Source organism: Phycodurus eques, chromosome 1 (genome assembly GCF_024500275.1).
Source record: "Phycodurus eques isolate BA_2022a chromosome 1, UOR_Pequ_1.1, whole genome shotgun sequence".
Classification (NCBI taxonomy): domain Eukaryota; kingdom Metazoa; phylum Chordata; class Actinopteri; order Syngnathiformes; family Syngnathidae; genus Phycodurus; species Phycodurus eques.
In genome coordinates this window covers 41,339,348-41,851,601 of record NC_084525.1, presented here as the reverse complement: position 1 = coordinate 41,851,601, position 512,254 = coordinate 41,339,348, and the positions used below count along the sequence as shown (strand labels likewise).

At 43.6% G+C, this 512,254-nt stretch overlaps 16 protein-coding genes and 1 long non-coding RNA gene across 38 annotated transcripts; 5 read left to right on the top strand and 12 right to left on the bottom strand.

The window, feature by feature from the left end:
• Positions 1–32,005: 32,005 nt before the first annotated feature.
• On the bottom strand, positions 32,006–32,944 carry LOC133395541 (transcription factor Sox-1a-like). The gene has a single exon (XM_061664579.1). It carries the CDS (start codon positions 32,942–32,944, stop codon positions 32,006–32,008), a length of 939 nt encoding a protein of 312 aa, XP_061520563.1.
• Positions 32,945–150,256: 117,312 nt separating this feature from the next.
• LOC133410861 (radixin) lies at positions 150,257–180,205 on the top strand. Of its 3 annotated transcripts, XM_061692449.1 has the most exons (15): positions 150,257–150,453; positions 151,713–151,803; positions 173,098–173,181; positions 173,257–173,352; positions 175,120–175,242; positions 175,360–175,511; positions 175,598–175,681; positions 175,801–175,947; positions 176,088–176,184; positions 176,275–176,438; positions 176,624–176,754; positions 177,979–178,139; positions 178,208–178,300; positions 178,381–178,617; positions 178,699–180,205. In XM_061692449.1, exons 2-15 carry the CDS (start codon positions 151,792–151,794, stop codon positions 178,861–178,863), a joined length of 1,746 nt encoding a protein of 581 aa, XP_061548433.1. In that variant the 5' UTR covers positions 150,257–150,453; positions 151,713–151,791; the 3' UTR covers positions 178,864–180,205. The 3 variants fall into 3 exon arrangements, with proteins under 3 accessions (XP_061548433.1, XP_061548451.1, XP_061548442.1); XM_061692467.1 differs by lacking the exons at positions 150,257–150,453; positions 151,713–151,803; positions 173,257–173,352; positions 175,120–175,242; positions 175,360–175,511 and having other exon boundaries at positions 173,123–173,181; XM_061692458.1 differs by lacking the exons at positions 150,257–150,453; positions 151,713–151,803; positions 173,098–173,181; ... (1 more) ...; positions 175,120–175,242; positions 175,360–175,511 and having other exon boundaries at positions 175,612–175,701.
• Positions 180,206–194,361: 14,156 nt separating this feature from the next.
• On the bottom strand, positions 194,362–213,713 carry LOC133410849 (probable ribonuclease ZC3H12C). Of its 2 annotated transcripts, XM_061692426.1 has the most exons (7): positions 213,602–213,713; positions 213,228–213,319; positions 200,817–201,661; positions 200,591–200,730; positions 200,287–200,521; positions 196,742–196,848; positions 194,362–196,665 (listed from the first exon to the last, which is right to left on the bottom strand). In XM_061692426.1, exons 3-7 carry the CDS (start codon positions 201,599–201,601, stop codon positions 195,158–195,160), a joined length of 2,775 nt encoding a protein of 924 aa, XP_061548410.1. In that variant the 5' UTR covers positions 201,602–201,661; positions 213,228–213,319; positions 213,602–213,713; the 3' UTR covers positions 194,362–195,157. The 2 variants fall into 2 exon arrangements, with proteins under 2 accessions (XP_061548410.1, XP_061548420.1); XM_061692436.1 differs by lacking the exon at positions 213,228–213,319.
• Positions 213,714–219,210: 5,497 nt separating this feature from the next.
• Positions 219,211–269,477, bottom strand: LOC133410816 (mitogen-activated protein kinase kinase kinase kinase 4-like). 8 transcript variants are annotated; one of them, XM_061692363.1, is made up of 32 exons: positions 269,220–269,477; positions 268,841–268,906; positions 258,955–259,011; positions 252,436–252,561; positions 252,143–252,253; positions 251,606–251,696; positions 251,393–251,523; positions 251,271–251,325; positions 251,121–251,199; positions 243,805–243,980; positions 243,655–243,727; positions 243,324–243,534; positions 240,402–240,563; positions 237,076–237,162; positions 236,410–236,856; positions 235,783–235,935; positions 230,193–230,441; positions 229,873–229,964; positions 229,658–229,785; positions 229,466–229,560; positions 228,383–228,561; positions 228,144–228,276; positions 227,612–227,881; positions 222,745–222,862; positions 222,486–222,656; positions 222,277–222,420; positions 222,062–222,196; positions 221,882–221,982; positions 221,650–221,799; positions 221,418–221,577; positions 220,596–220,735; positions 219,211–220,533 (listed from the first exon to the last, which is right to left on the bottom strand). In XM_061692363.1, exons 1-32 carry the CDS (start codon positions 269,274–269,276, stop codon positions 220,450–220,452), a joined length of 4,431 nt encoding a protein of 1,476 aa, XP_061548347.1. In that variant the 5' UTR covers positions 269,277–269,477; the 3' UTR covers positions 219,211–220,449. The 8 variants fall into 8 exon arrangements, 6 of the variants coding, with proteins under 6 accessions (XP_061548347.1, XP_061548356.1, XP_061548391.1 ...); XM_061692372.1 differs by lacking the exon at positions 227,612–227,881 and having other exon boundaries at positions 228,144–228,273; XM_061692407.1 differs by lacking the exon at positions 230,193–230,441 and having other exon boundaries at positions 228,144–228,273.
• Positions 269,478–292,027: 22,550 nt separating this feature from the next.
• On the top strand, positions 292,028–299,529 carry LOC133410813 (uncharacterized). The gene is made up of 4 exons (XR_009769582.1): positions 292,028–292,190; positions 292,596–292,746; positions 297,037–297,235; positions 298,407–299,529. It is a non-coding gene; the product is annotated as an uncharacterized LOC133410813 (long non-coding RNA).
• On the bottom strand, positions 294,982–317,147 carry chst10 (carbohydrate sulfotransferase 10). 2 transcript variants are annotated; one of them, XM_061692334.1, is made up of 5 exons: positions 316,599–317,147; positions 316,424–316,533; positions 316,113–316,345; positions 315,930–316,035; positions 294,982–297,443 (listed from the first exon to the last, which is right to left on the bottom strand). In XM_061692334.1, the coding sequence occupies exons 1-5, from the start codon at positions 316,698–316,700 to the stop codon at positions 296,891–296,893; spliced, it is 1,104 nt and encodes a 367-aa protein (XP_061548318.1). In that variant the 5' UTR covers positions 316,701–317,147; the 3' UTR covers positions 294,982–296,890. The 2 variants fall into 2 exon arrangements, with proteins under 2 accessions (XP_061548318.1, XP_061548325.1); XM_061692341.1 differs by having other exon boundaries at positions 294,983–297,443; positions 316,113–316,350.
• A 5,999-nt stretch (positions 317,148–323,146) lies between these two features.
• Positions 323,147–324,482, bottom strand: rpl31 (ribosomal protein L31). The gene is made up of 5 exons (XM_061692322.1): positions 324,418–324,482; positions 323,939–324,042; positions 323,691–323,816; positions 323,308–323,420; positions 323,147–323,223 (listed from the first exon to the last, which is right to left on the bottom strand). Exons 2-5 carry the CDS (start codon positions 324,040–324,042, stop codon positions 323,192–323,194), a joined length of 375 nt encoding a protein of 124 aa, XP_061548306.1. The 5' UTR covers positions 324,418–324,482; the 3' UTR covers positions 323,147–323,191.
• Positions 324,483–326,074: 1,592 nt separating this feature from the next.
• zc3h13 (zinc finger CCCH-type containing 13) lies at positions 326,075–350,766 on the bottom strand. Of its 3 annotated transcripts, none has more exons than XM_061692293.1 (20): positions 350,628–350,766; positions 349,189–349,359; positions 348,982–349,085; positions 346,225–346,339; positions 345,879–345,990; positions 345,600–345,766; positions 341,702–341,844; positions 341,206–341,406; positions 340,972–341,124; positions 340,552–340,892; positions 338,619–339,068; positions 338,334–338,543; positions 331,138–331,612; positions 330,839–331,035; positions 329,522–330,727; positions 328,843–329,442; positions 328,557–328,700; positions 328,264–328,464; positions 327,121–327,284; positions 326,075–326,995 (listed from the first exon to the last, which is right to left on the bottom strand). In XM_061692293.1, exons 2-20 carry the CDS (start codon positions 349,348–349,350, stop codon positions 326,792–326,794), a joined length of 5,349 nt encoding a protein of 1,782 aa, XP_061548277.1. In that variant the 5' UTR covers positions 349,351–349,359; positions 350,628–350,766; the 3' UTR covers positions 326,075–326,791. The 3 variants fall into 3 exon arrangements, with proteins under 3 accessions (XP_061548277.1, XP_061548294.1, XP_061548287.1); XM_061692310.1 differs by having other exon boundaries at positions 330,923–331,035; XM_061692303.1 differs by having other exon boundaries at positions 345,879–345,987.
• Positions 350,767–351,574: 808 nt separating this feature from the next.
• cpb2 (carboxypeptidase B2 (plasma)) lies at positions 351,575–358,275 on the bottom strand. The gene is made up of 11 exons (XM_061699299.1): positions 358,205–358,275; positions 358,030–358,105; positions 357,834–357,958; positions 355,211–355,319; positions 355,034–355,135; positions 354,630–354,731; positions 354,445–354,555; positions 354,273–354,363; positions 352,078–352,280; positions 351,862–351,946; positions 351,575–351,786 (listed from the first exon to the last, which is right to left on the bottom strand). The coding sequence occupies exons 1-11, from the start codon at positions 358,273–358,275 to the stop codon at positions 351,575–351,577; spliced, it is 1,287 nt and encodes a 428-aa protein (XP_061555283.1).
• A 1,708-nt stretch (positions 358,276–359,983) lies between these two features.
• alg11 (ALG11 alpha-1,2-mannosyltransferase) lies at positions 359,984–364,120 on the top strand. 2 transcript variants are annotated; one of them, XM_061692271.1, is made up of 5 exons: positions 359,984–360,041; positions 361,181–361,402; positions 361,474–361,845; positions 361,911–362,476; positions 363,234–364,120. In XM_061692271.1, exons 1-5 carry the CDS (start codon positions 360,007–360,009, stop codon positions 363,515–363,517), a joined length of 1,479 nt encoding a protein of 492 aa, XP_061548255.1. In that variant the 5' UTR covers positions 359,984–360,006; the 3' UTR covers positions 363,518–364,120. The 2 variants fall into 2 exon arrangements, with proteins under 2 accessions (XP_061548255.1, XP_061548264.1); XM_061692280.1 differs by having other exon boundaries at positions 360,005–360,041; positions 361,261–361,402; positions 361,506–361,845.
• Positions 364,121–365,605: 1,485 nt separating this feature from the next.
• On the bottom strand, positions 365,606–411,135 carry raph1b (Ras association (RalGDS/AF-6) and pleckstrin homology domains 1b). 7 transcript variants are annotated; one of them, XM_061692216.1, is made up of 20 exons: positions 410,807–411,135; positions 401,900–401,964; positions 393,511–393,593; positions 389,588–389,742; positions 380,297–380,416; positions 379,942–380,047; positions 379,681–379,860; positions 378,278–378,708; positions 377,598–377,684; positions 374,895–374,969; positions 372,839–372,916; positions 371,753–371,912; positions 371,497–371,618; positions 371,135–371,200; positions 370,917–371,060; positions 370,577–370,687; positions 370,397–370,495; positions 370,177–370,297; positions 369,957–370,093; positions 365,606–369,700 (listed from the first exon to the last, which is right to left on the bottom strand). In XM_061692216.1, exons 4-20 carry the CDS (start codon positions 389,588–389,590, stop codon positions 367,124–367,126), a joined length of 4,617 nt encoding a protein of 1,538 aa, XP_061548200.1. In that variant the 5' UTR covers positions 389,591–389,742; positions 393,511–393,593; positions 401,900–401,964; positions 410,807–411,135; the 3' UTR covers positions 365,606–367,123. The 7 variants fall into 7 exon arrangements, with proteins under 7 accessions (XP_061548200.1, XP_061548193.1, XP_061548208.1 ...); XM_061692209.1 differs by lacking the exon at positions 401,900–401,964; XM_061692224.1 differs by lacking the exons at positions 389,588–389,742; positions 401,900–401,964 and having other exon boundaries at positions 410,807–411,134.
• Positions 411,136–411,618: 483 nt separating this feature from the next.
• si:dkey-1h24.6 (T-cell-specific surface glycoprotein CD28) lies at positions 411,619–415,725 on the top strand. Its single transcript, XM_061692197.1, has 4 exons — positions 411,619–411,780; positions 411,908–412,234; positions 413,543–413,664; positions 413,969–415,725. The coding sequence occupies exons 1-4, from the start codon at positions 411,699–411,701 to the stop codon at positions 414,080–414,082; spliced, it is 645 nt and encodes a 214-aa protein (XP_061548181.1). The 5' UTR covers positions 411,619–411,698; the 3' UTR covers positions 414,083–415,725.
• On the bottom strand, positions 414,773–428,514 carry fastkd2 (FAST kinase domains 2). The gene is made up of 11 exons (XM_061692185.1): positions 427,606–428,514; positions 427,426–427,529; positions 427,210–427,318; positions 425,519–425,642; positions 425,271–425,410; positions 421,599–421,771; positions 421,318–421,481; positions 420,984–421,220; positions 420,746–420,806; positions 415,163–415,277; positions 414,773–415,041 (listed from the first exon to the last, which is right to left on the bottom strand). Exons 1-11 carry the CDS (start codon positions 428,236–428,238, stop codon positions 414,940–414,942), a joined length of 1,962 nt encoding a protein of 653 aa, XP_061548169.1. The 5' UTR covers positions 428,239–428,514; the 3' UTR covers positions 414,773–414,939.
• A 443-nt stretch (positions 428,515–428,957) lies between these two features.
• On the top strand, positions 428,958–433,554 carry mdh1b (malate dehydrogenase 1B, NAD (soluble)). Its single transcript, XM_061692171.1, has 9 exons — positions 428,958–429,088; positions 429,258–429,370; positions 429,443–429,577; positions 429,668–429,810; positions 429,899–430,067; positions 430,151–430,490; positions 430,564–430,705; positions 433,096–433,271; positions 433,349–433,554. Exons 1-9 carry the CDS (start codon positions 429,067–429,069, stop codon positions 433,552–433,554), a joined length of 1,446 nt encoding a protein of 481 aa, XP_061548155.1. The 5' UTR covers positions 428,958–429,066.
• Positions 433,555–434,301: 747 nt separating this feature from the next.
• On the bottom strand, positions 434,302–444,749 carry retreg2 (reticulophagy regulator family member 2). Its single transcript, XM_061692157.1, has 9 exons — positions 444,264–444,749; positions 443,739–443,842; positions 441,223–441,253; positions 440,892–441,021; positions 440,577–440,661; positions 440,307–440,444; positions 438,065–438,153; positions 436,692–436,827; positions 434,302–436,450 (listed from the first exon to the last, which is right to left on the bottom strand). The coding sequence occupies exons 1-9, from the start codon at positions 444,515–444,517 to the stop codon at positions 435,678–435,680; spliced, it is 1,740 nt and encodes a 579-aa protein (XP_061548141.1). The 5' UTR covers positions 444,518–444,749; the 3' UTR covers positions 434,302–435,677.
• A 2,888-nt stretch (positions 444,750–447,637) lies between these two features.
• Positions 447,638–471,701, bottom strand: cnppd1 (cyclin Pas1/PHO80 domain containing 1). 2 transcript variants are annotated; one of them, XM_061692135.1, is made up of 8 exons: positions 471,444–471,701; positions 470,914–471,016; positions 461,434–461,515; positions 461,212–461,332; positions 455,162–455,290; positions 455,029–455,090; positions 454,779–454,959; positions 447,638–449,238 (listed from the first exon to the last, which is right to left on the bottom strand). In XM_061692135.1, the coding sequence occupies exons 1-8, from the start codon at positions 471,504–471,506 to the stop codon at positions 448,645–448,647; spliced, it is 1,335 nt and encodes a 444-aa protein (XP_061548119.1). In that variant the 5' UTR covers positions 471,507–471,701; the 3' UTR covers positions 447,638–448,644. The 2 variants fall into 2 exon arrangements, with proteins under 2 accessions (XP_061548119.1, XP_061548128.1); XM_061692144.1 differs by having other exon boundaries at positions 447,640–449,238; positions 454,842–454,959; positions 471,444–471,700.
• Positions 471,702–476,252: 4,551 nt separating this feature from the next.
• abcb6a (ATP-binding cassette, sub-family B (MDR/TAP), member 6a) lies at positions 476,253–489,960 on the bottom strand. The gene is made up of 19 exons (XM_061692111.1): positions 489,689–489,960; positions 488,979–489,498; positions 487,784–487,924; positions 487,520–487,709; positions 487,338–487,430; positions 485,286–485,478; positions 480,156–480,277; positions 479,893–480,068; positions 478,499–478,624; positions 478,338–478,414; positions 478,192–478,255; positions 478,039–478,124; positions 477,905–477,962; positions 477,727–477,831; positions 477,454–477,628; positions 477,256–477,368; positions 477,069–477,163; positions 476,938–477,006; positions 476,253–476,863 (listed from the first exon to the last, which is right to left on the bottom strand). The coding sequence occupies exons 2-19, from the start codon at positions 489,492–489,494 to the stop codon at positions 476,704–476,706; spliced, it is 2,559 nt and encodes an 852-aa protein (XP_061548095.1). The 5' UTR covers positions 489,495–489,498; positions 489,689–489,960; the 3' UTR covers positions 476,253–476,703.
• Between the last annotated feature and the right edge of the window lie 22,294 nt (positions 489,961–512,254).

Here is a 512,254-nt window from a genome sequence, read left to right as displayed (position 1 = left end):
GTTTTGTAAAATAATTTTGACCAAAATAAGCCATTTTAAAACTATTTCCACCATTCATGTGACCTAGAATTTGGACAACTAATTTTTTTGGGTATCTTTTTAAGAGGGGAGGGGAAAATAAACAACTGAAATAAACTTGGACTTAATGTTTAAGCAATCCTGGAATCCCACTTCTGACACCAACTGTTATGGCAAATCTTTTTCTGACAGAATAAGTGAGGACAAAATCTTGTCTTTGTGTGTTTTTATTCCAAAAAAGTCAGTTGTAAGTGAGTCATGCAATAACGTTAGAGTGAGGAATATGAATCATGGTCATCATCAGAGTTGCCTATGTCATCCAAGCAGTCGGATTGAGGGAAGAGGTCAGGAAAATGTTCGTCAGAGACTGAATAGTGAAATCGGGCATTGTGAACAAACGCTGTGTCAATCATGCGAGAGACTAGAGATTTTATCAAAGGGACCAAAGAACAGGACATGAAAAAAAGAACAAGCAATGCGATACAAACCATAAGTGCAAAGCGATACAGCCAAGCTTGCCATCCAAGTCCAGTGAACCGATTCGAATCGAGCACCTCCTCGCGGGGAATGACATCGCGAAGTGTAGTGAGATTTTTAATGCCACTGGCTATGATGCCTGTATCGCCAGCATTGTCAGGAATGTATGTGCAACAGGTTTGGTTCAAGAGAGTACAAACACCGCCCTGAGAATCTAATAGTAGATCAAGTGTCATGCGGTTTTGTAGGGCTATTTCACAAATTGCCTTAATTGCCACACGTGAAGCCTCAGAATGGTCAGGGTAGTGTTAACAAAACTAGAAAAACGATAACTTAGAGTTCAATATCGTAACATCAATTTGCCCACCCCAATTGGAGGATATAGAGAGTATATCTTAGTACCTGCACTGGCCCAATGGTTAAGACCATCGCCTGCCACCGTGGGGGACTGAGGTTCAAGACCCCGACTGGACCATCTGCCAACATCCCCCGGACTCACGGCTGTGGTGTCCTTGACCAAGACACTGATAACCCCAAAATGCTCCCCGGGCCCTTCAGCTGCCCCCTGCTCCAGTTTGTTCCACTAACATGTGTGTATGTGTTCACTGTGATGGGTTAAATACAGAGAACAAATTTCGTTCGCATGTTCATGACAATAAAAGGTGATTCTTCTTCTTCTTCTTCCAAACCTTGTGATCGGTGGGGACGTCTGTACCCCAAACTGGATCGTGTTCCTTAAATTGGGCTTGTCTGCGACGACGAAAACGAGATGTGGCAGAGATAATGTATGAGTGGTCTGTCAAAGCAATAGGGGCACACCGACCTGGCCAATCGGGAATGAGTCTAGTGTAGACACTGTGTCCACAAAGCCAGTACACGCCATATAGGGAAGTGTTAAATATATTTTAGAATCATCCGATGGAAGGGCGCCTTGACCAAGGACGTGGTCAGGGACGTGGCAGGTGTTGGTCCCATGTTTTCACCTTGAATCCCTACCCTTAGTGTGTTGTGTCTTGTAGCTTAGTACGTTATGTCTTGTAAACTTAGAAACCTCCCTATTTCAAATAAATACAGGAGCGATGGGAGAGATTGTTGAGAGCGTGTTGAGAGGCTGTAATTGAACAATCTCCCATACGCCCACCTCATGAGAAAAAGAAGCCAGCGTCTTCATTCCTTTTGTGTCTATTTTTTATAATGTTGGGTAAAATAAATCCAACAGGAAGACAGGTAGTACCAAGAAGAGTTTGGGAATTGTTCAGAGAGGAATTAGAGACAAAGGTCGTCCATGGTACAGATATAGATTGGCAATAAGATTTTGGTAACTTCCCAACATACACACGCTGGTCAAATAGAGTTTTGTTCATAGCAAAACAGTGGAATTTCACTCTGGGACGAATGTGAACTGTGCCAAACAAAGGTACCCTACCCAAATCATTAGTGGGTTTAAAACCATTACAATTTTGGGTCACATTGATGGAAGGGAGAGGAGAACCTGTTTCAGCAAAGACAGTTTGGAAAGGCCCCAGCCAGCGCTGATGTTTCCACGTTTTCGGCCGTCTTTTAATCAGCACGAAGTCACCGGGTTTGATGTCATGCAAGGGTCTGTCGGCCGTCCTTGGTAGTGCTGAATGAACTTGTTTCCTGACATCAGAGAGCAGGTTAGTCAAAGACGTATGCAATACCTGATCTTGTTTTCCTCGCAAAGATGTGTGCCCATTGCTAAGCCTGGAGGAATGGGATGTGGGAGGAAACCGGAGTGCCCGAAGAAAACCTATGCAAGCATGGGGAGAAGATGCAAACTCCACACAGATTTGAACCCCGGACCTCAGAACTGTAAGGCAGATGTGCTAACCAGTCGTCCACCGTGCCGCCCAATTGGTAGACACTTCCATCCATCCATTTTCTTTACCGCTTCTTCTCACTAAGGTCGCGGGCTGCTGGAGCCTATCCCAGCTATCTCCGGGCGGGAGATGGGGTACACACTGAACCGGTCGCCAGCCAATTGCAGGGCACATAGAAACAAACAACCATTCGCACTCACATTCACACCTACGGACAATTTAGAGTCTTCAATCAACCTACCATGCATGTTTTTGGGATGTGGGAGGAAACCAGAGTGCCCAGACAAAAAACACACAGGCACAGGGAGAAGATGCAAACTCCACACAGGCGGGGCCGGGATTTGAACCCCGGTCCTCAGAACTGTGAGGCAGATGTGCAGTTGGTGGGTGCCGCCCAATTGGTAGACACTTGATAAAATAAAATTTTGTGTCTTCACATTTACTTAATTTAGCTTTTCAAATCCCGTTTTCTTTTTCTACTGCACCGAAAGACTGGGGATGGTAACTGCAATGTGTTTTGAGATCAAATTGTAGTCTCCCTGAAAGCTGTGTCATCACTTCGTTTACAAAGTGTGTCTCGTCAGGAATTTCCCATTTGGGAATAATTTCAGTCAATAATGCTTTTGCCACTGTAGATGACGATGCATGCTTTGCTGGAAATACTTCAATCCATTTTGAAAACATGTCTATCATAACTAGACAGTATTTATTGCCTTCACAGGGTGTTAATTCTACAAAGTCCATCATTACATGTTGGAATGGTTGTGTAGGTGGTTGGTGCGCTGCCTGTTGTGTGAGTGGACGTGGTCTACCAGAATTGAAACGAGCACGTGAGGCAGGATTTACAAAGATTGGCTGCAAAACCGGAAAAACCTTTCGTAAACCATTGATTTTACAGTGCAGAAACCACCCCCCCTTTCGAAACATGGTCTAACCTATGTGTAATTTTAGCATAACAAAAGAATAGACGCCGAGGGAGACAAGGCTTACCATCAGGGCCCAGGGCCCCGTTATGAAGAGTCGTCCTGCACTGCCGCCACAAAGTGCGCTCAGCGGGAGTAGACAGTGAGTGAAGATCAGCGAGAGTAAGGGAGGGGGGTGAGTGAGCAGTGGAGATGGAAGAAGGTGGAATGATGGGGGAGGCAGGCGCGATGCAGCCTTGGCGGCGGCATCTGCACGTGCATTTCCTTGAGAGACAGGGTCAGACATGTTGGTGTGTGCTGTACATTTGCAGACCGCGATGGCAGATGGTAGAAGAATGGCATCAATGAGAGCTGCAACATTGTCATGGTGAAGAACAGGGTTGCCGTCAGATTTCAAAAATTTGCGGTGGCGCCAGAGTGCGCCAAAGTCATCGACCACGCCAAAGGCATAGCGGGAGTCTGTGTAGATTGTAACATTTCCTTCCGCTAAACGACAAGCCTCGGAGAGTGCTACCAACTCGGCCGCTTGCGACAAATAATAATAAGAGAGTGGTGAGGAAGACACGACTCCAAAGTCGTCAACCACAGCAAAGCCACTGTGACAGGAACAAGTATCAGGATCCCGTGAAGAAGAGCTATCTGCATAAAAGACCAAATCTGGGTTTTGCAAGGACGTATCAGAGAGGTGAACACGAGGTGTACATAAATATTGTAACTCGGAAATGCAAGAATGTGGTTACCCCTCATCAGGGAGTGGCATGAGAGTAGCGGGGTTGAGAGATTTGCAACGTTGTACCGTTACGTGAGGAAGTCCCAACAACACCGTGTTGTATCGGAGCCAGCGTGAAGCAGACAAATGTGAAGAGCATTGCTCCAGATAGAACTTACACAGCGGGGAACATACAAAGTGGGTGAGGTGTACCCCACATAGTCACGTGTAGCAAGTACAGCCTGTTCACAGACTGCCGCCGCGCAGGCAAATCTCAGCGCAAGGCATGCAGGAAGACCCCACGCCACCAGATCAAGTTGATGAAAGAAATACCTCACTGGGCGGAGCCATGAGGCTGAAGTAACACAGATGTCATGTTGCCATGGCGTTCGTCTACAAACTGAACAAAGGACTTGGATGAATCAGGAAGCCCAAGAGTTGGGGAGGACTGCAAGGCGCACTTCAGGTGTTCAAAGGCATTGGTAGCCTCAGGCGTCCGTTTAACGTGAGATGAAGAAGTGAGTGACCTGTCCAGGGTGAGAGAGCGCACAGCAGAGTCATAATCAGAATAATTTGGGATGAAATGTCTACAATAACAGCACATTCCCAAAAAAGACAATACCTGTTTCTTGGTGAGTGGTTTGGGTGTGTCAATAATAGCCTGCACTTGGGTTGGAGAAAGCCTTTTTCCTTGAGGTGTGAGAATGTGTCCCAGAAACTAAACCTTTTGTGACACAAACTGCAATTTTGACAATGATGCCTTGTGACCTTCCGATGCAAGGCGTTTTAATAAAGCGATCGTATCAGTCTCACATTGTTCTTTGGTGGGTCATCGACAATCAACAAGTCATCGACATACTGTAGTAAAGCAGTGCCCGGTGTAAGTGTCAAAGGTTCAAGACTGCGGGCCAGTGCCTCACAAAAGCCCCTGGCATAAACGTGTCCATGTGTACTTTTTCCTGTCAAAAGTAAAGGCAAACCAATATTGTGAATCTTTGTGAACCAGTACAGAAAAAAACGCATTTGAGAGGTCAACTACCGAGAACCACTTTGTGTCAGGTGGAATTTGGCCCAAAATGGTGTACGGCTTTGGCACAGAAGGAGCTGAAGCGTTTATCGCACGATTAACAGCTTGCGAATCTTGAACAAAACGCCACTCGGTTGTCTGACCTTGAGGTCCAATTTTTTTCACCGGAAATATTGGAATTTGAACTGGTGAATTGACACATTGTACAATTATTCCAGATTTGAGCAATGCCTCAAATACTGGCCAAATAGTAGAGGGCCCTGTAGAGGGCGATAGGATGACTTAGGTTCGATCTAAACAGGTCGACAGTTCTTAATTAGCCCTACATCATGTTTGCTGGTAGCCCACAGCAGAGGTGGGACCTGCTCCAGCAGAGGGGAGATGTCCATCGGAGTTTGTATGTTAAATGACTGAGATCTAAACAAGTTTCGATTTCAACGTAAGATAGACGGAGCGCAAGGCACGTGTGTGCGCACGGAATAGCTGTGTGCATGAACAGATTTTGAAAACAACATTGTTGGATCCGATGTTGGTGCCCAATCAGTCGCGCATTGACATCGATAGACAAAAGGGCCGACATCCTGCTATTGCGCCCTAGGTTGTTTTGCTAGAGAAATGTGTGGTGCTGAACGGACAGACAGCTGCGCTGAGGTTAGTGAGATAGACGCTGCGCAAAAGTCATGATTTTAAAAAAAGGTCACTGATATTTAGCAAGTCATTCAAGTCCTTATAAAAAGTCTCCTCAAAATGTCGGTTTGGTCCGTCATGTACATGTGTCGTGCAATGCAATTTGCGGTTGTCCATTACATCAAAACCAGGAGAAATGAACTGAGTCGCAAATTTTGTCAAATAGGTGCTGATTGGACTGCTGATTCCCCAATGATTAATGTATAGCGGTTTGTGGGGACTGAATTTAACAAATGATTCATCTACCGGACACGTGATTTCAATACCGTCGGGAGTGGATGTCAATACCGCTGGGAGTGGATGTCAATACCGATCCTAATTTTATCATGAGATCCCTTCCCAACAGATTGATTGGACATGTGAGGATACCACAAACGAATGCTTGAACGGCACTGGCCCAAAGCCACGCAATGCGCATGAAGCAGGGGGTGTAAATTTATCGTTTGTGAAACCTCCATTTGCACACATTGAGTAACAAGATCGTTTGGTTGGAGTCCATAATCATGGAATTTGAAGCCCCAGAATCAACAAGGAACATAATGGGTGTATTATTTCAGAATCAGAATCATCTTTATTTGCCAAGTATGTCCAAAAAACACACAAGGAATTTGTCTCCGGTAATTGGAGCCACTGTAGTACCACAAGAGACAGTCAATTGACAGAGAACACTTTTGAGACTTAAAGATATTGAAAAAAACCCGTCACTGAGCAATAAAGGGTTGCTAGTTATCTGGTAATGCCGGTACATTTTTTTTAGTTTTTTTTTTTTGACAATTGTGCAAAAAGATGCAGAGTCCTCGAGCACTTAGAGCAGTTCGAATGACTAATATTGCAATAGTCCGGTGCAATGACCATTGTGCAAAGGGCGCAGAGATACTACTAGAGCTATTAGAGCGGCTCCAACTACCGGAGACAAATTCCTTGTGTGTTTTCTGGACATACTTGGCAAATAAAGATGATTCTGATTCTGATTCTGAGACTTCAAGCGAGTAGTACGAAAATCTGGGACAATGTTGATTGTGTAAATGTTGCAGTCAGTGTGCAAATGGGTATTTACTAAACATTCAAATGTGGCAAATTCATGTAGGTGCAGTTTGTAGAAGTGTGTGAATATCTGGTGGTTGGGTTGTTTTTTTCTTTTTTTCTAGCGCTACAATCTTATTCTGAATATCAGCAAGCAGTGTATCAGTGCCAAGCGCGTCTTCATTGCACAAAGGAGGCAGTGTTGGGTGCAGGGTGTGGTGTGTCCGTGTATCACCGGTCAACTGCGCTGCTCCGTCTCCGGGGCCCGTCAGGAATCGGTCAGAGGCGACGCCGTGTGAACCGGGTCCCCCACGACCTCCTTGACTGCAAGTGACCCAGTCTTGATGGCGTTTCGGGCACTCTCTTTGCCAATGTCCTTTCTCTCCACACTAGTGGCAAGTGTCATCTTTTCATTTAGTCGGGAAGTAGCTTTGTAAATGTCGTTTCTCTCCACAGCAGTGGCAGACATAATCTGCACAGGAGCCACTCGCTCGGTTATTAAGCTAGGGGTTATAACTGTCTCTTTTACCAAATCCGCCTCCCCTGCCTTGTCTGACGCCACGTCCTTTGTTTTTAAATTGGCCTTGAACAAGTGCAGTCATAGCTAGGTGTGCATTCAGCGATGCCTTTGCAAATTCTTCCTCTTCCTTCTACCTTTTGGTTGCATTCTTTTATCTCAGCATGCTTGGCATGTCACATAATTTCTCCCAGGCGGTTGTTTGGTCAGCCGCCAATCAGTGTAGAAGCCATGAGTTTGATCAATGGGGAACGTAGACCATTCATAAATGCTGCCTTCACAATGGACTCAAAGGGGCTCTCCTCACCCTCAAAACTGGCTGGTTTAGCAAGTCCAGAATGGCTCTCACAAACATCCATGAGACGGTGCAAGTACTCGGCTGCTGTCTCATCCGCTCCTTGCACGCATGCGCGAATCCGTGACAGGTCAGTGCGGAGGGCGAAGTGCATCTCCAGGGCATTCCCTATAGGTGTCATTCGCACTTCCCATGGTCAGTTTGGGTTCCAGGAGGCAGTCCTCGCTTGCAACTGCTCGTACTCTCCCTGTTCCACCACTGCAGCAATTTTGTCAAAAAATTTCTGCTCCCAGGTGGAGGAGAAGAAGTTTGCGTACCTCACTGCTGATGGGCCTCCACTGTCGGGCAAACTGGAGGAAAGCATGACAGAGTTTGTGGGCACCTTTATTGGGATGTGGCCACTCTTTTATGGCTTCCTTCATTTCTGGGTCCATATGAAGGTATGCCAAAACAGGTTGACCGTCAGGGCCGGGAAACTCAATCATTGGCATTCGAACTTCGGATCCATCTTGGCCTTCTGTCTGGTAACTGCCGGCGATGGAGGGCCCGGGACCCATCTTTCCTGTTCCATGGCAGGAGGCGGCATGTTGCCAGCAGGAGCGGCCTGTGCAGGCAGAGAGTAGGGGGGAGCAGAAGCAGCGGCATGTTGTGTGGGGAGGGAGCGGATCGGTCGGAGGTGGCGGTGCTGCGTAGGGAGGAGGCAGCCACAGACAGTCGTCGACTGGCTGGACTTGCTGTTTCACTTGTACCGGTGGGGGAAATGGGGGAACCCAATCACTGGCGTCGTCCCGACGTCTTCCACCGGGCAACCTCAGATACAGGGACACAGGAGGAGATACACAGTTATCAGTTTCTTTGCACTCTTTTTCTTTTCTCATATTATTCTTGTCTGTATTCTTTTGACTATTCTCCTGCTTATTAGCCTCTGTCAACCATATTCCCAGGCATTTTTCTCAAAATCTTCTAAATCTTGAACTTTAATTTTTTTGTTCTTCGTCAAACTACTTTTTTCCTCCTCCAACCTTTCCTTCAGATGCTGTAACTGCCGAACGCTTAAACTTCCCGTCACTGGGAAACCATATTCAGTTACCCACTTCTCCACACACACAAAAGATTTTTCCCCATATTTTTCCCTCATATGGGTCATAATAGGTGACGTGTACACCGGTAATTCTTTTTTGCTCTTCCCACCTCCCATTTTCCAATACTCGTTCAAAACGCTTCTCTTTTTTCCCCCCACAATATTCAAACGTCTTCCAAATTGTTGGTGACCTAAACCCTAACCACTGGACTCCAACCGGGAGAGCTTTAACCTAGACTTTAACTAAACTCTCTTTAACCTAGACTTTAACTAGACTTTAACCAATGGAATGTGGGGAGAGCAACAATACCAATACCACTTAATACAAAGACAAGATCATTCCAACCAAAATACACTACTATAAAATCAAAAATGATTAAATTATTTATCGTAGTTCTCTGTTCTGGGCCGTTTGGAATCCCGAGGTGATGGCCGATCCAGGAGGGCCGACGGGCAGTCCCCGTCCTAATACTTGGGTAAGGGCACGACTAATGTGCTTGTCCCGGATGATCAGTCACTGGTCCGGAGAGCCTCTGGATCGGCGATCGATCCTGGAATCCCACTTCTGACACCAACTGTTTTGAAAAGTCTTTTTTCTGACAGAATAAGTGAGGAAGCAATCTTGTCTTTTTGGGTTTTTATTACAAAAAAGAAAGAAAACTATTTGCAAAGAGAGGAAAAGGTACAAGTCCCCCCTTATTGAAGTTTAGACAGAAAACACCTTCGTTATATTAAAGTGAGAGAGACAGAGAAGGAAAGCAAAACAATTATCTTTGTCCAGCTGCAGTCGACTTATCTTTATCGAAAAACAGCTAGTCGTCACAACATGGCTGGGAACAATTAGTTAAAACAATTAGAACACAGGGCTAGTAGTCACAATGTAACAATAAAGCATGTGAAGGTTGTATACAACTAATTACAAGTAATATTTGGTATATATAAAACATAAATTTTGCAACTCACTTGCTGCCTTCTTGGCCAGGTCACCATTACAAAAAGAGATGCGCTGTGTCATGGTTGTCTCATGCAGTCCCCTTTTTTGGAGCTTGGGTGGCGCTTTGTGCCTCGCTTCCCTCTCTCTCTCTCTCTCTCTCTCTCTCTCTCTCTCTCTATCTATCTATCTATCTCTCTCTCCCCCCACCCCCCCAGCAATCAGCACCACCTGTCCTCTATGAGCACTCATCGCTGCCTGCATGTAAACCTGCCGGATCCAGGAAACCATCGCCAGAGAATTTACACGTTATTGTGGTACACATGCCGACTCTCGCACTCTTGTACGTAAGTTATTCGACTTCCCGAAATTATGCTTACCTCCTTGTGTTCTCCTTCCTTCTGCCTCGCTGTCTGCTCCAACCACGCCACAAAGATATCCCGCTTCTTGCACGCTCCTCATCCCGACTACCCACCATCTCACCTTGGATATCCCGACCTTGAGCCAACCCCAAATAAACTATTCTAAATCTACTCTCTCTTCTTCAGTCTGCTTTTGGGTCCAGTCAAAGCTGATACGATTAGTATTGTGAAAGTGCTGTTATAACTGGTCTTTTACCTGGTTAAATAAAGTTTAAATAAAATAAATACAAATAAATATGGGTGCACAAAATGCACTCCCTCTTATAAATGGCATGTGGCTGTGTTCAGAAGTAACAGATCACATTCAAATTCATGTTCAATGGAAGTCAACACACACCTGCCATCATTCCAATTTTTAAGTGGAAAAAAAACAACAACAACGCATGCATTATTTGCTTAATCCACTAAAATGACGGAATGAAGAAGCTGTTTGGTGACAGGATTTATTGCTAAACTGTGTGTGTGATACATACAACCCCAATTCCAATGAAGTTGGGACGTTGTGTTGAACATAAATAAAAGCAGAATACAATGGGTTGTGAATCATGTTCAACCTATATTTAATTGAATACACTGCAAAGACAAGCTATTTCATGTTAAAAATGATCAACTTTATTGTTTTTAGCAAATAATCATTAACTTAGAATATTATGGCTGCGTACGTCCCAAAAAGCTGGGACAGGGGGCAAAAAAGTAATGCCACGTTGTTTATTGTTATATTGTTGTTATATTGTTATATATATATTGTTATATTGCCTTTTCTTAACAATTACGACATAATAGTGGTGGTATTAAGGGGTCCGAAATTCACTGCCCGCCATTGCATTGTTCCGTAAGTCAGAGCAAGTCGTCCAGGTCCTGAAGTAGCAAATTAGCTCAAGACCATCCCAATGCTACCGCTGTGACAGTTGGCATCATATTATTTTTGTCAAATGTCATGTTGTTTTTAACCCAATATATAACGGGCCCCGCACTTTAAAAAGATAAAAAGTAAAAAGGACTCTTAGTTCCACCGAATATTTCTCCAAATATGCAAGAAAAACAGAAATCAGGTCGGGGGCGAATACTTTTTCGTGGCCTGTACATAGTATATTGTTTCCCTTAGTTTTGGAGTTCGATACAATCGCTGAAGATTCATTCATGCTAGTTTTGCAGCCGTAGCCTTCCACCCCCACTCTACCCTCACAACCCCCAACAACAGCTGTGCACCTCCAGTAAGGATCATTTGGGAAGCTCTTGAGTCGTGTGTTTTGGCCTCAAGATATATGTATAGTCTGTGGTTGTTTTAATACATTTATGTGCAACTTTGGAGGCTGTCGCCAGAACATAATCAGATGTTAACCTTCTCAGGCTAGAGTTCGCGTCGATCACATAAAGTTATGTGCTGTGGTAATAATAATGCATTTAGTTTCTTTGCTGCAACCACATTCTCACCAAGCTGCCAATAAGTCAAGTCAAAGGCAAAAAGGTCAAGATTCAAACATTTGTGTTGTACAATAACCAGGTTGATCAATACTGTATTTTCTTTGTCAGAATTCCTTTTTAGAAGCTAAAAAAGACTCAATGAATGTGAGCGGAATTTCTTGACTCTTTCTGAATACATATACGAGGCAAGGACACAAGCGGAACAAATGACTTTTTTTGCCACCTTGGCAAGCAATTCAGCTTGCAATCAATTTTCATCACATGAATCCAACACCTGCACACTCTTGCACATCCTACTGCGGCCCATGTATGAAGCACCATGATATGTGCATATCTGTTTTAAGTGGTCAACACTCAAATTAGGACTACATAAAGAATCATTTCGATATCAAACATATCGAATAGCAGATGCTGAATTTTGCCAAGAAACTTCATTGTGTATTTGCATGTGTATACACAGAACTGTGCAAACATCTTGGCCACCACTACCTTTGTTCATTTAAGGACCTTTTTTACATCAGCCATTTTTGCATTGTTAAGCCGTAAATACAGTCGTAGGACAGATGCAAAAACAGATTCCCACGAAACGTTGTACAAGTGTGTCATATGAACCAATGAGGAACCCAAGTGTCCAATCTCAATTTAATGCCTTTAACCAATTATTTTGGGATTAAATAAATTCTTATTTAGATTTCAAGTGATATCTACGGTGGCCTGGAAGTGCAAAACAATATTACAAATTGTGAAACACTTTAACATTTCAGAAAAACAAATAAGCAAAACACGAAACACTTTAACATTTCAGAAAACACAAAAACAAAACACAAAACACTTTAACATTTCAGGAAATACTAAAACAAAAGCAGAAACACGTTTACAAAAAGATGAAACAAATTACAATTATGGACAGCCGGAAAGGGAGGGGCCCATTTCACAGACATTTTGGGAAATCCCACGGCTTTTCTCGGCAAGACCCGCTCCGCATCAACATGATTGGCTCCTGCATCGCGGCAAGCGTAGGTTACGCAGATGGAACGAGATGTCCATCCCAAATAGCGATTGTATATATTGACGCCCTGAACAGCGAGCCTGTAGAGGCGTTTGACGCTGTGTATACAATATCTTGTACTTGATCACATTTCTTATACCATAAAAAGATAGATTAAGAGTTAAGGAAGAAGCAGGTTGCTAAAGAGAGAGAATGCTGGGGAGAATTAAAGGGAACGTGTGAATATTAGCAAGGAAGCTGCCGGCTCCATTCATTATTGAACGTACCGAGCGAGGGATCTACCTTGCATACATTCTGGTCACAAGCTTTGCCTTTACATCGACAGGCAAATTATACATTATGAGTATAGTTTAGCATTGATGTTAACAACATTTGATGCTTTACGTACTATTTATATGGCAGTGAGCCAAGGCAACGCAGCGGCACGACTCGCAATGCAGGAGCCAATCATGTTGAAGCGGGGCGGGTCTTGCCGAGAAAGGCCGTGGGATTTCCAAGAATGTCTTTGAAATGGGCCCCTCCCTTCCCGAGTGTCCGTAATTGTAATTTGGTTAATCTTTTGTAAAAGTCTTTATGCTTTTGTTTTAGTATTTCCTGAAATGTTAAAGTGTTTTGTGTTTTGTTTTTGTGTTTTCTGAAATGTTAAAGTGTTTTTAGTTTTGTTTTTGTGGTTCCTGAAATGTTAAAGTGTTTTGTGTTTTGTTCATTTGTTTTCTGAAATGTTAAAGTGTTTCATTTTGTTTTTGTTTCTTGAAATGTTAAAGTGTTTTGTTCATTTGTTTTCTGAAATGTTAGTGTTTCATTTTTTGTTTTCGTGTTTTCTGAAATGTTAAAGTGTTTTGTGTTTTGTTTTTGTGGTTCCTGAAATTCTGAAATTAATTTGTTTTCTGAAATGATAAAGTGTTTCACAATTTTGCACTTCCAGGCCACCGTAGATATCCAATATGATTGTATTTACATTCATGGACCACACGAAATAACCCACATGCGCAGATGCTGAAATTGTACATAATTCAACAAGTGTCAACCTCAGGTAGTGACACCGAGGAACTAAACAGTAATATAAATGACAGAAACACAAAACCTTACATAATGTTGCCGAAGGCCAGTGCTTTCCAACCTTTGTGGAGCCAAGGCACATATTTTACAATTGAAAAATCTCACGGCACACCAACAAACAAAAATGTCACAAAAAGTGGATACATTAATTACTAAACATACTTCCTGCCATCAAATAGAAGAGTACTCCGGTTTCCTCCCACATCCCAAAACATGCATGGTAGGTTGATTGAAGACTCTAAATTGCCCATAGGTGTGAATGTGAGCGCGAATGGTTGTTTGCTTCTATGTGCCCTGTGATTGCCTGGCGACCCGTTCAGGGTGTACCAGGCTTTCTATTTGTGTTCGATCATTATGAACAGGAGTTTATTGCAGCTGAGGTTGTTTTTTCTATAGAGATCTTTAAACAAAATTGAGTTGAGAGTTGAGTGTCTCATAGATTAAGCCGTACGTACACACAGGCCTGTGCATGCATAAACGTATTATGAAACCGCTTAATACTGTAGCTCATTAAATCAGATAAGGATCCTTTGCGCGTTTCGCCGATACTTGGATAACTTTACCGTTTATAAAGGTAATACGTCATTCACTGTAAATTTATGTAAATCCACCAGACAGCGAGTATAATTTGACGAGTTTGTTGCTGGGATTGTGTATATGTATATGTCCTTTGGTATTTTTACAGATTGTGAAAACAGACACCTGCTTTGGCGGTGTATTTTTTTCTAAATGAAATCTTCAGTATTTTTACGGGTAATGTAATGTTGAAAGATGAAATTAAAATGATAGTTAAGTATTTTGGGATCCTATTTTGTGCTGTAGTTACAGTTTAAATTATTAATATAGTTGTATAGTTTTTAACATTGGGAGGAGTGTCAGTTACTCATGTATTTAGCTTTTCGTGGCAAGGATCTGACCCGAACCCCCGCAAATAGTTTAAAGTAATGGTTCCACTGTATTTCCATGATGTCAAGTTGACATTGACGGGCTATACAGTATCTGATCTGTGTGATTGCGTTTCACTCGCATTGGTGGCTATGCAACAAAATATCGCATTTTTATACATATTTGGTCTGATTTTATTCCAAAGATATCTGCTTCTGTGGATTTTGTTCTCGAGAGCAAAACATTTGAATTATGTCACTTGAAAGTTGAAGTGTAAATCAACCCTAATGTTGTTGAAAATTACATCGGATAATGGTGCAGATACAGAACTATACGTTTACTGTTTGAGTCAGCCTTCAACCCCCAGCATCAAAATGGCACCTGCCCTCTGTTTGTCATCTCTAGCCTGTTTTCACACAACAGACAAACAAATAGGCTCAACAAATAGTTGTTTTAGTTCTGTTAACAGTTCAACCTTGGTGGATGTCTGTGCTCTATTGTGTGATATTCACAGTTAGAAAGAACTACAGTTAACCGGCGTTAGCAACACAGCCCGAAAGTTTAAGCATTTCCCCAAAAACACTCAAGAGGAATGCGATGCAAAACCTGTGTGACAGAGCTTGCCTTTCATGGCAGCATGACAGAGATACACGAGCATCCAAAACGATGCTACGTTGTGCCTGATTCCATTTCTGACAGAGCGACAGTCATCTCAGTAAGCTATTTGGCTACTTAGCTGCTAATATTAACGTCAATGGCAGTGAGTTACTTAAAAGCTGTAAACGTTAACATTAGCTTAAGGCTAACGATAACGATTTCATCAGTCTTAGCACACATGTTATCTTTTTGATGGAATGTTATATACACAGATGTGAATACAAGTTACAGTAGATATGCTGGAGCAGACCGTGTTGCCATCAAAGGCAACGCATGTACATTGAAAATAAATTAGAACTTGCTCATTTCTCAGCTGACTTTCATGAGCTTGACTTTTTTTTATCTATGAAAGCGTATTCCCACTTCCCTTGTGATTGTGTATGATTGCACAGTTTTTGGTTCAATTTTAAAGTGCACTAAACATTTACAGCGAAAAATATTCAAGGCCAGAGTATCACCTTCATTTTAATTTGCACTATCACATATAAACATGTCAGGAAGTCTGTCTGGTACAAGCTGCAAGGTTTATTAAAAGTTGAATGTACTATTATATTAATTATCTTTTGCATACATGAAACAATTCAAGCTGGAAGCTAATGATGGTTGTATAACAGCAGCTGCTTTCTGGTGTGATAAGCTTCACTTTACATACCCGATTAGTCGACTGATCAAAAAAAAAGAATCGGTGACTGGTCGACTATTGGCGGCACGGTGGACGACTGGTTAGATCGTCAGCCTCACAGTTCTGAGGACCCGGGTTCAATCCCCGGCCCCGCCTGTGTGGAGTTTGCATGTTCTCCCCGTGCCTGCGTGGGTTTTCTCCGGGCACTCCGGTTTCCTCCCACATCTCAAAAACATGCATAAATTGGAGACTCTAAATTGCCCGTAGGCGTGACTGTGAGTGCGAATGGTTGTCTGTTTGCATGTGCCCTGCGATTGGCTGGCAACCAGTTCAGGTTGTACCCCGCCTCCTGCCCGATGACAGCTGGGATAGGCTCCAGCGCGCCCGTGACCCTAGTGAGGATAAGCGGCTCAGAAAATGGATGGATGGATGGTCGACTATTAAAAATAATTGCTTGTGGCAGTCCTACAGTCAATAGACTACAATTGATAGTAATTGAAGCACGTCCCAGCTAGGTCTATGTAGAAGATGACAGCTGAGCGCTTGCAAGACGGTGTGTTTGTGTTCGTACGCAACCTGTGTTGTGAGTATCTGAAATATTTTCTGTCTTTATCCCTTTATCATTTCAATAAATAACTGCCATTCATAATAACTACAACAATTCAGTTGCATCGAGTATCTTACTTTTCATAACAATGTTTTTCACTGATACAACTGTCCATCTTCCCCTTCTTCATGCTCCTCTAATCTTCACAGAGGTCCATCCAAGTTCCTCCTCTCTCGGTGACAATACACAGCCAGCCACTGAGTGCCTCCAATTATTTCCTCTTTCTGCGTCCCTTCCCTCTCTTCTTATCCTCTTTTTTTGTCTCTACCATCAGCCACTTGGCCTAAAAAGAAATAAAATAAATTAACAAAATAAAATAAAAATAGGTTCAAGCGGACCTAAATAATCAAGAGCAGGATAAGGATGATTTGTCAGTGGTCACAGTTCTTCCTAATCAGGAATTAAACAGTGGTTGAAGGTCACCAGTTGTCGTCTTCAAACTTTCAGGGACCTATTTTCAGGTTTGCATGTGTGCATGCATATGTATCAAATCACACCCAGGTGACATATATGTGTGCTTCTCAGCAGGGGAAATTCTGGATTCTGAGGAGAGAAAAAAAATGAAAGTCATCCTATAGGGTGTACGCAAAGACACACACACACACACAACACACACACGCACGCTCGTGCACGCTGGCTGACCAGGCCAAAGACAATGGCAACTTGGAGGCCCACAGTAATGACTTCCATAATGTCTTCCTGTGGTGAAGGAGAGAAAGAGCTGGCGCGGTGGAAAGCGAGCGAGCACTTTCCTGGCCTCCTTTTGTCACTCACCCTGCAAGAGCTTTTAGTCTTCGCCTCTAACTTATTGGCCGAATGGCCACGTGGGGTGGACAGTCGAGCGGAGTGCATGAGAAGGGGGCGATTGGTACTGTTAAATGTAGGCTTGCAGCGGTGTCTGAGAGGTCAAAGCTTCAGTCGATTATACCCAACCCCAGTGATGAGAAAGTACATTTTCAAAGTTTAGCTCAGCGTTCCAAAAATGAACTCGTTGCGTTCATAGTTCAAGATTTTGAACCTACGTTCACCATTCCAAAAATGAACGAATTCATAGTTTTTATTTTTTTCTCAGTATGTTGCTGACAGGCTATTCCCCTTAAAATACTGGCATGTCATTTACTCATTGTTGCCACCCATTCAGTGCACACTACTAGCCAGCTGCAGCTTTCACCCTACACTCAAAAACATTCTCTCTCATCAGAGAGAGAACCCATTGAATCCACTTTGCTGTCTCATGTGAACAAGAAGGCCCTCATTTTATTTTGCACGAGAGTCATGTTATAGTATACTGCATCTAGATGTATGTCAGTCTGATTGACAGCTGACAAAAATAAACGGGGATGTTTCAAATGTGTGCGCTTGAGTCATCTGCATTTGCACAAACTGGGACGCCACGGCTGCCATCGCGCAGCTCTGAAGGCTTTCCAAGCTTAGTGGTAAGGTGGCATCTTGGACACTTTATCGCGACTGCCTCCATGCTTGATTATGCAGCTTATTCTCTCCATCTCGCCATCGGTGCGCACGCTGATGCAACCATCTGCAAGCTTGTTCTGGCTCTCGCCCACCTCCTCTTCCTCATCTCCCTCGCCCCCGTCCTCACCTATGCCCCTCATTCCGTCGTTTGTCCTCATTCTCATCTCCTCATCTTCTCTTTTTCCTGCTGTCCTACCGGTGGCCTTTGTGCCCTCTGCTGTTTTTTTATTTGAATGCTTTCATTCCTATTTCCTGTTTGTCAAGCAATTGCTCTTTGTACATTTTTATCAGTCATGGAATGTGCGATGAGCCTCCAGCTAATCCCATGCCTAAAGCACCTTAGCAACGCTCACTAAGAGAATTTGGAGGAAGCCATACGCGCGCACACACACACACACACACACACACACACACACACACACACGAAAGAGACATGCACAAAACGCACCAAGCAGCCCCCTATTGGCAGCAAGTGGTTTCTGGGATGCACTAATGCATCTTCAAATGTGCTTTTTAAAGCGTTTAGAATGTCTCTGTGGTTGGATGATAACACCCCAGCAGTTAAAGGACAGATGCTCCCATTGTGTCTGGGCACCGCGATCCTCTTCCTACCGTGCTGTCTTCTTCGTCTTCTTCTCTACTTAAAAAGTTTGGGTTGCAACAACTAACTTCCGACTGAGGTTTTATGGTCACATGTCAAACATAAAATATAATTACGGTAGGAGGGTCAATAAAGGTAAATTATACCAGAAAGGTCCATGCCCAAAGTGCATGCGCTTTAATTTTGAGGCTATAATGAGAACCTGTAAATTCTGTCCAAATTACCAAATTCTTCTTCTTTGCTCTGTGTCCACATCTACAGACCAGAAAATTGGATCATTGCATCTGCGGAGCAGACAGGGACATAATTTGTGATTACTCACACACTACTGAAATGCTCTCAAACACACAACTGAAAAATTATTTGCTCAAATTCACGACTAACACGCTTTCACAAATACTACTGAAATGCTCTCACACCGCTGCTTCGGTAACGTTACTTGCAGACATTAGCGTGGTGAACTAGTGTCGATCAAGAGCCGTCGTAACGAAGCAGCCATTTTAGTTGAACTCGGAAGTCCTGGTTTTACAGATATGCTGTTATAACAGAAATCCTTTCACACATCATACTGGAAGGCTCTCATGATAAACTGAAATCATCACGCCAATATACTGAAGTAGTGCGTGTGAGACCAAACTCTGACTCTCTTAAAGGGACTGAATAGTATAGGTCCCCTAGACTCCCAAAGCACCCCCACAGAGGGACATGATTGAATGCCTTCTCCATGTCCACAAAAACGCATGACCATTGATTGTGTAAACTCCCATGCACCCTCGAGGACCCTGCTGAGGATGTAGAGCTGGTTCACTGTTCCATGGCCATTTCGAAAACCACACGGCTCCTCCTGAATCTGAGTTTCGACTTCCCGACAGACTGTCATCTCCAGACCCTCAATAGACCATAACAGGGAGGCTGAGTAATGTGATCCCCCTGTAGTTGGAACACACCCTCCTACTTAAGAACAGGCTAACAATTATACAAGGGCTCAGATTCACCATCTAAATCCCGATTCACTATTTGTATTGACAGAAACAATTAACAGAATCGAATCGTTACTCCCTTTACTATTCTGAAATAATAGTCCGACATATGCAAAATCCAATTTGCGGAGTCTCCCTCCGGAAGTGTTTTTCTTTTTAGTTTAAAATAGCTTACTTCAGCCAGGATCCCTCGCAGTACCTTGGCCAATAGTAGAAGCCTGGTTTGATTTTGTGCCTGCCGGTGCTGTAAATCCTTGTGCCTCTGGCTGCTTCCTTTCTAGCTAGCCGGCTAGCTACCTAGCCAGTGCGCGCCAGATGAGTATCTGCCACGCTGTGTTGGCTCAACTTTCTCCAATTCATTCTGTCACATTCACTGTACACCTCAGTGATGGCTCCTTTTCAACTTTGGTTGTGGCGCTCCCATGAATATCTGTGCAACTCCTCGTGGCTAGGCTAACATTTACTATAACAGGCTACTGTTAAGGGCTTGCTTGGTTTTGTGTTGTGGTAAGGTTAACTAACGTTCGCTCGAAGCATGCAATCAACTCAAGCAGACATTTATGCATTGTCTGGCAGGCTGCTATTATAATTAATAAATGTTCACATTTCTTGATCAGAATTCTTACCTCAAAATTGTTTGAGGTAATCCTTTCTCGTTAGTTCTGATTGCTTTTCGTCGATTGGATGCATCATGCCGATAACTTCTACATTGGGGCAACAAAAGTAGTGCAACGCACTAAAGGAATCCTGTACTTCTGTTTTTATTTTGAACACCAGACCTTACTGGCTACAAGATGTGTTACGCCGATGTTGCCCGAAGGTCGCCAAGCAGACCTGGTCGTCTAATTGTCTGTATGTATGAATGTGAGTGTGAATGACTGTTTGTCTATATGTGCCCTGCGAATGGCTGGCGACCAGTTGAGGGTATACCTCGCCCAGAGTCAGCTGAGATAGACGCCAGCACAACCACTACCCTAGTGAAGATAAGCGGTTAGAAGAATGGATGGATGGATGTATCCTAACATCAGCTCACTGACAGAGACACATAAACACACAAACAGGCACACAGACGTGAAGGCCTACATACCGTAAGTGGATCAGTGGGGTGGGTGTGTGTGGGAATCTTTAGCCAGGCTATCGCTAACAAGCATGCCTGTCTCTCGCTCCTTTATACAGCAAATCCCTCCACTCCATGCCAGAGATTAGCATATTGTCTTCCCCGAACACGTTATTACTCACTCAGTCACTCACAGGCACGCATGCACACACACACACACACACACACACACAGACACACAACTGAGATTTTACTGTTAGACGTTTTTGCATTCATATAATTTTTGCAATGGAATAATGGTAATATTTGTTGTTCAATCTTTTATTTTATTGTTTTCCCAATCTTGTATCTAATTGCTCTGTTTTACCACTTAGGCTAAACAGTTCATAATTGTTTTAAGTGTTTTCATTAGAAATACACACACTGCAATGACAGAGAGCATGTGACTAAAGAATCCCTGCCTCTGCGAGCCATTTTATAATGAGCAAATGGACAGTGCACATAATTACTCACGCTCTCTCTCTCTCTCTTTCCGTCTCTCTCTCTCTCTCTTTTTTTCTCTCTCACACACACACAGATACACAGACACACACACACACACACATACACACACAGGTACGGGTGTCTGCATGTCAAACACCAAGTAATTCTTGTACACTCACCAGTGATTGGCAGTAATTGAACTGTGTTTATCACGGCCACAATGATGGGAGTTCACAAAGACATCACCTGCAGTCTGTAAATGACACAGTTCCCGGCCACAGTGGTGGTTCACTGGCCTTCAGGCTGGCAGGAGACCTTTTAACTCCTGTGATTAGCCTGAGCCTCAGTTACTGTGATAATTATGTGAGTGTTTCATGTTTCTCTTTACTCTGGTGCTCTTCCCCCCCCCCCCCCCTCCCCTCCTTTTTCTCTCAAAGTTGTCTTAACCCATCAGGGAAATGGAGGTAATTGCTCCTGCACTTAGAAGTGGCTTTGAGCTCGCCAGCCATTGTGCAATGTTACATTTTCTTGTACAGTGCTTGTTGGCAGCTTTACTATAGCGAATTTACACATATAGTATTGTAGTTTCTTTAACCCTTTATTGAGGACCACATTTGGTAGCTTTGTGCTCTAAATGGACCCTGCAGGGCTCATGATGTTGCAGTATAACATCTTGGCAATCAACAGTAGAAAAATGAAGTTGATAATGAAACGTGCTGAACAATGAAATGCAATGATATTCAGCTGATTGAATTCATCACTATAATCTACTAAAACTGTACTACTACTACTATAAACTTTGAAAAAGGTAGTCTTGAAATTAATCCAATACTTTTCGCTGGAGGAAATGTCAGCATCTACTATTAGGTAGTACAAAATATACAGCAACTTAAAAAAAAATTTTTTTACAACAAATGCAGCCCTAAGGGGGGCACAAGCCAGTGCAAACTGTAGGCCGGTCCCAAGCCCGGATAAATGCAGAGGGTTGTGTCAGGAAGGGCATCCGGCTTAAAACTTTGCCAAACAAATTTCATCCAAAGAATTCCATACCGAATCGGTCATGGCCCGGGTTAACAACGTCCGCCACCGGCACCTTCAACCTGCAGGGCGCCGGTGGAAATTCAGCTACTGTGGGTCAAAGTCGAAGAAGAAGAAGATGTGGAAAGCGGGTTCTTTGTCAGAAAGAGAAGAGGAAATCACAGAACCTAGAACTGAATGTGGAGACTTTGAATGTTGGGACTATGACAGGAAAATCTCGGTAGTTGGTTGACGATATGATTAGGACAAAGGTTGATATATTGTGTGTCCAGGAGATCAGGTGGAAAGGCAGTAAGGCTAAAAGTTTAGGGGCAGGGTTGAAATTATTTTACCATGGTGTAGCTGGGAAGAGAAATGGAGTCGGGATTATTTTAAAAGAAGAGTTGGCTAAGAAAGTCTTGGAGGTGAAAAGAGTATCAGATCGAGTGATGAGGCTGAAACTTGAAATTGAGGGTGTTATGTATAATGTGATTAGTGGCTATGCCCCACAGGTAGGATGTGACCTAAAGGTGAAAGAGAAATTCTGGAAGGAGCTAGACGAACTAGTTCTGAGCATCCCAGACACAGAGAGAGTCGTGATTGGTGCAGATTGTAATGGGCATGTTGGTGAAGGAAATAGGAGTGATGAAGAAGTGATGGGTAACTACACCATCCAGGAAAGGAACTTGGGGGGAAAGATGGTGGTAGACTTTGCAAAAAGGATGCAAATGGCTGTAGTGAACACTTTTTTCCAGAAGAGGCAGGAACATAGGGTGACCTATAAGAGCGGAGGTAGAAGCACACAGGTGGATTACATCTTGTGCAAACGATGTAATCTGAAGGAGGTTACCAACTGTAAGGTAGTGGTAGGGGAGAGTGTGGCTAGAGAGCATAGGATGGTGGTGTGTAAGATGACTCTGGTGGTGGGGAGGAAGATTAGGAAGACAAAGGCAGAGAAGAGAACCATGTGGTGGAAGCTGAGACTGGACGAGTGTTGTGCAGCTTTTCGGGAACAGGTAAGACAGGCTCTCGGTGGACAGGAGGAGCTTCCAGAAGACGGGACCACTGCAGCCAATGTGATCAGAGAGGCACGCAGGAGAGTACTTGGTGTATCTTCTGGCAGGAAAGGAGAGAACGAGACTTGGTGGTGGAACCTCACAGTACGGGACATCATACAAAGAAAAAGGCTAGTTAAGAAGAAGTGGGACACCGAGAGGACCGAGGAGAGGCGAAAGGAATACATTGAGATGCGACACAGGGCAAAGGTAGAGGTGGCAAAGGCCAAACAAGAGGCATATGATGACATGTATGCCAGGTTGGACACTAAAGAAGGAGAAAAAGATCTATACAGGCTGGCCAGACAGAGGGATAGAGATGGGAAGGATGTGCAGCAGGTTAGGGTGATTAAGGAATAGAGATGGAAATATGTTGACTGGTGCCAGTAGTGTGCTTGATAGATGGAAAGAATACATTGAGGAGTTGAAGAATGAGGAAAATTAGAGAAAAGGGAGAGTAGAAGAGGCAAGTGTGGCAAGTGTTGCCAGGAAGTGGCAATGATTAATAAGGGGGGAGTTAGAAAGGCATTAAACAGGATGAAAAATGGAAAGGCAGTTGGTCGTGATGAGATTCCTGTGGAGGTATGGACGCATCCCAGAGAGGTGGCTGTGGAGTTTTTGACCAGCTTGTTTAACAGAATTCTAGTGCGTGAGAAAGATGCCTGACGAAAGGAGGAAATGTGTGCTGGTGCCCATTTTTAAGAACAAGGGTGATGTGCAGAGCTGTGTGAACTATAGAGGAATAAAGTTGATGAGCCACATGATGAAGTTATGGGAAAGAGTAGTGGAGGATAGACTCAGGACAGAAGTGAGTATTTGCAAGCAACAGTATGTTTTCATGCCTAGAAAGAGTACCACAGATGCATTATTTGTCTTGAGGATGTTGATGGAAAAGTACAGAGAAGGTCAAAAGGAGCTACATTGTGTCTTTGTAGATCTAGCCCCGACTGTGTGGAGTTTGCATGTTCTCCCCGTGCCTGCGTGGGTTTTCTCCGGGCACTCCGGTTTCCTTCCACATCCCAAAAACATGCATGAATTGGAGACTCTAAATTGCCCGTAGGTGTGAATGTGAGTGCGACTGGTTGTTTGTTTGGTTGTTTCTATTTGTTCATAAAATGCATATTTTGTATAGAACACAGTGAAATGATCATGTTAACACAGCAGAAAAAGGTTCTTTAATTTACCATTTGAATCTGTTATTTTGTTTGTAAACTTGAACATTGTTATACTGTAAAATACACAGGGTTTACTGTAAAGATGTTTACATGTTTACTGTATTTTTTTACAGAAATATTTCTTCCCGCATTTTTTTAGGGGAAAAATACTTTCTGTAGTTTTTACAGAATAAAATGCGCCAACCCAGCTGCCAATGCAGAGTAGAACTTGAATTTCTCCTTCAGGGATTATAAACAGAATTAAAGTAGTTTGGTGTTTCAGAACCTTGAACAGCGCTCAACGAGCACTGCTGATGAAGTACAATCCATCCATCCATTTACTGTAGCACTTTTCATATTCAGGGTCATGTGGAGCTGGAGCCCATCCCATCTTATTTTGGGTGGCAAAAAGAAGCTTGCACAGTTGACTGGTCACCACCAGTCTATCAAAGGACACATATAGACAGATATCGATTCACACACACAAAACACCGTCACGACACTATCAGTGACTGCTGAAGTAGATACTGTCGATATATATGGCTGGATAGGTATAGTAGATAGATGAGACAAAAAGAAATCATTTAAAGCCTTTTCCCATTATTAATGCGACCTATAATTTGTACAAATCAAATGAAAACCACGAAATCTTTTCAAGAGGGCAAGTAAAAATAAACAACTGCGATAACGTGGTTGTGTAAGTATGCAGCCTCTTATTTACTGGGGATGTGGCTGTGTTGAGAATGAACCAATCACTGGAATGTGCCCACGTACTGTATGTTGCCAAGAGTTTCAGTCATTCATTTGTCATTTTGTCCTTTATTTCCACACTCAATGTTTTTATAATTATTTTGTAATTCATCAGGGCCAACAGTCCTTGTTACTCCCGAGCGGGGCCCCCCAGTGCCCATGTACGCAGATGGCGCCTGATGATTATAAGCCCCCTAGGGAGATCCAGGTGGTGCTCACTAATTGATTGTCATGAAAGGCCGTAATTGAATTGAACGACATGGTGGAACAACACTGACTGCACTCCATTTGATGTTTAGGGGCTTACTTAAACCCCGTCAAGGTGGGAGCAAACCTGGCAGCTCGTAAGCGAACAATCTGGCTATTCGGATTTGAGCGAGTTTGAGATGGAATACTGGGAAGATGTACCCTGATTTATACTCTATGCCATCACATCAATGACATTCTCACATTGAAATTGTTATAAAGTAGTGGAGACAATTTATAAAGGCAGCAGAGATGAAGGTAATTGTGGTTGTACTGTCTGGCAGTGAGAAGAGAAAGTGAGGCATCAGTGTAATGGAGGGAGTCAGGCAGCGAGCAGCACCAATAGTTATCCTTTTAGAAGCGGGTGGGGGGGCTCTCGGATTAGGAGGCTGGAAAATGGTTAAAACGTGTCAACGTGTAATTGCATGATAAGGCCCCCTCGTGAAGAACTTGTCTGCCCCGTTGCTATTTTCAATGGCGGCCCCACTAATCTCTCCGCGCCACATTCGGTATTGTGCAATCGGCCCCCCGTAATCTCCCGTGACAGGATCGCGTCCACCGACGGCGGTGAAGGCTTTTATAGGAGGAGAAGGGGGTGAATATGTGTTGGCGTGATAAACTGACGCCGATTATCATGTTTAGGACACCAGGAACATGCAGGAATGGGGGAGAGGGTGGTGCAATGGGGCGTGCCAGAGGAGCAGGGTCCTGTGTGAACCCCACATGTCATCAACAGACAACGTCATTGACGGCATTTACAGTATGACATCACTGAGAACTTTCTCGCCTTTTCGGGTTAAGGGTTAGGGTTAGTGTGATGCTGACGTTCATCACTCAATTTTGGTTTTGAGGGAAATATATATGGGTCATATGTATATAATGGGCACGGTGGACGACTGGTTAGAGCGTCAGCCTCACAGTTCTGAGGACCCGGGTTCAATCCCCGGCCCCGCCTGTGTGGAGTTTGCATGTTCTCCCCGTGCCTGCGTGGGGTTTCTCCGGGCACGCCGGTTTCCTCCCGCATCCCAAAAAACATGCATTAATTGGAGACTCTAAATTGCCCGTAGGTGTGACTGTATGACTGTGAATGGTTGTTTGTTTGTATGTGCCCTGCGATTGGCTGGCAACCAGTTCAGGGTGTACCCCGCCTCCTGCCCGATGACAGCTGGGATAGGCTCCAGCACGCCCTCGACCCTAGTGAGGAGAAGCGGCTCAGAAAATGGATGGATGGATGGAAAATCTACAGAGCCCCAGACATGACATGGCAATTATTTTATTTTTTTAGTGTGGCTACAATATAGACATAACATGCACACAAAATGCTCATTTGTAACCACTTAATAAGTGTATTGTATTCAGAAAATATAAATTTGTGGGTTTCATATCATTCCCATGAACAACTTCTCGGTAAGAATCTTCGCAAAATTCAGCAAAGCCTGGTGTCTTGTGTCAAGGGTCACGTCTCATTCTGTTTTCAGCAATGCCAAGTTTTTCAGTTTGTCTTTGTAGTTTATCCCCTGCCTAACAGGAAATGTAATCTTACTACTGTACTACTTTAGTCCTGACCTCGACTTCTACCGTATCTTTTCTAGAGAAGGAGCTCTTGATTTGCTTACCCAACTGTCCAGTATGGAGCTACAGCTATTTCGTGGACACAAATTCTTATTTTGAGCCCATCTTTAACCTAGTTCGAGGTCACAAATTAGTATCTCGTGACCACAAATGCACATTTTCTGCACGTTACATAAAAATTATGGCCATATTAAATTTTGTTTTCTTCACTCATGTCATGTCAGGGGCTCCGTAATCTCCTGTGCTGTGAAAGAAGCCAACAGAAGGGAGAGTAGCAACACACGAGCCACACACGTCATTGTAGCTATACACAAAAGTCCAACTCATGGTTTTGTATGTGCAATTTTCTCCCATGCTGTTTCAGCATGGGAGAAAATTGCATCATTTTCAATTGTTCCGACAATTTCCCAAATTCATCCATGTTCATTCATATCTCAGCGACAACACTATTTATTTTGCTGTCTGCTATTGTGCGAATATAAAATGGCTGCCTCATCCTGGCACTTCAGCTCACAGATCCCTCTGGTGATTTGCGACCACAAAATGAGGCTCTCTCTAGTGGCCTCGATGTGCCGGCTCAGCAACTCCGTACACCAGTTGACTAACATGCATGTGACATGGTGTTCATTCACTAATAACTTCGATAGACACACTATAGGCTTTAATTACTTGTGCTGGGATCACTAACAACAACACAGGTTATACTAACATATCATCTCACAGGTTCTTACAGGTGTTTAGACACTAAAAAAAGAATCCCATCACACCACTCGACATTAGCACTGCCTTGCTCATTTTCCCACATCCTGTCCTGCCCTTTTCTCTCCTCTCTTATCTTGGTTAGTTGTCGCATGTCCTCATCGACCGAGTGTGTACTTTTGTCATGTTACTTGTGTTCAAATATCTAGACTGTCGCACTATTCTTCTGCTGTTCTTTTCACCCCGAGTCCACTTGTCCACTCTGTCTATCCCATATCCCCGGAGAAAACCCACACAGGCACGCAGGTACAGGGAGAACATGCAAACTCCACACAGGCGGGGACGGGGATTGAACCCCGCACCTCAGAACTGTGAGGCTGACGCTCTAACCAGTCGACCACCGTGCCGCCGCCGTCGATTTTAATAGATTTATTTTCTGGAGTTGGTTTTGTTTACAATGAAATGAAACACACCATTGAGAAACTCTGGATGTTAGAAGGTGGTCCACCTCAATGTTTCTCTTGCCTCTATTACTTTGTGATTATAGAGTTTGTTTTATACAGTTTAAAGTGTGGCACAAAAAAAAATAAGCATGCATATTCTGTAGAATTCTCACCAATACATGCATAAGTGATCATAACACAGCTGATCTCTTCTGAATTTACTAACCCATTCTCCTAAAAGGAAAATGCAATAATGAAAATTGCACAACCTCCATTTAATTATAATATGAGAAATGACTGCACAGCACATGTGGCCAGATATTTAACTGCACAATGGCAACACTGAACACACACAAAAGAAAAAGTAAAATATGTTTTTTGTTAGAGAGCTCATTGCACACAAAATGTAAAGAAAAGGAAAATAATTGAAACCATTTTTGAACCAGATTTTTGAATGTGAATACTGTCTCATTTCCTTAGTCCTCTATGAAAGCATACAAATAATTTTCAAGAAAACCAAGACCTGAATGGAAATCAGCTGATGGAAAAGTGATGTTCTGAATCAAACACGCGCACAGTTATTCCCATACTCAAGTGTGCCGAGGCCCAATTTGAAATCCTCTGAGGCCCACTAAAACCTTGAATCAAAACTCTGGTCAACACGTGAGAAAAGGATCAATAATCCCCAAATACTGTGTACAGAAGATTTTTCATAGCAATGTTGTGTTGGTGCAGGCATATGGGTTCAGTTCCCACTCACATTCACACCTATGGGCAATTTAGAGTCCTGAATCAGCCTACCACGCATGATTTTGGGATGTGGGAGTAAACCGGAGTAACCGGAGAAAACCCACCCAGGCACGGGGAGAACATGCAAACTCCACACATACGGAGCCGGGATTTGAACCCCGGTCATCAGAACTATGTGGCAGTTGTGCTAATCTGTCATCCACCGTGCCGCATGATGATCAAATGTGGACTACATAGATCATTTTGATCAAGACTCGTAAAAATTTAATTTGAATTTATCAATTTTTTTTATGGCACCTTATATGGGAAAAGGCCTTTCAAACTCCTGTTCCAAGTATGTGCCACCCTTTTAACTTTGAGGACCTGGCCCTCCATAGAGCATAAATGCACAGTAGTTTCAAGTGTAAGGGAAAAAAATAAAGGCCGGTGGAATACATACAAACTAGGCATTAGTCAAAATGTTTAGGCAGAAAGATGAAAGGTGAGAACCTGACTTACTTGCGAGAGCTGACATCTGAAGTCCATGTCCCTTAAACTGACCGCCATAAAATTCGATGATGATTGTGTGCACCAAAGACAACACCGAGCACGGAGGCAAACATGTGCAAAGTAGCTGCTCCTTGAGATGTTACAACTGATCTCCAAATATACTGAGAAATGGCAACATCCTTGAAAGGCCTGGTCGGCGAGTGCCTTAAATTTCATCTTTAATAACATTGCCTTTTACCCTGTTCTTGGAAGAAGAAAAAAAAAATAATCTGCAATTTTCCAAGTCTTCCTGTAGGCACCAAAGTGTTACATTTTGTAAATTGGTGCAGCACTTTGCACTACTGCTTTTTATTCCTTACATCGTTGTTGTAATAATTAGTTCTCTGGTGACAAAAGGATTTATTATGTTATTATGTTGAAACTCTGGCAATTTTATGCCACGCGGATGGCAAATTGCAGTTGAGTTGTCTTCTTCAAACAGGTGGTAAAACTTGCCCACAAATGAGGACATTTCGGTGACGACAGTACGGCTCGGGTTTCTTCAAGGGATATTTGGGCACAACAATATGGGGGGAGAGGCCCCCTTCAAACAAACAAACAAACAAACAAACAAAAACAAAAAACAAATATCCAGCAGTAATTAACACCATAAACACAAAATATTGATGCATAACTAATTCTCAAATCAGAAGCCACTAAAAACTTGTTTTGTTCAACTATTATTTTGAAAGGGGGATTGGTAACAAAAATGCTTGCAATATCTTGATGTTATTTAAAAAAAAAAAAAAAAAAAGTGAAGACAATTTGCAATTTTGCTATTTTAGGAAGAAACACGAAGTCGATGCACATGATTTGCTTTCGAGGGCCACGTAAAATAATGTGGCGTGCCGGGGCTTGAGTTCTTCACCTGTGACTTAGGGTTTCCTCAAGTGCAGTCCAAATAATCAATAATCATAGCTTCTGGTATTAAGTTTGAATATCAAAAGTAATAATCAATCAATTGATTGATTATTACAGTACAATCTGTAATAATCAATCAATTGTACTACAGTACAATCTCTTTAAAGTTCCCCTTGAATAATGAGAAAAGAATAATTCAAATTTATAAAATGCAGTAGAAATGTATTCAGTTATTAACTATGCGAACAAGCACGACCGATAACAGATAAATGAATAAACAATCTAATTAACATTTATAGATTTGGATTTTTGATTATTTTTTTTTAATTTGTCCATATTAATTGAATGGAGTAAAAACAAATAGTACAAGGCAAATCCGAAAATAGTCATAGCTGATTTTTTTTTTTTTTTTTTTTTTTTTTCTGGGAGGGAATGAAGGAGAGTCCTCCCAACAACGTCCTCTACCCACCACCCCCTCCACCCGATTCCCGAAGACCCCCACCCCGCCTCCAACCCCACCCCGCTCACACTAAAACGAATCCCCTGTTCTCATCCAGAGAAAAAAAAAAAAAAGGGGGGGGGGTAACAAAAACAAAAACTTTTCACTCACCTTTGCCTCATTCTGCTCTGCTCATTCACCCCGCAACACACAGGCCTCCTCGTCCTACGGGACTGCAAGACTGACAACGCGTTGACCAAAATAATGGGACACGGTGTTCCAGCAGCGTTCCACAGATGCTATTTGCTGTTGAATTTGCATTAGTTCTGAACTTGATAGTAGAGAAGACTCCAGCTAATTTTAACATTACGAAATGTGAACCGAATTCAAGGCGAATGAGGCCGAAAGCCATTCAAACTGCAATTATCCCCATTAATGCATTTGAACAGTTTCGGTAGAGGGAAACAGAGAGAGAAAGCAAGTGTGTGTTACAGCAAAGCTTTATGGAAATGCCGTGGGAACTTGCACGTGTCTTTTATTCTGCATGTTTCATGGATTTTTAACAAGTTTGTATAATTACAGTGTGATTTGAAACATTTTGTCTGGGGTCCGGTTGGGTAATAATCAAATTAAGAAAACATATCTGACGGCAAACCTGTGACATTTTAAGTACCTGCAAATATGATTTAAGTTACAATAATGATGACACGAAATCTGCAAATGTAAACAAAACAGAAAAATCTTAGGTTTAAAAAACGCTGTTCAAATAATGTGGTATCAAATAAAACAATCGTTTGTATCCCAATTGAAAAATAATTTGTCAATTTATTTCCACCTATAAGTAAAAAAAAACAAAAAAAAAAACGGATCGAAAAATCTCTTGAGAAATCTTATTTTAAAGCATATTTAGCAAATCTTCTAAAGGACATCAGGGGAACACATTTGCACTTTAGTTAATAGCAAGCACTATTTCTGTATTGGTGGCGTGCTCACTTTCAGTTTCGTTAAGGTGACACTTCAGAATAACATTTCATGGCAAAAATAAATATCCCTATAGCGTGAACATACTTTGGAAATTAATTCTGCTGGTGGGGGGGGAGGGGCGACTTTCTCCTCTTTCTGACAATACAATTGCATAAAGCGTTTTCAGTACAGGCATATTTATTCACCATTAACAACACTTACAACAACAAAATCAAAATACACCGACCGACTCACGTGTTTACAAGGATTAAAACTTTGAAATCAATGTTATATTGCTGCCTGTAAACTTTTTCCAAACACATTTGCACGGCTTCCTGTTTTCCTAAACAGCCAGAGCCTTGAATTCCACCCAAACATAAAATGAAAAAGAAAATCCTTATAATGCACCAGACCTGGAGGATTCTAATTTAAATCGCGTGAGAAATTGGCAAGCTCCGTTAGCGAGAGCTCAAATAAATCAGCGTGTGGGTTCCGTCGAGCACGGCCAGACAAAAGAAGAACATTTTTTGTTTTTGTTTTTTTGGGGGTTGGGGGGGGGGGGGGGGGGAGGGGGTGGGTAAGTTCGCTCAACGTGATTGCATTTTTATGGCTCAAAGCGCCTCAATTTACACGCGAGAGGCAGCAGCAGCAGCAGCAGCAGCAGCAGCCCACCTCTGCTCGGAGTATTTGGTTGCTTGTAAAACATTAAATACACGGATTTAAATGTGCGTCAGGGGAACCGTCCCGTTGACGTGGGCGCTGCTCCCTTGGTAGTGCTGCGTGTGGAGCACGTGCAGGCGCCCCTGCACGGACGAGTCCCCCGCCGCCTCCCCGGTGGGCAAGTACATGCTGATCATGTCCCGCAGGTCCCCCGCGGGGCACGGCTGTCGCGCCGCGGACACCGGGGGGCTCGCGCTGGGCTCCGACTTCACCAGGGGCCCCAGAGTGCCCCCGAGCGCGCCCGACACCGGGGACACGCCGGCGCTGTGGTGCTGGTGCGTGTAGCCGGTGATGCCCCCGTAGCCCGGCGGAGAGGCGCTCATGTAGCTCTGGCAGTTCGAGACGGGGCTGTAAGATAGGGCGCTCATGTCGTACCTGTGCACGGGCTGCGGCTGCTGGTGCGGGTGCTGCGTGTAAGCCTGCAGCTGTGCCTCTTGCATCATGGCGTGAGCGGCCGCGGCCGCGGAGTAGGCGCCGTTCGGCCACCCGTTGACCTGCGCCGTGTAAACGCCGGCGCCGGAGCCCAGGTGGCCCCCGCCGGGGCTCTCCGCCGCGTTGCCGAGGAGCCCGCCGGCCAGCGAGTACTTGTCCTTCTTCAGCAACGTCTTGGTCTTCCTCCGCGGCCGGTACTTGTAGTCCGGGTGCTCCTTCATGTGCATGGCCCGCAGCCGCTTGGCCTCGTCGATGAAGGGCCGCTTCTCGGCCTCGGTCATCACCTTCCACTCGGCCCCCAGCCGCTTGCTGATCTCCGAGTTGTGCATCTTGGGGTTCTCCTGGGCCATCTTCCGCCGCTGGCCGCGAGACCACACCATGAAAGCGTTCATGGGTCTCTTGATTCTCTCCTGGGGAACTTTGCCGCCGTGGCCCCCGGGGTTGGACGGGTTGGTCTGTTGCACCGCGGGGGAGTGCAAGTCCGTCTCCATCATCGTTCTGTACATTCACTCCTCTTGGCGGAATCTCTCAGACCTGCGCAAACATTCAGGCCGCCTCGACCCCCTGAGGATGCTGGAGAGTGCCGAAAGAGGGAAAACTTGCCCAGCGCTTTTTTTCTTTTCTTTTCTTTTCTTTTCTTTTTTTGCTGGCATCCGCCCGCCTGCCTGGGAGCGCAGCGTACGTGCGTGCGGCACTTTGCTCCGAGCTGTGCTGGCAAAAAGTTAGCGAGCGTGCCCGGGCCGCGCGCGCTGACAGCCGCTAAATGAGCGCGGGCGGCCAATGGAGAGGCTGCAGCGGGGACCTCATTTGCATGCGCGGGATCGAGCTTTGCTTGACGTCACAGGGGCTGTGCGCGGGCGCGTGCATGAGCAACATTGATCCTATTGAGTTTACAACTTGTTTGCCATGAATAGCAAGATCATTCTGAACACGTTTCTTCAGAACTTCATTTTCTATGGGTGTAAATTACAAATTGAAATATGCATTATTATATCATTCATGTCATATATATTGATACGCAAGAGCAGAGTACCAGTTAGCCTCCGCAAAAACAACATGAATGACTTTTCATAAATATTCAGCTGGCTGGGAACGACAGAAAATTATAGAATAAAGTTCCCCAAATTGGATGCAAGAAATCGTCATTTAGAATTCGACGACTTCTGTTTTCAACCAATCAAATGAATGTTTGAAATATCTCCGCGCTTTTGACAACCGACAGGCTCTCCTCTGCCATTCAGAGCCACAGGTTTCTTTCTGTTGTCTGTTGCTAGGAGACCGATGACTGACGGCGCCGCGGAGCACGCGCCATTCAAAGCACCCTTTTGTTTCCTTCCAGTGCTCTGTGGTGAACATGAGAGAAAGATATATATTTAACACACACACCGACGGCCATAGAATAACTGCGTCATGAATGTTAAAAATAACATTATAATAACCCTGTGAGTGAGTCAATATGACCCGCCCTACGTTTTTATCATCCCAAAAATATGCAAATGTCTTATTATTATGATTATTATCATTATTTTTTGACGAACTGGAGGAAGTGAGGCTTATATATTCTATATGTACATTTTCAAAGAAGTCAATTTGACCCACAACACATCAAGGTTAACATAAAAAGATGTGCAACACGTGGCAGGCCTCGTGGAGGCCCTGCCACACGACACACACGACACTCTTTTGTGCAGAAGCCACACTACTCTTCACACAATGAATGTATATTTTTGTTTGTATTTCTCTTTCTGTCATGTGGGTGTTCTCTTATATGTCAGCTGGCGCCTGCCGATGCTCGCTCACACCTGCTGGTTGCTCAGTGGCTTGATCGAAGCTGCTCACTGCTTATCAGCTTGTCGCATTGTTTTTGTTTTGTTTTGTTTGTTTTTTTGGCATTGTGACAAATAATTAGATGACTAGTTATTTCATAAATGAGCTCTGAGAGTCTGGCCTCCTAGGCCTGGTTCAGATTTCTTCTTAACAATGACCATATGTATTTCTAGCCAGCTTAACCTATCTGCATGCTCTCTAAGCAGTCATGAAGCGTTCGATAACAAGGCAAATGTAAAAGGAAATGTCAAGTTTGTACACACAGTAAGTCAATCGATTTTATTTACATTTCTGTCAACATAGGTTTACTTTTAGGAAAATACAGTAAAGGGAGAGCATGTGTGGAAGACTGTCGATCTGATTGTGTGACAGGGGTACACTTGGGATTTGTTATCTTCTCGAGTGCTGAGAATCGTCATCTCTCTTCTTCTCCCTATCTGAGCCCGCTGTGTTTGATATACTTCAGCTTGCCGAAGGCCACAAGAATACAGGACATTACAAGGTGGTGTGTGCGATGCGAATTTGTGCCATGTGTTGTTGCACGAAAATAGTTTGTCTTGTGTTTTGCTTAGTCGTCGACAATCCAACATTTCCAAAAATGTTTAGATGGCCGGGATGCAAGGGTGGCAGCTGGGAAATTGTGCACCTTTCTGTAATGACAGAAAAAAAAAAAAAAAACAACAACAACAACATATGCCAAACGTGAACTGAAACCTAATGAAATTTAAGTCAGTTGATTGTGTATCAGTGTCTCAAAAGGTATTAATAGCTTTGGCGGTTTATGAAACTGATGCACAACATGGGTCACATTTTTGTCTACTTTTCACTGGAAGTATCCAGAACTTTCCATCCGTCCGTTTTCTTTGCCGCTGATCATAGCCGTTTGTCAGCCAATTTTTGGAGATGCTCAAGCACCCCTTAAATGAAAGAGTTAAAAAAATGTTGGTAACTGTATGTTCTTTTTAAACAACATGGAAAAGTGCAAAACCATACACTACTTGGTTAAAACGTGATATTTAAACAACAACCCCCCCTATTGCCTCAAAAGTGGTTTGCTCCACCCAATCCCTCCTACCTCTACCCAAATGGGATCTGAGCGCACTATCTGCACAGAGAAATACGCTGATTTCCAGTGATACGGTGGAAGTACCTGGCGTAAACCAGGATATGTGACACATTTCTTAACTTCAATCACTCAATACCAACACACTATTATCATTACCAGTCGTCATTTTTGCTGCATTGAATCGTAGGTTACCGTTCAGGTTGTTAAGTAATAGCTAGCGAACAGTTTTCTTTCGAGTCAAGAAAAATCTCTTTTCAAATAAAAGTTTCAAAAAACATGAGTCCAAGATCTATTTCTGGGTATTCACTATACGGGTATCAAAATGAACTATTTCCCCCAGAATTTAGGGTTAAATAGGGGTTTGTTTTATGATTCCAATCCATTCCGCTTTTGCTGTGGCTTAACATATAAGTAACCTTTATCCGATTTGACGGCTTAGTCAAAAACCTTCCCAAAAAGTGATGTTTTTCTTTCAGAAATGTAAGAATGAAATTGTGTTCAAATGTACAAAACAGTGACATTTATCTTGCCTGGCCGAGAGCTCAGCAACTCTAAAATCGCCCTCATAAGGGACGCGGGTGTGCCGGAGCCTGTACCAGGTGACCTGGGACGAGAGGCGGGGTTACACCATGGAGTGGTCGCCGGCAGGAACCAGAACTGCAACAGGAGGACGCATCCAAATGAAAGCTGCATTAGACTGTGCTAGAAATGGCCTGTGTCACAGAAGTTGGGACGGTCGGCTCTCTGAGTCGGCCTTGAAGGGGTTTAACTGATCGATCAGATGTTGATAATAATCCCCCAAACACACATTTCAAAGGCATATTTGCTGTGCGTTAGACGACGCAGCTAGTTGGGCTTTGACTCTGTCATAGAAAGCTGTCATCTCCTTGGGAGCTCAGCTGCACTGACAGAGCACACACACACACACACACACACAGGTTTGAGCTCTGAGCTGTACGTCCTTCATACACTAAATTTGACATGGGTGATGCAGTACAAAATAATAGACACTTCACACATCCTGAGTGATTATCATGAATGGGGGGGGGGGGGGGGAAGGAAGGTAGTGACAGAAGGGGGAGATAAGGGAGATAACATATAAAAGCATACTAGAAAGAAAGACCCAGTATTTGTGTTTTATGGTTTCAGATAAGTCGCAGCAGCATACTGTATGGCGCCCTCGCATCACGTCACATAATGTCACACAAGAATAGTGTGGTGGAATTTGAGTTTCATAACAGTTTCTCCCCCCCCCCATTTGCTTACATGCAATTTTGATTACTGGGCTCATTTTGTCAAAACACTACACTCAATTCACAGGACCACGCACAAGTAGCGGAACTGTACACTAATTTATACAAAAACACATTTTGTGACCATATGAAACACGGTCCATATGAGTTAATTTTGTTTACACCATTTACACACTGCTGTTGCTAACCTCAAACACTTTAAAGAAGTTCTACTTCTCAGTGATTAGAGTACTGTCCGTGAAGTGCACAGAGAAAGTACAAATATACAATAAATTCACCACACACTAGACAAGACCAATGCTGTAGACTGATAAAATATAATTTGTTTCTCTTTATATACCCACATCATTAAACATGTCATTTGCATTTTTAATCATGTCATATGTCATTCAACAGGCATTTGTATTTTCACTGCATTCAAATCCTTGCTGTATTATTATTATTATGATTTTTTTTAACCGCATGACCACTAAAATCAAAAGTATTACAAAATTCTAAAAACCTTACACTCAAGGAGCAACACACCGGCTCAGATTTTCACCACTATAAGCACAATTTCCAAAGGACTGACTGTCAAATTACCACACCTATGAGCCAGTTGGTTAAACTCCTTCACTCCTGATTGCTTAATTGTAGACACACAAATCAGGTTTAAGCACTACAAAAATGCAGCAAGTTCACATCTTCAACCAAAATGGAAGAAGAGATAATGTCAATTTCTGTACTGTATTTTCATTTTTTTAAGAATGATTTTTCTTCTTACTGAATTATAACCTGTGCTGGATACATTATTTTATGTTGTATGTATAATATGTGCTAAGCTTGCAGTGTAACACACAGGGGCGTAGCACTCGATTAGGGGCCACCATACAGCACATTCATGGAAGGTCCCCTCCCAAAATTATGTGCCAACAGGGTTTGTGTTGACGGGGTGGAATTTTCCTTCCCCCCAAAATTTTGTGAACAGGGGAGGGGATGATTTTTTTTTTTCATTTTAAAAATTAGAGGGAGGCAAGATTGGGGAGAGAGAGGGAGGCGTCCCCAAATGCTCAGGACCCTAGGACATGTTTTTTTTTGTGATTCTTCATGTTGGCTGATGTGGCAATATATATGTGTGTATATAGATATATGAGGAGAAAAATATATATATATTCATCAGTCTGCAGCGTTGGTCTTGGAGAATGTATGCATTGTATATTTGCATTTTCTCTCTGCACTTGACTTGTAATACTTACTAATCACTAAGAAGTAGGTTTGCCAAAAGTGTTTTAGGTTTTCACGAGCAGTGTGTAAATGGTTAAAAAAAAAATGAAGTCATATGAAATGTGTGTTTCATATGGTAACAAATTATCATTTTTATAAATTACTGTATAGTTTTTACTAGTGTGTTTCATTTTGCAAAGGATCTGAGGTGTTCTGCTACTTGCGTGTGTGGTAGTGTGAATTGTGTGCAGTGTTAAGAAAAAAATGTGCCCTGTTTTCAAAAATGTGTTTAAGCAATTGAAACAAAACTGTAAACAATAGAAAATAAACTGTAAGCGATTGCCCAAAAACTTTTATCTTTTTAAAACTTGTCTTATTTAATCTTATTTTCTTATTCTATTTACATTTCACAAGTGTTGAGACTTACTGGGCTAATCCGGGACCTTGGGTATCAAATTTTATGCCCTATCATGTGTAAATGTGTGTTGGTATGACAATTAAAGTCCTTTAATTGCTCCTAGAGTCAGCATGGAGAATCACAACAAAACACCCCAGTTTTCATGCTAAAATAGTGTGCATAACACTGTAAACTCATATAACAAACAAACATAAAATACTATATCCAATATATAGTATTTTACTATATATATTTTTTTTATTACAATTACAGTAAAAACAAACACAAACATTTTGAAAAGGAAAAAGAATATACAGTACAGAACATACTGGAGATTGGGAGTATTTAATCAAGCAGGTACAAAATGCTTTTAATCTAAACCTGAATTCTGACTTCCCCTGAACTCAAAACCTGGGATCATTCCAGTCCAGAACAGCTGATCTGAATTACTTCAGCTAAGTGCTCTCACCTTGAGCTAAGATAGGGCAAGGCCACAGTAAATGACATCATCAATGGAGTCCCAGTATATCAATTCCGCATGGAAACCGATAGAAACATATCAATTTACTTACTCCCCCTTGGAATTGGAGGTGCTAAGGCGAGCGATTAGTGATATGAAAACATATTCCATTTAAAAAAAAAAAAAAAGAAGAAGAAAAAAAAGTAACACTACAGCAGAAGTGATGGAAAGAGAAGAAGTTGATGCATGAGTGAATGTGGAACTTTCAAGGCATTAATTGTATTCATAATAATTAAACTATTATTTATTACATACATGAATAAAAACTAAATAACAAATGAATAAACATGAACAAACTTTAACCAATTCAATTATTTATTCCATTTTGAATGTTATATTTTTATAATTTCTATTTCTTATTTATGAAACAATTACTGAAATTTTACAATTTTAAATGTATATGTAAAATTATTTTAGTAATGTTTATAAAATACTAAAAATAAAATACTACTACAACTAATAATAATAATACTTAATTTATTTTATTGACAATAAATGAATTAAGTCATGATTTCATTAGATAAATTAATAAAATGTAAATAATGATGAATACAAATGTATAATATTTTATTTTACGAATAAAATATTTTTTTCTAATTTTAAAATGTAATTGTTTACAATTAAGCTAAATTAACATAACCAATTGTTTAATAAAAATAAACAAATAATTGTTAAATGTATATGTATTTAATTGTACTATTATTCAATCAATCAACCAATTCTAAGGGAAATAACTACAAAATAGATCAAATGAAAAATGACATTTAATTCCATGTTTTGGAAAATTGACTTCATGCAGAAACTATTTGGAACTCTTGATAAATGATTGTCGGGTCATGACTTGATAAAACGTAAAATATGTTCAAATAAATTATTTCTACATCAATCACTTGTAATCCCTTGGAACTATTTTTCTTACACCGTAACGGCCAGTTCACAGTGTCGGTGACTTTTCTCACACATTGTTGCACAAAATCTGCACCGACGTCAGTGCAAATCCATATGAGAAGCAATTTTTTTTTTTTTTTTTTATGAGAAATTAGTTTGGGAATTACCAGATAACTAGTAACCCTTTATTGCTCAGTGACTGTTTTTCTCAATGTCTTTATGTCTCAAAAGTGTTCTCTGTCAATTGACTGTCTGTGGTGGTACTAGAGCGTCTCTAATTACCGTAGACAAATTCCTTGTGTGTTTTTTGGACATACTTGGCAAATAAAGATGATTCTGATTCTGATTCCGATTCTGACAAATCACGTTTAAGCACTATAAAAATGCAGCGAGTGAGTTCACCTGTCTTCAACCAAAATGTACTCAGAAGAAGAAGAGCGAGGGTGAGAGTGGGAATCCACAAAGGAGGAGACGGAGGAAGAGGAAGACCTTATTTGTACATGTTGTGAATCAGAGACTGACGTTAAGGGAGGCTGGAGTTCAGCCAAATCTTAGCAGATCTACTGTACTGCGGCATCTGTCACTAGGACATTTTGACAGTAAAACATACAATCTGCCCACAGTTACAGTAATCTGCTGCTAATATTAATCTTATTTTATGTACTTCATTTTCAGATGTTTTTTTTTCTTTATACTGTAATTGTAACGCGGCACCGTGGATGACTGGTTAGCACATCTGCCTCACAGTTCTGAGGACCCGGGTTCAAGTCCGGCCTCGCCTGTGTGGAGTTTGCATGTTCTTCCCTGTGCCTGCGTGGGTTTTCGCTGGGTAGTCCAGTTTCCTCCCACATCCCAAAAACATGCATGTTAGGTTAATTGAAGACTCGATATTGCACGAAGGTGTGAATGTGAGTGTGAATGGTTGTTTGTTTATTATGTGCCCTGTGATTGGCTGGCAACCAGTTCAGGGTGAACCCCGCCTCTCGCGCAAAGATAGCCGGGATAGGCTCCAGCACGCATGCGACTCTAGTGAGGATAAGGGGTATGGAAGATGAATGAATGAATGAATATTCAAATGAATCAGTGTGTCAACCATCATACCTTGTACTCTAATTGATGTCTAACAAATCATCAGCTTTCACCTTGCACTAATGGCTTTTTGTGTGTCTCCCAGAGGGCATTGTCAAAAATACTTGCCGCTTTCTCGTCCGTGTATGTGAAAGAATTGCTAAATTCGGTCTGAATCGACACTGTAATGCTTGGACCTTTCGGTGGAGGTCGAGTGTGTGAATGATCGTTTGTTTATTATGTGCCCTGCGATTGGCTGGCGTCCAGTTCGGGGTGTACCCCTCCTCTCGCTCGAAGATAGCTGGGATAGGCTCCAGCACGCCCGTGACCCTTGTGAGGATAAAGCGGCACAGACAATGGATGGATGGATGATGATGAGGGAACAGACGAAGAGCTGCAACTGTTGGAAGACCCTCAATGTATTCGGTCCGATTCTCAAATGGACAGCAGTTAAACATGAAGCCACTAACAAGATTATTGTTATCAAAAGAAGAGAAGAGGCAGAATGAAGACATAACCTTGATGGAATGAGGTAAGTAGAGGGGGCCTGCATGGGGGGTGGGAGCGGTCTTTGTTGGGGTGATGGGTGGGTTGTATAGTAACCCCAGCAAAAACAGATTAGTCGACCAAGCAAGGATTATCAACAATGATAGTCCCCTTGAGGGACCAAAGAAAGTCAGACCCAGTGCGTGTGTATTTGCACACACACACACACACACACACAGTAGGGCTGCACGATACATTGTTCGATCATCGTCATCGCAATGTGCACATCCGCAATAGTCACATCGCAAATGTCCTGGCCATGTAAATCGCAAAAGAACTCGGGTACCCAACATGCATCATCCACCAATCAATCGTACTATGAATAGTTTAAGATCGCATAACGTTCTTGCTTCAAGTTGTTTATTTGTCACTCCCAGCTGTAGTTTACTATAAAACTGCCATGTAAAACAACCAATGCCTGCTAACTTGAGTGCTAGCATACGAGGATAAAAAAAGATAATAAGATTAGCACCAATATTACGGTAAATTATAGCCCTTCATACAACACACAGAGCAGCTCAGAGGTGTGGTGTCGTCTGCTGGTCCTTCGGAGGATGTTTTGGACTATCCATGAGCGACTGTCCACGTACTTTTAATCCAGTTCAGAAGTAGGCAACATACTGTAACTCACTAGGTAGTGCTAAGCCCTTACATTTGTCTGGTGTTCTGTCAATTCATGTAAAGTACCACCAGACAACTGGGAAGATGAACCAAACAATATTTTCTTAACAAAGGGTGCACGAGTAAATGGAGGGAAAAGGGATACAAAGTAGCAACCAAAATACAGACGGCCAATGGTGCGTTGCGAGGGTGCTAACAAAAGGTGCACAGCAACGTGGATAACAAAAGTGAACAAATTTAAACCAAAACCAACAATGGCAGAAGGTCTGTTGTGAGAGTCAAAAAAAGGAACATCAACAAAGCAAAACACTAAGAATCAAGCTGGTGGGCGGAAAACTAATGGGGAGGAGTATTACAATAAAACAAGGAAGTGAACGAAGATATAAATGACTAAACTACTTACAACCTGAAGTGTAACAACACCGAGGAGCACAAAACTGACTGATGGGGACTACAGTGTTGGCAGCAAGCGAACAAAATAATCCAAAAGGATTTGATTAACATTGTCTGCCGGTGCACTATATAAATACATTTGCTTTGCTTTGCTTAGTATTAGTACCATTAGCATAAATGCCATGTGTCCATATTTCATGTATTTGGCAACTTATGCTAAAAACTCATTCCTGTTACTTTCAGCCCTGTTACTCAAATGAAGAGTTTCAGTACATCAATCCATCCATCCATTTTCTGTACCGCTTTATCCTCACTAGGGTCGTAGGCGTGCCGGAACCTATCCCAGCTTTCTTCGGGCGAGAGGCGAGGTACACCCTGAACTGGTCGCCAGCCAATCACAGGGCACATATAAACAAACAATCATACACGCACACATTCACACCTAAGGGCAATTTAAAGTCTTCAATCAACCTACCACGCATGTTTTTGGGATGTGGGAGGAAACCGGAGTGCCCGGAGAAAACGCAGGCACAGGGAGAACATGCAAACTCCACACAGGCGGGGCCGGGATTTGAACCCCGGTCCTCAGAACTGTGAGGCAGATGTGCTAACCAGTCACTCACTGTGCCGCCAAGTTTCAGTACAATTAAAAAAAAAAAAAAAAAGCGGGCAAATACAGATTTTCAATAGTTCAATGTGTATTATCAGATTTAGACGTGGGGGGGGGAAAAGAGAAATGTAAGCTTATTTTGAGAAAGTAACAGGCAAATGTCACCAATTTGACAGAATGCATTACTGCTAACCCTTCTGGAACCGTCACTTTATCGTGGTGGAGGGGATTATGTGTCCCAATGATCCTACAAGCTTAGTTGTCTGGGGCTTTATCCCCTGGCAGGGTTACCCATGGCCAACAGGACCTAGGTGAAGGTCCAGACAAAGCATGGCTCAAAGACCCCCATGTGAAGAAAAAAAATATTCAACCATGTTTTCCCTTACCCGGAGGCGGGTCTCTGCCCATTCCCCCCCTGGAGGTGGGGCTCAATGGCAAGCGCCTGGTGGCGGGGCCTGCATCCATGGAGCCCGACTGGGCGCAGCCCAAAAAGGCAACGTGTGTTCCCCTTCCCATGGGCTCCCCACCTGTGGGAGGGGCCAAAGGGGTCAGGTGCTGCATGAGCTGGTGATGACTAAAGGCAGGGACCTTGGTGAAGTAGAAGAAGAAGTTGGCTTTAGGGACGTTGAACGTCATCTCTCTGGTAGGGAAAGAGCCTGAGGTGGTGTGCGAGGTCGAGAAATTCCGACTGAACATACCTAGACTGACCTCAACACACGGCTTGGGCTCCGGTACCAGTCTTCTCGAGAAGATGGAGTCCTCATTGCCATTCCCACAGTCCGCTCTGGGCCATTCTACCATTCAGAAGACCCACCACCCTGTGCCGCCCCAGTGGACCTCTCACAAATTCCCAAAGAGTATCATGACCTCTTCAGCAAGGACTTGGCAATCTCCAAATTTCATCAAATTGGACCTCCGAAACACCTACCATCTCACCTGTATCCGAGAGGGGGACGAATGGAAGACCGCCATCAATACCTCTCTCGAACATTTTGAGTACCTGGTCATGCTGGCCAGTTCGGCTTAACAAACACCCCTGCAGTTTTCCAATCATTTATCCATGAGGTCCTCCATGACATGCTCAACCAGTTCGTTTTCGTATACCTTGATGACATCCTCATCTCCTCCCGCTCCCCCGAACAACACCGCATGCATGTGTGCAAGGTCCTCCAGCGCCTTCTCAAGAACTGTCTGTTTGTCAAACCAGAAAAATTAGAATTCCACCTCTCCTTAGTACATTTCCTTGGCTCCATCATTGCAAAAGGACAATTACAACCGGACCCAGCCAAGATCCAAGCCATCACCAACTGGCCCATCCCTACAACCCGGAAAGAACTGCAACGCTTCCTTGGATTTGCAAACGATTTATCTGCAACTACAGCAAGGTCGCAATCCCCCTCACAAGCCTCACATCCACTGGCTCCTCCTTTCAGTGGACCCCGGCAGCCTCCCCAGCATTCAGTAAGCTCAAATACCTGTTCACCAATGCTCCCATTCTGCGCCACCCTGACCCCTCCCTCCAGTTCGTGGTGGAGGTTGAGGCCTCGGACTGCAGAGCTGAAGCTGTCCTCTCGCAGCGGAACCCCAGGACTCAGAAACTACACCCCTGTGCTTTTTTTTCTTGTCGCCTATCCTCTGCGGAGAGGAATTGTGACGTCGGCAACCAAGAGCTGCTGGCCATAATATGGGCCCTTGAGGAATGGAGGCACTGGTTGGAGGGAACTGAACAGCCATTTCTCATTTGGACTGACCACAAAAACCTCGCTTACCTCTGTACCGCTAAATGTCTCAACCCCTGACAAGCTCGCTGGGCACTATTCCTGAGCAGGTTCAATTTCAGTCTCTCCTTCCGTCCCCGTCCCCATAACACCAAGAGAGATGCCCTATCCCATATTCACTCATCACCCTCCAGCTCAGCAGAACCCTAACCCATTCTCCCTTGCTCCTGTTTCATTGGCGCTGCCACGTGGAAGATCGAGCAGGTGGTCAAGGAGGCTCAAAAGAACCAACCTGATCCCAAGACCGGGCCTCCAAATCACCTGTTTGTACAGTATTCTGCATGTTCTGAAGTCCTACAGTGGGCCCACAACTCTAAACTCACTTGTCACTCTGGCATTACCCATACTACCCAGTTCATCCAGCAGAATTTCTGGTGGCCCAGCCTTATCAAAGATACCAATGAATTAATCTATGCCTGCTCCGTCTGCGCCCGAGGGAAGTCTTCACACCTGCCCCCAGCTGGCCTGTTGCACCCCTTGCCAATTCCAAGACGCCCTTGGTCTCACATCACCGTGGACTTCATTACCGGCCTGCCCCCCTCAGAAGGTAACTCTCTCCCCTCCCCTCTCTTTCAGCACCTTCCTCAAGCCGCGCACTTGTCAGCAATCAGCCATCATCACCGTCTACATGTAGGCCTGCCTGTTCCCGGAAATCCTCGACAAAGTATTATTCCAGCGGTACCACGGCCCACCTACCTCATGTAAGCCACACTGTTCCTTGTTTCCCTTTTTGACTCCTGTGTCTCTCCTTGTTCCCAGTATTCCCCCGTGTTCCTGATCCACGTCATTCCTGCCGCCAAGCCAGCCGCCTGTCCATGCCACTGCCTGCCAAAGCACCCAGGCCCACCTCCATTACCTTCCTAAATAAACTGTCCATCACAATCTATCTGCCTCCGCCTCCTCTTGGGTCCAGCTCCTCTCCATACGTGACAGAAATACTGATATGTTAAAAAACAAGTTATTTATGATTTATTTTCTTTTTATAAGAAAGTGACATGGTTGGCATAGCAGATTTAACATAACAGGTGTTGTTTGAGGTTAAGGTTAAAGTGCCCCAATTCTGCAGAATTGCCACGTCTTCATTATTAATGGACCCATTTCTACCAGTATAGCGTGCAGTTAGCCATCAAAGTATGCCCACAACTCGAACAAAAACACATCTTCATTAAAGTACAATGTATTTTGTGTTATTTGGGGTGCAATGTCTCTACTGTCTGCCTCTGCCCCTTTGCATTGTAAAGCAGCGGCGAACCGCACAAGATCTGCCACCCCGCCACCCTATGTCAGCCTGACAGCGGTTACAGTAGACAGCAAAGGTCCAGCACAACGGTGAAGGAATTTTAGCCACTCGCATTGTGGGCGAGGAAGAGGAGGGGCGAAAAAAATCCTCCGGCTGTCCATAGCATTAACCACCCCACCCCAACCATCCCGGCGACGCGTCGTGGCTGACAAGTCCCTCCATCGATTAACGACCCGCTAAATTTAAACGGAAACAAAGAGGGGCCGTGATGGCATGATGGAAGGAAGTATTTGATGGACAGCTAAAAGTTCGGGGGATTTTTCTGAGCACCCAGCAATACGCCCACAGCATCTGGAAGCTCAAAGAACGTCTAATTCTTGACCATTTTGACGCATGGTTTGACATACTTTGCAATTTTTTATCCATTCATTCATTTTCCGGCTTGTTAACATTACTGTTTTCTGTGCTGTGTCAAATTTACAAGACAATTTTTGGGCCTGTTTCGGGGCACTTTAATAGTTATTTATGAGTTTATTATAGTTTTCTCACTTTTCTGTAATTTATTCTTTACTTTTGCATTACTTACCTTACATATTTGCCTTCTGATGAGGTATGCGGTGTCCAATACGACAAACATTACCATTACTTATTTCACATACTTTGCGATTATACTGTGTCAGTTTATTTTATATTTTTATGTGAACTGCTGTATCTTTGTATCAAAATGCCTGTAAAATAAAACTCACTTCTCTTGGTCTTTCATAGCATCAGTAATCATTTCAAGTCTGGAAGATATTGTGAGGGACGTTGTTTGTTACATCCATCACATCAAGTGGCAAAAAGCAGTAGTTAAGCTTCTCCTGTCAAGTGTCACACGATGAGTGGATTACAAGGTTTGCACACACAAATAAATGAGAAAATACACTAATGCTTGTGTTCTTGCTGACATTTACCTCTGAGTTTGGATGTTACACCCCCACCCAGCTAATAGCATGGGGTCCTCCTCTCACTCCCTTCCCTCCCTCCTTCCCTTCCTCCCACATGCTAAATTGGGCATTTTGCGACTACCGCTGCTGCTGCTGCTGAAGAGGAGGAAGAATGAGGACTTCCTGCAGAGGGCCTTTTGAGTGCAGGTCTGAGGAGCACCCACCCCCAGCCCCCCCACTCCCCTGAGTTGCTCCAGAGCTCTCTCGCTCATCCTAAATGGGGTCAAGCTCCTTGCCAAGCTCTCTGGCTTTCAAAGCCCCCAAAGAGTGACGCACCTCCAACTGCCCTTTTCTCCATCTCATCAGCAACCTTTTTTGCTCCCTCCCTCACTCAGCCTCACATCTGCTCTGCTGAATATTTGACAATAGGCGCGATTGCTGGCTTGATCAACACAGGATAGAAACAAGACTGAAAATCAAATCCATGTGCAAATAATATTTAGACAAATTAGCGATGAAGCAATAAATCAATTGTAGGAAACATGACACATTACCATTAACTCAAATTAATGGAATAACTAATCTTAAAAAAATCACAGGGCTACTCTGAAACATTCAATAATCCTTAGTAGCATTTTTTTGCAGCCAGTGTTCAAATGTCCTTTTGGTCCTTGTGTGTGAGTGTTCTTTGCAGAAGTAGTGGCAGCGCAGACGGGCAAAATTTAAATACAGCTGATCATTACAGAGTAGGTTTCAGCCACATCTCTCACACACACGCACAGACACACACGCACACACACACACACACGCACACACACACACACACACACACACACACACACACACACACGTGATCTAGCAACATACCTTCCCTCTTCTTAGCAGGCCTCCATCATGAAGTTATCGCCACCTGGATCAGAAAACAGCTAAGAGCTAATTCCACACAGTTGCCATCTGTTGCTTCATATTTGTTGTTGAAGTTGTGTACAGCTGCAATTTGAGAAGCCACGGAGTGTTATTTGAATCAACATCCTTCAATGCTTCCCTCTCCTCTCACTCCCGAGACATCCTCCTGAGCCCAAATGCTGCTGCCGAATGTCAGCAAAACTCTCAGCCCTCCTCCGACCCCATACTCGCTTTTATTTAATTTGTCTGTATAATGGCTGTGAATGAAACCGGCGCTTTTGGGAGGGGCAGGCCGCTCAGCCAAAGAGAAACAATAATTTTTGATTGGCTTCCCCCTTTTTGAAAATGACTTTCAAAGTGTGATTTCCCATTGTTGGGGCAGAATAATGCTGAACAATGCAGCTGGGGGCAGAGGGTTTAGTCTTATACATGCAAGCTGATATTGAAGTGGGCTTTGGCCAGTGCTGGCTGCTGTGCACTGGATAAGCCTGCAGGGCCATGACCGGGCCCGGGGTTAGTGTCATAATGGGGGGCCTTTAGCTACCATTGTGGTGGCTGTGTCAACAGAGAGGCCGCTGGGAGTTGCCTGGCATGACGGGGTGGAGAAAAGGCCTTTTATGCCTTTCCTATTCAGACAAAATGAGGAATGGAAGTGCAGCTTTTTCACAGCAATTTGTGGCAACCCCTCTCCATCGTCTCCACGTGCTGGGGAGCTTGTGTGTCTTTTAGCTGTTTGTGCAGAATAATATTGTAATATCTGTAGTCTATAATTATGACTGTATACCTATAAGAGAGCGAGCAGGGATGAAGAGGTGACGTCAGCGGAAATAGAGGGGAGTCGGAAAAAGACGGGGCTTTTTGGCGTGAGTTGTAGCCAACAGCAGCTCGATGTTGCAATGTTCTTGTGTTGCCGCAAGTGGACTAAAGCGAATGAAGTACACTGGTGACTCCTTTCCTCATTGACCACTATCGATGGCATTACGATATTTAATATACTATGAATTTTAATTCTTCATTTGACAATTCTGTGCATATAATTATGTGGCAACATTTTCGGGAAGGTCCAAATCTGTTCCAGTATGACCACACAGCAAGGTCCATAAAGGTACTGCAAAAACGCAACGCTTTCCCTGTGAATTTATCTCATTTCTAGTGAAAACATCTGACTGTACTCATTTTAAGACAGTTTTGACTTGTTTTCGAAATTTTCAGCAAGAAGAATAGATAAAATTGACGTTACAAGATCACGTTTTAAGAATCTTATCGACTCAATTCATGAATCGACAGATTATATTCCATTTATTTTCAAGAAAATGTTTTTGTTTTAATTGAAAAAAATATCTTAAAACAAGTCTTTTTAGCTTGCTGAAAATTTTGAAAAAGTCAGAAATGTCTTAAAATAAGTACAGTAAGATGTGTTAATGAGAAATAAGACAAATTCACATGGTAAGATTTGCTTTTTTTCAGTGATGCTTGGTTTTAATGTGTTGTACAACCTTTGAGAAGAATTAGAACAGAGATGTGAGCCATCATCTGTGGCTGCTGTAGGAAGTCACGAAAATGGGAAGAGCTGTCACCTAATCAGATGGACGCAGTGCGATGGATGGAAGTATATAGATGCAACAGGAATTTAGTTTCCAATTGTGTAGTCTGAGAATGTTAATGTAAATCCAAGTCAAACAGGGTCAGATAAGGGTGTTTACATGCATTTTAAAAGTCTACTTTCAGTGAATATAATGTAAAAGTTTGGTTTTCTTTTGTGCAAATGTACCAACTGTCAATCTGTTCATTCATTCTCCAATTCCAGCTGGGAGAGCACATGTTTGCTATGAATTCTGTTCCCTCTGGCGAACACATTCACACAAATGTACTATGATGAGGCAACCTTGAGAAAGCAGGAGAAGCTGAACAAATAGTGGCATCGACATACGCCTACACATGGCTGTAAATACACACGCTCAGGGCACCAACACCTAAACAAACAGGCCCGGCAACGGTGGCGGCACTAGGCAAGTGTCTCTCATTACCGGCCTGCACAATAAGTGAACACACACACACCCGCAAATTGCACACGCAGTCTAGACTCAAAACAGTCCTGTAGATGAATTTTGTTATATCGGTTCAAACTAATGTGTGTACATTTTAACATTATTTTTGTATGCCCTGCATTTGCCTTGTAGCCAATCCAGATTGTACCTCACCTCTCGCTGAAAGTCTGAAAGACTCACCCCTAGCCCTGACAAGGACAAGTGGGAAAGAAAGTAACTGGATGGATAATCTTTGAAACCACGTTCGTGGATAGCATTAGAGTAGCCAAACTGGCTGGAAGGTGGACGCCTCTGGATGGTGTTTTTTTTTTTTTTTTTTTTTTTCTTTACGAGCGGCGCCGTGTCAGCGTTTTTGCTGCTGATGGTGGTAGACGCAGCACCAGAGAGAGAAGCGCCAGTCAGCATGGAAAGCAACAGAAGGCAGGAAAAGTTGACGAGTGTCTGCAAAAACACACTGGAAATGTTTCTGAGTGTGTGTAACATGTTATTGTCACGATGCACTTTAGGAACAGCCTCGATCAAGAACATAAAATGTACTAGCTAAACAATGTAAAATGGACAACATATATATATATAGTAGGGTTGCAACAATACACAAAATTCACGGCTCAGTTCAATAATTGTCACGGTTAAAAAAAAATTCCAACAAAAAGAGACATTTTCTTGCCTTTTTAAAAATGTTTTAATTGAATTTTCCAATGTAAAAATAATAATAATAAAAAATATATCTTCTGTGGTGCATTCTTAGCAAAAGAGTATATTTTACAAATAAATAGCTCCTTTCGAAAATAAAAGTTATATCATAACTAGCGCAGCAGCCGTGACAGTATCACAATCAGAATCAGAATAATCTTGCCAATTTGCCAATTATGTCAAAAACACACAAGGAATTTATCTCCGGTAGTTGGAGCTGCTCTAGTACGACAACAGACAGTCATTTGACAAAAAAATACTTTTGAAACATAAAAACATAAAAAACAGTATGGAGAGTCACTGAGCAATTAAAGGTTACTGTTAGTGTGGTAATGCTGATACTTTTTTTTTTTTTTTTGACAATTGTACAAATGATGTTTGAGTCTTCTAGCAATTTAGTGCAGTTTGAAATGTCTAATAGCGCGATAATCTGGTACAGTGACAATTGTAAAAATGGTGCAGTGACTTCCAGAAATGTAAGCAGTTTAAAGTGATGAGGAAAGTTAGGCAGGAATTTGGACTCTGAAAAGTACTTTGCCAAGTGTTTAATGAATCTATATAACGTATCAGTGCTGAATACACTATATTGCCAAAAGTATTCACTGATCTGCCTTGACTCACATATGAATTTAAGTGACATCCTATTCCTAATCCATAGGGTTCAATATTAAGTTGGTCCACCTTTTGTAGCTATAACAGCTTCAATTCCTCTGGGAAGGCTGTCCACAAGGTTCACGAGTGTGTTTATGGGAATTGTTGACCATTCTTCCAGAAGCGTATTTGTGAGGTCACACACTGATGTTGGACAAAAAGGCCTGGCTCTCAGTCTCCGCTCTTACTCATCGCAAAGGTATTCTATCGGGTTGAAGTCAGGACTCAGTGGAGGTCAGTCAAGTTTATCCACACCAGACTATGTATTTGTGGACCTTGCTTTGTGCATTGGTGCACAGCCATGTTAGAAATGGAAGAACTGTTCCCACAAGGTTGGGAGCATGGAATTGTCCAAAATCTCTTGGTATACTCAAGTATTCAGAGTTTCTTTCACTGGAACTAAGGGGCCAAGCCCAGTCCCTAAAAAAAAAACCCACACCATAATCCCCCCTCCACCAAACATTATACTTGGCACAATGCAGTCAGACAAGTACTGTGCTCCTGGCACCTGCCAAACTCAGACTCATCCATCAGATTGTCAGATGGAGAAGCGTGATTCATCACTCCAGTCCAGTGGTGGAGAGCTTTAGACCACTGCATCCGATGCTTTGCATTGCACTTGGTGATATGTGGCCTGGATGTAGCTGCTCGGCCACGGAAACCCATTCCATGACGCTCTCTGCGCATTGGTCTTGGGCTAATCTAAAGGCCACATGAAGTTTGGAGGTCTATAGCGATTGACTCGGCAGAAAGGTGGCGAACTCTTCGCACTTAGAACCTCAGCATCCGCTGACCCCCCTCCGTCGCTTTACGTGGTCTACTACTTCATAGTCAAGTGGCTGTTGTTCCCAAACGCCCAAACAGCTGACAGTTGACTGTGGAATATTTAGGAGCGAGGAAATTTCCTGACTGGACTTGTTGCACAGGTGGCATCCTATCACAGTTCCACGCTGGTTCCACTGAGCTCCTGAGAGCGACCCATTCGTTTACAAATGACGGTAAAAACAATCTGCATCCCTAGGTGCTTGATTTTATACAGCTGTGGCCATGGAAGTGATTGGAACACCTGATTCCGATTCTTTGGATGGGTGAGCATATACTTTTGGAAATATAGTGTAAATGGACTTTTCCACCATATTCATTCATTTGTACCTGTTCATTTAGTCACACAAACTTCCAATCCTCCACAGCTTCTGTCGGACCTTTGGTTAAATCATTAGTGGTATGACTATCGAGGAGAGATGTCTGACGAACGTTGCTTTTCATCTACCATTTTGCAGTCATATAGTCCCATAAGTAAAGTAACTGCGTAACTCTTGACCTCCAGCCGTCTGAGGTCAGAGCAACAACAAGGTTCACAAAGTTCTTATAACGGGGCTGTAGAATTCATGCAGCATGTAATGAATTCCAGCATTGTCCACAAGTTGGAAAAGGTTGTATGTCGACAGCAATAAAACTAGCCATAGCCCATTCAAATTATTTTGCTCTCTTTTACTTATGCTCTGCAAATACGTTGGGCATGGTTTGTAGGATGCATGCTCCTTGTTTTTGTCTGGCACTTATTTTCTCATTGGGGTGATGTCGGTGAAAATGTGATGTCATGTTTGTCTTTTTTCCACCGGTGTAGATAAGCATTGTGTGACACTTGTGACATACCGTTGTACTTTTGTCTACGACGCACTTGCCATCTGGGTCATACTTAAGTCTAAAACCAAAGTAGTTCCAGATGCCAAATTTGAAGGACGATATTGGATTTTTTGATATCAGGAGGGTCTATGGAAAAAGTTATGTTGATACAGCACGTTAGCTTCTGTCTCAGCAGCCTGGGTACGTTCGGAAATATCCTCTGGTGTTGCTCTGCTACACCGAGGACCATGCACTCTGAGAATAGAGTTAGGGAGTCAGGATGAATTGCAGAACACGCCCTTCTTTGGTTTGGAATGAATGCAAGAACAGTAGCATAGGAGTGGTTCAGCACAGCTCCTTATTGTCAGAGGTGGATTAAATATATAAATATATATATATATTTGATTATATTATATGATTATATTATATGATTGATTATATGATTGATTATATGATTGATTATATATATAAATATATATATATATATATATATATATATATATATATATATATATATATATATATATAAATATATATATATATATATATATATCAATAAATATATATATATATATATATATATATATATATATATATATACTGAGGACCCGGGTTCAATCCCCGGCCCCGCCTGTGTGGAGTTTGCATGTTCTCCCCGTGCCTGTGTGGGTTTTCTCCGGGCACTCCGGTTTCCTCCCACATCCCAAAATCATGCATTAATTGGAGACTCTAAATTGCCCGTAGGTGTGACTGTGAGTGCGCATGGTTGTTTGTTTGTAATATGCCCTGCAATTGGCTGGCAACCAGTTCAGGGTTTACCCTGCCTCCTGGCCGATGACAGCTGGGATAGGCTCCAGCACGCCCGCGACCCTTGTGAGGAGAAGCGGCTCAGAAAATGGATGGATGGATAGAGAGAGAGAGAGAGAGAGAGAGAGACAGAGAGAGAGAGAGAGAGAGAGAGAGAGAGAGAGAGAGAGACAGAGAGAGAGAGAGAGAGAGAGAGAGAGAGAGAGAGAGAGAGCGAGAGAGAGAGAGAGAGAGAGAGAGATAATAGATGTAACAAGATGTCAATCCCCAGCACCATAGTGTTTCTGCTTAGCTAGTGCATAGTGCTTGTCTGTGTCTTTGCCTTTTTCGCCCTCCTTTTTTCACATTATGGACACAAAGAAGAAAGCTGGGTCTTCTAGCGATGCTGGTCCAGCCAAAAGAAAAGCAATTACCATGGAAATGAAGCTTAACATCATAAAAAGATCGGAGAAAGGAGAGACGTCAAATGTAAAACAACATTTGACGCTTTACGTATTATTTATATGGCTTGAGCCGAGGCAACGCGGCGGCACAGCTCGCAAACCCGGAAATGTATTTTCTCCGTAGGCGAAAGCTTCTGTGCATTTTGATTGAATGTAAACTGGGACGTGAATACACCGTGCAAAAGAGATTATAATTTTTAATCGTGTCAAATCCAGTGGCCGACCGGTCGGCTGCTCAATGAAACAGTTGCCAAACCACGCACACTGTGCCATAGTTCAGTCGGGTTCGGCGGCGGTGCTGTGTACGTCAGCCTTAACCAGCATAATCCTAACCTTAACTCATCCGAAACTGCCTTAACCCCAACCGTAGTCCTTAACCTAACCATAATAATTTTTGTGTTTTTTTAAATTATATTTGGGATGGATATCTTGTAACATCTGCGTAGCCCACCCTTCCCGCGATGCAGGAGCCAAATTATGTTGAAGCGGGGCGGGTCTTGCCAAGAAAAGGCGTGGGATTTCTGTCTGTGAAATGGAACGTTCCCGTTCCGGTTTTTCTCAATTGTAATTTGTTTGGTCTTTTGTAAAAGTGTTTCTGCTTTTGTTAATGTGTTTTCTGCAATGTAAAAGTGTTTCACAATTTGTTATATTGTTTTTCACTTTCAGGCGACCATAATGAATATATGTATGTATATATATGCCCTGCGATTGGCTGGCGACCAGTTCTGGGTGTACCCCGCCTCTCGCCCGAAGATAACTGGGATAGGCTCCAGCACGCCCGCGACCCGTGTGAGGAAAAGCAGTACAGAAAATGGGTGGATGGATGGATGCTAATATATATATATATATATATATATATGTATATATATATATATAAAATACAATCTACTTTTAGAAAATTACCTTAAAGGATCTGCTCATCTTCTTTTGCTCCAAACTCCTCACACTGATCATTAAAGACTGTTGTTATCTGGAGTGGACATGTACACACTTCACCTGCACACATCTATACACACACTCAGCTAATGACAAGCCCCCTCCCTGGCTGACCTTATGACCCTCATCAGAGCCACAAAGAGACAGATAGCAGTGGCAGGACAATAAAATGGAGAGGTTACTGCGGGTGATGAGATAAAAGCGTGATCAGGAGTACGGCATGGAGACAGTGCAGAAGAGGGAGGTGGGAAGAATGCTGTCACACCTTCAAATTCAACTTCATTCAAGAAGCAAGCACAGGAAGCTGAAGTAAAGAGTCGCAACATGGGATGAATGGGATGCCAGCCAATCGCAGGGCACATACAAACAAACAACCATTCACAATCACATTCACACCTACGGGGACTTTAGAGGCTTCAATTACCCTACCATGCATGCTTTTGGGATGTGGGAGGAAACCGCAGTACCCAGAGAAAACCCACGCAGGCACAGGGAGAAGATGCAAACTCCACACAGGCGGGGTCAGGGATTGAACTGAGAGGCGGACGCTCTAACCAGTCGTCCACCGTTCCACCATATGAGGCGCACTTAAAAGACTTAAATTTCCCCCAAAATGGACGGTGCGCCTTATAATGTGTGCACCTCGTTCCAGAATCTATAAATGTTGTGTGATGAGCGCTCCGCTTGACTGACTGGCAGCATTTCCTGCCGACACGCTGCTTATACAGAGGAAAAGCGGATGTGGCTCAGGACAGCATGCGGCCGTTAAATAGGGACGGGTGCGCGTGAAGGAGGACGTTATAGGCACGCCCCCAGTAGGTGTATAGCGCCGGTATGTGCATTGTGCAAAACAACATCGGTTTGGCCAAGGACCCCCGAAAATGGCACCTACGAAGAGACACGCTTACGAGGGACAGTTTAAACTGCAAGCTATCTGTTACGCGGAGGAACGTGGGAATCGAGCAGCTGCAACAGCATTCGAGATCAACAAATCCATGGTTCGCAAGTGGAGGAAGCAGGAAAGCGAGCTTCACCAAGTCAAGAAGACGAAGCTGAGTTTCCGTGGAAACAAGGCGAGGTGGCTCGAGTTGGAAGACCAACTCGAGCAATGGATTAAAGAGCAAAGAACAGCCGGGAGACGCATCTCTACAGTCACCATTCGACTGATTGCAATAACTCGGAGCTTGCCATCATTCTGGGAGGCTTGACGAAGGAACTGCAACCGCTGGACATCGGTGTAAACAGGGCGTTCAAAGTGAAGTTGCGAGTGGCATGGGAGCGATGGATGACAGCTGGCGAACACAGCTTTACTAAGACTAGGAGACAGCGCCGGGCGAGTTAAGCCACAATTTGTGAATGGATTGTGGATGCTTGGGCTAACGTGTCTACTTGCACTGTTGTTCGAGCTTTCGTAAAAGCCGGCATCATTTCTGAGGAGCCGCACGACAACGAGACTGACTCGAACCTGGCGTGTTTGATGGAGAACTTGCCCAGCTGTTCATTTCGGATACAGAAGATGAGGACTTTAATGGATTTTAATGAGGATTGATCAAAAACATTACGTGAGTACATTGTTAAATACTTCAATAAAGTACAACCGAACTCAGTTTTGCTCCCGCTGCCTTTTTAAAAACATTGTTTTAGCGTGCATGCATGTTACCGTATGTTTTAAACTAGCTTATGTTTTACGATGCCAGCGCCCAATAATATGGTGCGCCTTATGTGTGTGTTAAATACAGAAATAGACCCTGTAACTGAGACTGCGCCTTTTAATGCGGTGCGCCCCATGGTCGTGAAAATACGGTACTTATTCCATTGTTCTGGACTTACAAACGATGTCTGCATTAAGAAATTCCCCTCAAAATAGACTCAGGAGTAATTTTAGGCTCGTTTTCTGATTAAGTATTTAAATTTCAGCCAGATTTGAACCTGATCTTTGAAATTAGTGATGCACCGAAATTTATTTTCGGTTTTCAGACTGAAAGACGTTTTTCAACAAAATAAAACTAATGAAATAACGTCTCACGCATTACATGTTGATCACTGCCAGCCGGCGGGTGTACACAGTAAAGAATCATTTATCCTTAAATGCGGTGCGCCTTGTGGTTGTGAAAATACGGTAGAAGAAAAGGGGGTGTATTTAATCTGTAAATCAGCATCTATGGTGAGTACTTCTTCTTTTCCTTTCGGCTTGTCCCTTTAGGGGTTGCCACAGCGCGTCATCCTTTTCCATGTAAGCCTATCTCCTGCATCCTCCTCTCGAACACCAACTGCCATCATGTCTTCCCTCACGACATCCATCAACCTTCTCTTTGGTCTTCCTCGAGCTCTCTTGGCTGGCAGCTCCATCTTCATCATCCTTCTACCAATATAATGACTCTCTCTCCTCTGGACGTGTCCAAATCATTCAAGTCTGCTCTCTCTAACTTTGTCTCCAAAACATCGAACCTTGGCTGTCCCTCTGATTTCTAATTTTATCCAACCTGGTCACTCCAAGAGCGAACCTCAACATCTTCATTTCCGCCACCTCCACCTCTGCTTCCTGTTGTCTCTTCAGTGCCACTGTCTCTCATCCATACATCATGGCTGGCCTCACTACTGTTTTATAAACTTTGCCCTTCATCCTAGCAGAGACTCTTCTGTCACATAACACACCTGACACCTTCCGCCACCCATTCCAACCTGCTTGGACCCGTTGCTTCACCTCCTGACCACACTCACCATTGCTCTGGACGGTTGACCCCAAGTATTTGAAGTCCTCCGCCCTTGCTATCTCTTCTCCCTGTAGCCTCAGTCTTCGCCCACCACCACTCTCATTCATGCACATATGTTCTGTCTTACTTCGGCTAATCTTCATTCCTCTTCTTTCCAGTGCATGCCTCCATCTTTCTAACTGTTCCTCCACCTGCTCCCTGCTTTCACTGCAGATCACAATGTCATCTGCAAACATCATGGTTGACGGGGACTCCAGTCTAACCTCATCTGTCAGCCTATCAATCACCACTGCAAACAGGAAGGGGCTCAAGGCTGATCCCTGATGCAGTCCCACCGCCACCTTTAAGTCCTCTGTCACACCTACAGCACACCTCACCACTGTTCTGCTGCCCTCATACATGTCCTGCACTATTCTAACATACTTCTATGTCACTCCAGACTTCCGCATGCAGTACCACAGTCCCTCTCTGTGAACTCTGTCATAGGCTTTCTCTAGATCTACAAGTACAAAGACACAATGTAGCTCCTTCTGACATTCTCTGTACTTTTCCATCAACACCCTCAGGGCAAATAATGCATCTGTGGTACTCTTTCTAGACATGAAACACTACTCTTGCTCGCAAATACTCACTTCTGTCCTGAGTCTAGCCTCCACTACTCTTTCCCATAGCTTCATTGTGTGGCTCATCAACTTTATTCCTCTATAGTTCCCACAGCTCTGCACATCACTTTTGTTCTTAAAAATGGGCACCAGCACACTTTTCCTCCATTCCTCAGGCATCTTCTCACGCACTAGAATTCTATTGAAGAAGCTGGTCAAAAACCTCACAGCCACCTCTCCTAGATGCTTCCATACCTCCACAGGAATGTCATCAGGACAAACTGCCTTTCAATTTTTCATCCTCTTTAGTGCCTTCTAACGTCCCCCTTACTCATCATTGCTACTTCCTGGTCCACCACTCCTCAAAGTATTCTTTCCATCTATCAAGCACTCTGCTGGCACCAGTCAACACATTTCCATCTTTATCCTTAATCACCCTAATCAGCTGCACATCCTTCCCATCTCTATCCCTCTGCCTGGCCAACCTGTATAAATCTTTTTTTCCTTCTTCAGTGTCCAACCTGGCATACATGTCATCATATGCCTCTTGCTTGGCCTTTGCCACCTCTACCTTCGCCCTATGTCACATCTATTCCTTTCTCCTCTCCTCAGTCTTCTCACTGTCCCACTTCTTCTTAACCTCTTTCCTTGTATGATTTCCTGGACTTTGAGATTCTACTACCAAGTCTCCTTCTCCATTTTCCTACCAGAAGATACACCAAGTACTCTCCTGCCTGTTTCTCTGATCACCTTGGCTGTAGTGGTCCAGTCTTCTGGAAGCTCCTCCTGTCCACCAAGAGCCTGTCTCACCTCTACCCAAAAAGCCGCACAACACTCTTCCTTTCTCAGCTTCCACCACATGGCTCTCTGCTCTGCCTTTGTCTTCTCAATCTTCTTCCCTACCACCAGAGTCATTTTACACACCACGATCCTATGCTGTCTTGCCACACTCTCCCCTACCACTACTTTACAGTCAGTAGCCTGCTTCAGATTACATCGTCTGCACAAAATGTAATCCACCTGCAAGCTTCTACCTCCGCACTTGTAGGTCACCCTATGTTCCGTCCTCTTCTGGAAGAAAGTGTTCACTACAGCCATTTCCATCCTTTTTGCAAATGGTCAGAGGAGCTTCCCCAGATATCTCTTCGAGGATGTCAAAACATGGAGCTGGGGTCACATCACAGAAATGTCTTTTTCACAATATGTGATTACTCTAAACTCAGTCTGTCAACTCTCTCCTGTAAAGCAAGATATTATGGTGATTTGATTTTGTGTTTGTGAAATTGGCTTTCCATTACAAATATTGTATCTATTCTTTCTGATTCTTTCTTTATTTCTGAGTATTTTAAAAAATCCTTCATACCCAGTCCATCAGAAAAATTAATGATGCAATACGGTATCTTTTTTTCTGTTTCCATTCTTTTACAGATACATTTACATGCAAGGGTGTTAAATAAAACATTTTCACAAGCCACATTGTAGTTACGATTTTCCTCAGATGGGTATTATGACTGGAAATAAATGTTTAATTGGCACATCATACTACCTATACATACACAATAAATTGATGGATAACACATTTTGAAAGCAGAAGTCAAAGATAATAGTTTGTTCAGCTTATTTTTCAAGTTACTATGAAAATGGGTTTGGTTTGTTTTTGCGACAACTTGACATTTTTTACATATGACAATTGGGAAGTTTTGGTACAATTTTTTAGCAGGAATCATGGTAGTTGACACAATTTACATTCGTCTGTGCTTTACACTTTTTCTAAAAATGTGTTTGTGTGTAAATGCATGAGTACAAATCATGTGACTATTATCCAGTGCATAGCGTACCTCCTCGTCTGCTAGCCAGAGATGTACTCGGCCAGGGGTTGTAGTCGGCCGGGGTCACCAATAGCTGTGCTCTCCTATTGGAAACTCTGAACAACAAAGGATATAAATTGCCTCTATACCACAATGTGGAGAATTTATATTTACAGCTTTTTATCAAAGCTCGTTGTTGCTAAATAAGCAGCTAATCAATCAAATGTAACATACATGCTGATAACGCTTAAATGAGAATGCCATGACTTTTTACTTACCGGTGAAAGACACAAAAATTCCAAACTTGCTATAAGGTGGCCACGGGAAAGCCAGCTGAAGACGTTCGCGTGCACGCCGATGAAGGGCGTGGCTACGGCCAGAGACTCGGAGGGAGGGGGAGTGAGGCTGCATTCAAATCTTGCTAGCATTTTGAATATGACGTACTTTACCCCTCAGCATTTTTTGTTTCATGTTCATTTGTGTATCATTGTTATTTGAGCTGTCACGTGATTTGTCACAGTGACAAATCACGTGACTGGACGAGCAAAACTTGCGATGCAGTTGGTAAAAGATAGTGTGTGTACAGGATTATAAATTTGTTTGGCTGTGTGCTTTAATGACAAATGAGTAGCAACACAGAAGTAAGTATAAGTGCCCTGTTAACAATAGCCAGTACCTGTGTGTTATTAATGTTTCATTTGTAAGTAGTGAAAGATGCCCTGCGATTGGCTGGTAATCAGTTCAGGGTGTACCCCGCCTCTTGCCCGAAGATAGCTGGGATAGGCTCCAGCACGCCCGCGACCCTTGTGAGGATAAGCGGCTCAGAAAATGGATGGATGGATAGTGAAAGATGCCGCGAAACAATTGCTAAGTTAGTGGTCAAATAAATAATGATAAATACTCAATTAAAATCTCTCTCTCTGTAATGCCATGCATTGTTATATTGTATTTGTTGTACATTTTGTAAAACTGCGAAGTGATAATAGTGGTATTAAGGGCTGGATTGGGTCACTTAAATCTCCACTGAAGGCCCAGGTTCCAAATGCACTGTCCGACATTGATAAATAGTGTAGATATTAAACATAACATGAGTCTCACCCCCACTTATTTCCAGTCTAAAGTGTCCGTTGCAGTCAGATATTGTCATTCTCCGTAGCCACACCAAACAAGACTGTGATGGATGAACACATAACTAATTAAATACTGCAGTCTTGAACTACAGTACCTCAACAGCTCCTGCTTCCTTAGCAGCCACAGGAAGTAAATCCTCTGCTGGGCCTTTTTGAGGATAACGTCTTATGTAAACCTCCCACTTCAGGTCCTGAGAGACTGTAATTCCCAGGTACTTGAAGTTCTTGACAACTGACACAGGGCAGTTGTGCAGTGTGAGGGGTACCTTTGGCGAAGGATGTTTCCGGAGGTCCACAGTCACTTGCACTTTGTTGAGTGTGTTCAACTTCAGGTAATGCTGGATGCACCAGGACTGCAGAAACTCCAATTCCAGTCATTGATGAGGCCTATCCTCATTTGGAAGAGTCCTGATTCCGATCTGATGATATCCGATTCAATGTGGTTTTTCTATTTACGCTGCCATGATGCAAATCTGCATTGTCACGTGACAGCAAAAATGGTAATTGTGTCACTTGAACCAGACTGTAAATCCAGCCTTCCACTGTATTGTTTATTAATAGAGCTCTGACAGCCGGGCTTCAATGTTTAATGTTTTTGCTCACCAGCCACCGAGTTCAGTGGTTTCCCAACGTTACCAGCCACTCCACATTTTTACAAGCCACAATTTTGTTGTTGGATAATTATGTTAAATATGAGTTCAATTTTAGTAAAGACCTAGTCATATTTACCAGCTATTGATCAGTTCCATTTGTAGCCACTGTGTATTTGCAAACAGCTCAAAAGTAAATGCTGAAGTAAAAAGTGAAAAAAAAGAGTTTACAATTTTTTTTTCTTTTTAATAATCCAACAATGCTTCAGGTTATTTGACTTAATACAAGGGGACTCAACTAGATTTTTGGTAACAATGTAGCTGCTTTCAAAATATGTGCACTCACATGCACACTTACGGGCAATTTAGAGTTGTCAATTAACCTACCATGCAATGTTTTTGGGATGTGGGAGGAAACCAGAGTGCCCGGAGAGAACCCACGCAGGCACAGGGAGAACATGCAAACTCCACACAGGCAGGCCCGGGGATTGAACCCCGGTCCTCAGAACTGTGAGGCAGACGCTCTAACCAGTCGTCCACCGTGCCGCCTACAAATAAATACATGACTTTTACATTTTTATAATGAAAGTATTAACTTGTGAATATATGCCCCGCTAAATCGTGCATGGCAGTATGAGGTAAAGTGAGATGTTGTATTGTAGACGACTGGTTAGAGCGTCAGCCTCACAGTTCTGAGGACAGGGGTTCAATTCCCGGCCCCACCTGTGTGGAGTTTGCATGTTCTCCCCGTGCCTGCGTGGGTTTTCTCCGGGCACTCCGATTTCCTCCCACATCCCAAAAGCATGCATTAATTGGAGACTCTAAATTGCCCGTAGGTGTGACTGTGACTGTGAGTGCGAATGGTTGTTTGTTTGTATGTGCCCTGCGTTTGGCTGGCAACCAGTTCAGGGTGTACCCCACCTCCTGCCCGATGATAGCTGGGATAGGCTCCAGCACGCCTGCAACCCAAGTGAGGAGAAGCGGCTCAGAAAATGGATGGATGGAATTATACAATGAATAATCTCTGCCTGCGGAGCCTATTAAGCTTTACAAGTGTGTACACAAAGAAAGTTAACTAAAGACCATTAATTGTATCTGAATTTGCCTTAGTTTGTGATTGTGTGTGTGTGTTTGTTTGCTTATGTGTGTGTGCGCGTGCGTTTTTCAGTGTGTGAATGAGACAGGAACAGAGAGGCAGTACAAAAAAGTAAATATAATTTAACCCGGCAAAGTGGCTGGTGGGAGTGGCTGTGCTACCTGCCACTGTGGAAATTGGCCCATCAATGGCAGATTGGCAGGTGTTAATGTGAAGCCCTGTCTGACAGTGTCAGTCAAAACTGAATGTTGTCTTTGTACAAGCCTATCTTATGATACAGCCCTTGTTTTAAGGTCTATTAGATGTACAGGTGAGTGTCATTTTCTAACAACACAGGGATTTTGTGTTGCTTTTATATTAGTTTCCCAGTGGAAACAGAGGTTTCTTAGACTCAAGGCCCTTGTGCCAGCGACAAGCTGTGAGACTCAGAAATATGATAGTTCACATAACGCACTTGTGAGGTGGATAAATAAACATACTTGTGAAGGAGGAGAATCAAAGTGATCTCTTTGAATTTGGCAAGACACAGATGCTCACAATGATGTCATCCGTCTTTTCTTTCTGTCTGTCAAGGCGCACAAATCTCCTGTCATACCGCTCTCATTTGCACAATAACTGACACACACACACACACACACACACAAAAGCATAATTCAAAACCTCACTAGCTGCATCTTACTGTACTGTCTATACCCTCAGCCTCTCATCTCACTAAAGGTCCCGAGGAATAATGGCATATAGCACATTAGCAATGGCCTGCAAACATCCATCCCTCCATCCATTTTCCATACCGCTTATCCTCACTAGGGTCACGGGCGTGCTGGAGCCTATCCCAGCTATCTTCAGGCGAGAGGCGGGGTACACCCAGAACTGGTTCCCAGCTAATCGCAGCGCACATAGAAACAAACAGCCAGTGTAGACAGCACAACCCTGTCTACACTGAGGAACAGATCGCTCCAACAGGTCTGATTGGGTAAGATGAATTGCAATTTGCATTGACGCGCTGTGGTTCACCTGCTGGTATAATGAAACAGAGCACTACATTTTGCAAATCAAAACCAAGACAGCCTCTTGTTTCTTAAGTTTCAAGTGGAGTTCTTGTAGGCTGAAATGCTGACATTTCAGGTAGGTACAAATGACAGTGCATGACATAATGTCGGTGTTCTTCTTTGTAGTCCATGCATCCATTAATTTTTTACACCACTCACTCAGGTTGCAGGTGAGCTGAAGCCCATGTGTAAGATAAATATAGAGTTCTGCCATGTTTCACGTAAATAAGTCACTTTGAAGACTTGGCTTCTCTGAAGGGCCACATTTCGGACACAATGTATGGTAATGTGACTGCCTGGCTCCGTTTGATTGGTCAAACGGAGTCAAACGTCTCCAGTAATTACATTGGTTTGATGAAAAAGAGGTATGTGACACAAGTCTCCTGACCAACCAAAATAGAGAACGCACAATAATAAAAACATGTTGATAAAATTACAAATAGTGAGTGGAATGTAGCTCAATGTAGTGGAATAAAAGTAGTTTCTTCTTATTAAACATGAAAGAGTAAAATGTAAAGTAAATGTAAGTAATGGTGTAAATGAAGCTCATACTACCCACCTCAGCTTTTTATTCATTTATTTATTTATTTATTTACCTGTCCTGTTCAGCTGCAAGCCTTGCAGAATGGTGGGTCTCTATGCCTTTTGTGCTGGAACAGTTTTGTTGTGCAACAGGGGAGTTCGAAATAGTCCCTCTGCTAATTTTTCAATGTTTTAATTATTCAGATTTTTATTGAAAATTCAGCCGGACAGAAAAGCGTTTTAGAGGACAGCTTGAGGGATAGAACAGACAAGGGGAATAAGGGTGCGAACCACAGCAGAACAATAGTTTGACAGTCTAGATATTTGAGCACAAGTAACATTACAACTGTCAAATCGTGTTCTATTTGTGGATGGGGGACACACCCAGTGAGGACATGCAATAACTAACCAAGAGAACAAGATGAGAGAGGACAGAAAAGGACAGGACAGGATATAATGTGGGAAATGAGCAAGGCAGTGCTACTGATGAGGGGTGTGGTGGGATGCCTTTATAGTGTCTAAACACCTGTAAGAACCTGTGAATTGATATGTTAGTAGAACGTGTGTTGTTATTAATAGTCTCCACACAAGCTACTTAACTACAGCGTGTCTATTGAACTTATTAGTAAATGAACACCATATCACATGTATGTTAGTCAACATGTGTTTCCGGAGTTGCTGAGCCATCAAATTGATGAAGGGTGAGTCCGGCACCCTCTGCCCACAATGGGAGACCAAGCCAGCAAGCCTGTCCAGCAGGGGACCCAACCAGGGGGATGCCACCCACCCGCTAGGACCCAGGGAGGTCTCCAGCCCAACGAGAAGCCCCCCGACCAGTCCCAAAGGGAGGGGCACGGGCACCTGACCACCGCTCCCCACACCTAATCACCCCCCACCACCTACCCAGCGTGCCCCACCGCCCCCACCGCCCCCACCGCACCCACCACCCCTGGTGAGTATTGGGGCCCCAGTCACCAACAGGGCCCAACGCAGGAGCCAGCCGCTACCCAAAAACGGTCATAGCGTGACAAGAGCAAGCCCATGTTAAACGCCCATCATGAGCAAGGACGGGCGAGGGTGCCAAGAGAGGGGAGAGGAAGGCGGGGCCCCAAGGTGGGGGAGGGGGGAGGGCGTACCCGCATACTGACAACCGAATTTGGGGGGAGGGGGGGGGGGGGGGGGGGGTTTGCCGGCTGAAAACCAGCACATATGTGCCAGCACCTGGCCCGTGCATCATGCCTCGTGCCAATCCCCCAGGGGACCCTGAATGAGATGTGAATGTGCCCAATGTGCAAAGTATGGACAGTGTGACTACTAAAAATGTGCAGAGTGTGTGAAGTAAGAGGCTAGACTGCTGCGGGTCCAGCCCCCCGGACTCAAAAACATGCACACTTGGGGCTGACGTCACTTCTGTTGGCAACTTATTTCATTTGTGTGCAGCATAATAGCTAAATTCTGCTTCACCATGTTTGCTTTGGACTCTATGCTCCACATTTTTACCTGAGTCTGTCGATCTCAGAGCCCTACTGGGTTTCTATTCCATTAGCATTTCTTTCATGTATTCAGGACCTAAACCATTTTGGTTTATAGACCAGTAGCAGAACTTTAAAATATATTCTAAACCTGACTGGGGGCCAGTATAAAGACTTTAGAATTCGAATAATATGCTCTGACCTCTATGTTCTGATCAGAACCCGAGCTGCAGCATTCTGAATGAGCTGCAGCTGTTTAATGCTCTTTTTAGGGAGTCCAGTCAGAAGACCATTACAATAGTCAAGTCTACTTGAGATAAAAGCATGGATGAGCTTCTCCTGGTCTGCTTGACACATACAAGCATTCACTCTGGATATGTTCTTCAGATTGTAGAAGGCAGTTTTAGTTATTGATTTGATATGATTGTTGAAAGTCAGGTCCAAATCTATCAGAACTCCAAGGTTTCGGACTTGGTCTTTGGTTTTTAAAGAGAGTGACTCCAGGTATTTACTAACAGCAATCCTCTTTTCTTTATTGCCAAAAAAATCTCTCAGTTTTGTTGTGGTTTAATTGAAAAAGAATTGGGATATTTATGTTTTAGACAGTGACACAACACCTCAATTGAACTGTAGTCATCTCAAGACACTGCTAGATATAACTCTGTGTCATCTGCATAGCTATGATAGTCAAAATTAAAGTTCTGAAGAATTTGACCCAAGGGTAGCATATACAGGCTGAACAGGAGGGGTCCAAGAACTGACCCTTGAGGGACCCCATTGGTCATTGCCATTGGATGAGATTGAACACTTCCAATGGTTACAAAATAACTCCTTTCCTCCAGGTAGGACCTGAACCATTTAAGGACTGTCCATAGCTTGCTAACATGCCTTCTATGTTTTAGAAAAGGGTTAATGGCAGCTACTTTACGAGCTTTAGCAGACTCGCCTGACTGAAGTGAGCAATTGATTATTTGCTGCAAATCAGCTAGCACAGACTTCGCAATAGCTTTGAAAAAGTCAGATGGTGTTTAGTCAATACAGCTCGTTGATGTTTTCAGCTGCTGAATCATTTTCTCTATCCTCCAGGGGAATTTGAGCGAAGCAAACGTTCCATTCAACTCTCAACTTCTTAAACAGCTAACCTACAATTCCATTGCAACATGCTGCAATTTTTTTTTTGTCTGAGTTTGTTGTCACATTTCTGTCGGGCCAATTATATACTACTCGTGCACTCACTGTAGTAACCACGCTGCACTATTTTCATATCTGTTGTTGACCAATACTGGCCACTCATGCCAGAGTAACATCTGCTCCATTTGCACACTGATTTAGGAGTATCTGCAACATTTGCACAATCAACATTGTCCCAGATTATCAGACTATTGGTCACTTTACACTGCATAAACTCCTTGAAGTCTCGGAGCACTTTGCACAATGGTCATTGCACCGGACTATTGCGAGATTAGTCATTCGAACTGCTCTAAGTGCTAGAGGACTCTGCATCTTTTTGCACAATTGTCAAAAAATAATAATAAGAAGAATTTGTACCGGCATTACTAGATAACTAGCAACCCTTTATTGCTCACTCACTGTTTTTCTCAATGTCTTTATATCTCAAAAGTGTTCTCTGTCAATTGACTGTCTGTTGTCGTACTCGAGCGGCTCCAACTACCGGAGACAAATTCCTTCCTTTTTTTGGACATACTTGGCAAATAAAGATGATTCTGATTCTGACAAGGTATTAGAATTTTTCCTGGGTGGCTTCAGATGTTGTATCATTTTATTATTTTGCTGATTTGTGCTAATATTTAACCTGATGGATTGTATTTTTTCACTAAAATAACAAGCAAATTCATTGCATTTATCTACTGTTAGGAGTTCTGGAGCTGTCTGAGATGGGGGGGGGGGGTTGTGAGCTTGTGAACCACAGCGAAGTGCGAGTATTGTTGAAGTTCTTACTGATGATTTCAGAAAATGTTCCCGTCTCGCCCTGACTAACTCTTGGTTAAAATAACAAAGACGTTGTCTGTTGAGTTCATAGTCAATTTGGAGTTTAATTTTTCTCCACTTACGTTCTGCTTTCCTACACTTTGATTTAGAGGGCTTTACCATCATTGTGCTCCTCCACGGTGTTCTATGTCGCCTCAAGATTGTCTTAGTTTTAATAGGAGCGACAGCATTCATGACATTTGAGATTTTACAGGTGAAATTATCCAAAAGTTCAGCATGCTGAGACAGCATTCTGTCTCAGCATTCACAGTTTGTGGCACAGCAATGGTCTACATAAACTTAGTGGCGGTACTCTCATTTATGTACCTTTTCTTAACAGACATAGAGGTTGCCTGAACTTTTGGAAGAATCTGTAATTCAAAGAATACACAAAAATGGTCAGAAATAGCCATATCCTTAATGTCAATTGATAGAATTTCAACATCCTTAGAGATGACCAGGTCTAAGATATGACCTTGAGTGTGGGTTGGACTCTTAATATGTTGAGAGAGGTCAAATGTGTCTAGTAAAGTAGAGAGTTCTTTTGATTTTTTTCCCCATTTTATTGTCAACATGAATGTGAAAGTCTCCCGTTATGACAAAATAGTTGTAGTCAGTACAAATAACTGACAGTAGTTCTGAAAAACCCTCCATAAATGTTCTATTGTATCTCGGAGGCAGATAAATTATTAAAACAATAACCTTTGGGTCACCTTTAACTAAAAAACAGAGGTAGTCTAAAGAGCTAAAATCACACAGTATAATTTCTTTACACTGAAATAATGACTTAAAAATAATAGCAATACCACTGCCTTTTTCCCCTATTCGACACTTGTTCATAAAATTAAAATTTGCTGGTGTCACCTCATTTAAAATGGTACTACAGCTACTTTCTGTTACCCACGTTTAATTTAGTAACAAAAAGTCCAGATCATAGGTTGTAATGATGTCATTAATCAACATTGATTTATTACCCAGTGACTTTTATTGAAAAGAGCTAGTCTTGCAGAGATAACTGGAGACAATGGTTTGATAGATTCACATTTTATCCTCACTAAATTTGAAGTTCTACTTTTTTTGTGCCATATTTCTTTTACCAACTTTCTGTCCTTTGTAATTACAGGGATAAAAAATGCTTCATAGGAGTCTGACTTATTCTGGAAAAGTCCCCGCAGATATCAGTCAGATTTGCAGATAAGGTTCTTCATGGGTGGAGGAGGGGCCCTTCGCATCTTAGTGGATGGTGGTTTCAAGCGAGGGGGGGGGGGGGGGGGGGGGGGTGAAGATCAAAGCGTGGTGTGCATTGGATTCCAATATTGACATCCTTCTTCACCCTGTCCGTCACACCGAGCAGAGACTTTATGCAAGTAAAGAATTAGTTTTGCGTTGGGCTTTGCTCCAATGGGGCAGGGAGGGGTGTGGGAGATTCAATGTGCTGGCTCATCTCATTTGTCATTCACTCCTAAGATTGTTTGGATGACCCTGATGAATCAGTCTGTACCTCGTGTCACCTTATCTCCTGTTCCTCAGATTGTTTGGGGCCAACTGCATCTTTTTGTCCTTCAGCCATGTCACCAAGGCCAGTGTTTTATTTTTGGGCCGGTGAATGACGTACACAGTAAAAAATGTTGCCAGCCAATAATTTAACCCCTCGTCTATTTAGGCAGAAACCGTCTGCCTTGTGAAAATGTCTGCGCTCCCAAAAAAAAATTAGAAATTGTCAAAGAAACTCACGGATAGTGCCATACACACTTCTTTGAGCCACTTATTTAATTGACTGAGCCTAGAGAAGCATTCATCTCCAACTCGTACAATTGGGAGAGGTCCACTAATAAAAACCTCAGCATCCAAACATTGCACTTTTGTTAGGCGATCAATTAAATCTCGCTTCAGTACCTCTGATTGCTGCTTGAGAACATCCAGGACTCCTCTGTGTATAATGACATTTTTACAGTTGGGTGCTGATTCGTGATCTCCAGGATTTTTTTTAGAGATATCAGACACCATGTCATTGGTAAAACACAGTACTTTGGTGTTCTTCTCATTGCAAAAACGTTTCACATCCTTGACAGCTCCATCACCAACTATTAATGTTTGGGATGCCATTTTTTTTTTTTGTATGATTTAGTTTCATACCTCTCGGAGGTTGTGGGGGATGAGCATTCTTGGCCAGGGTCTTAAATCTATTTGTAAGTCTGACGTCAATGTTTTGCATTGACCCACGTCCTTTTTTCTTGCCCTTCGCTGTAGCGACCGTCCACGGCCGCTCACTCGGCATTGAAGCAGCCCGCAACGCAGTCCAGCCGGATTCCTCGGTAATCTGCTAGTGTTGTGTCCTCCCTTTTAGATGTTGTCCCATATCTTTGGGCTTTGCTCCTAGTAAATTCCAGGGATAACTGCTGGATGGTCCGTTGCCGTTTCCACAGTCCACATCCGTCCTTTTTGTTGAGCTAAGTGGCTGTCTGTTAGCACAATTCTGCTCACCATTTTGAGACAACGGTAGAGTGGTTTAATTCCCCGACTGTCCATTTACATCCACACACACTTCAAGAAGGTGGATTTTTGTTTCCAGGATTGACATCCTCTGGATCAGTCCGTGATAGTCCTTAGTGGAAAAGGGAGGCATCTTTATTGATGGTCTTCTTGCTAATAGCAGTCTTATGCTAATTAGCAGGCCACGCTCACGTAATGGTAAGATGGTATCAGAAAATATTGGAATATAGCTACAACTGACTATCAACAAAAAAAAAAGTACAGTCCCACAGGTTTAAAAATATCCAGGAGGCGCTGCTTCTAATTATTTTTAGAAGAAAAACAACCTTATCAGCAATAAAAAAAGATGTAAACAGAAGTGAAGCAAGCAGAGCGAGCAAAAAAGTGTCTGTACAGTACGAGAGTGAGAGAGAAACATGTATGTATGTGTATGTATGTATGACACTCTTTCCCAGGCAAACAGAATCAAGCTTCTAGGTTCAACATTTTAATGAAAGGTGACCAAAGTTATCCATTTGCTTATTACGTTCGATAGAGCTACTTTCTTGTATTTTATACTCTTTGACAAGATTTTGCCACTGGTTAATGTTGATAACTTCTTTATCTTTCCAGTTTAACAATATTGTTTTTTTTAGCGATTGCTCGAATTACAAGCATTGGTTGAGCATGTTTATTCAGAAGATCTCTACCTTTGAAATCACCCAGCAGACAAAGATTAGGAATCCTACAGTTCAAAACTGAGGAAAGTTTCTATGTAACAAGTGACCAGAAGCGTGGTTCAGGTGTACAATATCAAAGAGCATGAAAATAAGTGTCTTGAAGCGTTTTCAGTACAATGAGTGCATATGTTTGATTTTGAATAGCCCATTTTATGCATACTATATTGCATAACGTGTGATCTATGGGGTACTTTGAATTGGATTCGCTGTAAATTACTCTTTTTTTGTCATTGAGAATGTATTTCTACAGATTAGTGCCCATTAATCATTGTCAGTAAACACTGAGAGGTATTTTTCCCATTTATCGACTGGTAAGTGTATTCAATTAGTACTGAAAGGAGGTTTTTGTTTTGTGGGAGAAGTTCTACTATTTTCTGAACAAAAACGGGTAGTTCTAGAGTATTCACGTGTTGAGAATCTTTTTAGGATTGTTGTTCTTACGTTATAGTATTGAAGGAAGTTACCCACCTCTGCTGATAGTGTTTGTAGGCAGGGAGGGTGAGGTCAGTTCCCACTTAATGACGGTCTGAATGTGTGAAAGGTTCTGCCGGTGGTTGACTGACAACTAGTATGGCCTGCCTTTCACCTGAAGTCAGCTAGATAGGCACCACCTCCCTGCAACCCTGAAGAGAAAAAGCAAACGGATGAACCAGTGTGTTTTGTTGTATGGTGAGATTATGTTTACACACCACCAACAACATAGTAAAACAGGATGCTTTTTTTCCACATACAGTATGTGGCTTTAAATGCTCCTCCCTGAGCCATCACCTCATCTTGGTGGAGGAGTTTGTGTGTCCCAGTGATTGTGGGAGCTGAGTTTTCTGGGGCTTTATGCTCTGACAGTGTCACTCAGGGCAAACACGTCCGATGTGAGGGTCCAGACAAAAAAAAAAGCTCAGAAACCCACCCTTTTTGGAAGTGCTGGGGTGCTAAAGAGTACTGCTGCTGGGGACTACCTAGTGGGGTACTTCAAAGCTCATGTGGGTAATGACAGTGAGACCTTGAAGGGCATGAATGGGAGGAACTACAAACCTGGCCAGAACCCAAATGATGTTCTGCTATTGCGCTCATCACATCATGGTTTCCATATGCGCTTTTGACACCAGGACAACCTAGACCACAGTTAGATGATCAACTTTATGGTTGTGTCATCAGCCGACTGGAGCGGTGACCGTAAGGTGGTTGGTGCATGTTGTGGCGGGAATCCCCAAACCCACTGTGGACACTGGCAGTGAGGGATGCCGTCAAGCTGAAGGAGTAATATTGGGCATTTTTGGCCTGTGAGACCACAGAGGCAGCTGATGGTTACTGGCAGGCCAAACAAAATGCAGGTTTGGTGGTCTCTGAGGCAAAAACTCGTGGGAGGAGCTCATTGAAGCCATGGAGATAACATTTTGGTTTAGCGTCCACTGTCTCAAGAGGGGGCAAGTGAAAGGCATGGTCGATCCATGTTCGCACCCTCAATTATAGTCACAAGCTGTGGGTTGTGACCAAAACAACAAAATCATAGATACAAGCATTCAAATTGAGTTTCCTCCGCAGTGTGTCTGGGCTCTCTCTGAGAGACTGAGAAATTCGGTCATCCTGGCAGGGCTACTTCTCCACATAGAAAGGAGCCAGGTGAGGTGTTCCAGGAACATGCCACCGGGAGGATGCCCTGGAGACGACCCAGGACACAATTGTGAGACTATGTCTTGTGGCTGGTCTGGAAATGGCTCGGGATTCCCACTAGAAGAGCTGGATGAAGTGACTGGGGAGAGGTAAATCTGGAATTCCCTGCTTGAGCTGCTGCCCCCGCTACCTGCCTCAGGATAAGCGGAAGAAAATTGATGGATGGATGTGTGTGTTTAAATGTTACTTCATTTGTTCTCATTTGCAGTACTTTAAAGTAAATGTACACTTTGCCGGAGAATCATTATGTGCATGTGGCCAGTATTGTTTGGATGTGACATGGTCTCACACATGCCAACATTTCAGTGTCCACAGACTTCCAGTTTAGGCATAACAATGTCTCCAAACAATTCAAATTTGAGAAACGTTTTTTTGTTTTTTTTTTGTTTTCAGGATGTAAAAAAGCCTGTAATGTAAATTAGTTTCTCATGGCATACCACCAAACTAAAATGTCACAAAAAATGAAAACATACTTTTTTGTCAATTTACAACCCCAATTCCAAAGAAGTTGGGACGTTGTCCATCCATCCAACCATTTTCTTTACCGCTTATCCTCACTAGGGTTGCAGGCTGCTGGAGCCTATCCCAGCTATAATACAGTTTGGCACTACATCCGTAACTGCAACTTGAAACTCTACTTGGCAAAGCAAAAGCAGTCTATCAACAACACCCAGAAACGCCGCCGGCTTCTCTGGGCCCGAGCTCATCTAAGATGGACTGATGAAAAGTGGAAAAGTGTTCTGTGGTCCGACGAGTCCACATTTCAAATTGCTTTTGGAAATTATGGACGTCGTGTCGCAAGGAAAAGAACCATCCGGACTGTTATGGACGCAAAGTGCAAAAGCCAGCATCTGTGATGGTATGGGGCTGTGTTAGTGCCAATGGCTTGGGTAACTTACACATCTGTGAAGGCACCATTAATGCTGAAAGGTACATACAGGTTTTGGAGAAACATATGCTGCCATCCAAGCAACGTCTTTTTCATTTCATATGTATATATATATATATATATATATATATATACACACACACACACACACACATTGGGTACAGAAAGTATTACAACCCCCTTAAATTTTCCGCTCTTGGATGTCAATCCTGGAAACAAAAATCGACCGTCTTGGTTTCTCCGGGCACTCCGGTTTCCTCCCACATCCCAAAAACATGTATTAATTGGAGACTCTAAATTGCCCGTAGGTGTGAATGTGACTGCGGATGGTTGTTTGTTTCTATGTGCCCTGCGATTGGCTGGCAACCGGTTCAGGGTGTACCCCGCCTCCTGCCAGATGACAGCTGGGATAGGCTCCAGCACGCCCGCGACCCTAGTGAGGAGAAGCGGCTCAGAAAATGGATGGATATATATATATATATATATACACATACACGCACACACACACTCAGAGTTTATACTAATATGGACCAACCTGGCTGTAACAATGTGAATGTACTGTAGGCCTATGTCTAATATAAGACTGCAGAAAATGGATGTATATATATATATATATATATATATATATATATATATATATATCAATTTTTCATACCGCATCTCCTCACTAGGGTCGCGGGCATGCTGGAGCCTATCCCAGCTATCATTGGGCAGGAGGCGGGGTACACCCTGAACTGGTTGCCAGCCAATCGCAGTATATATATACACATATATGTATAATAACATGAATATTATTTATCTATATTGCTGTTGGTTAATTTGCACCTTAATTCTGTTCCCTGCACAAAATTGTGCCCTTTGCCATTTCTTGAAGCTAAATTTCTAACAGAAAAGCAACAATGCTAATCACTGTGTTTGTCTGCGTTGACAGATAGGCCAATCAGCTTCCAGACGGCGATTACAATCATGCTCACGAGCGATCAATGCGCTGGCCATTTGTTTGCGATTGGAGAATCAGTGCATATGAAGACATTGGTTCACAGGGGTCTTAAAGGCCCTCACTGTCAATCAACCGAATAGCACGCATTTCTTCCCTCATGACATCAGTGGGATGTCAGTGCCAGGTTGACACTCATGCTCAAATGCACATACACGCACACACACACACAATCATGCACACTCAAACAGGACGACAAAGGGGCCAAGAGGAGTCGAAGTTTATCAGCCACAATCGGAAATTAAAAGGATGGTCCAGTGCTAATATGCAGATATATGAATTGATGAGAGCTGTCGCACACACATGCACGCATGCATACACGCGCGCACGTACATGCACACGCACGCACGCACGCACACACACACTCAGAGTTTATACTAATATGGACCAACCTGGCTGTAACAATGTGAATGGACTGTAGGCCTATGTCTAATATAAGACTGCAGAGTGTAATGATGTGTTCAGTGTGGAAAACATTCACAGCAACTCCCATTTGATGTATGTATTGATGTGACGTTTCCAAAAGCTGTTTCTTTACCGTTGCTTCTGTGTGAATCCCAACACAAACAAGGAATAGCTCTTGCTCCTCCATGCGCACCACTTCTCTTGAAAACAAGACGCTGGCATGCAACCTGTTAGCCAATAGCAAAAAAGAAAAGCATCTGAGCCATGGAATGAAGTAAATGTTGGAATTCCTAAAACAAGAGTTGAGGGTTAGGAAGAATGTGTAACATATTGTTGCAGGTTTATTCCAGGTCCCGTTTATTCAGAAAGCTCACCTTTTAAAATCAGATATCCAATGCTCTTTTTGATGAATGTGTGCTATTGTAGGTATTACATGAAATTGTTGTGTTAGCTGGAGGGGGATTATACGTCCTCCGAGCTGTTTGGCTACCTGAGCTGAGGAGCCATTTGGCCTTTGTCTGTCAATCAGGAAGTAAGTGTAAATACACACACTTAGCTGTGTATGCACATACACACTAGCAAGTACATGTCAGAACCACCTACTGTTACACTGTACTAATAATGGCGAATTTAGCGATGTCCTGTTCACTTGCGCTTTAATTTTGCAATCATTTGGTTTAATTTAATTTTTAAAGAACATTCCTGCATACACATCAGAATCAAATCTTCTTGTTCATTGCAGGTCCCCTGTAGTATGGAGTTAATGTTGTTTTGTTTGCTCGTGCTGTGTGACGTTGACATAGTCATAGACATGACCCTTTACTTTAAAAAAGCGTTTGCATTTGTGTTTTAATCAAGGGTCTTTCTTCTGTCAAAATACACAAAGGATAAAGAATTAAAACACATTTAACATCCACTTGTAACACTCTGCTTAAAATCACTGGGTTTTGATGGTGCAGTTCTGCCTAATGCAAATGTCCTGATCAGAGCTAGGGCATGCGACGAGTTGAGTGGCAACTTCGTGTTCAATTTAATGAAGTTTCCGATCCCTCTAGTGACCATTCTTCAAAATAAAATACAAAAATAATAAGATGATTGGAGACTTCTAAAGACACTGAGTCTCCCTCCAGGCAGAGGTGTGGCCTCAAGTCAGACTCGAGTCGTGAATTTGATGACTTCAGACTCAACTTGCAACTTGACTTGGACTTGAACTTGACTGACGTCCCTTGGAATTGAACCCTTTGACTTGCAATTTTTCCAAAGCACAAACAAAGACTCGGCAATGCTCACTCTCTCTCTTGCCGTCCCTGCACACTATTTTATGAAGAATATCCATCCATCCATTTTCTGAACCGCTTCTCTTCACAAGGGTCGCGGGCGTGCTGGACCCTATCCCAGCTGTCATCGGGCAGGAGGCGGGGTACACCCTGAACTGGTTGCCAGCCAATCGCAGGGCACATACAAACAAACAACCAGTTGCATTCACATTCACACCTACGGGCAATTTAGAGTCTCCAATTAATGCATGTTTTTGGGATGTGGGAGGAAATCGGAGTGCCCGGAGAAAACCCACGCAGGCACGGGGAGAACATGCAAACTCCACACTTGCGGGGCCAGGGATTGAACCTGTGTCCTCAGAACTGTGAGGCAGACGATCTAACCAGTCATTCACCGTGCCGCCATGTAGAATATATAAATTTTAAATAATATAATCATGATGTTGCTGATCTCAATGTGTATCACTCAGGTGGAACTTTCACACATAATACATATCATATTTTGTGAGGCTGTTATTTTAATAGATAACGCCCTGATGCGCTCGATTCTGGAGAGGAATTAACCACGAGATCACTCTTTCACACACTACGTAAAGTAATGGTTTCATTTTAAACACATACACACATACACACTAATTTTCATGTGCTCATTTTTGTTTGCATTAGCAGCTGGCTTTGTAAGCAATCACGCAAAAAGTGTCACAGCGGGCGAGCCGTGCAATGTCTGGGGTTTCTCTTCATTACAGTTCTCAAGAATCAGTCTTGTATTTCTTTTTTAATTCACTTTATTTACCAATCAGCACACAGCTAGCATCTATACAACATGAAGCTACGTTATTCTTCATGTTCTTTTCTTCTTTGCCTCTTTTTTATGTAATATTTTACGGAGGGCCCTCCGACTGAAATACCACAAATGGATAAAATTGGGCCTTTTTGAGAAGATGACAAACTTGTGTTCCTCTTCTTTTGTTTAATGCCTTATGTTTTTGATACTCACAAGAAATGCCAAGCTTAAACTGAAATCTGTTTATCCATCCATCCATTTTCCGTACAGTTTACAGCTTAAGCCGGGGAACACCCTGAATTGGTCACCACCCAACCGGAGGGCAAATATAAACAAACAACCGTTCACACTCAAATTCACTTGATATTGTCGGGCGAGAGTCGGGGTACACCCTAAACGCCAGCCAATCGAAGGGCACATATAAATAAACAACCATTCGCACTCAGATTCACACCTATGGGCAATTTCAAGTCTTCTATTAACCGACCATGCATGTTTTGGGGATGTGGGTGGAAATCGGAGTATCTGGAGAAAACCCACACAGGCACAGGGAGAACATGCAAACTCCATTCAAGCGAGGCCGGATTTGAACCCGGGTCCTCAGAACTGTGAGGTAATCGGTCAGCCACTGTGCCGCCGAAATCTATATGTATTTATATTTATTTTGAAATTGCCTCCGGAAATGTTTGTAGACAAGAAAATGCAGTTTGCTGTTATATGCACAAAGTAAATTAAAAAAAAATACTGTTGATTACCCCTCCTTGAGCCGTCACCTTGTCGTGGTGGAGGGGTTTGTGTGTCCCAGTGATCCTCGGAGCTAAGTTGTCCCCCCGATCAGAACCCGAGCGGTGTTGTGTTATTGGACTTCTGTGCTCGTCACGGATTGTCCATAACGAACACCATGTTAAAGCATAAGGATGTCCACACGTGCACTTGGCACCAGGACACCCTAGGTCGCAGTTCAATGATCGACTTTGTGGTCGTGTCATCGGACTTGCGGCCGCATGTCTTGGACACTCGGGTGAAGAGAGGAGCGGAGCTATCAAATGATCACCACCTGGTGGTGAGTTGGCTCCGATGGTGGGGGAAGATGCCGGTCCGACGTGGTAGGCCCAAACGTATTGTGAGGGTCTGCTGGGAACGTCTGGCAGAATCCCCTGTCCGAAGGAGTTTCAACTCCCACCTCCGACAGAACTTTGCTCATGTTCTGGGGGAGGCGGGGGACATCGAGTCCGACTGGACCATGTTCCACGCCTCTATTGCTGAGGCGGCCGACTGGAGCTGTGGCCGTAAGGTGGTCGGTGCCTGTCTTGGCAGAAATCCCCGAACCCGTTGGTGGACACCAACGGTGAGGGATGCCGTCAAGCTGAATAAGTTGTCCTATTGGGGCTTTTTGGCCTGTGGGACACCTGAGGCAACTCATGGGTACCGGCTGGCCAAGCGGAATGCAGCTCTGGTGGTCGCTGAAGCAAAAACTCGGGTATGGGAGGAGTTCGGTGAGGCCATGGAGAAAGACTTCCGGACGGCTTTGAGGAAATTCTGGTCCACCATCCGACGTCTCAGGAGAGGAAAGCAGTGCACCACAAACACTGTGTATAGTGGGGATGGGGCGCTGCTGACCTCAACTCGGGACGTTGTGAGTCGGTGGGGAGAATACTACGAAGACCTCCTCAATTCCACCGACACGCCTTCCCATGAGGAAGCAGAGTGTGGGTTCTCTGAGACGGGCTCTCCTATCTCTGGGTCTGAGGTCACCGAGGTAGTTAAGAAGCTCCTCGGTGGCAGGACCCCGGGGGTGGATGAGAGTTCCTAAATGAGAGTTCCTCCGGTTCCGCCCGGAGTTCCTAAAGGCTCTGGATGTTGTGGGGCCTCTGCAACATCGCGTGGACATCGGGGACAGTGCCTCTGGATTGGCAGACTGGGGTGGTGGTCTCCCTTTTTAAGAAAGGGGGAACATTTTAACTACAGGGGGATCACACTCCTCAGCCTCCCTGGTACGACCGGAGTCAGAGTTTGGTCCGCATATCCGGCAGAAAGTCGGACTCGTTCCCGGTGAGGGTTGGACTCCACCAAGGCTGCCCTTTGTCGCCGATTTTGTTCATAACTTTTATGGACAGAATTTCTAGGTGCAGCCAAGGCGTAGAGGGGGTCCGGATTGGTGGCCTCAGTATTGCATCTCTGCTTTTTGCAGATGATGTGGTTCTGTTGGCTTAATCAAGCCATGAGCTCCAACTCTCACTGGAGCAGTTCGCAGCCGAGTGTGAAGCGGCTGGGATGAGAATCAGCACCACCAAATCAGAGATCATGGTCTTCAGTCGGAAAAGGGCGGCATGCCCTCTCCAGGTCGGGGACGATATCCTGCCCCAAGTGGAGGAGTTCAAGTATCTTGGGGTCTTGTTCACGAGTGAGGGAAGAATGGAACGGGAGATCGACAGGTGGATCGGTGCAGCGTCTGCAGTGATGCGGACTTTGCATCGGTCCGTTGTGGTAAAGAAGGAGCTAAGCCGAAAGGCGAAGCACTCAATTTACCGGTCGATCTTCGTTCCTACCCTCACCTATGGTCACGAGCTGTGGGTCGTGACCGAAAGAACGCGATCCCGGATACAAGCGGCCGAAATGAGTTTCCTCCGCACGGTGTCCGGGCTCTCCCTTAGAGATAGGGTGAGAAGCTCGGTCATCCGGGAGGATCTCAGAGTAGAGCTGCTGCTCCTCCGCATTGAGAGGAGCCAGATGAGGTGGCTGGGGCATCTGATTCGGATGCCTCCCGGACACCTCTCTGGTGAGGTGTTCCAGGCACGTCCCACCGGGAGGAGACCCCGGGGACGACCCAGGACACGCTGGAGAGACTGCGTCCTTCGGCTGGCCTGGGAACGCCTCGGGATCCCCCTGGAGGAGCTGGGTGGGGTGGCTGGGGAGTGGTAAGTCTGGGCGTCCCTGCTGGAGCTGCTGCCCCCACAACCCGACCCGGATAAGCGGTAGAAAATGGATGGATGGATACTGTTGATTATCTAAAAGAGGAAACAAATTGGTGGTTCATTATTAGCAAAGCAAAGCAAAGCATATTTATTTATATAGCGAATTTTATACACAAGGTAACTCTATGTGCTTTACATAATTAAAAGCATTTAAAAACAAAGAAAAGAACTGCTTATAAACATTTAAAACAAAGAGAAAAATAAAAAGTACGATTAAAACAGCGTTCAGTGCAAGAAATAGCATTTAAGTGAAATGTCTCATGTATTCATAATTGCTCTTTAACCAAGCAAAAATATATTTTATCGGAATACTTGATATTCGATAGAATTCTGAGTAGGATACTCAATTACTAATTGCATAAGTATTGGATGCAAATAGAGCTTTGAAAGATGTCGTCACTTCGCATCGCATCATGGGCGTAATCGCCATTTCTTTGGCAATGGGTCTCTTGTTTACAAATGAAGAGGTGCTCAGTCGTGGTGTTGCCTCACTGTTTGCGTCATATTTTGTCATTCGAATTGAAGTGATGTGAGGTGAAGTTATGGTGAGAGGATGTTGTGTTACATGGCGCAGCACCTCGTCACACGATAGCAAAGGGGGGAAAAATTGACAACGGACTACGTTTTTACAGCGTTCCTGCTTGGCAGTGGCAAGAGAGAGGGAAGCCTAGTTTCACATTACGTCGGATGGCTTTGATGTCAGCTGTTATATGAAAAAGAATAATAATCTGACCTACAACAAAATCATGACATCGATGAGAATGTGCTCCTGGCATTTTCCTTATGAAAATAAATAATACCTGCATCCTGTTGTTGTTTTTTTTACATGAAACAAAGCATGTGGGATGTGTCGTTATCTGATAGCTGCCTTTATTGACATCTCTAGATCAGAGTTAATCATTCTCACTGCATTATCTGAGAACACAGTGGTGAGAAAGTGTTTGCCCCTTCCTGATTTTTTATTGTTTTGCATGTTTTTTTTTTTATATATATATATTTTTTTTTTTCTGTACCGCTTCTGCTCACTAGGGTTGCGGGTGTGCTGGAGCCTATCCCAGCTATCTTCGGGCGAGAGGCGGGGTTACCAGTTAATCGCAGGGCACCGGAGTACCCGGAGAAAACCCACGCAGTTACAGGGAGAACATGCAAACTCCACACAGGCGGGATTTGAACCTCAGTCCTCAGAACTGAGGCAGATTTTGCATGTTTGTCACACTTAAATGTTTCCCTTCGTCAAATACATTTAAATATTAGTCAAAGACAACACACGTAAACAAAAAATGCAGTTTTTAAATGAAGGTTTTTATTTTTAAGGGAGAAAAAAATCCAAACCTACATGGACATGGCCCTGTGTGAAAAAGTGATTGCCCCTTTCACCTAATAACTGGTTTGGGCACCCTTTGCACCCAATGAGTCTCTTACAGCTCTATAGAGGAATTTTGGCCCACTCATCTTTGCAGAATTGTGGTAATTCCCACACAGTGGAGGGTTCTCAAGCATGAACCGCCTTTTTAAGGTCATGCCACAGCATCTCAATAGTATTCAGGTCAGGACTTTGACTAGGCCACTCCAAAATCTTCATTTTGTTTTTCTTCACCCATTCAGAGGTGGACTTGCTAGTGTGTTTTGGATCATTGCCCTTCTGCAGAACCCAAATTCATTTAAGCTTGAAGTCACGAACAGATGGCCAGACATTCTCCTTCAGGATTTTTTGGTAGACAGCAGAATTCACCACTCTTCTATGTTTTCGCCATTTGTGGATAGTGGCTCTCACTGTGGTTCGCTGGAGTCCCAGAGCTTTAGAAATGGATATATAACCTTTTCCACACTGATAGGGCTCAAATACTTTCTTTCTCATTTTTACCTGAATTTCTTTGGATCTCGGCATGACGGCTAGCATTTGAGGATCTTTTGGTCTACTTCACCTATCTAAGTGATTTCTTGATTGAGAACAGGTGTGGCAGTATCAGGCCTGGGTGTAGGTAGAGAAATTTAACTCAGGCATGATAAACCTCAGTTATGTTTTAACAGGCGGGGCAATTACTTTTTCAAAACAGGGCCATGTACGTTTGGATTTTTCTCCCCCGCCCTTAACAATAATAATAAAAACGCCGGCACGGTGACCAACTGGTTAGCACTTCTGTCTCACAGTTCTGGGGACTGGGAATTTTAACGTTGTTCACTTGCTTTCTTCAAATTATGAAGTGTACACCTTTAATCCATCGCATACAATTAGTGCACTCTTAATACGAAGTGGATTAAATCGGCTCCTGGTCCAGACTTTGAAAAGGGCTGCTCTAGATGATCTATCAAAAACTTTTCCAAACACAGTGATTTCAACCAGTGTGACAAGAGGATGTTAGGCATGCTGTAAGTCGCCTTTGTGTATTTTGATGGAAAAATGTCAGAAATCTTATATTAAAACACCTAGAAACAGTTGTAAATGGGGAATCAATTGCTAATATGTCCCCTTTAACAGTCTATGTCGATGCAGCACTAAGAGCAACATTTTTTCATAGGCTATTATTTACTAATGAAATTCTGATTACAAATGCATTCATGTTAGGAGTGCAGTGATGCTTTAGCGTGGGCCGAGCCGGGCACACAGTCAGAACTGAGCTCACGAGCAGTGGTGATTTCCACTTTACTTTTGTGTGCGTTAATGAAAAAAGCTGGAGCCTAATGGGATTTGGTGATAAGAAATTACCAGCGCCAGGTCCTTGTCTTTTGTCTCTCGCTGGGGGAGTTCAATGGCTCAGCCAGCAAGAGGGAACTCAGGGCCCCAGTTGCCGTAGAGACGAGAGAACACAGAGGTTTGGCCTCGCCATGGAGAACAGGGGCTTGTCAAATTTCTATTCACACACGAACCCAACACATACACAAGTGTGTCTGCATTCATGTACATTTTGCAGACATGGCGAGTCGCAATTTTTCTTGATATGTATGGTAAAAGAGATTGACTAATATGCAGGGCCACAGTGGGACTCATTGTCAGCCCTGGGGTTTCATGGCTCAAACCAGCTCATTTAAGTTCACAACGGTTTAATGAAGATGGAGACTTTTACCCTTAAAAATAGCTTACCATTCCGCCCAACATCGATAATCATATTGTATTTGATCAAAAATCAAAATTACAACTGAATGTGCTTACAAGATTACGATCAGTGTTTATTTGAACATTATGAAAACATAAATAGTGAAAATGTACAATGATTAACATATTCATTAGACCATCCGTCATATCTGTCACAGAGTCCATCCAGCATCATGAAGTACTTTAATGCGGACGCTTTCATTTTCAGTCAGCTCTCCACATTTTACCATTTTGAACAGGAATTAGGGATTTCAAACTGAATTCCCCCAAATTCTTACTCGGCTTCTCTGAAAAGTCAGAAATGAATCACGCATAACATTCAACCATTAAAACTTTTTTTCTGTTAAGGGATGCGAGTAAATAACTTTAATTTGACATATTAATGAAGATATATTCATGTGCGGACGGCACGGTGGACCATCGCAGCCAATCGCAGGGCACGTATAGACGAACAACCATTGCCACTTACATTCATAACTATGGACAATTTAGAGTCTTCAGTTAACCTACCACGCATGTTTTTGGGAATGTGGAAGGAAACTGGAGTACCCGGAGAAAACCCACGCAGACACGGGGAGAGCATGCAAAATCCAGACATGCGAGGCCGGACTTGAACACAGGTTCTCGGAACTGTGAGTCAAGTGTACTAACCAGTTGTCTACCGTGCCGTCCTGTTTTGAAAATACAGTGGGTACGGAAAGTATTCAGACCCACTTAAATTGTTCAGTCTTTTTTTTGTATTGCAACCCTTTGCTAAAATCATTTAAGTTCATTTTTTCCACATTAATGTACACACAGCACCCCCTATTGACAGAAAAAAACAGAATTCTTGAAATGTTTGCAGATTTATTAGAAAAGAAAAACGGAACTATCACACAGCCATAAGTATTCAGACCCTTTGTGCAGTATTTAGTAGAAGCACAACTTTTGAGCTAATACAGCCATGAGTCTTTTGGGGAATGATGCAACACTTTTTTCACACCTGAATTTGTGGATCATCTGCCATTCCTGCAGATCCTCTCCAGTTCTGTCAGGTTCGACGGTGAACGTTGGTGGGCAACCATTTTCAGGTCTTTCCAGCGATGCTCATTTGGGTTGAAGTCACGGCTGTGGCTGGGCCATTCAAGAACAGTTACGGAGTTGTTCTGAAGCCACTCCCTTGGTATTTTAGCTGTGTGCATTGTCTTTTTTGAAGGAGAACCTTCGGCCCAGTCTGAGGTTCTGAGCACTCCGGAGAAGGCTTTCATCCAGGATGTCCCTGTATTTGGCCGCATTCATCCTTCCTTCGATTGCAACCAGTGGTCCTGTCCCTGCTGCTGAAAAACACCCCCACAGCATGATGCTGCCAACACCATGCTTCACTGTTGGGACTGTATTGGACAGGTGATGAGCAGTAACTGGTTTTCTCCACACTTGCCGCTTAGAATTCAGGCCAGCAATTTCTATCTTGGTCTCATCAGACCAGAGAATCTTATTCATCACCATCTTGGAGTCCTTCAGGTGTTTTTTACACAAGAAAAAGAGTGTTTTGTCTTGTGTAACGAGTGGGTTTTTTTTGTTTTTTGTTTTGTCTTGCACTGAGGAGAGGCTTCCCTCGGGCCACTCTGCCATAAAGCCCCGACTGATTGAGGGCTGCGGTGATGGTTGACTTTCTAGAACTTTCCCCCATCTCCCGACTGCATCTCTGGAGCTCAGCCACAATGATCTTTGGGTTCTTCTTTACCTCTCTCACCAAGGCTTTTCTCCCCCAATTGTTCAGTTTGGTCGGACGGCCAGCTCTAGGAAGGGATTTGATCGTCCCAAACGTCTTCCATTTCAGTATTATGGAGGCCACTGTGATCTTAGAAACCTTAAGTGCAGCAGAAATATTTTTGTAACCTCGGCCAGATCTGTGCCTTGCCACAATTCTGTTTCTGAGCTCTTCAGGCAGTTCCTTTGACCTCACGATTCTCATTTGCTCTGACATGCCCTGTGAGCTGTAAGGTCTTATATAGACAGGTGTGTGGCTTTCCTCATCAAGTCCAATCAGTATACTCAAACACAGCTGGACTCCAATGAAGGTGTAGAACCATCTCATGGATGATCAGAAGAAATGGACAGCACCCGAGTTAAATATATGAGTGTCACAGCAAAAGGTCTGAATACTTATGGCTGTGTGATATTTCAGCTTTCCCTTTTTAACAAATCTGCAAAAATCTCAACAATTATCTTTTTTCTGTCAATATGGGGTGCTGTGTGTACATTAATGAGGAAAAAAATGAACTTAAATGATTGTAACAAATGGCTGCAATATAACAAAGGGTGAAAAATTTAAGGGGGTCTGAAAACTTTCTGTACCCACTGTAGGCCAAAAAAAACGATTTAGTAAATGAGAGAAGATGACACAGTTGTGCTCATATGTTTGATTACCAGGGCAAAATTTGTAAGATGTGCACAATGCTCTAATATCATTATATCAGTGGCATTCAAAAAAAGTGTCAACAACATTATCATTTATTGTGAAAATATTGGGGAACATATATTGTTCTAGAAAAATTGCTATAGCGGCAGACCTAAACACAGCAATGAATAACAAAAATATTGTACAAACAGTATAAAAGAGAGTAACAACTACAATAAAAATCTGCAATATAGCAGGATCGCAAAGCAAGAACCATGATATAGCGGAGGCTTACTGTATCTGTATTCCGTGATGATAAATTGCAGCGACTCATTGTTCCAGGGCTGGGACTCATTGTTTCCATGACATGTGAATCTTGGGACTCACAGTCTTCAGTGTAAAATGATCCTGTGCATTTTTATTTTCCTATATTCAAGCACAGTGTTAACGTTTGAACTGTGCATAATGTTGCAGTGTCTTATAATAATAAATACAGGTATACTTTTTGGAATAAAACCTCTGCCTCATTTTTGATGAGCACTTAGGCCCACAATGTTACTGTATTTTAATGTTGATCATTATGGTGGTACCCAAGAGAGGTTTTTTTTTAGGTGGCACTTGCTATAAAAAAGTTTGAGAACCACTGCCTTAGTCGAATCATTAATTTTGATGATATTTATGTAACTATTATTACAGACATACTTTGTGATAGTACGTCTATAGTGTGCAGTTATAAATCTTTACATTTTCCACCTGAAATTTTCTAATATTGTATAATACATATAATAACAGTGTCACCATTACTGCATTATTTCCGATACAGACATCAATAAATGTAGATTATGAGATTCCTAAATCAGAATCAGAATCAGAATCAAAATCTTCTTTATTTGCCAGGTATGTCCAAAACACACAAGGAATTTGTCTCCGGTAGTTGGAGCCGCTCTAGTACAACAGACAGTCAATTTACAGAACACTTTGGAGACATAAAGACATTGACAAAAAACAATTGTGCGAAAAGATGCAGAGTCCTCTAGCACTGAGAGCAGTTCGAATGACTAATATTGCAATAGTCCGGTGCAAATGTAAACCAGGTCTGAGTTCACATGGGGAAAATATACCTGTGGTCTTGAGTATCCAGTATGTTTGTATGTGTGTCTTGAGTATCCAGTATGTGTGTTGTTGTGTTGTCATACTCAACAACAATGTGTGTTGTTGAGTATGTTTTAAAACATCGTCCTCCTTAGGGACGTTGACGACAACCCTCTAGTGAAAGCGTTTGATTATCCTTCTTTTTCACACTTTGCAGAAAACTATACTGTTTTCCTCACCGTGTCAAAGTCAGGGGAATTTGCCAAACCATTCAGATTTGAGTTGGCGATTTTTGTCCCAATTAAATGATTATTTCGCCGTGTAATCCTCACCCCAAAATTCTTAGTTGTTGGCCGTTTTGGATAAACCCACGCAATGTTCGCATGTTCTTCCATTCTGGGTTGATAGTTAAATTGCTAATCCCCGCTACCATGGCGCCATCGACATATATAAACAATGCGTCATTGGATTGACAAGCGATGTTGTGATTATAGCGTAGATTGTAGCGTAGAGAATTGCAGGATTATTGGTTATGCGTAAAGACATTTCTGCCGATCACTAGTCCCTCAGCGCAGCTGGGAGCGAGCGGGCACGCGCGAGCAAACCGCGGTTGGGAGCAGCCAGGTGCACGCAACGGGGTTTCCTCCCTGAACTGCACGCTGATTCCCGGGGAGTGTACAAGCAGCCCAGCAGCCCATAACGTTGTGCTCCAGATTAGCCACTCTAGGTCTGCTAATAGATATATTGAAAACATAGCTTTTTTTGGTGAACATTTTTCTCCCCTATTTTTACTGCATGTCAGTGTCATGGCCAGGTGTCCCATACATCCATTTTCTATACCACTTATCCTCGTTAGGGTTACAGGTAAACTGGAGCCTATCCTATCTTATTTTGGCAAGAGGCTGTGTACACTGTGGGCTAGTTGCCAGACAATCGCAGGGCGCATGTAAACACACAAGCATTCACACTCACATTGACACCGATGGACAATTCAGAGTCTTCAATTAACCTAACATGCATACCTTTGGACTGTGGGAAGAAGCCAGAGTACCCTGGAGACAACCCACACACCGGTAGGCCACACACACAGCAACAACAATGGGAGGGAGCAAACGAGTGGGCGAGCAAGGAGCCAGTAGGATGACAGAGAGAGAGAAAGAAGCCAGCAGTGTGTCAGCTCCATGGCGGATTGCGAAACAGGCAAATTACAGTGCGTCAGTAAAAAGAGAGCAGCCTTGTCATCCGGCCCTGCCGTGAAAGATTTCCTGAATTACAGTAGAATGCGTAGCAGGCATCCCCGCAGCACACCTGCCACTCCGGCAAGCAGACTGTGATGGCGCTTTCTGTGAAAAGGTCACAGCACTTCACTTGAAGCTAATATTGTTAAAAAGCATGGGATGGGAGCACGGGGACGTTTGTGTGGAACTGTGAATCCTGATCATCATCTAGGTGAGTATGCACGTTGCTCCATTGCCATGGTGAAGCAGCCACGAGTTGTCCTGCCACAACTCTCGCCTGATGTTATGTACCAAACGAAGCAAACACATCAGGATGTCTTTGTAGATATGCTGATTGATTGATAGTCAACTTCTTATTGTTTAGTTGTTGTTTTTTTTATTTCGCATTATCAAATTGTGTGCGGCAGGCTAAAAGCAGCTTTTGTTCTGTGATCGACGGAGGAGGTGCTGGCATTTTTGTCCATACTGGCAGAAGATGAAATACAGCGAGATGGAAGGCGCGACAAGAAACGAGCGCATCAACTTCTTGATCCCGCCCCAATCCCTCCCACTTTTGACTGCTGCCTGTTGTAATGGGAAAGCAAAGGAAGCCAGGCCAAGCGAGCCCAAGGCAGAATGGTGCCAAGGCCGTTCTGGAACTTGTAATGGAAAAGCAGCAATAGTCCCTCCAGAGTGTCCTGGGTCGTCCTCGGGCCCTCCTCCCAGGAGGCATCCTGGGGGCACCCTAACCAGATGCCCGAGCCACCTCATCTGGGTCCTCTCGATGCGGAGGAGCAGCGGCTCAACTACGACCCCCTCCTGGATGACTGAGCTTCTCACCCCATCCCTAAGGGAGACCCTGGACACAATGCGGAAGAAACTAATTTCGGCCGCTTGCACCTTGTTCTTTCGATCACGACCCACATCACAGGTGAGGTTAGGAACGTAGATCGACCGACAAATCAAGAGCTTTGCCTTTCGGCTCAGCTTCTTCTTTATCACAACAGAGCGATTCAGAGTCCGCATCACTGCAGACGCTGCACCGATCTGCCTGTTGATCTCCCGCTCCATTCTTCCCTCACTCGTGAAAGAGACCCCAAGATATCCCATGGAGAGGGCACTCCACCCTTTTGCGACTGAGGACCATGGACTCAGATTTGGAGGCGCTGATTTTCATCCAAGCCACTTCACACTCAGCTGTGAAGCAGCAAGAGTTGAAGATTGCAGATATACTTTTTTATTTAATATGTTTTTACTGTGAAGGATATATGTAGAGGTAGATCGATAAAGTTGATTATTTGTTATAAGACATAAAGAGCTGGACAGATATGTTTATCTGTGAGCTGTCGTGTTTCTTCTACTGCATTATGTCATCTTCATTTTCTTTCTGTCGGGCGAGAAGCAGGGTACACCCTGAACTGGTCGCCATCCAATCCTAGTCTACTGCATTACACAAAAAAAATAAAAGATGTTACAGCATCCAAGTAAGAATGTTGGTAATTTTCCCTTGTCGGTAAGACACGCAAATGCACACAAACGCGCATGCACGCACGTATACACATGCACACACACACACACACACACCATTGACATTTAAATGGCTGATTTGAAGATAAAAGACTTGCTGACATCAAATGGAGCCTTGTTCTGCATAATAGCAAGCAACTAAGCAGATATGAAGCTTATATAAAAAGGCTTGTGTTAGTCTATGCAAACACAATAAGGGCACACCAACAAATATTGCCACATTGCGATGTAAACAGTTTATTAATGTCCACATATTACACAGGCACTGGACAATTTAGGCTGGAAGAAAGTACTGCATGTTACAATGCTGCTCTGCACAGATTTCCCATAAAATACTTTAAATGCATGAGACAAAACTCCATAAATGGCCCTTTTATGAAAATGTATGGGCATTTTATGGAGAATTGCATGCATAAACTACAAACCCCAATTCCATTGAAGTTGGGACGTTGTGTGAAATGTTAATAAAAACAGAATACAATTATTTGCACATCGTTTTGAATCTACATACATGGATAAAACTGTTGTTACCACTCTGATAATAAATGAAAACCCCACAGTGGTCACAGAAATAACTTGAATCTGACAAAAGAAATAATGACTAAAACTGTAATGAAATTAACCAATGAAAATCAAAAATTGCTTCTGAATTCAGTTCAACAGATTTATTTTAAAAACAAATTCATGAAGCAGGCCTCGACAAAAATGATGGAACCCTAGGAAAGATTGAAAATAATTTGACCATAGGTACATGTTCAAACAAGGTGTGTTCTCTAATTAGCATTACAGGTGTCTTCAAACTTGTAAACAGTCAATCGGTGTCAAATTAAAAGGGTGACGTAATCACTGTGCTGTTTGGTGACATGGTGTGTACCACACTAAACGTGGACCAGAGGAAGCAAATGAGACAGTTGCCTCAGGAGATAACCCAAAAAGATTATAGACAAGCACATTAAAGTTGATGTGCTCGTTTCTTGTCGCGCCTTCCATCTCGTTGTATTTCATCTTCTGCCAGTATGGACATCTCCAAGTACCCAGATGTTCCTGTCACTACAGTTGCACATATTATTCAGAAATTTAAGATCCACAGGACTGGATAATACGAATGGCAACAAAAGAGCCCAGAACAACCTCCAAAGTAATTAAAGGTGAACACCAAGGTCAAGGTACATCGGTGTCAGATCGCACAATCCGTCATTGTCTTTGCCAAAGTGGACTTCATGCGAGACGACCGAGGAGGACACCACTGTTGAAAAGAAATCATGAAAAAAACGAGACGGGAATTTGCCAAACTGCATGTTGTCAAGGCACAAAGCTTCTGGGAGAATGTCTTATGGACTGATAAGACAAAACTGGAATTTTTTGGAAAGGCACATCAGCTCTATTTTCACAGACGCAAAAATTAAGCATAACAAGAAAAGAACACTGTCACTACTGTGAAACATGGAGGAGGCTCTGTTATGTTCTGGCGCTGCTTCGCTCCATCTGGCACAGGGTGTCTTGCAAGGTACAAAGAAATCTCAAGAAAATCAAGGTATTCTAGAGAGAAATGTACTGCCCAGTGTCAGAGAGCTTGGTCACAGTCGCAGGTTATGGGTCTTGCAAAAGGATAATGACCTAAAACACAGCTAAAATCACCCAAAAATGGCTAAGCGCAAAACATTGGACTATTCTGAAGTGACCTTCCATGAGCTCTGATCTAAACCTATTAATCATCTTGTTGCTGAGCTGAAAGCGCCATTCAAACCAGAGTTTGCTCCAGTTTGCTCTAGAGTGGGCTGAGAGGTGCAGATGTCTCACTGAAAGATACACAAATTGTTTGATTGTAATGATTGCCTCAAAAGGTTGGGCAACAAAATATTAAGTTAAGGGTACCATCAATTTTGTCGAGGCCTGTTTTGTCATTTTATTTTTTTTATTAATAATTCTGCTGAACAACAATTGAAAAGCAAGGCCTGATTTTCATTGGTGAATTTTCATTAATTGTTTATTTATTTATACTTTTGTCATATTTTTCTTTCTTTAACAGAGGGGTACCAACAATTGTATCCATGTTTGTCTATTCAATTGAATACACTACAAACACAAGTTAGTTAATGGTCAAAGTAATGAATGTTTTTTTTCCAAATATTCTTTCATTTTGAATTTGATGCCTTCAACAGGTTCCCAAAACGCTTGAGTGTAAGAACACCACACGGAGAGGGAATAACAATTCTAACTCCAGGTCAAACATATATCTCCGCAATTATAACCGATTAGTCCCAAAAATGAAATAATAAAATAGCTCCACTTCATAGCACTGCAAAAATAAATCTTACATAATTCCCTCTCTGCAAATTTAATGTCTACATTTCCAATAAAAACATATCACAAAGGCTGTTCAAAAAAATAATAAGCGGAAGAAAAGAAACTATGTAGGAGTCCCATGATTATTTTGTTTATTGTTACTTGGCTGTTTCTAAACCTGCGTTGTCTTTATTAAGAGCCTTCCTGCCTTCTGACTTCACTTGAATTTTTGGACTCAAGCAAATAAATCACTCTTTGTAGGCAGTCATTGTTAATGTTAGTTAGAATAGCAGCTATTTCTAATGTTATAACTTGGATGGACGGGGATATAAATGCACGGTAATATATATATATATATATATATATATGTATATATCCATCTTCTGAGCCGCTTCTCCTCACTAGGATCGCGGGCGTGCTGGAGCCTATCCCAGCTGTCATCGGGCAGGAGGCGGGTACACCCTGAACTCGTTCCCAGCCAATCGCAGGGCACATACAAACAAACAACCATTCGCACTCACAGTCACACCTACGGGCAATTTAGAGTCTCCAATTTATGCACGTTTTTTGGGATGTGGGAGGAAACCGGATATATATATATATATATATATATATATATATATATTGGTATATATATATATATATATATATATATATATATATATAGGTATATATGTCTTTTTCACGAAAACCTTTGGGGAAACGCACAGAAACTACAAAAGCCTATCTAGGAGGACTCAGCGAACAAAAAAAAAGCGAACACAAAAAAAAAAGAGAGGTTTTCGGTATTCCAGCTTTGAACTCTTTACCCCACCTGTACCGTCAACCGTTCTGCAGTACTGTGAGTTTTCCCACAGCACCGCAATAATTAGCGTACCGTGAGATTAATGCCTTGATAGAACTGAACCGTGACATATAGCAAACAATTGAGTGCACTTGACTGAACAGCGCAAGCTCAAGTTTGCCACAGGCAAGCAAGCTTTTTAACAGGCAAGTTAACTTCGAGGCCTGTGCTAGGCCAACAAGTTTCTGCGCTGTCAACTTTGATCCCATTCATGTTCCTCATCTTTGCCGTCCCTTTCACCTCCTGACATTTTTCTTCTCTCTCTTGTAGTGTCTGCATGTAATAGGCAGGTAATCTGGCCCCAGTCCTCCACCTCCAACCCCATTACCTGGTAGTGCATTAGTCCCTAACTGCACCATTGCAAAGTTAGCAGTCCAACCCCACCACTTATAGACGATCATTACGGTATGTGGTGTCCTAATACAGTTGGGAATTTCAACAAGACTTGAAGCCGTAGAAAGTAGTGTGTGTGTTTGTTTGTGTGTGTGTGTGCATGCATACGTGCATGTGAGAGATCAAGGCAAGATATCCTCTTAAAAGCTGAACTCAGGATATATGATGCTATTAAGATTTTTGGAGCACCAATTACTCGTCGCACTAGCTTAAGTGGAGCTTCAGCTATTATGAAGATGGCCTCGCATATTATGCTCCTTGCACAAGTTCCTCATCTGGAGACCTCAAAGTGCAACTGTCATTTGACAGAATTGGTGATCCTTGCTGCATCTGGCTGCCACGCACCTTTTTCTCGAGGCAACATAATCCCGTAAAACTGCATTGCCTGCCCTAAATGTGAAGTTGTGCTACACATCAGGGAAGTCAAAAATAAAATGGCACCATTGAACATTGGTGCCAACGAAAAATATGTTGAATCTTGAAGAAGTAGTGTGTAGTGACAATCCTGAATTGGTGAAGATTCCTTGTTAATGACTTCTCCTAGGGGTTCTCTGTCATAGATGGCCGGCATAGGCCCAACACACATACATACGCGTATACGTGAACACTATTGGGCGCACTGAATGGTCTCCCATGGCAGCATCACTAAGACCTTGTCAGGCCAGACAAAAGGCTTTATCTCCAGCTCCCCTTTCAGTCTGGGTGATTGGCCGCGAGAAATGTCCACGGCGACACTGCACAAATGTCAGCCACCTTGCTATCTCTGTTCAACCTATGTGTGTGTGCATGTGTGTGTTCACAATGGGAGATCTACAATTATCTGTCTGACAAAGCTGCAGAGGCTGAGGAAATCTTCCAGTCAGCGTGTCAGAGGCATGATGTTCAGGCAAAAAGACAGCATTACTTGTATTATCATTAAAATATTACTTATAAAGAAGACTCCCACCCCCCACCGCCCAAGAAAAATGTTAGATTAATTGAAGACTCGAAATTGTCCATAGTGTGAATCATTACTTGTTTGTATGTGCCAGCTGTTGGTGACGAGTCCAATGTGTGCCTAGCCTTTGGCCCAAAGTCATCTGAAATAGGCTCCAGCTGACGTGTGACCCTATTGAGGAAAAGTGCTAGAGAAAATAGATGAATGGATTAATACATACAGTCACTATTGTCTGGTTGTGGTTCAAATATCTGACTTCAATAGAGCTGGTGCAGGCTCAATCCCAAGTCAATGCCATTTCCCCTATGAATCACTCAACAACTACACATCACTGTACACTACATGGGGGGGAAAGCATTGGGACAATTCATCATCTCAAAGATATTTGATGGGGTTGGAGTTATGTTCTTCCACACCCAACTCTTCACCTTCATGGAATACCATGCTAGAACAGATTAGAGATAAATTGTCCAACAAAGTCTTCAGTAAGACAAAGAAATGGAGGGGAGACCTAAGGCGTCTAGTACCACCACTGACTGCAAACACAATTTATGCTAAGTTAGCTCTGACAGCTGTTTTTAACTCATTTTTGGGTCCGGAATCCAAAACTGATCTCAGTTTTTCGTTATCACGTCAAGTTTTTTTAACTATAGATCCCTGTTTTCTTTAAAAAATGTGAAAAATACTGTACTTAACAGATATGTGCTTGTTTTATAAAAATGTTTAAATATTGACATACAATGAAATATGAAAGAAACAGGCATGGCTGCAATGTTTATTTAATGCTATTATGTTTTACAAAGGCATCTGGCACAAATACACTCGCCTGACTTTGGTGCGGGCAGCCTGGGTTCAGTTCCCACTCGGTGACAGTGTGAATGTGAGTGCAAATGGTTGTCTGTGTCTATATGTGCCCTGCTACTGACTGGCGACCAGTCCAGGGTGTAGTCCGTCTTTCCCCCGAAGTCAGCTGGGATAGGCTCCAGCGCCCCATGCTTCTAACCAGAATAAGTGGTGTTGAAAATGGATGGATGACACAAATCCTCTTAATTCCTACTATGCTAGCTTTCTGTTTGCAGATATTGATCGTACCGACCTATTGGGAGCTGCACACACCTCTCACCGCACTGTTTCAATTGTGACTGCACAAACAAGTTGCCACGTAGCTGTAGATGAATCCACTCTTAATCAGCTGGCAAGTCTTACTACAGCTAATCAGTGAAATTTTGCTTATCTGGAGGGTAAACTGTGGAGAAAAAAACTTGACGTGCTAGAAGAAAACTGACTGCAACTTGGGAATCAGCAGGCCAATTTTAGTTTTAATCAGCATAAAACTCTAAGTCAACAGCATTTTTTTTCTAATTATTCCAAAGTGTTAATTAAGAGGTGTATTTCATTTTTCTCGAAACCTTTTCCTTCCTTACAAGAACCTGTGCTTCCCTCATCTTCATGTTAATTGAAGGATCATTGTAGCCACTGGATGTGGTTGGAGACACTAATCAAGAGCTTGTTAAAGCTCGTGAAGGGACAATTGCTCATAATTTAGCAAATCCACTGGATAGTTTATTTAATTAACCAACAATTAATGACCGTACATTGGGGAAAGTTCTCCCCACACAATACTGTAGTTTTAAACTGCTACCATTACTTTGGAGTGTGTTAGGAAATAGATACTCGTGTATGTGATTGGAAAACTTTGTGGAAGCAGGGGGTGGATGTCAGTGATGCGAAGGGACCCAAAAAGACGCAAGTGTGTGACTTGAGTGTCCCTGCAGTAGGTGGGAAATCTATTACTAATGGTTTTAGACGCCTCTCAGTACAAACAATTGGCGGCCAAGATGAATGAGGGGTGGCAGGATAAAAAAAAAAAAAGAGGCTGCAGAGAATCAATGAGTTCTGTAAAGCCTAAGTTCAGCTCACACATACACATACACCTGCCATTGCCTCCGGCCCTCCCCTGTAGAGGGCCACCCGCAGACCATGTGCCATGACAAAAGCTCCCCCCTTGGTTCGGTTCACTCTCCCCCCACTCTAGTGTGCTTCTTGAAAGTAGGGACTTCATCAGTGCCCCCTCCCCCCCAACCCCCCCGTGGGGCTCATCTATCCACACACGAAGGCACACTGCAGGCTCTTTTCTTTTTCTTCTAATGCTAATTAGTGCTAAGACTGCCTGCCCAATTATTACCAGCCATGTACTAATTAGGACTTGTTTAAAGTGCTTGTCAATTAGTCTTTAACATGGTTGTCTGCCTGAGCGTGTTGCATCAGTTCGCAGTTCATAGATTCTTGCTTCTGGAGCTTTCCATCATACCGTATGAGTAACAGGTTCAAAGATGTCTATGTCCTATGTGAGTGTAACAAAGGAGTAAATAGCTCCTTCAGCATTGCGCATGACAGTGAGCTAAACTTGGCCTTGAGACAAGCGGGTGATTGGGTCCACCCCATAATCGTTCATGTCCATAGCAGGCATAGACATTCACATCAGTGTATGTGGGTAAGAGGAATGTTAAAAAAAGAGGATTTACCAGTGCTAATCTCTCTACAAACCCGAGCGATCTACAGTCAACACAATACACACTTGCTATGTACCTGGATACATTTAGCTTTCTGTCTCCAGTTTGCTGTGCTTGACACTGTGTGAAAGTGACAGAATTGGAGGATTAAGGAATGTGCTCGGCGAGAAGGATTCAAAAAGGGGGTATCAACCACGAAAAACAACGAGAGGAGGAGTCTTCTTGGAACGTTAAAAGGATTAGTCCCCTCATCCCTCCTGGTGCACAATCAGTATGTTTACATGCACACAAAAATGCAATTAATTGATCGAAATGTTTAAAATGCATGTGAACCTAAATCTTAACCGACTGTGTTCGACTATTTCTTTCTTTCTTTCTTTCTTTATTTATTTATTTTACCTGTCGAGATGCATGGCCATGTAGAATGGTGGATCTGCATGCCTTTTGTGCTGGGACAGTTTTGCTGTGCAACAGGGGAGTTGTACACCCTCAACTGTTTGCCAGCAGATTGCATTATTAAGCAATTATATTAACAAACATGTAAGTCTCCAACTGTTTCTTTTGTTACCTTAATGAAAAATCTAAACTTTATTATTACTATTCTTATATTATTATTATTATTATTATTATTATTGTACAATAAGTACTGTAGTCTATCTGTTTAAATCTAACTTTATTGATATAAACAGTATAATTTTATACTTGTTTATAAAATGACAGAAATTCCATGAGGATCTTTGTTGAAAAAGTGGGCAAAAAGCATTCTATTGAAAGCTCTACGAGCAGTATGTCTGTGAGTCTGTGTGTGTGCGTGTGTGTGTGTGCGTGTGTGTGTGTGCGTGCGTGCGTGTGTGTTTCGTCTTTCCTGGCTCTCTGATGTTCATGCACGCCACACACACCCACACACACATGCATACTGTACAGTGAACACCCACTATTCGGTGGGGTTAGGTACCAAGCCCCGACACAAATTGCAAAAATCTGCAAACCCCACAATTTTTTTTTTCTAATGGCCTATATTAAAGGAGCACTTAATGATGAGAACATTGGAACCGTATTTTCACGACCATAAGGCGCACTTAAAAGTCTTACATTTTCCATTTTCTGTACCACTTATCCTCACTTGGTTTGCGGGCGGACTAGAGCCTATCCCAGCTATATTCAGGCGAGAGGCGGGGTACGCCCTGAACTGGTTGCCAGCCAATCGCAGGGCACATACAAACAAACAACCATTCGCACTCACATTCACACCTACGGGCAATTTAGAGTTGTCAATTAACCTACCATGCATGTTTTTGGGATGTGGGAAGAAACCGGAGTGCCTGGAGAAAACCCACGCAGGCACGGGGAGAACATGCAAACTCCAGACAGGCGGGGCCGGGGATTGAACCCCGGTCCTCAGAACTGTGAGGCAGACGCTCTAACCAGTCTGCCGCCCGAAAGAAGTATAAATGTTAAATAACACATACATTCAACACTGTGGGCTCCTGCAGGTTGTGAGTTTATGGGGCGCCTCGGTGGGGCCGGTGGACCGCCCTGGGTCCACCGGGCTGCTCCCGGGTGGGTAGGGTGGAGCCCTCAGTTGACGCAACAATTACAGGAGACTTCTGATGGTTATTGTACATGCGAGATAGTGTCAATTCACTTGCATGTGTCCACAGACACACTCCCCTGGGACTTCTTTGCTTGGTGTGGGGCTACTCAGTCACTGCTATGAATAACTTATAACTATCCGAACTTCCTGGGTATCCCCCCACTTGCGCTGCGTTTCTATAGATGTTTAAAACTTACATAGCCACTCCCACCACAATTCAGTTGTACAGCGGGGTCCACTACCTCTGTCCTGCATGCTTCCCCTCCTGTTCTTGTCCTGTCCAGTCCTGTCCTATATTGTCCTGTCCTTCCCTCAGAGGGTGTAGCACTACTGCTTCATACAATACTTGAATGTAATGTGTCATTGTGCTTTGCATATTGTCATGGGTGTGTGTTCTGGTTGTTGTCTTCCCCCTGTCTCGTACACACCTGCTCCTAAAAGCATCTTCCCCACCTGTGCCTCGTTTACCCGAATTACCCCATGCATTTAACCTCGTGTCTCATTCGTTCTGGTCGCCAGTTCGTTGTACCTTGTTGTCAAGTTCCAGCATTCTTTGTTTCCACGTTACCGACTCATAGTAAGACTAGACCCTGTTCTGATTATTGACCTTGCCTCTTTGCCTCACGTTTTTTGGAAACTGTTGCCTTTTCGGATTGCTTGCCTGTGTACCGACCTCTGCTCGTTTATTAAACCTCTCTTTTGTGAAACTGTCAATTTCTATTGGAGTTGTGCATTTTTGGGTTTCCTGTCCTTTGTTCCGTTCATGACAGCATATAATGATTTATTTTGCTTTTCTTTCTTACTGCTAGTGTCCTGTCGTTTTCTTCTCTTCCTGTATTATTTAGTTATCGTCGCGCTGTTGTTTCCTTTCTTTTTTTTCACTCCTCTTTTAAACCTCATTCTGTCCGACTGTAATTTTCAATAAATATCCATCAGAATACAAAGAACCAGAGTGGCAGCATAAAAAAATCCACTGCAGCACAATAAAACTGTTCCAGCGTAAAAGTTATACAGATTCTCCATTCTGCTTGACCTAAAAGGCGAACAGGACAGGTTTAAAAAAATAAATGAGAAATCACTCTCATTATCAAAAACACAAAACACCTAAATAAGTGGTTGGCTGGTACAGTACACAAAGGTCTGGCTGGAACCGCGTGATAGCAGCGATTAGCCAACTTTGAAAAGCAAGACAGCAAATTAGTATGTTTATAAAGGAAAATACTGCCTTATACAATGCTAGACAGCCATAACAGGGACCCAGAAACCAGAAACAAATTAGTACGTCACTGCTCCCACGTCACTTGAGATCCAACATTTTCAGGGGCACTCCGAGGGTACTTATGTCCGCTCAGAGGGCACTTTTTGCCACACACATTGGGGCACTTAGGATAAAATAGGGGCACTTTGGATAAAAAGTGTGTGTGGGGGGGTAGGGGGGGGCACGTGCCCCCCAGACCCTCCCAGTTCCGCCGCCTCTGGCCACAATACAGTATATTGTTCAATGAATACCTCTCTAATATTGACAGTCCATACTGAGCGTTATAATCTTGTGCAAGTGGTGATACTGTTGTAGGTATGTGTATATCCGCAGCTGAATGGCTCTCAAAAGTGGTCAGTCAACAATCCAAATTCATAATCTTGCATTTTGAGTGGCGGCGGAACTGCTATTTTCCGTGTTTCACTACGTTTGCGTTTTTTACCTTACCAATACACACCATTGATGATGACATACAACAGGTGTCCTAGGTTTAATTACAACTTGGTAATTTCTCGAAAGAGCAATTTTATACATTGTAAGACCTGGACAACATTTCCCGTATTTACAGTCGACAAACCCCCCATCAAAACATTTTATGTGAATAACGGATGTTTTCAAATTCATGCACGGAATCTATTGGATACTTTTCTGTTTCTACCAAATTTGCAGTAAATTGGCCGTCTTACAGACACACTTCTTGCTTTTACAGCTGGCCAGGTCTGTTGTGATGTTACTGTGACCCGCCATGATGGCTCATATTTTCTGTCACTTCCAACGCTAATTTCGTAAATTCTATCAACTATACACTATATACACATGTATGTGTACACACACACACACACACACACAAGCTTTCCATTGATACCAGTCTTTTGTAAATAAGATAAAGATTCAGAAAGTTATTGAAGTTTGAAACTCGGATTCAACCAAAAAGGTCACACCTAAAATCTCAACCCCCATTGACTTTGCATTAAGAGGAGGACCATAAATTGGTGCATTTTCAACGGCTTTAAAGAGTCATAACTTTGTTAATATTTGTTACGGGAAAATTATACTTACATCAGTGGAATCATCTTTAAAAGATCTGTCCAATAGTGCTGGTCTTGTTTAAATCAAACTTTTATTATTTATTAATTACAATTTTATGCGCCTATTAACTGTTGTGGCTGGTGGGTATATGCACACAGACATGGGGAACTTAGTTAATAAATACACTCAAGCGCAACAACACATTTTACAAACATCAGCACACATCAAACATCACAAATTACCCACACACACAAAAGTGGGCCTCTCAAAAAGGGCCGAAAAGAAGACGTTTTGCCTTACTGTGATCCATTTTTGGAGAAGCGTCCATCACTTGTCCTTCACGTTTGTGCTAAATAGCAACAAGAACTCATGTTAAAAAAGAGGACATGACATCTTGCACCCCATTTAAGATTTGTGATGTAGCTGCCACATATCCTTAAGCAGCCCCTAAGCATTATTACATAAAATAGAAGTGGATCTTTAAATCGATGTTTATTATTACACCATCTTTCCTTCCTTCGTTATTTCCTCCCTTTCTCCACTTTCTATCCTTTCACAGCATCTACTTCCTCTGACTGCATGCCTCCCATTGCCTTTTTTTCCTGCAGAACCTCTAAAAGGCTGACATGCAAATGGGCCTTATTAAATCCTATTACGCCGTCTGTCACCAGCAAAGCCAAGAGGGAGCGGGAGGAGGGAGGAGGTGGGGATTGTAGTTATGATTGACCGTGAAGAACGCAGCGCTATGAAGTGAAAAAAAAAGTGATGAGATGTGTCAAAAGTGCTGGAATAGGATTCCTTCTTTCAACTGCAAGGCCCCATCCACATCAACATGCATTTGTAGGCTGTCAAGCACATGCCAAAGAAACAGGTGGCACTACAGTATAACCCTGAAACATACTGCTATTTGAGCGCATTTTGAAAAAGGCTCAATAAACAAAATGATGACTCAAGCAACAAAATGTTGGGACTCGACAGACAATACACATGCCGGAAACAGCCACTAAATATGAAAAAAATAAGTAAAATTAATGGTTTATCGGTCTGCACCAGGGTTCGGGATCGTGTTGTTATGTCACATCGAACGTCATGGTGGTCTTTTGCTTGCTTGTTCTTAACTACTCGGACATGCCCACTTTACTCTTTACACTCTCTTTACTCTGTATTTCTGTTAACGTTAACAACCGGATTTAAGTATGGCGAAATGTTGTGAGCTGTAAACCGGAGTGTAGCACCTCCTAACATTATCACAACAACAAAAAAACATCCTAGTGTGGTTGTTAAACACAGCTTTACTACAGTGTACTGTATGTGAATCAGAATCAGAATCAGAATCATCTTTATTTGCCAAGTATGTCCAAAAAACACACAAGGAATTTGTCTCTGGTAGTTGGAGCTGCTCGAGTAGGACAACAGACAGTCAATTGACAGAGAACACTTTTGAGACATGAAGACATTGACAAAAAAACAGTCACTGAGCAATAAAGGGTTGCTAGTTATCTGGTAATGCCGGTACATTTTTTTTTGACAATTTTGCAAAAAGATGCAGAGTCCGCTAGCACTTAGAGCAGTTCGAAAGACTAATATTGCAATAGTCCGGTGCAATGACCATGGTGCAGAGGGCGGCGAGACTTCAAGGGAGTAGTGCAATAATATGCACTGAAACATCATGGTATTATTTGAAGAGCATACAGTACCACACAACCCAAAGAACATAACACACAGGGCAAATCACAGCATTAGCACCCACCCCTCGGCAAGCCCTGTTGCAGACGGATAAACCATACAGTATTTTATTTCTTTTTCAGTCGCAACTTGTGAAAGGTCTTTTTCAAAATTGAAATTAGCAAAAACATATCACAGACCTTCAATGTCACATGACCGACTGACCAACCTGAGTTTGATAAGCATCCATCCATCCATCCATTTTCTGTACCTCTTATCCTCACTTGGTTTGCGGGCGCACAAGTCTATCCCAGCTATCTTTAGGCGAGAGGCGGGGTACGCCCTGAACTGGTCGCCAGCCAATCGCAGGGAACATAGAAGCAAACATCCATTCACACGCACATTCACATCTATGGGCAATTTAGAGTCTTCAATTAACCTACCACGTGTGTTTTTGTGAAGTGGGAGGAAACCAGAGTACCCAGAGAAAACCCACGCAGGCACGGGGAGAACATGCAAACGCCACACAGGCGAGGCCGGGATTTGAACCTCCTCAGAACTGTGAGGCAGATGTGCTAACAAGTTAGTTGTCCACTGTGAAAAATAATTTCTTGCAGTTGTAGTTGAAGTGTTTTGTGACAGGAGATTAATCATCCATCCATCCATTTTCTGAGCCGCTTCTCCTCACTAGGGTCGCGGGCGTGCTGGAGCCTATCCCAGCTGTCATCGGGCAGGAGGCGGGGTACACCCTGAACTGGTTGCCAGCCAATCGCAGGGCACATACAAACAAACAACCATTCGCAATCACATTCACACCTAGGGGCAATTTTAGAGTCTCCAATTCATGCATTTGTTTGGATTGTGGGAGGAAACCGGAGTGCCCGGAGAAAACCCACGCAGGCACGGGGAGAACATGCAAACTCCACACAGGCGGGGCCGGGGATTGAACCCCGGTCCTCAGAACTGTGAGGCTGAAGCTCTAACCAGTCGGCCACCGTGCCGCCAGATTAATCATATTTATTCAAATTACTAATAATAATATTTCACCGAACAAACAATTTTCAATGACAGTAGATTTTGGTCAATCAATTGACATACACAGTGTGTAAACATAATCAAACAAGCAAGCACTTTTATCCCCGTATTAGTCTTCAGACCAACAATGCTACTCAAGTTGAAGTCTGGGATGCCAAAACTTAAGGGGTAAATCCCCATTTTGTCTACACTTCAACTTGCAGTTTGGATGCAGACTGCGGATTGGTGAACATCTCTTGCTCAGACTGTACCTGGGTCTAGGAGGGAGTTTCCGAGTCTTCAATATTCTCCAATTATACCTGAAGAAATCGTAAGAATTTTTGCTTATTGCTTTTTTTATAAAAAGAGTCACTGGAGTTGACAACCACTGTCATGCTTTCAATCACTCGGCCCATAAAGGGATCGTATGCACACTACACAACACTAAAACTGTATTAATCCTTCGGAAAACTGTAACTGTAAAACTAACAGTTGGAAATGTTATCACAGTTTAGCGATAAACCATAAACAATTTAATCCGTAGTCAGAATCCCTGAATATCACACTTGAATTACATGTTGGAAGTTACCAAAACAGAAAATGGTCACACGTGAGGGGATAACAGTTCATATCGCGATGCCATATGTGACATGATTTTGAATACAGTACACTTTTTTTTTTCATCCTGAAGAAGTCTACCTTTCTGAATCATATCAAGGTTAAATTATTGGTGACAGAAACACCGCAAAATACAATTGTAATTAAATTTCTATTACAACCCAATTCCAATGAAGTTGGGACATTGTGTTAAACATAAATAAAAACACAATACAAGGTTTTTCAAATCATGTTCAACCTATATTTAATTGAATACACTACAAAGACAAGATATTTCATGTTCAAACTGATAAACGTGATTGTTTTTAGCAAAATATCATTAACTTCGAATTTTATGGCTGCAACACGTTCCAAAAAAGCTGGGACAGGGTCATGTTTACCACTGTGTTACATCACCTTTTCTTTTAACAACATTCAAAAAACGTTTGGGAACTGAGGACACTAATTGTTGAAGCTTTGTCGGTGGAATTCTTTCCCATTCTTGCTTGATGTACAGCTTCAGCTGTTCAAAATAACTGGAATAAAAAAATGCAATATCAAATTCTTTTAATCAACCATGTCAGCACACTGTTAATTCTTAAGATAAGATAGGATTGGTAAATGTCAATATTGGAGCTAGGGGGCCAAAGCGGCGAGGTACAGGTTATTTGCCTCTTCTCTATCACTTCTCCTCCTCTTGGCTTTGATTTCCTTTTTCAGTGATGACACTGAGAGGACGACCGATGCCTTTCTCCTGCCTGTCAATTATCCTTGCCTGTCTCTCTGTCCACCTTAATTGGCGTTCAGGAGACGCACGCGACCATCCCAGTGGGCTTGGCCGGGACAATGGAGGCCCATATTGCTGACCGGCCCGCGACTCAACCCAAATTGGATTGGAAATCTTCCATCTTCTCTTTAGCATAACAAAGGTTGTTAGACAAAGCTGCCGTTTTAATGGAGAAAATCAATCTCGCCGAGGAAGCGGAGGCATTGTCTCCCATCAGCTGTGCAGGTGCGTATCTCCCACAGCGGCCTTAATCAGAGGTGGCAGGGGAGACATCAGTATATCGGACAGGTACATCTCTATTCCTGCGGAGAAGGCTGGCAGTTTTTTTTGGTGGGGGGGGGGGGGGTTGGCAGGAGAGTGGAGAAAATCCTGACACAGAAGCCGCTAGGTGAGATCAGCCATCAGGTCAAAGCTGGACCCTCAAATTTGGACGGACCGAACTGACCTGGTTAGGAGTATAAAGCAGCTCTAGTTACACCTTGTTTAACTTGAGAACCGAGGTGGGTAGAGTAGCCAGATATTGTGCTCCAGTAAGGGTACTGTTACTTTAGAATAATAAAAAGTACTCCTCCAAGAAATTATTACAGTAAGAGTCAGAAAGTACTCAGTGAAAAACTTCTCAAGTACTGAGTAACTGTTTTGTAAATTAAATCAGGTGATGTACATCAAATCAAATCAAAATAACTAAAACAAATAGGAATGTGCAAATTCAATTACTGCTGAACAAAAAAATAAAAAATACAATCTGCATAAAATAACAGACGATGGATAAATTCTTTATAAAACAACAAATTAAGGCAAATACAGCTCCAAGAAATTGGTCTCAAACTATTTTGTTCCCACTTGTTAAACAGCACAATAGCCTCACCAGGCAGAGATGACGAAAACAGGAAGGCTGCAGTGGAGATAAAAAGTCTACATACCCCCAGTTCAAATGCCACATTTTTGTGATGTAAAAGAATTTAGACCAAGAAAAATCATATTTAAAACTTTTTTCCACCATTAATGTGACTTAGAAGTCAACTGAGATAGGCGCCAGCACACCCGCGACCCTACGTCGTGAGGATAAGCGGTTCAGAAAATGGATGGATGGATTTCTTTAATTTTGTATCTTTTTGAGAACGGGAGGTGACAATAAACAACTGAAATAATCTTGTATGTGATTGACTTGGAATTGACATTTAACTTTTACCAATGACGACCACGCCTTCTTGGCCAGGCCATCATTGCAACAAAGATGTTCTGTCTCAACTGGTCTTTTACTTGGTTAAATAAAGATTCAGTAAAATAAATATAAGAGAAATTTGCTTGTACAAGGGTGCACTCGCTCCTAACTGAGATGTGGCTCTGTTCAGGAGTAACCAGTCAGATTCAAACTCATGTTGAAATGGAGTCCAAACACAACTGCCACCATTTCAAGTGCGAAAAATAAAATAAAAAAATTAAAAAGCATGCATAAGGCCTTACAGAAACATTATTTGCTTTAACCGCTGAAATGACTGAATGAAGCAGATGCTTGTTGACCACATTTATTTATAAAGTATAGGCTTTTTACTGGATATGTTTTATGGTACGTGCACTTCAAGGAGTTGTGTGTTTGTGTGTGTGTGTGTGTGCGCGTGTGTGTGTGTGTGTGTGTACGTGCGAGAGAGAGAGAGAGAGAGAGAGAGAGCGAGAAGACACATCATGAACCCCAAAAGATGGATGTTTTACAGTTGCTTGTGAACATGAAATAGGGGTAATCAAAATCCCTACGCACAGTCAAAACAACAACAAAAACAACGGAAATTTACCGCAAGGTGGTAGAAGTTAGGAGTGGTCTCAAATGTCCATGTTTGGGCAGACACAACACGACACTGCACGATAAACCTGTTTTTTTATTACTTATAGTCTTATAGTCATGTGACTGTCTTGTGCCATTTGATTGGTGAACTGGAGTCAAACGTCACTCATTTTTATGTTGGATTGGCGCAACGATGCCCAATGGGAAAGTTGAAGATGAAATTCAAACAAATATTTTGCATATGCAATAACTGATGAATATGCAATAGTTGAAAAATAAAAGTAGCGAGTGGCATGTAGATCATTGTTAACGGAGTAAAAGTAGCGTTTCTTCTTAAGATACTCAAGCAAAAGTAAGAAGTATGATGCATTCAAATTACTCTGACAAGTACAATTTATCCAAAATGTTACTTATGTGAATGTAGCAGAGTAACTAAACCCAACCCTAACCATTCATACCCACCTCTGCTTGAGACTGTCCTCTGCCTACCATAATCCCCTTATCACATGTAACAAATAAAAAGGGCAACATGCTGGGGAGGTTGAACTATTATATTTAATGGCACTTGCTCTTCTTCTTCTTTTCCTTTCAGCTTGTCCCATTAGGGGTCGCCACAGCGTGTCATCCTTTTCCATGTAAGTCTATCTCCTGCATCCTCCTCTTTAACACCAACTGCCCTCATGTCTTCCCTCACTACATCCGTCAACCTTCTCTTTGGTCTTCCTAGAGCTCTCTTGCTTGGCAGCTTCATCCTCATCGCCCTTTTACGAATATACTCCTCCGGAAGTCTCCAAACCAGCGAAACCTTGGCCGTCCCTCTGATGAGCTGATTTTTTATTTTATCCAAGAGCGAACCTCAACATCTTCATTTCCGCCACCTCCAGCTCTGCTTCCTGTTGTCTCTTCAGTGCCACTGTCTCAAATCCGCACATCTTGGCGGGCCTCACCACTGTGTTGTAAACTTTGCCCTTCATCCGAGCAGAGACTCTTCTGTCAAACAAGAGATGCATTCTGTCAAACAACAGACCCAACACCTTCCTCCACGCATTCCAACCTGCTTGGACCCGTTTCTTCACTTCCTTACCACACTCACCATTGCTCTGAACTGTTGACCCCAAGTATTTAAAGTCCTCCACCATCGCTATCGCTTCTCCTCGTAGTCTCACCCAAGTCATTTAGGCACGTATGTTCTGTCTTACTTCGGCTAATCTTCATTCTTCTCCTTTCCACTCCATGCCTCCACCTTTCTAACTGTTTCTCCACCTGCTCTCTGCTTTCACTACAAATCACAATGTCATCTGCGAACATCATGGTCGACGTGGACTCCAGTCTAACCTCATCTGTCAGCCTATCCATCACCACTGGAAGCAGGAAGGGGCTCCGGGCTGATCCCTGATGCAGTCCCACCTCCACCATAAATTCGTCTGTCACATCTACAGCACACCTCACCGCTGTTCTGCTGCCCTCATACATATCCTGTATTATTCTAACATACTTCTCTGCCACTCCAGACTTCCGCATGCAGTGCCACAGTTCCTCTCTGGGTACTCTGTCATAGGCTTTCGCTAGATCTACAAAGACACAATGTAGCTCCTTCTGACCTTCTCTGTAATTTTCCATCAACATCCTCAAGGCAAATAATGCATCTGTGGTCCTCTTTCTAGCCATGAAACCATACTGTTGCTCACAAATACTCAACCTCTGTCCTGAGTCTAGCCTCCACTACTCTTTCCCATAACTTCATTGTGTGGCTCATCAACATTATTCCTCTATAGTTCCCACAGCTCTTCACATCACCTTTGTTCTTAAAAATGGGCACCAGCACACTTTTCCTCCATTCCTCAGGCATCTTATCACGCGCTAGAATTCTATTGAACAAGCTGGTCAAAAACTCCACAGCCACCTCTCTGAGATGCATCCATACCTCCACAGGAATGTCATCAGGACCAACTGCCTTTCCATTTTTCATCCTTTTTAGTGGCTTTGTAACTTCCCCCTGACTAATCATTGCCACTTCCTGGTTCACCACACTTACTTCTTCTACTCTTCTCTCTCATTTTCCCTCAACTCCTCAAAGTATTCTTTCCCTCTATCCAGCACACTACTAGCACCAATTAACACATTTCCATCTCTATTCTTAATCACCCTAACCTGCTGCACATTCTTCCCGTCTCGATCCCTCTGTCTGGCCAACCTGTATAAATCTTTTTCTCCTTCTTTAGTGTCCAACCTGTCCACCGAGAGCCTGTCTCAGCTCTTCCTGAAAAGCCACACAACACTCTTCCTTTCTCAGCTTCCACCACATGCTTTGTTCTCTGCCTTTGTCTTCTTAATCTTCCTCCCCACCACCAGAGTCATCTTACACACCACCATCCTTTGCTGTCTAGCCACACTCTCCCCTACCACTAGCTTACAGTCAGTAACCTCCTTCAGATGACATCGTCTGCACAAGATGTAATCCACCTGCGTCCTTCTTCCTCCGCTCTTGTAGGTCACCCTATGTTCCTGCCTCTTCTGGAAGAAAGTGTTCGCTCCAGCCATTTCAATCCTTTTTGCAAAGTCTACCACCATTTGTCCCTCGAGGTTCCTTATCTGGATGCCGTACTTACCCATCACTTCTTCATCATCCCTGTTTCCTTCACCATGTCCATTACAATCTGCACCAATCACAACTCTCTCTGTCTGGGATGCTCAGAACTACTTTATCCAGCACCTTCCACAATTTCTCTTTCACCTCTAGGTCACATCCTACCTGTGGGGCATAGCCACTAATCTCATTAAACATAACACCCTCAATTTCAAGTTTCAGCCTCATCACTTGATCTGATACTCTTTTCACCTCCAAGACATTCTTAGCTAACTCTCCCTTTAAAATAACCCCGACACCATAGTAAAATCATTTTAACCCTGCCCTTAGACTTCCACCCTTACTACCTTTCCACCTGCTCTTCTGGACACACACTATATCAACCTTTCTCCTAATCATCATGTCAACCAACTCCCGAGCTTTTCCTGTTATTGTCCCCATATTCAATGTCCCCACATTCTGTTCTAGGCTCTGTGCGTTCCACTTCTCTTTCTGGCGACGAACCCGCTTTCCATCTCTCCTTCATCTTCGATTCACAGTGACTGAATCTCCACCGGCGACCTGTAAGTTAACGGTGCTGGTGGCGGATGTAGTTAACCCGGGCCATGACCAATCCGGTATGGAATTCTTCAGATGAATGCTCATATTGGTTTGGCAAAGTTTTAAACTGGATGCCCTTCCTGACGCAATCCTCTGCATTTATCCGGGCTTGGGACGGGCCTACAGTTTGCACTGGCTTGTGCCCCCCATAGGGCTGCATTATTTAATGGCACTTACGATTTCTGAAAAATCTGAATATCATCGACAAGAGGGTTTGCAAACTCAATGACGTGACTTACATGAGGGGGAGGGGCAGTTGCTGAGATAGACTTGCTCAAGAGCACCTCGAAAGTAGTCAGGAAATGTTCCCTCGATTCCAATATCGGTGTTGCCCTTTTTTAAATGTATGTATTTTAATTTATTTAAAAAAATATATATATATATTATTTGTTTATCTGGTTTTGTATTTTGTTTGTCTTGTTATTGTCATGTTGTAATACTTATATATACTTATAGTCTATCTGAAAATGTCAATAAACAGATTGTGCAAAAAACAAAAAAAGAAAAGAAAAGAAAAGAAAGCAGTCATGAAGCAGACTGGCATCTGTCTAACAAGAAGTAGCTCGACAATTTGTTTGTCTGCAGTGGGACTCAAACCATGCCATCCGGTTCCAAAGTCGAAGCAAACAGATTAATCGGACAACTTTTGCAAAAGGACGAAACAACGCAATTTGCTGTGTTCCGAAGCATTCCAAGCAATGACTTCTCAGCACCAAACATGAATCAGCTGCTAGCCTATCTTCTCCTGAATGCGCCAACAAATAAAAGACCGCATATGGTGATGCCAAGAGGGAAGCTTCGGGTAGCTGAGAATGATTTGGTTGTCATATCTATATGTGTGTTTCCTGTTCCTCCTCTGTTTTGTGCTCACCTGCCCCTAATTATGCTTTCCCACACCTGTCTTGTCACTCTCGATTACCTCATGTATTTAACCTTGTCTCGTTCCGTCTCTGCACTTCATCATCACGTTCCAGCATTCTTTTTCATGCCGTTGACTCACATAAAATCACTGATCCTGACCGTATATGGACCCTGCATTTTTGCTTCATGTTGAACCCAACTTGTTGAATAAACAGTGTGCTTTTTTAACTACTCTTTTTTTAACTACTCTTTGGCATTGAGTCTTGCATTTGGGTCCTACCACTTGTACTGCTCATAACACTGTGCACGTGCATGCCGTGATATCACGGACACGCTCTTAAGCGTGGTACACACATACCAATATTTGCGATGAATTTGAATATCTTTTGCCCACCTATCAAATTCAGCAGAAGCCTGATCATTGAATGTCGTTGATGATGATGGTGTTGATGATGAAGCTGGCAAACCATGCGTACACCGTCAGTTGGATGAAGGTACTGCACATGGAGCTAAAACGAGTAGCATGTGCTTTTCCTTTAAGCATCTGTTTTAAAGGTTCATTTGAGTTATACTGTATAAACAGCATGCACAGCATTATCATCAATAAATGAACATGGGAAATTATGGTTCAATAGAGGTGCACGTACAAAGTAAGGTAGTTCAAATAAAGCAAACTCACCTGCTACTAGGTTTAGCCCCACGTGTTTGCATTGTTTGGCAGCTTCATGTGAAGGTCCTGCACACATCCGACGGTAAACTGCACGAGGGGCTAATGACTTGTAATTTTGAAACTGATCCGAAGTGTATGCACTCACACTACACACAAGGTAGTTGACGATGTCTATCATAAAGAACAGCTGCATTAGGTTGAGATAACTACTCCACTACTATATGTGGCATTTCGTATGGATCTAATCCATAATCCCTTTATAATGCTTATTTTTGCCAGGTATTACTCTCTGGTTTTGTGGTCTAATGTTTTCATGTAAATGACCTTACCTTTCTTACATTTTACCATAACGTCTTTCACTACAACGCCTTGTTTTCGTTCATAATGGTCCGCTAGCTCCTAATGTGGCCGCCGTAACCTACAATGCAACGCAGTTCCCAAAGTGCTCCTAAGCCTGTAAAGACAAAGGTTTTACGTTTTAAGTAGCTCTGGACATTTTAGGGGAGCACAGCAAGCGTAAATTTAAGTAAAAAGCAATAAATTGGAGGTATTAGTGGAAGAGGCAAACTTACATATGATTGAGTTACAGAAAAGGAATATATTGCTCCGATCATTTTGGGCAAGCCAATAACCACACAAAAGCTATGTTTTGTTTGAGTTGACTCGTCCTTGGCAGTTGTGCCACAAACCCAGATGCCTCTACTCCATTCAAGTGTCATGGTCATGTGATTCTTTAGTCGAAAATTTTGTGCGTGTGTTTGTGTGTGCGTGTGTGTGTGTGTGTGTGTGTGTGTGGGTGGGTGGGTGAGTGGGTGTGTGTGTGTGTGTGTGTGTGTGTGTTTATATGTAACTCAGTGTGGTGAAGCAAAACTCCTTTAATTCTGTGTATTTCGATAAGGTGAGTGCTTGTGTTTATCTGTGCACTTGCAGCCTCATGTACATTACCATGAGAATGGCCTAAGCCCTTGGCTAATCCTCCACGTCTGTTGTAATAAACGTCTTCATTCACACTTCCGAGGGACATCGCCTTGTCGTCAGCCAGAATATCACCAAGTTGTGACATTACCTATGACCAAGCACATGTTCTCTGGGTTGTTCTTGCTCAAGGTGGGCTTGTACATTTTTTTAATTGCAATCAGGCATTTACAGATGCAGAAGGATCAGTAGCACAGCATTTTGAGCAGTCATGCTCCGCTGCAGTTTTATGTGTCCCAGGCTCCCATCTTTCTCTTGCCTCACATCTCCAGGTCTTCCTCGGGAACCATCCCACCCACCACCTTCCCACCCCACCCCAGGATACCCACACAAAGCAGTCTATTAAAAAGCCTTTATCAAGGTTATTCACTCAGCGCGCGTCTGCAGAGATGAGAAATAGGTTTGGGGCAAAGGTTAGAATGTGTGCGCGTGTGTGTGTGCGCTCGTGTGTGTGTGTGTGCGTGTGTGTTTGTGCAAAGTGCTTACCCAAGGAAGGCCTGGCCTTCCTGGCTTAGGAAAACGAGTATTTAAAGGGTTTCATGTGGTACCATAAGCCAATGTAATGCTACTTAGACTTATACATTGGGTATGGAAAGTATTTAGATCCCCTTAAATTTTTCACTCTTTTTTTATATTGCAGCCATTTGCTAAAATCATTTAAGTTAATTGTTTCCTCATGAATGTACACACAACACCCCATATTGACATAAAAAATAGAATTTTGAAATTTTTGCAGATTTATTAAAAAAGAAAAATGTAAATATCACACGGCCTTAAGTATTCAGACCCTTTGCTGTGACACTCATATTTATCTCAGGTGCTGTCCATTTCTTCTGATCATCCTTGAGATGGTTCTACACCATCACTGGAGTCTAGCTGTGTTTGATTATACTGATTGGACTTGATTAGAAAAGCCACACACCTGTCTATATTAGACCTTACAGCTCACAGTGCATGTCAGAGCATATGAGCATCATGAGGTCAAAGGAACTCCCTGAAGAGCTCAGAGACAGAATTGTGGCAAGGCACAGATCTGGCCAAGGTTACAAAAGAATTCTGCTGCACCTAAGGTTCGTAAGAGCACAGTGGCCTCCATTATCCTTAAATGGAAGACGTTTGGGGCTATCAGAACCCTTCCTAGAGCTGGCTGTCCGGACAAACTGATCAATGGGAGAAGAAGAGCCTTGGTGAGAGAGGTAAAGAAGAACCCAAAGATCACTGAGGCTGAGCTCCAAAGATGCAGTCGGGAGATGGGAGAAAGTAGAAATTGTTGGCCTTAATTCTAAGCAGCATGTGTGGAGAAAACCAGGCACTGCTCATCACCTGTCCAATACAGTCCCAACAGTGAAGCATGGTGGTGGTAGCATCAGGCTGTGGGGGTGTTTTTCAGCTGCAGGGACAGGGATACTGGTTGCAATCGAAGGAAAGATGAATGCGGCCAAGTATAGGGTTATCCTGGACGAAAACCTTCTCCAGAGTGCTCAGGACCTCAGACTGGGCCCAAGGTTCACCTTCCAACAAGACGATGACCCTAAACACACAGCTAAAACAACGAAGGAGTGGCTTCAGAACAACTCCGTGACTGTTCTTGAATGGCCCAGCCAGAGCCCTGACTTAAACCCAATTGAGCATCTCTGGAGAGACCTGAAAATGACTGTCCGCCAACATTCACCATCCAACCTGACAGAACTGGAGAGGATCTGCAAGGAGGAATGGCAGATGATCCCCAAATCCAGGTGTGAAAAACCCACACTTCATTCCCAAGAAGACTCATGGCTGTATTAGCTCAAAAGGGTGCTTCCACTAAATACTGAGCAAAGTGTCTGAATATTTATGGCTGTGTGATATTTCAGTTTTGCTTTTGTAATAAATCTACAAAAAATTCAAAAATTCAATTTTTTCTGTCAATATGGGGTGCCGTGTCTACATTAATGAGAGAAAAAAAAAATTTTAGCGAATGGCTGCAATATCCATCCATCCATTGTCTGTACCACTTTATCCTCACAAGGGTCACGGTGGCTTCAATATAACAAGGTGAAAAATTTAAGGGGGTCTGAATACTTTCCATACCTACTGTACATAAATACACTGATAATGCTAATGCCTATAACAGTGCATCTCTTGCAAGTCGGTCATTTGTGATTTGTTGTGTTGCCTTTAGTAAACATTTGCCCTCCCGCAGGGGACGCTTGTGAAAAACGATAGCGCCAGCCAGTTAAATTGCTCATGCTTTCATCTTCGGTGTTAAGCATGATAATGAAAGTGTGGTCCCAGTACACTTTTGAGCCAAACCTGGTCCAATTTGATTGAGGTAAAAGCATTCGACCTTGATCCGATCCAATGGAAAAATGTATGTTTCCAATATGTCCCAAAAAAGCATATAAGTGACGTAACGACTTAAATTTCGTCGTGATCATACGTGTTTATTTTGCTGCTTTGTGTGTGTGATAATGGAAGGTTTTTTTTTTTGTTTTTTTTTTGTTTTTATAAGGAGAATAATTTCTAGAATACATCCCCTTAAAGTGCACTCACCTATTTTCTAGTATAGTCTTTCAGATTGTCCATTTAATTATTAAAGTTATTACCATTGTTTGCTCGATTTTGTATGTATTTTTCCCTCAATTGTCCATAAAACAAACTTTCCTCCTTACACCCTGGACTGGTCACCAACCAATCACAGGATTAGACAAACAACCATTCACACTCACATTCACACCGCCAGCCAATTTAGAGTCGCACAAAAAAAACATTTAAAGTAAAACATTTATAATACAGTCGATTTTGCCTTTAACGTTTGTCTACAAGCACTGAAAACTGAGATTGGGAAATCGTCACCCTGGAAGGAGTTTTCCAAAAGGTCGGTCTTCATTGCCCTAAAATGCAGTTTGTGTCTACCACACGCTCAAAAGGCTTCAAGCATTTCGATTGCAAGGATTATTTCACTCAAGACATTTGAAACACACACAGTTGGCCTTTGCCCCAGCCTTCGTTTGAAGAAGATGAAGGGATTCGTGAGGAAGGATCCCAAGATGACTAACCTCTTCAACACCTTTGATTCTGAAATGGTAGCAGGAGATCAGAGGGATGGAAAAGGGGAACACAGGGAAGAGTGACAACCTATTGCAAAGATATGGGAAGAGGAGATTCGAGCAGGAAAGTGATGAGGATGCTGCGCGATGGGAACAGTGGAAGCATGTTGTTGTTGGCTGCTGCCATACTGAATAATTACAACACGGAGATTGTTTGTGTTTCCAGCCAAATGCAAAATGACTTCCTGGTATTCACTCTGCATGTATATACACACACACACACACACACACACACACAAACACACGCACACACTTTAAATGTTTAGGTTTCATATTCTATCCATCCACTTTTTGCAGAGTGCTTAATGCTTTTCAGGGGAGCTTCTAAAGCCAATCCCAGCAGATTTGGGACGAAAGGCTGATTAAACCCTTGACTGTCAATTTACAAGTCACATATGCAGACAGACACCACTCACATTCACACCATTACTGAATGATAACTGAACCCACGCTGCCTGCATCATGTTTCACTTTTTCACAATTGTTCACAGGTGTCCTTATAGCATGTCTATGATGTGCTTTTGTCAACATATCCAGAGGATCAAGAACTTTACTACTTTCTACAACCTATTTCTTGACTTGCTGAATATATTTTAAGGGGGAGGCCCTGTCTCATGCAAGTGAGCGATACATGCCTTTCGTTACCATGACGAGTGGGGCGTGGCTAGGGCATTGCAACTACAGGAGCAGAGGCCATTGTGGGGAGAAAAAGCAAGCAGCATAAACAAAAGCAGTCTCACTCGTGGTGTCAACACTGCATTACATCAAGCCGTTGATTTACACTTGACAATTAGTGTGAGAAAAAATGCATGTTTTTCTATTTAATCCCCTTGCTGAGGCTGTTCCTTCTTTTGTCGAAAAAGTTAGGGAAAAGTTAAACCCATGCGCTTTGATGCTGACTCAACTCAGCTCCGGTGAGGTTGAGGTTCTGCAAAATTTGCGGAGTTCTCAGGAGGTGTCACATGATGATGATGTTTTTATGACAGTATTGGTGTTTTTGTTTTTTTAAATGTCCTCCGTTTGTGTCAATTTCACAATTATATGACATTTAATGTGCCATTGCGTGAAGTGCTGTGAAAAACTCAGATAAGTCGACCATAAAAATTGGTTGACGCAAAAGTTTCTGCCTTGAGCCAATAAAAAAAATTGTAAAAACATATTTGCGCCGCCTGAAACCAATGTGCACTACCCGGAACCATTTTGCCACTGTCCATGTTTACCACACGGACATTTGTTGCAGACGGACGCTCCTTTGGGCCAGTAAAAACATTGCCCAAAAGGAGCATTGGGAAGTGATTTATAAGACACTATTAGATGTGTAATGTACATATAACAAATGTACATTTAGCAAAGGCTCAATTTGGTCTCTCAAATTCTTTACAGAGTTTATATCTTACACTCAGTACCAACATATACAGTTTAAGGATAAAGGTCCAGCCCTCATCAATGAGAATAAAGTGCATGTTAGTAATTAAAAAAATATAATAAAATAAATTATTACACAACACACATTCTCTCTCACTAACACACACTGCATACACATAGGTTTGCTTTGGATGAGAGATGGATCCGCAAACATTGAGACATGACATAGTAAACAATGCCCCGGTAACCAGATGGCTAAACACACAGTCTCCCACGCACACTCACTCACTCACTCACTCTCACACACACGCACACACACAAACGCATACACACTCACACACAACAGCATCAATCGCTTTCTTTGTCCACACTGATCCTGTCGGTCGTGTGACACAAATACAAGTGGGTGATGGTGTCTTATGAAAAATAAATACAAATTAAATTACTTATTAAAGCCAAAATTGATGGTTCATCTGTTATCTAGAGTGTATTCACTTAACGTGTCTGTGTGTGTGTGTGTGTGTGTTTGCACACAGACTCATTCGTCTCAGGATTCTCTGGCTTGCATCGCTGAAGTTTCAGCACCATGGCCAGCGACTGCCACGTCAATGCCAAAGTAATTTCCCCATCATTTCCGATTATTTGGTCACAAGTAGGCAAATAGAGCCAAGATTACCTAACACATTGACCAGAAAAACCCACATACAACTTCAGTACCTAGATCAAATGTACACTGTGACCTCGCTGGATCAATGACATGTCTTTCCCTGCTTTGCTCTTCATGTCATGTTTCCGCCTCAAAGTTGATCTCCTTTGTCATAGTCATGACAAATAGAGGAGATTTCTTGTGAACTGCCAGAATATTAAGATGATGTATTCATATATGTTCTTTGCCAAATACAAAATTCGGTCAGGAGTGTATTTGAACTCCAAAGTATTTCATATTGTTACAGTATTGATAATCTGTTGGTACAAATTGTTAAGGATGTTTTAAAATTACTTGTTGCCATGACAGTCCACTTGCATTAGAGTTATTGGGGCAGTAAGAGATGATGGCTTGCCGTCACCTACAGGACTGGCGTGAACGTCATGATTATAAGGTCAGGTTTAGAATTGTTCGGCCTTCCTGAACTTCTGTGCGATTCTATGAGGTAGTAGTAACTACTACATAATTAGCATAAAATATTTTTGAGTTAACTGAGGATTAATTACCGTGAAAAATATGTTTTTCTTTTAGTGGTTTGGACATGTCGTGATATTTTACAGTACATGGGTGGAAAATTGTGCAGTTTTAATATAATATAGTGTTCGTATTTTTCTTGTTTTATTCATCATTATTGAAGTTTGTCAAAACAAATCTACTCACACACAGAATTACATTCACACTCATACATGTGCACAAGATGCTGTGACATATTTGTATTCGCAGCCTAATCTGTATAATCGGTGTCACATTAGCAAGACAACAATCATTCGCAGGCCTCTGCTCAGCAGCTGCACGCGTCTTTGTTGTCACAGCACTCACTAATTAATATGATAAATAAGATGCTATTTAATTGGAGGGAGCTGTGACTGGCACGTGAGCACAAGCAAAGATTAGGAGGGCTACTTGCAACACTATTTTTTCCCCTCCTCATTTCTTGTGTGATTGATGATTTATTGATTTACAGTGCCATGAAAAAGTATTTGTCCCCTTCTCAAATTATTTTTTCTATTTTACATTGTTTCCCCACTACAATGTTTAAGGTCTTCAAATAAATTTAAATATCAGACACCGATAACTCCTCCAGTAAACATAAAATGCAGTATTTAAATGGTGATTTTATTTGCGAAGGAAAGAAATCTATTCAAAGATTCCTGTCCCTGCATAAAAACATAACTGGTTGGGCCACCCTCAGCAACAACATTTGAAATCAAGCGTTTTCTGCAACTCCCGATGAGTCTTTGACATCTTTGCGGAGATTTTTGCCCCTCTCTTCCTTGCAGAATTGTTTTAATTCAACAACACTGGAGGGTTTTCGAGCATGAACGGCCATTTTAAAGGTCATGCCACTGCATTTTAATCAGATTCTGGACTTTGACTCGGCCACTCCAAAACCTTCATGTTCTCCCCGTGCCTGGCTGGGTTTTCTTCGGGCACTCCGGTTTCCTCCCACATCCCAAAAACATGCATGGTAGGTTAATTGATGTCTCTTAATTGGCCCAAGGTGTGAATGTGAGTGCGAATGGATGTTTGTTTCTATGTGCCCTGCGATTGACTGGCGACCGGTTCAGGGCGTACCCCGCCTCCTGCCCCATGATATCTGGGATAGACTCCAGCCCGCCCGCGACCCTAGTGAGGAGAAGCCGCTCAGAAAATGGATGGATGGATGGATGGATGGAAGGTTATAGTTTACCAAAACTACAGATGCATCAATTCAGGAAAAATTTGACTTTTTTTCAGTGTTCCCTCCACTGTGCACCATCTACGGAGCAAGAAAGTCGGTCAAATATCTGAGAGTTTTGCCTCAGGCATCTATGTAATAGTATAATAGTAGCAATGTACTGTGATCTCCTCATCCTTAGCTAATCCCAGCTTCATCTGGATCCCAACAAACAGCCTGCGGGGGACTCACTTCTGTTGTTCTGCGCCACCTAATCCCCCACTCCATTATTCTCACATGCCGCTTGTGTCTGACACGATCAACATCGCTGCACATATGCGAGCAAAGAAACATTCAACACATCCTGCAGATCTGTTTTAACAGCATCTGGCTGAACAGTCCCAACGAGGCATGGTACGTTATCAGATTCTAACAACTACAATTCTAACTGATTCTAATAACCTGAGCAAAAATACTGCGGTGTCACGATATTTAAATTCCAGCTCTAAAATGTATTATTATTATTTATTATTATTATTATTATTATTTGGGTAAATAAAAACAACTTTTTTGACCTATTGAACACTATTTTATTTTTAAACACAATACAGAATATTTGGTATGTTGATAAACATTTTCCAAATTAAGTTTAAAGAAGGCGGCACGGTGGCCGACTGGTTAGAGCGTCAGCCTCACAGTTCTGAGGACCCGGGTTCAATCCCTGGCCCCGCCTGTGTGGAGTTTGCATGTTCTCCCCGTGCCTGCGTGGGTTTTCTCCGGGCACTCCGGTTTCCTCCCACATCCCAAAAACATGCATTAATTGGAGACTCTAAATTGCCCATAGGTGTGAGTGAAAATGGTTGTTTGTTTCTGTGTGCCCTGCGATTGGCTGGCAACCAGTTCAGGGTGTACCCCGCCTCCTACCCGATGACAGCTGGGATTGGCTCCAGCACGCCCGCGACCCTAGTGAGGAGAAGCGGCTCAGAAAATTTATGGATGGATGGAAGTTTAAATAAATATTAACGCTTAGTCGATCAATGTTTCATCAAGTGGTGAGCTATTTTTAGAACAGACCCGCTGGCCACTCGTGTTCCTTGGGGGCTACTTGTTGCCTGCGAGCACCATGTTGGTGATTCCTGCTCTTACATAGGGCTTCCAAAATATATATAAAATAAAAAAACAAACATAAATATTTACAATGAACTTTTAACTATTTTAGGCTTTTAACATTTTTTATACTAAACAAATTTAAAGTGAAAAAACGGAATCACTCCAAAACACAAGTAAATATAAATTTGATGATGTACACACAAAAGAAAAAAAAATCTCCATTCAGATAAATTGTCTACAGTTAAGATTGGTATTGAGAAACTCAAGCTCTGGCTTTGAAGAGCTGATCCGGTTTTTTTTGACTGTCTGGAAATGATCTGCCCTGTTGTGGAGAGGATTCTTTCACAAGGGACTGTTAGCAGCAGTTCCATTAGAACCGCTGGCATCCTTGATGACATTTTCTTCCCAGAATTTGTATAATCAATAACATTGAATTGTCTAATTTTTTCTGTTGGTGTCACTCGTTTCCTCATCAGCGCGTTCGTCTCACGTAACCCTCTCTGCTTCTGTGTGTGTGTGCGCGTGTGTGTGTGTGTGTGCCCTACCGTGCCTCCCCCCTCTGCTCAGCGGTGAAGGAGAAAAAAAAAGGTAGCTCGGCTCTCCTCATTAAGATCAGAGAGGCTGTTTGTTTAGAACGCGACAGTCTCGTCTTTGCAAGCAGCCAATCATATTGCAGCCCCCCCCCCCCCAAAAAAAAAAAAAATGTTTTTTTAATTACCGGTAATTGACAGTACTACAGTATTTAACTTTTGAAAACCTTGGTATACCTTCAACACAGTAATCGGCCCATGCCTAGACCCAAACTGTCCAGACAAATGCTGCGCCTCCACAAATTATGTTCTCCTCCTGGCAAAAGCTGCTGGCATGAGCGAAAAGTGGAGAAGAAAGAGGAGGAGGCTTGGCGAGCAGACGAGCGAGGACATGAAATGAGGTTAGTGGTTAAAAGGAGACAGAAGAGAGTGAGTGCATGGTGAAGAAGAACAGAAGAGATTATAGGAGATGGTTCCGATGAGCTGGTGAACTCGAGATGAATTGCAGTGAAAGGAGGAAAACATAAACATACTTACATAAACGAGCAATTGCTGCACATTCAAATATGCAACAAGTTGTCAAATCATGCAATAACTGGACGAGAAGGCTAGAGCAGTAGGAGAGGAGGGATGAAGAAGATAGGGAGCAAAGGGGGAAAGACAGCAGTATTTAAAACTGTATGACAGGCCACAGAACGATAAAAGACTCTCAGTGGAGAGGCGACTGTAGCTGTACTCCTCTGCTGGTTAACAACTGTAATTACCCAAACTCCACTCTTTCTACTATTGATCTTCCCCTCCCCTCGCCTCCCCCGACACTGGGCCTTCGCGTCTCCCTGACGCGCTATCGCTCACTGATGCGGCAGCGCTGGAGTGCGCCCCTCTCAGCACAAGAGTTGTTCACACCAGCTGCTGCCACAGCACGTGGAGAGCAGCGACGTGCACCCGCACAAATAGATGTGACGCCAGTGAAAAACAAACATCGGTGCCATGGTGACACTCCCCTCACCGTGTGTGTCAAGTAGGAGGGCGTGTGTGCTCTCCAACTGCCTCAAACACCTGGTTTGAAGAGGGTGGCAGCAATATGACGAGTGTTTGGATGTTCTCCTCACAAGACCAAAACGTTTACATGGCCGGTTCTGATTTCCTATTCACTGTTGGGATATAAATTACAGCTATTGCATCGATGCAACAGCTTCATAGGTATCTGCATGTATGAGCTATGACAAAGTTTCTCTCTACAGGGCACTGCCAGGGATTTTGGGCCCCATCAAAATGAGAGAGAGAGTGAAAAGTTAACTAAATAATATAGGGAAAGAAGGCAACAAAAGACAAAGCAATGGCTGTAAACAAGATGAGGAAAGTAAAGCATTATAATATAATATAATAGTACAATGACACATTGGGTTTGAGTGTTGTATGGGTCAGTAGTGCTACACCCTGTGAGGGAAGGGCAGGACAATATAGGACAGGACTGGACAGGACAGGGACAGGAGGGGAAGTATGCAGGACAGGGGTCGTGGACTCGGCCGTACAACTGAAGAGTGTTGGGAGTGGCTATGTAAATTATGAACAACCGTAGGACCAGAGGTGGGAGTGAGGGGATACCCAAGAAATTCGCATAGTTATTTGTTGCAATGAGTGAGTGGCCCCACACCCAGTGAATAAATCCCAGGGGTGTCTTTCTGAGGACACATGCAAGTGAATCGACACCATCTCACATGCACAGTAATCATCAGAAGTGCCCTGTAATTGCTGTGCCTGCACCGAGGGGACTGAGGACCCCACCCAATCGAGAGGCGGAGTCTCGAAAAACACGTGTAAATCGCGGAAAATGTTGTCGATTTCAAAAACACACGACTCAATTGCGAATACATTTGTGGATTTGAAAAACACACGTGCAAATAATTTTGTGACATATCTCTCCCCTTACATATAGACACACAACCATTCACACTCACATTCACACTATCACTGAGTGGGAACTGAACTCCCACTGCCCGCACCAAAATCAGACGAGTGTACCACGACACCATCAGTGACTATCATAAAACAATTATTGTTAAATAGTTGTTGTAGGTGGTCAATTCCACGTTCCCATATGCTCAAGTAAAGGGGTAGAGGATGCTGGGAGCTACCGTATTTTTCGGACTATAAATCGCACCTTTTTTCATAGTTTGGCCGGGGGTGCAACTTATAGTCCGGAGTGACTTATATGTGAAATTATTAACACATTATTAAATAATGTCACGTTATTTTCACACCGACAACCGCAAGAGGGCGCTCTAGGCCTGTGTATCTGTATCTGCAACTGACGATGAGTCTGACGAAACCGACGTAGAAGAGGAAGCGCCGCATCGTCTACCTCCAGAGTTGGCGGAGTGATTGAGAAGTGACACCGAGGATGTAGATTTCATTGGATTTAGTGATTTGGAGTGACACTGATGGTTTGGTAAACTTGTTAGCATGTTCTTTATGCTAGAGTTATCTGAATAACTGTTAATGTTACGTTTACATACCAGGCACGTTCTCAGTTCGTTGTTTATGCGTCATGTAACGTTAGCTGAATGTGTTACGTTAGCATACCATACACCTATTCAGCCTGTTGTTCTCTATTCTATTTTTATTTTAAATTGCCTTTTAAGATGAAATATCTGTTCTTGGTGTTGGATTTTATCAAATACATTTCCCCCAAAAAATGCGACTTATACTCCAGTGTGACTTATATATGTTTTTTCCTTCTTTATTATGCATTTTTTGGCTGGCGCGACTTATAGTCCGGAAAATACGGTAATTGTAGCTTGTAGCTTCTAAAATTTTCCACCAAGCCATTAAGGCGGATGCGATTGTTGGGTTCTTGAAAAACTTTTTAGGTTTTAGGTAACGTTTAAGACCGAGACATAAATGGGAGTTTTTAGAGTTTGATGTTGTTGCAGTCTATCTGTTCCAGTTCTAGCTAAGAGTGATGCTCCTCATTGTGGTGCATCCATTTTATGAGGTACTGTAATTGGTTAGCCAAATAATAGTGTTTAGCATTGGGAGAATTTAGGTCTCCCTCTTGTTTACTTTTCAGGAGAGTGGATAAACTAATTCTATTTTTCTTATTTTTTGAATAGAAATTTATTATGGCAGAATCTAAGGTTTGGAACCATTTTAATGTGGGTTTAAACTGAATCATTTAGAATAAAAACAAATTCGGAGTAAGGTTTTCATTTTAATATTGGCTATTCTTCCAAGTAGTGATATAGGAAAATTATTCCAGCATATTAAATCAGGTGAGATTTTTTCTAGAAGTGATGTGTAATTTAGACCGGTTAGTTTTGGCAAGATATTAATACCTAAATACACAATGTTTCCTATAGGAATGGGGTAATCTGGGATTTGAGCTGCAGGATTCCATGAGTTTGCTGTTATTGGGAGTATTGTTGATTTTGTCCAGTTGATAGAGTAATCTGATATTTCTGAAAATGTTTTGAGATTGAAGACTGCCTGAAGAGAATACTTGGGTTCCTGTAAATAAAGAAAAATATCATCAGCATAGAGATTGATTTTGTGTTCTGCCACTGGTGAGCAGATACCTTTAATATTAGCACTCTGACGTATAGCGCTAGCAAGTGGTTTGATGAATATTGCAAATAGCACTGGCGAAAGTGGACACCCTTGTATGTTCCTCTTTGTAGAGTAAAACTTTGTGATGTGATCCCGTTCGTGGCGACTGTAGCTTTTGGGGAGTTGTATAATGCTGCTATCCAATGCATAAATGAGTCTCCAAAGCCAAATTTGCAAAGTACTGCAAATAGATGATTGCTTTTAGATTTTTACGCCGTGACCTGCTTATTGAATTTAATAGACGGCTGACATTATTTGTGGAACTTATACCTTTAAGAAACTGTCTGGTCATAGGGGATTATCGACGGGGGCTCGCTGCAAGGGCTTTCGAGATAATCTTGATATCTACATTAATCAGTGATAAGGGCTGAAAATTAGCCGGGAGAGTGGGGTCTTTGCCTGATTTTAGTAGCAATTTGATTGCAGCTGTGTTCATATGGCTACTAATTTGACCTTTATCTTTTATCTCCTTGACTGTTCTGAAAAACAGAGGCACTAGTATTGGTCAGAAGTGTTTCATGAATTCCACCGAAATTCCGTCCTGTAATTCTGTGATGGTTAAAGGAGCATCACATCCTAGTCTTTAATTTATGTGTTTAATTTAAGGAATGTTTAGATCATTAATAAAAGTTTCAATTTCTTTCTGGTCTGGACTGAGAAATCAAAAGGTGTTTTCCAAAGACTTTTGTCTCATCTTTTCTTTTTGGAGACATCAGAGAAGCCCTTGTCAAGCATATTGTCATATACTGCCTGCAGTTCCATTATTGTAGCCGGGAGGGCGTTTTCTGTTCTCTCTCTCTTCCCTCCCTTCTCTGTTTTCAGCTCCTGTCTCCAATCAGCCTTATTACCACCGGTATATAAACCTGCCTGTTCCAGGAAATCCTCGCCGAAGTATTGCAGTTACTTTCAGTGGTGCCACGGCCCATTTACCTCCCGTAGGTTCCCCTATTCCTCGTTCCCTTTTTGACTCCTGTGTCTCCTTGTTCCAGTGTGTTTTCCCCCCGTGTTCCTGATCCACGTAATTCCTGCCGCTAAGCCAGCCACCTGTCCACAACGCCGCCTGCCAACCCACCGCCATTACCTTTCATCAATAAACTATTCATCCTTTCACATCTGCCTCCGACTGCTCTTGGATCCAGCCACTCTCTATTCGTGTCAGAATACTTCGGCCATTATGGACCCAGCAACTCCGGAGGCACTGATGAACGCACTCACTCTCCAAGGAGAACCACCTAGGAAAACAAGAAAAGACTCTCAAAGAACTCACGGAATCCCTACACTCCCTTACACAACAGATATCCCTCCTTTCTTCGACGATGCTAGCTAACCCTCCACCTGTAAGTACGCCTTCCGAGCCCGCAGCCTCAGCGCTACCTTACCTCCTGTATAAAGAACCTCATGTTCCGCCACCCGAGCCCTACTCCGGGGACCTAGGTGCATGTAGCCAGTTTCTACTCAATTGCTCAATCGTTTTCAACCTTCGACCATACAGTTATCCTACCGAACAATCCAAAGTAGCGTATGTCACTAACCTCCTCTGCGGAAAAGCAGCTTAATGGTCCACTTCCTTATGACTAAACTCCTCCCTAAACTCATTCAATTCCTTTTCCGATGAACTTCATAAAGTGTTCGATCACCCCGTTCAGGGCAAAGAAGCCATCCGTCGTCTCCTCACGCTCACCCAGGGCGCTAATTCTGCAGCGGAATATTCCGTAGAGTTCCAGATATTGGCGGGTGAATGTGGGTGCTATGGCGCGACACTTAGGGGTATTTTTTCCAATGGCCTTTCCGAACAGCTCAAGGATGAGCTAGCAGTCTGGGACGAGCCCTCCTCTCTCGAGGATCTTATCGGCCTTTCCATCCGTCTGCATAACAGACTGCGAGAGCGTACACAAGAGAGGGGGGTTCGCTCGTGCAAAAATCCTCCAACTCCGAGCGCTGCGCCGTCAGCGTCACACCCACCTCCCGCACAGTCTTCCGCCTTTCCGTCACTCCCTATAGCCACTGAAGAGCCCATGCAAGTTGCTAAGACACGGTTAGATCTACAGGAGTGTCAGCGTCGTATCGCCCAGCGGCTGTGTATCTACTGTGGTCAAACCGGTCACTTTATTTCCTCATGTCCCCTCCGGCCAAAAGACCAGGCTCACTGCAAGCTGAGAGCGTCGTGGTGAGCTAAACCTCCACCCCCTCAAGCTCTCCTTCTCGCATGACCGTTCCTGCTTGCATTATAGTTTCAGCTTTTAACACCCCCATCACTGCACTGATTGATTCCGGTGCCGATGACAATATCATTCATGAAGCAATAATTCATCAGCTCCAAATTAATCTCCATCTGCTTCCGTCTCCGAAGAAGGTCACAGCCCTGGATGGCCGTATCATCTCCGCTGTTACCCACCAAACTGTGCCATTCACCTTGCTTATTTCAGGAAATCACCGTGAAAACATTTCCCTTTTTGTTATCCCTTCTCCTGATACCCCATTAGTCCTTGGAATTCTTCTGTCTTATAAGACATAACCCCACCATAGACTGGACACACTTAGCCATCACCGGATGGAGCCCTCACTGCCACTCACACTGCCTGCTCTCATCTATGCCTCCTTCTGGTACACCACCACCCTCTTCCATGCTCGTTGACCTCTCCGGAGTCCTTGGAGAATATCATGATCTCTCTCCGGTATTTCGTAAAGACCTGGCCATTTCTCTACCCCCCTCCCACCGCTCATATGACTGTGCTATTAATCTGCTGCCGGGGGCCCCTCTTCCCTCCAGCCGACTCTACAACCTTTCCCGACCTGAGAAGAGCGCTATGGAGGACTATATCCATGACTCTCTGGCTTCCGGACTCAATCGACCTTCCTCTTCTCCAGTTGGGGCCGGGTTCTTTTTTGTTGCAAAAAAAGACACCGCTCTCCATCCATGTATTGACTTCCGTGGTCTCAATGATATCACCATGAAGGATAAATCTCCGCTTCCCCTCATCGACCCCTCGTTTGAACCCCTCTGTGAGGCCCAGGTATTCACCAAATTGTACTCCGGAACGCCTACCACCTCATCCGTACCCGAGAGGGGGACGAATGGAAGACCGCCTTCAATACCCTTCTCGAACAATTCGAGTATCTGGTCATGCCATTCGGTTTAACCAACGCCCCAGCAGTTTTCCAGACATTTATTACTGACGTCCTCCAGGACATGCTCAACCGGTTCATATTTGTATACCTTGATGACATCCTCATTTTCCCCCACTCCCCCCAAGAACACCGCCTCCATGTACGCCAAGTCATTCAGCGTCTCCTTTAAAGCCGGCTATATGTTAAACCTGAAAAGTGCGAATTCCACCTCTCCTCTGTTCACTTCCTGGGCTACGTCATCTCCAAAAGTCAACTACAACCCGACCCTGTCAAGATCCAAGCAGTCGTTAACTGGCCCACTCCCACCACCCGCAAAGAACTACAACGTTTTCTTGGTTTCGCTAAATTTCTACCTTCAGTTTATCCGTGATTACAGCAAGGTCGCTATTCCCCTCACAAGCATCCGCCAGCTCCCTTTCGTTGGACCCCGGCAGCATCCCAGGCATTCAACTGACTCAAGACCCTGTTCACCTGTGCACCCATTCTTCGCCACCCCGAGCCTTCCCTCCAGTTCGTGGTGGAGGTTGACGCCTTGGACATGGGGGCAGGTGCTGTCCTCTCACAGCGGGACCCCGCGACCCAGAAACTGCATCCCTTCGCCTTTTTTTCCCGTCGTCTATCCCCTGCCGAGAGGAACTACGATGTCGGCAACCAAGAGCTACTGGCCATTATATGGGCCTTGGAAGAGTGGAGGCACTGGTTGGAGGGGACTGAACAACCATTTATCATTTGGACCAACGCAAGAATCTCGCTTACCTCTGTTCCGCCAAACAGCTTAACCCCCGACAAGCTCGCTCGTCTCTCTTCTTGAGCAGGTTTAATTTCAATCTTTCCTTCCGTCCTGGCTCCAAAAACGGCAAACCTGATGCCCTGTCTCGACTTTACTCACCCCCCACCAGCCCTGACAAACCGGAACCCATTCTTCCTTCCTCGGGCTTCGTTGGTGCTGCCACTTGGCAAATCGAACTTGCGGTTAAGGAGGCCCAAAAAACTCACCCGGATCCCAAGACTGGGCCTCGAAACCACCTGTTCGTACCAGATTTTGCCCGCTCTGACGTTCTTCAGTGGGCTCATACCTCCAAACTCACCTGTCATCCTGGCATCACCCGCACCATTCAGTTCCTCCAGCAGCATTTCTGGTGGCCCAGCCTTGTTCACCCGGGAGTTCATCCAACCCTGCTCCGTCTGTGCCCGAGGGAAGTCTTCACACCTGCCCCCAGTTGGGCTGCTGCGTCCATTGCCTATCCCTAGCCACTCTTGGTCCCATATTGCTCTGGACTTCGTTACCGGTCGACCTCCTTCTGAAGGTAACTCTGTCATTCTCACCATTGTTGATCATTTTTCCAAATCTGTCCATTACATACCTCTCCCCAAGCTACCATCCGCCTTCGAAACTACTGACCTCCTTGTCCAGCATGTCTTTAGACTCCACGGTATTCCCATCGATATTGTCTCTGACAGAGGTCCTCAGTTCTCATCTCTGGTGTGGAATGAATTCTGTAAAGCGGTGGGCGCAGCAGCCAGCTTGTCATCAGGATATTATCCGCAGACCAACGGCCAGACGGAGCGGGCAAACCAATCCCTGGAATCAGCCCTCCATTGTGTTGCCACACGCAACCCCTCCTCCTGGAGCTCATTCCTCCCGTGGATTGAGTACGCCCAAAACTCCCTCACCAGTTCCGCGACCAGTATGTAAATTCACCCAACCTTCCACGTCTCGTTGCTTAAGCCTGTCTCCACCTGCGCCTTGAGCCCTCCGGCCGAACCACCTCTGTTTTGACGACCATCCGTCATTCACGGTGTCGAGCATCCTCGACGTGAGGCCTAGGGGGAGGGGGTTCCAGTACCTAGTCGACTGGGAAGGGTGTGGGCCGGAGGAGCGGTCATGGATTTCCCGGAAACTAATACTCGATCATACCCTTTTGGACGACTTCTATGCGGCTCACACAGGGAAGCCTGGCAGGACGCCTGGAGGCATCCGTTGAGAGGGGGGTACTGTCATATACTGCCTGCAGTTCCATTATTGTAGCTGGGAGGGCGCTTTGCGTTCTGTCTCTCTCTCCCCTCCTCTGTTTTCAGCACCTGTCTCCAATTGGCCTTATCACCACCAGTATATAAACCTGCCTCCATCCATCCATCCATTTTCTTCTGCTTATCCGAGGTAGGGTCGCGGGGGCTTTTCCGACCGAGGACCACGGTCTCAGATTTGGAGGTGCTGATTCTCATCCCAGCCGCTTCACACTCGGCTGCGAACTGCTCCAGTGAGAGTTGGAGGTCACGGCTTGATGAAGCCAACAGAACCACATCATCTGCAAAAAGCAAAGATGCAATACTGAGTCCACCAAACCGGACCCCCTCTACGCCTCGGCTGCGCCTAGAAATTCTGTCCATAAAAGTTATGAACAGAATCGGTGACAAAGGGCAGCCTTGGCGGAGTCCAACCCTCACCGGAAACGAGTCCGACTTACTGCCGGATACGCGGACCAAACTCTGACTCCGATCGTACAGGGACCGAACAGCCCGTATCAGGGGGTTCGGTACCCCATACTCCCGAAGCACCCCCCACAGGATCCCCCGAGGGACACGGTCGAACGCCTTCTCCAAGTCCACAAAACACATGTAGACTGGTTGGGTGAACTCCCATGCACCCTCGAGGACCCTGCCAAGGGTGTAGAGCTGGTCTGCTGTTCCACGGCCAGGGCGAAAACCACACTGCTCCTCCTAAATCTGAGATTGGACTTCCTGACGGACCCTCCTCTCCAGCACCCCTGAATAGACCTTACCAGGGAGGCTGAGGAGTGTGATCCCCCTGTAGTTGGAACACACCCTCCGGTCCCCCTTCTTAAAAAGGGGGACCACAACCCCTGTCTGCCAATCCAGAGGCACTGTCCCCGATGTCCACGCGATGTTGCAGAGGCGTGCCAACCAGGACAGTCCTACAACATCCAGAGCCTTGAGGAACTCCGGGCGAATCTAATCCACCCCGGGGCCTTGCCACCAAGGAGCTTTTTAACCACCTCGGTGACCTCAACCCCAGAGATAAGAGAGCCCACCTCAGAGAACCCAGACTCTGCTCCCTCAGGGGAAGGCGTGTCGGTGGAATTGAGGAGGTCTTTGAAGTATTCTCCCCACCGGCTCACAACTTCCCAAGTCGAGGTCAGCAGAGCCCCATCCCCACTATACACAGTGTTGGTGGTGCACTGTTTCCCCCTCCTGAGACGCCGGATGGTGGACCAGAATTTCCTCGAAGCCGTCCAGAAGTCTTTCTCCATGGCCTCACCGAACTCCTCCCATGCCCGAGTTTTTGCTTCAGCGACCACCAAAGCTGCATTCCGCTTGGCTAGCCGGTACCCATCAGCTGCCTCAGGAGTCCCACAGGCGAAAAAGGCCTGATAGGACTCCTTCTTCAGTTTGACGGCATCCCTCACCGTTGGTGTCCACCAACGGGTTCGGGGATTTCCACCACGACAGGCACCAACCACCTTACGGCCACAGCAATGGAGGCGCGGAACATGGTCCACTCGGACTCGATGTCCCCCGCTTCCCTCGGAACATGAGCAAAGTTCTGTCGGAGGTGGGAGTTGAAACTCCTTCTGACAGATGTTCCCAGCAGACCCTCACAATACGTTTGGCCCGCAAGTCCGATGACACGACCACAAAGTCGATCATAGAACTGCGACCTTGGGTGTCCTGGTGCCAAGTGCACGTGTGGACACCCTTATGCTTGAACATGGTGTTCGTTATGGACAATCTGTGATGAGCACAGAAGTCCAATAACAGAACACCGCTTGGGTTCTGATCGGGGGGGGCGTTCCTCCCAATCATGCCATTCCAGGTCTCACTGTCATTGCCCACGTGAGCAATGAAGTCCCCCAGCAGAAGTCCCCAGTGGGAGTTCTCTCCAACACCCCCTCCAAGGACTCCAAAAAGGGTCCGCCAAGCCTGCCACCTGTCCACACCGCCGCCTGCCAACCCACCTCGGACCACCGCCATTACCTTTCATCAATAAACTATTATAATAAATAAACTATAAACTATAAATAAACTCACATATACTAAAATGGAAGCTATCCCCTGACAGCATGGCTGTCACGTGGTCGACATGTCAGCCGTTTCTGAGAACCTCTGGGTTTGGCATTCAAAATGTGGAGCATAGGACGTGTCTCCAAATTGTGAATTGAGTGTGAATGCTTGTTAATCTAGTATCAGTGGTCAGGAAGCAGACTATAGGATCTCTAACATATCTCGCTGCCTTGTTTTTGTCCACAGTGAGACTCAAACTGTTAGCTCCAGTTCCAAAAACCCAAGTCTTTACAGACAAACTACTGCCGCTATTCTTATATTGTATGTGTAGTTTACCTTTGCAGCATCTTCTATTCACATTGACAATAAGATTAGTTACTTTGCTTCACTTGACCACAGTGCAGAATAAACATCCATCCATCCATCCATTTTCTTCACCGCTTCTCCTCACGCAGGTCGCGGGCTGCTGGAGCCTATGCCAGCCATCTCCGGGCAAGAGGTGGGGTATACCCTGAACTGGTCGCCAGCCAATCACAGGGCATAGAAATAAGCAATCATTCACGCTTACATTCATACCTACGGGCAATTTAGAGTTTCCAATTAACCTAGCATGCATGTTTTTGGGATGTGGTAGGAAACCGGAGTACCCGGAGAAAACCCACCCAGGCACGGGGAGAACATGCAAACTTCACACAGGCGGGGCCCGGGATTTGAACCCCGATCCCCAGAACTGTGAGGCAGATGTGCTAACCAGTCGTCCACCGTGAATAAACAATGACACCTTAATGGTGGAAAGAGGACAAAACGCGAATAATTATTATTATTAGTCTGCGATAGATGGACAGTCTCACGATGACAAAGACCTCAGGAAGAGTCGAGTGAAATTGAAAATGTCAGGGCTTTAAGTGTGGACGCTAATCAGACAAGCTGTCATTATAACAGCAAGGTTAATAGCTGTTGGCAGAATCACCTTCAGCCACTGACACGATAATATCCAAGCTACAGGGCCTCACATGCACACACACACACACACACACACACAAACATGCAGGGTAAATAAATGATTGTGTACGCAACCACTGACAGAGGATTGATGAGGGATCACCAACATTCATGCATATCCTGCCGTCGCCGTACATGCAGCGTCCCAATCGTGCCATTGAGTGGGGAGGAGGATTTACAAGTCACTCCAGTGGGCTCCATACGTAGACCAAAGCCCTCTTTTGTTCCCCCATCACCTGTTCCAGATTTATGACACCCAATTACAAGCAAGTGTGCTAACAGCATTCCCCATTAGCCTATCAAATGCTTTAGTGCTTGTTCCCTCAATGGGTTATCTGGCCTTTCAGCATGGTCATAGCCAATTTATGCCTCCCCCCGACACCATGTGAACAAAGACCTCCCCGGCTCTGCTTTTTGTTTTGTTGCAGTGCTCCCCAAGACAGGTAATTAAAAGGGAAAGAGTTTGTGGTTAATTTGTGAGATAATTATCTAAATTAAACTGCTTTCTCCTCACAAAACGGGCATGGGGGTGTGAAGGGAGGGCATTATCTCCCTCACTCTCTCCCTCGCATGACGAGGGCGGTCACAAGGTATTGTGGTGCCACAGCAACAAAACTGCTAATGACACCTTCTCCTTTCCCTCCTTTTGTTTTCTTCGCTTTGTTTTGCCTACTCCTTTGTTTTATCAGTCTGAGAATTAAATGAAGAGGGAGAAGGGGCTGTTTTACTTCCAGGTGCCTTTGTCCCATCTGTGTTGTCTGGTAAAGCCTATAAAATACAAATTCTGCGGATGAGCAATGAAAGTAGCAAAGAAAATCAGATTGAGGAGCATGCCCGCCCTTCCATGGTGAATTCCACCAAATATCATCGTCGAAGGGAGCTCCCTACATGGCATTAGTGGACACAAAGAGCAGAGAGAAGAACATACATATGGACAGGACATATTTTGGCGATATTTAGAATATTTTTTTAAATAGCCGGTACCATGCTCAAGAATCTGACATGGTCATTTGCATGAAAATGCCAGCATGGAGATGCAGCTACTGTCTGTCTGACTCTCTCAGTAACAACCCCCCCTACACACACACACGCACACACGATGAAGGAATGAACGCTCACTGTCAAATGTGGTGGCACGTTGCCATCAGGCCTGACAGGAAAATAACACTCTTCAAGGAAAATAATACACTCATTCTGCTGTCGGCGCTCACAGACTATGCCTCGCAGACGATGCACATGCGGACGTTTGTGCGTGCATGCGTGCACATGTGCGCGTGTGTGTGTGTGAATGAGCGCATACGTCTAAAAGCCCTCGTTGCTGCTGTCAACCTGAGTACAAAGGATCACTTTGTATGATTAAGTATGCATCTCTGAAAAACATTCTGCACAAAAAGCCCTGCCCCGCTGGCTGCTCCACACCAATTAATGGATTAAGAAATTATTTCCAGGCGAGCCTTGTTGTGAGACGGCTATGATACGTGGTTGTTGTGGCTGCTGCCAGCCACACAGTCCAATTCTCACTTAACAACCTTGTGTTGACTTCAGTGAGTGACAAGAATTCCATCAGAAACCCTCAAAAGGCATGCTGTCCAGTGTACAATAAGACACTTAATATCAAATCAAATTAATTTAGTGCATATAAAACAAATTATAAATGATCCTTTCCAGCTCAGCAGGTTAAGGACCACGCTCCATATGTGTATGCAGAGGTGTAGCTCAATAAATCAGAACATCGTGGAAAACTTTGTTTACCTCAGTAGTTCAATTCAAAAAGTGAAAGCAATGTACGCAGGATCAGTGGGTGTTTCGGGTCTCAAACATCATACAACCTCTCCTGGGTGACCAAGCCGGGGCATGATCAGGGTGCAAGTTATTTTCTGAGTAGCACTACTCCACAGTGCATTCCTCCTCAGCCACAGCCACCATGAGGCCTTTTCAGTATGTAGGCAGTATTGCTATGCCTGATGGCCTGCCCTTTGTGGGCACTTGTAATGCCCAAGAGATAGTAAGTCCTCCACCCCTGACTGCTGCAGTCCTGCCAGCTCAACATTCCTGGCTGTCTTCTGTTGGGTCACCTCTTCTGTCTGATCCTCCCATGAAACGGTGAGCTCCAGCATGACTATCTGTGTCATTACCTTCTGACAGGAGGACCATGACTGGTCTCACAGATGATATTGTTCTGGTCTCTGGAACAAACATCAGCTTCTCGTCCTGATAATGGGTCAAAGATACTTGAAGCCACAACCTGTGTGTTTGTGTGGACTCTGTGGTAGCACCTTTTGTTTTAATTGCAGAACTCAGCCTTCTGGACTGTGAGTCTATCAGCATGGAACATCTTGACTTGGCCATACTTCCTTGCAAAAGTGCCAAGATATGTCCGATTGTGAGGGCATCCTTGTCTACAGCCCTCCTCAGCTTGGTTGCGGTCTGGGCTTTGGCTGGGCTTTTCCAATATCTTTTATATTAATAATAAGACATTTTTCTTATATATCCTTCTGGTAAAGGCATTGTTTTGTTCGGATGTACAGTCTGCTTTAGGTCATCGAGATGAAAGCTGAAGAAAAACAGCCGCCAAGCTTGATACTGCCATCACCATTTTTCACCGTGGCTGTGGTGTTCTTTTGGTGATGTGGGGTGATGTTTTTGGGTCAAACATACATTGTGGAATTACGACCACAAAGTTCATCCTTATTTTCCTCAGAACATGAAACACCAAACCATTTTATTTTTCAAAATGCTTGTTTTCGTAGATTTTAGCTGGCATTTTTTTCTTTTTAAAAAAATGTGTTTTTTTTACAAATGTTTTGAAAACATTGTATTACAACCTCATTTCCAATGAAGTTGGGACATTGTGTGAAACATAAATAAGAATACAATGATTTGCAAATCATGTTCAACCTATATTTAATTGAACACATTACAAAGATAAGATATTTCATGTTCAAACTGATAAACTTTATTGTTTTTAGCAAATAATCATTAACTGAGAATTTTATGACTGCAACACATTCCAAAAAAGCTGGAACAGGGTCATGTTTACTACTGTGTTACATCACCTTTTCTTTTAACAACATTTAATAAACATTTGGGAACTGAGGACACTAATTGTTGAAGCTTTGTAGGTAGAATGCTTTCCCATTCTTGCTTGATGTAGAGCTTCAGCTGTTCAACAGTCCGGGGTCTCCGTTGTCGTATTTTACCCTTCATAATGCACCACACATTTTCAATGGGAGACAGGTCTGGACTGCAGGCAGGCCAGTCTAGTACCCGCACTCTTTTACTACGAAGCCACACTGTTGTAACACGTGCGAATGTGGTTTGGCATTGTCTTGCAGAAATAAGCAGGGGCATCCACGAAAAAGACGTTGCTTGGATGGCAGCATATGTTTCTCCAAAACCTGTATGTACCTTTCAGCATTAATGCTGCCTTCACAGATGTGTAAGTTACCCATGCCATTGGCACTAGCACAGCCCCATACCATCACAGATGCTGGCTTTTGAACTTTGCGTCCATAACAGTCCGGATGGTTCTTTTCCTCTTTGGCCCGGAGGACACGACGTCCGCAATTTCCAAAAACAATTTGAAATGTGGACTCGTCGGACCACAGAACACTTTTCCACTTTGCATCAGTCCTTCTTAGATGAGCTCGGGCCCAGAGAAGCCGGCGGCGTTTCTGGGTGATTCTTGATAAATGGCTTTTACTTTGTATAGTAGAGTTTCAAGTTGCACTTACGGATGTAGCACCGAACTGTAGTTAATGACATTGGTTTTTTTGAAGTGTTCCTGAGCCCATGTGGTGATATTCTTTACACATTGTCGGTTTTTGATGCAGTGCCGCCTGAGGGATCGAAGGTCACAGGCATTCAATGTTGGTTTTCGGCCCTGCTACTTACATGCAGTGATTTCTCCAGATTCTCTGAACCCTTTGATGATATTATGGACCGTAGATGATGAAATACCTAAATTCCTTGCAATTGTACATTGAGGAACATTGTCCTTAAACTGTTCGACTATTTGCTCACATACTTGTTCACAAAGAGGTGAACCTCGCCCCATCTTTACTTGTAAATGACTGAGCATTTCAGGGAAGCTCCTTTTATACCCAATCATGGCACCCACCTGTTCCTAATTAGCCTGTTCACCTGTGGGATGTTCCAAACGGGTGTTTGATGAGCATTCCTCAACTTTCTCAGTCTTTCTTGGAACGTGTTGCAGCCATAAAATTCAAAGTTAATGATTATTTGCTAAAAACAATCAAGTTTATCAGTTTGAACATTAAATATATTGTCTTTGTAGTGTATTCAAAATTGAAAATGATTTGCAAATCATTGTATTCTGTTTTTATTTATGTTTAACACAGCATCCCAACTTCATTGGAATTGGGGTTGTACATTTGAACAATATTGTATCTTGCCCGGGACGTTGTCACTTGCTTGAGCCACATAGCTTGAGCTATGATAAAGACTTGATGGGAGGAGCACAGAAACGAGGATATAAACTTGCAGCTGATGAAGAACAATATTTTTTTTTTCAATTGTTCAGCGGCTGGTGGCTGACTAGTTAGCACATCTGCCTCACAGTTCTGAGGTACTGAGTTAAAATCCGGCCTCGCCTGTGTAGAGTTTGCATGTTGGCCCCGTGCCTGCGTGGGTGATCTCCGGGCACACCGGTTTCCTCCCATCCATCCATCCATTTTCTACCACTTATCCGAGGTCGGGTCGCGGGGGCAGTAGCTTTAGCAGGGACGCCCAGACTTCCCTCTCCTCAGCCACTTCATCCATCTCTTCCGGTGGGATCCCGAGGCGTTTCCAGGCCAGCCAGAGGACGTAGTCTCTCGAGTGTGTCCTGGGTCGTCCCCGAGGTCTCCTCCCGGTGGGACGTGCCCGGAACACCTCACCAGGGAGGCGTCTGGGAGGCATCCTCATCTGGCTCCTCTCGATGTGAAGGAGCAGCAGCTCTACTCTGAGATCCTCCCAGATGACCGAGCTTCTCACCCTCTCTCTAAGGGAGAGCCCGGACACCCTGCGGAGGAAACTCATTTCAGCTGCTTGTATCCGGGATCTTGTTCTTTCTGTCACGACCCACAGCTCGTGACCATAGGTGAGGGTAGGAACGTAGATCGACCGGTAAATCGAGAGCTTTGCCTTTCGGCTTTGTTCCTTCTTTACCACAACGGATCGATACAAAGTCCGCATCACTGCAGACGCCGCACTGATCCGCCTGTCGATCTCCTGTTCCATTCTTCCCTCACTCGTGAACAAGATCCCAAGATACTTGAACTCCTCCACTTGGGGCAGGATCTCATCCTCGACCTGGAGAGGGCACGCCACCCTTTTCCGACCGAGGACCATGGTCTCAGATTTGGAGGTGCTGATTCTCATCCCAGCCGCTTCACACTCGGCTGCGAACTGCTTCAGTGAGAGTTGGAGGTCACAGCTTGATGAAGCCAACAGAACCACATCATCTGCAAAAAGCAGAGATGCAATACTGAGCCCACCAAACCGGACCCCCTCTACGCCTCGGCTGCACCTAGAAATTCTGTCCATAAAAGTTATGAACAGAATCGGTGACAAAGGGCAGCCTTGGCAGAGTCCAACCCTCACCGGAAACGAGTCCGACTTACTGCCGGATATGCGGACCAAACTCTGACTCCGGTCGTACAAGGACCGAACAGCCCATATCAGGGGGTTCCGTACCCCATACTCCCGAAGCTCCCCCCACAGTGCCCTGCGATTGGTTAGCGGGATGTACCCCACCTCTCACTCGGAGCTGAGCCCAGACGCCAGCACACCCGTGACCCTAGTGGGGATAAGCGGTGCAGAAAATATATGGATGGAATTGTTCAGCGTTATTCAACTATTAGCCCAACATGTGTTTGTAATACTGTACAAGAGCAAAAGCAGAGGACTAATTAAGCTCCAAAAATTGCGGAAATTGGGTGAGAGGTGTCAGTTGATTTCGTGAGCACAGCGTAATCGTGTATCCCCTTGTAATACAAATTTAACAAGTTTATAATATAAATAAAATACCTTGAATGATACTATACACACAAGGGATAGATTTTTCTTAGTGACTTAGTGGCTGCTTAAACCAGCCATCTAATGACGTTAGGTGGCCTACGGTAGTAATCTTGATTTTGAAGACAACAACAGAGGTATGCAGCTTCATGGCAATGTGCTTGACGCAAATTGACAAAAAAGAAAACATAAATAAAGCTGTATTTATCATTCTAATTTAAGGGTGAGAGCGACAGCTCAGTGCTGCAGGCCTGTGTTTAGCACACAGTGGATGAATGCAGAAATCGTATCCATCACATTAACACACTTTGATAGCAGCCCGGCACTTTGAGGCAGCTTAGTCCACACGAAGGCTCTCAAATCCCACCATCACTGGGATTTGAAATGCTGCACGTCACTTATGTCTTCAGCTTTATTTATAGAAACTATTTCAGTGCTCTGGTGTGGGTGGCAGATGTTGTTGTCTTTCGTAATTCTTCAGTAAGGCTGATTATTTTTGGCTTGCTTGCCCTTGGCTTTTTCCTCTTCTATCAAACATTGGATTTGAAAATTGACGTGACGACACCATTTGTTGAACTTTAAATATCCAACACAAATAACTGAAGCTGTACGAGTAAACCAGTTAGGTATGAAACGGTTTATAGTTCTAGGGAAAAACCGTGATAAAATAATTAGCATCACCGTCTCTAATTGTAATTGTCATGAAAAACATATTTTGCTCCTCTGAGAATAAACGCCTCTGCAGCAAGCTCCTCTTTGATGCAACGTCTTCTCAGTTAGTGCAACCTATTAGCGATAGCATCGGCTGCTAACATAGGACAAAGGAAGGTATTATATATATATATATATATATATATGTTCCCACCATGCTCAAAAATCATTTTGGTGACCACAGCACAGGGGAAATTTAAACTGATAAGACCATTCTTCGGTTTAGTAACGCTAGCGTCTTATTTTCACCTCAGGAACGAGGAAAATGTGTTGAGGTCTTGCTTTTGCAGTGAACTCGTCCATTTGCTAGTGTTTTGTTGCCTGCTACGTTGCCAAGATAATTACTGAAGATGCCAACAAATGCTAGTTTCCTATTTGGTGTTTATTTGTGCCGCTTTATTTACATCACATTGTTGTGACCATTAAGAGAAGCTTGATCAATGTCATATGGTTTATTGTAATACATTTCAGTGGTCATTTTTTAGTAGCTTGAGTTTTCCTGAGACATGCGAATGCCATTGAAATCCACCTAGAAAACATCTCACACTCCAAATGTGAAATCAACCTCCGTAGCGGATACGTTAAAGTTAAATAAGTCTTATATGTTAAAGTTAAGTTAATTATCGCCTTATTGTTGATGACGCGGCCACCGCTTCATTCATTTCCAGGAGTCTCTTTCACGTCGTATGGTGGATATTGTAACTGCCTCCAAACTTCAAGTGCCAGCACGCCTTGGTTTAACTTGTGTGAGAAAGCATCTAATTTCTCAGGGGGGGGGGGGGAGAGGAAGAAAGCAAATGCAAACAGTAAACAAAAAAGCAACTTATGTTGAACTTCCTTGTGAAAAGATGAACTACTTACGAAGAAGAACCGGCTGCTATAGATAAATCAAGCCATCCAGTTTTTTATTCTATTCTTATTCTGATAAGGGTTGACCCCCGGGTGAAAAAGGCAGACTGCACTGAAATTGGTTCCCATCGATAACTGTGCACAGGACATGAAGGGACAAACAGCTGTCCACACTGACATTCACACTGTCGTATAGGGAATTGATATTAGATCATAGGGAATTGATATTAGATCAATCACACGAGCATTATAACAACATTAAACTTAATTATAAGTATATTATAGTTAGATATATTAAATTCAGAAGGATCGCCCATTCGTATTTGATTCCTCTTAATACTGCGACTTTCAATAACCTATGCTAACGCAGTCGTAAAGTCACAATTACAGTAAATATTTGTATGAAAACAATTTTTATGCTATTAAGTATGAAACAATCTAATGAGAATGTATGGCCTACGGCAGTAACTGAGCCGTTTAAATTCATTACAATTCTGCTCTAAATATATCCTTACTGTGTTTATTCGGATTATGATATATCAGAGTTAACCCTAAACATACGTAAATGTTATACTGAGCCACAAAGTTGGGGGAAGCCGGACGAAACACTGAATTGGTCCAAGCCTCCATACGTGTCTGGGCTTTAGGTGGAGCTCAAGCGCCCTCTTGTGGTGATTTTTGATACACACGCACAAACCCTGTTTTTGATACACACGCACAAACCCTGAAATATAGCCGACAGTTTTCAAAGCCTAACAACTATAATAAGAAAAAATAATAAATCTGATACGTTAAGACATTTCAACGTTCTCAGGCTCTGAGAAATTTAGGAAATGGTCTTCTGCTGATATCCATATTAAGGACTAAACGAGGTGAGGCTTTGTTGCAATTTTACGCTGATCAAATCTGAAACAGTGTCCTAGAACATGTGAGACGGGCCTCAACTTTTAACAACGTTCAAATCCAGATTGAAAAGCGATCTATTTAGCTGTGCATATGACAACTAAAAATATTTTACCTGCACTCCTTGCTTTTAATTTGATTAATTATTGACTAATTGTGTGTTTTATTGAATGATTTTATTTGCCTTCTATGTAGTTGCAAAGCACTTTGAATTGCCTCGTATACAAATGGTACTCTTTAAAAGTAAACCTGCCTTGCCTTATTTTAGCAACTCAAGCTATTCGCAAGAAGGGCCCAGCGGGGAGATCCAGAGTTGCCGCCGCGCACACAGCCGAGACCATCACCTTGGCATGAGAGATGGCACGCGGAGGAGTCTGATCCCACTGAATTGTTGGTAAGGCGCTGCTGCCATCTATCGGATATTTTAAGCCCTACAGAGCTGCTGCTTCCTATCAGTCCAAAAGTCCATGGATCTATTTTCTCGAGCGAATGTCCCCATTTGGTGCTGCTCCATCAAACTTGCTGTCTCCGAGTTAATGATTTTTGTTGTTGTTGGTGTTTTGTGTCACTTCAAATATTTGATAAACTCATTACAAATGTTGTCCCTGTGCACTAGATCAGTTCATATGTGTTGTTGTTGGCGTCGTTTACGCCTAGGCATCATCATCATCATCCCCGATCATTAAACATTTGTTGAATAAGCAGGTTGCCCCCCCCCCCAAAAAAAGAAAAGAAAAACACAAAATAATAAAAAACTGTGGAAAAAATGTAAATATTTTGAAAAAAAATGGGGTAGGGGAGGAATCTGCGGAGAGGTGAATACGTGGGTGCCAAACCGAGCATGAGGGGGACACTGTAATTGACAAACCAGTTGTAGTCGCCTGGGACTTTCTGCTATTAGCTCAGGGCCAGAGCTACCTAATTGTCACGACCTGCAGTAGTGAAGACTTACTTTCTTGAAAATCTTTGTTATGTCCATCCTTCATTCTCTCCTCGTGCTGCTTTGAGTCAACCCTGTATTGTGAAGTTCCTGGCTGTGTTTACATTGAGAAGGAACATCTTATCATTCATTGTGAAGTGAGGGTCAACCTCCTGGCTATTTACATAAAGATGAAAGAGGCTATAGAGTGAACTTTATGCATGAATACACACCATGAAACAGGAGCGGAGTCCATTCACTGATACTGTAGTTGTAATCAGTGGATAATAAATATCATATTAGACTAAATCACTCCTCCCCACATATTGAACTATAGGAATAAGAATGGATGAGTAGAGCGAGTAACAATCGCAGCATATAAGACTTATTTAACTTTAAATTTTAATTAGGAGAATAGTTACTCCAAAAGTATTTTGGAGATGTTATTGTGTTTTGAGCCAAAGTCATGTCATCCTGTTATCCTCTATATTAATCAGTTATAAATTTATTATGTTTCAATGTATTTCGAAGGGGAGGAATTTACAGTATTGCAGTGATGTCTTCAGCATCTGTGCCACAACAGTGATAGACCGATTTGCCACCCTTAAATAACACAGGGTATTTGTTGATGCTTCCACCCACCAAGTAGCTGGCGATTGCAGCTGTTAATTTGATTTTGACTACATTGTTAACTCCTTGAAGGAAAATTATTCTCTGTAATTATTGTTAATCCGGTATATGTGCAACCAACCTACTTCCACATTCGCCAAAACGGGTCTGAGCACTTCCTCCCGGTTGGGGTGAATGGCAAATGGGGCCATGACAAACCCACCGTAGGAACTTTAAATGTCTACATTGTCTTTTTTTTTTTTTACACAAGATGTCATCACAGAGCCACCAAAGATTACAATAGTAGATGTTTAGTCTTCGTTCATGTATATGTATATCGTATCATATTTGTATAACTAAAGGATATACTGTACATGTATTTAACTTTTGTCTGAGGACACCAACCATATAAGAGAACAAAATGTGAGCAAATTTGGCTTCAAACAATCATGTAGTTATGCTCATAGCATACATGGGAAATCAGATCATCTGTGTTCCGGGTTTGGTCACATGACGTTATGCATATACTGGATTGAAAATGATGGTCTTTGCTGACAAAACAGTGAAATTTTTTTTGCATACACTGTAACAATGTGTAATTTTTTTTTCCTATTTTTGGGGTTAATGCTGTAAACATACAGTATTTTCTGTGTTAGCTAGTTAGAGCTATCAATGCCACGAGGAACATTAGGCCATAATTGCGTTTTCAGTAATCTGTAGTTTTTTACGACAGCAGGTGATTGGCCCATTGCCCAACCCCAGCACCTGGTATTCCCAAACGGTCTCCCATCCAAGTACTAACCAGGACTGACCCTGCTTAGCTTCCGAGATCGGGCAGCATGTGGGGATCGAGTCGGCTGTGTTTGTGTACTGTATTAAAAAAACGACTGAAATAGCAGTACAACTCTAATGGTGACTGAACTTTTACTCAGTATTGTTTTAAAAATCTGTCCAAAAACATGAAAAGGCAATTTCTCAATCTTCGTTAGTTTGTGAAATTTTGTGCTTGCGCACTAGGTTCGCTCACATCCTGTGCATCTCCTGGGGACACAGACCCCCCATCCATAAAACCTAATGATGTCACCTGTTAGTTACAGATGTCTGAACCTCTGATGAATGAAATGTCGAGGTTGAATTGCAGCTGCTTTAATGAGCCCTTTTTGTCTTATTCTGAAGCCTTTCTTCAATGTGTGTAGGAGCATGGTTTTAGATTTGCTCCATGATGAGTTGTGAACTTGATATAACATTGACTTGACTTGCTTGTATATCAGTATGGAGGAGAACACAGATCTAAATGAGCGCAACATGTGACATGCACATCTCATAAACAACAAGGCCAGGCATATGAAAGGCTTTTCAACAGGACAACAACTATCCAAATAGTCACACTTACCAAATCCACGTCTGTTGACATCCGTATAAAATGTAAACAGCGCTCCTTCTAATTTTGACTTGATATGAAATTTCCACTACGAATGACAGAGAATGACAACATCCTCACTCACTTTCCTTCATGTGAAATTATGACTGAAGTTCCTTCTGAAGAAACGTCCAAGAATCTTTGACTTTAAAGGGTCCTCCACAGTGCTCAAAGCTTCTGCTTTCTTCCCATCACGTTTGCGCTCACCAACTGAATCCCATGTTAACCCCTCATGCATGTGTGTCTTGTTGTTTTCACCTGTCATCCTGTGTGTGTGTGTGTCTTTTTCATTGTCTTCCAGGGGGAGCAAGGGCCAGATAAAACATATCCTGGGTAGATCATATATGTTAGGAAAAATGTGCACGTCTCAGGAGTTCCAAGCAAGTAATCCATGGACCTGGTGGTAGCCTAAGAAAACCCTGCTGAATATTTCTTGAGAGAGGAAGAAAGTGTTCTAAGGTTCAAGAAGCTGAAGGAAAGAGTGGTCCTGTCGTCTCTCAGCTGGGAGGATGAATGGGAAGTCTTCCTCTGCCTCCTTTTATACTCTCCTCTCTTCCTCGGCCACCACGATTCGCTTCAGTCTTGAGCGTGCGCGCACGTGTGTGTGTGTGTGTGTGTGTGTGCAGGCGCGCAAAGACCTCTTTCAGAGCGGCACGAATATATTATATCCCAAACAAAAGGAGACGGCTTATTGTTTATGAATTACTAGTCTTACAAAGCCAACAAAGGGCCCCATTTTCATAAAAAACTAAATTTTCATTTCAGCTCCATTTGATTAGCAGAGCAAAATAAAATAAAAAGGCCCTCTCAGTCACAGAACCCCAGAGGGATTTTTTTCTTCCTTCCTGCACTCATTCAAAGCCTCTGAAAGGGTTTCCTTTTGGCTTTCTTTGCAAAGATGACATCAATTTGGCTTTTGGGAGTCAACCAATGACAGAAACAATTATTGCTAGGCTACTTTGTACAATAACTAGAGAAAGAAGAGAATCCAATGTTGTCTTTATAATGTCTCTTTTCAGTTCCTGCTGGAGAAAATTACAGTGGTTGGAAATTAATGGCATGTTTTTAAAGGGGATGACAGAGAGTGAAGAGGAAAACAATGTGCAGTAGGCCAACAGAAATGATCAGCAGCTATTGAATATGGTGAGGAGACCACTCCACAGGCCAAGCGATCCAGGAGTCAGATATTGTGGTACTTTTGGCACCCAGTGGAACAAGTTGATTTTTTCATTCTTTGTTGTTGTTGTTGGTGTTGTTTTTCTGTCCTGGGAGATTTTGGCAGGAGACAAAAAGTGAGCTAATCAATGTTTTTTATTTTGTCCTGTGGGATGAAAAATTTGGAAGGAGACAAAAGGTGAGCCAATCAATTCCTCCACTTGCTGTTGCGAAAAGCTTTGACATTTGAGCTTTGCAGGCGGCATCTGCAAATTTATATGCCATTCATTGTTGCGAGGCTCTGCATCAAAGGCTGTAAAAGGCCTTGTCAATTTAGTCAGGATAACTCAACAAAGACGCCTTTCTTCTCTCTTCCCCAGTTGTTAGCGCAACAATGCTCTTCACCAGCGCAGTGCCAAACGCTCCCGTCGGCTGCGGTCGTGTGACGTTATTGATCGCATTGATAACAGACATCTACCATGGAAACCATCGAACTGTCGGTGATCCTCTTTGAGACATCCATTGTCTTCACAGACGCTGACAACAATGAACTGCAGCTATCTCACTCCTGTTGATGTTCAAAATGAACTTTTGGAACTGCTGAACTGAGTAGGATAGTCACTGACGTTGCAATGGTTCACTCACCTGACTTCCATGTAGGCAGTGTAGCTTCAGTTCCCAGTCAGTGATTGTGTCCTGTGATTGACTGGCAATTAGTCCAGAGTGGAGTCCGCCTTTCACCCCAAAGTTAGCTGGGATAGGCTCCGGCTCCCTCCAACTCTGAAGTGGATAAGCAGTATGGGAAATGGATGGATGGATGGGAATGAGATGAGATTGGACTTGTAATGTTCATGTCATGTCTTTAAAACTTCACTTTCTGTGTGGATACATTCCAAAAGCATGCATGCAAGCTAGGTTCACTGTGACTGAACCCTCTAAATTTGACTTTAGGTGTGAATATAAGCAGGGGCAGGATAGCAACTTTGAAAATTGAGGTCACAATACCTTTGGGACACGTTTTACCTCTCAGAGCGCACTTTTTCCCCCTCCGAAACCAATCGCCGGGAGGGTGCTGCTTATCTAACTTTTTCAAGGCCACCTTTTCCACTCCGAGGGCACTTTTGATACACACATAGGGGAACTCACGCTAAAAAAGGGGCACAGAGGTTAAAAAGTGTGTGTGTGTGTGTGTGTGTGTGTGTGTGTGTTTTGTTTTGTTTTTTGCAAATTTGCTGTCATTTTAAAATTTTATGACTGCAACACATTTAAAAAAAAGCTACAACTGGAGAAACAAAAGATTGAGAAAGTTGAGGAATGCTTTAAAAAAATACTTAGAACATTCCAGAGGTGAACAGGTTAATTGGTTAATTGATTGTGTATAAAAAGAGCACGCCTGAAAGGCTCAGTTGTTCACAAGCAAGGATGGGGTGACGTTCACCACTTGAATATCTCCTTGAGCACATAGTCCAACAATTTAAGAACAATGGTTCTCAACATACAATTGCAAGGAATTTAGGGATTTCACCATCTTCGGTCCATAATATCGTGAAGAGACAGAGAATCTGGAGAAATCTCTGCACGTAAGCAGCAAGGCCAAAAACGAACATTGAATGCCCGTGACCTTCAATCCTGCAGGCAGCACTGCATTAAAAATCTACAAATGCAAGTTAAAACTCTAACATGAAATGCTAAAGCCATTTATCAACAAAAGAAGAAAGAAAGGCTGCTGGCTTCTATGGGCCTAAGCTCATCTGAGCTGGACTAGTGCAAAGTGGAAAAGTGCGGTGTGGTTTGACAAGTCCAGATTTCCAATTGTTTTGTGAAATCATGAATGTCGCATCTTCCGGGCCAAAGAGAAAAAGGACCATCAGTAACTGTGATCAGCGCAAAGTTCAAAAGCCAGCATCTGTGATGGTATGTTATTTATGTACAACCCTAATTCCAAAGAAGTTTCGACGTTGTGTTAAACATAAATAAAAATAGAATAAAAAAGATTTGCAAATCATGTTCAATCTATATTTAATTGAATACACTACAAAGACAAGATGTTTAATGTTCAAACTGATCAACTTTATTGTTTTTAGCAAATAATCATTAATTTGGAATTTTATGGCTGCTACACGTTCCAAAAAAGCTGGAACAGGTGGCAAGAAAGACTGAGAAAGTTGAGGAATGCTCATCAAACACCTGTTTGGAACATCCCACAGGTGAACAGGCTAATTGGGAACAGGTGGGTGCCTTGATCAGAATCAGAATCAGAATCAGAATCAGAATCAGAATCAGAATCATCTTTATTTGCCAAGTATGTCCAAAACACACAAGGAATTTGTCTCCGGTAGTTGGAGCCGCTCTAGTACAACAAACAGTCCATTTACAGAACACTTTGGGGACATAAAGACATTGACAATTGAAAGATTGATTGATTGAAGATTGATTGAAAGAAGCTTCCCTGAATTGCTCAGTCATTCAAAAGCAAAGATGGGACGAGGTTCATCTCTTTGTGAACAAGTGCGTGAGCAAATAGTCAAACAGTTTAAGGAAAATGTTCCTCAACATACAATTGCAAGGAATTTAGGGATTTCATCATCTACGGTCCATAATATCATCAGAAGGTTCAGAGAATCTGGAGAAATCACTGCATGTAAGCGGTGAAGGTGATATAAAGTTTCAGGGTGTGAAAAGTCTGGGGGTGACCAAGGGAGTTTATTGCAGGGAAGATAACATGTAAATCAGATAAGGGTGTGGGAGTGTGTTGCAAGAAGGCTCCCAGCAGGGTGCATGTGGAGGCCACTAAGAACAGATGTCGAGGAAGACATTGGCTGCGGGGAGCCACTATACACATGAGATGCAAGACTATGGGACGGCTTCTGGAGACGGCGTCTGGAGACGGCGTCTGGAGCCAGCGGCAAATGGTCATCATTCTGCAGAGCAATGATGCCGTCAGATGGGACCATGGACCAATCAGACGACAGCAATTCCATACTTCCTCTTTCAAACATTGTATAAGTCGGGGGCAAGAACAGATAGCTTTGTTCAGTCTGCGCTGTCTCTGCCGAGGCTAGGATAAGCGTAGCTGCTGACCCAGAACTCTGTGAAATGTAGAGACTCCTCTGTCAGGAATAAATTGGTTGACTTTTAACACGTTGTTATAATTGTAGTTCTTCCACGAAAACGAACACACATGGAACCTCGAGAGTAATAGGTGATTATAAAATACAAGGTTTCTTCAGCGGCAAGGCCGAAAACCAACATTGAATGCCCGTGACATTTGATGCCTCAGGCGGCACTGCATCAAAAACCGACAATGTGTAAAGGATATCACCACATGGGCTCAGGAACACTTCAGAATACCAATGTCAGTAAATACAGTTCGGCGCTACATCCATAGGTGTAACTTGAAACTCTACTATGCAAAGCAAAAGCCATTTATCAACAACACCCAGAAACGCCACCGGCTTCTCTGGGCCCAAGCTCATCTAAGATGGACTGATGCAAAGTGGAAAAGTGTTCTGTGGTCCGAGGAGTCCACATTTCAAATTGTTTTTGGAAATTGTGGACGTTGTGTCTTCTGGGCCAAAGAGGAGAAGAACCATCTGGACTGTTATGGACGCAAAGTTCAAAAGCCAGCATCTGTGATGGTATGGGCATATGTAAGTGCCAATGGCATGGGTAACTTACACATCTGTGTTGGTACCATTAATGCTGAAGGGTACATACAGGTTTTGGAGAAACATATGCTGCCATCCAAGCAATGTCTTTTTCACGGACGGCCCTGATTATTTCAGCAAGACAATGCCAAACCACATTCTGCATGTGTTACAACACTGTGGCTTCGTAGTAAAAGAGTGCGGGCACTAGACTGGCCTGCCTGCAGTCCAGACCTGTCTCCCATTGAAAATGAGTGGCGCATTATGAAGCATAAAATACGACAACGGAGACCCCAGACTGTTGAACAGCTGAAGCTGTACATCAAGCAAAAATGGGAAAGAATTCCACCTCTAAAGCTTAAACAATTAGTGTCCTCAGTTCCCAAACGTTTATTGAATGTTGTTAAAAGAAGAGGTGATGTAACACAGTGGTAAACATATTTGCTAAAAACAATCAAGTTTATCAGTTTGAACATTAAATATCTTGTCTTTGTACTGTGTTCAATTAAATATAGGTTGAACATGATTTGTAAATCATTGTATTATGTTTTTATTTATGTTTAACACAACGTCCCAACTTCAATGGAATTGGGGTTGTATGTTAGTGCCCATGGCATGGGGAAACACCATTAATGCTGAAAGGTACATGTAGGTTTTGGAGCAACATATGCTGCCATCCAAGCAACATCTTTTTCAGCGATGTCCCTGCTTATTTCAGCCAAATCACGCCAAGCCCCATTCTGCAGTGTTACAACAGCATGGCTTCGTAGTAAAAGAATATTGTCTCCCATTGAAACTGTGGCACATAATGAAGCACAAAATATGACAATGGCAACTGACGCTGTACATCAAGCAAGAATGGGAAAGAATTCCACCTACAAAGCTTCAACAATTAGTGTCCTCAGTTCCCAAACCCTTATTGAGTGTCATTAAAAGGAAAGGTGATGTAACACAGTGCCCCCTGTCATAGTTTTTTTGGAATGTTTTGCAGGCATCAAATTCAAAATGAGCGAAAATTTGCAATAATAATAAAGTTTATCAGTTTGAACATTAAATATCTTGTCTTTGTAGTGTACTGTATTCAATTGAATATGGGTTGAAAAGGATCTGAAATGTTTTTTTTATTCTGTGTGACACAATGTTGCAAATTAATTGGATTGGGGTTGAGAGAGAGAGAGACAGAGAGAGAGAGAGAGTGAGGGAGAGCGAGAGGGAGAGCGAGAGCGAGGGCAACACTAACTGATCATCCATCCATCCATCCTCTGTACTGCTTATCCTCACTTGGGTTGCGGGCGCACTAGAGCCTATCCCAGCTATCGTCAGGCGAGAGGCGGGGTATGCCCTGAACTGGTCGCCAGTCAATCGCAGGGCACATAGAAACAAACATCCATTCGGACTCACAGACACACCTAAGAGCAATTTAGAATCTTCAATCAACCTACCATGCATGTTTTTGGGGATGTGGGAGGAAACCGGAGTCCCCGGAGAAAACCCACGCAGGCACGGGGAGAACATGCAAACTCCACAAAGGCGGGGCCGGGATTTGAACCCCAGTCCTCAGAACTGTGAGGCAGATGTGCTGACCAGTCGTCCACTGTGCCGCTCGACAGATATTCAAGTCAGTTATTTACCTAAGGGAAATAGTGACATCCAGTGGTTAGATGTATAATAGCAGAAGAGGACAGGAATCAACAAGTGTTTTTGAAATCATTGATTGCTGGTTTGATTGTAATTGTGAGAACGCGTTAAAAGGGATTCGATTACTGTGTTATTGAAATGTTTGTTTCGGGATGTCAGAGCAATAGAGATAGAGACTAATTTATTTTGGGCTCTATGTACTGTAATGGATGCTAGTTGAGAAGAATTTAAAACGCCTTTGGCAACAAGAATTGCACTAACTGTAAATGAACTGTTGACTATAGCAGTATATTTTCTGCTAATTGTAGAATTTGGTGTAAAATGCCCCCTTTCCGACTGATTATGATTTTGTTGAATATTTGCTCCCCCTCCCCAAAACTAGTACCGGAAGCTGTGGATGTGTATTCCGGAAGGCTGGAGACTCTCAAATCGCCTTATGGTTGTTTAGACATAAACGGTTTTCTATGTCGGTGGGAATTTGCTTCGGTAAACGCAACAAACACACGAAGAAGGAATCGTTACGGATTTTTTTTTCACCCAACGTAATTTGCCACGCCAGGCTTTACTCTCATTTAAAAGACATACTTTCCCCGCGGTGAGTTGCCTCTTAACGACGAGCTGCTCAAGTTTGATGCAATAGCGGAAATCCTCTTGTTCGACGCTTTTTTTTTTTCTTTTTTTTTTTATAAATAGCACGTCATTTATAAGTGCGTGAGAGATAAACTGAAAACAATATGTAGGTGTGTGGTTTTTTTTCAGTTACAAAACGACGCTTGGGTGGCTGTCATGTTTTTGTTCCTCTAAACTTGAGGTACATGCGCGGGGCATTCTTGCCAACCATCAGACTTGTCCCGTTATTTAGACTACACCCACTAGCTAGCAAAATTAGTTTAACTAGTTTGCCTTTACTCGGTCAACTTTCGGTTAAATGTACAATATCTTTAATTTAAGAACCTCACATAAAACTTAACAGTAAGTTGTCACCTAGAAATGCTTTGTAAAGGCGTGTTTTTTTTGTTTTGTTTTTATATAAACAATCTTTCCTCGGGTTGTACTTTTTAGCTGACCTTTTTGGCTCCAAGCGTTTATTGGGGTGATTTCTACTGTTTGTTTAAATCATGGCTACAATATATTATACTGAGCTTTGGGAAGACACCAGATGTACTAATTGCTTACGAGCTACAAGTGGGCACGTCCCTCCAGTTAACCCAGAAGCCACATGTTGAGCCGCCACGCTAAAACGAGCTCATACTCAGTTAACGGCTACAGTACACGACTGCCATCACGGTGGTGCTACGGTGGACTCGATTATACGTGTGTTGTATGACGATTCCCGTTCGTCACCATGGAGCAAGAACCAGCGATAGTGCCTCGAAAGTAGAAAAGCGTCGTAACACAAGTTGACTCCTCTGATTGTAGGTGAACATTTGACAAATTTATGATTTTTTTTTAACAGCAAAGTAGAAATTGCATGACCTTTAATGCTCGAAAATGTAATGACTTCAAGATTGGTTAATACATCGCAGCGTATCATAGCAACACCCCAATGCTGTACAAAAATGCCCCCATCAGGCAGGACATCACATCAATGCCTGTGATGCTATCATCTTTCGGAGCCCACTGACAACAGTGCAAGATTAATTGCGACATCACATGTCTTTATGACCTCGCCTTTAATATTTTTACAGAAAGTGCAACATTTTGGAACTGGTGCTGGTAAAATCATAGCTCAGCCATCTCAAATGAACCACACATTTTGCACAGAATACAAATCCAATTTTATCATAAATGCTAGTGTGAATAGCATTTTGTGAACATGTTTGCTTTAACACACTTTGTTTAATGCTCTCACAGGTTCTGTGATAAAGGTGTTGTCGTCATCCTGTGACAACGGTATCTTCTCAGCTGGTTGGTTTGAGGAGAGGAAGCAACGATGCCGAAACCGGTAAGATGATGAAATGATCACATAATTTTCAGCTGATCAGTATCAGATGAAATGGATTTTTCAATTTTGTAATTTGTAAGTTCATAAAGCGACAAAATAATCCTGATGTATAAAGATATTGCCAAATGGAAAAGCAATAGCTTGGTTTTATATTACACAATGTAATGTTTTGGGCTCGTGTGGAGGTGTGAAAATGAGAAGAGGCAGAATACCACATCCACTCAAGTGCTGTGACTCCCCCAAAATGCTTGTTTTTTTTCAAGTTGTAGCTTTTTAAGACCGGTTGCACAGCACCTATTTGTTCATACAAGAACCAAAAAAGGAGTTGATTGACAAAATAAAATAAGAGCTCGATCAAATGCATCCATCTTATGAGCAGATGTCCTCATCAAGCGTCACCCTTTTACAAAATAGCTGCCAGATGAAATTGCTTCTAGGTGACACAGTAAGAGAACTACATTACCCAAACAACGTATTTTACTTTTACAGTGTTCCACTATGGGAAATAGATTCATTTACTATTTAACATTTAATATCATTTAAAAAAACACCTAGATACAATATAAATATATTTTAGCAAGCCTTTAGCTGCGTGTCATGTGACAACTTTTAACGGTGACATCATATGACTGGAGTGAGCTGACCCACCAAGCTAATTTAGGTCAGCAGTATGAGAGCATTTCAGCTATCCAGTTGAGAACAGAAATGGAAATCGGATAGTCGACAAGACCCAGACTATTTGCTGTAAGTGCTTAAAAAAAAATTCCCATGTCATGTCGAACATGTTAATGCACCAGACACCATCCTGAAATTAATTTAAAGGTTGCATGCTGTCAAAATGCTTTTTTTCCCGACTGTTTTATGCATGGCGGCACGGTGACGGTCTGGTTAGCACATTCGCCTCACAGTTCTGAGGACCTGGGTTCAAATCCGGCTTCACCTGTGTGAAGTTTGCACGTTCTCCCCGTTCCTGCGTGGATTTTCTCCAGGTACTCTGGTTTCCTCCATTCCAAAGACATGCATGGTAGGTTAATTAAAGCCTCTAAATTGCCCGTAGGTGTGAATGTGAGTGCAAATGGTTGTTTGTTTACATGTGCTCTGCCTCCCTGCCTTTCACCCGCAGTCGCCTGGGATAGGCTTCAGCACACCCGCAACCCTAGTGAGGATAAGCGGTTTGGAAAAATTAATTAATGAATGTTTTATGAATAACGTACAATCTCAGGGCAGTGAAGCGATCGCAACTGGACTGTTCTGTTTGCCTTACAAGACGTTTTGCCTCGGTGCATTGCTGGTGCATCTTCTCCTGTCACATTTTGTCTTTCCACTAGACTATCAATTGATATGCTTGGACACAGCACTCTGTAAATAGCCAACCTCCTGAGCTATGAACATTTGTGGCTTACCCATCCTACAGAGAGTATCAATGATGGTCTTCTGGCCAGTTGTCAAGTCTGCAGTCTTTCCCATATTGAACCCAATTGAGACAATGGAACCAAACTGAAGCAATTTAATGACACCTGGGGAGGCAGGTGCTTTGAATTTAGTAGTGATTAGTGTGTGACACTCAGTTTAAAACATTTATGGCCTGCAAAAATTGTTGCTGTGTGTAGAATGTCTCGGAGATCATCTCTCATGATTGGTCCGTTTTAGTCACATGCTGTGATGACGTACTCAGCGTTCCCCTTGGTTCCACATACCATCTACAGCGCCGCCGCCTTGATCGATTTTGCAGCATAGTTAAACATATCGTCTGGTCATCTTGGTCCATTTGTTCGAGCAAACAGTGTTCCACGGTCGCCATGATTGTTGCTTTGTTTCTTGTTCCGAAAAGGAAAGTAAAAACGGTACCGGCGAAGAAAAAAAAAAAAAAAAAGGCCAGAAAATTAAGAGGAAACTCCACCAACCTGTGGTGTCCTAGCCAATACCTGCCGTGGTGACACCCCCGACATGGAGGAGAACTGCAGTACATTTTCAAAACTGCGCCTGTGGGTTGCGCTCGGGTATAAAGGCAAACTGCATGCGGGATAGCTGCAGTGACGTCAGCGCAGTCACACTCCGCGCGAGTATAAAGAAGCCTTAACGGTCAAGGAGGCTGTGCTGTTTGTTGGAGGTCAATGGATTTTATTGATAAGGTCAGAGGCCTAAAGCTGGATGAAAATGAAACAATGGTTTCATTTGATGCAGTCCAACCCAGGATGCATTGGAAACTGAGAGTCAACGGCTACTGCTTGATCATAGCCTCCAAGACAGGTCCACACTTAACACCGAGCAGATATGCCACTTGCTGAAATTTTGTCTTAACACCACATATTTTCAATTCATGAGAACATTTTACGGACAAAAACATGGTTGTGCAATGGGCCGTGATATCCCCCAACGTAGCAAACCTATACATGGAGGACATGGAAAGGAGAGCTCTGAACAACTCCAAGTCATTGGTACAGATACGTGGATGACACATGGGTTAAAATCAAAAGCCAAGAAGTGCAACCCTTCAGAGCACATTAACTCAGTGGAAAATAACAAGTTCACACGTGAGAATGTCAAAGACAATAAGTTGCCTTTTCTGGACTGTGATCTCGAGGGGGGCCTCCATATTGGGGTTTACAGAAAACCCCCACACACTGACCAATGCTTACTTTTTGACTCACACAACCCCCTGGAACACAAACTAACAAAATAAGACAGGATCAGTGTTGGGGATTATCATTTTCTATGGGAACTAGTTCATTTTCTATGGGAACTAGTTAAAAGTTCAGTTCCAAAACTGAACTAGTTCACTTCATAGTTCATAATTCAAAATTTTTAATAAGTTAACTGGTCCAAAAACGAACTAGTTCCTGTTTTTTCTTCAAAATACTGGCATTTCATTTCAGTCCACACGAGTAGACAGCTGCAGTTTTCACCCTACAAACTAAAAAACAGGAAAAACTTGTTGCTTGAATGGTGTGTTTTTTTGTAAATGAGGAATTAAAACAAAAACAGGACTTTTGTCTTTAATGTGCAAAAAATGTATTAATATAGTATGACAGGAATGATAATGAAATGACATTAACTTTTAACAGAAGAATTAATCCTTATTACAAATCAAAATAAATTCCATATCAGAGTGTGATCATACAGTGTTTTAACTAAAGCATTCTGATACATATATTTTTCAGAGTAATCCATTTGTACAATTATGTACTGTATTACAAAAGAACACATTCACTCCCATTTACACAGTGTCCCTGAACGCATCTTGCACATTCACACACTGCCGCGTGCCTGCCAAGTTTCATTCTGAAGTGCGAAATAAGAAATTCAACAGGCGTACAAACAGGGCTCTCTGCTGGTCACTTTTACTGTACATTACAGTACACCAACATCGCAGCAGACACTGCGATGTGACTATTGCGCGCATGTACGTCGCGATGACGATGCTCAAACAAAAAATTCCCATAGGGTACGTTCGGAAATTCACTCCAAGCACGCTCTCTACACTCCGTAATGTTCGTAAACCAGAGCATTGTTGGTGTGTGCCGTTTGGTTATTCAGAACGCCGCACTCTGGGAGTGCCTGAGCGCACCCCCGCCGCTCTGACAGGAGACAGCGGCTGGAGTGTCAGGCAGGACGAGATGTTTACAGCCAGAACTGACACATTCAATAAGGCGGACGCGCTGACGTATTCTTGCCAGTGGCCAACTCGCTCGTTCGTAAAGTCACTGAAAATGGAGCTTGCTCTAAGGGATCGCGCTGCCTTTATGCCACCTCGCCAATGGCTCATTGAGACAGGATGTGGTGAAGTGAATATTGGCCACGTTGGCAAATCAAAATTGCCTGCGTGAAAACTCAAAAGTCGTTCCTGATAGAAGTTGGGAGTGCGCTCATTCTGCCGTGTGTGTACAGTGTAAATGGTTTAGTTTCTCCCCCTACTTCGTGAAATGCTCTGCCGTCCAGCTGCTGCTGGCTGTAAGCATTCGCGCTCAAGGCCTTTCCCAGATTTGGGGAGCGGCACATCCAGGAAGACAAGACATGAAGCCACTTGGCCCCGAATTGAAGCATGCATATTTATTACCACGATGTACGTTTACAGTGTCAATGGTCAATATGTCCTGCAATTCACATTAGTTCTCGCAGCTAGCTTGCAGCGTTCTTCATCAATTCACGAGCCGCTAATCCCACTTTGGTTGTCAAGCCGAGCTAGCTCGGACCATGGTCATACGTTGTTAACTAATCATTTGGGGGTCTATGGCAAGCCTAGTCAGGGCCTGCCCCCGCGCCCCATATGTAATTTAGACCACTTTGTTAAAATTATGAGAACTAAAGTTAACCTAATATTTACCACCAAATATTTCGAATATTAATTTTCATCTTCAACTAAAAAGGTTGAAATTGAGAAAATTATATATGAAGTTCTTAAAGTCAAGATGTGATTGTTTCCTAGTTATATACAAAATATATAGAGAGCATCAAAAAAGCATTAAAAAAAATAGTAAGTGGACAAATACCGACACTTTCCAAAAAATTACAATATCATGGAAAAGTTTTTCCATAATTCCATTCAAAAAGTTAAACTTTCATAGATTGATTCAGGTCCCACAATTTACACAATTTCAAGTATGATTGATTCAGGGCCCACAATTTAAACAATTTCAAGTATTTATTTATTTTTACATAATTTGGGCTTCCAGCTCATAAAACTCACGTAATCAGGAATTCAAAAAATTAGTATACTGTGAAGAAATCAACATTTACTTCAGTTTTTGTTGAAAAAAAAAATTAGGGTCACATTAAATCAATCAAAATATGGTACTTTCAAAACGATATGTTAATCCTCAATACTTGGTTGGGAATCCCTTTGCTTTAATCACTGCCTCGATGTGCTGTGGCATTGAGGGAATCTGCCTGTGGCATTGTCTGGGAGATCTGGAAGCCCAGATTTCCTTGATGCTTGCTGTCACTTCTTCTTTGTTTTTGGGTCTGGTGCCCCTCATTTTCCTCTTGATAATACCCCATAAAATCTCAATGGTGTTTAGATCCGGTGAGTCGGCTGGCCAATCAACCACTGTGATGGCATGGGCATCAAACCAGGTTTTGGTGCTTCTGGCTGTATGGACAGGGGCCGGGTCCTGTTGGAAGATGAAATCTGCATCTCCATACAGATCCTCAGCAGAAGGATTGACAAAGTCCTCTAAAACCTTCTGGTAGACTGTTGCGGTGAACTTGGTTTTAAGAAAGCAGTTTACCCATACCTGCACTGGACTTTGGACCCCAAATGATGACTGACTGGGGATATTTCACACTGGACCTCAAGCAGCTTGGGTTCCGTTCTTCACCAGTCTTCCTCCAAACCCTTGGGCCTTGATTTACTTTCATCGGAAAAGAGGACCTTGGACCACTGGCCAACAGTCCAGTCCTCCTTCTCCTTGGCCCAGTTGAGACTCTTCCTATGTTGGGTCAGACTCAGTAGTAGCTTGACCCGAGGAACCAGACACTTGTAGCCCATCTCCTGGATGCGTCTGAATGTGGTGTTTTTTTAAGCTGTGACTCCTGCCTCATTCCACTCTTTCTGGATCTCTGTTAGATTCTTGAATCTTCTGTTTGATAATCCATTGAAGCCCAAAGTCATCTCTTTTGCTGGTGCATTTTCGCCTGTCACATTTGGTCTTTCCACTAGACTATCAATTGATATGCTTGGACACAGCACTCTGTAAACAGCCAACCTCCTGAGCTATGAACTTTTGTGGCTTACGGAGGGTATCAATGATGGTCTTCTGGCCAGTTGTCAAGTCTGTAGTCTTTCCCATATTGAACCTAACTGAGACAATGGAACCTAACTGAAGCAATTTAATGACACCTGGGGAAGCCTGTGCAGGTGCTTTGAATTTAGTAGATGATTAGTATGTGACACTCAGTTTAAATTATTTATGGCCTGCATAATTTGGGCTGATTTCGTCACAGTATTCTATTTTTTTTTTTAATTGCTGATTTTATGGGTTTTATGAGCAGGAAGCCCAAATTATGGGCTTTATTATTATTCAAATACTTGAAATGGTTTAAATTGTGGGCCCGGAATCTATAATCTATGCAAGTTTAACTTTTTGAATGGAATTAGGGAAATAAATAAAATTTTCTTTGATATTAAAGTTTTTGGGGAAAGGGTCTGTATAACCCAAGTGCACTTAAAATGCTGTTTTTAAATGGTGATTTCATTTATTAAATAAAACAAAAATACTCTAAGTTACCTGGCCCTGTGTGGAAAAAGTAATGGCCCCCCTAAACCTAATCACTCGTTCGGCCATTCTGCGCAGCGGCAACTGAAATCAAGCATTTTCTAAAACTGGCACTGAGTTTTTCACACATCTGTGGAGATATTTTGGCCCACTCTTTCTTGCTGAATTGTTTGAATGCAGCAAAAATGTATGGTTTTTGAGCATGAATGGCCTTTTAAGGTCATGCCACTGCATTTCAATCGGATTCACGTCTGGACTTTGACTAGGCCACTCCAAAACCTTTTTTTTTTTTTTTTTTAAAGCCATTCAGAAGTTGACTTGCTGGTCAGTTTTGGATTGTTACTCTGCTGTACAGCCAAAGTGCATTTCAGCTTCAGGTCGCAAACTAATGGCTGAACATTTCCTTCAGACTTTTCTGTTAAAGAGCAGAATTAATGGTTCGATCAATACAGCAAGTTCTCCAAGTACTGAAGAAGCAAAGCAGCCCAAGACCAACACACTACCACCACTGTGTTTGACTGTTGGTATGATGTTCTTTTTCTGAAATACTGTGCGACATTTACGCCAGATTTAACGACACACACACACAATCCAAAAAAGCTCAACTTTCATTTCGTCAGTCCATATAATATTCTTCCAGAAGTCTTTGGAATCATTCAGATGTTTTTTTTTTTTGGTTTGTTTGTTTGTTTGTTTTTTTTGTTTTTTCCCCCCCCCAAAAGAAAGACTAGCCTTCCTCTTGTGCTGGACGCCAAAGCAAAGGGATTCTATGAGTGCAGGTAAAGGTTCGAAGTAGTCCTGAGTGAAATGTGCACTATAAGCTATGGGATCTTGTCCTGCGTTCTCTGGACTTGTCTTGTCCATTCCCGCTTAAATTGGGGGTCCTTTGGAATTTAAACAGGCCAACACTATTCTCCAATCATATTGGAACATCCTGCACCAACACGTTTCGGCATCTTAAATTGTTTGGACTATAACTACTCGCTTTGGTGAACTACTACTACATGAGCTAGTCAACGAACCAACTTCTTGAATCTGCTAACGTGTCAAACCGGAAGGTGCAACCCAGTCGTGTTAAGTGCGGGAGATTCAAAAGTGAAAAAGTGACAGACGTTTGACTAATTCAATATAATTCTTTTTATGACTATGATGATTTACATATATCAAAATAAAGCATTGTTTTTAGACTTCACACCAATCTGATCGGCCGATGATTAGCATTTTATGCTGATTGACTTTGTCATAATTCGCCGATCGGCTCTGCAAAAAACATTTACTCTGCGTCACCGTCGTTTACAGTATATTTGAATCCAAAAGCTAGTTTATTTTTAGCCTTGTCGTAAGTCTTTTGACATAGTACTGTATATATCTGACAACCAATAGTTAAAAAAAAAACGTCAGCGGTCTGGGAGAGACAGCACCTCTGAGACAGATGCGTAATGTGTGGGTCAGACTACAAGACAAATTTGGTCTTTCACGATTCCAGTAAATCAGATTTAGGGTTGGGCATCGTTTGAATTTGAGCGATTCCGGTTCCTTAGTTCAATTCCTGTTCCAAACGAGTCTCTATTCAGATTCTTTTAGGGGGCTGGTTTAAAAAAAAAAAAAAAAAGTTTGCATTATTTAAATAAAGGGTGTCCAGATTATGAATATCCCTTTTCTTAGCAGCCCGCAGCATCGACTAAAATGATCTTTTGACTCAAGGTTCTTTTTAACCAGTATCAATATCAAACCTATTAACTAAAAGGCAATGTGTGTGGAACTAACCCAATTGACTTATTATATTCATTAATGTTTCAGCTAAAAGTTAAATATAGCATTGTTAAAATAGTTACTTGGGATGTTTCATCACAGCAAATGGTTTATATGTGCAACTTTTAACTTGACTTCCTGTTTTAAGCTTGTAGCCTTTTATTTTGAAGGGTACGCACCGGAACTCAGTGTTTTGGCCCGAAAAGTAACTTCACACTGTACCAGTGATGTTTTTTTTTTTTTTTTTTAAATTATTTATTTTTATATGTAAATGGTGGAACCAAATGCTATAAAACGCTGATTCATTTCCCTACCCACCGATGAGGCACAAGGTTGGTGTTTGTGATACTTTTACTATTTTACTGAGACGTTTTTGTAAATTTTGTCCAAATTCATTGTGATGTAAAGGTGACGTTTCAGCCCAATGTTAAATTAAGCATTTTTTTTCTTCTTCTTTTGTCATCAGCGCTTACGTTGGTTTGAATACTAAAATAAACTCTAAAAACCATCAGTGCAAAAGGGCAAGCAACCGTTTACCTTGTTAACTCTCTCAATGTTGGCATAGACGTATTTTATTGTTTCACTCACCCAGTTGACTGAGAGTTGACTGAAGCTCCGCGGGTGTAGGAAGCTCTGAGCGCGTCAGATGCTACAAATCGTAAAAGACTCACAATATAATCTTATTCCTAGTGCTGCACTGAGGCGACTGGTCATTCATTCTAACAAAGTTAAGACACACTTTCATTCGCCACAGCCGCCGTTGGACACAAGCACGTCATTGTGAGTGTTGTTCTTCGTTGGTTTACGCTGTTTCGTCGTTTTTCACCACTGCTTCCTTGCGGCGGGAAGACTAGGCATCGAAACTAGGACCCGTAATTTTTAAATTTGAACGGTTCCGGGAGAACCGGAACGTTAGTCCCAGTTCCAGTCGATTCTCGATGCCCAACCCTATTTATCACCAGTATCAATATCAAACCTATGAACTAATAGGAAATGTGTGTGGAACTAACCCAATTGACTCAATATTCATGCTAATGTTTCAGCTTAAAGTTAAATATAGCATTGTTAAAATAGTTATTTTAAACTCTAAAAACCATCAGTGCAAAAGGGCAAGCAACCGTTTACCTTGTTAGCTCTCTCAATGTTGGCATAGACGTATTTTATTTTGTTTCACTCACCCAGTTGACTGAGATTGTTAAAATAGTTACTTTAACCATGCTATTTAGGTGCCCCTGTATTCTGTTTAATCACCTCATGGTTTATATGTGCAAGTTTTAAGCTTGTAGCCTTTTATTTTGAAGGGTACACACGACTCAGCATTTTGGCACGCAAAGTAACTTCACACGGCACCTGTGATAGTTTTTGATTTTTTTTTTTAATGGATGGAAAAAAAGCTATAAAACGCTGATTCCTTTCCCTACCTACCGATGAGGCACAAGGTTAGTGTTTGTGATACTGTCAGACGTTTATGTGAATTTTGTCACAATTCATTGTGATGTAAAGTTGCTACAGTGAAGTTTTAGCCCAATGTTAAGATTTTTTTTTTTTTTTTTGTCATCAGCCGTTACGTTGCTTTGTAGACTAAAATAATCGCTAAAAAACATCAGTGCCAAAGTGCAAGCAACTGTTTACCTGGTTAGCTGTCTCAATGTTGGCATGCATATATTTTATTTTCACTCACCCAATTGAATTGAGAGTTGACTTCATTGAAGCTCCGCGTGGTGTAGGCTGAGGCTCGGAGCGCGTCAGACGCTACACATCGTGAAAGCGTCCTATGCACAATGTAATCTTATTCCAAGTGTTGCACTGAGGCGACTGGTCATTAATTTTAACAAAGGTAAGACACACTTTTGTTCGCCGCCACCGCCATTGGGCACAAGCACATTATCGTGCACATTCTTTTTTGCTGGATTAAGCCTTTTCTTCGTTGCTTTTCGCCACTTCTTCTTGGCGGCTTGAGGACTCTGCATCGAAACTAGGAACCGAAATCTTTACCTTTGAACGGTTCTGGGAGAACCAGAACGTTAGTCCCGGTTCCAATCGGTTCTCGATTCTCGACAGAATACTGCAATAAAATCTTGTATTCCGATACCACCGCATCCCGTCTTTTATGATCACCGGGCTTTATCTTGTCAACTCAAACGCAAGCGGATACATTCATTACCATGACGACAACAACAAAAATGGATCGCGCCCTGTGTATTAAAAAAAAAAAAAAAATGTGTGCTGGTGGTCAACTGTGCTCGTGAGAGGACTTTAATTCAAGGATTCCTGGATTCACGTACTTTTAATACGATACGGCTTGCAAGCAGTCAACAAAAATTATGTAGCCTAGCAAGCTAGCACTAACGGTTGTAACTAAACATGCCGGCGTTGTCGAATCATGCTCTAAAGTTTTGGTGTGTGTCAAGTAATTTAATTAGAGTAAGTTAGCACCCTTTATTTCTGTCATGTTGTAATGTTGGTTTGACCTGACTGATTAGGATACATGACCTGAGTAGAGAATACATTTGAAGATACTCCGTATACAGTAAATGAACAATTCATTTAAATAGACACATTGTTCCATCTTGTGATCTGATTGGTTCTCGTTTTTTTAAACTTGATCTGCCCCAAAAATCCTGATCATGTAATTTTTTTTTGTTGACAGACGTACATTTCAGCCGATCCCTATCGTCTTCCTTTTAAGATCCTTCTTAAGGGTTATCAAATAAATGAATCAATGTAAACTTTAACTGTAATTGATAAGAACAATCAACATTTAATAGTTTACCATTTGAACTGCTTTTATACTCACAGCTTGGTGATGAAAAGTGTCACTTATCATTCCACTTTATCTCTATACTCTGCTGACAGCAGTGCAACTGACAAGCATCATTATACAGTATTACATTTTTAAAAGGCATGAAGTTAAATCAATAAGTCAATATTCTACCGTGATTTCTTTTTACAATTCAATGGTAAAATAAAGATTTGTTTATTAATTCATCATAACATTTAGGCCTGCCCAACAGGAAAGAGTTATTTGTTGGCTATATCGAATGTTGTTACTTAGTATGCTTAGGGAAATAGTGCTGAAGACTACAAACTTCCTCCCAAAAAAAATGTCATGCATCACAATGTTTGTTAAAACGAGAAACAAAAAACTATTTGCTGTCGAGTATTTTCCCATATCGTTCAGCCCTACTCCTGGCTGATGACAAGGTAGTTTTAATCGGGCCCATATCGTGAAAGCTTATCGGCTTCCCAATGACGAGGACTGGCTAAGTGTGGCTAAAGGTTTAGCCACATAAACACGTGATTTTGTGGCTAACTACACACGTGTGGCTAGGAGGTATTTATACTGTTTAGCGACATTGGCTAAGAGGTTTCATAACCCAGTGCCAAACCTGCACTCTGCCTCTCTGAACACTGTACTCTCAGAGAGTGCGTCAGATTGAATTTCCGAACGTACCCATAAACACACTCCTAAACCTTGCAGAAAACCTTCCCTGAAGAGTTTAAGATGTTAAAACTGCAGAGGGTGTACCGATGTCATATTAAACCCTATGCATTAAGAAAGGGATGGCACTTAAATTCATATTTGAGTCAAGGGAGATGAGCGAATACATTTGGCAATATAGTGTAGGTCAAAATGACGTGGTGGTCCAGACAGTATTGCGTCTTTAGGATGAGGCTTTTTCGTGATTCGCTTGAAGTATTTTTTAGTATTCATCTGTGTGAATGAGTGAGCATCTATGTCAGAGTTAATAAGTAATGAGCAGAACCTCTGTTGTGCAGCTTTAAGGCATATGTGAGGCTGAGCAGGGAGGTTTGAAATGGATTTTGAAAGCCTCCAGCAGAGACGTCTCTGTATATAATTTTTCTGTTGACCCAGAGTTCAGGATATTGGGGTTTACAGTACAAGTTCGCCAAAATAGCACTCAGAAATCACTTTTCCGTTGGAGGAACTTTCTGACATCAGAGCTTGAGAATAGAAAGTTTTTCTATCTGAGGACACGATGCTGAGCGTCAGATGCCCTCTGCATTGACGTGACGTGGCGCTGCTGTTCCCTCAGCAAATACACAATGAATGGGAAAGTCAAGGAAATTAAATGTGACTGGGTCTTTCAACACGACAATGATTCCAAACACACCATCCGGGCAATGAAGGAGTGGCTTTGTAAGAAGCATTTCAAGGTCCTGGAGTGGCCTAGCCAGTCTCCAGATCTCAACCCCATAGAAAATCTTTGGAGGGAGTTGCAAGTCTGTGTTGCCCAGCGACAGCCCCAAAACATTTCTCCTGTTAAGAGGAAAAACTCTTAACAGGAGAAACCTTGAGCAGGACCACACTTTTAGTTGGCGTGTGGTGCAAGAGAGGCGGTGTGGGTGGGTCTGTTGTTTAGTTGGTTGTCTGGTTGTGGCTGTGGGTGAGAGAAAAGACCACAAAAAAAAAACACCCAAAACCTGATGCCCTGCTGCGTTTCTGTGTGAAAGACCGGCAATCTCTGATGCACCAGTTAAGCAGAACTCTGTGAAAGCAGAACTCTGGCTAATGAGTCAGCAGTTCAAATAGCAGTGTCCAGTCAGCGTTAGTGGTCATAGCAGACAGTGAGTGAAATGTCAGGACAGGTTTCTTGGAGACTGTTTGATTAGCTCTGGTATGTTCTTGTCCACCCCCATCCCAACATACAGGGCAGGAGAGGATTAACTGACCGTCTGGTCCAGAGGATTCCACCTTGCTTCACTCTGTCCGTTGGCTTTGTTTTGTTTGGCTTTAACAGCCTATTGGTGATAGCTGCCAACAGAGACTGGTTGTACGGCACTTATTTGTTGATAAATGAACCAAAAAATTGAGTCCACATACTGTATTATCTAGTATTACAGGGTGAGTTGATTGCCAAAAGAAAAGCACTATATCAAATGTGTCCCCTCTATTAGCAGGCATGCTCATCAAGCACAAAGGTGCTGCCTTTGGACATCGTCGCAAGGCGACACAGAGTAAGACAGGGATGTCCAAACTTTTTGCTCCCAGGGCCGAATTCAGAAAAATGGATGGATGCAGATTTCAAATTCAGTGACTTAAATTGATCAAACATGCTACAACACATCCACAGAACTTGTATAATTCAATTGGGGGGAGAAAAAAAATACTTTTGACATAACTGAGATCATGTGGTAATCTCCCACACCTCACCCACCCCCCCCCGCCTTTGAATTGTACAGTTTATAGGTAAGGTTAATGGTGAGAAAACGTTTTGAGATGATTTACCTTGGTTTCATTTTTTTTAAGTCACAAAAACCAGGCCTTTGAACAGGGGTGTGTAGAGTTTCAATATCCACTGTAAATCACTGCTTTCTGTTAAAGGTGCTAAGGCAACTAGTTTTAGGATTTTGGGGTGGCCCGTGGGCCTGTATCCCACTAGAATAGATCTGCCCCTGGACTGAGTAGAGCTCCACATTCAGAAACAAAACCAGTTTTTAAAGCAGTTACTTGAGGATCATTAATATGATATGTTTGCAAATTGGACCTTGACACAAAGTAGAAAGTAGAGGAAAACTTTTGTTTCTGAAACAAATTATTTCTTCACCGTCATATTGAAAAAAATGTGTATAATGTGTATTAGGGCTGCACAATTAATCAAATTTTAATCATGATCGCGATTCTGGATGCCACGATTAAATGAGGCTGATTATCGGTGGGAGAAGAGACGCATGGCTAAGGCATAATTAAGCCTCCTAGGCCGCCTTCAAAATAAAAGCCTACAATGGCATTGTCCAGTATAGTAATATGGTTTTATTTTATTACAGCACATTGGCGGAGAGGTGACGTGCCACAATAAGACATACTGTAGTCTTAAAAATCGTTGTAGCAGCTGTAACTTTTCGGGTGGTCTGACTGCAGTAAAAAACACACACATACAGTGCCGTGAAAAAGTATTGGCCCCCTTCTCAAATTCTTATATTTTTGCATAGTTTCCCCATTTTAAATTGTAAGATCATCAAACAAATTTAAATATCAGATATCAAATATAATATCAAATATCAAATATTTAAATAACCCAAGTGAACTTAAAAGGCAATTTCATTTAGTAAGGAAAAATATATATATATTCAGTTACCTGGTCTTGTGTGGAAAACATAATGGCCCCCTAAACCTAAAAATAACCTAATAACATCTATAGTGGTGTGAAAGTGTTTGCCCAATCCTGATTTCTTATGTTTTTCCATGTTTGTCATACTTAAGTTTCCCATCATCAAACAATTTTTAATTAATGATCACATACACAAAATTGATTTTTTTAAGGGTATTTATGAAGGAGGGAAAAACATCCCAACCGACATGTCCCTGTGTGAAAAAGTGATTAGACATTTACATGTGTATACAGTTGGTACGGAAAGTATTCAGACCCCTTAAATGTTTCACTCATTGTTGTATTGAAGCCATTTGCTAAAATCATTTGGTTTTTTTTCCTCATTAAGGTACACACAGCATCCCATATTAACAGGAAAAAAAACTGCGTTGTTTAAATTTTTGATGATTTATTAAAAAAGAAAAACTAAAATATCACACAGCCATACGTATTCAGACCCTTTGCTGTGACACTCATATATTTAACTCAGGTGCTGGCCATTTTTTCTGATCATCCTTGAGATGGTTCTACGCCTTCATTGGAGTCCAGCTGTGTTTGGTTATACTGATTGGACTTGATTAGGAAAGCCACACGCCTGTCTATAAAAGACCTTACAGCTCACAGTGCATGTCAGAGTAAATGAGAATCATGAGGTCAAAGGAATTGCCTGAAGAGGCTTCAGAGACAGAATTGTGGCAAGGCACAGATCTGGCCAAGGTTACAAAAAAATTCTGCCTCACATAAGGTTCCTAAGAGCACAGTGGCCTCCATAATCCTTAAATTTAAGAGGTTTGGGACGACCAGAACCCTTCCTAAAGCTGGCCGTTAGGCCAAACTGAGCAATCGGGGGAGAAGAGCCTTGGTGAGAGAGGTAAAGAAGTTTTACCAACACTGATGGATTAGTTTTAGCATGTTAAATATATGGAAGGTGTTGAATATCAAAGTGGCCTTTGCATCCATCGATTTTTTTTTTTTTATGTACTTCTTGGAAGAAAAAGTTTGAACACCCCTAGCATACAGTGGGGGAGATGGTTTAAAAGCGTAGCTGTGTCACAGTTTGGAGGTGAAGGCCAAACCAAGGCTTTGCTCTGTCATGAGCCATGTTGTCGCTGAAGAGCCAGTTCAATGTGTGTTCCCTTCTGTCATACACAGATTAAGCCTTCAACTACAGTCACAAAGAAAATGTGTGTGGTCTGCTTTAAAATTCTGAGGAACAAACTTATGAATGAACACTAATTATTGTATTTCACTGGGGGGGAAACCCACAGGATACCCTAGATATTCATAATCACCCATCCTCTGCTGCCATATAATTATATACAATTTTTTTTGCATAGAATAAAGGTCATAGTTTTATTTGGATCATTGTTCTGTATCTTCCTCCTCGAGCCGTCACCTTATCGTGGTGGAGGGGTTTGTATGTCCCAATGATCCTAGGAGCTAAGTTGTCTGGGGCTTTATGCCCCTGGCAGGGTCACCATGGCAAACAGGTCCAAGGTGAGGGACCAGACAAAGCACGGCTCCAAAAACCCCTATGACGAGTACAATAAATTGTTTCAGGTTTCCCTTGCCCGGACGCGGGTCACCGGGCCCCCCCCCCTGGAGGCAGGCCCGGAGGTGGGGCTCGAAGGCACAGCCCGAAAGGGTAACGTGGGTCCCCCTTCCCATGGGCTCACCACCTGTGGGAGGGGCTATAGGGGTCGGGTGCAGTGCGAGCTGGACGGTGGCTGAAGGCGGGGACCTTGGCGATCCGATCCCTAGCTACAGAAACTGGCTCTAGGGACGTGGAATGTCACCTCTGGCAGGGAAGGAGCCCGAGCCAGTGCGTGAGGTCGAGAAGTTCCGACTAGATATAGTCGGACTCTCCTCCACGTGCAGCTTGGGCTCTGGTACCAGTCCTCTCGTGAGGGGTTGGACTCTCTTCCACTCTGGAGTTGCCCACGGTGAGAGGCGCCGAGCAGGTGTGGGTATACTTATTGCTCCCCGGCTCGGCGCCTGTACGTTGGGGTTCACCACGGTGGACGAGAGGGTAGCCTCCCTCCACCTTCGAGTGGGGGGACGGGTCCTGACTGTTGTTTGTGCCTATGCACCAGGACACCCTAGGTCGCAGTTCGATGATCGACTTTGTGGTCGTGTCATCGGACTTGCGACCGCATGTCTTGGACACTCGGGTGAAGAGAGGGGCGTAGCTGTCAACTGATCACCACCTGGTGGTCAGTTGGCTCCGATGGTGGGGAAAGATGCCGGTTCGATGTGGCAGGCCCAAACGTATTGTGAGGGTCTGCTGGGAACGTCTGGCGGAATCCCCTGTCAGAAGGAGTTTCATCTCCCACCTCCGACAGAACTTTGCTCATGTTCCGGGGGAGGCGGGGGACATCGAGTCAGAGTGGACCATGTTCCACGCCTCCATTGCTGAGGCGGCCGACCAGAGCTGTGGCCGTAAGGTGGTTGGTGCCTGTCGTGGCGGCAATCCCCGAACCCGTTGGTGCACACCAACGGTGAGGGATGCCGTCTAGCTGAAGAAGGACTACTATTGGGCCTTTTTGGCATGTGGGACTCCTGAAACAGCTGAAACAGCCGGCTGGCCAAGCAGAATGCAGCTTTGGTGGTCGCTGAAGCAAAAACTCGCGCATGGGATGAGTTCGGTGAGGCCATGGAGAAAGACTTCTGGATCGCTTCGAGGAAATTCTGGTCCACCATCCGGCGTCTCAGGAGGGGGAAGCAGTGCACCATCAGCACTGTGTATAGTGGGGATGGGGCCCTGCTGACCTCGAATCGGGACGTTGTGAGCCGGTTTGGCGAATACTTCGAAGACCTCCTCAATTCCATCGACATGCCTTCCCATGAGGGAGCAGAGTCTGGGTTCTCTGAGACGGGCTCTACTATCGCTGGGGTTGAGGTCACCGAGGTGGTTAAAAAGCTCTGTGGCAAGGCCCCAGGGGTGGATGAGATTCGCCCGGAGTTCCTCAAGGCTCTGGATGTTGTAGGGCTGTCCTGGTTGACACGCCTCTGCAACATCGCGTGGATATTGGGGACAGTGCATCTGGATTGGCAGACTGGGGTGGTGGTCCCCCTTTTTAAGAAGGGGGACCGGAGGGTGTGTTCCAACTACAGGGGAATCACACTCCTCAGCCTCCCTGGTAAGTTCTATTCAGGGGTGCTGGAGAGGAGGGTCCATCGGGAAGTTGAATGTCAGATTCAGGAGGAGCAGTCTGGTTTTCGTCCCGCCCATGGAACAATGGACCAGCTCTGCACCCTTGGCAGGGTCCTCGAGGGTGCATGGGAGTTCGCCCAACCAGTCTACGTGTGTTTTGTGGACTTGGAGAAGGCGTTTGACAGTGTCCCTCGGGGGGTCCTGTGGGGGGTGCTTCGGGAGTATGGGGTAAGGCTGCCCTTTGTCACCGATTCTGTTCATAATTTTTATGGACAGAATCTCTAGGCGCAGCCGAGGCGTAGAGGGGGTTCGGTTTGGTGCCCTCAGTATTGCATCTCTGCTTTTTGCTGATGTGGTTCTGTTCGCTTCATCAAGCCGTGACCTCCAACTCTCACTGGAGCAGTTCGCAGCCGAGTGCGAAGCGGCTGGGATGAAAATCAGCACCTCCAGATCTGAGACCATGGTCCTCAGTCGGAAAAGGGTGGCGTGCCCTTTCCGGGTCGGGGATGAGATCCTGCCCCAAGTGGAGGAGTTCAAGTCTCTTGGGGTCTTGTTCACGAGTGAGGGAAGAATGGAACGGGAGATTGACAGGCAGATTGGTGCAGCGTCTGCAGTGATGCGGACTTTGTATCGATCCGTTGTGGTAAAAGAGCTAAGCCGAAAGGTGAAGCTCTCGATTTACCGGTCGATCTACGTTCCTACCCTCACCTATGGTCACGAGCTGTGGGTCGTGACCGAAAGAACAAGATCCAGGATACAAGCGGCCGAAATGAGTTTCCTCCGCAGGGTGTCCAGGCTCTCCCTTAGAGAGAGGGTGAGAAGCTCAGTCATCCGGGAGGATCTCAGAGTAGAGCCGCTGCTCCTTCACATCGAGAGGAGCCAGATGAGGTGGCTGGGGCATCTGAATCGGATGCCTCCGCGGTGAGGTGTTCCGGGCACGTCCCACCGGAAGGAGACCCCGGGGACGACCCAGGACACGCTGGAGAGTCTGCGTCCTTCGGCTGGCCTGGGAACGCCTCGGGATCCCCCGGAAGAGCTGGATGAAGTGGCTGGGGAGAGGGAAGTCTGGGCATCCCTGCTAAAGCTACTGCCCCCGCGACCCGACCTCGGATAAGCAGTAGAAAATGGATGGATGTTCTGTATCATTACTTTATGCAGGTGGTCATAAAGGTGTGGCAGGTTAGTGTTTATGTAAGAAAGCAGTTTTATCATTATTGTACATGCATATCGATTTACAGTATCATAAACAATCATAGGATTCCCATTTGTCTATGGCCTTGCATTTTGAGTGGATCGCAAGGCAGCAGTCCATGCTTCGGGGCTTTATCACTCTCCCTTGTTAGTTGCCGCTTCCTTTCCTGTGTTTTTAACCACCTCAGAGGCAACACACAGTTCAGGGCGTATGTACAGTATGTGTGCAGGAGAGGAAGTCGCATTTGTCAGCGCTTAGCACTTTTTTCAGCTGCTTGCTTGTGCTGCCAGCACTGCTTATTAGCCCAGAATAGCCAATGACATCCCCTTCCCTGGCCCACCAGTGGGCTGCTGTGAACGGTGGGCTTTGCTGAGAGATGGAAACTCGTTACTTAACTCAGTTGATGATTGAAGATAGATGCATGACTTGCACTGAGCTGACATTCTGTTCCTCTCAGAAGGAGAGTTGTAGGAATATCGTTGCGTTGGTGCCTGCGTGTATTGTCATAAAATAGACATTTCGTCCACGCCACACTTATAATGATATTACCTAAAATTTAGGATAGAAATTCAACCCTTCACAGTAACGGTATATCTCACGATATAAACAAGTGTAAAAAATAATAATGGAAATTTTTCTAAATGGTTTGTTGTTTTCATTAAATAATTGGTCATGTTGTGTTATCGGCTGCACATACAGATTTGATAAGAAGGATCCAAAGAGCTTTTACTGCACACTAAAGAAACTTGAATCTCGTCGAAAGCTTCGGATCACAGCCTTTAAGACAAGTGGAAACCTACTAACGACAGTGTTTACTTTCGACACTTTATATACAGTCCCTTCAAAACTATTGGAACGTCAAGGTCAATTCCTTTGTTTTTGTTGCATACTGAAGACATTTGGGTTTCAGATTAAAACGTGAATATGATACAAGAGTTCAGAATTCCAGCTTACATTTCATGGTATTTAAATCTAGGGATGTTAAACAACTCAGGACAGAGCACCTTTTGTTTAAAGCCACCCACTTTTCGAGTGAGCAAAAGTATTGGAATAAACATGATTAACTTAAAATTGAATAACATTTAATATTTGGTGGCAATAACTATTACTTGCAATAACTGCATCAAGCCTGCGACCCATTGACTTCGCCAGACTGTTGCATTCTTCATTTGAAATGCTTTTCCAGGCCTTTACTGCAGCCTCTTTGTTTTTGTTTCTGGGGGTTTCTCCCTTCAGTCTCCTCTTCAGGAGGTAAAATGCATGCTCTATTAGGTTAAGGTCCTGTGATTGACATGGCCAGTCTAAGACCTTCCACTTTTTTCCCCTGATAATCTTTTGTTGTGTTGGCAGTGTGTTTTGGGTCATTGTCTTGTTGCATGATGAAGCTTCTCCCGATTAGTTTGGAGGCATTTTTCTTTAAATTCCCAGACAAAATGGTTTGCCAACCTCCACAGGGCAGGGGTGAATCAGAATCATCTTTATTTGCCAAGTATGTCCATAACACACAAGGAATTTGTCTCCGGTAGTTGGAGCCGCTCTAGTACAACAGACAGTCAATTTACAGAACACTTTGGGGACATAAAGACATTGACAAAAAAAATAAATAAAAAGTAATCACAATCCACAGTTTGAAGAAGACTTCGAGAAAAGAAATATAGGCCATACCACAAGATACAAACCACTCAACAATAAAAAGAATCGGAAGGCAAGATTGGATTTTGCAAAGAAGTTCAGAGGTGAGCGACAAATGTTTTGGAACAAGGTTTTCTGGACTGATGAGGCCAAGATTAATCTCTACCAAAATGATGGAAAGGCCAAATTATGGCGAAAGAGAGGATCTGTTTATGAACCAAAAAACATAAGCTCATCTGTGATCATAGTGGAGGTAATGTCATGGCTTGGGCTTTCATGGCTGCTTCTGCAATGGGCTCACTAGTCTTTGATGATGTAACTCATGATGGTAGCAGCAGAATGAATTCTGAAGTCTACAGACCATTTTGTCTGGCAATTTACAGAAAAATGCATCCAAACTAATCGGAAGAAGCTTCATCATGCAACAAGACAATGACCCAAAACACATTGCCAACACAAAATTTACAAACATAAAAGACCACTTAACCCTGAGCATTGTTGCTTAGTCGTACTGTTAAAAATAATAATAATAAATTGTGTATATATGTTTTTTTTTTTTAATATCAAATTATTTAAATAGACCACGACAATACAATAATTACTTTTGATTTTCTCTGCACAAACTATTTAAAGAGCCATGGGGCGGTCTCACACACCATGCCATTCAAGCTAGGACCGCCACAGCACACACACACTGCTTTTTTCTTGCTGAGTGCTGATTCACTTTTTGAACTTTTGAGTCATGATGACTAGTTTAGTTTAAATGCCGATTGTTGTGTCAGCTTCGGGATATGCCTGGCTGTGTGTCCTCTCTGAAGTTTCTTTTTAGGGTCGCACAGTGCCAACACGAACGTATAAGTGGACCGTGAGGACTCGAGCAGACGCATTGGAATGGTGCCTCCTGAGGCGGCCACGCCAGCATGAACTGGCAGTCCCTCGACTGACTGTTTTTTACATTTCTCACTTCTCCTCACTCCCCGCTATCTCGCCGCCGGTCCATTTTCAACGTCCACACAATTGCGGCAGCGGATTTATCTCAATTGGTCGGCAAAGCCAAAATCTATACCTTCTGCCAAATTTCTGCCATCTACGATCCCCTGGTTTCACACACCATTTGCTTGTAGAAAAATGTGAAACTGTGACTCTGTGTGATGTTGATTGACCTTTAACCTTTAGCTGAGAGACCGTGAGACTGAGACAGTCTAAAATGCCTAGCTGTGAAATGTGTCTTTTTAGATAAATGTTCGTGTGACCACCATGGATGCAGAGCTGGAGTTTGCCATTCAACCAAACACCACTGGAAAACAGCTTTTTGATCAGGTCAGAAGAATCATTGGTTTTCCTCACACATGATTTGAAAGAAGTGGTTCCATATCATTCTTTCTGTTGTGAAAGGTGGTGAAGACAGTGGGGCTACGGGAGGTCTGGTTTTTTGGCCTCCAGTATGTGGACAGTAAGGGCTACATCACTTGGTTAAAACTTAATAAAAAGGTCAGTGGCCCTTCCGTTCCACCCAGAAATGCCATTTTTCTGTATCATGATCATATAGACCCTTTCCAAAAATGTTAATATAAATAAAAAAAACATTTCCATAATTCCATTAAAAAAGTTTCACTTTCATAGATTATAGATTCAGGGCCCACAATTTAAATAAATTAAAGTATTTATTTGTTTTGTTTTTTATTTATATAATTTTGGCTTCTAGCTCATAAAACCCACAATCAGGAATTCAAATAATTAGAATACTGTGAAGAAATCACCATTTACTTCTGTTTTTGTAGGGGAGGGGGGCGGAAGAGAGAAATTAGCGTCATATTAAATCAATAAAAATATGGTACTTTCAAAACAATATGTTGATCTTCAAGACCTGGGTTGAGGAATCCCTTTTTTTTTTTTTTTAATCACTACCTCAATGCGGCTTGGCATTGAGGCAATCAGCCTGTGGCATTGCCTGGGAGCTATGGAATCCCAGATTTCCTTGATTCTTGCTGTCAGTTCTTCTGTTTTTGGGTCTGGTGCCCCTAATTTTGCTCTTGATAGTACCCCATAGATTCTCAATGGGGTTGGTTTAGATCCGGCGGGTTGGCTGGCCAGTCAAGTACTGGGATGGTATGGGCATCAAACCAGGTTTTGGTGCTTCTGGTGGTATAGGCAGGGGCCAGGTCCTGCTGGAAGATGAAATCTGGATCTCGATGCAGATCCTCAGCAGAAGGAATCATGAAGTCCTCTAAAACATTCTGGTATACTGTTGCAATGACCTTGGATTTAAGAAAGCAAGAGTTTACCAACACCTGGACTGGACATTGCACCCCAAATCATGACTGACAGTGGATATTTCACACTGGACCTCAAGCAGCTTGGGTTCTGTTCTTCACCCAGGTTCCTCCAAACCCTTGTACCTTGATTCCCAAATGAAAGGCACACTTTACTTTCATCTGAAAAGAGGACCTTGGACCACTGGCCAACAGTCCAGTCCTCCTCCTTGGCCCAGTTGAGACGCTTCCTGCGTTTGCTCAGGCTCAGAAATGTCTTGACCTGAGGAACACGACAGTTGTAGCCCATCTCCCGGATGCGTGAATGTGGTGGTTTTTGAAGCTGTGACTTCCGCCTCATTCCACTCCTTTCTGGATCTCTGCTAGATTCGTGAATCTTCTCTGTTTGATAATCCGCTGAAGCCCACGGTCATCTCTTTTGCTAGTGCATCTTCTCCTGCCACATTTTTTTCCTTCCACTAGACTTTCCATTGATATGCTTGGACACAGCGCTCTGTGAACAGCCAGCCTCCTTTGCTATGAACTTAGCTTACCCATCCGATGGAGGGTATCAATGATGGGCTTCTGGCCAGTTGTCAAGTCTGCAGTCTTCCCCATATTGAACCCAACTGAGACAATTGAACCAAACTGAAGCAATTTAATGACACCTGGGGAAACGTGTGCATGTTTAGTAGATGATTAGTGTGTGACACTCAATTTAAAACATTTATGGCCTGCAAAATTTGGGCTGGTTTCTTAACAGTCTTCTAATTTTTTGAATTCCTCATTTTGTGGGTTTTATGAGCTAGAAGCCCAAATTATGTAAACATAAACAAATACAAACTTGAAATTGTGGGCCCTCAATCTATAATCAATGAAATATTAACTTTTTGAATGGAATTATGGAAATAAAGCTTTCCATGATATTCAAATATTTTGGAAAGGGTCTGTATATTTTTTTTCAACCCTTGCTGCTCCACATTTATATATGCATGTTGTTGTCCAGGTGACTCAGCAGGATGTAAAGAAAGAGAACCCACTGCAGTTTAAGTTCCGAGCAAAGTTCTTCCCTGAAGATGTTTCAGAGGAGCTCATCCAGGAAATCACCCAAAGACTTTTCTTCCTTCAGGTAAGCCTCAGCCTCTGCTCACTGTGTTTACTCCACTTAGTTAGCTAAATACTATCGTTATGCTGAAAGATAGATTTAGTAGTAAGTTGTATTTGTTGTCTTTTGCTGTTTTGACAGGTGAAGGAGGTCATCCTGAATGATGAAAACTATTGTCCCCCTGAAACAGCAGTGTTGCTCGCCTCATACGCTGTCCAGGCCAAATATGGAGACTACAGCAAGGATGTCCACAAGCATGGCTACCTTACACACGACCGACTGCTGCCTCAGAGGTTCACTATACTTTCTGAGCATGTCCTCCAAATAAAGCTGTTGTTTGCTGGTCCACAGTCTTTTTTAATTGTGTGTACGCATGCAGAGTGCTGGAGCAGCACAAGCTGACCAAGGAGCAGTGGGAGGACAGGATCCAGACTTGGCATGAGGAACACAGAGGAATGCTCAGGTCTGTGACATAAAGAGCAGGTGTGCTTTGGACATGTGTCATGTACAATAAGAATGTGTGTTGTGGACTAATTGTTGTGGGGTAAAGCACATGTGATTATGGCCTTTTCTTCTCAACAGAGAGGACTCTATGATGGAGTATTTAAAAATAGCCCAGGACCTGGAGATGTACGGAGTCAACTACTTTGAAATAAAAAACAAGAAGGGCACACAGCTCTGGCTGGGTGTGGATGCACTTGGCCTTAACATCTATGAGCATGAAGACAAGTACATGACAAATCCTTATTGTATTATTAGCATTACGATTGTGAAAACAATTAACCTAAGTGTATGCGACTTGGTGAATCAAGCAGTCTGTTGATAAGAGAAGAACAATCCACTGTCCTCAATGTGTTGTTGCCCTTCAGGTTGACACCAAAGATTGGGTTCCCCTGGAGTGAGATTCGAAACATCTCCTTTAACGACAAGAAGTTTACTATCAAACCCATTGACAAGAAAGCACCGGTGAGTGTGGAAGCAGTGAACACCATTCCAGCTTCCAACGCACAGAAAGCAGGTCTTCTCAATGGTGCTACACTTGACTGTTGTCTGCAGGACTTTGTGTTTTACGCTCCACGACTGCGCATCAACAAGCGCATCTTGGCGCTGTGTATGGGTAACCATGAGCTGTACATGAGAAGAAGGAAGCCTGACACCATCGAGGTGCAGCAGATGAAGGCTCAGGCTCGGGAGGAGAAGCATCAAAAGCAGATGGAGAGGTACTTCACAGTTCCTGTTTAAAAGTGCCATGAACAAAGCAGTTTCTATCAGGTCAAGAAGCTGACATTTACTAGCTGTTCTCCACTAGAGGAAAGTGCTGAATAGCTATTCTAGAGAGAGACTCTAAAAGTAGAACACCAAATGCTTGTTATATCCTCATGTACTCTGCATTCCAATATGTCAGGACCCAGCTGGAGAATGAGAAGAAGAAGCGAGAGGCTGCAGAGAAAGAGAAGGAAAGGATTGAGCGTGAGAAAGATGAACTCATGGAAAGGCTAAGACAGATTGAAGAGCAGACCGTGAGAGCCCAGAAAGGTACTACAGCATGGAAAGTGTAAAGCCTTCTCTTTGCAATCCCTTATTTCCAAAACTTTACACGCTGTGTGAAATGTAAATATCCATCCATCCATCCATTTTCTGAGCCGCTTCTCCTCACTAGGGTCGCGGGGAAATAAAAATACAAATTCTTACAAAGCCACAATGTATTCATTCGATAGAATACAGAAGCTATGAAATACAGTAAACCCTCATTTATTGTTCAGGAAATCCCTGCAATAAATCAAATCTGAAAAGTAGCAGTCAATTATTTATTATAATTTACAAGTTTCACATATGCAGTTCAATGCCTCCATGTGAAACACCATCTATTTTAGGTGTGTCTGCTCTGCTTGAGAGATATTAACAACACTCCAAGCGTTCCTCACACTTGACAGTCTTGGCATTGTAGTCAGCGAAAAGCAGTTTGGGAACCTAGAATTAACTACGCCGATGTTTTTAACTACAATACTGTAGTTGTCGAAATCCAACTAAACATTGCTCTACACTTCCATTTGTTTCTGTCGATATTGTTATGAATATGTGCATTAGGTATTCGTCAAGCTAAGGTTGGTATTTGTGAATTTATTCGTAAATTCCGACTGTGACTGACAATGGCTTGTTTTACATGGTAACTTTCCAGTCATGTTATTGTATCTGCAAGCAATTTGGTGACTTAACAAACATATTAGTTGAGATTACTCAGTAAGGTATTTCCTCCCACATCCCAAAAACATGCATGGTAGGTTGATTGAAGACTCTAAATTGCCCGTAGGTATGAACGTGAGTTTGTTTATAGGTGGTCTGCGATTGGCTGGCGACCAGTTCAGGGTGTACCCTGCATCTCGCCCGAAGATAGCTGAGATAGGCTCCAGCATGCCCGCGACCCTGGTGAGGATAAGCGGAGTAGAAAATTGAAGGGTTTATTTTTCTGCCAAGAATAAGAGCCTAATTTACCCTATGATTCATTGCTGGCACATTAAAATCACAAAGCCAAAAAAGCTAACCGTATCAGAGATGTACAGGTGAGTAACCGCACTACACTGACTAAAATAAAAATCTGTGAGGCACTGAACCCGCAGTAAGTGAACCGTGATATACAGTAGCGAGGGTTAACTATTGAAAGTGACATTCTCTATCTGTGTGGATGGGTGTGTCTCTCCCTTTCTGTTGTTTCTCTATCTGTGTGTTTGCGCATCTGTTTGTGTTTTTGCATGTTGTCAGAGCTTGAGGAGCAGACACGCCGGGCCGTGGAGCTGGACCAAGAGAGAAGGAAGGCGCGGGAGGAGGCTGAGAGGTTGAACAAGGAGAGACGAGTAGCAGAGGAGGCTAAAGGCGAGCTGGCCAAACAGGCAGCAGACCAGCAGAAGAACCAGGAGCAACTGGTGTGTGTGTCTTTGTGATTGCATTGTTTTTCTACATAGTTTTATTCGTGTCTATTGTTTGTTTCAAGGCTGCAGAACTAGCTGAATTCACAGCCAAGATTGCTCTCCTGGAAGACGCCAAGAAGAAGAAAGAGGACGAGGCCACAGAATGGCAACACAAGGTGCAGCTCACTTCACCGCAGTCCACAAAAACGCTGACATTGACTGTGTGCTCTTATTTGCTATGCTCCCCCTTATGCAGGCTCTTTCAGCCCAGGAGGACCTAGAGAAGACCAAAGACGAGCTGAAGACCGCCATAAATACGTTCCCCACCTCCGTGGGCGGACACGCAGAGAGCGAGCACGACGAGCAGGACGAAAACCACGCCGAGGCCAGCGCCGAGCTGTCCAACGAGGGCGTCAGCCAACTCGATCTACGCAGTGAGGAGGCTCGTGTCACCGAAGCCCAGAAGAATGAGCGGGTCAAGAAGCAGCTCCTGGTATGTTCTGCTCAATTTCATTAAACCCAAAATGACTCAAAGAATTTAAATTTACGTTCTGCTCCTCTCTCGTCGTCTTAGACTTTAAGTTCAGAGTTGGCCGAAGCCAGAGACGAAACCAAGAAGACTCAGAACGACGTCTTGCATGCTGAAAACGTGAAGGCGGGCCGGGACAAGTACAAAACGCTGCGTCAGATCCGGCAGGGCAACACCAAGCAGCGCATCGATGAGTTTGAGTCCATGTGAAAAGAAGACCCAACATTCTCCAAAATGGCTGCATGCTTTCTCATTGATAACTGATGCACTTCGCCTCTAGCCCCCCTCAAACAAATGTTGACCTTTTCTCTTGTCAGCCTGCCAAAGTTGTGCTCCTTGTGGGATGTCTACCATGTGTGGGATAAGACACGGTCACACCAAAGAGGAATACACTGGGTTATTTTCAAACAAATCCCTAGAAAGCTAAAGGTCAATGATCTCATCTTCAATTCAGTATGATAGTTCTGTTGTTCGCTCCACTTTTGTTTCATTTTATCGCTAACACCTTGTTTGTAATCCACTGTCCCACACTTGAGCGGTGAGACACCATGTGTCATATTGTCATTCATGTTTCATTTAAAATTGTTCTCCAGTGTTTCCTTTCAAACAGGATTCATTTTCAGATTTTGTTGGGAAAAGAGACACCCCCGTCTGTCACTTTCAGGTGTTGATGGATGAAGGTAGCAAAGGGAAACTGTTACACAACAAGCCTCCAGCTTGAAAGTGTTACCAACATAAGCTAGTTGATGGTTGCGTCCCAGTGTGGCTCCCAAATGTGTTCGAAGTGGTGGTGGTGGTGGTGGTCTCGGCACGTGAAAATGTGGAACGTGTGAGGCCTGGCAGAAATGTTCAGTCTTGGAAATGTTTGATGACAGGCCCCTAACCATCTCATCGCAAAAACATGGAGGTGGACCTCCAGCTGTGCTTGAGACAAGTGTGAAGATTTACTGTAATACGTGACATTTACAAAGGGGGGATATTTGCATTTGAACCTGGTGTATGCTTAGTGGTTACCCATTACAACAGGAGGTGTTACACAGATACTGCTTGTATGATTTCAGGATAAACATCCTTTGTGCAAACAAAGTGCTGTAGATGTTTGAAATGAATTAACAGGAAGATGAATGTTTTATTTTTAAATTAACAGTACATTGTGGTATTGTAAACATTCAGTACATACTGTATTTGTTATGCTATACTTGACAGCTGGTGCAGTTTTTTTTTTTTTTTTAAATAAGGTGTTATAAAGCACTTGCCTGCCCTTTGTGTTTAAAGTGTTTGCCATAGCAGGAAAAATAGCATGTGCTTCCAAGACCATTTTTGAGTTGCATTCACAGAGCTTAAACCTGCCAGTTATTTCCTTGGAAGCTGGGTGCTCCAGTTGACTTGAGGTACTTCATGTTCTTGGCCTGTCCAACTAAGATAGCTTGTTTGTAATGTTCTGGCACCAGCTGTCACAGTTTGCTGTTCTTCATTTCAGAGTCAGTATGTTAGGATTGTTTGATACATGGTTTGCAAAACTTTGGGTTGGATCACCAATAAAATATTTTAAACTTGGCAATTTGTCCTCTGTTATGAGCAATAAAGCAGCAAGTCAATGATCAAAACTACACCAAAGTGAACTAGAATACAAGCCAACACAAATGCCACAAACAAGAAAAGCTGAGTAATTAGACTAACTACAGTAAACACCTGAGACGTGTTAATGTAGAAAAGTCATCTCCATGAGCAGAAAAATGACTGGGTCCTTTGTGGAAGCAAAGCAAATTTAGTGCATTGCATACACAAGGTAACTCAATGTGCTCTATATGATTAAAAGCATTTAACAACAAAGGGGGGGGGAAGATAAAACAGGACAAATAAATAAAAGTACAATTAAAACAGCGTACAGTGCAGGAAATATTTAAAAGTGGAAATGGTCTTAAAAGTATGGGGAGTGGGGAGGGAGCTTTTAACCTGGACTTAAAAACATTCACACTTGGGGCTGATGTCGCTTCTATTGGCAACTTATTCCATTTGTGTGCAGCATAATAGATAAATGCTGCTTCACCATGTTTGCTTTTGACTGTGCTCCACTATTTGACCTGAGTCTGTCAATCTCAGAGCCCTACTGGGTTTCTATTCCATTAGCATTTCTTTCATGTATTCAGGACCTAAACCATTTTGGTTTATAGACCAGTAGCAGAACTTTAAAATCTATTGTAAAGCTGACTGGGGGCCAGTGTAAAGACTTTAGAATTGGAGTAATATGCTCTGACCTCTATGTTCTGATCAGAACCCGAGCTGCAGCATTCTGAATGAGCTGCAGCTTTTTGGGGAGTTCAGTCAGAAGACCATTAAAATAGTCAAGTCTACTTGAGATAAAAGCATGGATGAGCTTCTCCTGGTCTGCTTGACACATGCAAGCCTTCACTCTGGATATGTTCTTCAGATGGTAGAAGGCAGTTTTTGTAGTTGATTTTATATGACTGTTGAAAGTCAGGTCGGAATCTATCAGAACACCAAGGTTTTGGACTGGATTTTTGGTTTTTAAAGAGAGTGACTCCAAGTTTTTACTAACAGCAATCCTCTTTATTGCCAAAAACAATTATCTCAGTTTTGATGGGGTTTAATTGAAGAAAATCTTGGCTGATCCAGTTATTTATCTGTTTTAGACAGTGACACAACACCTTTTTACAATTGAACTGTAGTCATCTGGAGATACTGCTAGATATAACTGTCGTCTGCATAGCTATAGTATAGTCAAAATTAAAGTTCTGAAGAATTTGACCCAAGGGTAGCATATACAGGCTGAACAGGAGGGGTCCAAGAACTGATCCTTGAGGGACCCCATAGGTTATCAGAATCAGAATCATCTTTATTTGCCAAGTATGTCCAAAACACACAAGGAATTTGTCTCCGGTAGTTGGAGCCCCTCTAGTACAACAGACAGTCAATTTACAGAACACTTTGGAGACATAAAGACATTGACAAAAAACAATTGTGCAAAAAGATGCAGAGTCCTCTAGCACTTAGAGCAGTTCGAATGACTAATATTGCAATAGTCCGGTACAATGACCATTGTGCAAAGGGCGCTGAGACTTCAAGGAGTGTATGCGGTTTAAAGTGACGAGTAGTGCGAACATCTGGGACAATGTTGGTTGTGCAAATGTTACAGATACTCCTCAATCAGTGTGCAAATGGAGCAGATGCTACTCTGGTATGAGTGGCCAGTATATGCAAATAGTGCAGCATGGCGAGACAACTACAGTGAGTGCACGAGTAATACATAATTGGCCCCACAGAAATGTGACAACGAACTCAAGTCAAAAAATTGCCAGCTTGTTGTAATGGAATTATAGGTTAGGTGTTTAAGAAGTTGATCGCAAGAGGGAAGAAGCTGTTGGAATGTCTACTAGTTCTAGTTTGCATTGATCGGTAGCGCCTACCTGAGGGAAGGAGCTGGAAGAGTTGGTGACCGGGGTGCGGAGGGTCCGAGAGGATTTTGCACGACCTTGTCTTAGTTCTGGCAGCGTGCAAGTCCTCAATGGTGGGTAGGGGGGGTACCGACAATCCTTTCAGCAGTTTTGATTGTCCGTTGCAGTCGGAGTTTGTCCTTTTTGTAGCAGCACCAAACCAGACTGTGATGGAAGAACACAGGACTAATTCGATGACCGCTGTGTAGAACTGTCTCAGCAGCTCCGGTGGCAGGCCGTGCTTTCTCAGAAGCCGCAGGAACTACATCCTCTGCTGGGCCTTTTTGAGGACGGAGTTGATGTTGGTCGCCCACTTCAGGTCCTGAGTGATTGTAATTCCCAAGAATTTGAAGGTCTCGACGGTTGACACAAGGCAGCTGGACAATGTGAGGGGCAGCTGTGGCGAAGGATGCCTCCTGAAGTCCACGATCATCTCTACAGTTGTGTCAGCCGCACCACAGCTCCAGCCGCTCCGCTTCCTGTTCGATATGCAGACTCGTCACCGTCCTTGATGAGGCCGATGACAGTGGTATCATCTGCCAACTTCAGGAGCTTGACAGTCGGGTTCGCTGTGGTGCAGTCGTTCGTGTAGAGAAAGAAGAGCAGCGGAGAGAGGACACAACCTTGGGGCGCCCCAGTGCTGATGCTGTGTCTGGATGAGGTGGCCTCCCCCAGCCTGACCTGCTGTGTCCTGCCCGTCAGAAAGCTGTAAATCCACTGGCAGATGGCAGGTGAGACGCTGAGCTGGAGAAGCTTGGTTGAAAGGAGTTCAGGGATGATGGTGTTGAACGCTGAGCTGAAGTCCAAGAACAGGATCCTCGCGTAGGTCTCTGCACTGTTGAGGTGTTCTAGGATGAAGTGCAGTCCCATGTTGACTGCATCATCCGCAGACCTGTTCGCTTGGTAGGCAAACTTCAGGGGGTCCAGCAGGGAACCAGTGACACTCTTGAGGTGGTCCAGCACGAGACGTTCAAAGGACTTCCTGACCACAGATGTCAAAACGACAGGCCTGTAGTCATTCAGACCAGAGATTGCAGGTTTCTTGGGGACTGGAATGATGGTGGAGCGTTTGAAACAGGATGGAACTTCGCACATTTCCAAAGATCTGTTGAAGATCTGAGTGAAGACTGGAGCGAGCTGGTCCGCGCAGACTTTGAGGCAGGATGGGGACACATGGTCCGGGCCTGCCGCTTTGTTAATCTTCTGTTGTTTGAAGATGCGTCTCACATCCTGTTCATGGATGGTTAACGCAGAAGTCAGGGGTGTGGTTGTGGTCGCGGGTAAGGCCGGGTGGGTGTGTGGAGTGAAACGGTCCTTTTCAAATCTGCAGTAGAAGGTATTCAAGTCATTGGCTAGTGTGCTATTGTTCTCAGCTTGGGGGGATCGTCGCTTGTAATTAGTCAGCGATTGGAATGCACGCCAGACTTATTTAGAGCCGTTCGCGCTAAACTGTTTTTCCAACTTTGCTGCATAGATCCTCTTTGCAATGTTAATTTCTTTAGTCAGCAGGTTTCTAGCTCGATTATACAGGGCCCTGTCCCCGCTCTGATATGCATCTTCCTTAGCTTGGCGAAGCTGCTTACGTTTAGCAGTGAACCACGGCTTGTGGTTGTTGAATGTCCGAAATGATTTTGTTGGTACACAAACCTCTTCACAGAAACTGATATAGGATGTGACAGTGTCCGTATATTCATCCAGGCTACCAGCTGAATTTTCAAAGACACTCCAGTCTGTGCAGTCTAAACAGCTTTGAAGTTCCATCTTGGCTTCATTGGTCCACTTTTTGACTGTTTTCACTGTAGGCTTCGCACATTTAAGTTCTTGCTTGTACGTCGGTATTAAGTGAATTAAGCAGTGATCAGACGAGCCCAGGGCTGCACGAGGTATAGCACGGTATGCGTTTTTTACCGTAGTGTAGCAGTGGTCTAAAGTATTATTTTCCCTGGTAGGACAGTCGATGTGCTGCTTGTATTTAGGGAGTTCGTGGTTGAGTTTAGCTTTGTTAAAGTCCCCGAGAATAATGAGGGCTGAGTCCGGGTGTTTTTTTTCAATTTCGTTGACTTGTTCGGCGAGCGTTAGCAGTACGGCGTTCATGTTAGCTTGATGCGGAATATAGGCGCCAGCCAGTATGAACGATGCAAACTCACGTGGCGAGTAGAATGGTTTACAGTTCAAAAACAGCGACTCCAAATACGGGCTGCAGTGTGTGCTGAGCACCGTGACGTCCGTACACCATTTTTCGTTGATATGGAGGCATATCCCGCCGCCCTTCGTTTTCCCCGATGATTCCATGTCGCGGTCCGCTCGATGAATGTTGAAGCCCGGAAGAATGACGGCGCCATCGGGTACAGCGTCGCAAAGCCAGGTCTCCGTGAAGCACATCGCCGCGGAACGTCCGAAGTCTTTACTGGTCTTTCACAGAAGATGAAGCTCGTCCATTTTGTTGGGTAGGGAGCGTACATTCGCGAGGTGGATCGACGGGAACGCCAATCTGTGTCCTCTCTTGCGGAGTTTCACCTGAATGCCGGCTCGTTTTCCTCTGTGGCGCCGCTTCCGCCTCCATGCGCCGAAAACCGCGGACGCCGCTCCGGTGAGTAACTCGGGGAAAAAACCGAGCGGATATTCGAAAGTTGGTGACAGAAAGTCCGGAGTAGCCTCCTTGATGGTTAGCAGGTCTCCCCTTGTGTAAGTGAGTCGTGTAAGGTCTCCAAAGACGGACGAAAAACACAAAAACAAAGACAATACTAGAGAGCGCGTTACCGAGGCGACCAGACTGGTCGGCGCCATCTTGGAATCATTGCCATTCGATGAGATTGAACACTTCCAGTCGTTACAAAATAACTCCTTTCCTCCAGGTAGGACCTGAACCATTTAAGGACTGTTCCATTTAGCCCTACCCACATTTCCAACTTGTTCAGCAGTATATTATGATCGACTGTATCAAAAGCCAAACTGTGATCCAACAAGACCAGAATTGACACCTTTCTCACGCCGCGTTTCATTGGTCCCTTCCCCATTATCAAGATCATCAATCCCACTTCCGTCCAATTGCAGCTTCCATTAAAATTCATCCCACATTCCACGTCTCTTTGCTGAAGCCTGTCTCCACCTGCGCCCTAAGCCCTCCAGCCGAACCCCCTCCTAACCAACCCAACCCTCCCTCCCATCGGGTGATTGACGACCATCCGACCATCCTCGACGTGAGGTCTAGGGGTAGGGGGATCTAGTACCTTGTCGACTGGGAAGGTCCGGAGGAGTGTTCTTGGATTTCCCGGAAGCTCATGCTCGATCCTACTCTTTTGGACGACTTCTACAAGGCTCAACTGAAGAAGTCTGGCAGGACGCCGGGAGGCGTCCGTTGAGAGGGGGTTACTGTCATATACTGCCCTGCACATCCATTATTGGAGCCTGGAGGGTGCTTTGTGTCCTCTTTCCCTCCTCCTCCCCTCTCTGTTTTCAGCACCTGTCTTCAATCAGCCTCATTACCACCGGTGTATATATGCCTGCCTGTTCCCGGAAATCCTCGCCTCAGTATTGCAACCTCTCTTAGCGGTACCACGGCCCACCTTATGTCAAGTAAGCTATACTGTTCCTCCTCCATAACCTTTGCTCAATAAACTGTTCATCATTTTACATCTGCCTCCGCCTGCTCTTGGGTCCAGCTACTCCCCACACGTGACCGACTGAACAAAAATGTTAACATTGAAAACGGAGATATGTACAGTATGTAACGTGTTTTCTAACGTTGCTATGCGTTGAAGCTTACCTTCAACAAAATATTTATAAAAAACAAGCGTGAGCTCTGTTGATTTGTGAAAGCCACAATCCCCAATTAAATGTAAAATTAAAAACTAAAATTAAATTTCCAGAGGTAATTTGAGAAACTGGAAAGGTTTTTTTGAACTTTCACCGATCTCCTGACTGCATCTCTGGAGCCTGAGCTCCAGAGATGCACAGTGATCTTTGAGTTCTTCTTTACCTCTCTCACCAAGACTCTTCTCCCCTGATTGCTCAGTTTGGCTGGACGGCCAACTCTAGGAAGGGTTCTGGTCATCCCAAACCATTTAAGGATTATGGAGGCCACTGTGCTCTTAGGAACCTTAAGTGCAGCAGAATATTTTGTTGTAACCTTGGCCAGATCTGTGCCTTGCCACAATTCTGTCTCTGAGCTCTTTGGGCAGTTCCTTTGACCTCATGATTCTCATTTGCTCTGACATGCACTGTGAGCTGTAAGATCTTATATAGACAGGGGTGTGGCTTTCCTAATCAAGTCGAATCAGTGTAATCAAGCACAGCTGGACTCCAGTGAAGGTGTAGAACCATTTTAAGGATGATCAGAAGAAATGGACAGCACCTGAGTTAAATATATGAGTGTCACAGCAAAGGGTCTGAATACCTATGGTTGTGTGATATTTCAGTTTTTCTATTTTAATCAGCAAAAAACTCAATTCTGGCAATATGGATGCTGTGTGTACATTAATGAGGAACAAATTAACTTAAATGATTTTAGCAAATGGCTGCAATATAACAAAGAGTTAAAAATTTAAGGGGGTCTGAATACTTTCCGTACCCACTGTATAATGTATAGTATAAATTAGCTAGTTAGGAAATAAAAACAATAAAATTATAAGCAGTCATTGAAATTACATATCTACACTAGCATTTTTTCACTATTTAATCAACAGTCACACACAAAAATGTCCAGTGTGCATATTTGTTTCTCTACAGTATCTTTAAAGTCTGCAGACATTATGAGCACAAATAACAGTTAAGTTGGCAACACAAGAGAAGTCGTTACTTGTGCTCATCTGAACAGCAGACGCTTGCATATCAAAATAAAGGCCCCCCGTTCAAAATAAAACCACCGCATATTTTGATTTCATAATGTAGTGGAACACTGGCCTGGCTATGGTGCGGGCCGCGTAGGGTTCAGTTCCCACTCAGTAATGCTGTGAATGTGGGAGTGAATGATTGCCTGACTTCCCTAGTTATAATGTGGATGTGCACACGTATGCATCCGGATTATCTCAGTTATTTACTTTTACTTCCCCTTTTGAAAAGATTTTTAAAAATTCTCAACTGAGTTGGACAAGTCATAGGTCACATTTTTGGTGGGAGACGTTTTAAAATTATCTTGATCTCAGTTTTTAATATCACAAAAACCTGGCATTTGAACAGTGTCGACTTTTTACATCCACTGTATTTGCAGGCTGTTGGGCAGACAGTCAGGTGAACTACTTTGAAGACACGCGTTTTAGTTTGAAAAAAAATGGAAGGGCTTCCATTTGAACTGAAATGGCTTTAAACAATAATGAAATCCTTTTAGGCACACTCGTGTAAACACTCTCATTTGGACTACTGAGTTGCATAGTGTATGTAAGAGCATTTCACTAGTGTCTGTAAGAGGTAATCAGAATCAGAATAATCTTTATTTGCCAAGTATGTCCAAAACACACAAGGAATCCTGAATTATGTCCCAGACAGCCACTCATAGTGTCCTGCTTTCCCAGCTTTCATCACTGTAACCTATCTGTGGTGGTATTTGGGAAACGTATCACAAAACAACAAAAGGCTAAGTTTAGGAAAAGAACAGATCTGCTCATGACCCCAAACAAACCAATTTATGATATTCAGTGGAGGTAATGAGTCTGAAACTTTTTCATTAATCTCCATCAATGTAACATGATGGCAGAAAAATGAACTCAAATGTCCACAGAAACATTTTCCCAGCCAATTTAAAGAACTATGACAACAAACTGATTGGGAGATTCTGCATCATGCCGCAAGCAAGAAGACCCAAAACACACTGCCAACACAAGAAAGTAGTTAATCAGGGAAAGCAAGTGGAAGGTTTTAGACTGGCCAATTAATCTCCAAACTTAAACCCTACAGAGCATGCATTTTACCTGCTTACTGAAGGAAGAAAACCCAACAAACAAAACTGTGGTGAAAGCCTGGAAAATTACCTTTAAATACACTATACACTACAGAAACAAACATAACTAATAATAATAATAACCATTTTGTTTCTTAGAGGTACTCTTTAATGAACAATCACAGCTACAGTTACAATAGTAAAATTATTACAGAGTTGTTGGAGTAAACTTTTAATGCTGCTGAGTCAAGTCGGCACAAATACACATGCATAAATCAAAAGGCGCGGAAACATGCACAACAGTTAGCTGAACATAGTTCAGAGTATCAGATGTGTCGTAAGCACGATGCCATGAAGAGGCATTACTTTGGACCCACACTCGGACGCCAAACTGACACATGGTGCCAGCAGGCCCGGGTGAAGGCGCTTCTTTGTTACACACATTTTTGGATTTGCTTCTTTTCGACGGCATCCCAGGCCAGGTACACAGGCTGCAAAAAAGGCAGCTTTCGTTCTCAACACTTGACACTGGTCAAGAAGGACTGCGCCCCCTCCACAAAGCTGAACTTCCATATTTCTTTCAACAGAGATGCTGCCGAAAATAAGCAGTTTTGAACCAAAAATGCCAAAAGCAGTTAACATACCTACACAAAGTAGGCCCAGAACTGCCTTTGAACACAGGATTTTTCCATTATAGTACATGAGGTGGAACATACTTACTACATCAAGAGTGTGAGCTACACACGGAGTGACAAGTTAACATACTGCATCACATCGGTGACTCAGTTCCTGATACAATTTGTATCAAAAATGGCTCATCGGGGAATGTGCTGGAATCTGTGACAGATGACTAATTAAATATATTTACAGGACATGTTTACACGAGAGCGATTCTGTCTGTCACAGATTCCAGTCAACCCAACAGAAAGGGCCACACAGATCTATATAAATAAGTGTATTTAGTGTATATGTATAGGTATACCAGAGGTGAGACCAAGTCATTCCTTTGCAAGTGACATTTAAGTCTCAAGTCATTACCCTCAAGTCCCGAGTCAAGACCCAAGTCAAGACAAGCAAGTCCCGAGTCAAGTCATAAGTCTTACACTTTGAGTCCTTTCGAGTCGTGATAATATATTTTAATATATGTAATATTTATATATTTAATTAATATATTGTATTGTCGTTTTTGCCTTTTCAAAACCAATCAATAGTACGTTTTCAGTTATTCTATGAAAAAGTATACAACATGCTATGACTTACTTTTTCTCACTCTATTTCTGAAGTGACATTAAACAGACCTGTCACAAATGAGAATGTGTATCCACTAGTGCTGTAAATAGTAATCGAGTATCCTGCTGGCAATTCTATCGAATAATCAAGTAATCGTCTAAAATATATTTTTGTTTGGTTAAAGAGCAATTATAAATACACAAGAGAAAATGAGATATTTCACTTAATGACGAACGAATGATTGGTTTCCTCTTTCAATCAACAGTATTTTTTCTTAAATTCAGATTGTGCATTTAGCAGGAAACTGCATTTACTTGTCTACAAACATTTCTAGTCTGGCAATTTCAAACATAAATAACAATAAATAAAACAAGCATAAATAGTTTAAACTTGGCATTTCTTGTTACAAAAACAAGGCATTATTTTTAAAAAGAGGAACACAAGTTTGTCATCTTGTTATAAAGGCACAATTTTATCCTTGGTATCTCAGTCGGAACAATCGGACCACTACATGAAAATATTATGTAGATAACAGGCGAAGAAGAAAAGGACACAAAGAAGAATGTTGCTTCATGTCGAATAGATGCTAGCTCTGTGCTGATCGGTAAATAAAGTGAGTTAAAAAAAAAAGAAAGAAAAAAGAAATACAAGACTGATTCCTGATAACACTACACTGATAAACCAGACTGTAATGAACAGGAAGCCCAGACAGTGCACGCCCGGTCTACTGTGTAACTATTTGCGTGAGCACTCACAAAGCTAACTGCTAATGCTAACAAAAATGAGCATACATGACGTTTGGCATGTTGAGCTATTGAGAGAGAGAAGTGCAGAGTGTTGTATGGCAATACTTCAGTAAACACGGCAAGTCTTTTCAAGTCACTGCATGGGCTCGAGTCCAAGTGAAGTCACGAGTCATTGCTGTTCAAGTCCAAGTCAAGTTGCAAGTCTAGTCTAGTCTAGTCTAAGTCTCAACTCTAAAGTCATCAAATGTATGACTCGAGTTTGACTTGAGTCCAAGTCATGGAACTCGAGTCCACACCTCTGAAGTATAAAGTATACAGTGCCGTGAAACATTATTGGCCCTCTTCTCAAATTCTTAATGTAAATATCAGACAAATATAACCCGAGTGAACTTAAAATGCATTTTTTTTTTTTTTTAAATGGTGATTTCATTTATTAAGGAAAAAAAATATTCAAAGTTACTTGGTCCTGTGTGAAATTGTGTGTGTGTGTGAGTTAAATCATGAATTAATTGTGGCTAATCACAACTTTTGGTGAATTTTGACTGATCACACACAAGCCTGATTACCAAATGCAGCCCTATGGGGCGCACAAGCCAGTGCAAACTGTAGGCCGGTCCCAATGCAGAGAGGAAGGGCTTCCGGCTTAAAACTTTGCCAAACAAATATGAGCGTTCATCCAAAGAATTCCATACCGGCTTGGTCGTGGCCCGGGTTAACAACGTCCGCCACCGGTGCCGTCAACCTGCAGGACGCCGGTGGAAATTCAGCTACTGTGGGTAGAAGACGAAGAAGAGGTGGAAAGCGGGTTCTTCAGCAGAAATAGAAGAGGAAAGCACAGAGCCTCGAACTGAATGCGGGGACTTTTAATGTTGAGACTATGGCAGGAAAGCCTCAGAAGTTGGTTGACATGATGATTAGGAGAAAGGTTGCTATATTGTGTATCCAGAAGAGCAGGTGGAAAGGCATTAAGGCTCGAAGTTTCAGGGCAGGGTTTAAATTATATTACCATGGTGTTGATAGGAAGAGAAATTGAGTAGGGGTTATTTTAAAAGAAGAGTTAGCTATGAATGTCTTGGAGGTGAAAAGTGGATGAGATCGAGTGATGAGGCTGAAACTTGAAATTGAGGGTGTTATGTATAATGTGATTAGTGGCTATGCCCCACAGGTAGGATGTGACCAAGAGGTGAAAGAGAAATTCTGGAAGGAGCTAGACGAACTAGTTCTGAGGATCCCAGACTGAGAGAGAGTTGTGATTGGTGCAGATTGTAATGGACATATTGGTGAAGGAAATAGGGGTGATGAAGAAGTGATGGGTAAGTACGGAATCCAGGAAAGGAACTTGGAGGGACAGATGGTGGTAGACTTTGCAAAAAGGTTGCAAATGGCTGGAGTGAACACTTTTTTCAAGAAGAGGCAGGAACATAGGGTGACCTACAAGAGCGGAGGTAGAAGCACACAGGTGGATTGCATCTTGTGCAGACGATGTAATCTGAAGGAGGTTACCAACTGTAAGGTAGTGGTAGGGGAGAGTGTGGCTAGACAGCATAGGATGGTGGTGTGTAAGATGACTCTGGTGGTGGGGAGGAAGGTTAAGAAGACAAAGGCAGAGAAGAGAAGCATGTGGTGGAAGCTGAGACAGGACGAGTGTTGTGCGGCTTTTCGGGAAGAGGTAAGACAGGCTCTCGGTGGACAGGAGGAGCTTCCAGAAGACTGGACCACTACAGCCAAGGGGATCAGAGAAGCAGGCAGGAGAGTACTTGGTGTATCTTCTGGCAGGAAAGGAGAGAACGAGACTTGGTGGTGGAACCTCACAGTACAGGAAATCATACAAGGAAAAAGGTTAGCTAAGAAAAAGTGGGACACCGAGAGGACCGAGGAGAGGTGAAAGGATTACATTGAGATGCGACATGGGGCAAAGGTAGAGCTGGCAAAGGCCAAACAAGAGGCATATGATGACATGTATGCCAGGTTGGACACTAAAGAAGGAGAAAAATATCTCTACAGTTTGGTCAGACAGAGGGATAAAGATGGGAAGGCTGTGCAGCAGGTTAGGGTGATTAAGGATAGATGGAAATGTGTTGACTGGTGCCTGTAGTGTGCTAGATAGATGGAAAGAATACTTTGAGGAGTTGATGAATGAGGAAAATGAGAGAAGGAAGAGTAGAAGAGTGTGGCGGACGAGGAAGTGGAAATTATTAGTAAGGGGGACGTTAGGAAGGCATTAAAGAGGATGAAAAATGGAAAGGCAGTCGGTCCTGATGACATTCCTGTGGAAGTATGGAAGCATCTAGGAGAGGTGGCTGTGGAGTTTTTGACCAGCTTGTTCAACAGAATTCTAGCGCGTGAGAAGATGCCTGAGGAATGGAGGAAAAGTGTGCTGGTGCCCATTTTTAAGAACAAGGGTGATGTGCAGAGCTGTGTGAACTATAGAAGAATAAAGTTGATGAGCCACTAGCCTCCGCTTTCCCAAGTTATGGGAAAGCGGAGGCTAGACTCAGGACAGAGGTTCAGTATTTGCGAGCAACAGTATGGTTTCATGGCTAGAAAGCGTACCACAGATGATTATTTGCCTTGAGGATGTTGATGGAAAAGTACAGAGGTCAGAAGGAGCTACATTGTGTCTTTGTGGATCTAGAGAAAGCGTATGGCAGAGTACCCAGAGAGGAACTGTGGTACTGCACGCGGACGTCTGGAGTGGCAGAGAAGTATGTTAGTATAGTACAGGACATATATGAGGGCAGCAGAACAGTGGTGAGGTGTGTTGTAGGTGTGACAGAGGAATTTAATGTGGAGGTGGCACTGCATCAGGGCTCAGCCCTGAGCCCCTTCCTGTTTGCAGTGGTGATAGATAGGCTGACAGATGAGGTTAGACTGGAATCCCCGTGGACCCTGATGTTTGCAGATGACATTGTGATCTGTAGTGGGAGCAGGTGGAGGAACAATTAGAAAATGGAGGCAGGAACTGGAAAGGATAGGAATGAAGATTAGCCGAAGTAAGACATTATATATGTGCATGAATGAGAGTGGTAGTGGGGGGAGAGTGAGGCTACAGGGAGAAGAGATAGCAAGGGTGGAGGACTTTAAAAACTTTGGGTCAACAGTCCAGAGCAATGGTGAGTGTGGTCAGGAAGTGAAGAAACGGGTCCAAGCAGGATGGAACAATAAGGAAGAAACTGGGCAAAAATTGCATCCATGGCAGACTTCCAAGGTGAAAACCACTGCTTACCAAAAAGAACAAAGGCAAGCTGTGTGTGGAGATGAGTCCGACTATATCTATTCGGAACTTCTTGACCTCACACACCAGCTCGGGCTCCTTCCCTGCCAGAGAGGTGACATTCCACGTACTTAGAGCCAGCTTCTGTAGCCGGGGATCGGATCGCCAAGGTCCCCACCTTCGGCCACCGCCCAGCTCACACTACACCCGACCCCAATGGCCCCTCCCACAGGTGGTGAGTCCATGGGAAGTGAAGATTACACCAGATTGGTGTAAAGTCTAAAAAAATTTGCTTTATTTTGCTATATATAAATTATCAGTCATCAAAAAGAATTACACTGAATTAGTCAAACGTCTGTCACTTTTTCGCTTTCAAATCTCCCGCACTTAAACGACTGCGTTGCACCTTCCGGTTTGACACGTGACGTCAGCAGATTCAAGAAGTTGGTTTGTTGACTAGCTCATGTAGTAGTAGTTCACCAAAGCGAGTAGTTATATTCCAAACAATTTAAGATGCCGAAACATGTCGCTGCAGGATGTTCCAATATGGCTGGAGAAGAGTGTTAGCCTGTTTAAATTACAAAGGACCCCAATTTAAGCGGGAATGGACAAGACAAGTCAAGCGAACGCAGGACAAGTGGGAGCCCATAGCTTACTAGGTGCTGCGCAGTGCACATTTCAGTCAGGATTGCTTCAAAGCTGTACCTGCACTCCTAGAATCCCTTTGCTTTGGCGTACAGCACAAGAGGAAGGCTCGTCTTTCTTTTGCAAAAAAAACAAAAAAAACATCTGAAAGATTCCCAAGACGTTTGGGAGAATATTAGATGGACTGAAAGTTGATCTTTGTGGAAGGTGTGTATCCCGTTACATCTGTCGTAAATGTAGCACAGCATTTCAGACAAAGAACGTCATACCAACAGTCAAACATGGTGGTGGTAGAGTGATGATCTTTGGTTGCTTTGGTCCTTCAGGACCTGGACAACGTGCTCTGATTGATGGAACCATGAATTCTGGTCTTTAACAGAAAATCCTGAAGGACAATGTTCAGCCATCAGTTCGTGACCTCAAGATGATACGCACTTGGGTTCTGCAGCAGGATAATGAGCCACAACACACCAGTAACACAACTTCTGAATGGCTTAAAAAAAAAAAAAAAAAAAAAAAAAAAAAAAACAGAATGAAGGTTTTGGAGTGCCCTAGTCAAAGTCCAGACTTCAATCCGATTGAAATGCAGTGACATGACCTTTAAAAGGCCGTTCATGCTCGAAATCCTTCCGTTCTTGTTGAATTCAAACAATTCTGCAAGGAAGCGTGGGCATAAATATCTCCGCAGAGATGTGAAAGGTTATTGTCAGGTTTAGAAAATGCTTGATTTCAGCATTTTCTGCTGAGGATGGCACAACCAGTTATTAGGTTTAGGTCAGGTAACTTTGAATGTTTTTTTTTTTTCCTTACTCAGGAAATCACCATTTAAAAACAGCATTTTAGGTTCACTTGAGATATATTTGTATATATTTTTATATATTTTATTTATATATATGTATGTATATACATATATACATATACATACATACATAGATACATATACACACATACATACATATATATATCGATAGCTAGATAGATCAATAGATAGAGAGAGAGCAAGATAGAGAGCGTGCGTGATAAGTGAAAGATGTCCCTTACTAAAACTAAGGTACACACCAAAGGATCGCCCATCTCCACAGCGATAATGTGGCCCAAAGCACTTGTCATCTCGAACAAGAGGACAAACCGTCAACAACACACAGATTAAGTTGGGTGTGCAGGATTGATGTAACTTCCACACAATAGGCTGCCTACAGGTAGACAAATGGTGAAACTTTCACACAATCATCACTGTTCACTAGTTTGGTCATCACAGCAGGTCTTATCAGGTATCAGCATCTTGCTGTTGGCCAAGTATTCTGGATTCCCATAACAAATATGTGCTGATGCAGTTGCTTCAGTAGCCCATCTGAGCTTTCTCCGCCAGGATGGCAGCTGCAAGCTGCTGGGGGTCCGTGACATGGGGGCTCCTAGCCATCACCCGACTCACTAGCTCCGAGGGGAAGATGTTGCACAGGTTGGCGTACGCTTTCTCCCTCGCATCTCCATACCGACTGTGCCCTGGGGAATCGGGCAGCTGCGATGTGTACGAGGATGGGGCGAGGTGGGTTGGGAGAGGAGACTGGGCAGAGGGTAGCGGGTGACTTAAATAGTGTGACGGAGCTGAGTGGAGAGCGGGATGAGACATGTGGCGCGGCGTGTAGCCATCTTGTGCCCATTGAGGTGAGTGCCACGATGCCTGGCATGCGTCTGACAGGCTCTGATAGGCACTGGGCCCGTACCGAGGAAGTGCCGGCGACTCCCTATAGTATGCCCAGGTTGGCAAAGCTTTCATTCGGTGGTGATGTTGGGATATGTAGCGATGCTCATAAAGACGAGATTCTGATGCGCTCTCTGCTCTGGTAGGAGCAACACAGCGGCCAATAGGAGAGCCAGGGGTATTAGATGGAGCAGGCGTGTGGTAGTCGGCTGGGCAGCTGGAACGTGTTGCAAGCGGTGGGTGCTGGAAATGAAGGGATAATGGGTAGAGAGGCCGTTTTGGACCAGTGTCGGGAGCCTGATCCCAGCTTTGCCCCGGTGCTGCGCTTGCATCGTAGCTGTGTGCTCCCGAGTTCGTCACTTTACCGTGTGCGACATTTGCGTAATCGGCCACATGAAAGCTGCACAGTTCATGGCTTCCTGCAGCCTGACGGAAATATGGCCGACTGTGGGGTTTGGCGTAAAGGCCAGTGTCGTCAACCAAGCTATCCTGGCAAGCGTGACAGGGCCGGTCGCTGTACGAGTCGCAGCTGCTACCACAACTCGTGCTGCTTTCACTGCCACATTCGGACCCGGCCGATCCCATAGAGCCGAGCCGCAGGTCGCCGTCGTGCGGGAAGCGTCTGTCTGGGCTCTGCCTGGATGAGATGCGCAGGCTGCTGTAGGCGTGCGCCACTGAGTAGTAGCTCAAGTCTGGGGACTCACGGTGTGGGAAAAGGTCGTGACAGGGGGCTGGAGGAACACACTGAGGGGTGCCTGCTTTGGAATGTTGGTCCTGGTGAGGGAGAGCGGGCTGGACTCCTGAAGCTGCAGACATGCTTGCCATCCCGCTGCAACTACCGACAGCACCAGACACGCTGGTCCTCTGACTTTCTCTCATATCGTTTGCTGCCAGCTTCTCCTCTGCATCGCTGTACGAGAGAGCTCGGACACCAGGGTCAGACTGCCGTTTTGCCACACCTTTCTTTGCCTCGATGCTGCCGGCCGGCACGCTGTGGCTCTTCACCAGCCCGGCGTCACCCTGGTTCTTGGTGGCAACGCATGTCTTGGCACTGGCCCGCAGCTCATCGGCCACGGCACGTTGCGGTTGTGCGCCTCTCTCTGGGTGGTAGTACTTACACTTGTGGCCGTAAGTGCACTTCTTTCCTGAAGATGGACACATATGAGAAGTCAAGAAACCAGGTTCTTAAATTATGTTGACATTATCCCACTGTGTTCTCACCATATGGACAAGGCTGTTTCTTCTGCTCAGGCACCACAGGTCTTTTCCTCAAGAAATTGTCCAAGCTGGGGCCGTGTCGGCCGAGTGGATCGTCTGGTGGCATGAATCTGACAGACAGGGAGGAAAGCATACGAGAACCAATAGAGTAGCATTTCTGAGTTGGGCGTGGAGAGGCTGTGTCATAAAGCACAAAGTGCCTGATTTAGTAAGGTCTGAAATAACGGCCACTCAATTACATGTTCACTCACTCGAAGGTCCTCAGCCCACACAGCAACGAGGCTGAACGCGACTGACCTGTCGCACAGTGTCCGGGGTTCTACAACAAACTTAATGAGTGTCCGGCCGTCGGCCACTAGTTTTGCAATATTCCAAAATTTGAATCGCAGGTGAACGACGCTGCAACATTGCAGATGTAAGGGCTAATCAAAAATGAGCACATGAGCTTTCACAAAAACAAAAACTTTACGCATACAAAGCAAGATCTAGCCGGCCACTGCCAAGCTGTACGAATAAAGAATATTGAATATTTGTTTTACTATAACGCTTAAAGAAGGGAACAAAAGCCAAAACATTTTTTTGCAAGAATACGCTGTATGTGCCCCCACTAATCTAAATACGGAATTCTGATTAATATTGCATTATGGAATAATAATTAAAACATTAATTTATCAATTTTCATCTCTCTCAGGGAGTCACCATGTTGGGCAATATCCCCCTCTGCTGTCGACCGAAATTAGCGTCACAGCTACCCTTGTGCGTTGTGTCAGCTACTGTATATGCGAAATGTCATGTGACCAAACCTAGAAGACAACTTAGGAGACTCCCTGTGTATGTTGCGATAACTAGCATAACTAAGGGTTGATTACATGACGGTTTTAATTTTGTTCAAATCATGATGTCATCAACTCTTAGTTATGGTAGTAACTGGGGAGGATAACCGGTACGCAAAATGGATCATGTAAAACGAACCGCGCAGAAATTTTGCCCGTTTGGCAGATGCAATTATGGTTGCGCCTGGTTAGTCAATCAACTTGCATATCCGTTTGCATGCTCAATCAAGTTTGCCTATTTTTGCACATGCAAACCATTAATCAAGCCCACAGTGTGCAAATGATACAAAAAGGCCCAAAACAAAACTAGATCCTGTCCGCGTGTAGCCTTCAACTGATTGAAAGAAACGGGCACCACAGTTAATTAACAATTAACTCTTACCCTGAAGTAGTCATTTGGCCTTTTGACCACAGCGCAGTAACTAGACTAGACAGCAACGAGTAACAATATTCCATCCATCCATCCATTTTCTGAGCCGCTTCTCCTCACTAGGGTCGCGGGCGTGCTGGAGCCTATCCCAGCTATCATCGGGCAGGAGGCGATTTCGAGTTATTTGCGCAAAGAGTCACTTGCAGTTCGCAGGTTCTCGCGTGAGTTCGATGTGTCCCGATAACTCAGACAAAATCAGAAAAAAATTAGTCCGAAAAACAGAAAAAAATTAGTCCGAAAAACAGAAAAAAATAGTCAGAAAAACAGGTGGGAAAAAAAATTGTCAGAAAAACTGAAAAAAATTGTTAGAAAAACAAAGCCCTCAAAAAAATTACTCAGAAAAACAGGAGTTATTTTTTTTTTTTTTTTTTTTTTTATCCAAGTGAATGCAATACGCTTCCGTACGGAGTCACTTGCAGTTCGCAGGTTCTCGCGTGAGTTCGATGTGTCCCGATAACTCAAACAAAATCAGAAAAAAATTAGTCCGAAAAACAGAAAAAAAGTCAGAAAAACAGGTGGGAAAAAAAATTGTCAGAAAAACTGAAAAAAATTGTTAGAAAAACAAAGCCCTCAAAAGAATTACTCAGAAAAACAGGAGTTATTTTTTTATTTTAATTTTTTTTATCCAAGTGAATGCAATACGCTTCCGTACGGAGTCACTTGCAGTTCGCAGGTTCTCGCGTGAGTTTGATGTGTCCCGATAACTCAGAAAAAAATTAGTCCGAAAAACAGAAAAAAATAGTCAGAAAAACAGGTGGGAAAAAAAATTGTCAGAAAAACTGAAAAAAATTGTTAGAAAAACAAAGCCCTCAAAAAAATTACTCAGAAAAACAGGAGTTATTTTATTATTATTTTTTTTTATCCAAGTGAATGCAATACGCTTCCGTACGGAGTCACTTGCAGTTCGCAGGTTCTCGCGTGAGTTCGATGTGTCCCGATAACTCAAACAAAATCAGAAAAAAATTAGTCCGAAAAACAGAAAAAAAGTCAGAAAAACAGGTGGGAAAAAAAATTGTCAGAAAAACTGAAAAAAATTGTTAGAAAAACAAAGCCCTCAAAAGAATTACTCAGAAAAACAGGAGTTATTTTTTTATTTTTATTTTTTTTATCCAAGTGAATGCAATACGCTTCCGTACGGAGTCACTTGCAGTTCGCAGGTTCTCGCGTGAGTTTGATGTGTCCCGATAACTCAGAAAAACATTAGTCCGAAAAACAGAAAAAAATAGTCAGAAAAACAGGTGGGAAAAAAATTAGTCAGAAAAACAGAAAAAAAAATAGTCAGAAAGACAGTTGGGGAAAAACATTAGTCAGAAAACAGAAAAAAAATAAAAACAAAGCCCTAAAAAAATTACAGGAAAAACAGGAGTTTTTATTTTTTTTATTATTTTTTTTTAATCCAAGTGAATGCAATACGCTTCTGTAATACTGTTTTTCTGTTTTTTTTCCCACCTGTTTTTCTGACTATTTTTTTATTTTTGGGGGGTTTTAGGTTTGAAACCGTTTACTGATAAACCGTGATAAAATTTTCAAATGCTGAGTATTACTGTACCACAACTAACGCATTTAGCATAACAGATGTAATGTGTGGCCCCTATAAGGGTGCGGGAGAGAGAGAGGGAGCGAAGGTGCGCTAACCGAAGTATAGCTGTGTCTGTGCACCACATGTTGCACGCAAGCAATGAAAAAGGTGTCTCCACAGAGAAAACCACAACCAGTGACTGTCAACTCATTCCTGCAATGCAGGGAAATTGGGAATTTATCCCTGAAGTGAGTGACTTCAGCCATCAAAGGTCCCATGTTCTGCATCTATGACCTTGGGAGTGTCGAGCAGAAACAGCGAACATGCAGCTTAAGTGTTTGAGGTGACAAATGATGAGGTAGAGTCTTGTGAATATTGAAAATGGCACTATTATATGTAGTAGCCTGATGAAAAATAAAGATTTCTGATTAAATTTTGTTAAGGCTCACATCAGTATATTACTTGACCGAAATCTATATGGATTGAAAAATATTTTTATTTGATTATAAATAGATCGATTAATGAAGACTGTGATTAATTAGATAAATATTTTAATGGAACTCAACCACTATTAAAGAGACTCCATAACTGTCATCTTATTCAAGTCAATTTTGTGGGAGCTTGCATGGGTGAAAGTTCACTTTGGTTGTTGCTGTTTGCAATTTTCAATTTAAAAAGTACATAGGGTTGTTTAGAGTATTCATTGTCCTTAAAATTGTGGGAATTAATGGATGTATGATTCCAACCCCTGAGCCCGCTGACCTACTTGTCATTGACAAAGGAGTACATGAGCAGTCGCTCGTCTATGAACTTCTTCCACTCAGGTTTCTCATTAGAGAGGTCTCTGTAGTTGTCGTTGGACACGATGATGCCGTCCGACTCGTAAGCTAGCTTGACGATGAAGCGATCGTCGTAACAGACCACACGACGACCTTGCACACGGCGTGAAGGAGTGAACACGAGGATCTTCTCCTTCTCCAGACGCCGCAAGATCTCTTGGTCTGTGGAGCAAGGCGATGGCAGTACATAGTTAGCGCCATTTCATTTCCCGTCCAGCTCACAGAACTGACCTGTTATTGGGGCGTCCGGCCGTGACTGCTCCTTCCTCCATGCTGGAACGAAAACTGTGACATCATGGTGACAACGTTCTAAAAACCAGTCAACAGCTAGCTGGATGCCCTGGCAGGAGAACACCTCCTTGTTGCCGTGGCTAAAGGACAGAGGCATCATAAGAATATTAAGTCTCTCCGCCTACAACTATTATGACTATTCGCTATGGCCACAGCGTCTGCTCACCTCATGGCTACATTACTGCCGTCCACCACAATAGGCCGAAGGTTTTCCTGGTCACACAGTGGGTCTGACGGGCACGGTAAATCCAATCCCGGAACTGCCGGAAAATCTGAGGAACTGTAAGAGGAACAAGACGATGACGATGTTGAAGTGGAGGCAGACGACCCTACTGGCTGCTCGCCATCTGAAGAGCCCCGTTTGACCAGCTCTCCCAGTATGTCGTTGATCAAAGTGCGCGGCCCCAGTTTGGAAAGTACCAGCCGCACCGTCTCCTCGGAATAGCCCAGCTTGAGCGCAAAATCCAGTTTGGCCTGATACTGCTTGTCGACAACACTGGATGTCGGCTCGCATTTGGAGAGGTTTGTCTGAGACACTGGTGGGTGCTGGAGCAGAGCAGGGATATCTTGTTGGACCACTGATGAAAGTTCGACCGGCGCCTCGGGTGGTCCTTCGGTCCCCAAGTCCACACACTGGGTCCGACAGAGCGGCTGGTGAGGGTTCTTGCTGTGAATTGAGCAGCTCTCTTCTGTGTTTAGGTCGATGTCACCAGTAGGTGTGGGGGTTGGAGATGCCTGTGGCTTACCCTCTATGTCAGAACAGGCACCTTCCTCTGCCACGGCTGCAAGGGGGGTAGCGGTGGTGCCGGTGTCGCTCTCCCCCTGCTCGTCCATGGCAGGAGGCCCGTCGGTGCTGCCAGCCTGCCAGTCAGCCCCTGCTATGTGGAGATACTCAAGCTCCAGGTCAAGGATGCGGCCAGCTCCCGCTTCCGCATGATTCTTCTGGCCCATGGATCGGTCTCGGACATCCGGTCAGTTGCAGCCTCTCACAATGCTGGAGTCATTCGGTGCCTGAAGAATAAGTAGAAGAACTTGTTATGTCGACAGTTGATTGTCAGTTGCAGAGCATAAATGACTTTGAAGCTACTGTGGCATTTGCTCAGTGAAAAAGACATGGTCACAACTTCAAAAGCTAATGAAAGAATGTGGTAAACACTAACAGAACTTGACTTTGTCATTATGGCAATCTTATCATTTTAGTTTGTACAGACAGAGACACCATCACAACATAAGGCGTCGGCGCTGGGGTTAGATCAATAGTTCTTATCTGGTATCACCAATATTCCCATGTTTAAATCACAACACTTTGATAGAAGTCAAACCAAAAGCCTTCAAAAACACGGAGATCCTCTTCAGCGACTCTCCTCATTATGGTGTGAGTGAGCTGCAAGCTATCCCTGTTGACTTTTATTTATATATATAGATATCTATATATATATAGATAGAGATATATATATATATATATATAGAGAGAGAGAGAGAGAGAGAGAGAGAGAGAGAGAGAGAGAGAGAGAGAGAGAGAGAGAGAGAGAGAGAGAGAGAGAGAGAGAGAGAGAGAGAGATAGAGCGTCCATCCAAAGAATTCCATATCGGCTTGGTCGTGGCCCAGGTTAACAACGTCCGCGACCGGTGCCGTCAACCTGGAGGGCGCCGGTGGAATTTCAGCTATTGTGGGTAGAAGACGAAGAAGAGGTGGAAAACGGGTTCTTCGGCAGAAAGAGAAGAGGAAAGCACAGAGCCTAGAACTGAATGTAGGGACTTTGAATGTTGAGACTATGACAGGAAAATCTCAGGAGTTGGTTGACATGATGATTAGGAGAAAGGTTGATATATTGTGTGTCCAGGAGAGCAGGTGAAAAGGCAGTAAGGCTAGAAGTTTAGGGACAGGGTTTAAATTATTTTACCATAGTGTAGATGGGAAGAGAAATGGAGTTGGGGTTATTTTAAAAGAAGAGTTGGCTAAGAATGTCTTGGAGGTGAAACGAGTATCAGATCGAGTGATGAGGCTGAAATTTGAAATTGAGCGTGTTATGTATAATGTGATTAGTGGCTATGGCCCACAGGTAGGATGTGACCAAGAGGTGAAAGAGAAATTCTGGAAGGAGCTAGACGAACTAGTTCTGAGGATCCCAGACTGAGAGAGAGAGTTGTAATTGGTGCAGATTGTAATGAAGATATTGGTGAAGGAAATAGGGGTGATGAAGAAGTGATGGGTAAGTACGGCATCCAGGAAAGGAACTTGGAGGGACAGATGGTGGTAGACTTTGCAAAAAGTTTGCAAATGGCTGGAGTGAACATTTTTTTCAAGAAGAGGCAGGAACATAGGGTGACCTACAAGAGGGGAGGTAGAAGCACGTAGGTGGATTGCATCTTGTGCAGGCGATGTAATCTGAAGGAGGTTACCAACTGTAAGGTGTGGTAAGGGAGAGTGTGGCTAGACAGCATAGGATGGTGGTGTGTAAGATGACTCTGGTGGTGGGGAGGAAGATTAGGAAGACAAAGGCAGAGCAGAGAAGCATGTGGTGGAAGCTGAGACAGGACGAGTGTTGTGCAGCTTTTCGGGAAGAGGTGAGACAGTCTCTCGGTGGACAGGAGGAGCTTCCAGAAGACTGGACCACTACAGCCAAGGGGATCATAGAAACAGGCAGGAGAGTAGTTGGTGGATCTTCTGGCAGGAAAGGAGAGAACGAGACTTGGTGGTGGAACCTCACAGTACAGGAAATCATACAAGGAAAAAGGTTAGCTAAGAAAAAGTGGGACACCGAGAGGACCGAGGAGAGGTGAAAGGATTACATTGAGATGCGACATGGGGCAAAGGTAGAGCTGGCAAAGGCCAAACAAGAGGCATATGATGACATGTATGCTAGGTTGGACACTAAAGAAGGAGAAAATGATCTATACAGGTTGGCCAGACAGAGAGATAGAGATGGAAAGGATGTGCAGCAGGTTAGGGTGATTAAAGATAGAGATGGAAATATGTTGACTGGTGCCAGTAGTGTGCTAGATAGATGGAAAGAATACTTTGAGGAGTTGATGAATGAGGAAAATGAGAGAGAATGGAGAGTAGAAGAGGCAAGTGTGGTGACCAGGAAGTAGCAATGATTAGTAAGGGGGAAATGGAAAGGCAGTTGGTCCTGATGACATTCCTGTGGAGGTATCTAGGAGAGGTGGCTGTGGAGTTTTTGACCAGCTTGTTCAATAGAATTCTATCGGGTGAGAAGATGCCTGAGAAATGGAGGAAAAGTGTGCTGGTGCCCATTTTTAAGAACAAGGGTGATGTGCAGAGCTGTGGCAACGATAGAGGAATAAGGCTGATGAGCTACACAATGAAGCTATGGGAAAGAGTAGTGGAAGCTAGACTCAGGACAGAAGAGAGTATTTGCGAGCAACAGTATGGTTTCATGCCTCGAAAGAGTACCACAGATGCATTATTTGCCTTGAGGATGTTGATGGAAAAGTACAGAGAAGGTCAGAAGGAGCTACATTGTGTCTTTGTAGATCTAGAGAAAGCCTATGACAGAGTACCCAGAGAGGAACTGTGGCACTGCATGCGGAAGTCTGGAGTGGCAGAGAAGTATGTTAGAATAATACAGGACATGTACGAGGGCAGCAGAACAGTGGTGAGGTGTGCTGTAGGTGTGACAGAAGAATTTAAGGTGGACGTGGGACTGCATCAGGGATCAGCCCTGAGCCCCTTCCTTTTTGCAGTGGTGATGGATAGGCTGACAGATGAGGTTAGACTGGAACCCCCATGGACCATGATGTTCACAGATGACATTGTGATCTGCAGTGAAAGCAGGGAGCAGGTGGGGAACAGTTAGAAAGGTGGAGGCATGCACTGGAAAGCAGAGGAATGAAGATTAGCCGAAGTAAGACATAATATATGTGCATGAATGAGAGTGGTGGTGGGGGAAGAGATAGCAAGGGTGGAGGACTTTAAATACTTGGGGTCAACCGTCCAGCGCGATGGTGAGTGTGGTCAGGAAGTGAAGAAACGGGTCCAAGCAGGTTGGAACGGGTGGCGGAAGGTGTCAGGTGTGTTATGTGACAGAAGAGTCTCTGCTAGGATGAAGGGCAAAGTTTATAAAACTGTGGTGAGGCCAGCCATGATGTACAGATTAGAGACAGTGGCACTGAAGAGACAACAGGAAGCAAAGGTGGAGGTGGCGGAAATGAAGATGTTGAGATTCGGTCTCGGAGTGACCAGGTTGGATAAAATTAGAAATAAGCTCATCAAAGGGACAACCAAGGTTCGATGTTTTGGAGACAAAGTTAGAGAGAGCAGGATGGATGATGAGGATGGAGCTGCCAGGCAAGAGAGCTTGAGGAAGACCAAAGAGGTTGATGGATGTCGTGAGGGAAGACATGAGGGCAGTTGGTGTTCGAGAGGAGCATCCAGGAGATAGGCTTATGTGGAAAAGGATGACACGCTGTGGCGAACCCTAAAGGGACAAGCCAAAAGGAAAAATAAGAAGATTCTTGTAGCCCCAAACGGCACAGCAATTCACCATTTTTTGACATTGGCAATCAGTCAAATTTGTATTTTCAAACACTTAATAGAACAAAAACACTGAATTGACCTCCAACTTGACAGCCGTGGAATGGTCCAAAAGGTGCGAGACGTCACAGGAAAACTAGCTATAGGACGGTCAAATTGTACACAAACAGGATAGATTTCTCAACTGCCGTTTTGGTTCAAGCAAGTATGCTATTTCTCATGATACCAGGGATGTTGGGTCACCGTGGCGAAAGATACTGAAATTCTGCGAACAAAACGCAGTGCATTCTTGCTTGTGTCTGACTGTCACGCATCACAAAAAATAAATGTTTAAAAAAAAAAAAAAAAAAAAAAAAAACATTTTATAGATAAACCATGTTTAAGATTTTTTTTAAAAAACGTTTTAGAAACTCAAAAAAATAAATAAATAAATAAATGTCCCCATTGGTACTGTCTGACATTGTTTATACTGGCACTGGCTGGCTCTTTCAAGCATGTGATAAGACTCAGACACAGTCAAGAGCCTTTCAGGCCTCGTTGCCTAATAAATGGATTTGCGCTTCATTTTTGATGGGTGGAATCTGGCCCCTGTGTTTTATGATGCCAAACATCAAATTAAACAATCCAATGTAAACCGTTTCAAAGAAAACCCAACACACCAAGCTGTTAACACTGGGGCAGACTGAAATCACCTTCCAACTGTCACATTCAACTTAGTAATGACGGTCCATATTCTTCTTCTATTGGGATGCTTTGTGTGCAGGTTTGTGGTGGAGCCAAATGTCTGAAAACACTAGTAAAACTTAACGAGTCATAAGGCAACAGATGGAAACGATGGCAAGTTAAGGACGAAAAATGATGATATTCATGCACATGGCAATAATGGCAGACAGCAGACAAAAAAAGACACTTAAAAAAAAAAGAAAGCATGTCTCTGAAAAGGTCATGTGGATTAAACAGACAGGAACAAGCAGGTGGGGTGAGGGCTGGGAGGAGATTAGGGGAGGGACTACAGAGTGCATTTCATAAAAAAGGGGGGTTCCAAGCCACTGTTGCTAAGTTACAGCTGTTGAAAAGAGCCCCCCCCCCCCTCCACCCCGTCTCCCGCCCACAAACGCACACAAACATAGCTGTCTCAAACCACCCAGACAGGGGCGTGTGTTCAGTCGGTGTGTGGGAGTGAAGGGAGGGAGTCTGAAACACAATCACACGAGGCTAGACAGCAACAGTTCAATAAGTACACCAGCACAAGATCATGACAGCCAAAATGAACCAGTTTTAAAAGAACCTCTGAGAGGTCTACTGTACATTACTCCAGTTGGACTTGTACAGAAAGGCCATAAATATTGTTCTGAGCGCTTTCCATTTTGGTCGCTGAAGAAAAGCTCCAAATATTGGAAACCTGTATGATGATGATCAACTTTATTCAGACCCGTTCTGAACGTCATTTATTTTTTTAAATGTAAATGCAAATTTTGTGGTTAAACACAATGAATGACTGATGATGTAGTGGTACATTTGCCTAATTTGGGTGCAGGAAGCGTGGGTTCAATTCCCACTCAGTGACGGTGTGAATGTGAGCGAGAATAGTTGTCTGTGTCTCTATGTACCCTGCGACTGACCGGCGACCAGTTCAGGGTGCAGTCTGCCTTTCACCCGATGTCGGCTGGGATAGGCTCCACAACCCTGAGCAGGATAAGCGGTATTGAGACTGGATGGACGGTTAAACACGCTGACTCCTGAACATTTTTGGTGTAGCAAAGAAACAAATCCAACAGGAGGTTTAAGCATGGTGGCACAATTATTATAATTGCAGTCCCAGAATAATTAAAACATTAAAAATCCTGCTGTCTGAGCTGAAGTTCCACTCCAACAACTAATGATGACATCACTGCTCTCAACACAAAAACACTGACCAGCATTGTGCCAAGCAGAGCGGTTGCATCTTTTAAACTTGAGCGGGACCCCTCCCACTCAGCACAATTAATACAGTATGTAAATACCGCTTGGCGCTTGGGAGCTCTGAGGTTGGCGGTTGAGATTGTGAGGGTTGGGGAGGGGCCCGGGTTCTCTTGGGGTGTCACAGGAACAGACTGGGGGATATCTGGCACAGCCTGGCACAGTGAGGCACCTCAACTCTGGTGCTACTAGAGGACCCTGGGCTTTCCCAACTAACACAAACTCTCCACAGCCAATTGAATGAGCACATGCATGCACGCACACACACTTCCAAGTGAAGCTCATTTTGGGCAGGTGCATTGTCACAAGGAACAGACGCACAACAGCCTTTTTTCAGATTGGATTTACACTGCCTGGTTCATATTTTTGTCGCTCAAGTGGATTAATTGGAATATTCGTCATGGCAGCGTGAAGAAAAACAACAATTAGATATCAGGTGTCTTCCAAATGTGGAGAAAAATCCGATACATATCGGATATTTGCCAATGTGAGTGCAGCATAAACGCACAGATTGGAAATACCCCAATAATGTTAGCTTGACGTCATCGGAATCCACTGATTTGTGACGTACAGTACGTATACATAAACACCCATCTCTGCCTTAACAACACAAACATACACAAACAAAAACACCTAAATACAAACGACAGAGACGGCATAGCTACATTAGTGGTATGTCCATCATTAAGTAAGGAGTGGAGAGGAGTAATGTGCAGTTACGTTCATTTAAATCAATGAGGAGAGAGTCAGGCGAGGCCAACTAAACACTATGTAACGTTTACATTTTTTAGCATTGTTTGTGGTAGTCAAGTGCAATTTGGGTGTTTGTGCAAGAGCTTTGTTTGATGTTTCCCATGAATAAGACGATCATTGGATATGTCACTAGAAATGCACACGAGAACAGACAGCAAAAAAAATAAAAATCTGAAATCTGAATTTCATTCAATCAAAATTGGGCAGTTGGATGTGCGGTGTAAATCCATCCTTAATCACCATGTAAACCTGCCACTCTGCTCACCTCGAGTGTCTTGGTTCTGTCAACTTTGCTTCATTCAACCTAAACAGGATCCAAAAGTAACATTAAGAATATCCCATGAGCTGAGCTCCACGATTACTCTCTCAAACACAGAGAGCCTCACAGAGGAAGGCAGCATGTGTCTGTGCATGAAAATCACCTTGAAGGCCTGCATGCATCATCTTATTACTGGCAAATAAATCACTTACCGGCTCATAAGTGCATCAGCAAACAATGACGGAAAAAAAAACGCCAACCCAGTTTCCACGTTTACATTCTTAAATAGCAGTGTGCACGTGAAACTGAAGAAGAACTCAGAACGAGACTGTTGCAGATCTGTGTGCACCCTACGGAAGCACCTTGGACAGTGAGAAGCAGAACAGATGGAGGAACAATGTCAGCCATTCCCTTGTTGAGAGCGCCTGTGTCTCCACCAATCAAAGAGAAGCTGTGTCACAATGAGGCGCGGAGACAACGGCAGCAGGAGTTGGAGGCCTGCGACACCCGGTTTCCCCAAGGCACGCGTAGCCAATGCATGCACACACACTAACATCTGAATGGGTGTCCCCTGTGTGGCCGATGAATCAACGAAGGGCGGGCGGCCGCACAATACAAGCACACAATGGGAGGCCGGCGAGGGCAGCTGTAGGGTGAGGGCTGGAGCTCTTACAGCCCGGGGCAGCAGTGGTGAACACCTGGCTACAGAGCGCCACGGTAGCTCTGTCCTCTTTGTTTCGGCCTAGAAGAAGGGTGGGGGTGCCTTGGAGGTCAAGCAGAAACAGAGGAGACTTGCGTGGCCTTTAAGGGAATGCAAGAGGAAAGACAAGAGTGTAGCTCAACTCAAAGGGAGAAAGGGCGAGTGTGCGTGTGTACAGAAGGGGGGCTACAGCCATCACAAAGTTTTATCTCCTCCTTATTGTGGCGGCACACTTCAGGCAGATGTCTCCGAAGGACACATCTTTGGCTTTTTGTTTGGTGACTAACAGGATTTAAAAGGGACATATTATGGAGAAATGACTTTTTAATTGACGGCACAGTGGACGATTGGTTAGAGCGTCAGCCTCACAGTTCTGAGGACTTGGGTTCAATCCCCGGCCCCACCTGTGTGGAGTTCGCATGTTCTCCCCGTGCCTGGGTGGGTTTTCTCCGGGCACTCCGGTTTCCTCCCACATCCCAAAAACATGCATTAATTGGAGACTCTAAATTGCCCGTAGGTGTGAATGTGAGTGTGAATGGTTGTTTGTTTGTATGTGCCCTGCGATTGGCTGGCAACCAGTTCAGGGTGTACCCCGCCTCCTGCCTGATGACTGCTGGGATAGGCTCCAGCACGCCCGCGACCCTTGTGAGGAGAAGCGGCTCAGAAAATGGATGGATGGATGGACTTTTTAATTGCTTGTATATAAGTAGTTGGGTCTTCGGTACGCCTGCCCAACATCATGTGTGAAATTCAACAACTAAGTCAATCTTTTGTTATTTTTGTATAACTAAACTAAATATGTCTGAAAGCAAGCGGTTCAAAAATGTGCCAAATTGTGAATTACTAATTAACATCAGAACTGAAACAAGTAATTGCAATCAAATCGACAGGATCGCGGTGATCGCTTTATGGGGAGGAAAGTACTGTACAGTATATGATTAAGTTAGCCAGTGGTGGTGTGATATAAGCACCATTCATTTGCAGTGAGAAGTCTAGATGCGTAGGGATGAACATTTCCTGCTCTGGAGGGAAACTCAGAATTCTCCGCAAGTCTCTAATAACACCACAAAACATGGATGGATTTATTGCGCGTCACTTTTTTTTATATTAGTAGATAGTCGCTAAAGCGGTCCGGGAACGCTCGCTAAATATAGCGATAGAGTCACAAAGTTGGCAACACTGAAGCTCTCTCGCGTGCTCTACCTTTGCACCACTTGTCATGGTAACAAAAGCTGAACACTACATTCGCATGGGACAGAACCAGCCCACCAAAACCAAGTACTGGTAATTTCAACCAGTGATAAGTTAAAATCAAGTGTGATGTAATTCTTTATCTTTTGTGTACTCTGACAGAAGAACGTCACACACCTTTTGTTGAGAAACATGGGAACTGATTGAAATTGTAGGAGGAAAAAAAACTGGGTAATTTGTCTCCTTTTCATTTCTATGTAAGAACACAAGGACTCAGGCTCAACTGGTCACCCATGGACCAGTTTAGAAATATGACGATGCTTCATTAAATGAGATGGGGACGCGTGGGGCTTCAGCAAATTAAAAATGGGGGAGAGTGAAGCAAAGACATTGAGCACATACAGCTACTTCAGTTGTCGACACATCCCAGGGTCTACTCAGAAACGTTTGGCCTTTCCTTTGCCGCTTCATTCCTTGTAGTGCAATGACGACTCCACACTGAGTTATAGGGGTTGGGAGCGCTTTGCGCACCGCGTGCTTTATGGGACGTGGCGGCTACATAAGGAGCTAGTGGTAGCCATTGTAAACGTAAACAAGGCTTTGTACTCACTGGTTAGCCGCATAGTGAAAGATGTTAAAATGCAAGTAAGAGAAGATTTACAAGGGAAAATAAACTACACCACAGAGCCAAAGACCAATATATAGCAAATTTAAACATGAATGCATTGGATCTGTGCGAAATTCCAAACATAAAATGGAGCAGTGATTCAGACCTACTCCCTTCATTTGTGTACAAGGGACATCTTCACCTACCTACCTAACTAGACTCGACTTTTAAAAGAGACTTTCAAAACAGACAATTAAACGCAAACACATATGCTACTTGGTTAAGCTCCACGTATTTTAGTCCAAATGACGGTGTTCGCATTGTCAGCCAGCTTTATCATGTGAAGGTCCTGCGATCCATCCGTTGGTAAATTGCACGAGAGGTGAACGACACACACAAGGCAGGCAAAAATGTCCACTGTACACCACTGAGGCAGAAAGTCTGCTCGCTGCTCCACTCGAGGTTCGGAAATCTGTACGGAGCCAATCAACTTATAATGAATATTTTGCGGGATATTGGTCTCTGGTTTTGTGATGTGGTCTATTTTTTCCCTCCAAATACCCTTACCTTCTTGCATTTTAACATTGTTCACTGTGCGACTACACAGCCTTGTTTACAGTCATGAGGGATACCGTGGTCCCGCATCACCATCAATTCAAATAACAAGGAGCACTCAGCACAGGCCTTCCCCAAGGTTGTAACCTGCCACCTGAAAAATCAGCTAATAGGATACCAATGGGAACATTTTTGGAATACCTACTCATCCCACTAGACTGTCAACATAAGGTCGCGTACAAATGAGCCTCGACCAACATCCATCCATCCATTTTCCCGTTCCGCTTATCCTCACTAGGGTCGCGGGTGTGCTGGCGCTTATCTCAGCTGACTTTGGGCGAGAGGCGGTGTACATCCTGGACTGGTCGCCAGTCAATCGTAGGACTACGTAGAGAAATTACACGCAGGCACAGGGAGAACATGCAAACTCCACAAAGGCAAGGTCCTCAGATGTGCTAACGTGGCGCCCCTCGACCAATAAAAGCATAAATTTAACTTGGAGAGGTGATGTCATCAAATGTGTCACTTTCCTTGTTTAATGTCTTTGCAGGAGAACAAACAGTTGTTGGGGGTTGAGCGGAGCGCACTTGCCTGCTGGGATCAGGGCAACTCGACAGCTGATCAGGATCAGACAGTGCACATTGCCAGTATCAGCTGACCAACTGCACACCATCTGCCCTAAAGCACTGTGTGTGTGTGTGTGTTTGCAAAATATGGAGGACAGTCAACACACTCTTATTCGCTTGAATAAATTCATCAGGGCTTGTTCCCCCTGAATCCTAATTCTTCTTGCAGAGTTCTACGCTTCAATCTTTGTGGGGACAATAGCAAGGAAAGGAGGAAAGAGGCCAAAAGTGTGCCTGTTGTTCAAGCTGCAAAATGTGCGGCAACCAGCGTGACACATCCCTTCCCTTGAAGGCCCTGTGCCCACCTAACAAGGACTGTACCTTGCGTTTTCCCATCAAAATGCACACTTCATGCACATGAAACATTTGGCAGGCCCCCTGTAGTGCAAGGGTCCCTATCCCCCGCTATTCATCATGTACTGAAATCATTTGTTTGTGCTACTCGCCTTGGTTTCAACAACTTTTAAACATACTTTGCAGTGGACTGTTTTTGCTCTTAGATTGACACTGCAAACACAAACCAATTCCAAATGACTGACGAAACTGTGTCTCTTTAGTAAACTAGCTCCTCTCTGTTTGACGCCATGTCGTCAGTGTATGTAAACACCGTGCGTAAGCAGGCTACTGTAGCTGCTAAGGGGGGGAAATCAACATTTTCCATTTTAATAAAAAAAATTACTGTGACCACAGAAACACAATATACGCATCAATTAAATCACTTAATGGCGCAGCGCTAGTTGTGACTAAAGGAATCATGGGAGGGATTTCCCGTCGTTGATCGAAACAATTATTGCTTATGACTTATAGTAGCTGAAGTACAGTAGAAATAAAGAGAAGAGAAATGATTTGTGGTGCAATCCAGTTAGATTTACAGTAGTTACAGGCATATTCATATACAGTACTAACATGCGCTGCTATCCGATCCACACCGGTCCTTCATCATCTGTCTCCCTTCCAGTCCAGCTGGTCGAGGGGTCCCGTGCTCAGATCTCAACTCCGTCTTTGGTTTCCTCCCACATCCCAAACTTATGCCTGTTAGGTGAATTAAAAATTCTCAAATGTCCATGGGTGTGAATATGTGTGTCAGTGGTTGTTTGTCTAGATGTGCCTTGCGATTGGCTGGCGACCAGTTCAGGGTGTACTCCGCCTGTTGCCCAAAGTCAGCTGGGATAGGTTCCAGCTCACTCGCCACCCAAATGAGAACAAGCGCTAAAGAACATGGATGGAGGGGTTTCTCAATTATTATTCTGATACTTTGCTCGTACCTTTTCTACTAAATTTGTGCACAAGGATCTCTCATCCTATCACGTCCATTTTGACAACTTTCTGGTTACTCGGAGCCAATGTTTGTTCTTTCAAAGATCATGCGGAAGTTAGCTACAGATGACATAAGAGCAACTTTTAAGAGGGTGTGGAATGAAATACACACCACGGAGGATGACGAGCCAGCTGCAGACACTCCCTCTGTCTGTACTCCCAAATTCGCTCAGACCCTGCGGGACACCAGCAGGCTCGCAGATGCTGCAAAGAATTAGACAGCACAGGATCACGAATAACAACAAATAAAAGACCTGACGCCTTCAAAACAAACAAGAAAACCGCCATGAATACACATTTCGAGTGCTTTTCACAGACGATGCATGATCAGCCTGTTGAGGCGCAAAAGTGGTGATTGTTGGGAGCGCGCATTTGGCGTGCACGGTCACTGCGAATCAACACCGTCACGACCTCCTTGCAGCTTTCCCACACGGCAGACCGACATCGCTTCAGTACGCTACATTAAAGCTACAAAGGCCCACTTACCCGCTCGGTGGCCAACGCGGGGTCCCTCGCCAGTCGCCTCCATGTCAAACTAACAATTATTCCTGTCACATTGTGGCGACGTACAAAACAACCGGCTGTTCTTTGGAGCGTGACCCAGCCTCAGTGAGTGAAGTTGACAGCAGGAACGAAACGACGAGCATTCAAGGCGTATTTCAAAATAAATCACACGTCTGCTCGCTCTAAATTCAACGACTGTGTAGAGTGATTCTTAATGCTAATACTCAACACATATCTACATAGATGTGCGGTGTAATCATTACGTACTTAATTAACGGAGGTTATTGTCATTTTATAAACGTTAATATAATTTATTCGACTAGATTTTTCCCAAACCGGAAACTACGCTTGAATGAAGAGAGTAAGCCGGGAAGTGGATTAAAGGACCTCTGTGGTCACCAACAAGTTCTAGTTATATTTATTTATTTTATTTTTTTATTTTTTTGCTAAAACAAAAATCACGCTTGCAGTCAATTACAATAATTACAATAATCTTGAAGCGATTGTTAAATAACTCATCGCGTTTGGAACGCCCCCTTTTCCATCTCCAAAATCGACACGCCCCCACGTCTTGGTGTGACGTAGAGGGCAGAAGCGGAGACCAAATTCACGACATAGCCGGTGTGGAAGAAGGAATGTACTATTTTACGAATGGCAGTACTTAGTCATATTTTATATAATGTCACTTTGGTGGAATCGCCCCAACTTGAAAATGACAACTTTTTTTGTGAAAAAAAACTGCAACTGGAGACACTGCATAGCCGCTGTGGACAAAGGAATGTGCTATACTATAAAGTGGCAGTATTAACTCATATTTGATATGTTGTAGCTGTCCAGCGGAATCCCCTCACCTCCAAAATTACAACTATTCAGGAAATAAAATAGAAGGACACCTTGCTTGAGTTTTCAAGTTTGTTCAAGTTGGCACACCTTATATTGCTGTCATACACAGTGACTGAAATAAGTATTTAACACGTCACCACTTTTCTCACTAAATATACTTCAAAAGATGCTATTGACCTGAAAATTACACCAGATGTTGGGAACGACTCAAGTAATCCATACGTAAAAAGAAAGTAGAATAAACTCAGAAATTATGTTGAGTGTAATAATCTGAAATGACACAGGGAAAAAGTATTGAACACATGAAGAAAGGGAGGTGTAAAAAAGGCATGGACAGCCAAGACAACACCTAAAATCTATCAATAATCAAACCAGGAATCCAGCCCCTTGTCAGTGACCCCATTGTTGAAAAAAAAGCATGTCAATACTCTCAGAGTAGTGTGAATGCACCATACTTTTTAAAAAGTATTTATCCTCAGAAATTTATTTTGTTACAATGATTGACATGCCGCTCGCCACTTTTATTTATACATTATTGCGTGCGCTATCTATTTTTAGACTTAATGTTCGACTTCCACATAGGGCGCCGCTACACCAATCCAACATTACCACTTGTGTCATTTGACTCGACTTCATCAATCAGACGGCACAACACGACCGTACACAAAGCCTTCGCGAGTCAATCAAAGGAACTCATTTTGGGTATCATCATCCAATGTTATGGCACAGCCAGCCAAAGTCTGTGTCTCTCACCTACAAAAACACTTTTTGATCTGTAGGAATTCCATTGGGACATCTTACAGGCATTTGTGCTGTGATGAATGCAAAATCGAGCTGACGAAAGCCATGTATAAATGCAAATTAATCTGCAAAGCACTTCCTCATATGGGCTGTCCTATCTTACTGATGTGGAAACGCATTGATAAAATCATAAACCAGTCAAATATTTAATCAGGAAACGAGCCTAAAATTAATACTGAGGGATTTTTTTTTTTTCTGCACACATCCTTTTTAAGCCTATCCCAGCTGACTTTGGGTGAACGGGACGCCAGCCAATTGCAAGGCACATAGAGACAAACAACTATTCACACTTACATCCACACCTACAGACAATTTAGTGATTTCAATTGACCTACCATGCATGTTTTTGGACTGTGGGAGAAAGCCAGTGTACTCAGAGAAAACCCACCCAGATAAAGGAAGAACATGCAAACTCCACACAGGAAGCCTCACGACCACTGAACTGTGAGGCAGCTGGCAGTGCCTACCAGTTGTGCCAACCATGCTACCACGTAGCCAACCTGTCAAAAAATAAAATAAAATAAAATAAAATAAAATAAGTATATATATATATATATATATATATATATATATATATATATATATATATATATATATGTACTGTGTGTGTGTGTATATATATATATATGTGTAATATAATAATATAATATCGAAATGGTACATTTCATTTTCCTTTTCACAATTGTGGTTGAAAACGATGTTTTGTTTATGTGCCATAAATTATTTTTTGATCCTACTAAAGGTCAACATTGCATAAAAAAAATAATACAATTAATCCCCAAAACACAGAAATTTGGGAAAATCGTCTTAATTAATGTAAAAAATGTGTGCATATCCGATCTGCAACTACAGGAAATGTTTGATTGAGGTTATTGCTGCAAACGATGGTCAACCAGTCATTAAATTCAAGAGTTCACTTACTTTTTCCTCAGTCTTGTCACTGTTTACATGTAATGCTCTATAAAAATATGAAAACATATAATTGTTTGTGTGGTATTAGTTTAAGCAGACTTAGAGGAAGATCAGACCACATTTTATGACCAATTTATGCAGAAATGTAGAAAATTCCAAAGGGCTCACAGACTTTTTCCTTCCATTGTACATTTCCCGTCTTTCTCTTTCTCCATCTCCCCATCTCAGCCACACTTTCCGACATCGCAGCAGTCCAGCAGGCAAAGAGACCACATCAGAGGACAGGCCATTCTTGCCACCTGAAGCCCTTCAACATTAAAGAGATGCTGCACCTGGACATGGCTATGCTTTGCTTGTTCAACGGTGTCAAAGTCTTTCCTGGAACTCACATTCTGCCCCTTCGATTACATTAAAGATATGGCACAGCACCACCGAGAGGTAAAAACTCACACTCACTCAGTCACTGAACAATTTACTCCCCCTTGTTGGTCAATTTACGTGCAACAGACCATACTACCTTAAAACTACATCGGAATCAGAATCATCTTTATTTGCCAAGTATGTAAAAAAAAAAACACACAAGGAATTTGTCTCCGGTAGTTGGAGCCGCTCTGGTACGACAACAGACATTCAATTGACAGAGAACACTTTGAGACATAAAGACGTTGACAAAAAAAAAACAGCCACTGAGCAATAAATGGTTGCTAGTTATCTGGTAATGCCGGTACATTTTTCATTATTTATTTATTTTTTTACAATTGTGCAAAAGATGCAGAGTCCTCTAGCACTTAGAATGACTAATATTGCAATAGTCCGGTGCAATGACCATTGTGCAAAGGGCGCCGAGACTTCAAGGAGTGTATGCGGTTTAAAGTGAAGAGTAGCGTGATAATCTGGGACAATGTTGATTGTGCAAATGTTGCAGATACTCCTCAATCAGTGTGCAAATGGAGCAGATGCTACTCTGGCATGAGTGGCCAGAATTGGTCAACAACAGATATGCAAAAAGTGCAGCGTGGCGAGACTACTACAGTGAGTGCACGAGTAATACATAATTGGCCCCACAGAAATGTGACAACGAACTCAAGTCAAAACAATTGCCAGCATGTTGCAATAAAATTGTAGGTTAGGTGTTTAAGAAGTTGATTGCAAGAGGGAAGAAGCTGTTGGAATGTCTGCTAGTTCTAGTTTGCATTGATCGGTAGCGCCTACCTGAGGGAAGGAGCTGGAAGAGCTGGGGACCGGGATGCGGAGGGTCCGAGAGGATTTTGCACGCTCTTGTCTTAGTTCTGGCAGCGTGCAGTTATGTGCAATACTTATGTAACCACGTCAGATCACATCCAGTTCATTGTGTATATATGTTTCTGACATTGTCCATCCATCCATTCTCAACACCGCTTATCCTGTTCAGCGTCGCAGGGCACTGGAGCCTATCCCAGCTGACTTCGGGCGAAAGGCAGACCACACCCTGAACTGGTCGCCAGTCAGTCGCAGGGCACATATAGACGCGGATAACCATTTGCACTCATATTCACACTGTCACTGAACCCATAAATGTTTGTAGGAGTGTACTTGTAATACATATGTTGTTTTGTACTGTTCCTACAATGTTCAAAAGTTAATTGTTCAAGAGAAATTACAGGATTTTGTGAAAACATCAAAAGTGCCAGTGGGAAAAGTATTTGAACCCTTGGAGTCAAATAGCCCTCTGTTTGAGCTGTCATAAAGTGTCGGTCGGGTAAGTGGATTGTAGGGAAAACAATATTATAATAATATTATATCATCAAACTCAGGAAATAGAATGTTCTCAAATTCACACATTTTAGTTGATGATAAATACACAATATTCTAAATTAAATATTTGCAGTACATGGATGTGGGTACTTTTGCCTGGGTTTGCCTTGCCCCCAAATGACTAACTATGCCCCTTGTTCAGTCACGTTATCATCACCGAAGAAGATAAACACACAAAGCCAAAGGGCTTATTTCCATTGTTGTCCTCAGTACATAAAAATACCATAAAATATAGCAGACGTCTGTTTAAAATGCTTATTGCGGATTAACGCTCACCACGTGAACGGAATGTCCAGCTTTGCACTCTTTCTGGGGAGAAATATTTGGAACCCTATCAAGGGTTATTAACAAATTATTCAAATATAATTCATAATAATTATAATAAATCAACAAACTGCATTGTTTGGTGTCCCACCTCCCACTGAAGCATTTTTTTACAGAATGAATGAATGACCACTGCTACGGAACACTGGCACCTCCAAATTATAAACTTTTTGACAGACATTTTTAATTTAGGGAATGCGTATAGGCTATATATACAAACAAGTTTCTTTTCACATTACATATTTATTAGTTGTTAATCCATGAGTATAAATTGTGACTAAATAGCGTTACAAGTACATAAAGTGTATATTTGATAATACTCGTGTACTAAATTATATTTTCAAACTGCTGATCGATCGTCAAGGGGGGGGACGGCGATCGATGCCCACCAAATGCCTATTTTGACACCCCCCCCACACAGTGTGTCTGCGCCCCACCCAATTTCATTATAGCAAAGGATGACACCACAATGTAAATTTCAGTTTATTCAATGGAAAGGACCTTTGGGTAAGAACAGTAATTCCCATAGTACACACATGACATAAATTATTGAGGCAAATTAAAAAAGGTGTGGGGGAAAAAATGAATCCTTGTTACCCAGAGGCACACTGAGCAGGATGCAGAAGAAGCAGTGAAGACTGGGGATTGGTGTCACTGTGAGCAGTTTCATTTATCCTGTACATGAAATTCTAAATGATAGTACAAAAAGGCAATACAAAATACAAAAACGGTAAAACTGCCCTCAAATTATCCATAAATATTCATGATGCACATTGGTTTGACAAAACAATGACTTCTGTAAACATTTTCCACGTGTGCATTACTATTAAAAAAAAAAAAGAAAACGGAAAAAAAAAAAAAAACAGCAGTCGCATAGTTATCTGAAAGGGTCTCATGGTAAAGACTAAAAAGTAACCCCAGGTTAAAAATATGCCACTTGTTTTTTTTTTGCCATCACTGTGGAATTATTTTTCACCAACTGACCTGTTTCTCCACAGACGGACAGTGAAGTTTTGGTGGGAAAGGTGGAAATTGTCAACGTTTTTGTAGACACAAACAGCTACAGAATGTGACGAGCTTTGACATTAGGTGTTAAATGACAGCAGCCTTGTCATATATGATAAGTTGGGAGGGGGGACGGGATAAAGACAAGCTCAAAAATGTTAAAACAAGGTCCATTGTGTCTCCGGTCACTGGTTCTGACTAAAGCGTTCCTTCAACTTTTATGCTTCATAGAACCGGCCAAGGATTTTCAGCAGTTGTATTCCAGTAGAAACGTTACGTAAGGCAACCTGAACTCATAGGAGCTACAGTGGCACTGTGGCGCTCACATCCTGTCAGATCTCATGCACACAAGCATTGTTCTTTTCCCGTCACTTGGAACTCAACTGCTGACTCTGTAAATCTAATTCACAGTTTTACCCTTATCCCTACACATTGTCTGGAAAGGAACGATCCACCAGTTGGTTAATACAAATTTTTGTCCATTTAGTCGCGATGGTGGATCGTCCCTGTATTCACGTGCAGCAATCAAATAGAAAATATACAGTGTATGAGAAGTCTGAGCTATTGGAGAGATTGGGCAACTTTGGACCAATGCCACTTGCTTGGGCGGTATGCTTGGAAACTGTTGGAGCTGATAATCCTGTACCCTGTCGTTATCACCAAAGTCCTTCAAAGTATATCGTAGAAGGCATACAAGTGTTTTGTGAGCCATTGAGTGGAAAGAGGAGCTTGTGTCACCTGAACTGAAAATGGCAACAAAGCGTTGGATCAATTAGAGGCGTGTGTGCGTGTGTGTGTGTGTGTGCGTGCGGTTACTCCTCAGTTGTGCACATGCTCAGTGCTCACTGCACTGACCTTGTGCACGCATACAAGATGTGAGGTTGCTCAAGGACACACAAAGTTGTAGACATTCCAGAAAGGTCAAGGGGAGGAGACAGGTGTGCCCCAAAAGGTTGGAGACTCAATGGATTTTCGGTCAGAATATAGATTACTAGCACGCGCACGCCCGCCCACAAAATGCAACATCCCGCGCACCACTGGCTATTCATGATGACAGATGTTTGGCGGCCTAGTTGTGTAAGAGCGAGCAAGCATCTTCATTGTCACAGTAGTCATCTGTTGTTCGCTGCGTAGCTGTCCTGGCATCTCTACTACCAGCTCATGAGGGACGTGCGTCCCAGTGTCATGAAGTACACCTGGCTGGCACCTCCAGCCCGCACAGAGGCAAAGAAGACCTGCAGGACAAAGGGGACAATATGTTCTTTTCTGTCGAGTCATGATGAAATGCAGGACGTACCTTGTCATTCCTCTCACACAAGAACTTGAGTCTCTGGGCTCTCTTGTGCATAAAGACACCGTCCAAGTGGCCAGTCTCCACTGAGCGGATCTCTATGGCCTTTTCACCCCAGCCCATAATCTGGTTCGACCTAATGTAGGCTACACACAGGGAGACACAGACAGGATTTAACAACTACATGTCACTGATGTCTCTGGCTCTGGATTAACACTGCACTTCCAAGTGCCCAATTACAATTTGATGCCCAATGCCATTTCAAATGACACATTTCAGATATGATTGCATTTATATTTATGGAGCACATGAAACAACCCACATGTGATGAGGCCTAAAGTGACAACACAAGGCAGTGATTACACAGAAGTCAACCATAATTAATACAAATATCAAATGTTCCATGTTTAGTGGGCTTCAGCTGACTCACCCACCACCCACACCTAATTGATGTCATTGAGGGTAACTCCCCTGGCTGTCATTGGTAATTGTTTTATTTTGTAAATTATCACCATACCCCTAAAATGCATCATATTTAGACCACGTTTTTGTCATTGCTTTTGCTGGAATTTCGATTGTGCAGGTGTTTTTCAAATGTATATGTGTTTTTTGGGCAGGCGTAGTTCTTTCGTAATCTGTGCATTTCAATGACTGCCTGATCTGACTCTGGTCTGTGCATTTATGCTGCACCAGCATTGGCAGATACCCAATACGTATCAGATTTTTATACACATTTGGAAGAGGCCTGATTCCGATCCGAAGATTTCTGATTCCGTTCTCTTGACACTGCTAGTGTGAATCCAGCCTCATCCATTTTAATCCACTTACCCACTGAAGTCGGCATTTCCCCCCACTGGAGCACAACGTCCTTGGTGATGCGCCCGTATGTGTTAACGTAGACACCCTCGTCCTCGTAGCAGACAAGCAGCTCTATTCCATCCGTATTGGGCAAGATGATGATGGCATGGCACTGAATGCTGGTCTGGATCTGAAGGTGAATGAGGGACCATTAAGGGAGGGCACGTCAGACAGTGAAGGGGATGCTGAGCCAGGCATTTACGTGAGTGGGTAGGTAGATGTCGTAGACTGCGCCTGAGTCCACATCCACAGCGTGGAAGCCTGAGCAGGAGCCATAGATGATCTTTAACCTCTGACCTTCCTCTACAGTCAGGTCCACCAGCAGAGGCTTGTGCACCAAGTCACCAAATGACTGAAAGCAAGCGAAGATCATGTTATTACTCGGGCATCAAACATGGAAGAAAATAAACATCTGACTGGCTCGGCCTGCTCACCTTGAAGGCCATGAACTTGTGGTATGGTTTAGGAGCCCAAGCGTAAACCTCAACCGCGTTCTTTAAGGCCAGCACCAAGAATTTAATCCTCTCGTATTTTACTGGAACACAGTATCATTCAATTACAATGAGAATATTACTCTCAGCCTGTCTCGCTTATCACTGACTCAGCCCACGTACCGACTTTGTAGTGGACGCAGCCTTCCAGGTCGCCCACATTAACCCAACCCTGCTTCTTCTCCACCTCTGGGTCATTATGCAGAATCTTGTTTCGCAACCACGACAGGTAATAAACTCGCAGCTTGTTCTTTTTGCCTGAAAGTAGACAACACATTCCTCAAGTCAACCATCTGTCAACCCTTCATCAATAACATACAGTAGTTGAGTGCTGGTACCTGAAATGGTAACCAGAACATTGAGTCCCTCAAGGACATCCATTTGCTGGATACGCCGCCGGTTGATCAGTGGGTAGACCTTCCCCTGACCGCTGCGGTCAAGCAGCATCAGACCGCTCTCAGTCCCCACCAGCAGGTTGACCCCTGTAGTCACAAGCATGGCTTAGCGACTTGATAGGGTGCTGTGACCTCACAGTACAAACACCTACCCCAGAGAGCAGCGCACAGGATCTCTGAGTTGAACCTCTTCTTGTATTTGCGGATCTCTGGCGTGTCACTAGGTGGGCGCGTGTTGACAGGGTTGACATTGACCACCGAGCCTTTGCGGGACGGGTCAGATTTCAGCGGGTCTGCCAGACGTACGTCTTGCCCGAACCCAGCTGCAGGAAGATGGCGTAAGACTTTATGTTCAAACTATTCAACAATCGCAAACAGAATAACGTACCCTGCACTTAACCTTTCACCTACCAATGTTGTTGAGTGAGCTTCCGCTGGATGGGGAAATCTGGAGCAGGCGAGGGTCAATGAAGGGAGTGAAGGAGGACGACGACTTGTGTTTGGACATGGAATTGCTCTCTGACTGGCTCTGTCCAAGACAGCAAAACAAGGAGTTAACATAACATTTCTTCCTTTGTTGCAGTTTAAGATGGTGCTGCAATGCATGTAAATACCATATAAATAAGAAGTATTTGTCCCCTTCTCAAATTCTTATTTTTTTGCAGTTTCCCTACTTTAATGTTTAAGATCCAAACAAATCTAAGTATGAAAGATAACCCAAGTAGACAAAAAACAGGTTTTAAATGATTTTATGTATTAACAAAAAAAAAAAAAACTATTCAAAGCTTCTTGGCCCTGTGTGAAAAAAGTAATTGCCCCTCTTGTTAAATCATGAATTAACTGTGGCTGGTCACATTTTTGGGAAAACTTTAGTAAAAAGTTAATTTTTACTAATCACACCCAAGCCTGATTACCTCCAGACCTGTTCGATCAAGAGGCCAAAAGATTCCAAAAAGCTGCAACAAAATGCCACAATCCAAAGAAATTCAAGAACAGATGAGAAATATAGTAATAGACATCCATTAGTCTGGAAATGGTTACAAAGCCATTTCTCAAGCTTTAGGAGTCCAGTGAACCACGGTGCGAACCATTATCCACAAACATAGAAAACAAGGAACACTGGGGAACCTTCCCCACGAGTGGCCGGTTTACAAACATTACCCCAAGTGCACAGCGATGCCTCTTCCAGGAGGTCACACAGGACACCATCTAGGGGTGTCCCGAGCAGATGTTTGAGATGGGATATCGGTCCGATGTCAGCAAAAAAAAAAAAAAAAAGTATCGGATTAGATCGGACTGGATCTAAAATCTCCTTATCCCGCTCCTGCACTTCTATTCAGCAGCGCCCAGATGGCATGCAGAGCCCACATTGATCACAGGAACAGGTTGCTAAGGTGCTAACATAGTTGCAAGGAGTAGGACAGATTTGTTTGTTGCCCCACCCTCACAAAAATTGGTAGCTCAAAGCTAACACAAAATGAATGAAAAAAACCATTGACAAGCTCATGAAAATTAGCATCAAACTCATACTTATCTCAAAATAATTAATATTGGTACACAAACGCGGTACAAACAGGCAATATAATAACACTCCCAGTGATCTATACGGTAGATCTGGTCTTCAGTGAAGAGAGAAGAGAGGTGAGCGGACAGTTCTTCAGAGGTCATGTCCAAACCGCTTCTCTACAATCACTCTGGTCCAGCCTCTACAAAGAACAGATGGGGTATCATTGCAACACACTATTCACATCTAACCCAAGACCTGAACTTCTAGCATATAGTGTATGTGAAGGCATCCTGCCAACTGCCAGCTTGCATTCCTTTGCTTACAAACATCCAGTCATACAGCAGTGCGCTGCAAGAGATGAGGCAAGAAATGTAGACTGACTTTTCGCTCATACAGTTGTGCTTTATGTTCTTGGTAACATTGTGGTAGACTGAGGGCGGCAGGGCCAAGTAGAAGAGCCGGTTTGCCTCACTCCCGTATTCGCTTCAAACTCTGTGAAAAATGAGTTATTGACAATATTCGATCGTACTTTCTTTGTGACTGCATGTGTATCTCATTGCGTGCACCACACTGCCACTCAGAGGTCAAGACGTACACAGCAGGAACAGCGATTTCAACAAGGCACACACAAACAGATGCACTAAAGTCTCACGATACATTATTCCTATCCGCCACGACATTGTTCATAAAACTATACTCCAGATACTTTGCCACACTTGCTGTTCCCACCATAGTAAAAGGAGACAGTTAAAAAAAAAAAAAAAAAAAAAAAAAAAAAAAAATTACTTGAATTGTTATTTCCGACTTAAAAAGTATCATTTGTATTTAATATTTATTCAGGTTATTTTACATGGTTTTTAAAGTTACTTTATGTACAGCAACCCATTGATTAATAATACATGGGTCAGTTTTTCCACATACCTACTGTTGGCTGGTTATTGTTCTCTGAGTAATATCACTTCATGAAGCCTTTTCTAACATTCAATACAATAAAGTATCTATGATTATTGCTGATATCGGATCAGACCGGTATCGGCCAAAACTCAAGGCTGCAATATCGGTATTGGATCGGAAGTGAAAAAGTTGGATCGGGGCATCCCTAACAGCATCTGAAGAACTGCTGGCCTCCCTCGCCTCAGTTAAGGTCAGCGTTCATGATTCAACAATAAGGAAGAGACTGGGCAAAAACAGCATCCATGGCAGAGTTCTAAGGCGAAAACACCTGCTGACCAAAAACAACAAAGAAGGAAAAAAAAAAAAAAAAACTAAAATTAAAAAATCCCAATGTGTTCTCAAAACTTTTCTGAGAATATACTATGGAATGACGAGATGAAAGAAAACATTTTGGAAGGTGTGTGTCTCGTGACAGAACATCATACCAAAAGTCAAACATGGTGGTGGTAGTGTGATGGTCTGGGACTGCTTCTCCTTCAGGACCTGCACGACTGTGATTGATGGAACCATGAATTCTGCTCTTGACCAGAAAATCCTGAAGGAGAATCTTCGGCCCTCAGTTCATACCTTCAAGCTGAGGCGGACTTGGGTTCGGCAGGAGGACAACAACCCATAAAGACACCAGCAAGTCGACTTCTGAATAGCTTAAAAAAAGCAAAATGAAGGTTTTGGAGTGGCCTAGTCAAAGTCCGGACTTGAATCCGACTGAAGTGCAGTGGCATGACTTTAAAAAGGCCGTTCATGCTAAAAAAAACCCTGCAGTGTTGCTGAAGTAAAACAATTCTGCAAGTAAGAGTGGGTAAAAATATCTCCACAGAGATGTGCAAGACTCATTGCCAGTTAAAGAAAACGCTTGATTTGAGTTGTTGCTGCAGCGGGTGGCCCATCCAGTTATTAGCTTTAGGGGGCCATTACGTTTTCCATATAGGGCCAGGTAGCTTTTAAAACTTTTTATCGCCTTGATAAATAAAATCACCATTTTAAAAACTGCATTTTATGCTTACCTGGGTTATCTTTTTCTGCAAATCTTAAACATTAAAGTGGAGAAACCATGCAAAAAAAAAATAAGAACTTGAATAGGGGGCCAATACTTTTTCATGGCACTGTATATCTGCATACACAGACATATAAACAGGGTAGTGTAACTGAATGTATGTAAGCGGTGTTTACCTGATAACATAGTAAAGTCATACATACAGTAATTATTTTTATTAAAAAAGCACTTTGAGGCCATGAATATAAAACAAATAGAAAAAAAAAGTAAGAACGCCATTAACTAAGTGTGCGTTCGTGTGCCATGTGGCGTATTAAGCCGCTGTGCACTTTATGGCACGCTACTCGTAACCTCAAAATCGTGTACAGTATGTCGGGACCGTCATAAACAAGGACCCTCTGTGCGTGCGTGTGTGCACCTATACAATAGTGTATAGCGCATATAAACAAAAATATTTTTTGTTAAGACAAGCATTATAAAACGTAGCTGAAGTAGAGACGCAGTCTTGCAGTTAGTATGGACAGAAAAGGGAAAAGAGGAGTGAAAAGGAAGAAATGGTCGCAGCGTATATTTAGGGCTGCAGTAAAATGCAGGCAGAAGAGGATCCTAAATCCACCACCAAAATGCATCTGGCTTGAGGCAGGAATGATGAAAAAAAGCACCAAGCACGTACGAGCACAACGCAAAGCAGAGACACTTGCTTGTTAGATCACCCCAAGAAGCTGCAGTAGGATTCCCTCCATGCTATGACCAGGAGGCAGCCATGTTATCAGGACGAAGGGGAAAGCCAGAGTAAAGTCAGCAGGATTGAGAAAACGCAGATCTGCCAGACCCAACAACCAGGATGGTACTATAGGTTTTGTACAGGCTCAGAGGTTTTAAAAAAAATAAAATAAAATAAAAATAAATAAATAAATTAGGGGGGCAACATTAAAACATTTGTAAATACAGTGGAACCTCGAAAGTCAAATGCACTTGATGTTGTGCAAATGGGAATTGCAAAAAAACAAAACAAAATCCTCTAAAGTCACAAAACGTATTAATTTTTCTCATCCTTTTGTTTTTTTCCAATAGATAGAACTTGCATGACACTGGCTTTTGCAGCACTAATCCCAGAGTAAGACCAGCCTCAATAAGGGCTGTTAAAAAATGTGAAAATAACAGAATATACACTGCTAAGCAGACTCACTCAATACTTCTGTCTATCTTGACTTTTTCCATCATCGCTAGTTGTCAAAGTGAAAATAAAGGATTTTGACATTTTATTGCTGACACTCAGCAGCTTTTTTACTTTCGACTTGCATCTGCTACATGAACCAGACACACATTATGCATTCTTCTTTCATTCTTAAAGTTGACTAAGGTTTTATTGTTTTTACATTTTACTCTTAACCGTGGTTGCTTAACTTATTTTTATACTTCTATGACAAGACTGTCAATAAATGTTTGTCATTTGTGTCAGTTGAAGCAAAGAAGGGACTATTTTTATTTTCATCATTCCCTATGGCAGAAAGTGTGTGGAGGTCAATCAGTGTCCTAAAACCGAGTGTGTTTGACTATGGAGGCTCCGCTGTAACATAATCGCACCTCACTTCGTTAGTGAGGAGCAGGTTTGTAGGTTCCACTGTAGTTCAGCATAATTGGAAGCAAACACTATTATGGCGCTAGTCTAATTCGTATGCTTGTGTTGGGCTCGGAAACTGAGTAAGAATTAAGAGATTCAACTGGTACTTGACCCAGATTGGCTGTCTTTGTGTCCGAGCCTGAACTCCCTGCAGTCCATTCCTGCAGTTGTTGGCCTCAGCCGAGTGAGGGCAACGTACCTCGATGGCAACAAGCTTGTCCAGGGGATTCAGTGGGGACATGGCCAGACTGGCATGGCTAGGTGGTGATGAGAAGGAGGAGGAAAGCATGGATGTGGAAGAGGAAGGGGAGTGATGGCTCTGCTGGATAAGGTCTGGTAGGTGGTGAATGCAGCCAGTGAAGCCATTTTTCTCTTGGAGGCTGTGGCTGAGGGATTGGGGCTGACCGTGAGAGGCACCGGCCGGGGAAGAGGAGGAGAGATTGACCAACCGCTTAATGTCAGTGGTGCTCTGCAAGCAAGAACAGGCACACTTTTGGCTCCAGTGAACAGCAGGAAAGATGATGCATTCTGCAGTCTTGTGTTTTTAAGATCTTCTTCTTCCAATAATAATAATTTTTAAAAAAAACATTCGGAGTGGGCCTTTGATGATAGACTAATGTGGTGAGGATTGTAGTGAATGAATGGATGAAAACACTGGACAAAGAAACACTGTCTCTTTGTTCTTTGGGTTGAAAATGTTCTAAAAGGAGATTCCCATCTCCTCTTCCTACCTGTCTGATGACCAGTGTGCCATCCTTTGAGGGTGTGGTGGCCTGGTTGCTCTCAGAGTCTTCAACCAGCATGGTTTTGGCAGACCCGGTCTCCCCATTGCTCAGCCTCCTGTGGAAGCCGTGAGTAGATCTGCTGTGCACAATCAGAATCATTTTAAGAACATCTTAGGAAAAACATGAACTTTCAAACTTTCTACAAAGAAACAAATAGCAGAATGGTCAATCAGTGTTCCACCAACCCAGAACGGGAGTCCTCTGCTCCTGAGGTAGATTCCTCTCCTGCTTCCTGGTCTACTTCCTCCTCCTCCTCCTCATCAGTGGTGCCGGAGTCTTCACTTGAGGAAGAGTAGTCCGTCACCTTGTGTGGAGGCCGCACGTCATCCACCGCACGAAGCTCCTTAGCGAGGGCTGTCAGGTCCTAAGGAGTAGTGATAACCAAAAACAGTTAAGACAGGAGACAAAGTGACAGGAAGAGTGAATGTGCATTCCAATGTGGTTGTCTTAAAATCGCGTGTCGGACACTGCATAAGGCAACAAAGTGAGGAAAGAAGAGGAGCCACACTATCACATTGCAAAACTAAAGAATTGGATTGCATTCATCTTCCAAAGAAATCAAAGTGTCTAAGATTTTATATTTATTTTACAGGGCAATGACCGGAGGTGATATATCTCCTTTAAGTGTCCGGTATTTTGCCAAAGCTTTTCTAGCGTTTGGGTTGTAACATTGTCTCTACGGTGCCTCAGTAAACGTGAAATACAGTATGAATTAAAATCTTCCATGCATTACTGAGTTCGAAAAGTGGCCTGAAATCGGGTCATTCAAATTTCTCGAGCTTATCTACGTCACTCGCGAAGATCTCCGCCTAACTCTCTGCTCCCGAGCCAGCGCTGTAGACAAACACGTGTGCTCTCACAAATCGGTCTGCTACATGGAGACAACCAATCAGAGGAAAGGGGGCGGTCTTAGCCAAACATGGACAAAGAAGATACAAAACCGGGTCAGAAGTAACAAAAGTAGCTGTCAGAGGGGCCTTTTCTGGACGTGACAAAACCAAGGTGTTTGGACACTTTTGTACTAAGTCCATGTTAGAGAGTCACTCTATGGAGGTCTAAATAGCCAAAATATGGGACCTTTACCTAATAGTCTTACCACGACAACCTAAGCGGTTCCCCCCAAAACAAACAGGTAGTGGATTCATATGAAGGTACATGTAAGGTGCGTGAGTGGAAAAACATTGAGAGTTTTCACCTTTGCGCAAAAAAAATAAGTAAATAAATAAAACAAAAAGGTTTGCTGGCCCACTAAAAACATGGAAACATACAGCAGGTCGAGTAGGCCTGGCCAAGTTCTTTTCCTCAGTTTTTTTGGGAAGATTCTCAGGACGCTGGAAAGGCGATCCTTCAGACTTGGAGGATGCTTGGAAGATCAAAAGAGGAAACTGGATTAGAAAATGTTGTTTTTTATTGGTGGCGGACAGACAGGAAGTGGCCGAGTACAATACTAGGGGACTCACAGCGTGGCCTGAAGCGGTCCCCAGGACTGGCCTGGGAGCTGGAGTTGGAAGAGCCAGAGGAACTCCCGCTGCCGGGCCGCGGTTGCAGCTTCTCCACCCGGTCCCACAAGGGGCGCTGCTCCACATTTCTGCCCAAGAGAAGAAAGCTTCAATAACATGTACAGGGCCATTCAAAAGTGTCACAATCTATCTACTTTAACATCTTCTCGACTTACCCAGATGTGTTCCTCTGGCCACCAGGCTGCAATGGCAGTGGTGACTCCCGGCGAGAGAGTACTGGCGAACGGGACGTTGTTCTCACAGGTACCTGGACACATGCAATGTTTGCTTTAAACCTGTTAAACTGTCACCCACTAGTGACACGAGGAAACACTCTTTTTATAGACAGCAAAACATTTTTACATGAAAGTTCAATTACAGACAGACAGGTTGTGTTTGAGTAGCATGGTCAGGGGACTGACAGAGATGACGACATGAATGAGGAAACTGAATGGAGTGCACCAGGGGAGGGAGGCGGCCCTTTATGACTCCTTACCTTGGGTGGCACTTCGTCACCGGGCTGAGCTTGAGGCTGATGGAGGGGAGGTTGGGGCTGGGGGTCAGTGCGTGCAGGCGATGGGTGATGATGGTGGGGATCCTGGGAGCGCAGGTGGAGTTGTGCAAAGCTAGAAGTAACGGCACCGGGCTCGCTGAAGGACTGGGAGCGAGCGACCGCGGGTAGAGGAGGAGGAGAGGGGGCAGCGCTATTGCTGCTCTTTAGAGCAGCAAGGTGGGACCACTGGACCTTTAAGGAGTGAGGGAGGGGGTGAAACACAGTGAGACACAAGGGAAGATGCGTGGTGTACATGCATGCACTTAGCTTTACACACATGCAAACAAGAGACAACAAAATAAAGACTGCGATCATCGTCAGGACATATGTAAACCAGTGATTCCCAATCACAGTGCCGTGAGAGATAATCAAGGATTATGCAGGAAATTATCTAAATTATTTGTCTGACAATATTAATTACAATTTAATGCTCTTCCATTTGATAATAGAAGGTATAATAAACTTTTGTATCCACCTGTTGCCATCCATTACACAGAATAGCTTTTTTGTTCAATTAAACGTGCACAGATTTTACACTGGGTAAATTAAGGTCATTGTTATTACATCATTATTCATAGCATTAAGTGTTCATAGATTTTGTGACATTTTTGTTTCAAAGAATATCATGGCACAACACTAACAATATGGGTGCCTTTCCTCACTAAAGGTTAGGAAACACTGATTTGAGTTGTCTTTAGGACGTGCGATAGCGCCACCGAGTACATACTGTAGTCATCTTCTGATGAAAACCATGTACAACGTTCTCTTTCTCTTAACAATGTTTTGTTAAGAGAAAGAAACAACTTTTTCGCTGCTGAGTATTTTTTAAGACAACACTACACAGCATCTAGATTTCACACCGGAAATGTAGATCTTTTCACAGTTACCACTTTATATACGTGTATTCTAAACATGTATGCTCAAGGGGCTTTTCTCTGCTACTTGAATCACCGCTCCACCAAGTTTTGTGGAACTCAGTTCTGTAATTGTATAATTGTTCCATCCATCTTCTTCCGCTTATCTGAGATCAGGTCACGGGGGCAGCAGCTTGAGCAGGGAGGCTCAGACTTCCCTCTCCTCAGCCACTAGCCACTTCGTCCAGCTCTTCCGGGGGAAACCCGACGCGCTCGCAGGCCAGCCGAGAGACAGTCTCTTCAGCATGTCCTGGGTCGCCCCTGAGGGCTTCTCCCGGTGGGACGAGCCAAGAACACGTCACCAGGGAGGCGTCCTAATCAGATGCCTAAACCAACTCATCTGGCTACTCTTGATGTGAAGGAGCAGCAGCTCGACTCTGAGCCCCTCCAAGATGACCGAGCTTCTCACCCTATCACTAAGGGAGAGCCCAGACACCCTGCAAAGGAAACTAATTTCGGCTGCTTGTATCCTTGATCTTGTTCTTTCGGTTATGACCCACAGCTCGTGACCAGAGGTGTGGGTAGGAACGTAGATCGACCAGTAAATTGAGAGCTTTGCCTTTTGACTCAGCTCCTTCTTCACCAAGACAGACCGATACAGAGGCCTTTGTTTATTTTATTATTTTTATACTCCTGTAGGTAATTTACAAACAAATTAAGCAAAATTTTGATTTTCATATGTTAAATGGACCAACGGTGAGGGATGCCGTCAAGCTGAAGAAGGAGTCCTATCGGGCCTTTTTAGCCAGTGGGACTCCTGAGGCAGCTGATGGGTACCGGCTGACCAAGCGGAATGCAGCTTTGGTGGTCGCTGAAGCCAAAACTCGGGGATGGGAGGAGTTCGGTGAGGCCATGGAGAAAGACTTCCAGACGGCTTCGAGGAAATTCTGGTGCACCCTCCGGCGTCTCAGGAGGGGGAAACAGTGCACCATCAACACGGTTTATAGTGCGGATAGGGCGCTGCTGACCACGACTCGGGACGTTGTGAGTCGGTGGGGAGAATACTTCGAAGGCCTCCTTAATTCCACCGACACGCCTTCCCATGTGGAAGCAGAGTCTGGGTTCTCTGAGGCGGGCTCTGCTATCTCTGGGGTTGAGGTCACCGAGGTGGTTAAAAAGCTCCTCGGTGGCAAGGCCCGGGGGTGGATGAGATTCGGCTCTGGATGTTGTGGGGCTGTCCTGGTTGACACGCCTTTGCAACATCGCGTGCACATCGTGGACAGTGCCTCTGGATTGGCAGACCGGGGTGGTGGTCCCCCTTTTTAAGAAGGGGGACGGGAGGGTGTGTTGCAACTACAGGGGGATCACACTCCTCAGCCTCCCTGGTAAGGTCTATTCAGGGGTGCTGGAAAGGAGGGTCCGTCGGGAAGTCAAATCTTAGATTCAGGAGGAGAAGTGTGGTTTTCGACCTGGTCGTGGAACAGTGGAACAGCTCTACACCCTCGGCAGGGTCCTCGAGGGTGCATGGGAGTGTTTTGTGGACTTGGAAAAGGCGCTCGACCGTGTCCCTCGGGGAGTCCTGTGGGGGGGTGCTTCGGGAGTATGGTGTACTGAACCCTCTGATACGGGCTATTCGGTCCGTGTACGACCGGAATCAGAGTTTGGGCCGCATATCCGGCAGTAAGTCAGACTCGTTTCCAGGGAGGGTTGGACTCTGCCAAGGCTGCCCTTTGTCACAGATTCTGTTCATAACTTTTCTGGACAGAATTTCAAGGCGCAGTCGAGGCGTAGAAGGGGTCCGGTTTGGTGGCCTCAATGTTGCATCTCTGCTTTTTGCAGATGATGTGGTTCTGTTGGCTTCATAAAGCCGTGATCTCCAATTCTCACTGGAGCAGGTCGCAGCAGAGTGTGAAGGAATCAGCACCTCCAAATTTGAGACCATGGTCCTCAGTGGGAAAAGGGTGGCATGTCCTCTCCAGGTCGGGGATGAGATCCTGCCTCAAGTGGAGGAGTTCAAGTATCTTGGGATCTTGTTCACGAGTGAGGGAAGAATGGAACGGGAGATCAACAGGCGGATCGGTCTGCCGGAGCTCAGCCGAAAGGCGAAGCTCTCAATTTACCAGTCGATCTATGTTCCTATGGTCACGACCTGTGGGTCATAACCGAAAGAACAAGATCCCGGATACAAGCGGCTGAAATTAGTTTCTTCCGCAGGGTATCCGGGCTCTCCCTTAGAGATAAGTTGAGAAGCTAGTTCATCCGGGAGGAATTTTGAGTAGAGTAGCTGCTCCTCTGCATTGAGAGGAGCCAGATGAGGTGGCTGAGGCATCTGATTCGGATGCCTCCCTGGTGAGGTGTTCCGGGCACGTCAGGGACCACGTCAGGGACAACCCAGGACACGCTGGAGAAACTACATCTTTTGGCTGGCCTAGGAACACCTCGTGATCCTGGATGAGAGCTGAAGTGGCTGGGAGAGGGAAGTCTGGGCGTCCCTGCTAAAGCTACTGCCCCCGCGACCCGACCTCGGATAAGTGGTAGAAAATGGATGGATATGTTAAATGTGTAGTGGACAAAATCCACAAATCGAGGCGCCACACAGACTCGCAACCATTTGAGAAACCTACTCCTCCACGCTGCCCTGCTGTGAGACGCTTAGTGTACGTCACGTGAACCAGAACCTAATTAGCACCTTCTTGTCAAATCTTTATTCCTGTCTTCAAAAGACTCCTTCCCCGACCAACAGATTGGAGGGACACTCCCATCAAGCAGACTATGTGGTTAATATTCACCCATGTGCGTGAGGCGCCACCCACTGGCGTTGAGAGGAACTGCAAGCGCCAGAACTTGTGGACATGCCTTTGATGTTTGTTAACGGAAGATAAAATGTGAGTTTTTATATCTTGCAAACTTGGTAGAAATATTCCAAATGTATGCCTTGGTGTCTGTGTCCCCATTGCCACTTTGACAGGTCCTCTGCAAGATTTTGAAAGCTGTTCATGATTGGAAATCAAACAGTACAAAATGTTGTATTGAACAATAAGCAACCGATATGCCACAACCAAAGTTTAAACAATTAGTGTATGCATGAGAGTACAAAGGTAGGAGTGTTTTAGATTAATATGATTTCAAAACCCGGCGGCCGACTGGTTAGAGCGTCTGCCTCACAGTTCTTAGGAGCGGGGTTCAACCCTCGGTCCCGCCTGTGTGGAGTTTGCATGTTCTCCCCGTGCCTGCGTGGGTTTTCTCCGGGCACTCCAGTTTCCTCCCACATCCCAAAAACATGCATGGTAGGTTAATTGACAACTCTAAATTGCTCGTGTGAATGTGAGTGTGAATGGTTGTTTGTTTGTGCCCTGCGATTGGCTGGCAACCAGTTCAGGGTATACCCCGCCTCCTGCCCGATGATAGCTGGGATAGGTTCCAGCACGCTCGCGACCCTAGTGAGGCTCAGAAAATGGATGGATGGCTTCGCGCTGGTGGGCGTGGTCTTCTCCAAGTTGGAACTCCCTCCTCCTACGCCCTGCCCCAGGGGTATTTACCTCTAAACTCACAACTTTCTCAGGAGTTGAGTAGTGTTGAGGCTTCTTTTTCCTTCTCCTTGTACCTTTGCTGGCAGCTCGCCAGCTGGGTGGCCTTCTTTTGGTCCCCTTTTTATCCTCGGGCGCCTTTGGGTGAACACCGGGTGCCACCACGTGTGCGAACGCTCGCCGCAACCAAGTCAGCGGCGTTTTCGATCGTAGAAGTCGACCATGCGGCTCCGATCACTTTCCCTATCCACAATCGGTCGGTGGGGCCTCAACGAATAGCTGCCGGCATCCAGGACAGATCGCGCACGCCTCTGAGGGCCAGAGCTCAAGGTCAACCGGCACAGAAGTTATGAGCGCATCCCAAACGGGACCACAACTTTCCTTTCCTATTTCTTTTTATTTTTGTGCATCTGGTTTTTCTTCAACCGAACCTTCTTCCTTTCTGCCTGAGCTCCGGAGGAAGACCACACCAAAGACCAGATGATCTACGTTTGTGAGTGGACACTGCAAACCTTACTATGATGTACGACATCAGTGCGCAATAATTGTAGGGAAATTACTCGCTTCATATGAAATCCCAACTTTGCCTTCTCTCGCTCTGACTCAACGCATTAAACGCTCATTTATTTTAGCCCAGTGACCACACACGATGTCCTCTTTTCCATTTTCATACGCCTTATTCTCTCTTTCGTTTACCCTCAGTGTTATTTTATTTTTGTAGCTTGTAGTTGTGTTTCATTAAATATACCATAGAATTCCACTCTGGGTCGTATTTTCTGTGTGTTCTGAATTTAAGTAAACCTCTGTAACCTAGGACTCAAAATGTCATTGTGTAGCAACGCCCAGATTATGAGACTGATTTAAAAGGTTTTGTCGTCATTTCGCCTAAAGTTAAACTTGTAAAATTGTCGGGGGTGCCCTTTGAGACAATAGTTTGATTTTAACAAATCAAAATTACAATAAACCAGTAGTAACGCAAACATCGCTCCCGGCTTATTACTTTATGCTAAATTAATTACAATTCTTATTTGATATATAATCGCTACAAATGGATGAAATGGATATACACTACAAGGTTTTTCCTCACGCAGCAACAATATTCATTTTGTTTATGCAATACTGAGGGAGGAAGAAGTGGAGTAGAGCAGTTACCTGAGGTTCCATGGGCCGGTGCATAGCAGAGGCCTCGGACGAGCTGCTACCGTTGGAGAAGGGTTCAGCAGAGCGGGGGGGAAGAGGAGGTTGCTTGGGAGGAGCGGCAGTCTGAGGAGAACCTTGAATATTCTTACGGTATCGTTCGTCAGCCTGGGGTGAGGGAACCACAATAAGACAAACAATAAGGATCAAACGTCAGTGCTGACAATCAAGCTCAAAGGTCCATCATCACAATCAGAATGCTTCTTTCATTGTCTATAAAGGCGAGCGGCAAGTGTGACAAGTCATGCTTGAAGCTGCACAGACACAGGAGAACATAGGTTATTGCATCAACATCTTTGAATACTTAAAAGGAAGGAAAGACTGTTGTTAATAATGACGTGCCTCGCTGCTTGAATGTTAGTTTGAGCTTTGCCCATTTACATGCAGCTGCCCAATTCACAAGGGCAGCGCAGCCATTAACTCCATCAGGAATTTGCCATTTTTGGTCTCCAAAGGAGAAATCATGGTAACTCTAGTGTTGTTGGCACCATCTCTGTCGTTGTCACAGGGGCAGAGCAAAGACAAAGCAAGAAGATGGAAAAAGCAGGCGGCAGGCCAGTCAGAGTCAACAAGGGGGTTCACCTCTCTGATAGGCTGAGGAAGATGATTGACCGGTCTATCAAGCTCAGCATGATCTCCCAGAGGAAGTGTGAAGTGGATGGAGGGTTCAGGCTGAAGAGGTTTGGGACTACAGGAGGAGAGAATGTGGCTGACATTCTCATCAGGGTCGCTTTTCTCTGACACTGCTGCCTGAGCTTTAGCGCCGTCCTGTGGCATTCCAGAGTTCTCAGAGACGCCTGTCAGTATTGTAACGGTACTGTTGAGTACTACAGCTTGTGGGGGCAGGGTAAGGATTCTGTTGGGGGGCGGGGTGGTCATCAGAGCATTGCTAGGGTCTGAGGGGAGTTTGGCCTTATCACCAAGCTGCTGCCGGGATGCACGCTGGAGTGACAGCAGCTGTTCTTGCTGCAGCCGCTTGTGTAGCCGCTCAGCCTTGCGCTGCTCCTCCAACTCGCGCCACTTGAACTCCTAGCGCACATTTTGGGGATTCAATGCTGTCGCCTCAATCATTTTCTACCAAAAAGTACGTCTACAATTTTGCCTAATTTCCTGCTGGGAGATTGTCCCACTACCTCTCCTTCCTCTCAAACATTAAGAGAATGATACAAACCTGGAGCCAGTTCAGATGAAGTGAGGTGACAAATATACTAAAATGCATGTTTTAGGTCACGTGGTTGTGTGACTTACTAGTAACATGGCCTGTTCACGCAGCAGCTGCTCCTGTAACATCTCCAAATGTCTCTGCTCCTCCTCGAGCTGCCGCCGGATGTACTCCTATCAAAGCAAAGCGATAATTAGAGTTCAAATTCATGTCAATGTCCAGGTTTAGTTTATGTCCCCGTACACTATTTTTTTTCAAAATCCCATTTTAATTACTCAGTGGAATACTGTTACGCGTCGTTGGGGCCTCTGAAAGGTACTATTTAAAGTATATACACACACACATATATATATATATATATATATTTATATATATATACACACACATATATATATATATATATATATATATATACATATATATATATACATATATACATATACATATATACATATACATATATATTACATACACAAATGCGAAAGCTGACGAGCAATTTCGGCAAAAAGAGCCACGCCTACGCGCAGATTGCCTATAATAGCATTGTTCAATGGTGTATTTCCTAATCCTGCAAAACCAAACAACTACTGTCTAAATTTTTGAGAAAATAAAGGTTGTATTGAAGAAACCAACAAGTGCCATACACATTTTAGTGACAAAACTATCATCATTATTGAAGCCAATCATGTATGTACGCCATCACAAACACTACATACTCAAACATGGCTGCACACATTATTACTTCTCATTAACTCGCAGCTATTATAGCGTCGATTGTGTTTGAAAGTGAGCGTTAAATAGGATAATTGTGTGAATCAATTCAAGCGAGATGTTAAGTGTTGTGATGTGTCGGTCACAAATGATCCCATCAACTAACACTCCTGTCCGATGTGTGAATGTGTCTTCTGCAACTGTTGGGTGGTGCGAGTGGAAGGTGGATGAGGGGCATGTGTCTGCAGGATGAAGGTTTTAGGCTTAAGCAAAATAATAGTTGCATGTTTTTGGGTGTGGTTCCAGCCAACATTCATGTTGATCAACCACCGCTCATCCTCGTTTCATGATCTAAGCAGATGCTATACTGTATATACAGTATATCTTCTGTCTTTTCTGTTACAAGAGGGCGTTTAGTGATTTCTCTAGTTGATGGCTGACTTGAAAATTTTAAATATTAGTGTTAGTAGGTGCCACTTTAGATGGGAAAACATAGCATTTGTGCTTTTATTATATATGAGGACAGACTAGCACATTTACAAGTGACCGTGCTACTGGTCTCATTTTTAGTAAAGTATTTCCACGCATTTGAGGCACCTGCTAGGATGCCACGAGGCTTCCATGTTAATGCTAAAACACATGATTAGCAATTAGTAAACTTCTAGCTCTAACAGTCTTTGCGCAGTGGTAAAGTCCATTCACAGATTTCTCTGTTCAACCCCTACTATACAGTGGTACCTTGACATACAAGTACAGTGGAACCTAGGTTTTCATATGCCCGTTTTCGTAAGATTCGGTTTTTCGTCGGTTTGAAAATGGTCAGTGACAAACTCATCTGCCCGCAAGACTCAGCACTCATTTCCTAGACTCGAACATCCACACAAAACATTCCATGCCCAACTTTTGTTTTCTTGTAGGGTTGTGAACATGTTGCCATGCCAAGTTATACGGCCATTATCCAGTCATTTATTTACTACTTGAACATGCCATGTATCATTGTTTCTACTGTCTGTATTTCTGTTCATATTTTGTCAGCCGAATTTAAGTACGTGAGACGTTACTGTGTTACAGGGTGCAGCACTTCCACGCGAGTGACACCAAGTTTGAAGCATTGTGAAGGTTTTTGTGCTTCTTTATTGAGTGCAACTCTTCAAAAAGCCACCACTGAGCAAAAGAAAATTCCACGGTAAAAATCAAGAAATATTGCTAGGAAAGTTAAAAAAAACAAAAACAAAACAAAAAATTCTAAGCAATAACCTCTCCTCCCCTATCTAACTTCTTTGCTTTCTGTCATATGCCATCAAGAGTCTTCAAATGCGATGTTTTATGCTTCTGACGTCATAAATAAATGGACATACAACTACAGTTACTACATAATTCACTCCTTCGCAGTATGAACTTTTGACCGTTAGAGGGTGCTAAGAGACCGTAACGTAGTCATAGAGACAATTACATGCATTGGCTTAAATGTTGGTATTATGTTCAATAAATGTTCAGCGATGTTTAATGTTTATCCATTTTATTCATGATTTTTATTTATTACACATAGTTTTCTGTATCTTCAGCTATAGTTATTCTCTATAAAAAAAAATTTTTTGTTAATATTTCTGGGTTTCTGGAACAATTGGAGTTACACTTTATTTTGCTGTAATATTATTTCCTATGCGAACTGATGCTTTGCTTTCGTACAATTTGGTTTAAGCCAACATTTTAGAAACAGAATAATTATGATCTGTGTATCAAAACTCCACACTGAGAGGAACTGTAATGCAATTAATCTGTTCCAACCCCCCCCAAAAAAAACATTTTTGTTGTCCATAAAAAAATAAAAAAATAAAAAATAGAAGAAAAAAAAGAAGACTGTTGTCCAAAATCTTAACATAAAATAGAAAAGGAAATAAATTACTTTTATAAAGTGGAATTACTGTATATTGAGAGATTCCGACTCACAACAACAACTGTAGTGTTCGATGTGAGTCTTTAAGGGGCGTGGCCTAATGAGTGATATGAGAAACATGGCGAGTTGGTCTTTGTTGTTAGCAACTGGACAGGAGTTTTGGCCTCCTGTAGACGCATGCGAGTGTTCTCATTTTCTATTTGCGTGCCCAAGTAGCTAAAAAAGAAAAAAAAAAGAAATCGTCCTTCCCTTGCCTTGCCACATGAAACAAAACAAAGGGGTTTACTTAAAGGGCCGTATTTTGGCTATTTAGACTTCCATAGAGTGACTCTCTAACATGGACTTAGTATAAAATTGTAATTTTCATTTCACAAAAACTCCTTGGTTTTGTGTCCAGAAAAGGCCCCTCTGACAGCTACTTCTGTTTGACCCAGTTTTGTATCCGCTTTGTCCATATTTGGCTAAGACCGCCCCCTTTCCTCTGATTGGTTGCATCCATGAAGAAGACCTACTTATGAGAAGACGTCTGGAACTCAGGAATGCATGGACGAATTTAATTCATATTTCACGTTTACTAAGACACCTTAGAGACAATATTACATCCCAAATACTAGAAAAAGTTGGTTTGGCAAAATATGTGCCTCCATGTTGTTTGGAGCAGAATGTTGAAGCATTCGTGAAAACCTGGAGTTTGACGGAAAGCTGTTTTTATTGACCTAAAAAGCGGGTAACAATTGGACAAAAGGCACAGAACAATGTGTGGTTAAGGCCATTCAGCATTTTTAACTACATAAGAAAACAGACCTGTTCACGATCATTCCTCCTCTTCTCGTCTTCAGCACGTCGGCGCTCCTCTTCCTCTTTACGCCGCCGGTCCATCTCCTCAATGCGTCTCTTCTCCTCTTGCTCCCGCCGACGCTGGTCACGCTCCTGTTGTCGTCTCATCTCGCGTTCACGTCGCTGTTGCTGCAGTGTTGACACAGATATGACACTCAGCTCTTATGTATTTATCGGGACTCATATAAATGTATCTGAAACAAAGAAAATAGTTGAGCCTCGTATTTGAAACGCTAAGGTCGTACAATTCAAAACAAAACAAATGTGTTTCTAGTTTTTGTCTCAGTTGTCTAATAAATGTTTTAGCAATGTTCGAGTTTTCTCATGGTGAAAGAATTTAGCTTTAAGTCAAGGCATTATCACTGAGTCCTAGTTTAAGTGTGATTCCAAACCACTCACAGAGCAACTCTGAAGCAAGGACAAGAAAAAAAAATAAACTAAACTTAGTGGGGAGACAGAGTTAACCTCATTGACCTTGTGGCTCGCCCTAACATTTTTGTCCACACCATTTCCATGATAAAAACAATTTTACTGGAAGATGTCCATGGCCTAGTGTTGTGGCTGCTTTCCAGGACAGAAGAATCATGTATAAAATGTGAATGTTACATTTGAAAACAACTGTTTCTCAGGATTGCAAAAGGCATTTCAATTGTGTGTATTAAACCTATTGGCAAAAAAATGTCATTACGTTGATTGCAATCGATCTTGATTCATATTTGCATTAGGCTCTATCACAGGCTTATCACACATAAATCGCTTCACACTTCCCTCACATCCATTGCAAAGGGATCGCACACTCAAGCCTAAGGCCCACCGTACACTGAGCGATGGTGCTGAACATGACTGAACTAGATAGATTCTGCAACTAGTTTTCAGTGGCGCCATCTCGCCATCCGCGCAAGGACTACAGTGGCGCAGCAACTGCCAGTGAACTCCAATCGCTGGACATTGGTGTAAACAAGGCGTTCAAAGTGAAGTTGCGAGCGATGGATGAGAGACGGCGAACGCACCTTTACTAAAACAGGGAGGCAGCGCCGGGCGAGTTACGCCGCCATATGTGGGCTAAGGTATCTGCTTTGACTGTTGTCCGAGCTTTCGCAAAAGCCAGCATCATTGCTGAACAGCCACTCGGCAACGAGACTGTCTCAGACAATGACGAGAGGGAACCCGGCATGTTCGATGGCGAAATTGCCCAGCTGTTCAATTCAGATACTGAAGATGAGGATGGATTTGTGACAAAAGATTGATCAGAAAAAAATAATGTGAGTGTATTTTTAAATAAGCAGTAGAATAAAGTGTGTTGATGAAGGTGTGTTGCTCTCGCTCTGTGGACAGTCAAGCGTTGCCAACTAATTTTTTCACGATGCTCCACTTCAGTCACATTCAGCTTTGTCTATCCATTAGGCTTAAAAGGTCCCATATTTTACCAAACCAACTTTTTCTAGTGTGGGCTCAATGGTGCCTTAGTAAACGTGAAATATTAATTAAAATCATCCACGCATTCCGAGTTCAAGACGTTTTACTGCCGAGTCCTGAAACAGGTCATTCAAATTTCTCCAGGTTATCTACGTCAATAGCAAATATCTCCGCCGACCTCTCTGCTCCTGAGCCAGCACTGTCAACATATGTGTGTGTTTTCACAAGTGGGTCTTCAACACCGGAGGCAACCAATAAGAGGAAAGGTCTTAGCCAAATATGGACAAAGCAGAACATAAGTAAAACTAGAACACCAGTATGACAAAACCAAGGAGTTTTTTTTAAAATGAAATTTACACTTTTAACCCAAGTCCATGTTAGAGTCGCTCTGTGAATGTCTAAATAGCCAAAATATGGGACCTTTAAAAATAAATGATTTTCCCCACCCCTTGGGTAACTACTTTTGTTTAATATTTCAATATAAACAGCGCTTTTTACACTTGTTTGTATTAATTGCATCCAAGTAGGACATGCCCGGAAGACCTAACCAGGGAGGCGTCCAGGGGGGGTATCCTAATCAGATGCCCCAGCCACCTTATCTGGCTTCTCTCAATGTGGAGGAGCAGCGGCTCTACTCTGAGCCCCTCCCGGATGAGCAAGCTTCGTACACTCTAAGGGAGAGCCCAGACGCCCTGCAAAGGAAACTGTTTTCGACTGCTTGCATCCTTGATCTTGTTCTTTCGGTTATAACCCACAGCTCGTATCTCATAGGTGCAGGTAGGAACTTAGATCGACCGGTAAATTGAGAGCTGCGCCTTTCAGCTTCGATCCTTCTACACCACAACGGACCGATACAAAGTCTGCATCACTGCAGACGCTGCACCAATCCACCTGTCGATTTCACGTTCCATTCTTCCCTCACTCGTGAACAAGACCCCAAGATACTTGAACTCCTCCACTTCGGAAAGGATCTCATCCCCGACCTGGAGAGGGCACTCCACCCTTTTCCGACTGGGGACCGTGGTCTCAGATTTGGAGGTGATGATTTTCACCCCAACCGCTTAAATCTCTGCTGCGAACCGCTCCAGTGAGAGTTGGTGAAGCCAACAGAACCACATTATCTGCAAAAAGCAGAGATGCAAGACTGAAACCACCAAACCGAGCCCTCTCTGCGTCTAGAAATTCTGCCCATAAAAGCTATGAACATAATCGGTGACAAAGGGCAGCCTTGGCAGTATCCAACCCTCATCGGCAAAGAATCCGACTAACTGCCGGAAATACGGACCAAATTCTGACACTGGTTGTACAGGGACCGCAGAGCCAGTATCACGGGGGTTCGGTACCTAGAACTGATTAATTCAGATAATTATACAGTATGTCCTAATGTTAGAAGCAAATGTTTTACAAATCTGAACAATTCGGAGTTCGATTGGAATTGCGTTGTATCTTGGAGGTTCTCGTAATAAATTCAACCTCCTCTAGGCGCCGCCGCTGCTCCTTCTGCTGCTCAATACGCTTCTGCCTCTCGGCCAGTAGTTGGCGCTTGTATTCTTCCTGTTCACGAAGCTGCTGCTCCTGTAGGAGTTGCTGGCGGCGGAGTGCCTCCGACCTCTCCTTGTTCTCCTGCTGGAGGCGGATGAAGTCTCGACGTAGCGTTGACTCACCCGGCACATTAACAATGGAGCTAGACCGTGAGAGCAATCAGACGTGTTAAACTGTATTAGTACATGTTGTGAGGAGTAAGTAGTGAGGACAGCACGTAATACAGCAAGTACACCAAGTAGGAACAGTGCTGCAGCCAAACCTTGGTTCTCCCTCCTGCTCCGCTGGATCCTCTTCCTCCTCCTCACTGCCACTGTACTCATACTCAGTCTCATCTGTGCAGAGGAGACATTCCAAGTGACGCAAACATCATATAATCTTATGTGCTTCAGAATTGGGGAGACAAATGCACCTTTCTCGCCCCTCTTCTTCTTAGTGCGATCGATGTGGTCTTTCAGCTGAATTCGGACCTGCCTCTCATTGGGTTGGTCACGAATGAAGGGATGTTTGAGCAGCTGTTCCGTTGGCGGTCGCTGAGTGTAGTTCTTTACCAGGCAGCTTTCGATGAAACTGAAAAACTTTTTGGACCTGGACATTCCATATATAAACAAGAGTGCCCAATTGAGCACCATCGGAATTCAAGTCAGTTACAAATTAGTTTGACATGACAAATTCTGCATAGGCAGTGAAATAGATTAAAATGTAATCTTATTTGGCAGATTCATCTTCCTCACTTATCCTCACTAGGGTCGTGGGCGTACTGGAGCCTATCCCAGCTATCTCCGGGCGAGAGGCGGGGTACAACCTGAACTGGTCATATTTGGCAGATATACAGTACAATTGTCATTTCCAAACAGAACTATTACTTTGAATTGTTTATTTACTTATATTTTCTCTCTCATACGTGAATATTTGTAAATTAACGTTTGAGTATAATTAAGTTTAAGTTAAAGTTTGATTGTTATAAAAAGGAGAGTATTCAGACCGGATTAATAAGTCATATAAGACAGACCACAGGACAGTCTCCAAACATTATCCAAACATTTAGGTCATTGTACCTATGTGTATTTGCAAACGGTAATCTGTCTTTTTGATGTTTCTTTTGGAGTAATGGCTTCTTCCTGGAAGAGTGGCCTTTCAGCCAATGTAGGCACAGTACTCGTTTCACTGTGGATAATGACACACTCAGTAGCTTCAGCCAGCACCTCCACAATGGCTTTTGCTTTTGTTCTTGGGTTGATATGTACAATTCAGACTATGGCATGTTCATAGATCCCTTTCTTCTTGCTGAGAGGTATGACGGCTGGACATTCCCATGGTGTTTATACTGGGTATAATTGTTTGAACAGATGAACGTGGAACCTTCAGGCATCTGGAAATTGCACCCAAGGAAGGATGAACCAGATTTGTGCAAATCCACAATTCTCTATCTGATATTTTTGCTGAATTCTATTGATTTTCCCATGATGTTGAAGAAGCAGTGTGTTACAGGTGTGCCTAGTTCTAATACAAGTGTCACTCTAATTAACTCAAATGCTTTTCAAAAAAACTATACAAAGCTTCCAAAGAAATGACATCTGGGTTTTCCCAAATTGTTTAAAGGCATAGTAATCTTACTGTATGTAAACATCAGACTTGGAAGAAAGTAATGAAAAATTGCCGAAAAAAAATCCTTCTGTCATTATTCTGTCATTTAACAAATACAAATAATTTTGGTAATCCTAATTGACCTAAAACAGGAAAAGTTTAGTCTGAATCATGTCAGACAGTGCGAGACAAAAGGTGTATGTCTTTTTATAGTGTACTATGCACAAACTCCAACTGTAATGAATTTGGGAGATTATGTAAAACGTAAATAACGACAATATAAATAAATAAATTAAATAAATAAATAAAGATATAAGGCGGCACGGTGAACGACTGGTTAGCACATCTGCCTCACAGTTCTGACGACTGGGGTTCAAATCCCGGCCCTGCCTGTGTGGAGTCTGCATGTTCTCCCCGTGCCTGCGTGGGTGCTCTCCGGGGACATGCAGGGTAGGTTAATTGAAGACTCTTAATTGCCCGTAGGTGCAAATGTGAGTGTGAATGGTTGTTTGTTTATATGTGCCCTGCGATTGGCTGGCGACCAGTTCAGGGTCTACCCCGCCTCTCGCCCGAAGATAGCTGTGATAGGCTCCAGAACGCCCGCGACCCTAGTGAGGATAAGCGGAACGGAAGATGAATGAATGAAATAAAGATATATATATTGAATGTTCAAACTGATAAACTTTGTTTTTTGCAAATATTCACTCATTTTGAATTTGATGCCTGCAACACGTTCCAAAAAAGCTGGGACAGGGGCATGTTTACCACCAAAGCTGCCAACCTATAGAAATTCACTTCCAGAACAATTTGTCCAAATTTGTCTGAATTTCCATATTTTCAAAATTGTGTCAAAAACATTAACGTGGGACAGTTATTGCGGTATATTATGCAATAGGATAAAAATAATTCTGCATAGTTCAATTGCACAACATAATCATTTCTCTATAATCATAATTCTTAATCAATTATGGCTATATTTATATATAACCCTTATAATATTTATTTTGTTTTTATTGCAACAACCTTGTAATCGCGGAAGCAGTTGCTGTCTGAATCTAAGTACAATGCCGTGAAAAAGTATTGGCCCCCTTCTCAAATTCTCTCATAGGGAGAGCCATTATCCTCACATGGAAAAAACATAGAACAGTGGTGAACCTTCCTTGGAGTGGCCAGCCTACAGAGATTAACCCAAGAGAACAGCAATGACTCATCCAGAGGCCACAAAGGAACTCATGACAACTCCTAAAGAACTGCAGGCCTCCCTTGCCTCAGTTGTGGTCAGTGTTCATGACACAACAATAAGGAAGAGACTGTGCAATAATGGCACCCATGACAGCGTTCCAAGGCGAAAACCACTGCTGACCAAAATGAACAAAGTGCTTGTCTTACTTTTGGAGAGGGAAAAAAAAAAACATCTGAATGATTCCAAAGACTTTTTGTGAAATATTACATGGACAGATGAGATGAAAGTTGAGCTTTTTGGAAGGTGTGTGTCTTGTTGCATCTGGCGTAAATGTAGCACAGCATTTCGGAAAAAGAACATCATATCAACAGTCAAACATGGTGGTGGTAGTGTGATGCTCTTGAGCTGCTTAGCTCCTTCAGGACCTGGACAACTTACTGTTATTGGTGGAACCATGAATTTTGCTCTTTAACAGAAAATCCTAGAAGAGAATGTTCAGCCATCACTGTGTGACCTCAAGTTGAAGCACACGGGTTCTGCAACAGGATAACGATCAAAAACACACCAGCAAGTCACGTCTGAATGGTTTAAATAAACAAAGTGGCCTAGTCCTACTTGTCCTACTTGAATCCGATTGAAATGCAGTGGCATGACCTTAAAAAGGCCATTCGTGCTCAGAAACCCTCAATTTTTGCTGAATTCAAACAAGTCTGCAAGGAAGAGTGGGCCAAAATATCTCCAGAGAGATGTGGAAGACTCACGTCAGTTACAGAAAAGGCTTGATTTCAGTTCTTGCTGCTGAGGATGGCCAAACCAGTAATTTAGGTTAGGTTTAGGGGGCAGTTACTGTGTTCACACAATGCTGGGTAACTTTTTAAGAGTTTTTTTGTCCTTAAATAAATGAAATCACCATTTAAAAATAGCATTTTAAGTTCACTTGGGTTATATTTGTCTTGATAATAAAATAGTGTGCCCCGAAGCAGCTTTTTTTCTTCCTCTCCTTTTTTATAGACAATATCGTGTTTATTTCATCGAAATCACATGAAATTTTCGGCACTGTGGTCGGACGCAGCGCCGTACTGGCCTGTAATGTTGGACGCGGGATTTTTCTCTCCCTCAATATCCGGAACAATCTGTGTTACAGCCGTAACGAGTCAGCTTTCAGTGATTTCTGTAACAAAATACGGACGTTTCATAACATTTGACAGCTTTGTAATACTGTTTCATCACCTTTCCTTTTAATAACACTCAAAAGGTATTTGGGAAATGAGGAGGTAGGTGGAATTAGTTCTCATTCTTGCTTGATGTACATCTTCAGTTGCTTCACATTCTGGGGTCGTCGTCGTATTTTGCACTTCATAGTGCACCACACATTTTCAATGGGAGACAGGTCGGGATTGCTGGCAGACCAGTCTAGTACCGTATTTTCACGACCATAAGGCGCACCTAAAGGTTTTAAATTTTCTCCAAAATGGACGGGGGGGGGGGCCTTATAACGCGGCGCGCCTTGTGTGTGCACCGAGTTCCAAGATCTCTAAATGTTGTGTGATGAGCGCTCCACTTGACTGACTGGGAGCATTTCCTGCCGACACGCTGCTTATACAGAGGAAAAGCGGACGTGGCTGAGGACAGCATGTGGACGTAAAGGCGGAAGGGTGCGCATGAAGGAGGACGCTAAAGGCACGCACCCAGTAGGTATATAGCGCCGGTCAAGCCAGCCTCCACTCGTAAAGTAGCAATTAAGCCAGTCGCCCCTAATTTTGTTCATACTAGGCATTACGGTTATAAGTCGTCAACTCGCGGCGAAAGCCACCTTCAAAATAAAAGCTTCTCAATAATACGGACGTCAATGCTCTTCGGTTAAGGAATGCAACCAGCAAGGTCAATTTGAATCTTGAGATGCATACAAAAATTTAGTTTATTAGTTTTCGTAGACTTTTATTTTTAAATACAATATCAGATCTTCATCAAACCTCTTTTAGTGGAGTCCTTGGTGGTCTGTCACACAGATCTGGATGAGTCTTGCGATACCAATGGGATTATGTTGGGGTGGCTTTGGCTCAGTAGGTAGAACGGATTTGAATCCCTGCTACGACTGTCCGCATGTCGAAGTGTCCTTGGACAAGACACTGAAGCCTAATTTGCTCCCAGTGGGCCTGGCAGCACCTCGCATGACAGCAGTCGCCCATTGGTTTATGAATGTTTGTGTGAATGTGAGGCTTTGTAAATGTGCTGATGTAGATAAAGTGCTATATAAGTGCAGTCCATTTAGCATTTATTTTTCCTAAGATATCAAATAAACTACATTTTTTAATGTATCTCAAGATTCAAATTAACTTTGCTTGTTGCATTCCTTAACCGAAGCGCACACAATGTACTGTAGCTCCTTCTGATCTCTGTACTCTTCCATCAAGACCCTCAAAGTAAATAATAGATCTGTGGTACTCTTTCTAGGCATAAAACCATACTGTTGCTCGCAAATACTAACATCTGTCCTCAGTCTTGCCCCCACTACTCTTTCCTATAACATCACTGTGTGGCTCATCAACATTATTACTATAGTTCCCACAGCTCTGCCCATCAGCCTTGTTCTTAAAAATGGACACAGCACACTTTTCCTCCATTCCTCACCCACTAAAATTCTATTGAACGAGCTGGACAAAAACTCTACAGCCACCTCTCCTAGATGCTTCCATACCCACATGCATGTCATCAGGATCAACTGCCTTTACATTTTTTGCCCTCTTTAGTGCCTTTCTAACTTCTCTTGATCCTTTTCTCCTTCTTTAGTGTCCAACCTGGCATACATGTCATCATAAGCCTCGTTTGGCCTTTGCCACCTCTACCTTTGCCCTACGTCGCACCTCCATGTATTAATTTCTCCTCTCCTCTGTCCTCTCAGTGTCCCACTTCTAAGCAAACCTCTTTCCTTTATTTCATGTACTTTAAGGTTCCACCACCAAGTCTCCTTCTCCCCTTTCCTACCAGAAGATACACCAAGTACTCTCCTGCCTGTCTCTCTGATCACCTTGGCTGTAGTGGTCCAGTCTTCTGGAAGCGCCTCCTGTCTACCGAGAGCCTGTCTCACCTCTTCTCAAAAAGCCACGCAACACTCTTACTTTCTCAGCTTCCATCCTATGTTCCTGCCTCTTCTGGAAGAAAGTGTTCACTTCAGCTATTTCCATCCCTTTTGCAAAGTCTACCACCATGTCTCCCTCCAAGTTCTTTTCCTGGATGCCGTACTTACCCATCACTTCTTCATCACCCCTATTTCCTTCACCAACATGTCCATTACAATCTGTACCAATCACGACTTGCTCTCTGTCTGGGATGCTCAGAACTACTTCGTCTAGCTCCTTCCAGAATTTCTCTTTCACCTCTTGGTCACATCCTACCTGTGGGGCATAGCCACTAATCACATTATACATAACACCCTCAATTTCAAGTTTCAGCATCATCACTCAATATGATACTCTTTTCACCTCCAAGACATTCTTAGCTAACTCTTCTTTGAAAATAACCCTACTCCATTTCGGTTCCCATCTACACTATGGAAAAATTATTTTAACCCTGCCCCGAAACTTTTAGCCTTACTGCCTTTCCACCTGTTCTCCTGGACACGCAATATATCAACCTTTCTCCTAATCATCATGTCAACCAACTTCCAAGCTTTTCCTGTCATAGTCGCAACATTCAACATCCCCACATTCAGTTCTAGGCTCCGTGCTTTTCTCTTCTCTTTCTGACGAAGAACCCGCTTTCCACCTCTCCTTCATCTTCGACCCACAGTAGATGAATTTGTTTGTTTGATGATGTTAACCTAGCCCACGACCAATCCAGTATGGAATTATTTGGATGAACGCTCATTTGTGTGGCAAAGTTTTAAGCCAGATTCCCTTCCTGACGCAACCCTCGGCATTTATCCGGGCTTGGGACAGGCCTACAGTTTTTGCTGGCTTGTGCCCCCTAAAGGGCTGCATTATCCTTTACACAATGTCGTCATTTTTTAATTCAGTGCCGCCTAAGGGATTGGTCACAGGCATTCAATGTTTTCCACGTTGGCGCTTACATGCAAAGATTTCTCCAGATTCTCTGAACCTTTTGATGATACTATGGACTGTAGACGATGAAATCCCTAAATTCCTTGCAATTGTATGTTGAGAAATGTTCTTTAACTTTTGGACTATTTTTTCACACAGTTGTTCACAACATGGTGAACCTCACCCCATTTTTGCTTGTGAACAACTGAGCCTTTTGGGGATACACCTTATATACACAAACATGACACTCACCTGTGTCCAATTAACCTGTTCACCTCTGGAATGTTCCAAACAGGTGTTTTTTGAGAATTCTTTAAATTTCCCAGTCTTTTGTTGCTCCTGTCCTAGCTTTTTTGTGAACAATTTGCAGGCATCAAATTCAAAATGAGAAAATATTTGTTTTAAAATAAAAAATAAATAAATAAACTAACATTCATCAGTTTCAACAGTAAATGTCTTTGGAGTGTATTCAATTGAATATTGGTTGAAAATTATTTGCAAATCATTGTATTCTGTTTTTATTTACAGTTTTCACAACATTCCAACTTCTGTATATAGCTGTTCACAATTAAAAAATTCATCTATTCGCGGAATGTTTGCGTATATGTTTAGGCTTGGTGTCAAGGAGGTATGTTGAAATGATATGTCTCAATTATTCAAGATATTAATATTGGCCAAGATGTCTGTGCTGTTGTGATGCCACGGACTTGCGATTTGAATTTTTAATCAGCTCAACTAGTTACAGACGTTTGGCAACTCAAAACTGGTTGCAGAACCCTGCACACTGCGTGACGTGACTAAATAGTTCAGGAGTTGAGCCACGTCACTCAACGTGCAGCTGGCTTGAGGAAGCAAGTCGAAGCTCTACAGATAAAGATAGAAAGATCAGTTTCACTGAAAGGTTCCTACTCAACTCACCATTTTTTGGATTTGAGTCTTGGAGGTGGGTTCCTTGGAATCAGGAAGAGTGCTCGCATAGGATGCATGTCACAAAGCGCTGCAAGTACACAATAATCAGAGGTAACTGTAAAACTGTTCACGAAGAGGGAAGTAAAAAGAAGCCCTTACGTGGTGCTCCTTCAGCCATCTCAATTGCTGTTATACCGCAAGACCACAGATCACTCTGCAAGAAATCAACAGCATCAACAACACATGCAGGCACACACGCACAAACCAGAAGACGGTCGTACTCTGTAGTCGTATGTTGCATCGGGGTTCTCGTCGCAGGCGATGACTTCAGGGGCCATCCAATAGGGAGTACCGATGAAGGTGTTTCTCCTGCCCACGGTGCGATCGAGCTGGGCACTTACACCAAAATCCACTGAGGGGGATGGAGGAGTGTTTGATTTTTTTTTTTTTTTTTTTTTTTTTTTTTAACCAAACAGCAGGGTTATCCCACTCACCTAATTTGACTTCAGCATTCTCTGTCAGCAGGACATTCTGGCCCTTGATGTCACGGTGGATGACGTGGTGGGCGTGTAGGTGAGCCAGACCCTGCCAAAAACAGACACGGAGCACATGAGTTTGTTAGCGGAGACTTGTGACCTTTAGAAACCCTGTCAAGCAAAAATAAATGTCTTGAAAAATTGACACACCACAAGGAGGAATGCTGTGAACAACCCTGTTATATCTGAATGATTACAAAACTGGCTCAAAGACGCTTTACAGTATGGACAAAACAGAAAGAACAACAGTAAGAAAGGTTGAGCGTGTAGGAGCCAGTGTCCATGTCATGATCATGATGATGTCATGAGACGGGAAATCATGGTAAGTTACCAGCAGGAGCCTCCGTGTTTTCAGCAATTATCTTCAAACATGCATAAGGAATTAAGAAACAAATCTATGATTTCACTTTACAAGGACTTTAATAAGCACTGGTCCAGTTTTTAGAAATTCATCTGTTCCAAAAAAAGACAAGCGAGGAGAAAACGAGCACTTACTCTGAGGATTTCTCTGGAGATGTAGGCGATCCAGTCCTCCTTCAGCTGGTTCCCCTTGGTGTTCTTCACTAGGTCTGTGATGGAACCAGCTCCACAGAACTCCATCACCAACTAAACAAAAAAAAAAAATATATATATATATAGAAAGATAGAGAGAGAGAGAGAGAGAGAGAGAAAAATTAACCATAAGAAGACAAAAAATATCTAACACATATAAAAAGGGACAGTTTGGGCCGTCAACTAAATGATTCTTCTCCAACATCTTAGCATTTGATATGGATTTGAAGACTTACCCAGAGCTGGTCGTCATGTCCTGGCGGACTCTTTTTGATAAATGCACCATAGTAGGTGGCAATGTTTCTGTGGTGGGAATACTTCTTCAGCATATTAATCTCCAGTTTAATTTCCTCCTCTTCATCCTGCACACAAATGTTACCAAGGTGTGGAGCAAGAGAGAGAGTTGGAACACTACAGTCTTGTGTGTGTGTTCAAACAGGCGATGAAAGTTGGCACATTGAGGTAATTAGATACGTGCAGACGTCAAAATGTCAGTGACAATTGCTTTAAACTTCACATAGACAGAGAGCCGGTCAAAAGGGGAGACAAGGCAGACAGTGTAAAAAAGACTAGTGAGTGAGCAATTTTATTGAACTTGTTCATACACAATTACTGTAGTTGTGAGTTCACTACTACACTAGCGTAAACTGGTAATAGGCTTTCGTGCCTTTCGGCTTGTGTTGAAATTTGGGTTACAGTATGTCACCCACAGAGGAAAATAACTCAGTTGTAAACAGAGGAACCCCTGTAATGGATAGTGAAATACAGTATTTAACGTGTAACGCAGGTCTGACTTGCCCTTTTATTTGGAAAATAACTATTTTGACAGATACATCAGAAATGTTATTCTTCTGGTATAACAGTAACTGTATGTATTTAGCACGCCTCTATCATACTGAGTTTACACGTGGAACATACACGTGGACAAACTTGTTCATACCCCCCTGTTACTTACAAATGTAATTTTAAAAAATACTGAAAATTAAACAATAAAAATCAGACATTGCTTTTGAATTGTGGTTCAACAGAATCATTTTTAAAAAGAACCTGATGAAACAGGCCTGGACAAAAATTGTGGTATTAGAATTTGGTAGTATTCTACTGATTAATCAAACAATTAGATATAAATTGATTTTGAATTATTTAACAAAATGTGAATGTGAGGTGCCAGTATTATTATTACTATTGTCCACTTGGTATCACCATTCTCACGTTCCGCACAATAATCTCTTTAACTAAGTGTGTGGCTTTGAAAGGTGGGGCCTGGTTTGGTAAGAGACATTGTGGAGTCAGTTAGCTGTTGTGACCTCAGGTGAGCGGCTGGCTGTTAGCCAGTGGCAAACCCTTAGCCAGTCTGAGTGTTAAATGTCTGGTGTTGGTGATCGTAAATGTGCTGCTGTGGTACGTGTAGTACATATTTTGTTGCTCAACTGTTCTGGAACTGTATAAGAGACATTTACACCTATCAATGGGTATTCTGGACCTCTTCTTTCTTTCCAGTTGTCTCAGGTTTGAAGTGTGCTTTTTCCAGATGGGATGTTGCAGCTCATTCCACAGATGTTCAATACAAGATAGATAGATCAGGGCTAATGGAAGGTCACTTCTGAATGGCCCAATGATTTGTTCTAAGCCCTTTTGGGGTGTTTTTAGCTGTGTGTTTTGGGTCATTATCCTATTAGAAGACCCATGACTGAGTCCAAGCTTTCTGATACTGGGCAGCATATTTCTCTCTAGCATGCCTTGATAGTCTTAAGATCTCAATAGGGGCTTTTCCACCAACCAGCTCAGGAACTTTGAGTTTCTGGTAGCAAAATGTTCCTGTGGCCCATGTGGTTTGCATTTCCACTGCACCTACCATATTAGTTCAGGGTACCTTAACCAAATGAGGCTGATAATATGCTCTGTTTCTCATTAATGACAAAATTAATTATTATTAAAATAATAATAATTGCAGGTAACTCAAGCTTTCACGTCAATGTCTTATTTTATATCTTAATCTAAGTATAAAAAATTTGGATAGCTTTGTCGTTAAATGTTTTAGGCCCCCTCCTGGAGCCATCACCTTATCGTTGTGGAGGGGTTTGTGTGTCCCAATGACAGACTGGCAGAACTTCACCCACATCCCGGGAGAGGCGGGGGACATTGAGTCTGAGTAGACCATGCTGCACACCTACATTGTCGAGGCGGTCGACCGAAGCTGTGGCTGAAAGGTGGTCGTGCCTGTCTTTGCGGCAATCCCCGAACCCATTGGTGGACACCAGTGGTAAGGGATGCCATCAAGCTGAAGAAAGACTGCTATCAGACCTTTTTGGAACGTGTGACTCCAGAGGCAGCTGATGGGTACTGTCAGGCCAAGCGAAACGCAGCTTTGGTGGTCACTGAGGAAAAAACCCGAGCATGGGAATGGGAGGAGTTCGGTGAGGCCATGGAAAATGACTTCCGGACAGCATCGAGGAAATTTATCATCCAGCGTCTCAGGAGGGCGGAAGCAGTGCACCATTAACACTGTGTGTAGTGGGGATGGGGCACTGGTGACCTCAACTCGGAACACTGTGAGTCGGGGGGTTAAATACTTCGAAGACCTCAATTCTACCGACATTCACACTCCTCAGCCTCCCTGGTCAGGTCTATTAAGGGCTTCTGGAGAAGAGCGTTTGTCTGGAAGTTGATTCTCAGATTCAAGAGGAGCAGTGTGGTTTTTGTCCTGGCCGTGGAACAGCTCAAAACCCTCAGAAGCGCCCTCAAGGGTGCATGGGAGGAGTTTGCCCAACTCGTCTCCATGTGTTTTGTGGACTTGGTGAGGGCGTTCTACCATGTCCCTTGGAGAGTACTGTGGCGGGTGCGCCATGAATATAGGGTACAGGAGCTGTACAGGGCTGTTCGGTCCCTGTACGACCGGCGTCAGAGCATGGTCCGAATTGCTGGCAGTAAGTCGATTATGTTTCCGAGTTGGACTTTGCCAAGGCTGCCCTTTGTCACAGATTCTGTTCTTTACCTTTATGGACAGAATTTCTAGGCACAGCCGAGGTGTTGAAGAGGTCCGGTTTAGTGGCCTCAGCATTGCATCTCTGCTTTTTGCAGATGTGGTTCTGGTGGGTTCATCAAGTCGTGACCTTCAACTCTCGCTGGAGTGGTTCGCTGGTGAGTCTGAAGCAGCTGGGATGAAAATCAGTACCTAAATCTGAGGCCGTGGTCCTCAGTCAGTCGGAAAAGTGTGGAGTGCACTCTCCAGGTCAGGGAAGAGATCCTGCCCTAGAAGGAGGAGTATTTCGGGGTCTTGTTCATGGAGTGGGAGATCGACAGGCGGATCAGTGCTGCGTCTGCAGTGATGCAGACTCTCTATCGGTGTGTCGTGGTGAAGAAAGAGCTGAGCCAAAAGGCAAAGCTCTCTATTTACTGGTTGATTAACGTTCCTACACTCACCTACGACCCACAGCTTGTGACCGAAAGAACAAGATCGCGGATACAAGCGGACGAAATTAGTTTCCTCCAGAGGGAGTCCAGAATCTTTCTTAGAGATGGGGTGAGAAGCGCAGTCATCCGGGAGGGGCTCAGTGTCGAGCCCCTGCTCCTCCGCATTGAGGGGAGCCAGATGAGTTAGGATGACTATGTCTGCCGGCTGGCCTGGGAACACCTTAGAAGCCCATCGGAAGAGCTGGACAAAGTGGCTGGGGGGGGGGAATTCTGGGCAAAATTTTATGCATTGCAGATAGATCAATATGTGGCTCTGACTGGGTATCACTGGACCGCCGTAAGTAATACAAATTACGTCGGAATCACTGCACACATTGCTAATGTCACAGACGGGACATGGCATTTACAATCTTTTGCCCTGCCTGTGCAGAAGACAATCACCAGACACTTGGGCTGCACGATATATATATTTTTTCCCCAAGCGTCTTCATTGTGATGTACATGTGCGCAATAGTCACATCACAGGGTCTGCTGCAATGTTGGTGTTCTGTAATATACAGTGAATCAACTTTAACATTAAAAGTGACAAGCAGAGGGCCCTGTTTGGACATGCTAATTGCAGACATGCAAACACCAACGGCAGGAAAGAGGTGACAGAGAATTTTATTTATTTTTTTAACATAAATTAAGCAATCAGGAAGACCGAAGAGTACGATAGGGCAAAATCAAAAAATTTTCTTCACGCAGAAAAACATTTATTTACACCGCTCAAGTACATGTTGATGTATAAATTTAAGATTAAAATTAAATTTGCCTCATTTCTTTGCTTTTTTGTTCTGGCCTACAACTTGAGTCAGGCCCATCGCCACCTGCACCTGCTGCCTGCTTCAAGCTGTGCCACATGAATAGCATCCTCCTCTTTAAGCACTCTCATTCTTCAAAAGAATTTACTACAATCTTTGTCTGTTTCACACCATTTTTCACAAATACCAACTTCAAAGGCTAATCCCAAATGTATCCCCCAGGAAAATATAAAGTACAGTATTTTTCTGTTTTTATTGGCCATTTCTGAAGTTGAAGTTAGTTCATTCATTATGTGACATAATCCCTAACATCGCCCCGTCGCTTAATACATTGAACATTAACATCCATAAACTAATTAGATAAATGTAGGCGCGTTTCCTAATTAATACAAGATGTACTAGTGGATCAGCTCGTCGCCGATGTTAGGTGTGCTTCGCTGTTCCGCTGGGACCGCAACCAGGGCCACGACTCGCAGCACCTCAAAGCGAATATACAAAAGAGCAGTGCAACACATGCCGCAGGCTGATCTGATGAGCAAAAAATGTTGCTTAAATGTAAGAGTAGCAATAGAGGATGGTCGCTCCACAATTGGAGAGGACAGGGCACGAACAATCCAGAGGTGGGTAGAGTAGCCAAACAAAACATTGTCCTCAAGTAAGAGTAGTGTTACTTGACAATAATGTGACTCAAGTAAAAGTAAAGCTCCAAAAAATTGAGTAAGAGTAAAAAGTACACAGTGAAATAATTACTCAAGTAGTGAGTAAATAGCACAAAAAATAAAATAAATAAAAACAACGAAAACATTTGCAATTTACTGCACGGTGTTTTCTCAAGTTACACGTAGCTGAAATTGGGCAGACAGTGCCAGACAAATACTATAATACATGAAAGCTATTGTCTAATGTAAACAAGAGTAGTGCGCCTTTGCCTTCACGGTAACGACGACCTTCCCAAAATGGCCGCCACGTAGGCACGATCAGCCGGGCTGGCTTGTCTCGTGCTAATACCTATGCCCAGGAAGCCCAATACAAGAAGTTGTGTGAGGTCATGTGACTTTCTTGTGTCGTTTGATTGGTGAACTAGACTTAAACGTCACTAGCGCTTAAATTAGAAACAGCACCCAATGCAGAAGTCGAAGTTGTAGTTTTGCGCACGAAATAGTTGCTAAATAAGCAATAATTGATCAATAAAAGTAGCGAGCGGCATTTAGATCATTGTAACGGAGTAAAAGCACTGTTACTTCTTAGCAGCAGAAGCAGCGGAAGTGGTTTTTCTGGTCTCATCAACTCCTGTGACTTATGCGGCCTAAGCATCCACAAATTGTGGCTTAACTCGCCCGGTGCTGCCTCCTAGTCTTAGTAAAGCTGTGTTCGCCATCTGTAATCCATCGCTCCCACGCCGCTCGCAACTTCACTTTGAATGCCCTGTTTACACCGATGTCCAGCGGTTGGAGTTCCTTCGTCAAGCCTCCCGGAATGATGGCAAGCAAATGGTGACAGTAGAGACGCTTCTCCCGGTTGTTCTTTGCTCATTAATCCATTGCTCGAGTTGGTCTTCCAACTCGGGCCACCTCGCCTTGTTTCCGCGGAAACTCAGCTTCGTCTTCTTGACTTGGCGAAGCTCGTTTTCCTGCTTCCTCCAACTACGAACCATGGATTCGTTGATCTTGAATTCTAGCGGCTGCTCGATTCCCATGTTCCTCCGCGTAACTGATAGATTGCAGTTTAAATTGTGCTTCGTAAGCATGTCTCTTCGTAGGTGCCATTTTCGGGGGCCCTTAGCCAAAACGATGTTTTGCACAGTGGACATACTATAGACCTACTGGGGGCTTGCCTTTAGCGTCCTGCTTCATGCGCACCCTTCCCCTTTAACGTTCGCATGCTGTCCTCAGTCAGGTGCGCCTTTCCTCTATATAAGCAGCGTGTTGGCAGGAAATGCTCCCAGTCAGTCAAGCGGAGAGCTCATCAAAGTCACAACAACATTTACAGATTTTGGAACTTATTGCACACAAGACGCGCCGCATAATAAGGCGCCCTGGAGAAAATGTAAGAATTTTAAATGCTCCTTACGGTCGTGAAAATACGGTAGTTCATTTTTGGAACGATGAACTGAACTTTGAACAAGTTCGCGTAGAAAATGAGCTTTCCTAACACTGATCCTGTATTATTTCACCACACAATATATATCTCAGGTTAAAAAATAAATAAGACATTTTTTAAAAATCGCAATGTCATGTTTTTCCTAATATCGTGCAGCTCTTCCAGACACTATGCTGAAAACTGGGCGGAGCAATTTATCTCTGTGGCAGACGAACGGGGAATTCTACACAAGGTAACCACAATTGGAGGAGACAGTGCACGAACAATGATAGTTGCAGACACTTCCCATTCCAATACCTGCCTTATGTTTCTCACATCTTGCCAAGAGCCATCCCTGTTAGGCTTGCTGATATTGGGTTTAGTGACGCAAACTAACTTAAACAAAGGTGGAAGCTCTAAACCCTGAATCAATGCAGAAAGAAAAATGTCTGGCTTTACCTCTGTGACATCCATGACCTTGATGGCAGCCAGCTGTCCAGTCTTGACATGTCGTCCCTGTAATAAGAAATGCCATAAGTCGTTTAATTAAATCTCACTATAATTTCCAAATACTACAACTGTAAAACACAGTCACACATATGACGCAGTCAACGCACACCTATCATTTTAAAACCCGCACATGCTTGGTGACAGGAGAGAGGAGAAGATGGACACTTCCATCTTTAATCCACTCCACTTTGATCCCAGGAGGTTGCTGGATGCTGAAAACACTATGAAGTTGCCATCTTGGCTCCCAAACTCAGCATGAGCGACAGGAACTGATGCACCAAAACACCAATCAAAATTTGCTGCTTTTTATTTTCCACCCTGTGTTTCAGCGAGAACTTTCCAAAAGTGGCTTGCTTCCACAACCATGTCATCCTAAAGGTGTTTGATACTTGGATGCACACCTGGAGGCATCAGTCAACTGGCCTTTTAACTTGGCACATGGGTGCAATGCGACCCTAAGCTCCATATTGTTTCATGTAGGCAGGGAGGGAATGCGCACAGCATGTGTTTTTTTGTTTGTTTGTTTTTTTAAAGGTCAGTAATGTGCATGTGACCTTCCTTGTGACGAGCAGAGTTACACAGTCTGCCAAAAGCATTGGGACAGAAACCAAGGTCACAGAACACAATCTTGCAGTCAGCTTATGTGACGCACTGTCACGCATCCCAGGTGAAGAAAGAACCTGGCAAAGGTAAGCAGCAGCACATGACAAGCAGAACTGAGAATTACCCAGTCCCCTACAATCGTTATCTAGGATTTACCACGGTCGTCTCCGCTCAAGCACTCCAAAGTAAAGTGAGGATGCAAGGAGGGAGGTGGTGGAAAGGAGACAGGGCAATAGACAGATGCTAATACGGAATAAATAAAATGTTACATTTACATAGGAAAAAAAAATTGTTGCATACTGTAGATTTAATGCTTGCATGCGTGTGCACAGTTGTAGGAAAGTGTATGTGAAGCTTTTGGAATCAGACATGCAAACACCAAAGGCATGAAAAAGGTGACCAAAAAAATAAAATAAATAACATTGTAGGGGGGTCTGTGGGGATCCCCCGGGCCCCCGCAGATATTTTTTTTTTTTACTGTAAATTAATGTGAATTTTACTGTTGCATTTCCCCTTGGCAAGTGCCACTCATATCATTTTCACAATAGTCTGTTCCTTTTCTTTGTGTTATTTCTACAATCCTTAAAAAGGTTTTATATGTAAGAGTAATTTTGCAGGGCGTGAAGGAGGATGCTAAAGGCACGCCCCCAGTAGGTATATAGTATGTGCATTGCGCAAAACATCGGTTTGGCTAAGGACCCCCGAAAACGGCACTTAAGAGACACGCTTACGAAGCACAGTTTAAACTGCAAGCTATCAGTTACGCGGAGGAACATGGCAATCGAGCAGCCGCGAGAGAATTCAAGATGAACGAATGGTTCGCAAGTGGAGGAAGCAGGAAAACGAGCTTCGCCAAGTCAAGAAGACGAAGCTGAGTTTCCGCGGAAACAAGGCAAGGTGGCCCGAGTTGGAAGACCAACTCGAGCAATGGATTAATGAACTCCAACCACTGGACATCGGTGTAAACAAGGCGTTCAAAGTGAAGTTGCGAGCGATGGATGACAGATGGCGAATACAGCTACTAAGAATAGGCGGCAGCGACAGGCGAGTTACGCCACCATATGTGAATGCATTGTGGATGCTTGGGCTAGCGTGTCTGCTTACACTGTTGTTCAAGCTTTCGTAAAAGCCGGCATCATTTCTGAGGAGCCGCACGGCAACGAGACGAGAGGGAACCTGCCGTGTTTGATGGAGAACTTGCCCAGCTGTTCATTTCGGATACAGAACATGAGGACTTTGATGGATTTGTGGATGAGGATTGATCAAGAAAATTACGTGAGTACATTGTTAAATACTTCAATAAAGTACAACCGAACTCAGTTTAGCGAGCCTGCATGCTACCGTATGTTTTATGCTAGCGTATGTTTTACCATGCCTGCGCCCAATAATACGGTGCGCCTTATGAATGTGTTAAATACAGAAATAGACTCCGTAACAGAGACTGCGCCTTTTAATACGGTGCGCCTTATGGTCGTGAAAATGCGGTACAGTGTTCCCTCGCCACTTCACGCTTCACGTTTTGCAGCTTCAGTGCTTCGCGGGTTTTTCCAAAATATTCACCAAAAAAAAAAAAAATCATCAAAAAATACAAATGAAAAAATACAGCCATATCAGCAGCCATATTGCCAGCAGCAACAAGTGAAATCAAACGTTTTCGATAACTGGCAAAGAGTCGTTCACATCTCTGGGGAAATATTTCAGAACACCTCTTACTTGCAGAATTTTTTTAATTCAGCAAAAAATGGGGGTTTTCTAGCATGAACAGCCTTTTTAAGGTCATGCCACTGCATTTCAATGAGATTCAAGTCTGGATTTTGACTCGGCCATGCCAAAACCTTTTTCTTTTTTTTAAGCCATTCAGAAGTTGACTTGCTGGTGTGTCTTGGATTGTTGTCCTGCTGCAGAACCCAAGTGCACTTCAGCTTGACGTCACAAACTGATGGCTGAACATTCTCCTTCAGGATTTTCTGTTAAAGAGCAGATTTCATGGTTCTATCAATCACAGCAAGTTGTACAAGTCCTGAAGGAGCCATCAAACTGACACCACCATGTTTGACTGTTGGTATGATGTCCTTTTTCTGAAATGCTGTTGTACATTTACACCAGATGTAACAAGACCCACAGCTTCCAAAAAGATCAACTTTAATCTCGTCAGTCCATATAATGTTCTCCAAAGAGTCTTGGGAATCATTCAGCTGTTTCTTTGCAAAGGTAAGATGAGCCTTTATGTTCTTTTTGGTCACAGTGGTTTTCGCCTGGGAACTCTGACATGGATGCCATTTTTGTTGTGTCATGAACACTGACCTTAACTGGGGCAAGGGAGGCCTGCAGTACTTTAGAAGTTATCCTGAGTTCCTTTGTGGCCTCCTGGATGAATCATTGCTGTTCTTTTGGGTTAGTTTTTGTAGGCCAGCCACTCCTGGGAAGTTTCACCACTGTTTTTTTTCCCCCATGTGAGGACAAGCGCTCTCCCTATGGTTCGCTGGAATCCTTCAGGTTTAGAAATGGCTTTTGGAACCCTTTCCAGACTTATAGATGTCCATTACTTTATTTCTTGACTGTTCTGGAATTTCTTTAGATGGTGTCATTTTTTTACAGCTTTTTAAAATATTTTTGTCGCAGACTTTAAGTGATTTACTGATTGAACAGCTCTGAAGGTAATCAGGCTTGGGTGTAATCAGTGAAAATTAACCCAAAATTGTGATTACCCAGTTATTTAATAATTTAATAAGGGGCTAATTTCTTTTTCCACACAGAGCCAGGTGATTTTGAATAGTTTTTATACCTCAATAAATGAAATAATTTAAAAACAGCATTTTAAGTTTATCTGGGTTATACTTGTCTGATATTATATTTGTTTGATGATCTTAGACCTTCAAGTTGGAAAACTATGCAAAAATATATGAATTGGAGAGGGCGGCCAATACTTTTTCACAGCAATTGATCTATCTATCAGGGATGTAACAATATTCATGATATTGCAATATCAAAAGTGACTCGATATTGTGGTGGTCATGTCTCGGTTTAAACTAATGAGCCGTTGTGCTTAAAATTTAGTTTTGGGGCGGCTATAAGCAGCCACGCCGTTTAGTCAGGCTGATACAGCTCCATTTCCTCTTTAAGAGTATAAATGCACCCGATTGGACGTGTAACCCACGTGACCATGTCCACGTGTGTAAGTGCATACTCACTATTAATGCCGTTGTGTCTCAACTGCAACACAATGAACTATATGGAGAAATTCACACAAGGAAGAACACCGACACCCATTAGGCTGAGGGTCATCATGGGGGTGATGGCTACAAAGGAGACGTATCAGCGAGCGAGAGAGAGAGAGAGAGAGAGAGAGAGAGAGAGAGAGAGAGAGAGAGAGAGAGAGAATGTGTGTGTCTGGTGTTTTGAATGTAAACTTTTTGCATTCGGATGAATGTAATGAGGGAATGGAAAGACAAATGCAGTCTTTTAGATTTTTCCCAGTAGAGAAGGATGGACATAATACAGGAGCAGGGTGGGTGACACATTTAACACCCCCACACTGTGACCTCAGCCCTGCACAGTCTGTCAGCACTCAGGCTCCCAGGACCTTAAACAATTACCTTGACAGTATTTATTCATTAGACAGGGAGGCAACTCAGGGGTTCTGCTCCATCCCATGGAACAAGCAATCCAAGGCAGTAAGGTTTTAGGCGAACACTTTCACTGACAATTGCTGTTTGAATACCAGTACATCCAGGAACTATACGGCACTGCTTGTCATGCCAAGCACACTCCCAGAAAAGAAAATGCCTCATCCCAAGAGCAAGGGTGAAGCTACACACCTCTTAGAGTAGTCTAGAAAAATGGGACTGCTGGGCTGGAAAGAAACATCCAATCATGTCATGGATACAGAATGAAAAAAATCTGACCAAAGGAGGAGCATCCACAACCTTAATGTTATCATGCCTCATTCCTCCATCTAGAGCGAGGAAACTGAGATAGCGAACCAAGCCAGCTATGTCTTACACCAGCTGATAAAGAGGAAGAAAGGAAGAGTTTCTGTGCAGCGCAGGAGGTTTTGGGGGAAGAACATGGAGAGCAGCACACTGACTCACCGTTTGAGGAATAGTGACAGAAAGAACAAATAAATGCTCTTTTATTAGATGGCAGGAAGTACATACAATAATTAATGTATCCACCTTTTGTTTGTTGGTGTGCCGTGAGATTTTTCAATTTTAAAATATGTGCTTTGGCTCCATAAAAGTTGGAAATCACTGCTCTAGTCAGGTATTCTAATCAGTCAGGTCAAACCAACATTACAGAAATAATGGGTGCTAACTTACTGTAATTAAATTATGTTATTGTAATTACATTACTTCACACATACCGGAACTTTAGAGCATGATTCGACAGAACGCCGGGACAACCGTTAGTGCTAGCACTAGCTTGCTATGCTACATAACGTTTTGTTGCCTGCTTGCGAGCCGTATCGTATTAAAAGTATGTGAACATACTTCAAGCAATCCTTGAATTAAAGTCCTCTCCCGAGCACCGGTGACCACCAACACACGTTTTTGCCCCCCCCCCATTTAGTTCTTATAATACACACGAAGTGATCAATTGTTTTTGTTGTGGCCATGGTAACGAGTGTATCCAGTCGCATTTGAGTTGACAAGATAAACCCCAGTGATCGTAAAAAACAGGATGCGGTGGTATCGGAATACAAGATTATATTGAAGTTGTCTGACATAGTGCAAAGACCAAAAAAAAAGTGAAAGACCAAATTTGTCTTGTAGTCTGATCCACGCATTTCTTGTTGTCTCTCTCGGGCGTGCTTTCTGTCCCACACTGCTAACGTTTTTTTTTTTTTTTTTTTAAATAACTTCATTGGCGATCAGATGATATTTACAGTACTACGTCAAAAGACACACAACAAGGCCAAAAACTAAACTAGCTTTTGGATTCAAATATACCGTACACGATGGCGACATGACGTAAATGTCTTTTGCAGACATTTACGTCAATTCGGCGAATTATGACAAAGCCGATCAGCATAAAATGCTAATTATCGGCCAATACCGGTCAGGACGATACGATCGGTGTAAAGTCTCATTTTTACTGGTTACAAATAAGCACAACAATGTAGTTCGCAATAAATGTTATGTGTGTAGTTGAAGTGGCTTTAAACCGATACTGGCTATGCACACAGATTCATTCACAGTATTATAGTGAAACTTTCACTCAGATTAGTGGAATGCAGAACTGAATAATTATTTTGTTTAGTATGGTTAATCAAAATCTGCACCCAACACTTCCTCCCCCATCAAGCAACCAAGAGCTGCTTTTCAGGAATGTTGCGACAATAGTCAGCAACAGTAGATATGAAAAAAATGTACCCATTTATTATTAACCAATAGGCTTCATAGAGTTTAACCATAAACCTAAGCATTTACTAAAATTGAATAAAATTAATTAAATTACATTAGAAAATCCTCAAAAATAACCTCAATAAAACCCATGAAAAAATATTAATAGATATAAAATACATATTCATATATAAATCCATATTATACGTATAAAATGCTAAATAATTCAAGTGCACTTCAGTATTTACTGTCAGTATATGGTGGGAACAGCATTTACTTTGTCCACTAGTCCGGCACTACACATGAACTTCTTTATGCATCTGCCTGGAGTAGCCTATAAATTTATCGACAATGTCGTGTCAGATGGGAATAAAGTAGTGAGGCTCAAGTTGTTTGTACTGCCCCCGTCCGTGTGCGTTTTAACCTCTGAGGGGCACTGTGGTGCACACAATGAGACTTGAAAGAATGTAAATGAAGAAAGTCACGCTTCAATATTGTTAATATAACTCATTTTTCACAGAATTGGAAGAATATATGCCTGAGAGTATTGTTATATTGCATGTGTGTATTGTTTATACAGCATTTGTGTACCAACATGCATTATTTTGAGAGAAATAAGTGACAGAAGTTCTATGCTAATTTTTGTTAGTTTGTCAATGGTGTTTTTTTTATTGTGCGTTACATAGATATGAACACTAGATACGTCAGCGCGCTGTAGCCACCCGGCTAACTGACGTGCCTACCCATGCTGGATAGGTCGACATTCCCGTAGAAGGCAATGCATGGATACAAAGTCGTAACTTGCACATTTCTCAACCAATTTTCATGAGGGTTACTGATTTATCAACGCCAAAGCGTATGCCATCAATGCACAATACTTTAAAAAAAGCAAAAATCCCCGCCTCGTTTCCCACTGAGGGGGGGCTTCTCTTACAGACCCCTACCCAACAGCACATTCCATCACTTGTCACCTGACCACTCAGCTATCAATACAATGATCAGCAAGCCGTATAGAGCTATGAGCTGTGCAATGCAGTCGGACTCATCCAGTGCCTTTGCACGACTACTACTACTACTACTACTACTACTACTACATAAAGAGCAATTTATTAAAAACAGCTCAGTTTCACAGGTTTACCCATCATGGATTTGCCGGCTCAGCAACTCTGTACACCAGTTGACTAACATGCATGTGACATGGTGTTCATTCACTAATAACTTCGATCAATCGATAGATAGGCTTTAATTACTTGTGCTGGGATCACTAACAACAACACAGGTTATACTAACATATCAATTCACAGGTTCTTATAGGTGTTTAGAGACTAAAATAAATATAAAATAAAGATAAGATAAAAAAAAAATAATACAAATAAAGAATCCCTCCGCACCACTCGTCAAGAGCACTACCTTGTTCATTTTCCCCACATCCTGTCCTGCCCTTTTCCGTCCTCTCTTGTTCTCTTGGTTAGTTATTGCATGTCCTCACCAGGTGTCCCTAAGCACCCCCACGCCCAATCTACAAATAACTGTTGTAATTTTCCTTGTGTTCAAATATCTAGACTATCTCACGACTGTTCTGCTGTGGTTCTCACCCCGAGCCCCCTTGTCCACTCTATCCCTCTGTCTGTCCCCTAAAACCCTTTTCTGTCCAGCTACATTTTCAATAAACATAAGAATAATAATAAAAAAAAAAAAATAAGCAGGAGAGAGTATTTCAAACTCCCCTGTTGCACAGCAAAACTGTTCCAGCAGACATACAGAGCCACCATTATGGAAGGCCATGCAGCTGAACAGGACAGGTTTAAGAAAAAAGAAACAGGTCAGTTATTCACCACTGTATAATGCAACCACAATAATGAATCCATATTTAATTATTAGTTTTCTGACAATATCAACAAAAATCTGAGCGTTTCTATTCTTTGTAATGCCACACTTGTGATACAGTGTTTGTTCTGGATGCCATTCGATTGTTCAAGTGTACCTAAGGCTAGATTTACAGCATGGTGGAAGAGATAATTCTATTTTTGTGGCACAAATGGGATCGTCATGGCAGTGCAATTAGGGGAGGAAAAAAAAGCATGTTAACAAAGAGATCAGATACACCCTGTCAATGCTAGTGTGACATTATCAAAACACAGATTGCTGTTGCAACTTTGAATGGAGTATCAATAAACAACTTTAACCAAGCAACATTCACTCTTCTTCCTTGCTACTATGATGGCACCTTAGCTACCTGTTGTTGTGATCATGTGGGCTCTGCATGCCATCCGGGCGCTGCTGGATAGAAGTGCTTGGAGCGCAGCATGGAATGCACTGCTTGTATAAGCGTGGCAAAAGCTGAGAGTTTAGATCAGTGGTTCTTAACCTTGTTGGAGGGACGGAACCCCCTTGTGTGCACGGAACAAAAAAGAAGAAAGCATTTCAACTCGAGGTGCAGCGCCGCAATGGTAAACACCAATTTTGATGCTCCCTTGCGTTTTGAACGGCATGAACAAGGCATTCAAAATGCAGTGTAAAAAGGCTTTTACGGATAAAGCACGCGCGTACACGCTGTGTGTGTCGAGTCCTCCGTCGAACCCCAGCGACTGCCTCACAGAACCCCTGGGGTTCGATCGAACCCAGGTTAAGAACCACTGGTTTAGATCCAGTATGATCCGATCCTTCTTTATTTGCTGACATCGGACCGATGTCCGACCTCAAAGATCAGTTCGGGACACCCCTATTAAATAAGCAAAATAATTATTGATTGCGACCAATGGCGTAATCTAAATCAATGGGGAGAGCCACCCCAGACCAACTCAACTATAGATAATGCTTTATTTTTACGAATAACTCGGCTAAGTCAACCTAAGAAATATGGTTGATGGAAAAAAAAAATGTTTGCCTCGAAGCTCTGCCAGGACCAAAAAAAACAAAAACAAAACAAAACAAAAAAAGCTCCAGAACCAATGTTTGCGCCGCTGGAACCAATATTTCACACAGACCTTTATTGCAGACGAACGCAATGTTGGGCAGTATCAACATATGTATGTAGTTTAAGGGTTGAAGTCCTTCCCTCATAAATGAGAATAAAATGTATGTTAGTCGAAAAAAAATATTGATAATGATTATTCAACCAATAATAGGAAAATGTATTCTAAAAAAATTAGAGAGTGACAGCCCAATTTACTTTCGTGTTGTTGTTATTCCATCCATGTAAATGCAGCCATATGGGATGTGTCACTTGTTCACGTATATAGTCCAAAACATCAGACATCAGGATTAATTTGGAATTGGGTACTTGGACCTGCAGTGTAATTTAAGACAAATTGCACATGTATGTGCACTGTCAATGTTGATGCGACAACCATCCCTGGACCAAACATAGAATGCATGTCTCCCTTCTCACAACAACAAGCAAAATTAATTTCTAAAAGAGAACCATGACATCAGGAGTTGAACTGAAAATGAAAATTGGTTCTTATTTAGAAGGGACTGCATGGCAGGCAATATGATTAGTCGTTTCCCCATTTGCACCTTCTCATCTACTTTTCAGTAAGGTGGGTGATGTAAGACAGCTGATGCAACAGACTGTCCGATTCACTCACATTCGGTTACATGAACAATCAACAACAGCTCTAAAATCAGGGTCAGACAATTGGGCCTAGACCAAAGTGATGTCATGTATCCACGCGCACACATCGGCGACGTAGTCTGATAGGAACATCTGCAAGATTTCCATTTGCAAACGAGTTGTTTTGTTCTCATGATGGAGATAAGTGGTAGAAAAATGGGGGGGGGGGGGGGGGGGGGACAAAAAAAACCCAAACAAAAAAAAAAAAAAAAAAAAGCTTGTTGTGATCATCTGTCTCCTGCAGGACAGAGCACGCACTGCGCCTCCAACCAACCTTGTATACTTGTCCGTAGGTGCCATTTCCAACCACCTCCACCAATTCAAATATCCCAGCTGGGTCCTAGAAGAGAAAAGACAGAGCGGGTGATAATGACAAGGATATATCCACTGTTCTGAGGAGCATTGTGCGCGGTGAGCCAGCTGTTGCGCCCTGCTTAAGCCTCATGTGCCAAATACATGTGGAACAAAGGAAAAGCAGACAGCGGCAACACCTCGCGTCGGCTCAGCGCTGTTTCACAGCTTCGCCCGAGACAAGGAGAAACATGTATTACTCGATTGAAGGCCGCTCACGTTAGTCACACGGTACGGCTTGTGTTTTGTCGAGCTGCGTTAAATACAGGCGAAGAAAACAAAAACAGGTCGGAAGCACTCACCCGCAGTGAAGCCAAGTCAATGTCTACTAGACTTTTAGCTGGAGAGTCGTTCGCCATCTTTCAAATAAAAGCCGTCTTTCACTTTACACCTACTCAAGTGTCCACGGACGTCTCATTTGCGAGGATCTCAGGATAAATAGAATCAATGGATGTAGCGTATTCCTCTCTGTGGGGTCCGCTTCTCGGCAGTGAACGCTGAGCTCTTGCTACTCCATGTTGAGGTGGCAGCAGCGGACTCCCTGTTAGCTCCCTAGCCGCCCTAGCCGCTGCCCTGAAGCAGGGTTAGTGACTTCCGCCAATGAGATTTCAACGTAAATGTTACTCTTTTGGAGGGAACGTTTTCTGTTGATTCAGATCAGTTATCGGTTCTTTGTATTAGGATTAATACACATTATCAATCGCGGTTAAATATTTAATCTCCGAGTGACGTGTCTTGGTTTTTGGGTGTTTTTTACAAGTCTTCTACCCTGAAAATGTAAGTGCTCTATTTCCGGTGTTCTTTTTTTTCTGTTGCGCGCTTCACGGCAACTTCACCGGCAAGGGAGCGGATCTATTCCGAACACTCAGGAGACAATTGGGCCTTCGCATATCTACCATGGACACGTAGATTGCCACTCTATAACAAATATATCACACAATACACCGCAGCTTTCAGTTACTGCACGTAACCCGTAAGGGATGTACAACCCCATCCGCACGCTTGTGCTCATTAGCACCAAGACCTCATTGTCAATATTGGCCGTCAAGGGTGTGGCAAGGGATCCACCTCAGAAGTGATGCTCAATGTGGGTGCAGTCGTTCTCTAAGGGGCCCCGCATGGGACACAATAAGCACATACAGTGTTTTCTCGTTATATCGCGGTTCACCGACTGCGGATTCAGAGCATTACGGATTTTTTTTTTTTCATATTCATATTGCGCATAACTACCCATCTCATGGAATTGTTGAGTGAATCTTCTTCTTCTTTTCCTTTCGGCTTGTCCCGTTAGGGGTCGCCACAGCGCGTCATCCTTTTCCATGTAAGCCTATCTCCTGCATCCTCCTCTCGAACACCAACTGCCATCATGTCTTCCCTCACGACATCCATCAACCTTCTCTTTGGTCTTCCTCGAGCTCTCTTGCCTGGCAGCTCCATCCTCATCATCCTTCTTCCAATATACTCACTATTTCTCCTCTGGACGTGTCCAAACCATTGAAGTCTGCGCTCTCTAACTTTGTCTCCAAAACATCGAACCTTGGCTGTCCCTCTGATGAGCTCATTTCTAATTTTATCCAACCTGGTCACTCCAAGAGCGAACCTCAACATCTTCATTTCCGCCACCTCCAGCTCTGCTTCCTGTTGTCTCTTCAGTGCCACTGTCTCTAATCCGTACATCATGGCTGGCCTCACTACTGTTTTATAAACTTTGCCCTTCATCCTAGCAGAGACTCTTCTGTCACATAACACACCTGACACCTTCCTCCACCCGTTCCAACCTGCTTTGACCCGTTTCTTCACTTCCTGACCACACTCACCATTGCTCTGGACGGTTGACCCCAAGTATTTAAAGTGCTCCACCCTTGCTATCGCTTCTCCCTGTAGCCTCATTCTTCCCCCACCAGCCCTCTCATTCATGCACATATATTCTGTTTTACTTCGGCTAATCTTCATTCCTCTTCTTTCCAGTGCATGCCTCCATCTCTCTAACTGTTCCTCCAGCTGCTCCCTGCTTTCACTGCAGATCACAATGTCATCTGCAAACATCATGGTCCACGGGGATTCCAGTCTAACCTCATCTGTCAGCCTATCCATCACCACTGCAAAAAGGAAGGGGCTCAGGGCTGATCCCTGATGCAGTCCCACGTCCACCTTAAATTCTTCTGTCACACCTACAGCACACCTCACCGCTGTTCTGCTGCCCTCGTACATGTCCTGTATTATTCTAACATACTTCTCTGCCACTCCAGACTTCCGCATGCAGTACCACAGTTCTTCTCTGGGTACTCTGTCATAGGCTTTCTCTAGATCTACAAAGACACAATGTAGCTCCTTCTGACCTTCTCAGTACTTTTCCATCAACATCCTCAAGGCAAGTAATGCATCTGTGGTACTCTTTCTAGGCATGAAACCATACTGTTGCTCGCAAATACTCACTTCTGTCCTGAGTCTATCCTCCACTACTCTTTCCCATAACTTCATTGTGTGGCTCATCAACTTTATTCCTCTATAGTTGCCAAAGCTCTGCACATCACCTTTGTTCTTAAAAATGGGCACCAGTACACTTTTCCTCCATTCCTCAGGCATCTTCTCACGCACTAGAATTCTATTGAACAAGCTGGTCAAAAACTTCACAGCCACCTCTCCTAGATGCTTCCATACCTCCACAGAAATGTCATCAGGACCAACTGCCTTTCCATTTTTCATCCTCTTTAATGCCTTTCTAACTTCCCCCTTACTAATCATTGCCACTTCCTGGTCCACCACACTTACCTCTTCTACTCTCCCTTCTCTATCATTTTCCTCATTCACCAACTCCTCGAAGTATTCTTTCCATCTAGCAAGCACACTGCTGGCACCAGTCAACATATTTCCATCTCTATCCTTAATCACCCTAACCTGCTGCACATCCTTCCCATCTCTATCCCTCTGTCTGGCCAGCCTGTATAGATCCTTTTCTCCTTCTTTAGTGTCCAACCTGCCATACATGTCATCATATGCCTCTTGTTTTGCCTTTGCCACCTCTACCTTTGCCCTGTGTCGCATCTCAATGTATTCCTTTCGCCTCTCCTCGGTCCTCTCAGTGTCCCACTTCTTCTTAGCTAACCTCTTTCCTTGTATGATTTCCTGTACTGTGAGGTTCCACCACCAAGTCTCCTTCTCTCCTTTCCTGCCAGAAGATACACCAAGTACTCTCCTGCCTGCTTCTCTGATCACCTTGGCTGCAGTGGTCCAGTCTTCTGGAAGCTCCTGCCGTCCACCAAGAGCCTGTATCACCTCTTCCCGAAAAGCTGCACAACACTCGTCCTGTCTCAGCTTCCACCACATGGTTCTCTTCTCTGCCTTTGTCTTCCTAATTTTCCTCCCCACCACCAGAGTCATCTTACACACCACCATCCTATGCTGTCTAGCCACACTCTCCCCTACCACTACCTTACAGTTGGTAACCTCCTTCAGATTACATCGTCTGCACAAGATGTAATCCACCTGTGTGCTTCTACCTCCGCTCTTGAAGGTCACCCTATGTTCGTGCCTCTTCTGGAAAAAAGTGTTCACTACAGCCATTTGCATCCTTGTTGCAAAGTCTACCACCATCTGTCCCTCCAAGTTCCTTTCCTGGATGCCGTATTTACCCATCACTTCTTCATCACCCCTATTACCTTCACCAACATGTCCATTACAATCTGCACCAATTACGACTCTCTCTCTGTCTGGGATGCTAAGAACTACATCATCTAGCTCCTTCCAGAATTTCTCTTTCACCTCTAGGTCACATCCTACCTGTGGGGCATAGCCACTAATCACATTACACATAACACCCTCAATTTCAAATTTCAGCCTCATCACTCGATCTGATACTCTTTTCACCTCCAAGACATTCTTAGCCAACTCTTCTTTTAAAATAACCCCGACTCCATTTCTCTTCCCATCGACACCATGGTAAAATAATTTCAACCCTGCCCCTAAACTTCTTGCCTTACTGCCTTTCCACCTGGTCTCCTGGACACACAATATATCAACCTTTCTCCTCATCATCATGTCAACCAACTCCCGAGATTTTCCTGTCATAGTCCCAACATTCAAAGTCCCCACATTCAGTTCTAGGCTCTGTGTTTTCCTCTTCTCTTTCTGCCGAAGAACCCGCTTTCCACCTCCTCTTCTTCTTTGACTTCGACCCACAGTAGCTGAATTTCCAACGGCGCCCCGCAGGTTGACGGTGCCGGTGGCGGACGTTGTTAACCCGGGCCACGACCGATCCGGTATGGAATACTTTGGATGAACGCTCATATTTGTTTGGCAAGGTTTTAAGCCGGATGCCCTTCCTGACGCAACCCTCTGCATTTATCCGGGCTTGGGACCGGCCTACAGTTTGCACTGACTTGTGCCACCCATAGGGCTGCATTGGAATTGTTGAGTGAATGCTGTATTTTATTTATTTTTTGCAGAAAAATAAACGCTTCCTATATATAAAATATTAAAACTGTAAAAGAAACAACAACATTAAAACATATTACAAGGACTAAAATCAACATAGTGTATATAGTACTACTGTGCATTACTGTATGTTTAAGATGTATGGTAGTGGTTAATAGGAGGGTGGGGAATGTTAATAGTCCGGGGAGATGCATAGTGCCTAGTGTATAATTATCCATCCATCCATTTTCCGAGACGCTTCTCCTCACTAGGGTCGCGGGCTTGCTGGAGCCTATCCCAGCTATCTTCTGGCAGGAAGCGGAGTACACCCTGAACTGGTTGCCAGCCAATCGCATGGCACATAAAAACAAACAACCATTCGCACTCACATTCACACCTACGGGCATTTTCGATTTTCCAATTCATGCACGTTTTTGTGATGTGGGAGGAAACCGGAGTGCCCAAAGAAAACCCACACAGGCACGGGGAGAACATGCAAACTCCACACAGGCGGGGCCGGGGATTGAACCCCGGTCCTCAGAACTGTGAGGCTGACGCTCTAACCAGTCGGCCACTGTGCCACCTGTATAATTATTTATTTATTTAATATGTGGTCACTACTTCATCGATTTCCCCTATTGCAGGGGTGGTCTGGAACCGAGCCCCCGTGATAAACAGGCCTTACTATACAATTACTTTGTTGTACAAACTACTTAGGCCAAGTAAAGCAATTAAAGTTCAAGACTCTGACATACAGTACTATGCCAAAGTCTAGCTTTGAAGATCTGATGACATTTTCACATAAATACAGTAAGTAGGACTCAGAACAGACATACATGAACAATGATGCAGCTTCATTATTTTTGTGTTTATATATTGAGATATTCTCCTCTTCTATGTTTTTTTTAATTTACATGTTTCTGTATTATATTATTTGTGTAAATAAATAATAATAGGTAGCACGGTGTAAGACTGGTGAACACATCCGCCTCGCAGTTCTGAGGACCTGGGTTTAAATCTAGCCTCCCCTGTGTGGAGTTTGTATGTTCTCCCCGTGCCTGCGTGGGCTTTCTCCAGGTACTCCGGTTTCCTCCCACATCGCAAAAACATGCATAGTAGGTTGATAGAAGACTCAAAATTGTCCGTAGGTATAAATGTGAGTGTGAATGGTTGTTTGTTTATATGTGCCCTGCGATTGGCTGGCAACTAGTCAAGGGTGTACCCCTCATCCTAGCCGCAGTTAGCTGGGATAGGTTCCAGGATATCCGCGACCCGAGTGAGGATAAACGGTGTAGAAAATGGATGGATAAATAATAATAATAATAATAATAATAATACAACCCCAATTCCAATGAAGTTGGGACGTTGTGTTAAACATGAATAAAAACAGAATACAATGATTTGCAAATCATGTTCAACCTATATTTAATTGAATACACTACAAAGACAAGATATTTAATGTTCAAACTGATCAACTTTATTGTTTTTAGCAAATAATTATTAACTTGGAATTTTATGGCTGCAACATGTTCCCAAAAAGCTGGGACAGGGTCATGTTTACCACTGTGTTACATCACCTTTTCTTCTAACAACATTCAATAAACGTTTGGGAACTGAGGACACTAATTGTTGAAGCTTTGTAGGTGGAATTCTTTCCCATTCTTGCTTGATGTACAGCTTCAGCTGTTCAACAGTCCGGTGTCTCCGTTGTCGTATTTTACGCTTCATAATGCACCACACATTTTCAATGGGAGACAGGTCTGGACTGCAGGCAGGCCAGTCTAGTGCCCGCACTCTTTTACTACCAAGCCAAGCTGTTGTAACAGGTGCAGAATGTGGTTTGGCATTGTCTTGGTGAAATAACGTAACGCAACGTCTTTTTCCATGAAAAAGAAGTTTTTCCATGAAAAAGACGTTGCTGGGATGGCAGCATATGTTTCTCCAACACCTGTATGTCCCTTTCAGCATTAATGTTGTCTTCACAGATGTGTAAGTTACCCATGCCATTGGCACTAACACAGCCCCATACCATCAGAGATGCTGGCTTTTGAACTTTGCGTCCATAACAGTCCGGATGGTTCTTTTTCTCTTTGGCCCGGAGGACACGACGTCCACAACAGGGCGCAGGTGGAGACAGGCTTAAGCAACGAGACGTGGAAGGTTGGGTGAATTTTCAAGGACAGTGGAAGCTTCAACCGGACGGAAGTGGGATTGATGATTTTGGTAATCGGGAAAGGACCAATGAAACGGTGAGTGAGCTTACGGGATTCAGTCTGAAGTGGGAGGTCGTGAGAAGAAAGCCAGACAGATTGGCCCACCTTGTATTCGGGCCTCGGGGAGCGATGACGGTCCGCGAGCTGTTTGTTGCGTGCGGCGGACTGGGTCAATGTCGCACGGACGTCATGCCATACAGCCTGGATCCGCTGGAGATGATCCTTGACTGCGGGAACTGCCACTGCCCGCTCCTGCTCCTTGAACAATGGCGGTTGGTAACCATAGCAAGCCATGAATGGGGACATACTGGTAGCGGAACCGGTGAGGGAGTTTTGAGCGCACTAAATCCACGGGAGGAATGAGCTCCAGGAGGAGGGGTTGCGTGCAGCAACACAACAGAAGGATGATTCCAGGGATTGGTTTGCCCGCTCCGCCTGGCCGTTGTTCTGTGGATGATTTCCCAATGACAAGCTGGCTGCTGCGCCCACCGCTTTACAGAATTCCTTCCACACCAGGGATGAGAACTGAGGACCTCTGTCAGAGACAATATCGATGGGAATACCGTGGAGTCTAAAGACATGCTGGAAAAGGAGGTCAGTAGCTTTGAAGACAGATGGTAGTTTGGGGAGAGGTATGTAATGGACAGATTTGGATCGACAATGGTGAGAATGACAGTTACCTTCAGTCTTGGGATCCGGGTGAGTTTTTTGGGCTTCCTTAACCTCCAGTTCGATTTGCCAAGTGGCAGCACCAACGAAGCACGAGGAAGGAAGAATGGGTTCCGGTTTGTCAGGGCTGGTGGGGGGTGAGTAAAGTCGAGACAGGGCATCAGGTTTGCCGTTTTTGGAGCCAGGATGGAAGGAGAGATTGAAATTAAACCTGCTCAAGAAGAGAGACGAGCGAGCTTGTCGGGGGTTAAGGCGTTTGGCGGAACGGAGATCAGAGAGATTCTTGTGGTCGGTCCAAATGATAAATGGTTGTTCAGTCCCCTCCAACCAGTGCCTCCACTCTTCCAAGGCCCATATGATGGCCAGCAGCTCTCGGTTGCCGACATCGTAGTTCCTCTCGGCAGGGGACAGACGACGGGAAAAAAATGCCCAGGGATGCAGTTTCTGGGTCGTGGGATCCCTCTGCGAGAGGACAGCCCCTGCCTCCGTGTCCGAGGCATCAACCTCGTCCACGAACTGGAGGGAGGGGTCGGGGTGGCGAAGAATGGGCGCACTGGTGAACAGGGTCTTCAGTCAGTTGAATGCTTGGGATGCTGCCGGGGTACAATGAAAGAGGGAGCTGGTGGATGTGAGGGGAATAGCGACTTTGCTGTAATCACGGATAAACCGACGGTAGAAATTGGCAAAACCAAGGAAACGTTGTAGTCCTTTGCAGGTGGTGGGAGTGGGCCAGTTAACGACTGCTTGGATCTTGGCAGGGTCGGGTTGTAGTTGACTTTTGGAGATGACGTAGCCCAGGAAGTGTACGGAGGAGAGTTGGAATTCGCACTTTTCAGGTTTAACATATAGCCGGTTTTCAATGAGACGCTGAATGACTTGGCGTACATGGAGGCGGTGTTCTTCGGGGGAGCGGGAGAAAATGAGGATGTCATCAAGGTATACAAATACGAACCGGTTGAGCATGTCACGGAGAACATCAGTAATAAATGTCTGGAAAACTGCAGGGGCGTTGGTTAAACCGAATGGCATGACCAGATACTCGACGTGTCCGAGAGGGATATTGAAGGCGGTCTTCCATTCGTCCCCCTCTCGGATACGGATGAGGTGGTAGGCATTCCGTCGATCCAATTTGGTGAATACCTGGGCATCACAGAGGGGTTCAAACGAGGGGTCGATGAGGGGAAGCGGAGATTTATTCTTCATGGTGATATCATTGAGACCATGGAAGTCAATACATGGCCGGAGAGTGGTGTCTTTCTTTGCAACAAAAAAGAAGCCGGCCCCAACTGGAGAAGAGGAAGGTCGAATGAGTCCGGAAGCCAGAGAGTCATGGATATAGTCCTCCATAGCCCTCTTCTCAGGTCGGGAAAGGTTGTCAAGACGGCTGGAGGGTAGAGGGGCCCCCGGCAGCAGATTAATAGCACAGTCATACGGGCGGTGGGGGGGTAGTAGAAAAATGGCCAGGTCTTTACGAAATACCGGAGAGAGCTCATCATATTCTCCATGGACTCCAGAGATGTCAACGAGCATGGAAGAGGATGGTGGTGTACCAGAAGGAGGTATAGCTGAGATCAGGCAGTGTGAGTGGCAGTGAGGGCTCCATCCGGTGATGGCTATGTGTGTCCAGTCTATTGTGGGGTTATGTATTTTAAGCCAGGGAATTCCAAGGACTAATGGGGTATCAGGAGAAGGGATAACAAAAAGGGTAGTGTTTTCGCGGTGATTTCCTGAAATAAGCAAGGTGAATGGCACAGTTTGGTGGGTAACAGCAGAGACGATATGGCCATTCGGGGCTGTGACATTCTTCGGAGATGGAAGCAGTTGGAGAGTAATTCTGAGCTGGTGAATTATGGCTTCATGAATGAAATTGTCATGGGCACCGGAATCAATCAGGGCAGTTATGGGGGTGTTAAGAGCCGAAACTATAATGCAAGCGGGAACGGTCATGCGAGAAGGAGAGCTTCAGGGGATGGATCTCACCACGATGCTCTCAGGTTGCGGTGAGCCTGATCTTTTGGCCGGAGGGGACATGAGGAAATAAAGTGACCGGTTTGACCACAGTAGATACACAGCCACTGGGCGATACGACGCTGACACTCCTGTGGATCTAACCGTGTCTTAGCAACTTGCATGGGCTCTTCAGTGGCTACGGGGAGTGACGGAAAGGCGGAAGACTGTGCGGGAGGCGGGTGTGAAGCTGACGGCGCAGCGCTCGGAAAGGGAGGGTTTTCGCGCAAGAGTACCCCCCTCTCTCATGTACGCTCTCGCAGTCTGTTATCCAGACGGATAGAAAGGCCAATAAGATCCTCGAGAGAGGAGGGCTCGTCCCGGACTGCTATCTCATCCTTGACCTGGTCGGAAGGCCATTGGAAAAAAATCCCCCGCCGTGTCATCCCACCCACATTCACCCGCCAATATCCGGAACTCTACGGAATATTCCGCTGCAGAATTAGCGCCCTGCGTGAGCGTGAGGAGACGACGGGTGGCTTCTTTGCCCTGAACGGGGTGATCGGACACTTTATGAAGTTCATCGGAAAAGGAATTGAATGAGTTTAGGGAGGAGTTTAGCCATAAGGAAGTGGACCATTTAGCTGCTTTGCCGCGGAGGAGGTTAGTGACATACACTACTTTGGATTGTTTGGTGGGATAACTGTATGGTTGAAGGTTGAAAACGAGCAATTGAGTAGAAACTGGCTACATACACCGACGTCCCCAGAGGAGGGCTCGGGCGGCGGAAGATGAGGTTCTTTATACAGGAGGCATGGTAGCGCTGAGGCTGCGGGCTCGGAAGGCGTACTTACAGGTGGAGGGTTAGCTAGCATCGTCGAAGAAAGGAGGGATACCTGTTGTGTGAGGGAATGTACCGATTCCGTGAGTTCTTGGAGAGTCTTTTCTTGTTTTCCTATGTGGTTCTCCTTGGAGAGTGAGTGCGTTCATCAGTGCCTCCGGAGTTGGTGGGTCCATAATGGCCGAAGTATTCTGACACGAATAGAGAGGGGCTGGATCCAAGAGCAGTCGGAGGCAGATGTGAAAGGATGAATAATTTATTGATGAAAGGTAATGGCGGTGGTCCTAGGTGGGTTGGCAGGCGGCGGTGTGGACAGGTGGCAGGCAGTGGTGAGGACAGGCGGCAAGCTTGGCAGCAGGAATTACGTGGATCAGGAACACTTGCGGGTGGGGGGGGGGGAAGGACAGGAATACCACGGGTATTCCTGTCGAACCTCATCTGTCAGCCTATCCATCACCACTGCAAGCAGGAAGGGGCTCAGGGCTGATCCCTGGTGCAGTCCCACCTCCACCTTAAATTCCTCTGAGACACCTACAGCACACCTCACCGCTGTTCTGGTGCCCTCATGCATGTCCTGTTGTCACGTACGTGGTTAGGGCGAGGGCGAGTAACGCAAGGCAAGAACATGGTGGACCCAATTGCAGGGAAGCAGGGAGGCAAGGCAGGAGTGCGGGAGTCTCAAAATAATAATATTTAATCTTCAAAAAAGGGAAAAATTGAACAAAGTCCCACAACAGATACCAAACCAAAGTAACAAAGAAACACTTGAATATCTAAAACTGGAAACAAACTATGACCTGTGAGTAAGACGTGGAATAGATAGGGAAAATGACACCTGACAATGACATACCGCAATGATAAAGACAACTGACGACTATGACATGGCAAAGACATGTGACAACGACAATGAACCGACAAGAACTGAAAGAAACCAGGGAACTAAATACAAACAGATAGACGAGACAACGAGGAACACCTGGACAAGACATGAGTAGCTGGAGAGAGCTGATTGGTCGACACAAAGTAGACGAGAACAGGTGGACAGAACAACTTAATAAGCACACGACAAACATGGAACACAGGAAAACATGGAACAAAACTAAACACAACCCAAACCAAAACACAGACCATGACACCTGTACTATTCTAACATACTTCTCTGCCACTCCAGACGTCCGCATGCAGTACCACAGTTCCTCTCTGGGTACTCTGTCATACGCTTTCTCTAGATCCACAAAGACACAATGTAGCTCCTTCTGACCTTCTCTGTACTTTTCCATCAACATCCTCAAGGCAAATACTGCATCTGTGGTACTCTTTCTAGGCATGAAACCATACTGTTGCTCGCAAATACTCACTTCTGTCCTGAGTCTAGCCTCCACGACTCTTTCCCATAACTTCATCATGTTGCTCATCAACTTTATTCCTCTATAGTTCCCACAGCTCTGCACATCACCCTTGTTCTTAAAAATGGGCACCAGCACACTTTTCCTCCATTTCTCAGGCATCTTCTCACCCGCTAGAATTCTGTTGAACAAGGTGGTCAAAAACTCCACAGCCACCTCTCCTCGATGCTTCTCAGGACCAACTGCCTTTCCATTTTTCATCCTCTTTATTTCCTAACTTCCCTCTTACTAATCATTGCGAACTTCCTGGTCCACCACACTTGGCTCCTCTACTCTTCCTTCTCTCTCATTTTCCTCATTCATCAACTCCTCAAAGTATTCTTTGCATCTATCCACCACACTACTGGCACCAGTCAACACATTTCCATCTCTATCCTTAATCACCCTGACTTGCTGCACATCCTTCCCATCTTTATCCCTCTGTCTGGCCAACCTGTTTAGATCCTTTTCTCCTTCTTTAATGTCCAACCTGGCATACATGGAAGGAGCTACACGCCCCATACACACCCCATATGCCTCTTGCTTGGCCTTTGCCACCTCTAACTTTACCCTACGTCGCATCTCAATGTATTCCTTTTGCCTCTCCTCGGTCCTCTCAGTGTCCACTTCTTCTCAGCTAACCTTTTTCCTTGTATGATTTCCTGTACTTTGAGGTTCCACCACCAAGTACACTCCTGCCCGTCTGTCTGAACACCTTGGCTGTAGCTCTTCCTATCCACAGAGAGCCTGTGTCACCTGAAAAGGCGCACAACAAATCTTCCTTTCTCAGCTTCCACCACATGGTTCTCTGCTCTGCCTTTGTCTTCTTAATCTTCCTCCCCACCACCAGAGTCATCTTCCACACAACCATTCTATGCTGTCTAGCCACACTCTCCACTCCCACTACCTTACAGTCAGTAACCTCCTTCAGATTACATCGTCGCCACAAAATGTAATCCACCTGCGTGATTCTACCTCCGCTCTTGTAGGTCACCCTATGCTCCTGCCTCTTCAAGAAAAAAGTGCTCACTACAGCCATTTCCATCCCTTTTGAAAAGTCTACCACTATCTGTCCCTCCAAGTTCCTTTCCTGGATGCCGTAATTACCCATCACTTCTTCATCACCCCTATTTCCTTCACCAACATGTCCATTACAATCTGCACCAATCACGACTCTCTCTGTGTCTGGGATGCTAAGAACTACATCATCTAGCTCATCTACTTCGTGTAGCTCCTTCCAGAATGTCTCTTTCACCTCTTGGTCACATCCTACCTGTGGGGCATATCCGCTAATCACATTATACATCAATTTCAAGTTTCAGCCTCATCACTCGATCTGATACTCTTTTCACCTCCAAGACATTCTTAGCAAACTCTACCTTTAAAATAACCCCTACTCCATTTCTCTTCCCATCTACACCATTGTAAAATAATTTCAACCCTGCCCCTAAACTTCTAGCCTTACTGCCTTTCCACCTGGTCTCCTGGACACACAATATATCAACCTTTCTCCTCATCATCATGTCAACCAACTCACGAGATTTTCCTGTCATAGTCCCAACATTCAAAGTCCCCACATTCAGTTCTAGGCTATGTGCTTTCCTCTTCTCTTTCTGGATAAGAACCCGCTTTCCACCTCTCCTTCGTCTTCGACCCACAGTAGCTGAAATGAAAAAGTAGCTGAATTTCCACCGGCGCCCTGTAGGTTGCCGGTGGCAGATGTTGTTAACCCGGGCCATGACGGATCCGGGATGGAATTCTTTAGATGAACGCTCATATTTGTTTGTCAAAGTTTTAAGCCGGATGTCCTTGCTGACGCAACCCTCTGCATTTATCCAGGCTTGGGACCGGCCAACAGTTTGCACTGGGTTGTGCCCCCCATCGGGCTGCTTTAATAATAATATTCATAATAATAATAATAATGATGATTGTTATTATTATTATTAATATTCATTATTATTATTATTACAGTGCAATAAATATCATTTAAAAGTGGAAATGCTCTAAAAAGCATGAGAAAAACGAAGAGTTTTTAACCTGGACTTAAAAACATGCACACTTGGGGCTGACATCACTTCTGTTGGCAACTTATTCCATTTGTGTGCAGCATAATAGCTAAATGCTGCTTCACCATGTTTGCCTTGGACTCCGTGCTCCATTATTTGACATGAGTCTGTCGATCTCAGAGCCCTACTGGGTTTATCTTCCATTGGCATTTCTTTCATGTATTCAGGACCTAAACCGTGATTTATAGACCAGTAGCGGAACTTTTAAATATATTCTAAAGCTGACTGGAAGCCAGTGTAAAGACTTTAGAATTGGAGTAATATGCTCTGAGCTCCTTGTTCTGGTCAGAAGCATTCAGCATTACGAATGAGCTCCGAATGAGCTGCAGCTGTTTCGGAAGTCCAGTCAGAAGACCATTACAATAGTCAAGTCTACTTGAGATAAAAGCATGGATGAGCTTCTCCTGGTCTGCTTGACACATGCAAGCCTTCACTATGGATATGTTCTTCAGATGGTAGAAGGCAGTTTTACTAATTGATTTGATATGAGCCCTGCGACTGACTGGCGACCAGTTCAGGGTGTAGTCCGCCCTTCGCCCGAAGTAAGCTGGGATAAGCTCCAGCGCCCCATGACCCTAACGAGGATAAGCGGTGTTGAAAATGGATGGATGGATGGATGGATGGATGGATAGATGGATGGATTTGATATGACAGTTGCAAGTCAGGTCGGAATCTATCAGATCACCAAGGTTTCAGACTTGGTCTTTGGTTTTTAAAGAGAGTGACTCCAGGTATTTACTAACAGCAATCCTCTTTTCTTTATTGCCAAAAACAATTATCTCAGTTTTGTTGTGGTTTAATTGAAGAAAAATTTGGCTCATTCAGTTATTTATCTGTTTTAGACGGTGACACAACACCTGAATTGAACTGTAGTCATCTGGAGACACTTCTAGATATAACAGTGCGTCATCTGCATATATGCTATGATAGTCAAAATTAAAGTTTGGAAGAATTTGACCAAAGGGTAGCATATACAGGCTGAACAGGAGAAGCCCAAGAACTGACCCCTGAGGGACCCCATAGGTCATTGCCATTCGATGAGATTGAACACTTCCAATGGTTACAAAATAACTCCTTTCCTCCACGTAGGACCTGAACCATGTAAAGATTGTTCTATTTAGTCCAACCTACGTTTCCAACCTATTCAGCAGTGTATTATGATCTACTGTATCAAAAGCCGCACTGAGGTCCAACAATACCAGAATTGACACCTTTCCAGAGTCAGTATTTAAGCTTATAGCATTTAGCACTTTGATAAAAGCAGATTCTGTATAGTTATGAGTTCGGAAACCTGATTGAAATTTGTCAAAAAGTCAATTTAAGTTAAAAAATGGCTGAGTTGATTAAAAATAACTTTCTCAACAATGTGGGCTATGAAATGGAGATTTGAGATAGGGCTATAGCTTGATAACATGGAAGCGTCCAGCGTTCTATTTTTTTTTAGCTGACGCTTAATGTCAGCTACTTTAAGAGCTTTAGGACACTCTCCAGACTGAAGTGAGCAATTGATTATTTGCTGCAAATTAGCTAGCACAGACTTCGCAACAGCTTTGAGTCAAGACTGCTCGTTGATGGTTTCAGCTGCTGAACTGTTTTCTCTACAGTTTTTTGGTCATTCTGACGTGGTAATAGAGTTTTTCCTGGGTGGCTTTATTATTATTATTAATCAGTTTATTTGAAAGGGGACACTGCAATTTCATAAAACACATGAAGTACACATGGTTAAAAAAGCCAGAATTAGCCAGAAGGCTAGTTTTCATCTGTAGTCCCCTGGCCATGATGTAAAAAAGCAGTAAAATACATCTACAAGACAATATAATACAGGATACATAACCAAATACTTACTCTACTATTAAGAGAGAATAAAACCACAAATCATTTGATCATAACAAAAAAACATCATAACATACTTGTATTTTAGTGTTGGGAGCTATAGGTGTTAACTAGCCACATTTTCAGTTTTTTTGTGAAGGCCTTGTATGTTGTAAGCAGTTTACCAGCGCTCCTCACTGAGCAGGCTGACTTACTGAACGTGCTCCTGCGCAGAGGAATGAGACAGTCACCTCTGACAGAGCCTCGAGTGACACGCTCAGAGCTGTTTCTTTGGCTTATGAACTAATCATGCAATACTTTATAAATCAAATTTAAATCTGCAAATATGTGAAGACTGTCCCAGTTTAAAAGACTGTATTTTTTAAAATTGCACAGTGATGATAGTGCCTTGGTTTTTTTAATCCATCACTTTAATTACTTGTTTGTACAAAACTTCCAATGGGTTTTTTGGATTCTGACCAGCCTGGGACCAACTGGTTATGCAATAGTTAAAGTGACTAAGAATCATTCAATGCAAGTACATTTTTGCAGCTTCAGTTGACATTTCATTTCAAATTGCACGAAAATTTGCGAGGTTTAATTTGATATTTGTACACAATTTGTCAATATGGGCTTTAAAGGAAAGCTGTGAATCTATTATTAACCCAAGATATTTGTATTGGCTGACAATTTGCATTTTTTTTCCCATTAACAAGTATGTCAGGGTCAGGTGATACTCTATTTGTTTTAGTGAAATACATGCCTACAGTTTTAGAAACGTTTAGCTGTAGCCAGCAATCCTGCAACCAATTTGTGACACAGGACATTGTATTAGTGAGTTCAGCAGCAACAGTATCTTTGGAGCGACCATGAACAAAGAAAACCGTGTCGTCTGCATACATTACACACTCAGCTTCAGAACAAACAGTGGGCAAATCGTTGATATAAAGACTAAATAAAAGGGGGCCTAATATTGATCCCCGAGGGACTCCAGAGGTTAGCCTAAGAAACTCTGATCTGCAGTTGTTAACTGATACAGATTGTGTTTGATCATGCAGATATGATTCAATCCAGCTCACAGCTTTGCGAGAGAAGTTAAATTTCGAGAGCTTTGTAAGAAGAACAGAGTGATTTACTGTATCGAAAGCCTTCCTGAGGTCCAAGAAGGCTTCAGATGTAGTACAATTTTATTATTTTGCTGATTTGTGGTAACATTTAACCTGATGGATTGTATTTTAGTGAAAAAAATTAAAATAACAAGCAAATTCAATGCCTCTATCTGCTGTTAGGAGTTCTGAAGCTATCTGATTCGGGGGGGTTGTGAGCTTGTCAACCAACCACAGCAAACAGAGTATCAGTTCAACATCCTTAGCGATGAGCAGGTCTAAGATGTGACCTTGAGTGTGGGTTGGACTCTTAATGTTGAAATTCTTACTGATGATATCAGAAAAGTGTTGCTGTCTAGCCCTGACTAACTCCTGGTTAAAATTACAAATACTTTGTCTGTAGAGGTCATCGTCAATGTGGGGTTTAGTTTTTCTCCATTTTGGTTGTGCTGTCCTACATTTTGATTTAGAGGTCTTTACCATCATTGTGGTCCTCAACGGTGTTCTGGGTCGCCTCAAGATTGTCTTAGTTTTAATAGGAGCAACAGCATTCATGACATTTGAGATTTTACAGGTGAAATTATACAAAGGTTCATCAACTGTCTCAGCATTCACAGTTTGTGGCACAGCAACGGTCTCAATAAACTTAGTGGCGGTACTCTCATTTATGTACCTTTTCTTAATAGACAGAGGTTGTCTGAACTTTTGGAAGAATCTGTAATTCAAAGAATACACAAAAATGGTCAGAAATAGCCATATCCTTCATGTCAATTGATATCATTTCAGGCGGCACGGTGATCGACTGGTTAGAGCGTCTGCCTCACAGTTCTGAGGAGCGGGATTCAATCCCCGGCCCCCCCTGTGTGGAGTTTGCATGTTCTCCCCGTGCCTGCGTGGGTTTTCTCCGGACACTCCGGTTTCCTCCCACATCCCAAAAACATGCATGGTAGGTTGATTGACAACTCTAAATTGCCCGTAGGTGTGAATGTGAGTGTGAATGGTTGTTTGTTTGTATGTGCCCTGCGATTGGCTGGCAACCAGTCCAGGGTGTACCCCGCCTCCTGCCCGATGATAGCTGGGATAGGCTCCAGCACGCCCGCGACCCTAGTGAGGAGAAGCGGCTCAGAAAATGGATGGATGGATGGATATATTTTATTTATTGTTCTACATTACAATGTCGATGTTCATTATTCTTAGAAATACAAGTGAATTATTCTTAAAATAATACACTTGAATTATTATGCTCTAATGTCATTATATCAGTGGCATAATAAAACATCAACGATATTATTGTTTGTCGTGATAGTTTTTCGGAAAATATATCATCCTAGAAAATTTGCTATCATGACAGATCGAAAGACATAATATACTAAGAGAGAACAAGAACAATGGATAACACAAAAAATATTGTACAAACAGTATAAAAATAGGGTAACACCGCGAAGCAAGAAGCGTGCTATAGCGTAGGATTACTGTCTCTGTATTCCGTGATGATAAATTGCAGGGACTCGTTGTTCCCGGGTTGGGACTCACCCACTGCACTGGAACCATCTTCACCATTTTGCCACACCCAAGTAGTATTTGACCTCACTGTGCAGACTGAAGATTCATTTCTATTGCTAAGGTCATCTCCTAATCCTCTAATCACTGTGCACGTGTAAGCCCACATTGTACGCAGTCCATGTTATTTGTCATAACTTCATGAGTAAACCCTCTGAGAACCAAACGCAATTCTGTTGGCTAAACAAGCCCCAATATTCAATTGTCAGAGCAGGCCCGACCTGTCTGTCAGACTTGGTGAGCGTGGTCGCAGTCTGGTCAGAAGCACAATAATGCATGCACGAGCCAATGGAATCTTTAAAACAATAACTATAATGCTTTAGCCGTCTAAATCTACTTCAAATAATATTCTGTGCGGTTAACAGGTTTTGTTGGATCCTTCTTCTGCTTTTAGTTCTCTAATTGTGGGAGCGTGCATATATAGTTGTATGGTATAGTTGACAAATAAATGTTTACTGTCACCGTGTGGACATTTGATGTAATTGCATGTCAGAGCATCAATTTTATATCAAGGTTACTACTTTATTCATAGCCCAATAGGTGGCACTGCCAGGCCACTGGGAGCAATTTAGGCTTCAGCATCTTGCCCAAGGACATTGCGACAGCGGACAGTCAGAGCTGGGATCTGAACCGCTGATCCATTGGTCACTGGACGACCCGCTCTACCAACGCGTGCCACATAGTTTGATCGTTTGTGTTCATCTTTAAATATAGGAGGGGGGGGGGGGGGGGGAAATGAATTCAAAATGTGTTGAACATAAGTAACACTAAAAAAAAATGCCACTGTAACATTATCATGATTTATCCGACTGGTTAGCACATCTGCCTCACAGTTCTGAGGACCCGGGTTCAAATCCCGGCCTCACCTGTGTGGAGTTTGCATGTTCTCCCCGTGCTTGCGTGGATGTTCTCCGTGTACTCCGGTTTCCTCCCACACCCCAAAAACATGCATGGTAGGTTAATTAAAGACTCTAAAATTGCTCGTAGGTGTGAATGTGAGTGCGAATGGTCGTTTGTTTATATGTGCCCTGCGATTGGCTGGTTCAGGGTGTACCCTGCCTCTCCCCCAGAGTCGGCTGGGGTAGGCTCCAGCACGCCCGCGCCCCTAACCAGGATAAGCGGTGTTGAAAATGGATAATGGAGCACGGAACACACTTTCAAAATCACTGGACTAGCGCATTAAGCATTTGAGTTGAAGACCGAAGAAAATTGTTAAAGGAGACAAATTATGCATTTTTTCCCCACAATTTCAAACATTTTTAGGTGTTTGAGTAACATGTCTGTAAGATGTTTTTCTCAAACTAACCCCCAAGGATCAAGAATGATATCACACTGTACACACTCTATTTCTTGTCTTGCTGAAATTTCCCAGTTTTGAGGAACCGGTTCTGTCTCATGCAGTGAACAACTATATACCCCGCCCCATATACTGCTGGGCTCATGGGGAATCCATCTTTTGTGACACTGGCGTTACAACTAGAGAGATTTCTACTTGTGGGAGCAGAGACCAGAATGTTGGGTGGGGGGAGCAAGTGCCCTTTAAGACATTAAAAGCATTTTTACTCATGGAGGCACCATATCGAAAACTTCACAAAGCAATCAAAGTATGTGCCGCTTATCATAATCTAATGCTAATCTGTGCATTCAACACAACTCAATACAGCTCTGCTTACCTTTTGGTTTTGACATGATAGATGTTGGATTTGGTTATAGATGATAGTGCCCCTGCATCATAGTGTTGTCACGCATTGTAGTCTGGCGGTCGACCTACGCCAGACTACAGCCGTCATTTGAAAGTGGCTCTGGATCTTTGGCCAGCCTAGCTGATCAGGTCATGGGCAGAGAAACCTTTTGTGGGGGCAGTTATTAGGTAAATTAGCGCCACTGTTAAATTACCGTGGGGCGGAAGTGCAGAATAGCTCACATACAGACACATTTTTAAAAATAAGCAACGAACTAAAGCTTTACTTGGTTGTTTAATTTCACACTTGAGGCTTGGCAGGCACTTCAGACAGATATTATCTAAACAATGAAAAAGTAAAATGTCCTCTCGAAGCATGTCAGTTGAGTAGAAAGTCAGGTGTTGGGTGTCCAAATAAGTGAAAGTCCGCCTGGTAGCGTTTATACAGGCATCTGATTAGCATGCGTGATCTATGCGTGCAGCGGCAAAGTCCTATTACAAAGGACTCGTTCAGATCGAAGGGGGGGGGCATTTCTCCCAATCTTCCAGGTCTCACTTTTATTTCCCATGTGGGCGTTACAGTCCCCCAGCAGAATGAGGGAGTCCCCAGTGGTGGTGCTCCCCAGCCCCCCCTCCAAGGACTACAAAAAGGTTGGTACTCTGAATTGCTGTTCGGTACAGAGGCACAAACAAGAGTAAGAACCTATGCCCCAACCCGAAGATGGAAGGAGGCTTCCCCCTTTTGTCTACCTCGATAAACCCCAACATACAGGCACAGAGCTGTGGGGCAATAAGTATGCATAACCCAGTTTGGCGCCTCTCAGCACAGAGGCAACTCCAGAATGGAAGAGAGTCCAACTCCTCTCAAGAAGGCTGGTACCACAGCCCAAGCTGTGTGTCAAAGCAAGTCCAAATAAATCTAGTTTGAACTCGACCTGGCACACCAGCCCAGGCTCTTTTCCAGGCAAGGTTGTGACGTTCCCTATAGCTAGGTTCTGAAGCCGGGGATCACACTGCCTAGCTCCCCACCTTTGGCCAAGGGCCAGCTCAAAATGCACCTGACCCCCCCCCCCCCCCAGACCACAGGTGACAAACTCAAGGCCCGGGGGCCAGATCCGGCCCGCCACATCATTTTATGTGGCCGACGAAAACAAACCATGTACATCAACTTTGTTTCTTCCTAAAATACCAACATTGCAAATTGCCTATATTAACATCGAGTTATCGCAAGCATTATTTTGTTACCAATGTCCCTTTTAAAATAAACTGAATAATATTTGAACAATTTTTACTGACTTCGGATTTCAAAAGTACTAATATGACTTGATTATACATTACTACAGATTCACAATCGTAATGGCCCTCTGAGGGAAACCACAACTACAATGTGGCCCTCAACAAAAATGAGTTTGACACCCCCGCCCTAGACCCTCCCACAGCTGGTGACCCCATGGGAAGGGGGACCCGCGATGGCTTAGCCCAGGCGCTCCCCATCAAGCCCCACCTCTAGAAGGGAGGGCCCTGTGACCCGTATCCGAGCGAAGTAAAATGTTTTCCAAAGATACTGTTCTTTAATGGGGATTCTTTAACCGTGCACACGATAAAAGAGAAAACCTATGGATATCCATTGAACATGCCATCATGTGTGAAAGTTGAGAGATGCTATTGCAGAGCCAAAATGCCACCCAAAATGAATGAATGAATGAATGAATTCCATCCATCCATCCATTTTCTAAGCCGCTTCTCCTCTCTAGGGTCGCGGGCGTGCTGGAGCCTATCCCAGCTGTCATCGGGCAGGAGGCGGGGTACACCCTGAACTGGTCGCCAGCCAATCGCAGGGCACATATAAACAAACAACCATTCGCACACACATTCACAGTCTTCATTTAACCTACCCTGCATGTTTTTGGGATGTGGGAGGAAACTGGAGTGCCTGGAGAAAACCCACACAGGTACGGGGAGAACATGCAAACTCCACACAGGCGGGGCCGGGGATTGAACCCCGGTCCTCAGAACTGTGAGGCAGACGCTCTAACCAGTCGTCCACCGTGCTGCCGAATTAATTAATTGTTCAATTAATTAAAAAATATGACGTTGGTAAATTCATAGCAATCCCCAGATAGCAGCACCGACCACACCCCTCCAACTCAAGAGAGGTAGGACTGTTTATGTGCCGCCTTTACTCGGATAGCTCGCCTTGCATGCTCGTTCTTTGTGTGGTGTTCAACACAAATACATTGCAGAGTGTGAGTTGAATTTTCCAATGAAGGCTTATAATGAGTATAATTGATTTAAAGAAAAAATCTGACCCTTAGGAACTTTGAAATTGGACCCTTTTTTATTCATTAATGACACAATTACTGTAACACTAACCACAATGATGTCACGCAGTGTCCTCATTCAACTTACCACTTCGAACAATGAGGAGCTTCTTCCATTCATTGTCACACCCATCAGGTGTCTGGCAGAACAAGATATTGTCTCGGTCCGAGACAAAGATGTAGTCTAAGGTCAACTTGGAGACACGGGTGTCACCCCAAAGTTTCTTGTTCTTACATACGGCCGAGAGCATCTGACTCCTCTGCTCAACAACCATCCCCCAATTTGCCCCTGAGCACTCAAACACCAACAAAAAAGCAACCGACTTTAATTTCAGTATTCATTTACTGCATGATGGAAGTTATTGTCATTCTAACTACAGTGGACATAGGGAAGTGAACTTTTCCCTGTTAAAATACAGTATATTATACATTCTCCACATTAATTATCTGTTCGCCTGTACATTATATCCATCCATCCATTTTCTTTACCGCTTATCCTCTCTAGGGTCGCGGGCTGCTGGAGAATATCCCAGCTATCTTTGGGCGGGAGGCGGGGTACACCCTGAACCGGTCGCCAGCCAATCGCAAGGGCACATAGAAACCAACAACCATTCGCGATCACATTCACACCAAAGGGCAATTTAGAGTCTTCAATTAGCCTACCACGCATGTTTTTGGGATGTGGGAGGAAACCGGAGTGCCCGGAGAAAACCCACCCCGGCACGGGGAGAAAATGCAAACTCCACACAGGCTGTAGTTTACTGTAGTCCAGTCCTTATTTCAATGTTTAGCTGCGACATTCACAGACTCATTAAAGGTACCTTAAAGTTTAAAAGTAGAGATTGGGTAAACATGTATGAGGACGGACAATGGGAAGGGAGGGGAGGATGTAACCCCAGTATTGTACGTCAAAACTGAAGCGTTGATAAACCAATCAATAAATGTCAATTAAATATAAAAAACATCCAAAACACATGGTGAGAAATATGAGAATATCTATTGAAAATATTTGTAGCGGTGAACACTTTTATTTTGAAAAGTAATAGTGTAAACCGTTTGTTGTCGATAGTTTTTTCCAAAGTGCCCCTTCCCCCACCAGCGTCTCCGTCATACCAGAGCTGATTGGATTGAGCAAGTGCGGACAATACTACAACGTGGGACTATTAAGAGTTTTTGTTGAAAAGCTTTGATTCTAGACCTTTACCGAAGGAAGGGTGTGAACCTTGAAGTTCTTAAAAATATGAACTAGATGGGTTTTGGTACGTTTCCTTTTGTAAATTGCATACTTTTGTAATGCGTATGACAAGTCATTCCGCCCCCTCCAAGCACCGTCGTCATTGACAGAGAGCGGAGAAGAATACTTATATAAGTATTTTGTGTTCTTATCGTCTATATTTAATGCGTCTGTGTATTAATATTTTTGTAATGTGGGTTCATTTCATGTGTAAAGCTGTCAGTTCGATGGAAAACATGAGCGAGTTGTGAGCTAAAAGCAGCCGCCATTTCATGTTTCTCGTTTCTCGTTCGTCACGTGGCTTCGTGAATACAGCCATGTTACGCTTTGACACGCAACCTTGTGAATGGCTAGATTTGATTTAGATTACTTTTAATCTTCGTCTTTACTTAATAGACAAAATGTATTTTCCTTGTGCCCTCACCCACAGGCCAGGTTTTTTCCCCCCCCCTTGGATTCAAACACGAACCTCGCTGATTCCAAGTGGCGAGCTACCAATGGATTGGTGATTCCTACGAGCGTTACCAGGACGACTTGTGATTCCACCTTCACTGTAATCTTGTAGCGACACCGAGGTCGTGGTAGGAATTGGAATTTTCCTTTATTTGGATTATTTGAACTTTAAAAGCTCTGTGTGTGTGTGCAACTCAACACACATTACTTATGGACGCTTGGGATTTTGGTTAAGGAAAGGACATTTGAAAGCACTGTTCTATGATTTCTTTCTAATTCCTATTGTCTTTGATTTTAATTTTGATGTGAACTTTAAATGGATCTTGCATGGTCAATTTAAAGTGTCACTACAGATTTCACAAAGTGATTTGGGTTAATTTTGTCAACCTACATTTGCACTTGAACCAAAAATCAAGCAAATAATATTGGGTTTATTATCCAAAATTAGACTAAATGATTGGTCAATGAAATACTGCACAAATAAAATGGGAAAAAGGGATTGAATTTAAAACTTTGTTCCATTGCTTAAGTCAAAAATCAGATGTAATATGACAAAAAAGGTTATTTTAAGATGCATATGCAAATCGATGTGCCCAAAATTATACAGACCCTTTCCCAAAAAGTAAAACATCATAGAAAAGTTTATTTCCTTGCATAATTCCATTCAAAAAGTTAAACTTTCATAGATTAGAGATTCAGGGCCCACAATTAAAACTATTTCAAGTATTTGTTTATTTTTAGGCAGCACGGTGAACGACTGGTTAGAGCGTCTGCCTCACAGTTCTGAGGACCGGGGTTCAATCTCCGGCCCCGCCTGTGTGGAGTTTGCATGTTCTCCCCGTGCCTGCGTGGGCTTTCTCCGGCCACTCCGGTTTCCTCCCACATCCCAAAAACATGCATGAATTGGAGACTCTAAATTGCCCGTAGGCATGACTGTGAGTGCGAATGGTTGTTTGTTCCTATGTGCCCTGCGATTGGCTGGCAACCAGTTCAGGGTGGACCCCGCCTCCTGCCCGATGACAGCTGGGATAGGCTCCAGCACGCCTGCGACCCTAGTGAGGAGAAGCGGCTCAGAGAATGGAGGGATGGATGTTTCTTTTTAGATATTGTGGGATTCCACCTCATAAAACCCACAAAAACAGAAATTCAAAAAAATTGAATTCTGTGAAGAAATCACCACCAAAAAATGGTACTTTCAAAACAGTATGTTAATCTTCAATACTTGGTTGGGAATCCATCCATTTGGTTAAGCCTGGTTGGGAATCCATTACTGCCTCCATACGCCGTGGCATTGAGCCAATCAGCCTGTGGCATTGCCTGGTTGTTATGGAAGCCCAGATTTCCTTGATGCTTGCTGTCAGTTCTTCTTTGTTTTTGGGTCTGGTGCCCCTCATTTCCTTCTTGATAAGACCCCATAGATTCTCAATGGGGTTTAGATCCGGCGAGTTGACTGGCCAGTCAAGCACTGTGATGGCATAGGCATCAAACCAGGTTTTTGTGCTTCTGGCGGTATGGCCAGGGGCCAGGTCGTGCTGGAAGATGAAATCTGCATCTCCATGGAGATCCTCAGTCATCTATTTTGCTGGTGCATCTTCTCATGACACATTTTGTCTTTCCAGTAGACTTTCCATTGATATGCTTAGACACAGCACTGAACAGCCAGCCTCCTTAGCTATGAACGTTTGTGGCTTACCCATCCTCTGGAGGGTATCAATGATGGTCTTCGAGCCAGTTGTCAGGTCTGCAGTCTTCCCCATATTGAACCCAACTGAGAAAATTTAACCAAACTTAAGCAATTTAATGACACCAGAGGAAACCTGTGCAGGTGCTTTGAGTTTAGTTGATGATTACTGTGTGGCACTCAGTTTAAAACATTAATGGCCTGCAAAATTTGGGCTGATTTCTTCATAGTATTATAATTGTTTAAATTCCTGATTTCGTGGGTTTTATGAGCTGGAAACCCAAATTATGTAAAAATAAAAAAATGGAAATGGTTTAAATTGTGGGCTCTGAATCTATAATCTATGAAAGTTTAACTTTTTGAATGGAATTATGGAAGTAAACCTTTCCATCATATTTACATTTTTTGGACAGGGTCTGTATGTTAACTGTCATCTTGTCCACTGTCTCGTTTATATTCTTTTAGTAAACTGCTTCAACTCTGGTACTTTCTTTGCTAGTCTTACCACTCATTGAATCTAGAACCAGCCCAGTAGTTTATCTTCCTCTGCCTAACAGCACGGGTGCTACATGTACACCCGCTTCCATGTTCATCAGTCAGGTCGTTTCTTTATTGGCTACGTTCCTTTTTTCATCACCTTCACGGAGTCATGACCCGGTGGTCGTCATCTTTCCCCACACACATGAAGACTTTTGGTCACAAATATTGAACACGTTTAATATTTAGGATTGTAGGCCCCGACCCGTTTCAGACACTGTTTTACTCGTCACACACCTCAGACCATAGGATATTTCTTATCGGATAATCTTATAAAACAGACAACTGGCATGTGTTACCTTTGGCCAGGAAGGGACAAAAACAGCCCAATTACCTTTGTGTGTACCAGGCAGGCTAGGCCAAGATAAAAGAAACATACAGTATTGCTACATTAATATTGCTCAGACAATGACACTCAAAAAGATGATCTGGTACAGGACAGAATATTTTCTGTAGCTATAGTATGTGATCTCATTTTCTTCTCCACGATTTTTCAGTACCGATACTTGTATGGTGTGGCTTTTACACAAATACAGTGATGAACAAATTATACCTTCACAAAATGTAACGTTTATGCCACAGCTGCCCTAAATGAATAGCATTACTTGCTAATTAAACTAAGGGTTGATAAAAGAGTATGTTGAAGCTTTTTAACCAAAATGGTATTAATGCTTAGAGTAAAACGAAAAACAAAAGTTTCCATGAATTTCAAAAATTACCGTAGTACAAAAAATTTAAGATTTTATACATTTTCTGGATTACAATGTCAAATTAGTTATATGCAAAGATATGTATCATTATTTACTTGCAATCCTGAACAGAAAAATATGTTCTTTCTTTCTACCAGGTTACGTCTTGAGTTTCCCAGTTGTTTCTGGTTTTTTGTCTTCATTTCTGTTAGATCACAAATCACGTGAGATTTGTCTTGGAGGACTAGATTATAGATCCGTGGTGAAAGACAATCTTTATGTGTGCGGTGGGCGGTGTCGAGAGTATCGGAGAACACTACAAAAAGTACAATCAAGATATAAAAAAAATAATCCTTGTGTGTACCAGGCCTTACTTCAGTCCCACTTATTCCCTACGGCTCTCAGCCAAGCTGGATAGGGACCAATAAAAAATATTAAACAAAACTATAGCATACCTGCATCTTACTTTTGTCCCAGCATACAGAGTACAAGCGAATGCAAACAACTCTACAGGTCGACAGTAAGAGCAGGGCAAACTCTTTGAACAGGATGACTCAAGTGACCTGACAGCTTCCCTGAAAATATCAGCAGCACTATCCATTAAGAGGAAGCTGTGCAGTTGAAATCAATATAATAGTTTTAATTGCAGGCAGCAGTAGTCTAGTAGGTTAGCACGTCTGCCTTTAAAGTCTTAGGTTCTGGGTTTGCATCTCAGCTCCGAACTTGCTGCGATTGGCTAATGACGAGTCCACGTTGTATGCCACCTCTTGGCGAAAGTCAGCTGGGATATGCTCCAGCACAGCCATGATCCTAATGAGGACAAATGCTTTACAAACTGGTTGTGTTTGTGTGTTTATTGTTCTGAGCAAAACAAAACCATCCAGTAGGGTGGCCCTGTAGGTGGCAGGAACACCGGCTGTGTACAGGGCCGTTTCCATCCTTCATTTCTACACTGCATACACTTCTAATCATTCTAAAATGCTTAGCTAGGTCATTGTGACGACCAGCCTAAAAGAATGGTGTGAGCTTTTGCCATCCAGAGCAATGACTCCATCGTGGAGTGGGACAATGTTGCAAGTCTGGCTGTGTCCGAACTTAATTATTAGGTTCTTTGCTCCTTCACTTTATTATCATTCTACCACATCCTCTCAAGTGTACAAAAACTGTATAAAAGTTCATTCTGATAGGCTCAAACCTTGCAATCCATACAGTGTACTGATACTAGCTTGTCATTGCTACTACAACAATATCTCGCATTTGAGTGACTATTGTGTTAATAGTTCTGACACTGCACTTGTTAGATGCGCGGTGTAACACACAATCAGCCCCAAAGATTAGGAACAGATTCCGTCTGACTAATTAATGTCAGTTAAGTAGAAAGTCAGGTGTTGGGTATCCAAATAAGTGAAAGTCACCCTGGTAGCGCACGTACAGGCGCCTGATGTCCCGTTTGGTGATTCCTGAGAAGTAACGCTCAATCTTGGTCTTATTGTATCGTGTGATGCCAGCAGGGATGGCCGGGTAGGACACCAGCTGCTCAATGCCTGCTCTCCTCAAGATGTGGGCAGCATCTCGCTCCAGCGTCTCGTGGTGTCCTATGACATCGTAGTGGATGTCACATGGCGCACACAACTCTGCATACGTCATCCAGTGAATGATGTGCCTGCCAAACTGACGATCCATCCGGCGGCGGCCCTCAACGTCCCCCAGGTAGCGGACAAATTCCTCGAAGTGTAAGCCAGACGCTGCATGGTCACTGTCACGATGGCTTCTGCGGTATTTGCGGATGATGGCGGGAGCGATGTCATGCCGGTACCAAGGCTCAGAGCGGGGGTTCTTTATAAACTTGTCATTGAAGGCAGATATCAGACGCTCGAATGGATCTCTCACGATGAAAAACTTAAAGTAATTCTTTAACCTGTTGAGCAAAACAAAACTAGTCAATACTCTGAAGGACGAAAACTGGGTTAAGCTTAAAATTGGTTTAAATTGTAAATTTATTATTTTTTTATTCTTTAAGGGGAGGAAGACTAGCAAAGTAATAATTTCATAGCTCACTTCTACTGTTTGTACTCTGCATATGACGAATAAACATTTTGGATCCAACCTCAGTACTCTTGAGGCGGATGTGTTAACCGCTGGTTCACTATACTGCCACCATTTGCCTACTCATTAGGCAACCATGCAAGCATAATGCTTATTGATCTTCTACGGCACCTTTCATGAAACCTATACAAGGTCTTGCACTAATGAAGTCCGTGATTTCAAATTGTCTTGCTGTTTACTGATGGGAAATTGTCATGTTAATGAAGAGAACAGGGGAGAACATACATGCTTGCTACAGCAGACAGAAGCACAGACCGTCAGACAGGCAGAGAATTTAGACAGTTTTGCATATACAGGTATATGTATTGTAATGTGTTTTATTTTTGGCAGCTGAGCATTTTTCTTTTCACAATGTAATATAATTAATGATCATGTTGCCAAAATTGTATAAACAGCAAAGAAGTAAGACAAAAAAAAAATAACTAAACAAAAATTGCAGACATGGTAAGATCACTTTGTCCAAAACGGAGTGGGAAGAAGAAAACTTTAGTCCCACCCCGTGTCTCATTGATATTATAGCATAATGAGTTACTGTATATTTTACCTTTCTCAGAGTTTCATCAAGCCACAGGCCATTACAATCAAACATTTTTATATTTTAGTAATAATCTATAATAATGTAAATCTTACATTACAATAAAACAGGATATCAACCATAGTACTAGAGATTTTCGGATACCAACAATGGTAATTGTTCCATCCATCCATTTTCCACCGCCTATCCGTGGTCGGATTGCGGGGGCAGTAGTACTCTGAACTGCTGTTTGGTCCATAGGCACAAACAACAGTCAGGACCCGTCCCCCCACCTGAAGGCGGAAGGAGGCTACCCTCTCGTCCACCAGGCTGAACCCCAACGTACAGGCGTCGAGCCGGGGGGCAAGAAGTATACCCACACCTGCTCGACGCCTCTCACCGTGGGCAACTCCAGAGTGGAAGAGAGTCCAACCCCTCTTGAGAGGACTGGTACCATGTGTGGAGGCGAGCCCGACTATATCTATTCGGAACTTCTTGACCTCACACACCAGCTCGGGCTCCTTCCCTGCCAGAGAGGTGACATTCCACGCCCCTAGAGCCAGCCGGGGATCGGATCGCCCAGCTCACACTGCACCCGACCCCTATGGCATCTCCCACAGGCGGTGAGCCCATAGGAAAGGGGACCCACGTTAGCCTCTCGAGCTGTACCCGGCCGGGCCCCATGGGTGCATGCCTGGCCACCAGGCGCTCGCCTTCGAGCCCCACCTCCAGGCCTTGCTCCAGAGGGGGGCCCAGTGACCCCCATCCATGTAAGAGAAACCTCAATCTATTAACATCTTTCTTCATAGGGGTCTTTTTGCCATGCTTTGTCTGGTCCCTCACCTAGGACCTGTTTGCCATGGGTGACCCTACCAGGGGCGTGAAGCCCCAGACAACTTAGCTCCTAGGATCCTTGGGACACAAACCCCTCCACCACGATAAGGTGACTGGAGGGGAGGGGTTTACAATGGCAATGGACTTAATATATCAACAATAATTACAGGCAGCACATGCCAACAATGGTAAGGAAACAACAAGCACAAAGCAGTACTGCAAAAAAAGAATTGCTATGTCTATTGACACCCCTTCTCCCCATACTGCAACCAAACCATATGTTTATACAATAGTTTTAATTTATGAATATTTTGGCATAGCTTGCAATGTGTATCCAGACTATTCTGCAATGTCACACCACATACAGACACAGAAACTCTTACGGGTAGTTCGGAAATTGGGCAATTTGAAATCTCCTTACCCTTTTTGTGACTGCGCTCTATTATTTTAAACCAACTTTTTAAGTTACTTGGTAACAAGTTGTTGAATGCTTTGAATAAAATAATTATTGTAGAATATTTTAGAAGATCAGGAATCTTTAGAAACTTGTACTGAATAAAATGATTATGTTCTTAGAATCCAATGTTGTGGATGGTTAGCAGTGCTGTTTTGTTGAATATAATCGATGGATTGATTGCGCATTGGTAGGTGTTTCCCCAAACCTCAACACAATAGGTGAAGGGAGTGCCAAGGAACAACATGTGTACGTAGTGTATTTTGATCAAGGTAATGTTTCATTTTGTTAATTATTGACAGGCTTTTTTACACTTTTGTTTTTATGTGTGTGGCGTGGGATTTCCATGATAATTCACTCTCTTTTATAACTCCCAAGAATTAAATCATCTACATTTCCGTTTTGGACATTTTCAATAATAATAATTGGTAATTATGATTTTATTATAAGATTGCCAAATATCATAGCTTTAGTTTTATTTAAATTTAGTGATAATCTATTCATGTTCATCCACTTTATTTTATTAAGCTCCTTGTTGACAGTACTAATGAGTTGGTTATAGTTATCTATCCATCCATCCATTTTCTGAGCCGCTTATCCTCACAAGGGTCGCGGGAGAGCTGGAGACTATCCCAGCTATCTTCAGGCAGGAAGCTGGGTACACCCTGAACTGTTGCAAGCCAATCGCACGGCACATATAAACAAACAACCATTCACGCTCACATTCACAACTTTGGGCAATTTTAGAATCATCAATTAGCCTACCGTGTATGTTTTGGAATGTGGGAGGAAACTGTGCCGTGTCTTTATTATTATTATTATTTTTTAATCAAAACATTTTTTTTAATTGAAGTTGACAAACTCTGGAACTACATACACGACATGAATCATCATGACAAACAAAAGAGTAAGGAAACAAGGACCATGTCGGGAGGAGGCTGAGGCAACGAGGTCTCCAGTGGTGAAGAGATACAAAATGGCTGCTCCTTCACCACCTCCTCTGCTGCAAGCGACAGCAAAGAAGGAAACGGCACTGAGCGGCGAATGGAGATTGATGTCGAGAAAAGTGACAGGACGCATCCTTCACTGTGGCTTCCATTTTTCTCTCTCGTCTTTAGTGGGTTAGACAAACAGACGGACAGACAGACGGAAGGAGAGAGAAAGAAAGGGGGGGAAAAAGAAAAACAGGTGGCGATCACTCCATGGCCTCTTTGGTTCTCTTGGTCTGGGCCCATGTCCTCGCTGGCCTCTTGGTCCCCCCTTGCTCCTCTTGCGCCTCCTGTGGCTGTCGGCCTCCTCGCTGTCGTGCCGCCTCCTGCTGCCGCTGCAAGACGACTTGTGGTGTCCCTCGTCTTTCCCCCGATGCCGGTCCTCCTTCTCACGGCTTGCCCGCTTGCGATGGCAGTCCGTGTAACCATGTTCCTGGTACTCGCGGTAACGATACCACTCCCCCTCACTGGTGTATCAGATCACTGAGGGGCTGTGATCTCACTCCTGATCTCTCGCACTCTCTGTCGCTCATGCTCACGCTCAAGCTCAAGCGTCCGCTCTCTCTGTCCTTATCTCGGTTGTCGTCCCAACGGGAATAGTAGTCCCACGGTTTGGGGTTTTCCATGAACGGGGGCCAGGAAGTAGGCATGCGTCCAGACATGGGTGGGAGGGTAGGCCCATTGAGGGAAGAGATAAGGGGGGAGTGTCCGCTGTAAGCTCCATAATGGCTGTCCATAGTGGGAATGATTGAAAGTGGGCGACCACCACGCGGCGGACATTCCCCAAATTCCCTCATTATCCAAATTGCTATTTTTTTCTCCCACATTTCACATTTTCCATATTAAAATACCCACATTTTTCCAACACATCCTCCTTCAACGTTTCTCAACCGACTCAAACATTTCCAACTTCAACATGTCCAACTCAGTCAAGCCATTCTGTGAACAATTACACAGTGGGTACAGAAAGTATTCAGACCCCTTACATTTTCACCTCTTTGTTATATTGCAGCCATTTGCTAAAATCATTTAAGTTCATTTTTTTCCTTATTAATGTACACACAGCACCCCATATTGACAGAAAAAAAAATTAATTGTTGAAATTTTTGCAGATTTATTAAAAAAGAAAAACTGGAACACAAAGCCATAAGTATTCAGTCCGTTTGCTCAGTATTTAGTAGAAGCACCCTTTTGAGCTAATACAGCCATGAGTCTTTTTGGGAATGATGCAACAAGTTTTTCACACCTGGATTTGCGGATCCTCTCCAGTTCCTTTGACCTCATGATTCTCATTTGCTCTGACATGCACTGTGAGCTGTAAGGTCTTTTATAGACAGGTGTGTGGCTTTCCTAATCAAGTCCAATCAGTATAATCAAACACAGCTGGACTCCGGCTGGGCTATTCAAGAACAGTCACGTAGTTGTTCTGAAGCCACTCCTTCGTTATGTTAGCTGTGTGCTTAGGGTCATTGTCTTGTTGGAAGGTGAACCTTCGGCCCAGTCTGAGGTCCTGAGCACTCAGGAGAAGATTTTCGTCCAGGATATCTCTGTACTTAACTGCATTCAGCTTTTGTTCAATTGCAACCAGTCGTCCTGTCCCTGCAGCTGAAAAAAAAAAAAAAAAAAAGACCACCGTCATGCTTCACTGTTGGGACTGTATTCGACAGGTGATGAGCAGTGTCTGGTTTTCTCCACACATACCGCTTAGAATTAAGGCCAAAAAGTTCTATAATGGTCTCATCAGAGCAGAGAATCTTATTTGTCACCATCTTGGAGTCCTTCAGGTGTTTTTTTTTTTTTTTTTTTTTTTTTTTAGCAAACTCCATGCGGGCTTTCATGTGTCTTGCACTGAGGAGAGGCTTCCGTTGGGCCACTCTGCCATAAAGCCCTGACTAGTGGAGGGCTGCAGTGATTATTGACTTTCTAGATCTTTCTCCCATCTCCATCTCTGTAGCTCAGCCACAGTGATCTTTGGGTTCTTCTTTACCTCTCGCACCAAGGTTCTTCTCCCCTGATTGCTCAGTTAGGCCTGACACCAGCTCAAGGAAGGGTGCTGGTCCTCCCAAACATCTTCCATTTTCAGGATTACGGCCTCCTTCCCTGCCAGAGAGGTGACATTCCACGCCCCTAGAGCCAGCCGGGGATCGGATCGCCAAGGTCCCTGCCTTCGGCCACCGCCCAGCTCACACTGCACCCGACCCCTATGGCACCTCCCACAGGCGGTGAGCCCATAGGAAGGGGACCCACGTTAGCCTTTCGAGCTGTGCCCGGCCGGGCCCCATGGGTGCATGCCTGGCCACCAGGCGCTCGCCTTCGAGCCCCACCTCCAGGCCTTGCTCCAGAGGGGGGCCCAGTGACCCCCATCCGTGTAAGAGAAACCTCAATCCATTAACATCTTTCTTCATAGGGGTCTTTTTGCCATGCTTTGTCTGGTCCCTCACCTAGGACCTGTTTGCCATGGGTGACCCTACCAGGGGCGTGAAGCCCCAGACAACGTAGCTCCTAGGATCATTGGGACACAAACCCCTCCACCACGATAAGGTGACTGGAGGGGTTTACAATGGCAATGGATTTAATATATCAACAATAATTACAGGCAGCACATGCCAACAATGGTAAGGAAACAACAAGCACAAAGCAGTACTGCAAAAAAAGAATTGCTATGTCTATTGACACCCCTTCTCCCCATACTGCAACCAAACCATATGTTTATACAATAGTTTTAATTTATGAATATTTTGGCATAGCTTGCAATGTGTATCCAGACTATTCTGCAATGTCACACCACATACAGACACAGAAACTCTTACGGGTAGTTCGGAAATTGGGCAATTTGAAATCTCCTTACCCTTTTTGTGACTGCGCTCTATTATTTTAAACCAACTTTTTAAGTTACTTGGTAACAAGTTGTTGAATGCTTTGAATAAAATAATTATTGTAGAATATTTTAGAAGATCAGGAATCTTTAGAAACTTGTACTGAATAAAATGATTTCAAATAAAATAAAATGATTTCTGCTGCACTTAAGGTTCTTAAGAGCACAGTGGCCTCCATAATCCTTAAATGGAAGACGTTTGGGACGATCAGAACCCTTCCTAGAGCTGGCCGTCCGGTCAAACTGAGCAATTACGGGAGAAGAGCCTTGGTGAGAGAGGTAATGAAGAACCCAAAGATCACTGTGGCTGAGCTCCATAGATGCAGTCGGGAGATGGGTGAAAGTTCTAGAAAGTTAACCATCACTGTAGCCTTCCACCAGTCAGGGCTTTATGGCAGAGTGGCCCAACGGAAGCCTCTCTTCAGTGCAAGACAAATGAGCCTGCATGGAGTTTGCAAAAAAAAAAAAAAAACACCTGAAGGACTACAAGATGGTGAGAAATAAGATTATCTTGTCTGATGAGACCATTATAGAACTTTTTGGCCTTAATTCTAACCAGTATGTGTGGAGAAAACCAGGCACTGCTCATCACCTGTCCAATACAGTCCCAACAGTGAAGCATGGTGGTGGCAGCATCATGCTGTTGGGGGTGTTTTTCAGCTGCAGGGACAGGACAACTCGTTGCAATCGAAGGAAAGATGAATGTGGCCAAGTACAGGGATATCCTGGACGAAAACCTTCTTCAGAGTGCTCAGAACTTCAGACTGGGCCGAAGGTTCACCTTCCAACAAGACAATGACCCTAAGCACACAGCTAAAACAACGAAGGAGTGGCTTCAGAACAATTCTGTGACTGTTTTTGAATGGCTGAGCCCTGACTTAAACCCAATTGAGTATCTCTGGAACGATCTGAAAATGGCTCTCCACCAACGTTCACCATCCAACCTGGCAGAGCTGAAGAGGATCTGCAAGGAGGAATGGCAGAGGATCCCCAAATCCAGGCGTGAAAAACGTGTTGCATCATTCCCAAAAAGACTCATGGTTGTATTAGCTCAAAAGGGTGCTTCTACTAAATACTGAGCAAAGGCTCTGAATACTTATGGCTGTGTGATAGTTCAGTTTTTCTTTTTTTATCTGCAAAAATTTCAACAAACCAGTTTTTTTTTCCTGTCACTCTTTTTAAATAGCAGATATGAGAGTCCTTGCACTCTGAATCTTAAATGGAAATCAAAAACATGATGAACACATGCATTCTCACACTGTAGGTATGACAAGCCTATATCTGAAGCAATTGATTGTTCACCACCACAAACTATTGAAGAACTTCTATCCACATAGAAAATTGATACGTCAGCATCATTTTATGATCCATTATCCATCGTCTATAAGGAAAGTGTGTCCCTTATTTCATATGTGGTCTATGAGATTTGAGGCCAAACACAAGCTGTTTAAATATTACCGGTACCTTTAAAATGTTCTAAAACATAACCAAATCACTTGCAAAAAGCATGAAATGGCCATTTTCACTGGGAAACCTTCACCCTCAAACAAAATGAGTATGAACCAATTAAACCTTTTCCCCTCAGAACAGGTAAAACAGGTAAGCAAATAAAGGAACTGGCTTCACCACCAACTTCATGCCATGATCCATGTCTGAAAAGAGAAGCCGCAGCAAACTTCCTTTCCACTCCTCTTTATCCTCTCTACTTCTGCAACGAGCAGGTCGGAGAAGGAGCGCATCTCCTAATGGTGGCAAGAGGACATGCAAGCAAAACCATGGCCGCACTAACTGTAACGCATGAGAAAAAAATCTCACGACATACCATCAAACTAAAATAGCTCATTAATTGTTACTTCTGCCATCTGGTGTAAGAACAATTAATTGTTCTGCCTGTCACTATATGTCGCCAGGCATAGTTTAAAAAGACACATTATTCGTAGTAAATAAAATAATTTTCAGACCAATTAAGAAAAATTTGATATTTTCCTGCGGCAAACCTGATAATCTCTCATGGCACACTGGTTGGGACTCACTGTACTACAGTCAGATGTGGGTAGGAACGCATAACATTTACTCAAATAAAATTTTGCATGAATTAAATGTCAATTAGTTTTAATGAAGCATACTTTTTAATTTTACTCAAGTATATATGTTAAGCGGCACGGTGGGCGACTGGTTAGGGCATTTGCCTCACAGTTCTGAGGACCGGGGTTCAAATCCCAGCCCCGCCTGTGTGGAGTTTGCATGTTCTCCCCGTGCCTGCGTGGGTTTTCTCTGGGCACTCCGGTTTCCTCCCACATCCCAAAAACATGCATGATATGTTCATTGAAGACTCTAAATTGCCCGTAGGTGTGAATGTGAGTGCGAATGGTTGTTTGTTTATATGTGCCCTGCGATTGCCGGGCAACCAGTTCAGGGTGTACCCCGCCTCCTGCCCGTTGATAGCTGGGATAGGCTCCAGCGCTCCAGTGCTCCCGCAACCCTTGTGAGGAGAAGCGGCTCAGATAATGGATGGATGGATGGATATATAGGTTAAGCAGAAACGGTACTTTTACTCAGTTACAATAATCTACATGCCACTTGCTACTTTCATTAATAAATAATTGCGATCTATTTTTAGACTTTAGTTTTTGACTTGCATGTCGGGCGCCATTGCTCCAACCCACTGTGTTTACCACAGTGATGTTTGACTCAACTTCACCAATCAAACGACACAAGAATGTCACCTCCCCACTGAAAGTCTTCTTTTGGGCATTGGGCTTTGCAGTCCAATCAAAGTGAGTCGTGACAGCTGCGCGCAACAGAGTACAATAAACAACAGCTTTAACACGCAGCATAGTTTTGTCACTGCCCAAACTTGGATATTTCAGCCCATTTCAAACTTGAGAAAACACCTTGCGGTAAGTTGCAGATGTTTTTGCTGTTGTTTTGCCTGTGCAAATGGCAACATTAGCACTATTTTATAGTCAAAAGTAACATGTTAAACATCAAGCTGCTGGCTCCATTCATTTTTTAACGTGCCGAGCGAGGGATCTACCTTGCATAGATTCTGGTCTTCACGTCCCATCCCATGTGAAGATGCCGTGCAACGGCGATTATAATTTTGAATCGCATCAAAAACCAGTGGCCGACCGATCGTCCCGGCCTATATTCAATCAAAATGCACAGCTTTCCCCTACGGTGGAAATACATTCGGTAGTACGTAAAGTAGTATGTAAAGCATCAAATGTTGTTTAACATCAATGCTAAACTATATTCATAATGTATAATGTGCCTGTCGATGAAAAACATAGCTTGTGACCAGAATCTATGCAAGGTAGATCCCTCGTTCGGTATGTTCAAAAATTTCACACTTTCCCTTTAATTCTCGCCAGCAACCTTAACTCTTAATCTATCTTTTTATGGTTTATAAAATGTTATCAAATACAATATATTGTATATACAGCATCAAACGCCTATACAGGCTCGCTGTTCAGGGCATCCATACAAACAATCGCTATGTGGGATGGACATCTCATTACATTTGCGTAGCCTACCCTTCCCGCGATGCAGGAGCCAATAATGTTGAAGCGGGGCGGGTCTTGCCGAGAAAGGGTGTGGGATTTCTAAGAATGTCTGTGAAATGGGACGTTCCCTTTCCGGGTTGTCTCAATTGTAATTTGCTTTGTCTTTTTTTAAAAGTGTTTCTGCTTTTGTTCATGTGTTTTCTGAAATGTAAAAGTGTTTTGGCTTTTGTTAATTGGTTTTCTGAAATGTAAAACCTAAACCACCCTAACGTGCTGCACATCCTTTCCACCTCTATCCGTCTGGTAGGTTAATTGACCCTAATTTGCCCATAGGTGTGAATGACTAGCCTATGATGAGTACTGTCACTGTTGGAAAAGTTCATTTTCTGCGTGAACTAGTTTAAAGTTCAGTTAACCGTTCCAAAACCTAACTAGCGCATAGTTCTTTATTTTTCAAATATGTTGCTGACAGGCTATTAACCTCAAAATACTGGCATTTCCTCATTGTTGCCACCCATTCAGTCCGCACTAATAGCCAGCTGCAGCTTCACCCTCCAATCTCAAAAACATGAGAAAAAAATTGTTGCTTCAATCGTCTTTTTGAAAATGAGGAATTAAAACAAAAACAGGACTTTTGTCCCTAATGTGTGAACAGAAACAGCGCAACACAGTATCACACGAACGATGGTGAAAGGACATTGATAACTGCATTCCTTGCAGCCCTGGCTGACTATACTGAGAAAATATTTTCTCATATAAACAAAAATTCAGTATTATTGCAGTGTGTTTTAACTAAAGCATTCTGTTACAAATCATAATTTTCCTAGTAATAAATTTTTACAATTATGCATTACAAAAACACACAACACATTTACTCCCATTTACGTAGTGTCCCTTAACGCATCTCAAGACGAACAGTGGTTGCCAGATATGACGTTCATTCCCGACATATGAAGGCTTGCATATAGTGTGTCCAGATGGGTTTTGTCCTCAAGTACCTAGCAAAACCTGGCACTCTTGAATGAAAATGAACTTTTTTTCAAAAAACGTTCTTTGACGCCAGAATGAGTGCGTTCTCAGAAACATTCATCAGGCAGAAATGGACTAAGTTCAGTTCACATTAACCCAAAATATGAACTAATTCATGAGCTTTCGTTCATTGAACTCGGTCCAGCTACAACACTGTGTATTGGACGTCAACAATGTCACCATGACCAAGCACACCAGCATGGTAAGTTTGGATAAAATGTGAAACTTTCAAACATTTTCAAGCTTTTTTTTTAATTTACAATAACTTTGTACTGTACTGAGCGTTTTAGGCCACACAAAAAACCTAAAACCAATATTTTTGTACTGTACAGTAATATGGATGCATATGGCTCAGAAAAAAAAGTGATTCAATGTAACAATTGGCTACATCCCCAAAGCATCGTGATGCTTTGCGCTGCCTCGCCGAGACCGTCACTGTGAGGCATTTTGGATAATGGTTTAGCCTGCAAATCCCCTTCTTTTGTACATCTGCATGAGTTGACTTTCTTGACACTCAAGCAGAGCACACCCACCCTTTAAAGGCTTGTGCTTGTGTAGAGTGTGTGGATGGTGACCTCAAATGGACATAACTGCACCTCTGTAACACATCAAATATTTACATTGAATTGCATATAGGACAATTGAAAATTTATATAAGTACAGTGAAACCTTGATTTAACGTACCGGAAACAACAGACTTCAGATTGAACAAACAGAAAATAGTGTCAAAATGCCCCTTTGTAGCTGACTATCTGTTAGTTCCATAATTGGCCGCTGTTGTTTACTGGTGCTGTGGATCAATCAAGAGGCAGAGACTGCTAACCAAATTTCTGGTTTCTGCCGCTGTTACAGATATGAAGACTAGATCTGGCTGACCGACGCGCCTACGGGGTGGCCATGTTGCCAGGGGTCATGGTCCCATCAAAGGCAAATCATAGAGAGGGAGCCGGCTCGCCGACATGCCTACGTGGCGGCCATGTTGACAGGGGCGACGTTCCCATCAAAGGTGATGCATGGACATTAGCTTAGCGTGGCTGAAGGTGCGCAGCTCAAACGTGGTGTGTCGTATCTACCAATTAATATCTATGGCTGTTGTTTACTGCAGCGCTCATCGTGACTCGTCTTTCAAATATTTTATACTGATTTTGGTAAAGTATACAGTTGTTTTTTGTCAACCCCTTCTCTGTGGCATCCAATCCTAACAAAGGTGACAAAAGGAGGGGCTCTAATTTCAAGCTTTTTTATCTTACCAATAATTTTCTACTGTACTGGGTGGTTTTAGACCATAAAAAAACTACAAAATAATAATTTTGTACTGTACTGGCTTTTTTAGGCCATGTAAAAAAAATAAAAAAAAATAAAAAAGTTTTATATAAACAGACAGATTGCTTTAACGGACGACTATTAGTCCGTTAAATTGAGGTTCCACTGTATACAGTATATTGGTCGCTACTTAGTGGAGTTTGTCTATTGCTAGCGTTTTCAGGAACGTAACCTTTAACAATTACTTGGGTAACTATTATTGTAAAACACAATATACATATCCTGTTTATTAGGGGTGTAGCGATTTGTTTTAGCAACGATACAATCAAACGATTCCGTTGCTGGAAATTGAGTCAGTAACTTTTATTTAAATAAATACCTGCATACTGGACAGTGCATACTGGACAACGCAGGTGAAGTTTCTTAAATTCTCGTTTCTGGTAAGGGAATCGGATAAACACTAAATTAAATATGAAGATTTTCCTGATCTACTTTCCTTTTATATTATATTGTTTACTGTAATATATGTGTTTCTAATGTACTATGGGTCTGCTGAATAAAAGTTGATTTATTGCTTTATTGGTGGATTGATTGTATTGTTTTGCAATAAAACGGAGGGTAAAACAGCAAATTATTGTTATTTATACTTTATTTTTAGCTGTGATTGAAGAGTTTAATTGGTGTAGGAAATATGACACGGTCCTTGGAAAAATGCCTCCAATGTAAGGTGTCCCCTAGTTGGACCCAAAGTTTGAGAATCCCTATTCTAAACATCCATCCATCCATCAATTTTCTGAGCCGCTTCTCCTCACTAGGGTCGCGGGCGTGCTGGAGCCTATCCCAGCTGTCATCGGGCAGGAGGCGGGGTACCCCCTGAACGGGTTGCCAGCCAATCGCAGGGCACATCCAAACAAACAACCATTCGCACTCACAGTCATGCCTACGGGCAATTTAGAGTCTCCAATTAATGCATGTTTTTGGGATGTGGGAGGAAACCGGAGTGGCCGGAGAAAACCCACGCAGGCACGGGGAGGACATGCAAACTCCACACAGGCGGGGATTGAACCCGGGTCCTCAGAACTGTGAGGCTGACGCTCTAACCAGTCGTCCACCGTGCCGCCCTATTCTAAACAGTTAAATACTAATGGCTAGAAACGAAGCACTGTGAGATTTTCATGAGGAAAATATTTTAGGAATACTGTTAATAGTACATAGAGAGGTAAATAAATAAACAAATCTGCTCAATGGAGCAGAAACGTGAGCCTTGAAGCACCATCCAGTTGTTGATGTCGCTTATTCTCTTGTTCACCCGAGTTTCCCTTCGAGGGTACTCTGCTGTCGTTGTTATTGTCTAGTAAGAGCTAAGCTAACCAGCTTAAAAGGCTTCAAAATGCACAGCGATCTGCCGCGAGTTGCATACACGCATCTTTAATGTTAATTTATTGCTAGCCTCCTTTTCATCTGCTGTCCACCAGACGGATATTTTAAACTTTTTTTTACAAGTTGTGGAAAAACAACACACATACTGTGGTGCCGCATACAACTACTAGGGGCACTATGGAAAGGAGGGACTAGATATGGGACATAAAAAAGGAAGCAAAGAAGAGATGAAGTGGAAAGTATTGTAGCGAATACAGCCTATGGAACACGCGTCGACAGCACCCCCACAAGCTGATAACCTTCGCATTCCTCCCTTCTGACCCTCAATGAACCAGTCTGTTACCACAAGACACAGGAAATCTGGTTTATGTCACCTGAGCCATAAACTGGTCAAGAGTCCTCCCCCAGCCATTCTTACTGGTTTCTCCAACAAAAACTTTTTCAGCGAACTGATCCAATGACCAAGAATTTGGGAAACTCTCTTTTCAAATGTGACAGTTCGGGACCATTGGAAACAATGGATTTATTAGTTAGACAGGCCACACAAAGAACTATTACTCACAGACCTTCGCAGGAACTCTTCCAGAGGAATTACAACCAACCTTGGGTCACTTTTTATGTCCCACCGGACGTGCTGGGATCATTGGTGGAGCACAGGCGACACCCGCTGCCATTTAAGAGTCACTGCAAGCTTGAAATTGATACCGCGCTAAATGTCTGTTTTGATATTTTACGGTCTTTGCACGAATGTTCCCACTGTACATCATGATATCAATGCCACTAATGACCGTTTCTTTCAAGTCTGCTGCCAAATCTGCTTGTCAACCGAATAAAATGATCGTCTTTACCTCAGACAAGATGAAAATGTTACATTAAGGGTTCTTAGCCACCAAATAAGGTTTGTATAGATTAACCATGGTGTGTGAGACAATGCAAAAGCTGGGAATTGATTTAATATATTTTAGATTCACTGGTTTTAGACCACAGATAATTCTGGAGTGAAATGCAATATCAGAGGCGTGGTCTGTCCTTCCCGCTCTTGCTTTTTGGGGCAACTCCCCTTTTTCATTAGTAGAAAAGACCTAAAGACTCTTGTTCTTTGCTTCTCTTGTTTTCCTGCTCCGCCGAAGACCCTGGCTCCCAGCCAATAAGCCCCACTCCTCACCACGAGGTGGGGGAGGCGAGCCAAAACGGGCTAGGCCAGGCCAAATCTTCCTAGCCACGCCATTATTCTGCCAACGCCCCAACTACACTTTGGTGTGAGGGTGAGTCACCACCACAAAGAGGAATCCGGGAGGAAGGATTTACATTTTCTTTGAGCACGTGGCGAACAACGTCACCCAGGCACTTCGGCCACTGTATACTTGCTTTTTTTATTTATTTTTTCCCCATTTCCTCTTTTTTTTTTTTTTTCCCCAAACCAACCTGTCGACGCCTTTGCCCAGCCATCGGAAGGATTGACCCGCCTGCCTAATTTTTGTTCTGCGCAACATGAGTACAACTTGCTGATTACCAAGTACAAACTGGTGCATAATTGGGCTTAAACTAACGGTCACAGAAATTCCCAGCTCTCGCATTGCTCACCGCACATCCTCATTCCACACTTGCGTCACGTGTTCAGCCTTCTTTACGAATGTTTATCTGTACTTTTTTGTAGTAAAGTTCCTGTGCATTGTTTCCCTTGTAGATTTAATTAAAGTCTCTCTAAAATTCCACTTCCTGTTGTGTACTTTGTGTGTTTAGAGTGAAATAGTAAAACCGCTGTAATCGAGAACTAGTATTTCCATCCATGTAGCAAGCCTTCTAGATAACAGAGAGTGATAGTTTTTTTCCCCCCGTCGCTTTTCCCAAAATTTGCAAATATAAAAAGAGGCGTGGTGCCCTACACGAGACAAATAGTTTGATTGTAACCGTCCAAAGGTCATTGGATCACTCCGGAAGTAGACTCATGCGTCTAATTCCCGACTTTTCCTTTTCCCAAAGTACTTAAGCTTTTACCCAACCAGTATACGCTACAGTAGCCTTGGCAGTGCTAATTGCTGTGTGCTAACTTAAAAATCAAGCGAAGTAAAAGGAATTACAAGCATTTTTCTTGGAAATACAGCACATACATACCTCCACATGAAGCCTGCCCTGATTGAATCCAGTGCGTTACTTCCTAGTATGGGAGCACTGCAGCAACGGATGCGTCTCAATTACACACCCGGACAAGGAGCCTATATTTGTGTGTGTTAAAGCTTGTACATTTTTGAATACCTGTTGAAACGGGTGACAACTGTGAAGGATATATTCCAGCCTTTAAGAGGATACATTTTCATAGCTCCAACATATAGGGAGGTTAAACATATGCTAGACGTACAAACACATTTGAGTGACAGGTGAATGCCGAGCGCCGCGTGTTTACGGCACATTCAGCGGAGCCGCCCAGTGTTCTAAAGCTGAGAGACTGGCCTGATTTTTCATGATTTTGAAGCCTCATTTTATTTAATTTTTTTAATCATTCAAATTTGTTCTGGGGTTGTTAACAACACTCTTCTCTGTGGTGGGTCAAATTTACAAAGCATATTTATTTTCACTTTACAGGCCCTTTAAGGAGCAAAATTCAGGTGCAACTATATGAGCTCACAGTGCTGCCAAAATTAATACCATTAAAAAAAATTTGTGAATTAAAAGAAAAGTTTGGATTGTGATTAAGATGAAGTTCTTCAGGAAGCTTCCATCAACTGTTACTACTTATTACAGTGATCGTCATCTGACCGGAGTGAGCAAAACTGTCCAGCGTTAATGCTCATTCAACTATGTGAGTAGAGCAAAGTGGAGGAAAGGAGCAAACATGTCTAGTACTATTCATAACACTAAAATTGCAGAGGTTAGCCGCAAGGCAGCATATCAGCTACCCGGTTGAGAAAAGAGATGGCAATCGCATAGTTGACAAGACCTAGACGAGTTACCGTAATTCCTCAAATAAAAACATCCCAGCCCAGGGCCAGCGTGCCCATTAGCCCTGATAGATTGGGAAATTGGGGAAAAAATACCTGCCTCTCCAGTTATTTATCCCTGTGTGCTGCTAAATTGATAACTTGCCTCTGAGCGATTAGCCTCAACGTAGTATGCTAATCAGTAAAGAACAAGTTGTATATTTCTGTAGCTTTGCGACATGGAGGGGTTTTTACTATTATAGATCATTTGTGAAGATTAAACCTACTCAGTCGGTGTGTACTGTCTACATTAGCTTAATACTACTACTACTAATATGCCTTTCGGAAAGAAATACATTGCATATTTTATATGCACAGTAAATAACGTACTTATTAGGTATTTGATAATTAAATTTCAAATTACAATAATTAAATTATACGTTGTGTCTGGTCAGTGGAGTGCCCACCACGTACCTACAGTATATTGATGCAGGCCCGCTACATGCTCATTTTAAATGACGTGTGAGCGGTCAACGCATCTGGACAGCCGCTCCGTGAGCAAGCTAGCAAGCCCGCACCAACCTTGTACAATCCGGTAAACTCCATCCGCCGCAAGTCACTTCCTGCTTTTCTTTTCGCACACAACATTATCATTATCAATGCTGCTACATTTGTCATGGGAATAAAAACAAAGGTTGTTTCCCCGAGTGATGTCACGTATGATCGTCGCAAAATTACAAGGGTGTGTGTGGGGGGGGGGTCTATTGGGCCAACTGAAAATATTATAACATTATTATAACAAACAGTCATGTGCCAAGGTTTTAATAACTTTGTTATGAAGCTACCAAAGCTAACAAATCTGTCTATCTATCTATCTATCTATCTATCTATCTAAACCCTGTTTATAGCTTAGACATATGAAGATATTTGCCAAGTTAAAAAGCCCAGACTCCTTTAAAGAGGATTGTATCGGAAAACCAACTATCATTAAAATGAAGTGCAATAACTGCAGTAGTCATGATTTATCCATGTTTTGTTTGGGACTATGATCTTAAATGGGTATTTGTTTGTTTTGCTAGTAAATAATTTGCACAGTAGTGTGGCTAATCATAAATGATACTTTGATATGGTGGTGGTACACTTTTTTAAATGTATGCCAATCCTATGGTTGTGGAAATGCTCAAAATTAAGTGGTTTTCCCAGGGTTTGGAGCCTTCACGACAATAGCTGGCCCCTCTTGAGACGAACAAAAGAGCAAATAAATAAATAATAATAATAATAACAATAAATCTCAGCAATTGCTTTACAAAAATAATTTTGGATAGCAATAATTGCCATAGAAAACATATTGAGTATTTCGGACCCTGCACTGTCAATCTGATTTGAATAGCGAAAGCCGACCATCTGCTAAACAAGGAAAACCAGATAAATCAGATTGCCAATAGGGATGGGTCCGGCAAGTCATGTGACCTATACAGCTGCTTTATGCCATTGCTTTCTGTGATGCTAAATTTAAGGAATGGGCAACACATCCAATTTGTGGATCCAGTTCTGGTTCTCTGACATTGCTATGTCGTTAACATCCATAAACTAATTTGATAATTGTTGGCTTGCTTCCTAATTAATACAAGATGTACTACCGGATCAGCTCTTGTCGCCGATGTTTCGTGTGCGTCGTGGTTCCCCTGGGACCACAACCAGGGCTACAACCTGCAGCAAGCACCTCAACGCGAAAATACAAAAGACCAGTGCATCAAATATGACACGGGCTGATCTGATGACCAAAAATGTTGCTTTAACATAAGAATAGCAATAGAGGATGTCTGCTCCAGAGGTGGGTGGAGTAGCCAAATATTGTTCGCAAGTAAGAGTACTTTTACTTGACAATAATGTCCATCCATTGTCTGTACCACTTTATCCTCACAAGGGGGCAATAATGTGACTCAAGTAAAAGTAAAAAGTTGTCCTCCCAAAAAATACTTGAGTAAGAGTAAAAAGTACACAGTGAAATAATTACTCATGTACTGAGTAAATAGCACAAACAATTTTTAAAAAAACATTTGCAATTTACTTTTTTTCTCAAGTTACAAGTGATCTGAAATATCCACATTTGGGCAGACAAATACTACAATACATGAAAGCTGTTGTTTTTGTTCGTCTAAATATAAGCACGCAGTTGCCTTCAGGGTAACGACGACCTTCCTAACATGGCCGCCATGCAGACACAAATATCAGCCAGGCTGACTTACCTAGTGTTAATACCTATGCCCGGGAAGCCCAATAGAAGAGGTTATGTGACTGTCGTGTCGTTTGATTGGTGAACTAGACTTAAACGTCACTAGCGCTGAAATCAGATTGGCGCAAACACTGCCCAATGTGGAAGTCGAAGGCGTAGTCTCGTGCACAAAATAGTTGATAAATAAGCAATAATTGATAAATAAAAGTAGCGAGCGACATTTACATCATTGTAACGGAGTAAAAGTACCGTTACCGCTCAGGGGGCGGTGGCTGTATGACTGCCATCCCTGTGACTAACCTGTGTGTAATTTCCTGCGGCGTTAGTGATGAGAGGCGAGGTAGGCCGTTCTTTTCATGGTCGTGGACCAGGTTCTCTGGGATCTCCTCCACGCCGGAAAAGGCTCCTGTCAACAACAACGACAACACAAGAAGTCAGCAGATGAGTTGACGGCGCATGTGAATCAAAGTGTGCGCGATGTACCGTTGAGGGTGATTAGGACCTTCTTCCATTGCGTGTTGCCCACTTTGGGTGTCTGACAGAATAAGATGTTGTGCTTGTCGCAGACAAAGATGCGGTCCAGTACAAACTTGCTGATTGGGATGCGAGTCAAATTCCTGAGGCTGCTGTTGTTGCATACAGCTGAGAGCAGTTGTAGTCTCTTCCCAACAACGGAGTCCCATTCAGCCACCGTGGGGGCAGCTGAAGACTGAGCCCTCCACTCCCCCCGCCCCATACACGTAATAAGTCAATCAAAATGAACGAGTCGTGGCTTCAATTGTTTTGCTCATTACCTGATCCGGTTGCTGCGAAACCGTTTTTTCTGCAGAGGGCAGTGGAAGCTTCGCCGCCGTGTGTCCCGACACAGTCGAACTCTGAACACCGAGCCTCTCTTCATCATATTCTGTAACATATCATATGTTGTAAGTGGGGGAGAACACTTAAGACATCACAGAAAGGGGGACCGACCATCGACAGCTCTGTGGCTAATGAACTTGGTGACAAACACGAGGATGAGCAGCACCCAGCCGCAAGCCCCGAGGAACAACCAGTGGTGCCGCATCGCTGCATCAGCCGGCGGCCGATGAACCCTCTGGAGAGCGGAGGCGGCGGCTCCCCCCTCACCCCTGACAGCTATTTCAGTTATTTTTCCTACCGATGCTCGTGCCTGAACTGATGAACCCTGCTCGGATGAAAGGCGAAACGTCCATCTGCCTCTGAGTGGATGTGCTGAGAATGACAACAGCTAGCACAGCTACTAGCCAAACCGTTAGCTCCAACAGTTATCCGTGGGTTTTTGAGCGCCAATAGCGATCCATTGGCTACAGGTCAGTGGCCAGAAACTATGAAGTTGGCCTCATGTGGATGGTTTGACGGCGAGATTTATTTGTCCAAGGCGTGGTGACAGTAAACAGACGCTTGGCACTGTCAAGCTGATTTGAGGGGCGATAACAATATGCTAAACTGTTTTTCCGAACACCCCATGAAGCAAATGGCCAAATAGTCCGGCAACACTATTTGTCCATGCGCGTTTCGCTTTAAGAAAAAGTCACGTGATCTGTACCCGACGGCGCCGCTAAGCTAGTAGGGACAAAGTCGTCAGCGCCATCGATATGATTGGGGCGATACGCCAGCGCAATTAATCAGCCCGGCTAACCGACGTGACTATATATCAGCCATGTTGGGAAGGTCGACCTTTCCCACAGAATGCAACATCCATCCATCCATTCATCCATTTTCTGAGCCGCTTCTCCTCACAAGGGTCGCGGGGGTGCTGGAGCCTATCCCAGCTGTACACTCTGAACTGGTTGCCAGCCAATCGCAGGGCACATAGGAACAAACAACCATTCGCACTCACAGTCACACCTACGGGCAATTTAGACTCTCCAATTCATGCATGTTTTTGGGATGTGGGAGGAAACCGGAGTGCCCGGAAAAAACCCACGCAGGCACGGGGAGAACATGCAAACTCCACACAGGTGGGGCCGGGGATTGAACCCGGGTCCTCAGAACCGTGAGGCTGACGCTCTCTGAAGCAATTAATCACTTTGAGACAATTGGCCTAAAATGATTCACTGCTTTGTATTTGACACACTTGAAAAGTACTCACCGTTACATGTGTTCAATAAGAACCTAGTGTCTTTCATTGTGTTCTTCGGTAGATACATGCTCGAAAGTGACTATTACTACAATAGGGGCTTTTCCACCAACCAGTCCAGGAACTTTGAGATGAACTCAAGCAGGAGCTCCTGGTAGCAAAAGGTTCTTGTGGCCCATGTGGTTAGTGTTTCATTTATTAGTTCAGACTAGCTTAAGCAAATGAGGCTGGTGTTGCTCAAAACTGATACCTAGTAGATCTAAAAAATGCTGGCATTTCAAGGTTTCAAGTTAATGTCTTATTCATCCATCCATCCATCAATTTTCCTCCACTTATCCAAGGGTGGGTCACGGGGGCAGCATCTTAAGCAAGGAAGCCCAGACTTCCCCCTCCCCAGCCACTTCGTCCAGCTCTTCCAGGTGGACACCCGGTGACGCTATGCAACAACTAACCAATAGGAAAAGGTGAGAGAGGACAGAAAAGGGAAGGGCAGGACAGGATGTGGGAAATGAGCAAGGCAGTGCTACTGATGAGTGATGTGGTGGGATGCTTTTATAGCACAAACTGGTGGCCCGGGGGCCAGATCTGGCCCTCAGCATCATTTTATGTGGCCTGCGAAAGCAAATAATGTGTGTCAACTTCATATTTCATTTGAAAATACCAAAATTGCTGTATTTACTTGTATAATGTTGAGATACTGCAAGCATTTTATGTTACCAATCCCCCTACAAATGTAAATGTAATAATAGTTGAACAAACATTTTTTTTTATTGGCTTCCGATTTCAAAAGTAGTTAGCCATCAATTTATGTCATTATATGAGACAATAATTTATATGGGTTCACAGTCATAGCGGCCCTCTGAGGGAAGCCGTAACTACAATGTGGCCCACGACAAAAATGAGTTTGACACCCCTGTTAGTGTCTAAATACCTATAAGACCCTGTGGATTGATATCTTAATATATATAACCTGTGTTATTGTTAGTTTTCCCAGCAAAAGCAATTCAAGCCTATAGCGTGTCTATGGAACTTATTAGTTAATGAACACCATATCACATGCATGTTAATCAACTGGTGTACAAAGTTTCTGAGTTGGCACATTGTGGAAGGGGGGGGCCAAGCCAGCGAGCCCATGTGGGTGCCACCCACCCTCCCAGGACCCAGGGCGGTCCCCCAGCCTAACTGAAGCGCCCCGACCAGTCCCAAAGTGAGGGGCTCGTGTACTGGACCACCACCCCTCACGCCCAATCTCCCCCCCCCCCCCCCCCCCCCCAGGTCCCCACTCAGCGTGCCCAACCGCCGCCACCACCCCACCACCCCCGGAAAGCACAGGGGCCCCAACCATCAACAGGGCCCAAAGCAGGAGCCAGCTGCCACCCGAATAAAAGGTCACAGTCCGCCCAAAGCAAGCCCATGTTAAGCACCTGCCACGAACAATAATGGGCAATCTCCCCGCCGCCCGACAACTAAAATGTGAAGCTCCACCACCCATCCTATTACTATGGTTACCAGGTCCCCAACCTGCAACCATTATCCGTGTACCGTGATTGTGTGTGTGGTGGGGTTTCGTGCATTACAATTGAGGAGACCTGTGGGGGTGGGACGAGACGGTCACAGGGCAATGGTGTCCTGCAATCATCACCCCCACTGAGGCCATCCAGCTTCCCAAAGGATGTACAAATGTATGTGGTGCATTAAAAATCTGTGGCGGAAAGGCATGGCGGACCAGAGAGCGGGCTGGAATGCCGGAACACCTGGCAAGCCGAGTGTCCTCCCCAGCCCAACACTGCCCTTCCCCGACTGACAGGTGTATGATGCATTAAAACTGAAGGACCGGCACGGTAGAGAACGGGGGCAACCAGACCGGGGGCCAGCACAGATCGTGGGAGACATACTAACGCTGTCACACTTAAGTCACATCTTTTCCTGTCTGGAAGCAGTAGGGCGTGTTCTACAGGGATACAACAGGCAATCATAGTGTAGTGCTGTGTGTCCTGGAACCAGTAATATTGGAGGAGGGCGTGTCCTCCCTAGAATCTATCCGGGAATCCTAATAATGCTTCTTGATCACATTTGGTACCTATACCGGTTTAACGGACGTGCCTACGTGGCGGTCATGTTGGCAGGCGCGATGGCACTCGCGGAACATTGGTGAAGCCACCACCAATGCACGTCAGGACGCCCGCCAGGTAATCTCCCCCCCCACCCCGCAGAGTTCGGGAAGGAGTAAAGAAAGTCCCGTCCCTACAGACGCCGGGACCGCAAGCACAGGGTCAAGAAGAGAAGATCCCCAATTACTGGCTCCAGGAGACACGCGCCGCTACATTATTATTGGCTGTTGTATACCTGTAGAACACGGCCTCCTGCTTCCACGCGGGAAAAGATGTGACTCAAGTGTGACGGCGTTAGTATGTTTCCCACTATCCCTAACCCACCCTAATCCTAACCTTAACCCATCCTAAACCGCCTAAAGCCCCAACCCTAGCCCTAAATCTAACCATAACAAACGTCTTTGTTTTTATTTCGTACAAATGTGATACATGTTTGGGATGGTCAACTCGTTACATCTGCGTTACCTGCCCTTCCCACGACGCAGGAGCCAATCATGTTGGAGTGGGGCGTGTCCTGGCTAGAAATGATGTGTGAATCCTAATAGCGCTAACAAGATTAGATTGGGGTCCTTTGCCTGTTGATGACGTCACATTACATGATTAGCTGGAAGTTGGCAGGATGACGTAGGAAACTGTGGTTGATTCGTTTGCCTTTATTGCCTTTTATGATTTTATTTTAATTACATCTTACAGCTAACGAAAACCCACATTTTACCTGCAGGAAATTAGAATGTTACAAAAGAAACGGTCAAAAAACATTTTTTTATATGGAAATGAGGTGAGAATTGGCCTTCTGAAAAGTATTGTCTTGTGTTGAATGATACTCTAAATTGCCCATAGGTGTGAATATGAGTACGAATTCATCCATCCATCCATTTTCTGAGCCGCTTCTCCTCACTAGGGTGGCGGGCGTGCTGGAGCCTATCCCAGCTGTCATCGGGCAGGAGGCGGGGTACACCCTGAACTGGTTGCCAGCCAATCGCAGGGCACATACAAACAAACAACCATTCGCACTCACAGTCATGCCTAGTCTGAGTACGAATGGTTGTTTGTTTATATGTGCCCCGCGATTGGCTGACAACCAGTTCAGGGTGTACCCTGCCTCCTGCCCGCAGTTAGCTGGGATATAGGCTCCATTACCCTTAATGAGGATAAGCAGTGTAGAAAATGGATGGATGGATGAATAAACCTGTATAATTTAGGAGTGTCACTTTTGGAATTGCAATGCTGAAATACAATGAATTCTACAGTATTCTAATTTATTGAGATGTACCTGTTAATGCTATACAAACGATATTATTCCACCACTGAGTTGCACCCGCCGCAACTCCAGCCCCCATGTCTCAACTGCTCATGCACAACGCCAAAAAACTGATCCACTCAGTGGCGGGCAGTGCATTTGGGACCTGGACCTTCAGTGGAGATTTACATTGGTCACCCAATCCAGCCCTTAATACCACCGCTATCACGTCACAATTTTACAAAATATACAAAAACGCAATATAGCAATGTGTGGCATTACAAAGAGAGAGGTTTTTTTTTTTTAAAATATTCATCATTAATTATTTGGTCGCTAACTTAGCGATTGCTACAAGCCATCTTTCATTACTTAATGATGCATGAAACACTAATAACACACAAGTACTGGCTAATTAACACGTCACTTATGTGTTGCTAGTTGTCATTAAATCACACACTACCTTCCACCAACTGCATCCTAAGTTTCACTCCTCCAGCCACTGTGACATCACCACCCATGCACCAATCACGTGACATCTCAAATAACAATAATACACAAATGAACATGAAACAAACAAATGTTCAAGGTACCCAAATTAGGGCACTTATGAAAATACTTGCAAATTAAAAATTTGTGTGACTTCTTTACTTCAGTTTTTCCCTTGAATACAATTCCTGTCTCTTCGTGGAAACATGTTTAGTTGTGTGGTTTTCTAAAATAAAAGTACACTTTACAAAGCAAATCTGTGTATCATGACAATAAAAGGCATTCTACTCTATCAAAACAATGTTAAACCAGCAACATTTCAGAGGCAAACACAGCAGACTTTAATTACAGTTGTTACTCTGTATTTTATAGTTTGTCCAATGTTTTGCTCTCGCTGCCTCTCAATATATTGTTCAAATGCATTTGTATTGTGTGTTTAGAGACCTTTCAAACAATTTAAGTGTTGTAAAAGCAACAAAAACATGCCTAGGGTGTATTAAAATAGGGTGTCATTGATTTCACTTATTGTGGAGGTGACTGGAATGAGACACCCGCAATGGAGGGGGGATTAATCAGTACATGAATGGATAACAAATTTATTATCAGATAACCACCTGCTGAAAAAATGACCTGATTATTTATACTTCTACACAAAAGGACTTTATGCATAGTTCAGAAACAGAATTTTCTCCAATCCACTTTTTAGTTGACATTAATATTGAAAATTTGGGGTGGTAAATATTTAATGGACAGGGTCATAATATTTTGTATGGTAAGTTGTCAGATAATTTGATCAGATTCAAAAGCAGGACAAATTTGGCCTAAATGAAATACAGTACTCACCCTCTGTCAAAATTGAACTGAAGTACAATACTGGAGTTCATGTGGATGTGAAAGGCCCAGTTTGACTAGGTTTGCATTGGACCGCGCCACTGTGCTTAGCCAGCAACACCCGGCCCACATAACCAAACTGTGACAAAGCGTGGTGGATCACTCTGTTTGTTTTGATTAAGAAGGCAGGTTGTCAGGTAGCTAGCCCCTGGCTGCAGGATGATTACTGGCACGTCAAACATTCCTCTGGTTTCTAAGCTTGAGTTTTTCCTCTGAGGGGGAGGCGGCACTTGCTGCAGGCTTCACATGCGGGGAGCCGAGAAGCCACGAGCCTCACAATCAATCGGTATAATGAAGCCTGCAGACTGGGGAAGTCTATGAGCAGCTGCCAGCCAGGATGCCGCTTGGGGTCAAAATTAATTCAGTAGCGGTGAGAGGGAAATATTACAATTGCAAACCGTATGGTAGACATATTTCAGCGCACGTACGCCGCAATCGCATGCATGTCACATGAGTTTTTTTTATTTATTGTTTTTTTTTTTTTTTTTTAAAAACACACACATAGGGAGTCAAAAAATTCATACGGCGGATTTCAGGCTCTACGCTGGAGTACTTTAAGCCATGCATTGACATTCTTACTGCACAGCCAATTCTAAGTAGCAAAAGTACCCAAACTTAAGGAATATTCTTCCTTTCAAAATGTTGTAAATTTTAAAGATTCAAGTGGAAAAGAAAACAAAGGTCATGCAGCTAGAAGAACAACTACTTTTATTGTGTTTATTCCGCTCGCACATGTTTAATTTTCATCAACATTGACAGTCTGCAGACCTGTAGGAGAGATGAAAAGCATTGAGGTCAAATCAACTGTTGATCTATCTGTACAATAGGTCAATGAGCAAATGGCATGTTCACCTTTGCACGTGGTGACTGGAACATAGGTAACCAGGGTGTACAGTTTGTTGGGGGAATCCTCATCCTCATTACGTTTCCTGGAAAGTCGCACACGTATTCTGTACGGCACGTTCCTGCACAAACAAACATGATGGTTACCAACTATGTTCTGCTTGAACTAGAGACCGTATTCTCTTCTGTAAACAAGTCCCGTTAAGCATTTTACATGAGAAAATGATGCTGTATTTGAACAAAATCAGCAGGCAACTCCACTTTTAGGTCAAGTAAATAATTGCTCCTCTGACTCACTTGTCAAGAAATAACTCCTTACTCATTTCATGATTCTTTGTGGAAACATAAGAGAGCTTTATGCGCCTATAGCTAAACACTACAAAATGTCTTACCTGACTCCCTTGCTCCACACTGCCTTGTTGAGACGAGTGTCAATGCGGACATCAGGGGTTCCCATCTCCTTCATGGCGAACTTGCGGATTTCTTTGATGGCACGGGGAGCCCTCTTCTTGAAACCCCTGAAAAAAGACAATTACGCTGTCACCTTAAAAAGTACTTTATTATTTTAAGTTACAACACTTTTATGCATTTATGCAAATATGCATGTCTGTCGTTTGCATTTTTGACATGTTACACTCACACTCCATGGATACGCTTGTGGACATTGATGGTGTACTCTCTGGTCACCACCTCGTTGATGGCTGAACGTCCTTTCTTCTTTTCACCTTTCTTGGTTGGGGCCATCTATTGACAATAACATGAACACTTTAAAGCAACGTCGTTTGCCGAGCATTTTTATCAGTACTTGTTTAAATAAGCCAAAGACAACAGCAAGGTCCTGCAGTAGCTGCTTTAGAAGCAGCGACAAACGTTTCAGGGTCAGTAGACATACAAAACATTACAGATTATATTTAGTGAACAAGCACTCGGTCAATCCATAGCTTCACCCCATCGCTAAAAAATGCTCATTTAACAACCCGTATACGCGGTCATATCCATCTCGGTGAAATAGCATGCTACGCGTGTACACAATCACAATCATCGGGCGAATCACTTGTGTGTTTTGAACGCAGGATGGCAATAGATTATTGAAATATAGTTTGAGAAAAGCAGATGCACCGTAGCAGACCGCTGAGGCGGAAGTCGGAAGGACAGAGTAGAAGACGAGCATTGTGGGTAAACGAAACAGGTTCGTCTATATAAGATGTTCGTGGAGAAACAACCACACGAAGTTCTATCCCCCGGAAAAAAAAAAAAACTTTTCTATCCCGCCCGCGACCCGTGTGAGGATAAAGCGGCACGGAAAATGGATGGAATGATTTTCTATCCCTTGTATAAACGTAGTATGAAAAGAATTCCAATGATGTAGTTATTTACATGTACATTCGAATTTGACCGTGAAAAATTACCATCTAATTCGGACCAATAGCTTTACGTCGTCAATGTTAAGACACATTAGAATTGTTAATCAGTTGTGTCCCTCGCTATATGGTGGTTCACCTTTCGCGGCGGATTTTCTTACAGTATATTGCGGATTTTTTTACAGTGCAATTTTGCATGCTGTTTTTTTTTTTTTTATTATTTTACAGCGTGCAAAACCCGCATTGTATTCTGCGTCCTGATTGGCTAAGGTACTTCTCTCGGAAAAAGGACGCTACAGATGAGCGGCGTCAGTATAAAGAGAGAGGAAGGAAGCGGGAAATACGCACGAGTCACAATAATTTATTTTTTACAACTTCATAGGTTTTTCATTAAAATTAAATTATTTTTCTAAAAATCATCATTTGTCAGAAAATGCTTAAATTTTTATTTCTGAAATGTTTGGGCCTTAAAACAGGTTTTGACCTGTTTCGTTATACAATAATATTAACAATTAGCACAAAAACAACAATGTACTTATTTTTCTTACAAAGGTTTGAACTTCGAGCGCGTTTAAACAAGAGCGAAATGTTAATGGTGAGGTTTACAGCCTTAAAACACAGTATAATTGTGAAAAATAAGAGTTTCGTACTTTGCAGATTTCACCTATCGCGGGTTATTTTTGGAACGTAACCCCCGCGATAAACGACGGTGTGAGTGAGAGACAGTCAACATCTATTGGTCAGCCGTCAGCACATTCTCAATGAAACAGCGGGAGAAATAGTCAGAAGCTCCCTCCTCAGGTTGCCTGGCCCTCCTGAGGCTCCTCAGACAATGGAAGACGCCGTTGGGCTTTTAAATCTGCCGAGGTGTTCTGCCGCCACTGCCAGGGCATCATTTGGAATCCAAGGCTGATCTTTCCATTGTCCATATGTCACAGACTTTGGCAATTTGAGTTGAAAGCTTCGATTTTAAAAAAATAAAAGCAAAAAAACTTCAATATCCATTTACACAGCTGGACAACAGGGGCTACATGAGCAATATTTAGTCACGTCCCTTCAAAATAGCAGCTGGACGCACCTGTATACAAGTATCGTAGTTGACCGCTGATCATGTCATACAAAGACACAGGAGGAAAAAGAAGCATTTAAAGCACAGTTGTAACCTGTCATGATGCACAGTGTTCTCAGGATAAATATAACATTTTTATAAACATTTCTAGGAGAATCATTTTAAACCAGCTCAAAATTTGCTACGACACTTTCTCAGCGTTGAGTTTTGGCAGAAATCATGAGAGCAGGGGTCATCAACATAGGGTCCATGAGCACCAGTTAGCGCCAATGTACCACAAGTCACCCGGGCTGGTTCTAAAAATAGCTCACCAGCGAGAGGTCACTTTTTTTCCCACATTGCTATTCTTAAAAAAAAAAAAAAAAAAAAAATATGGCACCACTTACCATTATCTGCATCTATCTTTTGTTGCTTTTCATTTTTAAGTCTTACTTGCATTGGTGTACATTTGGAAATTCCTATAGCTCGGAAAAAAACTGGCATAGTTCAAAGGTCATTATTGTACAGCATAACCAAACAATAGTGTTTGATGATTTACACCCACAAGAAATGTAAGCAAATTTATTTCAGAAGTCTGTATCAAACTGGTAGACCTATGCATTAATCAATACCATGGAGATTAATGAGATTAAATCATCTCTCAATTTCTAAAGGTTGGTGACCCCTGGTCTAGAGTCTTTAAACACAGAGGTGAATTGTCACACTTGCAAAGCATTTTATCTATTGTTCATTTGTAAGGGGCTTTTTCTTTGTGAAAAATAGGCATTCATATTTTACAATCACCTATGTTTTGTAAGCAATGCACAATGTATGAAAATGTGACACTGACAATAAAACTCAGAATACGTTTTTTTTTTTTTTTTTTTTTTTAAACATTTCGTGTACCAAGTTAATGACAAAATTTCAATGGCACAGAACATGCACATAATGCAACACATTGCAAATTTTGCAATGTAGTTTTATTTTCTACTAACAAGTCTGCAATGAAATGAAATAGGGAGAAGTCAAGGCTTACAAGCCATTATGTTCACACGCTTCCTGACTAAAAGCCACCATGTGCATCTCATGACACACAAACCTCTGGTGGTCCCGCAGCCAGCTTGCTGATGCTGGCCGCTCGGGCATCTTCAAGAGCTGGATCTGACCCACTGTCAGATCTTTCTGGGACAGAAGTCTGACCAGTCACAGTTCTCCTAAAAAGACGCATGCTCATTTGTAGCAGCTCACTGTCCACCACAGGATTCATGGGATACTGTTTGGTGAGACCCTAAAGGAAAACAGGAAGATTACGAGATGCTAGCCTTAAACGCCAAAACGTCTTCCTGTTGTTGAAGAGAGAAGCGATAAAATGTCCTACTTGAATGGTTCATTTAATGACTGGAGTAAGTTTACCTTGTCATTTTTCAAGAGTTGCCTGCGGATACCAAAGTCCCTGCGGGCACAGAGAGCTTTGCAGCAGGGCCCCAGGTTGCTGAGCAAACCTGCCCTCTCCACCCGTCTGTTCAGGGCCGCCATGTTCAAGGCCCCAAGGTCATGCTCAAACAGCTTGTCGGCATCTGGAAAGGATGCGTATATATCTTTATGGATTAGGCCTGGGACACTCATAAGGATTTTTTAATTTTAAAAGATTGGTTATCTGTTACAGACACCACAAGTGAAGATTTAATAAAATGAGACATTTAACTAACAGTTTTGATCGTGTGGTGTGCTTTGATAATCTCAACATAGCACACCACACACAAAGATCCTGTTACAACACCGATCCAGAATCTAGTCCTGCAAGAAAAAAATCTCACGTGACCAAATGTGATCTAACAGAAATGAAGAACATGGCAACAACCAGGAAACACAAGACGGAACACGGAAGAGGACACACAAGAGGAGGGAATGATGGTGGTTTTGGGACTATTTTTTACAAAAAATCCCCCCCAAAAAAAAAAAGAAAAGGCTGTGGCCCATGGCAAAGAAGCACTCTCTGATTTTCCAAATAAACATTCTCAACCAATACTTGAGCCGGCCCGGGTCCTGGCACATCTGTGCGGGTCTCCGGTCTGGTCACCCTCCTTCTCTGCCCTGCCAGTCCTATAGTTTTAATACATCGTACACCCATCAGTGGAGGGAAGGCAGTGTCAGGCTGAGAAGGGGATTCAGCCAGGTGTTCCGGCACTCTGACCTGTTCCGTGGCCCGCCATGCCTTTCCCCACAAATTTTTAATGCACCACATACATTTGCACATCCTTTAGGGAGTTGGTTGACCTGGGTGGGGGTGACGGTTGTGGGTCATCATTAGCTTGTGACCGTCTTGCCTCACCCCCACCCGTCTCCCCAATTTTAATGCGAAACACCCCACCACACACAATCATGGTACAGGGATAATTGTTGTCAGTTGGGGACATCCAAATTCCATCTTCAAAAATCAAGGTAATAATAATCAATAATCAAGACCTGTAGTCAGGAATGAGCACAAATACAAACAAACTTTGGTGGAGATAAACAACACATTTTAGAAAGTAATGCTCAGATGCAAACGCTCACCTTTGGGGTCATCCAGCTCTGCCTTGCACACTTCTCTGACCTTCTCCAGGAGCGCAGTCCCAGCAAGTCGCTTCGAGACGCCCGCCCTGAGGAGAACAGCCCCTGGTGTGAAGCGCAGGAGAGCTGCGCCGGCCGCTCGTGGCTCCGGCTTCTGTTTGGGCATCAGACTGGACCAGTCCACATCAATGACATCCAGAGGGCCTGACGACACCAGGGAAGGGAAGGGGCAACTGTCATGAGTCCTATGTAACAGATGTCATATAATAAAGTAACGCTATGTCCTGTCCTGGTACCTGTAATTTTCTCCTCATCCTGCTGGTCCTCTTTTTTCTGACTGTCAGCCAGAATTTCATCAAGCTCATCATCACTGATTGGTTCATACTCCTCTCCGACAGATGCCACTGACTGACTGTCCTCTTCTTTCCCATCATCCTCTCCTGATAAAACAACAGCCCATGCATGCATGCGCGCACATACACACACACACACACACACACACACACACACACACCTCAACATTACAGAAAGTTTTTTGATCAAACATTGGATTCAAATGTGTTTTTTTTTTTTTTTTTTTACCGTCAATGCTGTCTATCCTCTCCATCTCTGACTGCTCAGCCACGACATGGTGGCTGTTACTTGGTTTCTCAGCTTCCTGTGGGCTGAAGGCTTCTCTTGGCAGGAGGGGCTCATAGTCACCTCTGTCTTGACGCATCAGGTCACCTCGTCCTGGAGCTCTAGAGTCACACAGGGAGGGCAAGTCCAGCATCATCAATCTCTCCCTCTCTCTATCGTTGCCTCTTTCACCCCTGCTGTCTCTGTCACGCTCCCTTTCTCGGTCATGCTGCTGAATGAGTCCTTCAGGCAGTAGGCGTTCCCTGTCCCGGATGTCCCTCTCCCTGAGAAGAGGTTCACGGCCAGGACGTATGGGCGGAGGCTCTCGTCCCCTGCCGGGCCAGTCCCTGGATTCAGGATCCCAGTCTCTCTGTTGTTGAAGAGGCTGTTGGAGAAGCAGGCCCGGCTGCTGTTGCCGGGGGTCCTTTCGGTCCCGATCAAATTGCTCCCTGTCACGCTCCCGCTCTCGACTGTCGTAAGAGCCGGCACGCGATTGGGACCTGCCCTGCCTCTCAGAATCAGGGGAGCTACGCCTGGAGCTGTGGCTGCGAGAATCCTGGCGGTCTACAAGGCAAACACAATCAGTGTTAGGGTGGTACATTTAACCTTCTGTCTCATGTTCAGAGTTGATCAGATTGCTGACCTGAAGAGGTGCTGCGGCTTGGCTCTCCTCTCCTTAACTGGTCTATTCGTGATTTCCTCTCTGCTCCCGGTGGGTCACTAACTTCCAGCCTCTCTCGTTCTCTCTCCCTTTCCCGGTCATGTGCGCTGGTGCCCTGAAGGCGCCCCCTGCGGGCACGTGATCCTGGGAGGTCATCTCGGTGGGCTGACTCGTTGGAGGGTGACCGTGGGCGCCTGGATGACGTCCGGCTCTGGTTACTTCCCATGCTGCTGCTGCGCGTCTGTTCTTGGGGAGGCTTGCGGAGAAGGGGCTGGGACATCAGGGGCTGTGGAGTCAACGTCTGCAGTAGCATCGGCGGTTCCTGTAGAAGCAGAGGGGCAATGGGAGGGGGGTTGCACCGATCTCTGTCCCGCGCCAACCTGGGGCCGACACCTCTCCGAAGAGGCTCAGGTGGAGCTCGCTCAGCAGAAGCAGAATCCAGTTGTCCTCCTCGATCTAAGACCTCCTCATCTGACCAGTCACTGAAGTTGTCCATTTTGGCTAGTTGGGAGGGCTCAGCATTGCCTCCAGTGCCACGATGACCTGGCCTCATTGAGGGAGGTGGCGTCCGAGGACCTCTCTTCCTCTTATTATGGGGCAGATTCACTGAAGAATCCTCCTCCGATGCCTCAGAATCTCCTCCGCGTTTCCTCTTTCGCTCAAGCACTTTCCTCTTTGCTCCCTTCCTTGGTGAAAGGAGAGCTTGAGGACCATCTGTCGGAACAGCAGCCGGGGGATCAGTGTTGAAACGGTCTCCAGTTAGACCTTTGCCACCACTTGCTTCTTCATCTTTGCGCCCCTTTTTCAAGCCCTTCCTCAGTGATTTGGTCTTCTTTTTGCTGTCGTCTTGGGGCTGCGACACAGCGACATCTCTGTCTTCATTGTCAGCGCTAGGAGCCACAGAAACAGGAGGCGGCGTAGGGTCTCGCAGGTCTCTGCCTCGGCTACGAGAGTCTGAGTGCGTATCTGGCAGCTGATCAGCTCGCCGGTCACCTCCCCTGCTTCGTTCAACTCGGGGCACCTGGTCGTCATGGCGGCTGCGTGCTTCCCTCTTATCTGCAGCTCCTCTGCGCTCCTCATCCTTCCAGTGGCCGGGCTTGTCATCGGATGTTGCAGCCCTCGATGGTGAACGCAACAGGGGCTCCAAGGGGCGCACCACCTGGCTGAGGACGCGATGCTTATCCCCACCTGCACATGAACATTCCACAAGAACGCAGACTTACTATATAGCAATATATTCGCTGGATATTAAATCCTCATTCCCAAAAAGGGTGTGTCCTCTCTAAAAGAATTTCCTACTGTCACTTGAAGGTGGACACACAGGGCTGGGGAGGAGGGGCTGTGGGTGGAGCTTGGCCAGCCCTCGGCCAATTGGACGCTCACTTTTCTCATCTGTACTGTTGTATCCATCACTGTCTGCAGGACTGTGGTCACGCGTCCCTCGCTTGGGCGAAGGTCTGGGGCTCGGGCTGGTCTCCAACCTGGGTCGCTTGCGACTGGAGGGCATGATGAGGGAAGTAATTAAGAAAACAATATTTGAGCAAAACAACATAAGGGGCCACATCAAACTAAATTGTGTCTCTTTACACAGTACATGCCTTGTTTTGCGGTCGTCTCTTATCTCTCGAATGGCACGGTCGTCCCGGGCATCGTCCCTCCTCTCCCGCCTTTCCTCCCTTCCCCGCTCTCGCTCCTCCCATTCCCGCTGCCTCTCTCGCTCCCGCTGCTCCCGCTCCCGTTCACGCTCCTTCCGCTCTCTCTCGCGTTCCTCTCTCTCCCGCTCTCGTTCTTCACGCTCCCTTTCCCGCTCACGCTCCCGTTCTCGCTCTCTCTCCCGCTCTCGCTCCCTGGTGCGCTCCCTCTCTGCCTCCTTCTCCTTTTCGCGCTCCTTTTCCCTCTCCCGCTCCCTGTCTTTCTCCCGTTCCCGCTCTCGCTCCCTGTCTCTTTCGCGGTCTCTGGTCCGGTCTTCCCGTCTTTCTTCTCCTCGGTCTGTCCGGCGCTCATCCCTTCGCTCCTCCCGCTCGGATTCCTCCGATCTTCTCTGATGTCTGTTTGGGGAAGCTGCCCTTAGATCTAGGAAAACAGAAGTTACGATTGTTAAGCCCAAGAAGATTTTTTGTTTGTTTCAGAAGCAAAGTTCAATGCAGATCCTGAATGTCTATGAGGACCAGCAGACATACCAATAGCTTCTTCCCTCTTGCCATTAAATTGCTAGCGGCTTAGTGACTCTCTGTTGTGTGTATTTATGTCTCAGAGTATTTACTGTCAAAATGGCTATTATCATACTAGAGCGGCTTCAACTACTGGTGACGAATTCCTTCCTAAAGAGGATTCTGATTCTGACTAAGGTGTCCATATCAATCAAATTTAAAATCTGATCTGTCAAAAATACAAGCACATGACCAAGTTGATTATGTTCCATTGCACAGTGCACTACAGTATTGGCCCCCTTCTAAGATTTTTATATTTTTGCAGTTTCCCCATCTTAATGTTGAAGATCATCAAACAAATGTAAATATCAGACAAATATGACTCAAGTGAATGTAAAAAGCTTTTTTAAAAATGGTGATTTCATTTATTAAGGTGAAAAAATACTATTCAAAGTTATCTGGCCCTGTATGAAAAAGTAATTAGGCCACTTTTTAAATCATGAATAAATTGCGGCTGATCAGTTTTTGGTTAATTTTCACAGCTCACACCCAAGCCTGATGACCTCCAGACCTGTTCAATCAAGAAAACACTTAAAGAGAACCTGTCCCGACAAAATCAAGTCGGACAAAACATCTAAAAAAAAGCTGTAACAAAATTAGAGGATCCAAAGAAATTCCAGAACAGTCAAGAAATAAGTAATTTACATCTATCAGTCTGCAAAGTGTTACAAAAGCCATTTATAAAGCTTTAGGATTCCAGCGAACGAGAGGGAGAGCCATTATCATCACACGGAGAAACCATGGAATAGTGGTGAACTTTCCCAGGAGCAGCTGCCCGACAGAGATTACTACAAAAGAACAGCAGTGACTCATCCTGAAGGCCACAAAAGAACTCAGGAAAACTTATGAAGAACCGCAGGCCTCCCTTGCCTCAGTTAAGGTCAGTGTTGATGACACAACAATAAGGAAGAGACAGGGCAAAAATTACATTCATGGCAGAGTTCCAGGGCAAAAACCTCTGCTGACCAAAATGAACAAAGGCTCGTCTTTCTTTTGCAAAAAAATAAATAAATAAATAAATCTAAATGACTCTCAAGACTTCTGGGAGATTATTATATGGACTGACGAGATACAAGTTGAGCTTTTTGGAAGGTATGTGTCTCGTTACATCTGACGTAAATGTAGCACAGCATTTCATAAAAAGAACATCATACCAACAGTCAAACATGATGGCGGTAGTGTGATGGTGTTGGGCTGATTTGCTCCTTCTGGACCTGGACAACTTGCTGTGATTGATGGAACCATGAATTCTGCTCTTTAACTGAAAATTCTGACTGTTCAGCCATTAATTTGTGACCTCAAGCTGAAGCACACTTGGGTTCTGCAGCAGGATAACAAGCGAAAACACACAAGCGAGTGAACTTTTGAATGACTTAAAAAAAAAATAAATAAATAAATAAATAAATAAATAAAGATTTTGGAGTGGCCTACTCAAAAGTCCAGACTTGAATCTGATTGAAATGCAGTGGCATGACCTTAAAAAGGCCGTTCATGCTCGAAAACCCTAAAATTTTTCTGAATTCAAAAAATTCTTGCAAGGAAGAGTGAGCCAAAATATCTGCACAGAGATGTGAAAGACTCATAGGCAGTTATACAAAACGTTTGATTACAGTTGTTGCTGCTGAGGATGGCCCAAACAGTTATTAGGTTAATGGGGCAATTACATTTTAACACAGGGCCAGGTAACTGAATTTTTTTTTCCTGAATAAATGAAATCACCATTTAAAAACAGCAATTTAAGTTCACTTGGGTTATGTTTGGCTGATTAACATTTGTTTGATGATCTTGAAGTGGGGAAACTGCAAAAATGTAAGAATTTGAAAAGGGGACCAATACTTTTTCATTGTACTGTATAGGTATGTGCGAAGAAGTTAGCATATTGAGGCAAAGTCCATTTATTTCAATAATTTATTTCAAAAAGTGAAACTTGTTTGTTATATTAGTTCATCACACACAAAGTGAAATATTTCAAGCCTTTATTCATTTCAATTTTGATGATTATGGCAGTTAGACAAAAAATAAACAAATCCAGTATTTCACAAAATTAGAATAAATGCAGCCCAATGGGGGACACAAGCCAGTGCAAACTGTAGGCCGGTCCCAAGCCCGGATAAATGCAGAGGGTTGCGTCAGGAAGCGCATTCAGTTTAAAACTTTGCCAAACAAATATGAGCGTTCATCCAAAGAATTCCATACCGGATCGGTCGTGGGCCGGGTTAACAACTGACCGCCACCGGCGCAGTTATCCTACAGGGCACCGGTGGAGATTGAGCTACTGTAGGTCGAAGATGAAGGAGAGGAGGGGAAGAAAGAAGAAAAAAAAAATCATCGGATCTATACGATTAACGTCAATGGCCTATTTTAAGTTCAAAACAGCGAATTTCGCAGAAAGGCGACTGATTTGCATGCAAGAAAATGGAGAAGGAGACTTGGTGGTGGAACCTCAAAGTACACGAAATCATACAAGGAAAGAGGTTAGCTAAGAAGAAGTGGGACACAGAGGACTGAGGAGAGGATAAAGAAATACATGCAGATGCGACGTAGGGCAAAGGTCGAGGTGGCGAAGGCCAAACAAGAGGCATATTATGTATGACATGTATGCCAGGTTCGACACTAAAGAAGGAGAAAATGATCTATACAGGTTGGCCAGACAGAGGGATAGAGATGGGAAGGATGTGCAGCAGATTAAGGTGATTAAGGATAGAGATGTAAATGTGTTGACTGGTGCCAACAGTGTGCTGGATGGATAGAAATAATACTTTGAGGAGCTGACGAATGAGGAAAATCAGAGAGAAAGAAGAGTAGAAGAGGCAAGTGTGGTGGACCAGGAAGTAGCAATGATTAGTAAGGGGGAAATTAGAAAGGCATTAAACAGGATGAAAAATGGAAAGGCAGTTGGTCCTGATGACATACCTGTGGAGGTATGGAAGCATCTAGGAGAGGTGGCTATGGAGTTTTTGACCAGCTTGTTTAACAGAATTTTAGCGGATGAGAAGATGCCTGAGGAATGGAGGAAAAGTGTGCTGGTGCCCATTTTTAAGAACAAGGGTGATGTGCAGAGCTGTGGGAAATAAAAGTTGATGAGCCACACAATGAAGTTATGGGAAAGAGTAGGCTAGACAGAAGTGAGTATTTGTGAGCAACAGGATGGTTTCATACCTAGAAAGAGTACCACAGATTATCATTATTTGTTTTGAGGGTGTTGATGGAGAAGTACAGAGAAGCTCAGAAGGAGCGACATTGTGTTTTTGTAGATCTAGAGAAAGCCTATGACAGATTACCCAGAGAGGAGCTGTGGTACTGCATGCGGAAATCTGGAGTAGCAGAGAAGTATGTTAGAATACCACAGAACATGTATGAGGGCAGCAGAACAGTGGTGAGGTGTGCTGTTAGTGTGACTGCATCAGGGATCAGACCCAAGTCCCTTCCTGTTTGCAGTGGTGATCGATAGGCTGACAGTTGAGGTTAGACTGGAGTCCCAGTGGACAATGATGTTCGCAGATGACATTGTGATCTGCTGTGAAAGCAGGGAGCAGGTGGAGGAACAGTTAGAAAGATGGAGGCATGCACTGGAAAGGAGAGGAATGAAGATTAGCTGAAGGAAGACAGAATATGTGTGCATGAATGTGAGGAGTGAAGAGGGAAGAGTGTGGCTACAGGGAGAAGAGATGGCGAGGTTGGAGGACTTTAAATACTTGGGGTCAACAGTTCAGAGCAATGGTGAGTGTGGTAAGGAAGTGAAGAAACGAGTCCAAGCAGTTTGGAACGGGTGGCGGAAGGTGTGAGGTGTGTGATGTGACAGAAGAGTCTGCTCGGATGAAGGGCAAGTTTATAAGACAGAGGTGAGGTCAGCCATTATGTAATGATTAGAGACAGTGGAAAATAGAAAAGAAGCAGAGCTGGAGGTGGAGGAAATGAAGATGTTGAGGTTCTCTCTAGGAGTGACCAGGTTGGATAAAATTAGACATCACATGAGGGCTGTTGGTGTTAGAGAGGACGATGCAGGAGATAGGCTTACGTGTAAAAATGATTTTTTGTCTCTCCCATAATCATCAAAATTGAAACAAATAAAGGCTTGAAATATTTCACTTTGTGTGTGGTGAACAAATACGACATAAGTTTCACTTTTTGAAACAAAATATTGAAATAAATGGACTTTCCCTCGATATAATATTTTTTTGGCACATAACTGTATACAGTATACAGGAATCCACATTATGTGATGCGCATGCGCTCTGAAAACAATACAAGCGCACCAGATTTACGTGTGCAGTGGTAGACGGGGCTCGAGTAGTGTAGTCGTTCACGAGTAAGTCGTTCAAACCAAGGAATCTGAATGGAATCACTTCTTGAACTGATTCGTTCCTTTCTCAGTTTAGTTAAGCTCAGCTGAGAGTGTGGCCCACAAGAAAGTTCCCCGCAAACAGCGCCACTTGAGGGCTGCGACGGTGGCTGAGTGCGCCCAGGGGCTGACGACGAGGCGGTGCCCCAGCGGGCTCCATGGATGTGGGCGTCTCCGTCTTGCTGTACAGCAGCTACGACGGTCTGTCAAAATATGTCTTCACATGAAACTGAACTGTTGTGCGGAAAAGATCGGCGACTTCGGCCCTAGACAACTACACCAAATCAACAGACCGCAATGAAATACGCCAAATCAACTGACAGCAATGAAAAAAAACGTCACAGGTAAACAGAGAGGAAAATCCCAACTGTCGAGTTCTTTGCAGTTTGTGAACGCGCACGCCTGAGCAGTGGTAAAGCAGCTCAACAGAAACTACTACTTTGTAATAGCATATTTATTCAGTTAGCACTTGGTAAAGTAGAATTTTTAAGGGTACATTTATTTTTTATTATTGTCTATCATTTACTATTATTTAAAGATTGAGAGACTAAAAATGGTTACATATTGTTTGTTGAAAAGTAGAGCAATAAAAATCTAGCCTTTTCACAAACATCGTAATAAGGAATAATCGTGATTACATTAGTGCTCAAAATAATCGCGATCATCATTTTGGCCCTAATCGTGCCGCCCTAAATGCTTCCCTGTGCGAGACCCCTCAATTATGCCCCCGATCTTCCTCATTATCATCATTGCTAATGCCAGTGTGGGCTGGCACAACCAAGGTCCTCTCCTTTTTGGCATAAATTTGAAATAACATGAATGTTCCCTCACGGGATTATAAAATAAGTAAACATGTATATACAGAATGCAAGGTATGAAATGATAATGTGTCTAAGAATGTCTATTGCTACAGGTATGTATTTATAGGGTGTTTACCAGCTGTGAACTGGCTCAGACTAAGACAGTAAAAATGTAAAGCACATGCAAAAGACCTAAAAAAGTAAATAAGTAATGAATAGGACGTATGTCTACAAATGAACTTAAGTTCATCCAGTGAGGTTGGTGGGTCATGAAAAAAACCCTGTGGTGCTCATTTGAGAACCAGATCAAAATTGTTATGTTCAACCCTGATAATAACTATTTAGTATATTAATGTACTTTTAAACTCAGGGACTAATTTACTCAAGTGAAGTAGCGGACTAGCGGCGAGATGCTAATTAATTTCCGGTTCCTGTCCCTGTGTGGCTGCCTAGAATTAGTGCATTATAGAAATTTCTCTCTTGACACTAATTTACCTGCTACTTTTGCTGTTCAAAGTTGATTACGCTGTAACGCGGATCCAGCCAGACCTGTGACAAGTGTACTGTATCACCCCATCACTTATTTTGCTTTGCGACTATACGTCACAATAACTTAGCATGGCGTCCCCGTCTTTCGCCGGTTAATTACTCCTTGGCCTCCTTTCTTGATAACGATGCTTGTCAGAAATGTAGCTTATTCGCTGTGATGGAGGCGATGATTAGTGTTTAATGCTGCCTTGACACCGGACGCGAAGCGAACGTTTACCTCCGCGGCTCGGCATTGTATTTAGCAGTGTTAGCTGTAACTCGTAGGTAGCTGGAGCGGCACAAAATAGCGTGCAACAAGCGTTCTGCCTTAGTACCTGAACAGCAGAAATCAGTTAGGTCAGGCGACTGTTCAATGTGGACAAGCCAGTTATTCATTTATTTTTAAAATACAGTGTACACGACCGTCCGGTGGCCGCTGTTTTTGCTTGCGTCATAACAACATCCTGTTTCAGCTCTTTTTATTTCGGTGACAAAAGTCTTTTGGTCTGAACCCAAAAATGCCCCTTTGGGCCATTTTCGGCCGAAACATTTCAGTGTCCAAAATTTCGGTGAGTCACCAGTCACGTTTACCTTTAAATCCTACTTAGAAAATCTCTCTCATGTTACACAACTTGAGATGTCATATGTCACAGTACATTTCTCCAAAGTTATTTATTTATTTTTTTTAAATTTATTTTATTTTTCTATACCAGTTATATTTCTGTTGATTAAAAAAAAAACAGCTTATAAAATGACCATGGTGTTCCAAAACAATACCATATAGAGAATATGGAGTCATACATTTTCTAACCATGGTTTTCTTTCTTTTTTTTTTTTTTAATGGTCATTTATTACATCACAAATGTCTCTACAAAAAACAGATTCTCTACAAAAAAATAACCAAAAACTCCCACCTCTCTCGCGATTATCTCTGCGGTCTCTTTCACTGTGGCCGCCTCTCCTGTCGTAAGAAGAGTCTCGGACTTGTTCTCCTCTTCTGTCTCGTTCTGAAACTCTTTCTGTGACATTGCGTTCTGTGCTCCGTTCACGTGCGCCACTGCTTCGGGACTCCCAGTTGTCATGACTGCTGTCTAGCTGGCACCCTCTGGAGTTCCTGTTTGAGCCTGATGAAGGAAGATAGTTGACACCATGCATGACACACACGCTCTTGTGTTTTCCCAGTGATAGACATGTCTTGCCTTTGTCAGAGAATTCACGTCCCCTTCCACGACTGTTTCGCTCTGTTCTGGTCTCTGTCCGTCCTTCTCTTCCGCCTTCATCACGCCCATGAGCTCTTCCACAACTCCTGTCTTCCTGGGCCATTTCCTCCTTCCTGAGGGTGTCCATCCTGTCCCTTTCTTTCTCTTTTTCCCGCTCCCTCTCCCTTTCCCTCTCTTTCTCACGCTCACGATCTCGTCGTTCCAGTGATTCTCGACTGGACCGTGTTTCTGTCCTGCTTTCTCTAGTTTCCTTCACATCTCTGCGGTCACGAGGCTCTCTGGTCGTTTCGCGTCCTCGATCTCGACCATCCCGTCGCTCACGGACATCTCTGGTTTCTCTGTCATCGCGGCTGTCCCTTGACAAGACCTGATCAGAGTCGAAGTCCCAGTCGTCGCGGTTATTGTCCTTATCTACCTTCCTGCGGTTTTCTGTTTGAATGACAAAGAAAAAAAAAAAAAAAAAAGAATTCAACATTTGCTTTGCCACTGTAAGAAATCTTCCACTGAAGCACCACAAAAGTAGGACTCTGAAATGATGCAAAACACAGTTATGTTCCACAATGCAGAACAATGATACACAACTGTTTGTCAATGCTGTGAAGGACAATATACTAAAGTCCAGTTGTAGACCATGCATACACCAATTGTTTATGACACAAAAAAATTGAATATCATGGCTAAATATATTTCCATAATTCCATTCAAAAAGTTAAACCTTCATGGATTATAGATTCAGGGCCCACAATTTAACCAATTTCAAGTATTTATTTGTACATAATTTGGGCTTCCAGCTCATAAAACCCACAAAATCAGGAATTCAAAATTTGGAATACTGTGAAGAAATCACCATTTACTTCTCAGTTCCTGTAGAAACAAAAGAAAGAAATTAGGGTCACATTATATCAATCAAAATATGGTACTGTCAACGTCCATCTTCAATACTTGGTTGGGAACCCCATGGCTTTAAACACTGTCTCGATGCGCCGTGGCATTGAGCTTTTTTAAGCTGTGACTCCCACTTCATTCCACTCGTTCTGGATCTCTGCTAGATTCTTGAATCTTCTCTGTCTGATAATCCGCTGAAGCCCATGGTCATCTCTTTTGCTGGTGCATCTTCTCCTGCCACATTTTGTCCTTCCACGAGACTTCCCATTGATATGCTTGGACACAGCACTCTGTGAACAGCTAGCCTCCTCAGCTATGAACCTTTGTGGCTTACCCATCCTATGGAGGGTATCAATGATGGTCTTCTGGCCAGTTGTCAAGTCTGCAGTCTTCCCCATATTGAACCCAACTGAGACAATTGAACCAAGCTGAAGCAAATGTATGTAAATATAAATAAATACTTGAAATTGTGGGCGATTAATCTATCTTTTTGAATGGCATTATGGAAATAAACTTTTCCATTATATTACATTTTTTTTGGAAAGGGTCTGCATGTACCAAAAACGTTGTTCAACTAAACAACTGGGTTGCAATAATGGTCAGCTTTTTAAAAAATCTTTGATGGAAAAGATGTTAAATATAGTAGCAGTCAAAGGTTTTAACACAATTGCTATAGACATGCGATACATTAGAAGGTGTGTCCACACTTGGGTATTGTACCTTCATCAAAAGTGAATGAAAAGGTTACATCTTTGGCTAGTTTCGTTATACTGCTGCAGATACACACCATGTGAACGCGATCCAAATAAAACTAACCTGTGTTTCGTAAACACACACAAAAATGACGAGTGGTGGCACGAAGACCACTATCAATCACTATCGATTCCAAAAAAGGCACCCTACCTCCTGAGGCAGTTACCACAGTGAAACTGTGAAGCCTTACACACGCACTGTAGCCTGTTGACTGAAATCGCTACATCTGTCCAACAACTAAAGTACAATGGAAAAGAACACAAAAGACTTGTACCATCTCTGCGCTCATGCCTGCGTTCCTGAGTGTGCGGACTCCTCTCTCTGTCACCACGGCTTTTCTCACGGCCTCTCGAGTGGTGCAGAGCGGGACTCGATTTGTTAGATCGACGATGGGGGGAGGAGGCATCTTGAGAGGTGGCAGGAGAACGGGAGCGCTGGGACCTCGGCGGAGAAGAGGCCACGACTGTGGAGCTGCGGTGGTAGGTGGGAGAGGACGAGCGGCGGCGGCGGCAAGGAGAGGGCGAATGCCGCTGGGGAGAGGAGTCAGAGCGGGAGGACGGAGAGTGGCGGTGGGGCGGCGTGGGCGTGCGCTGGTGGCGTGGAGGTGATGTAGATCTATGGAGAGAGAGAGAGGCAAGTTAATTCATCGCAGCCCTGGTCCAGATCCATCCAATTGCAGCCAACATGTGGTGACCTGCAAGGAGGAGACGGCAGTAGAGCAGCCTTATGTGAAGAAGCTTTGGGAGAGGTGGACTTCTTCCTCACAGAGATTGAAGGTGACACACTACCAGAATGCTCCTCTGAGGTCACTGAGCACTTGGCCTTATGAGAACTGTCGGATCGGTCCCTATGAAAGACCAAAACATTTCAATCAAAAGTATGAACAGACAAAGATGGGTTTTATTGTTGTGAAGACCGCAATCTTTACCTGCGTTTTTCCTTCTTTTCTTTGTGTTTTTCTACATCACGTCCCCGATCTTTCCCTTCTTTCTGTTTCTCTTCGCACTTCTCTTTGTTTTTGTGCTTGCCTTTGTGCTTCTTTACAACCACAGGGATGTCCAGGGGTACTGGAGGTGGAGGACTGGGGGTACGAGGACCTTTCTTCTTACTGTGAGATCCTTTCGATGTTCTGGTACAAAGAAAAGAATAAATGGTGCTTTCACTGCATTCTGCTCAATGAGTTTTGTAAACAGCCCCATTTACAACAAGCAGCACAGTTTATTCTGGCATTTAGCAAAAATAAATGATTTTGGTAATCTTAATTGACCTGAAACAGGAACTCATGTTAAATGGGAGTCACTACACGCCAGCCACCATTTAAAGTGCCACTGACTCGTGGACAAAAATCTAATTTTACTGTTAAACAAACAGTATCAAAGTGAACTACAGTACTACTTAGTAGAAACAGGTTTAAAGAACCCTACTTGACAGTTTCTGCGACAGGCGAGGATCCGGATCCCTTCTTCTCTTTCTTTCCCGACCCTTTAACTCCACTTTTTTGTTTAGGAGAGCCACTGGACTTCCTTGGTGGAGGGGAGTCTCGTGAGCGTAACGGCTCGGGGGAAGCCTGAGAATCAGAATCATCTTTATTATTAAGTATGTTAAAACACAGGGTCGCCGGTAGTTGCTGTCACTGTAGCACTAAAGCAAAGAAGAAAAAAAAAAGACATTATAACAAAATATATATTTGGGATCTATACACAAAGTACAGAGAGCCATTAAGAAGTAAATGTGCAATAATGCAATAATTTGCTAGCTTCATAACCATGGTACTAAAACCTCTGCACAGGACTTGGTGTTTGTTATGAGTGAAATGGAAACGAGAGACAAATTAAGTAGGCAATGTTTGCAGTCGGCAGTATAAGGCCCCCTTAGCCCCGCAATACACACGCGCACACACCCTCGTAATTTTGAGATGACGATTATACTGTACGTAACGTCACTCTGGAAACAACTTTTTCGTTTTCTCATGCTGTGACAAATGTAGGAGTTGATCTTGATAATGTGGTCTGTAAAAAGAAAAGCTGTGAGTGACTTGCGGTAGGAGGACAAATGCTTACCGGTACTTTACAAGGTGCGTGCGGGCATGCTAGCTCGCTCACCAGCACTCCAGATAAGTTGACAGCTCCCACTTGTCATTTAAAATGAATAAGTGCAGTGGAACCTCGATAGAATGGACTAATAGGGGCAAATGGGTCGTCCGATACAGTCAATTGTCCATTACACTAAAGCACTTTTCTGAGACCAGATGCACCCATATTATTGTAGAGTACAGAATTCTTTTGTAGGTTTTTGCGTGGCCTAAAACATCCAGTACAGTACAACGTTACTGTAAATAAATACCAAAAAAAGCTTGAAAATGTTTTAAAGTTTCACATTTTATCCGAACTTACCACACCGGTGTGTTTGGTCATGGTGGCATTGTTGACGTCACAAGGAATTAGTGTTCTTCCTAGTTCCAAATCTGTTGCCAAAGGCAAACGGCTTGGCAAAAAAAAAAAAAAAAAAAAAAAAAGCTGTCACTGTACCAAAAATAGCACGTTCCAGACTCCAAAGACTTGTTTTGTAATCCTCAGAGTTAACGCCGCACCCATGCCGCATTCTCTCTGCCAGTGCTCTATGCACAATAGACAAAAGATAGAACCATCATCACATGGCCGCCACATCAATTCCCCACATTCAACATGGCCGCCACATACGCACGGCAGGTACGTCTTTTCGAATTAGATCCAGTCATATTGTATATCTGTGACCCAGAAATACGTCAATCCTATTGTCTGCCTGCATTGCGCCACAGCGCCAGTAAAAAAAAGCGGCCAATTCTGGAACTAACAGACGTTGTCAACGACGGTTGACGTGACAAATGGAAACTGTTTTTGGAAACATTGTTCAGTCCGTTTTAACTAATAGCCGTTACATCGGGTCCGTTTTATCGAGGTTCCACTGTACTCCAGTCCAAACAGTCAGCACTTATTCCATGCTTTTAAACTGGCCGCTTTTAGAAAGCCGTGCAGTTCCCGTAACAACTTGAGGCTAATTCCGATTCGTGCCCATTTTATCCAGTCAAGTGCGTGCCACTTGCGGATTATTATTAGGCATTTCGGTCTGAGACCAAAATTGCACTTTTGGTCCATTCTCAGAGGGTGAATATTTTTGGTCTTTTATTTTTTTTCTTCTTCACCTGCTGCCAATGTTTCATCATCACTACCATCTGATTAGGCACTTTTTGTTTGCTCTCCATCACCAGCAACATCCTTCTCTCTGTTCTAATTTGTTTTCACAAAAGAATCAGCGACAGACCAGTTCCTCTTTAAATACTGAAACGCTTGTTGTCATGAAGTTATGTCTGTCACATGCATATGTGATGCGTATTTACGCTGTGGATAATAGCGTGTATCATATCTGGAAGGAGCAGCCAATTATATTGCAGCAGACAGACAATCATTGCAGCGGGTCGCTTTTGACTCAAATGGGATTCATAACTATGATCATTCACAACCGGCGGGCAGGTCGCAGAGATTGTAGTGGGGGGGGAAAAGGCGACTTAACCATTAAAACGTCAGAGGGCAAAGATGTTAAGAATTTTCTTGATAACTCTAGAACCCCATTACAAACCACATCTGCCATTTCGAAGTGATTATATAGCAGATATACAGCAGTTAAATCGATAAATATGATTCAGAATTCACCTTCTGCTTTTTGCATTTAGCGCCTTCCGGTCTTTGGCTCTATGATGTCACACGAGCCAAATAGCCTGTTCATTCGGCGTTGTGTGCTGCTGTGTCATCCTGTTGTTTCCGTCCTTGTATATTTGTTGTTGTATGATTTAGTGATGTCACGATAGTTTATTGTGAAGAATTTGGTTGTACAAATGGTTTAGGCAGTGGTGAGAGGTTTTTTTGGCTTTACAAGTGAAAAAGGAACACGTGACCAGTGGATAGTGAAAGTAAATCCACAGGGGGAAAAATGTGGTCAGCTATGAGTGCCTAGCAAGCATGCCATAGTCTGTGCTGATCACTTCGAGCCGGCGTGTTTTGAGAAAGACTTAGCAGAAAGCATCGAATACAGAGGTAGAGGCTGAAACCAGCTGCGGTGCCAACTATTTTTCCTACGGCCAGCAAGAGAACTAAATCTTGCAGCCGCCACGTTGCCGTGGCGCAGACAAGAGGTGAGGATTTTCTTGAAAATCCTACGACTATTATGGTTACTATGCTCTGGGGAGTAGGGAAAAAAGACCCACGCAGTACATTTCAGTACTGTCGTCTATACTTTTGCCTATATGACAAGCCAACGGACACGACAAAGACTTTCTGTGCGGCGTGTTATAATGCTACTCAAGCGAGGGGCAGACAACATATAGGAATACTGCATACTATGTAAAAGCTTGTGCCGTGTCACTGAAACATATACGAGTATATAATATATACAGTCGTGCTAAAAAAATATTGCCACCCCTGGGGTGCCATTATTTCAAGCCATGACTGTATAAAAAGACATGCTTTTGACAGACCGTCACATCGACCCAATGGCCACTCCTTTTTCTGTTGTACAGCTGCTACTTGGCTGGTCGTCGTCGTCACTGTCAGGTTCTGACCTTCTGATCGGCTCAAACATGTACGGTTTGACGATGCCAAGTTCAATTGGATGTTCCTGTATGTCGAAATCCTCCTCCTCCTCCTCATATTCCAACACGTTGCTCGCCATTGTGTATAGTGTGTAGCGCGCTGTTTGTGTCAATTGGAACGTCACTTCCGGTAGCCCTTGCGGTGGATAGAGTAACCACACCCTTTGTCTTGAGCTTCGGGCTCAGAGAGTGCTCAATACAATTCATGAAATATGAATTTTAACTGACCCCATGTCATCTGACTTTTAAAACGTACTCGCGCAAATGCGACCAGAGGAAATTGCACAAGCTGGAAAAAAAAGGCTACAAATGCTACCAATTTGGTCGCAGTCTCGAGCCCTGTAAGCCACTGAGGTTTAATGAAAAAAATAAGGCTATTTTGACAAAGTAAGGAGTAGACAGTACAGATCTGCTTTCAAATATATGGAGTAAAAAGGTAATCAGAAAAACAAATACTCAAGTACAGATACCTGAAAAACCTAAAGCACAGTAACAAGGTATTTGTACTTTGTTACTTCACCCCACTGTTACCAACAGAAGTGTGCAAAACTATGCAACGTGATAAATCAGCACCACTGAAAATAGCATGTGCATAATGACAGCAAAGTGCTACAGGGTCAGAGATTACGCATCTGTGAAAGTGCAGTCTGGTCGTACGGACAGACAAGGTGTGGAGGGGCTAAACCCTTGTTTCTTACTTTTTGCATGGCGGAGGATCTTGTTTTAGTGGTGTTCTTATCTTTCTTGATGACAATTTCCTCTCTCTTCTCTAAATTCTCTTGCTCCAATTTCATCAGCTCACGTTGAATCTTCTGCCGTTTCATCTCGAGGGACAATTCGTAGTCGTATTCACCAATATCAGAGTCTGCAAAGCCACCAAAAGTAGACTTAAAACAATTTCATACAAAAACAGGTCACATTAAATCATTAATTATTATTATTTATTATTATTATTTTTTTTTTAAATGCTGGCAAACCTTCACGGTTTGTTTCCCACTCTATGGGCTCTTCTTCGCTGGCAGGGGTACGCTCCTTTGTAATTTTGATATCCTCCTTCTCTCTGTGTCGGCTTCTGGAGGAGTCTCTCTGCTTCAGGACAAGCAGACGGACGTTCAAAACTTTATATAATTATTTCCATTTTGAAAATATAGTGTTATTTAAGAACTTCTTTTTTTTTTTAATCAATATGATGTTTATGTTCATCACCATAAGGTACTACATCGCCACTGCTCCAATCGGATTTTGAACAACTGGTTGTGATCAGTGGAAAATACAAAGCAAAGAGTGAATCCAAAGCAAAGAGTGAATGTGCAGAGAACTCACTCTTCCTATGGGAGATGCTGGCTCATCCAAGTCACGCTTTACACTGTCTGGGTCATTATCCTGTCTTTTATTCTTCATCCTCTCCCGCAAGTCGCCAGTGGGTCTGTCTGATGACCTGCTCAAAGGACAGAGAGAGACAGATAAAGAGCAGGAAATCAAATTAAATCGTTGAGCCACACTTGTCATCGCCACAGTAACAAGTGTATCCGGTCGCATTTGAGTTGACAAGATAAAGCCCAAAAATCGTAAAAAAACAGGATGCGGTGGTATTGGAATACACGATTTTATTGCAGTAGTCTGACAGTGCAATCGTAAAAGAGCAAATTTGTCTTGTTGTCTGACCCAGTACGTACACCGCCGACATGTTTTTCTTTTTTTTTTTTATAAATAACTTTATTGGCCGTCAGATAGTTACAGTACTACGTCAAAAGACACGCGGCAAGGCTAAAAATAAATAAGCTTTTGGATTCAACTATACTGTGCACGATGGCGACACGGAGTAAATGTCTTTTGCGGCGCCGATCAACGCCGTCATTGATCGGATCGGCGTATTATGACATTAAAGCCGATCAGCATAAAATGCTAAATATCAGCCAATACCGATTAGGCTGATCAGATCGGTGTAAAGTCTTGTCCAAAAGTGTAAGATTGATTACAAGGCCGTTGCAGCTCAGTACATTAAGAATTAGATGCAAGGCGACTTCAGTGAGACAGTGACAATTACTTTCATGGTGCATGCAGCATAATATTGAACATATTTGTACTGACGAAATGAAAGCACTTGCTGCTGACTCTGCTGCTCACGCAACACCTCCAAGCAGCAGATGACGACCAAAACGACTACAATTGTGAACTCCGTGATGGTGATGACGTTACACATCTGTGGGCATACTTCTTTTCATAAAGTGCCTCTTATGTCTACCTAAAGTGACAAAGATTGACATTCAAAAACTCCCCTTCCAACCTAAAGAAGCACAATGAGGTAGGTTAAATTATTTAAAATTTATCCAGAAGTCAAAAAGCCACTGTTCTTCTAGTTAGCATGAAGAGCTTGTTTGGGCATATGGTTAACGTGTGCAAGCTAACTTCGCTAATTAGCCAACACACAGATCTTTCACAGCTGTAAATCACTGAACTAAACTAAATAAGGGAATCAAGTCAGAAAAACAATCCAAAACCTAAACACTTACTTTTAAAGAATACTTATACTTGAAATAATATCAGAAAAGGCACGGTGGACGACTGGTTAGAGCGTCTGCCTCACAGTTCTGAGGACCTGGGTTCAATCCCCGGCCCCGCCTGTGTGGAGTTTGCATGTTCTCCCCGTGCCTGCGTGGGTTTTCTTCGGGCACTCCGGTTTCCTCCCACATCCCAAAAACATGCATGCTAGGTTAATTGAAGACTCTAAATTGCCCGTAAGTGTGAATGTGAGTGTGAATGGTTGTTTGTTTGTATGTCCCCTGCGATTGGCTGGCAACCAGTTCAGGGTGTACCCCGCCTCCTGACCGATGACAGCTGGAATAGGCTCCAGCACGCCCGCGACCCTAGTGAGGAGAAGCGGCTCAGAAAATGGATGGATAATATCAGAAAATTACTTTTGATACTTTAGAAAAGCAAAGGTCAGATACATTAGGAATTTTACTCACGTAAGTAAGTAAGCGGTACAGAAAAAGGATGGATGGATGGCTTATTGATTGATTGATTTTACTTCTACCAGTTATTTTTTGTTGAGATATTTGTACATTTACCTCATTCTCAGGGCACTGAATCAATCACTGTTGTGTTTGTCTTAGAAAGACGTTTCGCTTCTTATCTTAACAGGCTTCATCAGTTCATGCAACAAGGCTAAGTTAGGATATACTAGCCTGTGTTTGTCTGATCACTCTTTTGGAACGCATGCTGCTTTTTTTTTGCATTCCAAAAGAATGATACGAGATGTGGGGTGGGGCATGCCACTAAGTTGGACAATCAATAGTTGAGCTTTCCTCACAAACACTAACTAATGCGTCCTAACTAAGGCTGTGAGGGGAGAAAAAAAAATAAAAAATTGGCTAGCTCGGCAATGTTGACCACAAAAAGTGTTTAATCCAAAATGTTCTGCCTCAAGGCAATAAAAAGTATCAATAAAAGCATTTCGGCACTGTCCATGTTGACCGCACGGACATTTGTTGCAGACGGACGCACTGTTTGGCCAGTGGAAAAGTACTGCCAAAAACAACAGAGGAGCATCTGTCAGTTATTTTTAAGACACTATGAGATGTATAATATACATATAACATGATATATGAGTGAGCTGCATGGTAGTTAGTGGTTTTTCTTAACCTAAAATGGTAAACGCTAGCGCTAATGGAGAATGCTAACTGTTCAGCAAAGGCTGATTTTTTTTTTCTCAATTTGTATAGTTTATACCATACACTCAGTACCAACATACACAGTTTAAGGATAAAAGTCCATCCTTTATAAATGAGAATTAAAAAAAAAAAATATATATATATATATATATATATATATATATATATATATATATATTTTTTTTTTTTTTGTGCGATCGATTTAATGCCCTGAGAATGAAATGACCTGGATGAATGAGAATATTCATCGGCAGTATCGCTTTCAGGTAGTTTATACAAGACTACTACCACCCTATCCCGCATCGGTACCTTACACACAGGACAACGAACTGGTAAAAGGTGCTTAGACTGCCAGTGTCAAAAGGGCTAAACTCAATACACACAGCTAAGACACAAGCCATCATACCGGCTGAAATTAAATCCTTTGCCTCGTGGTTGAGTTCCATGTGTGTAGCGACAAGTGCTGCCGTAACTGCAGTTTCCCGTCTTCAGCCAATTTCTACAGTGACTCTGAAAAACACAAATGAGCAACCATTATTACGACTCATCACAGCAAAGAGCACTTAATGTTGTGTGGCGATAACTAACATATTGCAATCTGTGTTGTACATACATCAGCAGCATTACTCCCAGTGCTCGGTCCGAGTCTTTCAAACACGCTGGGCCGGCGTGAGGGAGCGGCAGGGTTGCTAGTGCTGCTGGTTGCGGTGTTGCTGCTGCTATCGGATATTGTTTTTGTATTCTCCACTGTAACCTTCCGCCTGATCTTGGACATTCTGCAGGACTAGTGAAAATCATGCAAAAATCAATTGTTTCATGTTTGGATAAATGCAAAAATTGAATTCAGTCTGATCTCAACACAGCTATTTATCTTACTTAGAGAACACTCAAGTCACAGTAACAGCACAAAGTGGTGAAGATTATGAAAATGAGTAATTACAATTCATTGTACACTATATTGACAAAAGTATTCGCTCACCTGCCTTGACTCACATATGATCTGAAGTGGCATCCCCTTCTTAATCAATAAGGTTTAATATGACATCGGCAGAACAATGACAAGTGCATTTGTGAGGCCACACAGTGATGTTTGCTGAGAAGGCCTGGCTCTCTAACTCATCCCAACGGTGTTCTATGAGCTTGGTGTCAGGAGTCTGTGCAGGCCAGTCAAGTTCATCCACACCAAACTCTCTCATCCATGTCTTTCTGGACCTTACACATCCAACATCAGTGTGTGATCTCACAAATACACTTCTGGAAGAATGGTCAAAAGTTCCCCCAAACACACTCCTAAACCTTGTGGACAGCCTTCTCAGAGAGTTGAAGCTGTTGTAGCTGCGAATGATTCACCGACGTCATATTGAACCCCTATTAAATGTGCCCTGCGATTGGCTAGCGACCAGTTCGGAGAGTCACCTGGGATAGGCTCCAGCTCGCCCGCGACCCGAGTCAGGATGAGCAGTATGGAAAATGGACGGATGTCACTGAAGCTCATACTTGAGTCAAAGTAGGTGAGCGAATACTTTTGGCAATACAGTGTCTTTGGCGATGCAAAAAAATGCACGCAGTGTATGTAGGCAATTAAAAAAAAATAAGTTTAGACAAACGGGATCTTTCGTTGCAAAACTGTTGCCCCAATCCTATAAGAGAACAAAGACCGTGGGTGGTGTTTTATACAATATACACTTCTGAATAATGAGCAATAAAGCGCTGTGCTTTTCCAAACAAACTAATTTAACTTGTGTTAACGCCACAAAAAAGCACTCCTGTGTGCGAGCTTTGGAAAGTAAAATGCCTCCGTTACCTAAATGATGATTTAAATTGCGCTGCCAATAGGCTGAGGCTTATGATTAGCATCAATTGACATCTACGAGAGTGAACTGCATTGCGCCATTCGCAAACAATATTCTCATCGGCACGCTCAACGATGGAGGCAAACAAACGAAAAGAGGCTAAAGCTAACTAAAAGGGCTTCGTGTTTTCATTGAACGCTAGGCCTTCTTGAATCCGAGCGTGTGTGCTGCACGACGGACAGACCACAAGACGACTCACCCAGGATTCTGAATCGGTGTCGCATCTACTGTTATCAAGATACAAGCTTCACCAGCTGAATAGATAATAATTATTCTTTAAAGGAAAATTGTAATACTTCCCGGGGAGACCGCATATTGACGGATGATGTGTGTACTCTTCTTTGATGGGGCGAAAGGCAACGTTGGGACGGAGCAATTACTGTAGCGCCACCTAACGGTCTAAAATAGATTTTTATCATGTCCTTCAGTGACGCTATCAGATCACAGATAACATGTTGTTGTTGTCCAACGGTGGGGGTCACTGGGGGAGGGCTGAACATAATCTCGCCTGACTTTGGTGCACGCACTGTGGGTTCAGTTCTCACTCAGTGATGGTTTCAATGTCTGTGTCTATTTGTTCCCTGTGACTGAGTGTAGTCTACCTTTTGCCCAAATTCAGCTGGGACATGATCCAGAACAGGATAAGCAACATTGAAAATAGATGATGAAGAGGACTGTTTTAGTAGCAATTCCATCCATCCATTCTCAACAACGCTTCCCCTGGTTAGGGTGACGGGGCGCTGGAGCCTATCCCACCGGACTTCAGGCAAAAGGCGGACTACACCCTGAACTGGTCGCCAGTCAGTCGCAGGGCACACTTAGACACGGACAACCATTCGCACTCACATTCACACCGTCACTGAGTGGGCACTGAACCCACGCTGCCCGCACGAAAGTCAGGCGAGTATACCACTACATTAGTAGGAATTTGAATGTTTTATTTTTTCCGATGCAAAAAGCAATCCATTCAGTAAAAGAATTGTTTTGTTGTGAAAAGAAATGCTGTTAATTTCATATACTTTTAAACACTTTATCCAAGGTCTGAGCACTTTTTAACCCTTAAAAAGGTGACACGCTGTAATAATGAGGAAAAACACAACTTGAAAGTCATTTTCAGGTTTAATCCAAATTTTCTGGTATTGCTACTTAAACAGCTGAAGAACTTATTGAAGCTTGTGTTTTGTCTATGACCCTAAGAGCAATGGTCTTCACGGCAAGGAGCGCTTCATTGCACGCCCTGGAAATGTGAGACGGTGGCAGAAGAAAGCCATAGCGTCCACGATCCTGGAGCTCAAACGTGAATGAGTACTTTATGCCAAGATTGTACGCCCAGTCATCGGAGCCACCAGGTGCCAGATCTGCAGGATAGTTAGAGCAATGCATCAGTACTTTGAATCAGTCAAATGAGCTTGAATGAAAAATAACTCACTCACATATCGTCTGCGCTCCTGCACCATATTTGTAAGTGTTTCTGTAATATCGTCTGATATTTTGTGAAGCTTCTTGGGCCATCTCAAACTTAAATTAGAGATTAAAGTTCAACATCCAAAGTTAGAAAAAACATTTCTTGTACGTCTGTATGTTTTGGATTCTAAAAACATCTTTTGATCAAATTGAGCCTCTGTATTGGGCTGGGCATAAGCTCTCACCAGCTCATTGTGGTTCTGTGCCTCATCCAAGGTACATGAGTATGGGAAGAGCAGCATCTGAGAGTAGGCGTGGATGCTGAGGTAAAGCTGGATCGTGTCCTTTTTACTGCGCAGGAAGTTGGCTACGGCCTCCGATTCGGGTTCTGATTCAGGGAAGGCACCGCAGTAGATCTCACTGCAGGAATCATTGGAGGCTCCCTCCGCTGGCGGGCAACACAGACTCCAAATAAGAGCAATTCCAAGGCACACATTTGAAATTACAGTACAGTATACACATAGACACAATTTCGGGTACCCTTCTATTCCACAAATACAAAACTCACAATGGCAGAATTGTTTTAAAAAGAAAGGAAACTGGCTTGGACCTAATTATGGTACCCATAACTTCATATTTTGTTACACAACATTTAGAGGAAAAGACTGCAATCACACAATGCAATGTTGGTAACTCTGAGTGAGACTTGTGTACCTGTCAACAGGTATTTTGCCCCACTTCTTGTGTACAAACTGTTTCAGGTTTGAAGGGTGACTTCTCCTGACTGCATGTTTTACTGTAGCTCCTTCGTCAAATATTCAGTAGGATTGAAACCACGGCTTGTCCGAATAGTCTGATATTTTGTTTTAGCCATTCTTATGTGTTTGTGGTCACCGCGATGTCCGCAATTTGGGAAAAGTCTGGCATGAACGTCCCGGTCAACAAATAAGGAGAGAGGCATTGCAGCCTTGGCAACGAGCACGGCCAACTTTTGCATTGTCATTGGTTCTGTCACCAAGCGTCAGCCTTCACTGACAACCTCAATCATTCTTTTGTCATTTTTCCAAGACATTCAAGACATTCTGTGACTGATGCAGCAAAGCTGCCCCAAAACCGAGCGTCCTCCATGTTTTGCAGTATTGATCTTTTCTTTATATCAGAATCATAATCATCTTTATTTGCCCAGTATGTCCAAAAAACACACAAGGAATTTGTCTCCGGTAATTGGAGCCGCTATAGTATGACAACAGACAATCAATTGACAGAGATCACTTTGGAGACATAAAGACATTGACAAAAACTGAGCAATAAAGGTTTGCTAGTTATCTGGTAATGCCGGTACATTTTTTTTTTTTTTTTTGACAATTGTGCAAAAAGATGCAGAGTCCTCTAGCACTTAGAGCAGTTCGAATGACTAATATTGCAAAAGTCCGGTGCAATGAACATTGGGCAAAAGGGCGAAAGTAGTATCTGGGACAATGTTCATTGTGCAAATGTTGCAGATACTCCTCAGTCAGTGTGCAAATGGAGCAGATGCTACTCTGGCATTTGTGGCCAGTATTGGTCAACAACAGATATGCAAATAGTGCAGTGTGAGTGCACGGGTAATATATAATTGCCCCGACAGAAATGTGACAACAAACTCAAGACAAAAAATTCCAAGCATGTTGCAATGGAATTGTAGGTTAGGTGTTTAGGAAGTTGGTTGCAAGAGGGAAGAAGCTGTTGGAATGTCTGCTAATTCTAGTTTGCATTGATCGGTAGCGCCTACCTGAGGGAAGGAGCTGGAAGAGCCAGTGACCGGGATGTGGAGAGTCCGAGAGGATTTTGAACGCTCTTGTCTTAGTTCTGGCAGCGTGCAAGTCCTCGAGGGTGAGTAGGGGGGTACCGACAATCCTTTCAGCAGTTTTAATTGTCAGTTGCAGTCGGAGTTTGTCATTTTTTGTAGCAGCACCAAACCAGAGGCTCCAATTTGTTTATTAACGTAGAGTTGTGACTTGACAAAAGGCTCAATTTTTGTCTCATCTGTTCTAAGCAGAATATCCAAGAACCCTGGTGGCTTAGTTGTCCATCTCGATCTAAACCCTATTGAACATCTGTCGAAGAAGCTTAAACGTGCAGTCTGGAGAATGCACACTTCTAACCTGAGACAATTGAAGTAGTTTGCTCACCAATGACAGGTGCGCAAGTCTCAGTAAAAGCTACAAACATGTGGAGTGATTGCTTCAAAAGAGTTGGACAACAAAATATTAGTTAAGGATAACATCATTTTTGTCCAGGCCAGTTACATTAGTATTTTTTTAAACAAATCATTTAAAATGTTTCTTTATTATTACTTCAGTCAGTTTCAAGTTATTTCAGTGACCATTGTGTTTTTGTTTGCTTTACTGGAAGGGTAGTAACAATTTTGTCCATGTGTCTACATTACTGGGAGACTTACTGCACCAGTTTGCGTCAAAGTTCCTGTTTAGGTCAACACCAACACAGTAGCTATCCGGGTGGACTGATCGGCTCTTCCTCCACATTCGGTTCTGAGACACGCAACAAGTATGCAGTGGTAAATCAAACATCCGCTATAAATGACTGTCCACTTCTCGCGGATGCACTTTTACCGTAGTCCATGTGTACAGATACCCATCAGGATTCATCACAGGTAGGACGTAAACATCCATGTTGTCTAAAATGTCAGTTATATCTTGGTTTTGCTTGTAAAAAGCTAAGGACTGCGGAGAGGAGAATGTCTTACCCAACTGATTTGTGCACTAAACCACAGATCATACGAACCAGATTTACTCACATATTGTACAAACCATAAGCAGAAAGCCGGAGAGATCCACTCTCTGGCGTGGATTCCACAGTCAATCCACAAAGCCTTCTTATTCCCACTGTTAAGCGACAGCTGAGGGTGGAATAAAATATGATCTCAGTCATAGAAAATGAATGAGTAATGCACTTCTTAACAACGAAGAGGTTGTCTGTGTGCTACTATGTTGTACTTGCAGTTCTTGAGTGTGTTCTCACAAGGATGATATTGTTAAATGTTGGGGAGAGTGCACACATCAAACCTGTCCAAAATAGGATATGCAGGGCCAGAAGTTGTACTAAGTTGCAATTGGGTCAGCTCCAGCAACATGTTCAGATGTGTATCACCATGCTTATCATATCAGAGTTGTTGCATTTGATTGATGGAATTATATGCACCTTCAGAACATAGAGTGGTTGTTTCTCAAATGAGGAACCCAGAAGAATGGTTTTTATGGTATTTGGGTTGTCTTGAGAGGTCCTGTTGATCCAATAATAGATCTGAAGGAGACAAAAAAAAAATGCAGGTCAACCCTTCATCGTTAGGGAACCCAGCATGTTATAGAAGGCATATACATCCTCCAGGCGGTGATATCGCTCAAAGAAACTCGTGGTGCTTCTCGGGTCTGTGGAGTCGTTCCTCGTCTGCATTTCAATCAGTAGATCGGTGTTGTCCAGTAACACTCTGGAAAACACAGTTTGACAAAAGCTTTTTGCTCCACTGAAATAAGACTGATTGTAGGTACGTGTACAGTGGGTTTTCAGACCCCACATTTTTCTCTCTTTGCTATATTGCAGCCATTTGTTAAAATCATTTAAGTTCATTTTTTTTCTCATTAATGTACACACAGCACCCCATATTGACAGAAAAAAATTTAATTGTTGATTTTTTTGCTGATTTATTAAAAAAGAAAAACTGCAATATCACACAGCCATAAGTATTCAGACCTTTTGCTGTGACACTCATATATTTAACTCGGGTGGTGTCCATTTCTTCTGATCATCCATGAGATGGTTCTACACCGTCATTGGAGTCCAGCTGTGTTTGATTATACTGATTGGACTTGATTAGGAAAACCACACACCTGTCTATATAAGACCTTACAGCTCACAGTGCATGTCAGAGCAAATGAGAATCGTGAGGTCAAAGGAACTGCCTGAAGAGCTCAGAGACAGAATTGTGGCAAGGCACAGATCTGGCCAAGGTTACAAAAAAAATTCTGCTGCACTTAAGGTTCCTAAGAGCACAGTGGCCTCCATAATCCTGAAATGGAAGACGTTCGGGACGATCAGAACCCTTCCTAGAGCTGGCCGTCTGGCCAAACTGAGCAATTGGGGGAGAAGAGCCTTAGTGAGCGAGCTAATGAAGAACCCAAAGATCACTGTGGCGGAGCTCCAGAAACGCAGTCGGGAGATGGGAGAAAGTTCGAGAACATAAGTGTCAAACTCAAGTGCCGGGGGCCAGATGCGGCCCGCCACATCATTTTATGTGGCTCGCGAAAGCAAATCATGCTAGTCAACTTCCGTGATTTTTGCTAAGATCTATACCCAAATTCCAAATTGTCAGAATAATAAACAATAATGTTGCGATAATGCGGCACGGTGGTGGACTGGTTAGAGCGTCAGCCTCACAGTTCTGAGGACCAGGGTTCAATCCCCGGCCCCGCCTGTGTGGAGTTGGCATGTTCTCCCTGTGCCTGCATGGGATTTCTCCGGGCACTCTGGTTTCCTCCCACATCCCAAAAACATGTATGGTATGTTAATTGGCAACTCTAAATTGCCCGTAGGTGTGAATGTGAGTGCAAATGGTTGTTTGTTTGTTTGTGCCCTGCGATTGGCTGGCAATCAGTTCAGGGTGTACCCCGCCTCCTGCCCGATGATAGCTGGGATTGGCTCCAGCACGCCCGCGACTCGAGTGAGGAGAAAATAGCTCAGAAAATGGAGGGATGGATGGATGTTGAGATATTGAGTTTTTCTGTTACCAACCCCTTCTTCTTCAGTAACTTAAGCAATACTTGAAAAAACTATTATCCTTGTCTTCTGATTTCAAAACTAGTTATCCCTCAATTTATTGTGTAATGGTAATAATGTTTTGGTGATGATTAAACATTTATATGGTTTCACTGTTCTAACGGCCCTCTGAGGGAAATCACAACTACAATGAGACAAAAATCATAACTACAATGAGACAAAAAAAGAGTTTGACACCCCTGTTCTAGAGAGTCAACCATCACTGCAGCCCTCCACCAGTCGGGGCTTTATGGCAGAGTAGCTCGATGGAAGCCTCTCCTCAGTAAAAGACACATGAAAGCCTCCATGGAGTTTGCTAAAAAAAACAAAAACCCGAACGACTCCAAGATGGTGAGAAATAAGATTCTCTGGTCTGATGAGACCAAGATACAAATTGTTGGCCTTAATTCTAAGTGGCATGTGTGGAGAAAACCAGACACTGCTCATCACCTGTCCAATACAGTCCCAACAGTGAAGTATGGTGGTGGCAGCATCATGCTGTGGCGGTGTTTTTCAGCTGCAGGGACAGGAGGACTGGTTGCAATCGAAGAAAATATGAATGCGGCCAAGTACAGGGATATCCTGGACAAAAACCTTCTCCACAGTGCCCAGAACCTCAGACTGGGCTGAAGGTTCACCTTCAAAAAAGACAATGACCCTAAGCACACAGCTAAAATACCGAAGGAGTGGCTTCAGAACAACTCCGTGACTGTTCTTGAATGGCCCAGCCAGAGCTGCCTAAAACCCAATTGAGCATCTCGGGAGAGACCTGAAAATGGCTGCCCACCAACATTCACCATCCAACCTGACAACATTAGAGAGGATCTGCACGGAGGAATGGCAGATGATCCAAAAAATCCAGGTGTGAAAAATTTGTTGCATCATTCCCAAGAAGACTCATGGCTGTATTAGCTCAAAAGGGTGCTTCTACTAAATACTGAGCAAAGGGTCTGAATACTTATGGCTGTGTGATAGTTCAGTTTTTCTTTTTTAATAAATCTGCAAAAATTTCAACAATTCAATTTTTTTTATGTCCATATGGGTTGCTGTGTGTACATTAATATGGAAAAAAATGAACTTAAATGATTTTAGCAAATGGCTACAATATAAAAAAAGAGTGAAAAATGTAAGGGGGTCTGAATACTTTCTGTACCTACTGTAAATATGTGTTTTTAGACAAACAACATACTCATTTGCTATATCATATCGTTGCAGCAAATCTTTTACTGTGGCTGAGCTCTTTGCAGGAACAAAGAGGTGAACTTGAGTTTCTTCTTGGATGTACTGAGGGTCGATGGGCTGCCACAATGCTGTCTGTGGACATGTCACATGGACACAATAAAGGAGCAGAAAAACAAAGCAAAACAACTGCCTGTCAATTCAACCTCGTATTGGCTGGAGATATTCTTCAAGATGCCCACTTGTTCGGGTGTTCTTGGTGTGATTGACAGAATTTGGTTGCTACAAAAAAAAAATAACGCAAATAAATTTAACAACCGAATTGACATTATGCTATGAGAGTTAATTTATCCACACATTAAAAAAGAAAATCCAACTTACTGTGTTTGAGTGCAGTGCCCCGTCTTGAGGAGTTGGCCAATTAAAACAAACCAAATCACAATTGTCTTCATGATGGAAAGGGTACAAATGATAGACGTTCGTTCAAACTGTGCGGGTAGTGAGTTGTTATTGATTGAACTGTTTATTTAGAAGTTGAACTTTGGCTTTTTGGGAGAGCGGGGGCATTGATCAATCCGCATGGCTACGAGTGAGTAGATCGGTGAACCCCTGTTCCAAAAATACATATTTAACCGTTTGTAAAAGGGTCAAAATAAGTTAGACATTGCATTACATTTAGACTGTCAAATATGCAGGGAGTGTCAAATTTGAATATGTCATTATTTACTGTATTTATTTATTTATTTATTTATTTAACTGTTTATTGAATTATCTCATATTCATTTAATGATTTCACTGTCCCTGCTTGTGCATCATGAAATCATTTTAGTGTATCTGTCATCCCGTCCCATCAAATTCAGTGGGCGGGCACTGGGTGGGACTAGCACTGATCCAGCCCCCAATTTCTTCTGCATGAGTTCGTCTGTGAATTAATAACAGACATTTGAAGAAACGTCACGCATTTAATGGCGAATACATAGGCCAGCATGTTTAATGCGCTTCATGTCCGAGTTATTAACAGTCATTTTAGTGGACTGTCTAAAACGCTTAACGTTAAAAAGCTTAGGCTTAACGTGGACAGCATCCGTAGTACCGGGGTTATCTTTTTTATATTTTTGGAGGTTGAAGTGTACGGAAGCGTATTGCATTCACTTGGATAAAAAAAACCTGTTTTTCTGAGTAATTTTTTGAGGTCTTTGTTTTTCTGATAATTTTTTTCTGTTTTTCTGACAAAATCTTTTTCCACCTGTTTTTCTGACTATTTTTTTCCCCACCTGTTTTTCTGACAAATTTTTTTCTGAGTTATCGGGACACATCGAACTCATGCGAGAACCTGCGAACTGCAACTGACTCTTTGCGGAATGCATTTTTGTGTCTTTTTGGGTCTCGTGAATCATAAGCAACATGACCGGCTTATTCAGTTTGATCAAGTTTTATTTTGATATGGGTTTAAGGCACTGGGAGATACTCTTCTTTGAGTCACATAGATGGTATTGTTATTTGGTTGTCGACATTACACAGGCACCTGCAGACTTTGCGTTTGTTCAGGAGGAAAGCCTATTGCTAGATACAGCAATGTTTGCCCAGAATCAGTTGGACAGATATGGTAAACAGAAACAAATAGTCCGAAAAACAGGTGGGGAAAAAAAAATTGTCCGAAAAACAGAAAAAAATAGTCAGAAAAATAGGTGGAATTTTTTTGTGTCAGAAAAACAAAGGCCTCAAAAAGAAATACTCAGAAAAATAGGATTATTTATTATTATTTTTTATCCAAGTGAATGCAATACGCTTCCATAGAAGTGGGCATGAGTAGACACATAAATTTTGGTGATGATTGATAACACTTTTCAGACAGTGAGGTGCCTGCCGTTTGACCCCCACTGCCGTTCACTCACATGCCTGAGTGAGTGCTTGGGAGTTTCGAAAATGTCAATCAGAAGTCAAATCATTAAATACATTGAGAAATTGAATAAAAGTGTACTAATTACATAAATATTGAAAAAATCCAAAATAGTGAAATAATTACATTTTATTGGATCGCGCCAATAGCCCTCCATTGTCGGAAAGCAGCAGTTGTGATGTAGTTATACATCCTCGCCTGTAAATGGCGCTACTGAAGTGTAAGTCACAATAAAGTGCCAAATTGAAGGGTGACGCGTGGTTTGTGGTCTGTGTCGAACAAAATGTCGGCACACGACGAACTCGTTCTCTGTTTGAGGTACGGTACGTACGCTAGTAATACTCTCAACACGTTTGTAAAAATGTTGCTGTTATTTTTTTTCAACCCTTGAAAACCGTTGCCATTTCTGTTCATTACATTTTCTCGTCACGGTGTTTTTTATTTTCGCATAGTTTGAAAGCTAATCAGTGCACAAGCGGTCCTCAAGTTACGACGACGTAACACAGTAGTCGTCATAATTAAATAGTGAATATTTGTATGAAATCCACTTCAAGACCATAAACGTAAATCGAATCAAATGAAAAACGGTGGTAACTGATTGTGTCTTTTCGATACAGTAATGTGCTGTAGTTGGTACTGTATATAGTGTCTCTTGTTCGTTGATCATTATTGCAGTCACATAGAAGAGCTCAGCTGAGAGAGGTTAACTGTACAGTTGTTGTTTTTGTTAAATATGCTTATTCTAGGCGGCCTCACAGTTTTCAGGACCCGGGTTCGAGTCCGGCCCCGCCTATGTGGAGTTTGCATGTTCTCCCCGTGCCTGCGTGGGTTTTCTCCGGGCACTGCGGTTTTCTCCCACATCCCAAAAACATGCGTGGTAGGTTGACTGAAGACTCTAAATTACCCTCATGTGCGAATGGTTGTTTGTTTATATGTGCCCTGGGATTGGCTGGCGACCAGTCCGAGGAGGGGGGGGGGGGGGGGGGGTAGCCCTCCTCTGGCCCGAAGATAGGTGGGATAGGCTCCAGCACGCCCGCGACCCGCGTGAGGATAAGCACTCCAGAAAGTGGATGGATGGATGTTTATTCGAATAGTTTTGATTTTTTTTTAGCCGTACATATCTAAATAACCGTCACGAGTTGTGTGGTTTGCAGTGCTGTTGAACAATCCTCTGCGATTGGCTGGCGACCAGTTCAGGGTGTACTCCGCCTCTCGCCCTTCGTGGTGCGTCCACTGTTGCATTTTTGTGTCTTTTTGGCTCTCGTGAATCACTATGTATTACAAAACAATGTTTGACCAAGTCATTTCCAAACATAATGTGTAAAATATACTGATGAATGAAGCAAGCCTCGATAGGCGCTTTGCGGACACGCCCCCTCCATCACTCGACACGCGCCTCGAAGAGTCTGCACGACCTGTAACATCACTCGTGTTTTTGTTGGGCTCCTGTGTTGTAGCTTCTTGTGGAAGTTGCTGTTCCACCTGCTGTTTGTGTGTCTGCTACTGCTTGCCGTGCTGATCCTGCTGATGTTGGCAGTGCGTCTGTGGCTGAATGGCAAAAGGAACGCTCGACATGCAAGGACGGGACGTCGCGCCGTGGCCTTCTTCCACCCCTACTGCAATGCTGGCGGTGGGGGAGAGAGGGTGCTCTGGTGTGCGATCAGGGCTCTGCAGCGAAGGTACAGTTGATGTATTATGCTGAATTCATTTGGAGAGTTGAATTAACTTGGAGTTCAACATGCCCACACAGGTACTCGGATGTTGACATTGTGGTGTACACAGGCGACATGGGCGTTTCGGCCCATGAGATTGTGGATGGAGCACGGCGCGGATTCAACATCGTCCTTCCCCGACCGATTCACTTTGTGTTTCTGAGGCTCCGATTTCTCGTGGAGCCGAGCCTGTTTCCTCACTTCACCCTGCTTGGGCAAAGCATGGGCTCAATCTTCTTGGGATGGGAAGCACTCACAGAATTCGTCCCTGACATTTACATTGACTCAATGGGATACGCTTTCACTCTGCCCCTTTTCCGCTACCTGGGAGGATGCGGGGTATGCGCTTACGTCCACTACCCCACAATCAGCACCGACATGCTGTCGGTGGTTCGAGAAAGGAACCCCAGGTATGCTTTTACGTACTTGATACACACGAGGTGGTCACCCCAATTATGAACTACTCTCATTCCAGGTTCAACAACCCAGGTTACATTTCTGACAGTCTGTTCCTGAGCGCCTTCAAGGTGCTCTACTACTGCCTGTTCGCTGTGCTGTATGGCATGGCCGGCTCCTGCAGTGATCTTGTCCTGGTCAACTCCTCCTGGACACTTGAACACATCCTGTCACTGTGGCACGCCTCCAACCGCACCAGTGTGGTCTACCCGCCCTGTGATGTCAGCGCATTCCTGGACGTCCCGCTAGAGGAAGACGAGGACAAAAAGTGCCACTCGATCGTCTCCATCGGGCAGTTCCGGCCCGAGAAGGACCACCGGCTGCAGATCAAAGCTTTCAAGAAGGTGTTGGATCGGCGGAGGGAGGCCGCTGGGGGCAGGGAGACTCTGAAGCTGATCCTGATTGGCGGATGCAGGAATCAGGAGGACCAGGATAGGGTGCTGATGCTGCGGGGGCTGTGCCAGGAGCAGGGCGTGGCTGACAGGGTGGAGTTCAAACTGAACATACCCTTCGCAGAGTTAAAAAGAGAGTTGGGCGGGGCCACTATTGGACTGCACACCATGTGGAACGAGCACTTTGGGATTGGTAATTGATCACCACTGACCTGTTTGTTTCAAAACCCGACCAATTAATCAGCCAATATTGGCCCTTTTCAAATCGTCAAAAATGTTCTTTCTACGCAGTAACACATTTACAATATAAGACCTAGATAATGACCTTCAAACAAACAATACCATGTTTTTGGAAAGTTTTTCAGCGTTTGCGTGACTTGTGGGTACACACGTCTTGAGGGGAAACTTTTTAAAAACATAAAAGAAAAAGATTGGCTCCCGTTTCAGTTTAACTCTCTCTCTGTATGTCATGTATTCAAAGATGCCATGTTTTGACATCCGAGAAAGGTGGCTCTGGTTTTACATTTTAAAGTCATCACTTAATGGCAAAGAAACTAATGGAATGGAAGAAATGGGATTTAAAGTGAAAGGGCATTGTGCATAAATAACGTGTTGCCGTTAACTTCTCATGTTGCTTCTGTACTGCATACATTCATGGCCTAAATCTTTTGCATGTTTTTGGACTTGAAAATTCCCCCCTGTTGGAAAGGGAAACAAATACTAACGGACAAAGTATCGTAAAACAGCCATATGTTCTGCCTGTAATTCATATTTTTAGTATTGTAAATGTTACTGGACAACAAAAGGTTTTTTTAGTCATATTTGTTTGAATTAATCGGCTGATTAATTGGTTCTGTCTTTTTTCTGCCAAATATTGGGGGGATCCATATCTGTCAGGCCCTTGTTTGTTAAATGTGTTGACCTCTCTGCCCCCCCCCCAAAAAAAAAAGGTGTCGTGGAGTGCATGGCTGCAGGCAAAGTCATCCTCGCCCACAAGTCTGGTGGTCCAAAGCTGGATATCGTGGTGCCTTTCGATGGAGGCCAGACAGGTTTCCTTGCCGATGACGAGGACAGCTTTGCTGAGGCCATCGAGGAAATCCTCAATCTGGCGCCTGCTAGCCGCCTGCAGATAAGACGCAACGCCCGGCAGTCAGTGGCACGCTTCTCAGATCAAGAGTTTGAAGTGTCTCTCTTGGCCGCTATGGAACTTCTGATGGGGACCCTTGAACGATAACAAGAACTGCATGTTTGTGTTTGTGTGTGTGTGTGTATGCGCTCTGTGACTGGAGCTTTTGAAACTTTGCACTTGGGAGACATTCACAGTACATTCAGAAAGTGTTGTATTCCAACACTTAATATGAAATATTTTTTTTATTACAGGTGTCCTCGGTTTACGACAGTTTCGTTCGTACTATGGCGACGCAACCCGTATTTCTACGTACCAGTTTCCCACTAAACAATGCTAATTTAGTAGTAAAGTCATAATTACAATAACTAAGTCATTGAAAAATTGTTGATACGGCAGTATCTGAGCGTACCTTGTATCTCATGATCACATATCCTTATGCCGAGTTGGAAACTTGTTCATTGTGTGCCTTTCGGAATGTTGGGACCATCTTAAACCCAGGATTCCTGTATTACAAACTTTAACGCATTTGCAACATAAATGCAGATTTAATCACCGAGGGTCTAAATACCTTTATGAATGTACTGTATGCTGTTGGACTGAATACTTTGCACTTTTAAGTATTGATTAACTGACAATGATCTGAAGATGAATTTGTATGGATATGAATTTTCACTTTAATTGTATATAAAGATTCAATTGCACACTCAATCATGCTGGACAAAGGTTGAGATCATTTGCGAGAATTCAAGGGACGCTGTAGGCGGTGCGAAGGGGCTTTTGGCTTGCTGATATGATTCATAGGCATAGAAATGGAACAGCTCAGATAAATTCTTTGCGCTAGTCAAATTGAAGTCACACGTGACACTGCTGCAGTCGCCCAAGGGAGTTTGCCTCCTGTGCCCAGCACGAAGTTGCCACGATAGGCTCGAGGACCTGATAGCTGAGTTCTCTGCTATGCTAGTGATAAGATCAGACTTAAAACAAGACAAATTTTGAGTGTCTTTTTCTTATGAGTAACAGGGTAGCATTGGTTTGAGTGACAGTCGATTACGGCTGAAAATATTACAAAAATCTGAAAAATGTAAGAGGACTTACCTTTGGTCAGAGCAATTAGCTTGATGATGTCGTTTCTGCAGAGTCAATATGATTATTTTTTTGCATCTTTGTCTATCAGACTGCAAACACTTAAGATATTCTCGAAATTAGGGCTGTCACTCTTACAAATTTTTTTTTTTAGAATCGATTATTCAATCAGTTAACCGGATTACTGTTTATTAATGTAGTATTGGTTGATTAACCAAAACCAAATAGACACCAATTAAGCACTAATGCTGTAGGCCTACTCCCTAACCTTTTTTAAGGATTAATGCGAAGTGGTACTAGTTACACACTTGTGAAGCTGCTTCAGGTTAAAAAAAAAGCTTGTCAATTACAGGTTATCCATAATAAGGCTGCAAATAACGATTTTTCTAATAGAGTCAAGTGACTTATTTTTCCCATAAATTGATTAGGATTGTTACTGGTTTGGTTCGGAACATGTCAGTAAATAGGGAAAAATGTTGTTGTTTTCCAAAGTAAAAGCAGATGTTTTATTTTGATTAAACACAAAGGATAACCAGTCTGCGTTCATGAAAAACTACAAGAATCGGAAAATATCTACTGTTGAGATGCTGAAATCAGAGGATTTGGACAAGTTAAATCTCTTACGTGTGGTACACCAGCACCCAATAGAAAGAATCACTGCCCAAACACACTTAAGTTGTATTTAATTTTTGAGTGCAATACATTTGAATTAAATCTTTAAAAACTGCTTGTTTTTACACATTCATTTAGGTAAAATTGTATTTATTTATTTTTGCAATACATTTGAATTGAATCACCTGAGGACACTTTCTCCTATATTATAAAGCACAGTGTAGCCTACACCAGAAATGACCAGGTGTGCAAAAAAAGGCTGGATGAACGTTGTAGGCTATTAAAAGGCCAGGTAGAACAGATAGTCCGAGACATGGGAAAACCACTAGAGGGCGTTAACGTTCGGCGACAGAACCCGAATGTGTGTGAAGTCGGAATATATTGTTCACCTACACTAAAACAGTCTTATTGTAATATTTACTGTAAAAGACTTACAGGCCATAAATATGAAACAATCACCTAAGCGTCGAGGACACCCTACAAACGAGTCAGGACAAATTCTGGTTTGAACATTTATATTGTGAATTTCGGTTTATAAGCAAGGACAATCAATTTGTAACAATTTAGGCCCCACGAGTACATCAATAATTTACACACAGAACTGTAGCAAAAATCTTGTTAAACTGTGAGATTAAAACAGAAAGTATGCCACAACAATGTTGGGCATAGAATAAAAGCGCATAGCATGTTGAATTGTACGAGCTCAACCAATACCACTCTAATTTTGTCTTTTTCCCCCCCCCATTAGTCACAAGCATTCTTAAAAGAAATTCCAATCTATTTTGTTTTTACTAGTGATGGAAATATAAATGTCATCCTGACACATGTTGAAATGTTGGGACAGCACAAGCACCCTGCTGAAAATGAAGGCATCGCTGCAAGCAGTTAGGCTGAAGACTTTCATGACACCACAAAGAAACCAGTTACAACATACCCACCAATATAAGGGCAACATTCAAGTCGTATGTCCCCCTCACATAACGTAAGTGTTCCGCGACATGATTCGATGCACTGTACAGTATTCTGCGGAGTATACAACTTGTACTTCACGGACAAATCCGGCCTACTTCCTGGATTGTCGTGACGTGACATGACATGACATGACATGACATGACATGACAGGTGCATTGGGGGTCAGGGGGGGGACAGCAAGGGAGCCGCAGCTGCAACAACTGTACATACGGACTAAAAAACAACAACAACCAAAATAGCACTCTTCAACAATTCCCCTCCAATTTTCTTTAGAAGTCCATGGAAAGTTTTGCATTAGAGTATTTCCCCTCCAGTCCGCTGAGCATTTAGAACCCTCCCCCACTGTGCAAGATTTAAAAGAATAAGGCCTCCGTCTTTGCTTTTGTCACGGGATAAGGCCATTTGGAAAGACACCACATTAGAATGTTTTATCAGATTTTAAACTGTATTTTTGACATTGTGTGGATGTGATCATTCACATTTAACTTCCGATAAACATTCCATGAGCACATCTGACCAGACTGCCGTTGAGTCTAAATAAAAACACTTCAATCGATCATTTAAATAATTTCACACAAAAGCAAACAAGCCCTGTTCCACATAGTCCTCTTACTCATGTACTGTACGTGCATTTGCTCAATGCATGTTCATATGTGTCCCATACACTCCAATCACACATGCACTCCCATTTACAGCCTGAACAAGGTCCCTTTTTTTTTTTTTCCCTCCTCCAATACGCAGCAACAGAAGAGGATACTTGGTTTGGTCCAACATGAATCTTGTCATATTTGCCAAATTAATTTGTAATTTACTTCAAATACTTAATGCACAAAATTTATTATTATGAGTTTGGAAGATTTTATACTCAGCTATAAGGTTTAAACTACATGCTAAGAGTCTAAATGTTGATGAAAAGTAAAATCCTGAGCATTTGAAAAATGAACCCTCGTTGACCAAATTCTGAATTAGCTTTTGGTATACACAAAAGCCGTTATTGTTATCCCAAACAGGTAGCAGACTTTTTTCTCTTTCCCAAACGTTTTTTCAACACTCCCCAGTAAGCTTGGTGGCATCCCCCCGTTTTGGTGGTGCAGGTGGGGGTCCTCGTCGTAGCGTTGCATAGCCTGAGATGTTCCCCGACATGTAGCCATCATTTCCTCCATTGCTCTGCTTTCCCTGTTCAAGCAGCAGCTCGGGGGGTGGTGGCGGCAGCGCCATGTCATCCATAGTTCCAGCAGGGTCCATTTTGCCTTGCCTACCCACAGACTTTCGCTTGAGGGTCCGGCTCAGATCCGCAAGGAAGTTGGGCTGGCCTGAGCTTCCCTTAGGTGAGGTGGGTGGAGGGATCTGTGGTGGTGGTGAGAGCGATGGGGGCTCTGGCGTGGTGTTGCTACGGCGCACAAGTGTCGGGGGAGGAGTTTTTTTCAGCGAGCTCTTACCCCAAGTGGAGTTGCTAATAACAGAGACTGGTGGTGGTGGTGGTGGTGGTGGTGGAGGAGGAGGAGGAGGAGGAGGAGCTTGAGGCTGGGGGTTCACCACAGCTACTCTTGGAGGTCCACTACTATGAGAATCACTCCCAGGAGGAGGTGGGAATAGCTCAGACAGTGGCGGTGGAGGAGGGAAGTAGGCACACTCGGCTGGCGGGGAGGGAAAGTCTCTGCCTGACTGCTTTGCCTCGGTCACTTTGGCCTGAAGACCCAAGGGCAGGTTGGCCAAGTTGAGCTTACCCGGTTTTGGGGCTGCACGGGGTCCCCCTGAGGGATCCTTTGACGGAGACCCAGTTGAAGCAGAGGTGGGAGAGTGGGCGGATGAAGGGACGTTGCTCTGTGCCGCAAACTTACTGAGGAGGTTCCTCCTGGATTCTTCGTACGATGCAGAAGAGTTAGACTTGATGCTGGAGTTTCTCTGGGGGGTCGGTGGAGGTTTTTTACCTCCTAGACAGGAGATGCCAGAGTGTGACATCCTCACAGGTGATCCCATATTCCCAGGAGGAAGGGGTGGGGGTGGTGGTGTAGGACAAGAGGCAGGGCCCAATGGAGCCGGTGGTGGAGCAGGAAAACCAGTATTGTTGACTTGAACACTGTCCGGAGGGGGTGGGAATTCTGAATACTGTAGCTGCTGACTGGCAACAGGCTGCCATTTTGGTTTGGACTTGACTGCAGGTGGGGATAGGGGAACTTTGGGGCCCTCCGTGTGATTGGCTGCCTGGGTTGGAGCCCCAGGAAACTGACTTGCGAGCTGTTTCACCAAAGACGAAACGGGGGCCATTCCTGTGGAAACGGGTGACGGCTTACATAGACTGTGCTGCTTGGGCAGAGTCGGCGGAGGTTGGCTGGAAGTGTAGCCTATCTGGAGACTGAACTGCTTCTTGAGGGGTGCAGGTGGAGGAGGGGGTGACGGTGGTGGCAGCCCACCCATGGTGGCCGGAGACGGGGCAGGTGGGAAGGGTGCGACAGGTGACACAGGTTTGGGGGCAGTATGAGGAACAAATCCTGGGGTAAATGATTTGGGTGGTGCTGGCGGAGGAGGTGGGAACTGGGCTGGCACTGGAAGCTGCTGGGAAGGGGGTGGCGGTGGTGGAGGTGGAGGAGCAGGAGGCGGAGAGTCTTCAACTTCTCCGTTTGCAGATAAAAGATCTCGTGGTGGGCTGGGAAACCTCTCTATTAGTGCATGCTTCAGCCCAATTGGATAAGTCGACTGGCTGATGGCACCCGGTGCCGATGGGGGTGGAGGAGGAGGGGGTGGAAATACTCCTCCATTGGTCTGGGGAACCGGAGGCGGCGGGATGAAGGCAGCGAGGGCGTTTGGACTCGGAGGACCGAACTTCAATGCAGCCATGGCAGAACCAGGGGTTGGCATAGATGGTGGCGGTGGAGGAGGAGGTGGAGGCGGGACATTGGTCCTTGCTGCAATGTGATTCACATTTGGTTTGACCTGTACCTTTGCGCTGGGCAGTGTCTGAGATGGGGGAGGTGGCTGGGGATGCATCCTGTGATGACTGCCAGCCTGGTTCTGGTTCTGCAGCCTGGTTATTGTACTGAACTTGTACATGTTGAGAGCTGGAGAGTAGTGCGACATGGCTTGGACTGGGGGTGGGGGTGGTGGCGGTGGAGGAGGGGGAGGGGGAGGTGGTGGAGGAGCTGGCTGTTGCTGGGGGGGAGGCACATGGCTGTAGTTACTCTCGCTGTGTAGTGGCTGTTGGGAGGGCACGACGTAGTTGCTCGCTTTGTGCGACGGCTGGTTGTAGTTTGAGTGTGCGTGTTGAAGTGACGGCGGTGGAGGCATTTGGCTGTAGTTGTTCACAGGGTGCGGCGGCTGTTGGGGGGGCATGTGGCCGTAGCTGCTTGTGGTGTGCGGCTCCTGATGTTGCAGTTGTTGTGGAGGCTGCTGCAAGCGCTGAGGTGACGGCGGCTGCGGGACCTGTTGAGGCGACTGTGGCTTCGGGGGCAGGTGCTGCGCGACTGCCTGTGGTTGAGGCTGTTGGTGGGGATGAGCTTGAGCCTGAGGCTGAGGGTGAGGAGGGGTTGTCGGGGTCGCATGGTCAACTGAATGCTGGCTGTGATGGCGGTGACTGTGCGAAGCATGGGGCAAAGTGGCCCCTCTGGAAGCCTCCATTCGCATCTGTTTCAACAACAATGCGTGTTAGGGTCGGAAGCAAACAAGACACAGAAGCAGACTTTAGCCCCTTACACACTAGCCATCTAAGCCAATTCCCCCCACACACGCACACATTTTTACCGGCTAGCTGTTCTGTGTGTACAGTACCAATGTGAGATGGGGGATTTAAGCTGACAGGCCATGAACGATGAGAAGGTTTAACTGTACTGCACTAATTTACCGGGGATGCAGTGTAAAAGCAGCTTTTGTGAGGTCAAACCTTGGTGTTTTCCTCTAATTGAGTGCCTCTCTTCCAGGCCTCGGAGAAAATGGAGCTCACAACACTCTGGGAGCGACCATGAGAGGACCCTGTGTCCACGCCACTGTCTGAATGGCCTGAATGGTTAGACTGGGATTCTGGCGGCGCAAATAAGGAAGGAAAATAGATTCAGCACTCGAAGTGGATCGCATCTAATTTCGTCATATTGAAAATGACCGACCGTGTATGCTTGCAGAACTGGATCCTGATCGAATGCTGGAGGTAGATAGAGAGGACCAATCGTAGGCTGCCTCTGTTCGTTTCATGGCCTCCTGGTAGTTTACATAGAGCTGCTTCCCATACTGGATACAGAGCACAATCCCAGAGAGGTTACTTTTTTCCCCCGCATTTTGACACAAAAGTGATTTGTATTGGACTGAAACCTGAACTTAGGGGCTTACCTTTGCAATTCTAATTCCATTAACCCACTGGTGCAAGGTCCTGACATCGTCACAGCACAGATATTTAATATATTGTGACTTCTTCTGGATCTGTGGATGCTGCACGACAACAACACTTGTTAGTGCATTTCTTGTAATGAAGAATTCCCGAATAGTGATGGGTACAAAAATTAGGTTTACCTTCAAAGCCAGGCAGTAGTCAGTAGGAGCTTTATATTTGCTGCGATAGTCCTGACCGTAATACACATTAACATGGTCTAGCTGCAAGAAGCACACAAGATCTCTGGATGCCTGCAGAAAAAAAAGGAGATGATATGATGTACAGGTGTTGATTTATGAAGTCTAATATAAGATAGTTACGTCGTGATCTTGGAAGTGCCAGAAATAGAACAAATCTGGATAGAAATTACAATGAGCTCCTAGTCAGGAAATGCCAAAGAGCAGCCTTCATGATTGTGGATCTTGTAAACTAAATTTACATTACTGGTATCTTTGACATGGCGGAACTCAGTTCACTGACCTTGGCTTTGCCTTTCGGGAGATAGTAGATTCCAGAAGCCCTGAGAAGGAAGTAGCGCTTCTTCCATGACTTCTTCCCATCTTCCTTTAGCCACAGGACGCCTTCAATCTCAGGCACTGACACTGAGCCGCCACAGAAGCACTCCTGAAAACGGATGTTGAAATGCTCATTTTTCTCCTTGAGGGAAAGCGTAATTAAGTGGTTGTTAATCATCCTACCTCTAATAAAGCCTCCTTATTTCTGTCAGCCATTTCTGAAGTCTCCTTACGCCCTAACAAATAGTTCTGGAAGTGATGGAGAAGATTAGTTGAGGGGGTCGAAGGAGGGGGCAGTGTTAAATCAGTGAGTGGCTCACTACGTCTTACATTAAATAAATTATTCACATGGACTTACATTACGCTTCGACCTACTTCTGACTCTCCAGCACAAACATGCTCCCTTGTTTGCTCTCTAAGCAACGCAGGCACCACCGAGTACGCATACAATATGTGTCCGGGTCTATAACCTGACAAGGGTATTTAGCATACAACCAATCTCCTCCCTGCTTGCATAGATGTGTGGAGGTGCTATGATCAGGCACCTGAGGGTTCTTGAAGAGAGCATATTTCTCGATGCGCTCAATGAACATGAGCTTGTTGTGACTGTCCCGCGTCCAGTTCAACAGATTCTCCACCAAGTTCTCGTGATCCTCAAAAATACGTTCTGAGGAGAGGAAATGGAAACGCAGCAGTTTTCAGGAGGTTTTGATTTGTTTTCCTCATTATTTAATCACAATTATCCACAAACCATACTCATTTTCCCTCTTCAACAATTTTGATTTGATTCAGTACTCTTACCCATTTGCAGCTCAGTAATGGTTTCCACCAGCGACCAGTCTGGGCTGTAGCCACAATGCGACTTGTCCAGCAGGCTGTCCAGCACCTGCCTGACCGTCTGCCTCTCGTCCACCATCATGGTTTTGGAACTCTCATCTGACATGTGCACCCTGATCACCAGCTGGGAAGATGGATAAGGAGATGAAGACAACTGAGGGTTTATTGCTTGAGCAAAGTCTCCCTCAGTTCATTTCCATGTGACCTAGATATTGGATCCAGCGGAGTGCAGTGGATCATAGGGTTATTGGGTTTGTTGCAAATTCTATGTACATAAGTATTAATGGGTCACAGTGTGACCACTAAAAGACCAACCTTCCAGTAATCTGGTTTTGCATCTAAATCGCACCAAAAGTCGAGTAAGATTAACCCCAACTGAACCCGACGAGCACATGCACGTGCCAAATCCAGCTTTTCACAGCTCGCCCTTGTGTGAAACTGATCAAAGCCCTCAATTGCTTGACCTTCCAATCTCCTCTCACTGATCTCGACACCCAATCAAGTGTGTAGCTTCAAAAGAAACTTGGATGAATGACAACGCTAAGAAAGCTGCAGACATGGGGAGTCTGACTTACATTTGGCACAGGATATACAAGCACCTATAAATTCATTTTTTTTGTGCAGCCACTAAGCCAGAAATAAAGTGAATTCTCACCCCTACTCTGAGAGCAATGTCAAAAGTACAAATACAATTGTAGGATATTTTGTAAAATGCAGACTGTGCTGCACTAATTAACCTTTCTAAGATTTTCTACTGCTACCTGACATAGAAGCAGCTCGTTCAATTGAAGAACCAGTGGAAGAAGAAAATCAGCTTCCAATAAATGGCATTTTTATACGGCGGCATGCACCCTCTCGCTCTCTCTTTGCGACCTCTTGCAGATGCACACTCACAATCAAATGCTGCAATGACCTACTTTCCAGGCTGTGAATGAAGTTCACAAAGAAATGCAGCGAATATGACAAGTGAGCCATATCGACATGAATCAAAGAAGCTTCTGATGGCGAGACCAAGTCAGGAAGTGACACACAAAGGAAGGAGGCTCTTACCTTTTTGACCTGCGCCTCTTTGATTTTCTCCAGGGCCACTCGGATCTTCTCTGCCTTCTGCTTGGCGGCATGTTCTTCCTGAATGGTTCAAACAGGAGCGTGGTTAATAGACTTACTTAGCATTCACACACAATGGAATGGTGGATCTTCGTAACCTTGCGCCATCCTCACCACCTCAGTGATTATTTATCTAATACTAAGAGGGAGACACTGCAATCTGCAATCTTCATTAAATAGTTATGAGCCTTCCACTTAAATGCAACAAGCCTTGGATGTAATGGCTCAAAGAAAATGTAAGGATACATTTTTTTTCTTTCCCCGTTTTGTTTTTTTTACTCACCTGCCCCCGCCAACAAGATGCCATCACCTCCATTGTCCAGATTGCAAACAAAATGCCTCTTTGTGTTGCAAGTGAATAATTGATCAGAAATAAACACTGTAAAGCCAAGTCTCATCGACTGCGACATCAGCCCGTTGCTACCTCAAATATGGCGCTTCATTCGCCGCCTATGGTTCCCCTCTAGATTCTTACGGAGCTGCAGCAGCTCCCTTTGATCCCCGATATGAGGAAAAGCCAACAATACGAGGAGATCCCGGAGAGAGCCACAAGCTTCTGATGAGCGTGGGATCAGTTCAGAAAGCCTTCATGCCCTCCAGTCACAGATAATATTGTGACAAACTTCCAAATGTTTTGTTAAGACAAAAATTGCGCACAGTTAAAAAAACAAAATTGGGCCATACATCTTCCATGGTGTGATGTGAGCAGACGTGCTTAATGACAAGTGCCCACAAAATGAACACAACTTGACTACAAACATAAGGAGGATGCCCCTCCCCCTTCAGTCTCCCTCCCTCTCTCTCTCTCTGATTTCAAAGTGTGCCCAATTGAGGGACACCCACAAAATAGCAGAACGGCTGTTCTGCCAACCCAGTGAGCTCCATTTCCATGACTGTCTTTCTTTTAACCAATCGGGGCACAGGGGTGGGGTACTGTGACCAGGACTAACCTCAGCACTAACACACAAAGACAAGGATTGAGAATTTGGGTGAAGTGTTGAATATTTGAAGTAGTGTGTGTGCATGTTAGTCGGAGGCCGACTTAGGACTGCGCCTCAAGCCTCTTACCTCCTTGACCCAGACTACTGATCACACATGACTGGCTCTAGCACTGTTTGGCTGACGCGTACTGTGCAGCGGCAGGCTTTTATTCACCCTTTAGTGTGTGAAACAAGGTCACGAGGGTTGTGCGGGTTCAACGGACACACTGTACCTTTGCTCCCCTTCACATCTCGCTCTGTCTTCCATTGTTCCTTTGCTGCATCTCTCACTCTCTCACACACACACACACACACACACACACACACACACACACACACACACGCGCGCATGTGCGCACAGACATTTTTTCAGTCCGCACACAATCGAGCCAAATTTAAGCACCAACACAATACAACATATCATTTGTCTTTGGGTTACACAGAGACTACATGACTCATTAAATTCATTCTTATGCACAATTTTGATTCTACTGGTAACAATCAAATAAACATGCACGCATACAAAAACACTTCAGTGGGCATGATGATCTCACTGCAATACGGGCAATATCTACCGCTATGTCTACATTTGACTAGACCCACTTTGCAGATCAGCTGATAAAGAGGTCAATTCATTCCCAAGAAAGAACCCATGAACAAGGCATTGAACCCGTGTCAAACTCAAGGCCAGATCCGGGCCATCACGCCATTTTTCTATGGCCAGGATTAGTCTGGAAAGTTGCATTGCACTGTGTATGTAATTGACAAAGAGGTATAGAGTTAGTAGTTTTGACACCCCTTCATTGATAATCACAAAAAGGTCATGCCTAATCAATGAATGATGGTTGCAACTCTGTTGAATATTAGTACGGTACGCTATGCAAGTGAAAGGTGATTGTGATGTAGGTATCGTTGTGAAAACCACTAGACATCTGTGACGTGCAGAGCAGCAGAAAGAGTGAGCGATAACTCACTATAGCAGAGACAAAAAACAAGCAAGTACTTGAGGGGAAATTCACCTTGGTCAGGAGGTGAGAAGGCTTTCCAGCTATGCTTTTCAGAATAAGTGAGGTTTCTTGGTCCAAATAGGAATGCTTGGGGTGAGAAGAACAAAACATAGCAACAGAGAGGAATAGAAAAATAAAGAAGTCAATGTCTGGTCATTCTTGGAGGGTTAATAATCGTGATACACTACTCGTGAAAAGTTGAGGATAGTCAGCTTTGGGTGAAATTTCAGCATGAACCTAAAATGCACTAATACCTTTCTAGGTTAACTTAAATTGACCTACAATTTTTAATGGACATGTCCAACTGTATAATAGGTCAGTACTTTTTGCATGACTTGCTGTTCGCTAACAAGGAGCTGAACAGCAAAATTCACAACAGGTTTGATCCATGAATAGACCAACAGGTTTCCTAGGATTTCCACTTCTGTGCCGTTCTGTGACTCTTCCAGTCTTTCTGTATGTCTGTTGCAACCTGCAGATGCCACTCTGTGACACTACATTCAGTGGCCACTTCCCTCTAAGAATATCGTGTTTGAGGCCCCGCAATGGTGATGTACTGTTGATCAATTGGTTAGGCATCATCTTAGTCTCATGAGGTCAAAATGTGAACAGCATGATGAAGAGAATGTACTGAGGACTAAATACCAATTCCAATTAAATCAGGAAATGTACTGGTTGCTTCACCTCCTGTGAATTTTGCCGCTCAGCTCCTTATTATAGAACAGCAAGTTGTATAAAAAAAACTGAAACAATTATAGGTTAAAGATATGTATTCAAAAGTTTAGAGGAGGTCAAAGTAAGTTCATCTCTCAAGGTTTTACTCCATATTGGGTTCATCCGTAAATTTCACCAGGAAGCCAATAATCCTTAGCATTTAGTGAGTAGTGTATTTTGCTATGAAGGGTGGAAGTAAGAGTAAACTTTAATAAATGAAAAGGTAGCGCTTCTAGTTACAGTATTAGCTGCAGCAAAGAAGCACTGATTGTGAAGAGCACAACAGATGTACTGAGCTTAACAAATTTATTACCCCATTTCAGTGAACGACCACAAGTTTAACATTTTGATATAAAATAACATTGAATCATTAAAAATAATTCTGTTCAGGAATGCAAGCAAATAACGAACCATATACAGCAGCTGAAATAAATATTTAACACGTCACTACTTTTCTCTCTAAATACACTTCCAAAGGTGCTATTGACCTGAAAATTTCACCAGATGTTGGAAACAACCCAAGTAATCCATACATACAAAAGAAAGTAGAAAAAAGATCAGAAATTAAGTTGTGCGTAAAAATGTGAAATGACACAGGGGAAAAAGTATTGAACACATAAGGGGAGGTGGAAAAGGCATGGATAGCCAAGACACCTAAAATCTATCCATAATCAAACGGTCGGGTGCAGTGTGAGCTGGACGGTGGCCGAAGGTGGGGACCTTGGCGATCCGATCCCCGGCTACAGAAACCGGCTCTCGGGACGTGGAATGTCAGCTTTCTGGTAGGAAAGGAGGATAATGATCCAAAACATATTGCCAAGGAAACTCTCAATTGGTTTCAAAGAAAACAATAAAGCTGCTAGAATGGCCCAGCCAATCACCTGACTTGAATCCAATCGAAAATATATGGAAAGAACTGAAACTTAAAGTCCACGGAACCGTCAAGATTTGAAGACTGCTTGTGTGGCGCAATGGGCCAAAATCATACCAGAGCAATGCGTGTCACTAGTTTCTCCATACAGGAGGCATCTTGAAGCAGTCATTGCAAACACGTTTTTTTTTGTTTTTTGTATTAAATAAATACCAGTTGGCGTGTTCAAAACTTTTTCCCTGTGTCATTTCACATTACTACACACAACATAATTTCTCAGCTAATTTGTTCTACTTTCTTGTATGTATGGATTACTTGGGTCGTTCCCAACATCTGGTGAAATCTTCAGGTCAATAGCGCCTTTGGAAATATATTTGTGGAAAAATGGTGACGTTAAATACTTACTTCAGCCGCTTTATATGTCTACAAGTAATTTGATATTCTTCAATCAAGATTATTTTTTTTGTACATCAGTCAATTTTAAAATTAATGGATAACCAAATTATATTTTTGTTTTACCTATAGCATTAAAAATATTTGTTAAAAAGCCATAAACATTACATTTGGTGATTGTACTGTATAATAAATTCATTTGGTGATTGTACTGTATAATAAATTTGTTAAGCACTTTATTTGTATAAAAGCCATACCATAGGCAGACACAACAATATTAGGTACTGGAAAATCTACTGAGATCACATACAAAAGCTGCAGAAAATATGCTGTCTGTAAAAAGATAATGTTTTAGAGTGTCACTCCCGAGAGATTATTTTAGCAATACCGTAGGTTTCTTATTGTTGTGGTTTGCAGTGACACTACATCATGCTGTTTGAATATTTTGATTAGCTCTGAAATGTCTCTCATTATGATGTATGTTGTGCAGTTCTACACCACAACCATATTAAAAACACGGAAACATCTCCGACAGTATAAATCAAGCCTGCGCATTATAATTCTGAAAGCAGTATATTGGGTACAGCTCTTGTATTGGATCACATTACATTATGCAGGTGTACCTAATATTGTGGCCAGTGAATGTATCTTCAGGCTCAAGTAAAAATATCAGGTCAATAGAATCAAGTTAACGCGCATGCATGCACACACACAAATAGACACACACATGCACTTACAGTGGCCCGATCCACTTCACCCTCTTGTGAGGTGAAGTCAAGGTGCCGCCTGGCCGTTTTACCGTTGGCCCACCGCAGTGTGACATGCTGGAAATGTGCATGTGTGTGGATGAAGATAGAAAACAAATGATGCAAACACACAATATGAACACATGCAAGGTTGGCTGGGATGTCACACTTCACTGAATGAACTGGAACGTACCGTTTCTCACTCCTTACCCTCAACAATTGTATTTTAATTTTATTCTATCTTTTATTTGTTTTAAATGTCTATAAGCTGTTTTTTTTCTTTGTTTTTAAATGATTTTAATCACGTAAAGCACATTGAGTTACCTTGTGTATGAAATGCGCTATATATATTAATTAGCTTTGCTTAAAGGTACACAAGAGAGTGAAAGGAGTCATTCAGGAGCAGTCACGTTTAGAAGATTGCGTCCTTATTAGCAAACTACCCAGAGCAATAACAAAAAATGTGCTGTACTGCAAACACATGCAGCGTCTCACATGCTTTGTAGTTAAACATGCACAATAAGAATCAGATTAGAGCCAATTAGTCAACCGTTTTTCGTCAGCTCTTTGGAAATTAGAGCCTTGATACCTTCAATGACTCAAAATCTGATTATTATTGTAAATGCACACAGACGTGAACACACATTGTTAGTGAACTTTTCATGTCGTACCTCTGTGCTGGTCTGGTTTTGCCTCTGTATGATCGGGCTGCTACTTCCATCAACCTCTCCAACCGTCATCCCTTTATCTATGTCCAGGGAGTCCATACTGGACGCTGACGCACACGCCGAGTTTACACTGGACCGCTGGGATGCAGCCTCCTGTTCGCTGACTGCACCCACTGAGCCCGTCCGCCGATGGTGCCGGCCGCTTCCAGACGAATCAGATGAGGGACGTCGCAACGTCGTGGAGGAGAAAGAGGATGAGGACGATGAGGACGACGAGGATGTCTGACGGGCAGCTTCGTCCATGCTGAGCGAGGCCTTCTCCAGCTGAGAGGTAATGTCATCCAGGGAAATGTTGGAGGCCACCGGGCGCGTGTTGACACTGCTCCCTCGAACCGTGTTGGCCGGAGATGCCCGAGTGCTGCTACTGGCACTTCCTGTTTGAGGATTTGGGCATTTTAAACAATACATATTCTCATTTGGTGCTTTTCTTTACAGAGATGGACAAACCTAGCCAATATGGATTAAAAGACTTGGGACAGACCTTTTGGGTGTCTAACTTTAGCATTAGCTAAAGTGAAACGTCAGGCTCGGTTGGTATTTGTGAATTTATTTAATAAAACTCTCACTGTGGCTTGGGTGACCCCTATCTCACTGGCCTGGAGACTACCGGTAGTTGGCGACACAAGTCGCCCTGGTTGTGGAGACGCCTTTGTGACGTCCCCTGGAGACGAGCCACCACCAAGGAGTCGCGGTGAAATCGAACATGTTCGATTGCATTGGGGATCTTTTGGCAACTCCTCTATATGTTCGCTATAGAGAAAAACCTTTACGTAGCTTAATCTCTTGAAACTGCAAGCAATCGTCACTAAAATGTATATGGACATCTCAACCTATGCCCCACTTCAACCTCAGATATCACGGTCACGTTGTATGGAGACGTCTCCCAGACATCTTCTTAGTGAGTGCGCAACCAATATTTTGGGCTCTCAGGTCCTGGAGTCCTGTGACACCTATGCCAGTGAGATAGGGATATAACCAGTGGAATGCCCGTCATCTTCACTGCATTACTAAGCAACTTGTTAACTTGTGTGGAAATGGCTCAGTAAGGATTATTTATCTAGAAAGTAAAAGTGCCTATTTGTCCTTATGTGAGTATAGTCAAATAGCCACCAATGCCAACTGAACCAAAGACTTGCAGGAGAGTAACTGCACTATAGTCATCACCCCAAAGAAATCTGCGATGCACTGAATCCGCAGTAAGTGAATCGCAATATAGCGAGGGATTACAGTATTTGAAAACAGTGGCCATGTCACAACTGTATTATACCGTACAATTTATATATTGAGAAAAAAACCTAAATTCATAACAATCCTGACTCTCAATTCTTGTAAGTCAACGGGACTACCTCCACTGCTTCCCCCTCCACTGGTGCCTAGGTGCTTGGCGCTGGCACTGCGTCCCCCTGGGGCGCGCTTGCTCTGACTCCGAGAGTTCGGCTTGGAAATTGTACTAAGCTCCTGTTCGATGGTACACAAGTCAGCCATCAGAGCATCCAAGTCTACTGTTTCACCCTGGTTCAGTGCCTCTGCATGAAGAAGAGATAGGTCGCATCAGAGTATTTATCTTGCCTGAAGCAAACTGAACCGTGAATTAGATGAGAGCTCACCATTTATGTTATACATTGAGAACCGGTAGGAGAAGTTGGCAATGTTTGTTTCTTGCCTGAGAGGAGGCTTCTGCAGCGCCTTCTGGGGCCTGCCATCATCCATACCCTAAAAAGAGGATGCATACAATTATTGTGTTTGGGGGGGGGATAAATACATTTAAAAAAACAAATTGGGGCTCAAGACACATTCAGTGATGTCTGTCTGCTTTGTAATCACACATAAGATTGCTCGTATACATAACACAATGGAGGTGGAGTTGCTAGGATACAGAACGTGGCAACAGGAATAGCAGTGTTCAAGTTGCCATGGTTACAGCCCCATTCTTTAAGTGTTTGTGTTAATCTGTGTGTTAACCTGTGTGAGCTTGTCCAACTCCCCTAGCCAGGCTCCAAACATCTTGTCCAGGTCTTGGTCCTCCTTATCACTGTCCTCTTCAGCTCCATGATCCAAATCATCATCTGATACCTGCTCCATCTAGTTGACACACAACCAAAAGGCATAATAGTTATAGTTAATGTAGTTAGTTCAATGCACATGCATATGTACTGGGGGGGAAGCATGCACATAAAAACACACCCAAGCTCAGCACAACCTCCATGACAACCACTCATTCAGCTGTTGTGGCTTAAAGTATCATGAGATGAAATGTTGTTGTGATGAAAGCAGCATCCAAATCATTGTTAGCGGTTATTCATCTACAAATTGCAAGAATCACATGATTCCGCATTACCATGGAGACTGTTATGCCATGCAAAGCAGTGGGGCAGGCAGTGGCAGTTGCAGAGGCAGGCGAAGTGAACTGTCTGCAGCGCCCTGTCTGCAGGTGGTGAGAGGCCTCCCTCGTGTGGAGTCGGAGGGAAATGGTGAAACTGCAGCTGTGTGCCACTTGAGATGCTCAATCATTTCATTATGTTAATTTAAAATTCAACACAATTTCCAACATAAAATTTCATGGCCAGCGCGTCCTTAGTGACAATTCTGACAATTTACAGACCTGAATATAAAACAAACTTAAATCAGAGCCTAAACTAATTTGCAACTGACACCTCTATATTGGATGAGTTATATTTTCTGCACACACAGAGACACTAGGCAGCAGACATTTATCCATCGATTATTCTGTTATAATAAATATAAAGCTTACACAAGTAACTCTAAGGCTATACAACAGTACACAGGACTGCTATCGAGCAGCTCTGATATTGCACTGAGCAATATTGAGTGCTGACATTGCGCACCCCCTTCTTATCATGTGTATTAAGACAGCGTGATGCCATCCACCCTGCGGAATGAACCGCCACGCAAGCTTTCATTGAACAATGTGCTTTTGCAAACTCACAAGGAGACAGGCAGTGACAAGAGTGGTGCTGTGTAAAAACAGTCACATATCATAAAATATTTACCAACAAAATGTCAGCAAAATGTTTCCCGTTGCTCTCATTGTGCTTGTGTCTTGACCCAGGTGCCCAAACAACCTTCCCCAGCACCACCCAACTCGTGGGGGACTTACCCAGGATTACACCACCCGATGATCTTTTTTTCTATATAAGGGTTAGCTTGCGGGTTGTATGGAGACACACTGCCACCGCTGCAAATGAATTAGCTGATAAGACAATGTGTGCAAATACAGTAACTGCCCCGCCACCCCGACCAACAAACCAAAGCAGCCACTCATTGAACTGCAGAATAACTAGGTGCTCATCAAACAGATGACAAATATGTAGCCAAAAACAAGCCAACCAATCTTGCAATTGTATGTGTGTGCATGTAAAATTAGACTGCTCACACGTGGGCCCTAAATGTGGGAAGACCAGGAGAGCAGGATGGCTTGAATCCAACTAACTGTTTGCCAAAATTCTCTGCGGTGCCTCTCTGTGTGCAAATACTCACGTTTAACAGCTGTGTTTAAACAGCAATCAGCCTGCAGTTCTTCAAGACATTTGCTGCTAGATACACACTTACATTCATGAATATGCTAATTCTTTCCAACTGCAATAAGTAAAATAAATAATATTAATTATATTATGTACACACCAACACGGAATATTTATCTAAAAAGACAAAAACAGCAGGTGAGTTGCTGTCATTATAATAGAAATGTGGCCTCAATGGTGTGCGCTAGTGCAGTTGTGAGTGAATTACCACCTGAGCCAGTGCTTTTAAGATTATGGAGTATGACCCAAGGGAGGTGCACGGACGGATGGAAAGCGTGTGTGTCCTAAGGCATCATTGTGAACCAGACAGCTTTGGCCTTTCATTTGCCAATGCTGCAGGGGTCCTGCTCTCTCGTCTGAGCATGACCGGCACTCATCTGTCTCCTGTGACTCCAAGGGTGGCTCAGAGGTCATGTGGTGGGGGGGGACATCAGCGATCACCAGTCCCTCTGTTGCTGAAGTAGTGGTGCTTTGGATAAGCAGCGATGACAAAAGCTGCGAGGCTCCTTAAATCCCATTAAAAAAACTTGCCAGCACAAAGCACATGATAAAAGGAGGTAGGAGAGGAGACGATTTCTATCTTTAGATACTCATCAGAGTGTTGGGACATTTGAAAAGCAGAGCCGTATGTATAGTTTTTGCCTCAGTGTCTGCAAGAAGACCGACTATAGGCTTCAAATTATGCTAAAATTCAGTACTCTGGGATGACCTAAACTACTTAAATGTTCCATACATATACAATTTTTGTGCCTATATGTCGAGAAGAGGGTCAATCAGAGTTTGGAAACAAAGAACTTGCTGACCCCTCTCAGTTTAAGTCACATGACATGAAATAGACTTTAGCGCTAAACAGAATTTGGACGCTTCCAACTCACTGCAAGTAAGCTTTATTTTCTATAGTTCTTGAAGCATTTGTTCTTGCATCAGCCAGAGGCCTGTGGTGGATATTTAGGAAGAGATCAGATGAAAACAAGTGTTAACTAGAATGGCACTCCATATAGAACAGACCTCTGCCACGGCTGAACTGTTAATGAGTTGAGGAAAAAGTGGAGAATCAAATTTGTGTTTTCATTTCATCCATATTTATCAGGCTACTTTCTGATTCATGGAAAGCAAGCCTACCGAACGGCCAGTGGTCCACAAAGCTGACTTCTGTGCACCTGGCATGAGATCAGTTCCCATTCTATGTGCCCAAAAATCCCTTGACTGACTGGCAACCAGTCCAGTGTGTAGTCCAGTTTTAAGGTCAATAAGCTGTAGTTGTACACCGAAATGAAACTTCTTGGCTGAAACAGAAAACCGAAAATGAGGAACCCAAGACCAAAAACCAAAACACCAAATTATTACCATAATTATGATGCATTTAAGGCTATGACTGCAGAGCTGCCAACCTATAGAAATTCATTTCCAGAACAATTTGTCTGAATTTCCATATTTTTAAAATGATGTCAAGAACATTACCGTAGGACCGTTATTGCCATATATTATGTAATAGGTTAAAAATAGTTCTGCATCCTGTTCAATTGCACAACATAATCATTACACTATAATTGTAATCTTTATTAAATTATGGCTTTCATATTTGTTACTTTAATGTATTTATTGCAATGGTGGGCACATTTGAAGCCAAATGTCTTCTCTTGCATGCTATTTCTGGATTTCCTGTATCCACTATTGCTGCTGAAACAAAGCGAATTTCTCCATTGTGGGACTAATAAAGGTTATATTACAGATATATTAAAATGTGCTTTTAAACTTATAGGCCGCATTTCTCAAGTGATGTGCGGCGGCGTACTAATTCATTTCCAGTTCCCGTCCTGTGTGGCTGTCTAGCGTTATTGTGTATTGCAGTATTTTCTCACCAGACACTTTTTAATTTGCCTGGTATTTTGCTCTTCAAAGTAGATTACAGTCCGCTATAACACAGTTCGAGCCTGACCTACAGTCCCCTCCAAAAGCATTGAAACAGCACGGTCAATTCATTTGCTTTTGTTGTATACTGAAGACTAGCTAAGTGACAAACATAATCAAATAAACATAACTTCTCACACTATACTTTTTTGTGCTTGGCAGAGAAATATTAGCAGTGTTGGAAAAGGGTCAGTAGAATATGACATCATGGGTCATATGAAGCCGGCCGGGTACACAACCACTAATAAGTCGATTTTGAGCCCAATTCTACCCTTCCGAGCCATTGCCAAATCGATTATCGGATGCAGGGCTGCCCCACCCAGCGGGCAGTGTAAGCAAAAGCTAAGGGCGCCTGTTTTTAGCAAACTCCATGCAGGCTTTCATGTGTCTTGCACTGAGGAGAGGCTTCCCTTGGGCCATTCTGCCATAAAGCCCCGACTGTTGGAGGGCTGCAGTGATGGTGGACTTTCTAGAACTTTCTCCCATTTCCAGACGGCATCTCTGGAGCTCAGCCACAGTGATCTTTGGGTTCTTCTTTACGTCTCTCACCAAGAAGGCTCTTCTCTCGAGATTGCTCAGTTTGGCCGGACGGCCAGCTCGAGGAAGGGTTCTGGTCTTCCCAAGCAGGCACAGGGAGAACATGCAAACTCCACACAGGCGGGGCCGGGGATTGAACCCCAGACCTCAGAACTGTGAGGCAGACGCTTTAACCAGGTGCTTGCTAGGCACCCATAGCTGAGCACGTTTCGTCCCCTGTCGAGCGACTTTCACTATCCACTGGTCACGTATTCCTTCTTCACTTGGAAGGCCAAAAAAACCCTCTTGCCGCTGCCTGAACCTTTTGTACAACCAAATTCCACACAATAAACCATAGTGACATCGTTGTATCATACGACAACAAATATACAAGGACCGGAACAACAGCATGGAACAATAGCACACAACGCCGAATGAACAGGATGTTTGGCTCGTGTGACGTCACAGCGCCCGATAGAGCTGAAGACCAGACAGTGAGGGATGCAAAAAGCAGAAGGTGCATTCTGCATCATATTTATCGATTTAAGTGCCATATAATCACTTTGAAATGGCAGATGTGGTTTGTAAAGGGGTTCTCGAGTTATCAAGAAAAATGTTAAAATATTTGTAGTCTGACCTTTAATATGCTGCCATTAAAGGCCTCTTTATACTCCCGCGGGGAGCCACCGGCGCATTGCATCACATGACCGACGAATTGGCCCGCGCAGCCCCTCTGCGTGGCTTGACGCGCACACGACAAAAATTGTTGCGGCGCGTAGAACGCCGCGGAGATCATCTCATGATTGGTCTGTTTTAGTCACATGCTGTGACTCAGCGTGCCCCTTGGTTCTACATACCATCTACGTCGCAGCCTTCTTGATCGATTTTGCGCTCGAGTATAAAGGGAAACTACGCGCTGGACAGCCACAGTGATATCAGCACGGTCATTCATGTACACCCACCACCCCATATTGACAGAAAAAAAACTGAATTGTTGATTTATTAAAAAAAAAAACTGAAATTAACATCCCACAGGGGAGCAGGCTAATTGGGAACAGGTGGGTGCCATGATTGGGTATAAAAGGAGCTTCCCTAAATTGTTCAGTCATTCACACGCAAAGATGGGGCGAGGTTAACCTTTTTGTGAACAAGTGCGTGAGCAAATAGTCGAACAGTTTAAGGACAATATTCCTCAACGTACAATTGCAAGGAATTTAGGGATTTCATCATCTACGGTCCATAATATCAAACGGTTCAGAGAATCTGGAGAAATCACTCCATGTAAGCGGCAAGGCCGAAAACCAACATTGAATGCCTGTGACCTTTGATCCCTCAGGCGGCACTGCATCAAAAACCGACATCAATGTGTAAAGGATATCACCACATGGGCTCAGAAACACTTCAGAAAACCAATTCCAGTAATTACAGTTCGCCGCTACATCCGTAAGTGCAACTTGAAACTCTACTATGCAAAGCAAAAGCCATTTATCAACAACACCCAGAAACGCCACCAGCTTCTTTGGGCCCGAGCTCATCTAAGATGGACTGATGCAAAGTGGAAAAGTGTTCTGTGGGCCGACAAGTCCACATTTCAAATTCTTTTTGGAAATTGTGGACGTCGTGTCCTCCGGGCCAAACTATCCGGATTGTTACGGACGCAAAGTTCAAAAGCCAGTATCTGTGATGGTATGGGGCTGTGTTAGTGCCAATGGCATGGGTAACTTACACATCTGTGAACGCACCAATAATGCTGAAAGGTATATACAGGTTTTGGATAAACATATGCTGCCATCCAAGCAACATCTTTTTCATGGACGCCCCTGCTTATTTCAGCAAGACAATGCCAAACCACATTCTGCAAGTGTTACAACAGCATGGCTTCGTAGTAAAAGAGTGCGGGTACTAGACTGGCCTGTCTGCAGTCCAGACCTGTCTCCCATTGGAAATGTGGGGCGCATTATGAAGTGTAAAATACAACAACGGAGACCCGGACTGTTGAACAGCTGAAGCTGTACATCAACCAAGAATGGGAAAGAATTCCACCTACAAAGCTTCAACAATTAGTGTCCTCAGTTCCCAAACGTTTATTGAATGTTGTTAGAAGAAAAGGTGATGTAACACAGTGGTAAACATGACTTTGTCCCAGCTTTTTTGGAACGTGTTACAGCCATAAAATTCTAAGTTAATGATTATTTGCTAAAAACAATAAAGTCTATCAGTTTTAACATGAAATATCTTGTCTTTCTAATGTATTCAATTAAATATAGGTTGAACATGATTTGCAAATCATTGCATTCTGTTTAACAATGCCCCAACTTAATTGGAATTGGGGTTGTACCTTAGAATTACAGACCAAATGTGACACGTCCAATAAATAAGAAAAGACTACAATGGAAGAGGGCAAACTGAGATGAGATGAATAATAGAGGAAATGATGGATACATACAATGAGGGAAGGAGCCGCCTATTTGGATGTGAATAGAGTGAATGAAGAGTGCAATGGGGCCAACAGCTCTGGTGTCATTAGTCAACTGTGACGGATAGTCTGCAAGCACAGAAGGAAGATGCACATTTACTGAGCCATACATTCTTAAACAAGTGCACCCAACTAATGAGGAGGGGCATGAAAAGAAGTGGGGTGGAATGGGCACAGAGAGGGGAGGAAAGTGGAGACAAAGCTGGCAGATGGACAGTGAGAGCGAGGAAGACTAAAAATGAGGTTGGTCAGCAGATGCAATGAATAACAGCTCCCCAATATCAGACAGAGAGCGAGTGACAGAACAACTGTTTCCATGGTGACTGCAATTGCTTCACAGACCCATGCACAGAGCCTTACAAGTATTAACAGTCTTTACTACAGTAACAACCCATGAGCCATTTGCTTGGACATATAAGCAAAAGCATAGTAATAGTTTTTTAAAAAAAAATCTGTGATGACAAGGCAGCCTGCAAATTGCATCCTGTTTCTGAGCATTCTTTTCCATGCCATCTCCAAAAAGCAGCCGTGTATATGTTGAAGTCCTGTTTACAGCTCAGGGTAGTAGCGTCCCCTCGTTGAGCTGTCACCTTATTGTGGTGGAGGGGTTTGTGTGTCCCAATGATCCTAGGAGCTAAGTTGCCAGGGTCACCCATGGCAAACGGGTCCTAGGTGAGGGACCAGACAAAGCACAGCACCAAAAACCCCTATGATGACAAACAATTTAGGTAGACGTTTTCCCTTGCCCGGGCCACCGTGGCCCCCCTCCGGAGCCAGGCCTGGAGGTGGGGCTCGAAGGTGAGCTGGGCCTGCACCCATAGGGCCGGGCCTGGCACAGCCTGAAAGGTTAACGCGGGTCCCCCTTCCCATGGGCTTGCCACCTGTGGGAGGGGCCATAGGGGTCGGGTGCAGTGTGAGCTGGGCGGTGGCCGAAGGCAGGGACCTAACACACTTCATCCAGCTCTTCCGGGGGGATCCCGAGGCGTTCCCAGGCCGGCCGAAGGACGTAGTCTCTCCAGCGTGTCCTGGGTCGTCCCCGGGGGCTCCTCCCGGTGGGATGTGCCCGGAACACCTCACCAGGGATCAGATGCCCCAGCCACCTCATCTGGCTCCTCTCGATGTGGAGGAGCAGCAGCTCTACTCTGAGATCCTCCCAGATGACCGAGCTTCTCACCCTCTCTCTAAGGGAGAGCTCGGACACCCTGCGGAGGAAACTCATTTCGGCCGCTTGTATCCGGGATCTTGTTGGTAGGAACGTAGATCGACCGGTAAATTGAAAGCGTCGCCTTTCGGCTTAGCTCCTTCTTTACCACAACGGACCGATACAAAGTCTGCATCACTGCAGACGCTGCACCGATCCGCCTGTCGATCTCCCGTTCCATTCTTCCCTCACTCGTGAACAAGACCCCAAGATACTTGAACTCCTCCACTTGGGGCAGGATCTCATCAGAGGTTTTCCTCAGCCTTTAAATAGTCTCAGTCTGGCTTGGTAGGCTTCCGCATCATGGGGAAGACTGATGGTTTTCTGCACAACCGTCAAGAAAGCAGAGACCCTCCATAAGGAAAAAAAGGCCTGAAAAAGAAATTGCAAAAGAAGCTGGATGCTCACAGAGCGCTGTGTCAGTGCATCAAGAACCACTACATTCAGAGGTCTAAAAGACAGCTGTGGAATTCCATGTGTCAAGTCACTCCTGAACCAAAAACAACGTCAGAAGCCTCTGTGGTGGGCTAAGGAGAAAAAGTACTGTTCTGTTGCCCAGTGGTCCCAAGTCCTCTTTTCAGATGAAAGTAAATGTTGCATTTCAATTGGAAATCAAAGTCCCATAGTCGGGAGGAAAACTGGAAAAGCACAAAAGTCAAGTTGGTTAAACTCCAGTCTGAGGTTTCCACAGACAGTAATGGTTTGAGGAGCCATGTCATTTGCTGGTGTGGGTCCATTGTCTTTTATCAAGTCCACAGTCAACGCAGCTGTCTACCAGGAAATTTTATGGCACCTCATGCTTCCGCTGCCGACGAGCTTTTTGCAGACAATGATTTTATTTTCCAGCAGGATTTGGCACCTACCCACAAAGCCAAAACTACCAATACCTGGATTAATAGCCATGAAATAACAGTACTCGATTGACCAGCACACTCACCTGACATGAACCCCATTGAAAATGTATGGGGTAATGTCAAGAGGAAGGAACAGAAACTCCAAAAAGCAGATCTGAAGGCCAATATCAAAGCAACTTGGGCTAGAATAACACCTGAATTGTGCCAAAGGCTGATCACCTCCATGCCACGCCGCCTTGGTGCTGTAATTAATGCAAAAGGAGGCCCAAAAAGTACTGAGGGCATATTACTTAAATAAATAAATTTTTCAGAAAGCCAACATTTCTGTTTAAGATCCTTTTTTGTTGGTCAAATGTAATATTGAATTCAAATAAGTTTCACTTTTTGAAGCAAATTATTGAAATTGTTTGGCACTTACCTGTATATGAATCTATAAGTTTCATATGTGCAATTTAATGCCAATATGTGGTACATTAAAGAGGTGCAGTTATTTTATCTGTCCACTTGTAGTCAGCGAAAAGAATTCTGGGAACCCAGAATTCATTGCGGTGATGTTTTACTACACTACAACTTCAAGCTAAACATTGCTCTTTACTTGCATTTGTTCCTGTCAACATTGTTATGAGTGTGTACATGAGCTAATTGTCGGGCTCAGGTTGGTATTTACAAATGTATTTGATAAAACTCGGCCTGTGGTTTGTGTTTTTAACAGTGGTCATGTTCTTTGTATCCCCAAGTAATTTGGTGACTTACCATATGTATGAGTTGAGATCACGGCGACACGGTCGACGACTGGTTGGTACATCCGCCTCACAGTTCTGAGGTCCTGGGTTCAAATCCAGCATCCCTTTGTGGAGTTTGCATGTTCTCTCCGTGCTGCGAAGGTTTTCTCCAGGAACTCCGGTTTCCTCCCACATTCCATAAACATGCATGGTAGGTTGATGGACAGAGTTGCGCACAGACTTTTGCAGGGGCAGGTGCTCAAACCAAAAAAAAAAAAAAGAGGGCACCCATTGCCAATAATTCCGATCAGTGTAGGTGCCAGGGCACGTCCAATGGGAGGATAAATAAGCATTATGCTAGAATGGATGCCCCACACACGTGACCCGCCCCGCTTTATTGGGTGCATTTAGGAAATGTTGGTCCAGTAGCCACGTAATATTTTCAGTGGTGCAACAATCTTTTGTGAAGCATTGTGGTTAATTGATTGTACAAACATTGCGTCCTACCGGTGTGGTCTGAGTCGCATGGAACAGCCCTGCATGAGAGTGGGGGGGAGGGGCAATGCGGGAGCAACTGTGCGCAGCAGATTAGAGGGGGGCACAGTCTCTCAGGACTCAAACAAATGCCTGTCACATATCCAAAAACTTTTGAGGAAATCGATGACAGTTTTTTTTATTGTTTTTAAATACAGTGGGATAAACCCCAATACATGTTTTTGGGTTCAGCAATTTCTTGAACTTAAATGGACGTTTTGATAAATTTCAATCAATCTCATCACAGTGCAGAAGCTGCCATTAAGCCTCTGCTAAAAAATAAAGCGCTGGACGCTTCCATGTTAGCAAGCTATAGACGCATCTCAAATCTCCCTTTCATAGCCAAGATTGTTGAGAAAGTTATTTTTAATCAACTCAGTTCTGATAGATTCCGACCCGACTTTCAACAGTCATATCAAACCAATACTAAAACTGCCTTCTACAATCTGAAGAACATATCCAGAGTGCAGGCTTGCATGTGACAAGCAGACCAGGAGAAACACATCCATGCGTTTACCTCAAGTAGACTTGACTATTGTAATGGTCTTCTGACTGGACTCCCTAAATAGCTACAGCTCATTCAGAATGCTGCAGCTCGGGTTCTGACCAGAACAAAGAGGTCAGAGCATGACTCCAATTCTAAAGTCTTTACACTGGCTTCCAGTCAGCTTGAGAGTAGATTTTAAAGTTCTGCTACTGGCCTATAAATCACGAAATGGTTTAGGTCCTGAATACATGAATGAAATGCTAATGGCACATAAACCCAGTAGGGCTCGGAGATTGACAGACTCCTTGTCAAATAGTGGAGCACAGAGTCCAAAGCAAACATGGTGAAGCAGCATTTAGCTGTTATGCTGCACACAAATGGAATAAGTTGCCAACAGAAGAGACATCAGCCCCAAGTGTGCATGTTTTTAAGTCCAGGTTAAAAACACTTTTTCCCCCCATGCTTTTTAGAGCATTTCCACTTTTAAATGATATTTCTTGCACTGTACACTGTTTTAATTGTATTTATTAGTTTTGTCTTTGTTTTAAATGTTTATAAGCTGTTTTTTTCTTTGTTTTTAAATGCTTTAAATCATGTAAAGCACATTAAGTTACCTTGTTGTGTATGAAGTGTGCTATATAAATAAATTTGATTTGATTTGCTCGCCCCCCCCAAAAAAGCATAAAAAAGTGTAAAAAATAGAAATAAAATGTGGAAAAGAAAGAAAAGAATTTGAAAAAAAATCTGCAGATTGTGCCAAACTGCGAGTATGAGCCGATCCATAATGATAAAAAGGGTTCATGCAAAAGGGCACTTTTTTCATCAGGGGCAATACTGAAGCACCTGTAGGGATCAGTCTCTGGATGGATGAGTTGAGATTCCTCAGTAAGGTTTCTTCTTGTTAAGCGTAAGAACCCAATTGACCTTGTGTGAGTCATTGCTGCCACATTAAAATCATATAGCCAATAAAACTAACGGTACCAGAGCTGTGCAGGGGAGTAACTACACTACACTGACCTATATATATATATTTAAAAAAAATTTTTTTTTTATCTGTGATGCACTGAGTAATAAGTGAACCACGATATAGTGACGGATCACTGATGCTGCTCCATAGTAACCATATTTTGACAAGAGTTAAGCTAATCCTGTATTACTTTTACTAGAAAGTAAAACTGGCCTCTGTATCAGGAGCAAGAAGGTTTCATTCATTTCAGTGACCATGTAACACACTAGCTGCATAAGCAACACATTCCTCTTTGAGCTCAGCAAAACACACAAACGAATGGAAAGAACTGTGAATGAAAGCATTCTTCCTGCTGTGTGCTGGATGCTACCTACAGGCAACGATTTGCACTCTGATACCCAAAAACACTCCACGCCAACACCATTTTGAAGTGGTGTCTGAATGTTTAGTCATCAAATTCTGCACCCTATGTAGTGCACTAAAAATTTCCCACAAAGCATAGCAAAAAGTAGTGGCCAACCAATGGGCACTCACCAAGTCGTGATATACCATAATGCATTGCATCTTCAGAGAAGAAGAAGTAGAAGAATGGCGGGACGAGATGCGTTACAGACGCGTTATTAGGATTCCCACAGCGTTTCGACGCAGGACACGCCCCACTGCAACATGATTGGCTCATGCATCGTGGGAAAGGCTACAGAGACGTAACGAGATGACCATTCGAAATTATCACATTTGTACGTAATAAAAACTAATTAGTTCATTATGGTTATGTTTGAGCTTGGGTTGGCGGTTTAGGATGGGTTAGCGTTGGTGGGAAACATTAACACTGCCACACTTTAGTCACATACTTCTTTTCCCATGTGGAAGCAGTAGGGCGTTTTAATAACGCAGCAATAATTTTTTTTTTTTTTACCCACTGCAAAAGCCTACTCTGTTGTTGTGTGACAGTTGTGACATAATTAACAAGGCGCCGTGTAGTGTCCGAAAGCTGTTATGAATGAGCTCACTATATAGTCAACTAAATAGTGTAACCCTACATGACGAGTAGGGAGTGAGTGAACGATTTCGGACTCAGTTTAAGTGTACCACAACCGCCAACACCCCATTTTCATTGTCCTTGGTTTCTGAAGCCCTGCAGCTAGCTAGTAATTGGCTAGTGCTGAAAGCCAGAAGTCAGTACAACACTGCTTGTTTGTGCTTCTCTCAATAAACACACGCAACCGTAGGCTATCTGGTTTTCCTGTCACAATTTGCAAGGGCTATCTTCAAAAATTGCAGCATGACTTCCATAATAATAAAAAACAAGAGCACAAGATGTCCAGCAGCCTCGATCCATGCTGAAAACATACACGGCTGTAAACAAATGACACATAAGCAGCATGTAGACCTGGATTGACTCAAGTCATCATCTCAGGGCTACATCACCTCACCACAAAACAGGCACTAACTAGACCTTTTAGGTGCAAAACGGGCTTCTGTGAGTCTATTTCAGAGAAGTTCATGTACTGACACCAAATTAATCTTGCAAAATGTGATTATTCATCTGAAAACAAACACACAACGAAGCATGATGAACAAGGTGCAATACAAAGCACATTCACCCTTTAGTGTAGTTGCGGTCAGTAGAGAATAAAAGCTTGCCAACCAGTGCTGTCTCTCTCGTCAAAGTCTGTCACGGTCGGCGCTCACATGGTTTCACTTAAAATGGAAATTATCTCCTGAGGTTTGGCTCCTCTTTCATTTACAATACGCTTTGACTGCAAACAGCAAGCACATGCGTCCATCCTGGTATATGCAATAAGGTAACATAAAAGTTCCACATTCAGTGTATCTTCTTTTGCAGTTTTTAACCACAGCAAGTTGCGTATTTGTTTTGAAATGAGCTGACCAATAGCTCTGCTCTTCAGAATTTATGCCCCCCAACAAGCAGCCATTAGTCACTCCAGTGTACAGGAAATCTTACCTCTGAAGTGGCTTGGCCCTCTTCCTACTGAAATTACAGGTCAGTCGAAACCACCACTCCACTTTGACAGGGCCTTTAATCCGCTGAAAAAGAGACAAAAGGACAGGCAAAGACATCAGTCAGCGAAATTCCGAAATTTAGGGATCGAGTGCAGCAGAGGAATGGAGCAAGCTGACAGCTGGAGAGCAGACTGATCCTTCTGTCACAAGAATGCAACGGATTTATTGCAGAAGGAACTGACATACACAGGCCAAGGGAAGAAGGAATTTGTTATACCGCGGACTTGAGCTTGGAAGCCTTTAGTTCACTACAAAGCAAAGCAAAGAACATTTATTTATATAGCGCATTTCATACACAAGGTAACTCAATGTGCTTTACATGATTAAAAGCATTTTAAAACAAAGAAAAAACAGCTTATAAACATTTAAAACAAATGGAAAAAAATTAAATAAAAATACAATTAAAAACGCATTAAGTGCAAGAAATATTTAAAAGTGGAAAAGAATGGATAAAAAGAAGAGTTTTTAACCTGGACTTAAAAACATGCACACTTGGGGCTGATGTCACTTCTGTTGGCAACTTATTCCATTTGTGTGCAGCATAATAGCTAAATGCTGCTTCACCATGTTTGTTCTGGACTCTGAGCTCCACGATTTGACCCGAGTCTCTCGATCTCAGAGCCCGACTGGGTTTATATTCCATTAGCATTTCATTCATGTATGACCTAAGCCGTTTAGTCATTTAGAGACCAGTAGCAGAACTTTAAAATGTATTCTAAAGCTGACTGGAAGCCAGTGTAAAGACTTTAGAATTGGACTAATATGCTCTGACCTCTTCGTTCTGGTCAGAACCCGAGCTGCAGCATTCTGAATGAGCTGCAGCTGTTTAATGCTCTTTTTAGGGAGTCCAGTCAGAAGACCATTACAATAGTCAAGTCTACTAGAGATGAAAGCATGGATGAGCTTTTCCTGGTCTGCTTGACACATGCAAGCCTTCACTCTGGATATGTTCTTCAGATTGTAGAAGGCAGTTTTAATAATTGATTTGATATGACTGTTGAAAGTCAGGTCGGAATCTATCAGAACACAAAGGTTTCGGACTTGGTCTTTAAAGAGTGTGACTCCAGGTATTTACTAACAGCAATTCTCTTTTCTTTATTGCCAAAACAATTATCAGTTTTGTTGTGGTTTAATTGAAGAAAATTTTGGCTCATCCAGATATTTATCGTTTTTAGACAGTTATACAACACCTCAATTGAACTGTAGTCATCTGGAGACACTGCTAGATATAACTGTGTGTCATCTGCATAGCTATGATAGTCAAAATTAGAGTTGTGAAGAATTTGACCCAAGGGTAGCATTTCCAGGTTGAACAGGAGGGGTCCAAGAATGGACCCTTGAGGGACCCCAATAGGACATTGCCATTCGATGAGATTGAACACTTCCAATGGTTACAAAATAACTCACTTCCTCCAGGTCGGACCTGAACCATTTAAGGACTATTCCATTTAGTCCTACCCACGTTTCCAACCTGTTCAGCAGTATATTATGATCTACCGTATCAAAAGCCGCACTGAGGTCCAACAAGAACAGAATTGACACCTTTCCAGAGTCAATATTTAACCTTATATCATTTAGCACTTTGATAAGAGCAGATTCTGTACTGTGATGAATTCGGAACCCTGATTGAAATTTGTCAAAAAGTCCATTTAAGTTCAAGAAATTTCTGGGTTGATTAAAAATAACTTTGCTATGAAAGGGAGATTTGAGATGGGTCTATAGCTTGCTAACATGGAAGTGTCATGTGCTTTATTTTTTAGCAGAGGCAGCTACTTTAAGAGCTTTAGGAGACTCGCCTGACTAAAGTGAGCAATTGATTATTTGTTGCAAATCAGCTAGGACAGACTTCGCAATATCTTTGAAAAAGTCAGATGGTATTGAGTAAAGAAAGCTTGTTGATGGTTTCAGCTGCTGAACTGTTTTCTCTACAGTTTTTTGGTCAACTATATCAAATTCTGACATGGTAATAGGTTTTTCCTGCATGGCTTCAGGTGTAGTATCATTTTATCATTTTGCTGATTTGTGCTAGTATTTAACCTGATTTGTTCACTAAAATAAGCAAATTCATTGCATTTATCTGCTGTTAGAGGAGTTCTGGAGCTATCCTAATCGGGAGGCGGGGGGTTGTGAGCTTGTCAACCACAGCAAACTAAGAGCGAGTATTTAAGTTCTTACTGATCTTCTTCTTTTCCTTTCGGCTTGTCCCTTTAGGGGTCGCCACAGCGCGTCATCCTTTTCCATGTAAGCCTAGCTCCTGCATGCCCCTCTCGAACACCAACTGCCCTCATGTCTTCCCTCACGACATCCATCAACCTTCTCTTTGGTCTTCCTCTATCTTTCTTGCCTGGCAGCGCCATCCTCATCATCCTTCTACCAATATACTCACTCTCTCTCCTCTGGACGTGTCCAAACCATCGAAGTCTGCTCTCTCTAACTTTGTCTCCAAAACATCGAACCTTGGCTGTCCCTCTGATGAGCTAATTTCTAATTTTATCCAATCTGTTCACTGCGAGAACGAACCTCAACATCTTAATTTCCAGCACCTCCAGCTCTGCTTCCTGTTGTCTCTTCAGTGCCACTGTCTCTAATCCGTACATCATGGCTGGCCGCACCACTGTTTTATAAACTTTGCCTTTCATCCTAGCAGAGACTCTTCTGTCACATAACACACCTGACACCTTCCTCCACCCGTTCCAACCTGCTTGGAGCCGTTTCTTCACTTCCTGACCACACTCACCATTGCTCTGGACGGTTGACCCCAAGTATTTAAAGTCCTCCACCCTTGCTATCTCTTCTCCCTGTAGCCATACTCTTCCCCCACCGTCCCTCTCATTAATGCACATATATTCTGTTTTACTTCGGTTAATCTTCATTCCTCTGCTTTCCAGTGCATGCCTCCATCTTTCTAACTGTTCCTCCACCTGCTTCCCTGCTTTCACTGCAGATCACAATGTCATCCGCAAACATCATGGTCCGCGGGGATTCCAGTCTAACCTCATCTGTCAGCCTATCCATCACCACTGCAAACAGGAAGGGACTCAGGGCTGATCCCTGAAGCAGTCCCACTTCCTACTTAAATTTGTCTGTCACACCTAAAGCACACCTCACCAGTGTTCTGCTGTCCTCGCACATGTCCTGTATTATTCTAACATACTTCTCTGTCACTCCAGACTTCCGCATGCAGTACCACAGTTCCTCTCTGGGTACTCTGTCATTGGCTTTCTCTAGATCTACAAAGACACAATGTAGCTCCTTCTGACCTTCTCTGTACTTTTCCATCAACATCCTCAAGGCAAATAATGCATCTGTGGTACTCTTTTTAGGCATGAAACCATACTGTTGCTCGCAAATACTCCCTTCTGTCCTGAGTCTAGCCTCCACTACTCTTTCCCATAACTTCATTGTGTGGCTCATCAACTTTATTCCTCTATAGTTCCCACAGCGCTCCACATCACCCTTGTTCTTAAAAATGGGCACCAGCACACCTCAGGCATCTTCTCACGCGCTAGAATTCTATTGAACAGGCTGGTCAAAAACTTCACAGCCCCCTCTCCATACCTCCACAGCCCCCTCTTCCATACCTCCACAGGAATGTCATCAGGACCAACTGCCTTTCCATTTTTTATCCTCTTTAACACCTAACTTCCCCCTTGATCATTTCAGAAAAGTGTTGCTGTCTAGCACTGACTAACTCTTGGTTAAAATTACAAAGACTTTGTAGAGGTCATAGTCAATTTGGCGTTTAGGTTTTGTCCACTTACGTTCTGCTTTCCTACACGTTGATTTAGAGGTCTTTACCATCATTGTGCTCCTCCACGGTGTTCTCTGTGGCCTAAAGATTATCTTTGATTTAATAGGAGCGACAGCATTCATGACATTTGAGATTTTAAAGGTGAAATTATCCAAAGGTTCAACTGTCTCAGCATTCACAGTTTGCGGCACAGCAATGGTTTCCATAAACATAGTGGCAGTACTCTCCTTTATGTAACTTTTCTTAATAGACAGGAGGTGGTCAGAACGTTTGGAAGAATCTATAATTCAAAGAATACACAAAAATAAGAAATAGCCACATCCTTAATGTCAATTGATATAATTTCAACATCCTTAGAGATGACCAGGTCTAAGATGTGACCTTGAATTTGGGTTGGACTCATATGTTGAGAGGTCAAATGTGTCTAGTATCGCAGAGAGTTCTTTAGATTTTTTTCCCCATGTTATTGTCAACATGAATGTTAAAGTCTCCCATTAGGACAAAATAGTTGTAGTCAGTACAAATATAGAGATAATAATATATATAGATATTCAAAAGTGTAATTTCTTTACACTGAAATAATAACTTCAAAATAACAGCAACACCACGGCCTTGTTTCCCTCTTCGACACTTGTTCATAAAACTAAAACTTGCTGGTGTTGCCTCATTTAAAATGGTATTACAGCTACTTTCTGTTAACCACGTTTCATTTAGTCACAAAAAGTCCAGATCATAGGTTGTAATGATGTCATTAATCAACATCGATTTATTACCCACTGACCTGATATTGAAAAGAGCTAGTCTCGCAGAGATAACTGGAGACAATGGTTTGATAGATTAACATTTTATCCTCACTAAGTTTGTAGTTCTACTTTTTTTGTGCCATATTTCTTTGACCAACTTTCTCTTCCTTGTAATTACAGAGATAAAAAATGCCTGATCTCCATAGGGGTCTGACTTATTCTGGAAAAGACCGAGCAGATAGTCAGCAACACCGCTCACAGAACACAACCTGACTGTGTTATAAACAGGTTTGTCACCAAGTATTGGCCTTTCATCCAGCCTCAAACGTACATTTTAGGTGAGTGAAAAGCGAAAGGGGAGAAGTCAGCTGCTGAGAAGTATCAAGAAGCAGTTCCCACTGGCCACAGCTGTTTCTTCGTTTTTCTGTGCAACAACTGTAATTCACACCGCAGCATGTGGCTGGTCTCCTTGCACAAGAAGAAACACTGTGACTGAATATTTCCATAGCAAACACGCGCCAGGGACAGAGTTTGTGTGCGTGTTTGTTAGCACACAAGTCATCAATACTCTAGCACACACCCCACCTCCATCCAGCTGTCTGGTGCAAACTGTGCCCAGTCAACGTGCAATAACACTCTATCAGCGTGGGGGCAGCAAGCAGGTGTCGCAGTGACACATGGACCAGTGCAGCTGCAGGGGAACACAGTTGCTGAAGTCACAACAGCGACAGGGTCAGCAGGCAGCTGCTCACAAGCAGAAGACAAAGAGACCATGTCATAAAAGGAACAGAGAAACAGAAAATATGTGTTTTGAAAGACTCAAAGACAATGCACACTTTGAATTGTCTACATTTTTCATATATTCTTTGCACTAAAAACATACAGGTATAGTCTCCCAAATACAAAAAACATCAGCGTTTTGTGCCAGAAGCAACATAAAGTGCACAGGCGGGGCTTTTTAGAGCCAACTAACAGCAAGCGGACCCCTTTGTGAGGCTGCTCCAAACACTAAAAGAAAAATAACAACATACAGCCACCCTGAAAAGTACCCTGCATACAGCCATAAGGGCCCCACTTCATTAACGGAACAAGGGAAAACACTGTGTCATGAGTACAGGTGTGTCCTTGTCTGCCCACGCTTCCCAACCATTAGCTGCACTCCTTGGGGGCAGCTCATTTCCTGTTTGGGCAGGAAGTCGAAAAGAGGGAAGGATAGCGGCCCAGCAAAGGAGATGATGATGTCATAGGAAAAGAGAAAGACGGGACTGTTGTCGGAAAGCACAGTAAATGACCACACTGGTCTGAATGCACTGAGTAACCCTGGGAAGGACTTTTATGTGAGGAGAATTGAGCGTCGCCATAAGCCAATAGTGCAGTTTCCCTGACCATGAGCATTCTCTCGAGTCGGCTGATGGATGGTTCTGCACTGAGTGGGGAAGGTGCATTCGTATTGATCAGCGCATTGCTTTTAGTACTGATGGCAACCCGAACAAGTGTAGGCTCTTTCTTTGCCAACTGCCTGTCTTCAATATTTAACACATAAAAACTGGTTTGAGTGCAGTTGCGGAGAACAAATAATATTTTACACCTATTCAACAATACAGTTGGACTTCTTTGTCAATTATTCATCCAAACAAAACAGACACACTGCCTGTAGCACACATGACAAGGCTAGCTTGAATTGTAAAGGAGGTCACGTCTGGTTGCGATTACAAGGAGTTGATCTCCCTTCCTCAGCGGGATTCGCCATGCTTCGTGCAGAGTGCTCTGCGAGGGAGAGAACACACATGGTGAGAATTATGGAATAATGCTGTGTCAGGAATGTTCCCACGGTGGCTCCTGGGGTCGATGGAACATCCCATTAGGTGGCTAGCTGCCAGTGGTGTTTATGGATAAATAATACACACATACAAAGTTATGTGATTAAATGCCTCTTGAATTGGCTTGCATTTGGACCTGCTGGTGGGTCTGAAACGTGAATCTCACACTAGCTTGAATAATCTTTCCATCGTCAACATAAAGGAGTGAAGGGGTACACCACACTGCCTAAAACACATTTGGAGTCCGTCACGGTGAGTCCTGCCTGGTTCATTTGCCTGTGTGAACCAGGAATCATGAGGGATCGAAGATCATCAGAGCAGAGAGAGATTAGCAATATACTCAGTTTAAGAGTCATCAGAGGTTTGCTACAAGAGCATTAGTCAATGACATCCACACACTGATATTTGCTTGGATTACGCCTACAGATTTGAGTGAGTGTCAAGGGATTTTTTTTTTTGTTGCTCAAAATGTGTCAGTCTACTGCAGCTGCTTGTTCTTTAGATTGTAGGTCACTGCTATTACAGGCAGAGTCCTACAGTGTCCTAAATGAAACTTGATGTAAAAACGACAGTGAAGAATAGCGGGTCTGCTTGCCTCCATAAAGTCAATTCTGCGACTGACTTCTGCAAGATGGCAAGCATAACCACAAGTGACCGAAGCGTCCTCGCTCCTGGTTTACACTTTTCACCCCCTATCTTACATGCATGGAAGGCAACCTGCCATGTGCATCCTCTGGTTTCCCTGCAAACTTGGTGCACTTGCATAACAACGCTCTCTCAAACAGTAACTGGGCTGATGGCAGGCGAGCAATCAAATTGGGGAAAGTAGGCTGCAGTGCATTTTTCTATAACAAAACAAGCCAGACTATTTCAGATTTATAAATCATGAACCGTAATGCATAAAATACTGAAGTCTGGGATTAGTTTTCTATGAACAAGTGGTTTATTCCAATCGACACCAAACCATCAAAAGAACACATCCGATAACAGACTCTAATCAATCTAATCGGAATTGAACATCTTATGCTGTCAGTTTGACTTTCAATCTTACGTAAAATGAAATGCATGATTTGAAAGCGACCGCAGCATAACAATGGCTGGCATTTTATAAAACAACGTAAACGAAGACCTGAAATCCAAAAGGGGACCTAGCTAGCTAGATAGACTGAAAGAAAGATGCTTTTTTTTTTTTTCATCCACAGGGGTCAAGTCACTAACCAAACACTGTTGATCAACACAACCACACAAATGAGAGCTGGTTGAACTCAGATCACACCATTAATGTTTATTCCTTTGGAGTAATGTGACGCTGCAGCACAGGCCATTTAATTAAGGCAATTGGTAATTAAGAAATAAATTGTCCTCCCATATCTATTGTTAAATTGTTGCATCTTAACGTTGCATTCAGATGAATGGACGATGGAAAATCAGAATCAGAATCATCTTTATTTGCCAAGTATGTCCAAAACACACAAGGAATTTGTCTCCGGTAGTTGGAGCCGCTCTAGTACAACAGACAGTCAATTTACAGAACACTTTGGGGACATAAAGACATTGACAAAAAACAATTGTGCAAAAAGATGCAGAGTCCTCTCGCACTTAGAGCAGTTCGAACGACTAATATTGCAATAGTCCGGTGCAATGACCATTGTGCAAAGGGCGCTGAGACTTCAAGGAGTGTATGCGGTTTAAAGTGACGAGTAGTGCGATCATCTGGGACAATGTTGGTTGTGCAAATGTTACAGATACTCCTCAATCAGTGTGCAAATGGAGCAGATGCTACTCTGGCATGAGTGGCCAGTATATGCAAATAGTGCAGCATGGCGAGACAACTACAGTGAGTGCACGAGTAATACATAATTGGCCCCACAGAAATGTGACAACGAACTCAAGTAAAAAAATTGCCAGCTTGTTGTAATGGAATTATAGGTTAGGTGTTTAAGAAGTTGATCGCAAGAGGGAAGAAGCTGTTGGAATGTCTACTAGTTCTAGTTTGCGTTGATCGGTAGCGCCTACCTGAGGGAAGGAGCTGGAAGAGCTGGTGACCGGGGTGCAGACGGTCCGAGACAATTTTGCACTCCCTTGAATAAAAGCATATTTAGTCAACATGGCATATTTAATTGGAGCTGTTGCTCACATCAGCCTCATGGACACAACAGCCATCAAAGCACACAGGAAGAAAGCAAAAATAAAAGGCATGATGACATAGGAATGCGTCCAAGCGCCTCTCTGTGGCACAAGCATAATATTGCCAATCAACTGAAGACGTAGATATAGTGTCTCTCAACATCTAATTGTGTGTTACATCACCTGCAGTCTGTTTGCACCATGCCTTGTTCCTCTGAAGCAGAGGCTGACACGGGAGTGGATTTTGACTTCCGCTTCCTCCCACTCCCACAGTCTAATCCCATTCCCTCCCGATCTCGAGCCAAATTTTTACAGAATCCCACTCCTATCCTCCCGCACTCTTTTTTTTGTTTTTTCCCCCCACCAGTCAAGCCCGTTTCATTTTTATTAATATCTTGGAAGTCACCACACTCCCAGTGACTTTGTTGTCATAGTTCCTGCCCCTGCCCACTCCTGGTGACTTTCACTCCTGCTCCTCCCAATCCCGTGGTTAATGAAATTCAATCCCATCCCCACATGACCCGGTGGAAATCCCGAAAAAATGTCAGCCTCTACTCTGAAGTAGCCAAATAAGCCTCAAGGACTCTATATTCTCTCCACATCATAGGGCCACTATCCAATAGCTCTCACATGCACGCACATATACACATACAAACCCATTCCGTGTTTGTTGTAGTAGCTATGGCGAGACTTTGCTTTGCATTTCATAAAACCATCGTTGAAATCTGATGCAGTCGATGGAATGTTCTCCTCCAACTTGAATGTCAAGTTCGCTGAGATTTTCTCGACTTTATGGCAGTCGCAAACATCTCCCAGCTCTCTTGACAGTACAACGACCCGAATGGCACTTCCTGTCACATGCATCATTGAATTGAATGACTGACTGACCTTAGATATTATTGTAGAGGGGAGGGGGAGAAAGGGTCGTTAGAAAGAGCAGCAGCAGGCCTCCAGTGGAAATGTGACTGCCATTGTCATATTCATAAAGATTACTTCTTAAGCTTCTTAAACTGAGTGGTGAAGTGTAAAGTGTCTGAGTGTCTTGAGAAGCGCTATATAAGTTAATGTTATACAAAAAGCTTTAATCACAGAGACACAGAGGGGATGACATGCATGTGTACATTTACACGTATTAATAATTTACATTTATTTTAAATGTGTGCTTGTTTTCATGTGCTTAACTGACTCAACAGTAGCCGTTAGCTTGAAGAAACGGCTTCCAGTGAAAGCTATACTCGCAAGGATGTCAGGACAATGGGTTAAAATCATTCATGAGTATGTTCACTGTGTAGTACATCGTTCCTTGCATGAACGAATCACTCATCATATTAGTTCGCAGTGAGCTTCCGCATGAATCACTACATGCGTACTAGTACATCACTCCTTAGCAGATCACGAACAAAGAAGTTCAACGAACGAATCACTCGTGGGTAACTACATTCAGTTCACTTTCAGTTCTTCAGTACACCATTACATTCAGTTGAGTTCAGTCCTTCCCCCGCCTTCATGGCGCTGCCTGACGCTGGCTGCTCATTGTTCATTCCCCGAAGTGAGTGACAAAGCTGGCGAATCAAAAATCACATGGCAGTATGTTGAATGAAGTCCCACCCCGCCTGCAAGGTGGCTGCTCATTGGTCATTCACCGAAGATTCAGAAGTGAGTGACAGAATGCTACGGAAATTCCGTTTTCCGCTCCCAGCCAACTCGTTTGCCTCACGGCGGCAGGCGGAGACCAGGGTCAAAGAACGAATCATTTCATTAACTGATTCAGTACAGTACGTTCCATAAAAAGAGTTTTTTCAGTATTCCTGCTTTCACCTCTTCGCCCCACCTGTACTGTCAACCTTCCAGCAATACCCCAATAATTAGAGTACCGTGAGATTAATACTGTGATAAAACCAAACCGTGACATACTGCAAACCAAACATTTGATTGCACTTGACCGAACAAAGCAAGCTCAAGCTTGCTACGAGCAAGCAAATATTTTAGGGCAAGTGCCCTATAGTTAACTTCGAGTCATGCCTTAACAAAGACAAGCAATATAGAAAATGGATGGATAGTTTGCGGCACGGTGGACGACTGGTTAGAGTGTCTGCCTCACAGTTCTGAGGACCGGGGTTCAATCCTTTTCCCCGCCTGTGTGGAGTTTGCATGTTTTCCCCGTACCTGTGTGGGTTTTCTCCAGGCACTCCAGTTTCCTCCCACATCCCAAAAACATGCATGGTAGGTTAATTGAAGTCTCTAAATTGCCCATAGCTGTGAATGTGTGTGTGTATGTTGGTTTGTTTACATGTGCCCTGCGATTGGCTGGCAACCAGTTCAGGGTGTACCCCGCCTCCTGTCCGATGATAGCTGAGATAGGCTCCAGCACTCCTACGACCCTTGTGAGGATAAGCGGCTCAGAAAATGGATGGATACTTTTGTGGCCCACCGTCTACATGTAAATTGTCTTTTGGGTCCCTGAAAAAATATTTTGGTGGCTTCTCTGACTAACACAACAGAAGTTTTCAATGTTTTTATGTAGACGGGATACTTTTTTTTCCTGGTAAAGGAGCACGAGTCAATTGTAGGTCACAGCCGATCCTTCGCCCAAGTGTGCCTGTTACTAAGAAACATGAATGAGTAGAGATACGGGTGCCCTCCTTGTGTTTGCTCACATCACCGGTGTAGATGTTGATGGGAGCAGTTAATATCCAGTTAATCCCTCCCTCCATGCATTTCTCAAAGATTTAACCATCTATAGTTTGTCTATTTAATCAGAATACGTTAGAGGTCACTGTTCTTAGCTCACAATCTCCAATCTAGTTCATCCCAAAGGTGTTTGAGGAGGTTAAGGTCAGGCTCTCAAGGTCTACATGCCTTAATGGACCTTACTTAAGCCATTGGGACAAAGTCACCAAAAGTTACCAACTAGTGCACAGTCATGCACCAGGGAAAACGTAAACTGGGTACACAGGAACCAATTCCTAACATCTTAACTGAAGCTCGGCTAATTTAACTGGCAGATGTAAGCCATTGTAATAAATTAACAAATACAAAATCAAGTAGAATATCAAAGTTAAAATGTGACATTTGATTAAATGAGTCATCTAAAAAGGTGTGCTAATTTCATGGGAATGTCAATAAAGAGACAATACCGTTCCTTTGGGAGAGTCACGGTCCTTTGCCACATGCCCCTGTGGTGACACGGTGCACACACAGAAACGTACCCGAGAGCAGATGAGACTAGTTGACAACGAATGAATAATTGTTCAGAGAGTGAGTTCAAGACCTGAAACACAGCTAAGTGGTTGGTAATGAACAAGGGCCATACCTAATCAAACCACAACAATTTTGGTGATTTTCAACTTGTTCCCTTGCAGTGGTAAACAGTCAGGGCCAGCATGGCTTCTATGCTGGCCTAAACACTAGAAGAACTGCTGACCTACTTTCACAAGCTAAATTCTAATATTCATTCATGAAATTGCATTTAGTCCCAACCATCTGTTCTCTAGATTTCATAGCGTTTGTCTTGGTTGTACTGCTTCCAGCACGATTGTGGATGCTAGTTTTTGTCCAATCAGATTTCAACCTCAAATATGTGCGGCCAGGTCAATCTAATCTGCTCAGGACATTCAGCATCAGTAGTGCTGTCAGATCTGAAACTAAATTAGCAACAGGACTGTTTCTTTAACCAATCAGATTTCAAAGTCGCCTCAAGAGTGCCAGCTCGCTACCCTACGTCATTAGCATTATTCTGGGTCAGAGCGGACTAACACTTCTGCAAAAGACATCGGAAGCAATCTACACACATTAATATATTTAATAATAATTGATTATTTATTATTTTATTTATTTGTCTCTTTGTGTCATAATATTGGCTAAATATTGATTCTGAAATGCTCCAGATGATGTACATGGTACAGTTGCATGCGGTTACATTGTGTCTCAATGGTGTATATATATACATACAGTCCCCTCCAAAAGTATTGAAATGGCAAGGTGAGGTGAGGTGGAGGTAATGTCATGGCTTGGACTTGTATGGCTGCTTCTGGAACAGGCTCACTAAGTCTTTATTGATTATGTTACTCATGATGGTAGCAGGAGAATGAATTCTGAAGTCTACAAAATCATTTTGTTTGGCAATTTACAGAAAAATGCCCCGAACTAATCGGAAGAAGCTTCAACAAGACAATGACCCAAAACACACTGCCAAGACAACAAAGGACTTCATCAGGGGGAAAAAGTGGAAGGTCTTAGACTGGCCAAGTCAATCACCGGACCTTAACCCCATAGAGCATGCATGTTACCTCCTGAAGAGGAGACTGAAGGGAGAAACACCCAGAAACAAACAAGAACTGAAACAAGAACAGTAAAGGCCTGGAAAAGTATTTTAAATGAAGAACGCAAAAGTCTGGGGAAGTCAATGGGTCTCAAGCTTGATGCAGTTATTGCAAGTAAGGGTTATGCCACCAAATATTAAATGTTATTCACTTTAAGTTAATTTAAATCATGTCTGTTCAAATACTTTTGCTCACTTGGAAAGTGGGTGGCTTCAAACAAAAGGTGCTCTCTCCCGAATTGTTTAACACATCTAGATGTAAATACCATAAAATAAAAGCTGGAATTCTGAACTTTTGTTTGTCTCATATTCATCTTTTGATCTGAATAATCAGATCGTCTTTAACGGGCATCTCAGAGTCTGGAATTTGCTAACGTTAAACAGATGGAGAAAAATACTGGAGTTCGGTCCGATTTCCATGTGTACCCCACCAAAGGGGTGTAGCCAAACGTTAACTATTAATAATTATTTGTCAAGGTTTGTTTACGCACTGCTTTATCATCAACTTCAATAGAAAGAAAATCAGTCACCACTTGCCTCTAAGCAAGTGATTTAGTGCCATTGCGTGTACTGATATACATTCTGGACTGTGCATTAAAAGGCCAACAGGAAGAGCAACAATATCTGAAGCAGGAGAGATTTTAGGCTACAGACAAGCCAGCTAACCAACCTTTGTTTCCAAACTACAGACAGCTGCTTCCAAAGGTCAGCCAAATGTTAAAAGAACAAGAGCCTATACAAGCTGGTGACCGTGTGCATGTGTAAAGAGCAGGGACACAACCGGACAACACACACGTTAGTTTACTTTGCCAAAACAATGTCCACAACAAGAAGAGGAGTCTTGCTGCAGCTGATAATACGCTCCATCCGAGGTTTCCTCCAGTCTGTGGGGCAAGATCTAGTTACACTTTAGCCTCTGGCACACCATCAGGGTGCAGTAAAGTCGGTGTTTGAAGCTGCATCCTCCAGTTGTAACACAACCCAGAGGAAATATACACTGTTGTCACCCACTGCCTTGTCTTTTGTTTAGGGAATTTTCTGCCCAAAGACAAGGGTGGGTCGCTGTTTGCGTGGATGGGTGTGAGGAAGTCACGCACGGAACCTCACGCGCTAGAGCTGAAGCGGTGACAAACAGACAAGCATGCGAGAAACGCAAGCAAGAAGACACAAACCAACAATATTCTCTGGAGTTTCACAGGATCATTGCTCAAGCCTGAAATAAATTGGGAGCGCTGTTATTGTTATTTAATCAACTTATGTCCCCAGAAGAAAACAGGCAAACAGAAAGAAGGCAGCATACTCTTTTAACAAAGGCATTGTTAATGTGAAAAACATTTTCTCTTGATGTCTAGCTTCTCTTCTCAACCGCATGGAGAGGAAAAAAGATGACAAAACATTCATCATGTGCTTTGAAAGAGGAGCTGTGAAATGACTAACTACCTTCCAATACATTTTACCTCTGTGACTGGAAATGTAATCCCTGTCTGCGCTTTTGATGGCTGAGCTGTACAGCAACAGCTCAAACGTTGCACCTTGGGGCATTTTAAGTCTGCTGACAAAATGTTTAGCACAACCCATTTACATATACAAAATTGTTGGTACCCCTCTGTTAATGAAAGAAAACCCTCCATTGGTCACATAAATAACTTGAATCTGACAAAAGTAATAATAAATTAAAAATGTATAGAAAATAACCAATGAAAATCAGACATTGCTTTTTAATTGAGGTTCAGCAAAATTATTTTAAAAAACAAACTCATGAAATGGGCCTGGATAAAAATTATGGTACCCTTAACTTAATATTTTGTTCCAGACCATTTTGAGGCAATCACTGCAATCAAGCATTTTTTATAAATTTCAATGAGACTTCTGCACCTTTCAGCCTGTGTTTTGACCCTCTCATGGGCAAACTGCTCCAGTTGGCTCAGGTTTGAAGGGTGATTTCTCCAGACAGCATGTGTCAGCTCCTTCTACAGCTGTTCAATAGGATTTAGATCAAGGCTCATAAAATGCCACTTCAGTTTAGTCCAATGTTTTGTTCTTTGCCATTCTTGGATGTTTTAAGCTGTGTGAAAGACCCATGACCTGCGAACGAGACCAAGCTTTCTGACACTGGGCATAACATTTCTCTAGAGTACCTTGATAGTCTTGAGATGTCATTGTAACCTGCACAGATTCAAGACACCCTGTGCCAGATGAAGCAAAGCAGCCCCAGAACCTAACAGAACCTTCTCCATGTTTCACAGAAGCGACAGTGTTCTTTTCTTGGTATGCTTCATTTTGCGTCTGTGAACATAGAGTTCACGTCCCTTGCCAAAACGTTACAGTTTTGTCTTGTCTGCCCATAGGACATTCACACAGAAGCTTTGTGGCTTGTCAACATGCAGTTTGGCAAATTACAGTCTTGCTTTTTTTATGATTCATTTACAACAGCGATTGTAAAGGTCATATCCCATGAAGCCCACTTTGGCGCAAACAACGACGGATGGTGTGATCTGGCACGAATGTACCTTGACCTTGGAGTTCACCTTTAATTTCTTTAGCGGTTGTTCTGGGCTCTTTTGTTACTCTCGGTCTCTTCAATTTTTCATAAATTTTCCTCTTGCGGCCAGATCCAGGCGGATCTGAAATTTCTGAATATGTGCTACAGTAGTTAAAGGAACATCAAGCTTCTTTGAGATGGTCTTATAGCCTTTACTTTTAACACTGTTGTCTAATCTTCTTAGACAACGCTCTCCTTTGCTTCCTGTGGTCCACGTTTAGTGTGGTACACACCATTTTGAAGATACCTGCGATGCTAATTGGAGGACACACCTTGTTTGAATTTGTCCCCATGGTCAAATTATTTTAAAAAAATATTCCAAGAGTACTATAATTTTTGTCCAGGCCCGTTTCTTTTTTTTTTTTTAAAACACATAATGTTGAACCATAATTCAAAAGTAATGTCTAATTTTCATTGGATAATTTTGATTATTTTTTTCAAATGTATTATCACTTTTTGTCCAAGTCAAGTTATTTCTGTGACCACTGTGGGTTTTTCTTTCATTAACAGAGACTGTAGCGCATGTGAATAGCTACTATTTAGGTTCCCTGTATGTGTATTTATTATTGCTGCAACTGTGGTTATGAATCCAAAAAATAAGGCATCAAATAACAAAGTTGGCAATACAATAGAGTGATAAATATTTCAGCACCAGATGCAAAGCCACATGCCCAGAGGAACAAAAACTACGCAATAAAACTGGGGTTTCCACTGGTTTTCCAGCTATACTCTCAGCATCTTCTATGTGGAGTGAAATCTGAATCCTGCAAAACACAAAGTAGATAAAAGCTAAAAGGCATCTCACTAGTAGATTGGTGCAACCAGAAGTTACAACTACAACCCATTAACTGCACTGTTGCCACCACACACTGCCAATAATGCAAATCAAGAATGCTTTAAAGGACACTGTCTGGGACTAAAAGTCTGGGCCGAGTGGGCCATTGTTTTGGTGGAACTACAGGGGGGCGTTAAGAGGGCTAGGAATACTACCTTGGATGACTTTGGCAGTCCAAAAGACAAAGGTTTGCAGTCTAAGAAGGTTGGGAGCCGGCCAGACGCTGGCATGACATTCCGCTACCTGCAAATAACATTTGAACCCCGCAGGGTGAGTGTGGGAGGGTCATTCCAGCCAGTTGAAACAAATACGTGTTCAAAGCCCAACTCCTGTGGCTTCGACTTGACACCGCAGACAACAGTTTTGAGGCTCGTTAGCGTTGAATGCAAGCTAACTACTGTGAACACAGACACCCAATCCCAGTCGGTGACGTCACCAGACGAAAGCGATTAAAGTGTTTAGTCTTACTACTTAATGGATATACGGTATGGGGGGAAAATGCGTTAACATTGACACCTCAAAGTCAAATATATATTATATATATTATATATATGAATTTTCATGAGGCCATACGCCGACAACACCACCGGCCATGAAAAGAAGCTGATCACCCAAGCCCGCCAACGTGGAGACTACTACGGTTCCAGAGAGACAACCGGGCAACGAAACATCCCATTCGGCCACGACGAGTCACGTAACCGATTAAACTAAAAGAAAACATATGATCGCTGTCCTACCCATTTGTCCAGCAAAAGAAAAAATTGCCTTTACACAGGCGGGCAAAACACCCCTTCTCCCCCAAGAAGAGTCATTCAATGGCCGCAATGGGGGGGCTCACACAGCCCGTTCACAGAGGATTTACAGATGCTCCCTTTAGAATCAGGATAGCGTTTGATGAAATGCGGCAAGGCTGCTGCTTCTCTACCATGAACGGCGTGCGGCACAGCGATAAACACATGGATCAATTCAATAATGTGTCTGACCTCAAAAGGGCGTTCCCGAACATCACACGTAAAGTCAAAAAAGGAGATTAGAACACATACACACGTCAGGGCAGTCAATTAAAATAAAATAAAAAAACATTTAAAAAATACTTACAGTTAAATGGGATTCACAAAGAGAATCCTCTCCTCCGGTTGTCTCCTTCCCGTGGGAGGAATATAACAGTCGTGTGGGAAAGATGCGTGACACTTCTTGGGTCTCAGGTGGGGAGCCGTTTGGAAAAGGTTGAAAAAAATAAATAATATTAATAATAAAACTACTTCAAAGTGCCCGTCATCGTCGTGTTTTCACGCTCAATCTCGTCTCCATGTATCCCAACCGCTGGCCATTCTTCTCCCTGGCCGCCTCGGGGACACGCTGCGCGTCCCCGTCGCTTCCTGTCCAACCCACAATCCACGCTGCCTTCACGACCGACGCATAATCGGACATAGAAGTCTCGTACCAAATTGTCGCGTCGGTGCACGGATACGCAATGTCGCTCTTGTTTCTGTCTGAAATGCAATTATACACGTGCCTCGTGTTATATACAAAACCAACCTAAATACATACAGAAACATGACGCCACCAGGCACTGCCTCCACAACACAAATTAAGGCCAATGGATTGGCTACAACAGTTTTTTTTTTTTAAAATCCACTTGGCACCACCAACTCCAGGCTCCTCTCATCCATTTCACCTAAGAATGACAAACATTTAAAAATTATATAATTAGCCTGTTTCACGGTGTACGACGGTGACAAACGTCAACAGGTTTATCAGAACACAATGTTGTGTTGCCATCCAGTGGCTTTACCGAGTACAAGGCTCGCCTTGACTCTACTCTGCATGTTTGTGATGATGTGCTCATGACGTAGGTGACAGGTCACACAAGGAGAGAGTGGAAACTTAAGCAGGCGTTTTCCTTCACAGGATGTCTTGAAGACAAACTTGTCATTGGCAGTTGAGGGAACGACACAAGGCAAATTATCCTCACCGCTTAAGTTTAAAAATGAGGGCCTGGGTGATTGTGATCCTCCTGGGGTACAGGTTCTCTCCAGCCGGCACAACGCAGAGGCAGTGTCCCTGCCAATGTAAGTACTCCACTGTGTTTCATTGTAACAAATATTCAGACTAGAATGACTCTTTCCAGCCACCAGCAATTGAGTGAATTGTGACACTTTGCAAAATTCAGAGTCCTGATGCTGTTTTCCTCACCAGATGAACTACACGCTGTGTGTGCACACGATCCAGCCACAGTCTCTGTCCCGTGTCCAAAGATGGCCGGCGAGGATCTGACATTTGCGCTTCTAAAGGATGAGCAAGTGATTTACAACCAAAAGTGCAATTACACTAACAACGCGTTGGACTGTGAATCCAACACCAGCGCTGATTTGGTGCTACGTGAGGCCAACACATCCGTCAGCTTTGTCCTTACTGGAGAGACGGCCAGAAAAGGTGGACTCTACAGGTGTGAGGGCATGGTGACGTTCCCACCTCCCTTCAAAACACAGATGAGTGCTGTGAGGATACTGGTGCATGTGGAGGGTAAGCAGAGGCGCGTCACAGGGTTCCGACACATTGGTCATTTCTAAATGCCATACTTTGTTAACACCCTAATTTCCAGGCTCGAATTATTATTAATTAATTTATCATTATTAATTATTATTATTATTAATTAATATAATTATTAAATTAAATTCACGGTTGATTTAAATTTCATAGTATTTCTTTTCCTCAATTCCTCAGCGACATCTGAGTCATCAAAGGTGTTGTAAACACCAAATAAAGTCAATGATTAAATCACTCATTATTGTTTTTAATTTGCCGTTTTCTGCCCTTAAAATCCATCCATCCATCCATTTTCTGAGCCGCATCTCCTCACTAGGGTCGCGGGCGTGCTGGAGCCTATCCCAGCTATCATCGGGCAGGAGGCAGGGTACACCCTGAACTGGTTGCCAGCCAATCGTAGGGCACATACAAACAAACAACCATTCGCACTCACATTCACACCTACGGGCAATTTAGAGTTTTCAATTAACGTGCATGTTTTTGGGATGTGGGAGGAAACCGGAGTTCCCGGAGAAAACCCACGCAGGCACGGGGAGAACATGCAAACTCCACACAGACGGGGCCGGGGATTCAACCCCGGTCCTCAGAACTGTGAGGCTGACGCTTTAAACAGTCGGCAACCGTGGCGCCTGCCCTTAAAATACTTATCAGAAAGTCTAAATGTCAGGTTGCTATGTTTGCTTGTATAATCTAACGGCTAAGGGTGCTGCGCATTAATTTGATTTTTTTGACAGGACCTACTTGAAATATTCGAAGGGTGTTATAATATTATAATAATTATGATACCTTTATTATTAAGGAGTTACCCCTTGAGATGAATAATCTCTTTTTAGAGGGGGTCCAAGACAAAGAACAATGCACACAACATAATAAACAACACAAGACAAAACATCCACACGAATACATCTGTCCCAATGGTCCCGCAGGCCATTATCAGTTGATAATCTACACGGATGGAATTTTCTGAGCCAATCAGAATCGAATATTCACCAAAACCATGGCAGAATACTGCGTGCTCTGACAGAAACAAACAAACAAAAAAATTAAATAGAAATCGACACTATATATATATATATATATATATACATATATTAGATATTCATCATTTTTGTTTTAGAAAACAGAGCTGTTGTAACAGTCTTGGAAACATGAATACTTTTCCAGACCTGGAAATGTATTTTTATTCACATTCCATACATTGCATTGCATAGGAACCCTGGCATCAAAAAGACGCTTGACACATTCAATACAAATACAGCACACATATTGAAGTTGTTCTTTTAGGTCACCATTGCAGCACCGGGAAAACCAAAGTGGGCAATGGAGACCTCATGATTTGGATCCCTGTGCTTGGAATTCTCTGCATCTATAGCATCATCATTACCATTATCGCTGTGGTCAACTGGGTAAGATGCATCTGAATGAGTATGTAAACTTGTTCATACAACACCTTAGCAATGGACTAGAACAGCTATTCGGAGCCAGCATCAGAGCTCACAAATGTTTTTTGGAATGAATGGACAAAAGAATAATAATAATCTTGTGAACTGGACCAAATGCATTTTCTCATATTTGAACTTACTTCCTGTAGGTGTAATGGCCACATCACATTATTTTTGTTGCATATGTACAGTCTGCCATCTGAGCCTTGGGTGCAGTTTAGTAATTTCTTTTGTTAAATTTTTTTTTTTTTTTTTTACACGTTTTCAGATCACTGATCGGCAGGCAGAGTTCCAGAATGACTACGTTAACACAAAACCCAGTGTCACCAGCCAGCGTAGGAGGGAGGGAGCCTTTAGGAACACTCGACATCACCACATTTGAGAACCCAAATGTCTCCTGAGATGCTCACTCTTATTTACGCTGAAGCCAACTGTATTATTTTATTACTGTGTACCCTGATCAGAGCTTTGTTAATTGAGGCCAGTTCTTTGAGTTGAGGTTGTGCAAAATACATATAAAAACCTCCTGCGTCTTACACTCATTCATACAACTGTGGTTGGACGCTCATTTGTGGCTGAATATTGAAGGTGGTGTTCAAACGTATTCACCACCCATGGGGGTTCTCTTTAAGCATTGTGACCACAATTTCAGCAGCCCCCATCTTTAACCACAAAATGATGTTGTTGTTTTTTCTGGAGTAAAAAAATGCATTCAACTCAAATGCTACATTATATTGTACAAATGACTTTATCTTGAGCATTTTTGTTTTTTCTGAAATTGAGGCAGCAGTTTGTTTTCAAAGTACGAAGGAAGGTGTCAGCATATTTAAACGGTACTAAAAAACAAAATCAGTATAAAAAATGCAACTGCAAAATTTCCTGTTTGTACCACAAGTTTCCTCTTCCTTAGGTTTTTGCAAATGTGGCTGCATCGAAAACAGTTCGCTCACCGTTTCTGCAAACTTACTATGAGAACTGGCACTAAGTGCAAGCAGAAAAACTATCAGCATATAGTACATATTTGGTAAATTAAATAATTAAAATCTACAGGAGAAACTGGAGCACAGATTAGTAACAGTCTCATAAAATTTTAATTGAGTGTTACTAAATATCTCAGCTTTGGGTACATTTGATGGTTTGAATAAGTAATACAAAATTTACAACAACAGGATAATCTACACATGGTAGCATATTCGCAGATCATCTGATCATCAACCTTTGTGATAACGGCACAGATCATTAGATGCTGATCGTCATGCTTGGGGCTGGCCTTTCCGGAAAGATTTGTGCTGTGAGGAGTTGTGCTGCCTTCTCTTCAGACTTCAAATCATGTTCTGTTATCTGGGGAGGGAAGAGGATGGGATCACTAAGTACTGTGGTATATTTGGATGAAGGAGCTTCTAAATTCAAGAAATAGATATGAAGTATTATTGTGACTAGTGGTTCAAAATTAGAATCTTACCATAATTGGATTATATCCTAAAATCTTTAGATGGCGAAGCTTAACAGCCAGTGGACCTCGCGGTTGAGATGTACCAAAGCAGAAAGCAGAGGGAGCCAGACAAAGAACTGCCAGCCTAGAACAATGACAAAATAGTTCTATAGTTTAGGAGGGTCCATTTTGAAGAAAGGCAGTTGTGAGTTGTTCAGGACAACTTCAACAGAACTATCCATCCATCAATTTTCTTTTCCCGCTTATCCTCACTATGGTCGCTGGAGCCTATCCCAGCTATCTTCGGACTAATTTAAGAAATCTAAAAAGTAGCTGAGTTGCCCTTCCTTGAGCCGTCACCTATCGCACTGGAAGAGTAGTAAGGTCACAGAGGGCAATCAGGTGCTTGTGTGGACAGTGAGTCACTAAAGTACCCCAACAAAGACAAAGAACAGTTGACGCACCCAGGCCTGGAAGCTGTGCACGCACTCACCCGGTACAGTCCAAAGAGGCAAAGTGGGTCGTCCTCACCATTGGCTCACCACCCATTGGAGGGACCAAAGGGGTCGGGTGCAGTGTGAGCTGGGTGGAGACCGAAGGCAGGAACCAGTTGGTGGTCTGATCTCCGGCTGCTGATGCTGACTGTAGAGATGTGGACCATCACCTCTGTCAGGAAAGGAGCCTGAGCTGCTGTGCAAGTTTGAGAGCCTGTGGCTTGGACCAGTCTCTTGAGAGGGATCTCTTCCACTCTGCATTTGCCCTAGGTGCCAAAGAGGTGTGTGCATATTTGTTGCCCCACAGTTTGGTGCCTATACGTTGGGGTTCACCCTGTTGGACTATAGGGCAGCCCGCCCCCTCCTTCGGGTGGGCGGTTATTTCCTGCATGTTGCTTGTGCCTGTGCAGCAAACAGAAGTTCCCACCATTTTTTGAAATCCTTGAATGGGTTGGGCTTCCCATGGGATCACCACCTGTGGGAGGGCCCATAGGGGTCGGGTGCAGTGTGAGTTGGGTGGTGGCCGAAGGCAGGGACCTTGGCGATCCGATCAGAAGCTGGCTCTCGGGACGTGAAATGTCACCTCCCTGGCAGAGAAGGAGTCCGAGCTGGTGTGTGAGGTCGAAAGGTTCCGACTAGCTATAGTCAGACTCGCCTCCACACACAGCTTGGGCTCTGGTACCAGTCCTCTTGAGAGGGGTTGGACTCTCTTTGTCTCTGGAGTTGCCCACGGTGAGAGGCGCCGAGCAGGTGTGGGTATACTTATTGCCCCCCGGCTCGGCGCCTGGACGTTGGGGGTCACCCCGGTGGACGAGACGGTAGCCTCCCCTTGGGACTCAATCGTTCTGTTGGGAGACTTCAATGCTCACGTGGGCAATAAGAATGAGACCTGGAAGGGCGTGATTGGGAGGAACGGTCCCCCTCATCAAAATCTGAGCGGTGTTCTGTTATTGGACTTCTGAGCTCGTCAAGGATTTTCCATAACGAACACCATGTTCAAGCATAAGGGTGTCCACACATGCATTTGGCACCAGGACACCCTAGGTCGCAGTTCGATGATCGACTTTTTGGTCGGGTCATCGGACTTGCGGCCACATGTCTTGGATACTCGGGTGAAGAGAGGGGCAGAGCTGTCAAGCGGTCACCACCTGGTGGTGAGTTGGCTCCGATGGTGGGGGAAGATGCCGGTCTGACTTGGCAGGCCCAAACGTATTGTGAAGCTCTGCTGGGAACGTCTGGCAGAATCCCCTGTCAGAAGGAGTTTCAACTCCCACCTCCGGCACAACTTTGCTCACGTTCCGGGAGAGGCGGGGGACATCGAGTCCGAGTGGACCATGTTCCACGCCTCCATTGCTGAGGCGGCCGCCCAGAGCTGTGGCCATAAGGTGGTCGGTGCCTGTAATGGCAGCAATTCCCGAACCCGCTGGTGGACACCAACAGTGAGGGATGCCGTCAAACTGAAGAAGAGAGTCCTATCGGGCTTTTTTGGCCTGTGGGACTCCTGAGGCAGCTGATGGGTACCGGCTGGCCAAGCGGAATGCAGCTTTGGTGGTCACTGAAGGAAAAACTCGGGCATGGGAGGAGTTCGGTGAGCCCATGGAAAAAGACTTCTGGGCGGCTTCGAGGAAATTCTGATCCACCATCCGGCGTCTCAGGAGGAGGAAACAGTGTACCATCAACACTGTGTATTGTGGGGATGGGTCACTGCTGACCTCGACTCGGGACGTTGTGAGTCAGTGGGGAGAATACTTCGAAGACCTCCTCAATGCCACCGACACGCCTTCCCATGAGGAAGCAGAGATTGGGGTCTCTGACGCGGGCTCTCCTATCTCTGGCCTTGAGGTCACAGAGGTGGTAAAAAAAAGCTCCTCGGTGGAAAGACCCCGGGGGTGGATAAGATTCGCCCGGCGTTCCTAAAGGCTCTGGATGTTGTGGGGCTGTCCTGGTTGACACGCCTCTGCAACATCGCGTGGACATCGGGGACAGTGCCTATGGATTGGCAGACTGGGGTGGTGTTCCCCCTTTTTAAGAAGGGGGACCGGAGGGTGTGTTCCAACTACAGGGGGATCACACTCCTCAGTCGCCCTGGTAAGGTCTATTCAGGGGTGCTGGAGTGGAGACTTTCCGTCGGGAAGTCAAATCTCAGATTCAGGAGGAGCAGTGTGGTTTTCGTCCTGGCCGTGGAACAGTGGACCAACTCTAGACCCTCGGCAGGGTCCTTGAGGGTGCATGGGAGGTCGCCCAACCCGTCTACATGTGTTTTGTGGACTTGGAGAAGGCGTTCGACCGTGTCCCTCGGGGAGTCCTGTGGGGGGTGCTTCGGGAGTATGGGGTACCGCACCGCCTGATACGGGCTGTTCGGTCCCTGTACAACCAGTGTCAGAGTTCGGTCCGCATTGCCGGCAATAAGTCGTACTCGGTGAGGGTTGGAGTAGCAGCCTAGGCGTAGAGGGGGTCCGGCTTTGTGGCCTCAGAATTGCATCTGTGCTTTTTGCAGATGATGTGGTGCTGTTGGCTTCATCAAGCCGTGATCTCCAACGCTTACTGGAGCAGTTCGCAGCAGAGAGTGAAGCGGCTGGGATGAGAATCAGTTCCTCCAAATCTGAGACCATGGTCCTCAGTCGGATCGATTCAGCGTCTGCAGTGATGCGGACTTTGTATCGGTCTGTTGTGGTGAAGAAGGAGCTAAGCCGAAAGGCGAAGCTCTCAATTTACCGGTCGATCTACGTTCCTACCCTCACCTATGGTCATGAGCTGTGGGTTATGACCGAAAGAACAAGATCCCGGATACAAGCGGCCGAAATGAGTTTCCTCCGCAGGGTGTCCGGGCTCTCCCTTAGAGATAGGGTGAGAAGCTCGGTCATCCGGGAGGATCTCAGCGTAGAGCCGCTGCTCCTCCACATCGAGAGGAGCCAGATGAGGCGGCTGGGGCATCTGATTCGGATGCCTCCCGGACACCTCCCTGGTGAGGTGTTCCGGGCACGTCCCACTGGGAGGAGATCCCGGGGATGACCCAGGACACGCTGGAGAGAATACGTCTCTTGGCTGGCCTGTGAATGCCTCGGGATCTTCCCTGGAAGAGTTGGATGAAGTGGCTGGGGAGAGAGAAGGCTGGGCGTCTCTGCTAAAGCTACTGCCCCCACGACCCGACCTCGGATAAGCAGTAGAAAATGGTTGGATGGATGAATGGAATGCTAGAGAGGAGTGATGCAGAGAAATAAAAATGATTCGCATAAACCGAAAATAAAAAGCCTAAGGCTGAAAACCGAAGGTCGAAACACTGGAAAGAATTATTTACTTGTAAGCGCTTTCCATACAAACAAAATGCATCACAAAGCGCTTTACATTAATTGAAATATTAAAATAAATCAAACTCACAAATTATTAATTATAAAACTATTCCAATTATTAGTAAAATTGAATTTATGACTACGACTGCCAAGCTCCCAACATATAGAAGTCTGAATTTCCATATTTTTTAAAATTATGTCAAGAGCATTACTGCTGGACAGCTATTGCGGTATGTGATTCAATAGGACAAAAATAATTCTGCATGCTGTTCAATTTCACAATAATTATGCAATAATTATTAAATTATGGCTTTAATCTTTTTAATTTAAATGCATTTTTTGCATTAACCTTTGAATGGCAGATACATTTGCAGCCAAAAGTATTCTCTTGAATGCTCTTTTTGTATTTCCTGTACCACACTATTGCTGCTGAAATGACTCAAATTTCCCCACTGTGGGACTAAAAGGATATCATGGATTATAAATATTAATTATATGAATGTACTTTAAATTTATAGGCTCATTTTCTCAAGTGATGTAGAGGCGGTGACGTACTAATTCATTTCTGGTTTCTGGTTCCTGTGCAGCTACCTTGCATGATCGTATATTACAGTATTTTCCTCGATAACCACAAACTAATTTGCCTGCTATTCTGCTCTTCAAAATTGGCTAATCTCCACTATAATGTGGTTTCAGCCTGTCCTAAGTGACAAGTATACTGTACCACCCAATCACTTATTTTGGTGTTTTTACAACTGTCACGATAGCTTAGCCACTAGCATGTCAATTCTGTCTTACTCCCAGCTTATCCTTCAGCCTTGTGATAACAGTACTTGTCTAAAATTGTAGTTTATTGGCCGTCATGGAGGTGATGATGAGTGACTTATGCTGCTTATAACGGATGCGAGGCGCACGTTTGCCTCGGCGGCTTGGCATCATATTTAGGTAGCTGGAGCGGCGCACAATAGCATGCAACAAGCATTCCCCTTCGCCGATCAGCGGAAAGCAGCGAGGTTAGCACGCTCCAGTTTGGACTAGCCGCTAACATGATGACGGCAAAGCCACGCGGTTCCTACAATTAATTACGACATGAGAATTTGAATTATTGCAGTAATAAAGACATTTACAACAACATTTGTTGTTAATGCGTTCTTATGTTACGACTAGCTAGTTGAATGTGTGTGTTATTTACATTTCACATTCATGGTTAATTTACAATTTCATCAAACCGTGACTGTAGGCTTTGTGTACAATAGTGACCTCCCAGTCAGTTCAACTGGATAGTCAGCAAAGCCATCCTAAGCATTGGTTGTTAATAACAAATCGGTGCATCAATACTAGAGAGCATTGCTGCTGGAGATTTCCTCAATCTGTTAGGGGACTTCAATGCTCACATGAGCAATGACGCCCCCTCCGACAGAACCTTGACCACGTCCAGAGCAGCCTGGGGACATTAAGTCAGGGTGAGCCATGTTCCATGCCTCCATTATTGAGGCAGCTGAGCAGAGTTGTGGCCGTAAGGCGGTCGGTGCCTGTTGTGGTGGTAATAAATGAACCAGTTGGTGGACACTGTAGTGATGGATGCCATCAAGCTGCAACTTTGAAGATCTGACATGCCTTCCAATGAGGAGGTAACAGCGGTCTATGGTTCAGTGCCTCTGGTGGTGGTCAGGGGGGACAGGAAGGTATGTTCCAACTACCCTAGGAAGTGCCGGACCAAGTGCACAGGTAGGAGGAGGGGGGGGGGACTCTTGGTTTAAGCTCCTGCCTCAACAACCCAACCCAGGATAAGAGGAAGAAGAATACGTGGTTGCTCACACAGATCTTACCTTTGTGCTTGTGTTTCTTCACTTGAGGCTTGTTTTGCCACGGGTTTGCTTATCACGCCATCTAAGAGTCAATGCAAAAAAATATCCTTGTTATTTGAGACTGAATTATGTTTTTAAGCAATCATATACATATGTATACTGTACATAGTACAAGGTACAAAACCTGAATTTTCTCCCAGCGTTTGGGTTCCATGATTTATCATAACAGAAGCTATAATAATAATGCCTCTTCTATTACCTATGAAGTATAAGTTCTCCACCACCACCATTTCCTGTAGCACTACATTTGCTTGGTCGGACAACACCCTTTGTAGGAGTTGCGAGAGCCGCTGATTGGCAGGTGGACCACCGCATCTCACTTCTCCCAGCATAGGTGCAGGGACACTCAATGGTCGAGGGAGAACAGGCTGGTCAAGATGGAGGCACAGGTGCACCGTCTGAAACATTTGCTCCTGTTTCCTGAGATACTTCACTGCTGTAGAGGTAATTCAGATGATTAAGATTTTTTTGTAATTTTTTAAAAAAATTTTTTTTTTTTTTTAAATCGCTGATTTAACAACTGTGGCCCAGACCTCTGCTACTCAGCATCTCCAGGGTGGTACCCTGTAGGAGTTTCTCCAGTGGCATGGATGGGAAGTGACCAAGAAGGCAGAGACAATAACAAGCCTTTAACACTTCGTAACCAGACATCCTGGGCAGGTAGAAATCCAGAGCCTGGCTGAGACTCTGCAGAAACCTGGGGCAACACAAGGGCAGACAGCAGAACATCAGCTTTATGAAACCAGTATACAGCTGAATCTGTTGTTGTGTATTGTCTATTAGCTGAGAAACTATAATGTAATAAAAAACATACCGCTCTCTGTCATGCTGCAGGCAAGAGTTGAGGGACGAGTACACTTTGAGGACACAGAGAAGGTCTTGAAGCGACAAAGCGCCTGGATTGGCGATGATTTTTTCGGAAAACATCGCCATCAATGCTGCAGGACAAAAGGCAAGGCTCTCAAAGACGGACAGGAAGAGGACTACCTGGAGTACAGTGAGACAAGTGAGTGAAGATGAGATTTGTTTTTAAACCGATCACAAAAATTGACATTGTTGGCATTTTGAACTGAATAATCTAATGAATAGGATAAGCGGTACGGAAAATGGATGGACAATTTAATGAATCAAGTCTGACTGACGTTATTTGATCTCATGTGAGTATCGTTACAAGATGAGAGAGGAACAGTGGATTCACAGTTTATAACTAAGTTCTTCACAGGGAGCCATTCTTGACTTCTTCTTCTTCTTTTCCTTTCGGCTTGTCCCGTTAGGGGTCGCCACAGCGCGTCATCCTTTTCCATGTAAGCCTAGCTCCTGCATCCTCCTCTCGAACACCAACTGCCATCATGTCTTCCCTCACGACATCCATCAACCTTCTCTTTGGTCTTCCTCGAGCTCTCTTGCCTGGCAGCTCCATCCTCATCATCCTTCTTCCAATATACTCACTATTTCTCCTCTGGACGTGTCCAAACCATTGAAGTCTGCGCTCTCTAACTTTGTCTCCAAAACATCGAACCTTGGCTGTCCCTCTGATGAGCTCATTTCTAATTTTATCCAACCTGGTCACTCCAAGAGCGAACCTCAACATCTTCATTTCCGCCACCTCCAACTCTGCTTCCTGTTGTCTCTTCAGTGCCACTGTCTCTAATCCATACATCATGGCTGGCCTCACTACTGTTTTATAAACTTTGCCCTTCATCCTAGCAGAGACTCTTCTGTCACATAACACACCTGACACCTTCCTCCACCCGTTCCAACCTGCTTTGACCCGTTTCTTCACTTCCTGACCACACTCACCATTGCTCTGGACGGTTGACCCCAAGTATTTAAAGTCCTCCACCCTTGCTATCGCTTCTCCCTGTAGCCTCATTCTTCCCCCACCAGCCCTCTTATTCATGCACATATATTCTGTTTTACTTCGGCTAATCTTCATTCCTCTTCTTTCCTGTGCATGCCTCCATCTTTCTAACTGTTCCTCCAGCTGGTCCCTGCTTTCACTGCAGATCACAATGTCATCTGCAAACATCATGGTCCACGGGGATTCCAGTCTAACCTCATCTGTCAGCCTATCCATCACCACTGCAAAAAGGAAGGGGCTCAGGGCTGATCCCTGATGCAGTCCCTCGTCCACCTTAAATTCGTCTGTCACACCTACAGCACACCTCACCGCTGTTCTGCTGCCCTCGTACATGTCCTGTATTATTCTAACATACTTCTCTGCCACTCCAGACTTCCGCATGCAGTGCCACAGTTCCTCTCTGGGTACTCTGTCATAGGCTTTCTCTAGATCTACAAAGACACAATGTAGCTCCTTCTGACCTTCTCTGTACTTTTCCATCAACATCCTCAAGGCAAGTAATGCATCTGTGGTACTCTTTCTAGGCATGAAACCATACTGTTGCTCGCAAATACTCACTTCTGTCCTGAGTATAGCCTCCACTACTCTTTCCCATAACTTCATTCTGTGGCTCATCAACTTTATTCCTCTCTAGTTCCCACAGCTCTGCACATCACCCTTGTTCTTAAAAATGGGCACCAGCACACATTTCCTCCTTTCGTCAGGCATCTTTCTCACGCACTAGAATTCTGTTGAACAAGCTGGTGAAAAACTCCACAGCCACCTCTCCTAGATGCTTCCATACCTCCACAGGAATGTCATCAGGACCAACTGCCTTTCCATTTTTCATCCTCTTTAATGCCTTTCTAACTTCCCCCTTACTAATCATTGCCACTTCCTGGTCCACCACACTTACCTCTTCTACTCTCCCTTCTCTATCATTTTCCTCATTCATCAACTCCTCGAAGTATTCTTTCCATCTAGCAAGCACACTGCTGGCACCAGTCAACATCCTTCCCATCTCTATCCCTCTGTCTGGCCAGCCTGTATAGATCCTTTTCTCCTTCTTTAGTGTCCAACCTGCCATACATGTCATCATATGCCTCGTTTGGCCTTTGCCACCTCTACCTTTGCCCTGTGTCGCATCTCAATGTATTCCTTTCGCCTCTCCTCGGTCCTCTCAGTGTCCCACTTCTTCTTAGCTAACCTCTTTCCTTGTATGATTTCCTGTACTGTGAGGTTCCACCACCAAGTCTCCTTCTCTCCTTTCCTGCCAGAAGATACACCAAGTACTCTCCTGCCTGCTTCTCTGATCACCTTGGCTGCAGTGGTCCAGTCTTCTGGAAGCTCCTGCCGTCCACCGAGAACCTGTATCACCTCTTCCCGAAAAGCTGCATAACACTCGTCCTGTCTCAGCTTCCACCACATGGTTCTCTTCTCTGCCTTTGTCTTCCTAATTTTCCTCCCCACCACCAGAGTCATCTTACACACCACCATCCTATGCTCTCTAGCCACACTCTCCCCTACCACTACCTTACAGTTGGTAACCTCCTTCAGATTACATCGTTTGCACAAGATGTAATCCACCTGTGTGCTTCTACCTCCGCTCTTGTAGGTCACCCTATGTTCATGCCTCTTCTGGAAAAAAGTGTTCACTACAGCCATTTGCATCCTTGTTGCAAAGTCTACCACCATCTGTCCCTCCAAGTTCCTTTCCTGGATGCCGTACTTACCCATCACTTCTTCATCACCCCTATTACATTCACCAACATGTCCATTACAATCTGCACCAATTACGACTCTTTCTCTGTCTGGGATGCTCAGAACTACATCATCTAGCTCCTTCCAGAATTTCTCTTTCACCTCTAGGTCACATCCTACCTGTGGGGCATAGCCACTAATCACATTACACATAACGCCCTCAATTTCAAATTTCAGCCTCATCACTCGATCTGATACTCTTTTCACCTCTAAAACATTCTTAGCCAACTCTTCTTTTAAAATAACCCCGACTCCATTTCTCTTCCCATCTACACCAAGGTAAAATAATTTAAACCCTGCCCCTAAACTTCTAGCCTTACTGCCTTTCCACCTGGTCTCCTGGACACACAATATATCAACTGTTCTCCTAATCATCATGTCAACCAACTCCTGAGATTTTCCTGTCATAGTCCCAACATTCAAAGTCCCCACATTCAGCTCTAGGCTCTGTGTTTTCCTCTTCTCTTTCTGCCGAAGAACCCGCTTTCCACCTCCTCTTCTTCTTTGACTTCGACCCACAGTAGCTGAATTTCCAACGGCGCCCCGCAGGTTGACGGCGCCGGTGGCGGACGTTGTTAACCCGGGCCACGACCGATCCGGTATGGAATTCTTTGGATGAACGCTCATATTTTTTTGGCAAGGTTTTAAGCCGGATGCCCTTCCTGACGCAACCCTCTGCATTTATCCGGGCTTGGGACCGGCCTACAGTTTGCACTGACTTGTGCCACCCATAGGGCTGCATTAGGGAGCCATTCTTGACTGATGTTCCGAAAAAAAAAAATACTGAAACTATTTGGTGTGCAACTCATTAACCAAAAAAAATAAATCTCATGCAGCAATAATAAAAAGCATCACAATGTCACAAATCATCCAAAGAGCCAGTACCTCCTTTTGAGTCCATGTGTCTAATGTGGAGGCAATGTAGTCCGAGATGCCAGTAAGCAGGGCAAAGTCTTTGTAGTGCAGCTCCCGAAACGACAGCAACAGTGTTAGCAGTCTGTTAAATGGGATTCCATGGAGGTTTTCTGTGCAAATCACATGCAGGGACAACAGGTGGGTCAATAGCAAGACGTTTCATTTCTTACTGTAAAGCTTAGCTCATTGGAATTACTGTAGGTAGCAATTTATCATACCTGTAATTCTCTGACTGCAGATATCCAGCAGTGATTTGGAATAGAAGCCCATCTTAGCCATGGTGGAGATCAAGTACTGTGTGTTGGGAAGGGTGAACTGCTCTGTCATTGATAAGGCTTTTCGCTGAAAGTTCAAATAATTCAGGTTAATGCTTTTGCGCTAAAAATGACCATGAGAAACATGAAGATTTGGTGTTAGAATAGCACTCAGAAGAGCAAAGCCCTCCTTTGCAACAGCAACAAATGACACACCTTTATAATATACATCTCTTCTTTAGCAAATGCTGCATTTATTTTTTCATGTTTTATTTTTTTCTATGAGAAATTCCAAAAAAATGCCTCAGCTCACAAAGGTTTTGAACTGTACCAAAATACAATTTCATTTCAATTTTCATTTCGTAGTCTTATAACGTAGCCAATAGATCTCAAATGATGTGTAAAGTTTTTATGTAATAACTCACTAGGTTTAATATTAGAGTTAGTTTAATTAATGTTCTATTTTTTCTTGTTTTCAGTGTGAAGAATGACATTCACTTGCAATGAAAATGCATTGTGTGTGTTATAATATGCTGGAACACAGTCAAACTGAATTGTGCATTTTCGAGGAAATCGAATGAAAAAAAAAAACAATTGGCAAGAGGCTGGGTGAGAAGGAGACAGCTGTTGGTAAAATAATTAGAAAATGGAATCAACATAAAATGACTGTCAATCTCCCTCAGTCTGGGGCTCCTCGCAGGATTTCACCTTGTGGTGTATCAATGATCATGAGAAAGGTTAAGCAGCAGCCCAGAACTACATGCGAGGAGCTTGTTAATGATTTTAAGGCAGCTGGGACCACAGTCACCAAGAAAACCATTGGAAACACACTACGCCGTAATGGATCAACATCCTGCAGTGCCTGTAAGGTCCCCATGGTCAAGAAGGCACAAGTTTGCCAATGAACACCTGAATGATTCAGAGAATGATTGGGTGAAGGTGATGTGGTCATGCTTCAGGGGTGTTTCTCAGAATCAGAATCATCTTTATTTTCCAAGTATGTCCAAAAACACACAAGGAATTTGTCTCGGGTAGTTGGAGCCGCTCTCGTACGACAACAGACAGTCAATCGACAGAGAACACTTTGGAGAGGGGCTCTGCAAAGGGGACAGATCAACTTCACTGCATTGAGGGAAATATGGATGGAGCCTTGTAATGTGAAATGCTGGGTGACAACCTCCTTCTCTCAGCCGGAAAACCTAAAATGGCTTGAGGATAGGGCTTGTAGCATGACAATGACCCAAAGCCCACAGCCAAGTATATGAAAGCACATTAAGATCATGGAGTGGCCTAGCCAGTCTCCGGACCTAAATCCCATAGAAAATCTGTAGCGGGAGCTGAAGCTTCGAGTTACCAAGGCACAGCCTCAAAACCTGCAGGATTAGGAGAGCATCTGCAAAGAGGAGTGGTCCAAAATTGTTCCCAAGATGCGTGCCAACCTGGTGATCAACTACAAGAGACGTCTGACCTCTGTACTGACCAGCAAGGGGTTCTCCACCGAGTCATGTTTTGATAGGGGGTTTGATAGGGTTATTTCCCTCAATGAACTGCAAAATTATTTGTAATCTTTTATGTGATTTTCTAGATTTTATTTTTGATAAAAAAAAATCCCTCCTTGTTAAAATACACCTACCGTTAACCATTCGGGAACATACCTCAAGTTTCCGTTTGACGTCAAGCGACATATCTTTACCCAAGAGACGCATCACGGTCTGGAGCGCCAAAACATTCTTTATCCTGGGAAGAGACGCCTCAACTACCAACCTGGAGCAGCAAAAAAAAAAACATTGCAACATGATCTGAAAAGGTAGAGCTAATACACTATCCAACAAAACAGCACACTATTGCTTTAACTCAAAACTAAGGCTGACCTCAAGCCTTGTTTCAGTGCATCAACAATGGGCGTGTTCACCATCTGTTCCAGACAGGAGGCCAAAATGGACAGACTCTTCTCATCAAAGTCATTCAACATCTCCTGTCAGTGAGCAACAAGAAAACAATTATCCAATGAAATAAAGTCGTTAAATCAAGTTTGCATGAGGTCTATCTACCTGGCAGGCACGGAGGTACAGTTGGACCACACGGCTTCGTTGGGGCACACCCAGATTCACCATAGCCAGGAGACAGTAAGCCAAGTCTTCATTTCGCATGGAGCCCACAGCGGCCATGGCATCTTGCAGGAGCTGGTCAAATGCGGGATGCTCGAACATCAGCTGGAGCTCACAGCGCCGCTGCTCATCAGACATCTTCTTGATGCTGGCCCACATGTGTGTAAGGCAGTTGCTAATTTGTCGAGGTGAGGGTTTATATTGTTGCCTGAGGTTAAGCACATCTGATGGGGAGCCACAGTGCTGCAGGTGCTCAAAGAAAGGGGATCTCCTCTGTCTCTGGCCTGAGGGGGACTGGACCTCTTCCAGAACTAAGGACCCCGCCACTGGAGTAGATACTAGCTCAGCTTTCTCTGGTCCCAAACTGGAATCCCGCGAGTGGAACCTCACTAAACCGATGAAAGTGGTAACCCGCCACGGGTGGATTTGCCTTGTGCCATCAATGTGAACCAACTGTTGCTTGGAGGAACATGACTTCATGTCTGAAACTGTCACGATAGAGCTGCAGTGTTTGACCGAATAGACGCAGGAGCGTAGAGACCGCCTCATGACCGCCTGTGTCACCCACAGTGACATTCTCCACTAAGTTGGCAACTGGGCTCAAATAAGTAATAAATAAGTAGGTCGGTCTGTTGAAATTACTCCAAGGTCAACAATGAACAAAAGGAATGTAAACACATGCGAGATAAGATAATGTTTGCTAAGCGACAACTAACCAGTACACCATGTCGGTGCTTTCAACTTAAAGTTATGTCATTTGAGCGAGAAAACACGGCACTGTAAATCATTTCGGTAATGTTTTTATGGATATTTTACCTGACGCTTTCAAGTGCCGCATCGGCGTTATTAGGAATCCCACGGACGTTCCTGGCAACACACGCCCTGCTGTAATATGATTGGGTCCATCATCGTGGAAAGCGCAGGATACGCAGGTCCCACTACCGGATACAGCAGCCAATCTTCGTGGAGTGGAGCCAGTAATATTTGAGCAGGGCGTGTCCTGCCAGGAACGTCCGTGGGATTGTAATAACGTGCCTCATAGAGATGTGTCCACCCTTTTAATCAGTCCCTCCGCCGGTCTGGTATGAAAATTTTATGGCCGAATTGTAACAACAAATGGAAACACAAAAACATTTACAGCCAAAATCATCCCTTTTAATATAATGTTTAATATGAATGCCAATTGTAACGTTTTAAATGTATTCCAAAGCTCCTCTTACAGTCTTCACGCAAATATATTATTTTGCGCCGACGTTGAGGTGTTTCTTCCGGACAGAAATATTGTTGAACATCCCAGTTACCTAGCAACTGACTCCACAAGCGAAAACGAAATAAATACAGACGTTATTGATATTATATTATATTATTATATTATATTGCTTGTAGTCAAAGTCCCCTCATAAAATGGCAAAGTTTGTGCTGGCTGGTAAGTTGATAAGTGTGACTTGAAACGTAAATGTGTTTTATCGTGGTTTCATGTGATAGACCAACACAAAGTGGTTAATTGTGATGTGGAAGGAAAAATGTTTGACAAATGAAACAATAGAAAATATGTCGTGCGAAAGTATTCACCCACATTTGATGTATTCTCACAGGCAAAACAGACTGCCCATATTATGCCAAAGCAGAACTTTTGGCCGACAGGTTGCAGCATTCTTTGCCGAATTTCCGCATTCACAAGATCTCAATCCTCCCAGATGAATGGAAGGTAAACGTTGTTGCTTTCCAGGTTGAATATAAGTATGTGGCATCTCAATGACAACTCACTGGTCTCTGACAGGATTGGCTAGAAGACACGTGCATAAGAAATGGCTGGAAACATGAAGAGTCCCCGCTAGTGTGGAGAGAACTGGTGCACCAAGGAGGCAAAGGGGTGTTCTTAGGGGGCTTCGATGACTTTTTAGAGCACTGTCAGGTTGGTCTCATACAGTATTTGACTCATTACCTGGCTATGTTGTGGAGCATGTTTCATTTGTAATATTTGTGTACTGTGCCTTCATATCAGAAGTACTACAACATAACATCAGACATGTCTGAAGAATTGATGCAGAGTATTGCAGAAGAAAACCTTGTCACCAAGGTCAACCTTATTATGGAGGAGCAGCATCGCGCCAGTCTCATCCAACCCCTTCACATATGGATCAGCAGGTGAAATAGACTGGAAAGCTACACAGAAGACTTGGGTGGTAAAGCGTTTGGTGTGTACAACTAATTGGCCGCATTTGTACTTGCCCAGCGCCCTCAACCCAACATGCAACATGCTGATCCCCAGTCTGCTCTCCGCTGAGGTGGTGTCCCAAGCCTCTGCCATTAGCCTCCATCTCCTGGATCTGGAAGGCAACCAGGAGGAACTACAATCGCTGAAGATGGAGACTGAAGATCTGGCTCTGCCTCTGCTTCATCAGGCAGATAATTCAGATTTTTTCTTTTTTAATAACGTCACCATTAAAAGCCAACCACCGGGCTTCATGTATGCATGTATGGACAGGTGACCATTCACACAGATCTGAAGGAAGCTTTCCAGAAAGCTGAGATCGTCCTCCTGCTGGATGACCACTTGTCTGAAGTCAATGATACGAAGGATGTGCAGGAACGAAAGAAGATAAAAGCAATTGCAGACCTGTACACTGAATACGGGCAGTTGATTGAGGCAAGGGCTAGTAGCAATGTGAAGGTGATTGTGTCCGGTGGGTCGCTTGTGAACCTCAGATGCTCATTTCTACTGAAAGCGTGCTCAATTGACAGCCGTCACTTTGTTGCCGTTGCAACTCAGTTGGAGAATGAAGCTAGGGCCGCCATCGCCAACAAGCTCAAAGTGAGGACTTCAGGTAGATACGCCGGTTGCATTTTACTGTGCTCACTTGTCAACATTCCTAACATCTGCATCGTGTTCTGCTTTAGAGGTGACAGACGTCATTGTGTGGGGAGATGTTGGTGACAGCTTCTACATTGACCTCCAGAGGGCAAATGTTTTTAATTACAATGGACCAATCAAAGGGCCACCCTTCTTTTCCCAACCAGTACTTGAGATTGTCTATGACAGGTCAGTAAGCAAACAAAAAGTATAACAAAAAAGCAAGCTATTCTGCTAGAGGTAATAATTAAATGTTTGAGTCATTCCAGACTTGGAGGACAATTTAGGCACAGCAGATCTTTTTTGTTTGTTTTTGGTATCTTATCTAACAGGTAAAAACCATAATGATTCGTCCAGCTGAACCATCGGCGGTAGACATCTTATGAGACATTTAATTTGTCTTATCATATATTTTGCTGTTTGGCACAACCAATACTAATTGAATTTTAGTATTACTCTAATTACAATATTGGATTTATTTTTTTGCCCTCGAGGGTTCATGCTCGCTGCTATACTAACTGGTCAATTGATCTTTGAATGTAAAGGGAGCTTCAATGGCTATAAAATGTCGACACACACCCGTCTAAATGCCACGTTTTTATGGGACCGACAACTTTCTCCACCATTCATGTCACCAACCTGTAAAAATCTATTAAAATAAATTAAATAAGTTAGTGAGGGGAGTTAAAAATAACTGAGTAAACGTGCTTGCACAAGTGTGCAAACGCTCTTAAAACTAGGGCTGTCGCTGTCCTCAGAAGGAACCAATCATATTCAAACTTATGTTAAATAAGAGTCAGCACACACCTGCCACCATTTAAAGTGCCTCTTCTTAACCCCAAATGAGGTTTTGCTCTTCTTGCAGCCTTCCTGACTTGAGGACCCTTGAGGGTCGATAGGATAAAAGTAAAAGTATATGGGATAGATATGATGGCCCAAGACCATTGAGACATTTAAAAACAAAAACAAAAAAACCTTTAAAATTGTACCACTAGAGGAGTGGTGTTCATTTGGTGATAAGCATTGTTGTGTTTGTGTCAAACATCCCTTTTGGAATCATGGCCAAAATGCTCAACGTTAGTTTTATCAGCCCATAACACATATTCCCACATGCGTTTGGGAGATTTCAAGTGTGCAAAAATGTAGCCGGGATTCGAGGTTTTTCTTTGTAGTATAAGGCTTCCGTCCTGCCATCCTACCCCACAGGCAAGTCATACTATATGAAGACGACAGAAGATTGTTTACACGTGATAAACAGCCAGTACTTGCCAGAAATTCCACCAGCTCCTTCAATGTTGAACATGGTTCTCCTTTGTTTTGGCAAAACTTTTTCTGACCGAATAAGTAAGGAAGCAATCTTGTCTTTGTAGGTTTTTATTACAAAAAAGAAAGAAAAGTCTTTACCAAGAGAGGAAAAGGGACAAGTCTTACGAGTTGTCACCCCTTACTGAAGTCTAAGCAAAACAATCACCTCCGTTATACAGAAGTGAGAGAGACAGACAAAGAAAGGAAAGCAAAACAATTATCTTTGTCCACCTGCACTCATCTTATCTTTATCAAAAAACAGCTAGTAGTCACAACATGGCTGGGAACAACCAGGATGCCCAAAACGGCCGGAAAACAGCCAGCAGTCACAACATGGAACAATTAAGCATGTGAAGCTTGTATAAAACTAATAGAAGTAATATTTGGTATATATACTATTATGTTTTTTTTCTGATATGAGTAACTGGGTCAAATTGTTTTGAGTGACGCGTCATTACGGCTGAAAACATTGAAAAAAATATTAAAAGTAGTACTTTTTTTTTTTGTCCTCTAGTCTATATGGCGAAAAAGGGTTGCGTGTCTATTGAGAGACAACCTAGCATAATTACTATTTAACATTTCTGTGATAAAAGAAAATGTTTTCAAAATTGCAAGGAAGACCACGAATATCATACCAGAAAGATGATTTAAAATGTATTTTATCTATTATATTTGCTATGCATCAAGAGGGAGACACAAGAGGTAAAAAAAAAAAAAGCAATTTTAAAGGGTTACACAAGCTATTTGGGATTGTAAATAATATTGTATTTGGGAATCACTTTTTACCACAGCTAGTTATAGTTTGTCTGAGGACAACTATAATTTAAACAAGTGCATGTTCCTTTATTTTGTGCATGGATCCAATTGAAATGACAGAAAACGTCATCCAATTCTGGAGCGACCTGTTGTTGCACTTGTAATGTGTAGTGGTGTATAATATCTCTTTAGCATTAGATCAGACCAGGCTGGACAAAATTCTTTAATCCTTCTGGCCTGCTGACCATTGATATCGAATCCTATTAGGAAAAAAATGAAATAATTTCACATATACATGCATTTTTTCTCTTTATCACTTTTTTTTTTAACCCTACCTACAAATGACCCGACTCATCTGTCCGTTTCAGCAATAAAAAAAACATGGCCCTTGAGCACAATTTTGCCCATCCTAGCATCAGATTTTGTACTTCATATAGTGCCATCAAAAACAGCCCGAGAATGACAGACCCAGCATTCCAACCCTGCAAAAAAAGCAATGACATCCATCTTTTATTTAGGGAATGGTTGGAGAGCGACTTCCAAGATATGGTGCGTTGTCACCAAGCAGCTGTAGTTTCAAAGACCTGTCACGGAACTCACATGTCAACTGCCAACGGGATCCTCACCCTCCTAAAGGCATGGAATGGGACATCCATTCTCAGTCAGGTGTTCTCTGTGGGGGTCTTGTGTGCAGGTGAAACATTGAAAGGAGGGGAGTATAGTGCTCACTTAGGTGACAGTATGCATTTTAAACCTCTGGGCAACTTGCAGGCCATTACGACCTCCCAGGCGATGTCGTCCTGTCAGTGCCAGTGACTTTCACAGATGGCCAGTGGTCCGTGGTGTCCGACGTGACTGTTGGAGATGATCTGAAGGAGAGACTTGATCTTTTTGCAAGTGAACTCAGGCAAGTAAAATGGCCACAATACCTTTTCTATGCTTCTTCAAACCTAGCCCCCGACATCACCCTAATGTAAGATGTATTTCCTTCACAGGAAAAAGATGTTGATCGAGCAAACCACAAGTCAAGGACAAGCCTGAATAAAACTACAAAACTGTTAAAGGTCCCCTTTCATCAGAATCCAATTTTTTTCCTGCTGTTTTATGCATTATGTCAAATTTAGCCTGTGACATGGTTTGACATCTATGCGGTTTGGTCGATTGAATGCTAAAATCAATCAACAGCATAAGACTTGCAAAACAGGTGGCTTTGAAATTGTTGACACTGTGACGTAGTTTTGTTAATTAATATCAAGTACCCACCCACCAGATTGGCTGGAATGGAGAGAAGAACAGGGAAGCAGGGAGGAAAAAAAATCAAATCAAATCAAAGGAACCAGCCCGGGTGACTTGACACGCTGACTGTGGCCACTTAACAACACACCGCTCCAAGCTTCTCAATAGAAGATCCCGCGATTGGACCAATCAGAGCCAAGCTGCTTTTCATGTTTAAACTGGGGAAGATGAGCAGTCCAATAAGAGCAAAGCTTATTTACATGGCACACATAATAATGAGAAATCCAACTGTCTCAAATGCCAGGAAGACGAGACCAACTAGAATAGCTTGAAAAAGGTCATTTTGGGCATTTCCAACCCAGTGAGACTAAGTGGTACAGAAAATGGATGGATGGATTAATAAAGGACATCAAAGACATTCAAAGGGGGCCTTCAACAAATACATGAGAAAAACAGAAGGATAAATTAAATACATCGTAGTGCATCAATGCTTTTCAGTTTGTTCTTTTATTCTCTCACTGTCATGCGGAGTTGTCGTTCAATTCACCAGTTTAATTATAATAAACCTTGCCTGTACAAACTTGTGTTTTGCTTTTGATAGTCTCAAGATGTAAAAGATCAAACTGAGTACTTTATGGAAAAAAAGAGAACTTAGAAAATATATTCCTTTTAAGTTAACAGTTCAACGGGTGTCTTTTTTTTTTTTTTTTTTTTTTTAAATGAGTTAAGCAATCTTGTAAGCACACTACCACCAAACACAAATTAGTCTGTCAAACTCTGAATGTTATCAATTGTTCTTCATTTACAGGTCACTGTAATGAGGACATACCAAACATATATTCCGCTCACTGGTAAATATTAAAGAAACTGACTTCAACCTGAAACATTCACATGTATTTTTCCCCACACATTGTGCAGCACATAGTTGAGAAATGAAAGTGTTGTTTTACATGCAGAATATTGCGGAATATATCAATTCCATTTTTCTTTTGATTATTTCTACAATATACACTGGCAGGTTGGTAAACTGGGAGGTTAGTACAAATACAGTTCACGAGGACAAGTTGGGAAATGAACACAACACTGCGAGCCAATTTGTACACCCTGCCCCCTGAGATTTGGATGCTGAGCGGTTAAAGCAAAACCTACACTTATTTCGAATGGTTAGTTCATGTGTAATGCATGGCACGCAATGTATTTGTTGTGATTAGTTGGTAAATAATGGATAACTATAAGAACTCAACCTCACCTGTAGCAATGACATGTGGCATAAAATTAGAGTCTACTAGCAAATTATTAGTTAAGACCGAGGCACCAACCACAGAGGAAAGCTGTTTAGGTCAATTACCTGTGTGGGTAAAGATCTTTTCAACATCCAACATTGTCAAAGTTTCCGTTTCCAGGCAACACGTGAAAGCGCAACTATGACTCAATGCGGCTGATTAGATAAAGCGAATACTTTTACTTTACTTATGGCATGTCAGCAATATCATTAGAGGGGTGCAAGAATTTGTTTTTTAATTCACCCTCAGATAAATATGCCATCTAACAGTTAAATGAAATAATTTAGAGCACATACTGCATTGTAATCCTAATCTCTGTAACAACATCTGGACAAACACCTGCTTCTGACAGCAGGTTTATTCAACACGGGGAATTTGCTTACGAAGCAAATTTCAATTCTCAGAGGCCAGATCTGAAATGCTGACAGCTCAAGCTTCTGTCGGGCACCAACAGTATCACACATTCTTTGATAAATGTTTTGGATGTAGTGCTGGGTATCACGTAATTGTAATGGACAAATTAAAAACAAAACACATTAGAATAGGAGGGGTCGGGGTGGGGGTGGGGGGCAAAAGGGAAGCTATGACTGATGTTGATGCTGTGGAGCTTCCGAGGTTCCCCCCACCAGCAGTCTTTCAGGGCTGAGGTCCAGCCCCTCATCCACCTGCTCGAGTTCACTTTGGTCCAGAAGCTCAAAATCCTCTTCTTCGGTAGCAACCAGCGTATCATCGTGCGTGTCACCACCAGTGATGCTCTCTGTGGTTAGCGTCTCCAGGTCCTCGTCAGGCCCCAGCACCTGCGCCATCGCGGGGCTAGCGGTCTCGGTGGCTTCGATGAAGGTCTCCATAACGCCTGGGGGGGATTCATGAGGAAGGAATTCGGCCAGGACGGGCTCCTCACTGGCCTCGCTGGAGCGTAGCAGTGCTGACAGAGTGTTCTGCACCACAGTGGAGATGGCTGTGCTGACAATCTCCTCACTCAGGGCCTCAAGTGACCGTTGCGCACCTTGGGTAACAGCAGCTCCCTTCTCCTCTCCTCCCTGGCCCGATGCTCCTTCCCCTGTCGCCGGAAACACGGCCACCTCAGTGCCAGGTGGTCTCCCATGGCCATTGAAGTGAGTGTTCACAAAGTGAAGAGGGGATGCAAGGTGCTGGATGAGGAGGCTGGCGGGGCTAAACGGTTCGGCCTCTGCAGGAGCGCTCGCCTGGGATCTGTCACCTTGGCCCGACCCTTGCAACGGAAAGCGCAGGAGGTTGTGCTCGAAGGACGGAAAGTCCTCAACGGAGGGAAATTCGGGCAGATCCCGCAGATAGGACTCTTCTGGGTCACTGTGTAAACTCTGTTGATCCAGGTCTGAACAGATGAGACATATTGTAAAGGTATACTGTTTTCCACAAGATCACACACAGCTATTTTTTGCTCTAAAATGGCCTTCAATCTGACAAAACATGCATAAAGGAATGTTGTGTTTTGAGTTCTTTGTGGCTCCAGCACTGATGTAAACCTGGCCGGGCCTCTGAGCCTCTCTCCTAAGTGAAAGGCTATTTCTAGACTGGTAGAATTCCAAGTGTCATTTTGAAGCAAGCAACATTACCTTCAGAGAGATCAGTCAGTTGGGGCGTCGTAGCTCTGGAAACTGAGAAGCCACCGCTCTCCAATATGGACGCCTCCTCGTCAGACAACTCTGAGTCTGTGATGGCCATTGCCAGGGCCGTAGTCTTAACATCCACCTGAGTAAGACAACCACAATGACAAAATGTACCCATTATATGTGTGTAAAGAGACATCGTGAAGTGGGATAGTTAAAGTATAGTGCTACAATATAGGGACAAACCCCTCCTTGAGCCATCACCTTATCGTGGTGGAGGGGTTTGTGTGTCCCAATGATCCTAGGAGTTAAGTTGGCAGGATCACCCATGGCAAACAGGTCCTAGGTGAGGAACCTGACAAAGCACAGCTCAGAAGACTCCCATGATGCATAAAAAGAGTGGAAAACGTTTTCCCTTGCCCGCACGCGGCTCACCGGGGCCCCCCTCTGGAGCCAGGCCTTAAGGTGGTCTCCAAGGTGAGTGCCTGGTGGCAGGTCCTGGACCCATGGGGCCCGGCCGGGTACAGCCCGAAAGGGTAACGTGGGTCAACCTGCCCATGGGATCACCACCTGTGGGTAGGGTGTGACCCGGGCGGTGGCCAAAGGCAGGGACTTTGGTCTATTGAATTGGTCTATAGTGGATGGAGTTTGGAGTGTGACTGTTTCAGGTTGTGGATAGGTGTCTTTTATACTGATAAGTTCAAACAGGTGTCATTAACACAGGTAACAAGTGGAAGACAGAGGAACCTCTTAAAGAAGTAGTTACAGGTCTGTGAGAGCCAGAAATCTTGCTTGTTTGTAGGTGATCATATACATTCATTCATTCATTCATCTTCCGTTCCACGTATCCTCACTCGGGTCGCGGGCGTGCTGGAGCCTATCCCAGCTAACTGCAGGCGAGAGGACCCGGGTTCAAATCCGGCCTCGCCTGTGCGGAGTTTGCGTGTTCTCCCCGTGCCTGCCTGGGTTTTCTCCGGGTACTACGGTTTCCTCCCACATCCCAAAAAATGTGCATATGTTAATTGAAGACTCTAAATTGCCTGTAGGTGTGACTGTGAGTGTGAATAGTTTTTTGCTTATGTGCCCTGTGATTGGCTGGCGACCAGTTTGGCGTGTACCCTGCCTCTCGCCCAACGATAGCTGGGATAGGCTCCAGCACGGTACAGGCTCCAGAAGCGGTACAGGAAATGGATGGATGGATGGATGGATGGATGGACTTGGAACCCCCATTTCGTGTGTTCCTTTCATACAGAATAAAGGCAAGGCCAAAAGCCCACTTGAATGGGACGTGGGAAGGGCTACAGGATCATGGCTGCTGAAAAATCGGCAGATTGAGAGTGTTGTGAATGTGTATGAAATGAGTTATCAGAGGCCCATACCGTTGGGGCAAAACAGGAGAGCTCCTCCTCACTTTCGCTTTCCGTTTCAGCTCTTGGCTCGTCGCCCTCCTCCACCTCCTTCTTCACCTCTGGTAGACAAACATTGGTCAATAAAAAATGTATGCCTCGCAGTAATAAAAAAAAAAAAGAATCAAAGCATATTTGCGCCACCCAGAACCACTTGGCCAATGTCCATGTTTACCGCACGGGACAGTGTTTGTTGTAGACGGACGCACTATTGGGTCTCTAAAAAACACTGCCAAAAACGAAAGAGCAGCATCTGTAAGTGATTTTTAGGACACTATTAGCTGTGTAATGTATGAGTGAGCTGAATAGTAGTTAGTGTTTTTTTGTTTAATATACCTAAAATGGTAATCGCTAGCCCACTAATGCTAATCCTGAATTCTTACTGTTTAGCAAAGGCTTAGTTTGTTGTCTTAAATTATGTACAAAGTTTATACCATACACTCAGTACCAACATATGCAGTTTAGAGGTCAGAGGACAAAGATGTAAAAAAAAAAAAAAAAAAAAATCTTGATAACTCTAGAACCCCTTTACAAACCACATCTCCCATTTCGAAGTGATTATATAGCAGATATACAGCAGTTAAATCGATAAAAATGATTCAGAATGCACCTTCTGCTTTTTGCATCCAGCGCCTTCCGGTCTTCGGCTCTATCCGGCACGGTGACGTAACACGAGCCAAACAGCCTGTTCATTCAGCGTTGTGTGCTGCTGTTCCATGCTGTTATTCCCGTCCTTGTATATTTGTTGTCGTATGATTTAGCAACTTCACAATGGTTTACTGTGTGGTATTTGGTTGTACAAATGGTTCAGGCAGCGGCAAGCGTTTTTTTGGCTTTCCAAGTGAAAAAGGAATACATGATCAGTGGATAGGGAAAGTCAATCGACAGGGGAAGAAACGTGCTCAGCTATTGGTGGCTAGCAAGCATTCCAAACTCTGTGCTGATCACTTTGAACCAACGTGTTTTGAGAAAGACTGAGCAGAAAGCCTTGGATACACAGGTGTAGTTAGGCAGAGGCTAAAACCAGCTGCGGTGCCAACTATTTTTCCTACGACCATCAGGACCTCAACTGCCAGAAAGAGAACTAAATCTCGCAGCCGCCACGGTGCCGTGGCAAAGCGGCGCAGACGGGAGGTGAGGATTTCCTTGTACATACCGATGACTCTATTGTGGTTATTATGCACTGGACAGTAGGAAAAAAAAAGCTGTACTTTTCAGCACTGTCGTCTGTACTTTTGCCTGCATGACAAGCCAACAAACACGGCAAAGACTTTCTGTGCGGCGTTAGAAAGCTACTTGAGCGAGGGGCACACAATATTTAGGAAAACTGCATACTAATGTAAACCCTTGTGCTGTGTCACTGAAACATATATAAATATATAATACGTCTAGTCGTGCTCAAAATTATTGCCACCCTTGGGGTGTCATTATGTCAGGCCATGACTGTATAAAAAGACATAACGTTTTTTCCTCAACTGTCTGACCCCATGAGAATGCCAGTTATATTTTATTCATGACTCTATGATCCTATCGACAAGTGAGGATGCTGGAGCAAGTAAATTATGGATTTATAGGATACGCAAACATACCAGTCTGTATTTCCAATCCGCTGTGCAAGGCCCACTGGCCACTCTCTTTTTCTGTTGTAAAAGCTGCTACTTGGCTGCTCGTCGTTGTCGCTGTCACGTTCCGACCTCCTGATCGGCTCAAACCTACGGTTTGACGATGCTCCTGTACGTCGAAATCCTTCTCCTCCTCCTCATATTCCAACACGGTGCTCGCGATTGCATACAGAGCGCCGCGCGCTGTGTTTGCAATTTCAACGTCACTTCCAGTAGCCCTTGCAGTGGCTGTCTCTCGAGCTTCGGGTATGTTCGGGGACTGCTCAATACGCGTAATAGAAACCTAATTTTAGCTAAACTATAGTTGACAACTTGCTGAAAATGACGTGCATTTATTACATAACATATAAACAATACAAACATGAATTTTAACTGACCCCATAACATCTTTGTCCTCTGACCTTTTAGGATAGTAGTCCAGCCCTCATAAATGAGAATAAAGTGCATGTTAGTTGTCCAAAAAAACAAACAAACATTGAAATATCTATTGGATAATCGATTCTAAAAAGATCCGATAGTGACAGCCCTAAAGTCAGTGCTCCAGCTTTGTTGACATTTGTTCAAGGCAAACTGTTGCATCGAGTGATGCTCACTTCTCTTGTCATGCTTGCGAGGCTCTGTGTGTCCCTTCATGCTGTAGTCCAGTTTCATTAGGATGGGCTCCAGGCCGGTGTACATCCTTTGGATCAGTTCGTGGTACACCACTAGTGGCCACAGAATTACACTAAGACCTGAAGGAATTCAAAGCAAGGGAAATTAGCACTACATGTGGGGCAAATTAATAAAAGAATTCTTCATGTCATAGAAAACTTAAATGTAATCACAAAGAGTTGTTGGGACAGCAGCGACAAAACCTGACTCACCTATGATATAAGAGATCATGATTCCTGGAACATAATGTCCGACAACCGCAAATGCAAAACAGCCGCTGCACATCACTGCACAGAACTGAGAAATAAAATCAAAATATATAATCGATACAGTGACTGACTGCGTCTTGAAGCTGCAAAGGGTAGATAGGAAGTGAAAGAGCAACATTTCTGCAAGTGCAAAGCATGTTTGTCAGCATGCTGAAGAGAAAATCACATTAAAAAGTGAGATTTTGAATTCTTACATTTTTTGGGAAAAAAAACCCTACTGTACATTTACATGATACCGGTACCTGATCTGTGTTTTACCTTGCCGTGATTCTGTCGTTTGTACTGCAGTGTCTCGTGCAGGAACAGAGAAGACGTCAGATAACTTTCCGCAAGGTGGTGACTGAGCTCAGGAACGCTGAGCAGCCGCTGCTTTGTGCTCATCGAGTCACTGGACCCACGCACGCGCGCGCGCACACACACACACACACACACACACACAACAACAACAGTAAGATGGAAACAACATTTCTCTCCAGGTGGTGCTTAACATGCCTTCTGATATTCCATGTTCATGTTATCACAGATGATCCAAGAACACACACACACACACAAGTGGCACAAAATTATCTCCACTACAGAATATGCATACCTTTGAATGGGGGAAACCTCTACACGTGGAACTAAATTAGCCAGAAAAACACAAGTTTAGATTAAAATGTGTTGAAATTGCAGTCAAATATATGCATGTTCATATGTACACCCACAGACATGATGATACAAATTTTGTGACATTGTCAGAAACCTTAATTTGTAGCTGAAGGAGGTCACCAAAACAGTAGAAAACTGTTCATTATCAACTTTATGGAGGCATGATTTTTTTTTTTATCATTACATTGGACAGCTCTCCCCTTATGAATTATAGTGAGAGTGTAAACGGGGTGCTTGGTTCACAAACGTCATGCAATTAACTAGTAAAGCAGTGGCGTAAGAATACGGTACATAGTCATCAGGCACAAGAAGGCACGTTCAGTTACTGCTATACTGTTTTTGATAATAATAATAATCCATCCATTTTCCATACTGTTTATCTTCACAAAAGGTCCCGGGTGTGCTGGAGCCTATCTCAGCTGACTCTGGGCGAGAGACGGGGTACACCCTGAACTGGTCGCCACCCAATTGCAGGGCACATATAAACAAACAACCATTCGCACCTACGGCCAATTTAGAGTCTACAATCAAACAACCCTGCATGTTTTTGGGATGTGGGAGGAAACCGGAGTACCCGTAGAAAACCCACGTAGGCACAGGGAGAAAAGGCTAACTCCACATAGGTGAGGCCAGACTTGAACCTGGGTCCTCAGAACTGTGAGGCAGCTGTGCTAACCAGTTGTTCACCGTGCCGCCAATAATAATAATAAGAATTGTATTTATAGGCACCTTTCAAGACACTCAAGGTCACAAGGTACAAGCACAGTATAAAAAAATAAAAATAAAAAAATAAAAACATTAAAATGGCAACTGACATGGGAAATATTAAAGTGAATAGGCAGACCGCAATATGTGTGTCTTGAGTTTGAATTTGAAGAGGGTTAATAAGTCTGTGTTTCGGAGGTCTGGTGGTTCCAAAGATGGGGGCAGAGTGGCTGAAGGCTCTGTCCCCCACGGTGGACAGATGGGCAGAAGGGACGGTGAGGTGGAGAGAGAATGAAGATATGAAAGAGTGGGAGGGTATGGCAACGTGAAGGAGGCCCGCAAGATGTGGCGGAGTGAGATTATCAATGGCCTTGAAGGTGCAGATCGGTATTTTCTATTACAACCCCAATTCCAACGAAGTTGGGACGTTGTGTTAAACATAAATAAAAACATAATAGAATTATTTGCAAATCATGTTCAACCTATATTTAAATGAATAGACTACAAAGACAATATATTTAATGTTCAAACTGATGAACTTTATTGTTTTTATCAAATAATCGTTAACTTAGAATTTTATGGCTGCAACACGTTCCAAAAAAGCTGGGACAGGTGGCAAAAAAGACTGAGAAAGTTGAGGAATGCTCATCAAACACCTGTTTGGAACATCCCACAGGTGAACAGGGTAATTGGGAACAGGTGGGTGCTATGATTGGGTATAAAAGGAGCTATTGTGTTTTTATTTATTTTTAACACAATGCCCCAACTTCATTGGAATTGGGGTTGTAGATTCCGTATTGGACAGGGATCCAGTGGAGTTGTTGCAGGGCTGGAGTGATGTGGTGAATGGAGGGGGTCCTTGTGATAATACGGGCAGCAGAGCTCTAGAGAAGCTGTAGTTTTTGTAGCGACTTATGGGGTCTTTTGATAGTTTTGTATTTATGGCCTAAAAGTGATTTTCATAAATAATTCTGACTTTTCTACCTGGTTAGGGTAGGTTAGTGACAGACTACAGTGCGGCCTAAGAACACATCGTCACGCAGCACAAGAAGGTTTTATAAGAAATGTCGATGTGCTTTTAATGCAAATATTTACTTTAATTATGACATTACAGCTACTGGACAAATTCGGTTCACGTGGGAATGGAACTTTTTCATACACTGAGGACCCCATGTATTATTACCATTTTCCACATTCATGGATTTTTAACTGGAGCAGCAACAGTGGATGAGGCAATGTTAAATTCTTAAGACAGCATAGATCGGTTATCGGCCAGGTCGATTATCAGTGCCAATATTCAGCATTTTGATGGAGATCGGCATCAGCCTTATATATATATATATATATATATATTTTATCCAACAGCCACTATTTACAGTAGAAAACTTTTGGGAGCCATTTAGTTGTTTAAGTTTTATATGACATGTTGCTGAGCCTGGGAGCTCACTGCACTTTTTGTGAGAATTTGAAAACAAAGATGTATTGTCTAAGATGAAAAAACCTGTTGCAAATCTGAAAAGCAGTTTAATAAATGCTTACTGCTTAAAGGCATTGAAACAAAGTGTTAGAGTTTGTATTGTTCAAAATTGTGAGGGCAATATTTTCCTTTTAACAGAAAATGAAGATCAACTCCAAATATCGATTATCAGCCTCCTTGACTAATAATACATCAGCCCTGGAAAAAAAAAAATAACCCTCGGTCTCTCTCTAATTCTGAGGATAAAATTCATTGACGGGAGAGCTTTTTCTTACTAGTAACGGTGAGCAACTTGGGCTTCCATCTCTCCAGCAGCATCAGTCCCAGGAGGGACACACTCAACAGGAAAAGTGGGCGCAGGGAAGTGTATGACAGGAGCCTGTGAAAGCCACACGAAGAACACTCTTATCCAATTGCGTGTCTTGTTTAACATACGGTATGAATGAACGTGATTATTTACAGAAGTACCCTCAGCATCCCGCCTCGTTGCACAGTGCCCAATCTATCAGTGACAGCTGATACACAGTACGGGCCCACTCATCGTGGCCGAAGTACAAGTTAAACGTCTTTTATGACAGCCCAACAAATGATTTGGCCGATTTGATCAGTGCACTAATGTCGAAGCAGTTCAATTACTGTCACACTTCTATCGCGGATGTGTCGACGAGCCGTGTTAGCATTCGGCTAAAGGTGGGATTAGCAGTCTTATCCTGACTGACGTTTAGCTCGCACATCTCTGCAACCTTAACGAGGTGCTAATGAGGCGACCGTCATCTTCGACCACCTCGACAAGGCCTTACCAGAATAACGTGTTTAGCGTGAGGGCGACCGAGATGCTGTACAGCGGCCTCTCCCACACCAGCAGCCGCTGAAGCCACAGCAATGCAGGCTCGTACGGTGACAGCCAGTCTTGAATGCGCTCCCCCAGTCGCTCGAGCTCCGGGTTCCCTTCGCCACAAGAGTGCGCCGACGTGCCGGCGGGAAACAGGGCCTCCAGGCCGACTGAAGACGATGTAACGGAGGGGCGTCTTCGTGACTCCTCGGCGCTCGCCATGTTTCTTTGCGCCACTTTGTTGTGTTGTTTTGGAGATCACGGGGTGTACGTCTAGCTCAGGGTTAAGCCAAACATTCCAATGATATACCACCTCCGGCTGGACTGTCAAAATAAAGTACACCAATAATAAGGCATCGGCAAGTATTTCCTGGAGTAAATGACCAAGTTATAGATCCAAAATTGAAAACAAGCAAAGAAGAAGAAGAAGAAGAAACGAACGAGCCGACTCAAATCAACAACTTCCGGTAAAATAATCAGCAAGTGGGCGGAAATCACGCGTCAAAAAAGGTCACGTGTTTCCTTGTTTACTGTATGGCTAGCCTCTTTAAGTGCGAGTCTACCACCCTATGGATGAAGATATTACTGCATGAATGAACGTCGATTTCATGTAGAATACTGTATGTACAAGACGTTCTTGGCTTACGACCGAGTTCCATTCCAACGGCAGCAACGAATTCGTCGTAATAGCCGGGGAAAATCCACTCAGGCATTGGAAGAACATGCAAACCCCACACAGGCCGGATTTGAAACCGGGTCCTCAGCAATGTAAGGCAGATGTGCTACCCAGTCGCCCACCGTGCCTCCCCTGGAAAACTATATACATGTTTAATCACCTCATCATATTATTACATATAAAATCGAGAGATAACTAGATTTGAAATATGAAGACAAAGATAACAGTTTGATCAACTACTGTTCACGTTACTGAAAAAAAGGGGTTTGGTAACAAAAAAATCCAATACTTCAACATGACTGTTTATTAAATATGACAATTTGAAAATTTGGTACAGATTTTAGCAGGAATCCTGAGTTGATACACACAATTTGCTTTCATGGACCATGTAAAATTATGTGGCGGGCCTTGAGTTTGACACCAATGGCCTAAACATTTTGTCGCAGGCCAAATTGTAGTTACGGGTTCCCACAGAGGGCCATTTAATTGGTTAATCGCCTCATATTATACATACATACATATACACAACAAATTGATAGATAACCATTTTTTTAAATCAGAAGTCAGATATAATAGGTTGTTCAGTTATGGCAAAAAAAGGGGATTGGTAACAAAAAATGATTTCTACATCCTCTGATTGGTTGGTCAGAGCAAGCTAAGTTCGACTAGCAAAACACAATATGCACATGTGAACACGTTTATTAATCAGCATCTGTGGTGAATTTGATGTTTTTGTCAAGTTATGATAGATTCTTAATTGCTCCAGATGATGTACAGTACACGGCACAGCGGTTATATTGCATTCATGCATTTCATTAACATTTTCTACATCCATCCATCCATTTTCTGAGCCGCTTCTCCTCACTAGGGTCGCGGGCGTGCTGGAGCCTATCCCAGCTGTCATCGGGCAGTAGGCAGGGTACACCCTGAACTGGTTGCCAGCCAATCGCAGGGCACATAGAAACAAACAACCATTCGCACTCACATTCAGACCTACGGGCAATTTAGAGTTGTCAATTAACCTACCATGCACATTTTTGGGATGTGGGAGGAAACCAGAGTGCCCGGAGAAAACCCACGCAGGCACAGGGAGAACATGCAAACTCCAAACAAGCGGGGCCGGGGATTGAACCCCGCACCTCAGAACTGTGAGGCTGACGCTCTAACCAGTCGCTCACCGTGCCGCCACATTTTCTACAATTATATCATAATAGTGGGGCTATTAAGTCTGGTAAATCCTGAAATCCCCGCTGAAGGCACAGGTACCAAATGGGTGGCCCACCACTGTGAAATACAGTAGATAAGTAGAGGTAACTGAGCGTGCCTTCTTGTGCCGTATGATGACGTATTCTTACGCCGCATGTCGTTCGTAATATATGTCCTAAATTGAGGACCTCTATAATTACTGTATATAAATCGAAACAAACACCACAAGATGCCTTCAAACCCCAAGTTAAAAAAGTTAAAATTAAATTATCTTACGATGCCCTCCCTCTTCTGGCGGCACGGTGTCCGACTGGTTAGAGCGTCAGCCTCACAGTTCTGAGGGCCCGGGTTCAATCCCCGGTCCCGCCTGTGTGGAGTTTGCATGTTCTCCCCGTGCCCGCGTGGGTTTCCTCCCACATCCCAAAAACATGCATTAATTGGAGGCTCTAAATTGCCCGTAGGTGTGAATGTGAGTGTGAATGGTTGTTTGATTGTATGTGCCCTGCGATTGGCTGGCAACCAGTTTAGGGTGTAACAAATGGTAACAAAAGAGCCCAAAGACAAAGGTGAACTCAAAGGTCAAGGTACATCAGTGTCAGATCGAAAACATCTGTAATTGCTTGATCGAAAGTGGATTTTAGGAGAGACAGCCAAAGGAGAACACGTCACGATTTACACAACACTGATACCACTCTTGTATAAATCATAACAAAAACGAGGCGGTAATTTGCCAAACTGCATGTTGACAAGCCACAATGCTTCTGGAACAATGTCTTACAAACAGATGAGACAAAACTGGAACTTTTTGGCAAGGCACATGAGCTCTATGTTCACAGATGCAAAAATGAAGCAAGAATAGAACACTGTCCCTACTGTGAAACATGGAGGCGGCTCTGCTATCTTCTGGGGCTGCTTTGCTTCATATGTCACATGGTGTCTTGAATCTCTGCAGGGTACAATAAAATCCTCATGACTATCAAGGTATTCAAGGGAGAAATGTGCTCCCCAGTGTCAGAAAGCTTGGGTCTGTCGCAAGTCATAGGTCTTGCAACATGGTAACGCAAAAGATACAGCTAAAAACACCCATGAATGGCTAAGAGCAAAACATTGGACTATTCTGAAGTGGCCTTCTATGATCGCTGATCTAAATCCCATTGAATATCTGTGGAAGGAGCTGAAACATGCAATCTGGAGAAATCACCCTTCAAACCTGAGTCAACTGGAACAGTTTACTCATAAAGAGTGGGCCAAAACACCTGCTGAGAGGTGCAGAGGTCTCATTGAAAGTTAAAAAAATAAAAATCATGTGATTGCCTCAAAATATTGCACAACAAAATATTAAGGGTACAATCATTTTTGTCCAAGGCTGTTTCATGAGTTTGATTTTTAAAATAATTCTACTGAACCACAGTTCAAACTTTGGGATTTTCTTTCATTACAGAGAGGTACCGATAATTTTGGCCACGTGTGCAAGTAGGTGATATGTCCGTGCTTTTAAACAGTGAAAACTTGTAGACAAATCTGACAGTTTTTTTTCAGAAGGTGATGCTAAAAAAATAAGTTCAACAAAGAAAGTCATTCTTTATTAATTTAGCTTGCTTGTTTTACAATATTAGCAGTTTACATGCATGTACAAAATTAAGGACATTGTGCATCCAAGTATACCAAATTTTCAAAATAGCATGTCCAATTACAAATTCCTGTGGAGCATTTTGGCTTTATCAGAAACACAATGATACAAAACTGTTCATGTCAAACCAATACTGTCCAACAGATCGATATTGCAGTAACTAGCATGTCTGCAGGGAAAGGTGCTGTTGTTGCAACAGAAATGTGAGCAAATGTGCAACTTAAAGAGCACATCACCAAAAGTAGAATGCAGGTAGAGTGTCAGTTAGCTTGCTAAATGAGCTGGCATTATGTGCAAAAACACACAAAATTACCACAAAATCAGAAACTACTAAATGGGAATTATCATATTACCCAGTTATAGTAAGACGTTCATAGCTTCAGCAGGAAGTGCTGAATCATGAACATCTTACCCATTTAGAGTTGCAGCATTGTATGAGCATGACCTGTTTTGACCCCCCCCCCAAAAAAAAAAAAACAGTACGATCAACATGATCGTAAAGCTGTTACGCATCTTCTTCTCACCAAGCACCGTCGTTTAAACTCAACATACTTAAACCCTTCCTAGCTGAGAAGACAATGATCAAAACTTCCAGCCTTCAAACCAATAACTTGTAGCAAAAAAAAAAAAAAACACAACATAAATCCTACAAAATAAGTTATGATAGCTGCGGTCAAACAAAGTGACTGTAACAAGCATCTCATATCTGAGATGTGCTTATGTACTATCGCTCGTGTGTTTTAGATCTGGAAAATACAAACATGAGGTGGTGATTAAAAAGCAGTGCTGGTTTCTTTTCCAGAGTACGTGATGATCAGCGGTGGTGTCTGCAGTATGCTAGCCGGTCATGAGGAGGGCTTGCCTCTTGTCTACAGGTAACATAAGCTTTGGATGACAAGGTCCCAGCTGCACAGGCGCAAACACTTCGAGGTGAGAGATTTGACTTGTTTCAGCACCTCCAAACAAGATTGAGGCCAACCACGATGCATGACGGGTGAATATGGTTGAGGTGTTTCTCAGCATGCAATCAGATGGTGGGAGGCTGCTACGACAGCCCGGATGAAAGGCAGAGGCAGTGCACGAGGTTTCAGGTGACTCCAATGGGGTTTCTTGCTGTATGGCGCCCCACAGACACAAAAGTGATTGCTGTAGGCTGGCGTGAAGTAAAGCTGCTCTGTGTAGTTGGCCCCCTCTGAGCACGGTGTGACGGTTCAGACTCTTGTTAGACAGAGTACAACAGGGGAGCCACTGGGGTGGAGTGGGGGCGTCGTGATTCGGGTCGGAGGTGTAAAGGAGTGCTGGGGTGACGTCGTCTGGGGGTGTCAACAGGGTCTGGCTGCATGGACAGAGACTGAGCTGCTGGATCACAGTGCTTGTGGCAATGAGGCCAGTCACACTAGTCAGATACAAAAATCCAAGCATACAGGAAACCTGGGAGGGGGGAAAAAAAAAAAATACAATTACTGTAATTTCTCGTACATAATGCACAGTGAGCATTAATACATGGGTATAGGGGGAAATGGAAAAAAATCTTTCACATTTTATAAATGTATGCCGCCATCTAGAGGTTATGAAAAAGATGTACACTTTCATTCTAATATGCCACCGCCACCTAGTGGTTATGAAAAAGGTGTAGCCTACACTTTAATTCCAATATGACAGAGGTACGTATGACTGCATATGTACAGTTATGCTCACAAGTTTACATACCCTGGCAGAATTTGTGAAAATATTTTTTTATTTTTAAATATGACTGACGACTGAACAACAACCATCATTCATTTCTTTATAGTTATTTTTTGTTTAAGGATAATGCTTTTCAGAAATGCTTGACCATTTAATTTCATTCCCATTAAAATAAAATTAAATGTGTTTCGCCTGGTCCTTCATGTTTTCTTTAAAGAATTGTATCCATCTTACAAATTCTGCCTGGGTAATCAAACATATGAGCACAACTGTGTTTTCTCTAATTTACTAAATAAAAGTAGAGCTGTGAATTTTAAAATAAGAGCAAGTAAATAAAAAAAAGTATTCGGTGTTCAAATGAAGTGGTTAATGTTAGAATAATTCTTTGGGAAAAAACCTAACAAAATACAGATAATACTTCATGTTTTGATCATATGGGTAGAAGCAAAATCATGCATTGTACACATGCATTATAAGTAGAAGGGTTTTTCAGAATTTTGATGTCAATTTTGGGGGGTGCGTATTATACACGAAAAATTACGGTACATCACTGCAGCAACATCGCATTAGGATCAAGTCGGGATTTTAACTGCAAAGTATAGATTTTATTTTTTCAACATCAAAACAGGACTAGGGCAGAAGCCATATTTCTGTTTTCAAAAGATGGAAAGTGGAAAATGTATCCGATAATCACCCTGTATGCAGAGAATGTGGTTAGGTCAATACAGTATATTGGTGTAAGTTAAAGGTAGTTTGGAGTTGTCAAATAAAAAAAAACAAAAAAAAAAACTGTCATATACAGTGGGGGGGGGAATAAAGTATTCTCAGTACTCCCACTTAAAAAGATGAGCCCTGTAATTTTTATCACCTCACCTATGAGAGACAAAATGAGGAAACAAACAAACAAACAAATCCTTAAAATCACATTTAAAGACTTGAGCAAATTATGGTGGAAAATAAGTATTTGGTCATTAACAAAAGTTCCTCTCAATACTTTGTTATATAGCCTTTGTTGGCAATGACAGATGTCAAACGTTTTCTGTAAGTCGTCACAAGGTTTTCACACACTGTTGCTGGTATTTTGGCCCATTCATCCATGCAGATCTCCTCGAGAGCAGTGATGTTTTGGGGCTGTCGCTGGGCAACACAGACTTTCAACTCCCTCCAAAGATTTTCTATAGGGTTGAGATCTGGAGACTGGCTAGGCCACTGCAGGACCTTGAAATGCTTCTTACGAAGCCACTCCTTTGTTGCCTGTGCGGTGTGTTTGGGATCATTGTCATGCTGTCACCCAGCCACGTTTCATCTTCAATGCCCTTTGTGATAGAAGTAGGGTTTCACTCAAAATCTCACGATACATGGCCCCATTCATTCTTTCCTTTACACGGATGAGTTGTCCTGGTCCATTTGCAGAAAAACAGCCCCAAACCATGATGTTTCCTTCCCCATGCTTCACAGTAGGTACGGTGTTCTTTGGATGCAACTCAGCATTCTTTCCCCTCCAAACACGACAAGTTTTTACCAAAAAGTTCTATTTTGGTGTCATATGACCATATGACATTCCCCCAATCCTCTTCTGGATTATCCAAAAGATCTCGAGCAAACTTCACACGGGCCTGGACAGGTACTGGCTTAAGCAGGGGGACACGTCTGGCACTGCAGGATTTAAGTCCCTGACGGCGTAGTGTGTTACTGATGGTTGCCTTTGTTACTTTGGTCCCAGCTCTCTGCAGGTCATTCACTAGGCCACCCCGTGTAGTTCTGGGATTTTTGCAAATTGTTCTTGTGATCATTTTGACCCCACGGGGTGAGATCTTGCGTGGAACCCCAGATCGTGGGAGATAATCAGTGGTCTTGTATGTCTTCCATTTTCTAATAATTGCTCTCACAGTTGATTTCTTCACACTGAGCTGCTTATCTATTGCAGATTCAGTCTTCCCGGCCTGGTGCAGGTCTCTTTCTTTTTGTCTCAGGTCTTTTCTTTTCTTTCCTCTTTGGTCTTGGCCATAGTGGAGTTTGGAGTGTGACTGTTTGAGGTGGTGGACAGGTGACTTTTGTACCGATGAGTTCAAACAGGTGCCATTAATACAGGTAACGAGTGGAGGACATAGGAGTCTCTTAAAAGCAGGACACTTCTGTCAGTCTTTGTGCATGCGAAAACGGTGTCAATGTGTCTGCAGGCACACACCCCTGGGAGTCTTTCGCTGGGTGTGGGGCCACTCACTTATTGCGACAAATAACTCATGCATAGGCAAATTGTTTGGGTATGCCCTCACTCACACTCTCGTCCTATAGACTTTTATAATTTACATAGTCAATCCCACCCCACTTCAGTTGTACAGCCGGGTTCACGACCCTTGTCCTGCATGCTTCTTCTCCTGTCCTTGTACTGTTCTATCTTGTCCTGTCCTTCCCTCACAGGGTGTAGCACTACAGACCCATACAACACTCATATCTAATGTTTCATTGTAGTAGATATGTAATGATTTACTTTTCTTATCCTGTTACAATTAGTGCTTTATTCTGTTTGACTGATCGACTGATTCTCAATACACATCAATTATAACACTAAGAACCACAGCGGCAGCTTAAAAACTCCATTGTGACACAGTAAAACTGTCCCGGCATACAAGGGATACAGATCCTCCATTCTGCTTGACCTAACAGCCGAACAGGACAAAAATAAAAAATAAAAAAAATAAGTTACAGATATGTGAGAGCCAGAAATCCTGTTTGTTTGTAGGTGAAATACTTATTTTCCATCATAATTTGCTAATACATTCTTTAAAAATCAGACAATTTGATTTATTTTCCAACATAATTTGCTAATAAATTCTTTAAAAATGAGAATGTGATTTTCCCGATTTGTCTTTTTCTCTCACAGGTGAGGTATACCCATGATGAAAATTACAGACCTAACTCATCTTTTTAAGTGGCAGAACCTGCACTATTGGTGGCTGACTAAATACTTGTTTGCCCCACTGTATAAACATTTACTTTGGTTCTAAAAAGGTCCTTATATTTGCACGTTTTCATTTTTTTGTATTCAAAATACTTGAGGCAATGGTTTTGTGCATGTATCTGTTTTTGTTTATCTTTATGCATAGATCATTCTATACTTGAGACTATATGAGTACTGGGATGGACATGTCATGAAAACAATGAGTCCCTGCAATTTATCATCACAGAATACAGATACTATTATCTTCCACTACATCGTGGTTCTTGCTTCACGGTTCAGCTATAATGCAGATTTTTATTACAGTTGTTACTATTTAATTTGTATTTATTTTTTTATTATTTATTATTTTTAATCTTTAATACTGTTTGTAAAATATTTTTGTTATCCATTGCTCTTGCCCTCTATCAATATATTATGTGTTTAGGCCTGCCTGGATAGAAAATATTTTTAGAATGATGTATTTTCCCAAAAATAATAGTTTCGATGTTTGTTTATGCCACTGATATAATGACATTAGAGCATAATAAAGACCTGTACACATCATACAAATTCTGCCATGGTAATCAAACATAAGAGCACCACTGTGTAATATTCTCTCACTTACTAAATACAAGTAGGATTTAACAATAAGAGCAAGTAAATACAAAGAGAAAGTTCTACGTGTTCAAATAAAGTGGTGAACTTGAAAAAAATAAAAGTTATGAGTTTCCCCTTTTCTCTTTGGTATCTTGACACAACAGTGAAGTCTCAAACAATTTTACATAGTTTAATTTATAAAATTTTACTGAACCGTTTTGGAGGTTATGTTTGTTCAAAATCTGTTTTGGTTCATAATGGTGTTTCACATATGACATGCACTTTTAATAAGAGCTCCCAGTGGTTCAGCCTTTGTGCATTTTCAGTTAGCATTTGGTGACATATTACTACATTAGGTTCATCACTGTGGATTTGAGCTTAGACCAGCTGACTAGTAATAAGACAAACATTCGTTGTTGTTCCTTCAACTCCCTTCACCTAAACCCTCCTCTGTTTGGGTACATGACGATCCATTTTACTCATTCCTCTCTGGCCACACTTGCGACATTTTTCCACCTACTTGACTCAAACGTTTTGCCACTTACAGATCATCACATTGGCCATGTCACAGTGACTATATAGAACAAAAAGCACACTGTATGTACCGTTATGGTTGAGTTATACTGTTCTTATCACGGTTAAAAAAAAAAATAAAAAAAATAAAAAAACAACAGCCACATATTCGACAATACTCATAACTAAAAGAGACACCCCACAGCGCTAACATTATGTTGGTAAAGTAGACTAACGTTTAGCTCACCGATTTGCGCTTCACCGTCTCTCTGGTCCTGCGACGCGGTGTCTTAACATGGAAAAAGGTCAATGTTACAACTAACGGGTACTCGCCTTACATTTCACTACAAAATGCGACCACATTCGCCAATTGTCTTTTTTCTCTCTCTCTCCTCAATTCAGCTTCGCATTTTGCAACCGCTGTCTTGGCGCTTCCGAGTCAAACACTTTACTTCCGCGTCCACGTATCGGTGACGTAAGCGCGTTGTGTCTAAGACACACACACACTGCCGTCTTCGCGACCGTCTCCGCGGTTAACCTGATTCGCAGTTTTGCTTTTCAATGTTTTCTGACAGCACAGTGTGCGACTGGTTAGAGTGTCTGCCTCACAGTTCTGAGGAGCGGGGTTCAATCCTCGGCCCCGCCTGTGTGGAGTTTGCATGTTCTCCCCGTGCCTGCGTGGGTTTTCTCCGGGCACTGCGGTTTCCTCCCACATCCCAAAAAAATGCATGAATTGGACACTCTAAATTGCCTGTAGGTGTGAATGTGAGTGCAAATGGTTGTTTGTTTGTATGTGCCCTACGATTGGCTGGCAACCAGTTCAGGGTGTACCCCGCCTCCTTCCTGATGACAACTGGGACCCAAGTGAGGAGAAGCGACTCAGGTAACGGATGGATGGATGGATGTTTTCTGACGCTCAAAATGCAAATTTTGACCCGGAAACTGTGATACGAGATCGCTTAATTCGAGCCTTCCACACATATGTAGGTAATGTTGTGCATCAGCGGACGCACATTCACAAATCGTTTTGCATCAGTCATCATTCTTGTTCGTCAGGGATGTGGGACGCACATGAAATGAAATCCCTGTTTATTTTAGCAATATTGTTATAATACTGACAACGGTCATTATTTTTGTCACTGTAATTGTAATAGTCTTTCACCTTAGGCCTCATCAGTTTTTTGTGATTTGCACAAGCACTACTAAACACATTTTATGATTTGTGAACATCTACCTTGTGAATAAAACGACTCGCACTGTGAAGTCCAGTATGGTCCTGACGGGACTCCCTGCTCACCTTGATAAAGTGCTGGTAGATAGCTGCAAGTGCTTGATTCCATGCCGATTGCTCGAGCAGCACACAGACGTCAGTGTAGGTAAACCAGCCCCGTGTCATCCCCTGACGCTTAGCAATACTGAGAACACAAAATCACTAAGTCTTCATTTACCAAGTAAGAATTTGAACTCAGAGAAAGTGCACAGACCTGCTCTCTAGTCGGCTCAGTGCATCCAAGAAGTCATTTGACCCTGCGAAGAGACTCCAATCCTGCAAGAATTGACACGATTGGGACAAATAATAAACAGGTACACACTACATGCACACACTTACAAACTTACAATAGCGTTCAGGAAATTCATTTCCAGCTTATTGACTGTTTCAACATCCAGTTTCCCAGCTGCTCCCCACTCATCATTGAAGACCTCCTCCTCCTCTCCTTCGTCGTACAAGTACTTGCTGGCGACCATCTAACACAGAACAGCAGATCATGCATTTGTCAAAGCAATTAAGACACTCAAGATTAATGGGAACGTAAGGCATACTCCATATGGCCAACTAAAATGACCCAAGAATATACTTGCTATACTGTGTAATTATACATATTTGGGACAGTGCAACTTCCATTCTTTAAATGAGTAGTGAATATTCTGAATTCAAGTACAAGTGTCAATCAGCTTTTACTCAGATATGGTGGCTGCTGCACTTAGATGAGAGGAGATCTCACAGCTTGCTGCTGGGCGACATTACAAGCATCCAGTGCTGATTGTGAAAAAGGCTTTAGTTTAATGAATCACATAAAAACAGCCTACACTAATGTGTATGTATTAACTGTGATGGGTTAAATGCAGAGAACAAATTTCATGTGCATGCATGCATGTTCATGACAAGGTTTTTCTTCAGAAATTGACTTGAAATGGCACATTTGGCCCAGGTGATACGCATAAATTCAAAGCAAGAATCATCTTACATTACCCTTATAAATAAAGGGCTTGCAGATGATTTGAACTAAAAAAATCAACCAAGTGCTTGCGTACATTCGGTGAAGACTCTCCGTCACGTTCACTAACAACCAGGCATAAGCTCCTCCCCGACATACAAATAATGTTCCTGGTTCAAGTTGTTTTGTCCCTTTATTTATCACTCTTAACAGCTTAACATAACATCCCGGTCACTCCCGCCCACACAACAACAACGCGCACAATCATGACGTCATCAATGCAGATTTGAAAAGGACACTTTCACACCCCGCACCCACCCAGCTGCACCACCAACCACTATCACACCACCGACTTCTGGGTTAACCATCTGCGAACAGGATGTGAGACGCATCTTCAAACAACAAAAGATTAACAAAGCGGCAGGCCCAGACCATGTGTCCCCATCCTGCCTCAAAGTCTGCGCGGACCAGCTCGCTCCAGTCTTCACTCAACTCTTCAATAGATATCTGGAACTGTGCAAAGTACAATCCTGTTTCAAATTCTCCACCATCATTCCAGTCCCCAAGAAACCTGCAATCTCGGGTCTAAATGACTACAGGCCTGTCGCCTTGACATCTGTGGTCATGAAGCCCTTTGAACGTCTCATGCTGGACCACCTCAAGAGCGTCACAGGTCCCCTGCTGGACCCCCTGCAGTTTGCCTACCAAGCGAACAGGTCTGCGAATGATGCAGTCAACATGGGACTGCACTTCATCCTAGAACACCTCGACAGTGCAGGGACCGACATGAGGATCCTGTTTGTGGACTTCTGCTCAGCGTTCAATACCATCATCCCTGAACTCCTTTCAACCAAGCTTCTCCAGCTCAGCGTCTCACCTGCCATCTGCCAGTGGATTTACAGCTTCCTCACGGGCAGGACACAGCAGGTGAGGCTGGGGGAGGCCACCTCATCCACACGCAGCATCAGCACTGGGGCGCCCCAAGGTTGTGTCCTCTCTCCGCTGCTCTTCTCTCTCTACACGAACGACTGCACCTCAGCGAACCCGACTGTCAAACTCCTGAAGTTTGCAGATGATACCACTGTCATCGGCCTCATCAAGGACGGTGACGAGTCTGGATATCGACAGGAAGAGGAGCGGCTGGAGCTGTGGTGCGGCCGACACAACCTGGAGCTGAACACGCTCAAGACTGTAGAGATGATCATGGACTTCAGGAGGTATCCTTCGCCACAGCTGCCCCTCACGCTGTCCAGCTGCCTAGTGTCAACTGTCGAGACCCTCAAGTTTCTGGGAATTACAGTCTCTCAGGACCTGAAGTGGGCGATCAACATCAACTCTGTCCTCAAAAAGGCCCAGCAGAGGATGTACTTCCTGGGGCTTCTGAGAAAGCACGGCCTGCCGTTCTACACAGCAGTCATCAAATCAGTTCCGTGTTCTTCCATCACAGTCTGGTTCGGTGCTGCTACAAAAAAGGACAAACTCCGACAGCAACAGACAATCAAAACTGATGAAAGGATTGTCGGTACCCCCCTACCCACCCTTGAGGACTTGCACGCTGCCAGAACTAAGACAAGAGCGTGCAAAAGACAGATGGTGGTAGACTTTGCAACAAAGATGCAAATGGCTGTAGTGAACACTTTTTTTCAGAAGAGGCACGAACATAGGCTGACCTACAAGAGCGGAGGTAGAAGCACGCAGGTGGATTAAATCTTGTGCAGACGATGTAATCTGAAGAAGGTTACCAACTGTAAGGTAGTGGTAGGGGAGAGTGTGGCTAGACAGCATAGGATGGTGGTGTGTAAAATGACTCTGGTGGTGGGGAGGAAGATTAGGAAGACAAAGGCAGAGAAGAGAACCATGTGGTGGAAGCTGAGACAGGACGAGTGTTGTGCAGCTTTTCGGGAAGAAGTGAGACACGCTCTCGGTGGACGCGAGGAGCTACCAGAAGACTGGACCACTGCAGCCAAGGTGATCAGAGAGGCAGACAGGACAGTACTTGGTGTATCTTCTGGCAGGAAATGAGAGAAGGAGACTTGGTGGTGGAACCTCAGAGTACAGGAAATCATACAAGGAAAAAGGTTAGCTAAGAAGTGGGACACTGAGAGGACCGAGGAGAGGCAAAAGGAATACATTGAGATGCGACACAGAGCGAAGGTATAGGTGGCAAAGGCCAAACAAGAGGGATATGATGGCATGTATGGCAGGTTGGACACTAAAGAAGGAGAAAATGATCTATACAGGCTGGCCAGACAGTCTGTATAGATCCTTTTCTCCTTCTTTACTGTCCAACTAAAGAAGGAGAAAATGGATCTGTTAGCCTATCCATCACCACTTTTTGCAGTGGTGATGGATAGGCTGACAGATGAGGTTAGACTGGAATCCCCGTGGACCATGATGTTTTCAGATGACAATGTGATCTGCAGTGAAAGCAGGGAGCAGGTGGAGGAACAGTTAGAAAGATGGAGGCATGCACTGGAAAGAAGAGGAATGAAGATTAGCCGAAGTAAGAGAATATATGTGCATGAATTATTGTATTTCTGTTCAAAGTCCGCAATGTATTCCCCCATCGGGACTTTATCTTTCCTTGTGATCCGGTCAAACTCGGAATATGCTTCATAAGCCCGGTTCCTTTCCTCTCTCAAGAAAACTTTGTCGAGTTCCTGAAACAATGTGATCATGCCATTGTCTTTATCCAGATCATCTGCTTGTATTTCCAGAGCGATGTCCCTTGCTCTGCCTTTCAGTGACAAAGCTACCGGTAATGCTTTTTTTATTTTTTTTGGGTCCAAGTCCGTCACACGTGTGCACATTTCTACTTCATTTTTCCAGTTCTCGTAGGACTTGCCTTCGTCGAAGCCCGGTAGTAATCCGTAGTTGTTAGCAGTAGCCATCCTCTGCTACCGTGTTAGTTTCCAATGAAAATACACGTTCAAGTTGTTTGGTCCATTTATTTATTGCTCTCAACAGCTTAACATAACATCACAGTCACTCCCGCCCAGACAACAACAACGCGCACAATCATTACATCGTCACTGCAGATAAAAATAAAAAACATACGACAACCTTACAGGGGGAGTCCGGGGGGGATCCCCCGGGCCCCCGCAAAGATTTTTTTTTTATTTTAACATAAATTAAGCAATCTAGAAGACCCTGGAGAGTACAATCAGGCAAAAAAAAATTAATTTCTTCACGCAGAAATACGTATTTACACTGCTCAAGAACATGTTGATGTACAAATTTAAGATTGCTTTTTTGTTCTGGCCTCCAACTTGGGCGAGACCTATCTCTACCTGGCATGATGCCTGTTTAAGATGTGCCACATGAATAGGATCCACCTTTTTAAGGACTCATTCAGGAAAATAATTTACTAAAATCATTGTCTGTTTCATTAAATTTTTCACTATTAGCAACTTCAAAGGCTAATCCCAAATGCATCCCCAGGAAAATATTAAGTACAATATTTTTCTGTTTTTATTTGCCATTTCTGAATTTGAAGTTAGTTCATTCTGTGTTGTGACATAACCCCTAACATCGCTCCGTCGCGTAATACATTTTAACATCCGTAAACTAATTAGATAATTGTAGCCGCGTTTTCTAATTAATACAAGATGTACTAGCGGATCAACTCTTGTAGCTGATGTTATGAGTGTTTCGCGGTTCCGCTGGGACCACAACCCGCCTCAACGCGAAAATATAAAAGACCACTGCAACAAATACGACACTGACTGATCTAATGAGCAAAAATGTTGCTTAAGCGTACGAGTAGCAATAGACGATGTCCGCTCCAGGTGGGTATAGTAGCCAAACATTGTACTCAAGTAAGAGTACTGTTACTAAAAAGTAGTCCTCAAAAATTACTTAAGAGTAAAAAGGTACACAGTGAAATAATTACTCAAGTACTGAGTAAATAGTGAGTAACTTTTTTTTCCTTTAACCACAGCAAAAAAAAAATTTACAAAATAAAATGTGCAAATTCTGATGTTGCTGTGTGTGCATGTGTGTCTGTGAGTGCAGAGTCTACAAAACCACCTGCAATTTACTGCACGGTGTTTTCTAAAGTTATAAGTGAGCTGAAATATCCATGTTTGGGCAGACAGTGCCAGACAAATGCTACAATACATGAAAGCTGTTGTTTTTGTTCGTCTAAATGTAAGAGCGGCGGCACGGTGGGCGACTGGTTAGAGCATCAAGCCTCACAGTTCTGAGGAGCGGGGTTTAATCCCCGGCCCCGCCTGTGTGGAATTTGCATGTTCTCCCCGTGCCTGCATGGGTTTTCTCCGGGCACTCTGGTTTCCTCCCACATCCCAAAAACATGCATGAATTGGGAGAATCTGCCCGTAGGTGTGAATGTGAGTGCAAATGGTTGTTTGTTTGTATGTGCCCTGCGATTGGCTGGCAACCAGTTCAGGGTGTACCCCGCCTCCTGTCCGATGATAGCTGGGATAGGCTCCAGCACGCCCGCGACCCTAGTGAGGAGAAGCGGCTCAGAAAATGGATGGATGGATGAATAAATGTAAGAGCAGCGCCGTTGCCTTCATGGTAACGACGACCTTCCCAACATGGCCGCCACGTAGGCACGACAATCAGCCGGGCTGGTGTAGTACCTATGCTCGGGAACTTTCTTGTGTCGTTTTATTGGTGAACTAGACTTAAACGTCACTCACGCTTCAATTGGATTGGCCCAAACAGTGTCCAATGTGGAAGTCGAAGTCGTAGTCTCTCGTCCGAAATAGTTGATAAATAAGCAATAATTGATAACAAAAGTAGCGAGTGACATTTACATCATTGTAACTGACTAAGAGTACCGTTACTTCTTCACAGCAGAAGCGGCGGAAGTGTTTTTTCGGGTTTCGTCAACTCCTGTGACTTATCCAAGCAGGTCCAGAGCGCACAGGCGGAACCTCAGCCCAATGCACACGCATATTAGTCCGCAGCGGAGTAATATTCAGAAATGACGTGTGTCTGCGGATGGTGGATGTGTGGAATGGATCTACCTCCCAGTGTTCAAGGAGTAACGACAGCCCCCCGCCCCCCAGGAAAAACTCATCGTTTCGCTTACGGTTCACGTAAATGGCCTGTTTTGAGTTCAAAACGGTGAATTTCGCCGAAAGGAGACTGATTTGCACTATACTATACTATACTATACAGGGCTTTGCCAGCATCTTAAGGCATTTCAGAAAGAGCACAAATAGAGCAATTTTTCAGCTAACGTTTGGGGATGGACTACCACAGGAAAAAAAAAATGGAAACGGGTATTTGTGAATAGTGGACCATGATTAAAGTAATTGCATTTTGTAAACAAAAAAAAATGGCAGTAATCTGTGTAGGTCGTAGCTTGATGGAAAATTAACATTTGTAATTTAGCTGTTTAAACTCACGTATCATCGCTATTTTCATCTCTAATACATTTCCATTATATGTACAGAATGACCTTTGACCCCAGACACATACCATGGAGATCAGGAAGAGGTCAGATGAGGAGATATTTTGTAGGTATTCAGGGTTTCTATTTCGGAGTCTTTCAATGTAAACCAGTGCCAGCATCATGGCACACGGTGAAATACAAGCCTCCCTTGAGCGAAAACAAAAAAAAATAATTTCTGTCAAACATATATCTTGCTACCTTCAATTCCTTTGAAAATGCATTCTCAGTGTGTAGAACATGTTACACACCTGGAGACATGAACGGCATATTTCTTGTGGAGTTTCCTTATTGGGCTTGGTGCAGATTTCTGGAAAATTTCAACGGCGATATCTGAAGGAGACGACAGTTAATACTTGTGTAGTTTTTGAGTTGGCATAGTTTAAGGCAAACATCAAACTTGAGTATATTACACTAATAAAAAGTTTGGGCTTTTTGGTGAAATATCAGGATGAACCAAGAATGCACTATAACATATGCAGGTGAACCTAATATGACGTTTTTGCAGGTGAACTTAATTTGACATTCTCTAAACCTTTGAAGGCACAGGTCCTACTGTTCAGTATTTCAGTTTTTTTTTTGTAAACCTTGCTCTCCTCTAACAAAGTCAGTTCTAAAAAGTCGGACATAAAAGTTATAAAATTGGGTAATCGTCAGAATACTCTGACTGCTGAGGAGGTTGCAGACCAGGAGTCATAGACGGCGGGTAGTGTCGTTCTTTACCAATAACATTCCTTGTGTCTCAGCAAGCTAGCTCTTTGGCATCATTTGCTAGATGTTATATATAAGTTACATTGCTAGCTATCGTCACGTTGTGATCAATGAATTACTAATGTTGAGATCTAACTCAGGATTCATATTAAACGTCTGTGTAAAATCATTACTCTATTAAAAATGAAAAATTTTAACCGTTTAATATGAAATTCTTTATCTTTTTACTTCCATATTATTATAAATATTAAGATGTCAAGCAGTGATGTCAAATAAAAACAAAATGATATTTGAAATTTGTTAATATAGAGAGTATACTCTATTGGAATGAAATTATTTTTATATTCAGGACTTTACAAATTGATAGAGAATGGCATTTTAAAAAACTTATTTATGCAGGTAAGTAAGGCAACTACGAACAGATTCTCTTTTGCAATACTGACCTAGCTGCAGATAGCAGACTAAAACAAGGCAAAATTAAGTAGTACAAAAATGACGGGTCATAATGGGGAGTAATTACACTATTTATTATTATTAGTATTATTTTAGTGAAAATGTTGTACAGTCTAACGTACAGGTAGGTATATCTGGAGTGCCACTTCAGAAGCAAAATAAGAATGATGACCAAGTGTTGTACAGAGGAAATACAGCGGGTACGGAACGTATTCATCCATTTTCTGAGCCGCTTCTCCTCACTAGGGTCGTGCTGGAGCCTATCCCAGCTAACATTGGGCAGGAGGCGGGGTACACCCTGAACTGGTTGCCAGCCAATCGCAGGTCACGTACAAACAACCATTCACACACTCATTCACACCTACGGGCAATTTAGAGTGTCCAATTCATGCATGATTTTGGGATGTGGGAGGAAACCGGAGTGTCCGGAGAAAACCCACGCAGGCACGGGGAGAACATGCAAACTCCACACAGGCGGGGATTGAACCCGGGTCCTCAGAACTGTGAGGATGACGCTCTAACCAGTCGTCCACCGTGCCGCCGTAACGTATTCAGACCCCCTTAAATTGTTGACTCTCATATTGCAGGGATTTGCTAAAATCATTTGTTAATTTTTTCCTCATTGATGTACACACAGCACTCCATATTGACATAAAAAAACTGAATTGATGAAATGTTTGCAGATTTATTAAAAAAGAAAAACTGAAATATTACACAGCCATAAATATTCAGACCCTTTATTGTGACACTCATATTTAACTCGGGTCCTGTCAATTTCTTCTGATCATCCTTGAGAGGGTTCTATACCTTCATTGGAGTCCAGCTGTGTTTGATTATACTGATTGGACTTGATTAGGAAAGCCACACACCTGTCTGTATAAGCTCACAGTGCATGTCAAGCGCAAATGAGAATCATGACATCAAAGGAACTGCCTGAAGAGTTCAGGGATAGAATTCTGGCAAGGCACAGATCTCGCCAAGATTACAAAAAAAGATTTCTGCTGCACTTAAGGTTCCTAAGAGCACAGTAGACTCCATAATCCTTAGATGGAAGGCGTTTGGGACGACCAGAACCCTTCCTAGAGCTGGCTGTCCGACCAAACCGAGCAATCGGGGGAGAAGTGCCTTGGTGAAAGAGGTAAAGAAGAACCCAAAGATCACTGCGGCTGAGCTCCAGAGATGCAGTCGGGAGATGGGAGAAAGTTCTAGAAAGTCAATCATCATTGCAGCCCTCCACCAGTCCGGGATTTATGGCAGAGTGGCCCGACAGAAGCCTCTCCTCAGTGCAAGACACATGAAAGCCCACATGGAGTTTGCTAAAAAAAAAAAAAAAAAAAACACCTGAATAACTCCAAGATGGTGAAAAATAAGATTCTCTGGTCTGATGAGACCAAGATAGAAATTTTTGGCCTTATTTCTTAGCGGTATGCGTGGAGAAAACCAGTTACTGCTCATCACCTGTCCAATACAGTCCCAACAGTGAAGCATGGTGGTGGCAGCATCATGCTGTGGGGGTGTTTTTCAGCTGCAGGGACAGGGCGACTGGTTGCAATCAAAGGAAAGATGAATGTGGCCAAGTACAGGGATATCCTGGACGAAAACCTTCTTCAGAGTGCTCAGGACCTCAGACTGGGCCGAAGGTTCACCTTCCAACAAGACAATGACCCTAAGCACACAGCTAAAATAATGAAGGAGCGGCTTCAGAACAACTCCGTGACTGTTCTTGAAGGGCCCCCCCCCAGACCCCTGACTTAAACCCAATTGAGCATCTCAGTTTCAAGTAGCCGTTCCAACCATGTTCTTGAATGGCCCACCCAGAGCCCTGACTTAAACCCAATTGAGCATCTCAGGTTCAAGGACCCATTCCAACCAGACTTTGCATTTTTATAGATTTCAATTTTTTTTATAATCTTGTCAGGTAGCTATTGGTTTATTCTGCCTTGATGGTTTGAGAAAACTACAATATAATGTTGTGTTGAGGAAGTTGACATTGGAATCTCCAGCATGCCGAGAGCCTTTGTGTAAATAGTTGACTTATTGACTTTATTGTTGTTAGATGTTAATTATTCCGGAGTAATAGTATTAGAAATTGTGTGTTCATCAATCCCATTTATTTTATTATTGTTCACTAATTGTTGGTTTATGTATTAAAGCACATTAAGTGAGTTTTGTTTTGTGATTAATGACCTGTCTTGTTGTCACACAGTCTAGCGGGTAATGTGTGTCATTGCCCTTTGAAGTAAAGAATATCATCATCAAGGCCACAGTGCCTCTATGCCGCCTGCATGACACATGCCGTAGTTCACATAAAACTCAACCTGCCCAAGTGGCTAGTGGGAGAGGCAATGTTACTCGCCACTGCTGAAATCCACCGGCATTTGGCTAGTTGTCTGCTGTAAATGTAAAACTCTGGTTTCAGTGTATGGTGAGCCACAGGTCGACACCATCAACATCATCCATATTCTTAACTGAATCAAGGGAGTTATCGTCTTCTGTGTAGTAGGACGGTCTCAGCCCCTTGACTGGTACAGCTCAACTCATCAAGTACTAGACGGACTTTGATTTGTTAGTCAGTGCATTGATTGAGACTTAAGGCTTCTTTATACTCGCGCTGACGTCACTGCAGCTATCCCGCACGCAATTTGCCTTTATAGTCGAGCGCAACCCAGACGCGCAGTTTTGAAAATGTACTGCAGTTCTCCAAGTCGGTCGGGGGTGTCGCTACGGCTGGTATTGGCTAGGACACCACAGGGTGGAGTTTCCTCTGCATTTTTTGGGCCATTTCTGGTAGCCATTTTTCCTTTCCTTTCCGTAACAAGGAACAAAGCAACAAAAATGGCATCTGCTAGAACAAATTGACCTACATGACCAGATGATGCGTTTAATTATGCTGGAAATTTGAGCAAGGTGGCGTGGTAGGTGCAATGTGGAACCGAGAGGAACGCCGAGTACGTCATCACAGCATGTGACTAAAATGGACCAATCACGAGAGATGATGTAACATTTTTAACATGCAACATTTTTTGTCGTGTGCGCGTCAAGTGACGCAGAGGGGCCGCGCGGGGAAATGCGTCGGTCACGTGACGCAATGCGGGCGTTGTCGGCCGCGCGAGTGCGGGAGTATAAAGAGGCCTTTACACTTGACTTTGAACAAACCTTCTGCACAATTAATTTTTGGGGGGAAAGCCCAGATTATTATTTTCTACCACTGAAACAGTATTATTGTTGTTGTAAATATAAGTCAACTAAATTTTGCAATTAACCACTCTCGGCTCATTCCTAACGTACTGCACACCCATGAGTGAGTTACACACATCAAAATGCTTACTCTATCATGATTGTTTTGTGGGGGGAAGGACAACTCCATTTTATTGTGCATGTGCAGACTTGACTCCCGTAAGAGCGTAACAAAGTAAGTTGTGAGGAAAATAAAACAGAATTACCTCAGTGGCGCGGCGAACAGGAGAAGGTGAGAGGTAAATAAACAGTTTTTAACAAAATTACCAAAGGTGTCAACTTTCAATCTTTTTCAGAGTGACACTGAATGTGTGTACTGACAACAGCAAGAGCCAGACGCTCTTTTACCACCATGTCAGTGTCAACCGAGGAGGATGCGGTAGAGACAAAGAGAAAGTGACACGAGTGATGCATTTTGATTATTAAAGCTCAACTATATATTATATCGATGAATGATCTTATCAACACACATGCAAAACACCAAAGGCATGAAAAAGGTGACCAAAAAAATAAATAATAATAAAATCCCCCGGCCCCTGCAGAGAATTTATTTTATTTTATTTAATTAAGAAATTTGCAAGACTCTGAATAGTATAATAAGGCAAAAATCAACAAATGTTCTTTACACAGAAAAACATTTATTTACACCGCTCAAGTATATGTTGATGGACAAATTTAAGATTAAAATTCAATTTGCCTCATTTCTTTTCTTTTTTGTTTTGGCCTCCAATTCAGCCAGGCCCATCTCCACCTGATGCCTACTTCAAGCTGTGCCACATGAATAGCATCCTCCTCTTTAAGCACTCTCATTCTGGAAAAGAATTGACTAAAATCATTCTGTTTCACTTCATTTTTCACTATTACCAACTCAAAGGCTACTCCCAAATGCATCCTCCAGGAAAATATTAGGTACAGTATTTTTCCATTTTTATTGGCCATTTCTGAATTTGAAGTTAGTTCATTCTGTGTTGTGACACAATCCCTAACATCGGCCCGTCGCTTAATATATTTAACATTAACATCCGTAAACTAATTACATAATTATAGGCGTGTTTCCTAATTAATACAAGATGTACAAGCGCATCAGCTCTTGTCGCCGATGATACACATGCTTCGCGGTTCCGCTGGGACCGCAAGAAGTAAGAGTATTGTTACTTGACAAAATGTGACTCAAGTAAAACATTAGTCTTCCCAAAAAAATACTTGAACACGAGTAAAAAGTACACAGTGAAATAATTACTCAAGTACTGAGTTAATAGCATGAACAATTAAAAAAAAAAAAAAAAATTTGCAATATACTGCACGGTGTTTTCTCATGTTATAAGTTAAGCTGAAATATCCACGTTTGGGCAGACAGTGCCAGACAAATACTACAATACATGCAAGCTGTTGTTTTTGTTTGTCTATATGTAAACAAGAGGAGCGTGCCGTTGCCTTCATGGTAACGACGACCTTCCCAAAATGGTGGGCATTTAGGCACGATGATCAAGCCGGGCTGGCTTATCGAGTGTCAATACCTATGCCCGGGAAGCCCAACAGAAGACGTTGTGGGAGGTCATGTGACTTTCTTTTGTCGTTTGATTGGTGAACTAGACTTAAGTCACTAGCGCTTAAATTAGATTGCGCAAACAGCACCCAATGCGGAAGTTGAAGTTGTAGTCTCGCGCATGAAATAGTTGACAAATAAGCAATAATTGATAAATAAAAGCAGCAAGCGACATTTAGATAATTGTAACGGCGTAAAAGTACTGTTGCCACTAGCTGCCAGCGTTCAAGGAGTACGAAACAGTCTATGATGACAGCGACCCCCAGGAAAAACTCATTGGATCTATATCTTCTTCTTTCTTCTTTTCCTTTCGGCTTGTCCCGTTAGGGGTCGCCACAGCGCGTCATCCTTTTCCATGTAAACCTAGCTCCTGCATCCTCCTCTCGAACACCAACTGCCATCATGTCTTCCCTCACGACATCCATCAACCTTCTCTTTGGTCTTCCTCTAGCTCTCTTGCCTGGCAGCTCCATCCTCATCATCCTTCTACCAATACACTCACTATTTCTCCTCTGGACGTGTCCAAACCATTGAAGTCTGCGCTCTCTAACTTTGTCTCCAAAACATCGAACCTTGGCTGTCCCTCTGATGAGCTCATTTCTAATTTTATCCAACCTGGTCACTCCGAGAGCGAATCTCAACATCTTCATTTCCGCCACCTCCACCTCTGCTTCCTGTTGTCTCTTCAGTGCCACTGTCTCTAATCCGTACATCATGGCTGGCCTCACCACTGTTTTATAAACTTTGCCCTTCATCCTAGCAGAGACTCTTCTGTCACATAACACACCTGACACCTTCCTCCACCCGTTCCAACCTGCTTGGACCCGTTTCTTCACTTCCTGACCACACTCACCATTGCTCTGGACGGTTGACCCCAAGTATTTAAAGTCCTTTACCCTTGCTATCTCTTCTCCCTGTAGCCTCATTCTTCTCCCACCACCCCTCTCATTCATGCACATATATTCTGTTTTACTTTGGCTAATCTTCATTCCTCTTCTTTCCAGTGCATGCCTCCATCTTTCTAACTGTTCCTCCACCTGCTCCCTTCTTTCACTGCAGATCACAATGTCATCTCCAAACATCATGGTCCACGGGGATGCCAGTCTAACCTCATCTGCCAGCCTATCCATCACCACTGCAAAAAGGAATGGGCTCAGGGCTGATCCCTGATGCAGTCCCACCTCCACCTTAAATTCATCTGTCACAACTACAGCACACCTCACCGCTGTTCTGCTCCTCTCGTACATGTCCTGTATTATTCTAACATACTTCTCTGCCACTCCAGACGTCCCGCATGCAGTACCACAGTTCCTCTCTGGGTACTCTGTCATAGGCTTTCTCTAGATCTACAAAGACACAATGTAGCTCCTTCTGACCTTCTCTGTACTTTTCCATCAACATCCTCAAGGCAAATAATGCATCTGTGGTTTCTAGGCATGAAACCATACTGTTGCTCGCAAATACTCACTTCTGTCCTGAGTCTAGCCTCCACTACTCTTTCCCATAACTTCATTGTGTGGCTCATCAACTTTATTCCTCTATAGTTCCCACAGCTCTGTAAATCACCCTTGTTCTTAAAAATGGGCACCAGTACACTTTTCCTCCATTCCTCAGGCATCTTCTCACGTACTAGAATTCTATTGAACAAGCTGGTCAAAAACTCCACAGCCACCTCTCCTAGATGCTTCCATACCTCCACAGGAATCTCATCAGGACCAACTGCCTTTCCATTTTTCATTCTCTTTAATGCCTTTCTAACTTCCCCCTTACTAATCATTGCCACTTCCTGGTCCACCACACTTGCCTCTTCTACTCTCCCTTGTCTATCATTTTCCTCATTCATCAACTCCTCAAAGTATTCCTTCCATCTAGCTAGCACACTGCTGGCACCAGTCAACATATTTCCATCTCTATCCTTAAACACCCTAACCTGCTGCACATCCTTCCCATCTCTATCCCTCTATCTGGCCAGCCTGTATAGATCATTTTCTCCTTCTTTAGTGTCCAACCTGCCATACATGTCATCATATTCCTCTTGTTTTGCCTTTGCCACCTCTACCTTTGCCCTGTGTCGCATCTCAATGTATTCCTTTCGCCTCTCCTCGGTCCTCTCGGTGTCCCACTTCTTCTTAGCTAACCTTTTTCCTTGTATGATTTCCTGTACTGTGAGGTTCCACCACCAGGTCTCCTTCTCTCCTTTCCTGCCAGAAGATACACCAAGTACTCTCCTGACTGCTTCTCTGATCACCTTGGCTGCAGTGGTCCAGTCTGCTGGAAGCTCCTCCCGTCCACCGAAAGCCTGTATCACCTCTTCCCGAAAAGCTGCACAACACTTGTCCTGTCTCAGCTTCCACCACATGGTTCTCTTCTCTGCCTTTGTCTTCCTAATTTTCCTCCCCACCACCAGAGTCATCTTACACACCACCATCCTATGCTGTATAGCCACACTCTCCCCTACCACTACCTTACAGTTGGTAACCTCCTTCAGATTACATCGTCTGCACAAGATGTAATCCACCTGTGTGCTTCTACCTCCGCTCTTGTAGGTCACCCTATGTTCGTGCCTCTTCTGGAAAAAAGTGTTCACTACAGCCATTTGCATCCTTGTTGCAAAGTCTACCACCATCTGTCCCTCCAAGTTCCTTTCCTGGATGCCGTACTTACCCATCACTTCTTCATCACCCCTATTACCTTCACCAACATGTCCATTACAATCTGCACCAATTAGGACTCTCTCTCTGTCTGGGATGCTCAGAACTACATCATCTAGCTCCTTCCAGAATTTCTCTTTCACCTCTAGGTCACATCCTACCTGTGGGGCATAGCCACTAATCACATTACACATAACACCCTCAATTTCAAGTTTCAGCCTCATCACTCGATCTGATACTTTTTTCACCTCCAAGACATTCTTAGCCAAATATTCTTTTAAAATAACCCCGACTCCATTTCTCTTCCCATCTACACCATGGTCAAATAATTTAAACCCTGCCCCTAAGCTTCTAGCCTTACTGCCTTTCCACCTGGTCTCTTGGACACACAATATATCAACCTTTCTCCTAATCATCATGTCAACCAACTCCCGATTTTCCTGTCATAGTCCCAACATTCCAAGTCCCCACATTCAGTTCTAGGCTGGGTGCTTTCCTCTTCTCTTTCTGCCGAAGAACCCGCTTTCCACCTCTTCTTCTTCTTTGACTTCGACCCACAGTATCTGAATTTCAAACGGCGCCCCGCAGGTTGACGGCGGCGGACGTTGTTAACCCGGGCCACGACCGATCCGGTATGGAATTCTTTGGATGAACGCTCATATTTGTTTGGCAAGGTTTTAAGCCGGATGCCCTTCCTGACGCAACCATCTGCATTTATCCGGGCTTGGCCTACAGTTTGCACTGACCCCTCATAGGGCTGCATTTCATTGGATCTATATGATTCACGTAAATGGCCTATTTTGAGTTCAAAACGGTGAATTTCGTTAAAAGGCGACTGATTTGCATGTATCAATTGCAGTAAAAGCGTTGAGATGATTTACTTGCTAGATAGTCCTCAAGAAGGATTTTAAGGACTTCATCGTCTCCCATTCACACTTTTTAATTGATGACAAACCATATTGAAAATCTTTCCAGTACACAGATGTCAAGGTTACTAAATACGCCCATGGTTCCCCTGTAAAGGTTATAGTGCATTTTCGGCTCATCTTGAAGTTTCACCCGAAAGTCCTAACCTTTTGTGAGTAGTGCATGCCAAAGTCATAGATCCGCATGTTCTAAAACCTCTCAGTCACCTGTCACAGGGGAGGAGAGGACTTCAAGTGACACATCGCGATCCAATCCATAATACAGCCTCTTTTTCACTCGCTCAGACAACCTTTGGTGTCCAGGAAGAAACTGCAAACACAACACAGAACGGGAAATACAAGACGTTTTAAGAACCATTAATTATATATCTTAACTTTATAAAGTTAATGAAATGTTTTGTTATTATGTTACACTGTAGATATTATTATGTAAGCCTCTATTGTGCTACATGAAGCTCAGCGGTGGGCGAAGGGAGGACCTGTACCCGCAAAACTATAACTACAGAGACAAACTAACATCGTAAGCACTCGCAGGTTCCAAATCAAACTTGATACAATAAATTCGGAAACCATTTAGCTGATACGTAAAACACTTATGAGATTTAGGTAACTTTCTTACTCACACACCTCGACAATTGACACAAACATAAAAAAACATTCACAGACCGTGAACTCTCAAGCTAATATGGCGTCTCGAGTTAGCTTAGCTTCGGTAGTTGAGGGATAGGACAACCTACCGTGAACTCGCGGAAGTCCGAAAATTGGATAGCTGTATCGTTGAATAAAAAGTCAAACTCCATATCTCAGTTTAGTGGAGGGTCAACATTTGCCCGGGCTTACGTTGAAAAGACGACTGGTTAGCCTGGTGACTACCCTCGCTACACGAGAAACACACCCTGCCCCTGACCTAACAGTGACGTCAGACACTTAGAGCCGTTCTTTCCATCACCAACCAACAGGGTGCGCGCTTTGTGGTTACAGGAATGGTTAACTTTATTGCTCGGGCGAGAAGTGGAATCTTCTTTTCCTTTCGGCTTGTCCCGTTAGGGGTCGCCACAGCGCGTCATCCTTTTCCATGTAAGCCTATCTCCTGCATCCTCCTCTCGAACACCAACTGCCATCATGTCTTCCCTCACGACATCCATCAACCTTCTCTTTGGTCTTCCTCGAGCTCTCTTGCCTGGCAGCTCCATCCTCATCATCCTTCTTCCAATATACTCACTATTTCTCCTCTGGACGTGTCCAAACCATTGAAGTCTGCGCTCTCTAACTTTGTCTCCAAAACATCGAACCTTGGCTGTCCCTCTGATGAGCTCATTTCTAATTTTATCCAACCTGGTCACTCCAAGAGCGAACCTCAACATCTTCATTTCCGCCACCTCCAGCTCTGCTTCCTGTTGTCTCTTCAGTGCCACTGTCTCTAATCCGTACATCATGGCTGGCCTCACTACTGTTTTATAAACGTTGCCCTTCATCCTAGCAGAGACTCTTCTGTCACATAACACACCTGACACCTTCCTCCACCCGTTCCAACCTGCTTTGACCCGTTTCTTCACTTCCTGACCACACTCACCATTGCTCTGGACGGTTGACCCCAAGTATTTAAAGTCCTCCACCCTTGCTATCGCTTCTCCCTGTAGCCTCATTCTTCCCCCACCAGCCCTCTCATTCATGCACATATATTCTGTTTTACTTCGGCTAATCTTCATTCCTCTTCTTTCCAGTGCATGCCTCCATCTCTCTAACTGTTCCTCCAGCTGGTCCCTGCTTTCACTGCAGATCACAATGTCATCTGCAAACATCATGGTCCACGGGGATTCCAGTCTAACCTCATCTGTCAGCCTATCCATCACCACTGCAAAAAGGAAGGGGCTCAGGGCTGATCCCTGATGCAGTCCCACGTCCACCTTAAATTCTTCTGTCACACCTACAGCACACCTCACCGCTGTTCTGCTGCCCTCGTACATGTCCTGTATTATTCTAACATACTTCTCTGCCACTCCAGACTTCCGCATGCAGTACCACAGTTCTTCTCTGGGTACTCTGTCATAGGCTTTCTCTAGATCTACAAAGACACAATGTAGCTCCTTCTGACCTTCTCTGTACTTTTCCATCAACATCCTCAAGGCAAATAATGCATCTGTGGTCCTCTTTCTAGGCATGAAACCATACTGTTGCTCGCAAATACTCACTTCTGTCCTGAGTCTATCCTCCACTACTCTTTCCCATAACTTCATTGTGTGGCTCATCAACTTTATTCCTCTATAGTTGCCACAGCTCTGCACATCACCTTTGTTCTTAAAAATGGGCACCAGTACACTTTTCCTCCATTCCTCAGGCATCTTCTCACGCACTAGAATTCTATTGAACAAGCTGGTCAAAAACTTCACAGCCACATCTCCTAGATGCTTCCATACCTCCACAGGAATGTCATCAGGACCAACTGCCTTTCCATTTTTCATCCTCTTTAATGCCTTTCTAACTTCCCCCTTACTAATCATTGCCACTTCCTGGTCCACCACACTTACCTCTTCTACTCTCTCTTCTCTATCATTTTCCTCATTCATCAACTCCTCGAAGTATTCTTTCCATCTAGCAAGCACACTGCTGGCACCAGTCAACATCCTTCCCATCTCTATCCCTCTGTCTGGCCAGCCTGTATAGATCCTTTTCTCCTTCTTTAGTGTCCAACCTGCCATACATGTCATCATATGCCTCTTGTTTTGCCTTTGCCACCTCTACCTTTGCCCTGTGTCGCATCTCAATGTATTCCTTTCGCCTCTCCTCGGTCCTCTCAGTGTCCCACTTCTTCTTAGCTAACCTCTTTCCTTGTATGATTTCCTGTACTGTGAGGTTCCACCACCAAGTCTCCTTCTCTCCTTTCCTGCCAGAAGATACACCAAGTACTCTCCTGCCTGCTTCCCTGATCACCTTGGCTGCAGTGGTCCAGTCTTCTGGAAGCTCCTGCCGTCCACCGAGAGCCTGTATCACCTCTTCCCGAAAAGCTGCACAACACTCGTCCTGTCTCAGCTTCCACCACATGGTTCTCTGCTCTGCCTTTGTCTTCTTATCCTTCCTCCCCACCACCAGAGTCATCTTACACACCACCATCACATGCTGTCTAGCCACACTCTCCCCTACCACTACCTTACAGTTGGTAACCTCCTTCAGATTACATCGTCTGCACAAGATGTAATCCACCTGTGTGCTTCTACCTCCGCTCTTGCACGCTGCCAGAACTAAGACAAGGGCGTGCAAAATCCTCTCGGACCGTCTGCACCCCGGTCACCAGCTCTTCCAGCTCCTTCCCTCAGGTAGGCGCTACCGATCAACGCAAACTAGGACTAGTAGACATTCCAACAGCTTCTTCCCTCTTGCGATCAACTTCTTAAACACCTAACCTATAATTCCATTACAACAAGCTGGCAATTTTTTGACTTGAGTTCGTTGTCACATTTCTGTGGGGCCAATTATGTATTACTTGTGCACTCACTGTAGTTGTCTCGCCATGCTGCACTATTTGCATATACTGGCCACTCATGCCAGAGTAGCATCTGCTCCATTTGCACACTGATTGAGGAGTATCTGTAACATTTGCACAACCGACATTGTCCCAGATGATCGCACTACTCGTCACTTTAAACCGCATACACTCCTTGAAGTCTCAGCGCCCTTTGCACAATGGTCATTGCACCGGACTATTGCAATATTAGTCGTTCGAACTGCTCTAAGTGCTAGAGGACTCTGCATCTTTTTGCACAATTGTTTTTTGTCAATGTCTTTATGTCCCCAAAGTGTTCTGTAAATTGACTGTTTGTTGTACTAGAGCGGCTCCAACTACCGGAGACAAATTCCTTGTGTGTTTTGGACATACTTGGCAAATAAAGATGATTCTGATTCTGATTCTGATGTTCGTGCCTCTTCTGGAAAAAAGTGTTCACTACAGCCATTTGCATCCTTGTTGCAAAGTCTACCACCATCTGTCCCTCCAAGTTCCTTTCCTGGATGCCGTATTTACCCATCACTTCTTCATCACCCCTATTACCTTCACCAACATGTCCATTACAATCTGCACCAATTACGACTCTCTCTCTGTCTGGGATGCTAAGAACTACATCATCTAGCTCCTTCCAGAATTTCTCTTTCACCTCTAGGTCACATCCTACCTGTGGGGCATAGCCACTAATCACATTACACATAACACCCTCAATTTCAAATTTCAGCCTCATCACTCGATCTGATACTCTTTTCACCTCCAAGACATTCTTAGCCAACTCTTCTTTTAAAATAACCCCGACTCCATTTCTCTTCCCATCGACACCATGGTAAAATAATTTAAACCCTGCCCCTAAACCTCTAGCCTTACTGCCTTTCCACCTGGTCTCCTGGACACACAATATATCAACCTTTCTCCTCATCATCATGTCAACCAACTCCCGAGATTTTCCTGTCATAGTCCCAACATTCAAAGTCCCCACATTCAGTTCTAGGCTCTGTGTTTTCCTCTTCTCTTTCTGCCGAAGAACCCGCTTTCCACCTCCTCTTCTTCTTTGACTTCGACCCACAGTAGCTGAATTTCCACCGGTGCCCTGCAGGTTGACGGCGCCGGTGGCGGACGTTGTTAACCCGGGCCACGACCGATCCGGTATGGAATTCTTTGGATGAACGCTCATATTTGTTTGGCAAGGTTTTAAGCCGGATGCCCTTCCTGACGCAACCCTCTGCATTTATCCGGGCTTGGGACCGGCCTACAGTTTGCACTGACTTGTGCCACCCATAGGGCTGCATTGGGCGAGAAGTGGAATACGGAGTCATAATTGATGTCTATGCGCGTAGCACACGCGCACCAAAGATTATGATTTCTTTTTAAAGCAAATATGTTATAAATCCACGGCAGCCTTGATTTTTGCCAGGCGCGGTCGCTGTCACTGATGCTTCAAGTAATTAACCCATTTTCGAAACAATTGGCCCGCGTGGTTCATTCAGTGCGTCACATTATCTTAATTCGTCCATCACTACGAATAACCATCCACGCACATTCACACCTCCGGACAATTTAGTGTTTAATGAACTTCACATGCATGCTTTTGGAATGTAGGATAGGAGGAAATGGGATGACGGTATCTGTAGAAAACCCACACAGTAGTAAATAAAATCAATCGACGAGGATTACACAAATAAAGCTTTTCATGTATAATATTTGCTGTAAATTCTCATTCTCACCTCTTTTTGAGTGAAAATTGGATCCACATTGGTAAAAATATCACAAATTTAAACCATGATTATTTATGCTGGTCATTGCGGAAAAACTCATGGTATTATTAAGAGTACCAAACATTTAAAGCACCGTCTAGTATGTTACAGCATCCATATGGGTTTAAATGTAGCACAAAATGCACTACTGTACACACATTTCATTGTGTGTGCCTCAGATTAATTACAGGTGCAACAACTGGACTGGAAACTTGGAAAGTCTATTTTTCTGAAAGAACAACCTGGATACAAAATGTCATAAGCAGCACCATGAGCTGTAGACATACTAGACAGATAGTCCACGAGAAATTTATTTTTGCATCAATAACAGTATGCCAAGGGCATCATGACAAAGCCTCAAACCCAGTGGGCAATCTATTGCTTTATTATTACCTCCATAAAAACCTTTGAAACATTATCATATTGCCATGATTTCCCTCATCCCTATAACATGTAGGACAGTATTTGCTAATATGATCACTTAAAAATAAGTAGAAAACAAACACGAAGGACTGTCTTAAAAACGTAATAAAATAATGACAACTGAATCCTTACATAAACGGCATAAATGGTGTTGTGTTCTCACCAGGGCTAGTTATATTGAACCTGTCCTGTAATAGAAAAAAAATTATCACTTTAAGAAATGCAAACACACAATTTTAAATACAAAAAATAAATAAGCCTGATACATTATCTCAAGTTCAAATATCTTAACTCAAGATCATCACACCACCCAAGGAACATTCAATGGCCATGGTGGCCTGAGGGAGTGGAAGGCGGTTGCAGTTTCTCAGACTTGTAGTCTTTGGCTTCTGTGTCTGACGAAGAATCAGAGTCCTGAGCCTGCTGTTGATTTGCCCACATGTCTGCATACAGGCCGCGCTTTTGCAGTAGCTCCTCGTGTCTTGAATAGAAAGATGCTGATTTTACTGTCATCAAACAAGTGGATGTTTCCTGTCATTGAAAAACAGCGCTTACCGTCCTTGCTCAGCAATCCGACCCTCGCTAATGACCAGAATCTGGTCTGCGCCGATGATTGTAGACAACCTATGAACACATCTTATTAGCTACAATAAAATCCATCAAAGACCTGTGAAGGTATCTATTACCTGTGAGCTACAACAACTGTTGTACGATTAGCACAGACTTTGGCTAGTGAAGCCTGGATGTTGCGTTCAGTTTGGGTATCGAGCGCTGATGTGGCCTGTAGACATCATGTGTGGTCAAATGGAAAATACGAAACAGGAGGTGGGCAAAGTGTGTGACAAAATGGCCCTGCTGTGATCATCTCATCACCTCATCCAGCAGGATAATCTGTGGTGCTTTGAGGATGGTCCTAGCTATCGCCACCCTCTGCTTCTCTCCTCCACTCAGCTTTAGGCCTCTTTCCCCCACTTGAGTATCATAACCTAGCATAGACATATATTACATTGTATTGCGCTTTGTCAACTTAAATCACAAATCAGAACCGACAATGCTCAATTCATAAATCACCCTCAGGGAATGCCATGATTCTGTCATGGATATCACCAGCAATGGCAGCCTCCTCCACCTCCTGGTCGCTTGCAGAGATGCGACCATAGCGGATGTTCTCCAGGATAGTGTCGTTGAACAGCACCGTATCCTGGGGGACCACACCAATGTGTGCTCGCAGAGACGTCTGCGTCACCTGAACACAATGAAATAAAGAGCAGCAGTTGCTCTTCCTCCTGATTTTTACTGTACCAAAATAATTCAAGAAACACATACCCTTAAACAAAATCTTACTTTGGATATGTCCTGACTGTCAGTACGAATGCAACCCCCCTGAACATCATAGAAGCGGAAGAGAAGTCGGATGATGGTGCTCTTCCCAGACCCTGATGGTCCTACCTATGGAACGTTCTACAAAAATCACTATTCTTTTTTTCATAGCCATTACACTTTCACGCAGGTTTTGACATACCAGGGCCACAGTCTGTCCAGGTAGCACTGTAAAGGAGACATCCTTGAGAACCTCCTTGCTGTAAAATGATAACAATCACTGAGTGAAACTCGCCGTTATCATATGTTTCAAATAGAAAACAAAGGGGAACCCACCCATTTGTGTAGCTGAAGTAAACATTCTCAAACTCAATTTTTCCCAGCTTGTAGTGAAAATTCACAGCATTTACAGCATCTCTCACCTGTGTATAATATAGATTTATTTTAGGTAAGTGGGTATTCACGGACGGCAGTAAGATTCATATGTACCTCCTCCTCCTCCTCAAAAAGTTTGATCATGCTTTCCATGTCAATGAATGAATTTTGGATCATTCTGAAATTTAAAAAAAAGAACCTGTGTTGAAAACAGCAAATGCTTCTCTAACAAAACCACACTAGGAGTTGCATGCTCTTACCTGTAGTAGGTACCAAACCAGTTGAGAGGAGTATACAGTTGGATGATATATGTTCCAAACAGAACAAAATCACCAACCTTTGATAACACAGGGAGCAATTCAAGCATACATTGTTGTGAAATTTAGTCAGAAAATTCCAAATGCCATATGTACACCAGCACCTGGAACTTTCCTTCTGTCACAAAATAGGCACAGAGCAGGGAGCCAGCCAGCAGACCAGCTCCGATGATCAGGTTCTGGGTTTGGTTGAGGAGGGCCAAGGATGCCTGTGTCTTCCACTCTGATGACTGGAGTTTGAAATTACCACAACCATTAGACACATGGAATACATCATTTTACATTAAGCAGTGTACTGTACGTTCCAGTTTACATGCACTAAGTGCAATTCCATTTTTGGTCAAAACTGTGTCTGTCTCAGATGGCACCGATGCTGCTTTTAGGTCATTTAGCTGTGGGTGTTGAAATGAAACAGGGTCTTTTTGCCATTTGTTGACTGGTACAAGTAGAGTCTTATAAGGGAAAACTTTATAGCTCTGTACAATTCATATGTGCGAAAACATTTAAGTTTTGCACAAAGGATATCTGCTTTGGTGCTTGTAGTTACAGTAAGGTGGTGCTCAGAGGCAAAGAAAATGAATGAATGCTCCCAACCTTTGACACAAATACAAAGGTCTTGTAATTACTGGTTACCGATCCAAAATCAAGACTAGTACGATAAGATTGGATTAAAAACATCAAGGTCGATTGCTCAGACTGTAAACAAGGTCTCAACTCTTTAGGCTGTGACATTAAATGCATTCATTGATTATATTGATATTGATATTCGTGACGTTTGTGTGCGCGAATTTTTACTTGAATAAATAAAGTTTGATTAAACAGATACACTACTGTACTGAGATGGTCTTCACACTAATGTCCATTCATCCATTTTCTGTATCGCTTATTCTCACTAGGGTTGTGGGCGTGCTGGAGCCTATCCCAGCTATCTTCGGGCCAGAGGCGGGGTACAACCTGAACTGGTCGCCAGGCAATGGCAGGGCACACAAACAAACAACTATTCGCACTCACATTCGCACCTATGGGCAATTTAGAGTCTTCAATTAACCTCCCATGAATGTTTTTGGGATGTGGGAGGAAACCGGAGTACTCAGAGAAAACCCACGCAGGCACGGGGAGAACATGCGAAATCCACACAGGCGAGGCCGGATTTGAACCTGAGTCCTCAGAAGCGCAAGGCGGATGTGCTAACCAGTCGTCCAACATGCTGCCACTCACATTAACGTATCCTATTAATAATATTTTGGGTGCAAATTAAATTATGTTAACGTGAGGCACAGCTGAACATGTTCGCTTACCACTGTCATTTTTAAGTTGACAAGGACAAACAAAATACACTTAGATTATTTTCAATTTATTTTAATCTCAATGCTAATAGAAAAAAAAAAAAAAAAAAAGACCTGTTTGATAAGTGAATTTTCTCTGGTTATTATGTCACAAATTAAAACAGACAAGGTTTCATTTCACCAATATACTTAGCCTGTGGCTTGTCACACACCTGGTATTTCAAGATAGTGTCCTCAAAGCGGCTGACTTCGTAGTTCTCTGCATTGTAGTATTTCACGGTCTCAAAGTTCAGCAAGGAGTCCACAGCCTTAGTTTTAGCAATATTGTCCTGCTGATTCATGTCCCGTCTGTACTTGGTCCTCCACTCTGTGATAATGATGGTCAAAGCTGGTGGACATAGACAGAAATTTTTTTACCGGGAGTGACAGCTGAGCAAAATAGAGGATCTATGAAGCATCAACTGATGTTACTCACTGAGGTAGAGGGTCATGCACACAAAGACAATGAGGCCGAACCACGCGTTGAAATAGGTGATAAAGTAAATGATGGATATGACAATGTCAGCAATTGTTGGGATGATGCTGAACACTATATAGCTGTGAAGAAAAACAAATCAGTCAATTTGACCCAATATGGGTTAAAAAACCAACAAATATTTTTATTTAGTGATATAAAACGTAAAAAAAAAAAATCTTTTATCGAAAAAAAGAATTGCATGATTTACAATAAATCAATGAACTAATTATTTAATTTGATAAATTAATAAAAAATTAATACTGAGATTTTAATCAAACACTATATATGTATACACACACACACACACAGAGACATTATATATATATATATATATATAATGTGTATATATGTATGTATATATACACACACACACACATATATATATATATATATATATATATATATACACACACACACACACACACACACACACTGAGTATGGAAAGTTTTCGGACCCCTTTCTATTTTTCACTCTGTTATATTGCAGCCATTTGTTAAAACCATTTAAGTAAATTTTTTTCCTCAATGTACAACCCGTCTTGACAGAAAAAAAAACGGAATTGTTGAAATTTTTGCTGACTTATTAAAAAAAGAAAAACTGAAACATCACACAGCCATAAGTATTCCGACCCCTTGCTGTGACACTCATATATTTAACTTAGGTGCTGTCCATTTCTTCTGATCATCCTTAAGATGGTTCTACACCTTCATTGGAGTCCAGCTGTGTTTGATTATACTTGTAGCGATTATGTATGAAATAAGAATTGTAATTAATTTAGGAAAAAGTAATAAGCCGGGAGCGACGTTTGCGTTACCTGCGGCGGTTTATCGTAATTTTAAATTACAGCGTAATAAATCAAGATATTTTATATATATGAGGGGCACCACATCAATTTTTACAAGTTTAACTTTAGGCGAAATGACGACAAACCTTTTTAATTGGTCTCATAATCTGGAGGTTGCTACACTCTACGACATTTTCAGTCCTAGGTTACAAAGGTTTACTTAAATTCAGAACACACACAAAGTACGACCACGTGTGGAATTTTATGGTATATTTAATGAAACACACAACTACAAACTACATCAAGAAAATAAAACTAAGGGTAAACGAAAGAAAGAAAATAAGGCGTACGAAAATGGAAAAGAGGACATCGTGTGTGGTCGCTGGGCTAAACTAAATGAGCATGTGAGCGTTTAATGCGTTGAGTCCAAGGGAGAGAAGGCAAAGTTGGGATTTCATATGAAGATAGTAATTTCCCCACAATTATTACGCACTGATGTTTTACATCATAGTAAGGATTGCAAACAAACTCTTAACGCCAGTGGGTGGAGCATCACGCGCATCGGTGGATATTAACCACATAGTCTTCCCCAACCATTTGGGCCAGGAAGGGGTCTTTTGAAGACAGGAATCAAGATTTGACAGGAAGCTTCTAATTAGGTTAAGGTCCACTTGAGGTGCAACAGGCACTGTCCTAGTCACAGTCTCACAGCAGGGCAGTGTGGAGGAGTGGGGTTTCTCAGGTGGTCGCGAGTCTTTGTGACGCCTCAAAGTTGCGGCGTGCATGTCCGCTACATACTGATTGGACTTGATTAGGAAAGCTACACACCTGTCTATAGAAGACCTTACAGCTCACAGTGCATGTCAGAGCAAATGAGAATCATGAGGTCAAAGGAACTGCCTGAAGAGCTCAGAGACAGAATTGCAGCAAGGCACAGATCTGGCCATGGTTACAAATAAATTCTGTTGCACTTAAGGTTCCTAAGAGCACAGTGGCCTCCATAATCCTGAAATGGAAGACGCTTGGGATGATCAGAACCCTTCCTAGAGCTGGCCGTCCGGCCAAACTGAGCAATTGGGGGAGAAGAGCCTTGGTGAGAGAGGTAAAGGAGAACCCAAAGATCATTGTGGCTGAGCTCCAGAGATGCAGTCGGGAGATAGTTCTAGAAAGTCAATCATCACTGCAGCACTCCACCAGTTGGGGCTTTATGGCAGAGTGGCCCGACGGAAGCCTCTCCTCGGTGCAGGGCACACGAAAACTTGCATGGAGTTTTGCTAAAAATCAACACCTGAAGGACTCCAAGATGGTGAGAAATAAGATTCTCTGGTCTGATGAGACCAAGATAGAACTTTTTTTCCTTAATTCTAAGAGACGAAAACCTTCTCCAAAGCGTTCAGAACCTCAGACTGGGCTGAAGGTTCACCTTTAAAAAAGACAATGACTCTAAGCACACAGCTAAAATACCGAAAGAGTGGCTTCAGAACAACTCCGTGACTGTTTTTGAATGGCCCAGACAGATCTCTGACTTAAACCCAATTGAGCATCTCTGGAAGGACCTGAAAATGGCTGCCCAACAACGTTCACCATCCAACCCTACAGAATTGGAGAGGATCTGCAAGGAGGAATGGCAGATGATCCCCAAATCCAGGTGTGAAAAACTGCATCATTCCCTAAAAGACTCATGGCTGTATAAGCTCAAAAGGGTGCTTCTACTAAATACTGAGCAAAGGGTCTAAAGACTTATGGCTGTGTGATAGTTCAGTTTTTCTTTTTTAATAAATCTGAAAACATGTCAACAATTCCGTTTTTTTTCTATCAATATGGGGTGCTGTGTGTACATTAATGTAGAAAATAAATGAACTTCAATGATTTTAGCAAACGGCTGCAATATAAAAAAAGTGAAACATCTAAGGGGGTCTGAATATGTTCCGTACCCACTGTACACACGCAGACACACACACTCACACACACATTCTTTCTAACCGAAAAGCCATTTAAGCTAATCAGAACTTTAAAGCCATTCATTTTCACAGCATGGCAAATTAGGGAAAACAGAAAGCATTGGTGTGGAATGATATTTCAGTGACGCCTGAATATCACAGATCCAGATTAATCTGCTGGATCACTTGGGTCACCGTACTTTTACTCAAATCAGACCGGAACCGTAAAATGTGACATATACAGACCCTTTCCAAAAAATTTGAATATCATGGAAAAGTTTATTTTTTTCCATAATTCCATTCAAAAAGTTAAACTTTCATCGATTATACATTCAGGGCCCACATCTTAAATAATTTCAAGTATTTATTTGTTTATTTTTATATAATTTGGGCTTCCAGCTCATAAAACCCATGAAATCATGAATTCAAAAAATTTGAATACTGTGAAGAAATGAGCCCAAATTTTGCAGGCCATAAATGTTTTAGTGTAACACACTAATCATCTACTAAACTCAAAGCACCTGCACAGGCTTCCTCAGGTGTCGTTAAATTGATTCAGTTGGGTTCAATTGTCTCAGTTGGGTTCAATATGGGGAAGACTGCAGACTCGACAACTGGCCAGAAGACCATCATTGATACCCTCCAGAGGATGGGTAAGCCACAAAGGTTCATAGCTAAGGAGGGTGGCTGTTCAGAGATTTGTGTCCAAGCATATCAATGGAAAGTCTAGTGGAAGGACAAAATGTGGCAGGAGAAGATGCACCTGCAAAAGAGATGACTGTAGGCTTCAGTGGATTATCAAACAGAGACGATTCAAGAATTTAGCAAAGATCCAGAAAGAGTGGAATGAAGCAGGAGTCACAGCTTCAAAAAGCACCACATTCAGACACATCCGGGAGATGGGCTACAACTATCGGTTTCCTCGGGTCAAGCCAACTTCTGAGCCTGAGCCAACGTAGGAAGCGTCTCAACTGGGCCAAGGAGAAGACGGACTGGACTGTTGGCCAGTGGTCTGAGGTCCTCTTTTCCGATGAAAGTAAAGTGTGCCTTTCATTCTGCAATGAAGGTCCAAGAGTTTGGAGGAAGACAGGTGAAGAACAGAACTCAAGCTGCTTGAGCTCAAGTGTGAAATATCCATAGTCAGTCATGATTTGGGGTCAAATGTCCAGTGCAGCCGGCACGGTGGACGACTGGTTAGCACATCTGCCTCACAGTTCTGGGGACTGGGGTTCAAATCCCGGCCCCGCCTGTGTGGCGTTTGCATGTTCTCCCCGTGCCTGGGTGGGTTTTCTCCGGGCACTCCGGTTTCCTCCCACATCCCAAAAACATGCATGGTAGGTTTATTAAGGACTCTAAATTGCCCGTAGGTGTGAATGTGAATGGTTGTTTGTTTCTATGTGCCCTGCAATGGGCTGGTGACTGGTTCAAGGTGTACCCCGCCTCCCGCCCGAAGATAGCTGGGATAGGCTCCAGCAGCCCGCGACCCTGGTGAGGATAAGCGGTAAAGAAAATGGATGGATGGATGTCCAGTGCAGGTGTTGGTGAAATCTGCTTTCTTAAATCCAAGGTCACCGCAACAGTGTACCAGAATGCTTTAGAGGACTTCACGATTACTTCTGCTGAGGATCTGTATGGAGATGCAGATTTCCAGCAGGACCTGGCCCCTGCCCATACCGCCAGAAGCACCAAAACCTGGTTTGATGCCCATGCCATCACTGTGGTTGACTGGCCAGCCAACTCTCTTGATCTCAACTCCATTGAGAATCTATGGGGTATTACCAAGGGGAAAATGAGGGGCACCAGACCTAAAAACAAAGAAGAACTGGCATCAAGGAAATCTGGGCTTCCACAACTCCCAGGCAATGCCACAGGCTGATTGGCTCAATGCCACGGCGCATCAAGGCAGTGATTAAACCAAGGGATTCCTCAACTAAGTACTGAAGATCAACATATCCTTTTGAAAGTAGCATATTTTGATTTAATGTGACCCTCATTTCTCTTTTATTTCTACAAAAAGAGAAGTAAATGATTTCTTTACAGTATTCAAATTTTTTTGAATTATTGATTTTGTGAGCTGGAAACCCAAATTATCTAAAAAATAAACAAATACATACTTTAAATTCTTTAAATTGGGGCCCTGAATCTATAATATATGAAAGTTAAACATTCTTGAGTTGAATTATGGAAATAAATAAACTTTTCCATGATATAATTTTTTTTGGGAAATGGTCTGTAAACTCCTTGATCTGCAGCTTTTAACTACTGTACCGACTATATCTAACATGCAAAAATTACAAGACAAAAGCGTCTGAAACCAATAAAAGGCATCTGTTTGTGTGACTTAATTGGTACACCCACCCCACCTGAGCAAACTGTTGATGGAAGAGGTGCCGCGGTCGATACTTCTCAGCACATCACCAGTTTTGCGGCCCAGGTGCCAGTGGAGTGAGAGGGCATGCAGGTGGGCAAACAGTCGTACCTGCACTACCCGGTTAGTGAATTGCTGCACTCTGATCCATAGGAAGGAGCGCAGGTTGCTGACAAACCCTGAGGCTCCTGCAAGAGAGGGTATGGAATCATTTGAAAACCGTCCACTTGCCTTCCTGTGACTCGAGGGTCTCATTAATAAAACACCCTATACACAAAAGCCTGAGTATTCCGTATGCTAATTTAGAGTCAAAACAACTTGGTGGATGTGACACAGCGCCAGTAAGAACTGGAAACTCATACGGTAACAGGATTTCACTAGAACAAAACCACTGACTTGATTCCTTTTAGAGGTGCGAGGAAACTGATATGATAGCTGTCAAAGGTGTAAATACAGCTGTTTTGTCGATCATATAATATTGTTAAATGAAAAATGGTAATTACCGTAATTTCTCGTGTATAATGCCCACCCATGTATAATACGCACCCCCAAAGTTGACCAAAAAATGCGCATTATACACGAGAAGTTACGGTAGTCGTTGGAGAGATGCTAGTCTGCTTTCAGACTACTGTTGAGGTGAGCTTGAGCAAAGCCACCAGCCTCCAGCCCGAGCTCAAGTGGTGCGGACTGTTTGTGCACCATTTTCTTTCCGACATCTCTCCTTACACGCTTGTGTGATTTGGTTCTCTGTGTGGTTTGCAACTAAAACAAAAAATAAAATCATACAGCAGGTTGGAGGCTAAATTTCCGCTTGAGGGTTAACAATTACAATCCGTTTTTGGGAGCGCTTTTCCTTATTTGTTGCAGTGAGTTGGTGCCTATCCCAGCTGACTCCCGGTGATAGGCAGGGTACACCCTGAAGTCGTCGCTAGCCAAGGCACATACCAAAACAAACAAGCATTTACACACATTCACACCTATGGAAAATTCAGTCTTTAATTAATCTAATATGCATGTTTTCAGAATGTGGCGGGAAGCCAGAGAAAACCCACGCCAGCACGGGGAGAACATGCAAACTCCAATTTGAAAACCTTTACTCTTAAACAGACATGCTAAGCGCTATATCACTTTGTTACCTTGCTATAGCAAGCATTGCTCATCAGCAATGAATTAAAAATACATGTTAAAAGTGAAAATGAATTTAGTTTTATGTATGATTGCATGCATGGTAGGTTGACTGAAAACTCTAAATTGCCCGTAGGTGTGAATGTGAGTGTGAATGCTTGTTTGTTTATGTGTGTCCTGCGATTGGCTGGCAACCAGTTCAGGGTATACCCCGCCTCCTGCACGAAGATAGCTAGGATAGGCTCCAGCACTCCCGCAACCCTTGTGAGGATAAGCGGCTCAGAAAATGGATGGATGGATGCTGCAACCTGCCCATGACTGACTGGCACCTAGTCCAGGTTATACTCAGTCATTTGGGATAGGCGACCCTATAGCGACAAGCGCTATAGAACATGGATGGATGTGGCGACCTGTGACACACATGCTTGGGCTGTGGGATGCTATTTTTAATTTGTTTTAACTGTCCACCTTCACATCCAACCAATTTATTTTTTCTTCTCTGAAGCTCACAGCAATTACAGCAGTAGCGACAAGTTGCCACCTAAGATATTTTGTCTTATGACCACCTAGCATTATTAGTTTGTAATTGCTAACTCACCCACAAGCACCTTAATTTCTTTGTCACAAAATATTTTTCGCTCAGTGACACGATTCACAGTGAAGTAAAGTTGATCAACAGGTTTATAGATAAACAGTTATATACATATGGTGCGTTGCAATGACATTTTATAGTTAAATATGTTGAGGCGGGGCTATTCGATGGACATTTGCGCCATACATCTCAAGAGGGAGTGTGATTTATAAGAGGAAGATTGAGTGCAGGTGTGTGAGCGCAGACTTTTAGAAGGGAAGCTACGCACACTCTTTTAAATGAGACCCAAGAGCTGACTCAGCATCCAGTGTGTGAAAAGGTATGTCATACCTGCCCCCCCCCCCTGCATGAACTTTAGCAGGACGTAAATACACACAGTGGTGATCAGAGTGTGCCAGCTGCTGCCATCAGTCAGTTCATTAACTGAGAGGGGGAAGAAGACAGAAATGTCATTATTAAAAACATTAAGTTACAGGTAAAGATGTGGCGCTCCTGTTGGTATACTCACTCACCTATATTTTTGTAGTAAATGGGAACAAAGACATTGATTGCCCTCTCAACTCCCAGCAGCCCCAAACAGAAGAGGACAAGCATTTGGAGCCATACACTGCCCCGAGGCCACATGTAAGGTAACAGCAGCCTAGCCTTCTTCGTGAAGCCTTGCCAAGTTGACTGGTTCTGATCTGGTCCGCCCAAGAGGCTCTGGGATGGTGACAAGGAGCCATTCAAAATTACCAAATGGACTGATGTACAAATAATGTTTTCCACATCATTACCTGTCCGCTCTGCTCTACATCTTGCTCATCTTCATTTATAAGCAGCATGTACGGTCTCTTCGGCAACCCTGGGGCCTTAAGACCGAGAAAGAAGAGCAGTCCTGTCCCCACATAGCGGATCAGCCATAAGGCAAACTGTACCTAAGGGGTTTCATAGACAGTTGAAAACAACATCAACATTAAAGTAAAACTGCACGTAACAAAAGCCTGTGAACATGATCCATGTCATTTAAAATGTTTGGAGTAGAAGGGGTAAGATGTGGCCCTTTGCTGACAGTTTGTGGTAGCTGAATGTTAGACTGTCACAATGACTCAGCACAAAAAAGGGACCAGAGCCTGCACCTCACAGCCTTTCATCTCTATCCCCCTCCCGGCCCCCCAACATATTTTTACTGAAACCAATTCAAGACATAAAATGTAAATGTTAGTCATTCCTCCCACTAAAAAGAAAACATTCAACAACTTAGCATCCCTTTCTCCTATAAACAGCCAACCCAGAACAAGATATGGGCTGCTCATTTAAAACAAATGAAAAATTCTAATTAAAACAAATGTGACAAATGTTCAGAGCATGGAATAGGGTAACTAAGTAAACAAACAGAGAACAGCCCTTCAGCTTGAGTACTCTTGAAATCACCGCAAGCCATGGAGATGAGCTTGTTATACCGGAAACAAGACTGACAACGTGAACGAATGACACGCCTATTGTAAACAATCAACCTCTAACCCATTAGACTGTAAAGCGAGACCCAACTGTTAAATATCAACAGTAACATGATGCATCACTCAGTGTACAATATTTTGACAATACCAGTTTGAAATAGCTTCATTATACAACTGCTGGGAGGCTATAATGAGTGACATGCATTGTAAAAGCCCAATTTAAGACAGACTCACCGGCCACAGTCTAATAAGATTCAATAAAAGAACCACACCAAAATAGCTGCCTTTACAATGATAACAATGCTCAGTTTTGATTGACAGAGTATGAGGAATATTTATTCTTGTGGTGGTTATTTGCTGAGCTGTCAACCACACTGCATTATACTGACAGTTGTCTCTAGTAATTTTGTTTACCTCCAATTGCAACAATAATGACAGTGTCAATGACAACTGGGCATTCTTATCCACGTCAAGGCAAAATTGTTTTGGTGTACCTGCCTGCTGTTGTGCCCAATATTTGAGTATCTCTCACCTGTTCCCGAGTGTCCTCCAGGCCCCACCACCAGTGAGGACTGAACCAGGAGACGAATGCCAGGTTCTCAGCTGCGAATGCTGTCGCCCAGAACAGCAGTAGCGCGGCACTGTGGCCCCATGTTCGATCCATGAGCAGAGCCCTGCGCCTCTCCACACTGAGCAAAGCAATCCCCCAAACCCAGGCTAGGCCAGAGAAGCAGCCATAGAGCACCACATAGCCTGGGAGCTGGTCTCCTTGGGTGGCGAGCCACACCATCCCACACACAAACTGAACCAAGAGAAGGCTGGAAATGGCCACTTGAAGCCTGTAGAGACGAGAGCGGGGGATGAACTTTGGCTCCATTGCTGTGCCATATTTTTGGTAAAAGATGCAGTGGATGGTGCCGAGGAAGAAGGCGATGGTGAGCAGGACAGCAGGGACCAGAGTGAAGTAGAAGCAGGGGGCGATTCCTTCATCCACCCACGTGTGGGAGATGGGAAACCCGGCTTCACAATAGCTGTGGACGAACACCATGATCCTGCCGAGAAAAGACACGAGAGATACAACTTGGGCGTTAATGCGCCTAATTTGGCTGCTGGCTTTACTTTACAAACACATCACGCCCCAAAATAATCATAATAATTAAAAAAAAAAGAGTCACACAACGTAGCAACTGTAATCCTGTTAAGGGCTGTTAGCCATTATGACGTGCAATTTACTATTATTACCTTGTTTGAGCTCAACATGAACGCTCCAGGCAAGTGTCAGTAGCAGGGGGTTCAGTTTAAAGACGATAGCAGATGTGCTAGCCTAGTCCGTCCTAAACAACTTCAGCACGAAGAAAAGCGAGCGACATGAGTGCGTGTTGCGTACAAGTTAACCTGTGTATAATCGGTTCTTGTCCGTGGCTCGTTTTCGGCCAGCCCTTTGACGTCACGATGTTAGACAACACAACAAAATAAACGACGTACAAGACATATTGCCTATCCTTCAGCGCCCCTCAGAGGACATGAAGAATTAAAAAAAAAATATATATTTTTTTTTCTATTGTGTTCATAGCGGATGGCAACCCATTTTGGTGCATTACCGCCATCAGCTGGAGTGGAGTGTGGACTGAGAAAACGCAGGGAAAAAAAATGGAAAATAACAACAAAACAAAATACATAATAAATAAATTATACCCCATTATGTCTATCAAATTCCTTTGGACAATCTTCGATAATGTTGTTTTACCGAGACTTGGCATTTCTTTAGAAGCCAAACCACCTTTCTCATGTTATTATATCGGTTGCAGTGGAGCAGCACGTTCGATAGTTTCTTGTTGAAACCAGTGTAATTTCATTTTCCTGTAGGGTGTTTGCCTATTTTGTGTAGTTGAGACCGGTATGTCCAATTCTCATACTAACGATGACGATGTTGTCCTTCCTTTTTAAGGTAGCCTTGCCTCCATGTACTAGCCTGCCTTTGGGTATTGGAGAGAGATACCTACCAATTTTAGTACTGTCCCGGTGTTCCTGCCATATATGCGTAAGCGCATATATGCGTATACAGTCGGCCCCTGCATACTCGTGGTCCGGCACCCCCAAAATTACCATCGTGTTTCGTGGAAAACGCTGATTATCTCTCTCTCTCTCTCTCTCTCTCTCTATCGACAAAGTGTTGTGAAAAAAAAAAGAATTTTAATTTAGGCCTATATTGAAATATTCCCTTTATTTTAAAACAATATTATCATAAAGCTACAATATTTTAAATGCAGACAGTTCAACAAAAGAATAATAATCATAATTTTTTTTTTTCAAATCTAGTTTTAAATTTGAATTCTGAATTATTTGTTTACATTGTGATTTTATTTTAGGTCAAACTAAAAAAAAAAGGCTTTATTGTCAAACATTGCGCATGTGCCTCTACCTTAGAACAAGAATCTATGAATTTCCGTTTCTGTAAAAGTCTTCCTTTTCTTTTTTGAGTTTCAAGCACAGATATCTGTGGCTTCAAGTCTCTCCTAGCTCGCTAGGTGTCTGCGTAAAGGCACAAATGTGAACTTGTGTGCTCTCGTGTGCCTCCTTCAGTATGGCTTGAAGGAGGCTACCGGCCACAGTGTCGAGGCAGACTACTGTTTGCCTCACCTTACGCTTTATCTTCAGTTTTGTGATTAACAAAATTAAATATGTCACACACAAATATTAAACACATTAACCTGACTTTGGAAAATCAGAATGCATACAGTATTACAAGTGTCTGAAAACATTATATTGGAGATGTAAAGACAGACAGAATAGGTATTTGCCAATAGATCCATTGATCCATTTTCTGTACCGCTTAACCTCACGCGGGTCGCGGGCATGCTGGAGCCTATCCCAGCTATCTTTGGGCGACAGACGGGGTACACCCTGAACTGGTTGCCAGCCACTCCCAGGGCACATATAAACAAACAAGCATTCATACTCACATTCACACATACGGGCAATTGAGAGCCTTCAATCAACCTACCACACATGTTTTTGGGATGTGGGAGGAAACTGGAGTACCCGGACAAAACTTATGCAGGCACAGGGAAAACATGCAAACTCCAAACAAGAAGGCTGGAGACCAGATTTTAACCCATGACCTCTGAAATACGAGGCAGATGTGCTAACAAGTCATCCACCGTGCTGACCATAGTATAGAATAGTATGTATAAGTACATTATACATAAAAACTGAAATTAAGTATCACAAATGTCCCCAAAGTGTTTAAAGCACACAGGGTTGCTGCTTTAGACTCAAAAGTTTTGACGCTTTAAAATCTGACACTGCAAGCTTTATAACAGGCAAGAGTTTTATGCCAAGCCTGACTGATGAGGTGTTGAGTGCACTGCGCTCCATTTTGACCTCTACCCTATAGTGGGCTGTTCAAAGTACAGTGTTTCCCCAGCCAGACAGAAGCAGAGTTTTTATGTGGAGTGGCCCCAGAGTGATTTCTTTTCCCCAACTGGGCTACAAATCATTGACAGCCCCCCTGATTAGAATACTGTAGAATAAAAAGATATCCTCACCTACAAAGCTGAAAAGTGGCTATTGGCACTGCATTAGTGGTTTATCACGACTAAACCAATACGGGGTGCTCCATGTAATGAAATTAAATATTAGGAGATTTTTTATTTTTTAGTGAAGACCAAAAACAGAAGGTGGTGGCACGGTGGATGTCTGGGTAGCATATCTGCCTCACAATTCTGAGAAACAGAATCCGGCCTCGCCTGTGTGGAGTTTGCATGTTCTCCCCGTGCCTGTGTGGGTTTTCTCTGAGTACTCCGGTTTCCTCCCAAATCCCCAAAACGTGCATGGTAGGTTAACTGAAGACTCTAAATTGCCCATAGGTGTGCATGTAAGTGTGAATGATTGTTTGTCCCTGTGATTGACTGTTCAGGGTGTACCCCGCCTCTCGCCCAGCTGAGATCGGCTCCAGTACGTGCTGTTGTAATCAGGCCGATAGATGGAGCTAAATACAAATGTATGAATGGTGTCCGAGTACAAGTGAAACACACGACCGCCCACACACTCGCACGGCCAGGTGCTAAAGACGGTTGCTACATACGTACAGTATTACTACTGTAATAGATGGTAGATGGCACAAACATAAATGCAGTTTCACAGAGATATTTTAGAAAAAACGTCTCATGCAGTAAAGGGAAAGTGGATTTGCAGTTTCCCTGTAATTTAAAATTCAGATTTTCTAGGGGAAAAAAATACCTGAAAAGCCAGCTGTCTCATCTGTCCTTTGAATGGGGATTAATGAAAGGCTCAGAAGAAAGTGAGTATATACCTGCATATGAAAGGAAAGAAATAAAGAGGATCATCTCTACCTGATGGGAGAGTGCAAAGGATTTGAGAAACACGCCGCGCGCGCGCGCGCGCACACACACACACACACACGCGCAGTATGGAGTAAAATCTTATCGTTTAGACTAAAGCCTTCACAATGGCTACAAAGAGCTGTTAATCTGCTTCATTGCCACGGTTCTTTTGTGTGTGTGGAAATGGCCCTTCTGTTCACCAGCTGGTTGTCACCCTGTTCTTTTGTCCCCCTGCAGATGTGATGGCCTGCCCATCACAGCCTTCATCTGCCACTCCTCTTGTGGACCTTTCTGACTTCAGCATACACACTCACTTGGCTCTTATTCATCTGTGAGGTGGGCTCATTCCCCCTTTTTCGTTTATTCCTCTATCACTCCCCTCGTGGTTGAGCGGCACATATGGATTGTGACAGGTTGGGATGAAGGGAATGTGGACGTCAATCTAATCCTGTGATTCAGACAGAAAAGAATATCAGTGGTGTAGGGAATGTTGCTTCCAATCCCATTAGCCACAAGGGAGATCAAGAAACCTTTCAGTTGCGTTAGATTGTAGTATTCATGACGTAAGCTTTGTGAAGTCAGTTCTTGTCATAAACTCAGTGGCAGGGGAACTTTGCAACCTCTAATACTCACCCATGATTATGTATCGTGTGACCCCACCTGCACAGGCATGAGGACTGCTGCAAATTTAAGAAACGGTATGCGACATAATATTCTTTTTTTTCCCCTCTTGGAGGTTAAATGGGACATATAAACTTGTCTTTAAAAACATTATGTGTGTTTATAAGCTTTTGGTTTTGGGTTTTACTCTGGAACAGCACCACAACATTTTTGTTTTGGTCTTAGACTGTGTTTGTTATCTGGAGTTTTGTCTTCCCGTGTCTCTTCCCTGTCTGCTTGTAATGTCTTTGTCTCCACCTGGTTGTTGTCTGTTCTGCTCCCTTTATATCAACCAATCATCTGTCTACAGTCGTGTCTTGTCCAGGTGTGCCTTGTTGTCTCGTAAGTCTTTTTGTGTTTACAGTCTTTCCTCTTTTACCTTCGCTTTGTCTCTGGTCATTGTCCTATGTCAGAAGGCGTCTGTGGTGGTAAGTCTCTTCCAGTGTTTATTTTTTAACATTATATCTATTTTCTTTTTGGACTTTGTAATTATGATTTTGGATCATGCCACTCAGTCCCTTCATTTTTATTTTATTTTTGTAAATAAATACCTTTTTTACCATTCCCGTGAACCACTGCCTTGCCTTGCCTGATTTGCTGCACTTGGGTACACTTTACATTCTTATTTAACATTGGGGCTCATTTACGTAATATATAGCCCCACACCAAGTTTTTGTAGAAACGCCCACACACCCCTTGGAGGCAACACCCCTACTGTCATGTGTAAAGCCAGAAGGTAAGCAGAGATGCACTGAGTTGTACAAATTAGCATTAGCTAACAGTGTTAGCTTCTGATAAGCGGCACATCACTTGATTGCTCTGAGATGTTGTCAACACAGTGGTGTTGTTTGAGTTTGGTAAGGTGTGCATGTGCCACATACACATAGTATAGTGAAGGAAGCGCTGCCTCCATAAGTGAAAACGCTTTCATTGTCTTTATGGGTGCACACTTTCCCCCCCACTTCCTGGGCTCTGTTTCCGTAAGCAGAAGCCTCTTTAATTGTCACGTCAGGGCGGCACCTCTGTTTTTCATGGTAACAAAAGTCATGCTTGCCATTGGCGAAGCAGTATATGGCACAGGGTATACAGTCACTCATTTGCATGAGACAGGGGCGGACCCTCAAAATGGGCTAAAGCGGGACAAAAAAGTGGTGTGTAAAGTGTCTAATGTATACTTATATACTAGTGTATAAATCGCGATCTTTGGGGTATTTTGATGAAATCATGTCACAGATGTTATTTAAACAACTGGGAACTATTTTATATTGTGACCAAAATGCCCAATCTACAAGATGTCTCTTTTGAAGAACGGTAACTTTTAAAGTGAGACACACATCTCTTCTGAGTCAAGCTTATAAAGACTCAAGGCATCAAGGTATTGTGATGTATACTTGATTCAAAGAGTAAACCCCCTACAGGTCCGTGCACTGCACACTGCTTTTGAGGGGAATGTAATGAATGGGCCGGCACGGTGACCGACTCGTTAGCACATCTGCCTCACGGTTCTGGGAAGCGGGGTCCAAATCCCGGCCCCACCTGTGTGGAGATTGCATGTTCTCCCCGTGCCTGGGTGGGTTTTCTCCGGGCATTCCGGTTTCCTCCCACATCCCAAAAACATCCGTGGTAAGTTGATTGAAGACTCTAAATTTCCCGTAGGTGTGAATGTGAGTGCGAATGGTTGTTTGTTTCTGTGTGCCCTGCGATTGGCTGGCGACAGATTCAGGGTGTACCCCACCTTCCGCCCGAAGATTGCTGGGATAGGCTCCAGCAGCCCGCGACCCTAGTGAGGATAAGCGGTAAAGAAAATGGATGGATGGATGGATGTAATGATTGGGTTACATTTATTTTCTGAGACTTGAGGGGTCGGCAGCATGTGGGGTCAACCACACTAATTGTAACAGATGGTTTCCATTTGGAAAAACGTTATCCTTTGCCTCCGAAGCCTGACAATGTATTTCTGAGTTCAGGGGTGAACTTTGCCATCTGGGCAGCCCTAAGGAATAGTTCAGGTGTTTTTTTTCCCCTGCAGTGCGGCGGCCATCACTATCGATAAGATCTTCTCTTCAAAAACACAAAAGTCTAACCTCTGCTGTGACTGACTGGAAAACTCTCCACAGGCCTCTGTGGATTGACAGATCCATAAAGAGAATGCAGTACTTGACAAATGGCCAAAAGTGTGTGCACACAAAATGACATCACAGGACAAGTGTGGGTAATCTGGCACAGATGCAGGGAGGGAGGATGGGACGTGTTTGACCCAATGCACCACACACCTGAAGTGAAAGCCTTGGTGGACATAACTCAACATACAAGTAGAATCAGAAGGAGATGAAGGCCTCCTTCCTGCTCCCAACAGGGACGGTGCCAGGCTAGGGGGTGTCACTTCTAAAAGAGCAACTCTTTGCTCAGGGCTGGTGAGTGATGGATAAAGCTTTTTTGCATTCCGTAACGGGCCATCCATCACAGGCTTGTGTGCGTGTGTGTGTGAGTGTGCATGCACTGATTGCATACCGGGAGTGTCGATTCCCTCTAGTTTGTGGTATGGCTGTGGAGGAGGAGGTGGGGAGCCTTCAGGGTAGATGCAGCTGGTGACAAGGACTATTGCTGGTGAACACAGACAGATTTTTTATTTTTGATTCAGGGTCGTGGGAATACAAGAAGCATCTTCTTGCTGAATTATGCTGCCTGAGACATAATTGTAGTGCTGGCGTGTTTTCTTTTTTTGTTAGGTGCTACCCTTACAATGGCATCCATCTCTAATTTTCTATCGCATTTGTCCTCATTAGGGTAAATATACTTATAGAAATAAACCCTGTGCCTCATTTTACACTGCTGTATTTCAATGTTGTGTCATGACCTGCCCTGCAGTACCATGTTTGGAGCCTGGATGGCGCTGTGCGCCCTCTCGCCCCCCCTCTCTTCCCTCCCCTCTTGCTTTCAGGACCTTCCTCAAGCACACTTGTCTCCAATCAGCCCTCGTCACCACCTACATATAAGCCTGCCTGCTCCTGGAAACCCTCGCCAAAGTATTGCAGCTTATACCAGCCGTACCACAGCCAATTTACCTCACGTAAGCCACACTATTTCTTGTTTCCCTTTTTGACTCCTGTGTCTCTCCTCCTTCCCAATATTCCTCTGTGTTCCTGATCCACATCATTCCTGCCGCCAATCCAGCCGCCTGTCCATGCCACTGCCTGCCAACGCACCCAGGACCACCTCCATTACCTTCCTAAATAAACTGTTCATCACTATCTATCTGCCTCTGCCTGCTCTTGGGTCCAGCTCCACCCCATACGTGACAGAATACTTTGGCCACTAATGGACCCAGCAACCTCGGAGGTGATTCAACATGCACTCACCCTCCCAGGCGCCCACATAGGGCAACAAGAAAAAATCCTTTAAGCAATCATAGAATCTCTACACTCTCTCATGCAACAAGTCTCCCTCCTGTCTTCTAAAATGCAATCCGACTGTAAGTACTCTTTCCGAGCCCGCAGCCTCCGAGCCACCCCACCTCCCTTACAAAGAACCTCATGTGCCTCCGCCTGAGCCCTACTCCAGGGACCTAGGTACATGTAGCCAGTTTTTACTAAATTGCTCACTCATTTTCAACCTCCAACCGTACAGTTATCCCACCGAACAATCAAAGATTGCATTTGTCACTAACCTTCTCCGCGGCAAAGCAGCCAAATGGTCCACCGCGCTATGGCACAACTCCTCCCCGGTACTCCAGTCATTTGATTCGTTTTCCCCTGAACTCAAAAAGGTATTCGATCACCCCATTCAGGGCAGAGAAGTCACTCGCCGTCTCCTTACGCTCACTCAGGGTGCTAGTTCCGTAGCAGCATATTGCATCGAATTTCGGATCCTTACGGGAGAATGCGGGTGGGATAATGCAGTGCTTAGGAGCATTTTTCTTAATGAACTTTCCGAGGAACTCAAGGAGGAGCTCGCTGCTCAGGACGAGCCCTCCTCTCTCTCCTAGCACTTGCCGTCCGCCGAGATAACAACTATGTGAGAGAGAACGAGAGAGGGTGTTTTGTGTGCACAAGCTCACTCCCACCGTGAGCGCCGCACCGGCAGCATCTCACCCGCCTTCGGCAACACGTTCTGCCCCTCCGTCATCCCCAATTACACCTGATGAGCCCATGCAAATTGGTAACACCCGGCTAGACCCCCAGGAACGCCAGCGTCATGTCATCCAGCGGCTGTGCATTTATTGCGGTAAATCAGGTCATTTTATTGTCACATGTCCCCTAAAAGACCAGGCTCACCACGAACCGAGAGCGACGTGGTGAGCCTCTACTTCCTCTAGCTCTCCCTCCCGTATGATTACATTCTAGGTTCCGGTCACAACACACCCATTGGAGCCCTTATAGATTCCGGTGCAGATGATAATTTTATTCATGATTGTATAGCACATCAGTTCCAACTCCCTCTCCAACCACTTCCGTCTCCCAAAAAAGTCACAGCCCTGGATGGCCGAGTCATATCCCCTGTCACCCACCAAAAAGTCCCATTCACTCTGCTTCTCTCCGGAAATCACAGTGAAGACATTTTTCTTTTTGTTATATCTTCCCCTGAGACCCCATTAGTCCTCAGTATTCCCTGGCTTGAACTACATAACCACGCCTAAGACTGGACACTTTTAGTTATAACCGGATGGAGCCACTCACACTGCCTGCGTTGTGCTATACCGCCATCTGGAAACCTACCACCATCTGCCACGCCCGTGGACCTCTCCCGAGTCCCTGAAGAGTATCATGACCTATCCTCAGTATTCAACAAGGACTTGGCAATCTCTCTACCGCCCGTACAACTGTGCCATTGACCTCTTGCCAGGAGCTCCACTGCCCGCCAGCCGACTGTTCAATCTCTCCCGTCCGGAGAAAAAAGCTATGGAGGATTACATCAGGGACTCACTGGCTGCTGGACTCATACGCCCCTCCTCGTCTCCGGTCCTTCTTTGTGGAAAAAAAAGACACCACTCTCCGGCCATGCATAGACTACGTGGACTCAACGACATAACCATAAAAAACAAATCACCGCTACCCCTGATTGATCCGTCCTTTTAACCCCTCTGCGAAGCTCAGCTTTTCACCAAATTGGCCATTCGGTTTAACAAACGTCCCTGGAGTTTTCCAATCATTAATTCATGATGTCCTCCGTGACATGCTCAACCGGTTCGTATTCGTGTACCTTGATGACATCATCTTCTCCCGCTCCCCCGAAGAACACCGCATGCATGTGCGCAAGGTCCTCCAGCACCTTCCTGAGAACCGTCTGTTTGTCAAACCAGAAAAATGCGAATTCCACCTCTCCTCAGTACATTTCCTTGGCTCCATCATTGCGAAAGGGCAACTACAACTGGACTGCGCCAAGATCCAAGCCAATCCGTTTCCTCGGATTTGCCAACTTCTACCGTCGATTGCAACTACAGCAAGGCCGCAATCCCCCTCACCAGCCTCACATCCACCAGCTCCCCCTTTCAGTGGACCCCGGCAGCCTCCGAAGCCTTCAGCAAACTCAAATCCCTGTTCACCAATGTTCCCATTCTGCGCCAACCTGACCCCTCCCTCCAGTTCGTGGTGGAAGTTGACGCCCCGGACTCCGAAGCTGGAGCTGTCCTCTCGCAGCGGTACCCCACGACCCAGAAACTACACTACTGTGCTTTTTTCCCTGTCGCCTATCTCCTGTAGAGAGGAATTATGACGTCGGCAACCGAGAGCTGCTGGCCATAATACGGGCCCTGGAGGAATGGAGGCACTGGCTGGAAGGGACCGAACAGCCATTTCTTATCTGGACCAACCACAAAAACCTCGCTTACCTCTGTTCCGCTAAACGTCCCAACCCCCGACAAGCTCGCTGGGCACTATTCCTGAGCAGGTTCAATTTCAGTCTCTCTTTCCGTCCCGGTCCCATAACACAAAGGCAGATAACCTGTCCCGTATTCACTCACCACCCTCCAGCTCAGCAGAACCCAAACCCATTCTTCCTTCCTCCTGTTTCATTAGAGCTGCCAGGTGGAAGATCAAGCAGGTGGTCAAGGAGGCTCTAAAGAACCAACCTGATCCCAAGACCAGGCTGTTTGTACCGGATTCCGCACGTTCAGAAGTCCCACAGTGGACCCACAACTATCAACTCACCCGTACTACCCAGTTGATCCAGCAGCACTTCTGGTGGCCCAGCCTCATCCAAGACACCCGTGAATTCGTTCAGGCCTGCTCTGTCTGAGCCCGAGGGAAGTCGTCACACCTGCCTCCTGCTGGTCTGTTCCGCCCCTTGCCGATTCCAAGCCTCCCTTGGTCTCACATCGCCATGGACTTCATTACCGGTCTGCCCCCCTCAGAAGGTAACTCAGTCATTCTCACTATCATCGATCGCTTCTCCAAATGTGTCCATTATATGCCCCTCCCCAAACTCCCGTCCGCCCTGGAAACTGCTAACCTCCTTGTCTTGCATGTATTTAAACTCCATGGTATTGTCAGGATTCAGGTTGCAAGTTGGACCCAGATGCAGAGAGGACAGGGAGGTGAGTTTGTGAATAATGGTTTATTGCAGCTTGGAAGTGAACTAAAGAACTCCAAGAACTAAATCCAGAGACCTTCAAGTTCCTGGGAATTACAATCTCTCAGGACCTGAAGTGGGCGACCAACATCAACTCCGTCCTCAAAAAGGCCCAGCAGAGGATGTACTTCCTGCGGCTTCTGAGAAAGCACGGCCTGCCACTGGAGCTGCTGAGACAGTTCTACACAGCGGCCATCGAATCAGTCATGTGTTCTTCCATCACAGTGTGGTTTGGTGCTGCTACAAAAAAGGACAAACTTCGACTGCAACGGACAATCAAAACTGCTGAAAGGATTGTCGGTACCCCCCTACCCACCATTAAGGACTTGCACGCTGCCAGAACTAAGACAAGGGCGTGCAAAATCCTCTCGGACCCTCCGCACCCCGGTCACCAGCTCTTCCAGCTCCTTCCCTCAGGTAGGCGCTACCGATCAATGCAAACTAGAACTAGTAGACATTCCAACAGCTTCTTCCCTCTTGCGATCAACTTCTTAAACACCTAACCTATAATTCCATTACAACAAGCTGGCAATTTTTTGACTTGAGTTCGTTGTCACATTTCTGTGGGGCCAATTATGTATTACTCGTGCACTCACTGTAGTTGTCTCGCCATGCTGCACTATTTGCATATACTGGCCACTCATGCCAGAGTAGCATCTGCTCCATTTGCACACTGATTGAGGAGTATCTGTAACATTTGCACAACCAACATTGTCCCAGATGATCACACTACTCGTCACTTTAAACCGCATACACTCCTTGAAGTCTCAGTGCCCTTTGCACAATGGTCATTGCACCGGACTATTGCAATATTAGTCATTCGAACTGCTCTAAGTGCTAGAGGACTCTGCATCTTTTTGCACAATTGTTTTTTTGTCAATGTCTTTATGTCTCCAAAGTGTTCTGTAAATTGACTGTCTGTTGTACTAGAGCGGCTCCAACTACCGGAGACAAATTCCTTGTGTGTTTTGGACATACTTGGCAAATAAAGATGATTCTGATGAAATGGGGCTACAGTTTTTTGGATTCAACCTTGAGTGATAGATGCTTCGTACTGAGCCACACTTTCTGACCGACCGTGTAAGTGGGCACAGGGATGCGGTGACGGTTGGCTTCTACCTGAGACATGGCAGAGGACCGGAGAAGGGCAGTGTGGGCCTCCTTCCAGACCTTGGAGCACCGGCGTATGTGGGCCTGCACTGAAGGGACTGCAAGCTCCTGCTCCTGCGATGGTAACAGTGGAGGTTGGTAGCCTAAGAAGCATTGAAAAGGGGATATGGCCAAGGAGGTGCTGGGCATACTCAACCCAGGCAAGGTCGGTGCTCCATGTAGCGGGACGAGACAGGGCTATGCAACGGAGCGCCGTCTCCAGCTGTTGATTGGTGCGCTCACATTGCCCGTTAGTCTGAGGATGATAGCCAGAGGATAGACTAACACCTGGGGGGACAAGGTAAAGGTGAACCGGTCAAAAAACAATGCCCACCTGGCTTGACGGGAGCTCGGCCTCTTAGCAGAGCGGATGTATTCCAAATTCTTGTGGTCGGTCCACACGATGAATGGGTGTTCGGCGCCTTCCAGGAAATGCCGCCATTCCTCCAACCCCACCTTCACCGTCAAGAGCTCCCGGTCTCCAATCCCATCATTTCTCTCCGCCTGAGACAACTTGCGAGAAAAGAAGGCACCAACCCCCGCCTCTGATGCATCAACCTCTGTGGATCCGGATGAACGAGGATAGGAGCTGAGGAAAAATGTTTATTTAGCTCACAGAAGGGCATCTCGGCCTTCTCAGACCATTGGAAGGACGTTAGGGTTGATGTGAGTGCAGTGAGGGGTGCTGCCACCCGACTGTAGTTCTGAAAGAACCGCCGGTAGAAGTTCGCAAAGGCAAGGAATCTTTCTTGTGGATGGCTTTGGCGTTGGTCCAATTGAAGCTGCCCCTCAGCAATGATGTAATCCAAAAAGGTGGTCTTTGGAACATGTAACTCACACTTTTCTGCTTTAACAAAGAGCTTGTTCTCAAGGAGTCTCTGAAGTACTTGTCGAACATGTCGTTCGTGATCTGCGATGCAACGGGGAAAATCAGGATGTCATCCAGGTACACAAAAACAAATTTTCTGATCATGTCATGCAGGACGTCATTGACTAGTGCCTGGAAGACAGCAGGGGCATTGGTCAGGTCGAAAGGCATTACTGTCATGTGTATGTGTGTGTGTGTGTGTGTGTGTGTGTGTGTGTGTGTTCCGGGTTTTGTCTTCCCCTCCCTGTTTCACACACACCTGCTCATTTGAGCATCTTCACCACCTGTGCCTCGTTCACCCTAATTACCTATTGTATTTAACCTCGTGTCTCATTCCCTCTCGTTGCCAGTTCGTTGTAATTTGTCGTCACGTTCCAGCATTCCTTGTTCACAGTAAGACTTTGACCCTGTTCCGATTATCAACCTTGCCTCTTTGCCTCATGTTTTTGGATACTGTTGCCTTTCTTGGATTGCCTGCCTGTGTACTGACCTATGCCCGTCTATTAAACCTCTCTTTTTGGAAACTGTCCATTTGTTTTGGAGTCGTGCATTTTTGGGTCCTATCCTCTGTTCCGTTCATGACAGAACGAACTGGCCATAACATGGACCCAGCAGACTCAGATCCGGTGCGCAAAGCCCTTCAAGCGCAGGGTCAACGCCTCTCGAAGCAGGATGAGCAGATTGCTGCCCTCCACCTTCATCTAGAGGGACTGTCAAGGCATCAGGACAATATGATGAGACAGGTGGCCTCACAGTTTGAACTTCTTATGAAAATTATTCAAGAGAAGGAACCAGTTGGCACCGCACCCAATACCGCCACGGTATTTCCATGTGAAACAGTCAACATGCAGCCACCTGCCACCTCCGCTGCTGTCTGCCCACAGCTCTCTCGACCGGAGAGGTTCTCTGGAAATTCTGGGAACATTAAGTCGTTCATCACACAGTGCGAACTCCACTTTGAGCTGCAGGCAGCTGCCTTCCCCACCGAGCGGGCAAAGATCGCTTTCGTCATTTCCCACCTGACTGGTCGTGCGGAGGCGTGGGCTACTGCTGAATGGAGCCGCAATTCCGCCACGTGTCATTCATGGGCTTTTTTCGTAAAGACTATGGAGCAAATTTTTCAATTTTCCACTCCTGATCGTGAGGCAGCTCGCTCCCTTGTCACCTTACGACAAGGCATGCGCAGGGTGTCAGATTACGCGATTGAGTTTCGCATTCTAGCAGCTGAGAGTCATTGGAATAATCGGGCGCTACTCGATGCCTTTTTTCAAGGACTATCCCCCGCCGTCAAGGATCATTTAGTGCCGCTAGACCTGCCGACCGACTTGGACACTCTCATCGCTCTCGCCGTAAAAATCGACAAGAGGCTTTTGGATCGCGAGCTGGATGGAGATCGGCGGAAGGCTGTGTCACCGCGCACTTTGAGGACGAGCCTCGGTGACCAGCCAAACCAAGGCAGATCCCCTGGTTCCGGTCTCAACCCACTGGCTAACGTCCCCACGGAGGAACCCATGCAACTGGCCAGGTTCTGTCTCTCCCCTGAGGAACGTCAACGCCGGCTGAGGGAAGGGCGGTGCTTCTACTGCGGTCAGTTGGGTCATTCCGTGAGCAACTGTCACGTCAAAGTTGCCGTGCCGGTAGCAAGGGCATGGGAGAGGTGAGTCTGAATTTCATGAAGGAAGAGCCTACACGGGTTCTTCCTAAAGTGACACTATGCTCTCCTGATCAAGAAATTCATACACCTGTATTAATTGACTCTGGTTCTGACGCAAACTTACTCAACTCCATCCTCGTTAGACGTATGCACCTTAAAACCTTTGAAATAAAACGGCACCGCAACACCTATGCTGCAGACGGCAGTTCTATGGGCAACATCACTCACCGCACCCAAACACTCACATTGACATTTCCCGATTCTCACTCGGAACGCATTAGTTTTCATGTTTTTGACGCCATGAATCATGACCTTATCTTAGGGAACCCATGGTTGAAATTACATAACCCCCACATTGACTGGTCCTCTGGGCAGGTTATGTCATGGGACAGCAATTGCGCCCGGAACTGTTTCAAGCCACCATGTGATGTTCAGGGTCATGTTTCTAAGGACAATCCACAGACCCAATCTGGGGATCCTGATTTATCTCAAGTGCCCACATGTTACCAGGATATTAAAGACGTTTTTTCCAAGTCCAAGGCCAAATCCCTTCCACCCCACAGACCTTATGACTGTGCTATTGACTTGCTGCCTGGAACCACACCTTCACGAGGGAGGTTGTTCTCTCTTTCAGGGCCGGAACACAAGGCCATGAAGGAGTACGTGAAGGAATCACTGGCAGCCGGGATCATTCGCCCATCTTCATCCCCTGCGGGAGCAGGATTTTTCTTTGTGGACAAGAAAGACAAGACCCTGCGACCCTGTATCGATTACCGGGGTCTCAACGAGATCACCGTAAAAAACAGGTACCCTCTTCCTCTCATCTCCACCGCCTTTGAGTTCCTGGAGGGAGCCAAGGTTTTCACCAATCTGGACTTAAGAAATCCATATCATCTCGGGGGGGGGGATGAATGGAAAACAGCATTCAACACACCAACAGGACATTATGAATATTTGGTAATGCCTTTTGGGCTTACTAACGCTCCAGCTGTTTTCCAGAACTTTGTCAATGATGTCCTGCGTGACATGCTGAATGTTTATGTTTTTGTTTATTTGGATGACAATTTGATTTTCTCCCCGGATGAGGAGACTCACATTATTTATGTCCGCTCTGTTTTGCAGCAGTTACTACAGAATCAACTATATGTTAAGGCTGAGAAATGTGAGTTCCACAAGACGTCAGTTTCTTTTCTGGGTTTTGTCCTGGCTCAAGGTGAAGTCAAAATGGACCCTTGCAAAGTTGATGCAGTAATTAATTGGCCTACTCCCACGTCACGCAAAGATGTACAAAGGTTCTTAGGGTTCGCAAACTTCTACAGAAAATTCATCAGAAATTTCAGTTCTATAGCCTCTCCTTTGCATGATCTTACCTCGCCACACAAACCTTTTGCATGGAACCCGCTTTGTCAGGCAGCGTTTCAAAAACGTAAGTCGAGCTTTACCTCCGCTCCCATCCTTACTTTGCCAGATCTCCAACAGCAGTTTGTGGTAGAAGTCGATGTGTCTGATGCCGGAATAGGAGCAGTGCTCTCTCAGAAATCTCTCAAGGATGATAAATTACATCCTAGTGCTTTTCTCTCCAAAAAACTGACCCCAGCTGAGAAGGATTATGACATTGGTGACCGTGAACTGCTGGCAGTCAAGGTGGCTTTGATGGAGTGGAGGCACTGGCTAGAGGGGGCACAGACTCCGTTTTTAGTATGGACAGATCACAAGAACCTTGAGTATATTAAGACTGCTAAAAGATTAAATGCGAGGCAGGCTAGATGGGCTCTGTTCTTTACTAGATTTAATTTCACGCTATCCTACCGACCTGGTTCTAAAAATGGTAAGCCAGATGCTTTGTCACGCATTTTCTCCGAAGAGAATTCCTTGTCCGACCCTAAGACTATTTTGCCCAAGTCATGTTTTATTTCCGCTTTTGTTTGGGACATTGAAACGGTGGTTAAAGGGGCTCTGAAAAACACTCCTAGCCCTGAAGATTGCCCTGAAAACAGGCTTTATGTGGTTCCGACCTTAAGGGGAAGAGTCATCCCCTGGGCTCACACGAACCGCACTGTATGTCACCCAGGCATTGCCAAGACTCAATCAGTGGTCGAACAGCGCTTTTGGTGGCCTAATGTTAGGAGGGATGTTATCGATTATGTCAATGCTTGCCAGGTATGTGCTGCCAACAAGCCCTCTCATCAACGTCCTTCTGGGGAGTTGCGACCCCTGCCAATACCACAACGTCCTTGGTCAGAATATTTGCGTAGACTTTGTGACAGGATTACCGGCCTCTAAAGGCAATACCACCATTCTTACAGTTGTTGACAGGTTCTCTAAGATCGCACACTTCATTGCACTTCCAAAACTCCCTTCAGCTAAAGACACTGCCGAGCTGATGATTAATCAGGTTTTCAAGTTCCATGGTTTCCCCAAGAATGTGGTGTCTGATAGGGGTCCCCAATTTATTTCGCAATTTTGGAAGGAGTTTTGCAATCTCATAGGTGCTACCGTCAGTCTGTCATCTGGGTTTCATCCTGAAACCAACGGCCAAACTGAGAGGCTGAACCAGTACCTGGAGACTGGGCTCCGATGTCTCGCTTCACAGGATCCGCGATCCTGGTCTCAGAAATTCGAATTCTCCCACAATTCCCTCCCCTCTGCATCCACTGGTCTATCGCCTTTTCACGTTGTGCATGGTTACCAACCATCTCTGTTTCCTGCCATAGCCCCTGAGTCCACAGTTCCAGCGGCATTAACCTTGGTGAGACGCTGCAGGAGCACCTGGGAGCGAGCCCGACAGATGCTGCTGCGCCAGGGACGGTCCTACAAAGCCGCTGCTGACCGTCGGAGGACACCGGCCCTGAACTACAAAGTGGGTCAGCGAGTTTGGCTCTCATATTCCACTCCGGGTGGAGTCCAAGAAGCTCGCTCCCGTTGGGCCCTTCCCCATCACAAAGATAATCAACCCTGTCACCGTGAAACTGAGGCTCCCAAGGTCGATGCGGGTCCACCCTGCTTTTCATGTCAGCCTACTCAAACCAGCCCGGGAGTCCCCTCTGGTCCCGCCTTCCAGGCCCCCTCCTCCCCCCCGGTTTGTGGATGGGGGCCCTGTCTTCGCTGTGAAGCGGCTGTTGTCGTCTCGTCGGAGGGGGAGGGGGTTTCAATATCTGGTGGACTGGGAGGGCTATGGGCCTGAGGAACGTTCATGGGTACCGTCTGTGTTTATCATGGATGATTCGCTCATTCGGGACTTCCACGTTGCGCATCCAGGGGCCCCAGGGCCGTCTGGGGCCGGCCGTTAAGGGGGGGGAGGGGTACTGTCGTGTGTGTGTGTTCCAGGTTTTGTCTTCCCCTCCCTGTTTCACACACACCTGCTCCTGTGAGCATCTTCACCACCTGTGCCTCGTTCACCCTAATTACCTATTGTATTTAACCTTGTGTCTCATTCCCTCTCGTTGCCAGTTCGTTGTACCTTGTCGTCACGTTCCAGCATTCCTTGTCACAGACTCACAGTAAGACTTTGACCCTGTTCCGATTATCAACCTTGCCTCTTTGCCTCATGTTTTTGGATACTGTTGCCTTTCTTGGATTGCCTCCCTGTGTACCGACCTATGCCCGTCAATTAAACCTCTCTTTTTGGAAACTGTCCATTTGTTTTGGAGTTGTGCATTTTTGGGTCCTATCCTCTGTTCCGTTCATGACAATTACGAGGTACTCGTAGTGCCCTCTGCGGGTGTTAAATGCTGTCTTCCACTCGTCTCCCTCTCGAATGCGGACAAGGTGATAGGCTTGGCGCAGATCCAACATGGTGAAAACTGTTGCTCCGTGAAGGGGGGAAAAGGCAGAGTCAATCAGGGCCAAGGGGTACTTATTCTTAATGGTGATGTTATTACGGCCACGATAGTCCACTCATGGACGGAGGGTTTGTCTTTTTTGTCCACAAAAAAGAAGCCTGCTCCTACCGGTGAAGAGGAGGGGCGGATAATACCTGTGGCCAATGACTCGCTTATGTAGGTCTCCATGGCCTCCCGCTCTGGACGAGATATGTTAAAAAGATGGCTGCTAGGTAGCGGTGCACCAGGCTGTAGTTCAATAGCGCAATTGTAAGGCCTATGTGGGGGTAGAGAGGTGGGATGGTGTCTGCTGAATACTGGAGCTTGGTCATGGTAAATTGAGGGGACACCTGATAGGCCAGGGGATTTACTCTGACTTCGGCCACTTGGGGGCACCGCAGCAGATCGCAAGCAGTTCTCATGACAGAAATTGCTCTATGAGGTGATCTTGGGCACGGTCTAGTCGATGCTGGGGTTATGGAGCATCAGCCAAGCACGATTGGAACTTTAAGACAAGGGACAACAAAACTTAAAGTCTCAAGATGGTTACCTGATAGCCGTCTCTTGCTGGATATGGGTGACCAGCCGCCCATCAAGGGCAGTGGCATTCTTGGGAGTGGTCAGAGCCAGTAGATGAATTTTCACCTGTTTAACTAGGAAGTGGTAAATGAGATTCTCGTCAGCTCCAGAGTGTACTAGGGCTAAAACGGGCAGAGACAGATAATTCCAGCAGATGGTAGCAGAAATCTGAAAACGGACAGAAGAGGAGGAACTTGCATTGTGACTCACCAACTCCTCCTTTATTGGCGAGTACACCCACAACTCCCTCACCAGCTCCGCTACCGGTATGTCCCCGTTCATGGCTTGCTACGGTTTCCAACTGTTTGACAATGTGCAAAAAGATGCATAGTTCTCTAGTAATTAGAGGAGTTTGGAATGACTAATAGAACAATAGTCTGGTGTAATGACCATTGTGCAAAGGGCGCAGACTTCAGGAAATGTATGCAGTTTAAAGTGACTAGAGTAGTGTGATAATCTGGGACAATGTTGATTGTGCAAAGGTTGCAGATGCTACTCAGGCACATGAGTGGCCAGTATTGGTCAACAACAGATATGCAAATAGTGCAGAGTGGCGAGACTACTACAGTGAGTGCATGATTAATGTATAATTGGCTCGATAGAGATGTGATAACAAACTCAAGACAAAATTGGCAGCATGCTGCAATGGAATTGTACGTTAACTGTTTAAGAAGTTAATGGCAAGAGGGAAGAAGCTGTTGGAATGTCTGCTGGTTTTAGTTTGGATTGTTCGGTAGTGCCTACCTGAGGGAAGGAGCTGGAAGAGCTGGTGACCGGGGTGTGGAGGGTCCGAGAGGATTTTGCACGTCCTTGTCTTAGTTCTGGCAGCGTGCAAGTCAAGTGGTTGCTTGTAATTGGTTAGTGATTGCAAAGCATGCCAGACTGATTTAGAGTCGTTAGCTGTAAACCGTTTTTATATCTTTACTGCATCGTTCCTCTTTTCAATGTTAATTCATTTAGTCATTATACAGGGCCCTATCCTCCCTTCGATATGCGTTCTCTTTAGCCTGGCGAAGTTGCCTAGGTTTGGCAGTATACCACGGTTTATTGTTATTGAATGTGCAAAATGATTTTGTTGGTACACACACTTCTTCATAGAAACTGATATAGATGTGACAGTGTCTGTATATTCATCCAGGCTGCCAGCTGAATTTTCAAAGACACTCCAGTCTGTGCCATCCAGACAGCTTTGAAGTTCTAGCTTTGCTTCGTTGGTCCACTGACGCGGTCTGCCCGGTGGAGATTGAAGCCCGGAGCCTGGTGAGAGAAACTGTCAAGAGTTAAATATCCAGCGTATATATACGTTCTCTAACCACAGCAGTGTTACAGTACCTGTTAATGTAGAGACACGCATACATTTCCGGGTTCCCCCTAAACCATTCAAATAATGTATATTATAAAGTAAACATATTGTTATGATTTACAACAATACTTATCTATATTTATAATGCACATGTGGATAAAAAAGTGAAGCTTGTGGCCAAAATGTACGCGGGCGGTACGCAGTACCTACGTACGTTTGTGCCTCACCAACCCGCTCAACCTGCTTCTTCCAACTATTAATCAATCTTTTTATCTTTTATTAATAAAAGTGATAAAGTACAACATACTATTTGTGCAGCATCAAATGTGCATCCACATGTCCAATATGCAGCGGAGGTGGGGGGATTGCTTCGCAGACGTGGAAAATGTTTTTCGCTTGTCGTCCTGCTCTTCTTCCTCTTTTCCCATCTTGATGATGACTCGGGCATGAGCAAGTTAACTTACACACATGTTAAAAGAAATTAAATAAGGATCAACTAAAGCAATAAAAACAGACCAGTAATGACGACAGGTCGTGACCATGTGACCGGCCACACAGCTGCTGGCAGGCAACGACTCCTTGAAAAGAGGTACAGTCGATGTTGTTCGTTTGCTGCAATTGTTATCATTATTCTTTCATTTAAACAGCAATTATTGTATGAGTATTTTATGCTACAGAAATGCAAAATATTTTTTGGGAGCTTTTTAACAGCTGTGCTCCACCAATAACGCGTAATTTCAGCGCCGTCATTTCAGCTATGTCATTTGTGGTGCGCCACGAGCTAGGCCAGCATAGGAATGTATATGGTAGACACTGAAAAAAACAACAACAACAAACAAAATTTAATATTGAAATACAGCAAGATGTGAGAGGAGCTGACAGGCTTAATCAGCATTGTGTCATCTCCTCTAGTAGTGGCTTAGTTGAAAGTTACTTTTTTTTAAAACAAAAAAATGGTTGTGTTTTATGAATCTGAGTTATACTTTTTCAGTTGAACTTCTGAAATTAAGTCTTCCATAAGATTCTAAATTGGACTTGTTATTTTACAAAGGTTTACACAGCACACTGTAGTTTTACACCGACTATCTGTACCACATCATTCTTTAAGACACTAGCAAGCAATAGCCATGCCAATGCTCCTGCTTGTTTCCATAACAACTAAAGGTGATGATGTTATATAGGCGGGGGTGGCAGATCTGCAAAACAAACACACAAGCAAGTTCATACGTGCACGCGAGACACACACATCTTCTATAATTTACAAACATGCATCCATCTATGGTGGTACGGTCATACACCCACTCTTGTTGTTTTCCCACCCTAGGTGTGTTTGGAGGGGAAGGCAGGTGGCCCACACTCCCCTGTGTCCATCATCAGAGGATGTTTGCATTTACAAATAATCCCATGATGATGCCAAATCCAAACTGTTGCAAAAAAATAAAAACAGGATATTAATTTGATATTTGCCAGAGGATTTATTTGTTTTCATTCTCCCTATTTTGTGCCTTTGTGTGTGGCCGTGGACATGGGAGGCAGGCCTTTTGTGTGGCTTGCTCACTCGACCATGAAGTGTTTACACGACTTATTTCGTGCGCCCCAGTGGCCTGTTACTATTATGTCTCGGGGGGGGGGGGGGGGGGGGGTGGGGGGGAGATGCAAACTGTAGCTTGAGAAGAACTGATAAGCAAAATGAGCAAGGCCCTTTAGTTCTTGTTAATAAGTAATGACTATTTCACTACCATACAATTTGTTTTATCACTTCCCTATCCCCTTTCCTCTTAGAATCACTTTATGTGTCATTAAGCTTATGGGAATGCAGCAGTTATACGAAAAGAAAAGATATCATGCTGAGAAATGAGGGATACATCTTTCAAAACAGGAACTGCAAATATTTCCTGCGTGAGAATATTCAGAAAGAACTCAATGGTGTATGTGTGTGTGTGTGTGTGCGTGAGAGCATGAGTGTGTAGAGATGGTTAAGTTGCCATTTTTAATGATTTTTAACTGGAGATTAACACAGCAGCATGGGGCTCTAAATCCACTTTCTCCTTGGTGCAGTTTCTCCGCTATGGCACCATCACATGTAGCTGGAAGGGTGTCACCACATTACGACAGCACAAATACACAGGCATAAAATATTAGCTGTGCTATTAACACCCACCCACTCACACCAAGCACATCAGGAATCTTATCCCACACAAGCCAACACCTCATCTCCCCCCTCCATAACACTCGCACTCATGGTTTACGACGCGTTTATGATCACACCAGGAATAAAGGGCTCAAAGGGATGGATCAAAACAAGGTTAATATCATTTTAGAGCAGGAAATAATAATAGTGGCCACAGGGTCACCCTATTGCACACACATTCACATTCACGCACATGTGTTTAATTTATCACAGCAAGTTGCATCAAGTTAATCGATACACTTTCCCACTGTACTGCTGCACATACTACTTGTGCACTTGGTTGTCAAAATCCTTGCTTACGCTATCAAAGTGGAATTGATATAAAGCTAATCGCTAGCAGTAGTGTGAATGCTATTGAGCATCAAATTATTCTTCCGGTAGTTTTAACTACAAGTAACTGCAGTAATCAGAATCAGAATCAGAATCATCTTTATTTGCCAAGTATGTCCAAAACACACAAGGAATTTGTCTCCGGTAGTTGGAGCCGCTCTAGTACAACAGACAGTCAATTTACAGAACACTTTGGAGACATAAAGACATTGACAGAAAACAATTGTGCAAAAAGATGCAGAGTCCTCTAGCACTTAGAGCAGTTCGAATGACTAATATTGCAATAGTCCGGTGCAATGACCATTGTGCAAAGGGCGCTGAGACTTGTGACGAGTAGTGC

Coding starts and splice junctions, on each gene's coding strand:
- LOC133395541 (XM_061664579.1), bottom strand. CDS start 32,944: ATGTACAGAACGATGATGGAGACGGACTTGCACTCCCCCGCGGTGCAA.
- LOC133410861 (XM_061692449.1), top strand. Junction 173,353..175,119: donor GGTTAAAACTTAATAAAAAG/GTCAGTGGCCCT, acceptor GTTGTTGTCCAG/GTGACTCAGCAGGATGTAAA. Junction 176,439..176,623: donor CATCAAAAGCAGATGGAGAG/GTACTTCACAGT, acceptor CCAATATGTCAG/GACCCAGCTGGAGAATGAGA.
- LOC133410849 (XM_061692426.1), bottom strand. CDS start 201,601: ATGGGCCAGAAGAATCATGCGGAAGCGGGAGCTGGCCGCATCCTTGAC. Junction 200,522..200,590: donor GCCGGACGCCCCAATAACAG/GTCAGTTCTGTG, acceptor CTTGCTCCACAG/ACCAAGAGATCTTGCGGCGT. Junction 196,849..200,286: donor TACTCCTTTGTCAATGACAA/GTAGGTCAGCGG, acceptor CCTGTCTGTCAG/ATTCATGCCACCAGACGATC.
- LOC133410816 (XM_061692363.1), bottom strand. CDS start 269,276: ATGGCGAACGACTCTCCAGCTAAAAGTCTAGTAGACATTGACTTGGCT. Junction 251,200..251,270: donor GATGGCTGAAGGAGCACCAC/GTAAGGGCTTCT, acceptor GTGTACTTGCAG/CGCTTTGTGACATGCATCCT. Junction 220,736..221,417: donor GGAAATGCCGACTTCAGTGG/GTAAGTGGATTA, acceptor CCCTGTGTGTAG/CCTACATTAGGTCGAACCAG.
- chst10 (XM_061692334.1), bottom strand. CDS start 316,700: ATGCAGCGATGCGGCACCACTGGTTGTTCCTCGGGGCTTGCGGCTGGG. Junction 316,346..316,423: donor TTTCGCAGCAACCGGATCAG/GTAATGAGCAAA, acceptor GGGGGAGTGGAG/GGCTCAGTCTTCAGCTGCCC. Junction 316,036..316,112: donor GGTCCTAATCACCCTCAACG/GTACATCGCGCA, acceptor TGTTGTTGACAG/GAGCCTTTTCCGGCGTGGAG.
- rpl31 (XM_061692322.1), bottom strand. CDS start 324,042: ATGGCCCCAACCAAGAAAGGTGAAAAGAAGAAAGGACGTTCAGCCATC. Junction 323,421..323,690: donor GTGTGGAGCAAGGGAGTCAG/GTAAGACATTTT, acceptor TTGTTTGTGCAG/GAACGTGCCGTACAGAATAC. Junction 323,224..323,307: donor TCCAGTCACCACGTGCAAAG/GTGAACATGCCA, acceptor TCTCTCCTACAG/GTCTGCAGACTGTCAATGTT.
- zc3h13 (XM_061692293.1), bottom strand. CDS start 349,350: ATGTCCAAGATCAGGCGGAAGGTTACAGTGGAGAATACAAAAACAATA. Junction 341,125..341,205: donor GAAAAGAAGGAAAAACGCAG/GTAAAGATTGCG, acceptor GGTCTTTCATAG/GGACCGATCCGACAGTTCTC. Junction 330,728..330,838: donor GTGTCCACCTTCAAGTGACA/GTAGGAAATTCT, acceptor GTTCATGTGCAG/GTGGGGATAAGCATCGCGTC.
- cpb2 (XM_061699299.1), bottom strand. CDS start 358,275: ATGAAGACAATTGTGATTTGGTTTGTTTTAATTGGCCAACTCCTCAAG. Junction 354,364..354,444: donor ATCTGTACACATGGACTACG/GTAAAAGTGCAT, acceptor TGCGTGTCTCAG/AACCGAATGTGGAGGAAGAG. Junction 351,787..351,861: donor TGCAGGAGCGCAGACGATAT/GTGAGTGAGTTA, acceptor ACTATCCTGCAG/ATCTGGCACCTGGTGGCTCC.
- alg11 (XM_061692271.1), top strand. CDS start 360,007: ATGTCGGCACACGACGAACTCGTTCTCTGTTTGAG. Junction 361,403..361,473: donor ATCAGGGCTCTGCAGCGAAG/GTACAGTTGATG, acceptor ATGCCCACACAG/GTACTCGGATGTTGACATTG. Junction 361,846..361,910: donor GTTCGAGAAAGGAACCCCAG/GTATGCTTTTAC, acceptor CTCTCATTCCAG/GTTCAACAACCCAGGTTACA.
- raph1b (XM_061692216.1), bottom strand. Junction 371,061..371,134: donor ATAAGGAGGCTTTATTAGAG/GTAGGATGATTA, acceptor ATCCGTTTTCAG/GAGTGCTTCTGTGGCGGCTC. Junction 370,094..370,176: donor CAGTTCTGCAAGCATACACG/GTCGGTCATTTT, acceptor TTGCGCCGCCAG/AATCCCAGTCTAACCATTCA.
- si:dkey-1h24.6 (XM_061692197.1), top strand. CDS start 411,699: ATGAGGGCCTGGGTGATTGTGATCCTCCTGGGGTACAGGTTCTCTCCA. Junction 411,781..411,907: donor GAGGCAGTGTCCCTGCCAAT/GTAAGTACTCCA, acceptor TTTCCTCACCAG/ATGAACTACACGCTGTGTGT. Junction 413,665..413,968: donor TTATCGCTGTGGTCAACTGG/GTAAGATGCATC, acceptor ACACGTTTTCAG/ATCACTGATCGGCAGGCAGA.
- fastkd2 (XM_061692185.1), bottom strand. CDS start 428,238: ATGTCACTGTGGGTGACACAGGCGGTCATGAGGCGGTCTCTACGCTCC. Junction 425,643..427,209: donor ACGTCAAACGGAAACTTGAG/GTATGTTCCCGA, acceptor TTGAACTTTCAG/CGAAAAGCCTTATCAATGAC. Junction 421,772..425,270: donor ACACATGGACTCAAAAGGAG/GTACTGGCTCTT, acceptor ACTGTACTCCAG/GTAGTCCTCTTCCTGTCCGT.
- mdh1b (XM_061692171.1), top strand. CDS start 429,067: ATGGCAAAGTTTGTGCTGGCTG. Junction 430,706..433,095: donor CTTGAGATTGTCTATGACAG/GTCAGTAAGCAA, acceptor TCTTTTATTTAG/GGAATGGTTGGAGAGCGACT. Junction 433,272..433,348: donor TGTGGGGGTCTTGTGTGCAG/GTGAAACATTGA, acceptor GGCAACTTGCAG/GCCATTACGACCTCCCAGGC.
- retreg2 (XM_061692157.1), bottom strand. CDS start 444,517: ATGGCGAGCGCCGAGGAGTCACGAAGACGCCCCTCCGTTACATCGTCT. Junction 443,843..444,263: donor ACGCTAAACACGTTATTCTG/GTAAGGCCTTGT, acceptor TGGCTTTCACAG/GCTCCTGTCATACACTTCCC. Junction 438,154..440,306: donor TCGCAAGCATGACAAGAGAA/GTGAGCATCACT, acceptor TTTGTCTACCAG/AGGTGAAGAAGGAGGTGGAG.
- cnppd1 (XM_061692135.1), bottom strand. CDS start 471,506: ATGGAGTTTGACTTTTTATTCAACGATACAGCTATCCAATTTTCGGAC. Junction 455,091..455,161: donor TGAATTTCCTGAACGCTATT/GTAAGTTTGTAA, acceptor CAATTCTTGCAG/GATTGGAGTCTCTTCGCAGG. Junction 454,960..455,028: donor CTGAGCCGACTAGAGAGCAG/GTCTGTGCACTT, acceptor TTGTGTTCTCAG/TATTGCTAAGCGTCAGGGGA.
- abcb6a (XM_061692111.1), bottom strand. CDS start 489,494: ATGGTGTTCGTCCACAGCTATTGTGAAGCCGGGTTTCCCATCTCCCAC. Junction 487,431..487,519: donor CATTTACTACAAAAATATAG/GTGAGTGAGTAT, acceptor TCCCCCTCTCAG/TTAATGAACTGACTGATGGC. Junction 478,415..478,498: donor TGACAGAAGGAAAGTTCCAG/GTGCTGGTGTAC, acceptor GTGTTATCAAAG/GTTGGTGATTTTGTTCTGTT.